The sequence below is a fragment of the Atractosteus spatula genome, chromosome 11 (genome assembly GCF_055471065.1).
Source record: "Atractosteus spatula isolate fAtrSpa1 chromosome 11, fAtrSpa1.hap1, whole genome shotgun sequence".
NCBI classification, from domain to species: domain Eukaryota; kingdom Metazoa; phylum Chordata; class Actinopteri; order Semionotiformes; family Lepisosteidae; genus Atractosteus; species Atractosteus spatula.
The window spans coordinates 39,478,173-40,054,888 of NC_142716.1; the positions used below are offsets into that span (position 1 = coordinate 39,478,173).

Below are 576,716 nucleotides of genomic sequence, written 5' to 3' on the forward strand. Positions count from 1 at the left end.
GTTTTTTCTTGCAAGATGTCAGATTACTGAACTCTAACCCTACCACTGGCTCATACTGATGTTTTTTTTCCTTTCTCTTCTCACATTGCTTGTGACTTGTCTTTTTAAAGTTGTGTGTTATTTAACCTCTTGTTGCTTCTGTTCTGCACTCATGTTTTAGTGATTCCTTAATGTCTTTTTCCGAGTTGTGGCATACTCATGGGAATGTCATACCAGGATCTTAGAAAATAGGTGGGTCTAGACCAACAAACACACCAACAGCTGTAATGTTTTAAGACACTCAAGTGCAATTTATTTGGAGTGTAGGGAACACAAAACACCAAAACCATTGGCCATAAAACAAAAACCTAAGCTCCTTCTTGAGCTCCTGCCTCAATTTCTTGCAAATCCCTACTATAATTGCCAGGCAGCTACACTGCATACTGGCCATCAAAAAAACCACAAAGCCTTTTCTAAAAACAGTCTCTCAAACTCTTCTCTCCTTTCAACACTAGAGTTCCCTACTTCAAGACTCTTCACACAACCTTTAAGACTCACAAGTTCCTTGGTCTGTCCTTCTCCTCTGATCATTTTTGCCATTTTGGTCGTTTTGCCTTCTGATCCCCTCCAGCAGCAGACTGACTCCAGAAGCTTCCACTTCCTTTTTTATTAAGGGGCCCCTGACCAATTGGATTCCAGCAACTGGTCAGCTGACTGAGCAACACCTCTTTCCCCAGAGGAATCTGTGGAATATAATCTCTACTGGGGCTGTGCACTTCACAGAGCATACATATAAATGAGCATTTCATTACACTTGTACATATGGCAAATAAACTGAACTGAAATTAATAAACTAAACAATATTTGGAAGACACAAATACACATACACACATGCCCATTCAAAATTCCATTATACTGTAGATATTTTGCTTGGATCTGAAACTTACATAAATTTAGCCATCAACAGCACTGTTTGTTGCTTTTGTAATTACATACTGTATGTACTTTGTGCTAATACAAAAATGATTATAGTACCACAATGGAATAATTAATGATTACACATTTTTCTTGTTGTCAAGCTGTATTGATGTCACGAGGTTTGGTGTACTACCAATTCATAAAAGACTGTACAGTACACAACACACACAGCTCTAGTTATAAGCATGAGAGTATTGTCCTGCGATATGATAGACTAAACAGTTTTAAACAAAAGTTCAGGAGGAATGTTTACTCACTGATCTTACAGTATATCACATATCTCAGTATATACACATATCTACAGTATATACAGTATACTGTAAATGTTATGATTCTTGCAAACCCATTGGCATATCTTGTTTTCACATCCCTCCCCCTACCTCTTCTTTGCTATTAAAGTAGCTCCCTGGGTCATTCCTTCTTTAAAGAAGATAACAGATGTGGATTGTTGTTCTACTTAGCCAGGTAAATTACTGCAATACATCTCACTATTATCCTACTATTTGAATAACACCTCTTCTCCACCTTATTCGGAGTTTGAGCTACTGTAACTGCTGAACACCTAAATGGTTTGTATCCTCATACTGTATTAAAAAGCTGTGAAAGTCAGACAAAACAGGTGAGGAATGTAAATAAAACCTGAACATTTAATATAAAATATGCGAATACATGATAAAAAGGCAAAGAAACATTCATATCATGTCTGCACATAAAATGCAACACCAAAAGAATGAGATGGATCAAACACTCGTAACGTGACTAAAATAAAGTAAATGTCTTTAAAGTTTATGGTTTGAGTGTGTAACTGTATTGTCAAACAAACAAAGATTATGCTGAGCTTTTCTTTATACGCCATGAAGATGTGGGTTTTGTTAATTATAACCCCAAAGGAGATAGAAGATGAAATATCTGAATTGATTTGTTCCCTAGAATATGGACAGTCACACATTTAGTGTTCTGAAACATAACTATAAATCCACTCACACGCCGGGTCTCTGGAGATGTGAAAAGCTAGCAACAAGAAGCTTCAGTTTACATCAGCTTCTTCTGACAAAGACAGAAGACTCTTATCAGCTGAATGTCAGCACCAAAAACAAAAAAAAGCTTTCCTCACTCAGACTGTTGAGAAACATTAAATGAGCTTGGGGGATACTTTTGCTGCATTTCTTTAGAAGCTATGTCTCTAAAGTTCTAAATTTGTTTGGATGTGCTGTGGTAGTCCAAAACTTTGGATTTTCTTTCAGTTCCTTGAAAAAACATCTAAAGAGACTGAATAAATAAACTACAGTTATTTGGAAAGGTGTTGTTGATACAAGGCAATTGAATTGCCTTTCCCCCTTTTTGTTTCCCAGAGTCAGCAAGATTGCATAGTTGTTGGAATTATTGCCTATGCACAGGATTTTTTCTTTATTCTTCTACCTGGCTTCTAACTACTTTGTATTTGTAACCAAACACAGTCACTCCTTTATAAAGTACCAGTATCTTTCCATCTTAGTGGAGGATTTAGCAAAATATAACGTGCCACTAATTGTGTGGCAGTTATAGGAGCATCTGAAACTCTCTTGAGCTAGGATTAGAGCTGTTTCGCTGCTGGAATATATTCCCACACAAGAGGGAGTATTTGAAAGCATGCGAGTGTCTTGCAACATAGTAAGTGGGATATGGAGAAGGTGCCAGGGGACTGGACAGCAAATTAGAAGGATAGAAAAAGGTCGTTCACACATGACTACACCTCATCAGAACTAGTATATCTGTAAATTGGTGCTCAGGAATCAGTAGAGTTTGGTTCAAATTAACTTCCAGCAAGCCATTGGTGCACATTGTCAGATCAAGCATATAAAAGACTCCATAAAATGATTTGAGCCAACTACTGTACCTGCAGTCACACTTCTCATGATGCAATACTGCACTTTCAGCTGCAGGATCAGGTCAGACAGCTCCTTACTCATGAACACAGAAATTTGAAATTCTATTACTGGAGGCCAGTATAGACCTGGACATTCACCATTTTTAAACCCCTTTTTAGTGTGCATTACATTCTAATTAACTTATTTTGCACTTTTTCATATACTATAATTAGTAAATTACACTATTTCTTCTTCAATGTGATTGATCCATAAAGAGTTACATTCTTAATCTGATGTACTGTATCTAATTTAATTTTGACTTCTTGGGAACATTTCTCACATTTTAAAGTGAGTGTTAGATAATTTACTGTTAGAACTTTATTTCTGGTTCTGTTCAAGAACTTTTTTGGTTGCCATTTTTTGGTAAAACGTTGGATATTTCCAGTTGCTAAAATATCTAAGCCAAATGCATGAACATTTAACTCACTGTATACGGTAAATTGCAATTAAATTGGTTATGTCAAAATAATTATAATAATACCCAACCATTCAAATCTGTCACAAGTTTAAAATTTAAATCATTGCTTGAGCCCAAGTACTGTAGCTCTTTTTTTATTAATTAAGCTGTACTGATAAGTAAATAGTAGTAAATAATGAAATTAAAACTTAACTCATTTTGAGATTCTTCAACTAAATTAAATATTGCAGATATGCTTTGTTTACAGAAAAGTTCAGACTTTTTCCTAATTGTTTTCTTGACAAAATCATTTTGTGACCGCTGCACCTTGTAGACTGATCTCATAAGATTTCAAAGGCTAAAGAAGACTGGGCATGGTGAGTATTGAGGTGAGAGATTTGTAAGAAAAATGTTGCTGTTGTAATTGATCTCTCTGGATCAGAATTTCCAAAAGAATGTCTGAATATGGTGATTAGAGGGACATTGTAGGGAAAGTACTGTCCATAGTACGAGACACAATAAAAACACCATGTGACTAATAAGAGTAGGGGTTTTGACAGTCCCCAAATATTCTCCCTAAATTCAAGCGTTGATGTAATTTTTCACTTCTCCTACTGATCTGCTTTGTAGTGGGGTTACAGGTGCCAAATAAGTGCAGTTTGTCACCCAAGTGCGATCCCTACCTGAATATCCTGAAATAAATTATTATTAACAAATATTTTTCTTAGTGCTTACACTAAAGTGCCCTCAAGATAATTATTTCTGATTTGTACTTCTAGGGAAACAAAATGAATTCTGATCAGTTCAGTGTGAATGGGCAAATTAAAGTGCAATTTGAATTACGAAGGTCACAGTTTGTGAAACAAAAGCCTCTGTAAATTAAAGATCACTGAAGGAGGATAATATCTATCTACTATCTCTTCCAGAGGGACTGATACACAGAACATTTTTCAGAGAATCAGATAATTTTGTAGAAATGTGAACAGCCAAGACGTTTTGTCATTTAAATTGGACTGACATTCCTGCTCCACTAATGATCCTCTGCAATAAATAATTGTAATAGGTTTGCATATTTCATTAAAAGTCAAAGGAAAATTGTAAGAACAAAGTAAAAAGCCAGTTTTGCCTCATAATTATCTTTCCATACCAGCTGCTAGTTCATTTTCTTTCAGGTTTGTGGAATGAAAAAAGAAAGCAGATCAAGCCCGAATAAAGTGGAAAACACCTATTTTTTAAACCTAGAAAATTGCTCTTATCATTCACAAAACAATATATTAAACTGAAACAATAATCATTTCAGTTGTTACTAGCATGTGAAACCATTGGAAAACTCTACAACTGGAACTCATTTCACCAGAGAATCATGCATAGGAACATTGGGTTTTCAAATAATTTTCATTACTGCATTGTTGTTTTAAAATAAAAAAGAAAATGCTTTTAGTGTAAAATGTGTTTACCTTTTATTACCTTTCTCATGTTCCTTTTTGAAAATTAAATAACTGTTTAAAACAAGGGGTAAATTTAATTCTAGGTTTCTACTGTCTGTCCTCTCTGAAATATTTCCTTACTTTAATAGGTGAATCTTTTTTTTTCTTCTATCTGACATACTGTGTAATGGGGCTATGGGTGCATAATAGCTGCTTGAGTGTCACACAGGTGAGGGCTGCACTTCCATTTTGGTTTAAGTGGGTCTTCTCCTGTGTGTAAAGTGATTTGAGGTCTTTTGGGATGAAAAGTGCTACCTAAATCAATCCAATTCAGGTGGGGCCTTCAGAAAATTACATGTATTTGAGAGAGCACATGTGTTTTACACATTCTGAAAGCACGACAGATTCTAAATCGCAACAGATTTTGCTTTTACACTTATAATTCTGACTCACAGTATACTGCATATGGTCCGATATACTGTCACATCATCATTTACAGGAGCAACTAAAATGATCAAAAACAATGAATGTCAATTAATTCCCACCAGTCCTATGCCACAGATTACTCTTTTATCAGACAGGGACTTAAAAACGATGTAAAAGAAAGATCAGAAAGATTTGTTTATCTCTTTTTTTGTTAGCAGTTAAGATTATGTTGGAAAAGATATTTAAAGATTACCCAGATAGCATCATGTGTCATTTTAGATGTTGTCTTTATAACTATAACTATATTTTCCCTTGTAGATTTTCACATTTACACATGTACAGCACTTTATATAAAAAGAAGGAAATCCGTTTTGCTGTGGAGGAAATAAGTTTTGAATTATTTTAAAGAATTCTATAGATTTTATGATTACGTTTTGAACTGGGGCCTTAAATAAGGCCACAAAAATTCATTTCACCAAAGACTTGGGGGAACTAAATTGGATTTCTGGCTGCAGGACTGGAAAAGATAAAGGGTTAGGTGATTATTGCTCACGCCTTGGAGACAGCAAGTCTGTCTCTATACAGACTGCAAACACAGAACTCTAAGGCATGTAAGAGGCGTCAGGAAAAGACTGAATTAGATACAACCACAATGACTCTCAGCTTCTACTTCAAAACCCTCAAGAAAATCTCTGCTACATTATTTGAGATTTTTCATCTAAAGTCTTGATGGCCCATCAATATGTCCCTCTGAATGTCTGCTACGGTACCCATTCATTTCACATATAGAGATCAATGGAAGACAATCACAGTGCAATATTTGAGGGCTCTTGTTAAAGAAGGCTGTAACTTCTGAAATATTTATTGGCTCCATGGTTTAGACTTTCGTGCCGATTCAAGTTCTACATTCTTCTTACATTTTAAATTCTGTTTGGGTATTTAGTTGTTTTTTTGTAGAGCCCAGCCTACTTTTCTCCAGATTATATCCCTCCCGTCTGTAACTCCTTTGCTGGCGGATCTTCAGGATAGATTTATTCAGACTGAAAAATCTCATTAAATAACATTTTTGATGTACAAAAATGTTTTTTAATGCTTTGTCTTTTTTCTCTGTGGGGTGAAGCACACATACTGTATCAAGGTGGACCATTCTACCCCTGTTCATATTTTTAATTAATGCTTCCAGGGATACTCAGTTTAAGTAAGAGAAGAAAAAAAGTTATGTAGCTGAAAGACAACTTGTACAACAATGCCTATAGTCATACTCTAATGAATGTGAAAGGCACTGGTGAAGGAAGTATTTTAATTAAACTACAATGAATATGAGCCTCTTTTGCAGAAGCCTCCCAGAAAACCTCTGCTTCATTATTTATACATACATCACACAAGGGCTGCCCTTACATTCTTTAACATCTGCATTTTTACAAGTTATAATAATCCATCTAGAGCTTCTGAGCTCCCAGTACTTTCAGAGCAGTATTAATTTGTATGGCCAACTCAGAACTCAACCACCACCCTAGGTTACATTTCAGGTGGATTTATTTTGCTTCCTACCCAAAGAGATTGGAAGTGATCTGTAAATATTTCAGTCATCCTCAAGAGAAAAGATTCAGGGATGTTCAGATTCCAGATTTAGGAATAATAATAATAATTCCTTATACTGATATAGGGCTTTTCTGGATGCTCCACTCAAAGCGCTTTACAGGTAATGGGGACTCTCCTCTACTACCACCAATGTGCAGCATCCACTTGGATGATGTGATGTCAGCCATAGTGCGCAGGAATACTCACCACACACCAGCTCTCATTGGGGAGGAGTGATAAAGCCAATTCATAGAGGGGGATTATTAGGAGGCCATGATAGGTAAAGGCTACAGGTAAATTTAGCCAGGACACTGAGGTAACACTCCTACTCTTTTAGAGAATCACCCTGGGATTCTAAATGACCAAAGAGAGTCAGGGCCTCGGTTTTACATATCATCCGAAGGACGGCGCCATTCTACAGTATAGTGTCCCCATCATTAGGCATTGGGACCCAGACAGACTGCAGGGTGAGGTCCCCCTATTGGCCCCACTAACACCACCTACAGCTGCAACTTTAGGTTTTCTCAAGAGGTTTCCCATCCATGCATTTAATACCACCTTTGCCACCACAACTTGCACTGCAGCATTGCCTTCAGTTTCAAGTTTTCATTCCATCAGCGCTGCAGCTCCGGATTAAAGTCTGTACTCTGCATTGCACTCTAGTCTACATGGCTGCTTCTGGCCTTCGCCCTGTAACCCTGGACTGCTTTCCACTGGCACCCTCTTCCCTGGCAATTCTGACACACTTCAGGATTCAGCATTAGTCATCCTGGACCCCAGGGCTCTCTCCATGCAATTATCCTTCCCTTAGCCTAGCTGCCCCATTCCTGTTGCATAGAGTGCTGCACTTTAGCTTTCTCTCCAACTACCCTCATCCCTCCCACCTTTCTGGCTTGTCTTGTGGCAGCCTTTTATCTCCAGACCTTCAGGACTCTTTCCTTTTTCTCACCCTCTTTCCTTGGGCAGTCTGGGTCACTCCTTTTTTGTCCTTTTCTTCCTTCTTAGCCACCCTTCAGTTCCCAGTGTAGCTCTCCTGTCTTGTAGCAAAATTATAATGAACTTCCATCCATCTGTTTTCTATCCATTTTTCCAATTCAGGGTTACGGGGGAGGTGAAGGCTATCCCAGCAAACAATGGGGCACAAGAGACCCTGGGTGGGATGCCAGTCCATTGCAGATCACACAGATACAAACACAGATGTGCACACACTCACATTAAGGCCAAATTTCCCAGAAGTAATCCAGAATTAAACAGAATCCACGCATACAGCACCCTAGGTCTGGACCTGAAACCAGGCACACTGCACCACCATGCTGTCCGCCACAGTATCCAACTCGGTTAAATGCTAATAATATCCAGTACAGTGACCAGTGTAGATTTTAAATCAAAGAAAGTTATATTAAATATTGTGCAAAATTTTGGATTACCACATTATAAAAATGATACCCTCAAAGTGAGTGGGAATTGTGTTCCACACCAGCAACAGCAATACTACATAGGGGTCTCCACAAGATAAGTGAGAACTTGTCATGCTAAGGCATGAAGATTTCCTTTAATCAATGAGCCCTTTTAAGATGTGTATCTATGATATCACTGTGGTATCACTGTGGGGTTTCTCACTCTCCCAACATACTTGATGGTATTTTAATTGTTCCTGTTAATGGCACTTGAAACTTAGCTGTGGAGGGAATATCAAAATGGAAAAATGCACTCTGATGTAAAACTCAGATATATAAAAACATTTCTGATCCATTCTTTTTTAGTCTTTCAACTTTTTCGTCTTTCTGTTCTTCAAATAAAAGTCAGAAAAATGTTAAAGATAAATTTGATATTTTCTTCAAAGAAGGAAAAGCAGTGATAGAGGATGTGTTTAATCTTTCCAAAAAATTCACCATCTCTCTCGTGGTCTTCTTTATACCAGCTGGCAGACAGCCAAATGTCCAAAACATGATGAAAAGCAAATATCAAGAGTCTTTAGGTTACATTCTGCATAAAGAGTGAGAGAGGTTTTAATGAAGCATTCAAGCCAAATTAGTCTGACCAGATGTTCATCACTTTGTTGTATGGTATGCTTTACTCTTTCATATGGCCATGGACATGGATTTACAGAAATCTGAATTTGAAGTACTCTGTAACTCAGGAATCTGAAGTGTTTTATCCATTAGTAAAGCATCAAAGTTGTGATAATCAGGCAAAACAGATGACCAATGAAGGAGTTCTCATATTGGGATCTACAGAGCACCTGGGAGTCTTAAAAACATTCCAGAAGGATTTCAAATTGTAAAACATATCACTCACAGATTAATACTGTTAAGAACAATTGTTCCTCAAATCAATAGTTATTCTTGAATTGATACAGTATTTATTGCCCTAAAATAATGTTTAATATTCCATTATTATGGTCATAATTAATAATCCAGCAAGATAAAAATAATTCTTAATTAATTGTAATGGCAGTATAAATTGGGAGATGATGTTCCTGTTGAAGATGGGTGCAAGAAATAACCTACAGTAGATTCCATATACAGTTTAAAACTGTATAGTTTTAGGGACCCTGGTTGATAAAAAAAATAGAAATTAACAGGACAGGGATAACAAATCAGAACATAACATTTGTATAAATACTGATATTAAGGATGGTGTCAATATTTAATTTTCATGTCATTTACCAAACCGTTTTATACCATACAGTGTCGTGGGAAGCTGGAGCCTACCTGGCAAGCAACGAGCACAAGGCAGGGTACACCCTGGACAGGACACCAGTCCATCGGAGGGCAAGTGCAAGCCAATCAATATAGTGGCCACAATAAAGGCCGAGGGGGGGAATTTGGCACAGACACTGGGATAACTCCCTATTCTTATCAAGAAATGCCCGGGGATCTTAAATGACCACTGAGAGTCAGGACCTCGGTTAACATCTCATCCAAAAGATGGCACCCACTACAGTATAGTGTCCCTCCACTATACTGGAGCATTAGGGCCAACACAGACCGCAGGGTGGGCACCCCTGCTGGTCCCACTAACACCACTTCTAGCAGCAACCATAGCTTCACAGGGGGTTTCCCACCGAGGTGCTGACCAGGCTCAACCCTGCTTTAGTGGGTAACCAGTTGGGAGCTGCAGGGTGATATGGCTGTTGGCTTATTTTATATTCATATATTCAAAAAATCTATATTCTGATGCATTCAATGCAAATGCGTGTTGGAACCATTAGCTTGCATTTCTACAGAACTTGCTATTTTCCTGCAGATAATTGAGACATTACGCCTGCAGGTAAATTAAGGGGGGTCTTTATTGTCCTAATTGTAGAATTTTACTTTAAAAGTTAAATTACTTTAAAAGGATCATTTTACCTAAGAATTTAGCCAAGACACTGGGTTTAACACAGTATGAAACCCTTCTATGTGATCTTTAATGACCAAGGATTATGGACTCTTAGCTCCCGAGAGGTTCAGAGATCTAATGAGATCAAGCTGCAAGGTTGTAACACAGGTGCTATAACTTGAGAAAACCGTCCCCTACAATATACTGTAAATACAGGTATATATCATATACTGTATTGGTTTTGCCTAGTGCATGAAGACTAGGCTACCACCTCTAGCTCATTTATCCTATGGATATCTGTGTTACAGATCATTACCTTGCAAAACTACTCGGGCAGGATACTGGCCTGTGCTCTCAATCAAATACCAACTGGGGCAGCATGTTTGTGTCACTTTTAAGCGTTGTCACATAAACATGTATCAGTTGAAAGTAAAGTGATAAGAAAACAATAACATGCATTATTGTAAAAGGAATAAGTGTATATCAGAGTAAAAATTCTAAATCTAAAGATAATGAAACAACAAAAGTGTATATAGCATAATTCTGTTGTAAAAATAGTGTGAAGTATAACAACAAACAAAATTCATTTTGAAAGTCTTTTGTGTTAACTTTAAAAGCCTCTTGAACCCTATTTTACTTTTAGTGAATATTATCAGAAGGAGAAGTTTAATCAGGTATTATATGAATGACATTGGATTAAATGTGATTTAATGGAAGATAAGATTTTCTTCTTATTAATGTCTGTCAACATGCTACGTGGTGGGTGGAAATTTTTTTCTGACTTTTCAACCATATAATCCAGCTAGATGCCCTCAAATCAGATAGATTCTAAGGGTCTGATAAGTTGTGATTTAAACGGTTGTGTTTTACAGAAAATGAATATCTGTAAATGAGTAAAACCTTGACTAGTTTTTTACCCAAAGCTATAATTATAATGAGAGTTTGGAACATGTACAGTAGCTCTTACCATAAGGCTTAAAAATATTATAATTTTGTTCTAAAGGGTAAAGTTTATATGTGAAGATATCTCATATTGCCCTCAATTCACATGCTAGGAAATTTATTTAACTCTGGTCTGATGTCATATGACTATGTATTATTAATTTCTATGAAAAACAATCTATACTATTTAGTAATTATGAGGTAATGAGAGGTGACTTTGACACAAAGCATACTGTTAATGAGAAAAAATGCAAAACAAGCACAGTACAGGAACTACTATGGAAAAATATGGTCCGAAAAACAATAAAGTACTGTATATACTTGGTACTATGAATTTCTAAATCATTTTACTCCTTCTGACACAACAGTGCTGGCTTTTACAAATATTTTGTCAATACGACAAACAATTACTTAGCAGTTGTTTGTCTACATCTGCATACAATGTACTGTATGTTAGAAACTTAAATTACTGTAATTTGTTCCATGTTGTACAGCTGTTGTATTTCAATTAAGTCATTGAATAATTTTGTTAATTATTAATAACTATACTGGTTCAATTAGGTAATAAATTAGTGGTATAGCTGAGGGAATTAGCACAAAAACATTTTCTTTTTGCCCTTTTAATTTGGTTTCACCAATCTTCACCATAAATGATGCAGACTTTATTCAATTAAATTAATTTTAAAGCCCTGACTGTCACGATCGCTACTCCCCCTCTTAAGGGTGCTCCAGCCCTTTCTCGTTTTCCCCCATTGCTTACAGCTGTTCCTTATTCCAGCCCCTCTTTAGTTCCACCTTTAAAGCCAGACGCAGGCGTTTACCTGAGGTTCCTCATTGAGTCCTGCTTCGTGAGAGCCTGGGGTCCTGCCAAGTCTGGCTCCGTCATGGTTTTAGTTTCCTGTTCCTGATTCCCTGTCCCGCCGGTCCCGACCCGGTTCTTGATTTTAATTACTTCGGATGGATCCCCTGGCCTTGGACTCAACCTCCCGTTTTGGATTCCCCCTTTGGATATACCCTTGGATTGTTCGCCTAGGATTCACTCCCTCTGGACACCTGCACTCCTCGGACATGCCCCCCGTCTCCAGACCCTTCTCCTGCATGACTATTTTCCCTATTGTATCCTCACAATTCCGGATCGTGTCGTCCGCATAGGGCCCGGAAAGAACTGTTCGTGACACTGATCTGGATTAAAGCTGAGATATTGGATATCCCAGCATTAGCATGCAATCTTAACAGTTGAGCTCTAAGTACAAGTAATGAAATTTCTCAGGGCAGTCCTAAGATAGAACAGTTCACATAAACTTTCTGGTTTTGAAGTCCTTATCTTTATAGTACTTTAGCAAACAGTATCAACAAAGGATGCCTATCCATCCATCCATTTTCAGAAAGATGTTCTGGTGAGGGTTGTGGCAATTCATACCACAGTGTTGGAAGTCTAGATATAGCTCAGTGTCTATATCTAGTGTCCTGTGTTCACCTTTACTTACCATCAGCAAACAGGTGTTTGGTCTCAAGTGGGAGATCTGGGATATCATCAAATTAAATGGTGCTGTGGCATGAATGTGAAATCCCTGGCATTCGTGAGGTATCCACATGTACACATACACACACATTTCACTATCTAAACAAAGGCGATAACTCCGGTTTCCAATGTAAATGAACTAGCCTGGTATTCCGAGGATAGCTATGCTTGCTCTGTGGGTGCACAGAGTAAAGTAAGGTTGTTCCTTTATTATCAAAATTAAACATTAACTCAAACCAAACACCTGTTTTCCTTTATTTTACAAGTAAAATGAACCAAATTGGTGATCAGCTCACGTGTTTCAAATAAATAAGTTGTTTGGATTTCTCTGCAAACCTGTAGGACCCGAACTTTGGCATGGCAACAGGGTGCTGGCTTAGTAGTGCCTGTGTCAGGGTTGCGCACGCGTGGATTGGTTTGTAAGAAGATACCATTAAGAGGGGGTAGTATTTTCTTAAACAATATTTATGTACAGTACATAAAAGGAGTATTATATTTTAGGTAATAATATTGTAACACTTCAGGGTTCACATGGGCGCCCTCGCCACTACTGCATCAGGTCAGCCCCCCCACCTTTGGGGACTTGAACCCAGGCCTCCGGCATCACTCAACAGGGACCCAGCCTCTTGAGCCAAAGGGAAATCTCCCATCAGCCCAGAGGCTGCGGTCCCTGCTATTCACAGGGAAGGGCGGTGACGTCACAGCTCTGGTAAGCCAGCTCTCGCAAGCAATGGAGGCCATATGCATTACAATATGTTCATTGTTGTGTACTTAATGAAGAAATGCGTATATGAGAATTCTGATTATTATTTTGTAAAATTATTTTTTGCTTTATATTGGAATATTCTAGAGGGAGGAGTTTAACCTATAAAAGGAGCTCTTCAAGAGAGGAGGGGAGAGATAGGAGAGAGTTGGTTGTGGGGGTAGTGTAGGAGCTGCATACAACAATCTACTTTATTTTTTACAGTAATTAATGTATATATTATTATACTATAGCTTTGTGTTTTTTTGCTGGTTAGTTTGTGTTTTTCACTTTGTTTTTTTTTTGGGTGTGGACTTTGGGAACACAGTTCCTCTTAATAAACACCATTGCATGTCTTTGCAATTGTGGCTGTGCCATTGTTATTGTTACATTCTATCTATGTCTCTAAACTCTTCAAGGAGACTGTGACAAAATATGTACGTATTTTTTAAAGGAAAGTTTTAAGTGATTTGAAGTATGTGATTTGCACTAAGTATCTGTCTATCAGGTAGAATAATCCTCTGTCTAATTTAGAACTTGTGGTTCAGCTGCCAATGTCATTGCACTTAGTCCAGAAGCAAACCTACAGTATAACTCAAGAGCTGTGATGCAGAAGGGACAATTTAAACCATTGTGCCACTGTTTTGCCCAATCTAAAATGCATTTATGTCTGGATGTTTTTTTCACTTTGGCATTCTATACAGTACTCTGTGTTGATGATTGGCAAAAATTCCATGCTGTAACACAATAAAATGTGGAAAAAGTCCAAGGAGGATTTAGACTTTCTATAGGCACTGTATGTATGTGTATGTGTTCTTGCTTATCCAATTATTTTATAGCATTGTTCAGTTTGAAAGACCATGCTGCAGTTACAATTGTGAAGGGGCCAGTAAAGCAGGCTTGGATATGTCCAACAATTTCTGAAACTTTTTCAGTGTAAATACCTGCAGCATTTGAGGTTATTTTCAAACATAAACTGAGTTGGATCATTACAAACAAGCCAGTATGAAAAGACCCGTAGCTACTTTTCAAGCAAACCCTGGTGTGCTTATTTGGAGCAGACTCTGATCCAAAACTACAGTATAAAAGAATTCATATCTGCCAAATGTAGCTGGGTGCCTTTGACAAATAAAATGTTTCAAGTTATCTTCCCTAAATAAATTACTGTAGGTATGAAATCCACTTGGGTTTCAAAAGGCACAGAGATTTATGAAAGAGGAGAAAGTTATCAACGCATATTTCAAGAAGATATGAGTAAACCTAGGGATTACAATGAAGGACAATGAACAGTAAGTATAACTTTTTCCTACATTTTTTATTGTTTCAAAATAATTTTCTGACTGTTAAGTAGAGTGATGGGTAAAGCTGTGTAGCCTGTTATTTGTTAAAGTAAAAAAATATTTTGAGGATAAATACCTTTCAAAATACTGAAAATCTGCCTCAATACAACAGACACAAATTAGGGATTTCTCCGGTGGAGATGCTCACATTTCTTCAGTTATTCAAAATTGTCATATTTCTCATTTTTCTCCATTCTTAATCTGCCAGAAGAGTTTTTCATGCTTATTGATACTGTTGCAAAATGACTGTCTAAACACACAGTAAAAGAATCAGATATACAGTACAACAAAGAAAAGATTCCATGTTATAAAATTAGAAATGCAGGGATTAAATATGCAGTAGTGTGGCACTAAAGACTCTGAATTATTTTTATTTGTGATAAATAGCAGAAAATATTAATATTTCCTTTTTTAAAAGGTAATGGAGTAGATAAACAAGATGCATTCTGAAGCAGTTTCCTTAAAAAGAACATTCAGCTTTGTAGCCACTAAGACAATTCAAAATTCCATTAGAGGAAAATATTTAATCTTAAATAGGAGTAATGAGAGCAACTACCTCTGCTGCTCTAACTTGTATTCTTCTATGATGCAATGATGTCACCTCCTAAAAGCTATACAGATGGTCTACAATGTATGTCGGGTATATACATTTAAAAAACAAAAAATAGATAAATACAGTAGTAATTGCTTTTGAATTGTAGTCAACAAAGCTCTTTTTTAAATGAATATTTCTAAATCCTAATTTTCTTGTTGTAATGGTTATTCCTTGTGAAAATAAACATGGCAAGGCCAGTGCAGGAGTGCCATAGCAGTTCATACCCAGAAGAAGCCATAAATTTGCATACTTGAGCTTTACATTTAACACCTGGGAAATCAATCTTTGCATGCAATCTTCTATTTCCTGTAATTTCTGCACAGTTTCAAGTTTATACATAAAATAGCAATTGTGTCCAATAATTAATAGAACAGAATAAACACTGCCCTGTTTTCAACTTTCAAGAACAGGACACTTCCACATCTTTCAGCTAACATTTGGAATCTAAGTCTTCTGCAAATAATAAGTGATAACAAGAATTATAATTTCTATTTTTTTAACCTAAAATATTAAGAACCAAGGTCCCTTGGCTTTTACCCTAATTAATGTCACCTTGCCTTCTCTTCAATGTTCAAGCAACAGAGTCTGTGTCAACAAATTCCTCATTCATATTCTCCCAACACCTTTAAAAAAGTGAACTGTCAACTCATAAATAAAAATCACCTCAGATCATGCCCTGAAGATAGTATTATTTATTTTCAGTAAGAGAATCCCATGACAGATGGATAACTTCCCTTTCTAAAAGGCCTTTTGTGTTTCTCAGATACACAAAAATATCTCAGTTGCATCTTTTCTCTTTCCTGTATTTATGCACAATACCCTATGGCTTGCTGCATAAATTAAATGGAAGAGGTATGAAAGGAAATACCAAAGTGGCTCACATAGACACATTCTACAGTCTGAAAGCTACAAGTTTAAATCCAGGGTACAGATGCTTGCCAATTGTCTGTAGTGTTGGTACTGTAACTACAGTACCTGATCAAACTCCGTATGGGGTAAGTTGTACAAGAGAAATCTCTCTACTACTCCTTTGCTGACTGGTCACAACCTCATTAAAAAAGCAGAACAACAACGACTCCTATATCTCATCTAGGCCCATAGTGTGAAAAATGAGAGGCTATCACAAACATTTGCATGATAAGCAACATGGATAGACTGATTTATAATACGTGTACAGTACCTCTGACCTCATTAAATGAACAGCTCAAAGGGAGTTGGGGGTTGCAGAAAAGGAAGGCTTTAAGACCAGTTTCCAAATGTATACTGTATATACAATATATTTTCAGATCTGTAAAATATTCTGTGTATTTTGGTGGTATGGCTTGCAATGTTGGTGTTAATTGAAACATTAATCATAGGTAATATTTAAGGTTGCAATAATTGCCCCATTGTTATCTGTGACACCTTCATTAGTCCACATAATTGTTCTTTCCAGAAAAAAAATAAATTTGCCTTTGAAAAGAGCTGGAACCACATACTCTGTCAGTAAGTTCACTAGGGCAGTTTATCATATTTTCCCCATGCTGGCAGAAAATGGTCAAATTGCTTCTGCCGTCCCAGCTGGTATATGACCTAGTAAACAAACAAAGCATAATGACACTGAATTTGTGCTTCTATCTTAAAATTGAGCCTGAGCTCATGATACTCAGAGGTATCACAAAGTATTTGTGGTTTAAGATAATTTATAAAACTGCATATTAAACTTAAGGAAGCAATACTCCAAAAGGCTAACAGATTGATTGCTCATACAGTGAGAAGGAGATTGGTATCTGCATTCGAATGGAGGTTAGTCTAACGTTTTGATGGAGCTCCACCTATGCTGACTAATAATGGGGGATTTGGAACCTCCACTGCCACTGCACTCTTTAATGCAGTTAGCTGTGTAATGTGTGGCAGCTTAGATGATACTATTCTATTCTGTTCAATCTTTCCATTTTCTAACTGCTTCACCCAGTTAAGGTTCAAAATTAATCCAAGTTGAAATTTTTTTTTCAGAAGACAGTTAACCTAACAGTATGTCTTTGACTGTGGGAGGAAACTGGAGCACCTGGAGGAAACCTCCCCACAAACACAAAGAGAACATATAGTACAAACTCCATGTAGACAGCACCCCACGTGCAGAATTGAGCCCAGGGCTCCAGAACTGTGAGGCAGCAATGCTAACCACTGCAGCACCTTGCCAGCCCATTCTTATATGTTTTTATTATCAAGACCTTAAAACACTATTATAAAATTTATATTTTATCAATTGTCATAACTATTATAGCCCACATTTGCCCATATACTGTAGTTTATAAACTTAGCAGTTTTGTCCAGAATGTACTGTATTAAAATATAATACTTTTATTATATTATTAATTATTCTATTAAATAATTTGCTTTTAAAATACTTTCAGACATCTTGACATAATCCTTGGATTACTTAGAAAATGGAACAGCTTGTCTCCATTTGTACTTTTATCACTATAATTCCAAGGTGTATGCTTCATTCAATTGCTGGCATTTTCTTTTATCTTAAATAAGAATATCAAATGGACATTATGCAGTTTTAAAATAACACAAAGCATTGAAGAATGCTAGAGCATTCATTAAAAACTGCTGAGTTCAAATAAAGTAAATTTAAAGTTACACAATACAAAATACAATAGTACAGGAGTCTCCAACTCTGCTCCTGGAGAGCCCTAATCTAGTTATCCATTAAATCACCATATGCAAAAGGCTTGGAACATTTTAATTGTAATCAATTGCAGGTTATTTTCTAAGTAATTCAGAGAGCATTTTACTCAATCTCTCACAGGATGTAGGTACTTTTGTAACAGGACCCAATTTATCTCTGTTTCTTCCCTTTAAAATCCTGCATAGGACTGATTGTTACAAGTACAGTACCTTTCTGGTTAACATATTCCCTCTGTTCAACATTTAGGAAATCAAATTAAATCTAATTTAATCTTTTTATAGAATTCCCTATTGACCATTTTTTCTGATTGCTCTTCTTTGAATTCTTTTTAAGGCAGTAATATCCTTTTTATAATGTGATGACCTGAACTGTACAGGGCTTGTCAAATCAAATATTCTTTGAAGCCGGTGATATGTAGCAATCATACAGACATTAAAAATATTTGGCTTAACAGCGCTTGGATTTGGTGAAATCCAATTGTGAATGAAAAATGTCAGTTTCAAACTTATTTGTTTTGAATGCATTATGCATTCAGCACCACCTGTTTTTACAACCTGTTTGTCATGTACAGAATTAGTGTATGACTGCATAGGATAAGCGCATTGCTGAAAAAGTATTGATCAGCAAATACAGTATGTTTTCTGAAGCTCGATCACTCTCCGAAGCCTGAATGAATTATAACAGAAGTTATAATAGACATTTTTGAGAAAAATAGCACATCTCTCTTCTTGCTCACTGCCTCCTCATCTACACCCCTGCAGCAACTCCCTGGTTCAATCCTTGCAATACAAAGGAGATGATATGCAATTTACTCTGCCAGGCTAGCTACACCAAATACACTGCTTCTTGTGTCTTGTGTCTGTCTCATTTTTTAGGATATAACCTAACTACTGAAAGCATATTTTCCCTTTTACAAGCGCACCTTATAAGAGAACTACATTCACAGTGCATGGGGAATAGTCCATGATCTGAAAAAAATATTATACATAACAATTCTATAACAATCAGATCCCTTTTGTCTTGAATATTAGGGGTGATGAAAGTGACTCACTAATAAAAGTGTATTCAGTACTCAAAGTACACTTATTTGGACAAAGTTATGCATGCCTGGAAAAAATTCCACCACAATATTGCTGGAAGTGACAGTTTGAGAACTTCAGAAATTAAAACTTGGTTAGATCTGCTACATACTGTAGCGCCCACGTGGTGAAGCTTTAATGAAGAAGCCAATGAACCAACCTGTATATCTTTGGACTGTGGGAGGATTGCATCTATACTTATGTTTTTTTAAGATGCTTAATTGTTTCTTTTTTGTATAAAACAAATGTTTAAGCTACAAAGTCATTGTAGAAAGAGAATCTGCACAAATTTGGAGTGACAGTGCTATATACTGCTATCTCATTGTTAAGATGTTTAATGAAGTTTGGGAGCAAAGCCAATTATTAACTCAACAGATGTTGCAGGCAATGACAATAATAAAACACATCAACAGTATGCTTATTGTTTAGGCTCCCTTTTTGTCTAATAGCTTTTTAACAGGTTTTGAGCTCAATTTGATTAAACTGTAAGAGAGCTGTAAGTTTATTTGATTTTGCTCTAACATTGTAAATGCATAACAAATGTGATGACAACAAATACAAATAATAAACGTCATCTTGTTTCAGCTAAATCTAAAAAAAAACCTTCAATATTACTGTTGAAAGATATTATGTCATACAGTACAAAACAGTATTTTCTAGTTTGCAGGCGTGACATCCCTGAAATGAGTGTTCTGGTGTTGTAGAATGTCCTCCTAAAAATAATACATAGATCGTCTGTACGACTCTAGCTACAGTAGTACAGTAGTTCCTTGTGGCTTAAATTTCCCTTTTTATTGGTATATGATTTTAACCGTTAATTGCCTGTAAAACATAGGAACATACAATAAAGGCTCTTGTGAAGTTTCTTAGATCTGTCTTTCACTCCCATTGAACTGCACACATAGAAAAGGTCTGTGTCTCTTAATAACCCTTTGAGCCTGTGTGAGTGTCTTGCAATGGACTGACATCTTATGCTGTATGCACTACTGTTAGCTGAGCTGCAACAACCTTTACCATGAATAAGTGGTTTACCGATGGATATTGCCAGAAGATGCTTTCCCCATTAACAAACCCTTGTACTTGCAGCCTAACCATTCAGATGTTCATCCATTATCAGAAAGCAGGTATTCAACTCTAACTCCAGTTCTGCTCTCTCCCATCCTATTAATTATCTTCCTGTGCAGACATTTTATTGGGGCAAAAAACTTCAGAGCAATACCGTCTGTAATTAAATCCAGGCAGCAAGTATATGACTTATACACCCTACAATATACTGTAGGTGTCAGTGAGAAATTGAGGAATAAATACTAGTGAAACCATTATTCCAAATGTGAGATAATTATCTCTGGGGTTTCTGAATGGATAGGTCAGTATATTTTTTAGGTGCCACACAGAGTGTGTCATTCAGGCTACAAGCCTTCTGAACACTCCAAGACAAGTACTGTTTTAGTTAATAAATGTTACTGTATCTACTTCATAGATGACAGATTATTAAGATACATTTAACCAATTTCATTCATCAAGAAAACATGAAGATGAAAGTAATGAAAAATGTTTCATCAGGCATCACAACAATATATCATGCTTACATTTCATTCTGACTTTCATTTAATGTTTTGCTGCATGCCATCGTAATTTGCAGTGGGGTGAATACCTGTTCATCTACAATGCCTTGTCATATGAGCTCAAAGAATCTTGGTACTGTAGTTTTAGAACTACCCTTAACCTTGGAATTTAAAACTCATACACTGAACAAGACAATACAATGAGGAATGTTTTTCTTCATTTATCTCTGGTGGTTATTGGATTTTCCTCTGGCATGAAAGTCTGTCTCCCTAAGGATTGGAGATCAACCTATCACCAGAGCACTTGTGCAGAAAGTGATGAATAGAAATAGGAAATGAAAAAAAATGTAAGAATGTTTCCACTGTTTGTACTATTTGTGAACAGCATTTTCTCATATCAGCACCCAAAATAGAACTTTTTTTACTAATGACAAACTCCTTCTACCCTTTATTCCTACACCATACTGTAAGTCCCAACTTCTACAAGATAAAAAATTCTAAGATTAATTGCTTATTCTATCTGGAATTAAAAAAAAAATAAAATCTGCATACATTATGTATACCACAAAAAGGACTTATCATTGACATTCTTTTAATACAGGTGTCATTAATTAACCCTTATCTTAAAAATTAGTTTAATGGAAAACTAAATATCTCTTGAAGTAATAATTGTGAAGAATAATTGATACATTGGGTTTCTTTAGGGTTTACCAAGGATGTCAAAAGTGAAAGAACACTGGGTGAGAACACATGTTGACGATTGAAATAATGTGTGTAACATTGTCACATTCATAGCAGTGATCAATACCTTTTTCTGAAAAGTGTGATGTGGCAACGTAACAAATTTAAAACGATGGTTACATTTCTTTCTGCAGTTTTTTGGCCAAACTTTTAAACCCAGAAAGCATTTAGACACCTTTACTACATTTATAGAAAGTCACATACTAAAGGGTGGCACTGTGGAGCAGTGGTTAGCTTCATTGCCTCACAGCTCTGGCTCAATTGGGCCCTGGGTTCAGTTGTGGACCTGGGGTACTATCTGAGTAGAATTTGTGTGTTCTCCCTGTGGTCGTGTGGGTTTTCTCCAGGTGATTTCATTTCCTCCTGAAGGCAAAAGTCATACTTAATTGTAATATGGGAAATTGGTACAGTAATTGGCATCTGGGAATATTGGCCCTGATATGAGTGTTTGTGTCTATGTATGCCCTGCAATGGACTGCTGTATCCTGCCTTGTACCTCTTCCTTGCTGGGATAGGCTCTGGCCCCCTTAGATCTTAAATTGGATGAAGCAGTTAAAAAATAGATGGATGGAATATTCTTATTAATAATAGAATGAAAATATAAAACACAAAAAAGCAATAATTTATAAGAAGCTATAACAGCAAAGTCATATAATAACTGATTTCACTAGGCAGTATGCATTTTTTTCACTTCTCTTATGTATTACATAACAACGCTATCATACAATTTTGTTTTTGATCAGGGCAAAAAATTCTGAGTTGTCATGCATATCACAGAAGAGTATGTCTGAAGGAGGACAGAGATTACTCCATACCTTTTAAATGTACTGCTCTAGTAGCAAATTCAATATTTCAATAATTCAATATTTTCATAAAGGTACTTAGGGGGTGATGCCAAGATGCTGCAAATATTGCAGCACAATGTTTAGCAAAAGCAGCAAAAATGGTACTTTAGCAGCTGCAAAACATTTCTGAGACAAGAAATGGTGTTAACCAGGCCTCTTGCACCTATGATTAACTCAGCAGTCTATCATCGTTAATAAACAGCAAATGGATTAAAAGGTATGTAATGTAAGAATCAAGAAAGGTGGGACTAGTCAGAAATCTGAAAGCATAAGAAGAATCAGGAAAATGAGAAGTTAAGATTTTGCTTTGCACTTGAGCAGATGCACAACATCTACAGGTAAATAAATTGCACCCTATTTTACAGAATGTTGTGGAATCAGGTAATCACACCTTCAGAGACCTGCTTTTCATCTCAGAATGTCAGCTGTTGTACATGACATGCTAGCTTTACTGTGTTATGATGACATACTGTACTGTATGCCAGTTGTGTTTGAATTACAGTATGTAGAGTACACAGAGACAACAGAGGCAATTGCCTCTTTTTGTCTGAATTGTATAATATTATTTCTGTACTATAGTATATATTGGACAAACTGCATTTTAGATAAATTATTACTAAAAAAGCATGCATCAAGTGTTTGCTGATTGTATCCTCCAATGTGTTCCTTCGCAACAGATTTATCACTAAAGCAATAGCATGAAATCAACTGTAATTGACCAAAAAAATATTGAAATTCCATTTTGATACAAAGCTGAGAAAACAATAAAATAATATTAAATATTCTTTTTATCATGACCTTCAATTACAGGTGAGAAATAACACTGTTTTATATTTTAAAATAATGATCTTACCTTGTATTTTTTTATATAGGAAATATTCAGCATTTACTCTTGGCCAAACTTGTGCATCTGATCTTCTGCATTTTTTTCCCCAAATTATTACAGCTGTGGTTGGACATTATTAGAACCTGGACATTAACTGGTCATTTATATTAAGGTGAATATTAACTAAAACATGTTTACTCTCATCTTGATAAAGTTAGTGGTTTGTCAAAAGCATCAATGAAAGTATCACATAGTGTTGTAAGCTGTGACCACAATGTGGATTTATACATTATATAAATAAATCTTGAAAGCTTTAGTGCTACTGTTCCCTAAAACTCAGCTAAAGACATTAATCTGAAGATCACATGTTGTTTTTGAAGGGAAAAAATAATATTCTCGCTCAACATGTGTACCTTTTAGCCAGGGGTTCATTTTCCTTTAACTGTGCATAACCTGGATTCCTGGCAGTTACACATTTTTACATTTTTAGATCTTTTAATGCAACTCTAAGGCTAAATGAGAAAATCATGGCCTTATTTGTGTCATTGCTTTCAAGCTTTTGTCACATATTTTATTAATTATTATTCTGAAAACAGGCAATGTTGGATTCAAATACAGACTCTGTAGTATTTGAGACAGCAATTTGTTTCACTGTCTCCATAATGTTGTACCTACCAATTTCCATGATGACTTGCGTTACTTTTGTGAAAGGTACATACATTCATATTAAGTAAAAATAGTTGTTTTTCATTTTATTTTAATTCTTCCAATAAAGTTTTGTGTGAATAAAAACAAACCTTATCACAATTATACGTCTGGGCATCATGACGGTGCAGTGATTTACATTGCTGCCACACAGCAATTGATCTGGGGGTTCTATTTCAGTCCTGGGGTGCTGTCTGTGTAGCGTTTGTATGGTTTTCTTGCCAGCACGTAGGTGTCCTTTGGATGATCTGGTTCCCTCTCACAGACCAAAAATATGCTGGTAGGTTAAATGGCTTCTGGGAAAATTGGTCCTGGTGTGTGTCTGTGTGCCTGCGATGGACTGGCAGCCCATCCAGGGTGTCTTCTGCCTTGCCTGTGTGATCCTGTATTTGGTAAAATAATATATGTTTCAGTTTTCAGACAGATTAGTATTCATAGCAAAAAACTTTGAAACAGCTGAGTTTTGTAATAACATCTACAGAGGAAAAGCTGGTGGTTCTACTCTTAAAGGTAATAAATAACAGGATCCCAACTTAATAAAAATATATTCTGTAGTTTTTGCAATCAATCTGAAAATGTTAACTATTGATTTTGGATTGTTTGAATTGCTCTTCTGTTCTGTTCTCTGTACATAGCAGTGTGACAGTGTACAGTAGCACTGAATCTTCTGAATAGCATAATCGATAGTGTTAGGTGTTTTTTTATCATGATTGATAAAAGAAAACCAATTAACACATTCAACACCAAGAATCAGTTCTTGAAGTTAAATTTTATACGGGTGTCTTCTGATTGTAAGGATGTTTAAAGGTCCTTTAAAATTAGCATTAGTACCACTCCACGATGCAATAGTAATAGTTTTCGCTAGCAGTAACAGTGGCAGCAGTCGTATTAAAAGTGTACTAGCAATGTACAAAAATAAAATCCTAAGCATCTTTTCTCAGGAATATTACTACTCTAAACAGCAAATGTTAGTGTCAATCATGTCTTCCACACTCAGGCTCAGAATAATAGATAGCAAATGTCTTGGCCAAGATGTGATAAAGGCCTTGCCTAATGGAAAAGTCTGAGAGGAATTCATTCCCCTAATAAAGCAGAGGATTATGAGGATAAGAAATGTAATCGAATGCATTGCATTTCACTTTAGATTCCAGGGTAAATGAGCTGTGAACACTTTCGGAAATAAATTCCTAATTTGAATGCAATTTGAAATAAATTATAAGTGAACTATTTAATCCATAGTGGATACACCACACAGAGAACTTATATAAAACTACTGTACTTGTCCTTTATCCATTATTTAAGAAACCTTTGATGTACACAACCTCAACATTAAAATATAAAATGACATTTGATTCCCATAAGAAAATGTACATTTGTGTAAAAAATACAAATAGAATCATATTATAAAAAAAACACATACAAGTGTTAATTATTTTATTAGATTTAAATTTCATGCAAACATTAAAGATCCCAAATCTAAAATGTAATTGTAGGATTAGTCATAACAATGTGTTCTTAATCTTAAAAAAATTTGGTTTATGTATCGCCTTGCATGCGTTCGTGTCTTACATGGATAACCTGTTAACAAAAAGTTTTTGAATGGGTGAAGATGGTTCATTCTTATAAGATCATTTCACTATGGTACACTACATTTTACCATGGGTGTACAGATCTTCTGACAGAGTAAAGGCTGCATTGTTTTAACCTATCCATGCATCAAATTCTGTACTTATTACAGTTTGTTAAGAGTCGTACAATTGTTTACATGCCAGTGATTCACTAGCGATTAGACAGAGATAGAAAAGGAACATGCATTTACAGAACTTGTTGTTCAGCTAGGGGTCTGTAAGTCTAATTACAGATTCCTATGATTTTATAAACGATGGATTTGAAGTAATTTTACTGAGGCACAGCTGTTGTTAAAGATCATCTTTGTATAGTATGATTGAGCACTGATTTGATTAAGTATTGGGATATGCAAAACATCAATTATATCTAGGTGAATTTGGTCCATGTGGTTATGTTCTGTCAGATGAGCACCTTCCTCTGGAATGTGTGAGACCTGCAGGCTCATGAGAGCTTTTTTTAAAGGCAATTTGAAACAGCTGGGAAACAGGGAAAGATTTTCCCTTATACAAAGTAGTTCTTCCAAAGCTAGTCACCCAGAGTTTCAATCTGCAAAACCATATATAAACTGTAGAAGTATGAAGGGTTTCTACATAGAGTGGGAATGCCAGTCTCTATGCTCCTTAGTCATCACCATCAGAAAAAGGAATGCAGAGACTTCCTGGACTATGCTACCTTCTCCTAGAGAAATCTCTTGCATTGAGAAACATGAGAAGTCTTAAAGTTCTTAAGAAACTTGTCAGCTTTCTGGCATAAAAAGGAAAGAGTCATAAATCATTCCTGTTTGAATGGAAAGCAAAATGTAAAACCTAGTTCTTTCAAGAAAGATAGCCAGAAATTTACATCAGTAGACATTTTCTGTGGTTAAACCTGTGGAACTAAATGTGGAACATTATCTCTCTTTTGCCATTTCAGCCTCTACCAGAACCTCTCACAATAGCAGAGATATTAAAGAAGGCTTTATTTTTTTCTTATTCCCTTCTTTTACCAAATGCAAAGCTTATAATGATATATAGTAGGTTGTGTCTTTCAAAGCAATAATTATGAACAGGTACTTACTAAATTCATCCCTATTTTAATATTTATGTATTAAATATGCTTAATCTAGATACTCAAAATCTCTTAAGTAATGAAAACACCTGTATACTGTAGCTAAGAGCTGAGCATGGAAAAGCAAAACTTTCTAATTTCTTTGGATTTTCTAGCCCTTACTAGCTGGCAGTTGTTAGTTATTCCTGGAAAACAGGTGTTTAGAGTGATTAAAGGAATGAAAATGAATATGGCATTTAAAATGAAAATGGAAATTTAAAAATGCTTCTTAAATAAAATGTCGGGGATTCCAGAGCTATTTCAACCACAGTGTAGTGTTAACATCCTGGTGTACCACTATATTTCTCATCACAAATATAGAGTTCAGTGCCATTCATGATTTTGTCATTGATAGCAGTGTTATCTGTGGATTTTCAAGGAAAACTAGATTGCTTCTGTAAGTGGCATTGGCGGACCATTGTTACCATCTTCTCTCAGGACAAGAGATTCCAACCCCCCCCCCCCAGTGTGGTAAAAGTGTAGACTGTGCTGCAGGTACTGTCCTTGACTACAATGGGTTCTTCAACTACTTGTGTAGTCCCATGTTGTAAGGGTAGGTGTGGTTATCCCAGTGCATTGGTTAAATTCCACTTGCACAATCAAAATAATCTTAAAATCCTAACAAACTCTTTGTAACAGTGGTGTTGAAACCTTTGCCCTGGCCAAACTCCTCCCTGGGCTTGCATAGCCTGGAAAGCTATCACTACTGTATATTGTCTTCAAACATAACACAAGAAAGTCAAGAAACACTTTAATTACAGGAGATGGCAAACTTCATGCAGCTGAATTACACATCTAGTTGTACTTTAGATGACAAAATTAAGTGTTTACCCAGTTGAATAGGTTTTCTTACAACTTTTGATCTAACTCCGTTTTGGAATACTCAACATATGCAGCCATGTACAAGGGAACTTTAGGACATGTTAAGGACATTTTATACGTTGTATACTACAGCATTCAGTTATTGGATTCCAAAACACAGTCAAATGAAAAGTTCTTTCTCTTCTACTTCTACTCTTAAATTTGTCATTTAAAGTGCAACTCGACGTATAATTGGATTCTACGTTGAATGATTCTTATAACACTCACCCTACATTGGCCTGAAATGCCCGCTCACTTCAATACCATTTTACAGCATTTTTCAGCTGATTCAAAATTTTCCTAAAGAAGACACATTGTGGAAGATGATCAGTTTCCAAGAGCTTTATTCAATGGTTTTGGTTGTTTTAGGCTTTTGTTTTTTAGGTTTGAGGAATATTTTCAAATATGATGACAAGGGGATGTCAGAGACCGAATACAGGATTGCCCTGTCGAAACCCCAGCTAAGGTTAGGGTTGATTAGGAAAATTTCCATCAGCTCAAAAATGCTGTAAAAATGGTATCGAAAGGAGTGGGCATTTCAGGCCAGTGTAGGGTTTGTGTTACAAGAACCATTCAATGATAACTCCCATTAAACATCTACATGCACTTGAAATGACAATATTAAGAGACTTTACCAGCTGAATAAAGCTCTAAAAATGGTATTGAATGGAGCGGGCATTTCTGGCAAGTGTAGGGTTTGTTATATAAGAACCATTCAATGTTGACCCCTATTATACACTACACCTACTGTAGTTGCACTTAAATGACAACATTTTTTCATTTACCCAGTAGAAGAGAGTTTACCCAGTAGAAGAGGTTTTCTTACAACTTTTGATCTGACTGTATACTGAAATATTATTACTAAATGCTGCAGTATTGTTTTGGAATGCAATTACTGAACGCTGCAGTATACAACATACTATATGAGGCCATAAGTGTCACAATCGTAGTTCCTCCTCCTAAGGGCGCTGCGGCTCTTTCTTATTTTTCTAATTATGTGTACCTGCCCCAGTCCTGCCCCTCCTTATTTAAGCCTGGCGCTCTCACTACTCTGGGCTCTGCATTGGAAGATAGACACCCAGAGGCCCGCCTACCATCAAGTAGCCCTACGTCCGCAGTTTGAGGGCATAGGCCTCCTATTGGCGTCCTGACCCTGCTGAATCTGGGGCTCAGAGCGCCTGGCCTCGTCATCCCGTTTTTATTCCCTGTCCCTGTACCGGATCCTATTCCAGCTTTTAACCTCGTCTTGTTTTGTGTCGATTGGATCACTCGGATTCGGATTTGTAGCCTGGATCAGCTCCCTGTCACACAACGCAAAGGAGACTAATGGTGTAGATGTTAGGACCCTATGCGGTGTCAACAAGAAACAGGACAGACTACCAAGGGACGGGAGACGAATTGCGTAGTCGGAGTAACCAGACTAGGTCGGGAGTCCAGAGGTCAATGCAACGAGGTAGACAAATCCAAAACACATGAGGCAGAGACGGAGTTGAGGTCGAAGGCAGAGCAGGGTCGAGGGTCCAGAGGTCGAGGCAACGGGACGAACAAATCCAAGAGAGGTGAGGCAGAGACAAAGTCGAGGTCGAAGGCAGAGCAGGGTCGGGAGTCCAGAGGTCGAGGCAACAGGGCGAACAAATCCAAGAGAGGCGAGGCAGAGACGAAGTCGAGGTCAAAGGCAGAGCAGGGTTGGGAGTCCAGAAAGCAGTAGTAAAAGGAAGGCGCACAAGAGAAAGGCAAAAACCAACTCAACAGTGAGCGAGGAGTGAACGGAGTGAAGGGGTTTATAAGTGAAAGCGGGGAGTGCTGTGCTAATTGCTAACAGTGGCGCCGGTGTGTATGCTGGGAGGTGCACGCGGGAGTATAATTCGTGACACTCCCGTTACAATAAATCTCTGAAAAAAAAACTTGCAGATAGGAGCAAATGATCCCGTGTCCTAAAGTTCTCTTAGATACTGCACGTAAAAAGTGTCTAAGTATAGTGGGAATGCTAACCCTAACCCTAGCTGGGGTTTCAACAGGGCAATCCTGTGATCTGTCTCTGAAGTCCTCCTGACATTATATTTGAAAATAGTCCTCTAACCAAAAAATAAAAGTCTAAAACATCCAAAGCCATTAAAAAAAAGCTCTTGGAAATTGGTCGTCTTCCAATATGCGTCTTCGTTAGTAAAATTTTGAATCAGTTGAATAATGCTTTAAAAATGGTATTGAAAGGAGTGGGCAATTCAGGCAAGTGTAGGGTTTGTGATATGAGAACCATTTAATGTTGGCTCCCATTAAACAGTCCATCTAGTTGAACTAAATGTCAAAATTAAGAGAGTTTACCCAGTAGAACAGGTTTGCTTACAACTTTTGATCTGACTGTGTATTGAAATCTTAATACTAAACACTGCAGTGTACAACATACTGTATGAAGCTGGAAGTCTCTGAATAAAAAACGTTGCAGATAGGACCAACTTACTGCATAAAGTTCCCTTGGGACCCAAATTCCAACATTGACAGTAAAAAGTAAAAAAATCCTAAGTAGAGTGAGAATGCTTACCCAAACTCAGCTGGAGTTTCAACAGGGCAATCCTGCAATCTGTCTCTGAAGCCCTCTAGACAACAGATTTGAAAATATTTCTTAAGTCTAAGCCTATGAGTCTAAAACCATACAAAAACATTGAAAATATGATGTTGGAAATTGTCTTAAAGAATTCAACTTTTTAAGAAAATTTTCAATCAGCTGAAAAATGCTAGTATTGAAATAAGCAGGCATTTCAGGCCAGTATAGGGTTTGCATTACAAGAATCATTCAACGTTTACTCCAATTATACCTCTAGTTGCACTTTAAATGACAAAATTAAGAGTAGAAGAAGTTTTCTTTCATCTTTTGATATGACTCTGTTTTGGATTACTGAACGCTGCAATATATGTACAACATATGCTAACCCTAACAGGACAGTCCGGCTGTCTGTCTCTTGTTTTCTAGAATTCACTTAATTTTTAATGACTTTGTTCATTATAAATGACTTTGGACTGCAGTTATGAAATACAGCATAACATTCTTGGAATTTATGTCTGACACTTTACCCATAATACAGTATTTTATGAAGTTCAACTGTTGATTAGTTCAAGAGGAAATTTATTATTTGCAACTACGGTACTGTATGTTCCTCTCAAGTCTCTTCCCTGTCAGAGCATGGGCTGTCCTTTCTAAATATTAATAGAAAAACACTTATGAAATCTGACAAGCCATTATGCATCAATGGCCCCACTACACAGCAGATGAGGTGTAGATGTGAGAAATATCTTTACCAAATCAATTAATTTGAACATTTTTGTAGACCTGAATCTAAAAGCCCCTAGGCAGAATTTAGGTCCTGTAGGGTGGTAGAGCTAAAAACCTTCCCTTTTTATATTTTCAGTGCCATCAAATTTTGAATGCCAAAGTAGTCAGGACTTCAGTTTTGCGTGGTCCAACATCACTTATGGCAGCAACCTGTTTTAACTTGAAAGTCTCCATCCCATTACTGACCTGTCCCAGCCTTGCTTAGCTTAGAGACCTGAAGGGATCAAGTTACAAGGTGGTAAAACTGCTGCTACATCTGTAAAGGTACAGTGTTGCATGTAACTCTCTGCAGCACAGAACACAACAGATGAATCAGCATTCCTTCACCTTACATGTCCAGTTCAAACTAATGAAAAAAAATAGACTGATTGAAATGATCAAATTAATTAAACTGGAAAACAGCCAAGACTCAAGATTTATAATCTCAAGTGTTCAGATAATGCCATCTTTAATTACTACATGTATTGAGCTAATCAGTTTAATCCTTCAATATGAATAATGACACATTTAACAACACAATGCCTCCTGTCACCATACTTGTGAATAGATTTGAATTTCTGTTCTAGCTGGTCCACCAACACGGCATCTAGCAGCACTGTGGAATTTCCTTAGATTTCTCCAATCCTGATTTATATATGTCTATTGGGAAAAAAAACTGCTTATTTTTTGCTTCTGCACCTAAGAAAAATCAGAACTGCTTTTCATAATGTTTTTTTGATTATGTTTTCTTAACCTTATCATATAAGCTTTAAATTTAAACATAATGCTTAAAATATGTATGTTCTGAAAATGTTAGTTAATGATTTTTCTACAGTCACAGTTACATTTTATTTTTAAAATACAAAGTTTATTTGCTCTCAGATTAAACTATATATGTATGAGTCTATATCAGAAATCTGCTTATAAACAAATTGGAAAGGTTTTAGTTTCCTGTAATTATCCATCAATTATTGTTGTAGTACCCTTCACAAAATCTTGCCACAGAGCAGTTTTCAGAATTGTATTGCAGTTGACAATATTGTGCAGCAACAGTAGACAATGTTTCTGTCAGTAAAGACCAAACTTAGGTTGACAGCTGAACCCTGTGCATGGCCAGAGAGGTGGTTGGCCGAAATTTCGAAAACGAAGCGATGGTATCCAAATCGTTAGATGAGAGAGGAGTCTTGGATGTAAAGCAGAAGGTCGCTGTCAAAAAGTCGAGAGAGAATCAGGATTGAAGGGTTGAGTAGCTCTAGCTGAAAAAAAGTATCATTGGTGAGCGAGGACGGATTGAGGAGAGAGGGTTTAAATAGGAAGGAGCATGGTATCAATTAGTGCACGAGTATGTGCGGTGTGGAGTGCACGTGGGTATATGGTGATGCCTGTGTGCTTGCATGTGATTTGTGACAGTTGGCATGAAGGATAAGAAAATCTAAACTCCCAGTTGGAAAAATAAACCCCTGAGGGTACTAGACCTGATTTACAAACTGTAAAAAGACCCTCTTTGCAAGAATTTCTCAGTTGTCAGGAGTATTGTAGTGCTACAATTCAATCAGAAAGTTTATGGGACAAATTTACATGCTTTTGTTCAATTAAGAGTTCTATGTTGTGGTATTGTGGAGTTGTCCCCTGTTTCTAGCTATCAATGCTCCTATGTGTACATGTAAATAACACTGTCTTTGTATCCTTATGTCATTTCCCATTTTAAAGTAATTCTATTGAATGATTTTGTGGAGCTTTCAGGCTTTTTAATACTTGAACCAGACTCCCACATAAACTCCTCAATTCCTTTAATCTCTATGACATGCTTTTCAGTTTACCTGTATGTGTTAATTCACTTGTTATTAATTAAATTCCAGGTGAACAATAATACACTATCTATTTCTGTGACCAAAGCTGAACACAGAAATATTAATGAAATCTGACTTGTACATGTTTTAATTTCTACATGTTTTTTTTTTAAATATTCTCCTGTTACCCCTTCCTTATATTGTCCATGATGATTCAGGGGATGAATAAAAAAACATAAAACTTCATTTAAAGTGGCTTCCTTTATGCAGTACCAGTGTTTTATATTTATAATATAGCAGTTTGTAACATATATACGGATACAGATACTTACTGTAGCTAAATATTGACAGGCGGCTACTTACAGTGTAGTTCTGTTTAGTATCTATAGCCTTTTGCTTTGATTTTGTTTCTGTTTTGGTGTACAGTATGTATTCCTTTGACTTTTTAATAATCTGTAAATGACCAATAAAATCTTTAACATGATATACAGATTTCACATATGAAATCAACAGTTACTCTTCCTACTGGTCATTTTCCAGATGCTCTGTGATACAGCTGAAAACATTCAACCAAATTGAGTAGCTGCCGCAGCTAATGTAGCATTAATTGACAGCAGATACTTCATATTTTAATAATAGTGCTTTGAGAACCACATTTTACTTTGTCATTACTTATGTGTGTAGTTTAGGTCAGCAATAAATCTGATGGTTACGTATTAGTAAAGGGGCTAGGCAGCATAAAAATGCTTGATCAATTTTCCTTTCCTTTTTAATGATCATTGAATATACTGACTAATGAACTGAATCCGGGGTACACTTGGAGCCTTGGAGATGTACTTTGTTTGACATCTTCTGGACACCTATTGATTATTTTTGGAATTTTATGGCCTCACTGACAGATAGTCATTATGAAGGGTGAAGCAACCCTCATCCAATTATTTTCTTGCCAACTGCTGTGTGTGCTGATAGGGTTTGTGCTGGTTAACTAGCCAGATGAGTTTAGTCTAATGAAGAGACTAAATCTGAAATGTAAAGAGTTATCTATTTGTTATAACTTTTCCGTTTTATGGTTTTATATTTAGATGTGGTTTCTGTTTCGACATGGAGATGCTTGCAACATGAGATTCCTTGCATGTTATATCCATGGAAAAATGCAATATTAAAGATTACTCATCAAAATTACAAGAAAATGTTAAGAAACATTACAAATTAAGTTTAACTGAACATATTTAATTTTTAGAAAAAGTATTCAAATGAAAACTAAAGCCTAAAGGTATTGTGTATGTGTTTACTGTATATTGAACTTCACACATTCATTTTTTATGATTGGAAATACTGCAGGTCTAATTGGCAACAATGGGTTAGTATGCGCTCTGTTACTTTTTTAAATTTGTTTTTTCTTTTAATGCAAAAATTGAAACAAAAATGCTTATTGAAATGTTAAATTTAAACTGACACAGAATGATGTATTTCATCTGATGGTGATTAGTTTAATACAATCAATTCTTGTTTGAGATAAAGTAGAATTTATAGTTCTGACTTCTTTAAACATATTAGTGAACTTCAAATTTTCACACTTAAACAGGTTCCAGGTTCTGGGCTCTGTAGAGATGCACCAATGTCTTAAATACCCTACCATTTTTTTTTCTGCAGAGATGTTTTTAGTATTAACTCTCTGGTAATGTATTTCACTTACTCAGCAGAGATTGAAACAGATGCCTCTTCAGCACACCAGCCTCAATAGCTACTGTACAGTATGTTATTTGACAAGCTACAATCTTCACAGGACTTTACAAGAGAGTTAGTGAAAATCTGAGGAGTGGCAAGTCTATCACTGACGTACTGTAACAGCAAGCTTCTAGGTGCCGGTGAACCAGCATAACCTCTATCTGGTGGATTCTAGTCCTGTCCAATGGTATTCTGCCAATTGTGCACCAGTGCTTGGGCCATCACAGTCACATTCAGCTAGTAGTACAGGCTTGAACACTCCATGTCTGGATTACAGAGCTCAGCTTGGCTTCAATCAAGAGTCTGTGCAGGTTAAGCCATTTGGGAGACCCTGTAAATATTTCTGTTAAAGGTGACCTTTTCTGCACATTATACTGTACCTGCAATGAATAAAAAGTCCTTGGTTTTATCCTGTGTTAAACTGAGTAAATGATTTTGACTGCTAATACCTGCTTTGTGCTGTCATTAAAGCTTTTCTATATTATAATGCAATAAATGAATCTGGAGCTAAAGACAAATCTAAAAATATTCTGAATCAAAAGACATTTTATGGAAGTCCTTTTGAAATTAATGAAAGCTGAAGGGTCTCAGAGGCACAGAGACACCCTTGTCTGCTTGTTCCAGGTAGAAGTTTGCAGTGATAGCAAATTTCCTTTGTAGGTGATACATGATCTTTTTTATGCTCATAAACGTATTCCCTGAATTCTAAGAGGGAATTTTAAATGAGGATATTAAACAGTGATAGAATGTGGAAGAGAAATTAAAGGAAGGGCATTAAGTGACAGCAACGTCTTTTGCAGATGATATTTTCAGGTGTTTTTACAGAAGTGTTTCTCCTTTGGTGTTGAAGAACCTTAAGAGTAACAGTAAAGGAACTCAAACTAAATTAACCTGGTATGTGCCTTCAAGATTATATAGCAGATCAAATGCTTAAATTTGAACATTTAAACAAAAATTCACCCACACACTATACAGTACGGTGTGACATACTATAGAGCTGACACAAGTGGCTGAAAAATAATAGTTAGGACATGGCATAGTTTAAAAATGCATAATGTAGAAGCACACAAGGACAAAGAGAAGAGAGGAACTTCCCTTCCTTAATATACAGTACAGTAAGATGGGGACAGAAGGAGTTAGTCTGAATTTGGTGACAGGGTAACAGGGTGAATGTCAAGGGCCAGTTCTACTTCAGGGGCACAAAACTACAATATGTTATCTCCATTGTCACTAGAATAATATTCACTAAGATTGGAGATCACTGATCAAACAATTTGTAAACATGAGCAGTTTGTACTATAGACTGTTTTACTAAGCACTTTCCATCTGTTAGATACCATATCAAAATAGAGGCTGTTTGATTTGTGTAAAAAAAGCTTCTTCATATAGCTCTTTACCTTGTTGGGAGTTAATTGAGCAAGTTATTTTTAAAAACTAAGATATAGTGTTATGGGTTGCTTTTATCAAAACTGCAAAATGAAATGGTACTGTACATTAGGTATGGCACAACGAAATAGCAGACAGCCATGAATGGTGACACAGAATAGGAACAAAAAATTAGTGTACTGTATTAAATGTTTGTGGTGCTAATTTGAAAAAACTTTAATAGGTCATTAAATCTAAGAAGTTTCAAAGGAATTGGTACAATGGTTTAGAAAAAGACTTGGAAAAAAAGAATGAAACTGCCTGGCAGCATGTTTTTATTTACAGTACTGTATATACTGCACATTGTTAATGGCAGTAGCAGTGAAATATGTGGCCTTAGAAGGAATTACTGTACAAATTACTTTCTCTTTAAGTAATAGACAGGGATGCATGCATTCTGCACTTTTAACACTGGTAAATCAACACTTACAAGAAAGACATACTTAACAATGGGAGCCAAGATCCCATTTCAGCTTTTTACAGAAATGAGAATGCTACCATAATAATAACAGATATACAAATGCAAATCAAAATCTAATACTGTACCTTCAGAGTACATAAAAGATATCTGAAACAGATGAAAACATTGTTTGGCATACAATTCTTAGGCATAAATGCTGTTCTTTAGAAATAATATGAATAATTAAAAAATTAAATCCTGCATATAACCAAGTCTTAAATAGGTAACTGTTAGGAAATATAAATATCCTGTATTTGTTTTCAAAATACCGAGCGTACTTTGGAAGAGGTTGAAATCTTGAGATTACACGTCACACTAATGAAATTCAATCAACACTGCAGAATTAGCTTGAAGTAAGTGAATTCTTTTTCATGATTCTTTGCAGCTTTTGCCAGCTCAGACTGCAATCCTCTTGTTTCACTATACTGTATGTTTGTGTGACATATTTCAAAAACACACTTGACAGCACTGACTGCAGTCAGTTTATTTCTGTAGCGTAGAGGTGGGTTACAACACTGAACCTGTTTCAAAGCATTCTTAAATTATATGTCCAACCTGTCAACTTGTTTTCAAATGTGTAGGCTGGAGCAATGCTGTTTCTAAAACTTTGTTAACATGAAACTACTCTTTCAAAATGTACCTTCTATGTTTTGCCTGTACTGTATGTTTAATTGGTACAAAGTGTGTTCACAAACTGTGACTAATAAACATTGCTTGTAAAATGTGTCATTTATTCTTCAGTACAATAGGGATCTAACCATATGTAATTATAGTGTATTATAGTGTCACATGTGCAAAAGGAAATGATCTAGTATTTCATTTCAATAGTAAAACTGCATACAATACCGTATGTGTAACCATCAGCCATATCTAAGGAAAAAAGCAATTTACAAAAATCTTGTGCTGTTACTGGCCCCCACAAAAGGGTATTTGTTTTTGTTTTTGAATGTGTATGGTTGATTGGAGCTCCCGAAGAAACAGGGGATGCCTCATTTGTTTCATCTGTCACAGTTCATATTGAATCTAATGAGGAGATTCACAGTAGTGACAGTGACAATGTATGCCTGACTCTGAAAAGAAAATTCAAAGCTGCTATGAAGAAGAGTCTGCTCTCAGCCTCTGGTTCTGTCAAATGTCAGAACTGCTCTTACCACAGGAAAATTACAATTGAGAATTATCTTCGTCATACTGTTACAGAGTACAGTATTTAAATACATTTTCATACAGTTAATCATTTTAATTTACTCTCTTTACATTGTAATAAAGCTAAACAACAATATACTGCACATATACAGTACTTTGTTAATTCCATTTTACTAATGAGGGGATTTTGGTTCCCCTTCCTCTTCTGAGGATCTGGGCTTGGTAATCAGATACAGTATATAAAAGATTTTCACAGTCTTACACATATTTGGAAAGTTGTCTTAATGATTCTGTCCTGATCAGTGCTATTAGTGTAGACTTTGTCAGATCTCTTTGAATTTCAATTTTTTCAATTGCCAGTAAGCATTGATTTTCACCAAGACAAAAAGGTTAATAATTTAAAAATATAGTGGAGATAAGATGAGAAGATAATATAAATGATATTGGAGATTATACTCTTATCATGAAAATAAACAATCATGTTTTTGAGATGATCTGCACTACTGACTGTGCCTCTTTTCCCATCTTTCTCCTCTTATACTGCCTTCACAAAGCAAATTACACAAGCTGGGGAAATACGGATGTTTGCTTGATTAGGCAGACCCTTAGGCATTCCAATATGGCAAACACACTTACTGTATATTAGGAAATAAATAGTGTTCTTGGATACCAATAATAACAGTGGAACTTACTGTATTTACTTGCTTTACTTGTGTCTAATAATAAATTAATTTCCTTTGGATCAACTCTCCAGGGCCTAAAATGATAGCAGATTTAGTTATATTATTTATTTTAGTCTGTGGTGCAAACCTGACTAATTAATAGCTTTCAAACTCAGGATTATATCTTAGGGGGAAGCAACCTTTGTTGAGAGCTGCAGAGAGACTTTTTAATGTTACATCCATTATACCATTACCTTGATGCTAATTACTGTAAGTTTATCATGGAATAAATCATAAAATTTAAATGAATCAAAAATTGCCGCAGTCTTGGAGGAGAATGGCCCAGTTTGCTGAAATTAAGCTTCTTCATTTCAAAAGAAAGTGGGGGAAGAAATTTACTCTTGGGATGGCTCTCCTACCCCCATCACAGAGATCCCCAGCTGAGCTAATAAGTAGCCCAGCTCTTTAGGGTCTGGATTTTTAAGTGAATCTCTGACCCTTACATTGATTAAAGAGGAATTAGCTGGAGGGTTGGTTGTTTTAATTAGTTATTCTACACAGAGGGCAGAAAAAATGCCAGCGGCACCTTGGACTATAAACCATGTGTTTGCAGCTGTATTCATAGTGAACATTTAATTAATCTTTAGGTCTTATCAATCATCAGAAAGTTTACTTTTCCAAATTTAGTTATTTAATCTGATCATCAAGATACATATACTTAGGTCATTTACAGTACTGTATATCATATCATTCATACAGTATAGTTTATGTTATCAAGGTCATATACAGTAGGAGGTGTTGTTTATGGTTGTTTTTTAGGTGTCTTGAGATCCAGTCCAGAATTTCCTTCAACCAACTATTTTTTTTAATGCAAGTCCATTCCTTTGCTAGTTTAGTCTCCTCTCTCTTGCAGTAAAAACATATACTCTTGTTCTGGCTCTAACCCATTTGATCCTTTTTCTATTTTTTTTTTTTAAAGGCACAAAGGTTTAAAACACTATAACACATTAGGTTTCTTTCTTTACTTTGATTTTTTAGATGATATTAACTTACCCAAAGGGAAATGCCTGATGAGAACGAGTCTGATTCATGAATGGAATTTAAAATAAAAGTTCATAAGGAGGTCAAACCTTAATTTTGCCCGTGTCCCCTTACCTACAGTACATATAAATATCATGCTTTTTGCTTACTGGTTTGTGTGTTTCACAAAGCATCTCTCAGATGCTCTCTCACTGAAGCCAGACCCTTACTGGCTTCTGCACATCTACAGTTGATTGGCCATTTCCAGCTGGGCCTGAGATTTTGCCAACTACTTTAGCTCTCTAGCTGTGCTTCCAATTCAGACTTGGCTTTTTTTTTGCCATCAATTCATATTTTCCTGAAGGTTCTTCAACCTGCCTTCCCTTTAAGTTAGAACACTTCTGTGCTATTCATACTCTGCTTGTTACTGTGCTCTAAGGCTCTTCTACCTGCTATCTTCAGCATCAGGTCCGGTGTTTCTGTGGCAGACTGGCTAAAAATATTTTGCCTTCTGCTTGAATTCTTGCATCCAATTATTTTGCATACTGTATGGTATCTGTGAGAAAACGTGACTTGAAAACCCACCTTATCTCTATCTGCCACCATTTCAGCAGTTGCACTGCAATTTCAATGACAGAACTCAAATTCTTTCAGTACATTTCTCTAGAAGACACTTCATTTGTTTCCCAGTATTTCATCCTAATTCAAGGTTGCTCAAGTTGTTGTACATGTTCTTTTTTAAGTTAGAGAATACCTTCTTCAATATTAAGAATTTGTCCCCTTTTTCCTTCTCTTTCTTTTGACTGGCCTCCAGCATGGCATCACCGTCAGATCCACGTTCCAGAGCTCCCTTGCTTCCTGTGACTTTTCATTTTTAATATGTTCTTTTCCAGGACTTCAACCTTCATTTCAAGGCATTGGTTTGTGCTGTTGCTGTGTTAAGGTCTTCTGCCAGTTCAAGCGGGACGGGCTCAGTTGTTTTTTTTTCCTTAAAATCTGGTCACAAGCATGCTGTACCTGCCACATCACGGCCACATCCTCCACCTTTCTGCATATGGCACACCTGAGGCTGGGGTGCTGTTTCAGGGATTTTTTATACAGTAGGTGTTTTTTGGCAAAACAGACATATGTACATAAGCTAAAAGGATGTACTTCTATTTACAGTGTGTGGAAAAGAAATGGTAAAGAAAACAGATACACTTGCCTTTTTTACCTCTACTTCTTCAGTTCTGCCTCTGTAAGTGCCTGGACAACTAAGATACTATACCGACCAGCTTCCACAAGAAGCTTCTCCGTTAAAATTCCAAAGCTCTTTCCCACAAGTTATATCCAGGGTCCACAGGCTCATCTGTCAGTCACTCCCTCATTTTCTCTATTCTTCCCCTCAGGTTGCACATACCAGACACTGTACTAACCTTCTAGCCTGCAGAAGCCAATAGTCCACTTGGAAGCTTCCATTTCCTGGATTCAACTGTTACTTGACTAATTGTCTTTCACTAATTGGCAAAATGTTAAATTTTCAAAGTCTTTCAGAGAGGGACTGCTTTCCTTGTGTACAAGACATATTAAATGAAACATTTAAATGTTCAGGGTTGGTGTTTCTGTTGTTTTTTTTTTGTTTTAAGGATTTGAGAAATTTTAGAATATTTTTCAGATTTTTTCATTAGTTATACCGTATGTTGTATTTGAATTGTTATACAACTTTGTGAAGGTGTAGTATGTACTAAAGTTTGATAACTGTTTTTTTTTAGAAATCAATTACATAAACAAAACAGGAAACAAGCAAACTTATAAGTAACTTAACACTTACTAGAGACCTGCTATTAAGTAAGTTCTGTTGTGGAACTATTTCTGTATTTCCTTATTTCTTTGGGGCTTGTTTGAACTCTAATGTAAAACTTAATGAATATTTCACTCTTTCCTTTTCATGCAGGATGCTTTTATGAATAAACTCATAATAAATATTCATGATATTCATGAGTTGGTCCACAAAAGAAGTGTTACATTAATAACCAGTCATGTTGTCTGTAATGGTCAATTTAGGCACATTTCTTTAAACAAATGTAAGTTAAAATAACATTTAACAACACCAAAGCAATTTGATGCAGGAGACTGTATAATTAAATGCAAATATTTTGCTTTGGTTCAATAATGTTGTAGTACTGAAGTGTTTCCTGGTTAAAGAGATGATGATTCAAACTTTGCCAACTCAAACTAACAGAAAGTCCTTCCATAGATTTAAATAGTTAGTAAGTACAGATTAGTGCTGTTTAATCAAGGATAATTAAATGACTTTGTAATTCAAAACAACAAAAAAAAGAACATTTTGATAAGCTTAGAATCTATTGAAAACTGCTTCTCTTTTCATTTGTCATTTGGAGAACACTTAAAGAAGAGTGTGCCCAGTATTTTTGTATTTGAGTAATACACTACATTTTGTCAAATACTTTTTTTTTCTTAGGGTATTATATGTTTTATAATTTTAACTAAACAATATATTTGTGTTCCTTTTATTACAACTAATCAGCTATTCAAGAAACCCCCACAAGCTCAGATGTATTAAGATTGAAACTAGACTTATTGCTGCATGAGCAGTTTCAGTCCCACAGCACTCAGCCACAGTCGGCTAGTGGAAAACATTTGAAATCACAAACTCTAGGCTATTGATCATATCTTTTACCAGAAGTGAAGGGTTTTACTATCTGCCTGAAGTTAAAAGTAATTGGGCCAATTAAGATATTTGATTTCTGTACCTCCACAGTTTGCGCTAAGAAACCCTCTAGATAATGAAAGCATGGCAACTTCGAATTAAGAGCCACAAATTGCAACAACAGCTTTTTTATAGATAGTTAAAACAATCACTCTTGATATGCAATTCTTTTTCTTCAGCCTCCATCATGATTTTGCTTTTGCCTGATTTTTTGTTATTTTAGAATGACTTTGTCCAATTTCGCAGGGTTTAGGCTGATCAGACAATCAGCCATCAAAATTAGCAGAACAATGGATCCAGAGACACTTCAAATACCTGTATCAGTGCAGATCCAAGGCTGTATTGTAGATTTTCCAAATGTAATGTGGGCAGTCCTCATCCCTTGTGTCCTGGTGCAATTGTAGTAGCATTTACCTGAGCCAATTAAAAACTGGTGATTTCAGATTTGAGATGTATGAAAAGAAAATGAAAGATTTCAGGAATAATAAAAAAAACACTTAAAGACAAACATGAAACTACAAATAGAGAAACCCATCCATCCATAGATAACCCAATTAATTTATTATAGTTTAATTGGTGTCTCTAAACTTTGTGTCTTGTGATGGGCTGGCATCCTGTGTAATCCCACCTTGTCCCCTTTGCTAACAGCATAGGGTCCAAGTTGCTGTGAGGGACTATGCAGATTTCACATATTGAAAAGAATACATGTTTTTTTAAACAAATAAATTAAAGAAATGTATGGGTAACATGAACATGAAGTTCTATTTTGTGGGTCTGTGGCTTACAGTCTTTCTGTAAAATAGATGGGGACATCACCCCAGAATGGCTTACAAAAAAGGATAGATACTGTATATACAGCATTGAACGTCTTATCAGGCAGCTTTCTGATCACAACATTTAGAGTTAATTTAAACCACAGTAAACAGAAGATATGCATATACTGTAACAAGTGAAATATTTATTAACAAAAACATTTTCAACGCTTACAATGTACAATAGTGGAATAAAGTAATGGCATTTCACTAAAGTGATTGTTTTAAGCTAATTACTGTATATAAACCTATTAACTAGGGATGTACAAAAATGCATAACTTTTTCTCACTGTTGTACTTCAATAGTACTCTGTAATTCTCAATTAATTTGAATCTGAATGCATAGGGCTGGTGGATTTTTCTCAAATTGATTTTCATACAGTGCCTACAGTGTTTTATAGATTTTTAATAGATTTAGAATGGCGAGCACAAACACATTTAAAGAAAATCTAAACGTTTCAATTTTGAATATGGTAGGGGGCCACTTCCTCGTGAAGTGCAGCACCCACCTGGGTGATGTAAGATAACCATTCTGTGCCAGTAGCCCCTTTACAAGGCAGATTTCACATTTGTATAAAAGTTATATTTAAAGGGAAACTTAAAGTAGAGTGGATTATACAAGCACAGGCTATATTTTAGCCATGGAAAATAACAGCAATTTTTTTTTTAACCAGTGTGGCAGGGTGAATCATGAAATGACTGTGGTGACCGGGGGTTTGCATTAGAAGCTGGCATGCAAAATCCCTCAAGCAATAAATTTGTAAAAAGAGCTCACCTGTTGTACACTTGTGGACAATGATTGAGTGGAATGTGAGGATTTTCAGAGGGGGTTTTATTTGTATAAAAGGGTGTATCAGAAGTAAAGGTGGGGTAGTGGGGAGGATAGATTATGGTAGTACTAAGGGAATGGTTTGCTGTATGCATGTATTTATTCTGTTGTGTTAAGTCAGGTGTGAATCAAGCTCTGATCTTTGATTTACACTTCAGCGGAAGTGGTGTTTTCATGTTGAAAGTTCCCTGAATGTGATACCTAAGACTGGGATCTTTCACAAAAATTACTATTTAAGATAATGATTAAAAAATGTATGGCATACAATACTTAAAAAACAGCCCTCATCACAACCTGAACTTTAATATTAGGTTAAACTGAAGTGTTTCCTGGTTAAAGAGATGATGATTGAAACTTTGCCAACTCAAACTAACAGAAAGTCCTTCCATAGATTTAAATAGTTAGTGTGTCCAGCCATCATAATAGTAACAAGTAATAGGTTTATTCCATGCTGAAAAAAATAAGAAAGAAAACACAACGTTTCGGCCGTGGAGCCTTCTTCAGGTGTGAAAAAGACAAGGCAGTAAGTAAAGGTAATGTAGTGGGAGAACAAAGGCTGGGAGAGAGGAGGAGTGAGAGGCGGGAGCAGGGGACAGAAAGAGAGGCCAAACAAGAGGTGTGAAGTCAGAATAGGTGTAGAGAGGTTTGAAATGAAACTTCCAATGAATGGAAAAAATTTAGAAGACGAGTAGTCTGTCGTTAAGAGAAGGGGGAAGGTGGGATCCTAGCTACAGGATAATTTTGGTTTCTGTAGTCTTTCTGATGTTTGAGTTTGGAAAAATGTCTTTGAGCTTCTAATGCAAACCCCCAGCACTACAGTCATTTCATGATTCACCCTGCCACACAGGTGAAAAAAAAATGCTGTTGTTTTCCATGGCTAAAATATAGCCTGTGCTTGTATAATCCACTCTACTTAAAGTTTCCCTTCCTTTTAAAGGGAACCCTTAGTTCATGTTTTCATCCAAAGTGATGGACATTCTGTTCATTATCAATGAACTCCACAAAATTAGCAATGTATAAAAAGGGTTAAAACAACAATTAAAATAATTAATATAAGTTAATAAAATGTAATGTAAGGATAAACTTAATTTTAGATCACAACTAAAGGAAACAGGTTCCGGGTGTCAAAATAAGGTACACTATGAACTTAATCTGCAGTCCTCAAGAACCACAGGGCCTACATTTTTTGTTCCATTTAGTTTTGATGTACGTATCCACATGTTAAATTTGTTGAGGAAACTGAACATTTATGCCAGTTTGAAATAGAAACTGTTGCCCTGCACTACATCCTCAGTTTCCCTTAGGGATCAATAAAGTCTTATCTATCTATCTATAACCTCTGTACTATGTAAACTAGCAGTGTGTCCTCTGTGTAAGAGTAAGAGTGTATCTTCTTCTGGGCACTGCTTTCCTCTTCAGATGGGCATGAATAAGACGCGAGAGGCTGAGTTGCTGCGCCTTTGGAGGGAGCTGGAGGAGACGTCTCTGCAATCAGAAACCATGGCCTCATGCCTGTGCAAGAAGCATGCACACATGGTGGTGGACATGACTGAGCAGTACGAGAGCCTGCAGAGAGTCCGTGCCAAGCTAGAGAAAGAGAAGCAGAACATGAAGCTGGAAATTGAAGACCTGACTGCCACTGTGGAAAACATGCAGAAAGCCAAGGTCAAGTGTTCTTTAAAAATATTTACAGTCATTCTTGTGTTGGACTGCCCTGTTCTTCTTCTGTTCTTTTTAAATCAAATCATTTGAAGTTTAACACCCACCTTAATTGCACTTAGCAGACATCGTGTGCTAGCAGCCCCACTAAGCAGCAGATAAGGTGAAGAACTTCACTTTTTTGTGCAACTAAATTTTTATTTGACCGCCCTTAGCAACCATCCACACCAGGCACTTTCCATTGCAACAGAGCTCGCTGTATCACCTGACAGTACACATCTAACACCACACTCATTCAAGACCCCTCAGGACAATTCCGGATCACCCAGATGGCATCTTGTACCTCCAGCAACCTTATTTACTGTATCTCTTGCAGTAAATGCCCAGCCATCTTCACTGGAGAAACAGGAAGGAGACTCGGAGACCGCTTCAGAGAACATGTTAGGGCTGTGAAGATTAAAGATCTTTCCAAGCCCATTGTTTCTCATTTCACCTCTGACGGCCATGATCACACTAATCTCTCTGTCTGTGTTCTCAAAGAAGGTTTTCCAAACTCATACATCAGAAAGACTACAGAAACCAAAATTATCCTGCAGCTAGGATCACACCTTCCCCCTTCTCTTAACGACAGACTACTCTTCTTCTAAATTTTTTCCATTCATTGGAAGTTTCATTCACACCTCTCTACACCTATTCTGACTTCACACCTCTTGATTGGCCTCTCTTTTTGTCACCTGCTCCCGCCTCTCACTCCTCCTCCCTCCCAACCTTTGTTCTCCCACTACATTACCTGTGCTTACTGCCTTGTCTATCTCACACCTGAAGAAGGCTCCACGGCCGAAACGTTGTGTTTTCTTTCTTCTTTTTTTCAGCATGGAATAAACCTATTACTTGTTCCTTTGAAGCCTACGCATGCTGACACGGCTACCCACCTAAACTATCATAATAGTAATATGGTTACTATGTTTTATCCAGTAAAACATGGGCACATCTGAAAAACATTTTAACATTGACGAAAGTTTTATTTTCTCCATCTATATAGAGATTTCAGAATCCTATTCTGAAGCCTATAAGTACATAGGTGTCCATCAGGTTCGAATATGTGATCAGTTTATATTATATAATCAGACCATAATCAACCATTTTTTCAACATCACAACTGGGTTTTTAACAGTGGTCACCTCAGTGTTCAGATGTGTATTTGCTACATTATGTTATTCCTATAGCTTACAAGAGTAATCTTAAACTTCTTTGAATCCTTATAGTTAATTTATATCTAGAATCTTTAAAAAAGACGAGCTCTGATAATGTTCTACAACTTTGATTGAAATCTTGAACAAAACGTGTTCCATTCTAAGGAAAGCAATGATATACAGTATAGGAACAGAGGCTTGAAAACAGAACACAGAACAGTGGTGGAAAGCTCAGACTAAGGTGATGTCATTAGGGGTGTACCACAAGTATTTGTATGTGGACCACTGCTCTTTGTACAGTATATTAATGATCAGAATATATATATAATTATTTGCTTATGTCCCTCTGTCCAGAATGCTCTTTGTACTTGAATAACTCAAATACTAACCAAGCTTTTGACCTGATTCTTTTTTATTTAGCAGTAACATTGAGAAACAAAAAAAAAACAATTTGCAGTAAAATTTTCCAAAATTTTTTTTCCAAAAAAACGACAACAGCGAGGAACAGATAAGATCATTCAAAGAATGTACTTGGTAAGTCTGAAAGATGCTGAGCGTTTTTACCTTCGTCTACTGCTTCTACATGTCAAAGGAGCTCAACGTTTTGTTGGCTTAAGAACAATTGATGGCATTGTTTGTTCAAGATTTCGAGAAGCAGCTTGCTGATTGAATTTACTCGATAATGACAAAGAATGGCTCAAGTGTTTGCAAGAAGCAGCTACTGTTCAGATGCTAGCTCAGCTTTGACAACGTTTTGTCCTAATCTGTGTTTTGAATCAACCAAGGGATCCTTTGGTTTTATGGGAACAGTTTTTGGATGATATGATGGAAGATTATAGCTGACATTTCAATGAGCATTGCAAGACATTGTGTTAATTCTGAAAATTCATGCTTCCAGTTGTGCATCCCTTGGTTTACCAGATCCAGACCAATTATGAATTTCCAGCATGACCTTAACACAGCGACGGAAGCTCAAGAGGCAGTAGAAAAGATGAGAAGTCTTAATGAAATGCAACAATCTGCTTTCAAAAAAAATTTAGCTGTTATCGAAAACAAAACAGCAGAGAGTCGTTTCTTTTTTTTGGATAGACCAGGAGTATCTGGAAAAACGTATTTGTACAGCACACTCATGACCAACTTAAGAGGGAACAGTCGAATTGTCCTTCCATTTGCAACCACTAGAATTGCAATGGACATTTTTAAAGGAGGAAGAACAGCACATAATGGAATCAAATTATCAGGTCCGATCCTCGAAACTTCTGTATCCGGCAAAAAATTAAGGAATGCTTGCTTGCTTATCATTGATGACGCATCCATGTTATCATCAAATGCTCTGAGACGCATCGATCTCCTGTTAAAAGAAGTCACGAAAGATGATCCACCATTTGGTGGTAAGGTATTACTGCTGGGAGGAGACTTTCGACAGACAGCAAACATAGTGCCAAGAGGATCGAATACTGATGTCATCGAAGCATGCATTAAGAGCTCACCATTATAGAGGTATGTAGAAGTAATTTGCCTCACATCAAACATGCGATCTGTAGGACAAGAAGCTTTCAATGGTTGGATTCTTTTTCGATTGGAGATGGCAAAATAAGCATCAATGCTGGCCTTGATGAAACTTTGATTGAAATCCCTGAGGAATTTTTGGAGGAAAACAAAATAATTGACGTAATCTATGGCAATGAATTTAGTGTCAACAGTTTAGAATCAATTTCAGACCTTTCCAGCAAAATCATTTTAACTTCCAAGAACAAAGATGCCTTATTGCTAAATCATAAGGTCTTACAGCTAATTCCAGGAGAATCTAAGCAATATCGAAGTGTGGATACCATCGTAACAGATGATGAGGAAACACTATTAAATTTCCTAACTGAGTTTTTAACGAGCAAACACCTTCAGGTATGCCTCCTCATAAGCTAAACCAAAAATTTGGAGCTATCATAATACTTATCAGAAATATTAATCTGAAAAAAGGACTGCTTAATGGAACCAGATTGATTATGAAGACATTACATCTACATTTCATTGATGCTTTCATTTGATCCCAAAACGATCAAATTGCATTTTTAGTAATTTTTTAAAATATATTTTATTACCCGAGTCCATCCCACTGACCTAAGCTAGCAGGAAAGGGAGCCGAGGGAGAGGTTTTTGTAATTACTTCGGCATTAATCTTGACTTTTCCTCTGAAACTGTTTTGCCGAAACTTCCCACGGGTACACTAGTTCTAGTATTGCAAACTAGTCAAGTTAATTGATAATCCAAAATAGGAGGATTAGCAAACTGTTTTAGTAGGAAATGAAATTATTTATGTCTTCTATTTTGCATAAAACAATGGAAATCAAGGAATGTAAATGTTATTAATGTAACATATTAATATAAATTATACAATGGACTAGTAAGACCTTAAAATGCTGTGTACACTTTTTGTTACTATATTACAAAAAGGATATTGCTGCTCTGGAATTAGTCCAGGGAACATTAACCAAACACATTTCTTATACTTAAGGAAATGTCTTACCCCAACAGTATGAAAGAACCAAACCTTTTATATTCTTGAAAAGAGAAGACTGTGATGGGATCTGATTCAAGCATTTCATCAAGGGCAATGACAAAATCAAACCATTGGATTTCTTTAGAACCAATTGAGAAACATGAACCAGAGGTCATAAGTGGGAAAGGCGTGGAAGTACATTTAAAACTGAGAAGAGCAGGCAGTTTTTTACACAAAATGTTGTCCTTATTGAAGCTGACAGCATAGCTTTTTTCAAGACATAGATGAATGAGATCTCTTATATATGCCTCAATATGCCTTTTTTTACACTCTTATGAAACAGGACATTTGTAGGAGACTATATTTTCCAAAACTTAACTTTTCTGAATTACAAGATTAATTTTTGCAAAATAATACTTATTTTAATCTGAGAATTGCAGATCGCAAGATTCAGTTATATACAATGCCTTGAAAAAGTATTCAGACCCTTGCACATTTTGTAGCTTTAAAGCTTGCCATCATGACACTTTGAAATAACAATTAATATTTGTTATATACTATACATAATCTACTCCTCACATTCAAAACAAAAATCAAAAAGAAACAAGAATCGATTTGATATTATTGATATGAAAAAAGAATGAAATAGTGATAATTGCCTAAGTATTCTAATTCTTTGCATAGTAAACATTTTTAGCACAAAATTATATTAAAAACCACAACTTTAGTTAAGTGGCCTCTGTGTACTATAACAGTGGTTTTCGTGATTTCAGAATAAATTCACCTTTATACCTCCATTAGGTAACTCAGTCATTTAATAAATTTTAAGTTACAGGCACAGATTAGGAGAAGGGTAAAAAAAACATTTCAAAGATCCTTAATATCTCTTTGAGTACTGTGAAGTAGATCATTAAGAAGTAGAAAGCACCCAGACACCTGCCTAGATCCTCTCCACACTGAGCAACGCAAGGAGAAAGCTACTTAGGGTTGCTACCTTCTCCACAATGGCAACTTTGAGAGGGTTACAGAATGAAATAGCTGAGAGGGAAGAAAATGTCCGTGGGTGAACTACTGCATATCTTGATGTCAGTCCACAAAGTGGCTTATATAGAACTGAAAAAAAACCATCTCAGATCCTACACTGATCACGTGATACTACAAACATGTGGCAAAAGGTCTTGTAGTCAGACAAGACAAAATTGGAACTTTTAGGACTAAATATCAACATGTAACACAAATCAAACATAGTGCATCACTCAGTCAACACCATTCCTACTATCCCAACTGTCAAGCAGGATGATGGCAGAGTTATGTTATCGTTCTGGGTTCTTATCAGGAGAGACTGGAAAGCTTGTCAAGACTGATGGAAAAATAAATGTAGCAAAGTACTGTCAAATTCAGAAAAATACAGTTCCTATTTCAAGCTTCAAAATTGAGACAAAAAAATCACCTTTCAGCACAACAATGATCCAAAGCTACTTTGGAGTGGTCTAAGAATAACAAAGTGTCATTAAATCTCTCAAAATGCTGATCTTAAATCCTATTGATAATATGTGGAAGGTCTTGAAAACTGCTGTCTATCATGGTTTCCCAAGTAACTTGAAATATAGTAGCTTGAGAAAATCTGCCAAGAGACATACCCAAACATACTTGTAGCTGTAATTACTGCCAAAGGTGTTTTCCACCAAATGAGATCACGGATGTGAATACTTACAGTATGCGATTAAATATTTATTTTTTTCACTTTAATTTGTGCTGACATTTATTCTATTTTAACTTTAGAAGTCTTCAGTTTGAACTAAACTTATTGTTTTAAATTAAATATTAAATAAAATGGAATTTTACCAAATTCCATAGGGTCTGTTTGTCTGCCCTGCAATGGACTGGTATGCTGTCCAAGGTATACCCTACCTCTGACTCCCCCTCATTCCTGAATTGGAAGAAGATGTTAGAAAATGAATGGTTGAATGGTTAGATAGAACACCATAGGAATATTTTACAGGGCACTGTATGGATGAATCTACAGTCTAAACATAAATCTCAAGAGAAAAGTGTAAAAATGGCATCACAGAGAATTGAGCTACGTGGTCTAGTTGTCTCTGTTAGCAGCACAACATACATTAGTAAGAGACTCTGCTTCCAGTCAATGCCAACCCTGCTGTAAGGTGTTGTGTAACTCACAGCATGTCAAAAGATAGAAGACACTAGACACTAGGCGTGTCTGTAGTTTTTTTCTTCTTTATGCATTATACAGGTGGTAAGAAAGATGTGTCTAAAACAATTGTTGATTCCAATTGTTGATTCCATACTTCCTCCCAATGATCAGGTGCTTTGCCTGTCCTCAGCTGATGTGAGGAAGACACTAGCAAAAGTTAACCCATGTAAGGCTGGACCTGACAATATACCTGGTCACATGCTCAAGGGATGTGCAGCACAGTTAGCTGATGTTTTTACAGACATGTTTAATATCTCCCTGTGCCACGTGATCATCCCTGTATGTTTCAAAACCATCACAATTATACCAGTGCCGAAGAAGACTACTGTGCCCTGTCTCAATAACTATCGCCCTGTGGCACTCACACCAATTATCATGAAGTGCTTCTAAAGGCTAGTCATGGGCCACATTAAGTTCAGACTCCCCACCTCTCTGGACCCCCTCCAGTTTGCGTATAGTCCCAACTGGTCTGCTGATGATGCCATATCCCTCGCCCTTCACCTTGCCCTGTCCCATCTGGATAAGAGGGACACTTATATAGGAATGATGTTCATTGACTTCAGTTCAGCATTCAACGCAATTATCCCCCAGAAACCGATAGAATAACTGAGCTTGTTGAATCTCAATGCCTGGATTCTGGACTTTCTGACCGAGAGACAGTCCGGATTGGAAACAACATCTCTAGTACCACCATACTGAACACTGGAACCCCCCAGGGCTGTGTACTTAGCCCGCTTCTGTTCACGCTGATGACTCATGACTGCTCTGCTAAACAAAGTGCAAATTACATCATCAAGTCTGCTGATGACACGACAGTGTTGGACTTTGTTAGTAACAACGATGAGGCACCATACAGAGAGGAGGTAGAGCAATTAGCGGATTGGTGCTTAAACAACAATCTGTCTCTGAAGGTAGATACGACAAAAGAGATGATAATTAAGTTCAGGAGGGCCTGCGCAGATCACTCCTCACTGCACATCAACGGCTCCCCTGTGGAGACAGCTAGAAGTACTAAGTTTCTTGGTGTGCATATCACAGATGATCTCACTTGGACCATCAACACCACCTTCCCAGCTAAAAAAGCACAACAATGTCTCATCTTCCTGCGGCGACTGAGAAGGTCAAACCTTCCCTCCCCCCCGTACTATTCACATTCTGTAGAGGTACCATCAAGAGCATCTTGACAAACTGTATCATTGATACAGTATCATTGATACTGTATCATTGATACTGGACACCTGAAGAAGGCTCCACGGCCGAAACGTTGTGTTCTCTTTCTTCTTTTTTTCAGCATGGAATAAACCTATTACTTGTTCCTTTGCAGCCTACGCATGCTGACGCAGCTACCCACCTGAACTACTACCGCCTACAGCTGCTGTGACCCACTATGCCTTCCTCCAAATCTTTTTCTAGATCTCTTCGTCATACCTTCTCTTCCTCCCTGGGCCACTTGCCCACTTCTCTCACTAAACCAGCATTCCGTCTCTTCACAGCTATCTGTTCCAAGACCAGGCTTTCTAGACACCTGAAGAAGGCTCCACGGCCGAAACGTTGTGTTCTCTTTCTTCTTTTTTTCAGCATGGAATAAACCTATTACTTGTTCCTTTGTATCATTGTTTGGTTTGGGAATTGTAAGGTCTCAAACCGCAAGTCCGTGCAATGAATTGTCAATACAGCAGGAAACATCATTGGAGCCTCCCTTCCATCCATTCAGGACATATACCACAAACGCTGCACACACAAAGCCTACATTATTGTGGACGATCCCTCCCACTCCTCCTGCATCCTCTTTGCCCTCCTACCATCTGGTAAAAGGTATCACAGTATACGGGCCAGCTCCACTAAACTCCTTAACAGCTTTTTTCCACAGGCTGTCAGGCTCCTCAACAAGCTTCTGCTACCTACTGCACCTACTCCAAATCTGGAAACTTAGTTATTTTTTGCCTATGTCAGGCACAGTGATGTATTTTTTGCACAATTCTTTGCTCAATCCTGTAAAGTAAATTGCACTATGCACATTGCACTTTATGTACCCTGTACCCTGTCAGAAATGTCTATGTCTACATTGTCTATAGCATTGTCTTGTCAGTGTCTTTTCTGTATTCGCACCGTAGACCTGGAGAACAATATCTCACTCCTCTGTATACTTGTATATGGCTGGAATGACAGATAAACTTGAACTTGGGTCATAATGGGACAATAATGGAACTGAGTAAGGTTTATTATGTCAAACAATAGAATCAATGAAAACCTGTTAACAATAGCCATGTTTCAGTCTTTCTCATGTGCCTCAGTGTTAATGACTATCTTCTTCCTATACCCTGGTCAAAATATCATCTATGGCCAGGATGTGGAAACCACCTCATCTAACTTTTTTTCATTTGGACACTGCAAACTATCGAACGAAAAACAGATTACACTATTATCACTGTGCTTATACACTGACTCCCTCTTGTGACAGTTCTTTTTGATTAAATCAGAACTAATATGAGACCAGAAAAAGATTAAATTCAGCAATTTTCAACCAGCTCTGACAGTAGTGCAGAAGGACTTAAACCCTCTTTTTGAAATGGCTTCACAACAGGGTTCTGATGGTTGTGCCAGAATAAGTTTTTTTCTGCTACTAGTGGAACTAGTTCAAAGGTCGCTAGCCTTGGTCCTTGAGATCCCCAAACCAATTATTCTTACAGACCTCCCTAAATCACCTGTTATTTAAAGATTAGAAACACTGGTTTAAACAACTGATCAATTAAGCAAGTAATGTTTCACTTGGAGGGATCACTGATGTGTGAGAGCTGAAAGATATTCTGTTTTTGTTCCAAATTATTTCTAAATTATTTTAGCACCCTCTGTTTAATTGATCATTGTTAAATTGTTCAAGGGCTTTAGAAACTAATGGTTTAAACTGGTTCTCTAGAAATGGAGAACACTGCACCAGATGAACTTCCTTAGGATGTAGGTTGCTTTTTTCTTGTTTAGAATTCAGTCACTTCATCACTCAATTTGACATTGTTTGACAGCCTTTAATATTTGTTTTGAGCTGCTTTGCATATACACAACAATATTTATTTTCCAATGGCTTTGAAATTATTTTCCAGGAAACAAGTCCTGGAAAATGAAGCTAATTTACACAGAATGACATAAAAAAATAAAGAAATACAATCCCAACTTGAAGTACAAAAAAGCCAAGCAAAAAAAAAACACTTATTATATTGTGGCAGCCTTATAGATTTGGTGTTTGAATCTCATACTCTTTAAAGGAACACACATTTTACAACACTTACACAAGTTAACTGCTGTCAGTCTTTGCTCAAATCTTTCTCTTTTCAACATACTGTAATTATAACTGTAATACAATTAGACTAGTATTAAATAAAATCCAAAGATGTTGGAGCCACAGAGGGATAATTTGGTTTTCAATTACCTCTTTTAGAGCTTTATTTCTTGTTCTGGCAGGTGAACAAGGGTATACTTAGTTTTACCTTTTGATTTAATAATTCAGGATAATTGGTTATTTTTTAATAATTTGTTAACTGCTCTTAAAAAAAAAGTGTTGAATGTTTAATTTTCCATTATTTTAATGTACTTAGTCACAGCGAATTGCCTTTCCATACCATTTTCTTGAAGGAAACCCTACCAAAGTAAATGGTGCCATGCTCTTGTTGATTTTTTAAGCATTTCATTATACAAAGGCCTTAATATATTTATCATCTTTATCTTTACTATTTCTGGTTTTGCTTCAGTATAATTTATAATAATTATTTTTAAAAATAACTTTTAGATGGTGTTTTGATTAGTATATGTGAAACTGGAACAAAGTACTGAAAAACTAGTGTAGAAAAGGTAAAATTATCAATATGTAGGCTCTCATATGTAAATTTCATTGCACTGTGAAAATATATATTTCAATTCATTCTACAGGCTGGCAAATGCCACATTTTTAAATTCTTTTTAAGAGCCTTTGTATAATTAAAGTCTGATAATGAATGTCTTTGTACACTTACAATTTCATTTCTTAATAAGATTTCTGCATTAATTTTTGCTATTTTAGAAAAGAATGTTACTTGCATAAATAGGAGTTAAATTGTTTAAATACATATTTTCTTGTGATTAAGTTCAGAGCAAAAGTTAATGTCATGTAATTTGTTTTACATGAGACTCCTGAATGCCATTGCTGGCTGAAACAAATGTGCAGAGTTCTGATATTTAAAGGTGTACTTTAAAAAAACATGCAGTGAGATAGTCATTAGCAAAGTTTTAAGTTTTCTGATGCAATAAGGATGATGTCCATTATGTTTGGAGGCTTACATATATTTACATTTACTATACAAGAACATACTGTCCAGGATTGCAAATTCCTTTGATTGATGGTGCTGTTCTTCAGACCTGACAAAAGCGGCAGATACTGTATGCTTCCAGGCATTCATAGTATTAGTCTATTTTCCAATTATTAATCTTAAAGCCCATTTTGGCTATTTAAAATCAGTCACTTCAGCTGATTTTAATTGATAGTGATACCCAGTGTTGGTTAATTAAAGCCAAATCTTGCATGAAGTATATAAAATACGTATAGTTAATGTATTGTAACTAATGGCCAAATGTGGTATAATAGCCAATAGAAAAATGGATTGAAACCTACCATATGTTCAATCCATATATTCAACAAACCTCTGATCATTTATATATGACCTGTAAAGGTGAATGGTCAGTCTGTGATGGTGGGAATAGTGACTACCAGATTTTTTTTTCAAAACACTTGCTTAGTCAGGTTGTTTCTCATGGTCCATTTTTCTTTCATGATGTCCTGGATGGAGCTTCACCAGATTCCATTTACGGCAGCTCAACCTGCTCTGCAGCCTTATCAGCAAAATCCATCCCATCCTGTCAATGAACAAACAACACATTGCTATTAATACTGCACAGGCCTGCTGATGTATGCACTTGGTTTGGTTAAACGTTACAGTAAGTGGTCCACAGTCCAGCATTCCCCACCAAGAGACCATAACCTTCTCCCCAGTCAATCTATCTTTCTGTATGTTCCTTTCCACTTTGGAACAACAGTGAATTCATCAGGACATTCTGGAGTTTTGGCCACACTAGTCAACAAATTTTATTTTCAGCATTAGTAATGATTAGTAATAAAAAAATGAACAAAAGTGGAACAGCCAAATTCATCTTATTTGTTATGTTTGCTGTCAGTTAAAACTGGAATTTTTTTAAAGAGGCTGAAATGCTGAGGTATTACTGTGTGTGGAGACTGTGATTTAACCACCTTGCAGTATTTCACATAACTCCTAAAACATAAACAGAAATAAAATGTAAAACAAGTGACTAAATAATCTAGTGTGAGAAAATATTTCCAAAAAAGGAAAACAAAATTGATAGAAAAGTTGCCAAACTGTAGATTTGTAATTGCAATGTAGCTTGAAATCGCCAAACTGTAAGGGGCTGAAATTGAATGTTATTTAATAATCTGCTAGTTTAATCTAACATTTCAGTTAGGGAATTAGAGACGTTAGGTCTTCCTAACCCGAATCAAAAGTCAAGTAGCCGAGACCCAGCCCATATGTGAGTGTATTTTGGATATTAAACGCATTTAACAACACTTTGTGTATAAGTTGGATAGAAGGGCATTTTTATGCAGACGGCTGTACATCAGCTGCACTGTATGTTCTGACATGTTTCTTTGCTGTGGTGCTATGTGAAAGTCTATCCATTTAAGTCTTCATAAACTCTCTTCCTACTTCATTCCCAGGAAAGCTGACCTGAAGCATAATACAATATACAGCTTTATCCGCTGGTAAAACAATCATATCAATCTTAAAATGTGTAGAGTACATAAACTTAACAACATGAGAGGCATTTACTCCTGTGTAATTCCACACAGTTTTATTTTCAGTGAATTCAGAAAAATACATGATTTCTCAGAGAGTTGTATATATTTTTTCTGATATAAGTGTTTCTTTCTAAACGGAAAACAAATTTGGTTTGATCATAATTGTTTCCATAAAGACAGTATCCAATAAATAAATCTGGCTTCTCCAGTAATCAAAAAGATTAATAATTTGGTTCTTAAGTGGTTTTAATATGGAAAGAAGAACCTGTCTCCAACAATTAAAATGTCAATTTATAATTGGGTTATTATAATCAGCTATTTTAGATACATTGAATAAAATGTGGGTGGCATGGTGAGATGGTGGTTAGCATTGCTGCCACATGCTATCTGCATGGAGTAGGTTAATTGGCTTCTGGGAAAATTGGCTTTAGGTACTGTAGGAATGTGTGCATGTCTGTGTTTGAACTGCAATGAACTGGCATCCCCTACAGGGTGTACCCTGCCTTGTGCCTTTTGTTTGTCAGGATATATTCCATCTTTCCACCCCCAATTACCCCGAATTGGAAGAAAGAGATAAAAAATGGATGGATGGAATAACATGTTTCTTCAGTAATGATATAGTCTGAAAAAGGCTACATAACAGTTTTTTTATCTGTGCCACATAACCAGAAGCTACTGGAGTCTTTTAAAGAAGTCAGTATCAATACAGGGTGGGAAGTGTACTCTTGGAGATTTTTCTGTCAGTTGTTTTTTTTTGGATGTTCATTTTGATAGCCATCATTTCAAAGGCAAATGAAAACTACAGTAGCAGCCTCCTTCTGTACTGTATATAAAGCCTGGTCTTTGCTGTTGCTTTGTTTTTTAAGTTAATCAAAGATTACCCAATTACACATGATATACTGTAAGCCTAGTGAAGATAAATTGGCACAGTATGAATGGAGTCCAAATCATTCCATTTCATCTTCAATTATCTATTTAAATGATATTTATTTTAAAAATGTTGTGTCTTATGTGTACCAAATACAAATGCTCAGTACACACATTCATCTGGTAATTTACTGAAGTACATTAATGAACTCTGTTTATGCCACTGTTTGGAGTAACAGGAATATGATAACCATTATCCTGCTCTCTCAAGGCATATTGAGGAGAAATTGGTTAATGCCTGTCTCCTCCAGAACTGATGAGACCTACAATGGGTTCAAAATTCAGCATATATGATTGTATGATTGTAACTCATGATACAATTAATTACAGTTAATTGTTACAATTAATTACAGTTAATTGTTAAAATTAATTACAGTTAATTGTTACAATTAAATACAGTTAATTAATAGTCGTATTATTCTAGAAGTTACTTTAATATTCTACTCAATCTTTAATTAATTTATGTAGAACTTTCGACTGTACCCAAGACTAGATTTCTGATTTAAACTATATTGCTTTACCCACCACTCAGCCAGACTTAAATAATATTATTTTCCAAATAATATTCCATAAGAACTTGATCGATTGTAGCACTTGATTGAAAAGGACTTTAATTTTGTCTAATATCAACATGTTTTGCTTAAAATGTACTGATAATTTCAGGAATGGATGATTATGTTGCAATCAACATGTTTTTCTCTGATAATTTGCCTGCTGTGGACTAGACAAATCCCAGCAACACCTGAGACAACTCAGAACAGACACACTTGACTGTTGACACAGACAGTTTCAGAGCCAGCTGACTACCAAGAATTCAGAAATCAACCTGCCATCTTGACAGGACATTTACTTTCAGGAGCCAGAACAACAATCGGTATTTTTTTACACAAATGCACACTGGAAATCAATAGTAGCACGGTTAGTAATTTGTCCAATACAACATAGAAAAGAGGATTCACACTGAATTGGCAATTGCAATCACTTAAGCTATTATGGAAGTACTTGAAGCAAGCTATACTGCCAGAAAACATGGCAATTTATAGGCTCTTTCTTTGAACAAATAGATGATTGTTTTACCAGAGAGATGCTGACAGCTTATTCAGAACTAGTAGAAGTTTTTGCACGTAGTAACAGAAGCAAAAATGTAACATTTTATGTGAGAGAAGAGTGACTCATTGGATTTGGAGCCAGGCACACCTTAACACAAAACCAAAGGGAAGGAAGAAAATAGCTTCTTAGTTAAAAAAATACAACGATAGGCATCCCACTTGCCTGCTTTGAAAAAAGTGATTCACTGAGTAAACTACCATAGTTCTCTGCTGTAAAGTTGTGCTTGTGAAGGCATTGAATTATGGGATTTTTTATGGACTATTCAAAAACCAAGCTCTTTTCTTTGATGTTAATTCTGCTTGTGAACTCAGTCTTGCCCTTCTTACCAACTTGGAGTAGAGCACTGCAGACTATAGTTCTTTGCTGACTGCCCTATCTTTCTTACACCCGAAGAAGGCTCCACAGCCAAAACCTTGGGTTTTCTTTCTTCTCTTTTCAGCATGGAATAAACCTATTACTTACCTATCCATGCTGACGCAGCTACCTACTTGGACTAGTCTGTTTGACATTTACACACAAAACAGATTAATCTCAGTACTGCAGAAAGCAGACTTGTTCTGGTATTATTGAGGAGAAATTGCTATTATGTTCTACTTCACAGTAATTCTTCAGGTTTAATTTTTACCTGCACATCTCCACATGATTGTATGGCTGGAGTGCATTTTTTGGGTTGTTGGGCATGTCTTTTGAATTACGAGTTCTAACCAATGCGATGTGGATCATTTTTATCACTGAAGAGAGTTTGTCTCTGTTCAGTCCAGTTATGGGGACTTTTGTTTTGTGCTATATGGAGCACATTATGGCCAAGGACACAGAAAGTGAAGTCATGCACACTTTCACATCATGCAACTGTAACGGTCCTTTGGGTTTCTGCCCTTGCCGCTTCGTCCCTCGCTTCCTGGGCGCGAACCCGGGTCTCCGGTGTCACGCAACAGGGAACTTGCCGGCTGAGCTAAAGGAGACCTCCCTCAGCCTGGGCGGCTGAGATCCCTATTATGCACAGGGGTGTATTCGTTACACAACCTACACCCATCTTCCATTAACAGAGACTGAAGTTAGACAGAAACTAACAAAATTAAATTAACTCTGAAATCTTAAAACATGGTTATATAGTAACATAAAGAAGGTATTCTTTCTAGTATGTTGTATATTAGAAGAATAAAAAGAAATTCTATCCCATTCACACAAATTAATTTTGAATATGCTATCTTTGTGATGACCATGTGACCTCACCATCTTCTTTTCTTACAGAAGCTATTAAATTTTGTTCTCTGCCTGGCACTTTAACCCTGCTACTCTGGGTTCTGCCAAAATATTTTCCTCCAGATCCTGCCAAAAACTCTGACAGCTCACTATGAAGGTACATCCAAAGCTAGTGTGTGTGAGACAGTTGCTCTATAGAATCTTTACCCAGACAGCTGTTTTTTTTTAAATGTTATTGAAAATGTTTCTATTAAGAAACCCCTGCTTCTTCAGCACTTCTGTTTATATAACTGGTACCATGATGCTAAAGTAATTTGAATGTTTTTTCATCCATACTGCTGCTCTGTGGATTCAGACTCAGTGATTCTTGATTCTTTGGGAGCCAATGAAAGGATGTTATTCATGTACTGTAGAATGACTTTTCATTATAGGGTACAATACCAGTTTTCTGCATTATTACCGAGACATCAAATGCACTTTAAATTCCAAAATACCCAGCACATACAGTACTGTAACTGTTGTATTAAGATATCATGATGTTGGAAGATCCACTATTGTCAGCATCTTTGGAAAAATTCCCATAGCTTTTCATTTGATTTGTATTGATATCCTAAAATGTACAGATGTTAACCTTTTTTTCTCTGTGCTAGTTTTTATTTCTTTTTTCATATTTTTTCTACTGAAATAAAAAATCATGTACAGTGCTTTTTCCCTTGCTACAGTACATCAGTTGTGTACATTTTTCTTTATTTGTTTTAGGGATTTAGTTGTAAAGCTGAAAAAGAAGTTACAAGTTAGAAGTTCATTCTAATTGTGCCTACTTGTAGTCAAACTTGATTCAGCTGTTATTAGGACAATTACATCCTTTATCTTGAACATTTTCATATTGCCAAATTATGTTAGGGATACCTCACAGAGCAGGATTCAGGTTAAGTTAAAGTTACAGCATAGTCTCCAGAAATTATTCTTTTCATCTTTTATCTTTACAATTAACAATTTAATGAACAATGAACAATTTAAAAAATATATACATGTTCCCCTCTGTCAGTGCCAAGGAGCAGTCCTTTTTAACAATTTAATTGAGTAAAATGAATAGCAATCCATAATACAATATATCCAAGTGCTAAAAGATGGTGATAGCCTGCAGTGTCAGTACCCCTCACATTTACAGTATGTACTGTGTCATACGAAAAATAAAAGTCAAAAACTGAGAGACTAACAGCTAGGCACAGCTTGAGATTGAGTTATTGTATTCATGTTCTAAAAACTGGAACTTTTTTGTTACTCAATATTTTTTTTTCATTTCTGTATTAGAGAACACAAGCTCCAATTTATTTTTCATTCAAATCCTTGACATTTTGTAAGGCTTAAGTTGCTAGGAGCAAAATAGAGGAGTATTCACTGTAGAACTTCATCGGTTAGAAATTAAAGTTAATAATTCCCTGTGGAGTTTGATTCAAACCAGTTCACAAGATCAGATTGCAAGAACATTGGTGACTCATTGCAAAGTACAATTAAATTAATCAAAGATGAGCAATCAGTGCTGTGGTAAGAGCAACTGGGTTTAATTTAAGTGCTTTAGACTATGTTGAAGCAATGCACATTCACTTTAATGATGGGTGATACAGACGTCCAGTAGCTGAGCACTTTGGAAAAGTAGGCAATTAAAAAAGCCTGTTGAACGTAATGTTAAGCCTTTAAATCTTCTGAGGTGCTGCAGCTGCATACACAACAAAGTAAAAAAAAATCGAATTTACCTATGATTTTTCTAGGCCTTAATTATATTCCATTTTTATTATATGTATTGATTTTTATTTGACATGGTATTTTAAAACTTTAACCTCATTTCCTTGGTAAGTTCATATGGAGAGCAAGTTGGGGTATGCAAAAGACAAATTCCTAATGCAAGAAATTGTACTGTATACTGTATAGCTAATAAAGTGATCTCTCTCTCTCTCACCTTGTTCAAATATAGTTAAATATTTGCAAATAGGAAAGACTCCTAGGGAGGCACTTTCTAACTTCCTGGACTATTTTTAAATTACTCAATTTCCTGAATAGACTAAGCTCAATGTTATGCTCTTGTTTGTCCTATTGGCATTTAACTGTGACCCTATTCCCATATATTCACAAAAATGATCTTGTACTGTATAAAGTTACTAGATATTTTTTATGTTTCACTGGATAATTGTAGGGAATGAAGGAAAATACACTGTTAAATAAATTAACAAAATGTTAAATCAATTATCAAATTAATATTACTGTAGCACTGTATTAAACATTAGCATGTTGAATATTAACATAGATTATACTGTTACCAATGGGGGGTTATGAAAATGGTGAATATCAGGAATTGATTGAGTGGTTTAGTCAATAATTGCAATAATTACTTATATCCTCCGACTTGTAAATGATTTTCTCCAAAATATATCTGAGTGGTTGGTATAATTAGAGGCACTTGAATTCTTTGTTCTCTGGTACAGCTTTGGTGAAAAGAGTAATAATCCAGACACATTTGGTTAAACAAATGTTTATATATAAATCCTGACATCTCACTTCATACTTGTTAGTGATCAAAACAATGATGCCACCTGAACTCAAGCGTGGATAAAATCCATAGTTTAATTCTATTACAATTTTCAAATTACACCTTTTTTACTTAATTGGGAACTTTGGTAGCATGTTTTTTACAATTTAAGTTTACCATCAAGTACTGGATTTTAAGAGTTTGGTTATGTGGATGTTTTGATTCAATATGTGCTGAAAAAGCATCCTTTTCTACAGTATGTACTGTAGGTACTGTAGCTGCATCAGCATGTGCAGGCTGCAAGGGAACAAGTGAAGGTTTATTCCATGCTGAAAATGATAAAGGGGCAGGGGAATTTAGGTGCAGAGCAGTGGCACTGTGGCTAAGGATCTACACCTGTGGCTGGAAGGTTGCCACTTCAAATCCTACAGCTGGCAGAGAAATCCTACTCCGTTGGGCCCCTCAGCAAGGCCCTTAACCCCAGCTGCTCCAGGGGCGCCGTATAAATGGCTGACCCTGCGCTCTGACCCCAACTTTTCTCTCCCCGTCTGTGTGTCACATGAAGAGCAAGCTGGGGTATGCGAAAAGACAAGTTCCTAATGCACAATAAAGTGACCGTATAAAGAAAAGAAACACAGTTTTGGCTGTGGAGCCTCCTTCAGTTGTAACACCCGAAGAAGGCTCCACAGCCTGAGCGTTGTGTTTCTTTCCTTCTCTTTTCAACATGGAATAAACCATTACTTGATCTTTTTCTATTGCTGTTATTTGTTCCTCTTTTGCTACCCTAGTTCATGTTTTCATCTCAAATACCAATTGCCTACATCAGAACTTCACAGAGGTTTATCGCATTCTGTTTCTGTGCATGCTTAGGCTGTGATATTTGATGGAGTGATACAAAGAATACATTACTAAACTGATATGCTAGTGATATTTGATGGAGTGATACAAATAATAATAATAATAATTGCTGAACCAATATGCTAATGCTTCATTATAGAGCATCATGTTCTGATCGGTCCCACAACAGATAGCAACACACTGTATCCTGACAGTTTCTAAAATTGATAAAGAATACCACCCTACATTCTGAGGGTCCAAATTTCATTTTCTCAGAATTCTCATCTCATAGATTAAATGGTTCCAAAAACCATATTGCAAAGGTCAAAAACACTGTGCAGCACACCCCTCCAGCTCTATCCTGCTTTTATGTTAAGAATGCTTATTAAAAGAGTAGAAGTGCATTTTCCTGTTAATGCTAAGATTTTGAAAATTGATGACTAATCTACCAGTTATGTGGTTCTAAACTCTGTTACAGGAAATACAATTGCTTAGATAATCTTATTAGTGATTAAAAGCCAGTATCTCTTCCATGATTTTCCCATGAATGGATATGATTTTCTAGTTAATAGTGTCTCCAAGGCAGATAGAACATTTTTTCGACTTAATTTTTAAAATATCTGCTCAACTAGTAGTTGGAATTCCCTCATGGCAACTCATAAAACAAATTTTGTGTGGTTTCGTTTGCCATCTTAAACTATGAGAAAGAGAAGTGTTAAGAGGGTGTAAAATATGGACCATATTTTACCTTGAGAAAATAAGCAATGTTACCAAAGCCATCAGCTGCTGGGAAGCTATTTACAAGAAAAACAAAACATAATGAATACCCCCCACCAGCTTTTAAAGACATTGATTAGGAGTGGAAATAATTAAACAGCAATTAGTTCTTATTTAAGAGTCCCTCGAACATAATCACTAGTGTGCTTGTTGTGCAATTTGTAGATTTGCCGGGAAAATACTGTAACTGCGATGCCTTTGTTAGATTCACACACAAAAAAACAACCATTAAAATGTCTTGTACAACAACAAAAAAAAAGCAAAGCAAAGCTACTATGAAATCAGAACAATAGGTTATACATTTATGATAGGCCTGCTGGTGTTTCCAGTTTTTCAATTACAGAAACAAATTGCCTTCTTAATCCTTTACTGTAGGTACTAGCTTAATAATGTGTAACTGAAGCATGCTCCAGGCAGAGTATGTTTTGTCATCATGAGGAAAGATCAAAGTAGATATAGCAATAATGATAGGTCAGTGTGCAATTGTTGAAATTGTGTAACTTTGTTTTCAGTAAAAATTGCAAGAAATAATGATAGGTCATGATGTACTGTATACCTAATAAAGAAAAACTATCATATATACACAGATATTAAAATGTCTATTGTCTTTTATGGTGAAATGTATTTTCTTATTCATTTTGCATGTTTTTTATGATATTCTGAGTCAAACTTTGTTTTGCTTTGCATATATATATGAACTATCTCATTTAAAAGGTTTTAAAGAGGTTTACTTTATGTTTGCGTCCACATACTGTACAGTATATTGTTACGACCCCAAGTGTCTAGGGGTAAAGAGGTGTAACATTTAGGATAATTCTTTTGGAAGCAGGGGGGTTTTGGTAAGGGACTAGGAAGCGTGATAAGAAGGGTAAGGAACTAGAGTGGTGCCAAAGGACAGAAAATAACAAACAAAATGGAGCTGGCTAGGTTAGTGAGGGAAAGCTAATCTGACTACAAAAGAAAACCCGAAACACACGGTCTTCGGCATCTTCAACACCCTAGCTAACCTGCACTGACTACCCAAAACCATACAAGACAAACGGCACTCACCCGTACTAAACTAGTGTACTAATACAAAATCAACTAAGTATGTAAGTGTACCCAACAACCTAAACTAACCTTATATACAAAAGTTCACACAAAAACACAAGTGAACCAGGAATACAAATAAGGGAAAACAAGAGTAATCAACAGGAGCAGGGTACAAAAGAACACAAAAGTTGAACATGTAACACTGGGGCAAGGTAATGACAAAACAAGGATAACCACACAAACATATTGAAAATACAAAGAAACTAACAAAAAAACCAACAAAACAACAAAGCCGAAGCTATACGAAAATACACACACACAAAGCAAAACAAACCAACAAACGAAGCCGAAGCAATAACCAGGAGCGAAGCGATAACCAAAACCAAACGGGACCAAAGTCAAACGATAGGCCTCTTCTTGCTGAAAACCTCCATGTTATATAGTGAATAAAATGAGTTCTAATTGGCTGAGGGCTGATTGATGATGACATCATATTGAAACAGTGGTGTGATGGTTGGCCAATGGGGAAGGGAGAACAATCAAGGGTCAGCAGTGTGGACATAACAGAAAAAACACACACAGAACATACACTGGGACGTTACATATATAAAGCAATAAGAAGAATATTTTGAAATGTGGAATTAAGTTACAATTACAATTACTTAAAGTATACCTTTAGAGATAACTACAGTCTGAATAGAATATAGTTATAACTCCTCTAAACCTATTAATAGTCTTTTGAATAATATACTGTATAATTTGCACAGATAAAGTATAAACTAAATGATTAAAATAGGATGCTAAAAAGGTTATTTTCAGGTATACTCTGCTAAATAAAACACTACATTAAACACCCACATGTAAAAATTGCATTTAAAATTAGGCAATTACTAGTACACAAAAAAAGTGAATAAAAAGCAACACTTCAGGTGATGCAGTTAAGTATACAAAATCAATTGTATACTAACTGGACAATAGCTTCCACTGAAATACTGGGAATCTAACAGTTGAAATGGATGGTGAGAGATCAAATGTAATGGCTGTGCATGTACTGTAAGTGCAACCCAGAAGACAGTGAGTTGGGAAGCTTGCACAGTAAAGATGGGGGTGTGGAGCCAAAGAGCCTGCAGTGTGCTTCTCAACCCCTACAGAAAGACTGTGGCTGTCAGAGAAAGGCTGAGAAAAGGACCCAGATTCCATCAGATTTCGTCTGTGAGTGTCCATTTACTGTACAATGGCTCAGCTAGATCACCTTTGGGTAGTACATGATCATAATGTGTTTTTTACTGATTTTCGCCTTAATCTTTTGTTTTTTTTCTTCTTTTTTGCTATTTGTATTTTAAACTATATAGTCAGCACCCTGCTTTTAGCACAGCTTGTTTTTGTAAATTATATTTGAGACCTCCAGCCTAAGGATGTCACTATAGCCTCCTCATTAAGCTATTAATCCAATTACACTGGTTTAATCTTATTGATTAAACAAATCTTTTAAAACAAATTGCATGTATTAACAGAGTGATTAACAACGCAGCACACATGGCTAGTGACATTTAATCATGCTTTCCTGTCTTAGTAATAGATCTGATTTAGTTATATTTCAGAAAATATGTCAATAAATTATTGGAATGCTTTTGGTTATCAGGCACATACTGTATACTGTAAATAATTTGTTAACATAAGAATTGATAATTTAAAAAGATTTTCAATTTTTATTTTTTCCAATATTGATCCTTTGTAGGGGTTTTGTGCATTTACTGGGACAATTATTAATTGTAGCAGTAAGTCCCAAAATGATTCTTTGATGGCTATTAGAAAGCCGACCTTGCAGGATAACTCAGCAACGCACACACATGGATACTAATACACACAACTTCTACACTAGATACTCGCAAGCAAGTACATCACTCATAGGATTTAAATTGATATCAACTCAGGTTGAGGTAACAATTGAATTCTTGAGCTGCAATGCAGAATGTTGAATACTCATCCAATCTGTGTGGATTCAGATCTCCCGCAGACACAAAGGAACAGCGGCATGCTGTTGCTGCATCCAATCGGCATCCTCTGGCCCGGTGCCAGCCTGTCCTGTTGCGGCTGGAGGTGTGGGAGAAGGAGGGAGAGATTTCTGCTGCGGCACACTAGCAGTGGGCTCTCTGAAGACCGACTAGTTAGTTCTGGCTTTACTAGCGAGAGTTTGTGCACATGAAAAGTGACTGCGGGTCCAAGCAAGTCACACTCTTTAGATGTGAAGAAAACCGGTTCGTTCCCAATGTAGCGCTAGTCCGAAATTCGGATATTCAGCTGTCCACAGTTCTGACCGTAGTTCACTCATTGATCAGGTGAGCGTTCGCGATGGGTTCATGAGGCTTGCTGCTGGGCTAACCTCGGGCGGATCCTTTGGTTACGCGCGGCGACCTCCATTCTTGACTCTTAGAACAAAGTAAAGTCCTGGCACTCGTACACACTGGCCGTTACGTGATTGTCCGAGATGAGTCTGGGAATGTCCTGGAGGAGCCCTTTTCTTGGCCCTGTGCTGCCTGTTTTATCTGGAGGAACTACGATCATTCATTGGTTGAATGTTCTGCGGGCATTCAAGACCCACGTGGGGTTACCCTGCCCTACCAGTTCTGCCCTACCAGCTGATCGAGGTGGAGGATGAGTAACCATGCACTCTGACCTTAGGGTTGTAAACCTTAGGATGAGACTCTCCCATGGAATCTCCCAGATAGTAAGGCGCCAGAGATGACCATTTATTAGGGTGGCTTGAGAATCTCAGCCTTGGGAGTTGTTCCTTATCAGGAAACTCTATCAGCTAGAAAAACACTTTAATTGTGAACCAAATGGAATGGCCTCTCTGTATCCAGCACCACTGAGATTAGGGAGAGAGAGACTGGCAAGGGAGCACCAAACTTAATTCCTGTATTTTTAATAAGCCTTGCCACTACACCCTGTACTAATAATATATTGGTATGTACTGTATTAAATACAGAAATCAATCAATTATGAAAATGCATGGATGTAATAATAATTACATAAAATAACAATTCACAAGCAACACAGAAATAATCCACTGAGTTATATTTTACTGTTAAATATAAGCAATGTGAGTTTGATAAAATAATGTTCTTTTATGGATTGATGCGATTCAGTGAAAGCTTGGCCATAATACATTTTTGCATGTACAGATTAGGTAATTAAACTGATAAATATCATTCAGGCTTTCATGTTAAATTGGAAAATATAGTTTTTATTTAATGCATCATTTTCATGTCACAAATGCTATTCATATTTAACTTTATTTTATTTTCAGTCAATGTTCCTGTTCTGATTGCTAGATTGACAATTGCTAGATAACTTCAGCAGGAGTGGCTCCAGGGACCCCCATAGGATAACATCTGAACTACAGGTTAGAAATCCATGCTGTGCAAAATGCAGGGTTCTTCCAGTAGTCACTTGATGATGACTTTGGATGCTTGCCACAGAAGCTTTGTAGGACAGGGAAGACTGTGCTGCAAACTAGTAAGCATAAAAAGGGATCATGGTTTAGGTAAAGAATAATGGATGTGTGTGTTTCTTTATTCTGCAACTGATTCTCCAATCAGTGAGGTTAAAGGAATCAAAAGTGAGGTTTGATGCCATGGTAAACCCACAGACTCAGAGAAGGAGCAAGACACCAGCAGCACCTTCATCTCTGCAAGCATGAATGGTTACCTTAGACAGGGACACTAAATTTAAGAAAGCATTCAATCATATTTATCATAGTTTCAGCATAATGTTGCTACATTTTTGAATAACTGCTACAGTTTTATATCAAATAGCCATAATAAGAATCAGAAAAAAAAATCTGTTCACAAAGTCTTTTGTTCTTATTATGAAAATGCTTCAATAATTTAAACTTGCTTTGAACTGCAACTGTCTGGCAATTTGACAGATTAAGTCGAGCATGGTTGTTGCCATTTGTTTTTTGTTATCCATACCATATAAACTTACACCTGCTAAAGAACAACTTGTTACGCCATGCCCCCGGAGGAATTGGCATTCCACCTTGCATTCCAGCAGCCCATTATCCCAATTAGCCCATTTAATGCTGCTTCACACTCTCTACTGTAATAGGTATTCCTAAGTATTAGGGTTCTTACTGGCTAGAGCTACTTCGATCCTCGTGATTATTTACTACTTGGTTTTTGGCTTCCTGATCCAGGTTTGTTTTCGACTACGTCTCCTGGTTTTTGGTTTTGGTACTTTGATTCTTGTTCTGGTTTTGACTCTCGGCTTCCTCATGGTTTACGGCTTCGTTTTCTGGTTTGTACTTTTACACCGGTTTGTCTACCTTCGGCTTTCGGACCTCGGATTGTTCTTTCAACTACGCCTCTGGAGATCGCCCTGGGTTTCTGCATAGGGTCCTCACTACTAATTCCTAATAGAATACTGAGCCATTTGTGGCATTCTCTCACAACATTCTCACAGGTTGACTCAGCGGCAGGCTTCAATCCAGCAGATTACTGCTCACCTGGCTAATATGTCAACACAGCCAGCCACAGCAGCGACACCAGCCCCTGCAGAGACAGTAGCAGCGGCAGTCCCAATAGCGCTACTGGAGGACATTCCCGCCCCTCTTCCCACAGCTTCCCATTCTTCCCGAGTAGCACCGTTTATCAAGCCGGTAACATATCGCTTAGCCCTCCCTCGCTCATTGAAGATTCACCCCACTTTTCACATTTCCCTTCTCAAACCTTTCCGCAGATCTCCCCTTTCTAGACCCCAGCTAGAGCTACCATTTGGTTGTGGTGAGCCTGATTTGGGATCCAAACTTTTTAAAAGCCCAAATGCAATCTTAAAGGAACCAGCATCTCACTGGGGAAGCACTCTAGGAAATAAATTATATACTGTATCAGTGAGGTACACAGAACAATTTTTAGAGTTCTTTTCAGTACAGAAATATTTGGTCAAATGCTTGTTCTAGAGACCATGACAACTTGACAGTTGTAAAAAACTGAACAGTTGTTTTAAAAACGTTGCATCTTCAAATTTGACCTATGCAGTAATTAAATATCTGGTGTGTTGTTGTCTCATCTTGAAACCAAAAAGAACTATAACATGCTGAGCAGCTTTGCAATTCTGCTTCTAGTGGTAGCCTGACAGTATAGCTGACAGTGAAAAGGGATAATAATAAAGGAATCAAAACCTCTACCTTTAATTGACTGGTACAATAAGAAATAGATACTGTAGCACTCTCGGGTTCACATGGGTATGCACCCTCACCACTGCCACCTCAGGTCAGCCCCCCACCACTGGGGACTCAAAGCCAGGCCTCCGGCGTCACTCAACAGGGACCCAGCCTATTGAGCTTAAGGGAAATTTCCCTTCAGCCCGATGGTTGCGGTCCCTGCTATTCACATGGAAGGCTCGAACAACCTGCAATGGTGGCCGTATGCGTTACAATACTATGCATGCTTTAATATTACCACTAGACTAAACATGATGTGAGAATTTCAAGCTTCATGTTTGATAATAAGATATAGGGAGTCTGTCTCTGTCACAAAGCTTCGACACAGTTCAAGGGGAGAAGCAGGGGTTAGTAAAGCAGAGAAAAGGGCACCCGGACTACACGGGGGAACCCAGGTGGCCGACTGGGTTGGCTGACTCAGCAGCCTCTGGGGCATGAAAACATGAACACCCCTGACTCACGGAGAGTCACTTGAGAGGCGCTGCTCCACAACTGGGAGCTAGGCCCTCAGGGGATAGAAAAGGAAGAGGAAGACTCCCCTGATTCCTTGAGGGTTGCTTTGAGAGGAGCTGTCTCACGACCAGGCGCTGCCCTTAGGGGACAGAAAAGAGGAGACAGCCCCTTGACTCAATGAGAGTCACATGAGAGGCCCTTCCTTAAGACTGGGAACGAATCCCTCAAGGGGGAAGAGAAAGAACCTCTGACTGGAGGAATCACTTAAGAGGCGCTGCTCAAGAGGTTGAGAATGAAGAGGAAGCTGCTAGAGAAGGAAGCAAAATAAGTCCCCTGACTTGCTGAGAGTTGCCTCGCAACTGGGATAAACCCTCAGGGGACCAAGGGAATGAGAATTAGTAAATTAGAGTTCTCGGGAATAATGTGTCTGGGGGTCCCCTCTGGCTCGTGCTTGAGAACTTCCTTAGAAAGGGTCAAGGTGGCACTGCTATCCTGAGGTCCGGGATGTTAGCTTCACTTACTCCCCCAGAGGGAACCTGGATGCAAAGTCAACATGAATGAAAGAGGAGGAGGATGGAATTCAAAAACTCTAGATGTGTGTGTTAGCAGGGTTAGGGATTAAATACAGATGCAGCCATTCAAAATGCGCGGGCGATACCGCATTATTTTCCGGTACGCTGTACGCAGTCTACCGCAAGCTACCGGTAAATACCGCGAGTTACTGGTAAATACCGCTAGCAAAATAATAGTATCCGGAATTTCCGCAAGGTGGAGCTAATAAAGCTCAACCTCTCATGTTTGAGCTGTAGCCATCAAAGTCTTTAACGAAGATATTAATAATAGTATTAATAATAAATGACCTTGGACAAGCTGTAAACTCAAAGTATTGCCCTGGTCCACATTCTTTTTTTCATTGACCGTCTTTGTAAAAGTAACGCCACAGCATTTCGCAATCACGCATTTTTTTCCAATCATGCAAAGTACAGTGATTCACCATGCCTTTCACATGCTCATAAAAGAGATTGATTTAGGGACATAAACATATTACCGTATGCAAACTGTACTGTATACAGTATGTATATGTATATTTAATGTCTTAACTGTGCCCGTTTAAGTATTGAATATTCATATCTAATTTTACCACTGAAGGGAAATCTTAGTAGCTGAGCATAAAAACAATAGGAGCATACTGCAACGCGTGTGAAGGCCATAAACGATATTAATTTTGGAACATAAACATACAGTATATGGCTGGTCTCGGTACTTTAAAGAAAACATACACGAAACATGGTTTCATTATGACCAGAATCTTGAGATATTTTTAACTTGATTTACAGTATTTGAGAGGTATGTCTTAACACCGATACTACAGTGCTTAAGTACTACTCACGTATATGTTTCTAGGTTTATATTATGCATTTCATACGGTCAAATTACTTTTGAGCAACTAATAAGAAGCGCGAAACGGTATGCGTTTTACTTTCGTTTCGTGCTGGGACCCGTGGATTGATTAGAGATATCAAGTACATACAAGTCATTTTTTAAATGTTGTAGTTCGTCTTGAAAAAATGTTACGAGTACATCATCTATCAACAATTACACAGGTTCTGTTTCCATATTGCGGATTTTGGTTACGTAATATTATTTTCTAGATTTCACGTTGTGAATATATGATTTGGGCAAACAGAGCCGCAAAGAAGTACATTATGGGTTGTTGTTTTTTTTTGCAGTTTTATCTAGAACAAGCGATGCTTAAACCTTTGTCTGATTCTTGTGAAACTATCCACACGACAGTTACAGTACCTAGGAGTTGACTTCAGTGATGTCACTGATGGGATGTTTCTAAAAATCCATCCTCTGTAAAACGTCTTCTCTAGTTGTCCTGCATATGTATTCGCTAATGAAGCTGTGTGTTCTGAGCCTGGATCTCTACATTTCTGTATGAACCACCTTAGAGGGCTAAAGACAGCTTGTGTTTAAATTGAGTGTAAGGCAATTTATGCTTCTAAAGTCATGGTCAGCATTTTTGTACTGTGCTGTAAACTTGTTCTGTGCCTAGTCACATTATTTTATAGCGTTTTCATAGCGTTATCAAATCTGGTGGCGCTGTGTTAGTTTCCTGACTCCCATGTCACATGGTCTGTGATTGTAACCTGTAATACCGGTTTAATTCGTCACAGCCAGCACTCCGGTTGTAAAGTAGAAGCAGGCGAGATTTCCAGCGAAAAACACCTCCCCCTTCTTCAGGTGTGAGGGTCTTCTGCTCAGAATGAAACGCTAAAATGTAATGTAGGCTCTGAATGGGTTCTGACTTGCTTTAACAAAATATGTTTACAAATCCTTTCACCTGGCATTTTCGTAGTTAGAAATTATGGAACGCTCTGTTAAAAGCAAGGGAGTTTTTATGTCCGTTGCAGTTCTTTTGCAACATGAATATAATTATATCGTTATTAATTTCTTGAGATACGCGATTCCATATTATATTCCCTTTTAATCAAATTCTAAAAGTATGCTTGTTGACTCCGGTATCGCGTTAGTTAAAGACTTCGATGCTTAAAATGTTTAGGAGAAATGGAATACTGGTGTGTATGTTTTCTTTAAAGTACCGAGACCAGCCATATACTGTATGTTTAAGTTCCAAAATTAATATCGTTTATGGACTTCACACGCGTTGCAGTATGCTCCTATTCTTTTTATGCTCAGGCACTAAGTAAAAGGAGATGCTTCATATTGCTTGACTAATTTTAAAAACTAAGTTAGAAATGCAGACGCTCCCTCGGTGCGCTGCTCTGGTGCGCCGGCTCTTACACAGTGCCTGTCTGCCGTAAGCGTTACAATATACATACCCAACACTGCTTGTACCCATCTGTCATGCAAATAAAACACCTTGAATTGAATTGAATTGAGGGGAGAGGGGGGAATACTAAAGCCAATACTGGCTCAATACCCTCGATGGGCTTTGACGTGCTAATGCGTTGGTTTAACAGTCCGGGTGTGGCAGGCTTCCAATGTCAACTCGACTCGATTGGAAGACAATGAACGTATTTTGTGATATTTAGAAATATAAATTTGTTTGGTGCGAGTGAGGTTTTATTTAATCTCTGACCAAGGGAAACGTTTCATTTTTTCAAAGAAATGTTTGTTAAAAAATAAAGTCATAGTTCTATGGGATTCAATCACAGACCATGTGACATGGGAGTCAGGAAACTACTGTAACACACAGCGCCACCGGATTTAATAACGCAATAAAAACGCTATAAAATAATGTGACTAGGCACAGAAAAAGTTTACAGCACAGTACAATAATAAATGCTGACCATGACTTTAGAAGCATAAATTACCTTACACTCAATTTAAACACAAGCTGTCTTTCTGTATGAACCTCTAAGCTGGTTCATACAGAAAATGTAGAAATGCATTAGCCTGATTATGATTAAAAAACACATAATTAAACACGCGTTTGCGATTTAAATCAGAACACGATTTAAATCAATATAAATGTTTATATTGTAACGCATACTGTCCAGCCTCCATTTCTCTATAAAAATTTACTCTGTTGCACACACACACACAATAGAAGGAGGAACCGCTGTCAGAAGGGAAGATATGTTCAAAATATCGCAAATATCGTTCATGTTGCGATATTTTGAAATATAAAAGTCAATTTATTGTCCATAATATCGCTATTCTATTTTTTCGAAGAAATGTTTGTTAAAAGAAAAGTCCGGCACCAGCTGGATTCGATCACACAACCTCCCAGTTGCTAGTCACGCACCTAGACCAGTCGGCTAGAAGACAGCTCGCATGAACAGGCAGGCGAAAAAGCCCTACACAGCCCTGTCGCAGCACACGAATACCGTTATTAAATTCTTTAGATACGCGATTCCATATTATATTCCCTTTTAATCAAATTCTAAAAGTATGCTTGTTGACTCCGGTATCATGTTAGTTAAAGACTTCAAAGCTTAAAATGTTTAGGGAGAAATGGAATACTGGTGTGTATTTTTTTCTTTAAAGTACCAAGACCAGCTACAGTATATACTGTATGTTTATGTTCCAAAATTAATATCGTTTATGGCCTTCACACGCGTTACAGTATGCTCCTATTCTTTTTATGCTCAGCTACTAAGATTTCCCTTCAGTGGTAAAATTCAATATCTACAACGGGCACAGCAAAGACGTTTTTACTGTAAGTCTTTCTACGACAGACCAACGGACCACGAGTGCCCCTGTCGGTCAACCAATCACGTACTGCGGTGCCACGCGTCATCTTGCGTCATACTGAGCGACGTCACCTGCGGTACGTGTCTGTGACGCGCACTTTGAATGGCTGCATCTGTAGGAAAGAGATAATTGAATGATAGAGAAAGGGGCGGAGCACCCCCCGCTTCTCCCCAAGAACTCCACCTGTCAGTTTCCATTTAATGTAAGCTGCAGTATGTGTTTATTTATTTCAATATATTAAACCAACTATTAGCTTGCATAATGTATATATTATTTTACAGGTGGAAACAGTTAAACAGGGATCTGGTTGGGTATGAAATGAAAGCTTTATTTATAGAAATACATCCAAAAGAGTGAGGATCAGATCAAAATGGAAAGAAAACAAAACAGTCCAATAACATAACAAAGAAATGCACTTAGAGCTATTGTCTCTCAGTAAGTCTTCACAAATAAAGAGCAGTGAAGGAATTTAAATCAGGAGGTGGGTCCACAGAACAGGTTAATTGGCTAGCTTACCATACATGGAAAAGACAGGAACATTCTCATGCTGCCAATCAGTCTATTTTTTTCAATTAGGGCATATTACAGTAGTTTGCCAAATACTGTACCTTCACTCCAAGGTGAAGGCCAGTCTCAGTAAAGGAATTTTCAATATCCAATATTGTTGATGTTACACAGAATAAAAATGAGTTCTGAAAGTTATCCTTTTTTACAATATTTCATTTTTATTATATATATATATTATGGGAGAGATATTTTGCACTGTCTTTTCATACAACTTGTTTTGTGTCTTAACAATAATGAATGAAGTACTGTAAGTCAACTATAAATATAAATTGTCCCTCTGGATTTATAGTGTCTGCAGCAGGGACAATAACATATTTAAAAGATAAAATTAACAACCAGGCAAAAAACAGTTAGTGTCATCATCTCACTAGAAGTCACAGTAAATTGCAATTACTTTGCTTTCCTGTGTTTGTACAGTAAAACAATTGTGAGGCAATTATGAGTGCAAATTTAGTGACAAAACAACTATCCACTTTACATAGCAATAGTAAAAATTCGTTCACTCATATTTTTTAATGAAACTCTTCATGGGGGCAATGTAAGACATCCAGTTATGGAAAGTTCTTGAGCCATTTTTTCTGTCTCATATTTGTGACATAGCAAAACAATCCTAAACCTTTGCATTGCTACTTTCATGTTGTACCATGGATTTTATAAGTTTTGATGAAAATGATAAAAACCACCAGTCTTCTTGCAAAAGGTGCAAAATATGTACACATACTATATAATAATTTCATGAGACTTCAACACAAAATACTTTGTTGGTGCCAAGTATATATACTGTATATATTTCCCATAAAAGAATCATGTAAAAGCATTGAGATTTCTGAAGTTCCAGGTGCTTAATTGGAGCACAGGTGTCTCTCTATAGTACAGATTTTGACTGTACTCCCTTGAGTTTAGGATATGTCACTAGCAGGAATTATTGGGAAATGTCATTACTGCAATTACTGCTATTCCCCAATTGGCAATGGATGATTTTTTGAGTTATATGACTGAGAAGAATGCATTGACCAGAGTATTGTCTTCTCGCTGAGCAAGTCCATTGCCTTGTTAGGTGCATAAGAGCGTGGAGTGTTGTCAATGAGAGACGCATCGCTACCTCTCCCCCAGGTGCTCCTGTGGGATAAGCAATGAACAAAATGATAGATGACACTGACTATAAAATCTTTTTGTGGATTATGCACATGAACCTTATCACTTGGATGTTAGCATTATGGCTATATAGTAAACCCAAGTTAACTAACAGTTAAGACAAGACTTGAAAGATGAATTTGTTTTTTCTTTGACGAGTCAACCCCCCTTGTCATTTGCTGTTTGTCTGGTTTCGTATAATTTGTGATGATAATAATAACAGAAAGTGGTGACATTTGTAATATCTCAAAAACAAATAAATAAGCATATTTTAATTGAATTAATACTAATACTGAATTGAATTAATAACTAAAACTCAGGCAGGTGATAAAAACAAAAAAAAAGTCATTATCTTAGCTAAAGAGATATTTTCATTCTGAAAAAATACATTTCCTGTTTGAACAATATTTTATGTCATAATAAGGCAGTATTCTGGGAATTTTGTAGGCTTTATTTTGTTTGAAAATTACTGTTAAGTACTGGTACTATTCATCAAGTTCATCAAGTTGGTTTTAAAGTTGTTTTTTTACTTCGTAATTTAAAAAAAAATAATGATGCAAAATATTGAGTTATTAATTTTTAATGTTGCATTACTGCAATCAGCCAGACTCCTAAGTATCTATTCCGCAAAGAACATTAGCCATCTTAATATTATTGCTTACAGGTGTCTGTGAAATCACTGGATTATGTAAAGTATTAAAAATAATTGGTTATAAATGTCATGTTAGAATATTAACAAAACCAATGGTAAAGTGTTACATTATTATTATTATTATTATTATTATTATCATCACTAATGTACATCTGCACTTCTGTCAATTTTCAGTCTTCTTGTCCTGTTGAGGTTTATGGAAAAGAAGTACTTCATTAGTTATAATTGTATTTAAAATCAGCCACATTTTTAAAACTGTATTTAAACCAATTACAATTGTAAACATGATTTATAATAAATGAACGATGTCATTAATCATCATAAATCATCATAATCATAATAAAATCCTAAAAAAATAGTGTTACCAGATAAATTATATTTCATTTGATACTAAGGTTGTATTTGTATGGAAATTTTCTCTTGAGTGGAATTAAAGTGGGTAAGGAAACCAATCTATTCTTGAACAGAATGACATTTTTTGAGGAAAGATGTTATCAATGCCATCACCTAACTAGAAGTCAGAGTGAATTGCAATTACTTTGCTAAAAAACCTCAGGACACTAACTTCTAGAACGTAGTTGTCTGGTGTAAACTTCGTTCCTTTATTTCCATCTCCAAATAAACTGAATATAATTTCCAAAAACTAAGGTACTGAGACAATATTTATTCTATTTTTCATTAAACTGATGTGTTTTAGCAGATTTTAACTTTTAAACTTTTTGGAACTGCTTTAAAAATAGAGACCTGAACCACAGCTTTGAAAACATCAATACTTATGATTTTATAGAAAAAAAGCATTTTGGATCTAAATCTTTCATATAAATCTTACTCCCAAGCACCCCATTAACTAAGGTGAAGGTGCATCAGTTAACTTTTTTATTTTGGGGACAAATACCTCCTTTAGCATGTGCATGGAATGTTGTTTTACTAGTCTAAAATACTAATAGCTCTATCAACACTACTTTAGATCTTCTCTACAAACAGGACACTCATGCAATTATTTCAGGTGAAAATTATTATGGAGTGAATAGATGAAGTGTGTGAATGAAGCATGAAGAGTATAATTATAAATGAGATATACAATTATTACATTAATAATTACATTTATTTTATAATTATTAATTTCAATTCTTTAAAAAGACTTAATGATTAATAATGATTGTGCAAAAAAAACACAACATTTACAATAAATGTATTTTAAAATTCTTTACTTCATACTAATCATGTAAATAAAAAGAATAACTTCTATGACTCCAGCATCACTATTTAGGAAGATTTCAGGCATTTATTTACTATTTGTTAATAGTAAACAGCTGAACTGGATTACGAATAGTTGCTATTCCTGTTATCAATTTAAATTTCTCAAAACTAAAATTTGTCAACCACACAATGGCATTGTGTTATTGAAATTGTTCGATAATAAATCCTTATAAAACATTTGACATCTCCAGGACTATTTTTAGGTTCAGAATAACATTATATTTATTATTTAGATTTATCGTTATTAAAGGGAGAAAACCGAATTAATTCAGTTTTGTATTAATAATTTTGGAGCAGCTGAATTCTGCTTTCAATCAATTTATTAGTATTTCTAGATGGTATCATTCATTATATTTTCTAATAAAATACTATTTAGAATATCACCCCAATATTACCATTCTGGGAATGTTTAATTTGTGCACTAAATTTATGACTCAATAATATTCCACTGGCATCACAAAAAATACAAGGTAGTCATGAACTCCTTTTCCTTACTTTTAACTAAGCTCTCCCAAATAGAACACTGCTGTGAGAACTATAGCAGTTCTACTTAAAACCATTCATATTACAACAGTAAAAGAGCTTTCTGGCTAGATATTTTTGCTGAAGTATTCCAAAGCTCTCACTACTATTCAGTAGACAATTATAGATATATTATAGCTGATATGCCAGAGTTAAGTGTACTTGTAGAGGTCTAGACTGGTGTGCAAATGCATTTGCAGCATTCTAATATGAAAGGCGTTATTGAAATATGTTAAACGTGCTAGCAATAAGTCAGAATTGTGCTGCTATGACACTGTACATTAAAGACCACCCTAAATGTAATATTCTCCTTACTCCACACATGCTAGAGTTTCATTCAGAAAGATAAAAGTGCAGTAATCTTACCTCAGAAACTGTTTTTACCCCCGGCAATGTGTGTCAGCACAAAGGTCTCGGTACAGTGCTGGCTGCTGGATGACAGGGACCTGCGAGGGGACCTCTGGAAACGGTTCCTGCGGTTGAAATAGCTGCTAGTGGCCCAGGCCTTTTGTCGTTTCCGTAGGTATTCTTTGTAGTTCTTGGTGAGCAGTGTGTAAAGGAAGGGATTGATGCAGCTGTTGCTGTATGTCAGGCAGGTAGTCAAGTAATTAATGTTCTTCTTAGCCTTGGAGGAAATAGGGAAGGAAGGATGGAACTGGTCTAAAAGTTGCCATATCCAGAATGGCAGGAAGCATGCCCAGAAGAGTAAAACAATGGTGAAGATTAGATAGAGTACCTTTTGGTTGGGCAATTTCTTGGTTTGCTTGAAGGTGGCTGTCTGGGAGATCCAGTAAGTCCTTGCCAGGCGAATGTAGAGGTAGCCTATGATCACGCCAGGGGCAACAATGCTGGTGCAGAAGAGGAAGGAGATATATGTTTTATTAGAGAGTGGGCTCAAAGTTGGGAGGCAGATATTCTTATCACCAATTTTCACCAGCTGAATACTTATGATCATTGGCAATGTGAGAATAAAGGAGGCCACCCACACCAGGAGGGCAATGGCTTTCCTGTAGCTCTTGGACCTCTTGACAGTGTCTAAAGGCTTGAGGACAGCAAAGTACCGCTCGGTGCTCATCACAGTCAGTGTGAAAATGCTGGCATGCATAGTGAGGAAATCCAGACTGAAGAGGATTCGACAACCCACTTCCCCAAAATACCAGCCTTTGATAAAATAGGTGCAGACGATGAAGGGAATAGTGAGCAAGTAAAGGAGGTCAGCTAGAGCCAAGCTGATTATATATGTGTACATGGATGCAGCTGACCTCATGGAGTGGCACATCACCACCAAGGTGTAGATATTGCCCGTGATTCCAATCAGGCACATTAAGGACAGGATGGCCCCGATGGTGAAGATGGCTGCTATATCCTCCAGTGAATTGGATCCCTGAGGATCTGTGGTGGTTCCATTGAGGGAACTGTTTGTGATCTGCTCCCCCAGCAAGAGATGCTCATTGGATTCTGTGGCCATTGCTTGAAAAGTGCAAATCAGAACTTCTTCAGTGCGGTCTAAACATACACTACTATACTGAGCTTTCCTCTCTGTGTGGCAAGTTCACCTCAAACTATGGTGATCAGCAAATCTTGGAATGCACGCATGATGGTTTCCAAGAACTAGGATGTCTGAAAGCTGACTCATTTGACTTATTCTAAATTTTATATTGCCACCAAATAATTATTCTTTTGGGAAAGAGTTTGCCTTCCCAAATGATTTTTGATAATGTTTTACTTGTATTATTCACAATAGTAAATGAGAAAATATACAATGGTCAAAACTAAGGACATAAAAATACACATTTAATATAATGAATGATCTATTGATCATTTAGACATTCTACTTATCATTCAAATTGTGTGCTACAATCTCATGCATTCCTTTGTAACTAAGTAAAATGCTATTTTATAAGTCATAGTTTAACTCCTTACCTGAATAAATCTGCAAATATAATTGGGTTTCAAGCAAAAACAATCACATTTAACTTACATTACTCAAACAATCCTGCAGTTCATTCTATATTTACCCTTCCCCCGCTGTTTTGTAGCATCTAGAAATTCAAAATATTTTAATTTAATTTTGCAAATTAGGTCCAACGTTGAAATTTTAAAAAGAGAGGTTGCAATATAATTAACTTTTCTTTTTCTTCACTCCCTCAGTCACCTTGGTAATCCCAATCCATGGAGACCAAAGTCAAGATGTAGATTTTTTTTTTAAGTTTTAAGAGGAACAGTCTCAGGCCAAACTCTGTAATGTACTGGAAGAGATCTAAAAATCCCTGCATTTCACTCAGACACACTGAGAGAGAGTGAGAGAGAGCACACGCACAAGCACAGAGAGGAGAGGGAGGAAGGAGGGGTGGGGATGAGAGAGGGAGAATGGAACGGAAGGGGATAGGGCTATGAAGAGGTATGCTGGAAATGTGTGTTGTCCCCCCCCACCCCCATGCCTGCTATATCTGTTCTTTGTTAGACGACACAGAAAGTGCAAGCAAGGGACTCATCAACACTGCTTTGCTGACATATTATGCAAATATCTGTTAAAATCCTAAGATTAATTCATTCAAACATAAAAGCAGTGCATTCACATTTGCAAATGTAAGACACAAATACAAAAGATCCCAAGTAATAAGCATGAAAATTCTCCACACCCCTAGACATCAAGATTGGAGTTAATTTGCCAAACACTATTGGAACAGTAGTAGTGGTACAAGCCACGTATCCACAAAAATGTAATAGCCTGCTGTGATATAAAATTATTGCAGAAGAAAATCTGAAGCAGGTCTGGGGGCTAATGACACCTGCCAACATTTCAGTTCAGTCAGTTCAGTTGTTTTAAAGAAGATTTTGATGTATTTTTCAAATGTACGGTCCAGAAAAAAATAGATAAAGATAATTCTGATCCTAATGCACCACTGTTTACACAGAACTACAGTTTTTGTCACTTATGAATTACCCTAATTTACCTGATTTGCTTGGTAAATGTTATGTTTATGGACTACATGATCTCTGATTTTGAGCTTATCTAAAAGAAAAAAAAAGATAAATCTGTAAAATCGCTAGAGGCTTTTCTATTCTCTGAGTAGATGCCAGCTCATATTTATTCAGTTTCCTTTAATCTATTATGCAATAATGTTACGTCCCAGTGTGTGGTCTATGTGTGTTTTTGTTATGTTCCACACTGCTGACTTTGATTGTTCTCTCTCCCCCATTGATCCATCATTACACCACTGTTCCCATATGACATCATCTTCAATTAGCTTCTCGACCAATCACAACTCAGTATATTCAGTATAAAACATGGAGGCTTTCAAAAGGAAGGGGGCTTTTGTTTGAGTTCAGTCCCACTCGGCTTCGCTTTTGGTTTTCGCTTCACTTTTGGTTTTCACTTCGGGTTTGTTGTTTTGCTTTGTGTGTGTGTGTTTTCATATACACCATCATTACACCACTGTTCCCATATGACATCATCTTCAATTAGCTTCTCGACCAATCACAACTCAGTATATTCAGTATAAAACATGGAGGCTTTCAAAAGGAAGGGGGCTTTTGTTTGAGTTCAGTCCCACTCGGCTTCGCTTTTGGTTTTCGCTTCACTTTTGGTTTTCACTTCGGGTTTGTTGTTTTGCTTTGTGTGTGTGTGTTTTCATATAGCTTCGGCTTTATTGTTTTGTTGGTTTCTGTTCTTCTCTTTGTACTTTCGTTTGTTTGTGTTATCCTTAGTTTGCCATTACCTTGCCCAAACTTGTTATTGTATCGACCTCTGTGTTCTTTTGTACCCTGTTACTTGTCTACTCTCGTTTGTATTCGTAGTTCACTTGTGTATTTGTGTGAACTTTTGTGTATAGAGTTAGTTCAGGTTGTTGGGTACATTTTGCACACACGTAGTTGATTCTTGTATAAGTCACACTAGTTTAGTACGGGTGAGTGCCGTTTGTCTTGTATGGTTTTGGGTAGTCAGTGGAGGTTAACTAGGGTGTCTTTTGTAGTCAGGTTAGCTTTCCCTCACTTTCCTAGCCAGCTCCATTTTGTTTGTTATTTCTTTTCTTTGGCACCACTCTAGTTCCCTTACCCTGTGTGTTATTGTGTCTTATTTCATACCAGTCACTTATTAAACTTAAAATCATCACTTTTGCACCGACCCTTGTTATCACGCTTCCTAGTCCCTCACCAGAACCCACCTGCTTCCAAAAATTATCCTAAGTGTTACACCCCTTTACCCCTAGACACTTGGGGTCGTAACAAATAAAATTAGTGTAGCTGTGTAAAAACTATTATTTCTTGATAAAATTGTGGGACACATGAAGAAAGCCAAAAAAATGGTAAGATATGACATTTTCTGCTATTTTAGTAGTATAAACACTATCAAGTACAAATTAGAATATACACTCTTGTCTTATTAAAAGCTGATATTATATATAATATATACTGAATATATAAATATCAGATTTCATAACAGAATTAATATTTATGAATACAAATATGCTGAGAACATATTCAGGAACAACAACAGTAAATTCTCAGTGGGCAATAAGAACCCAGAAGCCTCATCATCAAATTAGTGTCTGTACTGTTATTCTTTCAGTTCTTTTGAATTCAAAGAAAGAAAGAAAGAACAGAAGAAAGAAAACATTGTAAAAAGAAGCATTGGTAAAAGAACCACTTCTTGACTCTATTGTGCTAATATAATGTGTTTTTAAATTATTAATGGATTCAGCTGGATGAAGCTTAACCCTACAGATTGTGGAATGTAAATTACATTCTTAAATGTAGTCATATAACAACTCAATGATTTAGCTGGGAGTGATACTATGGCTGTAGAATTTAACAGTAAGACTTTGAAAATAACAGAGTTCTTAGCAGGTAACTAGCGCAGAGAAACCAGGAATAATACAAGTTCTTAGTTTAAAGACTGAATATACTGCAGCTGACCAAAGTCAGTCTTTAAAGCAACAAACAGTAAAATATTACCGTAACAAAATCTAAAGAAAAGATTATTCAAAACTGCACCTAGTTCCTAATCTTGGAAATATATTTAATTTATATTCCATCAAATATCACAGTAACAATGTCCAAAAGTTACCAACTGCGAAAGAGCGTAAGAGATAAATTGTACCTGAAATACTGTATGTGCTGAAGCTTTATTTCCCATTTACTATATCATCAATACAGTGTCATATTTCTGTTTTAAATCTTATTAGGCCAAATGTGCTTAAGAATCAAAAAACTATTATTTTTATTTATTTTATTATAACTCTATTCTGTTCATATACTGTATAACTCCCCAAATCACAATTCAGTTAGTTGCAAAGGAGAGTCAATTAACATTATCCCAGTTTTGGTATAATTATGTGATGGAAAACATTGTCTGATCCATAAGTAAACTGCAGTCAAGTAGTTAAAAAAACAATTCAACATACCTAAAATAATTACTTTTGCCAAAAAAGTGTGTTTTTCCTTGGGACAGCAGACCACAGTCCCACAGTAAAGTCAAATGACATTGGGGAGAGACAATGACTACTAATATAATAAAAGTATCCACCAAGTTCTTCTGCACAATTTAATTCCTTCCTTGAAGATTTGTTTTTATTGGGGTTGACAAATCGATGTTTTTCATCTGTTCATGTTGTGAATGGCTAAAGTCCTACAGTAGATGTGAGAAAGTTGTTTAATCACACACCGTAGTGTCAACATTATTTATTGTAAACTAAGCATGCATTTAGTTTATAAATTGCATAAACTCTCCTGAGAGATTAACTGTGATTTCTGTAGCTACACACAAGAATAAATATATAAATACAAACTCTAGGAACTGTACTGTAGTTCTGATTGTAAATTGGAATGTACTGTACAATCACTCAATAAATAAATTCTACACTGTAAATGTATTTTCATAATATTGGAAAAAAAAGTTTCAGAATATCTTAATCTCTTAATTCTAGTACATTCCCAATAAATAAGCAATATTTTCATTGTGATGTTTTAGAAAATGTTTTATGTACTTATTCATTTCTGTTCAGAGCAGACTTAAAACATGTATTATTGTTTATTAACCATAAAAAATAAAAGAAGTACCCAATACTTTAATAAATTCGAGTTGTCATACAGTAGTTGTGAAAAGTCTTTTACTACTGCATTTTTATACTGCCTGATTTTGTCACATCTCAGAACTACAGTATAAGCAAGGGTGGGCAAATTCAGTACAGAGCTGAGACCTCTAGAAGAAACAAAGATGCTGCTTAAGTGTCCGAGCTAAATTGTTCCCAGGGCTTGCATTATCTAAATACCTAATATTTCAACTTAATTCAATATGTAAAGCAATGTCTCCCTTATAGAAAAAAAATGCATTACTTAAACTCATATAACAATAGAAATTACATCTCTATAAGTACAATTTTGGTAAGAATGTTGAGTTTGATTTTTCATCAGGCTACATTTAATGTGTGAATTAGATCCATTCTTGAATTAGTGTGCACACAGGATTCTCCAAAGACCTTGGCTGGACTTCTCTGGTTGATTTCACTTTATAAACTTTCATAATCATAACAATTATTTCCCCCAAGAACCACAATCCCAAAACCTTAACATTAATTGGAGTTTAGGAATATAATTTCAAACTTAAGAGTTTAGGAATATAAATACTACATTTCCTTTCAGCACATAGCTAAATCTAGACAAAGTAAGATTAAAAGTGAAAAATTATTGCAAAGTCTGGAAAAACATGCCAGGTTTTCTGGCAGACAGATGCCTGTGAAACCATACTTGCTTTTGAATGTACCCAGAGCGATAACATAACACAGTGTGTATAGTTACACAGCAGTGCCATCTAGCAGGAGGTTTCCTGAAAACTCCAAGAAGAGAAGACAGAGAGGAGATTCCCTTTTCGCTAAACCACCGATACATTTCCAGTGCATTTCAAACAAGTGCTTGCAAAGCTTTAAATACTTTTGATGAAAATCTCTAATCCAGTACCTTGCTTCTGCTCTGAATTCAGCCAGTGACAAAATCATATTATGTATAACAGTGGACTTTATATTTGAGTTTGCAATACCTGTTTTGCATTGCTTTTTTTTCACTTTGTTGAAACAATCTGGGGTAATTTCAAGTTTTTTATACTATTGTTCTTTTAAAGAAAGAATGGCTGAAGCAGTGCAAAACCCATATCTATTAAAATTACATTAACACTTAATTTAAATTTGCTGAAATTAAACAGATCACATTAAAAACGTTTCTGCATAAAGAAAGAATAACTAAATGAAAAGACTTTTGCACATTAGTGTACATAAATACAAAATTTTCCATCTCACTTATAAGAGGGTACAGTCCTTTGAGTCCAAACACATACTGTAGAGCAGAACATTCAGACTGATCTAAGAGAAAATATAAGATCCACCATAGCCCCACTATTTAAAGAATCACAAAGCAAAATCCCTAAAGTAAGTAATCCTCCATGAAAAATCCCAAATTCCATTGCCTTCAGGAAAACTGAAGTCTTAATTGCCAACCACAGAAAAGAATACAATTTTCCTGCACTGGGTTATGTTTTATTGTTTGTCATAGCAAACTTTTAAATAGTTCGGACAACCTTTGTAGAAGTCTGCAACACTGCCAATATCAAAAGCATTGTATTACATTCTCTGTAATGAAAATGGTACAGTTTTCATTTTAGTATAAACTATAAGTAATCAGAGACATCCAAATCCAAATTTTGCATATCTAATTTTTGAACATGTTAGTAACAATGTCAAAAGCCAATAATATAGCATCATAAGAATGCCAATGATATATTATGAAGTCTAGCTTTTAGTGCCTACTGGAGCTCACCTACAGTCTTTCATGAAATATTTTAAGCAAGACATCAAAGTGAGAATTTATTTTAATGGACTAACTAACAGCTCTGCCAGGATTCAAAATATGCTTCAAGTCTTCTAAAAAATATAAGCTTTATATGTTCAACTACATAATGAAAAAAATCAAACTGGAGGGAACTTTCAAAGCTCCCAGATGGTGTATAAAACATTATTAAGTGGACTAGGTCATGATCCTACTCTAAAAAAATGTGGATTCCACATGTCATTCCTCCAAATTGCCATTTTTAGTCGTAAGTTTATATTGGGAGATTTATTCTGGCTTTCGAAAAACCAGAAAACAGGGAATAAAGTGCTATATTTGTTGTGGCTATACAAAAAAAAAATCCTTAGATGGATGTGCCTCATTAAGTTACAAATCAACTATTTTCAAAATGTGTCTTGTAATTCATCTGATAACTTATCTTAACAGATACCTTTTTTGGAGACCTGAAAAAACTTGTAGTCAAAAATAGATCTTTGTTCTACAAAGTGATGTCCAAGTCATTGTGTTAATACGCTGCATATTCAAAAGTGAAAGGAAACACATCATCCACATATTATGGTTTAAACAGTATCATGTCATTTCCAATAATTCCAATAATATGTGTAAAGAGATTAATTCTAAAGTGGCAGTTTGGAGAAAAAAAAACATTTTAACATCCTCAGTTTGTAAAATCTTTTTCATTGTACTTTATTTCCAGAACTAAGGTTCGTATGAGAAAGAAAGTTGATCTGTCTGAATCCGGATTATTTAACACGGAATTCATATATACCGTATTATTTTTCATACACAGATCCCGCACCCTTTTATTCTTGAGAACAGAGATGCTCTAAGGTAACAATATTCTGCTAAATGAAACAAAAGAAAAACCCACATCAATAGTTTCACAGCTTCCAATTATCACTAATCCTAGACAAATAATATCTTACTGTAATTGAACATGTCCTAGACTATGGCTTAACAGGGTCTGAAGCTACACTTAAATGTACATCTAATGTTTTTAAAACATTTATGCTTGAAACCATATTAAATTCTAGGTGGTGTTTTGTAGTAATTTTTGACACTACCCAAACTCTAATATCAAGAGTGCTCAATTGTACTACCTAGAAAATAACACAGCCTTATCTGACAATGATGAAGATACCAGTAATGATAAAGAAAAAGGTTTTACAAAATCCCATCTTTTTCAATTACATTTACAGTACTTTCTGTAGAAGTTCCACAGCATCAGGATGTCTGACTGTTAGTTGAAAGAACCTGTTGAATGAGACATGGATGCTCTGAGTAAGTAATTAGTGAAATTCCACATGAGGGAAAGGAGGAGGTGGGATAGGTTCTGAATGTAACTGATAACTCCTCTGGGGTTATAAGAGCAACCAGGAGGAAAAGGGGTTCAGTCTGTGTCTAGACTCCAGGGTGATATGAGAGGGTGAATGAAAAACTGTAATGCTGATAGATCTTGTAGCAATGGGTTGAGCCGGCTTACAGGCCTGTGAAACTCATTGAGTGTAAGATAATTAAGAAAATATGGCATACAGATGGCTGGTAGATTGTTTGCCAGGCTCATTGAGGCTGTAATGTGCTGTGGTGAAAAAGAGTGAACCAGCTAAACCAAGACTGACAGGAGGCATTTGGTCCTGATGGAGTTTGACATGGCTAATAACTGTATCATTTCTTGTTTAATCGGTGAGAGGTGGGGGTCTAGAGGACATAAGATGAAATCTAGTACTACCACAACCACAAACTGACTGCTGCTGTGTTGGTGGTGGTGAGGGGGAGGTACACGTTTTTATTAAAGTCTTGTCCCTTTTCCACTGTGATCAGCTGGAAGTTTTAGAGATTGAGGTGGAAATCAGTGACTGCTAATGAAGACAGTAAGTGTTACATAAATTCTAGCATGAAGATGGAGACCGGGGTGTTCAGGGTTAAGCTGAGTTCAATTCACCAGTGCTTCCTTAAGTTAAAGTGAGGATTTTGGTAAATATTGCAAGTGGGCAACATGACATTAGAGTTGAATTCTCCAGTGTCTGTGGTTCTAAGAGGCAGAGTACTGAACAGTACTGTATATGCTGTGCTTTTAGTATTGGATGTTGAAGAGCTGGGTGTTGTGGCGCAAATACAAATGCTTCAGTGCATGGTGATTTTAATGAAGATAATGTAACCTGTGAAAAAAGGGAATGATGTTGAATGTGATTGGTTCAAAATTGTGATTTTAAATTGTGGTTTTTGTATCACTTTTAGCAAAAGCAGAAACAAGAACCTTGGAGGGTCATTTTTTTTATATTCAAGCATAATAATTTTGCTGTAATTTTTTAAGATGTACTGCTAGCTTTTTAAATACTGTCTCCTCCTGGCAACTAAGTGAGCGAATGTGCAAGTTGTGAGAATGAAACATACCCCTGGATTCTACTGCTAATTAAGCAGCCCGAGTTAACCAGTTACACTAATTAAAATCATGGCAGCTCCTTCTGCAATTCTCAGGTATTGAAATACTGTTAAATACTGACAAATGAGCAAGAAAGATGGAATTTTGGTTGAGCATGACAGGAGACAGTATGTTGCTAGTAGGGATGCTGCCTTTGAAAATGTAAGTTTTCTAAAAATGACAGTGTTAGTGTAGGCAGCTGTTTCAAAATCATTCATGCAGAACATATCGACCACTGTTGGTGGCAGCTCATCAACCACTAATAATAACAATTCAGACACGCTGCCAACAACAGCAACTGATGGTAAGGCTTTAACTGATGGTAAAGAATGATTTCTACTGTAGATGTAGCAAATAATGAAATCCCTGCATAGAGGTTTGCCCTTTTGAAATAGACAAAAATGGTGCTGGTCATGGAGTAAAAATGAAGCTGATGAATGAAAGTTTCCAGACATCTTAAAGTATTTATTACTGTAATTCCCAAATGTTACACTAAGTTTCCCCATACAGTATAAGACAATGGGTCTAGCAGGGTCAGAGTTGACAATTTTGCCTGTGTCTCATAAACTCCTAATCCAATATTCTATTAGTCCATTCTCTAACCACATCTTCCAATTCAGGGTTATGGTGGAGCTGAAACCTAACTGATGGAAGGCTGGATACATCCTGGATAGAACATCAGTCCATTGTAGGGCGGACAGACAAACGCAAATACGCACAAACACGCACACACTCAAACCTAGGGCCAATTTTCTAAAAAGCAAATTAACCTACCAGTATGTTTTTGAATTGTGGGGAGAAAGGGGAGCACATGGAAAGAACCTGTGCAAACATCCAAACTTCATGCAGATAACACTCCAGGTCCTGCATTCAACACAGGGCTCCAGCTCTGGGAGGTAGCAAAGCTAACTACTCTGCTGCTATGCCATCCCATATTAGCAATCCCATTATGATTATGCTGTATCTAATGTACTGTATATACAGGCTGACTGTATTAGCTGAATGAGGTAAAAGTTTAAAATGCAAAGATTTCAAACAGTATAGGTGGGATAACTTGATTTTGTTTTGAATCTGACAGCCAAATTGTTACTTGTATATTCTCTTAAGTATTATATATATATATTTCACATTTCTGTGCTACTTTTAATGGAAATTGGTCATCTTTAAAATGTGAAGTGTTGGTTCACTTGCAATTTCCGTCCTCTGTTCTCCTCACCTCTCCACCAGCCACAACTCTATCACTCTTGCCTGACATGTAAAGTATCTTAAAACTATCATTTCAAATGTTTTGGTGTTCTTCCATTTTGGAGTATACTATAGTATATTTCACTAAATTATACAAAATCTCCATGTAGTAATTGTGACAATAGTTCCAATTATTTCAGATGTGTCATGATATAATAAATCATGAAGAACCTGAATGCAATATTTTTCCTATATTTGTCTTCCAATAAGTGTTCTCTGTTGGTCCTATGTTTCATGATTCTAGACAATGTGGGAAAGCAGGAAAATGTGGATGTGAATCAGTAGTTGTGATGTTCACAAGATACTGCACTCATAAGGTACCAAAAGCCTGAGAAAACATGCTGAAATCAAGGCTGAACCAAATCTATCCTACACTTAGAATATGATTTCTCAGAGAGAAATGTCTCATCTTTTGAATTGTCAATGCCATAGGGGTATTCCTAACGTCAAATAAAGGAATCATGACATATTGAACTAATTCAAACAAGCACCCTCTTGGTACAGTTTTTAACCTCCTTTCTTATGGTAATGTGGCTTAACGTTAATGTGACATTATTATCATTCATGCTTACTTTTACTAATTTGTTTTCTGCTTTAATCTAAAGCAATGTAAATTTGTATACAATTATACAGTTGAGTATTTTACTTGAGCAATTCAAGTGAAGTATCTAGAACATGGAGTTGAACTCATAACCTTCCATTTATTAGTCCAGAACCTTAACCACTACTCCCCTGTGTTTTCTACTTCACTACTCCCCTATGTTAATGTTGCCCTGTTTGGTTTTCAAGATTAATTAGTATACTATATACTCTTTATACTGTCCTCATACCTGAAGAAGGCTCCACATCCGAAACGTTGTGTTTTCTTTCTTTTCTTTTCAACATGGAATAAGCCTATTACTTGTTCCTTTGCAGCCTACTCATGCTGACGCAGCTACCCACCTGAATTACTGTATGCTCTTTCTGCATCTACCCTTTCCGTAATATTACCTTGATGAGCCCTGCAGCACAAAGTTTAAGATTTCATTTATCTTTTATTTAAAAAAAACATGTTTTATCAACAATACTTCAGCCCAGTGTCTTTCAAACATAAGAGCAGACTATCCAGATTTGTCACAAACATATAAACCAATTTCAAGATATTGGTATGCTAAGACAAGGTAGGTTTCTTCAATATACAAGCGGAAGCTGTGTGGGCTTGTTGAAAAAATTGAAGCAGATTTGTCATTTAAGATGTGCTTTGTCACAATATTTTTGCATTGGTTTTCTGAGACTTTTGAGTTGGCTTTCTATAAAAATGCTGATTATGGTTCGTTATTAATACTGTGGATAAAAGCTGATGACAGTGAATGCATTTCAGGTGACGAGGCCCTGCTTTGTACCTAAAAGACACACACATGTAAAAAAAGGCATTGAATTAAACAAACAGTGAATTAAACAAAACAAACAGCTGACAGGGATGAATTTAGAACAACATCAGCAGGTGACAACAACCCTGATGTAGAGCTGCAGGCAAAGCTACTTTTCATTCCACCTGATCGCTTTATTTTTATATTGAATAAGATTGCTTCATTATATACAGTAGATGACACCAGTTTTTCTCTAGCTCTGGAAAATAACTAGCTTATTAAAAGATGCTAAGAATACTTATTAGTTTGAGGTCCTTGCAGCAACAGGGCTGAAGAAAAAAAAATATACAGTGTAAAAGAAAATCATTAGAACGTGCCATTAAACTCATCAGCACTTGTTTTCCTGTGTGTGTGATTCAGTCACAGCATTAAGTTGAGTTTTTTTAAGACTGAAACATCTCTACTTTCTCATCACAACTTGGCAATTTATTCCATGCATTGCTAAGGCTCTGAAAAAAAGTGTTTGTTTTGTATCAGTGCAAAGCACTTTTAATACATTTCAATTTATGTCATTGTTTTGTTGTATGTTACATTTAATTGTAAATAGCTACTGAGTTAAACCTTAGTTCTTGCCAGTATCAGCTTTCTCTTTCAGCTCTACTTCATTCATACTTAGTAGCTTCCTAGGGAGACAGGGTTGCCATTCACATTGAACATGTTACATTGATTAAAAAATGTCTACATTGATTTTTGTTACTCTAGGGGTGTTAACTGTCAGATGTTCAGGTGCCAAGGTGTGAATAGCAGTGACTAATTCTCAGTGTCATTTCTTTTCTCAACTCTTGATGGAACAGTTAGTCAATGTCATTCATTCAGTAACTGCACAAAAAGCTTGGTTTTGAAATGTACACTTTAGAATTCAACTCTTCAAGTCTTTGAGTACACTAATTTCCAACTTTCTACTTATACTGTACATAACTTCACATCACCAAGTGTAATCAGTCTCTTGATTACAACTTTTCATGCTGTTAAGGTGCTTTTTTGATCATGTATTGAACTAATGATGACAGCAGCAGAATGAATTCTGGATTTTAAATATTAAGTGTGTTTATGTACAGTAAAAGAAAATGCTCCCATACTTATTATGCAGCACTTCTCCATGCAGCATGACAGTGATTTAAAACAAGAAGTCAGAAAAGGAGTTTATCAAGAGAAAAAAAAAGTGGTCCAGTCAGTCTCCATATTTAAATCCAACTGAACTTCTATTCAACATGCTGAAGAAAAACTGAACTGACTTGAAAAAGTTAGGTTATTTCTTCAAATGGTTAAACAAATACAATCTTTAATGTTTAGAAATTTACTCAAAGACAATATATCCCAGTACTTATAGTCACCTGGAAACATGAGGTAGAACACATGGTATTATCTTGTTCGAATATTATTCTATGTACAGGTATACAGGTAATTACACAGATATAAAATTTATACTGGAGGTCCTGATGATCAATAGTCAATACAAATTAAAAACTTTTACCTGACACATACTGTATATGTAAACAGCTACAATTGGCTAGAGCTACAGCAAATGCTGTCACTTGTGCTTGGAAAGGCCAGTTAGTTAACAGAGCTGTTAAAACATTTGAAAGACTTACATGCTGTATGCCCAAATCCTTTTTAGTACAACATGGACTTCCTCAGAAACTTTTAGCAAACCTTAGTCACATAAGATAGGAAAATGTAATTTTCTCCAATGAATCAAGGTTTAATTGAGCTTTGCTGATGAAAATGTTTTTTTAATGAAAATGTTTAATGAGACAGATGGATTTTTAAATTGCTCTTTGAACTGAAATGAACACAAACTGTTACACCTTTGCTAAGATGAACAGTAATGCCTAATTAAAGTATGTAACAAAAGTCTCTCTGATCAGGTGTTTCAGATTTCCTGACAGTGATCAGCTGTTCACTTAGTCTGCTGTGATTAAAAAAGAAATTGTGATTTTCCAAATTATCTCATAACAGACAATAAATGGCATGCTTTCTTGCAGTCAAAACTTATAAAGTGTTTAATTTTTTATAAATGAAGGAAAGTGTTTTTAATTTCACTTCAGTTCACATCAAAATCACGTATCTACTGTGTAATTTAATTTGATCAATAGCAGAAAAAGTTCAAAAAAATTATTTGGCACTAGATGGTTCATATTATTATGTTTATCACATCATGTTCTACTCATACAGTACATGCTGCAAATAAAAGTTACAGGTTTCACATGATTAAATTGTTTTCTTAGTTAATATTACCTATTATGTTAAGATTTCAGTAATAGTTCATTTAACTATAGATCTAATGCATAGATTGATACATTCTCATAAATACACTTTTATGTACAAAATATCCACTTGTATTATATTTAGCACCATGCTTAGTCTCAATATTTCAAAAGGCATTGGTGTCTAAAAGGGGAAAAAGTTTTAGAAAGAATCCAGTCAAAATGAATAAAAACTCTTTAAATTTCATTTTTTACATTTATTTACTAATTATATTGAATAATCACAAACATACTGTATCTCAGCCTTCATTATTATTGATTAGAATGTGTCCCTCTGTTTTAAAAGTAAAAAAAAAATTATCTCAGTGAATTTATAGTACATCCATACTCTACAACTTTACATTTAAATACATTTAAAGGAACAATTTGGATATTTTGATTAAAATGTACCATTAGAAATAAAGTAAAAATTTAAATTAACATTCACCTTTCTGATAAATGTTTACTGTATCTTATTTCCTCTCCATAAAGCAACATACAGTAATTAGTTCTAAGAGACTGCCTTTTTCTTGGTTAACACTTCTTACATGCAGAAGTGGCATTTTTAGAAATAATTTCATAGCAAAAGCTAAAGACTAGTAAAGTCTAATTCATTTATTCAAATTAATTATACATTGTGTAGTTCTCATATCCAACATGACTGTGATATTTATTATCCATCTGTTTTGTGATTTTTTTATACTAATACACTTCAAAGTTTGGGTATGATTTTCTTTCACAAAATGTTTTGTAGCTGGAAATGTAATATTTTATCACCAAAATATTTTATTACTGAACTCACTGAACTGAACTGCCACTACTTGAATTTTTCACACCACTGCTATCTGAATGTCGCTTAACATCATACTATAGCTGCTATCATGTTCCTGCCTCCAACAATTTGTGATGTCATTTGTTATATCATCATTACAGCATGTCATCTATTATGTTATTCATCATGTGAGGAAACACACAAGTAACCATTTCATTGTACTCAGGTACATTTGACAATAAACTTGAAACTTGAAATCGAAACGAGTTTTTTCTCTTTTCAGCTGATACTCAATGTTCTGAACTTCTAATCTTATTAGAATAGTACAAATTTGCTTTTTACAGTAAAAAATCTTTCTAAATCTCAATTAGTATTAGAGATGAGATATTAGGATGAATTAAAGATTGCTCTTCGGTATGCAGTTAAAATCATCTGCCAAGATGTGGGAACCAGAACTATCATAAATATCACACATTCTTTGTTTAGAGCATAAAGTATATTAAATAATATTATAGATTGTTCAACAAATCAATATGTCCCTGCCCTAAGAGTCAACTAAAGTTACAGGACACTTGTCTGTAGAACAATATTGTTACAGGTACGTCTTTAAAAGCTTTAAAATAATAAAGCAGTTGCCATACCAAGTCATTTTATTTTGTTTTGTTCACTACTATTGTAATAAATACAATAATAACTGAAAATACTTTTATTAGAGAAGTTCATGTTTTATTCTTCAAGTCAGAGATACAATACAGTATGTGTCCTAATTTCTCCAGCGTATTTTCATATTGATGTGGTAAAGCAGATATTTTTTTATATTTGTTTTCTACATCTCCACAATATGTAATGCCTATTTTTTCTTCCATTCTGTTCTGCTCAGGCTTTATTTAATTCTTTAAGCTATTTTTATTTAATTTCACTATTTCATCATTTTCCAAAGTGATTAAGGCTTTATTAAGGTTGTTTCTCTGAAATACAATATCTCCATGAATGCACATTTTATTAATTAACATGATATTTGCAACATGAATTAGAACTGACTACAGTAGCAATAGTTTTTTATTTTTGGTTCTTATACAGCAAGCTGATTATCACATTTCTGATGTTGTTAACACAATTCTGGAAACACTACAAATAAATAGGTCAACCATTCATTTTATCATTTTGTAGAAGAAGCATTACATTTGCTACCATTTCCAAAATATTATATTTTAGTGGAACTTACAAAACATCACAATCATTTGGAACCATTGCATGGCATACTTGTGTGTTTGTATTTAAGGCTTAAGGTCAGTCAAGTCCAGTGGGAGATATGAATAGAATACCATTTTTGATTGGGATCTAATTTATTTATCTAACTGATTTAAACCCCCTGAGTTTCAGAGTGTTACTGATGCACCACACAGATCATAATGTTTTATTTTGGAATCATTGGAAAGGTTTCTTTCTACGAGGTCCCAGATACCAGTGAAGCCCATAATGGCTGACATCACTCTAGTCTATTAATGCCAGGGCCGATGAGACCTAATTATAATACAATGCAGTCATTTCAGTATTGCAAAGACTTTTATTGAAACTGTTATGAGTACTTTTTTAGACAACACTGTCACCTGCTGGAGGCTATTATCATTCTAGTTTAACTTTTGTTTAATGTTAGTGATACAGCATATACAGTAGCTAAATAGAACAACATAAACATTCAATATTAATATAAAAAACATTTATTTTGATACTTTCTTTCATTATATTAGCTGAAATAGCTATGATAGGTTTCATTCACTCCTTTCATGTATACAATACCTTTCATCCGAAAGGATCCCAAACAGACTTTACATACAGTACTGTACTGTATATTACATTACAGTATATTAAACTGGATATTGTGAATTACATATGGTATATTTTTGCCACTATGCAACAATAACCCCACTACACAGCAAATCAGGTAGAGAAGTGAAAAGTGATTTACCAGTTGAATTAATGGAATCTTTAGATTGTACAAACCTAGAGTGGAATTAGGCCAGGGCAGTAGAGTTATCTCCTCTACCTCTTCAAAGTGCTATAGGATCTTTGACCAAATAGTCAATCTCTCAGTTAAATGTCTCATCTTATCGACTTCCTCCTGACCCAACAACACAGTGTCCCTGGTGACATAATTAGGTTTTAGTTTTGAAATTCTGGTCAAGAGTGAAGAGGAGCAGCTACGGTACATTTACAGTAAGTTTCTTGGGTTAAATATATTGACCTTATATTCATTGGTCACCCATCTCAATTAATAAAACAATACAAATAAAAATTTGAATAACTGAATTGAGTGCATCTCATCACTTGTTTTTTTTTTTAGTTTAATTATTTGACCATATTTCCTTTTGCAACCATCCAGGAGGAAAAATCAGGTCTGTGCCCTGAAAGCTATGAAGGGAAAAAAAATGATTGCAGTTAGTTGACAGAATGAGCACAAGATCTAAAAACAAAGTCTGATTGTCAACAGTTGCTAATGAGGGGTTTTTATGGAATGGAACAGGCATTCTATGCTTCACCTGTAAAGTATTTATAGAGTCGAAACAGAAGTCTTGGCGTTTTTAATGTTATACAATAGAATGAATCAACAATACAGGGTTTAGTCAGGTATCTGTGCATTTTACAACACAACCATTTTACTGCAAATGTCTACATTATATTGATTTGAAACTGTTAAAATAATAAAATTAAATAATCATTCTAAATTACCATATTCATTTTTATGGTTTGAAAGTATTGTAAGGATTGTGACTAGAGAGGAGCACAGAGCCTGGAGCTGTTCGGATAATAAAGAAGAGCTGCACCTCAGAAAAAAAGTGGTTTATCTTGTAGTTTCCTTGCATATCCTTGTATCTTGTATCTTTTTCACCAGGCAGTATAATTAGAAAGGTCTGGATTAATAGTTAGTAGATCCTGCTTTCTGTGATATGAAGAGTGTTGCTGTTCAACTTTTAAGACAGCCTTGTCAGTCAAGAGAAGCAGCATCTTTTAAATATTATGCTCTGAAGACTCAGGAAGGGGGAGGGGGAATGCAAGCTGATCTGCCCTTTTAATGGCTGCATCCATTTGGTAGGCTACCTGTAGAATTTTATGTAGTGATAAATCCTCAGGTTCAATCACCAATCTGTCTGACATGTCCACTGGCCATTTTCTCAATGAGTTTGTCACTTATCTATTCATCATGCAGATCCTCAAATTTTCAGAGAAGAGACAGTTCCTGTGGGGAATATATAGATATACATACTGATTGACTGATTATCTGAGCTGGATGTAATACAGGAGGACACTTGGAGTCACTCCAACATGAGACTCAAGAGCACTGATACACTTATTGTAAATAGGAACAGGGCCCCAGGTTGGAAAAGTGTACTGGTGTTGAATCCCTAAGCAATGCAGCAGGATGTTTTCTTTGTGCATTTTGGCCTCCAGGTCCAAAACTAATCCTAGCCAAATGATTGAATGTGTATTGTGAATGTGATTGAATGTGAATTGACAGATTACCCGTTAGTAACAAGGACTTGAGTAGTGGTGAAAATAGAAGCTCTGTGATCCTCATCAATGATATGTATGTCAAAACAATGACAACTTAACTTGGGATGTGTCCACATCCTGATCGTTTTCTTCAACCAAAACCTCAGTTGGCTACATGGAGGACAAGAGTACCTTGAATGGCAAAGCTAAAAGCCAGTAACACAATGTAACTAAAATAACTGTTAATATGGAAACATACTCTCACTTATACAGTATATTACACTGTGCACATACTGTACAATACAATGCACTAATATTCCATATACTATGTTCTGCCTTGCCCTTTAAATTCAAGTCTTTAATTCTGTGGGTCTGACACTTTAACTGAACATTTTTTAAAATCTTATAAATGAAAAGCACACAAGAGTGAAGATACAGATATATTCTCCATTTCCCCTCACAAGAATGTCCATTTGAAAATAAAACAGATTGTGGACCTGAACTGGAAAAAAGAGTACACAACCATATTGTCACACTCTTAAACCCCTCCTCTAAGGACGCTCCAGCCCTTCCTTGTGTTATTCTTGATCCCCTGCACCTGCCTCTAGTTCCTGCCCCCGTCCTATAAAAGCCAGGCGTTCCTGGCAATCTGGGCTCAGCTTTGGAAGATGGACGCCCAGAAGCCCGCCTATCCACGAGTCCAGGAATGACTTGATGGCACAGGCTTCATCACGGCGTCCTGACCTTCCCCCGTCCCTCCGCTGGATCCCGCTCCGGCTTTTAACTTTGCTCGTCTTCGTCAGGATGGATCACCCAGTCTTCAACTATTTCTACTCACGGATTTGCCTCGGACTCCCTTGGACTGTTTGCCTCAGCCACACCTCCCCTGAACACCAGCGCACTGTGGACACGCCCCCAGTTTTTCATCCAACCCCTTTGCATGCTTTTTTCCCCGTGTTTTCCTCACTCCTCCCCGGATTGTGTTGTCTGCATAGGGTCCTGAAAGAACACTTCGTTACACATATGCATTTGATTGGGGAGATCTTACATTACAGTATATGATATTATTGAATTGTGATGTGACTGAAGTTGTTTTCAGAAATGTTATTTTTAATAAGAAGTGGCACTTTTTTATTTTAGTTCTATTCTATAAGAAAGAAAAAACTAAGACTGTTTGGTGCACTTACCAAAGAGCAAAATGTGGTCTAAAAAGTCACAGAACATTCACTGATGAATTTGTTTCTCTGTTCCCTATGTTGAAAAGTATATATTGCTCTGTTTCTACTACTTCAGATGACCTTCTAATGTTGGCTTACTTTCATGATTCAGATCAACATTTGATGAGTGCCACAACCTGACTTTGTGGAGGATATTGGGGTCTGTCCAATCTTTTGCAGCATCAGTATTTATAGATGAAGATTTAACATAGGCAGTTCAAAGACTGAGGTATACAGTACAGTACGCACGTGAGAGGGAAAAAACAAATTCTTTGATGTGTATCTTTTATCTGTGTTTCTGTGGCAGTTAGCAATATTCTGTGGTTGCCATATAATTCTACAAATCAATGAGAATTGTGCATTTTTCCATAATCATCTGAATCACTGAATCATAGAGGGTTTTTCATATGCAAAAAATGAAAAGGCATTGATTTCAAACTCTGTGTGCCGAATATTGTAATTACTTTGAATTTTCAAGGTTTTACTTCAGTTATAGGAAATGGATATGTCTAATGAAATATGTAGCTACAATAAGTTGTAAATGTACACAATGTTTACTGTGAGCAACAATCAATTGAAAGACAAATTGCGACCTTTTATTTCTTTATTAAAAAGCATACAACAAAAACCAATAAAATAATTTGCTATCCATAAAACATTTTACAAGTGCAAAAACAGTATTACAGTAGATACGGTATTTTTACACAACACCTTGCACTAATTATAACACAGGTTTATTGTTGACTACACACTGCTTATTAATTACTTTGGCAGTATTTTAAATTACATAAGCATGGTGGGCACAACTTGTTAACAGACATAAACACTGGTAAATACAAAACATAATTATATGTCTGCCCTCCAAATTTAAAGCAATTACAGATCTTAAACTGGGATTTGATATGTTAGTAACAGCAACTGTAAACTTAAAATGTGGTTGCCTTTAGCTAAGAAAGACAGCTGTATAGTGTTTTATGTTAGTGATCCAATGTTAACATGACATCATATCACTGGAATGTTTAGTCAACCATTAGAGAAACTATTTTTGGATATTGTCAATATAAAGAAATTTGTTTGGCATTCTTTGTTCTTTTCATAGAGTAAACCAAACCTGGTCCTGGAAAGCCAAAACTTCTTATGGTGTCCCTTTCAGGTGAGTTCTGAATAACTTAAATGTACTAATTACTGTACTGTATGTGTTAAACTAATGCTACCTGTAGCAAACTTCTTGTTTCTTGGGTCTCTATCCATAGACCATTGAAAATGAATTACTGGTCCTGATGTAAACATTGAACATTTAGCAGAAACTATTACCTATTATCCTTTGTATAACTTAAATATTATTAATGGTACTGAGATATAGGTAAGCCAAAACATCTCACAAGATAAAGGCAGGTATTGTAGTTGCACTATTAGAAGAAACATTTATACATATGCAGGCCAATCTTTTTTTTTTCTACTTAGCCAGCAATGAAATAGTTGCCAGTTTAGTTGTCGTGTCAAGTGATTTTTCAGTTGGTGCTGATGATCACCAAAGAGGAAGACCTCAGGATTATTGATCTGACATAAGCCTTTCAGGATAAGGGTTTCAGGATTTTGGGGTGCAATCACCTCTTGGCGTTGTTAATCTCCCCTTATATCTAGTACATACTTTAATGATATACAGTATTAGTAACACTTCTTATTGTATCAAAACTGACAAAGCACACATTTTACAAACAGTTATTCTGTTATTTTGTCCTGTCCTTTTTTTTTTGCTCTGACAATAGTCTGTCTGTTGTACAGCATGTATTAGATACTGTACCTATCTGACTATGAAAGTCAGCACTGTTTTGAAGTCTGTTTCTGTTGATTGATATATTGTGGTTACCACTGAGGTGAAATGCAGTCATTATCTCTTGAGGCAATGGCTCTGTCAGTTCTGAGTATTCTCAATCATTCCCATACCATTGCCCATTTGTCTTTCCAGAGACATTTTTACAGGGCATAGATGTAATCCTAGCCCTCTTTCACCTGCAGGGCCTATGTACTGTATCTTGAATTACCTACTGTAGATAATTGGCTTCATGCTTTGTTACACCAGAACCGAGCTTGGCATGCAGGTCACACAAGTACTCCAACACTTTGTGGACCTGGACTTTGCAGCTTACAGCAGGAATACTGCACTCTTTCCCTCACAGCACCCAGTATTCCAACTCGTTGAGGGCTGAACAGTAGTTATTGATCTTTACAAGATTCTCTCTGCTACTTTGTTAACTGGATTTATAGCTCCTAATTCCCCACCCAGCTGATGACCACTGACCTGGTGATTCCAATGATACCTCTTAGCTTTGGGAGAAATTCTCTAATATTACATCCTCACTATAAGTGTGTCCACTGCTAACTTTGGAACTGCCTGTTTTGCTACAATAACTTACATTTATTTATAATAACCTATTGTCATGCTTAAAAAGACACTCACTTGATATCTGAGATGCACTGAACAGGGAGTTGAGCATTTCCTAAATGCTCAAGACATTCAGTTGGTCAGATGTTTGTTTTTGTTTCTCATCTTTGAGTAGATAATTTACATTTATACTTCTATTCATTTTGCCATCCAAATTTAACATATATCGATATGAAAGTGTTTTTCAGACATTTCCCTTTTTAAAACATATTTTTGGGTTCAATTGCACATAAATTATTAAATTGGTCCAAATTGCCCATTCCAAATTTGTCATGAAATGAATGTACTGTAAGTGAAATCATTAGTATAATTTTCTAAAATATAGAAGGAAAACAACTAAGTTTAAAAATGCTGCTAGTAGTTCGAATTTTACGAGAAGCAAAAAATAAATTCCTACAAAAGGCACTGCACCAATTTTTAAGACTTTTTTTCCTCTATTTTAAATCTAAAGAAATACAGAAATTCTGAGCTTTGGAATTCAATAATTAAAAAGCAACTGAATACAAAAGAACTGTTGCGTGCAAAAAAAAATTAAGTGAGATAAAAATGAAACATAATCTGTACATTTCCAGTTTCTGTATTTTTTTCTCTCACTGTATAATGGCACCCCTTTTTAAGATATAAAATATGCACCAGAATTCTTGTGTTGTCTAGCTGACCTCATTTCACTTGAACAGTCATAGCCCAGTTAATGCTAACTTTTTTGGTTTTTATTTCTTCTACTTTTCACAGCTTCTTTTTAATAAAAGGCAGTTATCAAATAACACATACCTGTACAACCATTTGCTCAAACACTCATACACACATACTGTACACAAAACTACTGAAAATCTGGGAAGACAGTAATGTGCTTCCATACTGTATAACAATAAATAATCCTATCTACCAGTATTAAATATTTTTCACAGTATTCCTTGAATGATTATAATAATGTTTGTTTGAAAATATTACTTTAGGTGGACAAAGATATTAGCTAAAAAGTGAACAGGGGGGGCAATATTTGCAGATAGTAGCTGAAAAAAATGTTTAGCTTGAGTGCTTAACAATATTCTTCAACCTGTGGATCTGGCAAATCATTGAGATCTAAGAAAACTGAAGTGTTGGATAACTTCCGGCCATTACTTGAGAGGTCTAACAATTCTTCTGCTGTGCTAGGCACAGAGCTAATGTACATGTCCCATACTTGGTCAGCTGACTCAAAGTCAAGCAGCTTTTGTTTGACTTTAAGATTTTTCTCAATGTTTCTCCTTTTATGCTTGAACTCCAGTATTGTCTTTGTGTACCTGTTGATCGTGGTCACCGAAGAAGCCATGCAACTAGTAAAGGAACTCCATGCAAGGCTGTGGAGAAAAATCAGGGCCAGAGTCTTGAGTAAAACCATCAAAGAATATATTAAAAACGTGAATTATTGGAAACAAAATCTTCGCTACAATCTTCAGTATACAGTATACAATATACAGTATGCTTTTTATGTTGCTTCACCTGTGGTCTTTTTAGCTTTAGTTTTTATTGTTGTTTTTAAAATTACATTTTTCTCTTTTCTTGTGAAAATCAAGCCCGAGCATTTCAACTAACTATCTAAATAAATACAAAATTATTTAGTGGTACTGTGAAATCCTAATAATGATATGAGCCAATGAATATAAAGCAATAGCGTAAGTAATACTTGGGTGTTAACTGGCCTGGCTAAGGAAATAACAGCCGTGGCTAAACCTCAGTGCCGTACCCCCCTCACATACAAATAATGAACCTGTTGGAAGAGTGCAGCTGGGGTGGAGGGAGGTGACTTAAAAAACACATGTAGAATTGTGGGCAGCCAGCAAGTGTTTATACTGTAAGCACAAGTGCAGAAGTGTGAGAATTTGACCTTGTCCTGAACTTCTGCTAAAATAACACCGTTAATTATTATTTTACTTAAATACATCCTATAAACTGGGCATGAAAAATGAGGAAATTATATAATTAATTGTCTTAATTGTATTTTATCCTTATGATTGTATTATGAATGCAGTATACATTCAACACAGAATACATATTTTTGACATACTGTATTAAAATATATTATGAAGTGTGTGAGATTTCCTTTTAAACTATTATATTTTACTCCCACTGTATGTTTTCTGTTAAACTGCTGAAGTTTAAGAACTGTAAGTAAAAGTGTTGGAGAAGTATGTTTAACTGTCATCTTAATGCACAATTTCAAATATTTGGGTGATGAGCCATTATTGAAGGACATCAACTTGTTTAGGAAGAGAAATTTCAGATTGGAAAAAAGAAAATCATAGATTACAATATAGATCAATATACGTTTGTACATCAGTATAGAATTAAGTTCAAAACACTGCATTAATATGCTAGACTTACCAATATGACCACCCATAATCCCATGTCTGAGGCCTCCAGTCTTCAGGCCCAAGACTTACTGTCAACTGGAAAGCAGTGGTGAACATCATATGTGCTACCATACCTAAAAGCCCTTCAAAACAAGACACAAAGTTCAAGCCTAAGATGAAATTTCACTCAGCAGGTGTGATTTAGTTTAGATACCATCTTAAAATATTGAAGAAAGTGGGTTTTCTATGGTAGACTACTTCATTCTCATTAAATATAGATGTACAACTGCTTCTCCATAGGACAACAAAGAACAACCTGGTGTTGCCAAGATTTTACAGTATATAACACTTATGTCACATGACAGGATGCATGTTTGAAAATGAAACAAATAAAACACGCAGTACACTCACCACAGATTAGTTAACTGTAGTGATAAAAATCAATGAGACATCCATTTGACACACATTGCTTCTTTGTGCTTTTCTTTCATTTGGTGTTAAGAATGCTTTTGACAGGCTTGAGTGGGTATAAGTACTTTGTGGTTGTTTCTATGTCATGCATTTAGATTCAGGTTAATATGGCTGAAATGTTATATACCAATGGCGCTACCGTACAACAAGGGCCAGTTTCTTTTTTCTCGTAGGACTCTCCTGAAAAGCCCAATTTTTCATGCTTCTTACAACCTTACAAATCTCCTTACAACCACTAGCAAATCTCTGTTAATTACTATTTCTTTTGCCAATGCTTGACATTGTATATCATTACTGATGGTTTAATTCCAATTTGAGACAATACCTTCCAATACTACGTTGATGTGCTTTCTAACTTTGAACTATTTCAGTGCTCTATCAGGGTATTAACAGATTTTTTTTTAATAAGCATTACAGCCTTAAAATCCTACAAAGGAGAAAACTACGTTTATTGCTTGACAAAAGCTTCATATACTGTGAAACTAAGATTTTTTACTTCCATTACATGTTATCATACTAAAAAAAATCTTTAATAACATTTTTAAGGCAGATGTACTGTAGGCTTGAACAGATTAATACATTTTCCTCGGTCTTTTCAGGTTCATGTCATAATAAAACTGTATGTGCTTCCCCTTTTTATTTGTTCTAGTTCTATGATTACTTACATTTCTACATTTGCTTGAAAAGGGCAACATAAATTCTGCACTCTCCACCATGAGATCTGAGGAAGGACTATATTTCCCAAAACATTATATTTCATTTTTACTCATTTGATTGGAACACCATGTTTGTTTGGTTTGATCTTGATATTCTTTTACCTAAGTTTCCACTTGAAAAAGTTGAAAAGTTTTATATATTCAAGATCTACAGTAATTTACACTATTATGACAGCTTGGTATTTAGGAAAAAAATAACAACAAATTGTGTCTGTCTATGGGGAGTTAGAGACTTACTTATAGTATTGTTTGAGACTGTCCAGATGTACAGTAGTTAAGCTACTGTCAATACTTTTAGAAATAAGGATATTCTTTGCTCTTACATAGTGATTTTGTTAAATGCTAACTCCAGTCTTGGCCTGTGTAGCAAAAATGTAAAGGTGACGGTACCGCGTTAGAAGGTTCTGCAATAACTCCATCATTGGATCCTTGTCTATCCATTTGTCTATATTTACAGTATATAGAGATTTCTACTGCTGAGATTCATGGTGCCGAGGACAAGCACATGGTGAAATCCTGATTTCACGGCACTTCTGGCATAGCTGTCTCATTTTATGTTAAAGGGTCTTTTAGTACAACACAAGTTGTACTAAAGTACCACAAGTAAATTAGAAAGTGGGGATATCAATATGATGATGGAGATTTTGGAGACTGGTATGCTTAAATGTTATACTGTTCTGGTTTGAAAAAGTAAAATGAATATCAATTGTTTCACAAAAAGATCTAAGTGTGTAAGTGACTTCTTCTGTACCGGGATGTCAAAAAACACACATTTTTTCTACAGGTCAGGCAATTAACAGGTGTTAAATATAGCATTCAGGACCAGAATTTTTAACTTTAAATTTAAATTTTAAATACATTTTCAACAACTCGACACAGAATGTGCTCTCTCAGAGTTAAAATGAGAATAGAAGCATACAGTATGTACTAAAGGCTATAATTCACAAGAGGGCAGCCGTGGTGCATGTAAGATTAAAACCTGAATATTAAAAACTATTTTGCTCAATATTTCTCTCATTTCACAGCAAGTAGCAGATATATCACCAAAATATTTTTTGATAGCTTTCATCCAGTCAAGAAAAGCAATACAAAAATGATATTGCATCATCCAACTTTTGATTTGACAATCACCTATGATGATTCTGAAAATATTCTGAAAAAGAACTGACATTAAAGCCTTCTTTGTCTCTTACTAGCTATATCCCCATGAATTATTTAAATGCTTAAACAGTGCTCTATTTCATGTCTCTGAAAGTATTGCACACTGGAATAATTGCTCTATAAAATACTTTTAGTAGTAATAAAAATCTGTGTCCTTGGATTACATTGAATTCCTGTTACATCAAGGTAATATTCTGAAATTAACCTGTGCTAAACGTTAATTAAATCCAGACCATGTAATTAGGTATTTGTTTACAATTTTTATTTTTTCTAATATTTATACTATTAAGGGCATAAAATGTGTGATGTAAAAAGTGTGATGGAAAATTCAAGATACATACAGACACATGGTGTGCTCTGAAAGAACAAAAGAATTCAATAGTATGGGTACAGAGATATAAAAATGATGTCTGGAAGAATGCCTGACAACTGGAGAGAGGTATCTACACTGAGCAAACACCACACTCTGAAAAATGCAGCCATGTTTCCAATCCGATTACTTTATAAAACCACAAATCCTCAGATTGTACAAGTGCAGACTAAATTCTCGATATAACCTGCCAATCCATTGCCCTCAATGCATTCTGTCTTCCTTGTGGAGTTTCTTTACTGGGCCTCCATTTTTTTAAATATCTAAAATTGTTAAATTCATGTAGTTTAAGCTCCTCTTAATCAACACAGTGTTGTTTAGATGCCAAGAAAATACAATTACAAGCACATTATATGCAGTTCTTGTAAACTAAACTAGAGGCAATGTACAGTACTGCAATTCCTCTCTAGAGGGCTGGAAACTTTATCATTTTTAAAGTTAAACATAAACGTTTATGAAGCGTTTATGACTGCTTGGGAAGACAGTTACTGTATACTGTAGAAGTCACATAGAAGTGCAGAGTTTAATGGAAGTAACTGATACCAGCAATTAGGATAATTAGAATCACATTAGCCTGTTTGGTGTGATTCAACAATGAATGATGTCAAGTGATTTTTCAAATTTTGTTTTTGCGAAGGATTTAGATGACATGACTGTTAAACATTTCTTTTTAAACAGAATGGAATCAGTGGTATGGTAATAATTGTTACATCATTTTCAAAAAGGCATTGATTTAGCAACCAGATTATTTAGAATAATGATTAATGGACAATTGATTACTGATTAATAAATAATCACACAGAAGGCTTATCTTTAAATGTGTAATTGTGTAATTAAATATTGTCTTTATTAAGAGGAGTGTGTTAATATTTCAACATTTTAGTTGACAACTATAAATTGACAGTGAAAGCACTGTACTGTACAGTATGTGTTTGAAACAAACTACAGTATGTTGCCTTGAATGAAGAGCATATAAGACTCTGAAGTTAAATGTTTTCCATTATGAATACTTTATGGCACACAGCTTGCCAATATAAAATTGTGTCTTACAACAAATTACGATAATGTAAAGATACATTTCAAAAGACGTAACAGCTATAGGAGAATTAAGACACATCTCTCAACCTGTCTACAAAAATGTTAAAAGCACCACAATTTCCTGTCCACATCAGATCTGGCTCATCCATTCAAATTCAGAAATCCTGAATGAATTCCATATAAATTAATGTCAGAAAAAATATGAAAGCTACTGTAGCACTGTATACTCGAGCTTTTCATTGGAGCGTATGAATCGGGTAGCTGATCTTTTAACATCTGGTAACACTGAATAAATAAATTTGAGTAGAATTTAAGAGATGGAGAAAGAAAACCTATTGAAGCATAACCATTTACCTGATAGCACAGTAAATATTGCGGCGAAGGCATTCAGTTTCAAGCCGTCGATGACATTAGCATAGTGACATATCTCTATTGACATAAGAATTCCACCAGTTACCAACAGAGCAATGTACAGACACTCAGCAACGATGCACAACCAAAGGACACCTGAAAAAAATTTAACCAAAGGAAAAGGGGATGAAGAAGATAGGTTAGTTAACATCATATACTGAAACATCTATTTCTAATATGAATAGGTAATAAAGGTAGAAGGCAGTACTTCTACAAATAGAAAATATACGGCATGATTTATATCAAGAATGGTATAACAGATATTTCCAAAATCTCATGAGATTAAATTGACCCAAACCATATAGTATTTATTATTGTAAGTTAATAAGAACTATCAAGACAAAATGGCAGGGAAATATGTTTAATAAAAAAATAAAATTAAAATTGTGAGTGGTTAATAAAACATATCATAACTTCTTGTGAGAAACATGTCTCTATGTATCTCTTATCATAACTTGTATTTTAAACCTCTTCTCTGACTTAAACAATACAAATTTAACTTTATGCCCTTAAGGAAGTGAATATATTTAATATAAAATGAAGATGCTGTTTTTAAGAGTTAAAGAGACCATATCATATATTATTACTAAATTGATACAGGGGTGTACCTGTTCTTGTATTGGTTCACTTAATCATTATGAATTCTTTCAGCTCTGTTACATATGCACAAGTTCATGTCACATGAGGCATAAGGGATTTATTTAAATTTAAGTTAACTAATATTGGAACCATATGAAACTACATTCATAAACATTTTAACTGTGATTTACGCTTTTGGAGGAAGATGTTCTATATTTTTTTGACACAACAATGCTAGATCCTAAACAAGAGATTTAATTATGTTTTTATGTGATATTTCTAAATGTTTATTTTAAGAAGATAATTCTATAAACCATAATATCCAGATTTTTTCACTATGTTGACTAGCTATAATAATAAAAACAACAACAAAAACGATAGTAATAATACACTATCTTTACCCTTTTGCAATTTTGAAACATGTAAAGCATGTGTTTAGTGTAATGCTGCACTAACAGTCAACAATCTTCTCCAGTTTTGGCTTAACACCAACATTTCCTCATCTGTTCACTATGTCATATTTACAGCCTTATTCCTGAAACTTTCATTGCCGCATTTAGCTAACACCTGTTGCAGTAGAGAGAGAATATCAGGTAGGGAGCATCATACACTACTTTAAAAGGTATTAGAAGGAATGTTATTCTTTTGTTTTGTATCTGTAAGGTCATTTCATTTTCCAAAATAAGAGGAGGCAATCAGTTACAGTTACAGTATATGAGCTAAAAATAGCTTTTTAAGTTAATAATGCAATTACAATTTGTCTGATTCTCAAAATTCAAACTACTGTCCCATAAAAGCAGAACAAAGAAATTTAGATGACAATTTGTACTTTGTCACATATAACATACAGTATAGCTAGGAGGACAGCACTGGTCAGGTAGATTGGAGTCACTCTGAGGCTAGCTGGCCAGGGGAAAAAGCAAATTAACTTTGTGCATCACATGTTGCTCTATACTTCACCAACAAATAACATTCTAATATATTTATCATTAATAAATAATATTTTTAAACTGGAAAGCCTTGGTACTTGTATACAAATTTTAAATTGGATTCTGTTTTTGCAGCTACATGCGTGAAGTCTACAGTAAATCTGAGCTCAACATTAGTTAACGATTTTCCATTATTAAGGATGGAGGAATTCACAAGAACTATCCTTCTATAATTACGTATTGTTTCTCCATCCTTCCATCCATCCATTTTCTATCTGCTTTATCCAATTCAGGGCTGCTGGGGAGCCGGAGACTATCTTGGCAAGCAACAGCAAAAAGGCAGGATACACCCTGGATAGGACGCCAGTCCATCACAGAGCACACACAGACACGAGCATACACACTCACACCAAGGCCAATTTTTTGTTTTTAGACTGTGTGAGAAAATGAAAGACCCAAAAGAAACCCATGTGAACATTGGAAGAACATACAAATTCCATGCTGCTGATACCTGTTCTGTATCTACAGTCCACTATTATGGTAAACCAGTAAATGTGCAGAAAAAAATCATTTACTGTAAGTCCCAGTGATTAATCATATTTACTATTGCCATTAATGTTTAAATCAATACATGCCAACATGACCTCCTCAACTTTGACCAATTTTCCTCTCCAAGGAAATAGAAAAGCTGACAATCAAGGGATGAATTAAATCATTAAAGCAATTCAATAAAGGGTAGCTTATTACTTTAAAAGCCCCTGAAATGATTGATGCGTGAAATGATAGCTGCGTCTCAAGAAGTTTACAGTATGTATTTGCCATTTTTCTCTGTTGCATTATTTTCATGTCTGCTTTGCAAAGACAAACATTTATACTCCATGTGCAATTTACATTCATTTGTCAAATTGCTCCACCACAGCATCAAATATATATTTCTTAGAAATTAAGCTCTTATACCACCATAAAATCCAATATACTGTGGATATACTATACCAAGTTTCACTGTACATGTAATTATTTGATCAAGCTAAACACAGTTTACTGGCTTTTGAATTATTAATTAACCACAATGATATTCTCACAAATATTTACATACGGTATACAGTATCTCCTCTGGATGTACTTGCGATTTAATGTTGTTTAACCACAATAATTTTTCAAAGCTGTTTTACTGACAGGCTGCACACTAGTTTGTCAGAAACATAATATTTTATTTGTTTTCCTTGCAACTAAAACATTTATCCATAACCTCCCAAACTAAAGGGAGCACAGTAAATTAATTATACACAAACAGTCTTGCAAGTTAAGAAATCCATAAATCGTATAAAGAAGCTGTAGATATTGTAACTTTTTTGTAATGACGGCAGATTTTCAGAATGCTCACACACAACATTTACAGACAATAAATACGCTGCAATATAATAAAAGAAGCATTATAAGAAAATGCTACTTAATTCAGTCTTTTATGAACACTGAAAAATATGGTGAAAACTATCATAAAACAGAAAACAATTCTAATAAATTGAAAACACATTTTAAAACAGTCGATATACACTGACTTTTCTTTTAATTGGGCTGAATGGCCTCCTTTACTTTGAAACCTTTCTTATACTCTTATGTCCTGAAAATGTATTTAGTTTTATTAAAACTTTCCAATTTAATAAAAGAAAACTTCCATTGGGCCAATGAGACACTCACAAAAGAATCTAAAATGAAAAAGATACTTCACATACATTAATTTTTAGATATTTTAAAAAGGATGATTAAATACTTACCCCTCTCGTGTGATGGTGCAATATTTAGAAAACTTCTACAGCTCTCTCCTGGAAAATAAAAATTTTGTTTAACAAAATCCATACATGCATGCCACAAACATGCTACAACAGATTTCCAATTGGTCCTTGAATTCCAGGTATTAGAAATCCAGTTTCTTCGGTTATCTTACACAGGGATGTCATTGACATGTAAATCCTTTCAGGTGTATTTAAGTTTTTATAAATTGCACATTTTATGGTAAATTTTAGGATGAAAAAAATTTCATCCTAAAATTCCATGTTTGTTTCTTTCTTTGTAGAAATTTGTGTTTGACCTGAATCATTTTAGTTTTCATTTTCAAACAAACTGCAACTTGATTGTATAAAATGTTCTATTTTGCATGTACTGTATCTGTCAATAATGGATCTAGGATAAGTACTCTTTGTTATCACAAGGGTTAATTGAATTGCATTAGAATGTTCTATGATAGATATTTTTATTAGATAAATGCTGAAGAGAAAGGGACACTCAGCTAACTTTGCCTTCAAGAGAAAGGTTTAGAACCACAACTGCATATTTTCAGACATTATTGTAACATTATTTTATAAATACATTAATTACAAATACCATGAAAGCATTTTCATGAATTAATTTTTGTGCTGACAACGGTACATACATGAATACATTAAATTGTATTAATCCAATAGCATTATGTTTGTACACAAGGTAATTTCTATAAAATTAATCTCAAAGTAATTTTTGTCTAGTAGTTTGTTTACCCTAGTCATGAATCCAGGAAACGCCCATACATATTATACTGTATAAAATAAAAACAAATGAGAAAAATAGAAAATCAGAAATATTACATAAATATTAGTAATTAGTCTTGTTCCAATAAACTGCTGCAACTTTCAGGCATCTGTGAACAACTTTGAAAACTATCGTTTGCCACAAAAACAATTGTTTTTCATGAAGGGGCGTACTGTATTTGTTTATGTATGATAGGCATAGTATATACCCACAGGATTGAATTTATACAGTACATTATGTAACAAAAAAGTGTTTTTTTCTCCTTCATTTCCTGAGCACTATACTTTATTATATATAAAAGAATAATAAAAACTCTAAGGAGTTTAATTTTGCAGTTGTCCCTTTAGGCTCCTGTTTTTGCAACACCATTCCTTAAAAATCACATACGATATATTATAAATCCTGATATTGTGTACCATAATCCAGTAGAGATTCTATTGGATTACATTCCATGGAATATTTTTTTGGTTTAGATTAAATTTTGAATATTGTTATCTTCTTATGTACTCTAGGATTTATTTGAGAATGTATGGATCAGTTTTGCTTTTCTGCAGTTAATCCAAAGTGTTACTTTTAAAGTACTGTAGTGATGACATATTGAATAAAGTTGTAAACCATTATATGAACTGGTCTAAGTTAATCATAAATTATGTAGAAAAGATCATGCGATTAACTTGTTTATGCTCAGGGGAACAAAGTTAAATAATTTATCATTGTTCAGCTCACAACATTAAGTAGAAATTGCAACACTCTTACTAGACTAGATATCCAGATTTAATTATTAAATATAAGCAGAAAAGGCTTCTTTAAATACCCTTTTCATTAATTTTTAATAAGCATTTTTCATAAAATAAAAATATTTGAGCCTTTTAAATGCTGCTCTGGAAGAAGAAATAGGAGTCAATCTGACCATTATAATTTACAAACAAAAAAAACTAAAGTAGAAATATTATAAACTCTTCAAGGAAACATTGGTCCACATCAAATCTAGTTTGCTGTGTTTGTAAACAAATGTTTAAAAACATAGTATACTGTACATGATGGTTATTCTTACCTATTCCATTTATATTTTCTTCACAGGAAAACCAGATGCCAGTATGGAAATGTCTCATTAGGAACTTGTCGTCTCCAGTTTCCCAAATGTACTGGACAATCCGACTGTCGTTGATGTTAGAGCTGTTGAACCTGATGCAGTAGCTCTGCTTGAGAGTCACTGGTCCTTTGCAGAAAGGCTTCACCACTTTTCTGGTCCCCTCACACCAATAGCTTGTGCTGAGGGCAGAGATGGCAAAGATCAGTGCAATGAAGTTCAAGGTGAGAGCCAGAGAAGCTCTCTGCCGTCTGTCTATCCCCATTGTGTCAGGAAAAACTGAAAAAGCCACTAATCCAGAGCTTTCAGTATTCGGCAATGGCTCTTTAAATCCTCATAATCCAGCTTTTCATTAAAATATCCTTTGGTAATTACTGTATGCTGCTTGCCTATCTCACTGCTTGCTTCCGGGATCTGCTCACTTGCTGAACAGATCCTCTCTATCCTCGAGTCCAGACTCAGTGAGTGAAAATGCTGTGTCTCTCTGCCTGCCTGCCTGCCTGTCTGCTTGCCTAACTGGTGCTTTCTGTCACTTGAGGGCAGGGCTATTCCAAATTACGGTAAGAGGTTTAGGTTGGGAGGTTTAAAGGAATCCATAGAGGCAGAAAGAAAAAGTGTAGCTGAGAATGACAGAAACACTCAAATTCGACGAAAGAATGCTCTTACTGCTCTTACTGCTGTGCTGTGTACTCTAGTGAGTAATTGAGGGCTGAATCTATAACGTGTAAATCACTCTTCACAAGGTCATCTGTTGAAAGATTGTTAGGTTAGGAAGAATGGCAGTGTCTGTGACTGTGTGACCCTCTTCAAAAAGGGGCTGTCCTTATCTGTGTTTTATTTCTTTGTATGTCATTCATTTTATATGAGATCTCATCACTGACAGGTCAAACCACTGGATGAAAGCCCTACCTCCGAAATGGAATTTCTTTTTTATTGTCATTTGTCTCACCTACTGTAGTTTTTGTTTAATAATTTTTCAGGATTTATACTCTAGAAATCTGTTTACAGTACATGATGGTTAGTTTTTATTTAAGGATATACTCCTTGCTGCCTTGTGTGGAGGTCCAAAAAGAGAAACAAGCAATTGCTGGAGATTATTTTATTAAGATGTTCTGTGTACAAAGTCTTTTAATCTTTCTTTAGTTTACAATTCACAATTTTAGCAACCACTTGTAAATTGTACAGTGATACATTCCAATTTTCTGGATGTAAATGATGATTGACTGTTTTCGATATTGTAACACAAGAAGATCTGAGCTGTCAGTGAAAATTACAACAGTGTTGGGCTAGATGTCAAAGGATTTCATGGTGCCTCAGTGCTTATGTTATCTACTCAGTCATACCCTTTAAACACTGTCCACTTTAGAAATTATCATGTTTTTTTTTTCCAGCACTTCCTGCATTCAACATAAAAATCAGTGGTAGTTTACTGTGCATAAAAATTAAAAAAGAAACATTCAGCTCAGGATATCATAGACAGGGTCCCTGAAGAGCTAAGTCAACTTGACTACTTCTTTTTTACATAGATACATTTTAAATAGATATGTGACAAAAGTGGAATATTTGCTTTTGAGACTGGATTTACAAAAACTAAACAATAGGGCTTCCTGTTGTTTAGATTTTCCCTTTAGGTTCAAAAGGCTGTCTGGATAAAAAATTGCTGATGTTTTTTTTTGCAATTTTACTACAAAATATTACCAATAACAAATATAAGAATAGACAAGACACCCCCCGCAGTGACTGATGAACAATTGGTGACTCATTGAGAAAAACAGTGCCAGGTGACACACAGCGGTTCTGAGTTACATAACATAGGAAAACTCAGGGGGCGAACAAACTTCATTACAAAAGCCACTTCATCCTCTAAATGAAGCATGTTGCAAAAAAAAATATTTGTTTTACTTATATAATTACGTAATTCATATTTTGTATTTTTAAGTTTTTCATAACTAATACAAACTAAATTATATTGTTGGTCTCCTTACTCATTTATTTCCAGTTCCCATGTGAGCAAACATTCTGTTGTGTCTCCACTGCTGTACAAGTTATACTGTAACTTCTGTTAGCACTACAGTAGGAGATAAAATATAGACCACATTTATTATAATATGTGTAGTTGTTCCAGTGGTGTATTATGGAATTTGTAAATCATTTTCATTTTGTTGTGTTGAACAAGTATTTATTTTTCTTGAATGATCACTTGAGTGTAAAAACTAAATAATGTGCATTTTACTACTGAAAATGTGACAGTTTTTGAGTACTGTATTCTAATTAAAAACGCATTCTAAAATATGAATCACAAATTGTTTCATTAAGTGAAATGAGAACAAGTGTAAAATTGAAATATAATCTTGGGTAAAGGTGAGGGATAAATTGTATGCAGGTTTTCTTGTAAGGTACTTTATGTACAAGGGGATTTTGCTGTCTTTTTCCTTCATTTCCATGACTAAATCCAGCAACTCTGGGATTTTATAAAAGACAAACAACTCTGGGAAATATACTTAGGAGATGACAGATGCTAAGAGCAGACAGATCCTGCTTTTTCTTCAAATGGATTTATTTACATAATTACTATCAGCTGGTACAACAATATCCGGCATGGCAGCTGTAGAATTTCTGTGGCAACTGTCTCTGTAACACAAGTACTGATGATTTTGCTTTTGGATGTGAAATGCTTTTCGTTTGCATTATCTCTATATATACAGTATGTTATACAGTATATCTTTGAAATATCTCTGTATATATATATTATCATAAATAGCTATTCAGGCATATTTATACCTATGATGTAGTGTCTGTCATGTGAAATCTCTATGTTTCATCAACCTGTAATATAAAGAATGTGTCTCACCATTCATATACTGTACCACATAGCCCTGGCCTGCATCAATGTCACTTTCTTGTGATGATACAAGCATTAAACATTCTGACAGGAATATCGGAACCAAAGACTTTACTGGGGTCTGCGCCCCAGAACAGTGATGGTCTTTACTAGAATATCAAAATGACCTCTTATCCAAAACTGAATTTTTAAAAAGATGATGAACAGTTATATCATTTCTGCCTTTGACAATTACACTTACTGTACCAATATTGCTAAATGGTTTGCAATTTTCAAAACAAAAAATAATTCTGCACCACATATTCACCTTGCTAAGGTCAAGGATAATACTCAGAGTTACTTTATAAATTTGATGCATATTCAGTTTAAGGAAGAACCTACTAGTTTGTTGATATGTAGTTGAACTGCAATTACATTAACTTAAATTTAAATTAAATTTTTAAGAAAACCCTCATATACAAAACTTGAATGTACTGTAATGCATAATTCATTTGAATTTATATATATGCCTTCTTCATTATTAGCCTTTGATCTGCTGATGTCTATCTTATTTCAGCTTGATCCTTGAAACTTAATGACTTTATCTTAAAAGTGTTGGTTCAAATATACTGTAAATACAGCATATGAAAGGGACAGTCCTATAGGAGTATCACCACTTCTGTTAAGGATCAAAGTATGATCAAAGTAACTCAATGCAGAAATCTACTGCATGTGAATACTACTGCAATCTGAGCTTAGGCCTGATGAGAGCTGGCTTTCCTCTCCTCATGTAGGCTGCTCTCTGATAGCCTTTCTTGGTATTTTATCCTCCTTTTTTATAGTATTTTTTATAGTACTCTAATCCTAGCAACAATCCTACATGAGGACACCATTTCAACAAAAAAGGAAAGAAAAACCTTGCTACAGTCTATAATGGATTGCTGAGGTGTTTTGCAGCAGACCAAAATAATTACAATGCTAAGCTTGAGGATTCACCTTCAGTGGTAAGGATACAATCGCCATGGCTTCAAACTCCACCACTTACCTTGAGATCCTGACTTCAGTTTCAGCAGCTGTCCTCAGTATTGGAGACATTGTCATGAACCTCAACAATAATCGATAAACTTTCTTTGAAAGTCAGAGATCAAAAACTGTTGTTGAACATGAGAATATTATCCAGTACCAAAGAGGCTGCCCTCGACAATAGGAAACTCCTCAACAGTCTCAACAATGTTGATGCATCCTCTCAAAGTCACCCTTCTTAACAAAAGGACAACCTTATCTTGTGAACAAAAGAGAGTCCCTACTGACCGCGTTATCCATCCTCCAAACACAGGAATAGCAAACTACCACATACATAGTCAAAATAGTGACTTATAATATAATATAATAGTCTCTTATAAGTACAGGGCTTAGTTCAGTATGGGTAATTTTGTGACCTCAGTGTCATGAACATCAGCTCTGATCCAGAGAGTTTCATCAGCTTTAATGTTCCTACTCTCCAAAGTGATGCAAAATCAAAATTTAATCACCCTTCACACAGCTCTGCAATCCAGCCATTCATTGTTCTCTACTTTAATACCACTTTAAAATCACTCACTTAAGGGAAAACTGAAGACACCAGTAATGCTAAACTTTTCTATAGTAGAATAAGAAGGAACTGTGCCACATAACAGAGTGCCACCAGTGACTTCACATCCTTGACAATCCAAATGGCAGCAGAAACAGGCCACCTTCCAACTGCACAAATGCAAGAGAGGGCTCAGTTGCCCTCTTTCTTTTATTTCTTACTGTGGGACGGGACTTGTACTCAGAAGTTAAAAGAAAAGCCCTAACTCATGCCACAGGGCTCAGAAGATTAGTATCAGGTTAATGATATTTTCAATTTAGGGAAGAACAGAACATTTTTGTGCTAAGGTTTTCTCAGGGGAATCCTTCTTCTGGAAAAAGCACTTGACAAGATCCCCATGTTGTCTTCCTTAATGTAATGGGACCCGGTCCTGACGGTAGTGTGTAGTTTAGGACCCTGTGCAGACATATAGTCTGGAAGTGACTAGAAAAGGGCTACAGGGAAAACATAGTTAGGAATGGAAGGGATCGAGAACAGGGGGCGGTGCCAGCAGTGATCAGGTGCAAGGGGTAGCACAGGTAAACAAGTCCAGGGAGGTCCAAAACGAGAAATCAGGGGCACAGTCCAAAATCCAAAAACCAGATGATCCATCCAAGACATGTTTAAAATCCGAAGCGGGTTCCGGAACAGGAACAGGAGGTTAAACACAGAATGACAAGGCCATGAGCTCCAAGCCCCGGACTCAGCTAGGTCAGGACGTGGATGGGAAGCCTAAGCCCTCAAGCCGCGGACGTAGGGCGACTTGATGCTAGGCGGGCCTCCTAGCATCTGTTTTCCAAAGCAGAGCCAGGAATACCGCGAGCTCCAGGCTTAAATAATAACAGACAAGACAGGGGGCAGGTGCACGTAATCAACTAAAATGCGAAGGGTTGGAGCACCCTTAAGAGGAGGGATGACGATTCTGACACTCATTTGACATAGTCTGTAAGATCTTATTTGAAGAACACAAAGAGAAATAAGAGAAAACAGAATCTCTCAGTTTAGCAAATCAAGGTCTGTTATGGTTTTAAATTTGTTTGGAAGATAATTACGTTTTACTCGTTAACCAACACCTCAAGTTATTGTGTTCAACCTCATTCTGTCAAAATACAGAACCCCATCTACCCTATTTACTGATAAACACAACACAAACTATTTTTGAAAAACAAAATACTTAAGGATACAATTATGACTATTACTGAAGGGGAATACAGTACAAATATTAATACAAATATTAAATTTACCCCTAGCTTAATAACAGAACATGATTGAAGTGGGAGTGAAAGAGCATTTTCTAGTTGGAAGCCTTACTTTATTACCTGAAACAAACAATGCAAAAAAAACTGTATCAGGACGCAGGTATCGTTATTCATGTCAAGCTCCAGGCCTTACTAAAGCAATATACAGTGTGTCATCAACAGTATCACCAGAAATGACTTTCTAGATGGGGGTAACTTGAGGCACTACTATAATTAATTTCAACATTCAAGGCTGGGTTTACTCCTGGTCAAACCGAAGAATTAAAAATGAGCAACCTACAATATGCTCCTAGGTCACACAGGAAATATAAGAACATAGATGTATTTATAAAAATTCAAAGAGATTTTTTAAAACTAAATTATTGATGCATAATTGACTTTTTTGCATTCTATTTCATTATTTTCTTATATATTGGTAGTTGAAATAATGGTGTTACCTGGACACCCTTATTTAAGGAAAACAGCAATGAGAATAAATGCAGATAAATATATGAAGACGTTTGGCAGGCAGCATTGTATTGTTTATTTTTCCACATCAAATTACCATAAGATACACCAAAAAGAGGCTTATTATTGATTTTATCAGGTGCATGTCAGTGTTGAAATACAGTACACTACATAATTCTCAGGTACTTCAGGCCATTTGTAATATATACTGTACAGTATACTGCATCTCATTGTCATTTCTTATTTTTATTGAGGCTGAAACTTTAGAAATCTTTTTTTCACATATGCACAGTTTTTATTTTTGTCTGTAAAGCCTTTCCCTGACCCCTGCCCTTTCCCTCGCACAAAGTAACACCAGTGAAAAAAACATTCTACCATTAAAAGGATGAGGCAATCTGACAGAAAAGAATGTTGTTCCTTTCTAACAATTTTAGCTACATATTTGAACAATTAATATGTGTCTAGGTAATTCAATATTAGTTTTAATCTGAAGTAATCAAACTTGTAATATATTACTGTGCACACAATTATCATTAAAAGATTATATATCCGAATGGAAACACTTTCTAGAACTTCTAGAAAAAAATAACTTTAATAACAGTTATAACATTTATTTCTGTGATTTATTTTTTTACTTAATGAATTATTTACTTACTTATTTTTACTTAATGAATCAAACTTGTAATATATTACTTTTATTTTTTTTTTACTTAATGGATTTTTTCTTTACTTAATTTTATTTTTTTACTTAATGAATCAAACTTGTAATATATTACTCTGCACACAATTATCATTAAAAGATTATATATCCGAATTGAAACACTTTCTAGAACTTCTAGAAAAAAATAACTTTAGTAACAGTTATTACATTTATTTCTGTGATTTATTTTTTAAAGTTGAAATGCAACTACTAAATACAAGGTAATATGTTAAACATTTTTTTCTCCCTTATATCGGTGACAAGATGCTTCAATACTCAGGCAGCAAAGCTAAGGTTTTGAAGTTCAATTACTGTACATCTTCCTCAGAACATACAAACAGTGGGCATATGCTAGAGCTGACATATATTAAATCTACAATAAGTATGTGTATTAATATTATTTACATCTATTCATAGTTAAAATACTCTTGTAGGTATTGATTATTTATAAGGATGAATAAAGGACTAATGACGTTTGATTTATTGATTAAAATGTATTATAAAGTGTTTTATTTCATTATAATAATAGATAAGGTAATTCTAGAACAATTAATATTATAAGTGAACTATTTTAGGTTCTAAAATATGTTAAGGTATTATATTTAATTAGCTGCAAGTGGGACTGATTTTTCTATTTCAACCGTACTGTAAGTAAAGTATTACAGAGTGAGGGACTGTGGTGAAAACTAAACACATACAGTAGCAAATTATAAAGCATTTGAAAAACAACTAAGTTACAAGTGTGTTTAAATATTTCAAAGTGATTTTGATCTATATCTGAGCCTACAGGTGGATAAAAGATAGAATGCAGAGTGTCTAAAAGAAAAAAAAAGCTTGATAATTAACCTGTCTTTCAATTCATTTGTTAACAACTAAGGCTGTCTGCAATGGTTTTCTAGTTGAGAAAAACAGTTTTGTTCTTTGAAATGTTTTATAAGTAAATCATGTTTTTTGGTTGTAATTGAATGTGGCAGCTGAGCTGACAGGCAATTTATTTTGATTTGCTGCCATTTTGATGGAGTGCTCAGAAATTAGCCCCATGTCTGCTTTTCATTTTAAGCTTGCATCTGTGGTTTGGAGATACACAGAAATTAGCATAATATATTACTTCATTTTTTAAAATAAAAAATAGGGTGGTGTTTGTGGAACTGCATTTCAAAATGAAATATGTACAGTTACAGTACCTCTTTATCCAATCATAATGCGTTGTAATGTTTTGGTTCTCAAGATATCCATCCTTTTAATACTACTTGCACAGATGAAGATCCACATACCCTAGAAATTCCTGATTCTCTTACCATTGTTGTAAGAATGCCCACATTGCCATATGAAAGAATACTGAGAGGTGAAACTGACGTTTTTAAAAAGGTAGTGACGGTGTGAAGCACTACAGTGACTTCAAACTATCAAAACATAGTATAGTATAAAAATATATTAATTAGTATTCAACTCATATAAAGATATACTGTATAATATTTTATTTAAAAAATTACTAAATTCTTGCTAATGTGAGTTAGTGTTCATTTAATTTACCTTCACCTACCTTAAAATTAAAATATCAAAAGATTAACGTCACACTCTGTTAAATTCAGCTAAATATCAACATAATTTAGATAAAGGGGAAAGACAATTTCAAGTGTGTTCAATGTGGACATACTGTAAGAGGGGGAATAAACATGCTTGATAATTTCTGTTCTTGTGTCTGGGGTTCAGAATAGGAGCCTGGACAGTATCTTGGAATTTCAAAAATGTACAGTTTTAAATTCCCTACTTGTAGAATTTTAGGAGAGACAAGACCAATCTATATAATTTATATATATATAAAGGAAGAAGAAGAATGCACATTCTGCAAAAATATCTAATTAAGACCTCAGTGCCCCAAACGTGTTCCCTTCTCTCAAGAAAACTGCAGCCCCAGACACTGCAAGCCCAGCTGAAAATGAATATGAATGAATATGAGAATATGAATACTCAGCATCACAGCCTCTCCCTGGAATTTAAAAAAGTACAACAGCTGTCACTGAGGCTAAATCATTATCATTATCATAGTCAAGAGTGTACTTGAGATCCTGAATCTTATATACAGTATGATGGGTTTTCAGTTTTTTATCAGAAGTGAACAGTTGTTTAGACTAGTCATATTCCACATAGGAATGAACAACATAGAGAAGACAGTAATGAAGCTCTACAAGACAATTAACTGTCTGGATACCATTTTGAAAGAAGAACTTCAATGGCAGTTTCCTTTCAAGGACGATACATTTCCATTACTTAATGAATCTATAATGCACAGAAGTGAGAGGTGCCATTTTGAGGAAGCAACCATCTTGGCTTAGATGCCATCTTGGCTACATTCAGGACATGGTGGAGCTTGAGCCAATATGGCCGCCTTGTAGATGGAATGTGCTACAGAAATAGATGCACCCAAGCAGAATTAACTCACAGGATTGGAGAAAAACCTTTTTTTCGTATAGGGTTTCTTGTGGATTAGTTTCCCAATCTTAGTATAATCAGGAGGCTTTTAAGAGTGCAGCCTGAAGGGAAAAAGAAATGGTCTACGGCTTGACTCTAGCAGGGAAGGAATATCAAACCAGCTGCATTTAGTTTTTTTTTCTAGAGCTCTAATGGATGGCTACCAGGCCTGTGGGACTGAGCAAGCTGAAAGGCATCTAAAAACAGCAAATATTGTCCTGATATGTGGTGTAAATTCTGGAGAGCCAGATTGCCTGGAAGCTTGTTTGCCAAGCTCAATGTCCACGAACAGGATTGATGGACCAGGGCACATAGAAGACATAAGCACTGGAAGGAGTGGGGCATTGTCTGGCAAGGAATCAGCTTATCTCCATACCATTGATAAGAGAGTAACTGAGTCTAGACACCACTGAGTGTATCATAATGAACCCTATATTGTAACAGCTGCAGATGGATAGGCTGAAGAGACAAGCATTGAAGAGAATGAGAGAAGTGATGAGAGGGGCTTAAAGTCCTGGAAAACAAGAATGTATTGATAACATTACAGTATAGGCTAAGAGACCCTGGAAGTGAGGACTTTGAGAAAGTGTTTTAAGAGAACTGGGCTCTATTCAGTAAATCTCATTTGAGATGAAAACTCAGTTTTCATTCTGAAAGCATTAATTTCTTTCTAGAATGAATGAGTTAACGTATGGGTGCCACAGAGTGATTGAAAGAGCAATAACTCATTAGCAAACTATATCAAAATATTTATTAACAAAACAATAACATGAAACTAAATAAAACTAAACACATACAAGATAGAAGTTACAAAACAAGTCATCTATGTCCTTAAGAATGTAAAAAAGCCCAGACTGTTAACCCTGTAATCTGAAAAAATAAACTGTTAACCCTGAAATCTTATATAATGCCTAAACAGAATATCAAGAAAAATAACCCAAATTAAAAGAATATGACAGAGTTCTAATCTTGCTTCCTAAAACCCAGATGGCCGAACATGAATGGAAATCTATTTCCCTATTCCAAAAATACAACATCAACTTGTAGAGAATGTTTTCAACACTAAAGGATAACAGACAGCAGACTGTCTTAATCAAGGTTCAAATTATTAAGCTAGTTTTGATCTGATGTGAATAAGGTCCTCTTGCCTGGCATGCTTCTTGTCTCTTCAATTCTTTCCCTCTCTTCCTCTCTCTCTGTCTTGTCGTCTTGGTGTCTTCTTATGCATTCTCTGTGTTGAAAGTTTATTCTTTGTTGTGATTAAACAGAGTAATTCCCCAGAACCCCTTTGATCATTTGTGCTTACCAGCCTGTAAGCTCAGCTGTTACTAAATAAACTGGGACTCATTGTTTTTAAATTTTATAAGCTTTTACGTCCTGACAATATAGTCAAATATTATTTTGATGTTAGCATATACAGTATTAATGGGTGTGTTAAATAATATTGCATTTTCACATAATCCTCTACCAGAATTACACAAAATACTGGCAATTCTTTGTGCAGTTGGGCATGAAATCTATGGGAGGGAATTAGTGTCATAGCTCTGCTGCTTTAGCACATAATGAGAAAAAAATCCAAACACATATGATTGTAATACGCTAACAACATAGAGAGAAAATTTCTTAGAAAATATTTATAACATACTGTACATCAACAATATATTTATCAGTCAAAAAAAGTCAAAATCCAAGTACTTCCAAAAAGTATTTATTAATAAAGTGTATTTATTAAATAATTAATTAAGAACAAATTAATTAATCAGTCTTAATAATCCCAGAAAAAATAAACATCCATGCTGTCTATGTATAATGCTTCATGATTTATCTAGTTTACCCTAAAATAATCAAGCGAGGAGTTAAAACTGATTAAGGGACTATATATAAATTTTTATATTTTTTATGGAGGTTTGCTAGAGGAGAGAAGCTGATGACCTATTTATGGGGAGATTTCAGTTACAGAGAGCTTTTTTATTTAATATTCCAGTGCAGTAAAATGTGAAATATTCACTGTGTACAACAACTGCTTTTTAATCCTTCATGTTCTCCCAAGTACTGCATATATTTAAGATGAACATCGTGTGTCAGTGATCTCTGGTGATTTATTATTCACTGTGCTGTATGTGTGCTTAGAATATCTTGCTACACATCAACCAGTCAATGTAATTAAAAGCCAAATTAATCAATTTATATACTGTAGTTATGGCATTTTCTTACATTTTCTGTTACATGTCAATCCTTCTGAGGAAATTTGTTTTTTGGGGGGAGTGCTTTAGCATTGATGGATTCTTGATTTGAATATACTGTATAGTCAAGGAATCAACATCAATCTAATAGGGAATAGGCTATGGCTGTACATAAGAAGGAATGCTTGGCTTTTTAATAAGTATACAAAACACAAAATAGTTTGTATTCATTTTAATCATTTTTTCTGAACATATCTAGGTATTATAATGTCATTTTAATTAATTTACAAACCTGCTTATTGGTATATGTTGTTTTCCTTTACTTTTAATACATGTTGCAGATCTGCTTTTAAGAAAATACAAATTAATGTTGAGCTATAGGTTAGGATTGAGCAAGCTTGTGTAAGAACAAAACCATAAAAACCAAGTTGAAAAAAATGAAATTAAAAACACATGCACATGAACCTCGATTTCGTTGTCCAACCTTCACCGCAACACTGACACTCTTTCTCACAGACACAAAAACAATTGAGAAGCAATTTGTTGTTTATTTTACCAGGACCAGTCCTTCATGGGGAAAAATAACACACACAAACTTCACTTTTATCATTACACATTTTTACAACTTGGATACAATTCGAAGCTCCTTGTATTTCTGTGTCAAACTGGATTACAGATTTTTCAACTCAAAAGAGCATTTGCAAATTAAGTGTTAAGATTTGCTGATGTGTTTCTTTCCCTACAACAATAAAAGGATCACTGAAAGGGTGAGGGCAGTGATGTGGTTATCATTCTTATTCCTATTCCTATTCCTGTGGAAACATTGTGTCTTCTCATTTTCATTCCAGCTGTGACCTTTATTAACTAGTATTAGTTACCATATACTGTACTACCATACCATTTAGTGAAATGTATCCTACTTTCATCCTCCTTATTCTTTTTTCTTTTGGTTGGAGTAAAACATCAGTCCTGATCGTATCATTTTTCTGTAATACGCATTAAATAAATGTTCTGTGTATCACAAATCTTCCCATATGCCTCACTTGAGTTTTTGTTTGTAACCAATTCTTGATAGTATTTGAAGTAACCAAATCTAGTTCACAGGCTCTCAATTTAAAAATTCACTACTCCTGAAAACAACTCTACACCTTCTCAGAAACCATAGGCCAGTATTTCCTTTTCTGTATGCCACATTTCTCTGATCACATTTTCATTGCTCTGATACTATGCTTGAACTTCCTACTCCCTCAAATACTTCAAATTTGTTTCTCTGCAAACAGTTCTTTTAAATCTCCTAAAAAACCTAACAGAAAGTTAAAAAATCTTCCACTATCATATACTGTAATTAGGAATAGGATACATGTTTACCTGGGAACGTTGTATTGCTTGAATACATACAGAATACATACAGTATTTAAACTGAAAAATGTAAGAATATTTAGAGGAAAATGTGTTGAGAAACACTATATTTTATAAGCAAGTGCTTTAGTTTTATTCTGTATATCAGGCAGCAAAAGAATTAGTAGAATAAGATCCATGGATCAAAGAGCTTCTAATGTATTTGGTAGTTACTGTACAGATGCAGCCATTTAAAGTGCGCGGCACAGACACGTACCGGAGGTAATTGGCTACGGCCTCAGGCATCGTGACGCGCGATGACGCAAAATACCGTGGTACGTGATTGGTTGACCGACAGGGGCACTCGTGGTGCGTTGGTCGGTCGTAGAAAGATTTAAATGTCTTTACTGTGCCCGTTTTAGTATTGAATATTTATATGGAATTTTACCACTGAAGGGAAATCTTAGTAGCTGAGCATAAAAAGAATAGGAGCATACTGTAACGCGTGTGAAGACCATAAACAATATTAATTTTGGAACATAAACATACAGTATATGGCTGGTCTCGGTACTTTAAAGAAAAAATACACACCAGTATTCCATTTCTCCCTAAACATTTTAAGCATCGAAGTCTTTAACTAACGTGATACCGGAGTCAACAAGCATTCTTTTAGAATTTGATTAAAAGGGAATATAATATGGAATCGCATATCTAAAGAAATTAATAACGATATAATTATATTCATGTACCGCAACACAAGCCGGAATCCAGCCGGAGCCATGACTTTTTTTTAACAAACATTTCTTTGAAAAAATAAAACGTTTCCCTGGGTCAGAGATTAAATAAAACTTCACTCGCACCAAACAAATTTATATTTCTAAATATCACAACATGATCGAATTTAAGTCATTTTAAAAACAATGAATAGTCACCTATGCGTTACAATATAAACATTTATATTGATTTAAATTGCGTTTTGATTCAAATCGCAAATGCGTGTTTAAATATATGTGTTTTTTGATTCACAATCAGACAAATGCAACATAAATTGATATCTTTGTCTTCTAAGTATCTTAATAAACTTTCAGCATAGCTTTCTCCCCGTTATGATTTATTTTTCTTGGGATCTTGGGATCAAACGTGGAAAGATTAGATTGTAATCGTTTTTATTTTTTAAATACATTTTAGAAAAGTGTAATCTATACTAAAAAGCTGTACACCACCTGCTATAAAGATACATATTGTAATACTTTCGGGCTTGGATAGGACGGACACAAGAACTCAGACTTGCAGAGTTAAAGCAAGTTAAAGCCTTGATTTTATATATCACCTTTAAAAGTGGCATCTCAAAGCAATACAGTAGATGTAAAAACAGTTAAAAGGACCACAGATTACAAAGTAAATACCCGACACTGATTGTACCCATCTGTCATGCTAATAAAGCACCTTGAATTGAATTGAATTGAGAGAGAGAGGGGGGGGAGGGCGAGCAAGAGAGCACAGCCAGGACAGACAGGCAAATAAGATACACTCCACACACATTCACAACAGCGACATATCATAAAACGTTTGCACATATTGTTAAATTATTACTTGTTTTTCAGGAAGTTAAAAAAACACTTGAATTACTTATCCAGTCTCTCGAAATAAAATTATTTTCCAAGCAATGCAACTAACGTCGGGCAACGTGTTTTTTTTAATCCAACATTGACAGCCACATCTTAAATCTTGTCAGTCAGCTCTTTTTTCTCTATTTGAATTGTGGCGATTCAAACAACTTGTGATAACAAGTAGTCTCAAAGTCACCAAGCTCACAGAGCTTCAACAACAGATGACAATTTCCTTAGTCCTTCCTTAGTCTTCCTGAAATTGTCAGATTATGAGTGAATAAAAGCATTTTATTAAAAACACGTTTGCGTTTGTTTGGGAGCTATATAATGTATTTTTCATATGTAAGATATAATGATGTGTTCCTGCTTACACATCGCACGACTTTAAAAGCTAGAAAAACAGGTTTCGATTCACATTATCTGGCGAGCCTTGTTTTGTCAAAGGACAGCACACTCTCTCTCGCTTGCCCTAAACGGACAATACACAGGGGGGAGGGCAAGCGAGGGGGGGGGGGGGGGGGGTGATATGTGAATATGATAATGTGAATTCCATCAAGTCAGGCACCTGTGAATTTGCAGTATTCCCAGAAAGAGCCGCATCCCATCCACTGTTCCTCCAGAAAGCTTATGCAGAAGTGAAGGAATTAAATATGGAATTAATATGGAATTTAATATGGAATTAAACCGGTTTCACAGGTATTTTCAAAGTAGAAGGGGGCGAGATTTCCAGTGAAAGACACCTCCCCCCCCTCCAAAACCCAGTAAGTACAGTACTTACTAGTTAAGAAAGCTAGGTGTTAGCATAAATTATTAGTAATATATAATATTACATTTAGCACTGTAATAAATTGTGCTAATAATAAATTCTATTCTACTCTGAGAATGTAGGGGGAGGAAGAATGCCAGTGGTCTTTTCACTTACTGCAATATTATGGACACTCAATTGACTTTAAAAAAAACAAAAACTTTTTTTTGACAGCTGGTACAGCACCCCACCGCGCCCACGCGCCAGCATTATATTCTCATGTACGGGTAGAATATGTTCATTGTCTTCCAATGAAAGAAGGGTTCCTTTCGCCGTAGTCGGGAGACATTAGAAGCTTGCCACGCCCGGACTGTTACACCAACGCATTAGCATGTTAAAGCGATTTCATTGAGGAGCCTAGCTTTCTTAACTAGTAAGTACTGTACTTACTGGGTTTTGGAGGGGGGGAGGTGTCTTTCGCTGGAAATCTCGCCCCCTTCTACTTTGAAAATACCTGTGAAACCGGTTTAATTCGTCACAGCCAGCACTCCCGCAGAGAGGGGGGTTGTACTTGCAGTGCATCGGTATAGATAGGAAAGCCAGAGCCGAGTCAAGTCTAGCCATGTGTGAGTCTAGTCTCACAGAGCTTCAACAGCAGATGACAACCTGTGAGTTCGATTAAGAATGAATTAAAGCATTTCATTAATAACGCGTTTGCGTTTGTCTGGGTGCTGACAAAGTAAAAAACAATTACTTTTTGACAATGAAGAACTGTGTGTGTCTCTGTCTCTCTGCTGGCGTTTGTAATCATTTTTATTTTTAAATACATTTTAGCAAAGTAATGTACCATAAAAGTATTGTGAGACATATTTGGGTTAACATGTTCAGTGTTCAGTGTGTGGTAATTTGTTTGGTGCGAGTGAAGTTTTATTTAATCTCTGACCCAGGGAGAAGTGTGGTGTGGACAGCTGAGGAGAGAATGCAGGCTCGTGCTGTGTCCGTTATTCTTTTTGTCTTCTTCTGGCTTGGTCGGATAGTTTTTGTTTTTGTTTTATCAATAAAGTTTGATAATCGGCCAGTGAAAGCTCTGTTGTCCTTCACATGAATGCCTGAATCATTGTACCGAACCCAGGATTTTACAGTATTTTTTCTTTAAAATACCAATAACAGCAACATACAGTTTACATAATATGTTGATGTTCCAAAATTAATATCGTTTATGACCTTTATGACCTTCGTTATGCTCTTCGTTAATGTCTAAGCCGGAACACATCATTATATCTCATTTTGTATTTCTTTAAAAAAAAAAAAAAAAATCGTTTGCCCAGCCTAACAGTATTGTTGTTATTGTTTTTATCCTGTAAAGCGCTTTGAGGAGCCACCTTTAAAGGTGCCATATACAATAAAGTTCATTATTATTACTATTGTTAATTTGCTGGACAGAGAGGTGAACATTATTACGCAGAAGACAAAGATAGCGATTTACGTTGCATTGTGCTGCTGTAATACAGTTTTAAATAATTAAAAGTCTAAACAGTATCAGCTTTATTTATGGGTTTTAAATAAAGGCGATTTAAACGCGATTTAAATCAATATAAATGTTTATATTGTAACGCATAGGTGACTATTCATTGTTATTAAAATGACTTAAATTCGATCATGTTGTGATATTTAGAAATATTAATTTGTTTGGTGCGAGTGAAGTTTTATTTAATCTCTGACCCAGGGAAACGTTTTATTTTTTCAAAGAAATGTTTGTTAAAAAAAAAAGTCATGGCTCCGGCTGGATTCCGGCTTGTGTTGCGGTACATGAATATAATTATATCGTTATTAATTTCTTTAGATACGCGATTCCATATTATATTCCCTTTTAATCAAATTCTAAAAGTATGCTTGTTGACTCCAGTATCACGTTAGTTAAAGACTTCGATGCTTAAAATGTTTAGGGAGAAATGGAATACTGGTGTGTATTTTTTCTTTAAAGTACCGAGACCACCCATATACTGTATGTTTATGTTCCAAAATTAATATCGTTTATGGCCTTCACACACGTTACAGTATGCTCCTATTCTTTTTATGCTCAGCTACTAAGATTTCCCTTCAGTGGTAAAATTCCATATAAATATTCAATACTTAAACGGGCACAGTAAAGACATTAAATATACATATACATACTGTATACAGTACAGTTTGCATACAGTAATATGTTTATGTTCCTAAATCAATCTCTTTTATGAGCATGTGAAAGGCATGGTGAATCAGAGATTCTCAAAAATTACTGTACTTTGCATGATTGGAAACAAATGCGTGATTGCGAAATGCTGTGGTGTTACTTTTACAAAGACGGTCAATGAAAAAAAGAAAGTGGACCAGGGCAATACTTTGAGTTTACAGCTTGTCCAAGGTCATTCATTATTAATACTATTAGTAATATCTTCTTAAAGACTTTGATGGCGACAGCTCAAACATGAGAGGTTGAGCTTTATTAGCTCCACCTTGCGGAAATTCCGGATACTATTATTTTACTTGCGGTACTATACAAGAATTTACGGTAACTCACGGTAGACTGCATAAAGCACACCGCAAAATAATGTGGTATCGCCCGCTTGTTTTGAATGGCTGCATCTGTATATGAGCTGAATGGCCTCATCATATTTTAATTATTGTTATGTTCTTATGAACAATATTTTTCTTCTCCTCCACTCCCTAACACTCTGTACATGTACTGTGGATTTTAATTGTTTCAACAGCACTCAATTAAAGTTTTCTTTAAAATAAACTATAGATTTTCCTTAAACTTATGCAAATTTGTACACACATGTGGGATCTCTAATGACTTTTCTGGTAACTACTTGTTTGTAATACTGTAGCTTTATATACACTAGATCTTAAATTTCATTTGTCTTTGATATAACATGTACTGTATGTTTATATAACTTTTGATACTATATATCACTAAAAAGCTATTTCATAAACTATAATTTCCAAAGAGGGAAAACCACATGATGTGTTATTCAAGCTTTCTCACAAATAATTTAAAGATCTCTTTCTCAATAGCAAGTCCCTCAGCCCCTTAGAAAGCTGAGGAATGCTGGCAACCCTTCAAATGAAATGACTGAAATAAACTCACATTCTACGCCTCCTCTAAGAACTGTCCTATCATGTTTGTAATACAAAAATCTTTACATACTAGAAATATAGGCCTAATTTAAGTTTTTGATGTCTTGACAATTTCCTTTGAAAACAATTAAATAACACTGGCTTCTTGTGAATTAATGCATATGTTTTGTTCCTATTGTATTATTAAACCATTCCTGATTGGACTATCAAATGTTTGCCAAGATATCCTTCAGTGAGAGACTAAGATTAAAAATAAGGGCACACATTATGCTTTCAAAAGAGAATGGCAAAATGGACCCAATTTGACTTATGCCTCAGGCATAAACAGTACCCAATAAAAGAGAAATTCATTTCTGAAATACACTGCTCTTTATTTTGTTTCATTTCTGAATATGAAGCAGGATTAAAGCTGAAAGCCTGAGATGGCAGAGAGAAATAGAGTGATATACAACATTTAGGGCTGAAAAATCTGACAAGTAATTATTCAATTACATTTACAGTAACTTGACATTTAACTCCAGACCTTGCTTGACTTACCTGAGCCCAGTTACAGTGTGACCAGAATATATGTAACATGACAACTGACTGCAGTTTAAGAAAGTGTCATACTGTACAGAGACAGGGAAAAGAAAGAAAAACAAATATCGTTAACTACGGTATTGAAAATGTGTCTCTGGTTATACTGTATTTCCTGTGTTTAGTGAAACAACTGTTTCTTCATATGTTTCACAAAATTCAAAGTTGAGATAATGTGATTAAAAATGAGGGAATCTATTATCAGATATCTTTGGAAGAAAAAAGACAATTAAGACTTTAAAAAGAAACAGAATTAAGCTAAAAAGGAAAAAAAAATTAAAATAAATGTTCAATAAAGCAACAGAAAAAGAGTAAAGTTAAACACCATGAAATTAAGACAACAATGATGCTGATGTGACAGACTTATACAAAAGAGAGGGAAAAGGGAATAGTTTTGAAGATGAAAGCAATGCCACAAGCACTGTTGTAAAGCACAGTGCTCCTTGATGATTCACATTTTAAGTTAACTTTTTTTTAACTTGAAAATGAAGGATAAATCCTTAGGCTAGCTTGTGTATGCTGCACTGAAGGGAAATGATTATTAGTCCCTTATCCAGGGTGACATACTGTACAATATAGACAATCTAGGTCAAATAAACTAATGAAATGATAATGAAGCCTGAACAGACTAAACAAGCATTAGAAGTGTCATGCAAACAAGGGAAATAAAAAGAATTAAACAGCATATAGATACTGTGGATGCAGAGCATAAATCCAGAGAACTAAGGTTCTGAATTGAATGTGTGCTGCAATTAAAAGACAGTGCAGATTGATTTTTAGAGTGACAAGGAGCACAACAAGGATATCGACTCCCCACCTATTAGTGACTCCCCCGTATTAGTGACTTAGAAGCTGACGGTAAGTCTGCTGTGAATGCCCAGGAAATACATTAACATTACCTTCACCAAGCTTAGCAGATGAGGTGAAGAATACATTCTATCCTTTATTTCCACACTCTTAACCTCTCTAGCTCTAGGTTTATCTTGGTCATATCTGTCCACAAAACTTTATTACAAAACGGAAAATTGATTCACTTCAGTTATCTACTGAATAAAAAACTTTCTGAAGAATTGAGTTAATTATTAAGCCGAGGCAACATTGGGGAAGGTTCATACAAACATCATATACAGTACTTCACAGCTTTCTTATTAATTTTATTTCTGCGTAGTGGAGTGCTTATCCTCTATTGGATAAACAGTCAACTGTATTAACATAATAGAAAATAAATTTAAAAAAGTAAAGCCAATATTTCCTTAAGTCCATAGTATACATTTTTTTAATCAAGAATGAGAAATCTCATTCCTTTGTGCTGTTCCTTATGTTTTAGTATGTTCCTTATGGGATAACAAGTGCCTCAGGACAAACGTGAGCATCCAAATAATATATAGTCATGTTTCAAGAAAATTCTAAAATATATTTTTGTTCTCGGTTCTCATGAGATTAACATCTTGGCATGTAGCCTTTGTAAATTTGTCTTCTCAGTCTTCTACAAACTTTGTATTTTAATACCTTCACTCTGGAGATAGTTGGCAGCTTCAAATACAGGTGTTCTACGGTTGTCCTTATCAACTATTTTTTTCATAATCAACTGCAGATAGCTATTTGTGGCTGTCTAGTAATTATACTTGTCATTTTTTTATCCTTCAATATATTCCAGATTGATATGCACAGTTCATCAGCTAAAATTAACTTTGTTTCTTTAAAAGAGATAAGATCCTTGCTTTTAAACTACAAACTCTACTGAAATAAAAAAAATCACACCTCTTTTATTAGTGTCTAACAAACACCTGAGAAACACAACTCACCTGCTTGCCTCTTGTTCCAATACTTCAGAATTTTGTTAATTCAAAATAAAGAGGTTCACCACTATGACTTGTTTAAAAAACAGAGGGGAAAAACTATTTTACTATTTATTTTATATGTGTATTTATCTGTCGTATTTTTTATATTCCAAATGATTCTTATGAGAATTCAAGAACACACAGGGAAAACATCCAAAATCATCTGCTGGGAAAAATATTCTTAATATTTGGAAGGACATTGCATATTAAGACACAGAAATCTTTGTGTGTTTTTATATGCTGAAATCTTTTTTTTATTTTCAGTGGTGTCACAACCTCTATTAATCATTAACGCAGCTCCAAGTTTATGTGAAATAGACTATTGCCAAACTCATATTGAATAAACATTGTTCTTAAATGCTGCAGCGTGTTTTCAACCAGACAACTGTATTGACAATTTTGAGCGATCTTTGGGGCAGTTTGGGCATTTCTAACCTCTAAGCTTTTCAACATTAACAGAAATATGTGTGATTTATTGTTAGAAATCTTAAGTCCAACAAAATAAAGATCATTGAGGGTTCTGATTGCCTAAAGATCTGAACCATCAGGTTCTGTTCTGATTCTAGCATCCAAGTTATTCAAGTCATTGTCTCAAGAATCCTTGTAGTCTTTGATTATACAGTATAGACATTAAAAATGTTTGTCCCTCATATGATAGAAAATATAAAGATATAATGAATAAGGACACACTGTCAAAGAAAAAATTTTTTTTGAGTATATGTAAAGTATACTTGTTTTGTGTGGGTTTTCTCCTTGTCCTCTGATTTTTTTGCACAATCCAAAGACATACTGTACTGGTAGGTTAATTGGCTTCTGGCAAAATTGGCCCTGGTATGAGGGTGTTCCCTGTGGAGTAGCGTCCCCTCCAAAGTATATCCTGCCTTGTACTTGTTGCTTGCTGGAATAGGCTTCAGCTCCCCTTAACCGCTGTATTTAGAAAATGGATGAATGGATATTCAAAATAATGGGGATAAAACGTAAAAAATGTAATATACAGTAGTAAATTATTAATTAGGCATTCTTGCTAACAATCAGAACATCAGAACATCAAAATATCTAGGTAGAATTTGTAGAACAATCAAAAGCACAGAGCCAACAATAATAAATTGAAATCAGTGAGACAACAAAAAAGGATTTAGAGTTTTAGTTAATCCAATTAAAAAATTCTGTTTGCCCATAATAGTACTGAACTTTGAAATATCTACTGTAAATTTGAGTACTAGAGATGTTCTCCCACAGTTGGAGAGGAGCCCGTGCTGTCGAAGCATGTCATGCAGTTCTTTCATTAAAGCATACAATAATCTATTGTACAGTAGTAATCAGTTTTTATAAAATACAGGAAATAATGTATTTTCCTCAAAAATGACTGGTACAGCAGGTGGTACAGAGGATTAAGGTTTAACTGGAGTGAATATTCCCAGATCTTTGATTCTAGATATTACCCACACTGACCATAGGGAATTCACTGACAATATTCAGTTATTAATAAATGTTACGACCCCAAGTGTCTAGGGGTAAAGGGGTGTAACAATTAGGATAATTTTTGGATGCAGGTGGGTTCTGGTGAGGGACTAGGAAGTGTTACAACAAGTTTTGGTGCACAAGTGATTATTTTAAAGTGAATAAGTGACCGGTATGTAAATAGGACACAATAACACGCAGGGAAAGGGAACTAGAGTGGTGCCAAAGAAAAGAAAACAAAAGACAAAATGGAGCTGGCTAAGAAAGTGAGGGAAAGCTAATCTGACTACAAAAGAAAACCCAAAACACTCAGTCTGAAAACACTCACAAAGCGAAACAAACAAAAACAAAGAAGCGAAGCCAAAGCAAAACAAAAAGCAAAACGAAACCAAAAGCTGAGCCGAGCGGGACCGAAGTCAAACGAAAGGCCCCTTCATTCAGCTAATATACTAAATAAACTGCACTCTGATTGGCCGAGAAGCTGATTGATGATTGATGATGATGATGTCATACAGGAACAATGATGTAATGATGGGCCAATGGGGGAGGGAGAGCAATCAAGGTCAGGAAGTGTTGAACAGCAACAAAACACACACGGACCACACACTGGGACATAACAATAAATAATAACAAAAATATGAAATGGTTATTTACACTGATTTTATCTGATGATTTCATAAGATATAGTCATATTTTACATCATTTACCTGATGTAATTTATAACTCAAATTGGTGTTCCTGAACTGAACACCAGAGTTGAACAGTTTGTTAATTCCCTCTACAATTTTCCAGAATTCAATTTCAGTAGTTCAGCCTTAATCTAAACAATTGAATGTAGAGAATGAACTATTAAACACTTAGCTGGCATAACTGATCTGGATGAGGGAATGACAACCTGACAGTGAGAACATTGATAGTGCCCCCCCCCCTCGTTCCTGTGGGGAACTACAGCAAGGAGGAAGATTGGGTGGGAAGATCGGGTGGAAAGAACCACAAAAGGGTAGAAGAGCATAGTGGGATTATAAATAACCCCAAACCCTTGTTTAAAAACACCATTTCCAAAGGTTCAGGAAATTTTAATCTCACCCATTTATTCTCTCCTACACATACATGTGACATAGAGAAGAACTGTATTAAAAGTTTATTTGGCATAACTTGCCTGGCTGAGTCTGTGTATACTAGGCTGAAATTTCCCCATCACGATCGTAATCCCTCCTCTTAAGAGCACTCCAGCCCTTTCGTATTTTAGTTGATTTCATGCACCTGCCCCCTGTTTTTTCATCTTTATTTAAAGCGTGCTCTCCCGCTATGCCTGGCTCTGCATTGGAAGACGAACACCCAGAGGTCCGCCTAGCATCAGGTCGCCCTACTGTTCCGGATCACTTTCCGGTTTTAATCTTGTTTGTCTCGGATTGGATTTCCCGGCTACCTGGACTTTGGATTGAAACCTGTTTTTCCCTTTTGGATTCCCACTGGACTTGTTCGCCCTGCACCCCAAAAAAACAAAACTAAGATGAAAGGAACCCCATAACACTGATGCAGAATTCTTTAGTTGCAACAGTTAAAGATAGTATATGAATGACAGTTGGGAGAAAAGACAAGATACTATGGAGAATAGTTTGGGACAAGATACTTATGGAGAATAGTGTGTGAGTGAATGCAAAGAATGGGAAATGAATGAGAACCCCATGACATGAAAGCAGAACATGGTGACTTCAGGATTCCTCAGGGGTTCCTCAAAGTGTGGTGAAGAATTCCGCAGAAGAATGCAACAGAATGAAAGTGTTCAGTAGTGAAGCTGGCTTTGTTACTTTTTTGACAAGCGGTTTAGGCACCAGTAGCAAATCATTCACTATCCATAGCTCAGTGAGTGGTGGGTTGGAAATGATGCCTGTCGTGATGAACGTAATGCAAACTTGACTTCTATCAGGCTTACAAAAATGAAAGGTAAAGAAAATGCATTTTAAAGCAAGGAAAGCAAGAGCAAGGAAAGGTTATTCACGGGTAGAAAGACTAGCAATTCCAAGATATGAGAAAAAATTCCCTTTCCAGACTACTAGAGATGTTTGTGACAAAAGGAGCTACTACTCCTTATTTAGTAGTGTTGAACACAAAAGGCTTTTGTCTACTTTATAGGGCCAGAGTTTGTGTTTATGCAGATTCCTCATTGTTGACATTATGATAATTGGAGGGGGGTGGTAAAAGTAAAAAAGAAATATACATATCCCCCCTCACACCTGAAAGAGGTTTAATAACTGAAAGCTGAAACTTCTTAACTATGGTTTTAAGCACCTGTTTTGGATGAAGAAGTCTTACCAAGTAATAATCTGTAAAGTAAAGGACTAAAACCTATGGGTTTGGAGGCAGTTTTTTAATGTCTTAATATCTTCCCAATGGAAAAAAACAGAGGCATTAAGAGTTAAGAATTAAAAGTTAAGGGTTAAGAGTCACTTTTCAGAGTTGTCTTCAGGAAGTGGCACAGAGTTGCTGCCTTTTCTGCAAAGGAATTTCTTGTTCTATAAAAAAGAGGAAGGTTTAAGGTTATGGTAACAACACAAGTTTTGATGACATAAGAAGATGCAGTAAAAAGATAAAGTAAATTTATAAAATTTAGTGGGTACATTAGTAGTACAAGAAAGTTGGTAGAGCAGCTTACTACAAAAAATGGTGTGATGCTGTTGTCTGTGTGAACTGGTGAGAGAGTATATCACAGAAAGCGTTATTGTCTTTAAATAATTAGTGAAGAAGTCTTTATCTGTTGAGCTGATGAGTTCCAGAAAAATAATAATTTTATATTCCTTCTTTCCATTCATTCTTTCTAAAAAAGTCTGTTACTGCTGTCCTTTACTTTAAAAATTGATTTGCTGGTGGAATATGCCAGACAAATGATAGCAGTATTGACAGCACAATCAATACCTGCTGTTTGACCTCAGTAAAGTACCACTGCGTTTTTGGTTTGTCATATGAGTGTAGAGCTGAATTTATCAATAAAGTGTTGTCTATCATCTACAAATCAAAATTGTGAAGGAGTCTGCTCTTTGCTCTTGCCTCTTCTGTTTTTGACATGTATTAACTTTGCCACTACTGTATTTGTAAGGCTCTGAAAACAGTCTTGACGTACTAAAAAACATTTCTGAGTACACCTCCAACAGAAAAGAGATCTGCCTAGTAATTTCTTCGGTAATGCTACAAAATATCTTAATACAGTAAATAAATAGACTTAAAGAAATAAATATCTTAATAATAAATAAATAGACTGTAATGCATGATATGAAAACAATCACAGGGTTAAAGAAGTAGAGTTTATCACATTATGGATCTGACAGGAATTCCTATCTAGTTCTTCAAAGAACTGAATTTTATGTAAATCTACTCTCAGCAGCTAAGCGAATATAGCAGTTTTACAGTGGGTGTTCAGAGAGTTTATAATTTGTTTTGCTCTTTTTATTTATACAAAATTAGACTGACAATTGTATAGTTTGCATGCATTATTGAAGCTATATATTCTGTATGTGTATCATGTACAGCTGATTTCAGAATTCTTTTACAATTTACAAGGCACTAATACCATTATGTTCTTTGTTCTATTGTTATTGAATGATGGTCTATTTTAAACCTGAGTAACATGCAATCGTGAAATTTTAGCACAAGAGTATACACTGTAAACAAATCCATAGACTAATGTGAAGTTGCCTCTTATTATTCCACAGAAAAACTGTGGTTAAGGGAGTTGCAAGTGTCAGCGAATCAGTCAATGCCATTACCAAAAGGCACAGGTAATGTGTCCTTCTTGAGCTAGACATTTTGATAACATGCTAGCGTACATCCTAGGAATCATGAAAGAAAGTAGAAGGATCAGCCATCTACAGGCCTTTTGGTTTAGGGACAGCAAAAAGTCCTGACGATAATTAAACCTGTCATGGAATGACCTTGGGAGACATGTTTTTAACAAGAAAATCCTTTTGTCCTCTGAGTCACTTTCAATTATGATGACGTGATTATACAAAATCAATGAAAGCAACCTTTGTTTGATTTCTTGATATAAGCAAAGTAGAGGCTAGAAAGAGAGAGAAAGATATGAAGCAATTACACTTTCTATAGATGTATGCTGGTAGATTACAATGATACATAATACACAAAAAGATTAATGATGACTGTAAAATCTGAGCCTGTTTGTAATCCCATAAACTTCAATTGTGAAAAGTGACAAAAAAGATATTGCTGCTGACCCAGAATAATAATTACTACCATTGTATCCTCAAGTACTGGCTGGAACCATAAATTGATTTTCTCTGAGAATGTGAGTATTGTCATTTGTGACATACTGTATAAAGTACTGTGAAGGTGTTTCAGCTCTTCCAAGGTATTTAGTCTTTCTTATATAAAACACTTTATTAAGAACTAACAAAGTATAATAGAGAAATGTAAGAGACTTTTTAGGGTAAAATAAGCTTTATTATTCTTTACACATTTTGCAATCCTTTCTCTACTTTTTTTGTGAGTTAACATTATTTTAATTACTACAGACTACTGGAAAATTGATACTTGGGGCTCATGGTGTCTCCTCCAGGACCTGTAGCTTAAAGCCTCTGGCTGTAGCTTTGTCTTCCACTGTTTCCCTTGTCTTCCTTCTCTTGCCTGAAGTACAGTGGGTTTATGAACCCCAGATCATGTGATGCAAGTGTCAGGGATGTCGGAAGGGACGAACCGTGGAATGACAGGAGAGCGAAAAGACCGTATGCGTAGTAGCGAGACGGGGGTAAGCCCGGGCTCAGCTGTTCAGGAAATGTCGTATAGAAACCTATGCCCTCAGGTAGCGGAGGTGGGGCGACCTGGTGCTAGGCCGGTTTCAGGACATCCGAACGTCAATGCTGAGCGAAGGCAGAATGAAAGACCCGGAAATATATAGCCCCAGAGAGAGAGAAACACCAGAAAGACAGCAAAGAACCGGGCTGCAGAGGGCTTGACAGCAAGTCCACCAATCAACTCCTACAAGCAGGGCTGACAAATTAACAATTTCACGTACATTGCTAAAACTAAATGCACAGGAACTAATTAGTGATTATGAAAAAAAAATACGAGAAATTAGAGAGAATACAAATATAGGAAGACAAGAACAGAGTAGGAAAATATAAAATGAAAAAAATGATTATTCTAAATGATTATAATTATTAGTACTGTATATGTACTAGTCAATTATAGGCAAACATTCTTAAATGCAAAACGTTTTTTTACCAGTGCATGTACCATTTTTTATGTTTATAGTAGCAAATTATTGGTTCTTAACTGGTACCCCAACATATTATTTTTTATATAAAAAATCTTCTAAATATGTTTTAGGTATTTTGGTGAAATGCGTATATATGTTCTACAATACAAGGGTAAGCCAAGAATTAGAATTCCATGACAAGTGCTTTGGCATTTTGCAATGTATTTTGAACATACTGTCATAAAAGATCACAATGTTGTTATTTCATTTTTAAAATACAGCAGCTGTGCCTTTTAGAGATGATGTGAGGGACACCTGAAGGCTGAATCACTGTAGAAAAGTATGATAAGGAAATGATCAAACAGTGGCTGTGCATGGCTGAGGACTTGGTGTTGGATTATGCCAGCAAAGTAATCAAGTGTAAGCCCATTTAAGCTCTTAAAATTTCAAATGAAGAATGTGTAATTGATTTTCCTGGGAACTGGATCTTAATGCAGATTTGATATAATCGGAGTAATATATTGATGTGTTTTGATGTGATTAAAAGGCAAAGACAGTATAATTCTGAGTGAACTGGAACTCTGGCAGGCCTCTGATTTAGGAGATAAGTCTGGAGTGAATTACTGCACTGAGATTAATAAAACATCTCTAAGAAGTTAGGAGAGTCATTGCTGTGTGGTAACCAAATATACTCATAAGAGTAAAGTATCTTTGACAGAAGTGATACAAAGTAATATTTAGGAACAAAAACAGGGCAGATTAAACTATCAATGGCCTTCCCAGTGAAACTAATCTCAATTATAATATCCTCTTAGTACAATTCCAATATTGTATATGTGAATGTCAAACGTTTATATGTTTATATCATCATATTGCAAGCACTGTATTTGCCTTAATACTTATTTTTAGTTTAAGCCTGTATTGATTTCCAGACTGTATGAAATTGAAATCATTACATGAGCAGTTTCAAAACAGTGTCGTAGTTATATAGGTTGAGAGGAGATATTAGAGGAAGCATTTTGACACAAAATAGGGTATAGGATCAGATTGTAAATTGATATAATAACAGGAAAATATTATCACCTCACAATGTATACTGTCTGCTCAAAGCCTTGCCTTTAGAGTACTAATAGTCTGCAGAAAATACTCAACCAGGTCACCTTCAGAGCAGCTTCATTAACCACGATGTCTCCCGAATCACAATCCATCATCTCCACACCATGGTGTGCTTCTGGTGATTCTCTATATCACAGAAAGAGAGTTCTCATAGGCACGAAGTGCACAGAAAAGAAAATCATGCCACAGACCTTTAATATGTAGCTCTTAACTTATTAGAAAAGCTAAAAGGATTTAGGAGTTAACAGAAATTCTGAAACAGTTTGCATCTACAGTAGGTCATAGCAGACAACTATAAAAAAAGGGGAGAAATAACCCCAAAAAGTTTGTTAGCTTTACAGTAACTATCCCACAAAGCAATATTTAGTGGGGGATATATTTGACTTTTTTTGTATTATAGTACTTAGAATTATAATACCTTCACCATGAATATTACTTTTTGCTCTAACATCTGACCATGGTAGTTTAAATCAATGATCTTTTGAGATTTTAATTTATTGGGTTTAACTCACATTATTTAAAATTAATTAATGTTATAAACTGAAAAGGTACTCTTATTATCAATATAAACTTCACTTATAATGATAACAAATGCATAATGCACAAAGAAACTTGTTGTATTCCTCTCAATAGATACCCTAGATACCCCATGTCTTTCCAGTTCATTTTACCAATGTTCAAAGGAGCTCAAGCAAGCATAGAGACTAGAAAATCCACATAAATGTTACATTCTCATCTTATAAGAAAACATTTACTCAATCAGAAAGAGTATGTGCATTATCCCAATTAAATCTAGAATGTGAGGATCATGTCAAGATAGGCCCAGAAAAAGGGAAACAATTGGAATTGATCAATGTAGTGCCATGCAGTCAGGTTTCCATCAGTCACTATAAGTGGAGTTCTTTAGGACCTAGATACTCCTGCCTAGATCATTACAGTTAAAGCACCCCATCACCTGATCTGAATCGGCAAATCATTCTGGACATCTTTGCCACACTTTGTGATTTTCATCGGAGTGGTTAGTACTAAACCTTGATTGATTGCTAGAGAGAAATCTGTTTCTTTTCTCATGAATCCACATGAGGTGTGGTTAATTCCAGCTCTCTCTGTTGTATCAAAGAGTATTGATGAGTACTGAGTATTGATGAGTGTGGTCATTGGACCTGTAAACATTGACTGGTTGCAGCTTTATCGTTTTTGATCAGCTGTTGTGCAGGATGTTGTGATCTAGAGGAGTTATTATAGTAAAAATGATCTTGAAAATGCAGTACGATGATGTCTCTATCTTGATGAGGTGTCATGACTTGTGATCTCCCAAATCTCTACTTGCAGGCTTTGTATAAAGTAATCAGTTGACTTCTTCCATCCTCCATTACTGTATATTGATGGCACGGAGACAGTGTTTAATTGATAAGAAGGCTCTATTGCTTCCTTTCAATCTTATATATTCTTCATTTTCAACAGCCTTTACACCATGCCCAATCTGCTCTTTCAGTGGGTTAAAAAGGTTAACTGCACAGGATCCCAATCAACTCACCTAGTAAATGTATTTGTTTGTCAAGTGATGGCTAGATTTAGTTGACTAGTGATCTTTGTTCCCAAGAATACTCACTGACTCCTGCAACATTCTGGGTGACTTCAGACTTGCTGTGATGTCAGTCAAGGACAAGGCACTTCACCAATCAGTGATTAACCTCTTTGGTTGGTCACTGTCGAGCTTGCAGGGTGTTGTCTCAATAGGTGGGAAGCTTGCAGGAGCCTGTCTTATTTTTCCCATGCACTACAACACAATTGGCAATTCCAATGTAAGTGGTTGATCAAAAACTAACTCCAATTACAGTGCTGTTCTATCCACCCAGCTATCTATCTTGTAACCACTCTGTTGCATCTTTTTTAATTTATTTCCTGTAAAATGTGGCCTTTTGTTTTTATTATAACTAATGTTTATCCTGGGATTACAGTAGGCTATATAGGCAACTGCAAACACACTGATGTGATTACAATAGACTACACAGGGCTACTAGTTCTGCACTGCCAATAAGCGACAATAAACATTGGAGAAGCTGACAGAAAATCTCCCTTTCTGTGGTAACAATATTCCCTGCGCTGAGTGACATAAACGTGATTTTGCATATCTGTGCACAACAGAGGTGGATTTAGGAAAATAAGTAAAGACAGAGAAACCAATGTGCTCTTTTCACCTTGCACATTTGCTACTCAGCACTGTCTGGATTTGAGTGGCATAAAAAACCCCACTTGGCAGATCATTTGCACCAGTGTGTGTTTAAGAACTAAAGCCTCTAGATCCATTTACAATGTATAATTAAACAAACCTAAAGCCCCCTAGTAATTCAATTTTTAATGTGTTTCCTTAACTGTGAACCATCTGGGAAGTTATAGAGCACTACAGTAGGCAGAAAAAGTAATTAATGTTACATATTTAAACTCAGTGTTGGAGAGAGTTTATTATGAATTTTTAAATTTGCCATGCCATTAAAGCATAGGGTTATATAATGTCCTGTTATTTCATTTTGAGTAGACATTTCGATACTTGAAAATTCAAGGTTTCATCTTGTTTTTGTAAAGTTATTTTTTGTTAAAATGCTGTTTGATGACTAGCTGGGACCTGCAGGGAAAAGTATTTTTTGGGCAGGAGGGTACATAAATGAGTTGCTTTAAGCATAATTAAAGTTAATCTACTGTCACTCCCCTGTGAGAAATATAATTGCCTCTTCAGCAGTTTGTACTTACTGTATGTAACTGTTTAACATTTTTAACAACTGTTTTGATGTCTCACTGTTTTGATGTCTGTAAAACTATTTCAAGTCAGCAAAGTAAAATTAAAATAAACTGTTTCAAGCATGTCCTCATTTCACCAATTCAGTTATTATTTTGCTGTTTTTCAGGACAAATGACTTCTGGACCAAAATGTTTGTAACCTGGTATTATTAAATGGAAAACTTTAAACTTGAACTTTGTGTGTAAATTATATAGATTTTTAAATATGTTTGTGATTTATTCAATCTAAACATACTAAAATAAATGTATACACTTTTCAAATAATAAGCAAAGGCTTGTATTCAATTGTACCAATTCTTTCTGTTTGGATTTTTTAAAAGCCTCACAGAATTGACTGTATCAAAATTTATCTTTTTTATTTTTCTGGTTGCAACGTGTGTTGTTTAAACGTTGTGCATAAGAATTGTGTAAATTAAAAAGTGGAGTACTCACTCCCTTTTTTGTTTCCACTATACCTTTAAATTGCAAATCCCTGACATGTCAGAAGCAAGGCTGTTCAGTTCTGCTACATTTCCACAAAGACAGGTGCGAATTGCTTTGGAGAGCTCCTCCTCCTCTGTTTCAGGCTGAAGGCACCAGCTGTTACTTGAATTCAAAAGTTCATTGTAATTCCAAAGACATTCTCCTAATGCATTTCTGAAAACATTTTGCCATCAATGAGAATATAAATCTCACAGAATACACAGGGCTCCTTGTCTTAGGTTAGGCATGGATGATAAAGAGATAAAGAGTTTTGATAAAAAAAACATACTGTACCATCCATTATGCTAAAAAATACTGTATTTTTTTATCAATGATTTTTTTCCCATTCAGTGTGACTTATGGGTAACATTTGTCTAAATGTAGGTCAGCATTTACCCTGCTAAAATAAATATTTTACCTAAGGTTAAACCTAGTGTTGTTTCAATATATTGTAAAGTATACTGGTAAAAAAAATGAATGTAAAGTCACTCAATAATGTGCAGCTAATATGGACTCTGTGCAATGAGGAATTGAGCCTACTGGTGTTCACAGTTTTGAGGAGAGATATACTGTATCACCATTCTATCATGAGAAAGTCAATCAACATATTGTGAGACATAGAGAATTTGTCTATTTAAAAGTGCCGTTTTTGCTCACTGTGCAGCAGCAGGACTTGAATCTTGGTCATGGATTTTCTTGTACCAGCACTCGTTGAGCTACAATATTTCTGCTGCAGCAGAAGTTTTCTCTGTCTCCTCTTTACTGTGCTGCTGCAGTGATTATCATCCACACCTGTTTTCCATTATTCTTCAAGACTGCTATGGAAAACAGCTTCTCTTTTTAGTCACTGTTCAGTTTTGAAGCTCCTGCCTCTGTGCTTTCTCTGCTCCTGTTGTGTGCAACATGGAATGAAGATGATCACTCAGTAGCATTAATAGTATTATAACAAAGTTATAATAGAAATTTGAGAGGTACTGTAGGTTAGATCCTAATCTAATACTTTTGCTCACCAGCATATCACAGGGACTTCATGTAGTGCTTTTCTTTCATTCCCTCATACCATCCTATCTACAACTCTGCAGCAACTCTATGGCCTCAATCCTCTATAAATGCAATACAAGGGGGGTCTGGGAGGCCTCATCCTTCCAGTGAGGCTACCAAAATTCCCTCAGCCAGGAGAGCTACACCTAATATATTGTGCCCATCTCATCTCTCTCATCATTATTAGGATCTAGCCAAACTACTAAAAGAAGAGATCAACATTGGCCTTGCCTTCTAAAGGAACGAGTGCACCCAATATACATCACATTTTATTTAAAGTTCACATTTTTTTCAAGCTTCCTATTCTGTGTCACTGGTCTACTAAACCATGTATAGGAATAAATGCTGTAGATGAACCCAGCAACTGAATAATGACTGTAGGACTGTGTTTTCTTGCTTTCATTATCCAGAGCAAAAAAAAAACAAAAATAACCGGAGATTTACTTTTGAGATGCACAGTTTTTGCACAGACACTGGCATTCCCCTTTGCTTGTGTTTTGCTTTCACCCTGGAAAAGCAGCACTAACAATGGTTCATGGCAACAATATTCCATTATATTTTCTTTATGCTCGACAGACTATGTAGGACTCTGCTGACCCTCCACTCATTTTTTGTTCTTGTGGATCTTACATTTTAGGAATCTTCTTTGTTTTGTTTTTTTACTGATTTATGCTACAGTGGCCATGGAAATTAACTGAAAATGTCAAAAATCAAACACCATAGACACATGTAGAGCTTCATGTTAATTGTAAAGAACAATGTACAGTTTCCAATATAAACCTTAAGCATATGTATAATGCAAACATGTACATATCCATACATTAATCAATTAACTACATACAATAAATTACATTAAGATCTCTAGGCAACATATTTTAAACTACTAATGTATTTAAAAAAGCATACCACAGTGAAAATTTGTGAGTGTACTGTATATCTTTATTTCTTATTCCATTTTCCATTGCAGATAATTTTGTTGTGGCTGACTTTTTCATCTGTTGTGATAAAAATGTTTTCATCAAACTGATGGGTAAATATTAATTATAATTTTGTCCATTTCACTATCCCTCTGTTTGCATTTGGTACAGAATTGAAAACAAATCAGGCTTGAAAAATGCCACCTACATCAACAAGTTAAACCCCATCTGCAGAGTATTTTGATCTATTAATAGATTCAAAACTGTCAAATTTTCTTCCTTTCAAAAACTTAAAATGCAAATGATCAATTTTGGCATTTGTGCTCCAATGATAGCAAGATAATTTTTCTGCCCTCTTTGGTTCACTGTCAGTAGAAGATTATGTACTGTAGCTTTGGGAAATTTTAAAACACTACTTTATTAAAGGTCATTATTTTGAGTGACTTTCATTGTGTGTTAGTCAGCTAGCACAATGTAAATTTACAGAGGGGCATTTACTGCAAAGCAGTTTAGTAAACAGTGTATTTTGTTTGAAAGTCTGAATGATAATGCATTAATTTCCAATACATTTAGCAACACAGAGTATGGGGGAATGAGGCAGAAGGATGGTTATACTTCAAAAGCATAGTGTTAAAGGCTTGAAACAAATTGATCCTAAGACAAACAATTCCAAGTCTAGGACAATATGCCCTAAATGATTTTATGGAGAAATAAGGAAAATAAATCAAAGAGAATGTTCTACAGATTGCATAAAAAGACGCAAGACTCAAAGATAGAAAAAGAGTAGACTGAAGTGCAGGTGCAGCTGAAAATCTTATTGAACGCTACTGAAAGCAAAAATAATGCAAAGCATTTTATCAGTACTACAACAGTAAAAGAAATTTTAAATCCAGTAAAAATAAGTGATTAATTATATAATGGTAGGTTAATAACAGAAGATGATAAGGAAATACTGCCCAAATTGAAAGAATGTTTCACATTGGTATTTAAAACAGAAGACCACAATATCATGTCCCCTGTAATGGAAGCAGCTCCATAAATGTGAAGTAATTTTAATATACTGTAACTTACAGTACATGAACATTTTACAGGGACTTGAGCAGCATCAGAACTAAATTGTTGGGTCCGGGTGGTATTTTCCCACTAGAACTTTAGGAAATAAAGTATGATATTGATAGATCCCTAGCTTTAAATTATATTAACCCTAATACATTGTAGACCCTTAGGATATTTTAACCGTCACTAATGATAGTCACAGAATAGAGAATTGCAAATGTAAGAACAGTTCACAAATCTAAACCAAGCAGATGTAGACCAATGATCTGTCACGGCAGGACTGACTGCAGAGGATTGGGATCCTATGCGGTGCTCTTCAGAAGGATAAATGATAGACAAAGGCATAGTCGGAGTAGTAGCTGAGTCCAGAATCCGGGTAGGCATATCAGGTCGGTACAGAATCGGGAGACGAAGGCGTAATCGAGGAAGCAAGCAGGGTTCTGGTTCCGGGAAGGCGTTGTAGAGGCGTCGGTACAGAATCTGGAGACGAAGGCGTAATCGAGGAAGCAGGCAGGGTTCAGGATCCGGGAAGGCATTGTAGAAGCGTCGGTACAGAATCAGGAGATGAAGACGTCATCAAGGACGATAAGCAGGGTCCAATATCCAAGAGTGTGTAGTAGGGGTGTAGGTACTAAATCGGGAGGCAAAGGCGTAGTCGAAGAACAACAGGGTCAAGATCCAGGAGTCAAACAGTAGTTTTGCAGAATGAAAACTTGGGACGCAGCTCAGGGTGAAAATCTCAATCGTGAGCACTGAAAGGGGGTCTGGCGAGGGTTTAAATAGAGGACAGATTGGTGCGTGCACGTTTGGTATGGGAAGAGCTCATGGGAATGCGGGAGTGCTTGCCTGCTTGGGAACGATTCATGACATAATCTATACAATACAATATATAATATAATACAAAACAATGACATTTTAGAAACATGGCTTTAGATGGGAAAATGTTGTTCAGATAACTTACTATTTACTTGAAACAACAGCAAGGAGAGCTTATAACATCTAAGCACTGTATATAGAAATATACTGTAGATATAATCAGATTTCCAAAAGTGTTTCATCGGGTGCTTCAGAAAAGGCTAATTCTAAAAGTAAAAGGTAGGACTTCAAGATCATTTCTGAACATTTTTATTTTCTTGTGAAATATAAATACAAAATATATATTTTATTGATCTATTAACTATTAAGAGAATATGACACACATCCTTTGCAGTACTGTACATCCTGTCCTTCAGATGAGACATAAAATCGAGGTCCTGACTCTCTGTGGTCATTAAAACTTCCAGGGCATTTCTCAAAAAGAGTAGGTGTGTAAATATCCCATTGGCCTTTACCGATCATGGCCTCCTAATAATCCCCATCTATGATTTGGCTTCATCACTCTGCTCTCCTTCCCACTGATAGCTGGTGTGTGGTGAGCAGAATTATTATTATTTCCATAAAAATATTTAGCGTTTATGTGAAATAAGCTAGGCTTGAGTCTGCTGGTTGAGGCCAAAACTGTGCACTCCAAGAAATGGATGAACAAAACTATATTCCCTTAGCTACTACTTAACTACCAGGCAAGAAAAATGGAAAATGACCTCCTCTCATTTGTAACCCTCCTTATTTTCCCAGACAGTTGTTTTTACACCTCCAACTAATCAATATGATATATAGTATGTGGAACTTTGCCACTGTTAAGCTGTTATCCATGCTGAATTGTTAGATGGCTATCAGATATGCTTATCTTAAGATGGTGTTAGAGGGATGACAAGAAAATGCCTTATAGTTGTTAATATTGTTCTAAGACAGAAATCTTCCATCCATTTACACCCTGGAGGTGACAGCAGTCCATCACAGGGCACACACAGTCACAGACAAGCATACACTCACACCTACTGTAGGGCCAATTCTCCCAGAAGCCAATCAACTGACCAGTATGTCTATGGATTGTGGGAGGAAACCGGATCAGCGGTAGCAAACCCATACAAACACAGGAAGAGCATACAAACTCCACACAGATAGCACCCCAGGTCAAGAATTGACCTAGGGCACAAGAACTAAGAGGCAGCAATGCTAACCACTACACCACTGAAACATGATATAGAAAATTACTGTTTATTCCATGACTGCTCTCATCAGTAATCAAGTTTACGAATACAGTACTTGCATATCCCTACAGCCATTTCACTGGATATTAGGTAATACTGTATGTTCATTTTCCCTAAATTCAACAAGCTCAAGTAGCAGTAAGAGAGAATTATCTCTTAGCTTTCATTTTCGAATAAATGTAATAGACAACCCTAACACTGCTTGAATAATTAGTCTCTCAATTTCCGTAGATTTCCATTACGTTCTGACAGGATACCTTTTACACCAATTGCTAATTAATTAGATAGATAGCCTAGGTGCTCATAAATATAGATGAAATGAAAAGCGCTGACAACCTTTCAGAAAGTGGTGTTGGGGTGAAGCCCTATCGGAATTCCATATACAGAATACAGCATTCCACGATATGAATTTAGATTTTCTCAGTATTTAACAGAAAAATGTATTTTCATTTACTCTCTCTTCTGGACAAGGTGAGAAAATGCACACCTTTGTTAGGTGAGATCCATTTGCATCCTGATTGGAATGGAAAAGGTTAAAGTTCATCATCCCCCTCCATCTGTGTGTGGCAAGTATCAGTGCTTTCCTATTATTAAAAGAGTATGAGCTCTGGTGTATATTTCATACAGCTCACGTATAAACCGACAGTTTCCAGACGGGACTAGTCTCTGATAGCCCAAGTTCATCCAAACGTACGGAAATTATTATCTCAGGAGAAGACTGGCTTAATAAATAGCATTTTTTTGTGTGTGATCATGAACAGCATACCTTATGACTGCAATGAAACATATTGACAATCTACTGCAGAAGTCATTAAAATCACTTTTTAATAAACTTTCTGGCTGATACAATTGCTATTACCTTTCCTGTTACAACAACAGAATTGTTTCAGTACACTCAAAGACTATCATGTCTTTTCTTTTGTAATTTAATGAAGATGTAACTCACTTATAGTACATTTACTATACAAAGGAACAATTCATCATTCCTTTCATTAGGTGAAAGAACTGTTTATTTTCCAGGCAAAAAGGCAAGTTAAAGTGCTAGGTTTTTGATAGAGGCAAGTTATTGATAAAGTAGACTATTAAACATTTAGCTAATGTGTTAATGTGCATTCCATATTACACATTTTTTAGCATAAAATTATTTAATTAATATTCAGATTGAGGATACCAAGAAAAAACATTTATTCTATCTGCCCTGTTAAAGAAACATATTTTATTTTAATGACTGGTATATGAATTGTATTTCTGGTAGCCTTGACCACAGCTTTAACGTTCCTTTTGATTTACAGTACAGTATGTACTTTTTTTAATTCTATTAAAATGATTCTTTATATTTTCTTTATATGCCCAATCTGTGTTACAGGACATTTTCAACATTAAGAAGCAAAACAATTAGAAATGTTTCATAAGCAATGTTTCATAAATGTTTTTTAAGCCATGAAAACCTATTATTACAGTATTTAAATATTTTAGTATGTATCCTTTCTGAGCCAATATTTATGGTGTTCTTTTAAGGGTTGTCTTGCTTTGTTTTTCTCCATGGTCTCTTGTGAAATGACACCTGGCGCTGTATCTGTTCCTGTTTGACTTGCTGTCTTGCCCTCTGTTGTATTGTGTATTTGATTTTTTTTTAAAGCCTTGAAAATGAAGCACAATAAATGAACCTGTGCCATCTGGACATCAGAGTTTAACTCAAACTTTTAGTTAGTACTTTACTAATTACTGTAAGTAATCTTGAATCCCACAGTTAATGTTTTTAAAAAGAAAAAAGTTATAAGCTACAGATTGCCTCAATAGTATAATTTTGTAGATGAGTAATCTCAGGTTTTGTTTTTGCCTTCACTTACACATCTGAAACAGGTTAAAGAAATTAGGTTGAAGAAATGTGCTGCCAGGAGGAGAGGAAGGAAGTGATGATCACTGTGAAAGTAATAATCGTTACTGATATATTACTTAGATGGGTATGAGTGAGGGGGCTTATCTTTACCCCTAGACTTTTTAGTGTTCTCATAATTGGCCTTAAATGTTTTGATGACAGAAACTATATGTTACTAGACTAAAATGAAAACCCTGTGCAGGTTGGTCTCGTTAGGAAAATGGAGAAGGTGAACAATTCACAAGTGCTAGGCAGAGTTGGTATCCAAAGCAGTCACTAAGAGATTTAGCTTCAGGTGGATCGCTAGTAGCAGGCAAGCTCAGGAGACAGAGGAGACTGTACAATACCAAGCACAGAGGTGTGGACTGAGACGGGTTTAAATAGCAGGTCAGGGGTTACTTGTTACTTAACGATGTCCTGGTGTGCCCGTAACACTGTAAAAATGCACAATGCACAATATACACAATGAAAATACACAATGAGAGGAAGTTTTTCAATTTAGACTGAAGTTCAAGTACTTCAAGTTCAAGTTCAAGTACTGTCTAGGGTTGTTATGTTACTTTCAATGATGTGCGAGAAGTAGCTGGATCTAGAAGACTGTATCATATCCTTATATTCAAACAAGTAATCTTTCCAAGCCTGATAGTATACAGTATATTTAGGCCAGATGGAAGCCACCTACATTCACGTTTCCGGGAGACTGCCTTCATTGAACTCAGATGGTCGGTGTACCAGGGGGCAGAGCGAGAAAAAGAGATGGTGCAAGTTTTTAGAGGAGCAAACATGGATGTCTTCATAGAATATTTTAACTGTCTATCGGTATCTCACAAAAAGGCTGAATCTTGTGTGCCACGAACCTATTCTATCCATGCATTAAAAATCACCTATATATTCTCCTTAAATAACCTGAGCCTTCTAAATTAATGAAAAGTGCCCCAAAAGTCAAATCTATTTGGAAACCAATATTAACACTAATAATGAGTTTTTTCCTGAATACAAACCCAGAAATGCAAAAATGCAGCACTTGGGGCCCTGGAATCCATTCCAGACTTGGGGTGCTATCTGCATGTATGTTCTCCCCATGTTTGCTGTGTGTACCTTATGTTATCCCCTAGTTTGTGTGGGTTTTTGCCAGGTGCTCTGGTTACCTCCCACAGTCCAAAGACATACTTGGTAGTTTAATTGGTTTCTTGGAAAACTTGCCATGCTGTGAGTGTGTGCTTGCCTTTGTGTTCAGTGTAATGGTATCCCATCTATAACCCTGAACTGGATGAAACGGTTACAAAGTATAACAAAATGCATTTGATTTTCACAACAAAACTCTCATACTGTAAATGCATGTATTGTAATGGAAGCCGGTCCAGGCTCCCGTGAAGCGTACTTTAGGACCCTACACAGACGGTATAATCTGGAAGTACTGTAAGTGGAGAAGGACAACAGGGAAAACACCGCGATGACCAGGACGGGATGACAAACAGGGGGGTGTGATGATGGTGATCCAGTGCTCGGGGGGCGTGGCGGAGGCAAACAAGTCCAAAGAGTCCAAGGGGGAAATACAGGGCTCCAGGGTCCAGGGTCCAGGGTTCAGGTGCCAGGAGAACCATTCAAGATGGACAAAGTTAAAATCCGGAACGGGATCCGGAACAGGAACAAGGAGTTAAAAACAGGGTAACGAAGCCAGGCGCTCCTTAGCCCCAGACTCAGACGGTCAGGACGCCGTGATGAAGCCTATGCTGTCGGGTCTCTCCTGGACCCGGTGGCGGGCTTATGAGCGTCCATCTTCCAATGCTGAGCAAGGAATAGCGGGAGCACTGGGCTTACAGTAAATAATAACAGGCAAACAGGGGCAGGTGTGCGTAATAAACTAAAATATGAAAGGGTCAGAGCACCCTTAAGAGGAGGGATGATGATCGTGACATGTATAATTTATCAGTTATTAACAAATAACTAAAAGATTGATTGGTTTATTAGATACAGTTGTGAAAGAAACCAAAGAATGAAAATCAATTAACCCAGATTTAGTTAATAATTATTGCCCAGCCAATTTGTGAGATGTGATCTTGAATGGAAGAATCAGCATAAACTTGAACAGATTGTGACACTTTCAAGGGTTTATAAGGAAGATACTGTACATGTATCTAGTCTCATTTGATAACACTGCTTTAACATGTTTAGTTTTAGTGCAAGCTGTTGTTGGGTACAGAAATAATAATTACCAGTGTTAATCTGTGGTTGAATAACATCAGGGGCAAGATCTTACTAGAGATCTACACTATATGGATTCTTAGGGATTTTTTTTTGTACAAAAATAATTTTTATGTGCATTTACAATTAAGGAAAAAACAGCATACTGTGGCAGGAGAAGCATTTGTAAAACCAAAACCTTTGGGGGATGAAACAGCAATTCTCAAAGCTGCATGTACTATCAGTGTTCAATTTTGTTAAAAAAGAGCCTAAAATTGTACATATGAAACATACCTTGTTTGTCAATACTTGGAAATGGAATACACAACATAACAACAAACAGTTTTGAACACATTCCCTTTTATTCCTTTCCAAAATATTGTTTTCCAAACTACACAGAACTAGATTTAGAGCATCTGTTTGCAGATTAAACTTCAGACATCTGTCAAGTCAACCCAAGGCACAGTCAGATGACTGGAACACATCTTTTATTAATGTAATGCACCTCCAAGCTGACCTAAATAGAAGTGTCCTTGCTTATTCATTTTGTGGTTGGGGGATGGGGGGTTAAGTCTAAACTGAGCCAAACTGTCTAGTCAGCCTTTGATGTGCCTGCCAGAGGGAAATATATTTCATTGCAGTTAATAAATCAGGTTTAATTAGGTTTAACGTTAGTTTCATATAAAGGATTACTCTACAACAATAACCGATGAATAATTAAATTAGATGAGTCATTTAATTTTATATTTAAAGTATGCAATATTCCTTGAGCAGAAAAAGGTTTTCATTATAATACATAAATGTTGTTATCCTAAAACAGAGAAAGTAGACAGCATTACTAATTACTGACCAGGAATGACCAGCTTTTGGAACAGCATTAGGTGTTCTTCACTATCATCATTATCAGCATGCTACAATGGCAGTTTTTGCTTCTGCTTCTCAATTTGAACATCATGTTTTGAAATACAGCCTGACAGATCACTCCACTGCAGCTGTCCTTTTCTGTCATGTGAGCTTAAAATTAAACCAAGTATTTTGAATGTTATTTTTTAATCCTTAAAATCCCTCCCATGGCCTCTGATGGAATTCTGGAAGCCAATAACCCTCCATTAAATTATGAATTAGCATTCAAATAAGTTCAGTTCTAAAATGGCCAAAGAGGAGACTAAAGCTATGCAATGCAATCTCTTTACAGCCACAACTTACAGCATACAACCATAATTTACAATTCACCCCTGTAAATATTTTAACCCTGATCCTGTCTACATTCCCTTTTAGAATTTGTGTGTGCTGGAGATGCTTTAGTAAAAGTGTGTCATCAGTTTATTCTGTGTAATGCTATTTTACTGTGGCTCACTGTTACATAACCCAGATAAAATAATACCTTCACAGAATGGCAGTGTAACATTTTTATTACATTCACATCTCTGAGGTGAATATCAATGTACAGTATCTGGTTTTGCTCAGTATTTAATGGGCTAGAAGAATTGTGAAAAAAATGTTAATAACATGAATATGTAATTAAACCACTTGTCCACAGATTGGACATTTTCACCTTTAAAGAGCAGTCAGAATAATCACTTGTTTTCACAACCCTTTGGTACTGACAAATTGCAAACCAATAATGTTCTAAAATCTAGAGAATGTTATTATATTACAGTTCCGTGCTCATTGCAATTATTACGTAATTTAATGTAATTTCTTCATGTTGTGTTTATTGTTCATCTCTAAGCCTCTAAATATATTTTTTTATTGGCAAGTTGTAAACACACAGTTTAAAACCAAGAACTGTCTCCAGTGCACTTGTTTCTTCTTGCACATCAAAATAGGAAAAAAGTACAAAAAGAACATTCTAATTATTACCCAATAAAGTAACCTGATTGATAATCCATTCATTCATTTTCTGTATCTAATACAGGGTTGTAGGGAACCAGAGCCTGTCTCATGCAAGCAGTTGGCATTAGGTGGGATGCACCCTGGATGGGACACTAGTCCATTGCAGGGCACACACACCAAGACCACTTATTCCAAAAGCCAATTAACCTACCAGTATGTCTTTGGATTGTGTGAGGAAACAAGAACACCTGGAGAAAACCTTGTGTTACGATCCCTGCCTCCCGGCAACGAAAGAGGCAGAAGAAGGCGTAGTCTTAGTTCATTAGTCTACCTATCACTGTACGCTTTCACCACCACACCTCCGTCTCATCTTGTATTTAAGCACTAGTCTTTCCCTACCTCCTCGCTCAGTATTGGTTTTCCTTTCGAGCTACTTAGTTGCGCTACGCCCTCTACCTCTTCGTACTGTTCTGGTTCCGACTTTGGTTTCTCCCCTTTTACTACGTTTTTTGGATTACGGCTCGGCTTCGGTTGCTCTCTCCCAGTTTGAATCTCTGGCTTCCCCTGGACTCTCGGCTCTCTCCTTCGACTACGGCATTTGGATCACGACTTATCTCTCTCTATCGGCTCCTGCAAGTGGGTTCATTACTTTCGTTTCGGTTTCACTGGCCAAATCTGTAACACCTTGGAAAACATGGGGAGTACTGTATATACAGTACAAGATCCACACAGATAGCACCCAGGTCCAGAATTGAACCCAGGACTGTGAGGCAACAATGCTAACCACTGTGGCACTGTACTGCCCTACCTGAGTAGTAATAAAGAAGTTATTTTATGATTAATAGCTTAAAAAGAAAAATCTAAGAGTGATTGTTGTCTGAACTAATGAATGCCACTGAAACCGTTAGGATCCGTTTTCTTTATCTTGAGGCCTATGAGGTTCCAGACTTGGCTACAAAATGTACTATTTTGCCATTTCTAACTACAGTAAATGTATGTATCTAAATTATATGTGTAACATAAATGACATTATACTGTATACCTGTCTTCCAATCAATATATCAAGATAACTTCTCATTAAGAAAGAGAAGTAGACAAAGCAGACATACAGTAGTGGAATGTCAGAGAAACACAGCAGCTTGAGTTTAATAAGAGAAGACAGCTCATTAATCTCTGGAAGGCGTTTGTCCCAGTTAGTAGCCCTTATATTTCTAGTCTGAATGAACATAATTTAACATAAGCTGCTTTATTTTAACAGTGTTGAACTGTATTTTAAACTGCATTTCTCTCATTCACGTTATTAAAAAAAAAGAAAATTAAAGGATTCTCATTGATCAGTCTAATCCATTATAATCCTATTTAGACTTGCTTGCCCATACTTAATTTGTATTCCTCTCAATAAGGAACAGGTAAAGGTTTTATTACACGTTGAAAGGAAAAGAAAAAAACAAAACATCTTGGCTTTTCAGCATGGAATATACCTTCACCTGTTCCTTTGCAGCCTATGCATGCTGATGCAGCTACCTACAGTAGCTGAACTTCTTCTCAATAATATGGAAATTTAGAATTGCATTATAAAATGTAACAAATTCCTCCCTACAGTGAGTTCTTGTACAATTTGTTCTTCTGGATTTAAACTGCTCTCTTGAAATCCATTGTCAAAATTATTGCACAGTTTAAGTCTTCATAAAGCACATAAAAACAAAATAAAATGTTTGTATAAACAAGTAACACTGCAAATCAGTTATTCTGACTCATTCTGAGACAAAATGCAATGCAATTCATTTGTCTAAAGAATCAAATAATGAACTTGATCCAGAGGGTCTCACAGCCTCTAGGTAAAGTCCTGCATGAACAAGAGTTACTGTAGCACCTAGCCAACATCCTGAATCTCATGCCTTGCCCTTGTGCTGTAGCACCTCCACCAGTTCCTGCTGTTACTGAGAAGATTGTCTCAGCCCCTGCAATGGCAAATGTACAAAATATGATTCTTGCAGCAACTGTCATTCAATACTTTCTATATAACCCCTTTATTCTGGTAACCCATCCATGCCCAACTCCACCTTTTGTCCTTCACCCTGCAAAACATTCAATCTAACACTGCAATGTTTTAATCTCCCACTGAATATCTTATTTTCCCTCCCTCTCCCAGTAAAGGTTATTCTATGAATAGTTTCACACGCACTGGTAAGTCTTTGGCCTAGACTTTAAAAGTGCAGTGTGAATACTGTACAACTCAACACCTACAACATCAGCTTTTCACACCATAACACCTGGCAGCAGGTTTCCAACTGTCTTTTTATTTTCACATTTATCAGGTTCATACTGCAATACATTTTTACTGTTCTGCTGGCCCCTGCTGCTCTGGGTGTAGGCGTCCCTGCCCTGAAAGGTGTCCAAAATGTGGCACCGACAGCAGATGTCCAGTTTACCAGAGCTTTTACCACTCCCTACTATTCAGTTTTACTCAATCTTCAAACATGTACTCAATTTACCTTGTAAATTCACTCACAAAGAACAGCAATTTCTATGCAATTTTTCTGTGCATCGCTATCCCTGCAGTGGCATGCATCCAAATCACAGGCCTAAAGTACTCAGAGCCCCCTCATTCTACATACATACACACACTGACTTCCTCACTCCAGTTGCTTTTAAACTACTGCCTTTTCAAAGCTTCTCCTGCTAACACTATTCTGTCTCATTCTCTCTAACTTGTTTACTACTTTAGCTTCAACATTTGTATTTATTTGGTTTGTCTCCACATTGGTCTGATTGTATTTGCACTTTTTCAAAAGCAAATATTTACTAGATCTTCAGGCTTGAAATTTAGAGAGAACATTACCTGTCCTGCTTCTCGCCAGCAGCAATTTTATATTACTCCCTCCTTTTTCCTTATATTCCCCACTTCTCCTATTTTGCTGTATCCCTCATTTCCTTTCTTGATACAGTACCATATCTTTGTTCTTCAACTCAATATTTCAACCATGGTCTTCCACCAGTCTGTAGCCGCATGCTGTGCTCTAGTGTTTATTTTTCTCTCAACCTCCTTCTTTCATGTGTTCCAGCTGCTGTCAAGCTTGGCACAAGTTCAGAGATGCAGCTTGTCTGTACCTCACAACAGTCTCTCTTATAATATCCTGTGTAATTGGTCATTAGCCACAGTCTTCAATGCTGCAACTCCTTTTGCCCTGTTTCTGTGAGTATCCCATGAGGCATGATGCTGGATACTGGTTTAAGTCTCTCTCTGTTGGGCCCAGTTTCTATCTCAGCTTCCACTATTTCTAGCTGTTATACTACACCAACAAGTGTTGGTATGGAATATGTTCCTTATTTTCTGCATCCCTCTTTGGCTGTTTCAATGTCTGTCCTTTTAATTTTCTGATCCTACATTATTATGCTCTCACCTCTTTGTATTTTATTCTTATGTACTGTATCTTGTATTTAGTATCTAAAACTTCTGCATTGGAAATATGGAGCTCTGCCTGGTACTTTAGGAATTTTCAATTGGGAATTTACAGTATGGGCATGATTGATCCCTAGATTAAGCAGGTTAAAGCCAAATACTCTATGTACCTCAGACTGGTCTCACACTTTACTCTTCAATATTATGGCTCAGAGCTATTGAAATTGAGTTTACAACTAAATAAATTGAGTTTATTAATTCATTCAATTTTTTTGTAAACCTTTGAGTGGTACTGTATATACTGTATACAAATTTACTGTATGAAACTATATATTTAAGAAATTGACTTTATTTGTATTTTTGATCTGAAATGTTACTTCTCTTCAGTACCAATATCTAATTCTATGCAATAAGAAACCAATTGTGAAGAGACTCTTGGTTACATTCACCTTTCTTTATTCAGCCCAGAATCTACATTTGAATATGCCACTGAGGTGCATTTAAGGCACCAAATCACTGCCAAGAGTGCTCTCTCCCTGAGAGAGAAAAGTCATTGCAGAAGGCTTCTTTCTCATTAGGCACACTTTTGACTGCCATTCCATCAACATATTCTGTAAATTTAAACTCTCAAGATGAAGTTCATTGCTAAAGCAGCACAGATGGCTATTTGAGTGCCCTTGTTTTTGTTAGAGCTGAGGCTTTGCATTCAATTTTAAATTTAAAATGGGTTTTTTTCTTTAACAGGATGCTTTAAAGTTCATGAATAAAACAAAATCTGCTGTACCTTATAAATCAGATGGAAAATAAAATGTAACATCTGTTCAGAAATAAAAAAAACTGCATACTGCAAAATGGCATTCTGTTTCACTGGCTTGCTTTAAATTCATGTGTGCTGTATACTGTATGTTTTCTAAAAAGAATACACATTTACCATGAGTGGATGCAAAACATGTAATTAAGGGGTAAATAAACAATATGTGAATTCATATAGAAAAGCTATAGAAATAAATGGACAAGTGTAGCAAAATATTTTAAGAACATAGAAAAGATTACAAATGAGAGGAGGCCAATAAGCCCATCTAGCCCATTTGATAACACTACTGGGTACTCCAACAACATGTACATTTTTCTTTTAGTAAAAACTGCTTCCTGGTTTCGATTTAGAATGCACTTCCACATAGATTTCACTTCTGTCTGTTGATCCTGCAAAAGTCCTCTTAATTGACTTTGTCAGTGCCATTGAGGATTTTGAATACTTGTCTTCTCTGTTCAAGATTTTAAAGGTTCAGCTCTTTGACCTCCTTCAGTCTGTCAGTGTAAAAGATACCATTAAGTCTTGGAATGTAACTGCTTGTTCTTCTCTGGATTGATTCCATCCATCCATTTTTTAACCGTTTCTTCCAATTCAGACATGTAAGGGAGCAGGAGCCTATCCTTGTGAGCAACTTTGTATTCAGTGTTCTAAATGCACTGTGACAGATCAAACCATTAAATATAGTGGCTGCAGGAATCTGAATGCCTAAAAACTCTTATAAGATATATATATTCTTATATATACTGTACATATATTCTTATAAGAATGATAATATATGATGCAACAGGCTTTATTTCAGAATTTTAAGTAGGCCTTATGTACAAAAAGACTTACTGTATAAGCAGCCACCCCCACCTCTACAATTACAGAACTCAGTAATCTCTCTTTTATTACTGCTTCTTAAAACCCAAACACTGCTTACTTTGTGACAGTCCTTTATATACCCAAAACACCACTAATGAACACTCATGTGAGAAGGTGTAATATACTCCTTACCAAAAATACAATTAAATATAACGCCCAAGAAAACTCAAATCTAAGTTTTTTAGCTACTGTATATACCCTGTACCTTTGCATGCATTTCCAATTTTGTACCTACAGTATTCTCTGTTTTTGCTGCCTCAATGTAATATTCTGCATGACATTCGTTCTACATTAAACATCATTTATCCAGTCTTAGATTTGACCTAATTTGCTTTGCAATCCTCCCATGTTGGCATTTTTTGCAAGCTTACTAACTACAAGAATCTAGATCATTGATAAAAATGAGAAAAAAATAATGGTTCTAATACATATTCTCCACTAATTGGATCATTCCAGTTTGAACAATCACTCCTTGTTGGTACTCTGTTTTCTATCCATTAACCAGATCTCAATCCAAACACATATATTTTCCTTAATGCCTGCAGCCTGTAATTTGAAAATTTCTTATTTGGAAGCTTTATCAAAACCCTTCTGAATACCTACAGTAAGTACCATAACATACTGTAAATGCTCTGTGTGTTCATTAAGGATGTTGCTTTCTCCAAGAACTCTAACAAGTTAGTTAAGATTGACTTTTTCTAAATCCATATTGACTGTCCCATCAATTTGGTTTTACAATGCCTTTGATGGCTAGAAATACATTAGTTATTCTCTAGTAAACAGGTACTACCCTTGTCGTGAGCAATTGTTAGAGTTGTGTCAGTAAATTATGAATAACATCTCTTGTTTTCTTAAGTAGAATTAATATAATTACTACTGGGCCCTGGGGAATTGTTAATCACGAGTGTTTCTATTTCCTGAAACACTTCTACCTTTTCGATGCCAATATAGCATACATTATGTTTATTTTATTTTTTACTTGTGGAAATTTGTGCCTTCACTGTCATATCATTTCACCTTGCAGAACTAAATTCAGTCTGTGAGTTTCTCATGCAAGCTACAACTATTGTAATCCCTTCATGTTGACTTTCTGTCAAAACTAAAACCTTGGAAATTTTAAATTTGGCTACGTCTTAATAATCACGGATCTCCAGCACCAAAGCAACAAAAACAAATCAGAAAAAAAAGCAAAACAAGAAAGGTATAAAATCTCACTTAAAACTTCAATATGCAAATGTATCATAATGAGTGAACGTGTTCAAGGAAAAACATGTTCTTCCCCAAGCCTAAATTAACTAATTGCCTTAACCAATTAAAAAGTAAGATGTTTTTAATCTTTTAAATTGCTAGCATAACAATGTCTACTGTTGGGATTTGTATCCCAAGGCAAGTATAAAAAATCTATTAACATAATGTTTTTCTCCTGTTAACCACTACATCTTCTACACTACATAAATCACAGGAAGAAGTAATTGGATACTGAATTAAAAAAACTTCCAGTGTAAAATAATTATGTCTAATAAAGACTTAAGCTATATCATACATTTTCATTTTTTACAACTAAATTAATATTACTACAACAAAATATGTTTTGCTTCACACTCAAAATGCTTGTGCATGAAACTTATGAATAAGCTCATTATTGTTATTTATTTTACATTAGAGCCTGTTTTCTTTCAACTGGAATGAAATGATTTGGTCGTCACTGTTACAATAAATGTCATACCTTGAGCTTTCTTTTGTTTTGTAGATATAGTAGGGGAAATGGGCTCATAATAAGCCCAAACATAGAACTACTGTGTATACCATTTGGGGTTGTGGTTGGAAGTCTGTATCTACAGCAAAAATTAAATTTTTTCAGGTAAATTTTATGACTTGAATCTTATTCTAGAAAAGAAAATTTGCTTCTTTATACATGACATTGATGTGGAGTATTTCTTAGAATATGTGAGTTATTTCATATAACATCAACCAAAACCAGATTGGGCATAGTAACGTGAAATACTAAGTTGAACTCCAAAAGAGTGTTTGTGGGTACATTCGTTGGTAACATAAATGCACACAGAAACATAATACAAATAAGACAAATCAAAGCCACACAAGCTACTTTATAATAAAATTCTACATGAAATACTTGAATGAAAGTGTGAAACTGAGAATCCTTTTGTGTGGCACCATGGTCCTTCTGATCAGTATGCTTGATTGATGAAAGTAATGTTGAACTGACAAAGATGTTCTTGTTGAACTAATAAATACTATTGCCATTTTAACTGTTCTGTGTTGAAAAGGTTCCTCATTAAAAATGAATCTCTGACTGTTACACAAGGCAGATTGTTAAGCCCCGCATTAAATCCTGTTTCTCCCTTTCGAAAATAATATTAGAGCTGTCACTGTGCAGTAACAGCTTACTGTAAAGCCATATTTCTCATTAAGTTTAACATGTTGGTTTTGTTGAAATGTTAGGGAATATTTGGAACTAACAGTATGAATAGGGCTTTCATCATTGAAACAATCTCAAATGATAACATTTTGACCTATACTCTGTTATTTTTAAATGCTATTAATCGAGGAGTTTAAACATAATGGATTGTGTGGTAAAATACTACAAAACTATGGGAAATTAAATGTACTGTATGAAAATTCCTACAAATAGACTCCTAAACTGGTGCACCACCTGATTTCTTAAAAAAAAATAAAGGATCCTCTGTAAGATGTCTGAGAAATTGTATTAATGAAATTAATAATTAATCTTAACATCTGGATTAATTTTTGGGGGGTTTGAAAGGAACAGTCATGAAAATCTTTTTTTTTTTTAATTACCCTGCTTCTTTTTTTCACATCTCCTTACCAGAATGTGACAGGGTAAGAAAATATATCTGAAGGTTTATTATTTAATGATGTGCCAGTTTATAAATTAGCATGCAATTACAGCTTGAAGGTCTTCAAAGATGGCCTGGAAATTATTTTACAGTATGTATTCTACAGCTAAAAAAAATGTTTTTGCAACACCTGTTTTAAAAAAATGTGTTTGTTTTTAAATAAGCTGACCACTTTATAGAACTTCAGCTTCATAGATTTAATGTTTTCTGTTAGGGGTGACTTACTGTAGATGGGGTGGATTCTAAATCACTGTATTTATCTTTATCAGCCATTCACTCCTAATTATTCTTATGATATGTGACAGTAATATTCTGTTTTTTAGGGCCTACGTGACAGGTTATTTTTACAGTTCTCTGTCTTACTGTAGGGTTTGACCAAACTACTGAAACAAGCTTAGGAAACAGTAGTGTTTTTTACATTTTAAAAGCTCTTAGTATGTAAAGCAAAGCTCATATTGTGTTTACTATGTCATTTAAAGAGATGCTGGAATAAAATTAAGTCAGTCTGTTTTTTGTTCCATTTTTGCAATTCTAAATGAGAAAGGATGCATTAAAATGGAGGTTCCACTAGGTTGTTTTAATAACATTTCATTAGTGTAGCCTTTATCCTTAATCAATTGCTGTCCATCTATTGTGATGCAGAGGCTATGTTAAAAGCATAGTTCAGCTGTCACCCAATATGAAGTTAACACACCAAGATGATAATGTGCTGCTTTTCTGCTTTACAAGGTGCGGTCAAATCTATGTGGTTAAGGCCATCAGAGCAACTGGACTATGAAAACATAGGTTGGAATATTTTTTAAATACTAATTAAGTCGCTCTGGCATTTAGTCATTTTCATATAGGTGTAAATGTAAGATGCAGTGGGTATTTCATTACTGACTGACTGCTTTAGAGACATCCATCTGGTTGTTTTGCTTTTTTGTAGCTAGAGTAGATGTATCAGGTCAGAGTGAAAACATCTTTAAAAAAACATAATTCAGAGTTCTCTATATGAAAATGGAAATGCTGAAACTACTGTACCGTTATACCTGTAAGGTGATTTTCTCATTTATCTCATCTAGAATTGTTAGGTAACTGTTATAAAAACATTATCAAAATAAAGACAGTTGCAATATATAGTACTTACAAACATGACAAGTTCTAAAACAAAATAATTACGCAAATTATGATTTTTAAATCATTTTTGTCTCCACTTTTGCCTTTGAAAAAAATGAGGGCATATTTGAAATGTTTTTAAAATTCTTGGCATTGTATTGAAGCCTCTAGGTGCCCCAGAGATAAGCTGTCTTGGAGATAGCTCTCACCTACTGCTCAGCAATGGCACCTCTACTGTTTGAGCACCCTGGGCACCAATTATTGGCATAATGAGTTTTTTATTACTACCATGGACTGATTTAAATTGTAGATAATGACACAGTACTAAATATCTCAGTATTTCTGATATCCACCTACAGTAAATAATCAATTTTGTTGTGCTGGTCCTGATAAAAATATTCTGTGCTTTGTCATCTACTTTCATTTCCATGCTCGGAAACACCTTGCTCCTTCTACGTCCGACAGATGGAAAGGATTTTCTTGTACCTGTAAGGCATTGAATCCCGGAGGCACTATAACCTTGGAATATCACGAAAGAGAAGGGCATTTTTTACATACTGTGCATAACGTTTGAGATAATGAAGGAATGGGGGAAATCAGTTAGATTACATTGTGTGTAGAGTCAATCCACTCATACTAACAAGAGCTGGGACATGTTCAAATGCAGATGCAACAGCTTCTTGAATTACAGTTCTCTCTGAGATGTTTCACTGGCTGCTTTGTGGGCATATTGTTATATTATATTTATATTATTTCATTCATTTTTGCTTTGTAGCGTCATTTATTTTTGTTATAATCCAGAGAAACAGAATCTATAAAGACAATAACATTTTCCTTAATGCAAGAATAATCCTTAACTGCTTCCCATTTCTCAAGGAGAGCTAGAGCTCTTAAGAAGAAACAGCATGCTGTTGAGAAAATTGTGATCTGCTTTGTTTTTAATAGCATATGTTAAAAATATGTAGAAACCACTGCTTGTTTTATTGCATGAAAAGAGGAATATTTACCTTCCCCACATCAATTTGCATAGGTACACAATTTTGTTTGTTGGTGGTTCATATTTTCAATAAGCACGGCAAGTAATGAGAACCATCTAAAACAGGATATTTTTTACTCTGTCTTCCACAGGTGTAAATACAATATAATTTATGCTCCGTGAGTGCAAAATATCCTAAATGAATTCAAATGTTGCATGGTTTTACTTTTTTATGTTATATACTGTACCATTTAACAAATAATTCTATAATTATTAGAATTACAGAAAATAACAATCTATAAAACATAGAGCTTGTTTATGTTATTAAATAATAAACCTTAGCAGTAAAGAATGGTACAATTCTCTATTTATTTTGGGCTAAATACTGTAAATTTAATTTATTGTTTGATTAATTTGGCTAATTTGCCAGTATATTTTCTGAATTACTGCAGTTCTTGAAGAATAGGTGCAAATTACTGCCTAAAAATGTTCAATGCAAAGACAGAACTGAAAAGAAAAATCTCTAGAAACAGTGCAATAGTAATGTGTACTTTTAGGTTATGGCTGGCAACAGCCTTAACTACGAAAGGGGTATTCTTTGTAATTTACTGATCAGAAGCAAGGGAAAGAAATATTAAACTCTCACCAATCTATCATAAGAAAGATGCCCTATACCTCTGAAATGACAACTGTTCTTTTATCCCCCAGAAACTCCCAGCTAACACAAAAAAGAGCTTAGTGTAGATGCATGCTTGCATAGATTAAAAGTAAGGCAAAGCTGATAAATGTTTCATGAATATGCAACTAACAACAAATTGATTAGAAGTTAAAAATCAATACTTAAAATATTCTTTTAGAGTATTTCTGTGATGCCATTGTTTGACCCTTAAATGTTAATTGGACCATGATGAATTATAGGTGTACCACATAAACTTAGATGAGATAACTGCTTGCATTTCCCTCTTTCAACCTGCATTAATAAATCACCGCATTCCTTTTCTTCTGAGGGGCACATCAACTATCTTAGCAGAAGCAGTCCAGTAACTGCATAATAGAAAATCCAGCACATTTAGAAATTAATGTCAGATTAAAACATTTTTTCCCATTAGGTTTTTTTTAAAAGCAATATACTAACGAGAAAACAGGGCATTTCCAGTGACATAGTGAGATTCTGGAATTATGTCTGTTCAAAAGGGGCACACTGCCTAAGAGCAAGGTGAGCAGAATCTAATAACATCAAACTTTAATTATTCATTTTTCAAAATTCACTCACCTAACAGGACAGCAGCATACATTAAATTACCTCCCAGAGGTTCCATATGTTTAATATTTTGATCAAAAGGTCAATCATTTTAGCATGTATATGCAATGATGATGTGAATGAAGAGAAAGATGAAGAAAGTTAGATACAATTACACTAAAATAAAATCCCTTGCTGCTGTGAAAAATTTAACAAACACATTAATGTACAATTAATTCCAGGTCATTTAACAAGAAAAGATTTATTTCTGAAATTATTTGTTCTTATTTATTGCTAAAGTACAGTAATGTGAGTAGGTTGCAAAAGACAACTTGTGAATTAAAGTCTTGGGAATGGCAAAATGTTAGCTGGGCTTGATGTCACATAGCATTTACACATAATTTTCAAAACGTTATGTGAAGCTGAGTGGCAGCAACACTCTGGTTTACTGCCTCTGTAATGTTTAGTCAGACTGGCATTATATTCCCTCTGCTTCAGACATTTACCTAGCACAAGTGTAATATGGGGTGGTGCAGACGTTAGTATTGCAGCCTCACAGTGCAGGGGCCTCGAGTTGAATTTTGAACTTGGGATGCATTGTGCATGGAGTTTGTGTGTTCTTCCACTGTTTGCATGAATTTCCTCTGGGTGCTCTGGTTTCCTCCCACAGTCCCCAAATTTTCACTGGTGTGTGTGTTTCTGTGTCTGTCTGTGTATTCCCCACAATGGACTAGCATCCCATCCAGAGTATATTCTGCCTTGTGCCTCTTACTTGCTGAGATAGGCTCCAGCTCCCCAACAACCATGTATTGGATACTGTCAATACATTATGCGATTACATAATCTGTTTCAGTACAGGTTAAATCAGATGGAATAAAACAGTTAGAATCAGATTTAAAATTAATATACGTTTCCGCTATAACATAGGCCAAGATGTTTTTTAAATGTGCTTCACTAGCTTATTTAATTTTTTAATGCATTTAATACATTATATAAATATTTTCAAGAAGGAAAAAACCATGCTTTGTATAATGGAAAAAAAAATCCTGCTCATTGTGAATCAAGCAAACGTTGTAATAGGAACTACTCTTGCTGGCTGAGAACAGTATTTGAAAGTAATTCAGTGTACCCAGGTCCAAGCGGAGCAAGCAGGGAAGCTGACAGGCAGGTGTGGGTAAAGTACAATCCAAATAGGTTAATAACATTCAGATGGGACTGACTTCCTGCCAATTAGCATTGTCATGGTAACAGATTGATTGGCAAGTGGAGCAGCAAGACTGTTGTTTACCATGATTGCCAGGATAAATGTTCTGGTAATCTGTCAAGTATTATATCAACGCTTACTAGGATACAGTATATGAGTGAAAGGACTGCACTAAGCAAGAAGCCCACAGTTCATTGGCTGAGACCCACAACCTCTCCAATGCACTAGATATACTACTTTGAACCTATCGAGAATTGTGGAAGGGGCTGAGGTACAGTGCTCGCTCTTGAAAACCCTAAATCAGAGGAGAGGAAGGTCCAGCAGAGAAATCTAGAAATCAGAAGAGAGACATTGACTAAGGTATGGGGAAGACCCAAGTGATAAGATGATCTGTGCAGATACACTAAATTGATGGATGAGACGTGAGGCTATTTTTTTCAAAGGAACATGCAGGCACAGGTGACTAGTTGAATGCCAAATCTCCTTGCAGAAAGGTTGCATCTGTGCCAGTCAGCAAATTTATTGTGTCCTTGTGCAGTGTTAAGGAGCTTGGTGTCAATCTTGTTCCAAAGAGTCTGAATATCACAAATAATAGAGTTGGTTGCCAAAATATTCATAGTTGCAGAATATAGAGCCACAGGTATACATACTGAAAAGGAGACATACAGTACAGTACCTGTGGAGGAGTTAACAAGAATATTCCATAACAGTTTTGCTCTGGGTAATAACTGAACCCAGTATTCTTTAAAGTCCTCCAGGTGGCACGAAAGATTAGTCTACAGGTCTTGGTTGATTTGTTCTGTTTGACTGTTGCTCTCAGGTGATAACCTGAAGATCAATTAATTTTGATCCCCGGTCACTTAGAGAAGGCCTACCAAAATTTCGAAAAGAACTAGGGACCATGTTTGAAAGTGATGTTCACTGGGAAGCTGTGTAGTCTAAAGGCCGACTTAGTGAATAGATCTGCCATATGAGGAGCAGGAGGCAATTTTGGATGCAGGCAGGACTTCCACATTGACCAGACAAGATAGCAGTGAAGCCATGTAAGTAGAAAAAGGTTGTTGCAGGTGTGGCAAGACTTTGCTTTGTATCATGCATTTAAAAAACAACTTAACTCATTCAAGCTAGTCTGATGTTCCTGATGACAGAAATACAACAGACGAGAATCTGATGAAAATGATCAGATTCTTCTCGGTTCTTTATATGGCTTTGTCTTTTAGTAATAAGCAATACTCTTTCTAGCTGAGAGCATTGTTTAAAGGACTGACAGTGAACCCAACTGCAAGAAGGAGCAAGGAGGAAGGCAGGTTTCAGTAAAGTAAAAACCAAGCCACAGTCAGAAATTTAGCAGAGTCTGTAGTTGATAGGGTAGCAAAAGTTCTAAGGGAAAATCCAGAAGTTAAAACCAGGGCCCAAACACAGCTCCAATACCACAGAAACAACTTAATAGAAAGCAGGGGAAAATCCAAATCAACGTTTAATACTTAATAATAAAATGAATACCAAACACTAGAACAAAGACTCTCTAAGCAGATAATACTGGAAAAAAAAACAGGTCTTAAACATCCTGTAAATCCCAGGTGAGTGCTGGGTAAATAGTGGTTGCCAGGACTCATCTTTTGGTAATCTTTATACAGCGAGTAAGACACAAGTATGTTTCTACTCATCCCTGCCACTTCTCCCATGTAATACATTAAATCCTTTCTTGTTACCAAGGACAGATGTTATAGAAGAAAAAAATTGAAAGTAAAGAGATTCTCTTCTGTATACTGTATATGCAAATGTTATACATCATATTTAGATATGATAGATATAAAGCATTGCAGCTCTATATTTTGAAACTGAAGTAAAGTATTTCACTCAGACAGAACTATTTAATCTTTTATTTTTTAGTTAATTTTCTGAAGTCTATATTTCATTTCTCTTTTCATTTTGCCATACACCACAGTATAAGGATTCTCTATTACACATGATAGTGTTATCATTTTTAACATACTGTCTGTAGCCGTGACTGGGACTGATTCTTTATGCTGTTCAATCCTTTTATAATCACTTGCTTTAGGAGAAAACCTACAAAGGGCACTAAATTAGCCAACCAGAATTGCAATGTCTGCACAATAAGTTTCACTTGCTTTAATTTATGTACAGTTTGTAGAGCTTTTGATGGGTTTTCATAAATTTAGCAAAACACTGTAATGGAATATTAATTTTATTCATTATAAAAACATTTTTTTCCAGGGTCCAGTAGTCATAAATTGTTTAAATATGCCAAAAGAATTAATGTATTAAATTACAAAGGCATTAAATTCCTAATGTAGGCTGGCATGGTGGCACAGACCTGGGGTTTTATCTGTGTGGAGTTTATATGTTCCCCCTCATTTGCACTGTTTTCCTCCAGGTGCTTCAGCTTTCTCCCACAGTCCAAAGACATACTGATAGGTTAATTAGCTTATGGGAAAATTGGACCTGTTGTTTGCGTGTACATGTTTGTATTCGTGTGTGTCCTATGTATAGACTGGCATCCCATCCAAGGTGTATCCTGCCTTGCATCTTTTGCTTGCTGGGTTATGCTACAGGTCTCAGGGAGAACTGGAGCATAACCCAGCAAGCAACAGATGCAACAGATGTACCAAGCAGGTGACTTGCTGCCGACTAGGGTTGATGAAACAGAAAATAAAATCTAATTCCGAGGCGTATTCCGAGGTCCTGGGATACAGTTCCAGCATGTACAGTGATTATTGTGCAAATATCAGTACTGCCACTGGTAGCTAAATGAGCTCAATGATGGAAGTCTTGTTTCAGGATAGAGTCAGGATTAAATAGCTGATGAATGAAAGTGATTGGGTGCCTGAGTGGTAGAGTAAAGTACCACTCGGAAGGTGGCCAGTGTGCATCCTTTGAGCCACAGAACAACCGTGATTCTTTGTGGGAATGTTCTGATGTCCTGGTATTGTCAAGGTTTAAACTAGTGTTTTCTTCAGCACTAGGCTTCTGCTTTTTATGAATATTAAGTTGCAGCAAACTGTAAAAAATGCAGTGCTAGAAAAAGAACCTTAATTAGCAATTAGATGTTCTTCACTGAAGTGCCATTTTAATGTCATATTTAAGATTAAAGTCATAACGAAGCAACTAAACTACAATTGTGTATATTCTGCATTTGTGCAGTCATCCTCTAGTTATGCAAAAATAATATGATTGTATTCCTTCAAATTAAATAAGTTCTTAAATTAGAATATAATACTTTTTCAGAAAAAAATGTGGAATTTCTACATACAGTAGTTTTTGCTTCAGACGACTGACCATGATAGTGGAAAATGAATACTTTTTTCAGAATATTCATTTTAGAATAATTTTCATAGACACAAAAGAGGTAAGGGAGCTGTGCCACACAGGCATTGCATATTTTTATGTTTTGCATTCCAATTGCTCTTATGTTAAAACAATATGCACAGAAAATGGCATTCTCAGAATGTACTAGACCCATTTCTAATCGCATATTGCAGTCCTTGTGGTAGTGAAAAATATTTCTGGCACAAGAAATGTGGCGCATGCCCACCTGTATATCCTAACTAGGTTGGCATGAAAGTCCTATTGAACTCCAGCTATATGAAAATACTACACACATACATACTTCGAGCTTAATGAGCAAGAAAAAAATGATGATAAGCAGGTCTATAGAACAACACATTTTTGGACAAATGTTATTTGTGCCATCTAAACAGATAACTCAAGAAATATTTTTGGTGGTAGTACAGTTCATAATGAATAATTGCACCCAAGATGTCATTAGATGCAATAGAGGATGTTTAGTTGAGTATTTAGGTATAGAATATGCTTAACCTGCTTGGCTGGGTACCATGCAGAACAATGAATTTACCCAAGGGCTAGATGCACAGTAGGAGGTGGGGTGGAGGAGGGATGCATAAAAGAGCTGTTACATATCATTATATATTGTATACAGTATATAGCTGTGAGACATGACATGAGGAATGATTTTCATTTAAAACAGATGGAACAGAAGTGTCTGGACTGTCATAATCCCTCCCAAACTTCTGGTAAGTAATTTTACTGAATGATGGTAAGTTAACTGGTGCTATGTTGTTTGTATGGATACAAATACAAAGTTCAGCACCACTTACATAACCAGTGATTCAGTACAAAACTTTACTCTGTAACCAATTTAACTCTCTTGGATCTTGATTAATATATGATACAGTACATCCTTAAAATTTAGCCAGACACCATGCAAGCTAAATGGTTATATATTAATTATGCAAAATAAATTTGATACATGGATATGTCAAATGCTTACTGTATATTCTAAATATGCAGTAATTGGTTTTGGAATATTATTGTAGATTGCTCTTTGGTGATATTGTCCTATATATTACTCTGTACATCTACTGTAAATCCATTTGTTCCAAATATTTTGCTTGTTCTCAAGCATGTACAGTACTGTATATTCCCTTAATGTGATAAATATAGCATCCAGTCACAGGGTACGTCAGCCTTGTGATCTGCTGCTCAATCTTTATGAAGACCTCCAGGTCAAGATGTAATGAGAATTTGTCACTTGAAAGGTTTGTCACCCTGAAAGCAAAAAGTAGTAATCACTCAGTCATGGCAATTACCTAGTATCTTTTAGTTCTTTGAAAACTGTACAATGACTCTTAACAAAGCCCAGAATATGTCAATCCAATTATTCAGTTCAGTGTTCCTGGGGAGACAGAACCTATCTTGGCAAGCAATGGGCGAAAACCAGGTTACACCCTGGATTGGACACCAGTCCATCACAGGGCACACACATACACGCACACACTAACACCAAGGCCAAGTTTCCTAGAAGCCAATTAACCTACCTGTACGTCCTTGGACTGTGTGAGGAAACCAAAGCAACTGGAGGAAACTATGCAAACACGGGGAGAATACACAAACCCCATGCAGATAGCACCCCAGGTCCAGAATTGAACACAGGCACAAGCACAGGGAGACGGCAATGCTAACACTGCACGACTGTGCTGCCTACTCAAAATACATTTGCCCACAAATTTCTACATTGCTAATCCTTATTTACAATGGCATTCAACTATTTCACCTTTTAGATTGTTCTTCATTTACTTAGTCAATACTGAGTCAATAATGTATTGGCAATGTCTCAAGCTCTGGACTCTATTAATTGAAAAGCTGTAGCATCATACAACAGCTTGATTTATGTGAATTCCATGACCTTTTGCTATACCCACGGGAATGAGTATAAATTAACATTTCCATGCAGAGATGACCTTGGGTTTTTCCAGTTGTAACATAAACTAACTAATAAATGGGTATAACTGTTGAAACCGTAAAGATAATGAATTAGGAAGTGTTTCTTAGCATTTATATTGTAGGTATATTTCATTGAACAATTAACAATTAACAATTAACATCATTCAGTATTAGAATTAAGGTGACATATACATAAAGAAAATATTTTCCAGTAAGTTTTTAATCATGCAGTTTTGAATTTGAATGCACACTTCATTTTCAAAAATGTTATTTGATGTGCTAAGTTTTTATATAATTTAATTTTTAGGTTTTATCTTAAACAGAATGTCCATACTGTCTCATAAAAACATTGTGATGGCCTTTTTACTTCATCCATGAAACTACTAGCAAGATAAATAACACAATGTTCATTTTATGCAAAGACATTAAAAATGATGGGGAATTACTGGCACATGTCAAGCAGCCAATAAAAGTTAGTATGTCAGTGAAAGTGAGCTGTGTGTGAAATTCAAATACAATAGATAGGAAGAAAGGCATACATTATCTGATATATCTGGAAAAGAGAGAAGAAATTATAGCACAATCAATGCTGTGATTGTCACATCTGGCCATTGATATCAAGGCACCATATTGGAAAGACATACTGTACACCATTTAAAATGTTTTGTGTGAAATGAGCTAGTTTCAGCTAGACTCAACTCAAAACTTTTTTTTTCCTGAATATTACTTACATCTACTTGAATAGATAAAACCCAGAAGAAAAAAGTAAAACAAAAAGGAGGTCATTCAGCCTATATACTGTACCTTGTTTGGATGCTATAACACAATACTATCCATGGATCTCATAGATCATTTTTTTAAAGAAGACAGGGCATCAGCTTCAACAAAATGGTTTGGCAGCTTGTTCCAGACTCCTACAATCCTTTAGTGTAAATAACAGACAACAGTTGTCAGAACAGGAATGGAAAATGTGTAAATACCTTACCTTGCTTTCATTTAAAAAAACAATGTTAAGATGTTCTTAATTAAAAATCCTTTCATCATCATGTAATACCACACCTGGATGTAAACTGAAATGATACAACAAAACAAGTAATATCTTACAAAAATAACCAGTAATACTTTTAAAAGTATAACACTTAAGAGTCACTATTAAAGATAAAAAATAGTTGTCACGAACACGGACTGAAATCCGTGTCAGATCTTGTAGAAGACCCTATGCGATGCGGTAAGAGCTGGAGAAAACAGGAGGCGTGGTAAAAGGGAAGACACAGGGGTTTAATAGTGCACAAAAATAATAGTGACAATCCGTGTGACAGTGTACAGGGAAGACAAAATGGCATCCAAATCCAAACGGGTCCAAAGGCAGGTCAAAGCACAGTCCGAGAGTCCATCAACAAGGAATCCATCCTGGAACGCGACAAAGTTAAAATCCCCGGGAGGGGGGAGCACACGGACAAACAAAACATGGAGGTCCAAGGGTGACGGGGCGAGATCCTCCAGACCCCGGGCTCAGGAAGCGGGAGATGTCGGGGATGAGGCCTATGCCCTCAGGGGACAGACGTAGGGTTTCCTGGGGCTAGGCGGGCCTCGCGACATCTTACCCTAATGATGAGCCACGAGGACTGGAGGAGCTGGTCTTTAAATAATAACTCTAAAAGGGTACACCTGGAGAGCTTAATCACACGGACAATAATGAGAGCAGTGGAGCGCCCTCTAGGGAGGGATGTCGGGCGTGACAATAGTATTGACAAGTGTGGTGTCGCCGGGGGAAAACAGGTGTAAAAAGAAATCTAACTCACACCACACTGATCTTCTTTGTTCTTCGTCGGTATGTCTTTCCAAATCCGATCCGCAGTCCGTTGCCAGTATCCTTAAACGATCCAAATTCCTAAATCCGTATGTCCACACTACTCTGCGCCGTATCCAAGCCGTAATCCGTAATCTTAGTCAAAACCGTATCCAATAATCCGTTATTCTTAAATTCCTTTCAGTACACTCCTAAATCTCTCCTTCCTCCGAAACGCTTTCACCTTATCGGCTTCCACACCGGCTCATCGCTTCTGGGGCATTTATATCCTGTTTCCTGATGTAGGTCAGCTGTGTCTCCTTGTTTTGCTGCGTAGGCTTTTCCCAATAGCGGGTCAGCTGGTTATCCTGGGTGGCCATCTTGCCCAGTTTCGTTCCGGAAATACCGGTTATAAATGACACTTCCCCGGGTCCTCTTACACAAGTTACAGGTACAGGCTTAATTAAGTTACAACTTTGTAATAAGTTGCAAAACTGTTCATTTTGATAATTTTAAAAGGGGACAGTGACAGTGACAGTGAGAGGTAGCTTTTTGAGAAAGCTGCCCGTTAACTGGAAAAAACCTGCAGAATGAGGCACAACTGGTATGGTTGAATAGCATTCAGAGAAAATTAAATTCCATATGATTGAAAGAAGCTGATCTAGGCTAATCAAGGCTTGTAAGAACAGCTAGGAGGAAACGATCTTTAGAAGATGAAGTCTGGATTTGGCTGATTTACAGAAGGAATTTGGGAAAATACAGATTAGTACTGGGATTCACAGGTGCTGGACAGTTGGAATGTGTGGTGGTTGGTTTGCCAGACTCAAGTGTGCTGCTGAGAAACAATATTGGTCAGCTGAATTAGACCTGACTTGAGGAGTAGAGGGGTATACAAGTACTGTATATTATAGAGAGAAGACTCTGGCCAAACAGGATCAGCTAGGAAATCTACTGACCAAAAGTTACTCTTCATGCATCAAATCGTTAACAACCAGTATGTGTGAGAAGTGGGGTGTCACAGAGCAAGTACCAATGCTCTTGCCAATTAATGAAGATGGTTAAGAGCTAGTTAGAAGATCTATTAACTAATGAGTCATACTGTAAGTGGAGTGTAAAAGAAATAGAGAAGACTAGTGAAAGGAAAACGACTGTGCAGTCTTCCGTGAAAGTGAAACAAGGAGAGTACAGTACTACAATATTGGAGAGGGTCTGAAAGATACAGTAGTAAGGGCACATAGCATGATACAGGGCAGACTGTGGTAGCAAATTCATTCACAGAACGCAACTGAACTAAAAAATCTTATATTAACATTGACAATTGGTTAATCTCAAGTGTTATCCCAAAAATCTGTGGGAATTATAAGGCACTTTTCAGACTCAGGAACTGCCAAATTTCATAAGGTTTAGCTTTTGTTATTCTGACCATTTCCTGACAAAATTTTAATGTTTTGTCTATTAAGCTGAAGTCTTTATCTTGTGTTATGACCAGAAACAAATTATTTTGTAGTTTATAAAATTGAGAGATCGTATGCATCTTTTTTCTGATAACAACCTTAACATTCTCAGTCAAATTGCTTTTTTCTTACTTTGCTGACAGAAAATAAAATTGCTGCCAGATTTAACTACAGTAATTTGCTGACACAACAACATATACCGTATGCATTAAATTAACTGTTAAAATGATCATATCAAACAAAAACCCATTAATCAGGCTAAAATGGTATAAAATATTTAATTCTTTCCATTGCCACCAACAGTTTCATATGTGGCATTTTTCATCATGTTGAGCCAATTATTTTTCAAAGGTATTTTTTTATGAATTTCTTTTTAGTGTATGCAGGAGAGGGAAAAACGCGCATTTCAACCATAATGCCTTCCCTTTTGGAAATGCAACTACAGTACCATGTCAGTAATTCCTGTTCATATTGATGAACAGGAAAAAGCATAGGCAATGATAATAGCTTTTAATTCTTTACTTATAACACTATTAATACAGTAGGGTTTATTAAAACACTATGTATGTACAGTATGTGTTTAAATTCTGCAGACCCAAGGTACAAAACTAAATCTTTATGAGTTGAAATCTACTGTTTCTGACTATCCATGTAACATAATGTAATGTCACATGGAGTTTACAACAAATTTTGGGGAGGGATAGCCGCAGCCAAGTATAGTTTCATCTCAAGTGACCAAGTAATTCTTTATTCAATTTCCTAAATTATTAAAAAGTAAAAATACTATATGTAACATTTTTCCTCTCTGTATTCATCTTTTGAATCCCTCCTCCAGAGCTGTATAAAACATTTTGGAATAATTTTATTTTCATGAATGTAGTCATGACAAAAAAACATCTTCAAAAGGAAATTTCTTGTAACCTTCATGGGAAATAAAAAGATTAAATAATATAACGGACATATTTCTCATAATGTGAGGAATGAGAAAAACTTTTGCAAAGAAAACAAACATCATCATAGATGTTTCTATTGATCTTTTTTATCGTTGAATGTCATCGCTGTTAGGCTTCACAAAAATAAAATCTGATTTCTCCTTTTTTCACAGTGGAAGCTATACTTTAAGTGAATCCTACTGGATAAAACTGAGAACTGTTGAGAAAAATCTCAAAGTCCTGTTCACTAAGGCAGTTGAAAGATGAAAAAGTCATAATTCAAACACAAAAGAAATCATGGTTTACTTTTTAATGAGCCTGTGAGTTATATGAAGGCAAAGGCTTTGGGAAACATCTTAAGTCTTTGGGAGAGATTGCCTTTTATGTTTTGCTTTTACAAAAACCAAAAAGTGGAACTCCATAATACTCAATGGATGTAGGTATAGTGATCAACAGAGTATGTGTGCAGCAATCTTTGGAAGTCGAAGGCAGAAATCAACAATCACAGTGATATACTGTATGTGGTTAATATGTATGTTTCATTAAACATCCCTGGACTTGTTTTGTCAAGGTCCTTTTGCCTGTTTATATCTGTGCAGTACTGGCCAATTCATAATGGAAGAGAACTGGGTTGGATCCTGACTTTTATATACAAATAGAGCCCTGGCTTAAATATGAAAGTCAAAGTCTCACTTGCAAAACATCTAACACTATAAAATATATTTATTTTCTTCATGCTGTGACTGTAACATACAATTAATTTGTGTTAAATAATTAGATGCATGATACAATATGCAATGTGTAATACTTTCATTTGTAGTTGTCCAGGAATTTAGATGAGCTGTTTAAACACAGTTATTTGAATCGGTTTCCCATTTCTAATATTTTTAATTTAGTATCCTTAAAGAGACTCAATTAAAGTCAGGTGCTAACATAACATTATGATTGTTGTGAAATCACAACTATGAAAGTGTCGTCACAGTACTTATCCATGCCCATCAGAGGGAGACAAAATTTCTGAATAGTGCATTTTACATTTATTCATTAACATACTTACCAAATGCTTCCTTTTATAATTCAGTTAAACTTATAAATGCTTAAACTTATCTTAAATGTGATGAACTCATGGAATGGTTTCTGACATCATCATCATAAAGATTCCAGTAGCTTTTGCACCAGTATGGGGAAGAAATTTGAAAGGATTTTTTATCATGTTTGACATCTTGTTTGATTTGTGTACATGTAAATTCATTTACATTTTATGAAGTGTAGGGTAAGCCAACCTACAGTATGGTCCTGCAGGTTTTGTAGGAACATCTATTTCATTAATGGCTTAATATCATATAATATGATAAACGTTTACATATAACAATTGGAAATTGTGTATATTAACAATTCTTTATTTAATTTCTTGACAGCTTTCTTAACAGCTTAAGTGAATGTAAATGTGAGATATAGCTGTGAAACACAGATCCACTGGTGAAAATGGACTGCTGCTATTGCAGTGGAGTGACAGAAGTAGGAGTAGGGCAGTGACATAGTGGTTAGGATTACTTCATATGTGTGTATAATCGCCTGTTCTTTTTTTGGGTTTGGTGTGTGGATTTTTTTTTCTTTTTCTCTGTTTCTCTCTCTTTTTAAAACCTTCTTGGCAATCAAGAAGCACAGCAGGTAGTGCACTTCATGGACACTTGTCAAATACCCCGTAGTCAGAGGTCACACATGTGGTGTATGGAGGTGCTGCGTTGGGTGAGGACTGGACCTGAAACAGAAGGTGTTCCAGCTCATGCAGAACTGAGCTCCTGCAGAGTAGCTAGCAAAAAGGAAATATAGGAGATTGGGCTTGCTCTGTTGTGCATGAGATTTGGATTATGGTGTTTTCCCAATATTAAATCTATCTGTCTTGTTCTTGTCTGTGGGTACACTGGTGACTCTGGGAAATGTGAAGCCCATGCAGGGAGACAGGATTTTTTAAATTGCAAGCTGGCATAGTCAGCTATAGTACCTGTAGATTGTTAAAATTGTGACACTAACAACCATCATAAAGGGCTAATCTACAATTAGCCATACAGCATCTTATTAGGCAGTGTATATAATTAGTACTTTTCTAGTGAATGGTCCTGGAAAGTTGGCAAAAATCTCTGGGGTGAAGAAATAGTTTGAATAACAGATTCTTTTACATAATTTCTTTTTTGGGGCTTGCATAAGACTATATGCATGAAATGTACTGCAATACATGCTAACTTCAGAGTAAAATGTACTCTAGTACTTTTTTAATCTAAGAAATGAGCAAAACCAAACACAGAAATGTTTGCAAAAAACATTGTACTTATAATTCAGGTCACATAACCATAGAAGAGGAACTTTTTGTGTTCCAAGGGTTTGATATACAGCATGTAACTGACTATCACAGAACTCAATAGAATTACCAGCATGTTGATAGAAGTGAAATGTCAAGCTCCTCATCTATCAGCTTAATTAATTAGGTGCTGTCAAACAAAGCAGGCTATAATATCTGTAGATCAGTTCTGCATCTTCAAAGCATATTAAAGAGAAAATGTTAGGATTTAATCAAAATAATATCTAATAAGATTATATAATAATAATATTTAGAAATATACAGTAGACAAATATGAATATTACTGAAACATACTACAAAGCTTAAACACAAAAACGACATTCAGAAAAGAGGTAATGGGTATTATGAGCATCTTATTTTTTGTATTAAATTTATTTATGACATTTGCGTGGGAAGTTGACTGATATTTTTTTACTATAAATACAGTACACATGGTGTATTTTATTTTTTAAGTGCTATGGAGCTGATGAAATATAGTAATTCAAAAATGAATGCAACCAGCATTTTATTTTCTAGTGCAATTCTCCATTGTCATTTTTGATTAAATTTACCACCATTAAAAGCATGTTAAAAGTTCTGTATTCTGTGTGTTCTGAAAGTACACAATTTCATCCATCAAAGCAGTAAGTTTTGTCAGTAACTAGATTGCATTTTTTATGATATGTTGATTAAAATCATCAAAAGGACCTTCAAAAATGTCAAATGCTTCAGTAAGGGTGTATGTAGTGTACAAATCATTGGCTTCTGGTACTATTATAGCCAAGTTCATTTTCTGTTTTTCTTTACAATGTAGCTGAAACTGCTTTAATGAAAGAATAGCATTCCTCACAGGCTACAAATTTGCACAAGCACAATGTGTTCCAATTGTTTCATAGTGCTTACCCTACTTATCAGAGCCTCCTGCCCCAAAATTAATTTGTCATGGTGGATTAGCCATGATCTGCACAAGCAAAGGAGTTGTTAATGAATAAACATAAACACTATTTGTGTGTTAAGTGTTGAATAATGTTTTTGTTGTGTTCCCACCACTCCTTTCTGACTGTGGTCTAAGTGAAAAGTAGCTCAAAACTAATTTGTTTAACCTTCAATTTACATTAATGCTTGGGAAAAATCTGAAACTTTAGATAATTTCTCTTACATATTAAAAACTGTGTGAAGAAATTACAAATTATTCAAGATTTTCCAAAAAAATACATCAAGCAGGAAATATGTAATGACTTAACTGAAATGGACATTTCCAATTTAAAGCTGTTCTAATAGAATGTTTCAGATTAAGATTTGTGGCTAACATTTTAATTTAAATTCAACCAAAATTACCACAGACCACATACTTTGGTCTCTTGTATGATTTCTTGCAAATTGCTGTGCTTTTGGTCATCATTTCATGAACAATAGAAACTCTGAGCAGCACAAAAGAACTGCATAGTGCACCTAATAACTAAAAAACAACATGACCTGACAACATGATAAGACTTTAGAATATTTAGAATAATAGAATATATAATCAGGATATTGCTATTCGCTTTTAAAAATCCCAAACCTGTTTCCTATTGAAGAGGGTGAGGCAGGTAATTGTGTGATTTACATCACCTGTTTCCTAATGCCTTGCCTTACTAGCCTACCATATAAAAAGGAGTTGTATTCATTATCAAGTAGGAATAAGATGTGTTTTTCTGTGGATGGGTTGTTTAAAATGGGCATGTGGGTTGTCTGTGACTAAAATTGGTAAGATGAGGTTGGAAGGTGAGATTGTTGTGCAGGTATCCTTTGTCTTTTTATAAGGGTTAAGGTTTTGTTTAAAATGTGCTTACCTAGGGTCCATTTTTATTTGGTTTATTGACAAGATGTCTGCTGCAAAATTCAGCCACTTTACCTGCTTTATCAGATACAGTATTTTTGGTATTTGGCTGTAGAAGCATGTTTCACATCCCAAGAAACATCTGTGGGCCCAAGCAGAGAAACACCTAACTGTATTTGCAGAATTCATGGGGGGGAGTTCAAATCAACTGGATTTGGCATTTCTTCCTTCCCACAGCAAGTGGTGATGTTGGTATTGTGTGATATGAGGTTTTCAGGATCACTGGAATCTTTCATTCCATCTAATTGGTTTTTCATAATGTTTAGTGGTGTTTTAATTTTTTTTTGCCAATGCTATCAACATTTGGGCTTTTACTCCACCACTGAGCATTTTTTATATCTGATGTGAGGTCTGTTTCTTCCTATTGAAAGGCTTCCAAAACTTGGAACAAAGCAGTCTTTAGAATGTTGTCAGAGGTGAATACTCACTCCTATGCCTGTTATTTAACCAGAAGGTGGCATAATTGAGTAACTTTGTATAATTAGATGGACACGCATTTACAATGTTAACTTGAAACACAAACTGAAACTTGTTGATTAATAGGAAGATGTATTGTAATGAGACTGCTGTGAGGATAGCATCAATCATGCTACATGTGGTTAATGGCAATATTAGGTAGCAAAGAAAATGAGGGTGGAAATTATTTTTCTTGTATCTCCTTGATCAATGAGCCATATCTAAAGTAAAAAATCTTGTAACCTAACCTGTATGGCAGAAGAAGAGAAGCATTCTGTATTTCTACAGTTGGCATTTTCCAAACTTGCTGCACTATATAGCCAGCAGCTCTGGCTCTGCAACTCATAACTGACAGCCCACTTAAACTAAGCAGGTTTGAGCCTGGTCAGTACCTGGATGGGAGACCTCCTGGGAAAAACTAAGGTTGCTGCTGGAAGAGGTGTTAGTGGGGCCTGCAGGGGGTGCTCACCTTGCGGTCCATGTGGTTCCTAATGCCCCGGTACAGTGACGGGGACACTATACTGTAAACAAGCACTGTCCTTCAGATGAGATGTATAACTGAGGTCCTGACTCTCTGTGGTCATTTAAAAAAAAAAAAATAAATAAATAACCTGGGGGGTTTCTTGAGAAGAGTAGGGGTGTGACCCTGGTGTCCTGGCCAAATTCCCCATTGGCCCTTACCAATCATGGCCTCCTAATAATCCCCATCTACTGTATAAATTGGCTTCATTACTCTGTTCTCCTCCCCAGTGATAACTGATGTGTGGTGAGCGTTCTGGTGCACTATGGGTGCTGTTGCATCATCCAGGTGGATGCTGCACATTGGTGGTGGTGGGGGGGAGTCCCCAATACCTGTAAAGTGCTTTGAGTGGAGTGTCCAGAAAAGCGCTATATAAGTGTAAGCAATTATTAAAATAGCACAAATGCTGTAGTAGAATGTCCTGACATCAGATGAGAAGAAAAACTAATGGAACTGCTGTTTGTAACACCCTCCCATTATAAATCTGTGACAAGCTGTTCTTTCTTTCAGAGTAACCTGGTTGGTAAGCTTTTTTTTAATATTCAGAATGTCTAGAAAACACTGCAAGGAAAAGAAAGCAAAGGGCAATGAAAGAAGGAACTGAGAACATCCTACAATATTCTGGCTTTTTGCGAAGAGAAATGACCCTTGTGTGAAGCATATCTCTAGTCATTGGGAACAAATGAGGGGGAGGATTATACAGGTTTAAGTCAGAGTTCATTGCTTTAGTATAATTGAAAAGGCTCATTATTAAGCACTAAACAGGCTCATCTTCCTGTGTACACTAATATTCTTTCCCTGTGATATCTACTAATCCTCACTGAATAATTGTTATAATACAGTATCTATGTGGAAAGTAACTTGACTGTGAGAGGAACTCCCCTTCAAAACTATGCATACTGTACCTTTACATTACCCTCAATTGAGAGTTCTTCACTGCAAAATGTATTTTAATTAATTTTATTATAGAATGGGAAGTATGCTGTGTTTTGTGCTTTATTTTAATGCCACTTCTATTTGGGAGGAGGATAAGCTGCATTTACTAGCTCTGGAGTATAAATGTGAGCCACAATGTTACTATTTAATTCCTACTATTTTCAGTATGTGAACTCATCCCTGTGACACCCACAACTCCTCTGCCAGTGTTTTATCACTTTTGTGTTTTATGGGCAGCACGGGGGAAGGGGTTGGTCTGACTATGAGAACGTGGCCGAGTAGTTGACATTTAAACTAAGTCCATTGAAGTCAAAAAGCTTTTTCCACAATATTACTGGAGTTTGTCTAAACATTGTAAAAAAAATACTTTCAATCTTTGGTTCACTCATAACAGCAGCATGTGGCTTTAACCTCTAATCTTAAGAAGTAGAATAAAGGAGCACAGTGTTTTGGTAAATCTACACTAGACTCTCTGGGAAAAGATTACCAATGAAAATACTGAAAAAGTTGAAGGTGTATACCCTCCATAAGGTGGAAATGCTACAGGAACCATGGTAACCCTGATACTGCATAAGTAAAATGAGGACCTGTGCACTTTCCATGATATAACCACCACTTATGTGTTGTACTTCACTCCCCTATGGTTTGAGGGTAATCTATTGCTCTCTGTGGTTCTGATTGACAAGCTTGTGGTGGGGTGGGGTGCAAGGAGGTGCAAGCACACTGTCAGAAGTATGAAAGTGGTGAGTTGTACGACCCCTGTGCAAAGCTGTGAGGAAGGGAGTTTGAGGAAAAGAGTTAATCCGATATTCCTTATCCAAGTCATTAGGCAGGAGCGAAGTCAAAACTAGGAGATCCAGGTCAGGTAGCCAAAGGAGTCAGGTCGGGAAGAATATAGTGCACACAAAAGTGAGCATAGGTAAGATAGTGAAGAGTGTTTAAATATTGAAGGAGAGGGATGTGGTTGGATAACTAGCGTGTGAAATCTAGTACGCATGGGAATGCCGGGGCGTTTATGTGGGAAGGTACGAGTTGTGACTCACACTATGCCAGATTGGAAAAATGTTATGTTTAGATTAACAGAACCAAATTTAGCCTGAAACAGAAAAAATACATGGGGAGTTCATTCATGTATTCAACATCCTGAAATGTACTAAGTTAATCCAGTGAGGACTTGGGAACAAAAACCAGAGACTCTTTGTTACAAAGAATTGCTGTGGTTTCTAACTTGGATCTTTTAATAGATATTATGATATGACTTTTGTTTTGACAATTAAGTTGTGTAGATATTTGTTTCTTGATCTCTGCTTCAGTGAGTGACATTTAAGGGTCAAACATTATTGTGGCAGAAATAATGAATTTCCATGCAATCCTGTGGTCATTGAGCATTAAACTACTGCAGAAAGCTTATTAAAATTACATCCTGATGGAATAAATATTTCAGTAGCCACAGAAAGGTTATTCTTGTGCTAGGGGCAAACACCTGAGAAAGAATCAAAAGGTGTTTATAGCAAAATGAAGAATCAACTTCATCAAACTTATTTTTATATTTGTTTCATTATCTTCATCAAACCTACAGTACTGTACAGTAGGTCTGCATTGTCCAGCCCCAATATATGGGTTTCTTTAGCAGAAGTTGACTAAAACTTTTACAAAAATAGAAAATGTATATTGAAAATATTAAAATGTGTTCTATCGGGAGGTATCAGACATTTTTATATTGAATGTCTTTCCTCTATGGTTTATTCATTCAGTTTTTATTTAGCTAAATTATTGTACTTCCAATTCACCTAAATTCTTTTCCTAGAATTCAACAATACTGTTTGATCCAATTCCCTATAGAATTGTTGTTTTAATGCATATTGTCCTGCAAGCAGCGTTTATTGGCCTTTCTGAAGTTTTTTGATAACCTAAGAAAAGCCAGAATGTGATATTGGATTGCATATTACAATCTTTTGCTACTGACTGCAACTACTAAAGGGTTTTTGTGATGTGTGAAGAAATGCAACTTTGTATGAAATTAAGTGGATCATTAAATTTTGTTTAATAAAGGTTTAAGTGGAGTTGTGCTTTCCATGCAAATTAGGTATTACATTTGAAATTTTGTTGAATAGAAGTAAAACCTTAAGATGATAGGAGACAAGTTGTGACATACTTTGCTCTTTCTTTAGCTCCAAACTAAACATTCTAAAACAATCAGTCATTTGTTTACAATATTGTTTCCAACTGGATAAACAATGGATACCTCCCCCACGGAGGTACAAATCAGGTGAGGAATCCAGAATAAATGCTTTTAACAACTTACATCCTAAAGATCAAGCTGCATATTCTTTGCCTGTCAGCAGGAAATGCATAGCAAGATGTGACTGGCTAAGAGAGACTGGTTGTGGCAAGCTACTCTCCCGCATGCCTGCGCAATAAACGACTCTTCTTTTACCAACATCAGGACTCTGTCATTTTATATGACACTACACAGGGATGTCCTGTCATTTTCCAAGCTAAGAGCATAATTTGTTTTATAACGGTAAGAGAAGATGGAGGAAATTCTGCTGAGGCATGAAGTGATTAATGATTAATTAATCATTACTTTGATTAGTTCCTGAAGCGCCTTCAATTTGACAACCAGCCTGTTCTTTCAGCTTTCTTAGCAATTTGCAATCTTTAAAATGGAGCTATGTGAGTTTGGTATTTTCAGAAACTGAAATTAGAGGTACTGTAGTTCTAAAGGTTATGCACAAGAACATCTAACTGTAACATCAGTGCTAGATTAGATGATAACTGTTTAAGGCGTCATCTTCACATACAGTAGTCCAGTTATAAATTTGCTTAATCTCTGAATAATGTGAATTCAGATGAAAATAGATAACACTTTATTGATCCCGAGTGAAAATTGATGAAAATGGGTTACAATATATCATCACAAACTACCATCCAACAAATTATAAGCATGCATCCTTGGAGAGAGCTTTGTAAGGGGTGATTGGCAGTTTTAACAAATTTGTGACCTAGGTCAGATACTAATCACTCCTACATACAGTATGTACTTTACTCATACTGCATATTATGTATATAGTATACTGTATACAGTATTGTATATCTAATCTCCTGAACTTCATTTTTGCATCAGTCTTGCTCAATAACTACTTCTTCAGTAAAGTGAAGGAGAGGGTTTGGTCAATCTCAACTAATGCTTCACTTAGATGCCATTCACTCAGCTAGAAAAGTTTCACCAAACAACCCATGACACATTTTGTCTCTATCTGCATTTGTTACAACTTTACTGAAATACTTAATAGAATATTCAGTAGATATGGAGTTTGATTATTTTTTTAGACTCTAAATGCGTTTCTGTCGGATTCATTATTTTCAATATCTGAACACTAATCTGCACATCTGGATTATCTGTACTGCATATCCAATCATATTAGAATGTACTGGATGGATATGATTTGTTTTACATGCAATACTATCTACAATGAGGCATAGGATGTAACTTTTAAAGGCATATGGATGGTATGCAACATGGTAGTCATCAAAAATTGCTTGTGTCTATTGTGTGTGACAAGTAATCATGTTTGCTTTTGACTCAATATCATGCTGTAAAGACAGGATATAGATTTAGGATTTGAAATTCACATAAGGCAAAGACTGATTGAAGAATGAACCTGTGCTAGCCATTAGTGCGCCAACTAGACAGTGATTAAAATTTTAACTATTGGCAGTAGAAAAGACAGAAGGGCCAGAAGTTGGGCCAGATATCAGAACAAGAGTAGACGACTGTCAGCAGCGATGTGATGGGACCTCCTGGGAAAAACTAAAGTTGCTGCTGAAAGTGGTGTTAGTGGGGCCAGTGGTGAGCGTTCACCCTGCAGTCTGTGTGGGTCCTAATGCCCAGTATAGCGACGGGGACACTATACTGTAAATTAGGTGCTGTCTTTCGGATGAGATATACTGTACTGTGAAACCGAGGTCCTGACTCTCTGTGGTCATTTCATATCCCAGGGTGTTTCCTGAAAAGAGTACGGGTGTTACCCCAGTGTCCTGGCCAAATTTCCCATTGGCCTTTACCAGTCATGGCCTCCTCAACACTGACAGGTGATGTGTGGTGAGTGTACTGGCGCACTATGGCTGCTGTTACATCATCCAGGTGGATACTGCACATGGGTGGTGGTGGAGGGGAGTCCCCATTAACTGTAATGTGCTTTGAGTGGAGTTTCCAGAAAAGTGCTACATAAATGTAAGCAATTAATATAAGACTGTGAGGAGTATTTGTTGAGAAAACAAATTTAAAGCCACACCATTCTTCCATGGGACCATCAGAAGTTCTTAAGGATGTGTGCTATAAATCAGCCCAGACTCTTATTCTCTCAGCTGCTGTTTTACTTACCGTTCTGATTTTTCACTCAATTCCACAACAGTTTCACAACTTCCACCTCTTTCCTCTTTTTCTTTTCAGTTTGTGGGGGGGACCTTGCTTGGGTCACTCCTCTGAGTATCCAGCTTCCACTACAGTCAGGCATTCACCAAAAAAGTTTAGGGAAAACCTGTAAATGAATGCTTGGTGTCATTATAACAACAATCAGTTGAGAAAAACTGAATATTACTTCTCTTAGATACTTGTAAATGTTAATGCTCTAATTTATTAATAAGCTCTGCAAAGCTTTCTCACCTTTGCAGTTGCGTTGTTGGGTTTGACTGTAACTGCAGAATGCTTCTGACCGAATGCTATTGTAATGCTTTGAACTTATGTTAATTATAATATAAGTATTAAATATTCTGTATTAGTGTAATCACTAATAAGTCCACTCTTCATCCCTAAACCAAACTGATATCTCTTTTTTATTTATAAATCATTCTTTGTCACAATTACAAACAAACCCTAACCATGCACTGTATCTTCTGAACTACAGTACATATCTATAGGATATTTTGTAAATGGATTTAAACTTGGTGAAGTTACATAATCTCAATGTGCAAATTTATATTCTATAAAATGTCTCAATAGAAATGCTGGCACAGTGGTGCAGTGGTTAGTATTGCTGCCTCACTATGCTGGGTTCAGTTTCTGGGTTGCTATTTGTGTGGAGTATGTAGTATGTTCTCCCTGTGTTCATGTGGGTTACAGTACCTCAGGGTGCTCCAGTGTACTCCCACAGTCCAAAGACATACAAGTGGGTTAATGTACTTAACTGTAAAAATGTCCCTGGTCTATTTGTGTCTGTGTGTGCCCTGCTATAGGCCGGTCCCTGTTAAAAATAGAATTGATGTTTCGGTAACATTTTTTTGGATCTTATGTTTTGTTCTTAAGTGAGAAAAGATATCTTACATTGATATTTGTCTGAAATGTAATTACATAGTTGTAATGCTCATGCCTGGGTAAGCGATGTTTCCAGTTCCTGTGCCACAGAGGCGGGTGGTCAGTCATCACATCAATCTTCCAATTGCCCATTTCTGTGGCAACGCGGGCAGGTTGTAAATACCACAGGCATATAATTAACAGCAGTTTCCCTGTTCCCAGAAGGGTGTTTATTTTACAGTCCTTGGTCTTAGCATTAGCTTCTGTGACCTTGATACCTGTGTTATTCGCTGTTTGTCCTGTGATTTGAATTTGACCTGGATTGCCTGACTTTGTGAAGCTTCTCCAACATGTGGACCTCTTACCTGCTTGACCATCCCACTTGCATTTTCCTTTTGTGCTTCTTCATGCTTCCATCTCAGTGGCATGCCTGGAGCTCTGGCTACACAGCCGTGTCTTGCCTGCCTGCTGCTGCTTGCCATCGGCTCTAGCTAATTCTACCCCTGTCTTCTCCTACATTAGGATCCTTCTCCTAACCTGGACTGCTGCCCTCTGCAGGTTTCTTTAGAGGTCAATTACAACAGTAGGCTAAAAAAATCCCATCTCATGCCATTCAGTAATCATGATTATTTGGCAGAGTGCAGTGAAATGAAATTTAATTTCCACACAGTTAATAAACACTTGATTGTTGTTTGCTGTGTTCCATTAATGATACAAATATACTGTATCTTCCAAGACCAGGTTTTAGTGACACTTCAAAAGAAAAGATCAGCCAGAAGCAGTAATTAAATGTCACACAGACACAACCATGAAAACAATGGCAAAAGCATTTTTTTACTACCATGCAGAAGCATCATACATACATTGCAAGGCAGCAGACACACTGACAATCCTCTCTACGTACTTTGTCTCACAATATCTTATGAATTTAAAGTATTCCATTTTTGATGGAGAAAGTCATTTGATGCCAGTGTTTCCTTATAAATTATTGTCTAACTTCTGCTGCACACAGTTGGATTTTTTCCATTATCTGGGTGAAAATCATTCTGCATACTGTAATCGTGATAAAGAATAAGACATTTTATCTTTTCTTTCAATTTGAACATGTAAAGTATTAAAATAAATTCTTATATTAAAATTTAAAAAGTATAGCCTGTAGAATAACATAACGGGACCATGTTGAATATGTATTTTTTGATCCTGAGTCAATTACTAATTTGATGTGCTTCAAGAATACAAGACATTTTCATCAATATGATAATACAATGTGGTAATTTAACCCTGACAAGAAAAAATCGAACTCACAAAGTACAAAACTTACAAGGGATAACTGTAACTCCATTTTCTAACCACTTCTTTCAATTCGAGGTTCCAGGGGAGCTGGAGCCTAACCTACTGTAACAAGGAACGTGCACAAGGCAGGATACAATCTGAATGGGATACCTGTCCATCGTAGTAGGAATAACTGATGCAGGGTTAAATATGTTGACTATAAGTGAGTGTTGGTCAACCTCCTATATTCAGTCTCAAAACAATTTGAGGGTATTAATTTGAACTACAGTACACAGCTTTATTTACTACAGTTTTTAGGCTATAAAATGTATTAGTGATGGTCCTGAACTGTTCAGAGTTTGGGAAAGTTGTGTATGGGAAAGGTGGAGTACTGCAAACAACCCACTCATGTTGTATGTGGAAAATTCTTCTCCCCTTTTTTCAGACATCAACTCTCAATGACTAAGATGTACAATACTGAGAAAAGGTTATCCTAAATTTACTTTTAGTGTCTTTTTTTGTGTGAATCTTGATTCATAAGGAGAAATGTGGAATTAGGCTTTTCTGAGACTTCCAACAAAAACTTAATTTCTACAAATCACCGCCAAGAACATACTGTACTGTATGTACTTTTGTTAGTACTTTGAGTTTTGTAATTTGCTGAAAACATCTTTTAATTTAAAAACCAAGTTTTATTATTTGAGGATTTAAAAGTAAAGCCTATCAGATCATTTATAAATGACACTGCTGTCTTGTTACTATAGTAACAGTTCTGCTCCTGCTGACCATGTACAAGTCTTGTTTTGTGCTTTCAGTCGATAGACTGAGGTTTAAAGGGTTTTGATTTGTTTTTTTTGTAATCTACAATAACAGCTGTGCTTGAACCAAGTAGGGATAAGCTTGGATTGTCATTAGTTAAAATTACCTTCCACCTATCTTTGTATTGCCTTGTTCTATTCCAACCATGGGAAAATCAATATTGCTCTTCATTTTTAAACTGTACACTGAAATGGAATGTAATGGGAATAATTTTTATAAGCACCAAAGGCATTATTGGAAGCTGTATTCATGGGGCAAGTTGACAGGGTTGTACATCTTAAAGAATATATTTATAGGTGTTGTATTTTGCAGCACAATTAACTGTACCGATCTGTGCTGTGGAAGCCTTTGGGATTTTTATAAAACAAAAGAAATAAGACAAAAGAAACAAGGTGGTCTTGCTTTTTCATTCAACATCTGGAAGATCAAAAATGGTTTTGGATGAGGATTGCAATGGATTCAGAAGAGTAAGCTAAGATTTAAACCTTAAAGAAAGGTGCTGAAAAGGGCCACAGACAAAATTTCATGTAGTTCTGATTTTTGTACATGCTCTGTCTACAGTACATCACAAGCTATAAAAAAAACATTTAACTCAGTTAATCTGAGCTGCAGTATGCTAGCTCATTTTTCTGATTTCAGGGTGATTTACACATTCATATTTTCATATTCTGCTTTATTGCTGCAGTGTTGCAGTTCAGCAAGTTAGGACTGATATTGTATGAAAATAGTTATAATATAGTTAGCCTATTGAGTGGTTGAGACATCTAATTATTCCATAGGATCTTGCCTAGGATTACAGTACTGTACATAGCTTTATTTGGCTTCAGTCTGTGAAATTATATTTTCTATGAAGCATATGTATTTTGTTTGCTACAGAAAATGATATCTTAGATTTATCCTGAAAACACAAAATAAAACCACTGTCATTGTGAGTTGTTAACCAGTATCATTTGTTTCATTTGAGCTCTAGTTTTCTTAGGCAAAAACAACTTTCTCAGAGCGCTAAATTATATCATGCTGTATATAGTGGTGATGGATAGTTGTTGGCCACTTGACCAAAATGAGAAACTAAAAAAACGTAGTGACTATCCGTAAACATACTGTACTTAGAGTACTGAAATATTCAATACTTGATATTGTCCCACTGTTTTTTGGATGCATTTACATGCAAGTGGACTTGGACAATATTCTTCTCAATATCACCATCTACAGTATATACAGGGAGGACTTATCCTGGACTTGATCTTGACCAGTAAGATCTAGATAGCCATACAAAAATATACAATACAAGCAGCTCTTAGAGGATGTACTGTACCTATCACCTAGTTACTGCACTGGTGAAGGTTAGACTAATGAGATGCGGACTTTGATTAATCACTTTTTAAACCCACTATCTTCACCTGCCAATGTATCTGACATGTTTTCTATCTACAATATGTACAGTAGAGGTAATGTATCTCAGTGTGTTCTTCAAATTTAAATGTAATGAAATAGTTTGTTCTATATGTATAAAACCCATTCCTCATTTTGAGTGCAAGAAAGATATAGTACAATGCAGAACAAAATAAGCATCTATATGAACTACTGACAGTGCAATTTACATATCATTGGAAGTGAATGCATTAAATGCACAAATGTATGTGCTAGTACTGTACTCTATGTACTATAGTTGCATTATCACATGCATTGGATAGTGATTGCACATGGCTTACCATGCTAACGATCAGTTTCTAAATCATACCTTGATTTTTAGTTGATCTATATCGGTGGGCAATGGATGTTTTCCTGTCTTGATTCCTCCATATGTTTTATGAGGTTCATATTGGGGCTCTGTGAAAACCATTAAAGATGTCGAATACACTGGGTTGATGTGTATTTTGAAAATACCAGCTCTGTAGTATACAGTATATGATCAATTTAGTTATAGAGCTAGAAACACCTGTTTGCTGTCTTTTATTCAAGATAACACATTTTATTTGAGATCATATACTGTAGATCCTTACTCTAAACAGAATTTTGACTGCAACTTGATTAAGTGGCTTTTTAAAGTAAATTATTCACTTTTCAAAAATCTAAACTGCCAGTCTAACTACATTTCTACTTAACCATTCCAGAGACAATATAATATTTCAAAGTCTTCATGGTGTAATTCAAATATTATTATTAGTCTAAAATATTGTGAATTAAATTCTTTTGGGAATTTAATTTTAAAAATGACAGCCCTTACAGAAGGATTAGGATGACATTCCTACAGTGCTGTTTATTTTAGTCATCTTTGGAGTTCTGTTCTCCTTGCTAATAGATATTGCTGGATACTGTGTATTTCCAGTCCTAAATGAAGATTTGTGATAGATCTCAAGGACACAGCTGTGACCCACTCGTTCTTTAGTAAGATAAACTACAGTCTTTTCTCCTGTGATGGAAGTGATTATACTTATTCCAGTTTTGCTGAATGAGTTGCATATATCCCTTACCTTATCTTACCAGTATGACTAAACCCAAATTCACAACATAAAATTTTCAGCAAGAACAGATATTTTCAATGGGGTTAAATATGAGCTTAAAGCTGCTTTACAGTGACAGATGAATATTGAAAACAAACATTCAATCCAGAATGTACAGTATGCTACCATGCAATAGTGTGTCTTTATTAAAGAGATAATGGGATAATTTCAAATGTATTCCTATAATACTATATAATTCCTATGATACTACAGTATGTACAGTAAGCTTCTGCATATTTGTAAAGATCAAAATCCTAATAGTTGTTGCCTGTGTTAATTCCTGGTCATCTTCAAAATGAGGGACAGGCAAATAAATGTGCAAGATAAGTTGAGTAGTTTCATCTTGATCTAATATTTGAAAAAGTGATGATCTTTGAATTTATGTTTAACCAGTAATGTAAAATCTAGTAGTCAGTGATGCTTTATTATGATATACAGTACTGTACATATTTAAATTATTTAGCCTTACGTTGACATAATTATATTCTTTCAGTTTATAGCTTTTTATTTAAAAGGGACACCATCACTCTTTCCTCCAATGCTAAAGCACAGTCTTCAGAGCTACTGAATACACTGGTCTAATGATATTTATGATTCTGCATTAACAACCCATGATGACAAGAGTAAAATGTTTTTGAAGGAAAAGCTGTGCTTTCATGCCTAACAAACAATTTAGTTTTGTTTTATGTTTTAACATTTAAAATAAAAAGTCATAGGCATTTAGCTTTTCACTGTTTTCCTTCTTTCTGCATAATCACAAGTCTGGCAAACTTTTACTGAAATATGAACATTTGTTTTTAAATTGAACCTGATCTGTGTTTTGTAATGCAAAAATCTTTCAGCCATATTATTGTATAGAGAATAACATCTGTTAATAATAAGGAACACCCAACAATGATTATGAACTACAACGCTTGATATTAAAATAAGTTACTCACATTTTTGAAGATTCTGATTAATGAAAATTAAATGACAAGATTGGTTTCTGCTACAGCTATGAATTGTGATTTTTATTTCTGCATTAGTATATATTTAATATAGAAAATACTATTACTATTACAGCAGTTTATCTTTTTTTTTTAATCCTATGGCTATAGCAAAAGACAGAAGCATCAATTTAAAGTAAGAACTTAAGATACTGCACACCTTGTCATATTTTAGTTTTTTGGTTTTGAGCAAATGTGGTTCATGAAACACTGAATGGTGAAAAGGTTTGTGATCAACCCCATGAGGACTAACTAATTAAGGATGATTTTTTGTTAATTTCCATCTGCAATTATCATTCAAAGTCCCCCTCATGGGAAATGTTGCTATGGTGATTCAGGAATATGAGTTGGAGAGGCATGACTATATACTGTACAATGTCCCAAACATATCCTGTAGGCAGAAAATCTAATTTACCATTCAAAAAGTCTAGAGGATATCTTATCCTGGTTTAAGAAACTAGATAAACCACATTCACATTGTTGACAGAAAACCTAGATGAGTCTGTGAAATACTATGTACAGTATATAGTAAGAATTAAATCACTTTATGCATTTTATTTTCCTTTCATTATATATCAAACACTTTTGAAATTACTGTAAATGTCTATACACTGATACAGGTACTTGCTGTATACATTTTGAAAACCCAAGTTGAAATTTGTGTGGGTTGTTGTGCTCATGTTGTGCATGTGCTCCTATCCAAAGTTTGGCAAATGATTTCAGCGAATCAGTTTGGGGCATGACTCTGATTTGGGGTTTAAACTGAGGTTTGTTGTACAAAGAACAGAGCATTCCCAGTTTTTGTTCTGAAAGGAGTGACTTTCACTGTTTTTTTTTCTTTTCAATTGATTTGCACTTTAAAACAAGTTACAGTATTTCAGGCAAGTGCTCAAGTAATTAACAATAATAATGGGAAAAAAGTTAAGGCACAGTTCTTTAGGGTTTGGTTATGCAAGTGGTTCACAGCCTCAGTCTTCAGGGACCACTGACTGCCCTCTAGTGCTAATGGAGTCCTTTAGCTGGCTTGATTGCATTTTCTTTTTACAACTTTTAACTTGTTTCTGTACTTAGTTATGAGTTTTAAAAATAAGTGAATTGAAGAGTGTAGTTCCCAGCAATTTATAAATGGACATGGATAGTTATGTTAACGTCATTTATTCTCACATTGAGTTGTTTTTATACTGCTCTGGTCCAACTGGTTACCTTTAAGGCAGAAAAACTGAATGAGGGCCGTTCTGAAACTCAGAAATTGTTACAGAGTTGATTTAAATCATAGATCAGTTTCAATCTTTTAAGAACTGAAACCAAAACTTTAAAATTAAGACCCAAAATAGAAAACCGAAATCAATAAGCCTGAGATTGTGAACCCAACTGAAACAAAAACCAGAAGGCACACTGGTCTCTCAGGACCGGAGTTGGGAACAAGCAGAACAGAAGATCAGGGGCAATGCATGTTAATTGAATTGAGGTTATGTACTCTGCTCTCCTCCCCATTGATAGCTGATGTGTGGTAAGCATTCTGGCGCACTATGGCTGGTGTCACATCATCCAGGTGGATGTTGCATATTGGTGGTGGTTGAGGGGAGTCCCCATTACCTGTAAAGCACTTTGAGTGGAGTGTCCAGAAAAGTGCTATATAAGTGTAAGCAATTATTAATTATTAATTACTGTAGTTAGGAAAAGGCTGCCTGGGGCATTTCTGTCATGGAGTACTGTTTTCTTAAAAATCCTAGTTAAATCAGTCAGAACAATTATCACCTTTGAAGAGAGCAAATGCCAACAGACCAAAGAGTTTCCTTTCATCTGCTGCTTCTCTCCAAACCTAGCACAGCTCTCAACACAAACTGTAATTTCTCAGACTTTCATGACACCCTTCACAAATTGACTAATCAACACAATCTGATTTGTCTAACTGAATTGCACTTGCTCAGGCTTTGTATAAATTACCCTTTCTTTGTACCATACATCTAGAGCAATCATGAACATCCTGTGCAAGAGAGCTCAAAATGACTTCTAGTGATTATCATCCATCTAAAAGTCTGTAATAGAAAATTCCATAGCAAGCTCACCTTTAAGGCATTTAACACACTTTACCGTGCAAACGAGGATGAATTTTACAGCTGGACTAATGCATCACATTAAAAAACAATTGTTGCGGCATTTTCCAAAGAGTATTATGAGAGTACTGAAAAGTCTTAATTCATTATACTAGGCACTAATAGAAAATCCAAAACTTGTGTAGGTTTCAGACCCTAATAAGTTCTGTCATATTAAGTACTCCATGTTTCAAGATGAAGAAGCAAAACGCATAGATAAAAAATGAATGACACTGATTTTTTTTAATTGAAAAAAATACAGGACAAAAGCTGTTTTTGAATGTCTACCAGCCCTGTACACGGCAAAAACCAGTTAGTAACCCTGCTTTGCATCTTCGTGAAAAGACTAAAAATGTGTTATCTACACTGTCATAAGTCATTGGGTTGCAATGAGGTAATAGGATCCAGCAGTTCCACTACACTCACCCTGGAATGCAAATATCATCACGAGTGATATCAGGCAGAATCCTCCAGGATACACCCCTGTACTGAAATACACATATACAGTATACTGTATATTTAATGTTACTAGATGTTTTAGCGACAAAATAATACAGTAGCATTCTGTTTTACTGTTGTGGACTGATTTTGATATTCTCAGACTAGCAGATAGTCCCAGAACAATAATTTCTTATTAAAACAGCTGTTTCCACATGAAGATTAATGACTTGTAGATTAGAGACTAAGAATCATCATTGAGCACAAGTTATGGAAAGTCTTAACAGGCATAGTTGCATCTGAAAGCACATTAGTTACCCAAAAGTGCTCTATCACAGGAACATAAACAGTTATTATCTACACCCTGAATGCATCTGTGACAGAGGGTTGATAACAGTGCTAACATAGAAACACCAGTATAGTTTTATGTACATTCTATGTACAAGTTTATGTTCTGATTTTTAATGGTTGACCAGACAATTTCCTGCTGATTTATTCATGCTGGCTAATGAGAAGACATTAATGTAACTGCAAGGACAGAGGACATTTGTATTACACTTTGCCAAAAGCCTTATGACACTCTGTTACTGGAAGTCAGCCAGATGTCAGCTTCAAGCCAGTTCCAAGGTACAGTACAACTAGAGACAAACTGATATCACTCCCAGTGTAGACAATGGTGATTAAATGCTAACACTGTCCTAAGGCATTCTCAAGAGTTTCAGGAATTACATTTTGGATCTAACATTCAATTCATTGTTGCTTTCAGATGGAAAACTAGAGGGAATAATAGAATGATTTAAAATGCCTGTAGAGTGGAGAAAATATTGAAACACTGAAATTAAGAAGCTAACTGCAAGAAAGTTTCTCTGAAATTCCTGTTTCCTGGGTATTCCTGAGGTCCATGTACTGTATACAGTATGTAACTATTGTAACAGTGTGCAAATTGGTACATTGCTTTCTTCTTTTTTCTAATTTCCTTTACTTGTCTTTGTTATCCATTGTAGTTCAATAGGTTTGGCCTCTCACTCTTTCTACTTAATTCCCTGTCATGTATTTGCAAATGCATGCAAAGTTGGTTTTGGTATATTAGGAACGTAACATTTAAAGCTGACATCTTGAAGTGACATGAGGTAGATTAGTATCACAGAGGAATGAAAAATTCATTTCAACCTACTGGCAAATTGAAAACAAGTGGGTGGAATAGCAATGTGATGTTTGTCTTGGAAAACTTAAATGAGTTTGGTAGAATGGGGGATAGATGTACTGTATTATATGAAGCATCTTAACCGCATACGAAAAAGAGATTCTGTTTTTTCATAAATGTGATCAAACGAATTAAAAAGATAAATCAAAATATTGTTACACTGAGGAAAAAAATGCTAAAATAAAACACTTGCTTTAAAATCTTCATTTCACTCACTATGTATTTCTGCATAGATTCTACTGACAACAGCTACTGTATCCTTATACCTTAGAAACAAAAGTGTTATATTTTGAAATGTAGTATTTTGGCCTCTTGTTTGTTGAACTGCTTTTCTAGAAGCTAAAAGGTTATCTGGTTAGACAATTCAGAATTCAGTCATAATCAATGAGTTGGGAAGTGCTATGTCACTGCTCTTCAAATGATCATATACAGTGCACCAAAGCAGTTTAATCAGATATATTTCCTGACCTGTCCTTCTCTTCCTATGAGGTCAAGCTAATTTAGTAGCCTAGTCCTTTATCTCATTACTGCCCTTAAATGGTTCCATTAGTCCATTGTCATTTATTTGTCTCATTACTACCTTGAAGTACATTTCTTGGTTCACTAAATTTTTCCAGACAATTTGTAACCTTGACAAAACCAGCTGCTGATTTTCTTCAAACTTCCAGATGCTAGGTTGCAAGGTTCTGATTTCATACTGTAGCTTTCTTTTATGGTGATTCTCTTTGCCAGATCCAGGCTCTTTGAATGCCTGAGCCTGATGATGCCTCTTTCAATTTCATTCTGGGGAATTTGTGATTGCACATTTTTTGGTTTCCAGTTGTGTATTTGTGGATAGTGATGCACCTGTGTGTGCTTTTCCATCTGTGCAAATTAGAACTAGTGGAGAGTGGTAGAGCTCCTGTCCCTAAATTCAGGATTGAACTTAGCATTGAACTGATTGTCAAGTTTCAACATTAAGCCATCCATCCATCTATTTTCTAACCAATTCATCCAATTCAGGGTTTGCATACCTTTTGCCATAATCAAAATATAGATTTTCAAAATACATTTTCACTTCATAAGGTTATTTGAGAAAAGGTTAAAATATGCAATCCCAATTGACTCTCCCTTTTTCACACTAAAGTGTGAAAGAAGTTTACTTTAGTTTCAAGGTGCTTTTTGATATGACTCATATTAGTAATATTGCCGGGGCACTTACAGAGCTCATTTACAGTCTGTCTGAGACCTAATTTCTGCAGGGGAGTCACAGGGAGCTCTGGCTTCTATACTTATTCAGACATATATTTTGAGTGCAAAACAAACTTCCAGATGTTCATTTTCTCAAGAACTCGTGACTTTTTTGGATAGTTTAGGGTACTGACTCTTTTCTACTTTTTCAGAGAGAACAGTGCTGTTGGCTTTCTGCCCTTGAAGATGCACACAGTTGCAAGTCCCAGCCTTTCTTTTCTGCTGCCTGCTAGGAGTTTATGTTGGTGTTCCAACAAAGTTCAACCCTCGTTCTAACTCCTTCCTCATCTTACTGAGTGAAATAGCTGCTGTCAGAAAATCAACTGCATCCATGCTCTTTGCCACAATATAATGAGCCAAAAAGGCATCTAACTAATGTCAGAATCACTTCTAGCCTTTTCTTCAGGGCTAAGAATAACGGCTCTTATTGGACTCCCTGATGGCACATCTATTGATGATCTACAATATGCTAGGAGGAGTTGAGGGCTTCACCTATTAAAATAAATTATTTTAGAAGTCTTAATGTAATGAGTGTGATACGGCCTCCATGTGAGCCAGAATATTGCATTATGTGACACCTTTCTGACCCTCCTGTGCTGTCTTGATAACCTGCACATCTCACTTTTCATGCCAGCTTGGGTATTCTAGCATCACATTTAGTAATGACTGCCTTTCAGATTGAAAGTGCATGCATAACTGCTCAGCAGAAGGGAGGTGAGGTGGTGCTTCCCCTTTCGGCAATAACTGCTTTTTCAGGGAACCGAGGTTATGATGATATTCAATTGCTGATCCTAAGTTATGTGTGAATATTCTGTCTCCAAAGCCTTTACAGATAATCTTCCATTTTCTTATTTATTAAGATCAAGATTCAGCAGTTTCATTTAAAAAAACTACTTACAACTGATAGATTCATTGTAATACAGGTAGCATAGGTTGAAAAACAGCTTATAGAAGAAGTGTCTCAGACATCAGCTAAGGCAAGAGCTGACTTCTAATTTTCACATTCCATCTGGCAGGAGGTTTCAAATTTTCCAGTGACAGGTGCCTTCTGCAGAGGTGAAGATAAAGACAATCTTAAATTAATCTGGAAGTCTGGGGGCATCAAGGAAGATCTCAGATTGTATTCCGTTTTAAAACATTCACATTTTTTACGGTTGTGGCATTTGGAGCTTTCTACAGTACCTTGTCAGTGTGCTTTTGAATTCTAATATATATATATTCTGTTTATGACATATTATATAATTACTCTGGGCTCATTTCAGGGCCCATCGCCTCTGTTGCTTTAACTGGATGAAATGGGAAACCAGTGGATTGAGTCAGAATAAGCAAGTTACCATAAGCAACACTATCTGCAAGTGCATACAGATGGATCTCCAAAAATCCTTTGGCCTCATAGACATTCATTTAATATTTTAGACATTCTGCATACTTTTCTTCGATTATTACAATTATTCAAGGTATATATGGAGCTTGTGTTTTTACTAGATCAAGGAATTTCAAAATGATCCTGAAGGAAAAGTTAAATCAAAAAGTGCCTATTTCCTGAGCCTTACTGGAAAAAATGTACAGTAAATGTTCAGTCTTTTGTAAAAACAATGTTTGATACATGCGATAAGCACAAACCATTTCAAATACTGTATAGAAGTCTGGTTTAAAAGTGAACCACTTCTGACATAAAAGAGGAAAATTTGCTTTGCTGATCAAAAACAAACATTTCACAGTTTTGAACAAATTGATCAAGAGGAGCTGGAAAGCTTTCTGGGCTGCCAGAACTACAGCTGGCCACTCTGGTTTAGTATACTCACCGGATAGCTATGAGTAAACAGAATATTCTATTGATCCCAATTTGTGTTTCAGAGTTTGTCTGAAGAGAGCAAGAGCAAGCATAGCAAGTGACGGTGAAAAAAATGAGAACAATTCATTGTGATACTTACAAAAGATTCACTCCTACGTTCATAGCTTGCCTTTAAATTTCATTTATGACCTCCTCATTCGAAAAAAATATACTCAGATTTACATACATTATTTACACAAAGCATCTTTTATTTAATGGAAGGACTGCAATTTAATTATATATGCATTTTTATACAACATGTGCAGCACAGTTGTGTGGCTGTTAATAATTCTATCTCAGGACCTTGGATCTTGGAAAATTATCAGTTCTATAACTACAATGGGAATATCGACACTGTATTTGTATGCTGTGTACACTTCAGTGTGTAACATATTTACATCATCTAGAAAATGTGAGGAAGCAAGTAAAAGTAAACAATGCTATGATTATATAATTAAAAGCAAAAAAAATCTGGAGATGTTAAAATTCTATAATACACTGGTAAGACCTCATTAAGTATATTGTTACAAGTTTGGTCATCGTGTTATGAGAAGATATTGCTATTTTAGAATAATTCCAGGGAAAAGCATATTGATACTTTTCTGGGCTTAAGGGAAAGTTCTACTGAAGGAACTAAACCATTTTGGTCATCATCAAAGAAGATTTCATGGGGATTCAATATTCAAAATCCTCAAGACACTCACAAAGTCAACTCAGCAGATTTCTGCAGAATTAAAAGTGAAACCAAACTAGAGGATGTACAGTAAGTGGTACATGGAAAATAAAACTGTGAAAGTGTATATACTGTAAACTTCAGAGCAGCGTATTGAACAAGCTACACAAGCTTCCTGCTGAAGCTGACACCCTAGCTTCTTCCAGAAAATGACTGGATGAGGTCCATAAGATAGTAACTAAAAACAGAGAAGATGGGTCAAATGTCCTCCTCTCATTTTTAACTAAAATTAAACATAGTGGATGAAGCAGTGAAGATCAAAATAGAAGAATAATTGGATAAAGTGTCATTTAGCAAAAAGCACCAGGTTTCAAATAGGTGTTTAAACAATACTAATTAAACAAATTTGACCTGAAATCTTTATATACAGTACTTGTTTAACCACACATTTTTATTTCTATATTTGTGAGGACCTCCTATTGACTATTCTGTAATTTACTGAAATGAAATTCAGCACGAGGTGAAAATAGACCCAAGACAAACAGACTTGGCACTTTTCAATATTAAAGATAATGCTATGTGCATGCAGGAAAGCCTCACTGTGTTGGTTTTTTAAGAGTTAATTTGCAATGACTTTTAGATTTGATCCTCACATTTACAGTATAGTCATGCCTGCACACACCCTACACTTTCAAATGCATTGACCCTTCTGCTAAGAAATAATTATTAGGTTCAGATCTATTGTAACTATAGATCCTGTGTTTTAAAATCTTTAAACCAGGACTTGAGTTAAAGTTCTATAATGCATTTCCAATACTTGTATCGATCATAAGTACGCCAATAGTGGCAGTTGATTAAAGAAATAGCAGGAGATCAAAATTTTAAAAAAGATTGTTTAATGACTTCTTTTTAAGCAAACAAGTATGTAACCTTGAAAGAACATGACTGACACTAAAGATAATTAATATGTTGCTTTCCTCCAGGTGATGTGGTGAAAGAAGAAAGAATAGACAATTTCTTGAGACATTATTTATTCATGTCTTTACATTTTAAACATTTAAACTATCATTTTAAATGCATCCACTGAAAGATGGTAAAGTAACCCTGGCTGGTGTACCAGCTAAACTCCACTCAGGCTTGTACAATCTGAACTTACTTAATAGAGGTCTACCTTAATTTAACTGAAGAGACAATTTCTCACTTTTCCACCTTGCTCCTGGCATACAGGTATAATGGCTAACATTGTGGGAATATCCCCAGATAAATAGAGAATATTATTTTGTGGGGTAATTTTCTCAGATTGTAATCACATTGATGCATAGATACCGTACCAATACTGGTGGAATGAGAAATGTATGATTTCAATTGAAAGATGCATAACCAAAGCCATTTACTATTTTCCACACTCCTCCATGCTCATAGTATTAACACAGTATTTGTAGTTGGATCCTGCTTCAATTTGTTGTCAAACCTCCTAGTGTCTGACCTGCACAATCCAAATTATTGTAATATGTTCTTTTCTTGTGTCTACTCGTCTAAAAACAGATTTATAACCTAGGTCTCAAACTGATGCATGTTTTAAGAAAATGAAATCAGCCCATTTCCCCTTGTTCTTTTGAAAATTAAGCTATTTTAAATGTTGCAATTGAATAAGATGTAGAGTTATATAGTTTTTATGGCATGCAAACCCTAATTAATGTTTTTGAGTGGCACCTGAAGTCTGAGTCAACTGAGTCAACTGAGTCTTTGTTGATCTTCTTCTGTCTTCCCTGAAATTAAATTAAAATCATTTACTTGTGAAGAATCCTAATGTTTAGGTCATTTGGGCCTTCAACTTGAGGTGTTGTGGTAAGATAATATTAAAATGGAGATTGGTTGCCCCTAGTAATGTCTTGTGACACTGCTTTCCAGCTATGTTTTATCAGCTATTTACTGCCCCCTTGTGCCCTCATTTATTTCCTCTGAGCCTTATTGAGCATTAAACACTTTCAAAGAACACCAGATTTATATTACCCTTTCATGTTTGATGTGCAAGGTAGTCTAAATACTACTGAATATTAGCTTTTCTATTATTACTGTGCATGTACTGTATAGAAATAAGACATGAGGGACTTTTTTGTTTGTGTAAATCAGGGAAATCAACTTAACTGACTTACACTGTCTCAGATGTGCAGGGCTTTCTAAATGAATACATTTCAGTACATGAGTACTGACATTCTCTTTGATAAATCAGAGTCTTATGTGTTTGCTAGTCCTTCCTTTCAAACATGTCTACAGTAAATTTCATTTAATTAACTTATTTTCTATTGTTCACATTCTATATTCCTACAACAGAAATTACCTTCAAGCTTTCATCTTGCATTGTGAACAGAGCTGACATCCCTCCATATTGCTAGATAAACACCCTTCTCCAATGCTGGACAGTTTTAGTCCAAATTTCCCCAGCATCTGCAACTGACGTCAGACAGAGACCCACCATGTTAGTACATTTAACCCACACAAATATGCACTGACTTCCTGAAAGCAAATACAGAGACCCAGCCCTCAGTTAACAAAGAAGCATGTTCGGTAAAGAAAGTAGGCACAGAAATCTCTATTATGTTTAACAATTACAATTACAAGCAAGTGAACATCCCTATAAGTTGTTCCATTATTAAAAGAAAAAGACTCTTTTAAAAAGAGTCTCAATTTCAACCAATGCACACCATTGGTTGGTTGATAGATATTTTTAATAAGGTTGATTGTATATAATACAGAATATATCTGTGTAATTAATTAACTACTGTATATAGCGATTCATCAGCTCTATCTAGAGACATAACAACAGATTACAAATCTGTTATAGCAAGACGCATACCTCTGGTATCAACATTACTAATTGCAAAGTTCCTGCAGGCAACATTCCCAGAGTGAATTTGCTCTTATACTGTGTCATGGCATTATTGTAATTAAATTGTGATTAAAACAGATTAACCTGTGTGCCCTTTACATGTTCACATATTTTTGTACAACCAAACACAAAAGCATTATGTAAGTCTTTAGTAATTATTTAGCAGGGATTCATTCATACTCTTTCTGAAACCTTGATAATGCTTTGCTTGAATAATTAAAAAAAAACCTTCATACTGTAACTGCTTGATAACCACAATTTATTATGATGTATAATACACATGCTATTACAGGCAAGCAAATGTTCATAATTGTTCATTAGACCATTTCAGCCACAACTCCAGGTAGAGAGGAGTCAGGTGAAAATGATTGAAGATACAATTAAGGACTTGAAAGCTGACTATGACTTTCTGGAGATGCATCTCTGTAACAGTGGTGACTATACTGTACTGTATGTCTATGTTAAACTCATTTTGCCGGACGTTTGAGCATGCTGTGTTGTATTTATTAAGGAATAATGATAGTATTTTATAGCCTCATTTAAGTAAACTTTTACAATACATTTTTACTTTATAAACTAATTTAATTTTGTTTTAGAATACCTCTAATAGCATGGTCCACGTTGATCTTCAACATATCTGCAATACTGTATATTACTGCGTCAGTTCCACTAGATGTCCTCGGATGTCTATGGAGATAAGGAACCATTCAGCCAACAGCAGTTAACGTTTCTCTGCAAGATAGGACAACAGCAATATATTGTTTAACATTAGGTACAATGTTTCGGAACATCCTACTGTATGTGTGCTCAATGAAGCCCTTGGCTTAATGAAATGACACATTAGATATTCTGTTTCCTTTAGCACTGTGTCAAAGTCAAACACACCTACAGGCATTACTGTGCCTCCTGTGAGGTCATTTACAGTACATTTGCCTTCTCTCTCCTAACACTAGGGAATGGGGCAAAGGTCTGGTCTTACATTACTTGGGAATTGTGGAATATATCATCCATCCATCCATTTCTTCCTGCTGTATTCAATACAGGCTAGTGAGGGAGCTGGAGCCTATCCCAGCAAGCAACAGGTACTAGGCTGGTAGCGCTCTGAATTGGACACCAGTCCATCGCAGAGCACACATAGACACAAACAAGCACACACCTACACCAGGGCCAATTTTCCCAGAAGCCAATTAACGTACCAGTATGTCTTTGGACTGTGAGAAGAAACAGGATCAGCAGGAGGAAATCCATGTGAACATGGGGGAAAAAACAACTTTACACAGTTAGCACCCCAGGAACTTATGTTAATCATTATGCCACCATGCCACCGATATCCTGGGTTGTTCCCACAAATTTAATACGATGGGTCTTCCCTGTTCTATACTATTCTACAGTATATCATTTTGTTAGGATATAGCAAGATGCTCTGTCCAGAGTGCTTATTTTTTGATTGCTTGGCACATTATGTTAACCATATATTTACAAATACAAAGTCAAATGAAATCAAACTGACACAAACTGAGGGGAAGTAGGATAAAATATAAAATACATACTGTATCCATTCCTTTGTAATTTGAGCATTATCTATTTTAAAGAAGAAAAAAAACATTTTGCCTGGAATGGACTGTTTACTGAATGTTATTCTATGTTTTTATGATTCAAGACCACACACATAAATGGCAATTACAATGTTTATATCTTATATTGTTTACATAAACCCAGACAAAAGTTTAATGAACTGTTCTAGTCACAGTCTTTTTGGTAAGGATAACTATTTCCCTTAACTGAACCTGGACTATTCTTGCACAGGTAATCTGAATTATCTCTCTGGATATAAGATATAAAGTCTTGTATCTCACATACTTGAACTTTATGCTCAACTTTAAAGGATTCAGAGGCATAACATGGATAAAAATGCCTTCTTATTCGCCATATGTATCCAAATCTGTTCAGGATGAGGAAAAGTAAACATCGTCTATTCACTATATTTGGACTGGTCCCAAAGTTAAAACCCAATTTATGATGTTTATGAAGTGGAATATGCTATGAAGATGTGAAGAGAGAATTTGAAAAAGTGCAGAACATTTAAACATTTTAAATGACTTATACAGTAGCTTTACTCTTGTGCATAACATGTAACATAGCAGAAGGTACAAAAATGAAAATAATAAGTTAATTTTAAAGAACTCCTGTATATTATATACAGTGTAAATATCAACAAGTAAATAAAATGATACAGGACACAGTTTCTAAAAAATAATACATTACATAAACATTGAAGCTAACATTGAGAATATCAATGCACATGATGAAAAATTATAAATTTACTGTTCTTGATGTTTAGAAGTATGTTTTCATTTAAATTTAGAAAAAAATATCTATTAGTAAATATTTTGAAAAACAGCATAGACAATTTTATACTCTGAATTATTGTAACTATTTCGCAATTAAGTTTTTTAACATTATGTGAACATTTAATTTTGTAACTTGTAGTAAATGTGTAGTTTAATGAGTTATAGTGGCACATCTATAGTGTATGTACTGTACTTCATACTGTATGAAGTATGCAGGAAAAAAAACTTTGAAAAATATTTTGGATTTTTTGACTGAATGCTTTAAAGGAGACAACCTCTTTTTGTCATCGATATGATGGAAGCTGGTCGAAGTTAGTGCATTGTCACTCAATGCCTGGTGTTTCACAGATGGTAATTCATGTCCAGTAGCACTGTTGCTACAAATACAAAAATCATCAGTATTTCATCCAGGTTAGAGTTTTCTTGTATTAATGTCTTTTCTATTTTTTGCAAGGGTTGCAATTTGTGTAAAATTTAGAACTGTGTACAGATGTTGATCTAAGGAAACAATGGGAGAAGCCTAAGAATTTTGGATGTGTGTGTGTGAAGAGATTTCTTACTATAATCAAGAAGCCAAGAAACAAAGGAATGTAGGAAAAGATAGTAGATAAAAGATGATAGTTAGCCATTTATCCAGTCTGTCGTGTTTAGTGGATAGTAGTTAATTGAAAAAAATCCTGTAGTTTCCTGAATGAAGCCAACGTAAAACATTACACAAAATGATTGGATAGCTTTTTACAGTTCCCCGCAGCACTTTGGGTAAAGTACCTCCTGTTCCCAATTTTAAATGCATTTTAGTTTCCACTTTTATCTTTTGGTTTGTGTTTTACTGTGAAATCCATAGGGTTCACTGGGTCAATCCCTGTGAGGAATTTAAATTAGGTCCCCTGTCTAAGACTAAAATAATTTAGTTGATGTTTTTTTTTAGTCTGTCAGAGCAGGACATGCCTTTTAGCCAGAGGGTGCATCTGGTCACACTTCTTTAAACAGAATCCAGAGCAGTAATATCTTTTTAGTAACGGGGTGACCAAAATAATATACTAAATTAAATTTTAGTAAGGCATTGTTTATTTTTAACATAATCTCTTCATTCCAACCATCCTAATGTTGCTTGCCTTATTTATTACTTTCTGTATTACAGTTTCTTAAAATTTAATTAATCCTATTTAAAATTTCTACACTAAGCATGAACATTCTAGTTATGTCATATACTTTTTTACAAAAAATAAAAATGGGATTTGGGGTATTCATTTAATGTTATTGATGCCATTTTGCATGTCCATTTGGGACAGTCTGCAATAATGAATATGTGGTATGTGCACTAAATAACATCAATGGCAGAGCTGATAGAACACTGGCAATGAGGTGATTGACATTCAACAGATTCAAGCTTGTGAAAAAAAATGCAGAATAATACCACCAGAAAAAATCATACCCTGCTTTTAAAGAGACAGCCTTTTTTGTAAGTGGTATGATGGGAGCTGGTCTAAGTTAGTGCATTGTCACTCAACACCTGGTATTTCACAGATGGCAATCTGGCAAGATGTTACAGCCAAACAAAGTCCATCAATGACCGGCAATAATCTAGGAGATGACAAGTCATGACACCTCAGCAAAATCATTGGGAGGAAGTATTCTTTTTGGGGCAGGGGTGTCTAGTCACTGTGGAATTCCATTAATGATTGTTGACAACTTGACTGAATGGTGACACAGTGATAAAATGTTGGAGCCTCACTTTCTACTGTGTCTATGGGCTCATTCAGATATGTCTACATTCCGGCACAACAACACATAATAATAATAATTCCTTACACTTATATAGCGCTTTTCTGGACACTCCATTCAAAGCACTGTACAGGTAATGGAGACTCCCCTCCACCACCACCAATGTGTAGAATCCACCTGGATGATGCGACGGCAGCCATAGTGCGCCTGAACGCTCACCACACATCGGCTATCAGCGGGGAGGAGAGCAGGGTAATGAAGCCAATTCATAGATGGGGATTATTAGTAGGCCATAAATGGTAAGGGCCAATGGGAAATTTGGCCAGGACGCCGGGGTTACACCCCTACTCTTTTCGAGAAACACCCTGGGATTTTTAATGACCACAGAGAGTCAGGACCTCGGTTTTACATTTCATCTGAAGGACGGCGCCTGTTTACAGTATAGTGTTCCCATCACTATACTGGGGCATTAGGACCCACATGGACCGCAGGGTGAGCGTTCCCTGCAGGCCCCACTAACACCTCTTACACCACATGTCCTCGTGCTACTCCTGGAATTATGATAATACTCCTCAGACATGAGCCACACTAAATGTTTGTGGGATGTGTTGGGATGATGTGTGAGCTCAAGTCAGTGAACAGGTGAATGTTTGTCCAGGCTCTACAAGAGGAATGGGACAAAATCACACAAGTCTGCATGGATCAAAGCCTACATCATATTCCTTCAAAAGGCTGCCCAACATGGTACTAGTCTGTGATTGTCAGTACATCTTCTGTTGATCAACAATGCAGCTAACAAATTGTAATGAGCATAATGAATTGACCAATTTCATGTTGCTACAAAAAAAATACTGTATCTCTCTGACTTTCTTGCCTTAAATGTCCAGTTTAAAATAGTTTAATCTTGAGTTTTTGTCCTTCTCTTTTGAATTTTCTATGCTATTGGTAAACCACCCTGTTTTTCTATGTAAATCTGACACTAGATAATTGATATACATTAGGAAGGCAGCTGTAATCACTATGGTACTCTAATTTTATCATCCAATGTGAGCATTCACTTATCTGGTTGAATAGACATTAATCAGTTCAATTCTTAATCCAAATATACTGTACATATAGTACATTTACTTGTATGCCTATCACATGCAATTTGAAACTTAAGAAAGCATTTGATAAAGTTCTTAAAATCTAAATATACTATGGCAAGTGCTTTGTCTGTATCCATTAATGCTTTTGCACAAAGAACTTTCAAAATAATTGAACAAGACTTAATTTCTTAAATCCATGTTGACTATCCTCTAGAATCCTATTACCATAGAGTTTGGATCTAATTATCTTTTCAATAATTTTACATATAACAGTACTATTAATTATTGGTCTTTAATTGCTGGGTTTGTTTTAGTGTTTGGCATTACATTATCCAAAATCCCAATCAATGCCTATTAGTCTTGTTGAGTGACACTTGAAAGAGTTTTGCTGAAGGCCTGTGAATCATCTTGTTTGATGGTAGTGTACCAGAAGGTCGTGGAGATTTGTTTATCTTAAGTGCCTAATGTTATTTAACATGGAATTTTCTTTCCTCAGCCTAAAAAATAAATTATTTTTGAACACCGTGAGAGACATTTGTTGCATCAGCCATTTACTTTCCCATAGTTCCCCAATTTTATCAGACATTTTTGCTTAGTGCTTTACTGACTTATGTGTCGAAACTATTTTAGATTTTTATTCCAGTATACCTCTTACTAATATCCTTTATTAAGAGTGTTTCTAGTTAATTATATTCCCTGTACAATCATCTTAAATTGGTCCTATCATTTTTAATCTTTTTACAATATGCAGTATATTCTTCTTGTGGAGAAATGTTCCATATGGTGAGGTTGAATGGTAAAACTGAAAACAGACAGGACATTATAGATACATTGTATGCATTATGTGGTTGTGGGGAATTTTGGCCTTACAGTGATCTCATGGTGAGAAAGGGTATCTGCTTTCTATCATCTGGATTTTTCTGTGTCAGACAGAAGCTCTGGATTGCTCCAGCAAATTATCTCCTTATTTGAAGTAACAATTGAACTGCTTTTTTAAAATCACTTTTGTAAGCCACTTTAAACTTGGTTAATTTTGACTTTATGGCCTGTCATTAAGTCAAGTAGGGTTAGAGAGAAGGAAAGCAATAAAACCTAATATTTTATTAGGTGCTATTGTGCTTCTTTTCTTGTTAAATGATGGCTGTTTATTGTTCAGAAACACATTTTCTTTTTTAATGTGCTGTATGGTAATACCTTTTCTCTCTGCCAGATTCTTGGTTATATTTAAATGTGATCCATGGACTCAAATTTGCATAATATGAGGAGGTAAGGTAAACTGCTTCATGCAAACATTGTCCTTACCTTTTCATCTTGAAGGATTTCTGATTAGATTTGTTGTCATTTTGATGGATTTCTGATTAGATTTCTGATTAAATTTGTTGTTCCTCCAAAGTTTCAAGGTTAAAGATGTTAATATGAGGAGACGGGTGTGCCTGAAACCGCAAGTGTAGATTGTTTTAAAAGGACATCGATTAGATTTACTAGTCGTCACAGTACATAAATACAGTATGTCACACCTGGGAAGGGTAAGGGGGCTTGACAATACAAACTCCCACTTTCCACATTGTCTAAAATGGAAAAATGAACTCCAATCCTCGCTGAAGTCTGTGTCACATTACGATGTGCAGGAAGAATAACATTTGAGTTTCTCATTACATACTGTACTGCATGAATACACTGTAATCATTTTCTATAACTTAAAGTTCTGTATAATGAAAAACACTAAACATTAAATATTAGACTTTAAAGGTGTTCCAGTTTCTATTTCTGAGTAGTGGCAATTGTGACAAGTAAACACCATAGAAGATAGTGTGACATGGAATCCTCCAATGTAAGATTGGAGGCTGAAGCCTATACTAAAGGAGAAAGCTTCTACAAAACTGATAAAGTACAGGAACACCGAGAGACATTGAGCTTGCAGGGTTTAAAAAAACATCAAAGCTACTGTAAGTGCTTGTGTTGTACTGTTTGTTCTGGTTACTCTTAAGGAAGAATAACATTGAATGTCTCAGTGGAATCTACTAGGATTAAATAAGGTGAAGTAAATGTAAATTTGTAGCTGGATACAACATTAACTAGGGATTTTATAATCCTTCTTTAAGATTTTGTCAGATGAAGTATTGTAACGCAACGGGGTTCAGGTGGGCGCCCTTGCCGCATTAGGTCGGCCCCGCACCGTCGGGGGCTCGAACCCGGGACTCCCGCGTCACTCAACAGGGACCCAGCCCGGTGAGCTAAAGAGAGATCTCTCTACAGCCCAGTGGCTGTAGTCCTGCTATTACAGGGAAGGGCGGTGACGTCACCGCTCTGGTAAGCCGGCTCTTACACACCCTGATGGCCGTATGCGTTACACTCTCCCCCGCTTAACTCTCCGTCCCCGGCGAAGGGCTATCCCACCCCGCTTCTGACACCAATGTAACACAACGGGGTTCAGGTGGGCGCCCTTGCCGCATTAGGTCGGCCCCGCACCGTCGGGGGCTCAAACCCGGGACTCTCACGTCACTCAACAGAGACCCAGCCCGGTGAGCTAAAGAGAGATCTCTCTACAGTGGCTGTAGTCCTGCTATTACAGGGAAGGGCGGGAAGGGCGGTGACGTCACCGCTCTGGTAAGCCGGCTCTTACACACCCTGATGGCCGTCTGCGTTATAGTATTTTTGTTTTTGCCTGCTGTCAGGAATAAAGCGCTACTTCTAATTGGAATAGCACATGGAGTTTCACGATTCAGTGACACACTGACCATATTAATCAAATTATTATGCCAGATTAACTCTCATGTGGCTTTATCATGGACTGGTGATGTGCTCCTAATGAAGCAGATTGCTTTACACTACATCATTTCACCTGTTCAAAACCTGTTTCCAACTGTGAGAGGACTTTAAAATCTGTAATATAATTTCTTTTCCTGTGATCTCTATCTTCCCTTTGAATGCACATCCAAAAGCAGGGTTTAAGCATTTTAGTGCACATGCCCCTCCTGCAAAGAGTGAAGTCCAAGTCTCTGGCGACAGTTGCACAAAGCTGTCAGTCTGTTTAAATGTGGCTAATGCAAAATCTTTAACTTTTTTCTCTGCAAATCATTTAAGTGAGCAAAGCGTAGGGTTGCCATCTTAGAAAAAGTCATAATTAAACTGACAAGTAAAAATACAATAAATATCTTATATGAAAGCTGGCAGGTTTTCAATAGCAAAGAAAGCATGAGCATAATGTCATTTGGTTGAAATGTTTTGTATTATATGATCATCTGGCAAAACACATCAATTATAAATGTGTTCAATAAAATATACACAGCACCTAGTGTGTGTAAATATTTAGAATAGGTTCAATTGGTTCTCTAAGGATTGTTCTCAATATAAGATTAATGATCAGTAGACTTCTGCAGTCTAAACTACAGTGAACAAATACTGTATATGCCGTGTCAAATTGATATAGTCTTTTACATACTTTACATACTGGTTTATCTCGCAACAAAAAAAGCAAAATTGTTTTTCACACCCTGATTACCTAACTGAGTTATATATACATTTTATTTCTAAACTAGAATTCATTTTGAGAGCTGGCACCTTTTCAGATACTTTTTTTCATTTTAATTTTTCATTACACATTCATCGTCAGTCATTTCTTCTAGATACACAGCAGAGTGGCACTGTACAGTATGTATTGTCTCTGACTGTGATCTCTAGGTATCCAGCATCTGCAAATAATTTGTTGTTGATAAAACCCATTTCCTAGCATATTTAAAATATAATTTTTGATAATGAATGTTTTTAATTTCCTGTATATACTGTATGTGTATAGTTACAGTTATTATTCCATTCAGCCACAATAATCAAACAGCTCATATTTAATTGAACAAACAGCCAGTGGAAATGCAGAATGCATCCAAAACACAAATTATTATTGAAGAAGGAAGGGTCTCAAGTTGACAACCAATTGCTAGACTTCTAGCTGGAGGAATATTTGCACATTTATCATCCTTCCAGAACTGAGCTTCAGTCTGAAAGATCCATGATACATAGAAGCAGAACCAGATTTATTAAAAATATCTTTGACTTTATATTGATGAAGGAGATGGTAGGTTGAAAGATTAGCTTTTAAAATGAGAGCCTTGTATTTCATAGTGTTTTCTTTGTTGTGTTATCCTAGCATTTAATAAGTCTTTACAAAAACCTGAAGTTGTTCATTCTGGAATACTGGAAGCATGTTGTGCAGCACTTTTTTGGTCATTTATGCAATTATTTTGCTTACAAACTCAAGAGTCATAACATTATTGCACTAGAGTATTTCTTCAATTTGTGCCCATTTTTTAAAGGCACTTTTAAAACCTTAAGTGAATAACCATTAACAAAAGTATGATCAAAACACCGCCGCTGGTAAACTGCTTGCTTAGATTTGTCCAGCAGGAAGCAGTAAAGGCTGTCAGTGGATGGCAAATTGGGCCTATATCAGGAAATGTTTAGCATTGAAATATTTAAGAGGTATGCAAAGTTTCACACTTGTATGAACATGTGTACAATCAGTGCATTTATATTAATGACATGGGTAAATCAATTTCTTCCTTTCAGTTTGATCTAATTAAAACAATATACATTTATTAATGTTTTGGAACCATTCTATTTATTAATTTCTAACATTTATTAATTTATAAAAGGTTAGATATTTCATAGAAATATATTACTATCTTCATAGAATACAGACTGTTCTATATATTAGAACACACAACTGATTCATCTTATTTTTTAGATGTAAACAGTACAATTAGTATAGTACGAATCTGACTTATTTATAAGACATGGTGTATCTGATTGATTAGTAGTGTTGTTGAGGCATCATCAAATTTAATCAGTTACAGTGCTGAACTCAAGAAATTGCAGTTTTTAAGTTAACAGTTTACAGCAGCAGATAGGTTTGAAAAATGTTGGAAATAGTCCTCTTTGAAAATATCTTCAAAACACGGAAATTCAGAGTTTACATTTATTTTTATAAACTACCAGTAATTTAGTTCATGTCTGTTTGCATTTTTAGCTGAAAATGTTCAATCTAATATTCTGGCTTTAATGCCAAATGACCCATGCGTGCGGTCTACCAGTCCAGTTCAGTTAATGTTTAGACTATTTTTCTTAGCGCGTGTGTGAGAAAGTATAAATATAAAATCCATCATGGTTTTGCAAGTCAGCATGAAAGAAACTTGTGTCTATAAGGCTTCATAGGTAGTGCAGTACAGTATATTTAGTTTGTAATGTGATGCAGTATTAGCAATTAAACATTTGATGTTCAAGTAACAGAGAAAGATATAGCATGTTGTGAAAAATCTGATAATGTCAGGACATTTATAAATATACTGTTGACATCTATTTGCTCAATCAAAACCGTTAAATAAATAGTTAATATACTGCCATATACCACTAATGTTAATGATGGTCAGCACGATAAATTATTGGTATTATAGTAATAGTTCTGTATAATAAAGCACACCTGGCATTCACAGCATACAATTTATATTTTTTCCTGCTAAAGAATTGCAGTATTTCAAAATATGCATGTTGCATACAATAGCGACAGTATTAAAAGTTAAATAACTATTACTGTGATATTCACTGTGAATAACACTTGATTTAAATGTTCTCTCCTGCTTTATAATTGTAAATTTTGCAAAAGCTGTCCTCTGCTCTGCACCAGATTCTTTCCCCGTACAGTTAAATTTAACCTACATGGAACTAATTGTAAATGGAAGTCCTCTTTTTTAAAATGTATTTTTAGTGTTTAAAATGTATAGAAAATTCTTGAGCTTGATTCCAAGTTTGTCTATACTTTGTCTTTGACAAAACTGGAGATTAAGTTAATTACAGTTAAGTACATTCTGCAGAAAGTTATCAAGTGAAGTTGAGACATTTAGCTTTATTACATTGTACTTATTACTTACTGTATATACTCCAAGGCAGTGATTCCCAATGATGGTCCTGGAAGACCACTGTGTCAGCAGCTTTTTATTTCAGTGGATCTCTAATTTTCTAAGTTTTAATTTCAATTTGATTGTTTTGACTTTTAGTTTACAAGTCTCTTATTCAGTCCAGAGCTTTTAAAAAGGTTCAGATTTTGAAGCATTGCTTCTGGAGACTTCAGAATGCAGAATTTACAGCAGTCATTCCTCAACTTCCTATTCCTTAATCCAGACAAGACAGAGATTAATTGGTGATCAATTAATGATGAACATCAGTCATTCCCACTATGCCCATTTTTTCTGTTCATCGGAGGGCTAATGTGTTACATTTTATCCAACACACCAGAATTAAGATAGGCACCAGACAGACAGCAGGTACAAATCATATTTAAGAGCTGAAACAAACTCTAAAAATCTATGCCAGATAGGAATTTTTTAATCAATTAGCCCACGATGAAGAACTCAGCTTGACCAAACAGAGAAGACAATGTTTCTCTGGGATCAGGTTTGGAAACCCTTGCTCTATAGTGATCACTATCCATGAGTAAGAAATTAGAAATTTCATAATAATTCTATTAAGAGCTAATGGATACTATGCATCATGAAATCATGAACTCAAGTTAAAATGGGAGTTGGTGGAACTAAAGAATGAATGCTGTGCAATCCAGAAAAGTTAATCATCTAAGGGGAGGAAGACTATTAAGACCACATGAGGGTTTTGTAAAGAGTTTAAGGTAATGTTTTTATTTTATATACTGTATAAATTACATTATTTAATATTATCTAAATTTTTGTAGTGTTACTGCAATTTAGTATTTAATATACTGAATATAATTAAAAATACTATAATGAATGTTTAACATGTATGGGATATATGATTAAGTGTTTTATTTCAGGAAACATTAGCAGCTTTTTATCTCTACTTACAGTAAACACTGGTAGTTTTGTTTTGAATTAAAAATATTATCTCCAGTCTCATGTTTGTCTCTTACACTTCATTTACAGTTTGCAGCACAGACAATTAGCAGTACACTCACTAATACAATATATACCACATACATTAAGTTTTTTGTTTTGTTTTTGCTTATTTCCTGATGTTAACTTTGTAAGGGAATGAACTGTTACAATGAAAGACACAATAAGTGATGAGTCTACAATAAATGCTAAAAAGAAACATGATATACACTTTTTTCATTTTAGCTATGTATATTCCTCTTTCCAAGCAAAAGGATATTTTGCATGTAATCCTTTTGAACAATGTAATTAATTTCATTATGCAATTTTGAGGTCTGAGTACAGGTTTGAGTACAGGATGATGTACTGTGAGAAGTAATTGACATTTTGCAGAAGATCCTGTGTGAACAAATAAGTGAAAAACTAACAAGAAATTCCTTGATAAACTACGTTTTGTATATAAAACCACATAAAACTACACTTTAAATAGGCATGCACAATTCAAGGAATAGTGGTTTTCTAGAAAGGACTGGCTTTATACATTTTTTATTAATCTTCATTTTTAAATTACTCCACTGTGTATCAGTTATGCAATCTGCATTTAATTATGCATTCAAACCACTTCATAATTGTTTTGTAATTTTTGAAACAACATTGTTAGGAAATTTACTTTATAATCAAAATTAATGTAATCATTAGTTTGGTAAGCAGTCTGTATACTGTATGTCAGTGACCTGCCTTGTCATTACTTTATCAATGTGCAGTCCTTCAAATTTACCTGATGTGTTGCTGCTTTGTATCTTCAACCCCAATGTTTAAATACAATTTAAGTTCTGTACATATACTTAAGATACAGTAGTTTTAAATTACCAGGCTGGATAGTGAGTTACGTCTTATATTTATCACTGACATACAGCTGCAATAAAAAATAGAAATTAAAAATGACTCCAGAAATAACCTTTGTCATACTTTAATTATAATATGTCTTTAGAAAATAAATTCAACAATAGGAAATTGAGCCTGGTCTCCACAGTGCCTGCTGTGTGCTAAATTGCAGCTTATTGGTTGTTAGGATATGTTATACAGTATATTTAGTTTTATGAATATAACTAAGAATGGAAGTAGTATAGATATTTGAAGTGGTCTCATTTCTTGTGGCACAAGTTTGCATCTCTCTCTATTGTTCTGATACTGAAGGGTTTGTGATTTGATTGGCAGTTGTTTGTAATTGACTCTGAATGGTGGATCCAAGAACTTTTATTTAAGCAAGTTCTCTGTTATGTAAACATAACATATTGGACACCTGGGGGCAGAGCGATGGCTCTGTGGTTAAGGATCTGCACCTGTGGCTGAAAGGTTGCCAGTTTAAATCCCGTGGTTGGCAGAAAAATCCTACTCCGTTGGGCCCCTGAGTAAGACCTTTAACCCCAACTGCTCCAGGGGCGCCATATAAATGGCTGACCCAGCGCTCTGACCCCAAGCTTCTCTCCCCCCGTCTGTGTGTCTCATAGAGAACAAGTTGGGAAATGTGAAAAGACAAATTCCTAATGCAAGAAATTGTATATGGCCAATAAAGTGATCTCTTATCTCTCTGCGGATTGAGGGTAATAAGCTTTGCTGCTCATCTTGAAATATGTTTGGAAGTGTCATTCCATTATTCGCTCATTGGCTGAGTACTTTTGACACTGAGACAACACTGCCCACCATATTCAGGTTATTTGGTTTCAAGACTTGGTGACCACTGGAACAGCGTTGTTTATCACTTTGTTTAGGAACAGGATGTTCCCACTCAAGGTCAAGAGGAGGAGACTGTTTATTTTTGTGCAGTATTGCTGTGATTGGCAGGCTCCATGAGGCCCTTGTGAATAAACTTAGCCTTAAAGAATGCAAATAAATAAAATAGTCTTGTTAACTTTAACAAAATAAAAGCACATAAATAAGTGACCAGGGTCTGACAGTGTATACTCTTTTGACCTTAAAAAGATCAGGGGAACCATTTACAAGTCATTAACAGACCTTTTTTTGGCAAGATCTGAAAAGTAGGAACTTTCCAGATGACTGGATTATATGATGCAATACAGTACTGTATATAAAAAGGTAATAAAAAATTAGAAGTCATTTAGTCTAACATGCTTTCTTGATATACTGTACTATACAGTGGAGTCTATAACTATGGAAAGGATATGGACAATAATTATTTCTTCTGTTGAAAGTATACAATGACTAACATGGAGTTAAGATCTTCTTACAAAACTCCTGGACTAGCACATTTGATGAGATACAGTACCTCATGAGATATCCCAATAGGCACTATTTTTTGTACCTAAGGTTGGCAGATTCAGAACTGGTTTCGGCACAGGAACAAGAGTGTACCAAGAGACCAAGAGTTTGGTTTGATTAAATAAGAATTGCAATCACAATTAGGATCTGCTTCACAATTGCTCTTATTTTGTCTATACAGTATATCCACAGTATGGCCACTTGTTTGTGCTCTAAATAAGTTTTCTCCAAATATAATCAAGCCCTCATTACAATGTAACAGAAATTTGGTTTAGCACATAAAATGCAAGAACACATTGTGTTTGTTTAATAAATAAATGAAACCATGACAAACTGTGAGACTACTGTATATCTAGAAACAAGTATTTCAGACACAAGTAACAATCTACAAAGTTACTGATTTAACAATCATTAGGAAAAGCAAGGACAGGAGCAGTTTTGGAATCATAAATTTAATTCAGTTTCTCCTAGTATCATGTCAGGCTTATGATCCACTTACTACATAAAATTCATAATCTCATAATAACCTTTGCCTATAGATTGAATACATTTTTAAAACCAAGAGGCCTTTTTATTTCAGATTCACATTGTGCCAACAATAAATGTGCCATCTTTTATTGTATGTACTGTACAAATACTATCAGTAGGTCTTCTGTGTGAAGGGCACATCCTCCATTGAAGAGTAGAGTGTCAAGCCTGCTTAAGAAAGATCTACAACATTTGTGGAGGTATGCCTGTGTATTTACATAAAGAGAAACAACCATGGATACTGTAGCTGTTTCCCCATTATTAAGATCAATCAGTGTATTATAGTTATATTTTAACCAGTGAAATGGCTTAATAAGGATTTTGTAAGAAAGATCATTCAGTATTAAATCATTTATAATCTGGGTGAAAAAGCTGCCCATGATTTCTTATTCTGGTCTCTTCAGGCCAATTCTTCCTTCTAACATTCAGTTAGTCAGTCCTTATTAATATATATACAGTATATTCTACTGTAATTTGCAGCTATCTGCACTACCTGTACAAATAGTACAGGTATCACTGATGTCGGAAGGACAAGCCGTGGAATGACAAGGAGAGTAGTAAAGACTCTATGCGTAGCAGTAAAAGGGGCAGCACAGTGGTTAGCCCAGGCACAGGGGGTCAGACGATGTCGGTATAGAAACCTATGCCCTCAGGCCACGGACGTGGGGAGAACTGGTGCTAGGCGGGTCTCACGACATCCGTACCCTCAGTGCGGAGCAAGGAGCAGAGCAGACACAGGAAGTAAATAGTCTACACAACAAGACACACCGGAAAGACATGAATAATCACAGGGAACTAGGAACAGGACAGAAGTAGAGCGCCCTCTAGGTGTAAAGGACATGACAACAGGAAAGGCTTGATCGCTGGTTAAAGGAAAGGTACAGTATACTGTACATAAGCACAGTGATGAGCCCTAAAAAGGATAAATCTACTAGCTCTAGTTACTTGACTTGAGAATGTGAAGTCTCGTCAAATGTTTTTTTATCTTGAATTTCTAAGTGAAGCGTTAAGCTACTTAATGTTCTATATATCCTAGATAGACTTAGGAGATAACATTTTAAACATTGATAAATTACAACCAAAGTGATTTGATTAATTTTTTTCTGGCATGAAGAAAACTATTTATATATCCACAAGGGTTCCATGTTTTATGAATGTCTCCCAGCTACTGCAAGTCAATTTTCCACAAACATATTCTGACCCATTTACAGCTGCTAATAAACATATCACAGCAGATGGTCTCATATGGGAGACCACTATCCAAAGTATGTTGGCTGTTTACAAAAGGTATAAAACACCATGACAGCTTTACTTTACTGTTTAAATGACCTTGTCCAGTACTGTATTTTCAAAAGACATGCAGAGTTGGCATGTAAATACCCTGCATTTGTAGCTGAAAGTAAGAGTCTATAATTGCATCAAGCAGACACAAATGTTTCATACATTGTGTTTCAATATTTGTTTCAGTGTTTCAATATTTTTGTATTTTATGGAACATTTTGGAAATTTCTGTATTAATGTGAAGTTGGGAAAAGTAGCTAACATATTACATACTGTAGGTGCTTTAAGCTTTGAAAGGTGGTAGTTATTGGTAAACTATAAAATTGAGAATAGTGCAGTAGAACTTTTCAAAATCTGCTGCTACTGTTATTGTAATTGAAATATTGTACTATGGTAAACTATTAGTTTTTATCATTACTTTACACTTTCCAACGAAAAAAGCTCATGTGCTCTTCACCTGCAGACAACAGCACTATTTTCTAGACAATGTTGTGAAGCAATAAAAAGGCAAGCAAAATTTTAGGATATATAAGTCAGAACTCTGTGATAGACTGGCATCCCATTCAGGGTGTTGTGCTTATTTCTTGCCGGGATTGGCTCGGACTCCCCCATGACCCTGTATTGGATAAAACAGAAAACAGATGGATAGTCAAAACTGTTGATTTTAAATCAAAATATGATGTGTATAAATTGTATAACATAGTACTATGGCCTCATATAAAATTGTGGTTCAAAACATTGGTCATTATTGAAGATCCTGAAGGAACAGAACCTTTTCAGTCTTAAACAGAGATATAAGTATTCAAAGGCATCAACAATGCATTGGTCTTCTTCAGAATAAATAGTGAAACATGAACCAGAATACATAAGTGGAAACTATGTGGAAGTCTACTTAAAACTGGAAAAGAAGCACTTCTTTGCAAATGTATGGAATAGGCTTCCCAGCCATGTTGTTGAAGACAAAACCCTCACTTCCTGCAAGACAAAACTGCAGATGTTCCTGGGGTCAATTAACTACTTACTACTAAATGGGCTAGAAGAGCCAGTTGGGTATTCTTAATATCCATAAGGTCTTTGTTTAATCTCTATTAAATCCTTGCAAATCCTCATCCAATGCATTTATAAATATTGAACTCAACTCTCTTCATTTGATTTTGTCCTCAATTAAATTGAATATTGTTGTATTCATTGTCAAAGGGAAGTGGACAACCAATTTTTTAACTTTAATTTCTTCATTTCCTGATTTATTCAATCAGAACATAAAAGGGTTACAGATGAGAGGAAGCCATTCACTTAATATTGCTCATCTGGTTGATAGTACCCTAATTATTTATGAATCCCAGGAAGGCTTTTCTAGAATATTCCCAGGGATTCCAGGCTCCATCTACAGCAGCAGCCTACAGCCTGGTCCTCATAAACCGTATCATTCCCTTTGCAGACAATACCATACAAAATGTGTGCTTTACTCTTGGGAGATCTGCTCCAGGGGAGTTTAAAGTCATTTTATTTTAGCAAAGGCTCCAATCTGCCTTTAAAGCAGTCCTAAAGTGTTTGTCAAGAGGGATAGTTTTACCAAACCTTAAAGAGGTCATATACTGTACAATATAACTCAAAAGGCCAGACCACAACATGGAAAACGACCTTTAGCACAGACACAAGTAATCTAACATAGACTTATTTAGAAAAAAAAAAACAAATTCATTCTAAAGAAAATGAGCGACAACCATACAGTTCTTATCAATACACTTAACAAGATGGATTATAATCCATCATAATATAATAATTATAATTATATTTCATTTTATTTTTTTCTGTTTCTATACTACTTAAAAGATAATCATACAAAGATGAATTTTATGACTGTTGGGTCCTTCAAGGAAGACCGTCTGTTGTTTCTGAAATAACATACATATGATTACATTTGTAAAACAAATGATCCAATAATATGCTTTATTATTAAATATCCCTTACAGGTTAATGTATATTGGTAGGTCCAGATGAGCCACTAAATGCTATACCTACTAAAGAAAGGTTGTGTGTTTTACAAGTGATAAGCACCCATCCTACATGTTACCTCCAGTATTAACAAAGAGCAGCATCACTCTTCCAAGTTTGAGTCATTTACAATTATTAATGATGTTTATAACTATATATGCAATTGACATTTGCCCTTTTTTTCATGTGTAGCATTGGAAGATGGATGTCACAGGGCTTGCCTATCCCCCGGGCTTGCAGGTAGCCCCAGGGCAGGTCTTATTTTCTGGCGTCCTGAAAATCTGCGTCTTGGGCTCCGAGCACCCGGCTCCGTTATGTTTTTAGCTTCCTTGTTCCTAATTCATGTTCCCTGTTCCTGTCTTTGTTTGGATGGATCTCCCGGCTATGGACTTTTGGACTGCTTCCTGGTTTCCCCTTTCAGATTGTTTTGGACTTGTTAGCCTGCGCCACGTCCCCCGAGCACCGGAACACTGCCGCCATGCCCCCATGTCAGTCATCCCATTCTGATCCTATCGTGTTTCCCTGTTGCCCTTCTCCAGTCTTTTCTGGATTTTACCATCTGCATAGGGTCCTACAGTAAATATGCACTACACAGGAGTCTGAATTAGCTCCCGTCACACAGCTCATATAGCTTTGTTAAAGTATGCGTACTGTATGTTTTCACACTTAAATTTCTCAAGCTGACATCAAAAGTATCCATTGACGTTCATATTGACAGTCTTGTTTGCATGTGATAAAGAAGTGCTTAGAGATCACAAAACGCAGGTGTGACCATTTTCTACAGAGACTTTAACTTTTCAATGTCAGTGAAATACAAAACAATAAAAAAGATGTGACGTCCATGAAAATGGAGTTTACATACATTTCTGTCTTGTACTTACTTTTGTAGCCCTACACACCTTTCATGAAATTTTCTCTATAAGGTTTCTAAATGTTTATAAATGGAAGCATCAAAACAAAGTCAGAACACTTCTTACAAGGTACCGCAGAAGGTGTGAGTAGAGCCCTAACATTATTGTGTGCTTTATCATGAACCAAGGGAGCATCCCACCTATAGTATTTTTGGCAAAAGTAAAACAATAATTTGCAAATATGATGAAAATCTACAACCTAATGTGGCCCACAGTTATCTGATTTTTGAAAAATAAAGGAACAGCTTAATGTGTGGAAGGTGTTGAACCACTCAGTTTGCACCTATTGATCTTTTGCTCTTTGGTTTCTTAAACACCTGTTGAGCAGATAATTTGGCAAAGTAGGGCAGTCAGTTAAGTCCTGGTTCAAGGAGCTTGGCATAAATTCCTACTATGCTGGATTTGATGCATTGGTGTCATGGTGTGAGACATGCCTAAACAGATTTGTACACAGTAGGAAAGTGATTTATAAAATATAATTATTATTGTTTACACCTGTACACCCATTGGGAGCTAATCCTCTTTTACAATATTGTAGTGTCCTGATGCTCTAAAGCAGACAACATCAGTTTCACAACATTAAAAAGCAATATTATAATAAATATGCATCTCACACAGTTAATTATTATGCATTTGCCACCTCAGTAGGTTTCCCGTCTATTGAGTAAAGGGATTATTCTTTATTCTTTAATTACTTTAAATGGTAGCACAAACTCATTAACCTGGTGTGGTATACTAGGTACTGTATTAAAAAGAACTATAAATTCCAAAACCTTTATTCTACACTACAGAATGCAAATGATTTGAAAACATTTAAACCAGAATGTTAAGGTGTATAAAGCATGTTATCTTCATGAAAATGATTCTGAATTCCATGTCGATTCTGACACATATCATTAATACTGTATATAATGAAAGAAATTCTGGACCCTAGATATCTCATATTTAATACAGAACAACAAGTGACTAGATTCATTATCCTCTGCGTGTGATTGTTAAATGTACATTGAAAGATCTCCAGGAAAATTTGAAAACCTCGCTGAAATCCCCTGCTGTATATTAACTGAAAGCAACATGTATTCTGGCACTTACTGACTTGGAATAAATACTATTAATAGTGGTAATAAGGTTTTTCATCTACTGGAGGAGCAATACTTCTCAGATTGTAACCACAAAGGTGTCAATAAAAATAGTGTCCAGTCCGTTCACTTATTTCCATTTTCATTTGTTTTTCCATAGGAGTTTTCAAGCTTAGTTTTATTGTTCTGATTTCTCCTCCACCTTTCTGAATTCAAAATTCTTAGAATGTCTTTCAAATCTTTTTCAAAACACTGTCAAGTGAAAAGTAGAGATAAAAAGAAACGAATGCAAAATGAATAAAAAACACTGCAGGCTGTATCTTTAGAACTTAACTGAAAGGCTTTCTTAACTGAGTCTAGAACTAACCCAATGTGTAAATATATATTTTCATTATGGAATAATATTACAATGCCATAGTATAATGGGTTGTAATGGCTTTTTTCAAGCCTGGAGTGGATTGTTTAACTTGTAACTTCAATTTATTTTGAACAACGGTCACTGCTACATGTATCTGATGGCCTTGACAGTGATTTACAATGTAGTCACAATCAAAAGGTCATGGGAATTCTGTTTAAACTGTAGTAGAACTATAGAAAACTTATGTGATGTATAATTAGTTTTCTTCATGGCAGATTACTTACTATTTGTTTATATAATCATTCACTCTTCACATATTCTGATAAATGGTAATATGGTGTACCATAGGCTCTTGATATTTCCATGATCCTTGTAATTTCCCAGAGCAACAGAGACAGATTCTCTCTTTTAAATTTGGGTCATTTGTATGTTGTTTTTTTCTTTGGTCTCACAAGATATCTTGAAAAGAATGTAGAACAGTATGTTTTGGTAATTTATTTTTTTGTTTATAATTCCTGTTAAAGGTACTGTACATTCTAAGAAGAGTTTAATTAAAATGCATTCTGAAGTAGAAAGGCAGAAGTAAGAAAAAAAAGACATCTATTTGCCCACTTCTTCTGGTTTAAAAATCTCCATTTATTTGTGTTTCGGTATGCTTTTGACTTTACAGTTAACAAATGCAAATGTTAAATGTTAAATGCAAATTTAACAAAAGTAGGTAATACCCTTGAGCTTTTATTTGTTTTGGAAATCTGCGTTTTGTCACCCTTCACAAAAAAGGTTAAGCATACTTGTGTTGCTCTGGAAAAATAACTATGAAATGGAGAAAAAAACAAAAACGTTATCTGAGTTTTTCAATGTAATTACTGAACTTCTGTACCTTGCCTGATTTTCATTATTATCTCATTTAGCAAAGAAAATAGCTGTTAAGGGAGAACTTTACTCAGATAAAGATTGAACTGAGGTGTGTAAATCCACTTCCTATCTCCTTAAAAGCCACAACGCTATCTGCAGAAGTCACTCAAGATGTGTACTTAGAATTTTATCTTATAATGATGGCAAAGCCTGTTTCAGGCTTACAAGGTGTACTTTAATTTTTTTATTCTTTTTTACATTACATCCATCCTTGTCCCCTGTGGTGGACTAGCATTCCATCCAGGGTTTACTGTATCTTGCCTTCCGTCTGTTGCTTACCAGGATAGGCATCAGCTCCTCCGTGACCCAGTACTGAATAAAGTAGTTTAGAAGATAGATGGATGGATGGCATTCATCATGTATCAAAATAACACTTATTCCTACAGTAGTAAGGTTTGCAACACCCATACCCAGTCCTCAAAGCACAGGGTGCAAAATAGGACTTCACCCTGTACAGGACACCGTCCATCCTTAAATATTTAAAACACACAACTTGTGTTAACATTAACACACAAAACCAAACAGAGACACAAATTAACCTGGTCGACGTGTCTGTGCAATGCTGGAGGATACTGGAGCACCTGGGGCGAAGGGTTTATGTACACCTATTAATATTCAAAGTACTCGTACTCGTCAGTATCCCCACATGCTTTAATTAGAACTCCTTGCTTTACCTTTACAATTGGTTCACCCAATGAATTTAGTTAAAGATTCTGAAAAGTAAAGGTATTTCAATAGTAAATCAATAGCTGCACAGTATATCATTTCAAGTTCTTTAAAATCATGATTTCTAATACTGTGATTAAAAATTAAATTTAATAGCTGATAAATACTTATTTTTAAGGCACCGCTGCACTTGGTGTTCTTCATAAACATATTCTTACAGCTGCTGTAACTAACATTCTTATCTACTGTAGTCTTCAATTTATAAACAAGCACATTCTTCAAAATGCAAGCAATATTAATGTTGGGAGAAACTGTGGATGAAAATTCTGACTAATGCATAAGGTTGTTATGTTATTGTGTTTTATTAAGCTCTTTGAATCTTGTCCAGCAATGCCTATTATATCATTGCTTTCATTGGGGTTTTACTATGTACATGCTAAGGCAATATACTGTATTGATGGAAAAACATATTTTAAATCTGTGAAAAAACAGTACTATAGTCTACCAAATAAATGTGTGTCTTTATGAAAAAACATGTTTAAACATATTCATTTTTTAATATAATTAATGTATTTATAATTGTATGTCCCTTGGTTACAATTTCATAGACAATCATTGCAAAATATCATATTCCTGGTCATAGAGGTAAAAAACGTATGGTAATAGTGTATTAAAATATATGCACTGTACAAATGTATTTCTTATAGTAAATATCTAAAAGCCCTCTCAAAAACAACAAAATTGTAGCAGGAGCTCTTTTCTGTTCATTTTATTTTGAAAATTATAGTAAATTCATAAATTTCTGAGAGTTGTGACCTTAAATTTGGTTTAATCATTCAGGTTAGTCATCATTATCTTCAGAAGTACCAAAGGTACAGTAAATGGCTGGCTAAGGGCATATGAAACTCATAATGGGCAGAAATCAGATTAACATAACATGATTAGCTTCCTGAAGACCATTAACAGTGTGCTTTTACTTTGAAATCTGATTTCTGTTGATGAGTCTTAATACAGTCATGTTTGTTTCATCTATCAAATGAAGACATCTAATTTATGTGATTTCTGCATTTGTCTGATACAAAGAGTCAAATTGCAACAAATTTAATAATAAATAGTCTTTCAAGCGTTCTAATGCTACCTATTTTAAGTATTATATTAAGAAATTCTTAGTTTTCCATCATTTTATTGTATTTAAATTATTTAATCATTTATTGTACTGTAATCTGTTTACTTCCAGTGTGCTTGATCAATATTGATTAATGTCTCATACAGTATAAAGCTTATCTACAGTATTTACTATACAATATACTCATTTTGATATTCTGAGACAGGAACACATAATATACTAAGTGAAAAACTTCTTGAATTTAGATGGAGAAATTTCAGTGGTTGATAATTTGATGTAAGACGTACAGTTCAGGTTGTTCATTTTTATTCTTGTGGTCTTGACTGCTTTTTACAGGGATCCTGATTTTGCTATCCTCCCTATCTAACTTGTTTTCTTTTATCTTGATTGGCTAGGAAGTAACAGGAGACAAACTGTGTATGTGAAACTGGGCAGATACTGCAGTGTCAGTCCCTGTACAGCACAGAATGACAGAGGTTTTTCTTCCTCTTCAACTCTTCAACAGTTTTGTACTATACATGTACAAGAACTTTAATCAAAGAGCACCTGAAGTGAAGAAGCAAAAGATCACAAACCTCTTTTAAAAGGCCTTATGGATGGTGAATGGGGAGCTGTGCTTTGCTGAGTTAGTGTAAACAGTGTGCCATGGTCACTACATCTATACCCTCATTCAGCAGGAAAGGGCTGTCACATTGGCATATCACACAGTCAGTTCTGCTCCTGTTGATGGTGCTGCTCAACAAACAGGTAGGAGAAAATGACAAAGAACATACTCTTTCTAGACTGCTGGAGAAATCTGGAATTCCAGACCTGCTGTCAAACTGGCTGAATAAATATAATAAAATATAATATAATATAATATAGTGTGAGTTCTTAGTGGTCAGAAAAATTTAAAAAGACAGTTAAATGTCTCTCTTATTACCATCGTATGCAGGTTTTTGGAAGAATTTTAATTAACTGATATCTTTGTAAAATCTGTGTTCACAGCCAAAGCTGATTGTGAATGATATTTTGTGGCAAGAACAGGGAATATACTATTGAAATCTTGAATCTGGAAAGAGAATTTCAGTGGTGTATAATCTAATGTAAAGGGCACAGCTCAGGTTGTTCATTTTCTTTCTCAGTGTCTCAAACACCTTTTAACAAATACTATCTGAATGATGTTTAAGAATGTAGTAATGTGGTCATTATGTAAATAGTTATTGCTTTAATTTTAATTTTAAAAAGTTGAGTACATCCTGATTTCAAGCCACTTGTTTTACAGCTTGTTATTACATCGTAGTCAGTTGTCACAGTACTTAGCTTTCTTTTTAAAGGTTCTATGAGTATATTTTAAGTATTTGGAGAATCTCAATTTTTTTCTCAATTGTTTTCTCAATACTGTAAGCTTCTTTAAAAAAATTAATTTAATCTTTATTATAATGAGGGTAAAAGTGCTGTTTATATTTTAAAGGAAATTTTACTCCAAAGTATTATCTGAAAATTGTCTCAAAAACAATATAAAAATATTCATACACATTTGACAGCCATGTTTGTATTTCTGAAACAGACACTGTTTTAACTCCGTATGTTTTACAGTAATATTACACTTTGTTTCTTACACGATTGTAATGTGGACATTAAGCAGACCTAATGTACATCTGAACAAAACCATTAAACAGTCTTGTTCATTCTCTTGTCTGTTTTATCTACACAACTTAAAATAGAACATGGATCAAGTTTACATAGTTAAGTCTCTACAGGCAATTGCTAATTTACCTTTTTGCTGCACAAGATGAGCAAATGGAAAACAAGCGCTTCATTCTAAATCTGGACACAATATTTACTTTATTTACAATATTACTTGTTCCCACTCCATTGTACTTCTATGTCTTTTGCTGTCATACCAGTGAGTATAGCAGTAAAGATGAAATACTAATAATAGGCGATTCTATAGTTTTACTGGCAAGCCTGCATGGCTGCACTCAAACTCCTAGAATGTTTTGTAAAGCTGGTAGTTCTAGTGATATGTAATGTAGAGTAACTGCATGTTTCAGTGGTTTTTAGAAGTATGTAAAAATTTAATGTACAAATTCCTTCAGTTTTTACTGCCCTTCTGCATTCAAATATGTAATTGGTTGTGAAACTTGACGTTCAATGCAATTATTTGGGTATTGTCTGAAATGTTAAATTGTTTTTTTTAGAATACTAACTGCATTATTGAATGGGGAATGTTAAAAAATATTAGATACAGTACATTTATTCTTACTCATGTATTATTATAACCTTCCCTAATGACCTGAAGGTCAAGTTTTGAGCATTATGCTGTAACATCCAAAGACATTAAGGAGTGGAAATAGTTTTCCTTGTCACTTTAAAATGCTCTATTAAAGAACTAGATATCGTGCTTTGTCTCTAAATGCATCAAAAGTCTAATTAAAATGGAAGCATTTGAAATAAAATCTGATATTTTAAAACCCACAAAACTGATAAGCAACAACAATAAATTTACTAAAAGGAACAGTGGCTGTAAAAATTTATTTGGTTGTGATTGTGGATAATACTTTGAATATTCCTTTTAAAAGCCCTATAGAAATTTTTGTTTTAAATGCTAATTATAACATGAAGCTACAGTACAGCATGTAACTATGTTTTGGCAATACTAGCATGACAGGTTGAAGACAACCACAGTACACTACATTAGCTTAGTTTTGATGAAAATTACATTTAATAATTCAAATGATGAAAACAAAAACATATAAACATTCCAGTGATTCTCTTCTGGCTGTGACATGAGGGTAAACACCATTAATATGATATTTTGCACTCCCTTTACTAAAAGAGTCTGTAAAATGAACTGGTTGACATTTTATCCCTGACATTTAATGGTATTGAATGTCCTCTTTGCAGGTGCTTGGTGATGAAACCAATAATTTGCTCAACAGAGTGGAATAATTGACCAAATTATTTTTTTTTAAAAGACAAAAGCCCTCTGATTTTTATTTTGGCAGTGCCATATGCTAACTGATAAGCATGTGTACCTGAAGTTTTCCTTTCTTGGTATCCACTGAATGACCCATAAGCACATGATCGAGTGCTGTAGTGCTTCAGCTCAGAACATGTTTATGAAAGGATTACGCTGTTAGTCCTGTACAACCATGCATTTCACGGCTGTTTGTCAAACAGTATATTATCTATAATTTAATATAAAAACAGACACAGGTGTGCTGCACAGTGTGTGCTTTGCAGATCAGTTTTATCATTTTCATTTGTTTTGTAAGCCCAAATTTTTCTATGTGCATTGTACAGTAAATGTACAATCACAGTGTAATTGCTGTGTAAATGTATCCAATGTGTTGTAATTGTTGTAAGCTCTTTGGGTACATGAACATACAGTAGTTTACCATAAATTACAGTATGAAAAAGACAAAGTTCATCTTATTACATATTGATACTATATGTTTTGTCTGTAAGATCCTTGTGAAACTGTTAGCAAAACAAAGGCAAACCGTACATACTGTAAGCAGGAAATTACTGAACTCCACAGAAAAGGAAAATACAGCAATTAGTTGCCTGCTACAATTCATGAAGAATGAATAAATTGGTATGTTTCTGTGCTTACTACTACAAAATTAATCATACAGTATGGTATGTAATGAACATTGTTCTACATCTTTTTTATATTAGAATTAAAACTTGCTGCAATCCTTCCTGTAATATATATAATATACATCTGTTCATACAAATATGAAAACATTGGAGAGGTTTATCAAAGAAGCAACAAAACTGTTTCGAAATAATTTAATATTTATAGGATTGATGGAAATAGACTAGGATAAAACATGACTCAAATAAATGTAGTACACTTTAAACTTCTGACCAAGGGATTTCCTTTCCACTTCTAATTTCTTCTCGTGTGACAGATTAACTGTTTTTTTAAAGATTGAAATCAAAAGTATAAAACACACAAAAATAGTTTCATGAATAGTTACACAAAGGAACCTTTTTGCTTGTCTGTAATGAGTCTTTATTATTTTATAAGGATATACTGTATGTTGTGAGGACAAACTGAAAGAACATAATCTTTTCAATCTCAATAAAAGAGGAGGAGAATTGACCAAGGGCTAAATTGTTAAAAAGCAATCAATAAGGTTGATTCAAATAGTTACTTAAAACTGAAATACACAACCTAACATGAAATACCTGTATGCTCTAAGCCAGTTACACAATTTTATTTTATAAATATGAATAAGATGGACTGCCACACACTGCCACCACATTTAGTAGACAGAAACACTGGAATATTTCAAATTAGTATTATTGCTGTGATAGAATACTTTATTATATAATAAAATGATGAGTATACAGTAGATGGGATTAATGGCTTATTCTTATTATAACAAAACAAGCCTACAGAATGGCTTCAAATGTAGATTTTTTTGTAGGCGAGGCTTCTCATTTTCTGTGAATCGCTGCTTTGACTTTAAATTACTGTGAGTGTGTGATCACAGAGCCTTTTGCTTACTATTAAGGATGTGATTTATACCTTATTATCAAACCAGAGTGAGAAGCAAGCTTCAACGTCTTCAAAGATTTTCACAATTTCAAACAGAGTCTGTAGCTGGGAAAATCCAATATCAAAGTTTCATGTTGATATTAATGCATAATCATATTGCTTATGATTTTGGTAGGAAAGATTCGGATATTTGGAGAGCAGAGTCCAGAAGCAATTCCACGAAAAAAGCAAGTCACTGTGTATAGCATATAACAGACTTTAAATTTGTGTGGACTGTAAAGAGTTCACAGAACATAAATGTTTATTTAAATACAGAACAATTGACCTGTGTCCTTTTTTCTTTGAACAACATCAGTTTTTGACTGGTGTGAGAGGGAATGTTTACAGTTGGTTGTAGATACTCTGTGGGTTTGGGTCCAGGTTTTATTAATATGGTTAAATTATTATGTAAACCTTTAACAATGGAGTTTTTAGGCAACAAATGTTCTTCCCAGTGTTCTTCTCCTGGCAATGGCACTGGGAGTGATCACAGTGTTGGACAGGCTTTTTGGAGTGCTGTAGTTGAAATGGATAAATCTTTACTGTACAGTAACTCTATCGTGGTTGCTGCACCTTATGGTGTAACACTCATCTTTCAACATTCCAGACTATCATTACAAATTAATTTTAGCCCTTGTTTTTTAGGTTTTTTTTACACAATACAGAATTTTTATGCTTGGGGTCTTGACCGCTTTTTCATGTCATGTAAATGACTTAGGTGACCATTTATCTTTTGTCATGATTTCATGGCTGCAATATATCCGGTATTTTGTCAATTAGAAACATTTTAGGTAGAAGGTGTGTTTATATAAGTGTTCTCATTTATCTAAATACTGCCACCATGTGGAACGTTTTATTTTCTCTACTTTCAACACTTTTCAATGCTCATTCATAAACCATTATGAATGTCAAGGCTAGAAAGCAGGTTTGTTTGTTATGTAAAGAGTACACTGACAAATTCTGAAAAGTAAGATTCTGAAATAAGCAATAAAAGCATTTTTTTCATACCTTTGTGCTTTTCAAAAAAATGCACCTGTCTTTTTTCTCCAGATGGTCATGGGTTCAGGACTTAAAGAAACCATGAGGAAATGGTCTGAATATAGGGCAAATTGTACAAATATGTTAGCCAACAAATCCTTGCAAGGAACTGGTGAGAATCCTAAACACTTATTTTCATTCCTTATTCTCTATGACTGTGTTTCTGTAATTAAGACGAGCACTACCTATTTTCGAATTGATGTTACAAGAATGCTATGTATGTTGTTAGAAAAGCATACACAATTTATGTAACCTTACTCTATATAATATTTTACTTCGATATTACTTTAAGTCCTTTTAAGAAGATTTTTTTAGTTAATAAGAATTGGAATTAGCATATTTATGCCATAATCTGACTTCTAAATCTCACGCTAAATTCTGTTCTGCTTTCTCATGTACATTCCATTTTTGGACCTGTATTTTAAATGACAGTTCCTGTAGGTGAAGTCTGCTTACATGACTGAATGTCTTTTTAGGTGTCTATTGCAAAGGAAGTTTTGACAATTTTGCCTGCTGGCCACATTCTCCCCCTGGAATTGTGTCAATTCTCTGTCCTTCCTACCTACCTATATTTACGGAAGGTAAAGTACCAAGATTATTGGTTCATGTTTTCCACAGTTTTGCTCTCCAGTGTGTGTTTTATAGTCTGGTATGTCTTATCTGGGTATGTTGTACAGTATGTGGAAAACAATTGTTAAAGTAAAAAAATGTATATGTATGACACTTCAATCTTAAAACAGAGGTTAACCCTTTTTGTTTTCTGAATCGAATAAACTATACTGTGGTACTAGTAATATTGGATAATGGATAATGACATCCCAAGATGACATCCAGGGATATCGAGTAGTTGGCATGTAACAGGTATCATCAACAATAAGTTAGATTTGCAAAATCTGGGTATATTTTTAACAAATTCATTCTTTTAAGAAGTAAAAAAAAAATACAAATCATATACAAAAAATCGAGGCTTAAAGATAAAAAAGAAAATGAATTAACCTAAGAAGATTTTTGTTTCTAGGAATACATAACCTATTATTGGTTTTTCCATAAGAAACCTTCTGCAAATGAACAAGTAAAAGGTTTATTCCATGCTGAAAAGAGAAGAAAGGAAACACAACGTTTCGGCTGTGGAGCCTTCTTCGGGTGTGTATTCCTTTATTCTCTTTTCAGCATGGAATAAACCTTTTACTTGTTCCTTTACAGCCTAGGCGTGCTGACGCAGCTCCCTACTTGAACTACTTCTGCAAATGAATACAACTTAATGCAGTCTAAGAGCATCTTAATCAAAGAAGAGGGACAGTAACATGTCCTGTCAAGAGGTATCCAGTGCTGTGTTTAAAATCAAATTAATGTTCTATAACACGTGCAACTACAAAACTTAAGTTTAAGATTAAAATACTCAAGAAACTAGATCAAGAATATAGATTAAAAACCCTTGGTCCTAGATAAGTGCAACCTAATGGTCTAAAACTTGACCATCACCAGACAGAAGCATCCATCTGTAAGGCTGAAAATTGATAAACATACCGTATTGGTCTTAAAACAGTAATGAAGAACAACCAGCTCTCCAGGCCATATGTGGAAAAATTGCAGAAAGCAAATAGAAAATAAACAAGCAGGCATTTTAACAGTTATCCTCACACAAATAAGATAATTAGTAAATACAGTATACTAACAATAATGGTAAAGACACCTGATTAGGTCTCCAAATGAACTTATAAACAAAGTCAAACTTCTAAAGCTGGAGTGACAGAAGTTGTTGGCAAGTTCAGGTGCTTGCTTGTTGAGATATTTTAGCAAACTTCGTTTCCCAAGGTGTATTAAAGTGGACCACGTAGAGATGTTAACAGTGGAAAGCAAGATGCTGTTTCATAGAATTTAGTTAGATTTAAACATGTTACTTAAGTTATGATACCGGGCTTTTAACAGTTACTTTGTTGCTCTACTGTATGTTCACAGGAAGAACTGGTTACCTATACAGAAACTGCACTGATGGAGGGACCTGGCTTACCATTGAAAATTCCAGTGAGATCTGGAGGAATCACTCCGAATGTGCAGAATTCAGCCATCATTTCAGACCACAAGTAATGCAAAATCATTTCAGTGTTCCATGCTTTTATACTAGTATACTAGAGTGTATCTCTTATGTCAGGTTGGTTCATTTTTCTGAAACTATGATTATAGCTGCAACACACCGTAGTATATTCCTGTATATTCATACAGTAGAGAATCCCTGGAGATATGGGACACCTCCACTTACACCATTTGATACAGTTGGATATGGGTAGAAGTTAAATAACTTCTTATGGCCTGCATAGCTCTTGCTGTTGGAGTTTTTTTATTTTATCTCGTAGCCACTACCTATAAACAGCAATGTACAGTAGGTTATCTACATTCACACTTGAACAGAAATTTGGGAGGTCAAATTGTAAATGTGCAGTTTCATTAGTATTTCACCTGCTGAGTACTTTGAATGCATCTCTTTTAGCATCTTCCCTCCATCCTATTATCACTCTAGCAGCTGCCTCAATGGTTCATTCCTTGAAAATGATGAGAGGTTTTGTCAGCTTTACACCTTGATTCCACTTTATCCTTTAAATCCCTTTAAATTGCATTTCCTCATCATTTTAATAGAATTCGACCAAACTCCTGAAACTGTTCAGCAGTTACTGTCACTAGTAATACAGTATATACAGTATCTATTTGCCTGTTTCTTTGGTTAGAATGGTTCCTCATCACACAGCTTTAGCTTACCAGCTACATTAAGAGCAGTTAGGAAGAAAACCTGTTATGTACAGTATAAAAAGCTCCCACAATCTATAACATTTATGCAGCTCAATATAGTTAAATAACTTGAATTTGTTTTTAAATATCTAATGGATTAAATTTACATTTTTGTAAAAAGGCTCAATATTGATCTTTATTGTATCATGTCTCCTAGACCTTACCTGAATCACTGAATCTATAATATATGACCGATCCACTTCCTTCAAATTGATTCTGACAATTGTGTATTAAGTATTGATGTTATGTTTTAGCAAGTTGTTTTTATTTTACTCGAATTAAAACAATTGCAATATATTGTACTGTACATATCTCAATGGAGTGTATAATGAGTTTCTGAGGGAAGACTTTCACCTCAGCTGCCCAAACTTTTAATTATTCCTGACATAATTTTCTAGCTAAAAAATATGTCAATACTGTATGTAGGACCTTCCTCCTTCACAGTCATCATTTGCTCTCCCTTGGTTAACTCATCACTCTGCTTGAGAGTTTCAGCCTCCTCATCCTACAGCCAGGCAGGTTAAGCCACATCTTATTTAACTTAAGCACTCAATAAATATACAGTGGGTATAGAAAGTCACCAACCCCTTTCAAAATCTGAACCTTTTGTCGTATGACATTGAAAATAAAAACAAATAAGGCCTGTTCTATTTTTATTCACACACAGTAACCCACATTAGCTAAGTGAAAATAAAATTTAAAATTTTCACTTAAATAAAATTTTACAACAGTAAAATTACCTTATTTGGATAAGTGAACAGCCCCCCTTACAATTGCATTTGTAAACTTGCTGAGGAATAACCAATCACCTTACAGATCTCACAACAAACTAAGTGATCAATTTGTGGTGATTTTGATTAGTTCGGAGTAAAAGCAGCTGTTTCTAGAGGATTCCACTCATTAAAAGAGCCTTTTAAAGCAAATAATCCACTATGGGTAGAAAGGTGCTCTCGAAAGAGCTTCGAGATAAAGTTGTGGAAAGGCACAAGTCAGGAGAATAGGTATAAAAAGATTTCAAAGGCTTTAAGTATCCCATGGAGCACAGTCAAGACCATCATTAAGAAGTGGAAGGTGTATGGCAACACCCAGACCTTGCCTAGAACATGCTGTCCCTCCAAACTAGATGACCGAGCAAGAAGGAGACTGACCTATAGGCCAATGGAAAGTTTGAACGACCTACAGGCCTTTATGTCAAAGACTGGTCATTGTGCACATGTGACAACGATATCACAAGCGCTCCACAAATCTGGCCTGTATGGGAGGGTGGCAAGAAAAAAGCCACTCCTTAAAAAAAGCCACATCAAGTCTTGTTTGTGTTTTGCGAAAAAGCACCTTAAAGATTCTGTGGTCAAGTGGCAAAAGGTGCTGTGGTCAGATTAACTTTTTGGCTGGAATGCAAAATCATACATCTGGTGAAAACCCAATACATCTTACCATCCAAAGAACACCATTCCTACAGTAAAGCACAGTGGTGGCAGCATCCTGTTGTGGGGGTGTTTCTCTTCAGCCTGGACTGGGGCACTTGTCAGGATAGAAGGGAAGATGGATGGTGCAAAATACAGGCAAATGCTTGAAAAAACCGTGCAGCCCTCAGCGAGGAAGTTGAAAATGGGAAGATGGTTCACCTTTCAACATGACAATGACTCAAAGCACACCCCCAAAGCAACCGTACAATGGCTGAAGGACAGGAAGGTGAATGTTCTTGAGTGGCTTAGTCAGAGCCCTGACCTAAATCCCAGCAAAAATCTTTGGAATGACTTGAAGAGGGCAGTCCGTCAATGGTCACCACGCAGTTTGACTGAGCTTGAACAATTCTGTAAGGAGGAATGGGCACATACAGTATTCCTCCCTCTAGGTGTGCAAAGTTGGTAGAGATGTATCCAAACAGAATCAAGGCTGTTATTCAAGCAAAAGGTGCTTCCATCAAATATTAACTCAGGGGGGTGTTCTCTTATCCAAACCAGTTATTCTACTTTTTTTTTCAGAAAGTTTGCTTTCTTTTTTCACTTGGATGTTGCAAGGTACAATTTGTAAATAAAACTGGAAAAAGTCTGATTTTATTTGTCTTCTTTTTGGGCTTTCGGGCAACAAAAGGTGAACATTTTGAAAGGGGGTGGTGACTTTCTATACCCACTGTACTGTATATCATTTAATTCTTTGGGTGTTGTTATTCCTTGTGAATTATTTAACCTGTATTTACTGTACATGCCTCCCCCATGACCCTTTATTAGATAAAGTTTAGAAAATGTATGGATGAATATTTAACGTGTTACCTTGCTGTATTTTATTTTGTTTAGGAGGAAGAGAAAACTTGGCAATTAGTCCTGCGTATTGTATACACAATTGGTTACTCACTGTCATTGTCCTCACTGTCATTGGCTGTCATCATTCTTCTCTTGCTAAGGTCAGTGATATTGGAGAATCATACTTTCAGCATTTAGGTCAAATATGAAAGGAGTTCCTGGCTGAGTTGTTCTACTGAAATACAACCAACTCCCATAATTGCTTATGTAATTGAAAAGCGTTTCTCACAAAATGTTGCCCTTGCTTAGTATCAGAGCTCTGTAATTTATTATGACTTGTGGGTCTCTAATTAAACTAAACAATGTTCTTTGATATTCTGTACCAGTAAGTATTGATTAATCTATATTGTTCAGGACACAGTATTAAAAAAATAGATTTTTATGTAATGTTTTGGTGTTCACAGGTGTAGTGCAAACTTAAATGAGGATCTTTATGTCAGCCGAAACACAGGCCTTTTATAGACTTGACAGTAGAATGTGAATAGAATAAAATGATTTTTCTTTGAACAATACTACCTTTTTCATGGTCACCCAGTTCTTCATTACAGAAGCCATGACATGAAAATTGTTATCACAAATTAAAAGCAACATTATTAAGAAGGTCTTATGGTAAATATATTGAATTGAGTTTCACAGAAGACAATGTTTGTTTCTGGTTTGTGCTGCCAGACCTTTTTAGAAGTGTTTACAAGGGAAGGGAATTATGGATTTCAAATTTAAAATACCCTACATCAGAAATTACAAATAAAAGGAGACCACAGAGTCTGTCAATCTTGGTCTGTTGCCAATAGTTTGACAATCCAAGAATTCTATTACGCCATTTCATAGAGGATTCTATAGAGCAAGGGCATGTTAATACAGCATGTTAAAACATGGCGAAGATTGTTCCTTAACCTCCTCAATTCTCTGTGAAACCAAAAGTAATGTTTTCTATCCCAAATACTCCTGAAGATTATTTTCACATTTGGCTTTGGGTCCTTGTAACATTATTGATCTTGATGGAATCCCCCAAATTAATTTTGTCAAACATTTTGTCTTGTCTATGTAGGAAACTTCATTGCACAAGAAACTACATCCATATCAACTTATTTACTTCTTTTATATTACGAGCTGTAGTCATCCTTGCTAAAGAGATCATCCTTCATGAAACATATTCTAAGAGACCCAAGGATGAAACAGGATGGATTTATATTTTAAATTCAGAGGTAACTTGTTTTATATTTACACATTTTTAGCATAAAAACACAACATAGATTGGACAGACTAAGTCAAGAGTCTGAGACTTTCACTTACTGCTTGTTATTGTATAATATTTTATGGCTTTCCAGATGTTTAAAACATTTTTCAACTTTTTTCATAAACACAACACTTCTCTTTTGGAAGTTGTAGACTAAACTTAGCCTTTGTGCTGCAATTTTATTTCCTGTTTTTTTTTTCCACAGAATTCTCCATCTTGCAGAGCTGTGCAAGTTTTCATGCACTATTTTATTGGTGCCAATGCCTTCTGGCTCTTGGTGGAAGGGATATTTCTCCATACATTGCTTGTCACACCGGTGCTTTCAGAGAAAAGATTATTGAAGAAATATATGGTCATAGGATGGGGTATGTTTCTTACAGAAATGCATTGTGCTCTACAAGTGTACACTATAAAATGTCTTTCACACATTTAAAACAATTTTTGAACTACTACCCTTGGATTAATTATTATTAATAGACTTATAAAACACTTTTCTGGACACTCCACTAACAGGTAATGGGGACTCCCCTCCACCGCCAATGTGCAGCATCCACCTGGATGATGCGACGGCAATCATAGAGCACCAGTATGCTCACCACACATCAGCTATCAGTCGGGAGGAGAACAGAGAGATGAAGCCAGTTCTTTAATAATGGGGATTATTAAGAGCCCATTGGTGAAATCCAATCAGAAATTTGGCTAGGATGCCGGAGTAACACCTCTACTTATTTCAAGAAACGCCCTGGGATTTTTAATGATCACAGAGAGTCAGGACCTCGGTTTTACGTCTCAATGAAGGATAGGGGCTTTTTACAGTACTGTGTCCCCGTCACTATACTGGGGCATTAGGACCCACACAGACCGCAAGGTGAGCACCATCTACTGGCCCCACTAACACCTCTTCCAGCGGCAATCTTGGCTTTCCCAAAAGATCTCCCATCCAGGTACTGGCCAAGATCACACCTGCTTACCTTCAGTGTGTTGCCAGTTGTGATTTATAGGGTGATATAACTCTATCTAGAATATATTTATCTCTATGAGCTTATACATTAAGTCTCATTTGTAATACATGGATGTATTGCAAAGCTGTAAATATTTCATGTTTTTTTTTAATGCTTGACTTTAATACCTAAGCAAAGCAATGACTATGACAAAGCATGACATTCAAAATACAGATTTAAGGCTTTAGTTTAAAATACTAAAAAGGAAATGAATTTGGGATTAAGAATAAAATACTAAACTAAAAGCTGTGTAAGAGTGGTTTTCAGCCTCTTTTGTTTTACTTTAACACAGATTTGACAGCAATATCAAAAGCAAAGGATGATACTGTAGGTAGACATTGTATTACACCTTTATGTAATTATATTGTATGTGTGTTTAGATTTTCCAACCCCAGCATTTATGTTTTGCTTCATCATGTGATGATTGAACACATTTGTGAATATTTTTTAAAATGTTTTATATTTTCTCCTTATAAGGAACCCCCATTATGTTTGTCGTGCCATGGGCAGTAACAAAAGCCTTGTATGAAAATGAAGGGCAAGTATTTCTTAGTGTTGTCAAAATATAGATAAACTATACTGTATATGGTAGTTACAATGGTTCAAACTAAGGTCAGTGTAGAATTATATCTATAATTTCTAAGTACTTTAAGTCTACAACCTCATCTTAACCTAAAATGACCTACTTAAACTTTATTCATATGACAACTGTAAATCTAACCTTTTTAATGTAAATACTGAATACAATTAATGAAAGATTTCTATGATCTACAGTACTATTGTACTATTGAAACAAGCTGAATACTGTATATACATACTGTACATACTGTATAATAATAACCATTTGTTACTATTTGCTGTTAAATACAGTATGTAAGCAGAGAAAGTTTCCTCTAAATTATTCTCAGCATGAATTGTGAACAAGACATTTTTCTAAAATAGCAAATATTGTAGAAATAATTCAGATAAAGTTACTATTTTACAAAGTTAGTGGTTATATTGTTTTCAGGTGTTGGAGACGGAATACAAACATGGGAATCTGGTGGATAATCAGGGGGCCAATGCATTTTTCTATAGCAGTAAGTAATATTTATAAGGACATATAAAAAGTTTGTATTTAATAAAAAGTTATTTTGGTGCTAATTTTATTGAATCACATCAATGATCTAGAAAGCCTTGTCACACAATCTGAATATTTTATCTTAATAATAACAAAACATCTTCTTGGATAAAGTCTGAATATGCATATTTAGTTTTGACCCTTACAGTATATGGCCCAGTACCTCACTACATCCAGAAAACAGAGAAACTAACAAGTTTTGAGGGGGTTGATTGTAGCTAGACCAGACAAATCATAGGAATGAAGAAACAAAAGATAGGATTTATCTGATGCTGCTCTCAGGTTTAGCAGTACAGAAAGAGCTGACATAATAAAACATAGAACATAAAACATTTATTTGGGATTAAAATGGTTGAGGAGTTGTTAAATGTGTGACTCTTATAGCATGCTGTTATTTAAAAAAAAACTCTCATGATTTTTAGCAAGAATTGCCCATGAAATATCAAAGATTTCAATACTGTAGTAGAGGCTCCTTTAAGCTGTTTGTGTTCATTCCAGGTCAATTTCTACTTATTTATCAAAATCCTGAAATTGCTTCTTTGGAAATTAAAAGCCGAAAAAAGGACATTCAATGATTACAAGTTCAGGTGAGTACTTTATCAACTAATGAATGAAAGTCAAGATTTCCATATACAGTATAAAGAGAGTATATGATAAATACAGTAACTGTTATGAATAAGAAGTAGGAAATCAACAAGATAATGAATATTTCCGCTGAAACAAAACTCTGTATCCATGTCTCATAACACCCCTTTAAAATTATGCAAATTGATTTTGTGCTTTAGATAAAACTGTTCCCTTTATTTTTAAGGCTTTATTGTCAGTTACAGTACAAATTATACTGTATCTACACACTATTGAATATATGTATTAGTATATAGTCAATATGTATACCTTTTTTCTTCCTTTTCGTTCTCATGTTACTACTTTATTACAGCTGTCTGTCCACTCGGTCTCTGTTTTTGTACACAATTATTAACCCTTGTTGTCACCATCTGCTGTCCCAGCATTCTGATTCCATGTTCATTGTTTTATCTCTACCCACACCTTCTCTTGCCCTCTCCATTCCTCTTTTCCCTTCACACTTTATGCAATCCCTTCCTGTTCTCCCACTTTAAGATCCCACTTATTGGCCACCTTTTTTCCATAGTGGTGGAATAAACCTCCCACAGAAATCAGACTGTTCAGTGCCTGACTTCCTTTCAGCTACTAATTAGGACATCTGTATAGAGAGTACATGTACTGCTTCAGCTCTCAAATAAATCCTTCAAAACTCTAACTCTATATTGCAATAATGTTTTAAATTGCCATACTGGTAAAGTGCCATTGCTAATAGTGTTTATTCACTGTCAGCACGGACTACATGAAATCCAGGTGTTAATATTGCTTTGCTTCTGCATTTTCTGCATACTTGTTTAATTTTTACTATTGTATTTTGTTTGCACTTCACCTGCATTGCTCATCCAGATTTGCACTAGCCTTATTGTAATTCTACTAAGTAGGTTGCCCTGAATAAAGGCATGTGCTAAACACATAATAATGTTTATCATTTGAATTAACAGATTAGCCAGAGCCACTCTGGTGTTAATTCCTTTGATGGGAATCCATGAAATTGTGTTTGCATTTATGCCAGATGAGCAGATAAAAGGAAGATATACCAGAGACTTCATCCAACTGACATTAAGCTCCTTCCAGGTAAAATATGACTTTCAAACTGAAAGAACTAAACATTTCTGTCTTGTATTCTGGACTGTACCCTTCTCAGTCATTTGTTCTCAGAACTGAAAACAAGAAGATTGTCATTTGTGCTTACAATATATTGGGGGTGACGTTTGTATTTAAGAAAATGCAGGTTTTAAGAGCTTATGACTATTTAAAGGCATTATTTGATGTATATTTTGTAGTGTCATGTAGCATGTCCTAAGCATATCATTTGAAGTATGTGTGTGGGAGATGATGTAAGAGAATCATTTTAATTTAAGCAGTTTAAAAACCTTCAGAATTAATTTTATCCGATCCGATCTGATTTTATCAGAATTTTTTCCATTTTAATGTACATTAAGTAATCTTGCACCTTGATAGTCAAGACTACCACAATGATGTTGCTTTAATCAGTACAAAATATTTGTGCAGAAATTGCAGAAAAGCTCATTAATTAATAAGCTTAATAACAAAATAAGTTAATGTGTGTGTTCATAAATAATCAGTTAAGTTCTGTAGAAGCTACTACTTTTTAAAATCTTGAGTGATGTTAGTGTTTCACAATAATGGTCATACGGTGTTTTCTTTGCTTTAGGGCTTTCTGGTTGCGGTATTGTATTGTTTTGCCAATAGAGAGGTAAGTCTTACTTCATCTTGTTCAGGAAGATAGAAGTAATTAGAGTTGAATCCCATTGAATTCAATCTCAATTTTCAGATGTCAGAATATTGAACAGAAGAATAGTGTAATCTTAGAGTTTTATTCACAGATGGATTTGTAAGCATGACAAATATGCTATGAATTAAGTTTTCTGATAAGCATAATTAAGCTAATTATAATTTAAACTGTGCAATTAAGTCAAGATATTTCCTTAAAACTAAAAATATAAAGTTTCTAGTTAGGAACTACATGACACCATTTGGCCCATCTAGGGTTGGTTTTGTTTGGATTTTGCAAAGATAATTGGTTTATTAACACCAATTCTGAAACCTTCTTACTACAAGGCATACCTTCATTTCTGTACTGTAGCTTGCTACAACTGTGCTTAGAAAGAATGTTTTTTATTCTGTAACAGACCATCCTTAAAACTACAATGAGATAATTACTCATTGTAATTACTCTATAATTGAGACAAATTGCTCATTATTAAGTTCTTGAGCTTTTTCACTTAAACAGAGTATGGGACAATCCCCACAATACTGAGTACAGAGTTTCTAGAATGCAGCACTAAAAATAAAATTGTTCATGAAACTGTTGTGTTAAGAATTAACTGCATGAAAGGATCAACTGATACTTGTAGATTGTTGCTGTGGCTTTAGAAATTGTGCCATTTATTTTAGCACTTATGTTTTAATAAATGTTTAGAATGTTCTGATGACAGACTGAGTTTTAAACATGAAGAGAGGGCTTTTAGTGTCCCAGTGTTTACTTTGGGGTGAGGTGAAGATGCAAAATTTGTTTCTTTGGTTTCCAGGTTAAAACGGAGCTCAAAAAAAGATGGCAACTATATCTCTTTGCAAACCACTTTGACTACAGGGAGTGCATTGTAGGACAGCATCTCCGATGCCTAGGAAAGTATTCAAAAAGGCGTCCTACCCATTATTTTGACCAGAGTAAGTCCTATGGAGAGAGAAAGAGATCGTCAAATGTGCAGCTTTTACAAGTGACAATGAGATCCAGTGGTAACTTGAAACTTCAAAGACCTGTTGGTTTGGAGCACTTTACAAGAGGAAGTGTTTCTAGCAGTGAAGGGGAAGGCACTCTTGGAGAAACGTTAGAGGAAATACTTGAGGAAAGGTAGATTATGGCATGCTTCTCCTAAAAAGACAGTTCAGTCAAATCTTTGTACAGTATATCATATATAATATATACATATACATTACAGTACAGTATATTAATATATATTTATATGTGACATTTCTGGCACAAAACCTCAGAATGACCCTTATATTATTCTGCAAAATTCATTGCATGAGAAACAGTTTATTACTGAACAACTGACATAACAAATAAATATATTAACACCTGCACATACTCACAGAGTGAGATTTTTTAAAGTATTTAATATAAAGCAAATATAAAATGTTTATTGCTTTTAGATAATCTATCATTGAAGTCATATCCTGCAATATTCTCATTTCTTAGCTTCTAAAACTTTTTTGTGAGATAAAAAGGTCATTTTGGAAGAACTAATATTCGTGTTAAATGTTTTGTTTTCCTAGACTATTTAAATAAACCGGTATGAAACCTGTACCATTATTTTAACTTTTAAATTAGTTTGTTATTAAAAGTTTATTTAAGAAATGTTTAATAACTGAGATTAGTTTCATGTTTTAGGGAAGCCATATGTATTCACTGGAACAACCAGGATAGGCTGGATTTGAAGACTGAGACAAAATAAACTGAGACAATAATTTGTAAATTCAGTATTATGTCTTTGCTGAGATGAAAACGGGTGATTAACACACCTGAACATTAATCTGTAATTCCCATCCAAGGATCTTATCCAACCAATTCTTTAAAGAAGACCGGGCATCATATTTTGACAAGAAAGCCAGGTAGCTTGTTCAAGACTCTCAAAACCCTTTGAGTAAAAGGTGCCTCCTGTTCAGTGTTTTAAATGTATTCTCTTAGTTTGTGTCATATTTGTTTCTTACTTCATTGTTGATTCTGAAGGAGTTCAGTACATTGATTCTGCTAATGCCTTTGAGAGTTTTTGTGATTTTACTGTTCAATACTGTAAATTACCCCAAAACAGAGTGCATTTAAAAAACAAAATCAAACCATGATACTAGTGGAACACCCCAGGTTATAAACACTACCCCCCACCTCCACCTCACCCCATCTCTACCCAGTATGGCTAACCTCCCTGTACTCAAAATGTTTGTGATCAAAAGTCAATCAAAATAATGTCAAATACAATTTTGGAACAGGAGAGCCTAGGCAATGGCAGAGGTCAGCCCTGTCCATATCAACATTTTGTTATTGATGCCTAATGTAAAAAGTGTTACTGTTCTTTTTACATTTCATTTTAATGTGTCTCTTCCTCAGTTTATCCACACTTAATAAACATTTTCATATGAAATAAAATTATTTTCTGGTCTTGTTTATTAACCTCTTTTCCATGGTATTGCTAATATCATAAGTCAAAATCTCTCAGCTTTCTCCATATCCTGCACTGATCTGACAGAAACTATCCCCTGTGAAAACTTTTTGTGATAAACAGAGAAGGGGTAAGTATACTCTACATACAGACATGAAAATAGACAGAGCCCTACACAGCCCATGTCTAAAAGGTTATTATTTGATCTAATTGACAGCTGGAAACATTGTGATAATTTATTCAATTTAATATATGTTCCTTTCAGAATGAAACTCAATGAAAATTTTACAGGTTAATCTAGTATGAAATTGTTCTGAATTAGACATCTTTAGTTACAGCACCAAAACTTCCAGTTCCTATAAACACTTTCGGAATATTTTTTGGTTTTTTTAAATTGATTTGACTGTAGCTGGTGAAATATAATGCTTAAAGTTTTAGATATTATTTCCTAATTAATTTCAGTAACCATGTTATGCTATATTTCATATTGTGTGGATAAATGTATGGTGCATGGCTTTGAATGAGCTCTTTAATGATTTCATAGAATTGCTTCACAATAAACTGAATTGCAAAGAATAAATTAAGTCAGGAAGATCACATGAATAGAAAACATACAGTATATGAACTATAGGTTTAATTTAATCTTTCTGTATTCAGATAAACTGTTGCCCTACAGTATATGGTTAAGGTGCATAACCTTTTGATGGCCTGCATTCATTTTTATTGATAACTTTTATCATGTGTGATTGTCACGGTCACCATCCTCTCCTCCAGAGGGCACTCAAACCCCCTCGTGTTAGTCCTTTTAATTATTACCTGCATTATTTCCTGGTGTGTCTTGTTTTAGTTTCCCTATTTAAGTTTACTCCTTCCTACCTTCAGCGCTCAGCTCTGGTGCATGGTAGTTCGATGGCTCGCTTATCACCAGGGATCGGGAGGAAGCCTGAGGGCACAGGACTGTTTACGCTCCCCGACCTACCGAGCCCGGGGCTTGGAAGAGAGCCCTGTATTTCCTGTCTCGTCAGTGTTGCCGTTTGTCTGCGTCTCCTACTAGATCTCTCGGCTACGGACTGGTTCCTGATTTCCCTTGAACGTCCTTGTATATGTTTGCCTTCGGATTTTCCTCGCACTTCTGCACGAACTTCCCTACTTCACTGTGAGCACCAGTAAACCCTATGTGTCTTCCCTGAACCCTGTCTATGGTCCTTTTTCCGGAATGGCCGCCTCACATAGGCTCTTAACACCATCCTCCACTGGAGATCAACTCGGCTTCCGTGACAATGTAAATCTTTATTCAAAACCATGCACAAATTAACCTGAAATGATACATAGTATTACAGTACATTCTCCTAGTTGAAGCTGCCATTATGTCATACATACTGTACCTGTATGCTTTTTATTCTAAGTATAAATCTAGGAATGAAATGCATGATGCATTTTTATGTAATACAAATCCTACAGTACTTTATTTTTAGATGCCCATTTATGAAGAATTTTTTTTTTTTACCCCATTTAGACTCTAATAAATGAGACAATGTTCTCATAGAAAGCAAAGTTCCTGGCTACAATACAAAGCGCTTGTTATACTGATAATACCAGTATAATATATTATATAGATAAACATGAAGAAAGATCACAATTAAGTTTGCATTTTTAATCAGAGATGTAAAATAGGAACACTTTTCCTTACATATCACTTATGTATTAAACCCCCTTGTGGTATTGATATTAGACTATTTTCAAACCCATTTTTTAGTGTGATAATTTAATCTAAGCACTTTACCAAATACATTGACATAATTAAGAATATTGAAATGAAAAATGAAAACTATAAACACAATCTCACCCATGCAAACCATAAATAATAATGGTATTGATCAATTGTAAGTTCTTGTGTGGCTCTGAAGAAACTAGGTAAAAAAATACATGAGGATGTGTTACTTTTATTCTCTCCTACCTTTATTTTCTATTGAAAGTAGGGCTGTGTCACTGAAAAACATCATTCCTTGCTTAGCAAGTAAAGAGAAGTACTAAAATAGTTCCAAGCCCAAAAGACGTTTAAAGGAAACCTATTAGATTAACGCTACCACCCTGCAGTCCATAGCAGGGATTTGTCTAAATTGACCTTCAGAATTTAAGAGGATTTAATTGCTACAAAGGGATTATTAACTTGAGGCTACAGTCAATGTTGAGAGCAATTTTGTTTCACAATGCACAAGTCTTGGATGCACAAACTGAAATGTTGTAATGATTATCTAGTACACAGGTTTAAGAGGTGCAGAGATGATAAAATATGTAAACAGTTATGCTTCAAACAGTCTTTGTTTAAAAAAAAACTCAGGTGTTCCTAAAAGCTAGTGTTTCTTTTCCTTTATCCTATCTTTGACTTTTTGTGGCTCAAACTGTATCAGTCTGAGAATTTCCTTATTATTCATGATCCCTTGAATAAATTCTCCTTCTGTCAGCTTATCTGAAAAATAAACAAAGAGATATGTATATTTTAAGAATGGCAGTGTAACCGTAACAGAAAAAGCAGGTTTAAAACTACCATTTTCAGATTGTTTCCAATAATTATTGAGACAATGAAATATCTTTGATGATTGTTCTGCAGAATAATTAGGTCATAAATGAGTATTTATCTAAGAATAAATGTATTTGTTTCTAAACCTTGAAATCCTATGAGAGATTTTAATGATTCTCAAATTCTCAAAGACAAAAAACGCTGTGTTTGAGGAGTGGTGTCACAGCTTTGAGATAAAGCACTACTTCGTCTTCATAAGAAAAGCTGCTGTTTATCTACCCAAACTTGATTTAAATGTGTTAAGACAAGATTCACAGCTAAATGTTCTTAGATAAACTAAAAAGGGCAGTAACTCTTTTTTTGTACTAGAAATATTGTAGTAATGGCATTTGTAGTTTTTAATCTGACCTTTCACAACATTCCCAGATGTATTGCTTAAAGAAGCAAATCATGAATTGTATTTTAAACCTAATGAAACAGATCTACAATTATGGTATTTTATTGGATCTGACTCAGGTCATGATACAGAATTATATATTTTAAACTAACAGTGTTTACTTTTCAAAATACTTAAAGAGATCTGGAAATTCCATCCCTATTATCTATTGAATGGTGTTTATTTCTGCAACTCGTAACAGAGCAGATGAACTGACATACCATTTTCTTTCTTTCCAAAGTAATCCCAGATTTTATCTGTTCTCTTTTCCGGTGTATTCTCATCTTCTGGAAGGGTCTTTTGATCTTCTACACATATCATATTAAATATGGCCTGAAAAAACAAGTCAAGACATTGTTGAAAAAGAAGATTAAGTCATCAAACAATATGAAATGTGTTCTCTAAACTTTAACTACATACAGTATGACCATAAAACCATATGACCATACAATCATTTTCCAGTTGGGGTTTTCAACCACCTTTATGTAATTCCCACTACCATGATGAAAATAATGATTTGAAGATATAATCTCAATGGAATAGAATCATGACTTTATTCACCCTTTTGAAAATTGGCACTGCAGGAGATGAAATGTTAATTTTCCAATTAAACACATTTTCCTCCACTGCCTTGATTATAACTGGGTAAAAAGAGTTCATGCTTATTTGGATGAAAGTAAATCTTGATCTTAATATCATAGAAATATTCTATTCTGATTTTAGTACGTTTTGTATAATTCATGGATCTAAACTGTTTTTTAATCATGATTTAAGGGACATACATCTCTTCATTGATTTGGCCTGTTCTAAAGAATCAAATACGTTGGCCATACTAATCAACAAATGATGGCTTTATATAATTTGTACTGTTATACTGTAAACCTTTGGTTTTGTATTAGCTACAGTACATGTGTACACAGTATATGTTGACATTTCATTTAAAAGTGTTCCTTGCCAGGTAATAATTTATTCAAAGAACACTTAAAAATTAAATAAATAGCCTAATGCAAAATAGCCTAAACTATTTGTACACCATTATTTGTGCACCCAAAGCCTTGTGGAATAGATTATGCAGACAGAAGTGAGTGGCTCACTGCTAACAAGCTTTCACACAGAGAGATTGTTCTCAGACACCCAAACTAACTTACAGTAAAGGCACTTGAGGTAACCAATGAAAAGATTGAGTATACCTTGACAATTTCCAGGACCTCGGTTTTACTGATCGTCCCATTGCCATCAACGTCGTACAAGGCAAAGGCCCACTCCAATTTCTGCATAGTTTTCCCAGAGGAGGTCAGGTGCAGTGCAATGATGTATTCCTTAAAGTCCAGTGTGCCATCGCTGTTGGCATCAAAGCTTCTGAAAACATGTTGTGCATATGCTTTGGGGTCGGCATCAGGGAAGAAGCTGGCATAAATACCTTCAAACTGTTGCTTGGTAATTCTTCCACTTGGGCACTCCTTTAGAAAGGATTGGTACCAGGCTGACAACTCCTCCTCTGAGTATTTTGTATTCAGCTTGAGATCTTCCAGAAGTTCCTTTGAGAGAGCCCCACTTTTGCTGTTTCCCATTTCAAAAAACCCCTTTGTGTGATGCTGACTGCACTCAAATCTCTTTGCACTCAACAATCCTACACACTGCTGAATGGGACATGATATCTCCTTTTAAATCCAGCCAGGCTTCTTTAGGATTAAGAGGATAAACACGTCACACACAAAGTCTTGTTTTTCTGGGGGGGAAGCTGGGACGCAATGCTGAATGTGTCAATCAATGATATTAATAAAAAAGCAAAGATTTTGGTATGTGAATCAGTCTGCACAGGAACATTTCTCATGTGTTCAATTGGTCAGAGATTTTATTTTGGATTATTATTTTGGATTACTGCTGTTCAATTTTCATTGTTTTGTCATTGCATTAAGGAAACAAAAATAAGGTTTTTCACTGAGGTGCTATAACTGGTAGAAATAGTATTTTCTTGGTTGCTGTCAATAATGCCAAAATGCCCTGCCTCCAGTTTTTATAGCAGTTATACTATTCACTTTCTGAACAAGGTAAATTATTTGAAACATTTTATTATGATATAGGTCACATAACATCTATATGGGATATGGGAAATCATCTATTCCTTTTAGCAAGTACTGTAGGAGCAATTATTTTATTCCATACAGGGCAAATAATTCATTGTAGGATATGTTTTATTGAGCCTCTGTAGACAACAAACACTGCAGACAGGCTATGACGCAAGAGTGATGGCAGTGTTCATGATTTTGCTTTTTATTGATGCAAACCATTTATGATCCCGAGAGTAGTGCAGGTGAGATAAGGAGCTTGTTTATTTCTGTGCGTATTTCATTAGGCACTAATTCTAATTTAGCAGTAGCAGAGGCGGGATTAAAAAGCCATCTGGTGTTACAATGACTTGAAGCATGTCTAGGCAACTATTGAGAAGGAGAAAACACTACATATACCGAAGGAAATAAAGGCATATAAATAAATGAAACAGAAAATTAGTTTCAGCATATATATTTCTTTAGAATATGAGAACATACCAAACGCAATCCAGGTACAGAACCCAACTTAAGCAATATATCAAAATACATACAAACAAAAGGTGTAAGGCATTTATATGGGACAGAGGTAATCTCTGCATTTTCTGTTTGGTGCCTGTACTATGATATGCCTGATAGAGAGGAAATATGGTTGGATTTGTCTCAGTTACCAAAAGGCATGATTATCTGCCACATGACTTGGCCTGGGTATGAAACTTAAGCAAAGTAGCAGCTTGGGTATTCACACATTTTCTTCCAGAGAAAACAAAGAGATCATTTGTAGTAGTGTCTTCTTGAAAGAGTTTGCATGGCCAACCTTGCCCAATATCCAGGTTTAAGTCACTGATTTGCAATTTCACTGTGTTTTTATGGATGTGCAAGCCACACTCAGATGACTTGTGACTGCAGACATCAGTACTACAGTATACTTCTTTGTCAAAGATGATATACGTTAAGTAAACTCATCCCATATTTTTTTTTTAAATCAGGCTTTTCAATTAAACATGTATCTGCATGGGTTGGTGTTAATTTACGGAGAAAGAAAAATAAATTTTTCAAATAATCCATTATGAGAACTAATGCAGATTTCAATTGAATAGCTACATTCAGATTTACATAATGTGAAGTCAAATATAATTTAGGTAAGACAATCTTATTCAGTGGGTGTGAGAGGATTAAAATGAGCCTATCTAGGATTAAAGAGGGTGGCAATCTATCAAGGATAATCAAAGTAAAGCGAAGTTATCTTCACGACATTCTATCTAAGGTTTAGAAAATAATATGTAATTGAGGATAGTGAATATTTAGAACGTGCACTTGAGCACAACGGACTAACTTAAAACTGGATATTTAATCATGGTTACATCTGGTACTACTTCAGTAACTACTGGGGGCTAATTAATGGGCAGATGGATCTGCATGATTCAGGACAAGGTCAAATGTTTGCTTCTGTTGAACAGTATCTTTAAAACAGAATTAAAAACTACATTATGCAGCTACAGTGTGATGATTGCTGACAAAAAAAATCATCCCACCACTTCCATATTGAAAATGGGCCTATTCAATATATTTAGAAAAGACACTGATTTGTAGCATTCTTAACTTTTTTCCCTGTTTCCAAAATATGGTGCTAGAACAACAAAAATGTTTTCTTGATGCATACCTTGACTTTTTTTTTCTCAAAACTCATTGAACATAAACAGTAATAGCAGAAATTACAGTTGTTTGTTTGTAACCATCTGAGAGCTACATATTACTAGGCCACAAAAATGAAAAGCAATTTTTTGATTGATAGTAGTCTAAGAAATACAGTAAGTGTATGAAACAGGTCAAGTGCCTTTCCAAAATAAGACAATAATGGTATTTATGGCCAATATAAGTCTAACGAATGAAGCAAGTAGACAGCAATGTGCTGAAACCATCCTGTCTTGGAATTGGTGTCAGTTTTAGCAACCTGCAAACTTTATGTATAGATCAAGACCATTTTATTGACCATATACAATTTTCTCGTATTAGGAATTTGTCTTTTCACATACCCCAACTTGCTCTCCATGAGACACACAGACAGGGAAAGAAGCTTGGGGTCAGAGCCCAGGGTCATCTATTTACTGTATACGGCACCCCTGGAGCAGTTGGGGTTAAGGGCCTTGCTCAGGGGCCCAACTTAGTAGGATTCTTCTGCTAGCCACAGGATACAAACTGGCAACCTTCCAGCCACAGGTGCAGATCCTTAGCCACAGAGCCACCACTCCACCCATTTTATTTCTTTAAGCTTGTTGGTTGTGCTGATTCATTTGTTCCTGGGGTAATTGTTTTCCTGACTTTCCATTTAGGACCCTAAAAATGAACATGACAGGTTAGTCATTGTTGTTAGAAGCTGATTTTAATAAGTTAACAATAACTGATAGCAACATACTGTAGTCCAATAATCTCTGGTACTCTGAATCTATGGGATAGAGGAGCAACAGAACAGCAGAATTTTGTTTAGTTTGTCTTACAGATATATGTACAGTATTGTTTACCATAATAATAAATGACTTTTTCAAGAATGCAGATCCATCTATCCTCCTTTCTCTAACCTCTTCATCCAATTCAGGAGTGCAGGAGGAGCCAGACCCTATCTCAGCAAGCAACAGGTACAAGGCAGGATACACCCTGGACTGCAGTCCATCACAGGGCTGACAGGGCCAATTAACCTAACAGTATGTTTTCAGACTATTGCAGGAAACCAGAGCCCCTAGAGAAACCCCATGTAAAACACAGGGAGAACATACAAGTTTTATCCAGATATACAGTAGTAGCACATCAGATCTGGAATTGAACCCAGGGCCCCCCCACTGTAAGGTAGCAATGCTAACCACTGCACCACCATGCCACCCAAGAATACAGATGAAACACGAAATGTTTTATATGTGTGTGTATACTTATCATGGTTTTGCAATTTCTTTCTGTATTCTGTAACTTGCTAGTTGCTTCAAATTGCTGGTATAATACAGTAGAATAACTGAAGAAAAGTACCAAGTTTGACCAGAAGGGGGAACCAATTTCATAAATACGTTAAGGGGAACTTCAAATCGATTTCTCGTTTATTAATTATTCCATATTCAAAGTTTAAGTTTTCTGAATAACTGCCACCATTGCAAATTGACAATGTTACATCACCATGCTTAAAACGTTTTACGTGCCCCGTGACACGAAATACGTGTCAGCGTAACATTTAAATTAAATACGGTTGTTTGTATTGGTTATGTATTAGATACACACATAAACTCGGGTTCTGATTAAAAGGGGAGCCTTGGAATTTTTAAGAAAGTATAAAACTAAGATTGAACGTGTATGAAGTCACTAAAAACAAGGTAGCCCTTGTTTATTTCTAAATATTTTCCACAGACGCCATAGCGTTTGAAAAAAAAATGGAAGGAAACGCAGCTTCGGAGAGTAATGCTATCGGACGGTTTGCATACATAACCCGAGTAGAAAGTTTTAGTGCTTGTCATCGACTTCACAGGTAAGAAGGAAGTATCAAATTATTATTGTGTAGCCAGGGATTTCTAATGCATATTATTATTTCAGTCCGGGAGAGCTACGCAAAATTACTGTATTGCATCGCATCAAACAAAAGACTGTTTAAGGTGTTATTTGACACATGCATGTTCCTGACTTTAAAATTGAACACGGACCCAATCAAAATACTGTAGATTTGCTACGAGCTATCACTGATAACTGAAGAAATTAATAAATCTTGGACCATCAGTTGATTTGAAAACGAACTGTTGTGGATGATGCGGATTGTAAATTAAAAAAATAAAATAAAATTGTTCATATACGTTGCTTAAATACAAACTGTTAAATTTACATTTTAGCACCACACATAAACATTAATAAAACTGAAAGCAATAACTACTGTGCATCCCTTAGTTGACCTTTCCCCAAACCGAAAGAGCTTATGGGAATTGAATTTTTTGCAGTGTACTTTTGTAGTTATCAAACCTTAATCATTCGCGTGAATTATTTCGTCCTACAGATTCATACATTATGAAGAACCGTATTTAAAATTAGTCGTTACTTCATGAATACTTAAGCCTATGCACATAAGATTTTCTGCTGCATGCTTGTATTAATCGGATTCTTTTACCGGATTTATTGCATGATAGCTTTTTGTTGCGTTTGGTTTAGAATTAAAGAAAAAAATGATGCATTGGTACTGATTTCATTTTATAAAATATTTTCCTTGCTGCCTTTTCGAACTGTGTAAAGCACGCAGTATACGGGAGAATACGCTTAAAATGCTGAACACTACCCAAATTAATAATTCAAAATATAAAATTGTAATAAGCATTGAAAAGTAATCAGAAAAACTTTTTTAATTCGGATATAACAAAATACGTAATTTTAGATTTTTACGGTGAAAAATAATCTGATCAAATCCCCAGAGGGTACTGTATGGCGCTAGAACAAGTTTTCACGCAATGAACGACAGCAGAGTTTTAGACTGGCCGAGTGTTATAACAGTGTGTTAGCAACTCAGGCTTGAGGACAGAGGATGATTGATCTGATTTGTGACCAGAAATGTTCTTTAGTATTGTATAACCGAGATTGCGTTGCAGTTATGGCATAAAGCGGTTCCTCTGTTTAATACTTTTAGAATTGCCTTTTTTTTGTCTGATATCTGACTGAAGTCTTTTTATTATAATCAGTTTGAACTATGATGCTTACTTAATTTTAGTCTCATCCTGTAGTTTTATTACACTTAATGACTACGCTCTAGAAAGAGTAACTGTTAAAAATAAAAATAAGGTCCTGATCAAGCATTGTAATTTATTCTATATACAGTATACAGTACCACTTTTGATACACTCTGACACAGAAGAGTTATGACAGAGTGTTTGTACAGTATCTCCAAATTTAAGTGAAAAGCTGAAAATCATTTCCAAAAAGAAAATAAGTTAACTTGTGATTTGTGAGACATTAGTTGTTGATGTGGTGATCATTAAATGTGTTGCCGCATTTCTGTTATACAACCGGTTACATGGGTTTAAAATAAAATTGGTTGAAGCTTGATATTAAGTGTACAAAGTTCAGTTCAGAGACCCTAGTGGTCTCCCTGGTGATTGAGATCAATAATACCCTTCATGTCTAAAACAATTTTTCAGTGCAGCTTCATCAGTTTACTTGCTGTAAGCTACAGATATCCAAATTATCCTTAAGACTCCCTCTTTATCTGAAGGCCCATCACCCATCTGACATGAAGTTGTTAATGTCCTAATTGGTTTTTGCCATCTTTGGAGGTATGCGACCTCGTAACACTTTAAGCTGCTTGGAATTTTACACTTCACAGTGTAAGCGTCATGGAATTCCCTCCAATAAACCGTGTTTTCAAGGACTGTGTGATTAATGCAGTGACCACCTAAAGTGTCACTGTTTTCGCCATGCTTACTACAGGACAAACAGAGTAGGGTGCAGAGTTTTAGCAGAAAAGCTTTGTTGAGACATTGTACTTTCATCATACTGAATTATTTGAAAACTTTACAGCTTGATTATTAATTATTGATATTCATATGGGTTGTAGTTCATTCCTGTTTTTGAGGACTAAAAGAAAATATCTACCTTTGCACAGCAGGCATATAAAACCCTGTTCTCCTTTGTGTATATTGATTTCCTTTCTATGTGCTCTAAAACAAGAACATGCAAAAAAACAAACTCCAAAAATGAGACTCCATTAAAATTTGAATACCGGTACTCTTGTTTTGGCATTTTCTTATTTATTGGTCTTCCCTGGGCTGTGTATATTTGGAACTTAATTGTTGGTGTTCTAGCAGTTTATTTGAGTATAAATTACTACTACTGTATGATACTCATCTTAAAGAACAAAAACTCAAATTTAATTAAAAAAAATAAAAAGTCATAACAATAGATGTTGTATACAGTATTTTTTTAAAACTTGCCTTTACAGGATGCAGTATTGAAGATATTGCAATAATGTCTGTTGGAATTATTTAATTGTTTTTGTTGTCATTTATTAAATGTTCTGATTAGTTTAAGTGAAATGTAACTTTGTGCAGTACCTGCACACAGGTGATAATGCAATGCATAACTTTCTAATACATGGCAAGGAAAAGTCATTCAAATTTTTTGGGACTCTTTTTTTGTGGACTCAAATGGTATTGGAAAGTAAGATTTCTCTGTTGCGCGGAGCTTACTCAGATTAGAGGCTGACCCAATGATGATCTCTTTGGATCATTAACCTCGTTATCTATTTCTGTCAGCTTCACGTCAGAGGTCCTGCTTCTGGTCACCTGCTTACATCAGCACTCCAGTTCGGGAAAAAAAAAAACTGTATACTGTACATTTCTGTTTTACAGTAAATTGTTTTATTCACAAGGACAGCAGCATTTACTGTGCTACAATATTTTGATCAAAACACTTTTTTCAGTTACACTTTGTGGCTGTGATTCTTACATTGTTTTTCACTTTTGTGAAAGATATCTCTTCCAGTTAGGCACTATAGGCAGAGAGAATATTTGTTCTTTAAAATCTGATTTGAAAAACATGTTTGTGGTACTTCTTTAAAGTTCTGATGTTTTTAATCTGCATTTTCATTGTACCCATGGTACTAATTTCTTCCTTATTTTAGCAACTCCCTTAGTGCTGAAGAAAACAAAAGAATCTTCGGCAAGTGTAACAACCCCAATGGACACGGGCACAACTATAAAGGTCAGAAGTATAAATGCTGCACAGTCAAACCAGTATGTCAGTAACTGTTTCAGATTAGTGGTCCAAAAACTGATCAATAGATCCATCATTTCAGGGCAAAAATCATGTAAATTCAATCCACTGCTATAAATGTTCACACATTGTGCAGAAAACTAACTCTTAACAATTGTCAGTGAAAATCACCCCTGTCACGTAAACTGGATGTGTACAATGTGGTAACACTTCAACTTTGGGATGCCTTTAATGTGGTGACAAAATTCACAGTTTCAGCGTAATGTACAGTATCATCAGACAGTCTCATGATGAGGGTGAATTCCAGGAAGGTGTCACAACAAAATTATCTTATATAATTACAGTTGTTATTGAGTCATGTACAGTATGTATACAGTGCATTTTAGTTTGATTAAATTACATCACACTATACATAGTATTAGTAAATGCATTTTAAATTGACAGCGTTTTTATTTTAGAATAGACTGATATATGAATTCCACCTACACTGAATAATGACTGTTTGTCAGACAATCATTTCAAGATTAGAACCTTCTACCAGGGTTTGATTTCAGCAGAGCTGAAAAAAACACACAAAAAAGGACAAACCAGAATACATAAATTGTACCACCCCCTTGGTGGTTGTAAAATTATTACTTTTAGCTCAGTTGTAGTTATAAGTTGTGTAGTTTCTTTTATTGATTCCAGGGAGAAATTTAGTGTGAGACAGTAAGCAAACAATTTAAATTAATCCTTAAAATGAATGATAAAAAGTAAACAGTAATAATTAAAATGTCTGCTGTCCTCTCATATTGACATAAAATAGATGCAGTTGTTAGCCTGGGACACTGCTATTATAGAATTTGAAATATAAATATGTGTTAATGATAAAATATATGTTTTAAAAACACAGATAACACAATCCTTGTATTAGTTGAGTTGAGTTGCAGTAAAGAAATTGTAATTTTGCTATACAAAATTTGTTTGCATTTGAGGAGAATTGCTTAATCAATAAAGTCTTTGTAATGATAATTCATGTAATCCTGTCAGATAAGGCATGTTTTACATAGTCTTTTATTTGTAGTTACATTTTCTTTTTCTGTTTAACATAATTTGCATCAATAAAATATTCTGAGTAAGGGTTTTTAGCCATAATATACTGTAGGAATATTCTAAATTATGCTCTGTATTATAATTGGCTAACCTGGTAAAATTTCTTGACTGTGAGAGATTATCTGAGCAATATAAATTAATATTCTCTGTTTGCTTCTTTTGCAGTGGAAATAACTGTACGAGGAAAAGTAGGTAACAATCAGTTACTCTTATTCCAATACATGGTGCTATATTGTTTTGTAAATCTTAAACATTGTGATGCAAATGCTGGTTTTATTACTTAAGATTTTGTTTTTGAAACAGCAGTCTAAGGGAAATTAATAACAGTATTGTGTCTTGATTAAGATAATCCTATAATTTGTGAAAAATTCACATTAACTGTTCTTGTTTATGTTCGTTACAGTTTTATGTTACTGATTTATGTCCTATTGTATATTGTAGTTTGTTAGAAGTAAAGTAAGGTCTTGACATCTGTAAGTTTGTGATTAATGTTTCATTCTTTTAGTTGATCAATTTTATTTTAATTAACTTAAAGCCAATGCATTAGTACTTCTAAGTATCATATAAGTGATCACTTAAAAGACAACTTATGTCTTTTAACCATATATAATAAACTGTAGTACATTCTGCAATGGTAGAGGGGTGGACTTGGCTGTATGAAAATTGGGCTATTCACAAAGGTGTTCTGCACTGAGTACTTGCAACTGCGAGAACTTATCGTAATTATAATCAATAAGTTATGTTTAGCATTTCAACATTACTGTATATGGCTGTACCCCTTTTTAAAATTCACTATTTGTGCAATGGCAATTTTATCCAGTTAATGTTATTTCCTTTTCAAGGAAAATATTGTAGATGTAATACTTCTCACTCTTGTGCTGTTCTTGATTTGTGTGTGTCTTTACAGATTGACCCTGAGACTGGTATGGTGATGAACCTCACAGACCTCAAACACTACATTGAGGTGGGTCAGACTTTTATCACATACTCTTTGTTCTGAAACTGGACAAATAGTTTTCCCCAAGGTTTTGTGATGACATGCTTTCCAAAATCAAGGTCGCTTTCAAGAAGAAGTGGACTTCTATATTAGTGAGGATATTTATTTTGTGAAAACCTAATTTAAGGTGTACATTTTGTAGATTCAGGATTTATTCACAATAAACTGTTTAACACTTTGTGTGCAGGATTATCACTGTTGCTGCTTTCTACAAGTTAAAAACAGACTCAATACGTTGTACATTGATGTTTTTCAGAGTAATCGCTGCCAGCATACAGATGCTAAAACACCGTTATTCCCGGTATATGAAACACTTCTTAGATGACAGAATCGCTGACTTTCATTCTTCACAAGAGTCATAATTTTTCCACCTTCCACTTTATTTTTTTTATTTAATATCCCCGGATTCCTGTTGGCATTAAATAGACGCAGCACAATCATTTGTTATTAATGATTTTCATCCATGTTCTATGGAAAAAGACATCTGATGCAAATGACCTTACAAGTAGTGTGATTGAAGGTGTGACACTGAAAGCAGTAGCAGACTAATGTTTCAATTCAGAGAGCATCAATGGTTGAGTTTACAGAAAAAAAAGTTTAAAAAGTAGCCACAATAAGCTGTTAAATTACTAACCATATGCTATGGAGAACTCATGGTTGAGGAGTCCCATATCCCTTAAGCTCACTTATGAACATCTAATGGAAGCAAAACCATAATGTGATGTGGATGTACTGTAATTGCCAATGGATGTAAATCGACCCACTATTAGCTAACTCTTTCTCAGAGGGCAGTATATAATGCTAATAAGTGATAAGTTGACTGTATTTTTACAGGCAAACTTGCAAATTTCTTTTGAAGTGGTGTTTTAAGTTGGGATTTATCATATCAGCAAGTACAGTACCAGTCCTGTAGTGTTAAGATCAGTATGTCACCAATGTAAAAAAATGACTGTATATCCTTTTTTTTTTAGAATTGTACAAGTAAAGGTAAATTCCACACTGAAAATTCTACACACTTTTCCTTAGAGCCTTCTTTAGGCATAAGCAATTTAATTTTGAGAGAATTCCATGGGTCATCTTCACGTCCAGCATATCGCTTCTGCCATTTCTTACTTCCCTCCTTTTTTTAAAGGAGGCAGTCATGAAACCTCTAGACCACAAAAACCTGGATAAGGATGTCCCATACTTTGCAAATGTAGTTAGGTATGTATAAAGGTTTTATATAGTAACATTATTTTAAAGTGTGAAAGTTAAAAAGTCTTAAAATTATGTTTTTTATTCTGTTGCTTTTGTTTTTTAGCACTACAGAGAATTTAGCTGTGTTCATCTGGGACAGCTTAGTGAAGCTCCTACCACAAAATGCACTCTATGAAGTGAAGATCCATGAAACTGATAAGAACATTGTTGTTTACCGTGGAGAATAGAATTTATTTTGACTTTACATCAATATCGAGAGTAGCGTGCTATGGGGACCAAATTGAATAAGTGCATTTTAACAGCAATTTTTAAAAACAGGTTTCAGTGTTGTTACAGAATGTTGTAACACTGACAAATAGTTTTAAAGTTTAAATTTACACAGCTGTATACAGTAATGATTTAAATGAATGTGTTTTTTATTTAGTTTTTTTTTTCACTCTTAGCAATCTCCATTATTATGTGTTTTCATGTGAAAGAATTGCAAACTGCAATAGGGCTGTTTATTTCCTGGTAAATTAACTTGAACATTTTCTTAATGTCTTTTCATGCCTTTCTCATTTTCTCATCAACACTGATGGCACTATGAGAGGACCTGATTTGCTTTCCTTTACAATGAAAACACAAAAACATTTGACCCCCTCTTCTTTTATTGCTTCTTCATGAATCAAGTGTGTGTTTAATTTTTATGATATACAGGTAAGGTTGTAGCCAGTTACATCAGAAAACAAAATTGATTATATAGTGTTACCTGTGCCAGCATGTGAATTAAAATGATAATATTGAACATGATAGAAAATTGAATGACGCCTTATTGTTTTTTACTGTTTTTAAATGTAATTATTCCAAGAATAAATGTTGAATCTTTAGAAACATTTGCAGTACTTAATATCTTCGGAACTGTGAAGCTTATGAATTTCATTTTGCTGTTTGCAATTAAGTTAATAGCAGCCTTACCTTCAGTAAGAGTTCTTAGGGATCAGATTAATTTTAGTTGTAGGAAATGTAAAATATCCATTATTTTTGGAATTTTCGAAGATGCACTGACATTATACCTTCAGTTAAATTAAAAGATTATAAAATGGTTTGGGTTGTTCATTGGGGCATCATGAATGTATCATAGATTTTAAAATCTTTAAAATCCAATTGATCTTTTTTGGAAATTATTGTAATTTTCTTGTTAAGGCAGATATTAATAATATCCATATTCTTTTTTATATAGCACATACACAAATAAATGTATAGTTCTACAGTATGTTTCATTTAGATGTAAATGTGAAATACTGTAGATGTTGACAGACTAGATATCAAAGGCATGTTGCAAGACAATGAAGCAGCAATTTAGAAGAGCCAATAAGAAACCTGTAGATTTCATTGAAATCGTTTATCAGATAATGCCAGATACTGTGTGTAATTGGTGGTGTCCTGTGTGGAAGCATCTAATGTAATTATGTGATTTTATGTTTAAACAACAGAGGGTGCTATAAAGCCTTTTTTCCTGTGTGTAATGGAAAAAAGTTAAATAAAAGAATTATGTCTTTAGTGAGATCAGAATGAGTTTTTGTCATTATAAATATCAGATCAGGCCAGTAGGGAGAGCATGATGGCTCGATCTGACCATATCAGAATAATATTTTCTCTGGAGACCCCGGTGGAGCAATGAAATATTGACATAAAGGCATAGAGTATCAAACAGTAGGAGACATCACAGCAGGTATGATACTGCAGTCCCCTGGGAAGAATGGGATACGGATGCTACCTGTTGCATGAGTGATTCTCTTCCTTTTATGTTTTAAAAAAGAACATCAGTCAAACTTTAATATCATGATTGTATTTATTTCACATTGGGCAAAAAAAGCAGAACATGTAAGGTAATGTTGTACTGTAGAGTACATTGAAACCTGTTCTGTTTATATTTGTCTCTGTAATTCCTTTTACGTGTTTCTACTAATAGCCTTATATAACCTTTTCTCTAGAAATGCCATAGTTCACGCACTCCCCTTATCCCCTGCTTGTCAGTAAAACTTCAGACTGAAAGGATTCATGTCCATGATCTTGTTTTGGCTTCTGTGAATAGGTACTAGTGTAATCTGTTGAGGAATAAATAGTACATGACTGGACATACGGTCAAGTTCAAGTCCTTCCATCTCTTTGATGTACAATGCAGAGTTTAAAAATAATTGTTGTCAAAATGCCATGTTATTGAAGCCGGTAACATCACTTCTTTCAAGAAATGGCTGGTAGAGACAATCAGTTATCTACCAAAATCAATCAGCTGCAGTAGATTGGACAAGTACTCTCTTACTTGTGAATGTTCTTGTGCTATGTACAGTATATACAGTATACTGCTTGTCACAAAAAATGTCACAAAAATTAATTGAAGATGTGCTTTGATAATGAAAATAATGTTGATTAAAAAGCATTAGGAAGGAGCATTACATAATTGTTAACTGTACTGTATATTAACTTGGACCATTTTATAGTGAAAATACTGTGCTTGACATACTGTAAGTTAAACTAATGTTTGAAAGCAAAAAGTGACATGTTTATACTGTATGCATAAGAAACACGTCCTTATGTCAAGTTATGTAATGGGGAAAAATAAAATACTGAAAATTTCTGAATCCTCTGAACATAACTATGATTTATTTTAATTGATTTTATTTGTTTAGGTTTTATTTTCTGTTTTTTTTTTTCTGGAATTAAAAAGGTAGGCAACACTGACGTGATTTGGTTGTTTTATACGCTTAAGAAGTTCTGTGTTGGCACTGAGAGGCTCTTCATTATGGATATTGGTCTGCAGTTCAGGACTTGGAAGCTGTACAATTTCTGAATTTTCAGGTACTGTATCTGCAAATATATACCAGAGCTTTTTTATAGTTCTGGCTGGCAGCCTGTGCTGTTTTTATCTGCATTAGGATTTCCTGCGGAGATTAACTGTGCATCTTGGAATATGGTCAGTGAACGTAACGATAGTTTACATTGACAGAGGACATATGAGGATAATGGCTTGGACTGAGAGTGAAGTTCAGCTTGAAATGAGAAGTTTCCTCATTAAGAAATAATGAGGCTCCAATGAATGAAAAAGTATAAACATACAAACATATTTGCTATAACCAAGACAATTTGCAATTTAGGCTAGTCCTTGTGGTAGATAAAACAGGTAGGGGCTTTTCCATTACCTTGTCTCAGAAATTGCTACATGACTAAAGGTCTGTGTGCAGATATTCAGTGTTAATTTCTCTATGTTTTTAAGTAATCCACAGAACATTTACGGTTATTTTATGGAAATAGAGATTCACAAATCATAAGAAGAGCAAACAGATTGCTTCCTTGATATTTTGATGTGAGTGACTACACTGACACTGGATTATGTGGTATTCCAAATGTGATCTAATTAGGATTTCAGCATAACCCTTCTTGACTTGTACTGTGTTCTGTGCTGTTCATCCAAGCATTCTGTTTTATTACTTCTGTGCATTGCCTAAATGCTCAAAGTGATAAATCTACTGCAACACATACTGTAAGTCTTTTTCCCATCATACAGTATACTTTCTGCCATCTATATATATTTATGTCTCATATTTTACTTACAGGTACCTGCATTGAAAGTTTTACAACAGCGAAGATGAAAGATAAAGTTAGACGAGACACTTTTAGAAATTAAACAGCATCTAGTAGACATTAGACACTTGTATGTTTAAAGGGATTATTAGTATTTTAGGGAATCTGTAACCTTCCTGACGAAGACCCTGTTGGATAAGGTTTAAATAACAATTGTGTAGTTTTGCCTACAGTAGCATAAATAATACATATAATATATACTGTATACAGTCAGTATATTTTGCCTTTTCTTTACAGAGCAGATTAGCATATTAAGATGATAAATATACAAACCAGTTTGACTGCAAAATTCCTATGCTGCACTGGACAAAAGGGCTCCCTGCTCTCTGTGCCAGTATTCTTTGGGAAGGGAATTCTTTTAAAGATAAGGTGAAAGGCATCAGGAGGCCACCTCATATTATTGCTTGGTTTCCATGGATACTGGTTTGCACATATTTACTTTCTTTCCCCTTTTACAAAGTGAGGTTGCCATTTGGAAGAACTGCTATAAATTAAACGTGACATCGAAGTATCTTTGTTGTGGTTCAGTGTTGGTTCGTCTGCTCTCCTTCTTGGGAAAACAAATGGCATTAAATATGAATAGGAACAAGTAATAGGTTTATTCCATGCTGAAAAATAGAAAGAACACAACGTTTCGGCCGTGGAGCCTTCTTCAGGTGTTCAGGTGTCACACCTGAAGAAGGCTCCGTGGCCGAAACGTTGTGTTTTCTTTCTTCTTTTTTTCAGAATGGAATAAACCTATTACTTGTTCCTTTGCAGCCTAAGCATGCTGACGCAGCTACCCACCTTAAATATGAATAGGCCATTAGACAAATAAAATAAAAAAAAACACTTTGAGGGAATGTCTCGCAATATGTTGCCATTCCTATTACTTCCTGCCTCACCTTTGTCTTACAGTCATTTTATTATTGCCTGAAAGAACTGTCATACTTAAGTGACTACAGTAGTTTATATTATTTCCAAAAATATATACTGCATATTATGCTCAAAAGCTACATTGTTGAACATGATTTAAAGTCCCAAATGGCAAATGATAATGTGAGCCTTGAATGCAGCCTTTTGTACAAAAGTAAATTCAGTGATGCTGTAAGTAATGATCACTTTTCAAGTGAAAAATTGTTTCACTTGAAACAATGTGAAAAAGTAAAGAGAGGCAGATCTGTGTATATGCATATAAACGCATAAACATTCCATTCAAAACAATTGAATGGCTTTGACTTCTCTATTGCTGGAAACAAAGCTGCAACTGTCTGAAGAGGCAACTGTGTGGTTTTGGACTGGGAGGTTCTTGAAAGGCACGCTGCATCTACAGTAGTTATCCTTAATGCAATTAACAAAAACTTATGTTGTCATGGGTCATTTATTAATAAACTTAATAGTTTTTTTTCTGTTATAAACTAAACTAAATAGACTTTGACATTGATCCTAAATTAAGCTTAATGATTACGTTTTTAATGTTCGATTGATAAACTTTATTTCATTTTAATTTAACTGCATGGTGTGCTTAACAAGGTAACTCTTATGTGGAGTATTGCTGCCCTCTAGTGACATGTATACCTTTTTCACCCAATTGTTTTATAGTCCTTTTTTGCCGATGCACATAATTAAGCCAAACCTCCATATACTGTACAAAAAACAGTTTCCTTGACCTGATAATAGCAACAATTAACTGACAAACTGCTTTAATGCTCAATATATGGCAAAATTGTAAGACCAGTTAAATATGTAAATAAAAACTAAACAATGAGGATTGTACTGTAATACAGCTATACATATACATTTCTTATAAAAAGTAATAACCACCATTTTTTGCCTTTTAAGCACATATTTTCTGTCCACATATTGCATGTCCCTCAGAAAGCTATTCAATTTGTAATGGAGTTTCTGACATTCAGGACAGTGCGTGCAGAATTCTATGTTGGAAGAAAACGGTTTACTATGTAGTGCATACATTACCATGAGCATTGCTATCTTTCTAACTAAAGGCATTTCTTGGCACAAAATCTTCACGAGTAGGCTCTGGGAAATGGGTCAGCTCAATTTTACTCACAGGTTTGTGGAAGGTTAAGAGTCTTCCTCTCGACATTTACTTGCCCTTAACCCTAACAGATATGTTTATCTGACCCCCTGGGATGGCCTGGTTGAATTTATTGGTGTTTCTGTTTACTGCTGTCAGATGTGCCTGTGTTAGAAAACCATTTATCTTTTACATTATTGTTTATGTTCTGGTGTCTGCTGCTCTTCAAAACGATGTCTTATCAGCATGTAACTGCATGTTTTCATGTCAGATACCAGTTGTTGTGGATCATGCTGATTTATACGGTATGTATTGGAATGTGAGAGAATTACAGCTTGCATCACATCTCTGAGGTACAGTACATTTTATTTGGATAAGGTATACAAAATTGGTAGAATATGCTATTAGCTGAGACCATTATGTCTGTACCAGATCTGAGTGTAAATTATTGTGTTATACATTAGAGAGTGTGTTTAGTTTCATCTTAAATGACAGTAAAGACACATATGCTTGCACATACAGTATAGTACTACTGCAGCATTCCTGTTAACCCATGTGTGATTAACTGGCATGCAGCATACAGTTCCATCAACAATACATAATTATAATAATAGTGCATAATAATCATAATAGTGTGATTCCTGAATAAATAACCCCAAATTATATAAATATCACCGACCTTTATATTCCAGTAAACATATGAGTGAAGGACAATTGGTTTGCATTCTGTTGCATAACTCTGGAGTGCTGTGCAACAAAACAGAATAAAGCAGATATGTTAGTTTAAAGAGTATGAAGCAGCCTTCCATGTTCATGACCAAAACAAGCATCACAAGCACCTCAGTCCTTTAGATAACTCCATACTTAATGTAAATTGTTATGTTTTTGTTTTCTTCTCCACTGTCAACAGTTTGCTAAAGCCAAACTGCCCCACCACAACTTAGATTCTTAGATTTCTTTAGCTCCAAGATCGACAACATCCGACATCACATTCTCTCCACTACCCATGTCATTTCCATACCTCCTCCCTCCTTATCCAACTTTTCTGGTTCCCTTCTCTCCAACTTCTCTCTTCTTGACTCAGCATCCCTCAATAAACTAGTTACACAGATGAAACCCACCACATCTAATTTAGATCCCATTCCCAGCACTTTATTTCAGTCCTGTTTTTCTTCTCTTTGTCCCATTGTCCTCAATATTATAAATGAATCCTTGAGCATAGGCGTTATACCAACGGTCCTCAAAACTCCTGCCATTACCCCCGTGTCAGAAAAGCCTAACATGGCTCTGGATAATCTAAACAATTTTCGCCCCATCTCCAGCTTACCCTTTCTTGCAAAAATTCTAGAACGTGCTGTCACATTTCAGTTACATAACAACCTCGTGACAAATAACCTTTTCGAACCCCTCCAATCTGGCTTCTGTCAACTTCACAGCACAGAAACTGCCCTGGTCAAAGTCACTAATGATCTTCTAATAGCTTCTGATTCTGGTTCTCTTTCTAAACTCATCCTTCTTGATCTCAGTACTGCTTTTGACAGTGTTTGACCATGACATTTTACTTTCTCATTTTGAGACTGTGTTTGGAGTTTCTGACACTGCTCTCAAATGGTTCAAGCCTTACCTCACTGATCGCTGTCACGTTGTCTCTCTTAATGGGTATACAGTAGGTCTGAAATTGGTATTTCTTAAGTCTGGTGTTCCTCAGGGCTCAATACTGGGCCCCTTGCTTTTCAGCATTTACATTTTTCCACTTGGTCAGCTTTTAAGATCACATGGCCTCAGTTATTATTTCTATGCTGATGATACTCAAATATACATTCGTCACAAACCTGACACTGATGTGACTGTCTCTATTCTAATTGCACTTCTGACATAAAAACTTGGATAACTCAATATTTCCTTCATCTTAACTATGACAAGACTGAAGTCGTGCTTATTGGCACCCCCCATCAACTTTGTAAAGCCAATCGTGTAACCCTATCTGTAGATGGCTCTATACTTGAGCTTCAGTCTAAATTGAAAAACCTTGGGGTGATATCCGATTCTGGATTAACATTCGACCCATATGTCCAACATACTGTATTGTCAAAACATTTTTTCACCTCAGAAATATCGCTAGGCTACGCCCAATGTTACCACTAACTGTGGATGAAAAGCTGATCAACACATTTGTGTTCTCCCGAATTGACTACTGTAATGCTCTACTCACTGGGGTATCTATTGTAAATCTACATTGAACAAACTGCAGTATGTCCAAAATTTGGCAGCCAGAATCTTGACCAGGTCTTGTGCAAGTGATCACATTACTCCTATCCTGGAGTCCTTGCACTGGCTTCCTGTCAAATTCTGTGTGGACTTTAAAATCCTCATGCCCACCTATAAGGCTCTGCATGGCTTGGCACCTCAGTACCTGTCTGAACTATTATTGCTCTACTCCTCACCTTGCAATCTTTGCTCTTCTAATTCTGGTCTCCTAACTGTCCCTCAAGCCGGTCTACACTCTGTGGGTGACAGGGCCTTCTCCTGTTATGCCCCCAAGCTCTTAAACTCTCTCCCCAAGGATATCAGAGAGTCACCTTCTCTAAACTCCTTCAAATTCAGACTCAAAACCTTTTTCTTTAGAAGAGCTTTAACTTAACTGGTTCCATTCTTCACCCTTTGCTTTTCTTAGTACCACCATCCACGGTCTCCCCTGTATATTGTAATTGTGTTTTATCTTGTGTATTATTTTTATTTATTGTTGTTGTCATTCTGTAAATGACCTTTAAAGGCACAATATAAAATAAAGTTTATTATTATTATTATTATTATTATTCTCAGCTTTTAGACTGACCTATTTTGAAGACTGAGCAGGTGACTCCAACTTTCCAACTTTTCAGGTTTCTTGGGATAAACTAAAATGTGTGACTAAATTTTAGTTTTTGTCAGCCAAGGTAGCAGACCTTCATAATTTAAAACCCTTTCAAGCAGCTGAGTTGAAAATTGACAAATACTAACAACATCCATTGCTGCTTTGGCTTGGCTCAATATAAGTTGCTGTGATACTGTATATACTGATGGAAAAAAGAAACGCAACATTTTCTGAAATGAGAATACTATAGTTATAGCTTATGTACTTTCACAAAAAAGTTGTCAATTTGTTTTAAGCCCTTTGACCAGCAATACATCTTGTGCAGTGAGACATTGCAACTTGCCAATCACCTGAAAGCTCATTAGGTGCACTTTTACCCAATGAGGTCCTTTAAAAAGGCCATAATTCAAAGGTCACTGCAAGAAAAAGGCCACACTTGGTCAGTTTTCTGTGCATTCCATAATGCCTCGAATGTCACCAGACACTATGGAGTAAGCCACTCCACTGTGTCCTGACTGCAGTTTCAGCAGACCGGCAGGACAGATGACTGTCCAAGATCCAGTCGCCCTCAAGTGACCACATCAGAACAGGACTGACATCAAACTGGTCCATCTGAGAGATCATTTAAGATCTGCCACTCATACTGCTGCTGAAACTGCCGGCAGTCACAATGCCCGCGTCAGTGACAGGACAGTAAGGCTCCATGCTGCTGGCCCTAGAGCAAGGCGACCTGTCAGCGGCCCTCTGCTCACACCTCCTAGATGTTACACCCGACTGGCTTGTGGCAGACTGGGGCTGCGATGGACTCGTCATCAGTGGCATCAGGTCCTCTTCACGGATGAGTCTCTCTTCAGCCTGTTCCCCGCAGATGGGAGGGTCAGAGTGTGGAGGAGGTGTTGCATTTCTTTTTTCCATCAGTATACATAGTGAAATGGAAGCATTGAAATATTGCAACAATAAATTTAAACTTTACTACTAATATCTGATCCAGTTTAACCTAACTACCACATGAATGTATTATAGTATACTATATAAATACAGTGGTACATGTTTTTAACCTTAAAAATTATTTGTTTTAATAGTTAAATCTATTTAAGTTTTTCTTAAAAAACTGAATACATTTAATTTCTTTATTGAGAGAAGTAAGAGTTTGAGAAATATATACATTGTGTGAGAATGAAAAATTCTGTGTGTGAAGATGAACAAACAGGTGCTATTTATTCAAACGGATAATTTATGTCAAGTTTATATGACACATTAAGTGAGTCTGATACAAATTAATCAAATTCCACTTGTTGATGTGTTATAGATTTGGAGTACATACATGACTATGCTTAAAAGGGAACTGCAGTCTCAATTTCAGTTTATTAAATCTCAGTAACAAAATCCTGTAAATTTATTGCCATTATAGAAACATTTTACAAAACGTGAATCAAGCACAAAATTGCGAACTTTGTGACAGCACTGTAAGTCGCCATGTTGTCACAAACCCCTAGTCTTACCACAGGCGAGAGTGAGAGTTCCCACAAATTGCAACATGACGCGGCACCTTCCAAAGTTTCCAACGTGATCTGCATGTAGAGTTAAAAAGTAGGTTTTATTTATCGGCAAAACCGTCTTGAAGTCGAGAAATACTTCGGCACTGCGCATACCTGGAAATTTAATCTATGTTTTGAAGTAAATTGGAGGTTTTACAAGTTACTTTGTACATTTTACTTTTATTGTGGTTTGAAATGCACTCTTCAATGGTGATTCTTTCTAACCCCGAAATATAAAAATAGCGTTGCAGTACCCCTTTAAAAAAAGACAAAACGACAATGTTTTGTGTTATGCACTTAATGTAGAAATTGAGAAATGGTGCTGTCTTCCAAACATCGCTCATTTTAGTTCAGTTGCAGATAGACCACCTGCCAGACTTGTCATATACTTGGCTGGTTTGGAAGGCGGAGAGAGAAGCTGTGAAACAAGGTTAAGTTTTGAAATCTAATAGTAAAGCATTGTTTAAAATGATAAGGAGACAGAATACAACATAATTCCTGAAAAGCAGTATGCAAGGTGGCAAAAATAGAATTAAATTATAAGGTATGAATATAGCAAACGTAGAATGTAATAGGTTCTTCACTTCCAGGTTTAAGGCAGTGGTACAGTGAGTATAATCTTACTGCCACATAGATTTACTATTGCTTTTACGTTTTGCACTCATTTAAGCAGTGCATTGTATATACTGTAGGACTTTTGTGTACATGCCAAAGTGAACAAAAAGGTAATGGAGGATATATTTGAACACTGCAGTGCACTCTAGTTAGACCACATGTGAAGCACTCATACAGTCATATTCTCCAGATCAGTTAAAGGATAGAGAAAGTCCTTGAGTCCAATAAAAAGAATAACAATTTCAGTGATTAAGCTCCGTGATTTGAGTCAAATCGTTTCTGTCTCATCTGATTATTCTTGTAAGAATTTTAACAGGTATATGTGAGCCTCTGGACCAAACATATGTCACACAAACTTTAATTTACTTATCCACCTAATTAAAAGCCTTATTGAAACTAGAATTCAGAAGGAAAGACAAAGCTGAACTTGGCAGGCGATTAACTAATGCCTTCCAGTTAACTTTATTTTAGCAAAGCAACTGAGAACATGATTGTGGTTTGTGTAGTAAGATATGAGGAAAGCCCTTCAAATACCGTATGTCTGCAGAGCAAACATATAATTTGATTACTAATTAGGAATGTTATAAATGAGCAACATTTACTGTGTGTCTGCATTGCTATTTTTATGAATGATTTCTATCTAGGATTTAGCTTTTTCCTACCATTTACCAATTCTCTCATTACATTAGAGCCATGTTGTGTGCATTTCTTTCTAAATTACTGGCTACTCTAGGAAATACTCTAAAACAGCATTGTCAAGCTGCACTTTTGACTATTGGCTCTCAAATAATTGAAGGGACTTTTGTGAGGAATACCATATTCTGATCATGGCTTATAGATATCACACACCTATGTAAACAGGAAGAGACCTAGATTTTGGGGGTGTAATTGAATACAAGTGTAAAGACCTGAAATGTGTCAAATTCTTGAGGTTCATTTCACAAAGTGCTCTGCAGCTGTGTATGTTGGACGTTTGTTTAATTCTGTTTTGAACAGATGTTGAAGTTGCTGCAGGAGAGAGGAGTCTCAAAATAAGTGTTGATTTTATATTGAGTGATTATTTATTAAAATTTGATTTTGTGTTTCTGAGTTTTTTAAAAAGAAGGTGGACCTTTAGTGCTGCAAGGTGTCATTGAGATTTAGCTAGGGGCAGTTTGTACACATTCAAAGGCTTCTGGCTAATGATACTTTCAAACTCAAATTAGAGAACTCATTTTCATGCCAAAATCCTTTTCAATTTAGAATTTAGATGTTTCTCTGTGTTCCAAAATTGAATATATATATAGTATTTTACTGTACTTTTTCTTTTCTCAGGGTCTTGCTCTACATTTTAAAACATCAGAGATTTTAACATCCGTTTTTTTATCAGAAGGTTTTGCTGAAAGTTTGAGATGTCTGGCATCTAGTGTTAGTATTTGTAAGTTCCTTTATCTGTTCTTTCACATTTTGCTGGTCATCCCTGGTACATTCCTATTTCTGGATCTTTGCCAATATAACAGTGTCAGTGATGTATATAACTGGGAACTTGGTAATTGTAAGCTTTGCACCCAATGACTTTTTGTACTTAGAGAATTAACAATGCACAGAACAGTTTACCAAGCCATATTGTGGGGTAAGAGATGTTAGCATCTTTCAAAAGTAAATTTGACATGGTGATAAAATCACTTAGTCTGTATAGAAAGATATTTTAGTCACCAAGATTTATGTTCTGATTTTCAAAAGTATGCACACAACAGCAAGACAATTCTTTGCAGAGTATTGGGAGACGTGCTGCTTATCATTAAGTGTGTACAGTACTCAAATACAAAAGCCCCATTCATAGAGAAATGGCTGAACTCCAGAAACTCATCTCACTATGGTAAGCTTTAGAACAGCCTTAAAGGCGCCTCAAATTTAAGATGCTGTGTTTCACTAATTTTCAGGAAAATTTCAGGAAATTGGATAAAAAACATGTTTTTTGTGTTTACAATACATATGATTTCTTTGGATATTATTCATTAAGGACCATCTGTGTTTTGCTGCTTCATTATTTATCATTCTTTTAATACATTAGTATGTTTCTATTCTAAATACATACAGTACATATGTTTTTGTGCCAGGCTGTACAGTATTTACATTTTTGTGTGATGAGCAAATCTTGTTTTATGGGAACCTAAATCTGCTTTTCTACGGCCAACTGTGACTTGCCAAGTAGCAATTTTCATGGCTGCTTTTTAATTGATTTTATCAACATGTATTGTCTTGCTCAAGGCATTTAAAGGATGTTTGTTTTCCAAAATGCTTTACCTTTTTGTTTTGCTTACATACTGGACTGTATTGTATTAGTAACAGGCATGCATCTGACCACCTGGTTAACATACAGTAGAATCACTGCACATTAGTACTGAAGTAACATGTAAATCAAAACCTATAAATCTATAAAGATTGTTTTCTTGTTGGTTCTTTTCTGGCCCTGAGCTATTGTACAGCCAAGTCTTAATTTCATACAAGGTGGGTATATAATATAAAAATGTGTTTTTTAAATTACAGTTATATATTAATTTACTGCTCAATTTCCCTTCATGTGTTGTTCAAGTTTAAATCTTAAATAAACATAAATGTCAATAGAAAGTCATTGAGTATTACAGCATTGCAATAAATTTGAGAAACAGTAAATTAGACTTTATTAGCAAGGACCTTTACCCAATGCTGTCAGAGGTGCAAAACAGAATTGAAAAACAATTTTGGTTTTTATAGGTGATACGAATTAGTAAAGCAAACAATGATTGTACCATTACAAAAGCAAACGTGCAACATCAGATTTGCTTTCTTTTTGTATAGCCGGGATTTCGGGCAGCACAGTGGTGCAGTGGTAAGTGTTGTGGCTTCACAGGGATGGGGCCCAGGGTTCATTTCCTGGGGTGCTATCTGTGTGGAGTTTGTATGTTCTTCCTGTGTTTGCATGGGTTTCCTCTGGATGCACCAGTTTCCCCTCACAATCTGAAGACATACTGGTACAGTAGACTAATTGGCATGGGAAAATAGTCCCTGGTGTGTGCGTTTGTGTCTGTGTGTACCTGTGTGTCCACCTAGGGTATATTCTGCCTCATTGCTTGCCAGGTTATGCTTCAGCTCCTCCGCAATCCTGCAGCAAAAAGTGTTTGGAAGATGGGTGGATCGATTTGAGATTTTTTGGGGTCTCTTTAACGGGTCATGCTCTTGTGGGATTATGTTCTTGTGGTTACGCTAGGTCACGATATGACCTTTAGAGTTACCATTAGGTTCATATGTTGCTGTACTTACAAGAGCTCCTATTTTTAATCCTTTAGCCTTTTTTTGCACCAAGGGTACAGTATATTTTTCTCTAATATTACACATCATAGTTATAAGACACAGAAATGCATAGATACAGAAAATAAAATTAAATATAGTTAACTGAATTTGTATGAGGATTTCCATCATTAATCTGTAACATCTTATAATGTCATTGTAAGTTTAATATTAGACCTCTGGAGAGAAAGCATAATATTCACTTTAGTTTTGTTAATGAAGATACGGATCTGTAAGGTCTTGTTTACGAAGCCAAAAATTGTTTAATATAAATCTTTCGGTGAATATAAGATAATTGAAGAAAACTATCTTAGCATTAGCCTTGAGAACTTGATGTCAACACCTTAAGGCCAAAGCCCAATTTTAAATCATGTTTAGAATAAAAAATACCATTTTTAGTCACATTTGCCTGTATGTGGCAATCTTTATAATATCAATGAGCACTTTGTAAGGCTGTTTTGAATTGGATATGCATCCTTTGGCATTTCTTTATTATTCTATTCCTGTGTGTGTACCATGTAATAAACTGACAGGGCATTGGATAGTTTGTAATTTCCTATATATTCTATTTTCTTATCAAAAAATGAAAGAACCCTGATACCCCTTATGTGGTTTAGTCCACATCCAGCAGTGATTATTGTTGCAATGCAGCAGCATCCACAAGTTCTTCACAGATGTCCTTAGAGATATAAATTAGAATATAGATATATACTGTAGAACTCGGTTTTCTTCTCACAAGAATTGAAATCTGCTTTGTGACATTTCTTAAAGCCTGCATTGTTTGTTTTCTGTTGGTGTTCTTTTTTTATAGTATGTGCAACCCCCTGTCTATTAACTCTTTAGACTCTCTGAGATGATGGTTAAGCCAGGTCATATTTTGGGCCATGCCTTCTGTGTTGGTCACAGTTTAATATACCATTCTTTAATATTTTCTAAGGCCAGTGTATATATAGAATTAAATATCATACATTTGCACACTTGTATACAGTATGTACAATATAAAACAGAAGAATGAAGCATGTGTTCATATTTGTTTTAAGTTGTCCTGGTTGTGATTGTACAAAATGACTGATGGTTTAAATATTACATAAAAATATTGATTTCATGGCCCCCCTTAAACCAAAAAAGGTAAAACATCGAAATTTGATATTATTATGTTTTGTTACCTTAATTTCATTGTTCCATCCACTTTATATTTACCTTTGTATCTTCTTTTTCATTGTTTAATTTAGTTTATCTACAGTAACTGGGTTGATAAATGAGAAAAAAAAAGGATTATGTTTCTATTATTCTGTCTGGTCATTTATTAAGTTTCCTGTAGTTTTCCTCATTACACAAGAAAACCAGGGTGTAATGACATCAGGTTGTAGTGACAAAGAAAAACATAAAGTACTGTAAAACCATCTCTTTCTTTACTCTAAAGAGTCGACCACCGTCTTGACCTAAAGCCTTTGATCTGATCCTAAAATGAACTGTGTATGATCCTAAAATCTACTGTATTGTTTTTCAGTTGGCTTATGCTGTCCTTATATACTGTACATAACTTCGACATTTTCATGGATGAATATCTCAATTGTGGTAATGAAGACTGATTTAATGTAAATGCTGGTTAAAAAGGTTGTTTGTTAAAAAAATATGTTTGCTTGTCTTCACACTCAGAATACAGAAACATCAAAACTAGTGGATTTTTTTTATTGAGAGATCACGCATTTTTAGTGTTCTAACATTAGAGGCATGTGTTAGTACAGACATCTGCTATGCACTTCACCTCTCATATTCTGTTCTGCTTCAAGCCCTACTTTTGAAATCCCAGTTTCATTTTATTCATCAGTGTGCTGATATGGGGGATTACAGATCTCTTCACAGGGTCATAGATAAAAACAGCATGTACAGGTATGCGCTCCTTGTACTGTCTCTATTTCACAATTTATGGATTTTCCATCCCTATGTTTTTCACCAGGATCACTCTGAACATACAGTATGTACAGACAATTATTTTTTATCAAGTCATTATTGGCTGCTCTCTATATAGTGCCCCTCTGTGTGTACACATGTCACATTGTCTTCTCTAATGTGAAACCAGTCTAGATTAAACTGTGTCTATATAATACAGTCTTCCCAGGATTTATTTTATTTTCATTTTGTTTTAGGGTCAAATTGAAAGATTTTTATATTTACTGTATAAAATACATTTCATACTTGTCATAAGGCCATAATGATATTTTTTTTTAGTTCTCAAGGTTACCATTATTTTTTAAGTTGGTTTGATGTGACCATTTAGTTCTTACCTGTAAGGAGAGCACTCACTTTAAAAGGTCAAGAACAAACACACTGAAGGGCAACCCTTCATAATTTGTAGACTTCAAAGGAAGAAAACAATTTGAATTATTTCACTTTGAAGGTTTCAGTTGCTCAAGCACTGATTAACACTCTTGCAAATGCCAACTACATTGTGTACTACTTGTGTGCAGAGAAGGGGAAAAGTACATTTCTAAACATCATAAGAAAAAAAAAATCAAGATTATTTATAAATGGTCTTGGTTTCCCAGAGGACAAAACACTTTCATTTTTATTTTTGTCAGTTTTTAAGTTTTCATATGAACATCTCTAATACCAACAAGAATTTTCAGCTCTGATAGGTTCTCTAACTCTTACTTTTCTAATTATCACAGACCAGAGGAGGTGTGAATTAAGTGCAAAGATATCTGCACTGTTTAAGTAACTACTACTAGTTGCCAATGACTGTGATAATTTACATTGACAGTTATTTCAAAATTCAGGGAGATGGCTATTTCCAGGGAGTTGGCTGTAATGTAGCTTCTTCCATTTGTCTTCAAATTACATCTAATTCTTTTTAAAGTAACATTTGACACATTCTCTTTCTTCAAATGTGACAGGAAAAGTTTCATCACCATAATGTTTTTTTAATATGGGTATATTGTACATTACATTGAAATTTTGTGAGGCTGTCTTTTTTTTTGTTAATCACTTAAAAATTAAAAAAAGAGTGTGACGGCACAACCATTTTGCTGTGATGTTTTCTTTGAGCCCTGTCAAGTTTAGTTTTATTTTTAAAGCACATTTTGTGAAATTACCTTAAATGTTTTTCTTAAAAATATTTTTAAGAATTCAGCTCTAATCTTGTTTTTCAAATCATTTTTTGATATATCCATTAATAAAATCAATTAAAAATCAATTAAAATCAATTTAAATTTTAAATCAATGTAAAATCAAATCAAAACAGATGAATCAATCACATTATCCTGTTACAAAATTGGGTCTTTTACTTAGAACTAAAAATTGCCCATTAAAATCTCTCTTTGCCACTGGCAGATCTCACAGTGAAGACCCTGAGTGCTTTGTAAATCCAATCTTAAGAATCTTCCCTAAGTTGAGCCCCACAGGAAAAAACGTGTCTCAGTCTTTCAGCGGGGAATTCCCTCAGTGTGGACGGGGTTAATGCAAGTGGCATTCAGAGGCTGGTGTGCTCTGCTGTTCAGCCATCAGTGGGAGGGGGGGGGCATGAGGCTGGTTTGTATTTTTTAGCACTTGTTCCCTCCCCCTCTGCCTCTCAGCATTTCTGAAGGGTCAGGTAACAGGGCTGCTCCTGACAAACGCATGCTTCCTGTGCTAGCCTAATCATGGCAAGATGAGGGGCCGCACTCTCTGAGGATGGAGAAGAAAGTCTGCGTGATCCAAACAGATTTCCACCAATACCGTCCGACCATTACCATCCAAACCAAGCCACTGGCACACGTAAGGCACCTCTTCTTTCCACTTGGCGTTGACACTTCCGTAAGGCTGGGCATTTTTTCACTCTTATGGGTTATAGGGAGGAATTCCTTTCACATGCTGTCTTCACTTCTGAAGAATAATATGGCTTCTCAATTGTTTACTGTAAAAAAGGGGCTTTTGGGATGGTAGTTGGTGCTTCAGTGACAAAGGTGACATGCACAAATTTATCCTGAAAGCGCTGGAGAATGTATCTGCAAGTTAATGAATTTATATACAGTAGGTTTTTTTTTCAGTTAGTTATTCTCCAAAAGGCAGTACAAATGTAAGGGAAACTGTCTCTTTAGACAGTATTGTATTCACATTTAAATCTGAATATTTTTAAAATTATTGGCCATGCTTATCCTGTCTTGAGCAACTCCATATATGTACAATGGAAAATACTGGACATGAATGAACATAGTTGTACTATGATTTGCTAAAAGCCTTTATATTGTGATCTAGCGGGAAGAGTTTGTGGCATGATGGTTCTTCAGCGGTGATGGCAACTCAGGCTCCATTATTCTAAAGCAGTTCATGCTCCAGTATTGCCCCATATGTTCCATGAACCTAATACAGGTATATTTCACTGTGCACACCGAGGAGTTTCTAACTTAATGCAACCCTGTGCTGCTAATGTTTTTTTTCCACTGGTGCTGCAATAAACATAATTCTCAGAAGTGGAACCAAGACTGGTGCTCAGAAGTTTTATTTTAGATGAGATTGCAACAGCATTTTACCATGAAGATTAATGTCTGGGAAAATAATAGAATGGAAATAAAATGCAAAATACGAATTTAAAATATAAAGTGTTGAATGAGCTAGGCTTAATTTACATAACCAATTGACAAAATGAATTAAATTTCTATATAATTATATAAATATGGTCATATCAAAGATGATACTCTGACCAGTACTGGACTACATCACCATAAGGAATCCAGACAGGTGTAATAATATTATATGCATTTTGGGCAAGGCTGTTATTCATGTCACGTGGGTTTCAACATGCTGTAGCTCTATTCAGAATTTCCTGCATGCCAACTTTATATGTTGTATTACAGTCTGTGACTGTGTTATGAATAAAGTGAATAGTTGAAATGAAAGATTTCTGATTCTTAAACACTGCAGGTCACAAAAACTGAGATCAATGAATGCTAAAGATTATTTCTAAAGAGTTCTGGAGATTTTAATGTGTTGTTCTGGGTTTAAAGCTTGTATTATCTTTTGCATTTAAAACATTCTCAAAAGTGCAGTAAAGATAAACTTGGCTCCATAACAATACGTTTAATGTCTGCTCATTGTAGATGTCAGGAATGCCCTTTTTAGTTCCATATGTAAACACTTATATAAAGGATAAAGCAATAATGATTTCTGGAATTCCAGACTCATGCCTACAACTGTTCCTTTTTAATAGCTCATATCCAGGCTTGTGGAAAAGGCGTGCAAGGGATTTGTTATTTGAGCTGTTGCATTTTATCATGTATTTAAACACAGTCAGTTGAATGAAATACATACACCTGAGGGCTGTGAGCAGCCCACCAAGACAAACTAACACCTGGGCCATAAATACTGTATATGACAATTCCTAATCTAGTTAAATTTGGATGCTTTGAAAGTATTTTCTTTTTTACTATTCCAACCCCCTTGGTGCCTAAACACATCCTGTAGCAGATGGACTTTGAAGCTGTTTATGGGTAAAACAAAATCAAGACACTTTATGCAACATGGTGATAGTGAATCACTCATCTCAGTTGCAGGTGAAAAACAAGACATATAGAGCTTTAATGAAATCATGTTTAATAAAGGTCCCATCTATTGTCATATTATTCATATACTGTATATATATAGTATTATATTATATATAATATAATAGATATACCACAGTATGTCATATATACCCAATTATTGTCATATTAACTGCCCTGCATTTCATGTAGAATATCCACTAGCTGCATGGCAGAATTGGCTCTTCTGCTTGTGTTTCATCATATTCATAAGAATAGAGAGACCTCTTATTTCTTTAAGGAACTGGATCACCATTTCATAAGAATCAAAGCCGTGAAGGAAAAACGTATATACACGGTTTTGTTTAAACAAGCAGATGCCAGAGATTGTGATGAGTGGAGGGTAGGCTGAAGTCATAGCCCACTGATTATAATGTTACAGAAGTTTACTCTCAGCCCTCAGAGCCTGGGAGTAGCCATAGACTATAGACTTGAGTTTTATCACACAGGCCAATGAGGTGGCAGAATAGTTATAGAACAGGACTTGTACTGCAGGAATAGTAAGTAAGAGAATGGGGCATTAGGATGATGGAGGGAGGACGGTAACCTCAGAAACACTGTGCAGTATATACACATACTGTAAAAATGTCATATAGTAATAGAGTGATCAACATTGTAGAGCCAGTGTAATTTGGAAAAAATGGTGAGAACATTAGAAATGCTGGTTAGAAAAGATTTGTCAGGGTGTTAGTAAGCATTTCAACTGATACCATATGTTCCTCGTCTATGGTGCTGTCACACATTAATGCTGCCTGCAGATCCTGCATAGAGTTTCCAATTACAAGCCACTGTGAATTGCCTCTAGGAATTTGTGAACAAAAAAGCCCATGTCAAAGCTATAGTCCTAAAACCACATGCTCCAGTCAACAGTATCAAGTGGCAAACTACTGTACTGCTGCTGAGATTTTGGTCTTGCCTATACTGTGGTAGTTCTTCTAATTTCCTCTTTTTTACTGTATGTAACATTTACAATGTACAATTAATAATTGTGCAGGTACAATAAGCTAAACAAATGGCTAAAACGATAATAAGGCTAGCACAAAGTGGAGAAGAAATGCATGTGCTACCTAAACAAAAGTAAATAAGAAGTAGAACATTACTCAGTTGTATGGAGGCACCAAGCATCTTTACAGTGAATGAAACTAGCAAGTTACATTTCCAGTTTGAGAATTAAAAGTATTAGTGGAATACGGTGTGAGAAATATTGAAGGATATAGTTGAGAGCCAAGTCAATGTACAGTAGGTGCTGTTTGAACAGATGGAGTCAAGTGTACATACTGAACATACTATTCCCTCACAGAGGAGGCTCTTGAAATGCAAGAACAGAGGTGGGATACACAGTGTAAGTTTGACCGTCATAGTTCCACATGGGCTCATCCCCTTCGCCATCTGTTTCATCCCGCAACACCTGGGGCATGAACCCAGGTCTTCAGCGTAACGCAACAGGGAACAAGCAGCATGAGCTAAAGGAGATCTCCCTCAGCCCAGGCAGCTGAGGTCCTTGCTAAGCGCAGGGAGGGCGATGACGTCACCATATCCGAACTACTGTAGGTCTGCCACATAAGACCATGGAGCTTGTAGTAAAGGTGTTGTCCAGTGAGGATAAATCTACTGTATTTTTAACTGTATTGTGAAATCAAAGTAAATCATATGAATTCTAAAGGCATTTTCTACTTTAAGATTTTAAACCAACCAATTTCTTGTTTTGATTTACTCTACTCAATTAAACATTTAAAGTAGAATTTTTTTAACATAACATTTTTAGGTATTTAATATTTAAGGAGCTGTCAAATGCAAGATTTGATGAGTCATTTAAAACACAGGTCAGAATGCTGGGATTCATTATGAAACTCTGCTTACATTGATCATCTGCTTTAGATGATACAGCATTTCAGAAACCTAAAAAAATGTTTTAATTGAATTTGTAAAGTATTTTTTCTTATTGAATGACAATTCTTAGACCATGATAGCAAACTTTGCAGTTTCTTTACTCAAAATCAATTTTTGTTCCAAAATAATAATCTAGAATAACATCATTTAGGTCACTAAAAATTTGGTTTCATCCCCAGTTTATAGAGTAGACGTTTTGCATTTCTGGAGTTCTATTTTGGAAGGTCAATGGGGTTCTGCTGAGGTTGATATACAGTACAGAAACGTCATGCTTTTTGTGGTGAACTCAACTACAGTAGATTAAAATTATTTTTTACCTTTAAAAAGATTAATTTGTAAACTACTTTGTTTCTGCTTCACATGAATAATCTGTTTCTTATTATTATTAACCTTGAGTGGAGTATTTGCTTGTTTAAGTACAGCCAATGTTATTTTAGTACATTTTAGTTTTCATTTTTAAATTGAATTTCCAGTTATTCTCTGTTTTATCCTCTCCACCCTAGTTTGCATTTACCATTTGTTAATCAATGTAAGTTCACTGTAATTCAAGAAAACACAAGTTTATTGTAATTCATGAATGATTTGTGATTTAAGTACAAACAGTATGAACATTTTAATTCAATAATTACATTTCTGTGGCTTCTAAGTGAACTACTGTTTACCTACTGTATAATTTTTACTGTATAGTATTTACACCTGGTAGTGTTCAGGGGACAAAAAATGGACACCCATAAAATTCCTATATAAAGCTTTAATATATATGTTTCTATAGGAAGAAGTAAACTACTGGAGCCTCTTGGCAAAGTGGGTTATATGGAGAATAAACTTAAAGGATCTTAATAGCGAATGCTTCTGGCTCTTGTAGAAAAGGATACTTGCCAAATAGAGTAGAGATACAGATTTGTTATGATACTTTTTCTTTACGTAATGAAAAATAACACAAATTCTAAGTGTTGTTAATCTCAGGATAGTGTGTAAAACTTTTAAGGTAAAGACTATGAGCCAAACATCAGCACTTACAGTGTGAGTAATGGCAGAAGACTCTGGGAAGTGTACTGTACAGTATGTTTTAGAGGAGGTAAAAGTCTTCATCCACTCTCCAGCTGTCAAGATCGTATAGACATTATTGTAGAAGTAACAAAACAAAGATGCCAAAAGATGCCTGGTAGATGCTATGAGTAGATTGATGTACCTTGAATAGTACCATTTAATTAACATGGTACCTCAGAGCAGGGTTACATTTTTTTCTGTAATTTTCACAATAATAAACTGTTTGTGAGAAAATATGTTTAAATGATAAGATAGTGTGACTTCAAGAGACATCCCCGGGAGTGTCCATATGTGTATGTTGTTTTAGAGTTTTAAATCATTTTGGAGAAGTGTTTTTTAAAGTAGTAACTTAAAATAAGTGCCTGCCTTTCCATTTCTAATATTACCTTAAAGGACAAATGTAGCTAGCAGAGATCTGCTTATGCTATGTCCAACTCAGCTTCCCACTAATTTCAGTCATTTTCCAGTGACAAGCATAGATACCTTGAATTTCATTGAGCAAGCTGTGGCAAGTTTTTTTTTCTAATAGCACTTTCTATTCAAAGAACATTTCACTGAGCTGTGGAAAATTGATTCACATCTGTTTTCTAAGAAAGTATAATAAAGCATTTTTGTATTATTGCTGCTGAGCCAGAAGTGCTTGTACAATCCTGTTGCAGAATGAGGACACATAGCTAATGGAAGGCACAACTCAGCTATACAAATTATTACTGAGATATAATTAAACCTGAGATTTAGAAGAGTATAGAGTATTTCACACATTATTCAGTAGATTTTTCATCATATCCTTATGCCTGTCATTAATTCTTTGTAGTGATCAGAAATTTAAACTTCACTTGGAATTTCTCATTTGTCCACATCCTTCACTAAAATGTTAATACTACAATTTACTTTGTCTTTGCATTCTTATTTTAAACACCATTTTTATCTGTATAATGTCGGCAGTGTTTGCTCTCTTAAATGTTGGGGTTTTGCAGTTCATGCTCCTGTAGAGTTTCTCAACCACTTTTCAGGTTCATGAATTTCTCATGCGAACGTTAAGCTCTTTGACTTTGAGGTATTTAACCTGATGGTTTTCCATCATTGATCAAGCGAATACTATACACAGCAAAGCTCACATGAATCATTTTGCAGCTGGGACATTGGTGTTGAAATGTGAGAGAAACCCGTCAATGAATGACATTTCAGTGGCCTGTGAACATAAACCACTTTGTGTTGCACACTCACTTTATTGTTCTCAGGTTTGCAGATACAAAACCGAACTAAAAGGACATCTACTCAATATTAACATTGACATTAGAGTTTATCAATGTGTCTGTTGTAAAAATATCTGTGTAGTATTATACATTTCTGTGTATACTATAATATACTGTAATGTCTGTGTATAAAATTGAACATGGAGGTCTTTTGCAAAATCAGGGAAAAGTATTTGTACATTTTGTGTTACTTTACAAATTACAAATTGCAAAACGGAATCTGTATCTGCAAACATTCCTTTAGGACATTTACATGCCAAGCAGAAAAATGAAATTGAGGTCGGCAGTATTCAGAGGAAGAGCTGTCTATCTTTATATTGTTTCTACCATGTTTCACATATCACCCAGAACCCTTGACATGTACTGTCAACACACTTCACCACTACATAAAAAAGGAAAAGACTGAAAGAAAAAAACAAACAAACCTGTGGCCAGATATGCGTAAAATCCTTTTCCTCCAGGGGTAAAAGATTAATGAAAATTCTTGTACAATGAAAAAAAAGTAAGTGTAGTTCAATGTTTATCACAGTTTTTGTTACTTCAAATAACAGCATTGACATTCCCAGGTAGGGATTACCAGTTGGTTACTTCAGAAATTAAACAAATACATTAATTAACTACAGCATGTTTCATTATACATTTGGGCAAGAAATGCTAGTTCTGGTTAGTTTAGTACACACATGGATAGCAAAAGAAAGGAGAGAGAAAGACAACTATACATTTATTTATACCGCACATGAGAAATTGTAGTAATGTAATGGACTGGTGTCCTATCCAGAGAGTATTACAAATTTGTTCCCCACGATTTCAGGACTGTCTTCATGTTGCCATGACACTTCAAGATGTGAGCATCTTTGTGATGATGGATAGCTGAGTGGAAATTCAAATTGGTTTTCTTGGTTTAAAATTAAATTTCAGCCTTCCTGCTAATTACTTTGGTAATTATTAGCTTACTGATCTTAGTATCTCATCCAAATGTTTCTTGAAGGAAGCCAAGGTATTGGGTAGCTGCTTTCCTACTTTAATAGCACTTTGTTTAAACATGTGCCTCCTGTTCTCAGTTTTTAATATACTTCTGTGTATACAGATTTTTAAAGATTTTTAAAGTGTTGATGTGGAGGGTGGCACGATGGCGCAGTGGTTAGCATTGCTTCCTCACAGTGCTGGTGTCCTAGGTTCAATTCCTGGCTAGGGATGGTACAGTATCTGTGTGGAGTTTGTATGTTCTCCTTGTGTTTGCGTGAATTACCTCTCGGTGCTCTAGTTTACTTTCATAGTCCAAAAACATACTTGGAGGTTAATTGGCTTCTGGTAAAATTGGCCCTGGGTGTGAGAGTGGACATTTCTGTGTCTGTCTCCCTCGCGATAGACTGGCATCCTATCGAAGCTGTATCCTACCTTGTGCCTGTTGCTTGCTGGGATAGGTTCTGGCTCTCCCACGACCCTGAATTGGTAGAAGTGGTTTGAAAATGGATAGATTTGTTGATGTTGATGGGTGGCATGGTGGCACGGTAGTTAGCATTTCTTCCTTGCAGCAATGGGGTTCAGGGTTCAATTCTGGACCTAGGATGCTATCTGTGTGAAGTTTGTACAGTATGTCCCCCCTTGTTTGTGTGGGTTGCCTCCACGTGCTTCAGTCCGAATACCTGTACGTTAATTGGCTCCTGGGAAAAGTGGCCCTGATGTGAGTGTGTTTGTATCTCTGTGTGTCCTGTGATGGACTAGTGTCCCATTCAGGGTGTACCCAGCTTGCCCCCATTGCAAGCAACAGGCAGAAGGTGCCAGCTCCCCCACAACCTTGACATGGATGAGCCATTAGAAAATGGATAGACAGAAGCTGATGCTGATGAAGTTTTGCTCCTCTAGGAAGTGGTGTTTATGGGTCAATGCAAAGGCTGAACTTTGAAAGCATCTAGTCTTTTCTCAAAAATGAGTGATCATTTCCCTGTGGAAGAATAGGTACTTTTACCGTAATTCTTTACTGAGATGTGTAAATGTGCAAAAACAACTATAAATGTCCAAATGCCATATGTTTTTGCACTAGATTATTTAATTTAATAATTGTAATCTAAAATAAGTCACAATATAAACTTAATTTTCCGTATTTGAGTGCAACAATTATATTTGTTTACTGTTTTTTAGCTGTTTCAGTCTTCACAAATAGTTATTATTACATTATGAATATTTGTACAAGTCAAATTGTGACATTGTTTTTGTCTTCTAGATTTATAACTTGGTATGCCTAAAGCATTCCATGGTAGTGGAATAATAAATTAGACTGTTTTCCTGTACAGCTTCACCCCTCTTCAATGCCATTACTTCCCAGAAGAATTTATTCCTAGAACCCAAGCAAGTAAAAAGTAATTTATGGGGTGCTGTTAAAAATGTACAAAATCATGTACATCTAATAGGAGAATACACATTAAATAAAGTATAAAATTAGATTTCTTACATTACTAATGTGAATAATAACTTCATACAGTAATGTTTTGACTTTAAGCAAAATATATTTTGAAGGCAACTAAATCATTTAGTTGGCTTACTATTGGCAGCTGTACACCTGTAAAAGTATCAAAAACAGAAATCTGTAAGTGGGGTGTTTACTCTTAAATAGAGTAGATAGATTTGCAAGAAATTCATTCATTCCCCCTAAACAAAAATTTCAGGTCCTGGCTCTGATTCAGATGTGTACAGCAGGAGATTTTTGTCATATGGAAAAAATTTCAGATATTTAAAATGATGTTGATTGCCAACAGATTTCCCTTTTCTTAAAAAAGCCATTTTAATTATACATGGTTAGAACCCTTTCAGAATTTTTCATAGGTCATGTTTTTTAAGGATTTAGAATCCTTATGATTTTTCCACACTAATAGTGACAGAAAAATATCCAAAGGACACATATTCCTTTCATATGAGCTTTGGCTTTTCAAAGTGGCCTTAGTTGTAACTCATTCTGTTCATTATTGAGTAGTTATTCTTCAGTACTTTCTCAATACATATACACATAGCACTAGCCTCTGGTACAAATATAACTCAAAGAGAAATGTTTGTTGTACTCAACTGAGTGTTTCCATGTGTGTTCTCTGTGGAAGTGTGGATAAGTAGAGACATTAGGATTACTGTATCTAATGTGGAGTCAAAAACATAATGTATCAGTGTATCAATGTCCCTCTGACAGTGCACCTTGTTTTATATACAGTATCTGAAGGAAAGACCTTTTAAACCCAGTGTGCAGAATTTGACTGAATCTTCTCATTAATTCAATAACAACATTGCCTTTTTTTGTATTTACAGTATTCATTTTACAAGTTTTAGAATGTCTTATGAAGCGGAATTCTTTTGAAAAGTTAAGCAGGCTAATAATGGGAAGAGGGTTCTTTTGGATTAAAGCAATGGAGGAAAAATAAAATATTTCCTTTGTGGAAAAACTTGCGTATCATTATGCATCTTACTAGAATAATTGTCATTATGTACAGTATGTATTCTAAACTCATATAAGAATATATTTATAGTGTACATCAATTTAGTCATTGTTAGTCTGTGATTTTATTTCTCCTCTAAGGTACCAGCAAAGACAACCATTGATCACAGAATGTAGCCGTTATGAATTATACAAAAAAAACCCAAAATAGTAATAGTAAAAATAATAGAATAATATTTTGATGTCTTAATTCCACTGATAAAAACAAAGATTCTAAAAGCTCTTGCATTACTGCAGGCTGACAAACAGTGGGAGCAAAACAATGGTACATTTGCAACACAGTTGAGTTATACTGTAGATGTGATTTTTGTTTTTTTATATTCAATTTAAACAAAATTAATAAATAAGCTTTGCTGACTTGTCATGCTTTTCACATTTTTCTAAATTTTTGGATCTACTTCATTGGGATTGCATGAAATTTTATATTGTTTTAAAGACCCCTGAGAGGCCCAGATTTGGGGGAGAGATCTGCAGAAGTGAAGCCTGAAGGAAATTCATTTCTCTGCTACCCAGGTCAAACCTCTGCCACAGTGTCAGCAATCTGAGATGAGAGAGAAAGAGGAGCTGAAGAAAGCCATCGAGCAAACTGATCGTCTCATTTCGAAGGTCCAAGAGCTTGAGGAAAAGAATGCAGGACTTTGCAAAGAAAAAAATGAGGTTTTCATTAGATTGCGAGCAGTAAGTTCCAGATTTTATTTGTTTTTAATAGAGATTTGCAGGTTACTTCCAGGTTTTTTGTTTTTAATAATAGTTTTTTTTAAAACTGAAGTATAGTCTCACAGAGATTAATAAGCACTTAATTAATAGCACTTAATAAGTGCTATATCTTACTTTTCTGAAAAACATTTTTGGAATATTCCCACTTTGAAAAAATCTGAAATGAAATAATCACCATACAGTATATTGTATCTGTAAGGCAGAACTCCAAACGTTAGCATTGCCATTTTCTTCATGATGCATTAAGATAAAAATATTGATTTTGTTGATTTCAAGACAGACTTGCTTTGCAGATTGTTATTGGTAAATGTAATGATCTAAATATTAAAAAATTGTGTTTTATGTCATTATTAACTTTATCTTCAATAAAAGTAAATAATAGTAGCAGCTGTAGCCATTGTAGTTGAAGTAGAGGCATACAACATTAATAGTATTAATCATAAAAGTCAGGTCAATTCTTCTGACTTCTGCTTCCAACATCCCTACTCAGAAACTTTAACACCCCCTGTTGTTACATTCTTAGAATTGTTTTATGTGAAGCATAACAGTCATGATGTTGAGCTTCAGTCTGTGTTGGTGAAATGTCAGGTCCAAATTCTTTAAAGTCTTAAATACTAATATTCAATCTTAAGAGCAATTCTCATGAATACCAGAACTACTTAATTTTATTCTGAAATATAAACTGATTAAAATATTTTTCTTTTAAAAAATGTTAGAAAATATGGCCACAGGTTTTCTTTATAAGGCAAACCTGCACTGACATATTGTGGCTGGGACTGAAAAAGATGTTTGATTAAGAGAGGAGTGCTGGGGTTTTTCAGTGTCATTGGCGTCTTCTGAGGCTGCCAGGTCCTGTAAGCAGAATTATATTTATAATTAACTCAAGAATATCATACTGAATTTGATACCAGTTTAAGAACCTTGGAGGGGAAACGTTTTCTTTCAGAATTATTTCACTTTATTTACATTTTGGTTGTGTGCAAAACCTTACTTACTTACAGTATATAATGTAAATAAACCTAGAACTGTTACGACCTTTGAAATAAATAAAATAAAAATAAGTAAAATTTTAGATAAAGTTGTGTGAATTGAGTATTAGCTGCATGTTTACACTAAGAACATGGCCCAGGAAAGCAGTTTGCTTTAGGTGACATGGGTTACCCCATATATACTTTTTAAAACATTATCAAATGCTTCAGCACTGTATCCTTATTCAGTATATCAGAATCTTACTCAGTCCACTGTATCTTTTTGACATTTTCTTTAAAGAAATTGGGAAGCAAACAAAAATGGAAACAATTGAAAGGTGACTTTTTCTTGAGCTCTGACCCTGCTCACTCAAAGTTATAAGCCATTAATAGCAAAACATTACTTTTTATTGTAAATCACTCTGATTTATATGCTTTCACATAGTAAGAATAAAGGAAGGCAAACCATGGGTCACAAAAGTTAACACCAATACTAAATGTTTACTTTGGGATGTAAAAGTTGGCAATAAAAGAATTATTGGTCACCCTATTTAAAATTAGATTTAAAGTCAGCAGGTGTAAAATGCTCACCACCATCACTCTTCAAATCTACTTTTTAAGTCATAGTACTTTCAGAAAGGAATGTGACCTTCATGTTATAGTCTTAAAGCGATTAGCCATCTGTTAAAATAAATAATTCTCTATACTGTACCATGACAGTACCAGACTGAACACTTTTTATGAAAATGGATAGATTGATGCTTCTGTATATAGCAATGTGTTTTATATGTTTTTAATCAAACTTTTTATACAGTACGACTGAAAATGTACAGTATATACTGTACAGTATATACACTATAATCATTAGAATTTTGATGCGGCATTTCAATGAAAAACCAATATTCTTATGTATTGTCTGATATAATTGATGTTGTCAGACTTTCCTACTGTTATTCTTTTATTATTTTATTATGTTATTATTCTACAACTTATTCTTGCTCATACCACAGTTATTTTATGCTTTAGAAGTACTGTAGGTATACTGGAATAAGGGCTGGTATACGTAAGAGATATTTGTCTGTCTGTTCACTGCATTAGTAAAACTAAACAAAAGTGAAGTACCCAACCTTATGAGTTCATGTATTTATGCTTTACTATGTGTTGGATTGCTCCTTTGAGCCGAAGAAAAGGGCTAAAATAATATTGGGCCTTCCTCTAGAGACTGCTCAGCAAGACCTTTTGTAAATAGTTTGTAAACATTCAAGTGTTAACTATTAATTTGTTATGTTATGGAAAGATAAACATTTCACATAGGGCTTTATTTGTATATGAGATGTGTCAGTGAGTCAAAGAGTAAGGGTAAAGAAATTCTGACCTAAATTCTGAAAACAATTATTAATGTTTACATTTTAAGAGTACGGGTTTAAGTTTAGCACACATAATTTAGTGATTTTATTTTGTCTTATATGAATAAATAGGACAAATGGAAAATTGATTTATCATTCTAAAACTGTGGTAGTGAATGAAGCATTATACATTTGGAAACTGATTCACTATTATAAAAGAAACCAACTACAGAGAGTGATATTTTCCATTCTTTCATTTCTTTCCATAGTGCTGGAAAATAATTTATCCTTTTTCACTGTTCAGCAATGCATTCTTTACATAGTTTATACAGTATTCAACAAAATTCAGCTGCACTTCTTTAAAATTATTCCACCTAGTAAACATTTAAACATATTCAAACAAGCCTTTTGGATCTGTTAATACGACCTGTGCTTTATGTTAATTAGAATGAATTTGTGGCAGACTCCTGCTCATTTCTGTGCTGGCCTGCTTTCAAAATAATGGAAAAAATTATCCTCTGATGTTTTTTGAGATGAGCCAAGGCGGTTGTCATGGAATGTTTTTGTGTTAATAGACTTCTTTTTTTACAAATGTTGACATCTTTGATTTTTGGCATCCAGTCCAGTTATTGTCAGCATATACAGTATGTAACACGTATGGTTCATTTTTTCTTCACAGTGGTTTGGTCAGATTTCAAATAATGGCAGTGATTCACAAAGGCTGTAAGATTATTAACTGCCAGTGTAGATATTCTTGAGTACTGTGAATAAGACTTTTCAAAAGCCTACAAATTACAGCAGTGTGGTTTTGTCAAAAGGGTCTAATATATAAAGGACTACCTGTGTACTATTTTATATTCTCATGGATCGCTTCTCAATAAAAGCTAACCTTTCATTTACCCTAACTTAACCTTTCTCCTGAGTCATGCAATTCCTATAAAAGCAACCCAAGAGCTTTCTTTATACTGTATGTTAGCCAGTTAATGAAACATCTGACCTAAATTAAGCCATGATCACTCCATCAAGGTGAAAGTTCCTTATATGAAAAGAAATAATGTTGTATGATAACATTTTGGAATTATGTGTGCAACATTCATTTGAATAGTAACGTAAGACGGAGTGGTAAATCATTTGAATCATTTGTATTTGATTGTATATTTTGTTTGCACTGTATAAAACCCACAGTAAATTAATGTAAACACATACTGTATGTAAGTGCAATGAAAACAGTGCAGAAAACAGAACGTGACTGACATACTGTAAGTATTAAATGGTGCTTCAGAGATCCAATGATCAGGGTTATTTTTTGTCCTTCAGATTCTGTCTGTCTGAAGTATAAATGATCTTCCCATGTTCATGCAGGATTTCAACAGGTGCTCCAGTTTCTGCAGTATCTTTGATGGACTGGTGTGCAGTCCAGGATAAGAGAAGTCAAATGTCTCCTAACCCTATGCAACAGGAAAACTAGCTTAATGGTAACGAATGAAAGTTTTGCTTTGGAAACTAAAAGTTATTAACAGTGATATATCTTCTACATATATTAAACACCAATTTAGCTTGAGAAGCAGTAGTTAATATTAGTAAATTAATTTAAGACTTGCATTTGGTTTTAATGAAATGTGAGAAAATTGTTCAAGAGAACGTTTCCGCAGGTCTTTCCTCCCGGCGGCTGTCAGGGTGTATAACGCTGCTCTAGGCTAGGACTGTTAGCCCTTCATTTGCTCATCTTTGGACAGCATGTTTGCTCCATTGTACTTTTTGGACAATCAGTCTGTATAAACCTATGCACATTTTGCACATATTTTATTGTTTCTACAATGACTATGATCATCACATTTTGCACACACCTATGTATTTATTTTTTATTTATTTATTTTATATTTATTTTGTTGTCTTTTTTTTTATAACTATTCTGATGGCTGTTTTTGCTTGTCTTGGGCTGGACTGCTGTAACACATCAATTTCCCTACGGGATTAATAAAGTCTTATCTAAAACAACATCATTAGTATATTGTACACTTGGTCCCAGTTAATTAACACTAATGTTATTAGCATAAATCTTGAGCAATAGTCTGCTTATTGTACATATACATGTACAGTGTGTATACTGTACCTTGAAATTGCTGTGTCAAAAGTGTTTGTTTTATTCTTTTACCAACAACATTTGGAAAACAATGAAAAATACATTGTACATTGTACAATTCACTAGTTTCTTCAAAGTTTTGATTTGAGTTACAGATTTATGTGTAGATTATGCCGTCAGAAACCCAGATTTCCAAGAGTGGTATACTTGCCTTACAGTTTTAAAGAATCCGTTAGTTTGCCTATTTAGAAGATAATATTGTAGTTTCTACAGTAATAACTTTTAAGTGCAGCTTCCCCTGTTAAAGAAGCATAAAGAAGAGTTTAATGTTCTTTGATTAATTAACCAGTTATATATAGTACATAACTGTATATCTCAACCATACCAATCTTGGGTTTATAAATATCCAAATATGTTATTTCACATACTTAACAGGGACTGAATTAATAAGTGAAGAACAGATGTCATGCACAACCATTTCATTTGAAAATAAATTAGTATTAATATTCTGTCTGTTTTTTATCATGTAGACATAGAGTGTAGACATCAATAAATCACAAAAAATGCATAGCCTTTCTAGAGGACAAATCCTCATTAAAAGTGTTTGACAGAAGTTGTGAAAGACAAATAAGACAAAAGCCTTTTAGATGGAATGTGAAGTAATGCCTTTGTGGTATTTCACACTTATCCTTAAGTGGTGAAACACTGGACATGTTGCTTGTATTTAACCAAAATATGAAGTTTGGCATAAATCTTCTCTGGGTACTGTTGAGTATTTTTCTGTGTGCCAGAACATTTTTACAAAAAGAATGAATGTAACGTTTAAAAATGTATTTACAATATGGTAGAAAAAAATTGTTTCTGGAATCATACTCTTCCATTCAGTTTTTGTCACATTGCAGTACATAACGTAATGCTGTCATTATCGAAGTGTTACACATGAGTTCTGTGACAGCAAGTGTTCCCATAAACAGACAGTGTAGTGAGTGTTCAAATTCTAAACTCATACTTATAACCCCAATTTCTTCTAGCTGTGGGATATGTTGCCATCAGATGATTTTCACTTCCCTTGAAATGGGTGATCACACTGAACAGTTGACATCTTACTATCTATTGCTTTTGAGATTTCTATCTGGCTTCTAGCAATGTATCATTCTAATTTTGTGCTGCCTGTAAACTGAAGCTTCTAAAGGCCTGTACTATTTTTTGTAGGTAGTAATTTCTCTGCAGGAAAGCACCACACAAGAACATTGCTGACAACAGACTAGATATACAGTAGTTAATGGAAGAGGCATTGTACATTATTAGAAACAAATCAATCCTTCGAAAAAGTTGTCTAATCATAATGCATTGTTCTATTACACAGCTGCTTCTCTCTACTTAGAAATAGCCTTTGCAAATAGATTTATCCATCCATCAATTCTCGAGCTGCTTTATCCAGTAAGAGACATGAGGAAGCCGGAGCCTATGCCGGTAAGCAACTGGCACAAAGCAGCATACAGTACTCCCTGGACAGGATGCCTGTCTATTACAAGGCACATGCATACACAGACACACACACACTCTCACCCCTAATTTTCTGGGCCAATTTTTCCAGAAGCCAGTTAACCTACTAATACAGTATATTGTTGGACTGGGGGAGGAAATCGGAGCAACTACCAGAAACCCATGCAAACATGGGGAAAAGATAAAAAGCTCGAACTGGTTTATTTATGAGTTTAATAGTAAGAATGGGCTTTAATTAGAGCATTTAACTATGCTATATTGTTTTTGTATTTTTTCAACTCAAGTCCAATGAGGCAATAAATACCTCTGTGAAGGTAATGTGCTGCAGCAAAGTGAGAGAAACAAAAATATACTTTATAGAAAATATTTCCCAATAACTGCAGATTATTTTCATTTAAATCTTAAACAAAGTTTTGGAAGCATTTAGAGTTAGAGGGAAGACCCGGGATATGTGTAGTGAACTGATGTCAAATCAAGTGTTTAAGTGTTATGTAGTCTAGAAACTGTGGATCAAAAATTTTGGATGTACTGTAGAAACTGATGACAAACATAAATTATTACTGTTATGCACTTACATCACTTGACTGAAATGTTCTTCAGTATCATTGTTAAAAGCATTGACAGTAATATTTACAGTATCTTCCTATCAGCTACAACAACCCACTTTGTTTAATTCATTGCTCAAGAAAAAGCAATGACATCATATAGTTCATTTTGAAATTTGTGAATATCTGGAGACTTCAGAACAATCTCCTAAAGTAAATAAATATGAATGTTCTTAAAGTGTAAAAAATAAGCTTTTACCTGCTTTGCTGAGTGTGTCCAAACCTTGCACTTGTTAAATCTTGTAAGGTACACTACACTCATTTCAATTTATTATTGAAGAGGAATACCTCCTCTGACCAAGATCTGGACAAACAGAATACAAAACATATGAGTAACAAACAAAAGACAGAAATGTAAGCGTAAATGTAAAAAAAACAGTGAAATTTAGAGTTAGAAGTTAAATCTAAGAAAACAAAAGTTATTATCTCAAAACTAACTAGCTGAGAGACATAGTAGCCTGCAATTCTAGACTTTTCATTGCCAAACTGAAAAGTAAAGGCATCAGCTTCTGTTGTTTTGCACCAAGAAATAAACATTCACAAATCCAACATTTTACAAGTTATTCTGTAGCCATAGTGTCATAATGCACAATACAAGAATATCCCAGGAAACAGACATAGGAAAGTGGAACAGAATAACACTCTCTACAGTACATACTATACAGTACTTTACATACTGTACTGTACACACACTTAAGAATACGAGAATATCTTCATGTTCAGATCATCTGCTATGGAAAGAAATCCAGGGACACTTCCCAAAGGAATGATAAAGTATAGACAGAAACCCAGCTTCAGTATGTGATAAAAAACAATGAGTCCAGTTTATAATCTCACATTACTTCTCCAGAGTTCTGAGATCAGTCCTTTTCCTATTCATGTGCTGTTAGACAGGCTAAATAGGCTGCCATACGTAATCTTCAACCTGGCCAAATTAAGCAGAAAACTCTGCAAACTAAGGTGAAATATACAGTATTCAGTTCTGCATGGTGACAACAGAATAATCCTGTGCATATCCTGTGAATCCTGTGAACCTACTGTGATGAAGATGAAGCTATATGGCCTGTTCATCCCTGTGCTGGAGCAGAAATAATTAAATGGGCTTGTTTGCAGCTAATAAGGGTAGTCATTTTGGAGGAAATATTTGTAAAAAGCTAATAGAATCATCTCCCTTGGTGCTTTCTGGCAGTCTGAAAAAATATTACAGTATATCTGTAGAATCTGTCCTTCAGATTGAACAAAATAGAGTTTTAACAAAGATATCTTCTTTTTCAAATCTCTGATGCTACTTTGGTTATGGCAGTACACCACCTGAAGAATGTACAGTACACTTGCTTACTTTCAGCAAAGGAAAAAGGAGCTTCAACTGCTGAAGTTGAAACTAAGTGGTCCCCAGAGTGGCACAGAGAACATTAGCATAGAGATTAGTTTTCACTGAGTACCTGAGGCAGCCCGCAAAGAAGTCCCACAGTGAGCAAAGCTATGCGCCAGACAGCCAGCCAAGGTGATGCATGCCTCAGTGAGTCGTCACGGGAAAGGCCTGCAGTTGCAGCCCCATTTGAAGCAGCTTCCTGGAGTTCCTGGTCTTCTTGGCCTTGGTTTTGGGGGAGCAGTGCCCAGCTCCATGGCCAGTAAATTTTAAATCTTGTTTCTATACAGTCTGCATAATGAGACTGTAGCCACAAAGACTACCTTAAACTGAAATTAAACTTATTCATTTAAAGTGATGTTACAGCTTCTGTATTAAGCAACTCCCTAGGTTGGGAACTTTCAGAATTGTCATTATTTTTCCATTATTGAAACCTTTTTGGCTTATAATAATACAGATAACCTCAATAGGTATATTGTAGGCATAACCTTTAGGATTTGCTTTGTATTATGTATTATGTATTATGTATTATGTATTATGTTTTGGTGGTGTTGTAGCCTTCTAAGACCTCTTTTGAGTATTCTTTTAAAACAAGCTAAGCCTGTTCATTTACTGTAGATGCAGCACAAAAAGCATGCAGTTGGTCTTGTGTGGAATGTGAAAATGTTGAGATTAAAGCCTAAATGCTAATCTCTTAAAAGAAACCAAATTCAATTTTAGAAACAGCAGTCCACGGTTGAGATTGTAAATATGATTTTCATACAGTTAAGATGAGCCTTAAGTTTCTACCAAATCTGTCTGTACTTGCAAGATGGGTACCTTTTCTTCAGTTTCAAGATTAGGAATCTTGAGGAAAATAGAATATGCTGCAGTACTTGTTGATTCAGCACTACATCAAGAGTTGCTGTCATTCTAAGTGCATGCTGAAAATGCTTAATTGCAAATGCAGGGTATTATTTCACTTGCATCTGTCTGATACTGTATGTGGGTGTTGTTTTCTTGTAAGCCAATAAAGAGGTCCTTCAGTGCCATTCAGTCTGGAATATTTCGGGAATTCTGGAATCTGCTAATATTAAGGAGCTGAAGGGACTGTGGTTATTTGCTTTTCAAAGTTATCTTATGGCCAGTGTTTTTTAGAAATAATGCAGCCTTGGTAGCTTATTTTTTCATTTATATTGTAAGTGATAAAACCAACAACATTATGACCTACAGATGAGCTGGTTCTCAAGGTAATTGTAAATTGCTTTCTGAATGTTATTTTAACACCAGTCTTAACTGTTAACCTTTGAAAGATTTCCATGATAAGTATTTAAAGTAGGCTATATTAATTTAAATGTAATCTAGAATTACTGAAATGTATTCCCATAGCATGCTTCATATTGGCATAATGGTTAGCATACAGATTTGTGTAATTTATTACTGATTAAGATTTTTTTCCTTCACAAGTACATGATATGGTTTATTAAATGCTATGGAGACAGAGCATAAAACCATGATGTAGTAAGTGTATGTACAGTTAAATGCATACTTGATTGCAATACATTCAGAAAAGTCTGCATGTTGCAGTCTGAATTTTTGTGCAAAATGTTTCGAATTTGTTTTGGTGGTAGAGAAACAGCTGTGGGACTGTGTAAAGAGGCGTGGCTATAGATAAGGATCAGACTTTAAATTACAAAGGGGTAATGTTACAAAGTTGAACTTATGGGAATGCATACCGTAGGATTGAAAAAGGGTCAAATTATTGTTGTATGAACAGTAGAAGTAGGATAAAAAAAGAGTCTTTGGTTACCAGTGATGTATAAGTAAAACTTTTGTATAATCAGTCATCCTATACTCATCCACTAGGAAACAGGATAGATCTGCAGTTGTTCAAGAAATACCTGTACTCAACACCAGCCGCTATTGTGGGAAGTGGCAACAGACCAGCACAGACCAAGGACCTGCAGCAGTGTAAGAGGTCAGGCTTTAGCAGGAGCTGAGTCTCTTTAGCATTCTGATTTGTTTAAGCTCTTTGCAGCTTTGAATGATCTGACTGAAAGAGAAAGATTGGTGCCGACCGGGATAGGAAAGAGGGGGGAGCGAACTGAACAAAAGGTGTGGAGTTAAGCAGAGAGCAAGGTTAGAGGTAAAGAACAAGCAGAGAAAGACAGACACTTCATGACAGGTGTAGCCTCGGGGGACAAAGTTCTAAATTACTTCTTGTGCGCCCGAACAACACAGCTTCCGTTGTCTGCCAGAGCTTGAATGAATAGCTCTCAAGCCTGCCCCCTGCTATTAACTCTCACCAGCCTGACAACCACAGACCTGCACACTTGGGTTTGAAAACACAGTAGGTGCTTAATGCCGAGAATGTCTCAGCTGCTGCGGTTGCGAAGATCTAGGTCTCTCTCAGATGGTTCTGAGGAGGATGACAGGCGCCAGGCAGATCCTGAGCCAGAAGACCTGGATTGGGATAACTTTAGTATGACCCTGGAGGAGCGACTGGCAGCTGTATGTACTGTTTTTTATTTTGTTTGTTTTGTTCTTTTTCATGTGTGTGCCTCTCACACTCCCTTTCTTTTGTTTTGTTTTTCTGTCAAGTCGCACCTGGAATGCAGTGATTTCTTTCACTTGACATGGCACTTGTCAACATGCACTAAAAGGAAAAAAAGAAAAGTAGGAATGCAAAACTCTTCAGCGACTTTTGATAAGCACTTATGAGGGGTCTACTCTGTAATTGAAAACACCAGCTATGCTTTCTAGTTGTACAAAGATTTGTGGTCCCTCCTTCTGGAAAACTAGGAGATTAACCCTTTAGGACACAGCCTGGAGCAAGGGGCTGTCAGATGAGTCATTTATAACACTAACTTTATCATTTATTTTATTAAGTTGTAAGAGAATAGTGCATTTTATGCTTGGTTTATACTGTTCACTTAGGAAGGAAATTTTATTGCATATCCATCGCAGTTTTCTAGATATAAATATTTATATTTTTAACTTTTTAATTTTTTGTATCTATTTATATTCTCTTGATCACACTGATATACACATAATTTAGGATTTTCCTGATTATCATTATCAACATACTGTATATTCTGATTCCCCCAAAGTAAACTGATTTCTGATTAAAACAGGGTGGTATAAAATAGATGTAGGGATGTAGAAAGGAGAAAAAGATATGAACAGATTCAGGGTGAAGGGCCTTTTTCATCCTTGGTGAAAAAGATTAAACTAGTAGCCTATTATTAGTCTACATTTTTCTCTTTGTTATCAAAGGGTAAAAAATGTTCACTGATTCAATAGCCCAATTTCACTCTATTTCAAAAACAAGTAAATGATTGTGTTTCTGACAATGTAAGAATGATTCTTTTTTTACTCTGTGCTTTGAGTCAACTGTGAAATATGCAACTGTAGTTGCTGCTTTAAAATTCAACTTCTTTCTCTTTTTGGCTGTACCTGCCACAGACCAGAGGAAGCATTCTGTGTGTGTGGGAGGGGGGCTTTTTTCTCTCTGGGCAGTTTGCCAGATTGAGAGAGTGAGAGAAGCAAATGGAAAGAGAGGGATGGAGAGAGAGACTTGAAAGACAAATGGAACGTAAACTAGTGAAAGCAACACAGGCACATTTATGGAAAACTATGCGCTGCAGTTTTGTCAAATAAATAATCACAATCGTCTGAATGCCCTTTAACGATTTGGGTATGCTATTTAGTTAGTCTTTCAGGATCTAAATGAGTTAGGACAAGGGGAAGAAGTTTAAGACACCCTGCAAAAGACTAGTTCCTTTTTATAGAAAGAAAGAAAGTTCATTTCTTTGTTAAAGAACAGAGAGCATAGCAATATTTATTATTATATTATAGTTATTGAGTGTCAAGTGAAGATTTTATCTATCTGTGGTTGAGGCTTTTAATTGATTTTCACAAAGGAGTCTGAGTTCACAATTTTGAAACTTCTGCTGTTAAGAGCGTGTCTGTTTGTTTTTTGTGTAAAATAGTAAGTTTCTAGAAGCTGGGTGGTGGGGAGCTGGGACAGAGATTCTCTTTGACTGTGAGGTGTGATGGATCCAGAGGTGTTGTCCAACTCTGTCCTTCAACCTAGCCAATCCTCCTCTTCTCAGGAGCAAGAGAACCTGCTAGAGACGGAGCAGAGGTGCACACAGCTGGTGAAGGTAAAGAGGGAGCTGGAGTCCCAGGTGGCTGCACTGAACGATCGTCTGGAGGAGGAGGAGAGCTGCACTGCTGAGCTGGCTGTGCACAAACAAAGGCTGGAGTCGGAATGCAGTAGCCTGAAGAAGGACATTGAGGAACTGGAGTCCACTCTGATAGCCGTGGAAAAAGAGAAGCAGGTTAGATTATCTTTTAACCCCATTATCTCAAAGTACTGGTTCCCTTTTGTACTCCTGCTGCCTGTCACTCTTTGAATATCCCGAGGTTACATTTTGTGACTTTATTTGTTTTGAAATGAGTGGCATTAATCATGAAAGTGTCTCTGCCTCCATGAACAACTGCTGGGATGTTAGGTAACTGGACATTATGAACCGCTTTCAATTATTTATTTATCAAATCTTAGTTTGCTGATTTATTTGGTTTCTATGATTTCTGTTCAAATACCTTAACAAGCATCTTCTGTCAAGCTCTTAAAGATGATTATAAACAGCAATTTAAAATTTATCAGACCTATTATATGAAAAGAACAATGTTTAGGTACAGTAGTTAAACCTCTTTTCAGTTACTTTAAACAGATTCTTAGAAAGTAATACTTGCAATGTTTTCTTAAAAGAAATCACATTTTACAAACTGCTTTTTAATGTTAACAAGAATTATAATTAATATGATACATTATGAATCATACTGATTTTCTTGGGGATAGTACCTTGAGAAACCGTGAGCTAAATTAGATTATGAGGGAGCGTGAGGATATTTACTACCATCCTTACATTTTGCTGTAAAAGGTTTTGCAGTGTATGATTTATAAGGTAAGGCTGACAATGAAAAAGTAGTTCATATGGTAAGTTTGAAAGTATTTCTTTCTACTTTAATCTTAGTAAAAATAAAGAATCCAGGTCAAAGTGAAATAAGAATAGATTGTTATTTCCTAGAAAATACAGAGAGAAATACGGAGAGAAATCTCCAAAAGTCAGTAAATGGAACCTGATGAAAGGAAATAACTTTACAGCCAGGTTATGTTTGAACTTGTATAAATAGTTACAGGACACAAACACAATGAGCTAAGTTTACCATATTTTATGCATCCAGTGAATTATTGCTGTAGTAAATTTCCTAACCTTCTTTTATCACGAGGGTATTGCTAAATGCCTGTAACCATATATTTTATGTTCATGGTGTTAAATCACATTCTAACCTTTGCTTATTGTTGTATAGAACCCTATATTTTTTATTTTTGTAGATCATCCGGGAAACAGATTTTACCTTAAAAACAACCAAGATAACACACTGTTAATTTCTACAAAGTTTTACACAGAGATGAGAAACTGATATGTGTTTAGACATCCCTATAGAATATATTCTAGTCTAGTCTAAGGTTACTCAGGAATCAAAACAATTTTATTAAACTATGAATGACAAATACAGTGCTGGATCTCTTAGACACAAAATTGCCGTTTTTCTTCTCTTGTTTTGAGACTGCTGGTATACTACATAAAAATTGTATTAATCAACTATATTTGGTGCCTCGCAAAAAGATCAGAAGTTAAAGCCCAGACTTGCCGCATTCACGCGAACAAATAAATGTTTTTGCTTTGTACATTTATTAGTTGCAGTAAATATTAAAGTTTTGAATTAGAAAGCAACTTCTAGAGATTTTCTTGAATCAGTTGTCACAAGGAATATTCATGGACATTTCTTGTACTCTATCATAAGGAGGAATTCTAAAATCAACCATTAGAAGTGTAATTGCTTTCCACAATACAATTGTTATCTACCTGAATTATGTCACTTCTTAATACTGTTTTGTCAAAATATGGTTTCATGTCACTGTAAAGAGTAACCACTTACCATTGGGAAATCATTGCATTCTGGGGTAAAAATCTGAGCAGTTGTATCAGTGCCACCAAAGGCCCCTAGAGAGCTGGTCACCTGGTTTCCACACCTTGCTTTCAGAGGGTAAAAGACAGACACACCCCCTGCTCTCTCTTTCACTGCAATATAAGCAATACAAGGGACTTGTTGGTTATTCTTTTATTTCAGATTAAACATGGTTGCAGGAGTAACATACTGTATGGCTCTCTTTCATTTCACAGTGTACCCTCCAGCCAATGGGATAGTAGTATTAATAATACAATTTTACTTAGAAATGCTTCTCAACTAACTCAAAGCAATGGATACTACTACAACTGGACAATTGGATAAATATGGACCTATACTCATGCATTAAATGCTTAAAATAATCTGAAACTAGACTATTCATTGCTTTGTAAATGAGTTTCACAACCAGTATAAATTGCACTGAGAACCAGCTCAATTTACAGAGTACAAAAGTTGTGTGATGGAGAGTAGTTTTATTTGGCAATGAGCCACATATTTGCATCCAGTACTTCCTAAAGCCTCTTTAGTATCCAAGAATATGACCCAGTAAGACTTTACATAGTCTGCCTGTGATGAGATAAAGGTATGAATAATTTTTTTTAGCATTAGATAGGCACAGAAAGGACCTTTACTAAGCAACATTATGCAGGTGAAAGAAAAATATCCTACTTATATTCACAACTTTTACTTCAAATAATAAAACAGCATCAAAAGCAACACCACACTATATAACTTCCATTTACGGTTAGATTTCAGCACTGTCCAACAATATTGAAATCACCAGCTTTGGAACAACCAAGCATAATTTCAGTGTCTTGTCACAGTTTATCTTAAGAAAGTCTGTTTGTATCCATATTTTAATGTCAGACACCTATATTATTCAGAAACTGTATTAATAGTATCTGATTTGGTCTGCAGATAAATCTGAGTGCCGTCAGAATAGCAGTGAAACACAAGTCCATGATGGCACATGATCTGAACAGAAGCTTTAAAACCATTAAGATTCACACAATAGCTCTGGGTATTCAAATAGGAGCCAATCCCATGAAGAAAAGCATCAATGATCCATAGATCATTTCAGCGTGATTCAGCAGGATGCCATGGTTCACAGTATTAGCACTTGAAAGTACCTGCACACAAAAGCTGAACTGCAATCCGAAAAAAGACAGATATTAAGAATTCCAGAGCCAGGGGCTATCAACAAATCATTAACTACCTCAACAAGAGCTGTTTCATTGTGTCTGACTGAAAAGTTTCAGTAAGGTCATTAGGTGCAAGATGAGACAGATGTAACAGAGCTACCACCATGCCACCTACGTTCCTTGTTTTGGAGTTTTGGTGTTCTCATAGACCAAATATACAATTTACTGAGAGAGACATTGTTTTATGCAGAGCCATAACAGTCAAACAATTGGTTAACATGGTATTTCCCGCAAGTTTGCAACACATACTGTACCAGTCATATTAAATTTAGTTTAAATTTATTTTTTAGTTTTTCTGTTATACTGTACAGTAGTTACAAAGACCATTTCCCTTTGTTCTTGAAATTGCTTGACATTCATTAAGTAACAAAGATCATCTCATTTTTTATTGCTATCCTTGTCTCTTGCCTTAATGTGCTTTCATTATATTGTAGGTCTAGCTGCTTTAGATCCATACCTCTGTTAGAAAATATACATTTTTTCCTATTCTTTCTGTTTTACCTCTGAAGAGATTTCTTTTTCTCTGTTGTTTTTAATGCTCTTGGTGCACATCATCCTTTTTTTCCTAGAAAGAGAATAACTAAGAGTACAAAGATAAAGGGAGTTGTGTGCTAGATTATACTACAGTCCCCACCACAACCTTTACATTTATTTTGATGCTCAGCTCCCTGACTTTGTGCACCTCATTTCTCAGTGAACCCATTCCAAATACTCTTTGCTTTTTGTGCACTCCATTTTGTCCATGTCGGTGCCTCCCTGCACTTCTTTGTATATTGTGCCTCTGCGCACCTTCTTGTGTATTGTGTTTCCATGCACCTCCACGCTCCTTATTTATAGCTCTCTGGCTGTAGTCTAATGTAGTCCAGGCTGCCTTTTTATTGCCTGAAGGACTTAGGCAAAAGAATAAAGGGTGGGGGGTGGGGGTGAGGTCGTAAGTGAGCACTGGCTACTATCTGATATACTCCAAGTTGCGTATTACTTGGCCTACTATTAAAGAAAAAACAACAGCCAGCTAGCTGCTATCTGACCTAGTCCAAGATGTTTATTGCTTGACATGCTGCCAGAAAGAGAAGGGAGAGCTCTGTTCTTGGCAGCCCACGGGCTGCTCTCTGACATGCTCCTGGTTTTATTACATGGAATGCCCCTTCTAATAAGGAAAAAGAAGGGAGAAATGGTCAAGGTCTTTAGTTTTGCACCTTTTTCTGTCAGCTCCCTCACTACTGTTGAGTGTATTTCTGATTGTTTTTTATCATCTTGAGTATTGCGGGGAGAAGGAAAATGAGGTTGATAACAAGAATCTCATTTGGCCTGTGATCGGATTGAAGCTTACATTGTGCTTACCGTGTCTGGTTTTTGTAGTTTAAAAAAGAAAAAATGTAGAAAAAAGTGTCCCCTTCACGATAGACATGTGTCATGTGTCTGGGCCACCGATGTGTTATAGGATAACCATAGGCACTAGCTCAGTCATTGCTGTGTTCTCAAGCACCCTAATATTTTTTAACATATTGTTAAAGCTGGGGTAAATGCATTTTTATTTTTTTTATATTTGAGAAGATATGATTATACATACTTAACATTATGTGTCCTGTGCTGTACTCCATAGGCAACAGTTTAACAAATTCAGTGAATCATAAGCAACTGACTTTTGATCAGAAAATGTGCGTGTAATGAGCAAACCTTGCAGAAGCTATATATATAAGTTATATATATATATCAGAAATGGATGCATTTACAGTATGACTCAAAGAAATACATCCCTACCATAAAACAAGACACAGACCCATGTACCCTGCACCTAAATTAACTTCTGATAGTTCCAGAAAGCTTTTAAAATCTGAGCTTGATGTTTGTGAGGAAGCACAGAAGCAAAACCTATGAAATGCGGGACATTTCAAAAGCAAAAGTGGATATCAGATTTCATGTGGCTCATCGTTAATGACAGGAAGAGAAAGACTTTTTGAAAAAAATAAGTTGCAGAAAGTAGGACCTTGATAGAGGTTTCCATAAAGTCGGAATCTACATTTTTCAAGAACAGGCTTGATGGTTTTTACCATGCAACAGCGTTTAAAAGTAAGAACAAGCTGTCATCACGAAGTTTCTGGCAAAATAATGTATGTCATGACACTCAGAGTCAAATGAAAGATAAGAGTACAGTAACTTCCAGGCCTATTCACTATGAGTCTGTGATTTTTTTGTAAAATATATTTTGTAATACTTTCATCTGTAACTTACTGTTGCTTACTGTTGCTTTGAAATATAAATCCATCAATTTTCGAACTGCTTGATCCAATACATGGTTGCTGGGAATCCTATCTCAGCAAGCAACAGGTGCAAAGCAGGCTATACCCTAGACAGGATGCTAGTCCATCGCAGGGAACATACAGACACAAATACTCACACCAGGGCAATTTTCCCAGAAGCCAGTTAACCTACCAGTATGTGTTTGGACTGTAGGAGGAAACAGGAACACCCTGAGGAAACTCTTGCAAATGTGGGGAGAATATATTTACAAACTCCACGCAGATAACAACCCAAGTCCAGAATTTAACTGAGGGCCCCAGTTCTGCAAGGCAGCAATGCTAACTACTGTCACAATGCCTTTAAATATACAGTACTCATTTGGTTTGCAAATTGATAACATAGATATATACATTAACTATTAAAAGGACTCAATAGTCTTAATAAATTGGGCTTTTACTGTCTAATTACATCTGTTGCCATGGCTTTCAGTGTTTGTGTCAGAGCCAATAACATAAAGTCATGTTGTAACTGTCCAGAGGCCTCAGCTCCAGGAAACAGTGATTGTCTCCAGGAAAGTGGACCTGAAAGTTCAAAGAAAGAAACAGTTGTTCAGCTTTTCAGTTTCACAGTAAGCATTATGTGTCTCTGAAGTACACTACACAAGAAACAAATACCATCCTTTCACCAACATACAGTATACTGTACATTAACATTTAATATGCTAGTGCAAGCTCAAAATTTGTTTTGTTTGTACTGTGGAGCAGAATAATGCCGATAAAACTAATAGTTAAAAATTGTTTTTTTGGTACTATATAGGCTTACTTATTTGTATGTGGTAATTACTCTTGTGGCTTCCATTGTCCATTATAGTATGGGAACGAGAAAGTTCCTAATTATAAAACTGCCTCTTCCTAAACCTCCCACCTCTGTTGCACAGCTGGTGTTCAAAGAGATCCTTTTGTTTCAAATAGGGGTTATTTTTCTGGTCCCTGGGTGTTTTGATTCATTTAATGCAAATTATACAATGCACATCATATGGGGCGTTATGTGAAGAGAAAATTATCCTGGGGAATGAAGAGAGATTGAGTTGGGAAGCAGTCTGGGTGACAAGTGATTTACCAAGAAATACAAAACAGAAGATGCCAATTTACAGAAGTGGAGGATTGGTTAGTGAAATAGTACTCTTCAGCTGAAATGATTCAACGCTTTGTGAACACGAAAATGTGTGATCTTCACCATTTATGTTGTGTCTGCAGAAACCAGTAGCAGATGTCACAAGATAGAGTATGTAGAAAGTAGGATTGAAGGACAAAAGATAAAAGGCACATATTATCTTGAGATATAAATATTTTTGTATCTTTACTGATGTTGTTCTCATTTAGATTCTTCTACAGTAAGTTATATAAAGTCCTTTGATCTTTTTACAATGTTTAGATGATCTGCTGTATATGAGCGTAACTTCTTTCAAATCATTTAAATGTTGTTTATTTATATAATGCTCATAACTTAAGATGAATAAGGAGGAATACCATTTAAAAGTATGATTTTTATACCTACAGTACAGTATATTTTATTACTACATCACCCAGTATGTAAAAGTCAATCAATATCAATAGAACTTGAATGAAAGAATAATCAACGTGTGGCTTTGTTATCAAGGCACATTGTTTCAATTCAACTTATGTTGTTCAGGTTCTTGGCCTTGTTACACATGATGAAGAAAAATGTCTTGAAGTACTAGATACTTATGGCAGACTTGATAAAGCTTTTCCATTTTAAATCTTTTTAATGACCTGAAAAACCTGAAAAAGATGTATATCAAGAGCAATCACTTTTAAGTATGATATTCTACTGTACATTTCTGCATTGAAGATGCTGTGTTACATCCCAGTGTGTGTTCTGTGTGTGTTTTTTCTGTTATGTCCACACTGCTGACCCTTGATTGTTCTCCCTCCCCCATTGGCCCATCATCACACCACTGTTTCAGTTGATGTCATCATCAATTAGCTCTTAACCAATCAGAACACGTCTTATTCAGCATATAACATGGAGGTTTTCAGCAAGGAGAGGCCTTTCGTTTGACTTCGGTCCCGTTTAGTTTTATTTATCGCTTCGCTTTTGGTTATTGCTTCGGCTTCGTTGGTTTGTTGTTTTGCTTTGTGTGTGTGTATTTTCATATAGCTTCGGCTTTGTTGTTTTGTTGGTTTGCCGGTAGTTTCTTTGTACTTTCGTTTGTTTGTGTGTTTATCCTTGTTTTTCCATTACCTTGCCCTAACGTGTTACATGTTCAACTTTTGTGTTCTTTTGTACCCTGCTCCTGTTGATTACTCTTGTTTTCCCTTATTTGTATTCCTGGTTCACTTGTGTTTTTGTGTGAACTTTTGTGTATAAGGTTAGTTTAGGTTGTTGGGCACACTTTACACACTTAGTTGACTTTGTATTAGTCACACTAGTTTAGTACGGGTGAGTGCCATTTGTCTTGTATGGTTTTGGGTAGTCAGTGGAGGCTAGTTAGGGTGTTGAAGACACCGAAGACTGTGTGTTTCGGGTTTTCTTTTGCAGTCAGGTTAGCTTTCCCTCACTTTCCTAGCCAGATCCATTTTGTTTGTTATTTTCTTTTCTTTGGCACCACTCTAGTTCCTTACCTTGTTATCACGTTTCCTAGTCCCTCACCAAAACCCACCTGCTTCCAAAAGAATTATCCTAAATGTTACACCCCAAAACCCCTAGACACTTGGGGTCGTAACATGCTGCATAACAATAAAATCTTTATCCATTGATGCAAACATCTTACACATTAACCATTCATTTCAAATCATATTACATAGAAATATCATAGTACTTTCAGAGCTCACAAAAAGAATTACAACCATAATGTAGCAGCTATTTATTAAATTAAAAAGATGTCTGAAACAAGAAATTAAGCTTGAAGGTTGCTGGAACTTAGCATGAAGTATAGACCTGCTCTGAGAACGAAATACCCTGGGATACACAAAGAACATTGAAAAAATGTGCACAGGTAGTGAAATCCTAGTTCTTTTTCCATACAAGCAATTCTGAGGTTTTTTGTTTTTCAACTCTAATCCTTTTAAAAACAGGAAACATTTTTAAATACCACACAAAAATAAATTTTGAGTGAAGGGGAAATTAGTTATTTGTGTATTTACCTGTTCTTTTGGTCAATATCTATCATCCTCTCACAGTAACATCAATCTAATTGTGACAGAAATAAGTCAAATATTTGTATAACTTCAACACTGGCTAGACTTTTGTTAAGTTTTTTTGTTCTATTTGGTAACTTCAAACATACTAGTCATGCCACCCTTGGCAAAACTAAAGGATCTGGAAGGCTACAAAAATTCAAATATTTTGTTTAATTGTTTTGAAAATGGTATACTGTAGACAATAGAAGTTAAAATATTTACTTTCCAGTTTCTTTCATTTAGTGAACCACTGTTATATTGAAAAAATAAAGAAAAAAATACAACATACAAAGAAACCTTAAAACCCAACAATAAATTGACTGGAATGAAGATGTTTTTGACTAGTTTGTTGGCTAAAGCATTTGTAGTTTGCTGTTTAACGCTGTGTGCAATACTGTAGAACAGTAATTTTCACCCCTAGAGAGCTAAATGTTCTCATGATATCCTGCTGAGCATATGACTAGTAGATTCATTTTTTTAGTTCTCCTGAATTGTCAGCTTTCCCAGTCTTTAGAAAAACAAAGAACTGTAAATAGGAATTCCCATACATAAACTGTCACAATGTCAATACAATGTATTGTACAAATCCATTTAATGATAGTTGACCCTCTTAATGAAAGACAATGAAACGATAGGACAGTAGTGTTCCATGCTTCTGTAAATAATGCTTCTGTTATTTTTAAAGATTTTAAAATCTTAAATGTATTCTGCTGACATCAAATTAATTGTCTAAGCCTGTACTTTACATTTACAGCAAAGGTTAATATTCTTTTTGAAAGGATGAAAATTCACTACTTTTGCCTTCTTTTGTTCCATTCTTTTTAAATTCCTTTTTGAAAAAAGAAAACAGAAAGCTAGTGACAAAAATATTTTTATAAAGTAACAAATATGTAGAGATTTCTTCAGCTCCCCATCACGTCTGTCCTCACTCCAACCCAATAAGTCAAAATCATGTTTTCAGGGTTGTCTTATGTTCTATATGCTTTGAATTATGTTCTTTTTTACATACTGTAATTGTTTGTTGTCTTTTTTTTCCATTTTCTATTCTTTCTCAGTTGTTTGAAATATACATTCTTCTAGACTAGCAAATCATGACCTGTACATGACCTGTATATAAACTAAAGCAAACTCTAATGTTGTATGTGAAATCACAAAGAGACAGATGCAACCCACTTCGTTACCTCCATTGTTAAATTCTACAAGAAAAATTATTTCGTAGTTATCATTACAGAAAGAATTTTCATCACCATATTATTAATCATAGAGGGAAATTTGTATTTGTGTTCCATAGAGTTTAATAGTGAAAGGGTCATTCAGTTAGACTTCAAACATTTTCAATAACATTCAACTATTGTAAGTTATTGCTGTATTTGATACCTGAATTTTAGGATGTTTTAGTAAGACAAATGCTTTAGGTTATATTATTACTTTAAAACTTTTTACCTTCTAGGCAACATTGAGATTTTATCATAACAAAGCCAGATTAATAAATCTATACAGATGAAGAGTCAAACTGTTAGTAGCAATTAGGCTAGATGTGTGGCCTTTAGGTTAGGTATGTTCTTTTTTTTCCCCAACAAAAATTATTGTGGATTTATGGGAACAAAGAAAGAGTCAGAATTTTAAAAGTCAGAGACCTTAGAAATGAAAAAGGGGCAAATTAAACCCCTTTCCCTAGTCACATAAAGCCTTTCTTTTAAATGTTTAGCATTAAAAGGGAACCATACAATTTTATGTGATGAAATGTAAAAACAAAAAAAAACATTTGGCACTTCAGTAGATAGAACACTTTAACAAGCCAATAACATTATTTCTTTTAAAAGACAAATTGTTATAAGAGCATCTGATAAGCAGGAAAACAAAAAGTTATATTAAATTAATACAAGAATCAATATACTGTATCTTCAAGTAATGGGTGGATTGACATATCTCTATGAGAGAGCAAATATACTAATCTAATTAACAAACGTTTCAGAGAAATAAAATGAAATGAATGTCCGTAATTTGTTTAGCTCGTAAATTATTTTCTAAAATTGATAAGAATCCTTGCTACATGTATACAAAACAATGGGGTGATAAGAATGCCATAAAACATTGTCTTTCATACTGTATTTGCAAGTCAAAAAGCCTAAGTAAGAAATTCTCTGCACTTTTGAAAAGGCAATACTTTCATTCTGATGCAATACAGTGTGTTCTTGTGTTTAGACATGTTTAAATTGCTCTGAATATGGATGCTTATAAAACAAATTCTTACCAAATAAATTACATGCTTGTCTGTGGTAACTTTGATGAAATCCAGAGGAATGAAAAAATAGGTACCTGTAGGTTGTACTGTAGACATGATGGCAATCATGTACTGTACATCATGTCTGCTTCTACGGAAAATGCAGATTGTACTCTTTAATGAAGATTTATTCAAATACCCTTGTTGGCAAGTTTGTTTTGATGAAGATCTGTTTATTTAAGTTTGAGGCTGAGACACAGTATAACAGTTTTTTTTCTTTCAAGTCCTCAGAAATAAATGTTCGGACATTGTCAGAAGAGCTGTCTCAGTGTGATGAAAATGTCCTAAAACTGCAAAAAGAAAAAGAGCAGCTGGTTGAACTCAGTCAGGTTAGTAAAAACAACTTGCAACATATGTATTGTTTAGGAAGAACGGAGACCTGTGTGTGGTCTGAAATGCAAAATTCTCTCTCAAATCACACATTACAAAAAAGTTCCAGGCCAATTTGTTTTTTCATATTATAGAGTACCATTTGTTTCTTAAGACTCTGTGCAGTTTTCGGACCCAACAAAATAACCATCCAAAAAAGAGTAATGCTAAACCACATTTTTATTAAAAAGGCATATCGTCTAATTGAAATCAGAGAATAGGTTTCTCTAATTATAAACTGTGTGTTTTAGAATTTTATTTTGTGATAAAGATTGTTTCAGAAAAAAATGTGTGGCATAAATTAGCATAACAAAAGCATTGGTTCAGTAATACTGTATGTGATACTTGCGTAACCTGCATGACAATAAACATGACAATAAAGGCTGCCTGGAACTGTATGTATGTATGTTAAAAGATATACTACTGTACATACAGTACAGTATTCTGCTCCTGTATCAGCAATGTGTAGCCTGAAAGAATTGGTTGGTGCAGGTAGTCACAACACATATTTACTTATCTTGGCAGCAGTCTAGTTTGCAAGTTTTGGTTTTCTTAACTTGATTTATTGTGTTTTCAGTGTCCAACTCCTTGGATCACTTGTCTTGTTTTAAATTATTACTTTAGAAAAACCTTATATTATAGTCCTCTTATTTTAATTTATATAATATGGGCCACTTGAGCTTTTTCAGACAAATAAGTCAAACAGTAATGATAAGGCTAGCAGAGCACATCAACAGATTAATCCATTATTGCTTCAGGATGTTTAATGCAATCTAGGCTATTGTTGACTGATATTACATTTGCATCTGTTTCATGAACCTTAATCTAATTATTAAAAGTTAATCAAAGTACAGTACTTATGTAGCCACAATCATATACACTATATTTCATTGATGTGCACTTAAGAGACCAGCTTTAGAATCTTATTGTAAATAAGATTCCAATTTTCACAAAAATATTTTTGATGTTTTCTCCTGTTTCCCAGAGTATTTTATTGGATGATTAAAACTGAAGCATTTGATTCTGGTTAGGCTTCTTGATAATGATAATGAACTCAAGCTTTTTTTATTGTAAATATTTTGGCTTTACAAAAAAAAGAAGATAAAATAATAAAATAGTTGAAAATTTGTTTAAATGATATAAGTGGAAGTTAGATATACAGTATCATATGTCATGGGTTAAAGGCCACAAGGCTTATCCTCTAGTGCTTTGATAATACAGCAGCATTTTCTGGCCTTCAAAAACTATATATTGGTTTAGTAGAATCGAATTGATTCCAAAAAGCATTATTTTCTTTAATATCAAGACAGATTTGTTTTTCAATTCTCAATAGACTGAGGGGTTACATTTGATCTAATATTGAATCATCTGTAATTCTTCATTATAAATTATGTAAATATCACTCATACAGTCACATTTTCAAGTTCCAATCATCACAATGACTTTTCAAAAAAAACTATTTAGAATAATGCAGTAAAAAAGCAATCAGAAATGGTTTTCATAATTAAAAGATCAATGTATAAAATGGTTAAACAAAAATAAATGTAGACCAGGTGCACAGTTTTACTACAACTATGGTTATTCTAATTATACCCTATTATATAAGTTCAAAACTTTTTTAAGCATCCATTATTTTAGCTACTTCTTAATTCTGTAATTCTGTCTGATGTTGTGTTATGAAATGGTGGAGACCAACACGTACTCTGTATATCTCTGGATATATGCATCAGGAAAGTCCCATGTTGGAAAGTGATAAGAGAATTCATTGTGAAGTTAACATTCAGGTAAGACCATTAAAATATTTTTTTTTAAAAAGAAGCCACCGGAGTTTCACAAATATCACATAAAAGCTTTGTTAAATCATGCATGTGATTCACATAAATTGTGTTTGAGACACATGAATGCACTTTAATGCCATTGGCTTGGCTGGCTGCTGGGAATGATATGGATACACTTTTCAACCTAGAGGATTTTCTAGGTTGAAAGGACATCTTCAGTATCAGTATTGCTTCAGTTCACAGTGCTGTAGACGTATTATTCTCTATTTTTCTGTATTGAAAAAGGTAGCATTGAGCTCAAAGTAACATGCTTTCAGATTGCTTTGTGCAACACAATTGTATTAAATTGTAAAGATATTATAAGATATTTAAAGTAGCTTTGCCTGCTACAAGAGATGACGCATGCTTCACTTTATCAAGAGCTTTCGATGTAGCAGAAAAAAATTAATTCAAATGATATACAATACTGTATATACTGTATACTATGGATTCTTCTTTCTTGCTGAGGAATGCCTTTTCTTTTTCTATCAATGGGACAGACAACTGATGGAACTTTTTAGAATCTTGAATGAATTTTGTACTATATGTCAACTGGTACCATATAGAATGCATAATCATTGCCAGGATTTTATTTTTGAAATGCATTCTATAAATGATTATAAAAACAGGGTACAGTTCAGAAAACAGGATTTAACTGGTTATTTCGTCAATTTCTCATCCATCATCACACTGTACTTACAGTAGGTATGCAAGAGACTATAATCTGCTGGTGACTGTTTTAATGGTAGCCTGATGCCTTTAGGCAAGAACTTGCTCAAAACACTTCCCTTGCAGGTATTGATTATAAAGATGTTGCAGCTGGGTCTGTTAGCCCATGAAGAAGCTCACTGTTCCTTCTGCAATTGGAATGTAATTAATTCTCTGTTCTGAAGGATGATTGATATCTCTGAACGGGGTGGTAATGGTAGGGTGTCTTTACATTCTGTATCTGAATAGAATTGTATTAAAATGCTGGGAAACAAACTTGACGATTTGGCAGAAGATTATTGTTTGCAGTCACGAATGAAACAATTCTGTTTTGAACATATACAATTTCAGTATGTAGGATGTTTTTAAATAAGAGCTTTTACAACACATTGAAAAGTGCTAAAACAAATGTATGGTTTCTTTAATCCAGCACAACAGGAAACTTTAGTCATGAGACAAGTATAATAATAGAGTATTTTTCTCAGCCAATTGATTGGTAAACTCATGTTCAGTATACAGATTATTATTTTCATCATTAGGTGCTGGTGTTCTAGTTCATCAGGGGTGGATATTTCAAAATATCTTCTGTACTAAGTATGTGATGTGACTTGGGGATTATGGGAAACCATAATCAGGAGTTTTGGCAAAAACAGCCACTCCGTTAACCAGACTGCTTTTACTGGGCTACATGCATATGCTAGTTTGAGTAAGCTACTACAAGTTGAACCCTTGGTAGTGATAATAGTAGGAATTCCAAAGTGCCTTCGTAATGCACTCTTTGCTGCATTATTTGTAGAAGAAATTATTGTTTTGTTGGGAGTTTTGAATGTAATTATACAGTTGGCTTCCACTACCACTCTGTGACATATGGTGAAACATTTCAATTCAGATATCTGGTAATTTCTCTGTGTCAAGGTCACACCTTGGGGATAGTAAATCTTTTTGATGATATAAGTATATTATAGATTGAAGCCATCTGGATGGAAGGTGGGATCTGAAAGACATTAGAGTTGTTTGTTACTTGGCAGAATATCAAATTGTGTCTCTTAACTCAAAAAAGGATGAAGAAACTAGTCCAAAACCTTGTTCAAAATCTGAGTCTTGGGGAGCGTGATATTTGATTCTTTTTTATCTTAAATATAGAAAGGTTTTGAAGTTTTATGGGATCAGTGACATTTAAAAAATATATTGATCCATGTTGTGGTGCAACAGATTTGATATTCATTTTGAAATGCTATACCAATTAATCAGGAAACAAGAGTTAAACAGGCTGAATTTCAACACTTTATCCTTAAGGATTAAAAAACCCATCTAATATACAGTAACTGAATAATTTTTACAACCTTGTCTCAGCAGGCGTATTCTCCCTCTAGATTTTAGAGAAGAAGCGCTAGTAGAAATATTAGAAGACAAGCAAGGGAAAATAGTGAAAAGTTTTTATTACCCCTTAGATCCTTTGAAAAGATCATTCAATTTTAAAAGCTTTGTGTGTTATAAATGACAAAACACTGCAATATATAACCAACACAACTGTAACTGAAAAAAAAGACTTTTGAAAAGAACCTCACCATATAGCTATGCATTCCCCAGCCTTGTCATAAATCTTATCCAACAATAGCCCTGACCATTTCAGCAGTGCCCTTTTATGATACAGGATGTTATGTTTGTTCTACAAAATAAAGCAATTTCTTCCCTTTCTGTTATGGATGTTTCTTAAGTATTTTAATCCTACTACTTTAATTCAGATCAGATGTTTCACAGTAGCAATTTTACAAAGGCTGTCCTTTTAACTTGGTGGAGAATTCCACCTAAAATCATGGATATTTAACCACCATCTGCTTGTTTAAACACATCTGCCAAATGATGGACTATAACAAAAACACCTGAAAGAGTGGGATATAAAATCAGGTTTTCTAAAGAATTCTATTTCTATTTCAGGTTTTATAAAGAATTCAGATTGTGTGGCTATTTCATATCATTTAATTAATACAGTCTTGTTATAGATATGCCTGCTGTACTAATCTATTTTGTCATTGGACTGGATTCCTTGAATGAATGACTGACATGCTTGCATTTCAGAAATGTTGGTTCTGTTGAAACAAAAGACTGTGGGAGAGATAACCTGCAGGGATAAAATTTACTCTTGGGCTTAACCCCATTGTATTTTGGCACAGGAAATATGTGCAGTATACTATGTATTATAACAGATTAAAATATTTCTTACTTGTTTCACAGTAATTACCCTTTATAGAAAGCTGTGCTTGATTGGAATTGTTCTTGAAAAAACTGGTTTCAAGGCTCCCCCTTAGCCAGGAGTCAACTTCTGAAATACCAAAAAAATCTTTCTTATACAGATAGATCATCCCTCTTACTCCTTAATTAGGAAGTCAGTGAACATGCTGTTGAGTAAAAAAGTTTAATTAATTCCTCCTGGTTACTGACTCATTAAAAAGATTTTTTACAGTGCTTTTCAAAAGTAGCAAAATATATTAGGTCAAGTTTTATTTTCTTTTATTTTGGAAGCAGAAATGAGGACAAGCATAATAGTAAGCCAAACACGAAGTGCATATAAAAATATGATACTATACAAAATAACTGAACTGTTTTTTTTTTAATGACATACAGTAATTATGTGTTGCTTTGCTTTCACAGCAGGCTTTTGAGGACTTACAATCAGAGGAAGAGAAAGTCAACCTGCTAACCAAAGAAAAAGCTAAACTGCAGGTGCAAACAGAGGATGTGAGTAAAAGTTGGTGTTCTACAGTATGCTTCTGTCATGCAGTATTGACTTGACAGCTATTTTTAAGAATGCCATAATGGTTTAAAGTTAATTTGATGGCAAATGTAGACATCTGTAGAATGGAGATATTTAATTGCAATTTCTCAGTTATAATGTAATGCCAGTAATGAGATTTACTTAAAAACATGTCTGTCATTTTCTCCCGTATGCACTGCTACTCTTTGGAACCATGCTGGGTGGCATACTGACACAGTGGTTAGCATTGCTACCTCGCAGCGCTGGGACCCTTGGCTCAGCTCTGGACATGGGGTGCTTTATTTGTGTGGAGTCTGTATATTCTCCATGAGTGTGTGTTTGTGTCTGAGTGTGTCCTGCGATGGACCGGTGTCCCATCCGTGGTGTATCTTGCCTTGCTTGCCTGCTGCTTGCTGGGATAGGCTTCAGCTCTCTCATGACCATGTACTGTATAAAATGGTTAGAAAATGAATTGATCAATTTGTGAATAAGTTAAATGTGGCTGCTTATTGATTGAATACCTCAATAAAATTATGAAAAATAAAGCAGGAATAGAAGTCATCAGCAGTACTGTAGCTGCAATGTCTATATATTGCTTTAGAATGAGATGGATACCTTATTGGTCCTACAACTATAGCCCTTCAAAATACTTTAGATATGATCATTCACAAATTTCCCTAGTTTTTCATGGTTACCACAATAAAGATACATTTTTGTTGTCTTGGATTTCAAGCACTTTTTTGATTTGTAAGTGTAGTAATCTGTTCTGTTCTGTTCTATTACAAAATCATCCCTTTAATTTAACTTTCCATAAATTTTAAAAAATAACTTTGGTTTTCAAGAAAGCTTTGTCATAACTGTTTAGAACAAATAAAACAATGAGGTCAAATTCATTTGCTGGGCTTTGCGTGACACTGTGTCCTTCCAAAGTGCTGTAATGAGACAGTTTTGTGCTATTGCTTAGTTAGTTTGCATACTTCAGCTCCTATTTTATGCCTGTATAAAATTCATTGTTTTTTTAATAGTAATATTGTATTATACACACAAGCAGATTTTTCCTGTTTTATTTTTATTTGACCATTAAGGGAATTTGAGCAGAGAATTCTTATTACATAATTACACTTTTTGCTTCTAATGAAACAGAAAACATATTTGTATTTGTCTTAGATTCTACTGTTAATTTTATTAGAGATGAAATAAAGTTTTCCTCATGTGTTTAGATAAAATAATTCCAAGGCACTTGTTGTGCATCATGTTGAAAGGAAGTGAATAAATGAGAAAGCTGAGCAAGGTTCAATCAACAAATGACAGCAACATAAACTGAAAGGTCCACATACTGTAGTCCATTTTAGGTCACAATGAAAAACTACTTTACTGTTACAAAGCACAGAAAGGTCCATATTTTATCGTATTATTTAATTTAGTTGCTATTTCTTCTGTGGCACACAACCATATATATAGTTCAGGTGGGTAGCTGTGTCAGCATGTATAGGCTGCAAAGGAACAAGTAATAGGTTTATTTCATGCTGAAAAGAGAAGAAAGAAAACTCAACATTTCGTCTGTGGAGCCTTCTTCAGGTGTGAGTAGTTCACCTCACACCCGAAGCTACTCACACCAGAAGAAGGCACCACAGCCAAAACGTTGTGCTTTCTTTCTTCTCTTTTCACCATTTATATACAGTACAGTACATCTTCTTCTTTTGTCAGCTTGTCATAATCACACTGACAAATTAGACTGTTTCTGGGGGCATCCTGGGGCTTTTGAAAGCTGTGGAGTTTAATAAGATTAAAAAAAACATATGATTTAGTTGATGACATGAGCACAAGGGATAGAGGCTGCCTGCAGTAACTGTTTAGTGTGAATCATGCCTTTAATGTTATAGGACCAATAATTAAACCTAATTAGACCTGTATTAATTTTCATGGATTTGGTTATCTGCCTTGGCTATAGTTAACATTCTGCATATCTGGGCTTTATTCTACATTTCTGCTGTATTGCAACCCTGCAGAAACCAATTAGGACCTTGTTTCACTCAGAAGATGACACAAAAGCATTATTCACCACTCTTACAGCTTTTACAGACAGACCAAAATGGCCATTCTTCTGAAACCAGTTTGGTGCACCACTCCTGTGCAAAAGCCATAGATGATCTTCCAGTCTTCCATACTGATGTAATTATTAGGTATATTTTTTAGAATGAGAGTGGTCTGTGGTGTCACAGGCCAGAATGCGTATTTTTATCTTTATTATACAGTATGTGACCTGTTCTGATATATTCATTATGAATACTGCAATCTTAACAGGATCCTTCAAAAACTGGGACCAGTGACTTTCACAGACTGGGTGAACAGTTGCATTCTGCCTAGCAAGTTTGAGATCTAAATATTTGCTCTAGTTCTTTAACATTATTAACAGCATAACATACCTGGTTTGGGGTCCTTTTGAGATCCATTGTGCAAATCAGTGATTTGAGTTTCTTTGAAAACAGTCATAAAAATATTTGGATAATTTTTATTATTTTTCTTGTTGATCAATAAGATAGTAGTGTAGAAAGGATTTACTGCTAGTAGTGAAGAATGGATAAATAATATCCAGTGTACTGTTTATAATAGAGTAGTTCCTATAAATATAATAAAACGTGAAAGTCTGAATGTTCACCCTCTCATTTTTTCTGATTTGTGTTGAATTGCTCTCTGCAAAATGTAATCAATTTTGAAATGTATTTAGAGATGTCTAGTTGATATTTTACCATGTAGTGACATTAACAGTGATATCAATACAGCTTTTAATTTTCAGCATTTATTTTCTACCTTTCTGTATCCCTTACAAGGTGATTGGCAGTCACTGAGTCTAGATTAATTTATTTCATTGCCTGTGAGTTTAGAATGTTTTCGTTATTATGATTTCAATTTTATAATCAACCATAAGAAGGGATTAAAGGTGGTCAGAGACACTAAGAAACGCAGTGTGGCCATGGTACAAGAGTTCAATAATCATCTAACTTGCAACAAGGAACAGATGCAATTCTTTTTCCATGTTGTATATCAGGATTCAGGGCACAGCTTCCATTCAAAAAAGTAAACTGTCATTTCAAACCCTGTTGCAGACACCAGTAAGTAAATCTGTTACCTTGAAGTTTCATGCATGAAATTTTCTGGTAACTTGGATATTTTCGTCATATTGTACTGCATATTGAGGGGGTGAGAGCATGAGATTTGTGATTTTCAAAAATAACGGCCACTCTGATACAGTATATACAGTAGTATAATAAAGTAAGTTTTTTTTACAAATACATTTTCTTACAATAATAAATTGCACAAGGATGATTATATATACATTGTACCCATTAATGTTCAGTCATTAAATATGTTGACTACTGACAGTTATTGCATTCATTGCATTCCAGCACTGCTAAAAGATATAGCTCTCTGACAGATTTATACTCACTGAAATGTGCTTCCATATTTTTTTGTTATTTTGTCATATAATTTAAGCATTTATTCAACCAAAATGTTATTTTATTTGGGACATTTCACAGTGTTGATATTAAACCCACGTAAAACTAAGCTAACATCTAGATTTTTTAAAATATTTTTTTTTTAACATTATTGACCATGCATTACTGCAGTATTCTTTTACGGGTCTTAGCCCTGTTTCAAACTGTCGTCAGTTATAAGCTACAGTAGAAGCTTTCAAGGCTAGAACAGATATGCAATGACTTCTTTTCAATTACAGTATATAAAAAATAACTCAGCAAATATTGACTCTTCCAATTACATAAACAAAATTGAAATACATTTTGTATTGCACAAAGTTAGTCTAAATGGCAAAAATGGTTATGTGATCATGGTCAACCAACTCAAATTAAAATGCAATGGAAATGTTTTAGAATTGTTATGTTTCTGGTCATGGTCATGAAAATGTTTGTCAAAACTAACAATTTCAGATCTGAAAATTCACTGTTAAAATGTGTGAAGCAGAAAACCTGTTGACTCAATGCTTGATCACTAGTAAAAATCTTGGGTATTTAAAATTAAATTTGGGTATCTTGATTCATGGTCATAAACTGGTGAGAGTACCTTATATTATTTTGATACAAGGGAATTGTTATAGACATGAATTGTAGGAACTTCTGATTCAACAGATTCCTGTATAGGCAAATTGCAGAACTGACCACCTCTTTGAATAAGAGACATAAACAATCTTGTCCAATGAGTAAAGTGGAGAGGCTATGTCCTGTTAGAGGCAGATAAGAAATCACATCTAAATCCTCCCCTTAAGCTGGAGTATCTCCTTGAGCAAGAAAGGAGGCACAGAAGTGAACTGGAGAAAGCCAAAAGGAAACTGGAAGGAGACAGCAAGATGACTATTGAAAACCTGAATGAGATGGAGAAGCTTAAGACAGACCTGGAGGAGGTAATCAAGAAGTAAGTCATGAAAGATAATTAATGAGCCAATTTAGAATTTATTTTCTGTTTGATATTGACACCCTAAATTGGTTACTCTTAAATAATCTTCTTGATCTATATAGAAAATTAACAAATGTACTGTGTATTTGCAAACACATTGCTTTTTGCAGCCTTAGACTCATACTGCACTTGTCTTCTGTTCTCTTTTTATGTTATGTTTATGAGTTTCAAATTCCAGGCAGTGTTTTACAGTATAGGTAATGGAGCAATTGGTACAGTATATTGTCCCTCATGATTTTCTTTAAGCAGGAATACAGAAGCTAATGTATGCAAAATATACTGTACAGGAACTGGATTGTTTAAAAACCATAATCTGTAAAATCAAGCTTTAGTCCCTTAGGAATATTTTAATTCCCTATTCCCTTAGAAAAATAATATTTTTAGTTTTAAAATTAAATTCATTAAAACATTTTCATGATCATAGAATGGTTGGCACACAATACAGTGTGCTGAAGATTTATCATTAGTATAAAGTTGGTACAATATATTTAAATTGTATTTATATAGTAGTGTATTTGTAAGTTACTCTATACAGTACCTTTCTGAGTTTAACATTATTCATTAAAAATCTGCTTTTATAGTATGTTTAAAAAGTATTCTCATTAGAATTTTCACGACAAAATAATTTAACATTAAATTCTTGACTATAAAGTGATTATCAGAAATTTTATTTTCTTAATTCTCAAATTCTCAAAGGTTTCCAACACCTTTTGTACAGTATACTGTATCTCATGTCTATGCATTCAAGAAAAAAAGCTGAAAATAATAATACAGTACATATGGAGAATATTTCCAAAAGGTATGGAAATATAGATGTACTCTTTTCTAACATTTTCCACCCCAAATCCTAAAATTTAAACTTAATTTATTTGCTTAAGAAATCCTAATCTATCCCATCTTTTTCTTTATTGAATTTGGTGAATAGTGTGATCTCACCAGTGTGAATGCTCTGTGTCACCGCACTCCACTTTGAGCAGTATTGCGTGCTTTGTAAGGATACTTTCTGACACTTCTTCAAGTGTAGGGGTAACACAGTTGACTGTGTGTTTGGAGCTCATCTGTAAGTCTTCACGAGCGTGTACAGCAGGCCCCAGAAAGTGTTACTCTTTCAGTAGAATCTGGGCGAAGGTGCTTGCACTCAAAGTGTTCTGGATCTTGTCACATTAACAGATTTTTTTAAGGCTGTGAGGGATGTTCAGTTATTGGGCATTCTATGGTTCATAACTTCACAAGCAATGTTGAATAATATCTATTCATGTAAGAATATGTACAGATCATTTGAGTCAAAGAATGAGTTTTTTTTTGGGGTGGGGGGTGAGGCTGTGTGGAGGCAGGAGGCAGGCTTTAATAAAAGGAAACACTTCTGTTACAGATTAACCTTACACAGGGTGAGAGGGGAGGTTGCTTGCTCTCACAGTTTTCTTGTTCAGACAAATAAAAGAATATCTGTGGAGAGCTATCTTCACTTTGATCAGAGCAAGCCCTTAGGCAATCTGGAACATCATTGCCATGCAGATGTCAACTTCTTTTTAAATAGGAAAAAGCCAGGGAAGAGCTCAGATCTATTGGTATGCACTGGGGAGACAGAGAATCATTTATGTTTTTCTCACAATTACAACAAAGCAGAAACAGCTGTTTGATATGATAGTCTCTCACAGTGAACCAAGCAATAATTGAAAAAAAAGCTACATAGTTGGAGAAAGGTACTGTATAAGTAGTTAATTCAGTAACTTCCATTTGAAACCCTCTTTTCATGGGAATTTTCATATGACACATTTTAATTTTTCACAACTAAATACTTGACCATAATATACCCATATTTACAGGAACCCATGTTTGTCTGATGTCTTGGTTTAAAAAATCTTGTTGCCTTTAAGAAAACCAAGGTTTTAATGGTAAAACTGAATGATTGTAAAATGACTCCATCTGCACCACCAGAAACCATCCGTGTAGAGAATGGCATGGTTCATAAAGCAAGTATGCCTGAAAAAAAACAAACCTTTGTTCTTTTCCCTCTCGTGTTCCTGCAGGAAAGATTTGGAGATAAATGCCACAAACAACAAGCTGGAGGAGGAAGAGGCCTTAAATGTGAATCTACAGAAGATAAATAAGGAGCTGCAGGTGAGCCTGAAAGAATATTTCTGTGGACTGCAAGGAATAAACACTATATACTTCTTTCATCACAGGCTATAGTAATGCAGACTTGTGTACGTGTACTGTACATTACAGAATTTCTGCTAGTTAAAAATGACAGAAACCATCTACAATTTAGCTTTTGTTTTTTTAAATGTCATGCTTTATTTTTGCTTTAATGATGATGATCACTTGCACACTGTTCCATGGTACTAAAACATACAGAATATATAAGACAAAAATGGTCTAGTGTCTCCAGAGCCATATTTCAACACGAAATTATTGAACCCCACAAATAGTTTTACTTTGTTGGTTCCCCAGCTGGCATGCTGGCACAGTGCATACATAGGTTAGAATTGATGCCTTGCTCCACTGGGGTCCTGGATTCAATTCCAGACCTGGGGTGCTATCTGAGTTTGTGTGCTCTCCCCATGTTTTTGTGGGTGCTGCAGCTTCCTCTCACAGTCCAAAAATATACTGGTAGGTTAATTAGCTTCTGAGAAAATTAGGCCTTAAGTGTCTGTCTGTGTTTGTGTGTGTCTGCCCTGTCCTGTCCATGGTGTACCCTGCATTGCACCTTTGTTAGTTGTCGGGATTGGCACTGGCTCCCCGACTCTCCAGAACTGGAAGAAGCAGTTAGAAAATGGATAGATAAATGGTTCCCTAGTTTAACAGTCAATGTGACATAAGCTATAACTTTAGTTAAAAAATAAAAAGCTTTAGAGCTTTCTTTCATCGTTATTATACTGTAATTAGATCTCAGTCATACCACTACAATAAACCCTCACACCTGAAGAAGGCTCCACGGCTGAAACGTTGTGTTTTCTTTCTTCTCTTTTCAGCATGAAATAAACTTGTTCCTTTGCTGCCCACTACAATAAAATCAACTACATGTATTTATAGCTGCCAACATACTGTACATAAATCACTAGTAAGCCCTAACTTTTACTTAAGCAGTTTTTCATGGCAGGCAATCTCTCCAAAAATATTAAGGAGGAGGAGAAGAAAAAAGATAGAGGGAAAACACAATCTCTCTAAGAAGCATATAGTCTAAGCATCCTGAATGTTTTTGAAAGATTATTCCCATTGTTAATAAAGCAGTCATAATAATAGTGAAAATGAGAAGCAAGTATGTTGTCCAGATACACGCTTACTGTTTGAAATCAAGTACTGTATGTACAAACAGTACAATGTAAAATAAAAATGCAACTCATTTTCAACTGTTAAAAAAATTTAGGTAATATAAATAATAATAGTTTTTAATATATTTGATAAACCAACAGAAATCAGCATCATAATGTCTGAATAGACTTAGTGTCCAAAATGTATTTAAATACTGTATATTCTTTCCATTATTGCAGTGTTGAAAAAAGTTAAAACTTCAATTAAAATAGGTTCAGTCGGTCTGCAAAGTAAAAGTGACATGATACTGAATACTCATGTTAGCATGTAAACTCCCTTAAATGGACATACAACATGTTCATTTTAAAATCTAATTTTGCCTAATGTTTATCTTGCCATAAACCCTAGCTTGCGTAAGGCAAGTAACAATGTTTATTTGCTGATATGGGGAATTTCAGAACTCAAATACCATATCAAATACTGTACCATATCAGAACCAGTCATATGAGTTGGGATGTTTTCAGGACAATAAAAGGTCATTTAGAAATGTACAGCACTGGATCTCTTAGTAAGTCCAAATCAGTATCTGTTTTCAAATGTTAAAACTACTTCAGTCTTTTATGGATCTTATTTGATGAATATATTCATTATATATTTAAGAGGTGGAGTAGCCTGATTTCGAGTGCAAGTATTTAAAATTATATGTGCTGTATTGGTATGTCTGCAGTACAGTATTTAATGATTGCATTTCTCTCTAATTGACAGTTTTCTGCTTAAGTGTTAAGAACAAACAAGGGCATTTTTCAGCTGAATTGCAATTCCCCTTTTTTCCTCATCTTAAAAGTTGCAACATCTTAAAAAATAACGGTGGAAATAAATTTCATGGCCTATTTAACTCTAAGCTTTCTGACTGATTTTGTGGAAAAGCTCTAGCCAGTACATTCTTAGACTATTGAAAATTCTTCCTTAATGGATTCCAAGTCTGCAATAAACATTTATCTTACAGAACATTAGTAGTTGTCTGGTGTTACACAAACTCCAGTAAAGATATTTTATTAAATATTACTTTTTTAGCACTTATTCATAAAGAAAACATGACGTACTTTTACTGTATATTCTTATTTGTTTCTATTTTTAGTTATATCACTGGTATTTTTTGTTAATTTTGAGAAAAAATGTAAAGGTAGGAATAATTCCTACTTACACAATATACTGTATATCTTGTTAAATCAAAAAGTATAGTATTTTAGAAAAAGATAGACCTTTTAATTAGTGCATTGAGCATTTGTGAAATAAGCATTATCACAAGTGGTGAAATTAGAAACATGTGACAATAGGATTTTCTGAAGAAATTAAACAATTGAAGTGCTTTCACTTAAACAAAGGTAAAAAACCATCAAGCACAATGTTGTCATGATCTAAGGATGATGATGTTATTGTTATTATTGTTTTCATCTATTAAAACTGGATAAAATCACTTGAATCATCAGAATGTTTGTCACATTAAGTTCCTTATTGACTATTCTAAAAAAACATTGTGAAAGAATTAAAAAAGTCTTTTAAAAAGTCTTTGTCCCTGTGGTTTATCTTTGTTTACCATTTCAGAGTAAGGAGAAGATAGCTTAGTAAAGATCAGGTACTGGGCAGTCTGGCACATGCCATCTTAGTTTATATGCTTCATTTTGGAGTTCTTTAGGGAAATAAAGCCTTTCTTTGTTTTAGTTTGTTGACCATGATTGCAGGACTGAAAGCTGATATGTGTATTGGTTAAGTGTACAAGTATTCCCGCTTAGCAAAAGCATTCTTCATGCCTCACAATGAAGCCGTTCTTTGGATCCATTTTGAACTTGGCTGTAATCCTCCCACTGATAAAAATGCAGGTGGGCAGTACATAACAAGAGCTGGGTTGATCTTGTTTTTGTCAGGGACAAAACAATCCAAGCTCATTTGCATTGCTTGGGTTTTAAATTACACGTGAAACTTCCACCATGTATAGTGTGATTTTGAAAATATTCTGTAGCATTTACAGAACTGATTTTCTGTAGATACAAAAAATACAGTAGTACAAAATAATAAAACAGCAAAAAACGAGGAGTAGCTCCAATGCACTCTCTTTTGGCAACGAATTACAAAGACAAAGAAACTACACTTACTGGCCAAAGCATACTGTAAGTAACCCCCAGTGAAATCCATAGTGTCAGTGGCAATTCATGTGTGATTGCCTGTGGAGCATGAAACTGAAGCATGAAATAGCCTTCCATCACCTTGTCTGGCCAAAATCTAATTGAATATACCTTTATCTTCATCAAGCCTTTATTGCTCAAACAGTTCATGATTCTTGCATAGGCTCTACATATTTGGTGAAAGTTCCTAATATTATGACCTGTGAGACAAAAAAAGCATGTACATGATATAAACAAGTTGCTTCAAAGATCAAGAACTCTTCTCATTTGAAGGAGATTGTGTACAGACATTTCCTTTTAAACCAAACTTTTCTTTTCACTACCTTAAATATTACAGAGGGCATTGAACTTTCCCTGCAGAGAAGTAGCAGTTGTACACAAGACTTCACAAAACTCTGTACAAAAACAGTAGCTGGGGGGAGTCACATGGTATCAGCATCCTTCTGCCAGGTCTTCATGCCAGATGGAAGTCCTGATCTGATCTGCATAAACTTAAGGACTGCTTCAGAAATAACAGTGCAACTCAACCCAGAAGACACATATGGAAACTATGTGGAAGTTTATTTTAATCTGAGAACAGGAGACACTTTATTACACAAAGGGTTGTGGGAGTCTGGAACACGTTACCCAACAATATTGACAAAACTGATATTCTGGCTTCTTTTAAGAAGCATCAGAATGAGATCCTCGGATCAATTAGCTACTTGCAACCACATGAGGGAGATTCAGTGTGTGGAATGACTCCTTTCTTTTGTAACCTTCTTTAGATTCTTATGAGACTGTACTATATGCACTTAAAACTTCTGTAGGTTATATGTTTTTGTATTAATCTGTTTATTGCCCTTTAATGGAGTGTTCATCCATGAAAAGGTGTATTTATTACTTTATTTTATTTAATGCAACCAATTCAGTTATTGTTTGTATAATCTGATATACTGTAACAGTCAAGTATTCTAATAGCCATTAGTGCCAAAGTGCACAAAGTCAGTGTCTCTGGTTTTGTCCTGATGTTCAGAAATCATATTGATGTTTTACATCAATAAATGATACAGAGCATTTATTGATAGTACTGAGCTTTAACTTGTCTGATTATAATCCCCTTTCGGTAAAGTAAAAGATGATTGCATTGGTAGTGACTGGGCATATTGATGTTAGCATGACATATGCAGGGATAGAATGGTCTACCAGCTCACATTTATACTGTACTCTTGCAGTTTCTTTCTCTGAATCATAAAAACAGCTATGGTTCTATTCTGAAACCTGCTTGTTTTTTGCCGTATTCTAACTGGAGTCCTAAATGAAAGGACTTCATTTATACTGTTTACTTTATCTGCTGGATAAACAAATTGCTGGTTAAACACCACTGCTGCTTTACTAGTGAGATTGAAACAGGGCTGGAGAGTATGAGGGGGTGGGGATGGTCTCTGTGATTTGCAAGCCCCTTCAAAGCAGAACAGAATGGCGTTGGCCTATCTGTATACTGGTAGATCCAATTTCATTGGGGTGACTGTTCCAAGAGCTGTCAGAGCTCTCCTGCACAGTAATGGCTGTGCTTTCGGCAGAAGTCTTACAGTGGCATGTGAGTAATTTTAAAACTAGTTTTCAATTAACTGCATGTTTAAAGCTTAGCACCTGTCTTATTCAATAGATAGCAATATTGTTGTTCATTTTGCAGCGCCTATGGTTTTGTTCTGTTTCCTCAGATCTTAGATCAGAAATAAATCTGCCTACCTGAATGAAGAGGTTCTTTGTTTGCTATAGTTTCTGCTACACTATACTTCCATATTCTTTACCTTTTAGTTTTTTCATGGTTCAAATAGAGATCATCCTCAAAGATTCTAATGTTTTTTTAGTGATTTTTGTAGAATCGTCTCTAAAGTGTTAAAACACCTATTTATTGCACTACAATATTTTTTTTACACTTTCAGCTTTGAAACTTTATTTTTTCAAAAGATTTCCAAACATCTCCAGGCATGTGCAGTTAGAAATGTCGATGTCACCATTTATTTAGTGTTACTTGATAGCCTCAAGCCATGAACTTTGTCCTTCTCATTTACATGCAATAAAAAGTTTATTTCGCTTTTGATGATGAACTGTAACACACATTTTAGAACTCAGAGGCTTAAATATACTTAAAATCATTACTCTCTAGAATTCTTTTATTTTTTTTCTTTGATTATTATGTTTTCATGTAGATTTACCGATTCCTCATTTAGACTAAGACATGTATTTCCCATTACCAGCACATAGGATATTGTTGAATGGAACATTTAGCCATAGTCAGCTTTATCATGGAGTGTCATTTTCTGTTTACACTTTACATTTTAAATGCAAGCACAGTGTGAGTTCAAGTAAGAGTGCATATTTTGTTTTTTGCATTTCTTCTATAGGAGACCCTATATTTGCCCAGTGTACAGCTAATTCTTCATCCAGCTCCCAAGCCTACTGTGTAATTACCGAGGAACCTTTCTGGAACAAATTTTGATCACATTGACTACATCAAATGTATATGCACAGAATACCTACCAATTCCAAATACATATTCAGTGTAGATATATTGAAGTATGTTACATATTCAGATATACAATATATTCCTTAAATAACAGAAATCATTTTAACAAACTATAACCAAATAAAAATAATATCAGCAAACAGCAAATTCTGTTTTGGGAATAGTTATTAGCTAACCTAGTAAAAAAGATTACTTTGAATTTATATCTGCTGTCAGATATAACTGTTGTAAGGGGCAAAGACGTATTTGTAGCCATTTTAATTATAGAGGTCCTAATTAAAAATATGGAACATATTATTTGTTATATGAAATTCATAAGAAGATTACAGGTGCTCTGTTTGTCTCTCTGTAAAAAGACGTTCATGCTATAGTTATTATGTATTGTCCAAGGAAGCCACTGATTGTGTTTTGAAGGTGTTGCTAAAAGGGGGATTCTTCTCTGTATAATTCTTTGTTGATATTTTTTTATCTTATGTCAAAGCACAGAATTAAACCACACAAATAGATAAAGAAGATTTGTCAACCCACTCCTTGAAGTTAACTTTTTTGTGATTGCCTCAAATTTTAAGTCAGGAAGAAAAAAACAGCTTCAGGCTAAAATGTTAATGATGGCATACAGATCAATTCTTTTTCCAAATTGCTGTCTTTTTGAATAAAACGTGAACAAACCCACAAATGGGGAAAAAGAGTAAATGCAAGTGCCAGTTTATAGCTCATTGAAATGTTCAGTCAACTGATTTTTTTTCCTACGGTAGATGGAAATATAAATGTCATGCATTTATCTTTAAATTTCTCAAAACTTGGCCTTGTTATTTGCCATTGGTGGGTAAAGCACATATTCTTCAGGTATGCACATGTTGGGAAAATGGTCTGTGAAATTGTTTTCATATACTGTAATTCTGTAAAAAATTACATTAAAGGGTCTTGTGAAAATAATTGTGCACTGTCCAGGGCCTGAAAATTGCTAAGTCTCTAAAGTATGAGCTACAATTATTTTCTTTCTCTTTAGGTGCGCATAGAGGACTTAGAAGAAGAGCTAGACGCTGAAAAGGCCATAAGAGCAAAGGTATGTGATTGAATTGACAACATAATCCAGCTTAAACAATTCCTGAAAAACATGTTCGCCTCAATTTAAACAAATACCTTTTATTGTGGGCTCTGAAACTCAAGATCACATAAAGTAAAAAATGAAAGAAACCAGCGCTTTTTAAAAACATTCTTCTTTTTCAGAATGAAGGGAGACAGAGCAAAAAAAGCAGACGTAGTGCAGCAATCAAGGCTGTGTCAGTGCAGTGAAAAATAAAAAGCCATTTTTAGAGAGAGCTGGCTTCTTTCATTTTTTGACAGTGTAATCATGCTTAATTGAAAAAGTCTGATTTTTTCTCTTTTCTGTTTCTGGGCTACAAAATAAAAAAAACAGTTTCTGTTACTATAGTTGTTAATTTTAATGACAGATTCTGTATGAAAAATGTATGTTTTTTAACTCTAGTTAACTTTAGTTTTCAACTAGATTCTCTCCTATTTCTTAAGAATTATTTTTTATTTCTTTGCCTTTCTAGTATCTGCAGTACTTTCGATGAAAAATGAAATAACAGTGATACTTAATATTTTAAGGAATTAAGGAATATTTTGTTAAATTAATTCATACAAAGTGTGTTGTTACTTTCCTGATGTATTCAGTATAATATACTGTATATAAACTTATGCTTAGTTGATAATTATATTTTCTCTTTTTTTAAACTCATTTATCTAATGATGCGCAAATTAATTAATATAAGGTCTCAAAAATTGCCATGCCCCCATACAGTTGTAGAAATGCCATCCATCCATTGTCTAACCACCTCTTCTAATTCAGTGTCACGGGGGAGCAGGGCTCAATGGGTGCAAGGCAGTGTTCCCTGGACAAAACGCCAGTCCATTGCATAGCAGATACACAGACAGACACCTACACATTAACACTTCTGGGCCGATTTTCCCAGAAGCCAATTAACCTACCAGTATGTTTTTGGACTGTGAGAGGAAGCTGGAACACCTGGGGGAAACCCACAAGAACATGGAGAGAACATACAAACTCCACCTACAGTACATGTACTTTAGTTCTCCACCTGGTTCCCCAGGTCTGAATTTGAACCCGGGGCCCTAGGACTGCGAGGTAGCATTGATAACCACTGCAACACTGTGCTACCCTTTGAAGAAATACAGTACCCTGTATCCTAATGTAAGCAATTAATTATGAATGTTTTAGAATGATAAGTTTGCGGATGAGTGGTTATTATAGTCTAAAGAGATAATACTTATATTACTTATACTTCCCAAAGCGGGACTGTGATTGATTAATTGGTATAATATATTTAGAACATTACTTGAGGTTTTAAAACTTCCATAAATATCCCATAATGCACAACTATTGAAGTGTAGCTTATATTATGTTTCCTTGAACTCAACATATTAATCATTCTAATTAAATGTATTTTATTTGGCTGTTTTGTTTGTTAAGCTAGAGGTAGTAAAACAGCAGAACTTTCAATTTATTTCTTCGTAAGAATTTGGTACAATTAGACTTCCTAGTCGATTCAGTTATAGAAATGAGGTGCTGTTTATACTAAAGTCCTGCTGTAAAAACTGAGTCAGCCGTATAATGACTAACATAATATTTGCCAAACTAACTGTTGCAGGCAAAATACAAAACAGAGATAGAAGTCTTCACCCCACTACTTAACTACTTACTGTCTATGAATAAGAAACTAAATACTGAAAGTTGTACTTTTCTGTCATTTATGTGTAACACACTTGTCATGAGGGTGTCCTCCAGCTAGAGGTGACCTGGGAAACCATCACTTTCTTTCGAGAGCTCATGGTTTTCCAGGGTTTTGCTGCTCTAACCAGATCGCCTTTTCATGATCCATGTTAATTAGCTTATTATTCAATTCCTGCTTTTCTATATAAATCCTAGGTGCCGCTTTGATGCCACTTCGTCATTTTTTCTCGGCACCCTGATTTTCACTTGTACGGTACTTCTGTCTCTACTCTGTCTTTACCTTGTACATAAGTTTCAGTCTCAAGACTGCCCTGAAACCCTTTTGGTCATTATTTCAGGACACTCGCTGTTTGGCTTCTCCTAATATTGTTTTTCTCTTTTTTTCAGGATGTTCGTTATTCGGTTTCTCTGTACCCAAGCCTCCTTGTATTTTTTCTGACCTATAGGCTGTGCAGAAGTTTTTTTCCCTCAGCTCCAGCCTCACACAGCGCACCAGCCTCTGCTCTAGCATTGCCTGGTAGAGCAAGCAAGCCCTTGCTTTGCACAGCAGTTTTCAGCTCCAGCATTGCCCGATGCACCAGCCTCTGCTCCAGTGTCAACCAGCAAGCACAGCCAGCCTTCGCTCTGCCCAAAAATCTCAGTGGCCTCAAGTCTGCCCTTCTAAGCTGCCCAGCTCCTTTCTCAGGAAGCTCACAACTCAGTTTCTCCCATACTCAAGACTCCCTGTTTTGTGATCGGCTGATTCTGTTTGGCAGAAACCTGGCTTCCAGCCTCCGCTCTGCACAGCAACCTCAGCTCTTGGCATTGCCCAGTGCTCCAGCCTTAGCTCCTAGCCTGCTCTGCACATTGCTTGACACAGCTGTCTCTGATTCTAGCCAGCACTTCTTTTCACACTTATCCTTTTCACTGGTCTCTGCGTCGACCCTCAAGTTTGCTGACTTGCACCCTTGACACTCCTGAGGGCTGCCCTTTGAAGCCCGTCCGGTTCCTTTCAGGGGTCTCGCTATTTGGGTTCCTACTGTACCCGAGACTCAATTTTTCCTCCAGGCTGTGTTTATCCCTTTCTCTCTGCCAGTGATGTCGTTGGTCCAGTGATGTCGTTGGTCCAAGCAGAAAAAAAAAGATGTTCTACTGCTTCATCATTCTACCAGGTCTGGAGTATTGTAATCCTCTTGGTAGAAATTACGTTTAAACCTGGAAGCCATTTTTGGGAGAATGAGCCTTGGGCAGATGAACTGTCACTTCTATATTTCTAGACTGTGGGCTGGCAAAGATGTCCTCACTGTCTATAAAAGGAAATTGATATGGACTAGGAGATTGGGGTTATAGCCAATCAGTGGAGTCATCCCCTAAGTGCAGTATTACTGTATCTCAACTGTCCACTTACCAAAAACATCTGCACCTGTCGTAACAAAAGAAGAGCACCTAGTGTTTTCTATTAATAAGTTAAAGGATTCTGAACAAGAGTTCAATCTTGTACAGTAAATTAAAAACATATCTTAAATTTAGTATTCATTCATACAACATCAAAGAACATAACTATAGAAAGAATAAAAAAGCACCATTCTTATCCTTTTAAGTTGTTTTCATAGTATAGGATTTTGCTTGATTTACTGATCATAATCACAAACATACAGCAGTTATCTGGCATTCTAACAGCATCTCACAAATTTGTATTGATTAAATCAGGTCTGCACATGAGATCAAACTAAATTTCTTTTAAAGAAATTTTAAACTAAATCTCTTTTTAAAGCGTACACTCTATAAATCAAATATGAATAATACTGTATCTTTAGTTCATAGGCAGTGATGCCGCTAACCAGATAATTTCTACCTCTATTGTTAGTTAAGCAGAGTAATTGAAAGCTTTTGTTAAATATAAAAAACATAGATTTTTCCATTTCAGATATAGCTTTTAAAAGAGAAAAACACAGTTTTTCATTTAATTTAAAATATCTTATCCTAAAGGAAAAGTGCTTATGATAGTTGGCTTTTATATGTGATCTGTTGAAAGCATAAAGAATTGAGTAGCGGAGCAGGAAGGTGTAGATCAGGAATATACTGTCTCAGATTAATCTTAACTTCAAAGTAAAGGCAGCCACAGTTATTTAGGATGTTTGGTACTTCATACAAATAGCCTCAGAAACTGAGAAGACCAGATCAGCTTCCTAAAGCATTTTAAAAGGTTTTCAAATTTCCTCTCATTGTTTTCACGATCTTGCTGTCAGCATTAATTCATTAAATGTTTATTTATTTTTGTTCATAACCTAATTGCCATGTTACAGAGTGTTTTTTTTTTATTGTGAAGAAAATGGAATGGGATGGCATGATGGTACAGTGATTAATACTGCTGCATGACGGTGGGTTTCCCCCAGGTGCTCCAGCTTCCTCCCACAGTCCAAAGATATAGTGTTAGGTTATTTGGCTTCTGTAAAATTGGCATGTGCATTCATGTGTGTGTTGAATGGATGGAAAACAGAATGTTACCAAAATATAACCTTGATTTTTTTTTAAATGCTTACTTGAATGTTTTACTTGAATGTGTAAACAAATTATAGAAATTGTAATTTCAATCTGAGAGGTGTGTTGTCTCTGAGAAATAGTATTTAATACTAGTGTTGAAATTTCAAAAGCAATACAGTTAAGTGAGAACTGCTGATCTAGGCTTCACAGATAATAATTCAAGGCTCAGTGGTGACCCCAGTGGTTTTCATATAAAAACAACACAGGACATTCTCAGATGTCAACACTTATTTGCATTTGTACCAGTATCTGCTATCATTTGAAGCCATGCTTTTACAAAGGTCAGTGACTCTGGCATTGCATTCTTTAGAACATTGCTCCTCTTATCTCTCTTTGCTAGCTGTGTAAAATGTGCTTGTCTTCTTCACTTAATTTTTTGTTGGTATAAAAGAAGGCTTGGGACATCCATGATCTTGGAGATATAAGACAATAGTGAATTTTGGTTCAGAGCTCATCATTTCTCTATTAATATTGTTAACTGATAGTAGTTTAGTTTTTAGTCATTAATCAGTGTTTGGAGTATCTTTTTGTTTCTCAACAAGAAAAAAATGCAATAAAAATGAATTGGGAACAGCAAAAACTGCATTGGATCTAAACCAACATGGAACAATAGACCTTTCTTCTTTTAATGAACATCTGGCTCTGAGTGATAAAATTTGTACACAGTTTTTAAAACCCTTCATTTGATAGATATACTTCAAAACACAGGGCAGACTGATCTAGATCTTTTGTTATTGCAGTGTGCTTTGCAAGTTTTTCTTATACTATTTTTTTTCTAGAGAAGGGTATTCACACTATTTCTGTGACACACAAAAAGCAGATGTTTAAAAGGAATAGACATAAAGACTAAATGAAATGACTGTTCTAAAAGTTTCTAAAAGATATAAATGCTAAATATTACTGCTGGGTTGTTACTGATATTCAGACTAAGGGATAATGATAATAAACACCATACAAATGGTGTTTAGATGAAATGTGCTAGGCATCACATTATATTTAACATCAGGTACACAAACCATGACTCGAAGAACAACTTTGTACATAAAGGTTTTGTATCCTTGAGCCTGTCATGGGAGAAACTAAAATCGCCACCTGTATTCTGTCAGTTGTTTTACACATTTCAGAAAACCTATTCAGTATTCTTGTGCCTTGCAAAGGTTCGCAGACTCTTCCTATAGTGTTCCACTTTCTGAAAATACAAAATGATGCATACACAAATTTTTCATCTTAATATTTAAAGTTTACATGATAGCACCTTTGGCAGTTGAGTCTATGTTTGGGGAAGTCATCACCCATAATGCAGACTGACGTGATGCAATTTTTTCCCATTCCTTTTTTGGTCATGCCCTATCAAGTTGCTTGGGTAGCACTTGTGGACACTTTCCACAGATTGCTTGAAATCCACTATCTTATTGACAGACGTTACAAAAATAGGTGTGTTTATTCTGAAATCACATTAACTACTGTTATTGCATACAGATAGAGGTCAATCAACTAATTGTATAGCTCTTTAAGCTAATTTTGTAAACCTAAATTAATTTAGTTTTGCCACAGAAAAAGGTTTAAATGCTTGCAATCCAATCATGACCTTTCCATTTTTCTCACGTATTAATTAAGGCTGCACAGTGGTGCAGTGGTTAGCATTGCTGCCTCGTTGTACTGTGGCTCTAATTAAGATTCCTGGGGTATTATCTACTGTACATTGAATTTCCTCTGGGTGCTCTGGTTTCCTCCCAAAATCCAAAGACAAACTAGTAGGGTAATTTACATCTGGGTAAATAGGCCCTGGCGTGAGGATTTGCCCTTCAATGGACTGGCATACTTTCCAGGGTGTATCCTGCCTTTGTGCCTGTTGTTTACCAGTATAGGCTCCAGCTTCTCTACAGCCCTGTATGGGATATAACGGATAAAAAATGAATGGATGGATTTATTATCCATTTACTTCTTCTTTTTGACTTTTGCTTTGATTGTGTGGATTAGGTTGTGTGTACTATGACGAATGTTAATTGCTGTTTCAATGTGTCATGATCGCAAGTTTTAAAGCAACAAAATGTGAAAACAGTCCAAGGGTCTGAATACTTTTGTAAGACATTTTTTTAAAAAACTTTGAGAATGTACTACTGCTTACATCTGATAAGAACCAGACACTCACTTTCTTCTTTTGTTTTTCAGTTTAGGAGAACTTTTCAGTATGCTGTCAGGCTTGTGTCTGATTGTTATAAACAAAATAAGATTCAAGTCTTTTGATGTAAATCCAACAGAGCAATAGATTGCTGCCGCATACTGCTTTGGCTTGTTACAGTTCCACTGACATAAATGTTTCCCTATATTGGTAAAGCATTTTTATTTTTGATGTAAAATGCTTTGTCAGGATATTCACAAAACATTGCTAGAGCGCAATTGGATTTCATACGTGACTGCAATTTCACTTTACAACATAATTACAGTTTCAATGACTTGTTTGTTTTTCTTACAGCATTAATCGCTCAAATATTCAATGGTTTATGACATTACTGGTACCTGGTATCCCAAAACACAGATTTGCCTGGAAGACAGATGATTGATTCAGCACTGTATTACAGATGGTTTATTGCTTTAAAATGATGGCTAATTCATACTGTAGATACCAGTTTCTGTTTTCTTTCAGATATTGTTCAATAGGTGCAGTCCTTTCTAGCTTAACTCTACTGCTTTTTATTTTATTGCTTGTAAATGTTTTTTTAAGTGTACAGTTTTTTGGCTTGCTCATGAAAGTTCCTAGTATTTATTGTTTTTTCTATGTTAATGAAGCCATGAAAAAAGTTCCATGTGCAAAACAAATGTGTTGAATATTCTTATGTTGGCCATAGGTTTTTCATTTATTGGCAGTTCAACCTATGGCCACTACTCTCTATGTCTGTGATGAGGGACAGCTCCTGGGCTGGGTGTCACAGTGTCATGTATCTGTCAGGTGGAGAAACAGCGCTCTGATCTGACCAGGGAGCTTGATGACCTGACAGACAGATTGGAGGAGGCTGGAGGAGCGACTGCTTCCCAGGTGCTGTACTGCTGCTTTCATTTACCAACTGCAGACAAATAAACGTGAATAATTTCTGTTTGAAACTCCCTTCCCTTTCAAACCATTACTTAGTTAATGTTTTCATCCAAAGTGACGGACATTCTGTTCATTATCAATGAACTCCACAAAATTAGCAATGTCTAAAAAGGGTTAAAACAACAATTAAAATAATTAATATAAGTTAATAAAATGTAATGTAAGGATAAACTTAATTGTAGATCACAACTAAAGGAAACAGGTTCCGGGTATCAAAATAAGGTGCACTATGAACTTTATCTTAATCTGCAGTCCTCAAGAACCACAGGGCCTACATTTTTGTTCCATTTAGTTTTGATGTATCCACATGTTAAATTTGTTGAGGAAACTGAACATTTATGCGGGTAATTAAAAAAGCCCTTTTTAGCCAATTTGAAATAGAAACTGTTGCCCTGCACTACATCCTCAATTTCCCTTTGGGATCAATAAAGTCTTATCTATCTAACTATCTATAACCTCTGTACTGTGTAAACTAGGAGTGTGTCCTCTGTGTAAGAGTAAGAGTGTATCTTCTTCTGGGCACTGCTTTCCTCTTCAGATGGACATGAATAAGAAGCGAGAGGCTGAGTTGCTGCGCCTTCGGAGGGAGCTGGAGGAGACGTCTCTGCAATCAGAAACCATGGCCTCATCCCTGCGCAAGAAGCATGCAGACATGGTGGTGGACATGACTGAGCAGTACGAGAGCCTGCAGAGAGTCCGTGCCAAGCTAGAGAAAGACAAGCAGAACATGAAGCTGGAAATTGAAGACCTGACTGCCACTGTGGAAAACATGCAGAAAGCCAAGGTCAAGTGTTCTTTAACGATATTTACAGTCCTTCTTGTGTTGGACTGCCCTGTTCTTCTTCTGTTTTTTTTTTTAAATCAAATCATTTGAAGTTTAACACCCACCTTAATTGTACTTAGCAGACATTGTGTGCTAGCAGTCCCACTAAGCAGCAGATAAGGTGAAGAACTTCACTTTTTTGTACAACTAAATTTTTATTTGACCACCATCAGCAACCATCCACACCAGGCACTTTCCCTTGCAACAGAGCTCGCTGTATCACCTGACAGTACACATCTAACACCACACTCATTCAAGACCCCTCAGGACAATTCCGGATCACCCAGATGGCATCTTGTACCTCCAGCAACCTTATTTACTGTATCTCTTGCAATAAATGCCCAGCCATCTACATTGGAGAAACAGGAAGGAGACTCAGAGACCGCTTCAGAGAACATGTCAGGGCTATGAAGGCTAAAGATCTCTCCAAGCCCATTGTTTCTCATTTCACCTCTGATGGCCATGATCACACTAATCTCTCTGTCTGTGTTCTCAAAGACGGTTTTCCAAACTCATACATCAGAAAGTCTACAGAAACCAAAATTATCCTGCAGCTGGGATCACACCTTCCCCCTTCTCTTAATGATAGACTACTTTTCTTCTAAATTCTCTCTATTCATTGTAGGTTTCATTTCACACCTCTCTACACCTATTCTGACTTCACACCTCTTGATTGGCCTCTCTTTCTGTCCCCTGCTCCCACCTCTCGCTCCTCCTCTCTCCCAGCTTTTGTTCTCCTGCTACAGTACATTACCTGTGCTTACTGCCTTGTCTTTCTCACACCTGAAGAAGGCTCCACGGCTGAAACGTTGTGTTTTCTCTCTTCTTTTTTTCAGCATGGAATAAACCTTATACTTGTTCCTTTGCAGCCTATGCATGCTGACGCAGCTACCCACCTTAATTTTTATTATTTTTCCTTTCCATTCGCAAGCCCACCAACAAAAACAAGTTACAAAGATTCTTAAAACATTCTTGTGTACATATACTTATAGATATCTTACATTAAATTCTCACATACTGTATGTACATTTTCACTAGAAATACAAATGATATCATTGATCACCATTTTGTGAAACGGAATTAAGAAGGAGATTTACAGTAGGCTGACCAGGTTCTGTAACACCAAAGTGAAATTTTGCCAGGACACTTGGGTTAACAAAACAGAGAACTTTAATGTGTCATGTGTCAATAAATGTCTTTAAATTTTGTTTTTGGAGGATTTGTGTAAAAAACAAAAACTGTATTTCCAAACAAGTGATCTGGGAGAAGCAGAGAACTGTGGCATATAAAATGCTGCATTAGTCATATCAGGCAAATTTAATCAAACTACTGTTTTCTTTCTTTACTAGGCTTCCTGTGATATTCAAATACGAAAACTGGAAGATTTTTTCACAGAAGCAAGCTCTAGGAATGAGGAATTACAAAAGGCTTTGACAGAGCTGAATGTAGCCAAATCCCGGATGATAGGTACAGAAAATAAAAAAATGCATTTAAAAATGTAAAAAATTTGTTAGGTGTTCTACAGTACATGTTTTTGTATGGAGTATCAATTCCACACCACTGACATTTCAGACCATTTAACAATAAATCCATACCACTGTCAGAAAGCTTTAACCTCCTTAGCAGTCTGATGTATATGAAGGGCTGGGTCTATCTTACATTAATGTAAGCGCAGCTGGGCTGGAGTGTGTAGACTCCTGGGAGACTGATTTACCAGCATGTGAATGCTGATCCATTGCTGTGTTGTCCGTGCATGTTCAGTAACCCAATTACTCACCCCTAGCCATGTTTACAGGCTCCCTTGCTTTATTAGAGGAAGACACATGATGGTGGTAAAAGATGTTTAAGCTCTTTTTGTGTTAAAGAACATGTGTTGTAAAAATTACAAACTGTTGAGAGTTTGAGCGTTTCATTTTGTGAATTTTGTTAAGACACTGTACTTCCTTATTTTTTGTTTCAGTTAGTTCTCTTATTTGAAGTTTGAACTTTTGGAGAAATGCCATCATAAATGTTATGTTGCTTTGTGCCACCAGAGCTACTCTATATCGTGTTTTTTACAGGATTACCAGCAACAGACGGACCAGGTTTACTGTTGAGGGAATAACAAAATCATAAAAAGAGATTCAGTCATTAAAATAAATAAACCTTGATTTACAGTGTCTTACAGTGAAGAGAAAAATTGAAAAATAAAAAGAAAATGTTTTTCTTGTTATTTTCCATATAAGGATTGGCCTATAACTAGGTCCCAAATCCTGTCCCTGCAATACCATCCTCATAATCAAGAAAATACATTGAAATTAACAATTGCAAAAATAACAAAAACAAAATATGAGAGATTTATATTATAATTTATATTACATTTATTATGTTTATAGACCAGGTTATGTACAGAATGTATATTAAGAAATCATATTCATACTTTGAAAAGCAGGTAATAGTAGCTACAGCTGATGCTGTTTAGAACTTCAATTGATAGATTGAAGCATTTAGTATTCATTGGTCCAGATGTTTAAATAATGGTTTCCAGACATGGTCAGAATCTGAGCATTTGCTTTGAAGTGTTGAGTCAAGTACTGTAACATTAGTCACATATTGTTTTTAGTTTTTAATGTCTGCAAAGTTATTTCCAAAATTTAGAGGATTATTTTTTTAAGTAACATAAGATGAATGTAAGGCTATTGGCCATTTGTCCTCCACTGTGTTTCGTTCAAGTGCAATTTAGCTCCTAATTCAGAAATGGTGTACTCTAACCTTCTCACCAGCCTCATCATGCCACTTATAAAACTAATCTCCTTTGTCCAGGCCCTCTAAAGAGTGATAAGAAAGGCTCTCTTGACATCAGCTGGAGCCCAATTATCTGTAACTAGTGCCAGACCTCTTCAGATTTCATTAGCACCACTTTGAATAAAACATTATGAAAAATAGGAACAAGTAATAGTTTTATTCCATGCTGAAAAGAGAAGAAAGGAAATACGCTTGGTCTGTGGAGCCTTCTTCAAGTGTGTGGAAAAACGTTGTGCTTCCTTTCTTCTCTTTTCAGCATGGAATAAACCTATTACTTGTTCCTTTGCAGCCTACGCATGCTGACGCAGCCACCCACCTGAACCAGATTATGAAAAATATCTTTTTTGATAGTATTAAATTTCTCTTGGTGATACAGTACTGTACATACTGTATGATCCCGTTGCCTTGGCCTTCTTAACTAAAGATGGCATCCATATACTGTACAGTACATGTCATCTTGCATGTTGACCTGCGTGTTTGACAGAGACCAATTGCGAAATTTGGAATTAATATTGCATCCCATCATGGCTATTGACTCATTTTTGTACCCTTTGTTTTGGGAGAGTTTGATTCTGGGATATGAAACCAGGGCAGGATATGAATCTGGGATAGGCTCTGTGTATCAACAACTTTAACCAGTAATAAATGGCTTCATAGTTTTGGATGGATTTTATGTCTGACCTTCAACAACTTTCTGTTATCCATTTATCAGTATAAACTGACAAAAATAAGTGTTTATGGCAAATATTCATAAATACTGGTTGATATCTTAGATTAAAGCAAATAACTTGATTTCAGATTAACCATTCTGATTCATATTTGGTATTAACCTCAAATTAAGTAAACCTCCATTCTTCTTTTAAGCTGAGAACAATGATCTTAGCCGACAGCTGGAAGAAACAGAAAACAGAGCGAGTCAGACCAACAGGACAAAGGTGCTGTTGGCTTCTCAGTGTGAAGATCTCAAGAAGCAACTTGAAGAAGAGTCCAAGGTACTGTATATGCAGTGTCTAGTGTATAAACTTTCAGTTCTCCTTATTCCCCATGTCTTCCTGAACTGCCGACATACAATGAAAAATGTGAATACTGGGAAAAAAAAGATCTGAGAAGGGTAACACTGTGGAAAATGTTCAAATTTTTAATTGAGCCTCAGAGATAGAAGCTTTGAGAATGCCCTTTAAGCTGCAAGAATGAGAAATCGTGGATGCAGAAACCACAAATGAGGAAGAAGGGCTGTATACACTGTATGTAAATACGGTTTATGCAGAACATACTATCCAAGAGTGGTGTGATGACGTATAAATTGAAGAGTAAGAGATTCCTTTACCTGAAGTACCTAGGCTTCAGTAAGGGACTCACACATGTTATTGACATTTTATTGGTGTATCTAAACAGTATTAGACATGGCTTATTATTCATTGACAAATATAAATACTATATTTATTATATTCACTATTCATTGTATATACAGTAAGACACTTTTGAGGTTATGATCTGGTCATTCACTGCAGTATCTTTTCATGGTGCCTTTTTACCTGATTTCTTTTAGATAAGAATTTACTAAGGTTCATATATTACTTTTCATAAATCTTCACAACACAATTTGAAAACAATACTTTTTCTCCATGTATTGGAAAAATGTGGGTCAGGCAGAGTACAGTATCTGGGACAACTATTGTGCATGTCTAACTATGTTTTTGTACTCAAGCTACACAAGTCTAAGTATGTTTACTTAAGTCTGTGGTCCATCTCCCTCAAGGTTCATGAGGTGAGGTAGCACTATTTTGTTTCTTTTTAAAATCATTATTTTCAAACAAAGAAAAACACTGACTGCACCATCTGGCGTGAAGATACAAATAATGCTGTCACAGATGTATCATTTAGAAATGATGAATCTTAATTGACGAGTAGCAGAAAATGATGGTCTTAATAAATGACATGATTCTCCCTAACATTCAAAAAGGGTGATGTGTATAGATGCTTTCCACTGAATTTTAGATTTTCTGATTTCAATGAATGATGTACTGATACTATACCACAATTTAGTGTTCAAGATAAGACATGTATTTCCCTTTCATGATTCATCATCAGTGCTAATCCCTGATGAAACAGAAAACAGAAAATATCATCATAAATACAATGCTGTTTACTAAACTGCTGTAGGACATAATCTAACTATACTTGTATACATCCCTTTGTATAAGCATCTGTTATCATGCTTATACTATGTTAATAAGTCATTCTGCATTATATACATTCTGTTGTGGCATACTTCTATTTATGATTATTTAATTTCTCTTCATTGTTTATTTAATGCTTATTTTTGTTAACTGCAAGATATATCTGTAGTATTGCAGTTCCTTGTCTACATAAACAGTAGCAAAGTGGTTAAGCAATTATGATCTCTTCTGGTGCAAACATGGCTAAACCTGGTCATTGTTTGGGTGCAAACTGGATTTGAGTATGGGATTTTTGTTTCAGGCCAAGAATTCCCTCAGCAGCAGTCTGTCCAGCCTGAAGCATGACTTTGAGATGCTGAAAGAGCAACTGGAGGAAGAGCAGGAGAGCAAGCTGGAACTCCAGAGACTGGTGTCCAAGCTCAACAGTGAGGTCACCCACTGGAGAACACGCTATGAAGCTGATGCCATCCAGCGCACAGATGAACTGGAGGATGCAAAGTATGATGTAGCCGAGCAAAAGCTATGTTTTATAGTAAAAGTGATGCTACTGTACTTTACATGTAATGTACTGTATTACAAAATAAATCTGACAAATCAAAAATATATTTTCTTCAATTTATGCTAATCCAGCTAAATTGCATCAGAAGAACCATAAAATGGAGAAACAGTGTATTAAATGTGAGTGGCTGCTATTCATAATTACCAAACTAAAGTGTAGTGAATTTTCCTGCAAAACTAAATGTAGTTTTTGATCACATTGTCTCATTTAAGTGAAATGAAGTTAATCTGAACTTTGTTCTCCAGTGTTATACTGTAGGTCAATTCTTGTTCCATTTTCATTTTCGTTCTCTCTTTTTTATTTTCCCAGGAAAAAGCTATCCTCAAGGTTACAAGAGGCAGAAGAAGCAGTGGAGGCCACTCAGGCCAAATGCTCGAGCATGGAAAAGACCAAACAGAGATTACAAGGGGAAGTTGAGGACCTTAGCATTGACTTAGAAAAGGTAGGAGAAGCTCCATTAGGAAACAAAACTAGTGAAAACATTAAGGATGAATGTTTTTTTTTTACTTTTGAAAATAACTAGAGAAATGCTTAACTTTAAAAATTGATTGCAAACTGTTTCTAAAGGAGTACTGTAAGTAAAGCTCATTCTGAGCCAAGTGCCTCAACTGACTGGATCATATCCTCATTATTGTAATGTTAAACAGGCTGAGAGTAGATGACATAGAATATGGTTCATCATAGAGTTACTAGCAATTCTGGTTCCTATTTATACAGCTGGGTGAACTGATGTAGTCAGGACGTACAGAACCTTAATGAAGGACACAACTTGGTAGTCCTAACCAAGATTCACCATCATAGTCTAAAAAATAAAAAATAATTCAAATGCTATAAAACTATCAAATGAAATATTTTGTATTTTTGACTTTGGCTATAGGAAGTATAAAACATTTCATGTGTAACTTTCATCCTACTAACCCATTCTAATTTTTTTCTCACCACTTGGACTTTTTAGAGCATTGATGCATTACAAATACTGTTTATTATTATTAAAGAAGAATGTGTGTATAATATTTAAGAGACTATTGGGTTAATTACAATTTGCTCAATTATATGCTTTTTCCTCACAGCTTTTTAAAATTATTACACGGGATTAATCCATTTACAGAAAAACCTAAATATCATCAATCTGTCATGTTTTTTTAATTGGCTCTATATTTGAAATCAGTGACTGATTAGAAAATGAGCGGAGTTAACATATTTTAAAAAAACATTAGGAGGCATCGCTCGTGCACATTTGCATAGCACAAAGACAAACTTCATTTTTCCTTCATGCATCTAGGTACAGTAACACAACTGACAAACTTCCCTGAGGGACTCTTCCATTAAGCGCATGAATAATTCAGACTCTGATAATTTGATTTTTCTCAGCTTATATTTTGCTACTGACTGTGATAACAAGCTAAAGTTCTTCTGACATACTCACAATTCAATTTCTTTAATAAATAACTCTTGCAGGTTGCCTGCATGAATACCAACTTGTTTTGATTTTTTTTTCATTACGTGTCGCATGACGTTATGCCATTAATCCATTCTGGTGCCCAGAACATCCAGGAGAAATTGCAAAGCTAACATTCTCAATCTAAAAAATGATAGAGAAAGATTCCACTAATGGTAGCTAGGTAGGCTGGTCCAACTGCAAGAAAAAGATATTGGCACTCTGTACGGAGCCCCTGCTTTCTCTTCCCTGGCATGATTTCATTCTATCCCAACTTGATATTTTTTACATGGAGCCCTCTGCTTGCATCCAAGGTGCTAAGGACAGGATGGTGGGGGCTTGGACTTGGTGGGAGACTCTGTGGAGGGTATTACTTATGGTGGGGTGTTGAAATGCTTTGTTCTTATTTGTTCTATTTTTGGAAAAAGATCTGTTATTAATAAGACTTGATTTACAAAAAATAGTCATTAAACTTTACTACCAATCATGGATAGTGGACATATTCAGTTTCTGTGTCTGTCATCAAGTTTAACAGGCCAAATACTGCACCTTTGTGAGAAACTAGAAAATGTTCCAGTCCCCTTATTTTTTGCCATACAGTATATCCAAACTGTACAGAAAAAAACAATATTCTATGCATGCAATACAAACACCAAATGCTTTGATTCTTGTGATAGGCAGACATTCTATGAAACGGTCTTGTGATCTGATTAAAGGTTCTTATACAGTACTTTTCACGGCAGACTGTATTATCAGACTGTTATTTCTGGCACTGTTGACTACTGACTATATTGTAAAAGCTACAACTAATGCCTTTTGTCTCTTCCTTTTCTTACCTGACATGCAGAGGCATTGATGGAACTAATCTTTTTTTTATTGTAAACTCACGTCCAAAAGTACTTAATGTTTCAAAGCTGGAGTTGTAAATCTATTGTAGACTTGTGTGTTGCTCATATTTTATATAGAAAAGTCTAAAAATCTATTTGCTCTTCTTTTCAGGCTAATGCTACTGCAGCAGCTCTGGACAAGAAGCAGCGTGTGCTGGAGAAGCAGTTGTCAGACTGGCGTCAGAAATGTGAGGATATCCTGGCAGAGCTGGACAGCTGTCAGAAGGAGTGTCGCCAACATGCCACAGAACTCTTCAAACTGAAGACGTCCTATGAGGAGGCCATTGAGCAAATAGAAGCTTTGAAAAGGGAAAACAAAGCCTTTCAAGGTGAGTCTTATGAGATGTCTAAGAATCCCAAAAGTGGTTGTATACTGAACATATGCCATGATGGTCTATTCTTGCACAACAGACTGTGTTTTGTAGAAGATTTTAGGAAGTGCTGGTAAGATATTTATTTTCATTTATTTAAACATACCATAATCCTATCCTTAAAAATTCATAAAACTGGATGGAAGAGGATTACTGTAGATACAGTAGATGACCATTTCTTCCAATTTAGGGCTGCAGTGGAGCTGGAGCCTGTGCCAACAAGGGACGGGTGCAAGGGTACATCCTGAATGAGACACTAGTCCATCGCAAGCCATATAGACACAAACACAGACACACACCTATGGCCAGTTTTCTGAGTGTGGAAAGAAACCAGAGCACCCTGAGGAAACCCACGTGAACAAAGGGAGAACATACAGTACAAACTTCATGCGTATAGCATTCTAATAGCAAAGCTAACCACTACACCACCATGCCACCCAGATATCTAAACATAAAACAACATAATGATATCTGTTTGTTTTGTGGCTTCATATAATCTTTTAACTCTCCCATACTTTTTTGCATATTTAATCATAAAACATCATACTTTTTGATATATTAAAATTGAATACCATGTTTTGTTAATTTTAGAAGAGATAGCTGATCTAACAGATCAGCTCGGCGAGGGAGGAAAAAGTGTTCATGAGCTCCAAAAATCGAAAAAAAAGCTGGAAATGGAGAAAGAAGAATTGCAGGGTTCACTGGAGGAGTCTGAGGCTGCTCTGGAGGTACTGATTTCATATCATAATAATCAATTGGGTCTTAGGTTCAGAGACCTTCTATAGTACCAGTAGGTTTAAGTTTAACCCTTTGAATCTAGAAAGTTTCTCCAATACATACTGAGCCCTGTAATTTTAAAATGAGAGTCTTTACTTGGAGATAATAACAAAATAGAGCACACACAAGTACATTCAGAAAAAGCGTTCTGAAAAAGGCATTTATACAACCAGTATGGCTTCGTGTGTATAAATCCCAGAGAGGGATTCATTCACCTGTCTCTCAAGCATTCTCTAGTCTTGTTTTGGAAGAACTGTGGTAACCTTTCCAATTAGCAGTGAACATCACTATGTCAAAATGCCTGTCTCCTGCTGCAGGAGAATTCAAACCTCTTGGGTGTCCTAGAGAATTGCATCACTATGGCAGATTCATGCCACATAAACCCTGTTACATCAGTAGAAGTGCAATGGGACAGTTCCACATTTTGGTGTTAATTGTGAAATTGTACAGTAAATGGTAGCTTTGTTTTGGATTAGCATATTCTTTCAGTTCTGTTACACATTGTCTTGTTCTTGCTTGAAACACTGCAAACTCAAGGTAACATTTAAGAATTTATTGATCTTATGTTTTGCTTGTTGTACTCACTTTCTTCAGATTTTGAATGCTCAGTGCTTTTTACAAGCTTCATTTAATTGGATGTGTTATTGCAGTTAAGACTGGATTCTCAAATCTGTTTTTAGAGTACAGTATGCAAGGTTTTCCCAGTTGCATAGAAAATGCTGATAAGCATTTTCACTAACAGTTTCAATAGTACAACCGTTTCCCCCCCCCATCACCAGTAAGACTACAGCACAAAAAAAAATACTGAGCTCACTTCACGTGACTTTATTTGTACCCCCAAGGCTGATTATCTTAGAACACCTGTAAGGAGGGCAGTGTTAGTTCTGCATGCTTGTATTGCCAAAAGTATTGCCATTGTCCATTTTGTATAAAAATATGCAGAGATAGGAGTTATAGATTTTTTTGGCTCAAAAATGTGTCAAGTGAATGCTATTTTATCTATCTTCTATAGATGGTTAATCATCTATCTTCTATAGGTATTTTAACCATCTATCTTTAACCATCTATCTTCTAGAACTACAGCATCTAGCAGAAATTCCTTAGAAAGTAGTTCCATGCACCTAAGACTGTAGAAATATTTTTTAACATTTACTTTTTCACTACAATGTACTGTAACACAGAGAAAAGCTGCTGGTTGCTGCTGTCAGTGCAGGTGTGTCCATGTTCATTTTAACAAGGCTTTCCTAAATACTGACAATATTTTTAGTGTTAAAAAATACAGTTGGATTTACAGTATGTACTGTGTACATCCTACTGGAGTAAAACTATGGCTATGTTACAGTCCGTTTCTTCTCCTTTTACCTCTCATATTCATATTTTTATGACCATTCTGCCAGCCCCATCATTTCAGAATCTATATTCAGCATTTCACCTTCTCACTTTATTATCTAAGTATTCACATTATATATGTGATAATAGCTCTTGTTCATTAAGCTGTTTCACTAAACTAATGCTGTTTATGGTGTCAGAAAGGTACAGAAAAGTTACAGTCAGTTACAGAAAAGCACAAGACCATTAAAGACAGATGTGTACTGTTGTCCTAGACGTGTGACCATCAGTCTGATGTTATGTGAAGAGCAGCTGAAATGGGACAAGAACAGAATTTATGTAATGGATTACTGTTTACCTTCATCCTAATCCTCAGGCTGAAGAAACCAAGGTAATGCGTCTGCAGCTGGAACTGACACAGGCAAAGGCAGACGTAGATCGGAGACTCCAAGAAAAAGAGGAAGAGTTTGAAGGAACTAGGTAGTTAATTCCTTATACTTATTATAGCACCTACATACTAAAACTAAACATGCAGTTTGAAAGCTGGGTTCAGCCAAAGAGCATAATCTACCACAGATTTATATTGTAGCTGTCTATTTATCTTTCATAACATTTTAAAAGAATATATACTGTATATATATATATTCCAGATGAGGAGAGGGATTAGAGGTTATATAAAACACATACGTACTTCACATATGTTTTTAATAGGTTTATAGTGGAGTTAAGAACTGTTACATAAATCCTTATTAATATTAATTTAAATGTCAGTAAAGGAAGATTAAATGTATTGCATTGATTTGGTACCAATACAAGTTTGTTTTTTCCAAGAATGCATAGTAAATTTAGCGTGAAGAAAAAAAAATATTTTATACAGTAGTATAGCCCAAAGGTATTTTCATATACTGTACAGCACATTCCAAAAGTATTGGCACTTCGCTTAACAATCATGCAGTTTATATTTGTGATCATATGAACCAATTTATGTCTGTGATCATATAAATGATAAGAACAGTATAGCATGCACTTTTTTGGGGGGTAAATTCACATACTGTACAGTACCGTATACATTTGATCATAAAACACAAACATACTGCATGTTCAACCCAGTGATACAGTATCATGTACTCTATATATGTTTGGACACATTTACATTAAGTCATTTTCAGTGCATTAAAGTCAGTATTTGATTGCATATCCCCTTGTGGCAATAACAGCAACCCATTCATCTGACCAAAATCTGTGTAATCATTTGAGACGCTCTGCTGCAGCCACTTTGAATTCTTACTTATTTGGGTGAATTCTGACTTCATTTTATGTGTCAGAAGGAATAATACTTGCTCATCTGGATAAATTTGGAATCTTGGCCAATCTAAGATTTTCCACTTTTCCCCCATAAAAACTCCTTCATTGCCTTGCCTGTATGCTTTGGCTCATTGTTATGCTACACAGAGAAGCTCCATTTGTATGGAAGCATTTTCTACATCATCATCCATCATTAATAGATCATCAATAAAAATGAGTGAACCAATTTCATAGTCAAACATGTATTTCCATGCTAGGGCATTATCACCATTATATTTTTAAATGTATTTGTTAGTAAAAAGATGAGCTGGGAGAGTTCTGGAATGATTTTATGGACAGATGAAACCACAATAAACTTTTAATAAAGTGCTGGAAATGCTAAATTATGGATGTAAAAGGAACTGCAGAGGAGACCTGTTGCTCCAAAGAACACCACTCATCTATAAAGCAAGGCCTGACTGGGCAAGAATGGCTATCTCAACAACTGGCTCTCACATCATTAGTTTACTGAATTATCAATGAAAACATAGATAGTTACTGTACAATGAAAATGCAACATCTGCATTTTACATAAGTAACTAATTGGGCACGTACATCATGTTATTTATTCTAAAAAGTGAGCAAATGTGGATTTTGAGTTGTTTGTGGATTGCTCAGGCGGTATTGTTCCTTGGGATAAAACATGCTAAGATTATATCATGCAATTTCTTAGCATACAGGATCTAGGATTAAATTAATGAATACAGAATTTTGCTGTTTCTAGTAATCCACTTAAGACCACATTTGCTCTACTCTATGTTGCTTACAGCCCAATGCTAGTTTTTCCATATGGATCTGTATTCATCTACAGATGCAAAAAAAGTACAAGCATCTTGGTACTTATGGAAAGCATCATTCTTAGCTCAGAAGGCTTAAGTGATAAAAGTAATATTTAGGTATTAAAGAATATACAGTAATTCTGTGGTATTACAGATATGTTATGGGGCGTATGTTTATCATACAGTGACCTGATATGTTCTGAACTCAGAACAAAGTTGCTTAATATTCTGAATTCAAAGTGGTTGCGTTTATTGAATCTTTCTTCTGATTTCAGTTATTAATTTGAATTATGCCAATACTTTTAAAAGCATTTCACAGTCTTTGACTATCTGCTTAGTTTTGGTTTAACACTGGCTCCTTCTTTTTTCCTGTTTGCCTTCTGTTCCCAATGCAAGGAAATTGTTCTCTTTTATGGTGAGCTCATAATTCTATAGCATTTGGGAATGTTTTCTTTGTGGATCGCTGTCACTCACTGGCACCTGGGCTCAGGGTGATCATACAGTATATAAAAAACTACATCATCATCATTTAATTCTCTTTCTCTGTAAATAAATTGTACACAATCCACATAGAATGAATGTTGTGTAATAAAAAATGAATATAATGATTTGTGTTAAAAAATCATAGACTGCAGTTATCTTGTTTTAAATTATCATGTTTTTAGATATTTAAAATTGAAATATACAAAAAACTGAATTAATGCAGGTCAAACAATTATTTTATATCAGAAATTCATGTTTTTTTAAATCAACTGTACTACATATAGTGCATTACTAGAATGCATTTTATTTTTTTACTTACCCTTTCTAAAATCATTGTTACAGTATGTACAGTGTTACAATTGATAAGGAATACCTAATTATGATGGTTAAAAATAGCAGGGAACATAAAGTTTGCATGTTGTTTTAAATATAAAAACAAAACAATGTTTCATTCCAAAATAAATTTCATAGATTACTTGGAGTACTGCTTTACTCCAAGCAGTATGATGAAATTGTAATAAGCAGTTCAGAAAATGATAAGGTATCCTGACTATTTAAATCCTGTACCCTTAACATTCACAATGTGTCTTCAACTTCAAATTGTGACTATACCCATTCAGCATTGCAAGCTATGGGGAAAAATATATGAAAATTACTTTGCAATATCTGTGCTGCCTTGTCTAGAGCTGAGTACAGTTTACAAGAATGCCAGACATTGTTATAAATCAAGCATTTCTTTTATTTTACCACGGTATAATCTCCTGTAACTGATAGTCTTTACCCTGCCATTGTCGTGCCATGACATTCATGGACGCCAATATGCCCTCTAAAATAGGTATATCAGTGTTTGGAGGAGCTAATGGCTCTTTGTTGTACTTCTCTACCACTCAGAAAGAGCCACCAAAGAGCATTGGAGTCCCTGCAGGCTAGCTTGGACACGGAGGTAAAAGGACGCACAGAGGCAGTGCGCATGAAGAAGAAACTGGAAGGGGATGTCAATGAGCTGGAGATCCAACTGGACCTGGTAACCAAGAACAATGCAGAGCTGCTGAAGACCACCAAGAAAATGCAGCAGCAGTTAAAGGTAAATTGACATTCAGTACAGGGCATGTGTGAGCAAGTGTGTCCCAGCATGTTGCTAGGAAAGTCATTACCGAAGTGGACTGATTAGCACTAGCTGCCTGTTTACTTTTTCTTATTTATCACACATGCTAGAGCTCACTTGTTGCTGGACCTCTGGACTAGAATTTCCACATTAATGATGATAGTAGACACTGCTCTGTAGGTGGTGCCATCCTTCAGATAAGACATTAAATCAAGGTCCTGATTACTTTGTCTTTAATTAACCTATTGCACAGTATCAAAAGTTTAGGATATTGATTGTGGTGACCTGGATAAATTCCCCTCTACTGTAGATTTACATGATTTTTTAAAAGTTGTCCTCATGATCTGTTGTGCAATGAAGCTGTTGCACATAATGGCTTGTGCATTTCAGCTATGGATGAAATACGGTAGTTCAGTACTGTAGGTCTCCCCTACATTGGGATCCTTTGTGATGATTTCAGTCTGGATTCAGCAAGAGTCTTTATTTAAGTCACCCTTATGACTAAACAGTAACAATGGGCATGCTCTTTCATTGCTTAACTGTCATATCTCAAGATATCTATGCATGCAAGAAAAAACATAAAGCACTGTGCATTATTCTTAGGAGTGTACTATACTCCTACAGTATACACAAAACTGTCATATCTAACAAAATATTTGTATTATAGGAGCATGCAAGTGAGCATGGTCTTTATTTCTTGTTTGCCAAAACACATCCCATCAAAACACTTAATACTTCACTGTCCAGAGTTAATAATATTCTGATATTCTGTTTATGTTATTAGCTATGTTATTGGTTGTCAGGCAGCTCATCAAGAAACACCACACAAACTGACACAATTTTAGAGTCTGAAATTTGGTATGAACACAATTGCTCTGGAGAAGAAAATCATACATCAAGCATCTAGAAATGAAGATGTTTTAGCTACAGAAGCTGCTGTACAGTTTGTAATAAAGGAGATATTATTAAATTTAAATGTTATTAAATAATGATTTTATATGAAGCAATTCCTAATACCAATCTGTCACTGACAAAGCAGAAACAATGGAGCACATTGAAATATTAATAAGAAGCAGTAGTGGTTCATTACACTGGTTGCCACATTCAATTTAGTAAAGAATTCTATAAACACATGGTATTTAAATTGCTAGCTCAGGCTTTTGCATACCATAGTTTCAGCATTTATACGATTTACATTTTTTACAACATTAGACTGCCATCTGCTGGATTAATAGGGATATTACTCAAGTCAAGACAGTGCTACTCAGCATGGTCATCTTACAGTACTGTATATTCAAACTGTCCTCTATACTGTGTCTAAAATATAATTTAATCAAATCTTTAGTGATCCTGTTATAATTTAAAAAAAAATGTTTACGTTATTCAAAAAATCCAACCTTTTTAAATTCAAAGTCCTTAAAGTACAATTTTAGAATGAAACAGAACTAGGACTCAATGTTCCCTTAGGTTATTGTCAAATCCTGATTGTATTAATTTGACAAAAACAATCAATCAATTGTTAGTTTCCAATAGAAGAAAAGGCATTTGCATGGAGACTACATTCTGAATTAGTCTACTTCAGAACTCTTTGGCATTGTCAGTAGCAGTTGTTGCTGATCCATACACCTCTACATATTACCTCAAAGCTAAATGAAATCTTTCCAACCAAAGACATTGTGGTTTTTCAAGTGACCCTGGAGAGTTTTCCATACTGTAGATGTGATTATGATTGGGCGGTACAGTGGCAGCGTGGCAGAGTGGTTACCTCACAGCATTGCCTCAGCACATGGGACCTGGATTCGGTTCTGGGCCTGGGCTGCTATCTGTGTGAAGTTTGTATTGTGTATTGTGTTTGCGTGGTTTCCTCTGGATGCTCCAGTTTCCTCCCACGGTCCAAAGACATTTTGGTAGGTTAATTGGCTTCTGGGAAAACTGGCCCTGGCGTGAGTGTGTGAGTGTTTCTGTGTGTGTCCTGTGATGTAATGGTGTCCTATCCAAGGTGTCACCTGTTGCTTTCCAAGATAGGCTCTGGTTGCCCTAAGAACCTGAATTGAATGGATAGGTGGATTAAAATTGGAAATGTGTCATTCTTTAATAGTGCACGACTGACTTTTAAAATTGTTTTGTCTCCTCAGGACATGCAGGCACAGATAGAGGAAGACTCCAGGCATCACGAGGAGCTTAGGGAGCAGCACAACCTGATGGAGCGCCGCTGTAACCTTCTTGCCACTGAGGCTGAAGAATCCCGCACCAGCCTGGATGCCACAGAACGAGCCCGCAAAACCCTGGAGCAGGAGCTAATTGAAATGACTGAGAAATACAATGAAATGAACAGTCAGGTGAGAGGAAGCTTCTGTAGGAAAAAAAATGTCCTTACTTCATATACTGAATGCAACGTACATTAAGGTAGTTGGCAGAAAAGGTGCTTTTGAAATATTATAGTAGCATCAGCATTGTTTGGTATTAGAACTCACATTCCAGTCAGCAAAGCGGAAAGCAGATAGTGATTGATAAGATTAGCATCTGAAGCACTGATCTGAATACTACGTGTGATATATGAAGATGAATTTTATTAATAGATGCAATTTCGTTTTTTAGAGAGATTTGTATCCCTCTGAAGCTGGAGGGAATGTAGACAATTTCATCTTTGTTTTTGTTGCTTTGATTTTTTTACTTTTTGATTCATCCTCGTATGAGTACACTGCAGATGATGTTTTTGTTAAGCACATATTAACTAAACGTTCAGAATTTTATATTTAACACAAAATCTGAGCAGAGGTATGCAGAAAACTATTGATACAATATGACAATATCTACTGTCTATTGTTTATTTTTTCTATAAATTATGTAAACTATTTTTAGTTATTTTATATGAATACATTTTACTCATAATGCACACCCTTAACTACACAAAAGTTAAGGCACAACCTTAACTACACAAAAGCTCATTGTTAAGACTAAAGAAAAGATGTATCCTGAAATAGAGTGTGAAATATTATAGAGTGGGAAATATTCTGCACACTATTCAAGCAAACACACCTATCATGTGTGATACTGTATGTCTTGCCTACAATACAGTTCCAGTCCGTGACCTGTCTGAAACGAAAGCTGGAAGCTGACCTGCAGCAGTTTACTACAGAGCATGAAGAACTACACAGTGAGATCAGAACCGCAGATGAAAAAGCTAAAAAGGCCACATGTGAGGTACTGTATGTCTACAGATTTAATATAACGAATCCTCCATAATGCCTTTTTGTTTGGGCCATTAATGATTTCAGTTAGCTAACTAGCATGACATGATTAGATGACTATAGCAAAATATTAAGTAATCACATCAATTCCATATCCTAGAGAATAGATAGGTTTGACTGTAACAAACTCTGTCGTGTTCACTTTTCAAATGCTTTGGGAGTTTCCTTCTGCCTTTGAAAAACTGTTGGGTAGATATTTGCATGTCCTCTGTAGAAGTAATCAGAACACAAATTCTTTATGGAGGTGTGATCATTTTTAGCCTTACAGATTTCAAAAGCAAGGAGGGACACTTGGATCTCAGAACCCATATGATCTATGAATAAAAGCAAATAGAAAGTTATGTACAGTAGCTTTCACGATTGGTGATATCCTTCCTAGAGTGGTTTCACACATCATTACTTTCATCAATATATAATATGAATATCATTTGTTTATTATTTAAGAACATAGAAATGGTTGCAAATGAAAGGGAGCGATTTGGCCTTTCCAGCCTGTTTGGTATTCAGTATTTTATTAATCCAAGGGTCAAGGATTATTAATCCATCTGTTTCTTAAAAGAAGCCAGGTATCATCTTCAAAAATATAGCTGAGTAGAACTCACACAACTCTTTGCATAAAGAGCGTGTATTGTGTTGTGTAAACACAGATAACCCCAAGGAGGTGCCTTTTAGCCTGCATCCATTAATCTCAGAATAGACCAGGAGGATTTTACTTAGTATAATTAATGTTTTTCCATGGCCATCTTATAAATATATTCTTGTCATTGTCGTCAAAGGTTAATTAACCTTAGTCTCTGCTGGCCAAAGTTCAGTTTGGGTAAAAGAGTTGGCCCTGTACAGTACATCACTTGCTGTGGTCCATTAACAGCAGAAAATAATCTTTTCATTGCAATGGTTCTTATTGTAGGCTGCCAGAGTGGCAGAGGAGTTGCGCCATGAGCAGGAACACACTTTGCACCTGGAGAGAGTGAAGAAGGGCCTGGAGGCTCAGATCAAGGACATGACTGCCCGACTCGACGAGGCTGAGCAGCTGGCACTGAAGGGTGGCAAGAAAATCATACAGAAACTAGAAGCAAGAGTAGGTATTTTAATGTGCTGATGTGCAATACTCTTCTATAGCAGACTCTATTCACCACACATACTGTAAATCATGTGCTGAAGATAACATATATGAATCATGTTAAATTGTAAGAATGCTTGTGTGAAAAGAGAAGAGCACATGATGCATTCTTAACTTCATTATGTGGTGATTTTGCATGCTTGTTTTTACCACAGTTCCCTTATGAAACACTTCACATGAATGTGGTGATGTGCTGTTTCGTAACAATTGTTCATGCCTGTACTGGTGAGATGAACTGAGAACTGCTTTTTATGACAACCACAACACACTGACTTTCTTCAGCTGTGGGTATGACATAAAAGTCATAACCGCAGTTCATGTGCAAGATATAACTGATCAAACCTTGAAAAAGGCAGTGACTGTAAAAGGATTTGTGGTGATACTGAGCTTTTACTATAAGTGCCACAGTATTTCAATAGAAACTGGAAGCAGTGTATAGAGTTCTGTTTTATGATAAATAGCAAAAAGATGAGTAGTACAGTATGGTCACGGAATTCCTTTAAAATTAAAAACCTCCTTCTCTGGTGCATAGTCAGATTGTGTGAGAAGTCAGTCATGTTTAATTGATTTTCAATGAGTTGTTGATAAAATAGAAAATCTTTTTCATATTTTCATTGAGTTTTAATTATATGTCTGTTTTTAATTAACAGTATTTGGAATATTTCATGATTGTCACTTTGAATTTTACATACTGTCTCAAGCAATTTCTGAAATCAGAAACCATGAAAAGCAGAGTTAAATATATTCATAGAGGTAAATGATTTATTTTAGTGACATTATTAAACATTTTGAAAAGTAAGTATAAGATAGAGTGTGGATTGTAACTGTAATGAGTTCTGAAAATTTAGATGAGTAAATTTAACATTTATTTTATCATAAAGTTAAAGATGTACTATACACACTTGATAGGTTAGCATCTACTGTATCTCTGTCTCTAACACACAATGACAAATAAAAAGGCAAACTTTTAATTAAATCATACCGCAGAATAGCAAAAAAATGAATATAGTGACATTCCAGTTTCACCAAGAAAACATTGGAAATAGTTGTTAGGAAATTAAGTTTTATTAGGCATAGCTTTGGTAAAATCTTTTTTATTGATAAATCCATTTTCTCTGATTTGCACACAATCTCTTGTACAGTGGCCATACGTGTACCTGAGACCAGTAGTTTACACTGCCTCACTGTACATTAGTTCTCTACTTATCTATATCTGCACTTTTACTTGTATTTCTCAGTATGGCCATTAAAGACATCTGAATACAAACAATTTTAAGATAAGATCTTAAGAGATCAGATCTTTATTAGGCATATACAGTTTCTTGCATTAGGATTTTGTCTTTTCACATACCCCAGCTTGCTCTTCATGAGAAATACAGACACAAAGACAGGGAGAGAGAAGCCTGGGGTCAGAGCGCAGGGTCAGCCATTTATACAGCACCCCTGGAGCAGTTGGGGTTAAGGGCCTTGCTCAGGGGCCCAACAGAATAGGATTTCTCTGCCAGCCTCGGGATTTGAACCTGTAACCTTCCTACGCTAAGGCGCAGATCCTTAGCCACAGAGCCACCACTCCGCCCCCCATTTTCAGTGCATCACAAAGAATGTGACACACTGCTGGATCCTACCTAAGTATCCTTCTCAGTGTGTGCAGGCACTTGCATTCTGCTCTTTTTCAGGTGAAGGAGTTAGAGATGGAGCTAGACTCTGAGCAGAAGCGGCATGCTGAGACTGTGAAGACGCTGCGCAAGAATGAGCGGCGCTTGAAGGAACTTGTGTTTCAGTCCGAGGAAGACCAGAAAAACCAGCAGAGGATGCAGGAGCTGGTAGAGAGGCTCCAGAACAAGATGAAGGCCTACAAGAGACAAGTAGAGGAAGCGGTACTGTACTGATTTTTGGAATGAGAATGAGTTTTTCTGCCCTGGTGTCTTTTGCCATGGATTACATGGAGACTGCTATGGTATCTTGGGTATCTTGAGACCCATGTATGCTTAGTGACATATTACAGTATATGTAGTATTGTCCATTGTAACTTTTCATTATATCCCATCTCTTTGCCTTTAATATGTATTTCATATTTAGATACTTTAAACAATATATCTAAAAAATCTGGGGATTACAAGTGTAGTGCCAGAAAACACGGCATCAGCTGATCGTTTGTGTGTTGAAAGTCGTCTTTATTCATATGCATATGGAAGTCTGGCATCGTGTGGCACAAGACTTAAAAACCAATGTTTACAGTGCTCCTTTATATAGTGGAACAAACAATACAAAATACACTCCCACATGACTCGCTGCTTGCATTGTGGCTGTACTGTATATGGTAATTCTAAAAAGTTGACCATTACATATACTGTATATCCTTTACTGCCAGCTTGCGTGACAAGCAGCCCCTTCTGCTGAATTGACCCTTTGTTCCAGGAGAGGTCATTCGGTCATTTCCCTGTGAACGATGTCACGACATCATGTGGCTAAGTTATCTTTTGAGACCAGATATCCTGAGACAGATTTAGTAAAATATAAGTAAAAGGATATATACTGTAGTTAACAAGATATAATACACACTTACAGTATAGTAAAAAACTTTTAGTTTATTCTCTCACAAGCAAGCTAAAATATTCTAAAATATCTATAAAATCCCAAAAAGTAGATTTACTCTTAATCAGTTATTCAGTTTATTATACAATTCATACTGCTCCAATGGAACACCCATAAAACCAAGCAAAGAAAGTACTTTTGTGAACCAAAGCAGTGAACTTTGGTTAAAAACAAATACTCCTTGGTTCTCTAGTTTATTGTTGTTTATTTTGAAAAGCCTTGCAGTAGTGGCAACTTGTAAAACAGGTTGTGATGGTTGTTCAAGGGGTTTTAATAACATTTAACATGTTTCTGATGTCACTTAAAATAGGTATGAACCCTATACAATTGAAATATTGAGATTCCCAGCCTTTTAATTAATTTTCAGTGCACTTGAATTGTTGAATGCTGAATAGGGTTGAAGTTTATTTTCAGGATATGGTTCAATCAATGCAGTGGATATATTCTCATTAATCTTAATAATGATAAGGGGACTAAGGGGTGTTTTGCATGACTTGTATTTAAGATTTTATTTCAGTCCTCTAGCCCTCGGATGAGAATATAACCCCTTCATTAAGCCAACAAATGAGAAATCATTAAAAATCATTCCATTCTATTATTTTAATCTTCTCAATTCATGCATTTGCTACAAATAAACTTAATAGTATCTTATCTCTTTCAAACAAAAAATACATTTAATGAGTTATTACAGTACAGTACCTGTACTGTCAAGTTTCAAGACATGGAAATCACCTCAGCAGGTTGTGTAGATAAACCTTTACTCTAAGTAAATACTTTATTCACTCAAAACCTAATAAAAAAAAACATGAATCTATACAATTGCTACAGGCTTCATTTTATTGGTATATATTAATCCATTTCACTTGCAGCGATGATCACAATGTTATTTTTTCCCTGCAGTATTTAGAGAATTATATTGGAAACACAAAAAATACATATTAGATTATTTAAATAGGATAGGAAGTAATTAGACACTCACATTTAGCATGTTTTCAAGATTGCTCTGCCACTCTTTCAATATAATTTGTAATGCAATTATTTATTTCCTGTCATGTGTTAACTGCTTGATCAAAACAAATTAAAGCAAAGCTTGCTGTAAAATGAATAGTCAATCATTAAGTTCCTCATTTAATCGCAGGACTTTCTGCAATTCTTTTGAAAATAGTCATTTAAATTAAACCGTATTTTTAAGTATTTGAATTGAATGACATTTGGTTTTCATAGATTATTTCAGCAAGCATAATCTTTCACTTAAAAAACACCAAAGCTTCGTTAGCTTCTGTTTAGAAACTATGTATATATATGTATTCAAATGTTAGTTACCAACATTTCTTGTAGCTTTATAGCCCTCAAAACAATGGTACTGTCGAAAAATGGAAATGGAGACAGTAAAACATTGTATATAGAAAGATAAATCTGGTTTGATTGTGTTGTTTAGGCTCTGACGTGTTTTTTTATGGTTTAGTAAAGGAGTTGGTTGTTAAGAAAACAACCACCACTATTGTGGTACATAACATTTTTAGCAGTCTGCATTCTTGAGGGAGATCCTGGCTGTATTTAAAAGGCTGTTTATCTGACACTGTCTGATGAACATTTGGGGAACTTCAAGTGGTTTTTGCTTCATTGCAACGAGGGCCCAAGCTGTGATCAATAATACTATAAGGTTTGGTGAAGTTGGTATTCATTCCTCAGATTAATAGCAAGGTCTAGTTACCTGTTCTTCTTCTTCATCATCATCATTATTATTATTATCCCCTTTCAGGAGGAACAAGCCAATATGAATTTGGCCAAGTACAGGAAGACAGTCCATGAGCTAGACGATGCTGAGGAGAGAGCAGACATTGCAGAGGCAGCCCTTACAAAGATCAGGACCAAAAACCGGGCAAGCTTTGGCAAAGGATACTCTTCAGTATGTGCGCCTCTACCTTGTCTTTTTTTCTTGTTAGTTAAATTTGAATGAGAAACCTTCACATGATACCAAACCAAATACAGACAAAGACACCACAATGTGTTCAAGGACATTTCTTTTTAACCAAACATAAAAATTAAACATCTACTAATTCTTAATATCTTGTAACCACTCTTTTTTGTCAGCACAAAGTCATTAGTGTTTTTGTTGTGATTAATATTGCACTGTACATTATTAAGGATCTACCAGACAGGTACTGTAGTAAATTAATCTATTCCTACCCCTAGCAGCCACATTTTAGGAAGAGCCATGGTGAGTACACATAGAAGGCCAGCCCAGAATCAAACACAGGATCCAAAAGCTGTGAGGCTGTTCTTAATTAAATAAAAAAGAGATACAGTATATTTTTCCATTGATTGAAGCACTGACCATATAGCCATGGCATTCTGATATCAATATGTCTTCAATTATGTTGTCCTATCCTGATCATTCCTTCAACCATTTGCTAAAGCATTTTTATTTCTTGTGGTCAAAATGAGGAGAAAAGGTGGTCTATGTGTTTTAATAAGTGCAGCAATTGAATAGGTACTAACACTGTAGAAATGTATTTCATTAAGCAATATTCCAAATGTAAAGTGCCTTTTGGTATCTGTCTTCATAGGGTTACAGCACACCTTTCACAGCTCTTGTCAGGTCACCAAGCTCAGCAGGCTCAGAGGGTCGGGCAGAGAAGATCATAAATGATGACGACACTGCATCACTCATCCCTGCCTATCTCAACTCCCTGAAAAAGCTCATGATTGAGTAGTGGCAGATATGTTGTTAAAGTAGAGTAAGACATTAAAATGATCGATGGAGTTCAAAAAGCAATAGTTCAGGAGAGAAGACAACACCCAATTAATTGTGTAAACGTAATTTCCTGACCCTGTATAAACACATTAATCTTTTTACTTCAGAATGTGTTGCTTTGTATTCTTTTCCCTCCCATACCCTAGCCTTCCTCCAGCTTGGGGGTTTTGATTTTGAGTGTTACTTTAAAAGCCAGGATGTTGCCCCTTATCTCAGAAGATTCACACCAAAGAATGCTGTAATCTGCTTGCATCCCAGTGCTGAAAAATTAAGAGGTGAGGTGTTGTCTTTGTCTTCTGAAACCTGTTACAAACCAAGTAGCAAGATATAAGAACTATCTGATTAGAAACCAAAAACCCTTACATTTCCATTCATATTTTATTAAACAACTTTTTTGTTATTTTTGTCCTTTGTTAGTCTACCCGTGTTCACTGTTTTTTGGTGTAACAATACAAACACATCAACCGTTTCATATGTTTTGGTTTTATGGTAACAAGTATCTTTAATCACATGAGAACTTAAAGTTGACTGACTGAGTTTTTATAAATATCTATAAAATATCAAATAGAAATGTATTATGGATTGTATGAAAGGTACTGCAGGAAGCTTTAAAAAAGATTGTACAGATTATGACCACATCACTTAACCGTTATTTAGTTTACAATGTAATGATTGTACTGTTCCACACAGAAATACTGTAACATGGATATTAATCTGTTTACCAAGGATCTGTGCTTGGCATGTGATCTTTGAGTTTATTTAGCACTGACATTTTGAAACTTGTTTTGTTAATATTCTGTCTTATGAGTTCTTCTGAACTGGTGCCAATTGATAATGTCTATGATTGGTCATTCATTGCAGAGACACTGTTCTTGCTCTCAATGTTAGAAACTTTCTTGCCATAAATTGGGTCTTACACTTTTTTTAGTTGTTTAGCTACTACTGTGTGCTGATATTGTACTTAATCGATTGTTAACTATGATCCACAGCAAAGGCATCATCTAAAGCTACAGACCCTATGTTGAAAATGCAAATAAGAATTAATGGAATGGAACACTTAATGTAACATTGGCATTTTTTTGCATATTGTAAAGTTTTTATTTTATTTTTAATAAAGGTATTAATAAGGTTAGGTCAAAACATAATTTACACATTTATAGCTATAAATACAATTCTACATCTGAGAAAATTCAGAAATTATATGAAATACAGCCAGTGCATTATCAGTATCTTCTTTTGTCAAAATTTAACTCTGAATATTTAATACAGAAAAATAGCACCCATAGAATACGTTTATCGTATGTTAAATAAGTATAGCCCAGATTTACCATTAAAAAATTTTAAGTTTGACATACTGTACAAACCTAAGACATAAGGCAAACATGAATACTTTGAAGTGCCTACTGTAGCAGTCACGATGTGCAAGCCTAGTCTTTGGTTTAGTTTAACACAGAGTTCCTGCTTTTACCTATATGAAAGCACTCTGGAATTTGAGATTGACGAGTAGATTGAAATCTTGATTTAATTTTGCTCTTAATCAAGTAATGAATAATTTGTTGAATCACAATTGTGCCGTGAAATTGAACTGTCACACTGAACTGTTTGCTATGTTTCTGGTTTCCCACATGGTACTGAATGTATAAGAATAGGCTTTAGTAGAAATCTTTGAATAAGTCTTGACAGTACGGCATGTACTAAAATTATATATATATTACTTAAAATTTAGAAAACCTACAGATTTTAATGAGTGAGTAAAAATAAATTACATTACATATAATATTTAATACTGCATATTATTACATATTTCAGCCTGCGATGATTTTAGAAATAGACCAGATCATTTCAGCTTCAGGGTTTTGTCTTAGAATTTTGTCTTAGAATTAAGACAAGAAGCTCCCTGTTTAATATTTGTCCTTCGGAATATAAACCTCTGTCAAGAATAGAAATGTGGATATAGAATTGAGTATATTTTCAATATTCTAATGCTGTATTTTAAATACACAGAATTATCACACTTAATAGTAAAAGTTGGTTGGCATTTATCTTTCTTTTCTGAATAATGACTTGCATAATGTCAGATATTAGCATTTTCCTTGAAATTCTTGCTACAGGTACGTTCCTTAGAATGTTGTAATATTTTATTATCCTTGTTCCCTATAGTCATTATTTGCACATTGCTCAGTACTGTATGTTCCCTTTTCAGTGCACTCCTGATATCAGTTCAAAACTTTCAGAAATATATTTAATCTTTATGAAAACATATCTTAAAATGTTAAAGAAATGAGACATTCCACATTGTGTTGTGTCTTCATGGTTTACTGCATTTAATATATTCTCCACTATTTCCCTGACACTACCATCATTAAATTGTATCCAATACTACGTGTCATTGTATGGACTGTGAAAATGTTTTTTTTTAGTTCTTTAATAAAACTGTTTTATATAATTATAAATGTGATATTCTTTTTTATCTTGTAGTATTTACATGAATTTATCAGGTACCTGTAGCAATTGATAGCCTTCCTGCCATGATCATAGATTAGTATGGTGGCTTTCTCACTCCATCGCCCCTTTTATCTTAATTCTGCATTTTATATTTTACATATATGAGTCTTTTTGTTCATTCTTACAATATACAGATCCCCAAGAAGTGGCAGCTTTGGAGTCAGTTATCCCATCCTGAGGATCCAGGATTAAGGGAGTCAGGAAGCAGCTCCTTACCTCACAGGCCACTTTTCCAAAAACTGCACATTCCTCAGTTTTATCACCAAGGAAAATGTTGCCCTGGTTCTCTAACACACAGCTTTTGTACAAGGACAGATGTTGTTGTGAGGTGCCTCAAAGAATCATTTAAAAATGACCTATTTGTTGATAAAACTTTCTGCACCTCTGCTAGGGTCAAACAAACGTTGAAAGAGAAGGCTGGAGCTCTCTCCTCTACTGACAAAGAATGTAAAAACATCTTGTCAGTGTGCAGGAGGGAGATGATCCTACAATTTTTTCAGCCTTTGTCATCTAGCTTTGTTCCTGTCATCCCCCTGTCCTTCTGAAGCCCCACAGAAATACCGGGTCCTGCAGTTAGGCCTCGGCCTGTCTTTTTCACCACGGCAATGTGCAGCAACTGGCCGTGGCATAACACAGAGGGGTGATTTTTTCACAGGTAAAACACTTTCTATTTAATGCCTGGATGAGAGCTTCAGAATATTTATCTACTAGCAGCCAAACATGCTAGACCTGCAGAATGCAACCTATTTTTTGTAACTTTTGTTATAGTCTTTGGTTTTGGCCATTAATTTATCAATGTGATCCAATTCCTTAATCTATCAAACACACCCACTACTTGTTTTCAGACTAAGTTGATATTAACCCCTCAGTTTCACCTGTTTTGTTTGTTCTACTAGAGTTAATATCAGCATTTCTCCCATTGACATTCTGTACATGACCAATCATCTTATTTCACTCTGTTCTTTTTTTATCTTATATTACAAATTAAATACCTTTGCAAATAAGTTTCAGTTACTAAATAACAGCCTAATATAAATGTTCCTACTATGATACTCTGAAAACATCTAGTAAGATGACTGCAACAGCCTGCACATTTTTTTTTCAGGAGGCTTACTCATTGCCTGGGTTTTCCTGTTTTCTATATCTCAGACATCATTAAATTTCTCCTGAGAGCATACCTGTTCAACCTTCCGGAGAGTGTGCAGATCCCAAGACTTATCTGTCATCTTTGAGTTCATAAAAGACCATCATGCTTCACCACAAGGGACAGTCATTGACACATAAGGTTTCATTTAGCCAATGTGATAACAAAATGCCATGGGACAGTGCTTTTCTAATTTAATGACAATTTAATGTGTTTTGGTAGATCTGTGTGCATGTTGCATTTTGTTGCCATGATCTGAACGGTTAACAAAACAGCCCCCTTGCAGAACAAAAAAGTGCACCCCTTGAAATAGTAAGTGCCTGCTAGATAATCTGTTTTGCATGTAAAGGATATAAAAAGAGATTTCATGTAAAATATAACAAAGAAAAATGTATTCACAATTACTCTGACATAGTATTTAATCAATATATTTTATATTAATGAAAAGCATTCACTTAATAGCAGTTATATGAACATTTACAATCTTTCAATGATCTAGTTACATACTTTAAACAGAACAAGTTTCCATATTACAGCTTGCACAATATTGAAGTATTAATACAATTTATCAAACAATAATAACATATATACAGTACATTTGTAATATTTCGGGTCTCTCCAAGCCAAGAGAAAAAAAAAGTGAACATATAAAATTGTGCCAGTGTTAATGAATGATAACATGTAGGAAATATGGAGGTGGTATCCAGTTAAAATGACACTTGAGAGAAAATTATAGTTTCTGTTAATCTTTGTACAAAAATAGATACTGTGGTTCAATATTATATATGTTCATGGATGTTATGGTATACAGTATGTGCCATGGTCACTATTCTTATTCAGCAAGTACAATTTTGAATAAAGTTATGTATAGATTATGTTGAATTAAATCCTGTTTTAAAATGTATTTTAACAATAAAAAAAACAATTAAAACAGCATATAGGAGCTTGTATTCTGATTGTATTCACAGACAGTGAAATCTTTTCTAATAAAGATATTCATTAAAAATCGAGTTAGGTTGCTGAACATTTTGTCATGTGAACACCTTTCATAATAAGGGAAAAATCGAGTATCACCATGTGAAGAATCCTGACAACATTACTGTTTGGAATGACATTTATATGAATGTAAATTTGGTTTGTACGAATTCTGTCGAATTCTTCACAAGAACCTAAATAAGTTGTTCAGGTGGGTAGCTGCGTCAGCATGTGTAGGCTGCAAAGGAAGAAGAAATAGATTTATTCCATGCTGAAAAAAGAAGAAAGAAAACACAATGTTTTGGCTATGGAGCCTTCTTTGGGTGGTCTTCGTCTTCTTCAAACCCGAGAAGGCTCCATAGCAGAAAAGTTGTGTTTTCTTTCTTCTCTTTTCAGCATGGAATAAACCTATTACTTTTTCCTTTAGAACCTAAATAATATTTCATTATGAGCTTTAGTTTGATAAAAAAAATATAAATATGCCAAAGTTGGCTAACATGAATGATAATAAGGTTTACATGAGCCAAAGCTTGTATAATCAAAACCCATATTCCAAAGGGAGGTTCAGTTTCCATTTCAAGGTCAATGCCTTAATTATTATTAATTATCATTACAAAAACTGCTAAAATCAAAATCCATTCATTGTACAAGTTTTGGATATGGTTAAAAGTCTTGCAATATGTAAAAATTACCTTTTGTTAAAACAGTGTAAAACAGTTTTCTTTGGCTCTTAAAATCATTAGCTCTAAAAGTACAAGAAATACAAATTTTTACTAGGTGAAAGTTCAAGGGCTTTCTCATATTAAAGTCAAAATGTAGTAACTATAAAACTATTCAAAAGGTACCTTCGGGTAAGAAAACAATAAATAAAAATAATACAAACCTACATTTCTGTCTCAGAACAGGCACTATGAATATTTTCCAGTTATTCTTTCTACTAGGTAGTATAAGTACTAGATGAAAATGCAATTTTATTTTTATGATTTCCACCAGAATGGGCTCCTGTCTTTCATGTTACATTACTGACACCTGCTGTAAGTAAATAAAATAGCACGTAGCAATGATCATACAAGCTGGCAAAGCCATCTGCAGATTCCCTAATGCCTCTTTCTGAATTCATCCTATAGTTAAATTGCAGATATTAGATATTACAAAATCCTCCCTAGCATTCAGAACTATGACTGTTTAACTGAATGATACATATGAAAATATACTATACAACTGTAACATTTAAAAAAAAATTCCAGTATTGTAAAATGAATTCAGCAAAACCTAGGCTTGGAAAATAATAAATTGTGCATATAACCATGTTTTATGAGACAAAAGATTCCTTTATTTTTTTAAGCTAATTAACTTTAATGTCTGTATCTGATATTAAAAAGGTCACAGAGAGACTGGAATTCTGCATGGCTTGCATATATGCATTTTGTTTATATATCTATTTTAATATTCAAGTTAAAAACATTTAAAATTTATTGTTAATCTTTCAGAACAGCAATATAAAAATATTTTAGTTTTTCAAGACCACTAAAACCTCACATTTTCCACAAAGTTACACATTTCAGAATGGTAACTGCAGGTATTGCAATACAACAAGAACATTCACAAAATCTCTTTTCCAATATATACATTTTTTGTCGTGGTGGCTGATGACTGTTTTACAATTTGAGGTTTTTCATTTAACTTTGACTTTTCCAGGCACCAAGACTCATACAAATTGTTTAGGAACCAAATATTTGCTTAGTTTATCAAACACATAAATTTCAAACACTAAACACCAACACAGCAATATACAGACCTATAATCAACAACATACTGTACCCAGCTGGGAAAATTACCTATTGTAGTTTTATGTGTAATCTCTAGTTACTGTAGGTATCTGATGGAAATAAGTTGGTTTCAAAATTATTGTAGTACTGAAAGATCAAAGGGAAGAATCTATGAATGTCATGAGAAACATTTGTCATTCCCATATTATATTCTTAAGATAATTAACAAAATATAATTAACCTTCTCTAATAGACTCATTCCAGGAATATTAAAGCATACAATAAGGCTTCCTAAGCCCCTGTTTAATTAAATATATCAGACCTCTTAGAATCAGAAAAAAACAAAATACCTGCATCTTGTGTCTTGACCTGTAACTATAAGAGGTATTTTTTAGGAAATGTATTAATGACTCACAATGTATTGTATTTAGTGTAGTATGCAATATTTGTAGCTTGAGGCTAGACATTAAATAACTGCCATTTTACATTGAAAGTCCATAAAGGATAGGACATGTTCAACTTTTTACTGCTATTGGGAAATTTATTTTCAAATACACCTCAGCAATCTTTATGTTGACAATAATAAAAGTATTCTCAGAGTAATTAAGCCCATATTATTATTTACTTCTGTTGTCCTTATGTGTTCAGGTATTATTAGTACAATTTACTATTGGAGTCATTCTCAAAATAGGTTAATGAACAACAGGTTGACAAAAAGGATATATACATTTACTGAATATCATTACTAGGACATGTATAAAGTTGCATTTCTAACGTCTTTGTACAATTTATCATAGTTCTTTTCAGAGCAGCACTATGTATTCATAATTTAAGTCCTTCAACATCTTTAGTGCACAAAAATGCTAGGTAAAGTATTGAGTTTACACCAAAGCAGACTGTGAATCGAATTACTATACTTGTGAATGGTGTAGTCAGGAGTCTTATTTCCCATATAAGTCTTGGAATGAAGAATGCTAATTGGAATCTGCCAAGCCAAAAGCATTTCAGTGAAGTTATGTTGATATTATACATGCTCAGCATGCAAAGCGAAAGGTTTCTTCACCAGCACAGGTGAACACACAGATATTAATCTGCAAGAAAAGTAAATGAACAGCAGCTGAGTAATGTTAACTTATAAATGACTTTTGTTTGTTCTTCTTTCTTTCTTTAAAAAAGGCACTATAGAAAAAATGCTCTGTGACCATCAATACAAAATAAATCAGACTGGTAAGGCTGTAACCTTTAGAATGGATCCTGAAATTTAAAATAAAACTCCTCTGTCATGTAGAATCATTCCGTCACATAAAATAATTTGTAACCCTAATTTTAGTCCTTTTCACTATACTTACATTATAGCCGCAAGTGTTGTTTTTTCGACTCAGTAATAATCAGTTTTCAATTTGTGTTGCGTTTTCAATGATTATTTTAACTATGTAGAATGTGTGAGTCTGTCAAAACCCCTTTGTAGAGAACAGTTCAGATCAACAAAAAGATTCTGTATTTTTTCTAAATAAAAGGTTACCGTATTTCAATTATATTTGAGAAAATAAATGTATCCATTACTATACCAATCCGGTGCACAACTTTTACACAAAATCTTTCAACCTGCTATCACTGAACTGTCATTAAACCATCATATAACCGTGATCTCCAGCGTCTTGTCTATATCTCCAGGTCAATAGGTCTGATCTCGCCTGTGTTGTGCTCCGTCACCCACTGCTCTCTGTCCTTTGCTGGGTCAACCTTCTGAAGCAGCTGGTCTACTGGTTCCACAGTCTGGAAATGGCACAGAAATAAAACAAAGATGTACTATATTAGAATATTGCAAGGGAAGAAAAAACTTTACTCAGCTTAATGTTTGCCATGAAAGGTTTAAGGAGATAAATGTGTAGTACAGTAGATTTTAGGGTCGCTGCCCTGTACCTTTTCATATACAGTATGAACATTTTTTTTGGATGTCTGCAGAGACTTAGGCGCTCATTGAAGGTAAAATATGAACAAAGATGGATTTAATTGATCAGGAACTGGAGAACCAAAGGTGTTATTTATTAGGATTTATTTTCAAAATAAGCTATTACATGAATGTCTGTGTAACTTTGTCAACTGCAAAGTTGTGAAGGAAAATATGGATGCATGTTATTGCATTAACTAAATTATTAACTAAATGCAGGGATGTCTTGATCTAAAGCTGTGGGTCCCAAACCTAGTCCTAGAGGAACACTGTTTTCTGCTCTTCATTCTATTTAACTAGCATTAACTGCTGATTTAATTGATTTACTTATTTAAACTATTACTTGTTTCTTAAGTCCATCATGAGTATCAACAATACTCAGCTTCAAGGCTACCGTTTCCAACAACATCAGTATACAGAACAAAGCATTTCCTCAACTTGCTTTCCACTGCTTTGGACTGAACAGCTCTTACTAGTTGATCAACTGATGATGAACAGACACAGGTGGCAGTGACAAAGTATCAGTCAGTGAGCCTTTTTCAGTATGCAGATCTCCAGTTGGTAACATTTCAGGCAGCACACTTGATAAAGGAAAGCAGTTCTGACACTCAGAAACTGGCAGAGGGTTGATACTAATTACAAATCTCATTTGACCTTTTAAAAGCAAATTTACCAACGTGATTAATATCTGAAATAATTTAGCTTGTGATTAAGAACTCAGCTGGAGCAAAAACCAAACACGGCTGATATAAAGGAGTACAGAGGATTATTAAAGGTTTATTCCATGCTGAAAAGAGAAGAAAAGAAAAATAACGTTTTGGCTGTGGATCCTTCTTTAGGTGTCATTTGTACTTGAACTAGTACATGGGATTATGGGTGTTTTCTCAAACGAGTCGCATGACTGAGAACAAAGAGATATGCTGTTTGTAATATTTGTAGCATTTATCATGAAATTTAGCAAAATACAGGTGAATAATACTGGTTTCTGAGTATACACATTTATTATGCTTAGATTTTCAGTAGATTGTGATTGGATGGCTGTTATTTTCCTTGTTTTATAGCATACAGTAATGTTATCTTTACAGCACTGTTTTAATTTGAAAACATTCCTATCCATTTCATTACAGTATGTGTAGTATTTCAAGTTTTTTTTTAATTTCTTATTTTTATTTTGACAGTTCGGCTAGACCTGTCTAGAGAGACTAGAGACTAGATGGAAGTCGTATCTGGTCCTATGCTGTGTTGTGTGAGATGCGGTTCAGTCTTCTCACAGCTACAGAAGATTTCATGTAAGTTTTTTTGTATAGTTTGTTGGAAATATAACATGTATTTCTGTAAAAAAAAAATGCCAATTCTACAGAACAGGCTGTATGGGCCAAGAGACCTTGTTTTGTTTATAACTTATTTTTTGTTGATGATTTTTCTCCACAGGTTGCTTTTTTTATTCAAGTGTTCCTTTGAAATGGAAGATATACTTCTTGGTGCCTGCGCTTCAGATTACACCAGATGCACTTAAAACTGGCTGGCTGGCTGGCTACATGGAGCAACTAACACCTAACGTGTATTACATGTTTGTGTGTGCTGGTTTAATTTTAATAAAACTGTTTTTTTAAATGCAATGTTCTGTAGAGCCTGAAAGTAAGTGTACAAAGAAAACAATTTGCTTTGGCATACAGTGTTCTTTCACTAAACAATAATCCAAGAAAGGTCATATCAAATCAATAATAATTCGTATCACTGTAATGGAAATTTTAGAGTTTGATTATATAGAAATGTTTGTTAATGTGTGGCAAAATTATTTATTGTACTCAGAGTTTTAATAAGCCAATTACATGTTTTTGCCAATAATAGGTTGAAAACTTTAAGTTGTTAGTAATACATTTTAAAAAGTGTAAAGGACATTGTACAGGTTTCCAGCTGTTTTCTTGGTTCCACCACGAGGGTGAAATTGTATGTGACACCAATCATAACTTTTCTCACAAAATGGAAAACCCAAATTCAATATTATAGAAGAAAAGTAGCTTCTTACTCTTTTTAAAGAATTATATAATAAAAGAAGAGTCATTTTAGTAACTCAAACATGCATTCTAAACAAGGTCTATGTCTACTTTGTATGACCGGATGTTTTTTTTGCCTAATGTGAAGGATAGAAGATTTCTTACGCTTTGGTTGAACATGTCTGTTTCATGCCGTAGCGTTGTATATTGACAGAGATGCTGCCGTATCATCTCAATGCGTTCCACCTCCAGTCTCTCCAGTTCCTAGAGAAAAATTAAATTATTAGGCTATTAGGCTAAGGAATTGGATATCACTGATAGTAGTATGCTAATACATACTGTGCTTGGTAAAATTATATACTGTACTCTTTCATTCTGGACAAAACCTAGCAATTGACATTAATGACAATCTCAAAGTAAACCAGTGTATTGAGTTTTGAACCGAGCTTTAAAAAGTATAAGGTGCACAATTTTGGCAGTACATTTGAAATGCATTATTATTGCTTGTAAAATTCCTTTGAAGGTGTGAGTAATGACCACAAATAGTTTTCTGAGTGTTAGTGAATGTGGTTGTATCTAAATTAATCCATTAGCTATGTATTTATTTCATATTTTGTATACCAATATGCTTTCAAACTCTTACATTTTTCCAAAACCTGGTGAATTTACTGTATTATTTAGAAAAAATGTCCAATACATTCCTCAAAATTTCCACGATACTAGATTAATTGTTCACTGATTCTGATGTTATCTTTATAAAGTAGTGGTTTGAAATGAGGTTAAAATCTTTAAATCTTTTACAGAGAATTTGTTGTGACTTCACAAAGTAGTCTACTGTAGAGTACATTAATTTGCAGTCTTTGATTTTACTATAACCTATCTCAGGGGTGCCCAACCTTTTTTAATGTAATCTACTTTTTCATTTGCCAGTCCAGCGCGATCTACCAGTGTGAATCTGAAGCTCTGATATAGGAAAAACAGGCTGTGGGCACATCAGTATAATAACGATACCCATCACTAAATGACAGCAAAATAAAAGCAAGTGACTCATGCTACAGTGAAAAAGTAATGTTCCACATTTTAGAAAAAAGTATCCTACCTTAGTGTGAGCATTAGTACTGAGAAGCTTACTTGAGAACATTTGTCATTTGTTTAATTAACATAAAAACATTTTAATAGGTTAACATAGGTAACATTTTAATTTAGTCCCTGCAGCTCGACATTCAGCTCATTCAGCAGTTCAGTCAAGTCTGTGAAGAATGCTAAATCCAGAAGCCACTGGTCGTCCTCTAATTGTGCATAATCAACATGTTTAGACGACTTTAGAAACTCTTTGATTTTAGTCAACAGCTGTCTGAACCATTCCGTTTGTTTCTGAAAACTGCAAACAGCAAGTCAGCAGCCTCAGCAAACGCTTTTATTACTTCTCGATTCCTGAATGACGTTTTGTGTTTAGCTAAAACGTGGCTCACGCGAAACGATGCGATGATTACCGCTTTTCCTCTTGTATTAGGCCTCGTGAAAACCGACTGCTGCTAGTTGAGATCTTAATTTGTCCGCTTTTCTTTTCCGTAACTCACTTTTAGCGGGAAAGTTCATATCATACGTTTTGTGTGCAGTTTTGAAATGTTGTTCTGTATTTCTCTTTTTCGCGTAGACGTTGCAGATTTTAATACGAAAGTACTAAAAAATAATCATGCTCCCATTCCTTACCGTGGCAACGGTAAGTTTTCGGTCTCTTTGCTTCATCATTTTCGCTCAAACACTACAACTATCAAATAGGCAATCAAACTCATCAAACTGTTGGCGAATTTGTCACGACCAGTCTATTTCGGTCTACTTTGCACTAGCGAAAGTGAGGTTCGTGCAGCAATAACCAAGAGAAAGTTCTTGGGTAGCACACACAGCACTCCATTTACGGAGTTCCTGTAGCCTTTTTTTCAGTAACAACCAGCACTCGAGGAAGAGATTTTACAGCCCATTCGACAATCGTTAAACACACACAAGGACAGTAAAATGCATTACATTGCATGCACAGATCTGACTAAATTTTTAGGCGAGCGAAAAAAGCAAATAATCAAATACTTGTAGCCCTTTTATTTTTTACCAAACATTCTTGCGATCGATCGACTGGTTGGGCACCCCTGATCTGCTGTATCTTATTACATTCTATAGAATGTGTTCAGTGAAAATGTATAAAATATGGTTGTATATACTTACAAATAACAACCAAATATTATAATACATTAAGACATTTGAAACAGAAATGAAAAGTAACAACAGGGACAGCAAACACCACTTGGGATGATTTTTAATCTCAATATGTCTGTTAAAACGGCATCTTTCAAATAAAAATAATCAGTGAACTGTAAATGGATTTGATGTTCTCTTCAATTTCTTTTCATCCAGAGCAGGTTAAGAATAGAGCATATGTTGCTACAGTTACTTAACCGGATACAATTTAATCTTGCTTCACAAAACCGAAAATCCAGACTTTTGTCAACATTTAGTAAAGTTATTCAGTTAACTGCTTTGTGAAAGAGCCCCCTGTTCTCTAACCACACTTTATACACTTCTAATTATGATTAGTGCAGCACCTATATTTAACTTCAAATTTGTGCTAGCCTTATTGTAACATTTTGATTTTATCCTGTGGCATGGAGAGTACATGTACAATTCTTACATAATTGTCTTGTCATTAACTTTTAAAGATTGCAGATCAATCTGGATAAGGATGATCTGCCTGCTAAATAAGTAACAAACTGTTTCATTCAATTGTTTATTTGCTATACTGTAAATGCCAACATTTTACCACAGAGTGCTTTACAGACTTACTGTACTTAAAATTAAGTCAGGTGTAATAACTTTGTAGTGGATCTAAATGGCCTGCATTAAGAATTAATATGAGATTTTTATTATTCCATTCAAAGCACTACTTTGGTGTGGCTGTTGCTTTGCATTCATAACTTTTTTATCATTCTTGGAATTATACTCTGAATGTTTTTTACTACATATTCAGAAAGCAAAACAAAACAAAAAACAATCTTATTAGAACATACCAAGCTTGTGGTCACCATCTCTTCAAACCATTTGGACTGGGCCTGGTTATACAGGTCTACACATCTCATGAGGTCATCACCTGCAAAAAAAAAATACTGTTAAATTTAAATTTACTGTCAAATTATTATGAAAATGAGGCAGCACGATGGCACAGTGGTTAGCATTGTAGCTTCACAGTGTTGGGGCTTTGAGTTCAATTCCTGATCTTGGGATCAGTGCTGTGTCTCGTCCAGGTGCTCTGGTTTCCTCCCACAGTCCAGAGACCTACTGGTAGGAAAATTGGCCCTGGTATGAGTGTATATGTGTGTCTGCCCTGTGATGGACTGGTGTACCCTGCCTTGTGCCCACTGACTGCTGGGATAGGCTCTAGCTCCCCCATGACCCTGAACTGCAAGAAGCAGTAATAAAATGGATGGACCAAAAAAAATGTATAGTGTAAACAGGTCAGAATAGTTGCCTCTGAAATCTCTTCAGGTTTGCAAAACTATTTTTATGGAGTTACAGTACTTGCTCAAACAATGTGTAAATGGGGAGAGTTTGCAGTATGTGCCACCTATCAATGAAGTCTTGGCTGTTTAACAAAGTAAGATTACACAATTAACCAGATAACTTTAACATAAGTTGACAAAAGTCTGGATTTTGGGTTTCACAAAGCAAAATTGAATTGTATGTGGTAAAGTAGCTATAACAACATATCCTTTATTCTCAACCTGATCCAGGCAGTTTAAGTTAAACTTAGCCTGACTTTGTGGTAAAGAGTTCAACTCACAGACCCGTCAGATCCCTGCAGAAAATGACATTACTTTTATTGAGGTATCTGCTGAGCGAATAAATGTTTAGAGATCACCATAACCCACTGATAATTTTTGTTTGAAAGATACTGTTTCAGCCGACAGGATATACAGTACTATACATTCATGATCTCTTAAGCCTTCATAAGACTGAGATTGGTGTGATTAGTGCAGTTTTTACTGCATTGGTGATGTAACTCAGAGTGCTTCAGTAAAGAGACTGTATTGTGCAATATAGAAAGTAGTGATTGCACTAAAACAGTTTTTGCATGCTTTTACAACCTTTGACAGCCAAACATTAGTGAATACCACCAAACAGGAATTTTGTGTAATAGGTAATATTCACATCTACAGTATAATTCTATCCACTCTCCTGTAATTGTAGCCTCTGTTCCCTGTAGCTATGAACCATTATCTAAACATTTCTTGCAGCATTTCCTAATTTAATAGGTGCTCTGGACATACTCATTAAAACCCCCAAAGACAGGAACATTGATTATACAAAACAAAATAAAGTTTCCAACCATTTCCATAAAAATAAGTTTTTAAACATATGAGGCTACAATGGGTTTTACCTAGTGGTGTTCACAATGTATACTGTAGCTTCCATCATCACATTTTTTTCCTAATTTATCAAATGATCTATGATACATGATGTCACATCAGCAACATGTACATGACTCATGTACATGTCTGAGGGTATTTCCAGACAAGGCATGTGACATCGTTGTCACATGTGCTATGCTGTTTAACATTGCCATCCTTAAGAAGGAGAGAGCCCCCCCGCCTGCACACTGTAATGACATCCCTCCCAATCATCTGGATCAACAGGGTGGCAGAACTGAGAGATACAACATATAGTAGCTGAACATCATTCTAGTGAAACAGTTACCATTTCTTAGGATATATACCGTACTGCACACACAGCATCAACATGGGCAATGCTAACAGGTTCCAGCAGATGGCAATGCAGTCCTTGTGTTTCTATTAGTACACAGTACACTAGTGTAGTGGCACCTTATTTTTATTCTGCACATGCACTCCTCCAGAATGTAAATCTTTTATGTTCAGCACCATAATGTATGTTTTAAATAACATGTCAGAATACACATGATTTGCAAGTGTAATGTGGAACTGGACAGAACTACCTGATGTCACATTTTGTTAAAACCCATAAACATCTGTCTTCCATCACACAGTTCAAGAAATATTGGCATGTTTTGGGGATCTGAGACAGAATATATGGAATTTATATGCGTAGATATGTAAATTGGGTTTAGAGTAATGGAAATATGTCGCTTAGCAACAGATGTCGAGAAAGATGTTAAGCTATCCAAAATTCATTTGAATCTTATTTTCCCAGATATCTCTTGCACTTTTAAATAATGAATTTGACTAAGAAACAAATCTGCTCTGGAGAAAAGAGGTTCATGCACACTGCTTGGCCTTTTTCATGGAAAGTAAGCCTTCATCCACAAAGATACACAGTTGGAAATTAGACTTTTTTGTCAAAAAATATGATAAAAATATACTAAATAACTAAAAGCTTCATTGTTGTCTGAACAATATCCTAAACTAATCCTCTACTTCAAAATGCATATTGACTATTAAAATGGAAAATTAAACAACATTTGACAGCAATACTTTTTCATCTAATTGAAAAGTATTGTATATTTAGATATGCTCAACTTTTTCAAAACATGATTAATTTTCAAACTGAAAGCTGGAAGATTCCCCTTCAATATACTGTAAATAATTGGACTGAGAACTAATCAATGTGCAAAAAACAGTTTATTATTAGGAACTCAAACCACAAACTGGAATAGCATAATTAGCCTAGTTACTGCCTACTTACTGTATGTGAAATATGTGCTCATTTATAGGTATTTTTATTTAGTGGACATTTCTATAGCGTTTTAAGGCTTCAATTACCACAGGCAAACGTTATTTCCTCTAGGGTACCTCTGGTGACTAAAAGAGTAGCATTTATAATTCCCCTGTTGGCTCACATTATGTGTGACAAAGGAAGAAAAAAGACTGGGCTGCTCTAATGGTGGGTACAGGGATAGTGCAGATCATTCCCATTCCGTTGCATATTTGCCAATGATGAGTGAATATTTGAAGCACAAGACCAAAGGCTTATTTACATGTAGATATACTAATTAATATAAATTGTCCTTGGATAGTAAGAGGAAACTGGAGTACCTGGCAAAAATGCAGGTGGTTACAGGGAGAAAATGGACACTCCATATAGGAGGCAGCACAGACTATTAAGGAACCCATGACCCAGGAGCTGTGAGACAGTCACAAGCCATAATTTAAACTGGACTGGAGAAAGTTTTCTTTATATTATTTAATTCAAACAAAGGATAATTATGAAGCATAATCACAATAAAAAAAAACTATTTGCAATAATCATACAGAGTAGTACTGTATGTACTGTAACAAAAACACAATCGATACATGTAGTCAAAAGTGTATTAACTGCTGAAATATTTGCAAATTTCCTCAATCTTCTTTCTGGACTCCACAATCTCCTAAAACATTCACCACTTTGATTTGGTTCATTAAAACTGAATGCTGTCTGGCATAATTTCAAATTATTCATACGAAACACTGGCTCTCAACTCCCTCTTAATCCCTTATTCAAATCACCGGTGTTTCCTTTTGGTCTTAAAAAAAACAGTCTTGGAGGATTCAGTAAGTCAACATCTCCATCATTCCCTGCTGTGCAAAACTGTCTGGAAAGTTTTATCCTTAAGACAGATGCCACCAACATCTGCCCCTGCAACAATTTATTTTTAGCTTATCACTTCCTGCTTTAACGATACTTTTCACAACATATAGTCTTCAGACTGGATGAGATAAACTGTCTGGAACTCCCCAAATACAGTCTCCCATTTTTATAGTGTTTGTGTTTGTGTTTCCAGTTTTCCTGAGTTAAGAAATGGCTGATCTCAATCACACAAGCCTTTCTTTTATGCTGTTCTCCACTACTGCCAACAGATTATCCACTAGGGAATATATTAGTAGCCCACACCCACTGAATCTAATACTCCAGCATCAAAATAGCATATTACATACAGTATGTTCTCAAGGTGTATTTTGTTACGAAATATCGTCTGGATACAATGCTGCTGACACACCTACTGTTTTTACTGATGCATAGCCAGCTTGGTTTGCCTAACTCTTTCACAAGTCAATGTACCAACATTATTGTTTTTCCCGTTTAAAACTTTTCCGTAGCATTCTTTCAGATCTATCTGGCATGCCTTACAATGAACTTCAAGAGTATTAAAATAATGTGGACTCACAGCCTGAAGTCCTGAAATTTAGAATACTATTGCTGTGTTACAAACAGGACTGTTTTTTGTCCAGATCTGAGGCATTGTCTCAGATCTTCTTAATGATAAACAGTCTCTGTTCTTATTTTCTAAATATTTCAGAACATTATGACAAAAAAATCTTCGTTCACTTACTTTTTACCATGTACAAAAATATCTTGTACAGAAATATCTGATCCAAGTAATGGTACTTTTACAGTTTTGTATACTGTAAGATAGTTTGTTCTTATGGTAATATTTAATATTTAATGTTTTTTGTGTTCTTCATTACAACACAAGGCCCCATTATAAGTTAGTAAGACCATATACTGTAAATACTGTTGCCAAACTATTGCGCAATGTGTTAGAGCTAAGTATTAAGTGTCCCTTTATATTACAGCTTCAAATCTCACTTCAGCTGGTGTGAAGTTTTAAAAATTATTAAATCTTTCATGTTTAGCATCAGTCCAAAAGAAATAACTCAAGTTAGAAGTGGTAGAAAATCAATTTATTACCCATCCATTTAATAGTAGTGTTCTTTCTAATAAAATTAAAATACTGTATTGTAATCAGTAAAAAGATGTAAAATCAGAATAAAACAATACTCCTACAAAAATACTCAAAACTGGGATCAACCCTTGAGGGTGCAGTATTAATCAAGGCAACAACACTAATTAGATCATTAATATACCTTTATGCTGTCAAGTTTCAATATACAGTACCTGTAGAAATTTCAAAGGGACTGAACTTAAAAAACCTGTCCTTTATAACTCACCCACCCCATCTGTAAAGGACTAACGTGCTGTTAGAAACATTACCTGATTTTACCTTTAGATCAGCTCTTATTTCAATGATCTCTGTTTGTAACTTGATATTTTTTTATTTAGGGGAAATGTTTTGGTATGATGTTTTCTGAAAATGTTGTAAAAGACGACCCAAGGTGTTCTTACTGATCAAAAAGTCAGCGTTCTTCCTAATTTGAAATGATAAATGGCCACAATTCTGTTTATTGGTCCACAGGTACTGTATCTGTTTCATATATAAAGGGGCTACAATACAGTATGTCAAGTAATAGAATATGCTACTCTGTTCTATTGAACTGTTTTCTATTTGTCATAATCATACTGGCATTTGTATGGAAGAAGTGTCTATTTAAAAATAAATTGACAGTAGTTACACATTTCTGAAACTAGTGGTAGTTTACAGTCATTTCCTCCTATATAAAGGGGAGGAAAGAGTGGTACTGTAAATGTCTCTGATGTAAAGGTGAGGCATCATGGGTAGTGCTACTGCATGTGATGTGCTTCTCCTGAAGTCGTACCTGCTTGTGTGGATTTCCTTCTGGCTTTCTTGATATCTTCTTCAGTTTTGTTGCTCAGTTTTATTTCCAGCTGTTGTGTTTTCATCTCTAGGTCTTTCTGCCTCTCAGCCAGAGCTTTGCGTGCCTTTCAGAAAAACAACAATGCAACAGTTGTGTAATTCATATAATGCCTGAATGCCCTATTGTCCAAATCAAGCACCATGATCCGTATTCACAACTATCCACTTTTCACATATTGTTGGCAAGTTTAGCTGTGCCCATAATCTGTTTGTCTTTTTTTGTATTCCAAGTAGACAGAATAGTATTTTGTGAGTGCTCAAACATTTTGAAACCAAAGGGAATACAGTTATTGTACTTTTCTAAGTTAAAACTGCTGGCCCATTCTCTGTAAAATGGACTGGAGATGTCTCTCTCAGAAAGAAACATGTTAACAGTTTTAGGACACTATAAAAGGCCAGTTAATGTTTTTCAGAGTGCTCTTTTGATTTCAAATTATTGGTGGCAACCTTATTACAGAAGTTTTCAGTTTTTTCACAATCATGATGAGAATTATTATATAGTACACATTTATGTTAGACATTTTTGTAAAAAATGTCAAGTATGTTGATATGTACAGTATCTTTAATGTGTAGCACCTGTTCAATTGGCAAGAAAATATGAATATTAAGGCAACACTCTACTGGTAAGAAAATATTTTAAAAATCCCAGGAATGTAGTAGTGTATTGTTGGAGTTCTAGAAACACCAAAAGGAATAGGATCATTTTTAGATTCCTGGCTTATTGAACTTGATGCAGCTTACTATCAAGTTCATGTTGAGTACATGGGAAATATTTGTAAGACAAAGTAAATTTCTTCCATTCATGGTTGTTACGTCCCAGTGTGTGGTCTATGTGTGTTTGTTGTTATGTTCCACACTGCTGACTTTGATTGTTCTCCCTCCCCCACTGGCCCACCATTACATCACTGTTTCCGTATGACATCATCATCAATCAGCTCTCAGCCAATCAGACTGCATCTTATTCAGTATAAAACATGGGGGCTTTCAGAAGGAAGAGGCCTTTCGTTTGACTTTGGTCCTGCTCAGCTTTGGTTATCGCTTCGCTTCGCTTCGCTTCGCTTTTGATTTTGCTTTGGCTTTGTTGGTTTGTTGGTTTCTGTTCGTCTCTTTGTAAATTCGTTTGTTTGTGTTTATCCTTTTTTCGCCATTACCTTGCCCTAACATGTTATACAGTATGTTCAACCTTTGTGTTCTTTTGTACCCTGTTCCTGTTGATTACTCTTGTTTTCCCTTATTTGTATTCCTAGTTCACTTGTGTTTTTGTGTGAACTTTTGTGTATAAGGTTAGTTTAGGTTGTTGGGTACATTCTACACACTTAGTTGATTTTGTATTAGTCACACTAGTTTAGTACGGGTGAGTGCCGTTTGTCTTGTTGATTGGTTTTGGGTAGTCAGTGGAGGTTAGCTAGGGTGTTGAAGACACCGAAGACCGTGTGTTTCGGGTTTTCTTTTGTAGTCAGATTAGCTTTCCCTCACTTTCCTAGCCAGCTCCATTTTGTTTGTTATTTTCTTTTCTTTGGCACCACTCTAGTTCCCTTACCTGTGTGTTATTGTGTCCTATTTCATACCAGTCACTTATTCAACTTAAAATCATCACTTTTGCACCCTCCCTTGTTATCACGCTTACTAGTCTCTCACCAGAACCCACCTGCTTCCAAAAATTATCCTAAGTGTTACACCCCTTAACCCCTAGACACTTGGGGTCGTAACAATGGTATCACTTCACAACATATTTGTGAGTTCTCATGAGACAAGATAATGATTTCAACCTGCAGCAACATTCAAGTGTAACTGTAACAACCTCACAGTGCATCAGTGAGACCATGAAATAGCACATTTTTGCCTATTATAAACATATATAACAAATATATTATATATAACATATATAACAAATATAACATATAATATATTTGGCAATTCCAACTGATAGTCTTTTGAATTTTAAGCATATTTCTTAAGAAACCCAGGCAACTTCCCATTTATTTCAGCCCTTTGCGAGGCAAGTTATTTGAACAGCTCACCAATCATAACACAGTTTTAAGATTGTGATATGCAGTGAATGATTTTTTGTTCATTTTATCAAAGTACAGCACAATTATTTTTATGTTAAACTAAATCAAGACAAAACAGCTGCTTGCTACAGTTACTATTACTTCATAAGTCTGATTTCCTTCCCATTTACAGATGACTTTATACTGTAGATACAGTACCATGCTTTATGTGTTCATATCTGCAAATACTGTAAATGGGGAAAAACAACATACGTCATCACAATGAGTTATGGTTTGGAAATGTTGTCTTACTTTTAAATATATATATATTTTTCACAGTAACCATACTGCTACTGTACAGAGATGGGTCATATTTATTATATAACAATTTGAATTTCAGACAACTTGAACGTCACATTCATACTGTACGTACCCAAGTATTCCATTAAACGAAATTTAACAAAAAAACAAACCCATGATAATGTTCTACTCTTGGGAAGTGCAATGGAAGTCTCCAGAACTATTTAGAGGACTTTCAAGGTTTCCTGTTTTCCTTGTGTATAAAAGGAGACACTACATGGAAAACATTTTTAGGTCAGAGAGCACCTTGAAGACTGCAGGTAGAAGGTCACTGACCTCAACAAGTTGGGGAATGCATATAAAAGTATGCACAAAAAGCTGAATCTACTACTTTTGTATTATGACAACTTTGCCCTGAAGAGAATGCAAGTGTATCTTGCCTTCATAGATAGTGAGACAAGTATCAAAACTATCATTTGACATTGTCTGCTTGAATGTTTTCCCCTGCCAAGAAGTTTAAGCTTGGCTGAAAAATGGACATTGCAGCATGACAAAGATCCAAAGAATACACCCAAATTAACAAAGAACTGCTTAACTGCATATAAAACAAATGTTCTCAATTTGCTAAATCTCCAGAGCTCAATCTCATCAAACGTTTGTGGTGTGACCTCTAGAAAGGCAGTACATGAATAGAACCGAAAGGGTCTGATGGATCTAGAGCAATTCTTCCTGGAGAATTCCCCCTCAGGAGTGCCACAATCTTATAGCACACTACAGGAAACCATATAATCAATGCTAGGGGAAGATTTACAAAATACCAGCTACTGTAAGTGTGAATGAATTTTCCAGACTTCAATTAACTATTCATAACAAATATGACTGCTCTTTCCAAGGAAATTAAGATCACTGAATAACATTTTTAGAATTTTTGAAGCAAAACTCAGGAGAGCATTGTATGTACTAATGAATAAGGCATAATATGGCTGTGTAGATATTGCAAAGTAGCTCATCATAGCAGTGTTGTGCCAATAAAGAAGAATACCTTCACAGTGGAGGAAAGAAAAACCTGTCGTGCTTTCATTGAGGCTTTTTGAAACTACATACCTTTTCTACTGCGGCATATCGGTTGGCGAGTTGTTTTCGAAGGTCAGAAATATGATGATCAAATTTCTTCATGTCCTTTTTAAAGTTATCTCGGAAAGTAAGTAGGGGTTTCTCCACTTCGCTTTGGAGCTACAAAACATAAATAGAATTTATCAGATCTTGTAAACTGTGAACGTTTGCTTTACTGTTAATGATTGTCAGGTTACTTCAGCTCTTATGAATGAAAAGGACAGCTTTAGATAAACTTCTGTAATATCACTGTTAGGCAAAGACCAAATCTCTAGTGTCTTTCAGTGTACATAATGTTCTATTTAAGCGGCAAAAGGTAAAAGGGATAAGCCACATTTTAATAATGTCATAATTTTCTGGAAAATCATTTTCCAGAAGTATTATTTTCCTGATTATTATTAACACCCTAAACATAGGTGGTTGTGCAGTACAAATGTTGAAAGAAATGCAAAGATTTAGGAGATGTTTTTAAGAGCCAAGTTAATTTACTGTTCATTATGGTGATTGTGGATATAAGAAGCCGTTTACACTGCTCTCTGGTCTGGTCCTGTGAGACTGTCAGTGTGCTTTACCCTTAGTATATATTTCTAGCGACAGACTTTCTGGCTCAGCAGAGGCATTACAAGCTGCAAAGTAAAAAAAGTAATTCTATCAATAACTATACTTTTGTGTATGTGGCTGGCTAGTGTTTCCTAACTAGCTGTTCAAGGATTTAGCACCTTTTTTTGTTTCCTCTATGTAAACAAAGGAATTGAAGAGTTCATTTCCTGTTAAATATTTGGCCTCATCTCAGGCTTCTGAAAAACACAGTGTTTATGTATTGGAGGAACTAGTAAAATAATCAGCTTGGAATTTGTTGGTAATCTCTGTTTTAAATATTGTTGGCAAGGAAAGAGTGAAGAAATTAAATCTAGAGTTGATCTAACATGTGCTTAAAAGTGGATTGCCCTCCTGCATATCTTAAATATTAGCTGCACTATTTAGAAACCTCAGAAGAAGATACTTTGCACATGATCCAGGTGAAACTGGACATTTGGGCTAGAAAAATAGTTCCCATAGTAGACATTGTCCTTTTTGCTGTATATAATTACAGTGCAGTACTGGAGTATATTGCTTACTCTTTTGTTAAGAAGTTAAAATGTATGTAATATATAAGTACTTGAAGAGAATTTGAATAGTTTTCTTTTAGTGAGCATATAAATACTAACAATCAGGATGTTTACATGTAGAATCATTATTTTTATTTGGGTGACATTATGTCTTTGGGAGAAAACAGAAGCAGCCAGAAAAATTTAAGTGAACAATATATGACCTGGTCCTGTAAAAGCTACAGTGCTACAGTACCTACTGTGCTGCCTCCTGTCCATACTAATATGCAAGCAGTCTCTTGTAATCCTAGTTATTACTCTTGTTTTTGGTGTCATATTGGTTATTTTACATATAAAAACAAGCACAATTAGAAATGTCAAGAGACTTATTTGCCCCACCTTTATTTCCTATATATGTACTGAACACTTCCTTCATTTTCCATGTGATAAATTATAGCAATACAAAAAAAACATTCATTGCTGGTTTTGAAGTAGAGTATTTACCCCATTTTTTATGTTTTTGATTACCTTAGATGAAAACTTTAAATGAACCTCAGCCTCATCTGCTAGGCTCTTCTTCAATTGAGCCCATGCTTCTCCCAGGGTGCTTAAGAAATACAAAATGGTTACACAGTGAATACAAATATATTGTAATTACAGTGTCCAGTGTCCAGAAAAGTGCTATATACTGTAAGTGTAAGCAATTATTATCATTACCTTCTTTTCTTTCAACAAAAAAATGAAGAAATCTGACAATGCCATTAATGTCAGAATTGAGAAGCTGGAAGTTAAAAGAACATAATAATAATTTGACCGAGTAGAGAGACTTGACTGCTATTTCTTTTAATTCACATTATAAGAGTTTAAACCCTGCACATGGAATGTTATGCATGGTCGTCTTAAGGAAGTATCTATGTAAAATTAGTGTCATCTCAACAAATAAGCTGTATTCAGTTTATACTTGAATAAACTACAAGTAAAATTGTTGTGACATTCCCTTTTAAAAGAACAATTTACTGGGTTTTGTTTTTCTAAATTGACAGATTTAGAAAAACAAAATTAAGAATTCTGAGCTCTGGAAAGTAGAGAGAGGGTAAAGCTATATAAAGTCATGATGAACAATGAGTCATAAAAACAAGATGGCCCATTTGTGATTTAAATCTCACAGTTTTCTTAGCATACTTTTAACTTTTTATGATTTCATTTAAAAAATGTATTGCACAAGAGCAAATGTCTGGGCAAATTGTGACATTTGTCTTACATTGGAATATCCCTTAAACACATCTGTGCAGGTATTTGTGGAATGTTTATTTAAACTCAATGATTTGACTAATTTAATCTGAAAGCCTGCCTGGCATTATAAAGAAAAGTTTTTGGGGGGGCTCACAGTGGTTAAACTAAAAGACAGAGCTCCGAATAAAAGGGTAGTTTTTCAGACATCAAACACATTCTTCTGTTGTCTCATTCATCCCAGCACCTGGACTTGATGCAGAACATTCAGTATATATCAACATATTGATTTTATGACTGAGCTTCATCATGTTTTCAAAATGTCTTCCTTTCTGTGATTAATCCCTCATACCTCATATTTTGTTAAATTCTGTCTTGCAAAGATTTTTCTGTTCAATTAAATATATTAATCTTTCAGATTGAGATACTTCATATTTTAAAATCTAAATTGAACTACAAAGCATTTGAAATAAAAGCAATTAATAACTTCATCAGATAAGTGATGCACAGTGTAAAATTAATTTTCTTCTTTAAATTTTGTTTTCAGGAACCATAAAACTCAAGCATGTGCCCAAAAAGCTTCATCTATGACTGGACTTTGATGTCCAAATCTCAAACTGTATTCATCACTTTTTTATTTTTACATTGTCTCTTTTTAGTTATTTGAATTTATTATATAAAATACTCAAAATTTATATTACAATAATATTAACTACAATTTTGGGTTCTTAAAATTATAACATTCATATCTCTATCTGATTATTGTACATAAAATATTAAAAAAAACACCAAATGCATCCCAAGTATATTACAGTATGTGTTTTTTTTCCTCTCGACTAGCACTTAACAAAGCTTAACAAAGTTGCATTTCTCACCCATCACATTACAATTAAGGAACTCACATTGTACAATAACACTGTGAACCCTGGGAATCATGGAAATGCTTATTTTGTTTTTAATAAATCTGTGTTCTCATCAGCCTAAGCTCTAGAACAATTTGAGCCAACTGCTAGAGTGTGCAATTGGTACTGTATCCATGGAGATGAGGTTTAAATGACCTATCCTGATACATTCCTGCATCTTGGCAGTCTAAATGTCACTAGAGACCATGTTTTTTTACTCCTCTTATTACAATACAGTGGTATGTGGTTGATAATATAATTTCTTTGTGCAAATTATCACGTGTATTTTCAGGTATTTAGATGTGCAGCATCCTCAAATCGGTTTCTCAGTCTAGATTCCTTAAAGGCATTTCTTAAAAATGGCACAGGTAGGTATTTTGTTTTAAAAAGAGGTTTTAAAAAAAAGGTTTGAGTTCTCCCATATTAACAATTTATTGCATGTGTTGTTTGTGATATTTGATTGTTACCTCTGCTTTGATATAGTGCCCTCATTGCAGACTTGGAAATGATAACTTCTAGTTTTTGTACCTTCTCAGCTGTTGATTAGGTCAGTGAACCCACTGTTTTCTTAAATCGGATTTAAAGGGCTTTCAGTACAAGGGTTATCATATTCTCCTCTCTTGTTCATTGATCCCTCCATTTTTTTAAATACACAATGTTGGCTTTTCTGTGCTACAAAATATTAAATCCCTACTGCAGTGTTTCCAGGTCAGGGATGTACTGTAGACATCATATTAAACCAAAGCACTGGTACTGTAGGTGTAACTGTTATTCAGGAAAAGGTCAAAGTTGATCCCAGAGAGCAAACTGTCTCTCAATTCAGTTGCTCTGAATCTTCCCTGAACTCAATGTGATGGATAATGTACATTTATTGTAAAAACATGGAAGTATGAGGAAGGGCAACTTGAAAAATATTTTATCATTTTACTGCAATGTCAAACTACTCTCATACTTGCTTTTATCTTGAGGTTGGGAGCAGGTAATTATTTAAAGGGACTAAAAAAACATGCTGGACTGTAGCCTTCCTGGAAAAAAAGGTAAGGCACCCTGGCACACTAGACAAACAATTTCAGGTCTAGGCTTCCCAATCAGAACCTTTTCTGATTGACACCCTATTAGTTTGCAAGGGAATAAAAACATAATACATGCCATTGTGCATATTGCCTGAAGAATCTGATCAGAGGTGGGTTTTGTTTTGCAAAACATAATTAAGATATAAAATAACAGATAAAACATGTCACAAGGCACAGTAATCTAGAATTAAGGAAAAAGGAAAATATAACTTACATGGAATACCCCTCTGAGGAAAAAGTACGCTACTGTATGTACTGGCAGAAAAAAAACTCTATGCAGTACAAATAGTACCAAATGAGCTTTGATAGCAATGACTTTTATACAGAAGAATCACAAAATTCTGAACATGAGAGTAGGTACCAGCTACCAAAACAATCATCAGGGGTGGATCAACAGCATACAGTAACAAAAGGACTGACATGACTACATAATACAAGTATTGTACTCTTTTAAATGCCTCTGGAAGGGGTGGGTGGACCTTTGTGGAATCATCTGGAGGCTGCAAGAAACAATACATCTTTTCTGCTTCAGCAGAGCAAGCAAACTCTGAAACCCCCCCAAAAAACTTGCAAAGTAGAATCTCTAGGTGCAGTAATCAAACCAAAATTTCCCATAACAGATCAAATAGAACAGTGCAATGAAGACACATTTGTGTCCAGGTTTTAAGAGTTCTGACTTATGTCACTGCTATGCTTTTTTATATAAAAGTAGCTGTGGGCTTCAATGGTGTTTCATGAAGGAGGCTTCCAAGGCAATAATCAATCCAAGCATTTTTAGTGCTGGCTGAGTTGCAGACCTTAATAAGTACAGTCCACACACCGATAGAGCACACATGACTAAACCAATACACAGGATATAGTTTCCCAGGAGAGAGTGTCTCCATCTTATTTTCCCAGCTCTATAATAATGCTCACAAAAAACAGACTGAAGGGAGAAACACAAAGATCTAAGAACCACATTGCATACTGTAAGTAAAATTATTTCCCTTTTGCAAAACAGATATTTCCACTCTTTTATGTACAATAATTAAGGTTACATCAATTGAGGATTGTTAATTAGAGAACAGAATGCTTTTACAGGCATATGATAATGTGTTAAGAGAAGTACAGCAAATTTTACAATATACAGTATACCTTTTATGTCCTCAACATACTGTTTATATTTACAGTTACTGTAACTCAACTAAGACTAATGCACGATCTACAGTATGAAAGATACTCACCAGACACAAATAGCACTGAGCCATGCAGGTTGTTTGTGAAGATAAGGCAACTTTACATTGTAAATGATAAATCTGTATTTAAGTGAACATTAATACGGAACTTAGTTATATAACTTTTCAACTTTTTTTTGCATAATGGAATGGTCTTCTAAAAATCCTGTTTCCACACACTGCCAGTTCACTTTGGCATATTAATAAGGCATGTGTATCAATGCAAAGCACTTTCATGGGCATACTGTATGGCACTTTTACAGGTAACTGGTACCTTACATAAAGGCTAGGTATGAAATCATAGCCTGCATTATAAGACAATAATTGACTTTACTCCCACAGAGCTGCAGATGTTTTCATGGGCCAGATATAGACTGAGCTCATACAGTACGTCACAATTGCAATTGTAGATGGAATGAAAAATTCCCATTGATGATTATCTCCTATATTAAGAATAGTTAATTACATTTCTGATCTATTACTGTATCTAAGTCAGCTACAAAGGGTTTTTTTATAGTGTAAGCATCTTAACAATGTTAGAAGACAACCCTTTTACACAGTTATGAACTTTTTTTTGTTATTTAGCTGCTTGCAAGCCTTATACAAACAACAGTTTGCCATTCAATTTAAATTTCAAGGATACATTCTTAACCAGCATTTTAACACTTTAAGTTACAAGAAACCTACTGTAGCACTTATGTGATAATGAGTGTCCCTGAATGTGTGATCTATGTTTAGAAATCAGCTACTGTAAGTGAGAGTCATGGAAGCTGAGAATGCAAAGTGATTTAAGTATTCATTTTGCAGGTTTAGATACAGTATGTAGTTTTTAAAAACCTACCCCTCTTCTTGCGCAGCCAGTGGAATCTGAGAAAGCTTTGAAAGATTCTTTGCATATTCCTCTTCGATTTTTATTCTGTAATAAAAAGAAAACACCACTTAAACTCTGCAGCCCAATCAATGGGTTGCATAAAAATTTGACTTTGGACCCAAAAAGAAATAAAGGATTTTTCAGGTAGCTTGAACCAATTTTATTTAAGACTTCTTATATGTGGTTTCAATGCAATGAAAAGGCCACCAGCATTTGAATGATGTGTAGTTATATCCAGTGTCATGCATAAACCTTATTGTTTTGATGGGAATTAAAAAAAAACTTATCATTTAATTTTAATAACCATAATGTGCCTACTGTAAATCTTTATTTAAATATACTGTACCCATACAGGTATTGTTTGCTCAAGAGATACACAATTAACAATTATGTTTTGCTCAATAGATACACAAGAGGCACAAATAACACTGAGTCCAGTTTAACAACAAGTAATGTTAGCTATTTAGTTTATATACTTACTGTACATCTTTTCAATAATTCAGTCAAATTGTAATAACGATAAATCAAGCCAACAAATACACTATACAAAGGGATAGCAATACTTTGGTGTTAACTTGCCTAGCTGAGGAAATCACAGTGCTAACCAAAGATCATTGCAGTTAGAAACCCCCTCACGTACAAGTAATAAACCAGGGTGGCAGCTGGAAGGGTGCAGTGGGGCAGGAGTGAGGGGTGCTAGAAAGATGTGTGCAAAGTTGTGGGCAGCCAGCTAGTATTTATACTTAGAAATATATTTATATCAGAACAGAAGCATGAGATTACAATTTGACCTCCTCTCTAACATTTGTTAAAAATATAATTTCTCTTTTTGATAAAAAAATATCTTTGGAGAATTAAGCAAATAAAGCATTGAAAATCCTGTTTTGCATTGTCATTTTTCTCTACAAGAAAATCATCTGACATGCTACAGTAAGTAGCATTCCAGTAAAAACTGCTTCTAAAAGCCTTCGTATGAAGCATACTTCAGTAATTGTACCCAAAGCAAAAAGTCCACTGGAAAAAACAGAATTCAGCTTGTTACAACAGTAATATATTGTACTTTAAATGTTAAATGTGTTGCTCTTTGACTAAGGAGTTTTTATGAAAGGCTATTTTTATTTTCCAGCTTTGCACAATATCGGCCTGCTTCCTCTGTGCACGTTCAAACCGCTTGCATTGAGAAATCAACTAGGAAACTAATTTTAATGAAATCGTTAACATAGCAACAAAGTCACTAACACAATGCGTAAATTAGGTTTTGCAACATGTATGCATTAAGTAACTGGAAGTGCACGGGATATGACTAACCGTTCTTTTTAATACAAAAATATCTCAAAGATGTAAGAGTTTATTGCAAAACGTCTATGCATGTGTGTAAGAAAAGTATAGAAAGATGTAGTAAGTTGTATTTTTTTCTAATCTGTTAAGTGCTACAGGCACTTCTCTTCTCACAGTACAAAATACACGATTATCCATTTCTAATTGCACATTTACCTTTCCCGGATGAATTCTGCCATTTCTTTCTGCATTTGTTTGCCCTTTAGTTGTTTCTGAAGCAAAACCTCAAAGCCAGAGACAGATGCATTTCCCTGGGGATCCTTTTTATCAGCCTAAGGAGTAAAAGTAGAATATATGGGAATGATATCATAAAATACCACAATAAATGCAATTTATTAATGAAATATCCATGTTGAGGTGGTTCTAAATACTGTATAAATGGCTCTTTACACTAGTATTTCACTTATAAATGACATCTTACACAGTACTGTCTTTTGTATTGCACTAGATTCTTTTAATACAGCTCTCTATGCTGCATGTACTGTAATTTGGCTGTACAAAATGAATTCAGAAGAGTTCAAGCACCATTTTTGACTTTTTTGTCAGTTTTGTTCTCCATAAAAACCCAGTCTGTTATTGTTGCCATTGTGAAAGTATAATGTGCCGAAGCTGTTGGCCCATACAGCCTGCCATTCACAATCCCTGTGGGGTCTCTATCTTTTGGGAGCCAGGTAGGTTCATTAAAGAAGGCATATAACTCCTAGGGATTCCCTTATTCTCAGAAGAGAACTCAATTTTAAAAAATACCCAGAGCCCTTCTAACAACAGTGAACAAAGTAGAGCTGCACATGGAGAGCCATTGGTGGCCTGAGGTATTTAGAAAAGGTGACCTTTAGTTTAAAGTGGTCCTAGCACCTTGGCAGCCTGTTTTTTTTAGCTCAAAAGAAACTGAGAAAATGTTTTGTAAAACAATATAAAAACTTATTAGAAAACCCATTACCGGCGATCAAAATTTAGATGATTAAAGGTAGTTGCTCAATATGACAAGCTCTCCTATTGGTAGAAAATAATAAATCTTATTAAAAATAGTAAGTTAAGATATCTAGTTTTTCTCTTTCACAAAGCAACTACAAAACTATCAATAATAATACAAATAATAAGGAAAACCTTAATTCTCAGGAAAATTGTAAGCATTTTAATAATCAATTTGAAGCATGACATTCAATTTCAGAGACTATGTGCTTTCAGTATTGGCATTTACATCTTTAAGAAGCCAATATTGGCAAACTGGATGGAAGCAAAACAGATATAGTATGTCTCCCTGTGTGTTTTCTTACCCAGAAGTAATCGCAATAGCTCCACTCATTCGGTTTAAGCAGTTGCTGTTCAGGCATTGTCATAGGGAGTGGAAATGTTACACAATTTATCTGCAAAGGAACACAAGAATGAGAAAGAACTCAAGATTTAGTGAAATACAGGGAAATGGGGGATATTTGGCTTTAACAGTTTTATCTTTGAGTTTTGTGGAGGCAGAGGCTTGTTATGTTCCTAGACTGTAAGAATCGAAACTGTAAGGTTACTTGTAAAGCAGTGCTGCCCACTCTCCTCATTAGATGGAATGCACAGGCTAGTGTGATTGACAGTCTCAGCTTAAAGCTGAAGCTGGGAAATGTAAAGGCCTGCAGGAGACCTTGTCCTTGTCCAGGCAACAGTAGATCCTCTTCTACAGCAAAAAATAGCTATACATCCTTTATTGAAATGACAAACTACTGTATGCATTGAATGAATCAAAGGCATGTCAACTAAGCACAATACTTTGAACATCTTGTGACAAATTTGAAATTACTCTCCACCATAACTAGAGGGTTCAGGCTGACCCAGGCATGATGCCAAGAGTCTTCCAGACAGATCTGTTTGCCAGACTGCTGGCTTTTCATACGCACCCAAATACAGTTAACCTCTATTTTCTCATGCACCCAAATACAGTTAAACTAGCACATACAGTCAACTCAAAGCCAGCACTTAACAAAATATCAACTCTCAGGGCTCCACATCTTCAATTACAGCTGATGTGTAGCAATTATGTAATGAACACCATATGCAACCTCTTTGTGCCAAAAAAAACGCCCCCATGAATGACATTTTGCATCTCAGAGGACCATCCTTGGAGAGTTTTAGTTTTTAAAAAAGAAAACAAATAGGTTATTGCTATGGCAAGCTTATTATAGAAATTATGTTGACTATACTAAATTATAAACAGATATCATAGCTCTCCAACTCAAAGCACAAGAGCAGAGATGGGGCTAATAGACAGTTGTCATCTACTCGCCTTTTTATCTTCTTGAGTGCCAGTAATGTAAAGATTATATGATCACCGTCCAAGCTGTCCACAACATTAGTGCTGTGTGCTCCACCACAACATTAAAATACAGCCTGTAAAGTATTGGGTATACAGAACAGCAAGTCTTTATTCTCTTCTGAGCAATGAAGAACTTAGAAAAATGTCAAGTAAACTTTGCCAGAGTTAAGGCTAAAAGACTGGAGAGTTTTCTGTTTTTTAAGTGCAAGCAGACTTGAAATGCTGAATGAATGCATAAAACTCCTCTAAAATAATAAAATGGATGGTCCTGGCTTGGTTCTTTGCGCACTTGCCAAACTTTTGATGAAGCAATGAAAGAAGACTTTTTAAAAATATTTCTCATCTGAAGGAAAGTGAAAAAACGATTGAGGAGTATCCCCTATTCATGGAACAAACATAATGAGAGAAATACCCTACTCCCTTCCCCCTCAGTGTGATTAAAGTTAGGAAATGTTAGTGTCTTTTATGTGTGTACATGTTTATTATATTTATTTACATTTTATTATATATATACTACGTTTATTACATGCACATTACTGTTAATCCCTGCTGAGAAGACAATCTAATTGACTCAGTGGTAGCTGTGTCTCTTCATTAATGCTATTAGTTTCACAACTTGTGTCTAGTGGTGTACACTACAGCCCAGTTTACTTGTGTATGTTGGAGCCCTCTTATATTTTTACTAATTGCACATTTTCTCTTAAATAAATATCCTTCCCAGGAAAGAATAAACATAAGCAGAATTTTACAAAGCACATTGACAAAGGGGAATGGGGCAGTGTGGGAAGTAGTAACAATGGTAGTGTCCACCTTGGAAATGGTGACACTAACAGGTATGTGAAGTTATCATGAGAATGTAAAAATTAATTAAAAAATGTCCCCGTTTCCCCTCTTCTTCACCAGTGTGTGTGCTATTACTGACATCTTTATAATTTATTTAGTTGCAGTTGCATATTTTAGGCAAACGTTAACCCATTTTATTGGTAATTATATTAATGGAGATTTGTTTTTCCTACTATGAAAATAACAGGACTGAGGATCTGCTTCCAGTTGTATAGAAATGTCTTGTTGACTCAGTTAAACTGCCATCTGTATATTTTAATGCATTTTTTTGCAGTAAAGAAAACATAATTGCAACATTTTTGTAGTACCCTAATGGAATTGTTAGACATTGGTATATGTAATTGGAAAACCAATGCAAGTATATATGGGGAAAGAAAATAAAAACACCAACCAAGAAATCAGAAGTCACATTACCCCTTGTACTGCAAGATGGAGTAACCAAAAATGAAACAATAGTGTCTTGTTAGTGCATGCACTGTGCTGTGCAAACACAAGAAAGAAGAACTCAGAAAACAACTCCTAAATGCCAGACTCTAAAAGACAGCTTTTGGGATCCATAAAAATGTCAAACAAAGAAAAACTGAGGTCTTCCCAGAAGTCAAGAGATATGCAATTCTCTTACACTGTCAACAAAAAACTACAAGAATACTGCTTTTAAGCTGCAGTGTAAATCAGGTACAAAGTGTGACAAATACTGTAATTGAAGAGTGTTAAACTACATTTCCTTTGAGTAGTGATACCATTTTGTCTTTGATTCTAGCAGTGCTCCTATTTGCATAATGTGTTTAACTAATGGGCTGTTTTAACTGGAACACATCTTCATTTTCTGGTGTTGGTGCTTCAAATATTTTACCTTTAACATACAGTAGAATATCTTTCAAATCAACTGTAAGAAATTTAACAAAAACATTAAATCTGCCCTACAGAGCAGATGATTAAATCAGTAATGTAATGGTAATGAAATGAAAACCTGAAAATCCTACAGCCATCAAGAACCAGAGTTTATTGCTTTTGTCCTCTTTAATTCTTGAGCGGACATGTAATACTTAATAGAAGTCCAAAATCTAGAATGGAGTGAGAACCTTTAAAATGTGAGAACCTACAGTACCAACAATGAAATTAATTTATGTTGTAGGTATTGTGTAGAGATTTCTTATTATTTCTTATTGCTTTATGAAGCAGCCTGATTATTATCATCGTCATCCTCATTTTATGTTTGAGGGGCACGTAGTGGATTCTTGTTGCAATATGCCTTCAGTGTAAATGTGCTTTGGTGTGTGATTGTATGATGGTAATTATCTTTTAATTATATTTTAATTGTCCTTGTACTTTTTCTGGAATAAGATTTGCTGAAAATAGTTAACAACAATGTCACCTCAAATAAGAGACAACCCAGATCACAAAAGACAATGACCACTCACAAAAACTAAATCCTTCATTCATGTGTTCCTGCATTTAAAGACATTTTAGAAGACACAAATCTCAGTAATAACATCAAGACTGTCTCCCGATAATAACAAGCCATTGCAAAGTGTATCTGCTTTCAATTAAAAAATCATCAGAGTCTGCTTTCCTCTTAAACTTTAAATGGAAATGACGCAACTGAAGTTTGGAATGTTTCCTGGGAAAAAGCACTGAAATACGTATTTAGTATCTGATGCATCACAAAGCTGCTTAGAGAGTACCACAGAAGTTTCTGGAAGTCCCAGAAGTACTATATACAGTATCAATCCTTTTCTAACATGGTTCTCATTGTACTGGGTAAGGTTTAGGTTAATCAGTTCAAAATGCCAGCAAACATTTATCTAACAGATAGTTAAGTTTTTTTAAAATAAATTGTCCCCATAATTTCAATGATATCAATATCATTAGAACAGTTGTTTTAGAATCTGTGGAGGAAGTATTTGTGAAACATTGTGACTGAGACAGTGGTATTCCATAGTGAAAGCAAAAGCCATTAAGCAAATTGATTTTTATCAGCAAATTAGTAATCAACAGAAAAATATCTGAAAGCAGACGTAACAGATAGAGTGTATTTGACTTCATGTTAATTTGTTTTAATGACTTCAGAAGGCTTTGCTGTTTTTCTTATGATTTAGAAATACATTACTGATGATATTGTATACGCACTAGCAAAATAGAAATATCTTCAATTCACTACCTACCAAGGAGGGTTAGGCTCTAGGCACTGAGGAGAAGAAAACAAAACTATTGAATGAGTCTTATAATCCATTGAGATTAGCATTTTGCAAGATGTCATATTGGTACCATTAAAATATACGGTATAATAATTAAAGGTCTCAATTCTAAATTAATATCTCATCACATGTTAAATGAAAAAAGGTATCCTTTTAAAGGAGGTGATATTGCTTCTTTTCTAATTGCTGTTTTGGACACTTTATACATTAAAATTAAATTTCACTGAGATTGGAAACCTAGCAAAGTCCCCAAAACATATACTTCTTAGATTTTATTTGTGTCAGAGGCTGACACCTACAGTAGGTGATTTATTCCTCTGTTTTAACAGCACTAGTTATCTCTTCAGAATGATGCAGTACTTCCAAAATAAGCATCGTCAAACCTATTGGAGAGTATTGTTTGGGGAAAAAGACATGAAACAAAGATGAGAAGCAAATTGAAAGTGACAAGTGTGAGTTATGAGCCTCTCCCAGAGCCATTTCATTTCCAGACTTGCGGACAGAGTGGAAATGGCTTTTAAATAGTGAGGGAAATTACTCAAACCCCAAGAGTAAAATAACCTTTCTGATTCTTTAGTGGAAGACCTGCAAATGTTACTCCTAGGCTGTTGCTTACCTTATAGTACCTTAAAATCCTTAATGTAAATAAAACTAGTTAATTGTAACACTATGTTGGGTGTTTCTTTTCCTAATCTTACTATCTTACTATAAACAAAAATACCTGTTGGAAGAAATTGTCCAGCCCATTAAAAATGCTAATTTGATATATTTGAAATATTTTATACATGGCAAAATCTGTATGAAAAAAATGGTATTAACAATAGCTCTGACATCCATCCATTTTTTTAACTAGTTCTTCCATTTCAGGATTGCAGGGAGCCAGAGCCTATCCCAGCAAGAAAAAAGGCACAAGGCAGGGTATACCCTGAACATGACACCAGTCCATCACTGGCAAGAACATCTCACAACTGTGTTTTTGGTTCCACACAGATACCATCCCAGGTCTGGAACTGAAACCAAGGCCCCAGCATTACAAGGCAGCAATGCTAGCATTTGCACCAAAGTGTCATCCTACCTCTGATAGCAAATACATCAGTTATTGGAAGCATTTAGTATCCTGATATTCTCCTTTATAACTAGGCACAGTAAATGTGTCTTTTATTTAAATTGCACAAATCTGCCATTGCCTGCATATGAACAGGGATGATGCAGTATTAATATTCAATAAATTACAGGTAACATTCAAGAAAGCTGTCAAGTCATCCTAGTCCCCCATGACTTATAAATTAAAAACTTAATGAATTATTTTGAGAACTTTATCAATATTTTATAAAAGTCTCACATGGGCACAGAAGAGAATCCCCCACACACAACCTACTGTAGACTAATGCTGGGTCTAGTAAAAGCCATTCCTTTCAGCCCAAGAATGATTATAATATAATTCCCTTATGCAGTGACCAGCACAATATTATAAATGCAGTCTATTATTTGGGCAGGATTATAATTATAATTGGCAATGATGAGTGCAGATGGAACTACAATGAACCCACCTAGTGTACAGTAATGTGTACAACGTCTTCACATAGTCCAATTTATGTCACACAACAGACGAAGTTTCAATGTATGCATAGCGCCATATTGCCGTCATTGTCTTTCAAAATGAGGCACCGAAAACAAAACGGTGACGCAAAAGCGGCCCAATTACATTGTAAGCAACGCTACTATATTAATTTAAAATATTTTAATGAAACTGACACAGCAAGGTGAGTTTTTTTTAGAGACTTTAAGTATTGCAAAAAAAAAGAGCAACATGTCAACCAACTAAAATACATTCATATTCATTTCTAAGTTTTGCAAAAGTAATCTATCATTCACCTTAGTGGTTGTTTTATGGTAAATGACAACTAAAAGAAAAATGCTAGCAGGAATTTAATTATATTTTTGGAGGACTTGCTGTTCCATTGTCCATGGCGTCGTCTGAACAGCTGATTAGAATGAGTGCAGTTGAATTGAATTAAACATATCACCTTTGAGACTTTTGCCGACAAATACTTCTTACTTGTTAACTCAGCATGCAGATCACATTCAACATTTCTCGGGTGAAATGTCCACTGTATAACCTGAACTCACTCAATTGAACATTTAGCAGAACCTTGTCAAGAAACTTGTCGATGGGACCAACATCAGTGCCCATGTTTATTATCATCTCATAGCTAACTGAATATCCCAAGGAAAAGGAAATAGTTTGAATTTCTGTTGATCTGATCCTCCTTTTTGTGGATGACCACTATGTTCTAAACAGCCAAATGCCTTATAATGAGAATTTATATTTAAATATTTAAAACATTTACATGAGTTCCAAAAGACAAAAAAGAATTAACGTTGTTAGGAGACCATGTTTCTTATTTGCTTATCCTTATCATCCCACTATAAAAAGAGTCAATCTCCACCCGGAATGATGACCCGGATGATTACAAAATGATGACATTTTGTAATATCTCTGGAAGTTTATACAGTAGAAGCCTGGTTTATGAATGAACTTAAAGCTGAAATGACAAGTAGTGGTCATCCACAAAAAGGAGGATCAGATCAACAGAAATTCAAACTATTTCCTTTTCCTTGGGATATTCAGTTAGCTATGTGCGACAGGGAGCGCTACAGGAGGTCATTCTTGCCGTCTGCCATAAGACTGTACAATGCATCCACCTTGCGTCTTGGCAGAGGCAACATCGACAGTGACCTGTTTCTGGACTAAACGCATCTACACATCTACTGCTACATCTGTTCTCTTTCTTTTTCTTTTTCTTTTTCCCGTTTACAACCACTTTTTGTGCAATATATGCCAGGGACCTGTGCAATACATTTATATTTATATCTATAGTTACATCTATATTTATATTCATATGTGTGATATGAGTGTGATACGATTTTCTGTGTACTGTTCTGTTCTAGTTTGTTCTTGTGCGTCCGGACTGTGAGTAACTCTTGTATTGTATTGTATGTATTGTACTATTATTATATAATTCGTTACACTGTGGCTGTGTTGTGTGTGTTAAGCTGCTGTTGCACTGCAATTTCCCTCACGGGATCAATAAAGTATCTATCTATCTAAGTGAGCACGGAGCAGAAAGTGCTGGTTACGTCACAAATGCGTAAACTCTTGCTCTCGCCCATGGCGAGACCAGCAGTCTCTCATCTGCACGCAACCTCATGGCAACCTTACAGCACTTTCACAAAGTTCACGATTTTGCACTTAATTTTTCATGTGTAAAATTTTGCGATACCATCAATTCATTAATTTTTTTACCGAGATTTAAAAGTCGGTCTGAGAAACTGCTACTGCAGTTCCCTTTAAACTAACAATTATTCAATGTTAAAACCAGAAAGACATCATTGAACAAGTACTGTATAGTTTAACATTATGCATTATAAAATAACCATTTGTTGAAAATGGAGAGTGCCAGTTCTTATACGTATGACATTAATTTCCAGGGGGCAAAATGGACAAAGAAAAAAAATAATGAGAACCATAATCTTTCTGTCATTATTATTAATATTGTTTCCTCCCTCTGCTAGGCTAGAGAAAACAATTGGCAAAATGCATACCAAATGTGGCTTTCATAAAGTCCATATACAGTAGGTGTGAAGCACTAACCGAGATGGATGGAATTTCACAAAGATGAAAGACGCAAAGAAATCTCCAATGCCTAGTTGAAATATAAGCTGTGAAAATAGTAAGATATTGTAAAACCTGCACAGCTGGAGAGGAAATAGTTCTGCTTCCATTTGGCCAACAGATTTACTGCCTGATTGATAAAGGCAAACAGGACTACATCTAAAAATCGAGCCAATGCACAGGAATGCAAATTGATCTACTTGTTTTTCTATGTAATTCTTGCTTGTATGAAGTATATGAAGGTTTAATAATAAACTAAGCAGAATACAACATGCTATAGAGAGCTTCTTGTATCCAATTTCAAATATCATACTGTATATTTGTATTAGTAAAAAAATAATTTTGTAACTAGGTTTATTTTTATTTACTGTATTTTACATTAAGTACTGTACTTTAACACTTAGGTGCAGGAAGGGTTAAAGGAAGCTTGGTGTTACAGAGTTATTCTTTTTTAGTTACATCATTTGCCCTTCATTCATGCTTGCTTCATGGAATAGTATGCCATGCTTTGGGGAAGCTTGGTAATTACAATTATATTCTTGCAGCACTAGATTGTTGGTAAAAGGTTTCCGGACAGTGCTCCCTGGATCATTAGTGGTTCTTGGCTTAGTTTCAGGTGGTTCTAAGAAAATAACCAAGAACATTAATGCAATTTAGGTCTGGACATTCTGATTTTTCTTTTGTTAGATTAAGCTGAAGAAAATATTTCAAGGCTTTTTTCTTCCTTACAATAAGTGTAGAAATTTCTTTGACTTTGAGAGTTCATAATTAAACCACAATTCCATCAAATCATCAGCTCACATCATATCACTAGACAACTAGGAGCCTTTAACCATTCTACGTTTGTCATGCTAATGCTCCACCACCATCCCCAGTGCCACTGTCAATGCAAACATCATTGGGTTTATTCAGGTGCCTTCTGGCTACCTCATCGGTATGACTAAGCTGTCATCTGTCAAACCAAATTTACAGCTGAACATTCCTTCTTTATCATGATCACATTATTGAAGTTTGTATCTTCTGAATTGGGTTCTCCATTAAAGAAATTTAGACTTTTATGACCTAACATCTTGTGGTACGTACCATAGCAGAATTCACAGCCATAGTAAATGGTCTTCATATACAGAAGGTAATGAATGAAATACAAAAAGCTCATGTTTTATTGCTTTCTGAACTGCCAATACAGACACTGATACCTCAGTTGATTTCCATTTTGGGGGCGTTTCTTCAGAGACATAACTCCTTTTTATGAAAATGGTTTCATTTGTGTGTGAGTGAAAAATCTGCTTATGCTGTACTCTACCCCAATGCCAACTTCTGTCTTATGTATGTTGCTTCTTTGACTAATACAGCTTTCATTTTTTTTTCTTTGCACAATGTGTGAAGCATAATTGTGATTTAAGAGATCTTGGGAATTATTTTCAATTTGCAAATTAGGCCAAACGTGTTTCCCTTTTGTTCCCTGCTGTGAAGCTGTTGTTCTCGTAAAACATGATGTTGTATAACCTTGAGCTGCAGATTAACAGTCTAAATGAACTGCAGCAAAATGTCACATAGGATTTTATTTTTTAGCTTTGATGTTTCTTCATCATGAATACTAGCAGAATGATAACATCTGATGTTTCTTTGGAAGTTGATTTTTTTCTAACTCTAACAGCAGCAAAATCAAACACTATACTGAAGTAAAGAGCAAGATTGTTTATGAAAACAGAAAAACGGGAAAGCATAGTCTTTAGAAACAATTTTTTCAACTGACAGGAAATTTTGGTAGCATTAAGAGCAAGACTGTTTCACAAAAGTATTGTTCCATGCTACATCAGACCTAAAGACAGGTGGTACAGTACAGGAATGTCATAAGATTTCACTACTACCTTTCATATCTTAACAAGAAACCAGTCACTTTATTCATTGTCTGCTTTTCTGAATACTGTATGTATTGACTGTAGAGGCACTTAGAAATATTATCTCTATGTTTTATCATTTCATTCTCCCTTATAAATGTGCTTTAAAAATGTCATTTTTAATTAAAAAAATTATAGTAATTATTTTATATTAAACCAGATCAACACTCATTGTCAATTTGTTATATTTTATCAATTATTTTATATTCAGAAATATTTACTGTATACAGTATCTATTGTTTTTATTCAGTTCTGTACTTCTTACATTGGTTATGAAGGAGACTGAGCTATGCACCACTTAATAAGTAACTGGGAGTGCAACAGCTACACAAACCACATTTAAAATATAAATTGCTAATAAATATTTTTCTGTGTGTGTATATGAAGATGAATGCAAAGCATCAGTAGATATGACATCAACCACAGGAAGCACATTATAGAACATTGTGGAATAAGAAGACAAAAAAAAGGTGCAGAATTATTGGAACAATTCTGCATGCCAAGCAGTGGTTTATGTACTGTAACTTTTAACAAAAAGACCGACGTAATGAAAGTCATTCCAGCTTTCTTAGAGATACTGTATCATGTGGTTTAATTCTGACAGCATTTCAATTTTGGTCCTTTTCCTAAAAATACTGAAACAAATATTCAGCTCAGTATTGTCATGGTACTTTTTAAGTCCTACTATGTCTTGTTTTATTGAGGTACTGATTGCTACATTCAAAAGCAGTAACTCTGTAACCCAGTAACTCTGTGGAGGCTAGTTACTTTTGTGTACTTCTGTGTTAACTTCTTTAAATTATAATTCTAGATTCTAGTTTTCTCCATTCTGGCAACTTAATCTACATTCTTTCACAATTTCCAGTTCACAATAATTAATGCATGCTTGAATTCATTGCATTATTACTAATGGAAAGTACAGAACATGGCAAACAATTATAAGTATTTACAACATGCTCCGAGACCTACACTTAACTGAAAGTATTATCTTTTGTTGCTCAGTGTAATATTATATAACTATATTTATAATAGAACACACTTCTGTCACTGGGAATCGTCATAAAAACATAAGAAATGGTCACTTAAGCTTATCCTGAAGAAGGGTAGTAAATCTGATAAACTGAAGAGTGTAAAGTACTGTAGTACACATGTGCTGGAGCTAGTCTGAGAAGTTTAGAAGTGTCATTAGTCAACTCTGGTTACACAAAAGAGACATTGATGGTGGGTATAAATCTTCAGGAGCTAATCCTGGAAGATATATGGCAAACCTGACAATAATTATTTAAGAGACAATGCACTAGATTATCTTTAGACAATTGGAAACCACTCTCAATACAAAGTCAGTGAAGCCTATGTGTCCCAATAGTCAGTGTGCAACCAACTCCATTTGATTTTAAAGCCAAGAGACTGGTACAGGTGTCACCTTCGTCCCCTAAGCATGCAACGGTAATTTACAAGTCCATCTTTTACATTGATGGCCTCTGATTCACTATTGTACAAGGAAAACAACAGTATAATCTTGTATACAGAGGCTTTGTAACATCATTGTCACAGTTGTGGTCACACAGAGGTCTGCATGTTTGAAAAGAGATTCACTTTTAGAGATAAACAGTTTACTTGAACAATATCTTTAACTTCAGCTTTTAAAAAAGAGAATAATAATGCCCTCTTCATATATTTAATCTCTCTGATTATTAATTTTGATCACTTTTTTAAAAGAAAATGAATGAGAGAAACTACTATTTTTGTTTTGCCTCTTTTAAAATATAGCTGTGCTGAGCTGCCCTCTTCACTTACAGTAATATCCATAGACTGTCACGCTAGGAGACCTGCAGACGCATTGGGCAACAAGCTCTGGTTGCTAGGCAACAAATTATATCTGTTGCAAAATCTAATTCTTACCTTGTCCGTATGATAAATATGCTTGCTGGGTTTCCAGCATGTAATGTGACACATTCCTTTCAAAATGTTCATGTGTACATACTTTTACACACAAATATTATTGGGAGGTATTTTTTGCCTAGCAAAATATTAAATTCTACCAAATGTTTCTGAAGGATAAATGATCTATGTTCCTAACAAAGGCAGTGTGACCAATACTTTGCTCTTTCCAAGCTTAGCGGACTCTATTAATTCTTAAAAAACAAACCAATATGGATAGCCGAATCATACTGATAAATGAGTTCTTTGAGAATAGAAAAGGAACCTGAATTTTATTCAAGGCTCACTCTCATTTAAAATAACCAATGCCAAATGTTCTTCACAACTCTTTGTATCAAAAAACCCAGTAAATATAAAATGTAACCTTCTGATGAGTGTGTACCTCTTTTATAAAAGACTGCACTAAAAGGTTTTCGATATAATACGATTGTATATGAAAAAAAGTCAACACCAATCATTGTGTCTATGTTATGCTAGAAACATGCTAAAAAGATGAATAGTTTTGTCAAATGTTAAATGCATTTATTGGCATTTGAATTCTACAGAAGTGATTCATACAGTATATGAATTCAACATTACAGATAGTAATACATGTACAAAAATATATTACTCTTTTTTATATTAATATAATTTTATATGAATATATCATCATCAGAAAATGGTTTTAAAAAAACACTGCCTCATCAATTGTGTATTGAATAACCAGTGTGAAGTATTCTCCACACTAGTTTCTCAAAATAAATTCCTAGTAGCTATATAAAAATCCCTATAGTTTATTCAACTAAGTGATATATAGTTCAACTGTCTTACTCATACGATGGGCAAATTGCAATTAAAGTTAAAACAAAAATGAAAAGATAAATAAAAAAAATTCAAGATTAGTATTCAAATACCATTAACAATAAAGATAGCCTTTGTCTCTTTAAAATACTGATGTGCTGTTGATGACGGTGGGTTAGGGTTAGGGATATATATATACATGTAGTCATTATAATTAATAATTACTACTAAAATATGCATCTACCTAATAACTTTGAAATTTATATTTAGTTACATTCCAGTTCCATGAGCAGTATAATTTATTCAAACACAGGAACTCATTCAAAGCACTTTGTCCTCTTCTCTATTAAAATAAGGTGTGATACTGTATGTATCACACAATAAAAAAACAACCTATTATTTTGCTTTTCACACCTCTTTTATCTCACATGTGATTGTCATCTTTGCAATTGCACAAATTCAGAAAAAATTATATTCTGCTTTGGAGCAAAAAGCTTTGAAAATCCCTGTTTGCCTTTAGAAGATTCTTAACAGGTCAGATAACCTTATGCAATATACAGTACATAAAGTTTCACAGTAACCCTAAAAAATTGAGGCAACTTCTGTTACTGAAATACTTACAGTATATATAATTGTGTGTTACGACCCCAAGTGTCTAGGGGAACACTAGGGGTGTAACATTTAGGATAATTCTTTTGGAAGCAGGGGGGTTTTGGTGAGGGACTAGGAAGCGTGATAAGAAGGGTAAGGAACTAGAGTGGTGCCAAAGGAAAGAAAATAACAAACAAAATGGATCTGGCTAGGACAGTGAGGGAAAGCTAATCTGACTACAAAAAACCCAAAACACACGGTCTTCGGCGTCTTCAACACCCTAGCTAACCTGCACTGACTACCCAAAACCATACAAGACAAATGGCACTCACCCGTACTAGTCTAGTGTACTAATACAAAATCAACTAAGTGTGTAAGTGTACCCAACAACCTAAACTAACCTTATATACAAAAGTTCACACAAAAACACAAGTGAACCAGGAAGACAAATAAGGGAAAACAAGAGTAATAAACAGGAGCAGGGTACAAAAGAACACAAAAGTTGAACATGTAACACGTTAGGGCAAGGTAATGACAAAACAAGGATGAACACACAAACAAACGAAAGTACAAAGAAACTAACGTAAAACCAACAAAACAACAAAGCCGAAGCTATACGAAAATACACACACACAAAGCAAAACAAACCAACAAACGAAGCCGAAGCAATAACCAGAAGCAAAGCAAAGCAAAGCAAAGCAAAGCAAAGCAAAGCAAAGCAAAGCAAAGCAAAGCAAAGCAAAGCAAAGCAAAGCAAAGCAAAGCAAAGCAAAGCAAAGCAATAACCAAACGGGACCGAAGTCAAACGAAAGGCCTTTTCTTTCTGAAAGCCTCCATGTTAAATAGTGAATAAAATGAGTTCTGATTGGCTGAAGGCTGATTGATGATGACATCATCTGAAAGTGTGGTGTAATGGTGGGCCAATGGGGAAGGGAGAACAATCAAGGGTCAACAGTGTGGACATAACAGAAAAAACACACACAGAACACACACTGGGATGTAACATTGTGTTTTAACCTCATTCCCTGCTAGTAGTTAGGCTTTAGACAGAGAAAGTGATGAAGATACAGCTTTTAACTAGACTGTGTTCTGATATATACAGTAACACTGCAGACCAGGGCTAATCAGCTTCTGGCTAGAATCCAGTAGTTTTTAATAAATCATTAAGTATGAAGAAAGGATAGTTGGGTCACCTCAAGCCTTTATTGGATTAAACCAGCCCTTCTCCAAAGTATAAAACCATTTATGAATTAAAAAGATGTATGTAAAAAGGCTGGATTGCAGACTGAGGACCTGAGACGAATATAGACACTGTATGATCTATTAATATAATTTCACAAAGAGATAAATCATATTGTTTGGTCATTTGTTCCAAACAATAGTGAACGTTCTGTGTTATGCAATGTAATTGCTGCTTCCATCAGCCCCTAGATCTCTTTAATGTGTCATCAAAAGTAAAAATGCACCTAATACAAGGCTGACAAACACTCCAAAATGTTTTACAATACAATGTCTGTTTAAAAATTAAATAAGCCTCATTATTATTAACTGCACTAGATTCTTTATAAGACCTTTGCTGCATGCAATCTCAAAGGCACAGTTCTGAGCAGCATTGTAAAAATGAGTATCGACAGCATGTCTGAATGTTTTCACAGGTCAAGATTATTTTTAGAATATGCACAACAGAGTTGTAATGGTTTATAGTTAGAATGAGATAGTTGACTTTCCAGCTACATAATAATTCATTCTGAATCCCTGTACCTTAGGTTTCATATCTGAAAAGGAGATTTTAAGTACTTTTGTATCTGCAAATTTATCTAACTTTAAATTTGGCACTGATCAAACTTGATTAAATGTTTTCACCTGTACCTGATTTGAGATGAGAGATGTGCCAAATGTAAGTATTTTTGGTAACACTTTAAAATATCAGTTTTTAAAGTGATTACATATGAGGTAAAAATAAAATAACTGGAGTTAATATAAAAAGCACTTTATGTCACACTGTTTTGTGTGGAATATAAATAAATAACCCTAATCCCCATTAATTAAACATGTACAGCCACTTAATCTATTTACACAGTCAATTTACCTTAAATGAGAGAATAGTTTATTCAAAAACTGTCATGTCCTCCACTGACTGAAAATTGTCTTTGTGTTCCTTTCACCACATATACAATGAAGGTTAAAGAAAACTGAGGATCAGGAATGGTGAATTAAGAAAGCACCTATGCTTTGATTTGAGGTTTGCATTTATAAGGTTTTTAAACCTGGAAGCCAGAGATTTCAAGCGATTTTCAAGACTCTATGCTACAGTAGTTGTGATTAACTCCTAGCAGGAAAAGGGTGTGAGGAGATCAAAACCAAATGAGAGCTTCCAGAGTTGGATGTGATGGACTGCCAAACACAAGTGACTGTAGTTTTGGCCAGGCATCTGTTTAGTTATTTTGTACTGTAAGTCTCCCCTCAGGTTGCCTCAAAGCCTTGATACTTGGAGTCCAGGTTCAAACATACAATACATGCATATTTATCCCCCAAGGTACAAAGAGTGGAGATGGGTTTTGAAGTGAAGGATGAATTGAATACTAAGCATTCCAAATTGAGGGATAGATAAAATAACTGAAAGAATATAATCAGACATCACTGTCTGCCTTGACTATCTAACAAAGTGCAAAATGCAAAAACAGCCAATACCAATAAACACTGACAACATAACTTCTTAGCTTACTTTTAGTAACCTATGAAATATGACTATTGCTTAAACCAGGAATTCAGTAAAAATAAGGGCTTTTGCATTTTGATGTCTGCACCCCAGGTATTTAAAATCATCTGTACTGGATTGTATATCATTCTAAAGCAGCTATTGTTACTAACAAAGAAATAATACTGGTTTAGTAATATTCTTCCCACTGAGATAACTTCATTTTTCTCTCTGAAATATTCATCACTGCAATACTATTTTCCAGTTTGGCACAATATTTACAAAAACAGCTTCTGGATTTTTGTCTTTGTTCAATAGCCATTAATCAATACTATTGCTTTGTTACCATGGAAACTGTGAATACTATGTCTTCCCTCATTACCTTAGCCAATGTCTCTGATCTCACAGTAGTAGTGAAAAATCTGACTGACAAGAGCTGAGCCTTGGAAGCAAGAACATGTACACAGATTTAAAGAAAGCAAATCATATCACATGCCAAAGGTCCTTATTGTTATGTTAATATCACAGTTTTTCAATCGTATTAACAACTGGTATATTTACAATTTACTAATTCCCTGTTAAAAACTATAACATTGCTAATAATTTTTTGTAATTATTATTACAAAATCATTGTTGTATTATTTAATGCAGTTATGTAATAGCTAGTGTCTTTTCCTGCAATCTGTTCACTGAGAGACCATACTACTGAATCGGAGAGAAGCACCATCACAAAGCAGGCTGGAAAGCACAAGTGAAAGCCAAACACACTGGCAATTCACAATAATCTGTCCTGTTACTGTTGATTTGAAAAGCAGGCTGTGAAACAAAAAAAATAAAAGCAGTATAAAAGCCAGTACAACCTGCCAATGCTTCATTTATCACATTCCTGTTCACCTGGTTACTTTGTTTTATGTTCATCTTATCAACCTGATGAGAACTAAATGGATACAAAAATTCTCAGTCTTGTCCAGGAGAACATGCTGGTCACTTTAATAGTTTTCTTGTATGCTTTGACACAGCAGTTTCCGCTTGAGTGTTAGTTTTCGGTACTCACGGTGATTGTGGTTTCCTTGTTCTGTTTCCTTGTGGGCGAAATGGACCCCGGGCTCTGTGGAGAGAGACAAGAGGCATCGTCAAAGCTGCCCTCTGTATCAGACATTTTTAGTACGTTGTAGGGAGTGATGGGTGCTGTTGTTGCTGCTGCTGTTGTTTATTCTCAGCAGCAATGTCTCTGTAGCTCAGTCAGGTTCAGTTGTAGTCGTGTGATAAGGTTGACTTCAGTTAAGCTGTCACCATGTCCTTAGGTAATCAAAAGCAAGACAGTGGCAGAGAAGCCTTTTGCATCCCCAGGCATCCATACTGTGCCCACTGAAGCAATACATGGGCTGTATTAGGCAAGAAGGATTTATCTCCACGGCATTTACCACACCTCCTTTCCCTCTGGAAAAAAAAAAGGAAAACCTAAGCAATCTAGGCAGGGTTCTGTGTATGTAACTGCCTGTGATTACTCCTACATTAATTATGATTTGAAACCAAGATAGAGCACTGGAAGAGAATGCATTTGTCTGCTTTTGCAAAGGATAGCAAATTTCTTGAAAACAGCTCCTCGGTTACATCATATGATTTGCTTCCCAAATCGGGTGGGGGTTTATCTCCAAGGACAGCTCCAGGCATGTTATTATCTTTCACCTTTAATGGTGACATTACTCTAGAGCCTGCTTGGAGTGCTGTGCACATGATCCACGGTAATTCAGAATCAAATGTTGCCTGAATTACAAGCATTATATCAGTTAACTAACTTATTTAACTGTAATTATAGTGATGAAAAAGGTTTGAAAATAAATATACAGTAATGCTAATCTTGTAATAAACTGCTCTTATACTTAATATTCTTTATACCTTGTTTTGATATAATTCTCTATATAAATGGAAGCCGGAGCTCCTCACATTTCATTTTAAATGTAATTGGTAGGCAGTTCTGCAATGGAACATAGTATACTAGTACATAGTAACAAAGAAGAAACAGCCCTGAAATTTTCCTTGGTTAAGGCCCTGAACTAAACAGCACGAGAAGATGCTTTCAGAGATGGTAGAAATGAAGAAAAAGACAAAACAACATGCCTTTTTATTTAAAGGTCAACTACATAATGAGTAGGACTGACATTATACAGTGGAGATCACTTTAGTTTAAAATGGAACATCAGTGATGAAAACTTTCTAAGCACTGCCATCAAAACAGAGTAGTGCTGTTCCAGAATCATGTTAAAATATCTTTTAACTATGACAGACAAAAAGGATGCCAGATTTTAATCTTTCCTATAGTGTGCTTGATTTTTAAGAGAAACAAAATTAGATTTGCATTTTATTGCCACTTTTTAGACAATTTCAGTGACTTAACAAAAGGTATGAGGTATAAATACACTGTATAAGGTTATTAATTATCATGAATGCATGCCGTTATATATCCAAGTATAGCAGACAACTACTTAAACAACTTTAAAAAAGAAAACAAAATGGAAAGAATCAATTTTTTTGTGTGCTTATAGATGCAGTTACAGTAAATACACTTCAGTAGTTTTTTAGGAAGCTAAAAGTACAACAAAATATTACGCACAGTAGACAGAAAGCAGCAGCATATAGTATTAAGGACAGAATTAAAGTACATTGTAGTTTACTCTTTTGAAATAGAAGCAAAGCACCTAGAACCCTCTGCCACATGAATAGTAGCAGAATGTTCCTCATTAAACACTTTGATCATCCTACCTGTTGGTCACTGCTGCCTTTCCTTAATGACACATGTGGCTGATCTAACTGGTGGATGGGACTTCCCGTTGTGTGGTATCCATTAACTGCAAAGGATAAAAAATGAAAAGAACCCTGAAAAGATGAATGGCAGGGGCTTGGGAAGGCCACTTTGTAATGGAAGCTGCTGAACAGTATAAATAGGAAACCTAAAATGGCATATAAGCCTCAGTGGGAAGCTAGAGAGAGGTAGTATTGCTGTAATGACCAATGTTCTTTGGCATCAAAGCTTGAGCAAACAAAACTTAAATATTATGCTTAGTATATGTACCAGTGTGCCATGTGATAAATGTTTTTTTTTTATCCTTGAAGCACGGTTGAATAAGACGTGTTGCCATAATTCCAACTCTTTACCAACCAGTTATAATAAGTAAAGGCTGCAGACCAACAGAATCATCATAAAAATGTATTACTAGAGAAAGGCATTTTCAATTAGGGAGGGTGGTGCTAACATCAACAAGTTATTTCCAGGCATCTAAACTTTGAATTCTTAGGTGTGTTATTGCTCATTATTACATATATATACAGTATTTAAATCTAGTTTCTATTACTTTGTTTCTTACATGCATAATTTCTTATGTGTTCCAGAACTGAACCAATAGTCCCAGCACTGCAAGGCAGCAATACTAACCATCACCCTACATTCAAACACGGCCTGAAGGAAAGTTAAGAAAAAGTTATTTTTTCTTAAACTGGACTTGGAAAAATCTTTAGCTGTTTGAGCTCTTAGAAAGCTTAGCATCATATTATTGCATTAAGTAAGCACTGTAAACTCTTAGCTTATTTGGATCATTTAGGCCTTATAATCTTTCAAAAAGAATTTCCCTATGGAGAAATCCCTAGGCAAAAATGAAAGCTGTTGAGTATTCACTGGCACACATTTCAATCTCAAAAGTTATAAATATTTATATCATATTCAGCATAAGATTCAAAACATCCAAATTATCAGGGTCATCCATTCAGTATGCATTTCCATATGAACACTTCCCAAAATGTTTTTCGTTTTTGCATATACAGTATTCATTGTGTATCACAAAAATACATGAGTAAATTAGATGCATAATAAATCAGCAAAATTAATGAGAAGCACTGAGTCTGCCAATTTACCGTTAGAAGTTCTTTTGCCTCATTAATGCATGTACTGTACAGTACAATTATTTAAACACAATGAAATCAGTAAAGATGAATTTTATTATAACCACAACCTACCGAAAGTGCATTTAAGAATTGCTTCATTCCGTTCTAAAACAGTTAAAAAATATCCAACATCACTGACTATGCTTCTAACAGTAACAAAATTAACAATGATGATGATAATGAAGCAACAGTAGTGGCTATGTGTTTGGAACTCTGATTTAGAAATTAGTTTTCTGATTGTTATTTTTTGGAGACATGAAATCAAATCTTCAAAATTCACTTTGGTCAATCTTTAGTTAGAGAAAACCAGTTTTCTTTACCACCAATTAACCAAAACGACACTGGAAAATTGAATAAAATATTTTCTGTTTTAGTACTTGGATGACAATAATATAGACTGCATATTTTCTAGAGTGATTAGTTCTGTTGCTATTCCTCCTCTATTGTTATTAAAAATGTGCTATCTGTGTCTTCCCTTATTTGTTCATCAAAAATATTTCAGATGCTAATCTTTTCCCACTGTAAAATATATTTACCGTCTTCCATCTTCACTGTGAGCTGAAATGAGAACTGATGATCTCTAAAGTACATTTTCAGTTTTTATTTTATTGGAGACACATGAAGTAAAAATGAATAAATAACACTATCTGCTCTGACTTTACAGAGAACTTCAACATATTTCTGCAGCAGTCCTCTTTTTGCGTGCCAGAATTCCCATGGGATACCATCTAATTTCTTTTTCAAGATCCTGGATGAAGAGTAGCATGCATAGCAATATCAGGGTAATGATAAATCCCATTATCTTTTCAAATAAAGCAAGTTGGCAGCCATCATAATAGCTCTCGTCTACCAGCCAAATCTCACCCCTAGTGCATTTGAAAAGAGGGTTTTGACGACTAAGATGCTGGTGGACATTCTATGTCAGAAGTAGACAAATTCAGTGGAAAGGTGGGGTACCTTTTTTTTATAAAGGTATTGCATTATAAAAATAAACAGCAGAAATATAAATTCAGTAGTTCGCAGTGTAAGGAGATACTTTATGTTAAGTCCATGATTATAAAAACTGTCAAAGAAATGAAAATAATGAAACAATGAAACAGTGATTTATTACCATATGTTACACTGAACATCACAGTTGCCATGGAGGGAGAAATGGCAATGTACAGTATACTCCAACGAGTCAGCTTTTGTGTCTTTACATGGACATCAATTCATAAAGATCTGAAAATGTGCCTCAAAGAGAACTTCCAAAACAGAGCTCCAACATATACAGGAAACTAAAAATTTGTGTTCATTGGAGGTCACAGATTTTTCATTTATACTGCTATAAAGCAACAAAAATAGATTTAGGACAGAACAAAATATACTCCCTTTACAAATATATGTTTAAACAGTATTCAACTGGCTAAAATTAGAAGCAGGAAATCCCACTGTCTCTGTGGAATTCCCAGCTATGCTGTCATGGGGGAAAAGAGCCCAGAAGCAGGAACATTATCAGTTCAACCAATCTACCCTCATCTGAGACCTTCAAAGGAGGACACACCAAGAATCTCCTCCCTCTTAGACACTGTCACACTGCCGAAGAATAACTATTCTCATCATAGACCACTGAATATGTGAAGTCACAATGGTTATCCTGCAATGGGCTATGTGCTGATGCCTTGGGCACTCCTATTGCCTTTTGTTCCTCAGTAAGGAATGTTTCCAAGGATTTGAGACTAGACATGAAAAGAATCTTCTCCTTCAATAAAAAAGTTATAGTAACAGGGAAACATGATCAAAACAACACACTTTTTCACCTGGGACTCTAGAAGGAAATATATTTAAGTCTAACCAACAGGAGCCACATTTTTACTTAAGGAGTCGGGAACATGATACTCAACTAATTTGCTGATACTGACTTCCTTCAAGACATGGCTGAATGCACTCCTGAACCTCTACCAATGAAACAGGCTAGATAGACTGAATGGCCTCCTCAGTATTGTACTTTTTATGGTTTTAGATAAACTCAAGAATCTGTCAAGAAAGCCCTTTGAAAACAGCTAAGGGATCTTCTGAATTTCATTACACTGAATTGTATTAATCCTGATGACGCTTAAATATTCTGAGGGACAAAGGACTCCAGTACCAAGGTGGGGGCCACTGCTTTAAAAAAATCTACACACTAGATTAATCGGAGGAAGAGGGCTGTGTTGAAGTGATGGTATTTGACAACATAACTTCTTTTAATGAATCTTTCTTTTACTGAATCCTTTTCCATAGGCATAGATATTCTGAGTTCAAAAAGCAGAGGAACAAGTAAATAAAATGATTAAGTACACAGCGTTGGTCATACCTGCAGGTACAGAGTTCTTCTGTGACAGTGGGCTTTTTGGAGTGCCAGGAGTGCTGGATGGTCGTTCCCATGTAGTTTCTGCAAGATTAAAGAGAACAATTAAACACGTTCTCACCATTGAAATGTGAATCGTAGAAAAGCAGCACGAAGGATGAATACAAGATTAAATCCAAGCCCCTGTCTTCTTGTCAGAAGACCAGAACCCGGCTCCCAGAAAAAGATTTAAGAAAAAAGGAAAAATAGGTCAAACATATAGAATTCCACTACTACAACACAGTCTTCACAGTCAAGATGTATTGTTAAGACTAGTTTTCTGTGAGACTCTATTTTAACATCATAGGAGGTCTTTAAGTACAAGCCAAGACTGCACAATTATCAACCTATTTTACTAATGTTTTCATAGGACAAGAATAGATGTAATGTAGTTAATATTATTTATTTTTAATAGATTAATTTAGTCATATCACAATTACTTAACAAAACAGCAAACAAAATCCTGCAAGGAAAAACTCTCTCTTGGTTTTGTTTTTAATGTCAAAGTCAAAGTCTGAGATAGATAGTATAAAGTACAGGGGAAGCTGTTTATTAACATTATCGATACTGTATCTCTGAGTAAACTTAATACAATTAATATTCCAAGATAGCCTAGCTTGACCCATGTAAAAAAAAACAAACTAAAGTTTAATTTTTTACAGCATCTAAGCACTTAATATTGTGGTTCCGTGACTGAAGTGGTACACATTTGCTTAAAGACTACTATGAAGAGATGCTTATTTTCCTTGTTTTTTTATAATATGCTGCAGTAGCGGAGAAAGGTTAGTCTCTTGCACTACTTTTCTTATAAATAATGCACATACAAGCAGAGTGCTCTGAACCTTTACATTAAATTGCAAGAAGTATAACACCCACTTACATGACATTGATTTTTTAAAAGAATAGAAAGTATTCTGTGAAGCTGGAAAGGGCCTTGAAAGGCAGTTAATTGGTGTGCTACCCTTGAGTTCTTTTTTCTTTCCTTTATTCACAATGGGGTTTCAATGGTAGACAGAAATGAACATTGCATTCAGATGTGAAAGGCAAGCTTTTTCACCTAATCGGCCTACTTTCATTTATTCCCTTTAAAACATTACATTAATTACAGTAGATATTTTAAAACATATTCAAGGACTTAAGCAGCAGCTTGGAAAAAACATTTGGTATGAAAGGGGGCATAATAACAATAATAATAGTAATAACACAGTTGTACTATTTTTACAGCTGTATTTAATAACTGTCTAAATTGAGAACAATAACACTGGGCAATCACAGCTACCTCACATACAGTAATTAAAGTCACCCTGACAGAGTATCTAATTGGTTACTTGAAAGACCCCAGTGAATTAGAGGACATTGTACTCCATATATTCATTACACTACTACAAAAATTGCTATAATTGTTTCAATTTTAAATCTCCTTCTATCAAATATCCTTTTTACTGTGTTTTGCTGGATGGATCAACTACTGTTATGAATTATTCATTTGAATTATTTTCAGAATTTAAAAAACTTTATTAAAGTGTCCCTTCAACATAAAACAGAGCATTCATGCTGTTTTCTTTATTGTTAATTCTTGCAGAACAAGAAAACATGCTTCTTTGTGAATGTGAATACACTTACACTCGTGTTTTAACAAACTCTAGAATGAGGTCAATCATGGAACAGCCCTCTAAATTAGAAAACCACCTATAAATCATTAATATGCAAAATGTCGATTTTGCATATTTTATTACATTTTTAGCATTCTCCTTATACATAGATGAACAAAATCTTGGGAACCGAATGGCAAATAGTCCAAAGAGAGCTTGATTCATTGTTTATAGAATTCTGGAATGAAATGCAATTATCCAATTGTATTTGTGTACAAAAGATGGCATTTCTGCATGCTTTATTTTTACTTAAGATAAAAAAAAATCTTCACTAAAGACTAACGTTTCCCACTACAATGTTTGTGACACCAACTTATATGAAAATATTTATGCCAATAATAACACATCCTTCTATTAAGAATTTTCACCATATTTTTTCTAGTGAATCTCCCATGAAAGTGAAGCAGACTGAACATCCTTGGCTAGATTTTACTAACAGATGAGAAGAGGAATAGGCAGCAGATGTTCCTTGTTTTCTGTTATGCTGTAATCTTTTCCAAGTTTTTTTTTATTATTTTAATGCGTCTTTCTTCAACACTTCACCATATCATAAACACTTCATGTGAGTTCTCATTTAGTCATTAATAAAAGGATGAAACATTTACATTTACTTTCAAAAGATCTATTGTACAGTACATCTATACTGGATTTGCACAAAGTAAGCAGTGTGTCTATATTTAAGCTATTTCAGATAGCACCTTCTTTATGCTGTACATACTTTTCAGTGCACGTTTCAGAAATTACAAGGTATTTCAGATGTAACAGAGTAACAGAGTAATGCTCTGAATTTATGATGGTCTCCCAGGCTTTTTGGAAATATGACACTTAATATGGGTAAAGTTACAAGATTAGTGGTCAGGTAAATGTTTGTTTTGCTCAAAGTTGTTTATTTGTAATTACATGCAAAAACAGTGTTGTCAAAACATATTGTGACACATGAAATACAGAAAGCCTGTGATCAGCGTAGGTGGCAGTTTAACTTAATGTCACAACTCCCTGAATACCCACTGCCTTGGAATTTTTACCTCATATCCATGCAAGAAAAGTCATTGTTGAGTCTGATTTCTGAAGCTAAAGTACAGTATATCAAAGCTTATAAAGGCCTACAATAGATCAGAGTTTCAAATCAGACAGCTGCAAAATGTATATTAATGAAAACAGGAACACTCTTCCAAAATGTTGTGGCCCAGGATTCTTGCATAAATGAAGATAAAATGAAGAACTGAAGATGTTCCAAGTCAAAAGGGCTTGGCTGAGGTGTGAAATACTGTACAATCTATCACCAGTGAAAATATGATTTTTTTTTAATCAAATCATTTCACTTGACCTTATCTTCACCTGGCTTCACCTGGTATCATAGATACTTTGTCCTCAGTTTTCTGAGATCTATAAATTGTCCTATAATGAAATGCAACAAAATAATTCAGCAACCAACAAATGGCTATCTTTGTTCCTGCCTAGTAATCACAGCATGAAATCCTAAACACTGGCACCTGCACATATCCATTTTTTAAATATTTACAGCATGCAAATATGCAAATTAGACTGCTCATTGAGTTTTTGTTCAGCTCAGAAACAAAAGCAGTACTATAGACTCAATGAATGCTGTATGCTCATACTGTATAAAGAATGAGTGTAATTTTATCAAATATGCAGAGAAACCATTTAAACAATAAAAAGCCACATTCTGAAGTAAAAAAAAACTCCAGCATTTAGTGTCAGAGATTCTTGGAACCAAATCAAACAAGTGCAGAAATTGAGCACAATCAGAAAGAAGGACTGTAAGTATATCTGTGGTGGTAAAAAATCGTTCTTTCATGTAGATGCAAAATAGAAAATGTTCCATCTACTGTACAGTATATGAAAGGACAATTTGTATAGCATTTATATTTCAGTCACCAAGGATGACGTTTAAAATGTTTGGAAATATTTTGAAGCATTTAGAATTAAGTGACAAGGATGCAACATAATTGATGAAGACTTATCCAATACTGAATTAAAAATCAGTGTCTAATTCTATAGCAACTTAGTGTACACTACAGAAATTCTAAAAAATATATGTTTTACATTCCAGAAACTGGATAAGAAACACTGGGTGTATAAACTGATAACCTTAATACTTCATACTGTTAAACCATCATTTCACAAAAGCAAAATTCAGTATATCGTTAGAAATCACATACAAGTTGGGGGTTATGAATAATCATTTCACTGATTGACTAAAACTGCTCCGTCAATTCCTGATTTTCACCAGTTTTGTAACCCCCCATTTGTAACAATATGTACACACGAACTCTACACAGACACAAAACTACAGCATACTGATCAGATGAGAGAAAAGATACTGTAGATCACTCTGCTCATAGTCTTTTTTGTTCAAGATTAGGAAAATTTCAGTTCTTAACTGTAATTTCAGTTCTACTGTAGAACTTTACAGTTCCGTAGAATTCTGTAGAACTTTAGAGTTCTGTAAAATTCTGTAGAATTTTACAGCTCTACAGAAAATTTCAGTTCTAAACTGAAATTACAGGGCTGGTTACAAAGCAGAAATATTTTTTGGATTGTGGCAACCAGAATTATGAACAAAATTTGAAATAAGGTGTTACTAGTGCATTGTATAATTGAAGAACAGCCTGCTTTACCGAGCTGGAGAGTTCCAAATGGTATTTATTATATGTTTCACAAGGCTTAGATAAAAAGGCAAGCTATATAATGAGTGAATGCCACCCATCGAGAATGATAATTCATCATCATCCTTTTATTACAGGCTTTTCCACATTTTCTTTATCCCTGAATCATTAACCTATGTTTCCCATCTTCTGAGTCATGTAAGGAGAGCTGAGATTCTCAGCTAAAAAGCTACTTGTATTTGTTTGAAAGTGTGAAATGGAATAACAAGGCCTTTATATAAGTTCTACAGTATAAGACATGATTCAACAACTGATTCTAATAATACATAACAATATCAGTGTACAGTATGTACCATATGTAATAAAACTATGCAATAAAAAGAACATACTGTTTAATGCAATATTATGTTCTTGAGATAATACTGCATAATGAAATCTGACCATAACTCCTTTATTTTAAAATTCATAATTAATGTCTTCTTTACCAAAAAAAACAGACATTTGTACTTAGAATTATTTAAGTAAGTTCAAACTACCTCAACTGATTCATCATTATGTTCATCCTGATTCCAAAGATTAAATTTATCTAAGACAGGCATTTCATTTCTTAAAACTTGGCAGGTGTGAAATCTCAATATTGGCAGAAAATATTGGATAATGTTTAAGTTGGAGAATTTTTTTTTCATTTGTATAATAAATTAAAAATGGAAGGCTGGCTCCCTAAGAATTTTTGGCTTCCTGATTTTGGAGATTTAGCTTAAAGCTTTAGCAGTGCCTATCTTATTTTAGCATTGCTATCACTGTGTTTTGATCCAGATGGGACTTGCAGACTTATTTATGTATAAAACTGGCTTCATAATCAATTTCCTAGGAATATTGTCTTGGGAAAACGGATAAAGTAAACTATGTGCCTTTTGTCAGAGATCTGTTTATTGTCATTAGGCGACATTTAATAGGTTATAACAGAAACCTTTATTTTATACAGCACCTTCCATAGAACATCATAGAACATTCAAAGCACTGTGAAATAAAACGAAATAAACACGTACCTGTATACATAAATTAAAAACTGTAAATTAAACCTTTACTCCTTGTGAGGCTTGTGGTGGTCACAGGCTGAGCAGAGTAGAACATATTCCCCAGCAACAGTCTCCAGCTCCTCCTGAGGGCCCAGGCCCAGGCCAACCAAGAGTTATAATTACTCTGGTCTCCCACTCTTCCCAGTTGGTTGTGCCTAGTAGACCTCAAGCAGGAGCCACTGAGGGGAATACGTGCTAGATTCCCAAGCCACCTCAACTGGCGCCTCTCAATCCATAGGAGTAGCAACTCTACTCCAAGGTCCTCCTGGACTGTTGCGCTCCTCACCCTGTCATGGAAAGTAAGTCCAGCATCCCTACGGAAAAACATTGTTTTCGCCACTTTCGACCCACAATGTCATTCTTTTAGTCATTACCCAAAGCTTGTGACCATAGGTAAGGATGGGGACGTAGATCCACAGGAAAAATGAGACCTTCATCTGAAAACTCAGCTCCTGCTTCACCACTACAGTTCAAGAAAATGTCAGCATTATTGCAGCTACTGCACTGATCTACCCGTTAAGATCACTGTCCCCTCTGCCCTCACTTGTGAACAAAACTCCTCTACATGGGGCAGCTATTCTCCCCTCACCTGAAGAAAGCTGTCCACTCTTATCTGGGAGAGAACCACGACCTCAGATTCAGATGTGCTGACTTCATCCTGACTGCGTCACACTCAGCAGCAACCTCTCCAGTGCATGCCGGTGACCACAGTCAGGTGAGACAAAGAGGACAACATCATCCTCAAACAACCGAGATGCAACCCTCAAATCCCAAACCTGGATACAGTGCAAACCACGATCACATACAGGAGGGGAGACAAGAAGCCCCCTTGGCAACGTCCAACTCCCACCTTGAATGGGCTCAACTTAATGCTAGGATTGTGGGCACAACTGTCACTCTCAAAATACAGTGACCAGATGGCACGCATCAGTAGCTCTGATACCTCATACTCCTGCAGCACATCCCACAAGATTCCCCAGGGGACACAGTCGTAAGCCCTCTCCAATTCCACAAAATATGTGTGTACAGGGATGGCAGACTCCCATGCTCCCTCAAATATCTGTGCAAAGATAAAGAGTTGGTCTGACATAAGCCTTTCACATTTAAAAACTGGATCTTACTTGGGGTTCTTGAAGGATAACTGTAATCTTCACCTCTCACAGCAGCAGAAATGGATCTGATTGGCTGGTATGATCACATCTAATCTGGTGCTGGCTTTATGTTAGGAGGCTCCCCATTTTAAGAAATGAGAACACAATTTATTACATCTTGCTTCATTTTGAAGAGTGCAACGTTGTTCTGCAGGTAGGACAGTGGTGACATAGTTAGCTCTGTTGCCTCACAAGCATAATGGTGTTTAATTATGACCTTGCTAGTCTGTGAAGTCTGCACATTCTCTTCGTGTTCACAGGGGAGTTTTAACCTGGTACTTTGGTCTCCACAAATCTCTCACAAATATTTAGTATAGGTTTGACTGTCAGTTTCACTTTTAGGGCTTGATCCCTCATTCCTCAGTTCTGCTGTCAGGCTTGAGGACACGTTGAATAGCTGGAGACAGAGGGGTATTCTCTATTCAGTAATAGTGAATATACAGTACCTGTTTATGGAAATATGATAAAAGATTTATGATAATGATGAAATATGATCGAATGTTCAATAGCTGTTTTGTTATCATTATAACATAATGAATTCTGTTCATTATGTTATAATGATAACAAAACAGCTATCTTGATTCAAGTAAAGCCAACAAGAGTACATTTTCTAAAATTTGTCATTAAATGAATCGCATTGGTTGCACTTTCCTCAGATAACTGTACTGGTGTTCACTTAAAAAAATATTTGTGTTGCACTGTTTGTATGACAGTCTGTGCTTTATGTTCTAAAGCAAAAACAATTAACTTTTCTATTTTGATAAACATTTCAAGGACAGTTAAGAATATACATTTTTTAGGGATTAAAGTGGTGTTCTCTGAAAACAAATACAGGAATCAGTTTAAGAAAAAAACATTCAGGAGAGCATCACATTTGAAATGTATTTTGTGTGGATTGAAAAATTTGATTGCAATCACCTTAGCAGTTAATTGCAGCACAGGGATGACATTTCAGATCATGGGAAAACTTAAGTACTGATGGGGAAGATTAAAAGTGGCCTCTGTGGGATTAAACACTACCCCCTGGCCTCCTCCTCTGACAAGGCCTGTAAAAGAGGGTCAATCTGTACTGCAGCCACATTCTCTAAGGTAACATATTGTAAAAAAAAGTCTTTTATGTTTGATACAAATGTAAAGATTTTCTTTTTTCGTTTTTTAAATTTAACTAAAATGAAAACTTTAAACAAATTATATAATGTCCAAAGTAAGTCCTCAATGTACAGTACAACCTAAAAATGTCTCACAGTCCATTGTCTGTTATGAATGCCTAAATGTACTTGTTGGATTCTCTAGTTTTAAGTGTTTTTTTTAACATTTCTATTGAACAGTGGTTCAGTGGAAGCAGTTTTAAACTTTTGAAAGCCCCCCTTCTAGCTTTCTAGACAACAGATAGACACAAGTGACATTTATTAACTACTGTGCACACTGTACAGCACTAAATGGAAGTCAAGAGAACAGGAATACCTTCAGGATTCTTATTACAGTATACTCAGATCTGACCATTCATTATCAAGTAAGAAGGACTGCAGTAAAGACCACCAAAAGAAAATATTATGCAGTCAAAGAAAAGCTGACAATTACAAAAAGATTTAAAAGTGGTGAAGCAAAAGGTATTATATTTCTGCAAGCATGGAAATACCTAAGGAATGGCAGGCAATTGGAAGAAAAAAGAAAAAAAAATTATTGTAGATTTTATAGCATTTTAAAACAATAATGTGAATTTATAGAATCAATAAAATATAACAGAAATATGCAACTTAAATAGTGTCTTTAGAGCTTTGTGTATTTATATAAAAAATGAAAGTTCCAGCATTAGGTAAATATTTGTTTCCCTTCTAACACAAGCCAGTTCATGTAAGTATTAAAGTATTAAAGTATTAAAGTAAGTATTAAAGTGGTTCAGAACCACTTGGTTCTGAAGTCTGCTATCTCATGTTGAAACGCATATTGTTACCCTAGGTTTATGAGACCTTCTGGTAACTACAGTACATGATTGCCTCACTTTTGTCTTTTTTGCCCTAATTAGAAACATATTGAAAGTGAAAGTATTACAATTTTCTAGTTTTTCTTTTTAAGGAGATGATGACAACAACAATAATCAGCAATAAATAATGATCACTATAATGATCAACCCTAGATCACAATGAGAATGATTTAATATGAACATAGATTTTGAATTTCACCCTGTTTTGTTCTTCACTTCTGTTTTTGTAATACCAAAACACCATAGCAATATTTACTGTATTTATTTACAATTATGATTTTCTAGCTAGCATTAGATCTACCTAAATAATGTAATCTACTTTCCTAGGCAGAAAGATATTGTGAAGCTACAAACAGAAAATATCAGAATCCAGAATTAAATTTTAGGACTAAATATTGTGGTTCTGTTTAAGAGTATTAGATATTTCTTATTTTTTATCAGCAATTTAGAAATGTGCTTGCTTTTTCAATCAAAATGTGATCATAGTCTATATTATAAGTAGGGTTAAAAAATGATTGGTGCTTTGTGTTGCTATGTAAACACTTAACATAAATGCGGGGTACATTAATTTATTTTAAAAAATAAAAACTGATTCAGGTGTCACCTAATCTGTAACATGTCCTGGACAGCTATTAAGACAAATATTTTATTTAAATCACAGCAAAAAAATACATATGTATGTTTCAATATATACAATGTCATAATCCCTATCCTTTCTTAACAAAACTAACCATTAAGAAGCCACAACACTGAATCCCTCAGTTTTCCCTCATATTTGCTGAAAGGATCTTGGAGTGAAAGCAATGTGTAATAATGAATTCCTCACAAAGTAATGCTATCTCAAGTACTCTCCATGGGCATGACCTTTGGGCCTTTTGTGGGTTGATAAACACGAACTAATTTACAAATAGCAATTAACCTCATCAGAAATCGTTTCCATTCACTCACAGATTCCCATCACCCTGATCACAGTGTTCAAACAAGCTACAGTATTAACTCCTCCAGAGGATTTGGCATCATATCAAGAATCTGTAGGCCACAACAGTGGTTTTTTGGTCACACAGCAAGACAGTAGGCTTATAAGGACCTGCATTATTCCCCAAAGGCATGTCACCACTGCAACAAATTCAGCACAATTGCTGTTTGTTTGCAAATCTGCATATTGTTCAGATTTGTTTTCCTTTACATGTGTTTAAGGTAAGATGTATACAGTATACATTTTACATTAGGATTCTTGAACAGCACTCAGAATTAATAATTCCTAAATCAATTTCCGACATTCGTTCTGAAAAGGCTTGTCAAGTAGTCACTATACTTTTTTATCGTGCTACTCACACATTTTATGAACCCAAAAGTGGAAATGATTGTACACAATGGTATTTTGTGAGGCCTAACCAATCTACAATACAGTATGTGGAATCCCTTAATTTCTGTAGTTTTGTAAGCAAGTGAGCATACATGATTTCACAGTATCCACTAAGGATTTTAACTCTTTTTCAATACAATAAAAACAAAAAAACATATATATATTGAATCACAGATGCCAAGGCCTTTTTCGACATTTTCAGTCCCCTTGCAGTCCTACAAAAATGTGTCAGTATCATAATAGTATTTCTTAGTTGTTCTTATTTTTAACTACACAGCAGTAAAGTGGTGACCACAAGGGGTTGCTGGCTGCACAAAGTGATTTGCACAGAAGAGAAAAATAAACTAGTCCATGCTATAGCAATTTCTCCTACTTTCAAATCTGCATCTGTATCAGATACAGGAAAATGTCATCTTCCTGGGCATTTGGAATTGCTGCATCTGTTCTGTCAGCACCTCCAGGTGTTTAATTGGTACTGCTGTGCACAGTCATACCCGAGCAGGAAGTTTGAGACATAGCAGTGGCATATTTGTGTAATATAAACAGGAACCCTGAAAAGAAACTCACATATTGCCAGACATGGGCAGTATACACCCACGCACATTTGGTAACCATGGCAATTAAACAGTGCAACGGAATAAATAGAAAGTCTTATCAAACTGACCTTTTACACACATAAAATATGTGCTAAATAAAAACAACAGCATTTGAAGATCTTTTTAGCTGAGGGACAGAAATACTTGTGAAAAAAGCCAGACTTTGTTTTTGGAAACGTGGCAGAAGTTTTAAAACACTGTAGTGTTTGCTTTTAGATACCATGGACTACAATCTGACCTGCCTATTAGTGGTTTCTCTATTTGGAAGAAATTACTCATCTAAAATACTGGTGCAAGTACAAACCCCAAAATCCACCTTTTCTAAAAGCTTTTTTTCTTAAATGTGGACACCACATGAGATCGGTCAATTCTGTACTCCATACTAACACTTCTATTCAGCATAAAACTTTTTTTTAATTTTATTAAGGAGAAACAAATAATAAAACTGTTTAAAATGTTATTCATCTGAGTCAGATTAGTTAGAGTGCAAAACAGAACCATGTTTATAGTGTCTCTGATCATATACTGTATGTTACACAATATACTGTACATAAATACATTTGTTTCAAATTAAAATGGAAAACTAAAATGCAGTTTTTATAAACAGGAAATTATTTATATAGCAAATTATTTTCCAAGTCTGAATGATTTACAGTATGTAAATCAAGGTTTGAACGTAAGACCTCCCGTTAATAGTGATTGACTGACCAACAACAGACTGACCTAATAGAATACATGTAGGTCTTGATGAAGTTCACTTCAGGACTTTGTGAAGGCCAAGACATCTTTGTGAATTTTCTCTTTACATTCTGAATAGGTTCTCACTACAGTGGTTTTATGCTAGAGGTCCCTGTCATGTTGAAAGATGAATCCCTCCCATACTATACATGTTTTGGAGGCAACAGAATCTTTTGGTCGATCAGAATCTGCTTATATCTGACCATCAGAGTACGTTTATTTTAAAATTCTGACATTCCCATGCATCACTGGAGCTATCATGCACTGACCTCTACATGACTCTGCAGTCTGCCTTCCAAAAAACCCCTGCTGATTATTGTAAAGCAGCTCAAATCTGGACTTTTAAAAAAATGCACTCTTTTGCAGGTTTGATCATCTCATCATTTCAATACCGTTACCTATTGTAGTTATTTTTTTGTGTATTGTCACCTCTCAGCAAATGTTTCCAAATAGTTCTGTATCCATTGTGACCAATATGTGCTAAGGTCTATCTTACAGGCTCATAATGAAATGATTTCTGCAATTTCCCCCATGGGATCAAAAAAGTATCTATCTACTGCACTTGCTTTTGCAACAAACATCGCTTCTGGGCAGTCTGAGTTTCATTTCTTGACTATTTTTTGTCAACAGTGAAAGTTTCAGGGTCTTGTGAATAGCACTGTGTGAAACAAAGTCTGTCTGAGATCATTCAAAAGAATTAGCCTTCATTAACTAAAATTTTGTTTTCTACTGTACATGTTTCTTGTATGCGATTTCATCATGTTTACCCCATAGTTCAAAATCACACCCAAATCATATTACTGTTTATAGTTATACAAGCCTTGTGCTAGATAGGAACACTTAGATTGGTTGTCAGGCAACCATGTCCATTAAGATCAGGATTACAATGCAATATATTTTAAAAAATTGTTATTATTGACAGTTCCTGGATGAAAATGGCTGTGTGCTGGAATTAGTAAGGAGTTTTCTTTTTACAGATCTCTATTAAACTGAACCCTCTCTATGGCATAAAGTCAGTAAGAGTATTTTCACTTGGAAAGTTTTTGATTTCTAATTTTGAAATCAGCAAAAACGTCAAAAAAAGAACATTAATGTAAAAGCTCTTGTTTTGAAATCTCGACAGGCCAGTTCTAACAAACCAGAGGCCCAGATAATACCAAAAATAAAACACAATCAAATTATTGCCTTTATTTCCACTTTGCACACGAGAAAATCTGCACAAAACCTTAAAACCTTATACAGCATCACATCAAATACTGTATTTTATTACCAGAACAGATTGAATTCATGGTATGCTTGGTCTGGAACAATGATATTTAGTAAAGTTGTTTCATTGTGACTCTCCTATATTCATACTATGACCAAGACTGTGACAGTACACTTTGGAATAAATAAGAATACATGAGAATCAATTTGTAACATGCAATTACATGTTACATTACAGGTTGCAAACTAAGGTTAATCTGAAGCAGGCTTCATAAAATATGTGCATCAGATTTAAATTATGTTCTTGATTGTGTCCCTACAGCAACATCATGCAAGAAAGAAAATGATACTCCACGTGCATCTTGTTTTCCACCAGGGTAGCAAAAAAGAGGATTTAAGACCAGGGTTTTTCATCATGAATAAAAGAGCCGTTACATTACAGACTTACTTTAATATACTGTAATCGGACACAGCCAGGATCCAGACAATTTATTTTTAGAGAATAAGAAATGATAAATTAAATGATAAAAACAATAAAAATTGACTGATAGAAATTCATGAAATTGAATTAAGATGTATTTTTTTCTCTTCATAATAACTACTTTTACATACTATGAGCAAACAGTTTAATTTAATTCAATAAAGAAGAATGGCAGAAAGTACAAAGCAATGATATAGTTAGAATGTAGGTGGAGTGTCTGTCTGCATTTGGAAATTAACCATATACACTGTTGTGCAAAAAGTCTTAAGACATCTCGACCACAATCTAAAGTTACTTTACAATATTTTATGAGTATCAACAATGTACTCAAAGCCTCATTAATGCTTTCCGTGATTACAACGGTGTTGACTGCTATTAATAGACATTAGTTTGGGTGAGAAGAAACCAAGCCTGTGATTCAGCAATCTTTAATTTACATTGATCAGATCTTCAAAAACATGTTAACAGCAGCTCTATTTAAGATATTTAGATACTGTATACATAAGCAGCCAACATAAAGTGTTTTACAGTAGCACCTATTCCATCACTAGACAAATCCAGCTGACTCATTGACAGGTGTAACTCATTATTAAAAATATTTGTTTTTTCTCCCTGCACATATATTAAGCAAGGACTACTTTTTACACTAGTAATACAGATTTATTGGGATTGTGCTGTAGCACCAATAATTGGGTTTAGTGGAAGGTTGATGGATCACATTATGCAGAAGAGCCCAGAAGTACAGTGGGTTACAGAAAGGTTAGAAAAGTTTGCTGAGGAGATAGCTTTTAAGCTATCATTATATTTTATTAATCTGAGTGTTTATAGATGTAAATTAACATCAACATAAATTAACTACTCATGAAATATATTTATAATGAAATTAAAATAAATAATAAGCATAGAAGATGATTATTTTATTTTATATTTTCTACATAAAGTAAACTGTGTTATAGTGAAATAGAGATTAAGGTTCATTTAATTGAAACTGCAACTTATTCTCCAAGCTACCATGTACTGTTTAAATTACAGTAGAATGATAAGATGCTGCTCTTCTTTATCTGTCTCCATCACTCACATCATTATTATTGTATTGTAACTCAAAACTTGGTAGACATTTTCATGTCCTAACTTTCAATCATTTTTGATGCCCTATATATTATGTGTACATAGCAATTTTAAAGCAATCCCTTAGCATAATGAAAAAGGTCTGCTCTCCTTTGATGCCCTTCGGCCTCTGCAGTCATCCAGTTTACAAGCAATACAGTCTTATATCATTACACTGTTTTCTTGGCAACTTGAAGAACTGCTGAAAATATGCTATTCATCCTTTAGCATGTTTTTTTCCAAAATAAATCAGAAACTGAGAAAGACAAAGTTGTTTTATGAGGACAGAAATCTCTGGTCTATCCTGGATTCCATAATCCACAAAGATTACAAGCCTCTAGTATCCAAGAGTCACAATCTGTCATGTTCAGATTGCAAGAGTGTATTACAGCAGACAGCTTATTGAATGGAAAGTATACAAAATCATATTTGTCTAATACAGATGGTTGAACACATGCCTGAACAAGAGGAGATAGTGGTATTGAGCTTCAAATCTGTGGAGAGCTAGCAGTACCAGGGTGATATATCTGCACTTCACTGTTTCAAGACAGACAATAGCCCTTTGAATAGTTCAAATTTGAACCCAGAAATATATTACTAATCATTAAAAAAATTGTTTAGGAAAAGGCTGAAATAAGGGAAAAAATATAACAAATACTGGTGTGTTTTTTGTAAAAACTTGTAAAAATGCTGCATCAGTATGTTTCCTATCTTCACATGACAAAAAAGTCTATAGCTGTCTTATCTCTTTGAAATGAAAGCAGATTAAAAAAATTAAACCCTTATCTGTTTTTAATTAATTCAGCTAAAACAACATGAAGCATCTTTATACACGGAACATGGCACTCATAGACTCTATATTAAATCAAACTGAAAATTGTGTTTAATTAAAATGATTCATTTTAAAAGCATTGTACCATTCAAATTTTTTTTCTTATGTTGTGAAAAGATACAATAAATGCCTTTGTGAAAAACACACTTAATGCATCAGGAGGGTTATAACCAAATGCTTTTACGACAAAAGTCAATAATATTTCAGCAACCAATCACAATTGTTAAATACAGTACCTTATAAGGAACGTTTATAGCTTTAAAAAGAGAAAGTGCCTACTTAAGTATCATTTATCATTATTTCCAGATGCTTTCAAAGTAAAAAATGCTTATGCCAAATGATGTAAATGAAATGGCATCATTCATATAATGGTTGTGCTTTTTTACTTTAGCAATAATATTCCATACTGCACATGCATTGCATTGGGTAGAACATACAATCATATACAGTAGAACAGATAACATTAAGTTACAATCATCTGTCATACTCTGGAATATGCAGAAAATCCCTATAAAATCTCTGTATGACAAATAACTCCTGTGTTTATTTTTTTGTGTATGAAAGGTTTTATTCTAAGGTGAATGCTTCCATTACTGTAGAAGGAATGTCATGTGTTGAAATAGATGCAAAACCCAGCTCTCAGAATTCCTGGCTCATAGCTTTTAAAATCTTGGATGTTGATGATGCTTTCTGCTACTAAATAGTTTGAGCCTGTAAAAGTATTTTAATGTGATCAGGAGTTTGATCCCCTTAATGGCTATTAAAGTATTATACTTTCAGTCAATTATGCTTCTTAAATCCACTGCAGTCCATCATTGTAAACCATATGATACATTGTGAACATAGTGAATATGTATATACTGTACACGTATTTATAATTTATATATACAGGAAATGTATTATTACTATGTATATCTGTTTCAGTTTCCAGGATGTGAGATACAATTTTTTTTTTATTTCAACCACATGACAGTGATATCATAGAGCTGGGTCTGTTACTGATAGTAGAATATTGTGTCCTGCATTAACAGCTGTGTAACAAAGCCATCTAGCTCATCTGTTAGTAACTAACTGATCCAAGGATCTCATCCTGCTGTTATTATAAGAAACAAGGATATCAGCTGGGTAGCTTGTTCCATATGCCTACAATGTTTTAAGTGCCTCTTCATATTTAAATACGCTTGTACTTTTGTGTTCTGGTTTGTATTTCACTGTTTATTCTAAAGAAGTCCACTGGGCTGACTTTGTTAATGCCTTTGAGCATTTTGATTACTTGTATCAGGTGTCTTCAGAAACTTCTCTGTTCAAGACTTAAAGGGTTCTGCTTCTTCAGCCTATATCACATGGTCTACATGTATCCAAGAACTTGTTTCTTTTTCTAAATTCATACTGATTAATCCCTAGTATCTGATTCCCATGTAGATACTAGTTTCATTCTACTTATTATTTCCATAACATTACTTATTACTCATTATATAGTCATACAATATACAGTATATATATTTCTATATGGATATAGCCAGATACAGAATATCAGTCTGTAATTACTTGGTTCAGTTTTGTCTCCCTTTCAATGGCAGAGCACTATATCAGCAATTCTCCAGTCTAATGGTATAGCAATTCTCCTGTCTTTTACAACTGTTGGAAGAGTGATTAAGTCAATGATTCTGGATCATCTTGTTTCCTTGAGCGCAACTGTTAAGATACTGCACTATCGGGCCCTGAAGATGTATTAATTCTGAGTGCTTCTACTACCCGAAACACGATTTCTTCTTCCAAACCAATACTATTTAATAGAGAACTTTGTCCTTCTGCTGCTTAGGCCTTTTGTTGACTTCTACCTTAACGAAGACCTATGGTACTGTAAGTTTATTCATTTAGTACATCAGTTATTTCCCTATTGCTAGAATTACTTCTTAGCGTGAACAGTTTTCTGTATATTCTGTGCAGCGACAGTGTTAGGGCAGTTTCCCTCTAAAAATAGAACACTCCACCACCTTTTGTTTACATAGAACTAAACACTGGTAAAATGCCCTAGTTAATGTGTTTGCTCATTATTATAATAAAAGGCCACGCTATCTTCCTTCTGTTGTCAATGGAAAGTGATTTTCATCTTTTTAATCAGGTAAGCAAAGTATATGAAGAGTGAAAAAAACACCATATAATAGGTCAGAAGCAGTGATAAGGCCCTTACAGTATTGTAAACATTTTCCCTCTGTCACCAGCAAAAAACTGACAGGTTGGGTTGGTGAAGCTCTTGCAGAAACACCCACTTACCATTGGTTAATGTGTTGACATAGTACCTGCGGCCTTGTGGCGACATGTAGCACTTCCACCCCTGAGGAAGTGGGCTGCTGCCGAGCTCATCTCCAGACATGGGATTTACAGACACCGGCTTCTGTAAAAAAGAAGACATACTGTTGTAAGAGTGACAAATATTTTGCCTTCCACTGATCTCACAGACACTAATTATCACTAATCCTGGACTATTAAGGGTTGTCTAGGCATGTAAGTCTAAGACTATTGGTAATTTCAGTTTGTGAAATTACCACCTTGGGTGAGGAGAAGAAAAATAATTTTTGAAATGGCATGTTTTATTTGAGCTTTTTCTGCAAATCTACTGAGCAGCTGGGCGTATGAAGTATAAATGATAAAATGTAAAAAAGTGTTGAGAGGTTACAAATGCCAAAAGGGTTAGCAGACTAACTAACTTTGTGTACAAACACTTTCAAGATGTAATTTAAACTAATTTAAACTAATAATCGAACTATTATGGTTTCCATTTGCTCAATCTTTTGTACCACTGAGTTTCATTGCAAGAGTTCCATTGCAGACTTCAATACAGTAGTGATCAGGTTTAAATTACAATTTAATTACAAGTTCCACTGAGTTTTATCTTAGAGGATGCTTTGGACATCAGTATTTTGAAGCAACCATTGCCAGTTTACCCTTTGCTGCTTGAGGATAAGAAGCTTAATTTATTAAGCACATTACTAAATGATCTTATTAAAGCATTCTATGTTAATTTCTTAAGAACAGCGGTACATCAAAAACTGCTTTGACTTTTGAAATTTAATTTCAGCCAATTTATTAGGCACACTCATAATAAATGTCCTGATATTTCAATGTAAATTTCAGCTTTGCACATGTTACCATATCTTCCTCTTCACTGTCTCTTTAAATAAAGAATGTCTTGAACTTTATTAATCTTGTAAATATTGGTCACCAACTGAAAACTTTTGTTTTACATTTTTATATTAAGTTAGCACAAGACTGACAAATGAGATGAAAGCAGTAATTTTGTGCACCAAAAACATAGAGATCAATGGGTGGCCCATTAGACAATTCTATGTTATGATTCTTTTTCATCAATCAAGAAAGTCACTTGTTGTTAGTGATGGTTGTTTTAACTAGGAGCCTATGCTGGAAGCCTAGGGTGCAAGGTAAGACTACACCCTGTAGGGTGCACCAGTCCATTGTAGGATATACACATAAGCCACATATGCCAGCAGCCATATCACCCTGCAACTCACAACTGGCGCCCACTGAAGCTATGCAGGTGTGAGCCTGGTCAGTACCTGGATGGGAAACCTCCTAAGAAAAACTTAGGTTGCTGCTGGAAGAGGTGTTAATGGGGCCAGCAGGGGGCGCTCACCCTGTGGTCCATGTGGGTCCTAATGCCCCAGTATAGTGACGGGGACACTATACTGTAAACAGGCACCGTCCTTCGGATGAGATGTAAAACGGAGGTCCTGACTCTCAGAGGTCATTAAAAATCCCAGGGTGTTTCACGAAAAGAGTAGGAGTCCTGGCCAAATTTCCCATTGGCCCTTACCAATCATGGCTTCCTAATAATCCCCATCTATGAATTGGCTTCATTACTCTGCTCTCCTCCCCACTGATAGCTGATGTGTGGTGAGTGTACTGGCTGCTGTTACATCATTCAGGTGGGGCTGCACATTGGTGGTGTTGGAGGTGAGTTCCCATTACCTGTAAAGCGCTTTGAGTGGGGCGTCCAGAAATATAAGTGTAAGCAATTAAATTAATTAATTAATAAGCACACAGGGGCAATTTAGAGACACCAATTAACATAGCCTGCCAGTCAAAAGAAACTGGAACAAAACTAGGCCTCCCTTATGAAAAAATATGCAAATTCCTCAAAGAAGTTGAACCCAAGAGCTGTGACGTAGCAGCATGAACAACCACACCATTGTGCCACTAATTATGTTTCTATGATTTTTAACCTAATTTATAAATCTGTGTTTAAGCAGAAGGAGGAAGACCAATACTGTATGTCTGTGATTATTTCTATACTTATCAAATATCATTTGGCACTAGCCCATAATATTTTCTATTCTTCTTCAAGAGGACAGCTTCAGATATTTCATACGCAATGTAATTTATGGCATTTACCAGCTGGGATCACTTTCCTTAAGTATGGAACTTCACACGCTCTCTGTGGTTTAAGGTTATTACTTAATAACATTCTCATAATTCACCAAAAGAGACAAGTGTACGCATGCAGTTTGGGATCTTTCCACATGCTCTTTGATCAGAACGCTGCCTTAGCTTCTTCGTTGTTTTTCTTCTTCCACAAAGGTTTTTAATTCAGTATGGATCATTGTGGGGACGGAGTACAGTCAGGATATGTGAAGTGCCCAGTTTTAACTTTTCTGAACATTCGGTTCTCATTTAGTCGAAGGCTCGGCTGCACACACAGAATCAGTGAAAAAGTGCAGCTGCTGCTGGAGGAGACAGGGCAGTGTCCCGGCTGCCTGCTCCTCCCAGCCCCCATCTGTCAGGTCAGTTCAGTACTTCAGCAGCTGACTTGCACTGCATTCCTGAGAACCAGAGAAATATCAAGGTCTGCCTTTCTCTCTCCCTGCGACTAAACACTCTCCACATAGCCGCCTGTCCACGTCAGACTGTGTAATGCACCACATCCCCTGGAAAGCACAAGGAATCTCAAAATTCAACACTGGCAACAAACCATTCATTATTTATACCCAAACAGCACCATAACACATTTATAATTATAAAAAACAGAATAAGAAATAGATACCTTGTAAAGTACATAATACTATAGTATGTGTGTGTTTAATAATTAAAACCTAGATCTTTAATGAATTGTTCTGGGAATTTTTTTTTTTTGAAGTGGCAGAATCTATGCATGAGCTGTGTGGTACTGTATTTTCAGAACAACTTCTCTTATCCACGTCTATTGTCAGAATGCTAGTCTACAGAACTATTTATGTAAACTGAAGAACTATTTTTGTAAATCGAACAAATATCCACTGCAGGTAATTACAAACATATTTTTTTCAGCCAAATCATTGTATTTCCCTGTCCTCTAATTGATTTGATTTGCTGTAACAAAATGGGAACATGAACAATGATATCTTAATTTTTTTTTCAAAGGTTACTCAAAGTTTTCCATTCAATTTATGATGTTGTATTATCATAGATTGTGTTAAACTGAAGTATTGTGTTATACATTGAAAGGAACAATGACTGAATTAATGCAAGTGTCTCAGCTTACATAAACCATAAAATACCATATATACCATAAAACTAAAGCAGTAGATCTTTCAATAAGATTGAGAGCATACAGTGTTTGGTGGCAGGCAGGCTAGGGTAGTTTGCTCCATAGGCAACTGAATATGCAATTGCTTATATTCTGAATTGCCAATAATGTTCATTTCATGCCCACGCATTGTGAAACCTCCATTTGTAAATGTACCCCCGAACCACAAGGGGTGAATGTTGACCTGTGCATGCACTCCTCTGACATACTGTACACTACAAGCTCCTCAGTGCATTACAGGAGAGTTACTACCGTTTGGAGAAGTGGTGCATCTCACACAGACATAACCTTCTGCAAGTCTAAAGGCTTCTAAAGGTTCCTGGCAGGTCCCAGGAGTTGCTGTTACAAGGCAAGCCAAGTAAATTCCAGACATCGTAAGGCCAACCTACCCGGCAGCACTTGGACAGCTGTATGGAAATCCTAGTCATAGCTGGCTGATGACATAGACCCATCTCAGAACAGTGACATCTAGTCTACGAGGCTTACCGGGACTCTAAGTGAGTGCTTTTACTGGTTTGTAGGGCCTGGGAGCCCCATGACTGCCCTTACAAAACTGCATATCACAGTTATCACATAGTCACATAGTATGTCTTACTTAATCACACATATGATTGAAAAGAGAGGATATACTGTACCCAACCTCAAAAACATTTACTGACCTTTGCTGGACAGTAAATCGTGTTTGAACAGTAAATAGAAAACCACATTTACAAGATTGAATGTCAAAATATTTTTCTTTTTTTTCTATTTATTCAGGAAATATCTGTGAAAGCAGAGCAATGGCTGGTCCTTTTGTTTAATGTACTGTATGACATTAAAGGGATCGCTTACTCTCTTACTTGAAATGTGAGAAAGTTCAAGACTCATGTCAGATAGTAACAGACTTTTGTACTTACTCTTACAATGTGGAAATATGACAAAATAACTCCGAACTTTCTGAACTTGTTCACTTGATTTTATAATCATGTCTTCCTCAAAAACAATCAGGCTGATGTTTCTTTGTCACAACGTGTGTCCTTACTTATTGTATGCATGTGCACACTTTACACATCTATTCTTTGGAAATTAACATTTGATTTATGTTAATGAAGATGCTATAAATAAAACTGATAATGTTCTCCAGTGATGAATACTGCTATCTCAAGAGAAGCTTAGGTTACCACAAATATCAATAGAAAGAAAACAGTACAGAAGTTCAACATTCAGATTTTTACTTAAACTTTTAATAATAAGAGGCTGTTAGATTGATAAATCCAACATAGGATTCTCCAGCTCTCTACTGTAAATATAACTAGATCATTCATCTTTTCACTAACAGAAAATAACTTAATACTGGTAAGGGTCACAGCAACCCAGAGCCCATCCCTGAAGGATAGGACTGAAGGTGGACCACACCCTGGAATGTGAACGCTACTCACAAGGCACTTACACACACAAGCACACTGGACCTCCACAACATCACCACTTGTTCATTCCAAAACTCTTATCATATCGTCATGTTCACATCCTTAGTAACTTGAAAATGACTGGAGTATCATTACACATACTGTACCATGCTTCTTTACATAGACAGAGAAGATAGCTGACAGTGAATTTATTTCTAATCTGAGAAAGATTAAAGATTATTATCCTGAAATACTGTATATGATTAGGCCGTGAAAAGAATGATTAATCCATACAGTATGAAGGAGCATTTAAAGTCTCTGTGCACTTAAGTAGAATAAAACAGGAACCTCTGAGATAAAAGGCTTGCCTTTAATTGTTTATACTTGTTTTGTGTTTGTTTGTAGAATGCACTATGAAAATAGCTTCCATTGTCCTGAAAAAAAGAAAATCTTAAATGTTTGTGAAATATTTAGAAAGGCCAGGTCCCATCCATTGAAAGAAATTTCAGTCGCATTTATACTTGATTCTTAGCTAAAGTTAAAAAAAAGCACCTGATTAAAAAATACCAGCTTACAAAGGCAAAAACTGTGTTCAAAAAAATGCACTTGTCTATACAGTATGTCAGAAATGTTTTGACATTCTCATGTGTCAAGCAAACAAATGCATACTTCATTGGTTTTAATCACACACCCACATACAGCATAAGCCACTGAGCAGACAGCTACCCCAAAAATGAGCAAAGACTGGACTGAAGAATTCCTTATCTCTAACTCTTTTATCTGTCAGATTAAAAAAGGAATCTGCCATAACACAATCCAAACCAGACATCACCTCCTTCCTGTTCATTTGTGCTCAGAAGGCCCATATTTGATGAGTTATCTTGAGTACAGACAGTATTGTAGTTAAGACTTCAGGTTATAATTACTCTCAATCCTTTAATTGCTGTAATGTGTTACTGAAGGAGACCAGCACATACTGTTTGCAGGAATAAGCCACAAATTGCCTGGAAACAAGAAACAACTCCAACTTGCTTTTAACATCTGTAATTAGTTTGAGCATCATTTCCAATCCCACTTCCTTTGCTGTCCTCATGTACCACACAATGGAGGCAGAACAATCATTTTCCATTTTCCATCCTCCTTTTTGTTCTTATGCAGACATGTTTCAGACATACCAAATAGGTGGGAAGGTTTAAAGCCACAGTAGAAACAATGCTTTCAGGTGTAATGCTGCATTAACCCTCTCATCCATGATTTCAAACAGCTGAATTACAGCCATAAAAGACTCTTTGACACAAATTGTTAAGTACATCATCTATAATAAGATTAAGAACCACTGCAGATTTGTTTGTTTGATTTGTACCTTTACAAATGTCTAGTATCAATATACTGTACTGTACAATATGTAGCGAAAATAAAAAACACAGGGATTGAAGCAATTACAGAACTAATCCTATAGTATATAATTATGGGAACTGAAGTCTGAACATTGCTGGAAATCACAGTTTTTTAATAGTGCGAGGGAAGAGAAAATGACCTACTGAACATCAGGCCATGATGCTGTTTGTATTATTTTTATTATGTATTTGCTTAGCAGCTACCCTTATCTGTTGGATTTTAAGAGTCAACTGAGCTGACAATTCTGGATAGAATCGTGCCTGAATTCTTTGAAGCTGTAAGAAATGAAACCGTGAAAAACACACATTGTTAATAGATACAAGTAATAGGTTTATTCCATGCTGAAAAAAAGAAGAAAGAAAACACAACATTTTGGCCGTGGAAAGAAAACACAACATTTCGGCCGTGGAGCCTTCTTCAGGTGTCAGCACGGCCGAAACGTTGTGTTTTCTTTCTTCTTTTTTTCACCATGGAATAAACCTATTACTTGTTCCTTTGCAGCCTACGCATGCTGATGCAGCTACCCACCTGAACTACTACTTGTTAATAGATAGTCACACATGACTTTTATTTTAATAAAGGTATATATATTTAAAATTGTAATAAATAAATATCCCATTTAAATAACTTTTCTAATAATTAACATACCGGAACTAAAGAACCTAGACTATAAATATTCCAAAATAATTTTAAGGAGATGATGGCTTGCAAAAAATTAATTTTAAACAAAAAACTTATAAATGCATTGTTGACTTATTACTCACACCATAGCGGCACAATTAAATTAATAATAGATTCTTGGAGCATGATCTTAGTGGCAGTCAGAATCAAAGCATTTGGCTCTAATTTCACCTCAGGTTCATGCTTTCTTACTGTATATCACAGACATATTTCATAAGAGAGAACACAAGAGAACTGCACATGAGTAAAGGCTATGCCACCCTCCTCACAATCCAGTTATTAATCTCTTATAACTCTGAGATTTAGCGAGTCTTTTCTTGAAGGGTCTCAAAGATCTGTATCCCCAACAGTAGCTTATTTCAGACACCTACAATCCACTACGGAAAAAAATCCTTATTTTCAGTCCTTAAACCAAGTCTTTTTACTTGTGTCTTGTATACCTGCCAGTATAATACATTCCAGGAGATTAAATAATTGCATCTAGTCCCCTCATAGACATCTCAATTCAAGACAAAATGAGTTAAGTTTCTTTGATAATTCAAAAAGGAAATTAACATTGCCATTGTTCCACAAAGTCATTCCATAACAGCAAAGTCCATTTTTGTAAAGCAGAAACCAACTTGTTTGGAGTACTGTAAATGAGGCTTCCCAGTATATTTTACCATCTTAACATCCATCCGTCCATTTTCTTACCACTTTATCCAATACAGTGTTGTGGAGGAGCCGGAGCCTATCCTGGCAAGCAATGGGCACGAAAGTGACATACACCAGTCCATTGCAGGGCACACACACATTCACATTCACACCACGGCCAGTTTTCCCAGAAGCCAGTTAGCCTACCGGTATGTCTTTGGACTGTGGAGTAAACCCATGCAAGCATGGGAAGAACTCACAGTCTCCATCAATATAACATAACTTAACTCCATTTAATTTCATATTTACATGTTGTTAGCCAAACTAAATTAATTTTTTATAAAGTATATATCATAAAATCAGTTTTAGAACATTCAAAGCACTGATTTTCTTAAATGCAGCCATGGTATGGTTAAATATTTCAAGACCAGTAACCCTAGAGTTCAGTTCATTTCATATAATTCTTTCTGATTCATTTGTATCTTTATGTAGCCATGACAAGTACATCTTGAAATTCCTAATGTGCACTGAGTGTACTGTACAACAATGCCAGACTGATAAATTATGGGTTACATGATGGAAGACTCATTGTTAAAAGACTCAGCATCTATTCTATGAAATTTGAAAAGATGTTATAAAGAATAGCAAAGCATAGCACCTTTTCTTTCTAATGTCACACTGGGGGTGGAGAATGGGAATCGGCAGAAATGGAAAGACTGTGTAAGTGAAGTTTTGACAATTCATATTGGTGCTCATTTATTTATATTGAGCAAAGCTGACCTTTTCCATAATGTGATATGACACAGAAATACATTTTTTTCTGGAATAATACAGTACATGAAAAATACATAAACTATGATAACAAAAAAGTATATTTGTTATAATCCCAAAGAAATAGAATGAGCTTGCTTTACAGTATATACTGCATATACAAGCTTGACCATATCTCCCAGATTTTTTTTAGATAAACTGTCAGGCCTCTGTTAGGATATTTTCAGGAAGAAATCTTGCTGAATCAGAAATCAAGCTTATGAATGACATTTTAAGAGCCTAGGTTTAGCAGGTTTAGAGCTTAGATTAGCAGGCTACGAAAAGATTACTTAATTACCAAAATATGAGGAACCCCCTGTTATGGGGCATCAGCAAAGGACATTTGAACAGGACGTGGCATACTACAAAATATTTTAAAATAAACACATCTGATTCATCAACTCCATCAACTCCATCTGATTCATCCAGCAAATTACCACACTTGAAGGTTTTGATGAGGGTAATGGTGTACAAGAGACTGTTCCATTTGATTTCTAGAGGATTGCGATCTGGGGATTGTTTCACTTAGGGAAAGTGACAGACATCTTTCTTATCCTCAACAAGTCAGCTATGCATTATCTCTGACTGAGGGTCTATTCATTTGACTGGGAGTCTGTAATATTTTGACCAATGATATTGTGGTCTTTCACATTCTTTATAAGATTAAGAGTATATAATGTCTTGGAGAAAATGGATAAGAATGTCACTATTTGTTGGTTTGATAAAAGGAACAATGTTATATATGGAAATGTTCAGAAATCAGTTTACAATTTCAATTTCAGTGTCACAGACGAACCAAAAAAATGACCTTCATATTGAACATATTGTAGTCATTGCCAAAAAAGCAGTTTAAAGTTCAGTACATCAAGAGGCGATTTATTTGTATTTTGGTAGATTACACAAGGATTTAGCAATTCAAAATATTGTGATGTTTTGATAAGAAAAGACCGTGCTTCAGTGCAATATTTAAGTGATGAAAATCGTGACATTAAACATTTTGTGCCAGCAAGTCCTCATATGTACTCTTTAATAATGTACATAGCCAGATGGTTGTATTTTTTTAATTCCTTCGACAGTTTAATTTAATAACTCCATAATAATACTAAACTCCATGATTAATTCTTGACAAATGTGAAAGGAATATGGGGGGAAACTGAGCATTTGGATAATGTATCAGTGCTTTTAAAACAGCTGGTTACAAGACAAACTCCAACAGTGTAAAACCCCAGCACTTGGACAGAAAACAGGATTGTATTCCGTGGAGCGCAAAAAAACTAAAAATGATCAAAACAATATGAAGCACTCTGGCAAGTTATGCATTCAGGGATGCAAATACTAATAATTAATATTACATTGAGAACAATAATGTCATCTCTCTGTTGGGTATCTCTTTGGTTCTATATCACTGTATCACTAACTTGTTGGTTCCAGTCTTTTACTTACTGATATCTATATTTAATTGATTCTTGTTTACAATTAGGCTGTTTTTGTACATAGTTAATTTCTGGTTAATGGTTTTTCTTTTGATTTGTAGAGCGCTGCAGATGTAGGCAGCAATAAACTAATACAAATACTAGCATAAATAAGATTTTTGATAATTGTCTGCAAAGTCTCTATCATTTACTAAAATATTTCATTTAAAAGTGTAATCTGAACCTGTAATGTCACAGCAACATACATGTATATGATAAAGGAATAGTACAGAACAGATGTCGAAGGTCTGCAATTCCTTGCATTTTGTGGTGCACCTAGTGGTCAAATGGGGCAATTGCATGGTTTGTGATTCCCTTTCCTTTCTTCTTCCAGACATCTCTTTGATTAAGACATTTCTAAAACCTTAAGGTAAAAAATACCATTGAAGATTCTACAGCAGTGTAGTTAGGATGTTTCAATATATTGTGATGTGACTATAAAGTGTTTGTAATTTCACTTTCACAATGATATAAATAGGAAGAATTTTAATATTTTTTGATTGATTATTCCACTTTATCTATTAAGACAAACAGACACGTTGTTGTGCTTGTGTGTGTGGCTAAAGTGTAGATGTTTGTTCAGAAGCAGTAATAGGAATAATTCAACATTAAGATATTTCCAATTTGCCCAAATGTTGAGTTGTTTATACAGAGACACTCCAGTGTTTTAAGGTTTATTTTAATTTGGAGTCACTGTCTCTGGATATATAATATGAATCACAAAGGGAGTTTTTATGTTTTGAAAATATACAATTAAACATCTAAAATAAAAACAAGAGGAGCTTCCTTAAAATGGTCTAATCCTGATTTCAAGCATACCAGTAATTGTCCACCTCAACTCAAAACAGCATCACATATCACAAATCAGTTAATCGATGCGCCAAAGCAAGGCAAAATCAGCACTACCATTGTGTTTTCACTCTTCATAGTCGCTTGGCATTGCAACAGCATTCTGCATTCATTGTGAATAATCTGGAAAGAGAATCTACAAATCATGCTGTTTGAAAAAAGGGTTACATTAGGTGATTGGTTCCAACAAAACTTGACAGGATTTGGGCCTGCTTAAATCTGAACAGTAGTTGAATTATTTAGAACATTTGTTGTGGAAGACATTATATTGTAAAAATATAGTGCAAAATTCAACCCAATAGCTGACACTGGTGGGAGTTGAATATACAGTATATCCAACACCCTGCCAACCCTCCTCCCCCTACTACATATAAAAAATAAGAGTGTTTATGGTGGAAAAATCCTTAATAGCATTCCATTTCTCTACAACTGGCGATCTGCCTGGAAAATCAACCATAACCTGTCAAATTACTCTGTCAAAATAAGGTTGTAAACAAAGTGGTGCTTTTTTAACTGAAAAACAGTTTTTGAAGAAGTGATACACACTCTAAAGTCCATCTAAAGTATATTCCCTTTAGTGATGTCATTTTGAAAGGCCATCTATATACAGTACAGTAGCAAATGACTGAGACTCACTGTCCACCAAATGTTTGCTTTGTTCTTGACTTTTCTTAAGTCATTTCTGCAATGACACTTCCCCTTCACAACAAAACTTACTACTTATCTAAGTTTTCAATATTTCTAAAGCAGAACTGCACTTGAACAGTACAGTATGTAATACTGATAATTACAGTATGAAGAGCATAATTCATCATTACAAAAGTCAGTGTACAGTACGTCTTCTAAATAAATTATCTTAATACAAGACTATTTAAACTACAGGAAAGTGCAATTAAATCTGAAAATAGAATGCACTTTTTTATACAATGAAAAGTCAACATAGCCATGTAGGCAAAGCTGATACACTGTTTTTTTTTTCCATTTCAACATAAAGCTAGATGAGATCCTCAGATCAATTAGGTACGGGCAACCAAAGAACATGGGTTTTAGAAATCTCGCCATCTGTGAATTTAACATTCGCAAATTCATTTATTCAACAGGGTCTTTGATGGAAGAAGGGCAGAGCAGGATGAAATGAGCCGATGATTGTTAAACATAACGTTCAGATTAGCCACAACAGAACAGGATCATGAAACGAATCTAGCTAGTGAGTGAGCCCTTTAACTATCCTGCATGTAGTATCCTGTCCTTTCTTTACCTCATTGCATTGTATCATTGTTTACTTAATTTCCTAGTCCAACCTTCTACAAAACTTTATTTTGTGCTGGGTGTATTATTCCTGAGTAGCACCGAAGATCTCTTCACATTTCCTCTTCTCCTATCTTTTATGGTACATCTTGACCTTTAATTTATTTTTTCTGCTTGTGATTACCTTCAGTCTCTCTTTCCTTTCTGTTTTTTCAGCTTCTTCGTATTAGATACTTCTACAGGACAGAAACCCAATAAGCAAATGACACCTTTGTGTACCACCTACTGTATACCTCATAATCTAGTATACTGTAAGTGAAAATGAAATAGAGATGTGAATGGGTTGACTCTACATCCTTAAAGTAATGGCTTAGCCCAATTTAGCAAGATCACAATGCTTACATTTCCTCCTCCTTGACCCCTCCAACTTGTTTTGAGGTCCATTTCCCTCCTCTTGTCCAAAGCACCTGTCCTCATAAATAGCATTTTGAAAGGAATGAGTGCTTTACACTTTGGGCCAGTTAAACACTCCAGATTCATTTCAGCTGCGGCAAAAAAGGCTTCTTTGTATTTTCTGTTTTATCTGACGAGATAAAAAGATCTGACGAGATAAAAATCTCCACTGAATGTTCCCCCTCCCTCCTCAGCAGGAATAGACCTTCATTACAGCTTCAGAAGCAGGCTGTGGAGCTGAGAATCACAGACAAATCCATCAGCTCTGCTGTGCTATCTCTCCTGAGGCATACTGTACTAGCACATCTAGTGATGCAAGTACTGCTGATTTGCCATCTATGTTTAAGCTGTCCGCAAAATAAGTTCAAAATATTTTTTTAACGCGAGCTTCAGTTTCTTTAGGCTATTATAACAAAGCCATGTTTTCAGGAACCATCAACACTTTTTGGTGAACCTTTAGAAAATTAGTGTCTTTTTACAGACTGTGAAAACTGGATCAAATACAGTTTCACAAACACTTAAATGTCTTGCAATTCTCTGAAAGGAAAACCTTTTTTATCATTTTAAACTGCAAGCACTACACCATCTAATTGAAAAGAAAGGATTCTAGCCTCAGTGTAGTATATAACTGTATGAGGCTCAAATGAAACAAGCATCATGTCTTCCACCTCCACAGCTAGAAAGGACCTTCCACTGTCCACTGTCCACTTCTCTGCTCCTATGACCAGTTCAAACACTCCATGCAAACCATGCCAGCTATGGGTTAACTATATGTTAAAAAAATCTTTTTGTGATCTTTCTAAAAAATAAATGTTTCTTTCTAAAAAAGGAATGTTATTTCTGCATCGCAAGTGGAGGATTTGGCCATCTTCATCAAAGCCTCTTCACTATACACCAGTAACAGCACGCAAAATGGATAACTTTGCTTTTCCAGTCTTTAAGGACTTCTCAACCATCATCCACTTCCAGAAAGAAGTGAGGACATAAAGAAGAAAAAGACAGATTTATGTCACAAACTTTTCCAGCATTCATAATTCTCCATTTCTTCTTCTATTCTATAATTTCCCTTGTATTAGCTCCATGTTTTTTCCACATAGCACAGGGGCTCTGAATGCCCTCATCCTTATGACCAGGCTATTGTTCCCTGAGCTAAAAAAGTTCAAATAAAAGAAGCGTCTCAATTACTCACACGCTAACTCACTAAACAGGGTCCAATTACTCATGCACTAACTCACTAAATAGGATTATATGATGGTACATTATTAAATTTGCCATCAAAACAGTTGTAAAGTATTCAATCTCCCAGGTACAAGGTTTAACTGAGAACCAATCAGCCCCTGTGGCTAAAATGGGCAAGATTCTCATATGATTAATTTCTTATTATTATTAACAGTAATTAACAGTATTAACAGTAATCATAAGGAAAAAAACATGAGTAATTTTTCCAGATAGAATTAGTTTGATGGAAACCACAAAACAAAACAAATACATCTCTTTTAATATGTTAATTTGTCTTTAATGTCTATAACAAAAATGAGCAAGCAGTTGTCAAATTATTTTTAAAAATTAAAATTGGATAACACTTTAGATTAAGTACTGGTGGTAACATTTGTTTTCTGTTAGTATTATTCAGCCTAGAAGTGGACCATGCAAGACCACACAGTGCTAAGATATAATGCCATGCCAAAAGTGGACAACCTTTTCTCCTGACACCTATCATAAGAGTTCACTACTGCTATGCCAGTAGTCTTTAAATTAACGCTATAACAACTACATGGTATGTTTTCCATGTAAAAACCAAATGTCTTTCATTTGTGTTGGGCTGTGCCATAAAATAAAAAAAGCATTACTGCATGGTACAAACACATTATAGCTACTATCACCTCACAGTTCACATATATGTGTTTTTAAGAGACAAGAACATTGACACATAGTAGCTAGATTATAATTAGTCGAACCAGATGTGTTATTGCCACTATCACCAAGGTCAAGAACTTAATAATGATTTTGTTATGCCCAAGGCTTTGTGTGTGTTAATAAATCAATAGCAAAAACTGTACATGTAAGTATATATTAAAATACAAAGCTATTCAATTTCTGTTTAACAAGAAATATCAAGCAAGACATCCAGTTAAACAATAATTTATAGTTCAATAATAGTTTAATGCACATCTGCATCCTGTAGCTTACCCCATATTACTGCATGTCAATATATTTCAATTTCTTATTGTGTTATTGTCAAAATGAAGGCCTACCATCAAGTTCTCTGAATAAATTGTATGCATGCCCATAATCCAAAGAGAGCATTCACAGATTTACGGGTTCAATAACTTTATTTTGGGAGAATCATGACAGATCCTTGCCTTCAGCTACTATCTTACAAAACAGCCTGAGGAAAATGAGTACCATAGCCAGGGGAAATCTTAAAGTATACTGTACTTAAATCTTTCTCTACTGCTTAAACACCTTGAAATTTGTAGACTCGACTTACATTTTATTCAGTGACAAGAAGTTATGCATTGGTAAAAGGCAAAAAGAGCTTTCCCTCAGACAAAATCAAGGTCTGCCACAGCTTAAACTGTCTGTTAGAAAGTAATGCAGTCTAACCATTTTCCTCTGATTGAACAAGTCGCTTAAGGTTAATAACTGCTTTATCTTAAAATGTAAATAATACTTGAGAGAACTAAGTTCCAGTTACCTGACAGCAGTTTAGCAGGGCAAATAACTCATTACTGCATCGAGATATTTTTAGGCACATACAGTACTGTAGCCTTTTGGATCCAGATTTTAAAATGTTACTCAGAGAGACATTAGATTGGGAAAGCTAAGGAAAAACTGAACAGTATGTTGGAAAGCTAATGTTCTCTGAGGGTCATTCCAGAACACAGTGGAGCCTATTTAAACTATGACAGCCAACATTCAAATCACGATATTCATGTAGAAGGCCTGGCTAATGACTTCTGTTTAATGCAATACTCACTGCTTTGCACCAAGTTTCTACACTAATGACAGGGGTCAAATACCATATCTGCTGCTTCAGAGTGGAGGAGATAAACTGGAAAACTAAACTTGTTTCCATTGCTGTCCAAATCATTGATGTCAATTGTGCTTCCTGGTACCAGGTATTTGTTGTAGAGTATATGCAACTTCCTGCAGGTATTACGTAGGTGGGGACTTAATTGAGGTGGGATGGCTAGTTATTTCAGGACAACACATTTGCTTTTAATAACTCGTTAGCTCTGAGTGACTAAATGTCAAAACTCCTCAGTGGGCTATACTGTATACTGCGCTCTACCATGTATTGATATTTGTACCTTTTGGATTAGGTTTACAGACTGAAGTTAAGAATATTGTGCTACAGTATATACTCTATACAATATACTTTACATACGGTGCAGTTTTACACAAGCACGGGATGCATTTGTGGTACTGAAGTTGATAATGAGACTAAAGCTGACTCTATTGATTGACTGCAAAACAGTCATTTAACACACAAGAGGACATATCTAATCAAACTTGAGGTAATTTAATAAAATTATACTACAAAATCCATTTGTGAAAAAAGCTTGAAATGTGTTTCTGAATGCTGTATTTATTAGATTACACTGCACAGTTCACAAAACTGTACTGGCTGTATGACTGCAAACTCCCATTTGTCCTATAATGAAAAGTATAATTCAAACAATTCCAGAATATGCAGTATGTACTGTAGGTATAGAACTAATAAAGGCAATTAAATGATTTTGTCTATAAAATTATCTGACATCTTGAATTATAAACCTCTCCCATGCTACTGTACATTAGTCAGGGAACAATCATAGAACAATCTGTCAATCCAAGAGATATTTCAGATCATAATACATACAGTATGAAGGTATGGAAGAAACAGAAAGGGGAAAAGCAAGACACTCCTTAGGTCACTTTACTATGAGATAGAAGTTTGGATTTACTGTACAGTATATAAGGAATAAACCACATCAGGTATGAATAATTCCTATAATTGTAACCCCATACAATACTGTCTTTGGTTATAATAATAATACAGCATTCATTGTGTTAGCAACTTACAATTCGCAAGAAGAGGTCTACAGTAAGTCGGAGGTCCAGGTAATACATCAGAAATTAAGTAAACATGTTTAACACTAGCACTTAGGTTTCAATTGGTTATAAGATTACAATTGAATGATCTTGGAGGGGTCATGACCTGTGTATTTGTAGGGGGCCAACAATCATGTAATTTCCTGAAAAAGCAGGCATTAAGCTCTGGAATGAAAGCAGCTCTGATGCTACTTTGAACAGTACAAACCAACATTAACAGAGCATTAACGAATGAGACCAGTTAAATTTTCCTATGCCATTGTAGGGGTGCTAAGTGACATCACACCTCCCAAAATAGAAGGAACAGAAGCAGTCCAAATGCTTCTTTCAATGGCACAAACAGAGCCTGAACAAATGAGGAGGGTTTCATTGTCTGTACTGTTTGGTGGAGTGCCAACTTCGCGGACCTGAGATCACCAGGATATTTACTCAGTTTTTAATCTTTGCAAAACTAACTCATGCACCAGTCATCTAGCATGCAGCAAAAGAAAATATTAATCAGAATTAATAAGCAGCTTAGATGCATTAGCATTAGGAGTTGAAGACATTACTGTCATTTGCTACAGCTTGTACTTTCACACCTGCTGTACATGTGACTCACAGTGCATGCAAATGATGTAAAATGTTTTTTTTTCAAACTGAGCAAATCTTTCCTATAGACTTTCAACACTGAATGAGTAATATAAGAGAGGATTTTGCCAAACTGCTGAGAGCTTCCTCCTCCTGAAACCACAGTGACTTCACACACCCTTAATGGCTCAAATATAGAATATCCTTTGTCAGAGGCCATCCGCCTAAACTAAGGGGTCTCTACAGTGAAATTCACCCCTGCTGCCAATTGAGCAACACAAACAGAACATTTAATTTCTCTCTTTAGTTCTTGGCTTCAGTGTTTTTTTTAATCTTTCTTTTACACAAATGAAGTGAACTAAAATCACTTACAGTATGTGACCCTCTGTCCTCTTACAGTGTGTAAAAAACAAGCAGGCTGTTGCACCCAGGAGGGTGCTGCACTTCAGTGGTGGGTGAAATAGATCCCCTCTAATGAGTAAAGGTATTTACATAAAATATTTTTACAAATGCATGGTAAAGGGAAATATTATTATCAATAAGATTAGTGATAATAATGTCCTTCATGTTTAATAAACCTGTAATATCAATAACAACTTGTAAGGAGATTTTAATTTGAGAGTTTGCAATCTGACATAGAAATTCTTTTTCTTCAAAATATTTGCAATAAATTGTAGGGAACAAGAAGCAAACTGCAATGTGGGTTGATGATCAGGTGTGTACTAAACACCATTAACCATTTTCAGATGTAAAACAGATCAAAATTTAAAGTGAAAAGATATTACAGGGGTATTTTACATTTTATGATTTTAAAGGAATAATTTAAATGTACTGTACATCCTCAGTGGGCTGTTCCCCTGCTCATTAAGGAGATGGTATGTAGACAAAAGGACTTAAGTTTGAAAGGAGGATTACTGGAAGTTCCTCTAGCTCTGACATTCCTTTGTGAACACATCTCCACGCATGACTGAATCACTTTCTTCACAGCTGGCTGGTGCTACTGCTGACTCACTTCTGATGTTTCCTGTGTAAGTGTGAAGCCAATCTGCCTTGCACAAACCCCAAGCCTATCTTGTGATTTAGAGTCCCTGGGTCAAGCAATATGTCTGAAACTGCCAACATCTGAGGGACAGAATGTAAATATCAATTTTTATTAAAAATCCCCATAGATTTATTTCACCTATCCATTAAGAAGGAAAGTCATCTGTTAAATCTTGTTCATGCATTCCGCATCTTAATTTTCCAAGATGATGTAGTACGAGAGGTTCTACATCATCTTTAAATAATCATCTTTAAAATATACATAATTTAATTAATAACAATGAAAAAAACATATTTTGACAACTTGAAATCGATTGTTTTGCATGTTTTATCACAGGCTTTGATGCCTTTTTTAACAGTATGATATGGATTAAACTATGTATTTATTGTACACAGATATTCTGACAATGTGTAAGCAAACCTCTAGTTTAAATCAGTGAAAAAACAGTCTTAGCAAAATGTGCACAGACTTTGCTCATACTGAAGATTGAAGAGTTGGCTAGAGCTCTCATTTCATCTTTTTAGTAGGTTCCTTTTTATTTTAGTACATATCTACCAAGCCTTACCTAAGAGCATGTCTAAAAGAGGCTGTAAAATGTACTAAATGGGATTGTTTTCAAACTTTTGGCATAATGTTAACATTTATTTTTGTGAACAGAAAATAAGTAAGGCGCTTCTATGTTTTCATTAATAAGCACACTGTCAGCATATTCAGATCACCACAGCAGAGGGTTTTCTGAGGAAGTGTCTGTTTCCTATTTTGGAAACATAAATTTCATTAGTTTAACCCCTGCAGTGTGCGCACAACATTGACTCTTTCCATACTATACAGTAATTTCTAATTCAGTGGTATTCATTTTTTAAAGCTTCTCTATAAGAAATAAGAATACACTGTGGACTATCCCTACTGCTACCTTTAATAAAAGTAATAAAGGCTTTCACTAGGAATGACAACGCCCAAGATTGAAGCGTAATGAACTGTTATGGAGCTGATATTTGGCTTAACCCGCTTGGCTGAGGGCCGGCCTCCTGGCCATAGTACGAGGAGGCCAGAACCCCCAGGCAGGGTAACCTGCTGCAGAGCTGGACTTGGGGTGGAGGTGGGATGCAAAAGTCGCACCCGAGGGAGAGGGAAATCGTGTTGGTATTTATAGCGTTTGGTGGAGGAAGGATGAATGGAGTGATTGCTGATTACTGACGGCTAGGAACAATTGAGCGTGGTTGTTGTCATCCCTCCTGAACTTTTGTTATATAAACTCCATTTATCATATTATGTATTATTTTTTTCTAGCAAAAGAATGTATTTCAACAGTAATACAGGCGTGTGGGTAAGGTGTAACTTATTAGTATCTTCATTCGTTTTGTAGTTGAGAAACATCACTGTTGTTCAAATGACAAGAAAACATTATCAGCAATTTCCTGCTATTTCATTTCACACATTCTCCTTAAAACTTCAATGCATGATATAGAGTAGATTACCATTCTATATTGAGGAAAGAGATACGCCAAATTCTTCCACAATAAATTCATGTTTAGGGTAGAGTTTATGTTCACACCTTTGTTTATAGAAGCCTCTATATGAGAAAAATGTCTCAAATGGCAGTTTACCAACACAAAAAAATTCTGAGATTCCTATCCAAATGTGTTCGCAAGAAGTGGACATGAGAAACTTTTAAGTATCACATCTTCCCTTTTATGACCATTACTAAAATATTATACTGCAAAATTATAAGCTTCCCTGTACAATCTTACACAGTGCAGGTGTAAGCTGCTAAGTACAAAATATTTCCATGTAAAAACAGAAACACAGTTATACAGAGCACACACAATAGGACGTGAACAGAAAAAAACCCTATATAAAAATTTAAAATGGAAAATGTGACAAAAACAACTCCTGTATTTCTTTTCTAGTTGCACAATTCAGATTGAGGTAAAACACTAAACCCTTTATGGCTAGGGATAGCCTGACTGCCAACAGGAAGGGATTCAACTTTCTCCATAACTATAACATTAAGTATATAGTCAAGAACCCCAATCATACAGTACTGGAAACTCAACTTGAACTTAAAGAGGCAGATGGAACATTTTCAGAGATGCAGTGGCCTTCACAAAAGTCCTGATATGAACATCAGAAGTTTGATTAAACAATTTGGATGAACTGTGAAAAGTGTTACAAAATTTATTGAGAAGAACATTTCACAGTTCCTCACTGATAAGCTTTATGAAAGCATGAAAACAAGATTTTTTGTTCTGTATAAAGCAAAGGTCTCACATACCAAAGATTGTTCTGAACAACATACTCATTTATCTTTGCATATTTTTGGCTTAAATGTCCACTGTAGGTTAAAATGATAGCTCTACATGAATGGCAAAGCATAGTCTTATAGATATATTTCACACTATATTTCTGCAGCTAAAGACACCCAATATAATAAAGATTTACATTATGATTTTTAAACATTTAGATTTAAATTATAAGAAAGCTTATATTTTATGCTAATATTATATAATACACATGTATCTAAAGCAAAAATTGCAAAAACTACTGGAAGCTGTTTCAGTTAGCAAATGATATTGCACATTATGCAAAGAATGAAGACATTTTTTGTGATACATAATTGCATCCTAATAACTCTTAATCATACCTTAATCTAACAAAGTCACTTTGGTATAGCCTAAAAATGGCTTAATCATTTCCATTTTTGCTGTTGTTCATGTTATTTGTGAATTCTTCCAAAAAGTGTTCCATAAAAATTAAATCTGTTTTACTACTGTACATGAGACAAGTCAAGAATGCAGTCTCAATCTGAGCAATATACTGTAGTACACTGCATTTTTCCACAAGCCATCTGAACCAGATACAAACATCAAAAACATTCAAATTCTGTCTGTTCACAGCTGACTTCAAAGAGATTTTCTACTGCATTCATCCTTAAGGGGCTTAAATAGCATTCATCACAGAACTTGGTATATAGAAAGACATACAGTAATAATGAAAACAATACACATTCACAAGTGAAACTGTAGCCATAGATTAAGGAAATAGATGTCATTCACATTATAAAAGAGACAGAAAATACAGTAAATACCACTAATTGCATGCATGTCCCTTGCCGTATATAACATAATTGCTATAAAAATAGCAATTATTTTATTTTAAAAAATGTTTTAAACAATGAAACTGATGTATCTGACAGAAAAATCGGTGGCATAAAATTTGGTCTTTGGTCTTCTGAAAAAAAGACAACAAAAAGCATAAATAATCAACAACGGAGACACATTACTGCAAGATTGTGGCTGACAGAAAACACAATATAATTTTCGATTTGTAGCACATTTTTTTTTCAATTTTTTTGCATGGTAAAAATAATAAATTCATAAGTAAACCAAGTAAATATTAACAATAGGGCAAAAATGGCAAGACATGGCCTCGCTCTGCTCCTCTGCAGAACATTTCAAACTGCTTCATACAATCAGAAAAATTAATATTTGTCATAGTGATTAGAAATATAGCTAATATCACATAAGCTAATCTTTGAATAAAGTTTTGCTTCAAGGGCTTTACATTCAGTTTCTTTTGTATTTCTCTTCCCATGTAACTTAATGCAATCCAGTTGATTGACTGTGATAAGACTCATATTTTGAATTAAATCTTTCATTTTCTCTGAAGTTGAAATCATCAGTGGGTCTGCAGTGTCACTTGATTTTAATTTCTTTTGGACCATCTGTTATATTCGTCACAAACAGGTAACACTTTGAGGAGATTAATTTCCTTGCTGCCCAGCTCAATTTATTAATTTCAAAAACATGTTTTAGTACCCACAGTTCCATCGGAATAGTGTACACCCTTGACTGAATGAGAAATTCTATTTTTTTTAATCAGACTTTAAGATATGGATATTTTGTTATACATTGTTAAATAGAGTAATTGAGACTATGCCCAACCTTAGTTTAACAAAAATAAACTCTACAAAACAGTAGAAGGACCTCAGAATATTAGTGCCACAAACACTATATAAACCAAACGTTAGATGACCACTGCAGTGTCTGGAATTGAAACACAACACAATTTGTGTAATTGTTTTGTGATGTCAGATGTTATCATCATAAATCTGTTTTTGAACTTTTTTTTCGGTGCAAATGAAAGATACATTTCTACATGAAAAGGAAAATAGAACTGAACAAACTCTTACCAAGTATAAAAAATTAACAGAAATGTATACTTGTGTTCTAAATACAGTAGCATTTAGAATCTACTGTACTGAGAAAAAAAAGATAGATATTAATGATCAGGTTTTATATTTATATATATAAAAGGACATAATTTTATTATTTTCAAAAGCTTACAGAAGCTGGTAGAATTAGATGTCCTCTTTAAGATTAGTTTTAAGAATAAATAAAAAGGCAAAAGAGCTTCAGTTTTATAAGACCTTTCCTGAATAAGCTTAAATGTGCATGTTTCTGAAAAAATTGCATGAGAAAGGCAAAGATAATTTTATGTGACATTAATAAAAACATGGTAACAGAAAATAAAAATAATATAAGAAAAAACAATAGGCTATACTGTAACAGAATGGGCCTGTACAATAAGTAAACTGGAAATACTGTAGACCAATGCATAATAGAGGACTTGACATAGAAAGCAATAATTAATAAAGAAATCATCAGGCCAATGTTGATCTATGTGGCATACCAATGGTAAAAGGATGACTGATTTCTGGAGCTGCAGTCAACAGAAAGTATTTCATATTGTATGTTCATGACAACATTTGTTACCAAATCTAAGTTCATAACTTTATAGCTACTGTACATCAAAAGAGAAAAGAATTCCTCAGGATTTCATAGATTAAACTTTGCTGAGCACTACAATGAAACAAGTACATTTTGTCAGACTCGGCAAACAGCATTCAGTTAAATTATTGTACTTTACTAATTACTGTTCACCACCTTTTTATGAGTTTAATACAAAATGTAGTATACAGTACATATATTGTATTGTATTGGAGATATTAATAAATTGTATTCAAGAATGCCTCATATCTAATCTAATATTCTTGTCTGTCATAGTGGGTTTATACTGTACATTTTTATCATCTCCTCTACAATTATAGCTTTGTTGAACAGGACTACAGCTAATGTTCCTTCAGAAAATTTGTAACTGATAATCAACAGATTTAAACAAAGAATAAAACCGTCCATTGTTACTTCAATTTCAGTGGAAGGTTTCCCATTTCTTTCTTTTTGTAGAGTCACTTCAAAGACAAAATGAATGATTTTAAACATTGGCTAAGATATTAATGGTGGCTTTTGATATGTCACTCGTCGGGAAACATCAACCCTTCCAAAGGAGATAAAATAGGCATCCAGGCTACTGCAGTGGTAAAAGAAAAACAACAACTGTTCAGCAAATGGGTTTTTGCACAATTCACATTACAAACAACACAAGAGCCATGTATATGTGAAGACTAGTTATTGCTGTGGACTCTGATGAAAACAGCCAGCCTCGTGCCATCATGAATAATGCAACAGACAAGCAGAAGGAAATTGGTGGTACTCAAAACACCTTTGAAAAAAAAGAATTCAAATTCTATGTTTTATATTTGCTTTGAAGCAATGCTTTGCCATTTGCAATTGCTTTTGAGACTCAATTAACAACTGTTTACAGCCAATTTCAAAGGAATAACAAACACTGAAATAAAATATGTTATTTTGCATTGTGTGTACAATCTAACATCCCTAACATCTATATTGTTTAGGATGACCACAATGAAATGAAAACCATCAAAGAGACTTTGCCTTGGTCAAGGCCTTTGTATATAAAAATGTTTCTGTAATATGAAATTGCTTACTGACATTAAAGTCATCCACCACATTCTTTGCCAACATTTGGTTTTGTTCACAAAGCTTGGTTTATGAATAAGAAAATGTAAAAGCTAAGGCCCTCTCATCAACTGTATTTATTTGTAAGAACATATTCTAAAAAGATAATAGCTGCAATCACTAAAACTTAGTAAGCCCACATTCTTATACAATTATGTTTTCATTTAGTGTGCGAAACAGTTATAGGAAGTTTAGTATCATTAAGAACTGAAAGAGGAACTTTTCAGCTGCCTGAAGGATCCTCAGATGCTGTATACGCATTCTTAATTTGACATAAATGCCACCACCACTGGCATTTATTTCAAAAGCATTTATTTCAGTTCCCTCTTTCTTAGATCAAAGCAAACCATTCTAATTACTTTTCATTAATAAGGTAAATCCAACTTAAATTCCTTTTTGCTCATTACATTGTTGTGGAATGTACATTATAAAAGTAATTGACCTGAGGAAAATTAAACTTTTGTTTGATGTCCTAGAATGTAAATGTAACTGGAAATTATGGATGTAACTGTAATGTATGTAACAGTGTAATCTTTTTTTAGTAAACATTTGTAATGAAACACGTGAATGCTGCATCAGACCTCTGAGTTACTTTGACATCATTATCTGAAACTGGCTTTAAATTGAGCTTTTAAGTGAAAGTTCAGGAGGTGTGGGGACACTCCAAACTCGTACCCACATCCTCACACTTAAGATACGTTTCGAGTGTCTAATACACCTTCCCAGTATCAGTAGCTTTGCATTGCTCACTCCATTCCATTATCTCTCTTGCAGCAGCTTTATATCTCAGATCACTTACTGGGAGGAGCTCTGATGGCTTCATCACTACAGTCAGGCTGTCATTCCCTTAGCCAAACAGGATAAGCCAAAACCAAATAAAATTACTGTACTTCTATCATTCCATCTTAATTAGGGTTGTCTTAATTCCTGATATATAAATACAAACACAGGCTCAGGCCAAGGCCACTGCAGATCTACAGTCTAAGGATTCATGACTATTTACTGATGTTATTACACCACACTGTCATTTGTGTGATGAGGTTGCAGTGACATTTTTCAGTTTTGTTCAGAACAAATACAAGAAAATGATCGTGCATTGCTTCATCAAGTGTTAAACATACACCAGCTCCGTACAGAACCAAGGTTCAGACAGTGAAATTTCATTAACAACTAACATTCTCCACATATTTACTCATTTAATCCTCATCCTACCAGTACCACTTTTATTTATTTTCTATGGTATACAAACCCTGCTCAATTTGAAGGTGTACAGAAGCTCACATTAACTAACCCAGTGCCTAACTATATGACACAGGACAGGTATTTAGGTGCTATACTGTAGGAGCTCTCCTTATACTCAGCCTAGAGCCACATAGCAAGTATGGAGCTTGCAGAATAGGAATATTTTTAAATTATCAATAAATGTGTCATTCAGTGTTTTGCTCAACTCACATGTAGCAGCCTTTGGAAAAAAAATCACCTTTTCATTTCTATGCTAGAAATACCTTAAAACCATTTTGTAATTCTTTAGCTGAAGCAGAACATCATTACTATATATACATTGCACCAGAAGAATTATACATTTCATAGTTTTCAGAAGAATGATTTTGAATGTTGCCATACTTTTCCCATACTCTGCTTCCCTTGACCTTTCAATGGGAGGTGGCTGTAAGCCTGATTCCTTGCTCTTGGCTATGTTATGTGAAAGCAATGTGAATTAGCCATGAAAGACTGACTTGCAGTTTAATGAACTACCCCACTATCCTACTCTAACCTAACTAAAATTCCATCGGTGCTAAATTCAAGCCTATATCCACTTGAAAGATCTTCTACAATTAAATCTACTGATGAAACTCAGCAATTACATGACATAAGCAAAAGTAATGTCCCTAATACAGAATGCTTTAGATAAAATAATACAACCGTTTTACCAGAATACAACTGAAATGCCAGTGTATTCTTTTAGTAGTAGCAGGAATCTTTTTACAGTACATAAGAAAATAAAAAAGAATCTGAAGTGATCAATAAATAACAATAGCTCAAATCAATAGTTAAAAGACCTGTAATACTCTGTTTTTTTATCTACAGTATTTGGCCTTCCAAGCAAATCAATACAATATTTGTTAGGACTGATGTAGAATAAGTGTCTCTCCAAAGATGTGTGAAGGTAACACAATTGAGTTAAAAAAAATTCTGAATCAAGAGTGCAGGCTCAGCAAACCCAGCAGCTCTGTTTTACAGTTGTTGCACAAAAGTTTTTAATTATCATCCAAAACCTTATTCTTATTTTAAGAACTCCTTTCAATATATTGCATTGTTTCAATGTATCACTTTTTCTGCAAAAAGTGTTTTGTTGCTTGTTCCACTATGCATGTACAGTATGGATGATACTTTTAGGCAACTATTAGTCAATGAACAAACTACTGCAGTATTGTATTGAAAGCCCTTATCTAGAGATCTGGAGCTTAAATTGTGAAAGACAAAACAAATGCAACATACTGCCTTTAGATTAAAATTAATTCCTTACCATTCTGTCACACCACTAGATTCCAACTGATGTTGTCTGCAGCCAAATGCCTTAGTGAGGGAGTGTGAATGGTTGGAGAGCATTAGCAATCTAGTGCGAGCACTGAAGGAGTGACAAGAGCTATTGGTTTGTGAAAAGTACAGCAAGGAGGAAACATTTGTCACATCTCTAGAAACTAATTACATCCAAAGGCCCTATACCCAAGGTCAAATCTAAGGCCATGAAAAGAATGAAAGAGTGGTCTTTTAGATGAGGTCTTGTTTTCCAAAATGCCCTAAGAAACCCATTTTCTGGCAGCTAATTCCCTTTATTTGGAAGTTTTAAAATGTCTGTTTTTGTTTCCACAGATGTGTAGGTCTGAAGTCACATTCCCAGATGGAATGAGGGTGCTCTCTTAGATCATATTGCACACAATGACCAACACTGTAAGTCAGTAGAGAAGCTTTCAAAGGAACAATGTGTGTTTTGTGTTGCTTGTCCCTTTAGCTCTTCTTAATCACATTGAGCCTGTGCGTCTCCAAGCCCTGCTGCGTGTCTTTCTCATTAATTCGGGGAATTAGAACTTTGTCCAGTCTGAATCTAGGCTGCTTGTGTATTCCAGCAGTGGAATATGGAAAAAAGGCAAAATAACTGTTTCACAAATGTTCTTCTCTTAACAAGGCACCATGCTGTTAAGTGTTCTAAAGACTGCACTTGTTTCAGAAATGCTATTCTAGCTTGGTTCCAGCTCATCTGAAAAATAATTACTCCCTGGGAAAGATTCTGTAGATCCAATGTACTGTAGCTTTAGTTTGCTTGTTTTATTTTGTAGTTTTTAATTCATTGTCATTTGGTCAGAAAAATCTGCTTAGATGTATCTGTGTTAAATTTTTCAAGAATAGAAAATTTAGTAATTCATAATTTTGTTATTTTGTGTTGATTACGCAATATACAGTAGTTAGAATGAAGCAGATTGTAGTCATTGGGGAAACAAATGCCATAAAACAACTATTTACGTTGTATGACATAAGGATTGAAAGCTAAATTGTGATAGAAAGAGTATACTTGTCTGTTCAGTTCTTGAAATGTACAAGTTTTCTATCATGTCATATTTCTGTAAAATATGCCAGACCAGTGTAACACCTTGCCCTTGAGCTTACTTGAGCATCCTAGCTCCTAACTCGTCTTAACTCACACTTGATTTGAAGGAACAGCTGAATTACCACAGCAAACATACTGTAACATTCAAATACATAAAGCTTAACAATGTCTATTGCAATTTATATGAAAGAAATACAGTATTTACGAACATTGCATTTATATAGTACACATCCCATTGTTGTATTTATACATTATCGGGACTCAATAATCTAATTCTCACACTTTTTATGCTATGCACAGTTAAGTGTGTGTAATTAAGAGTGTAAATAAAAGCAACACTTCACTGCAAAAAATATAAACTCCTAAAGCTAACAGATGATTTAAATTACGTATAGCACTGACCCTCTCACACGCTAAATTGCACACACGAAGATGCACAGACGTATTGAAAGGATCCAACAGGCAGCTGTAGAGGACATAAATACTTGCATGGAGCAAAACAAGGTTTGACAGGGCTTGAAAACATATATACCAAACACAATCCAGGCAAACAGGAGCCTGACACACAAATAAAACCACAAGAGGGAGTCTGCTCAGAGGGAAGTCAAATGTCTTTCTGGCATGCAAACAAACTTAAGGAATATAAGGAGTACCTCACTCAACAGCATTACTTGTTACAGTTAATTATTATTTAATTATTCCAAAAGATTATTGCTAAGTTTTAGATAGACCCCAAAAAAGGTCTTGTGTATACCAATAATATATCTTATCCATAGAATGCATGTACTGTAACTCATTTGGTTTGCAATTCTGAAAGCTCTGGATAATTCTAAAGGCCTAACTGAAAGATGTATTCAGGCCAATCAAAAATGTAATGCTTTTTTTTACAAGACTTAAAGACATCTTTTAAATAGTTGTTTAATTAAGACATTTAGTTACAAGACTGTTGCCCTGAAAATGCTGTTATATTTGTTTACTCTGGCCGTCATGCCGCCAGAGGTTGGTACATTTGCCTTAAGCATACATTGTCTTAAATGGTATTTTTTAAACTGTATTTTTTAGCATAACACAAGATACATACTTTTTTTTTTACAAATTACACAGTCTCATTTGTTTCTGTTTACAATGGTTTAGAACAATTAGTGGGTGCCGACTGAAATGACATTTCTTTATATCCAGTGTCATTAAGCATCACACTGGATATTGCCATTTATCAGAGACTTTGCTCCTTGCACATTCATTTATATTCCATTAGCTGTTACTTATAACAATTTCACCAAATCAGTTTCATGATCAATGGGCCCATTTACAAAATGCTATTCATTCCCTTGAATGAAAAAAAACAACCTTTTCATGAGAATGACTGCTCCTCAAGTTTGCATGTACTGTAGTTTAGTTTATTTATTTGTTTGATTAATTAAGTTTAATAACCAAGTAAATATTAACAATTTGACAAACCACAACTGATTTTGAAGAAGTTACATGTCCCAACTGAGTCAAAAGGGATGAAATTTCAAGAAAATTATCATGCAAATGATGAAACCAAAAACCATTACAGTACACAATGCTGCACATACATTACTTCTGACCATCGTTGTTATATAGTACATCAGCTAATAATGGTCAATGAAGTCAATTATTAGTCCAGATATTAATGTGAACAAAGAAACAAAACTATACTGTTTTAGTACTGTATTTACTGACATACAGTGTCTAGTACTGCTACTATACATCATTTTCTCTGTGGAGGGATTTACAGAATGTACTGTAGTACTATAATCATTTTTAAGAGCTGTCGATACTCTACTTTCTTTAAAATAAAAATTCATTTTCTTATACATGTGATTTTATATTATTATACCCAACAGGATACACAGATACTTGTAGTATATAAAGTTTTCAACATTCATCCAAAACATAAAGAAAAAGGAATAGAAACTATGATCTTATTCAGTTGCCACAGCAGTGCAACTCCATTACTGCAGTAGTGATGTTTTATACTAATTGTGCTAACAGTACCATACATGTAAATAAATTATGCACATACTGCACATCAAGATGCTTGATATTAAGTCCTGCCAAAGTGCACTTTAGAAAGTGACTAAGGAATGAAAATTGGATTCATTTTTCCAACCTCTTGGTTTTCTTCTAACTTTAATGTGTGAAGTAGGTTCCTTCATGTTTATAGATGAGATTTGAGTCATTATGAATTGCATAGTCTGTCGAGGGTGACAACTGTCACATGGTAAAGAAAATCTTCATTTGTAAAATGAGCGTCCACATCTGTCATCACTGGTCCAGATGTGGATCAGAAATGCCTATGACCTACACTTACAGTACATTTAGGATCAAAGCCAAGGACCTTCTGCTTTGTTTACTTACAAAATATTTATGATTTCTTTTGACTTCCATTCAGCATGCTAAACTTCATCAATGTTGAAGTTGCCACACAGCAAGTTAAGCACATGGCTCCAGAAGGCCTCAGACGTGAGATCCTTGTGGAGACACAGATGTTGATTTTCTTGGGTTTGCTGAATTATTTTATGAAGTCTTGTAAACTCTTGTAAAAGACACAGGTTGTTTTTACTTTTATAAAACTAGCAGTGGAACTACTAAAACTTGAGAATCAAAGGAAAGTGATTATTAACGCCAAACGGAATTTAAACACAGCCTTCATAAGAAGACAAGCAATTGATAAAGAGTGAAATGAGAAATTCATTACAGCTGAAGTATTATGTACCTCAACACCTGCATTATGCTCAACAAGGCTTGAAAAGAGACCTTAAGAACTAATTTACTAAGTGAAAAATCATGTTTTTGAAATTAGTTATGAGATCAATTACAGTATGAGCAGGAAATAAAAACAATAAAAAATATATAATCCTTCAATTCATCACTAATGTATATCAGCACAAAACTCAGCTTTTAGACATGCACTGGCAATCTCTTAAAGGGACCACTGCAGGAATGTAGACACCAGAATTATGTTTTGAAGGTTCTCTCTTGTAGTAGTTACATGTATGTGAAAACATCTCCTGAAAATAAAGGGTTGAACAATTACATGCCCCTGAGGTGACTACAGTACAAGAAATCTGCTTATATTCACCCATATTTTAATTGCTTGCTCTACAGTATGTGTTTTGTGGCTTATTGAAAGTCAGGCTAATCAATTAATATTTTTTTAAATAGTTCTCAGCAGAGTATTATTTATTGTATGGCCAAGCACACTGTCATTTTATAACTAGTGGTATTGTGTAATTTCTCTGACAGGATAATACAGGAAGTTCATCTCCCCTCCTTGTTTTGAACAAAAAAACTCCACTTCAGGCATTAATATTTAAGTGTACTGGCAGGAAAGGTTTGTGGTACTATTCTCCTGTCAGCATCACTGTCTGAAGGGGGTCAAAGGTCAAGCAACATGACTGAGCTATACTACTGTAAATCTGCTTTGCTTCCTTGTTTCTGCAGTCACATTTTGCAGGTTACGGTATGAAGAAAAAAATCTAGTTCTCTCAGGTTTTGCCTAAAAAACATTCAGCTGAAGTCCCCATGCTGATGCTCTCATTTTTAGAAAGGAAAAAAAAATTGTGGCAAATAAAACATTATATTACTGAAACATCAGAAGGCATAGCTCTCATTAATTTGCTTTAAAGACTGCTTCCCAAATAAGAATGTCCTCAATCTGTCATAGTTATCTTCTCTGAATATGTTGTTTAGAGCATACCATGCATACATATACATGCTTAGTGCTTATACCATGTTAGTGGTATGTACATGCAGGTATACTGTAACTATGCCTGACAATAATGCACATCCAAAGGGTAGTGTGTATTGAGAAGACACATCACTGAAAACTCATGTGGGAATAATTAATTTCAATAACATTTACTGTACCACCAGATAGTTCTCTTTAAAGCGAACATGGTAGAAACTGGCAAAGTCTTCGATATAAATTAGCGATCTGATTAAAAATCATCAAGTACCTATTTGTTTCCAATAAACTTATTCAAAAACAGTTTCTAAAGGGAGCTCCACTTAGCCACAACAGGACTGATTATCTTTAATATACCTCAAGCCGAAAAATAGTAATACAGTATCTCAAGAGTAATCCCTTTGAAAGAAATCACTTCACAAATGCAAGCTGTTTGTGAAATTTATAAGATACACTCTTAAAATAAATTAAGTTTACTGTTACCAACATTGAAAAAGTGGATTCTGTGTGAACAAAGACTGGGGCATATATCTATTTTATTATATTCCTCCTCAGAAACTGACAAAATGGTAATACGGTATTACATATGCAAGGGCATTTGCTTTCTCCCTCCAGCTGTGTGAGTTTTCAGTTTCATTGGTTTTCCCAAAGCCTGCCCTGGGGACCATAGTGTTCTGCAATACCATGGCCATTACAGATGGAAACATTTGTTCTCTGCATGCTGAAAAAGCCTAGTCTAATAGTAATAATATCTCTTCACTATTTTTTATAGATGATGCATTTTTTTAAACCAAAACTTAGAAGAACGTAGTGACCCACCATTATCTTTTAAAATATTCAGTACACAATGGAATTTTGCACCGTATATAGCATGTACAATAATGGTCTTTTCTTGTAATAAACCCATTATTGATGTATTATTATTAATCATCATATCAGTTCTGTAAATTTGCTAGATCACTCTGAGTATTAGTGGAAGTCACAGCATGGACTGCACGTCTAGCGCATGTTACAAAATGTTTCTTTTTTCCAAGACTGGTTACTCATTCTTACCTGTAGCACTAACTCAAATTGGGAAAGAAAATAAATAGTATTGCACTATAATAAGTAAGTGCTAAATTATAAAAAGGTACAGTATTTAAAACATACAAACTGCTTTTCTGTATGACACTACAACAAAGAAAAGGAAAAAGATCTTTGCAAGTTATTTCTAGTGCTTGATTCCCTAGCTTCTCTTTTATGTATCTCAGTGGTTTTCCAAGCCCTCCAGCTGCGAGAAGAGTAATCTGAACTGCTTTCATTTTCATGCTTATTCTCACAATAACCTCTGAGTTGAACAAGTGCACATCTTACATGTTACTGCCTTTGCTTTTAGGCAAGCAGTTTCCAATCAGCCTCGATGTGTATTTCTGTATACTCCCTGCCACCATTAAAGTAATTTTAGAGCAAGGCCATGAACATCTGGTTAGTACAACTTGTTTCCTTTGAAAGACTAAGTGCATAAAAAATTGCTTTCACTCACTTCCTCTCCTCTTGGAATAGAAGTACAGTCATGCCCTTAAAACTCTAATGCCACAAAAATCCTTTCTTGACTTCTTATTACAATCATCATTTTATCTTTCTACAGTATCTTTCTTTAAAGAAGAGGATGGTCTAGGAATTTTAAAAAGCAGTCTCATGCACTTCTGACTACATTTCAAATCAAATTGGAGTTCTGTTAAAAATGTGCTGTGCTTTAGTGTACATTTAGAGCTTAAGTAGTTCAAGTAGCTGCGTCAGCATGCATAGGCTGCAAAGGAACAGGTAAAGGTTTATTCCATGCTGAAAAGAGAAGAAAAGAAACACAATGTTTTGGCTGTGGAGCCTTCTTCACACCCAAAGAAGGCACCAAAGCCAAAATGCGTTTCTTTTGTTCTCTTTTCAGCATTTAGGGCTTAGGTTTGATGATTCAAAAGTAAGCTGCAGGCTTCCCTGAATACGTTCAATTTTAGATTTAGCTCAACAAGGCTAAAAGGCAGAATGTGATGTGAAAAGTAAAGAGGATGGCATAACTGACTCTCCAAGGGCAGGTTGTATCCTCTTTAGAAACAAATACAAAGAAAAAAAAACAGTCCTGGCTCAGTGCAGCTGTCAGTTAATATTCAATGTTCTTATGTGTGACAAACCAAATTTCACACATTACAATCAGCTTTGATTGTAGCGTTTGAGGACTGGTATCCTGTTTACAACAAAACATATCTACAGTATCTTGCAAGAGATGGGCTTATTTGGCAACTGACATAAGATTGCATATTCATCTTTTCATATTTACATATTTGCATTCAGGTTGATATACCAGCTCCTCCTGTCTTGTCAGCATTTTGACCACAAACCACATCATAGTAGAACAAAGGTACAAAAGGACAATCCAATCTGATTAAACAGTTCCAACCAAAGAAGTATGACAATTCACAATGGGTTAACAGTGAGAAAAAATGCATGAGTATATGTCACGATTATAGTCCCCCCTCCTAAAGGGTGCTCCAGCCCTTTCACTCAAGACTTTATTCTCTGCACCTGTTTCCCATTCCCAGCCCACCTTAAAAGCCAGGCGCTGACGCTCATCCGGGCTCCGCATCTGATTTCCATATCATGCGAGTCCGGGACCAGGAAGCGCCTGGTCCCGTTAAGGTTTTAACCTCTGTTCCCGTTCCTGTTCCCCGTCCGCCGGTTCCGACCCGGCCTTCGTGGTTTTTAATCCTTCTTCTGATGGATCTCCTGGTTTTGGACTTACTCGTGTGTTTTGGATTTTCCCTACGGACTACTCTTTTGGATTGTTCGCCTCGGCCACGCCTCCCCCATGCACCAGCGCACCTTGGACACGCCCCCCTGTCTTCAGCCCCGTTTTCCTGCATGACGTTTCCCTAGTGTTCCCCCCACTCCGTCGGACTGTGTCGTCCGCATAGGGTCCGGAAAGAACTGTTCGTTACAGAATGCAGAGCCAACACCTGGACCCCGCGGACGGCACCCTGGCAGCCTGGATTCCATCGGGTTTTTTTTTCTCCCCTTTTTTTTTCTTAGGGCTTCGGAGCCGCCCTGAAAAGGAGGGGCGTACTGTCACGATTATAGTCCCCCCTCCTAAAGGGTGCTCCAGCCCTTTCACTCAAGACTTTATTCTCTGCACCTGTTTCCCATTCCCAGCCCACCTTAAAAGCCAGGCGCTGACGCTCATCCGGGCTCCGCATCTGATTTCCATATCATGCGAGTCCGGGACCAGGAAGCGCCTGGTCCCGTTAAGGTTTTAACCTCTGTTCCCGTTCCTGTTCCCCGTCCGCCGGTTCCGACCCGGCCTTCGTGGTTTTTAATCCTTCTTCTGATGGATCTCCTGGTTTTGGACTTACTCGTGTGTTTTGGATTTTCCCTACGGACTACTCTTTTGGATTGTTCGCCTCGGCCACGCCTCCCCCATGCACCAGCGCACCTTGGACACGCCCCCCTGTCTTCAGCCCCTTTTTCCTGCATGACGTTTCCCTAGTGTTCCCCCCACTCCGTCGGACTGTGTCGTCCGCATAGGGTCCGGAAAGAACTGTTCGTTACAGTATAGTGGTTATAAAAACAAGTAAATGTCCATAACTGGGTTAGCTAACCCACTGACATGCATTCTTTTCCACATGTTGTACTGATTATCAAACAACACACTTCTCTCCAGTTATCCTTAAAAAGCCTAAACCAGCACCACATCTAAACACCCTCTATTGGAACTACCAGTGCTAATTTTCACATTTCTCAAAGCCATCTAAGTCAGTACAAGCAGACATTTGGATTTCTTAGGAAAGTTTAAAAGAAAACGTGTTTTATCTTTTTCCTTAAGAAAAACATTTCTAGACATGTGTGCTCTGTTTGCAGCTTGCAGCAAAGAAGGCTGTGTGTATTTAGTGTAACCTGCATAATCAGGTTTCTGGTTAATCTTGTTCAGGATGACTATAACTCAATTCATTAAGATATTCTACTGTAGCTGGGAAAGTGGACCAGTGGTCTTTATGAGCATGTTGTGGTTTGTGTGGAAAGTTCAAGAACTCATGAAAATGTAGAATTTTGTATTCAGTTATGTACCTGCCTAGCTAAAATAACACAGTATAAGATAAGCAAGTAAAAGACTGAATCTTTCAAAGTCCAGAATCTTGCAATTTGGAAGCCCATTAATTCTTAACTGCTGAGAAAACAGCATTTGGGCTACAGTATGTAGCTATTTGCTGATGTCCCTTAGATATTTCCCCAATGGCCTATATAGGAACTAAGACAAGGATTAAAATGGACAAAACACAATCTTTTCCTCATCAGCATGGCATTGCACATATCTTAACTTTCTTGGAGGAAAAGAAGGACTGAACATGTGGTCAGTGCATACAGCACATACTGATTTGCTAGGTTTCATTACCAGAACTGCTATACGCAAATTCCAGGTGTTTGCAGAGGTGAAATAAAACATTGTGCAGCAATCAGAAACAGCGGCTTAATGATCCATTATGATTTTCCAATATTTTTTCACACCAGCTTTCAGTTCCTCTTTTCCTGCAAAACAACTCTTAAGAAAGAGTTAGTTTTGTAGGAAAGTTTTTTTTTAAACAGACAATGGAAACCTGAAAATTGCTTCATGGTACTCTGAAAATTATGCAAACATATTAACTCTTTAAGAAAATAAGAGCTGTTAAGTAGTGCATTAAAAAGTAACTCAAATACTCAAGCATTCTTGTCCTTGAAAGAAGCAGTATTTTAAAACGACACTTTATGCCTTTGTTTAGCTTGTTGTCTGAATGTAAGATCAAAATCAAAACATACTGAATGTGAAACTGTTCTTTCCCCAGCTGTGAAGGATAACCTTAATCATTTTTAATTGTTTCCATTTTATTTTCATGAATGGAAACCCATAACATAAACGATAATTACAACTTACTGTAACTTTAGCTGCATTATTATGCATTTTCATTGCAAAACAATACAAAGTTGCTTCATAAATCTCTAGGTCACTAACAAATACTGGCACACAGCAATGTTTAATTTTATCAAGGGCTATATTAGAACAGTTTAATGAAACAATTGCATAACTGGAACAGTTTATTTGGAACAAATATAAGGTGGTACAGCCACATTTAAGAACCAAGACTCCAAAGAGCTAAAGGATGTTAATGTATTGATCAGAATAATCTCTTTGCCCTCACTCTACTGTTTTAAATGAAGCCCAGTGTCCCTTATCGCACTTCCCTTTTCACCTTGCATTAAAAGTGTGATTTTTCACAGCCTTTTAGCTTTCTCCTAGCAAATACCTGTACAGTTAATCTGCAAGTAAGAAACAATTAATGCAAATGCTTTTATATGCTTGCTGAAGTTGTTGATAGGTACTTTAATAACGTGTTTTCTATTCACTGGTGATTATTCTGTCCCACCATACAAAACTTTCTGGTAGCTTCAATTTGAACCTATCACATAAGTTTTAGTACATTCATACTGTAGGTGCCCCATAAAATAACTGAATGAGCATATGAACAACATGTCTTAATGTCAGATGCTAGGTCAGTTTAAAAGCATTATAAAATTGGTTTGGAATGAGTGACATGGGTCATGGAAACTGAAAATTACTGTAATTTGAATGTTTTATAGAACATTTCTTGGAAATTCAGGCCTTTTTAATAAAGCAAGACATAGGGACCCACACTTTAGGGTCCTTCCCTCCAGCATCTCTATATTATTAGATTATATATAATGTATATTATATTAGATGTGTATATATTGCTTTAACATAAAGTAAAAATGAGCATAAGATACAGGTGTTTATACTGTATGTGTGTGATATACAGCATTATCTATTAGTTGACTGCAGTTATTCTCATAATACTAAGAGATGTGTATAAAAGCAGTAATACACATTTTTACTTCCTCCTTAACAGCCACCCAACCATAAAAGGGGTTTTAAAGCCAATCTGAATACATTTTTCTCTGATTCATCTTTGTATTATGCATCACAGGATGGTAAAACTTGTGTACCTACAGTATGTACAGTATTTTTAAAATACCCTGTCCATTTACAGTATATGCTCACACAATGTGAACTACTGTATGAATGTTTGCACTGATTGGATTGCAAATATAAAAGGAAAGATTAAGTTTTCTTGAACGGATCTCAATTTGCAGACAAAACATTCTTGCAGTAAATGACCTTTTGTATTTGTGTATGCTTTTTTGTTTCCTTTCTTGAGCTACTACTGTAGCTGCAAACTATAAAGGCACAACATGAAAGACAGAAGAATTGGTTGGTGGGAAAAAACAGCCAAGTCACTAGTTATATGTGAATAATAACAGCTGTAAGTGCTGTATACAGTCATAATTGTAAACTTCTAATACTCAATAACATTTTAGTGCTAACTACAGTTTTGTAGTACGTCGTATAGGGATTGTTCTATAAAATATATATATACAGTATTATCAGTCACCAGTTTGAATATCCTGGTGGCATGGCAGTTAGCACACAGCTCTTAGATAGTTTGATTCTGGACTCAATAATTTTCTGTGTTGAGCCTGCAAGTCCCCTTATCTGCACATATGTACTGTATCCTGGGTGCTCCATAATCTCTATTTGGCATATTTAATAGGTGAGTGCAGAACTGATTATTGGGTTGTTGCATCTCAGTGTGATTCATTTTAAACAATAGCATCAGTGTTGTAAAATGCTAATGAAATTCAGTGAAGTATGGTGCAATCTGGCCTTGCACAAATTACAGAGTACAAATTACAATAAAGTAAATAACAAATGGTCCTGTACTCTTCTCAGAACTTAACATCCTTATGGCTTGTGTTATTGAAAAAAATGCAGTTCCTGTTTTATGAAAGAATAAAAAAGTGCAAATCCTGCACAAAAGAAATCTAACTATGAAAGAAAGGAATGAAAATGTTTTCTTCCCCTACAAATCATGTTTAAAATTACCTGGCTTGTGCCTAGAGCTAGAAACAGTGAATAGAATTTTCCTTGGTGCTGTCACTTTAAATCTATTGGAACTAAATGTGATGTTTATTCTATTGATATTGTTGTGGCCCATCACGGCTAAAAGCTCATTAAAGAAAATACTGTTGTGTGTTTTGAGAATGATGAATTGGTAAACACTGATCATTGTGCAGTACGTTTTAGATAAGGGATAGCAATGAGTGGTGAAATAAATTTACTATAAACATCAGGTTTCCACATGAAAAAGCTGTCAAGCAAATTCTGGTAAATTGTCTTTGAAAATCTTCAATTCATTTTTCTTTAACAGTTATAAATGTGTATGGTTCACACCAAAAAAAAAAGAATTAAAATAAGGAACCAGGGGCAAGAGGTGGGTTTCCATTTGTGCCATCTGGCAGATCAGCATTTCTGTAGTGCTTTCAGAGCAGATTCCTATAGCACTCAGGAGTGTTAATGTCTTTAAAATATTTCATTTCATAACCTATTGTACTGTACTGTATATATATTAAATTTCAATGTTACCCTCTGTATAAATGTTATGATAATTACAATTTATAAAATGAGATAATATACATATTAATAGACATATCTGTAAAATCTCCAATTCACGTGTCCTCTGTGTTTTGTGTGATTAATTGCACATCTCCTAACAATAATCCTAGTAATGGAGAAATCACACTTTTAAAGTAGAGAGGTTTTAAGGTATTTGTTTTAAAAGCCATAGACTGCATCTCAAACATTAAAAAGAAAACACAAGCCCAAACTGTTTTCAGTGAAAGCTTTACGTATACACTGTCATCTGATAGTTTCCATAGATACAGAGTAGGCAATACAAAATATTGCTCCACTGTAAGGATGTGACTTTTGAAAGAACGTTGCAATTTTTCCTGTTTAGTTTTATTATGATGATGATGATTATAATTAGAAGTAATCAAATTTACCAAAATACAAACAGGCAGAAACAGATGTAAGAGTGTTGCTTTCCCACTGTATTGAGAAATATTTAATGCAAAGAAAATAAGGGAATATACAATTAAAATACACAATACTAGCATTAGTTTAAGTAGCTATCACTTCTAAAATAACAGAAAATCATATGCTAGGCAGTTCTACTACAGTTAAAATGTTTTCTCATGGTGTTTTTATTGTAATGTTTTTGTGTAATATAATTTAAGAGTGACATTAAATAGTAGGTTTTTTTGTACTCTTGGAAAATGCAAAGTACAGTATGTGTCACTAGCTCATACTACTCATGTTAGTCAGACCACTGTTTTCAAATAATTGAAGTTTCTACATTACATATTCTAAAGAATGAATGCTGAAATTCGGGTGAGGCAAATAATGGTGAACCACAAAGATCTGCATAAGGACCACTGTTCTTCCAAATTTATTTCAGTGAATTAGATTCAGTGGTATCTAGTACAATTGTTGATAGTATAGTTAGCCAACTATTCAAATTTGCAAAAGACACCAAAATATGAGGATTAGCATACAATGCAGCAGTTAAAAATATAAAATGGAAACACTGAGCCTGAAAAGCTACTTATGAAAAAGCACTACCATAAGTGTTTATGCTGGCACATACAGTAATCTACTGTACATCTTCTAAACTAGGTGGTTAAGCAAAAAAAGGAAAGTATAATAAAAGCACAGAACTGAAATCAAGGGATATTATGTTCAAATCATTCATTACACTGGTAAGACCTCCTTAATATACAATATGCAATTTTAGTTACCATCCTGCAAAAGAGTTACTGCTGCTCTGGTATCAGTCTAGTGAAGAGCAACTATGGCTTTTAAAGAATTTCCTACACAGACAGCACTATGGGGGAACCTGATTTAAACATTTAAAATGTTACTGACATACAGTAGGCAACTTCTTCTGGCCATAGATCATCTTCAGAATGAACAGAGAAAGACAAACCAGAGGACAGAAGTGAAAATAATGTTGATCTGTAAACATACGGTATTTTGTAAAAAGTATTGTCGGTTCTGGAAGAAGCTATTCAGCTATGTTGACAAAGCTATAATACCCTGTCCTTTTCAAGAACTGCTAGATTAAATCCTCAAACCACTTAGCCACTAGCAAACAAACCATATAGGCCAAATGGCTTCCTGTCATATGTAGCCTTTATTTTGTTGTTCAATTATTAAACAACGTTACTTTGATATTTGTACTATTTGTACTATTATGTGTGGACATATTAGGTAAATCTTTCAGAGCCAATACAGTACATATAATAATGTTCTAAAAACTGAAAAGTGTGTAAACTGTGTCATAAAGTGAAGGAACTGAATTGGTCCATGCCAAATTTTACATAGCTGTAATTTTACACTACAACATTTCACATGGATCTTAGTGTTTTGTTTCATTCAATTAAAAATAACACTATATTATGTTCTCGTAAATGAAGCATTAAACCAAATACTGTACATGGTTGCTATGTAAACACAGACGTATACAGCAGTGGTTACTACACTGTTATTTACATGTACTTCCACATTGTAATTACACCAGTATTCACAGAAACATACTGTAGTTATTCCCCAGTTTGTAATACATAACACATCTAATAAACAGAAAATACAATTTTAAGCATTAACTACAGCTTCTGGTTAACTGGACAGTTGTACAGAGCTATTCCAGGCAATGCTGGAATGTTCCTAAGCTTTGTAGTGTTATTACCATTTGTGGCAAAATCTGCTAGATCTGGAGTGTAATTGAGTTAGACAAGGAACCCCCAATTTGGTGAATAACGGAAACCCCACAGATTTGGAAGGCATGTGTATCTTGCAGTTCTGTCAGTGGCAGCAGCATCACTCCTCCAGGCAATGCAAAGTTACTACAAGTATCACAATATGCAAAAGTGGCTATTGGCTCAGAAGCAGACCTTTGGGAAGAATAACTGTACTGTCCTCATCCAACCCCCCCCATACCAGTAGAGGGAGTATTTATTTATTGAAAGTGTCTCAACATACTGTCTCACTTGCTGGTTTGGCAACACATCAGTACCGTTAATTGCAATAGGTTGACTATAAGTAGCAAAATAATTGGGGCAAATTCAATCAACTTAAATATCCTTTACAAACAGAAAGTTGTAAAGAAGGCCAAGAGCATTATTAAGAGCATTAGGCGTATGTGTCTTAACCCTTCCATTGTGAATTTACACTTCTCTCATCTGGGAGATGCCTCTATGTCCCTAGGTGTAAAAGTAACAGATTCAGGAAATAAAAAAATTGAACTGATTTTAATTATGCAAAGTTGATTGACAGAGTGCGTATCTACCTCCCACTGGACACTATAACAACCACAAGGCCTATCTTACAATCTTAGACAACGTAACCATTTTAACTTCCTCCCACACCGTGAATACAGAAGCAGCAGTGCAGTTGGTCCTAGCAGTGGAGATTTCTTACAAAACAATCTATTTAAAAAACAACATGAACACATATTTTTATCAAAACTAAACAGTGTGAATGGCCTGACTCAAAACCCCCCAACTCCATTATTGGACGACTCTAAATGACAGCTGTGCAATTTATTTACAGAGCCCTGCAAGTCTGTTACACATCTACAAAAATATTTACAAATCCTGTAGGTGACATTTCAGCAAGCTCATTAAAAATGAAGTATGGTCTTGTTTTATATCCTGCCCACGAGATACTGTTTACACTCTGGCTCAGTGCCCATGAGGCACGTGGAAAGAGTTTTCATCAACAGGAAGCAAGAATTTTAAAATCTCACCACCCTTGTGGAATACAGCCAGGTGGGCATTTTCAGATACATATCCTGTATTTACATTTATCTGCCATCTCTTTCTTTAAATATTGAAAACATTTACATTATTCGGTAAGAGGCTCTTGCAAAGTTGGCTATCTAGATCACACTGACACTTTTTTATCATCTACGTCAGTTAACTAGTACAAGAACAGGGTAAGGCTTTTATTGTGTAAAGTTAATAGGGTCATCATTCCTTTTTGTGAATACTGATACTTTTTAAAACACTTTCTAATGGATTTTAGCTCAGGGAACATATGTTAAATATCTAGGGAATAGCATTTACCGAATTCCCCTTTACAGTGTAACAGTCAATATTCTTGCTTCAGAGGGGCTAACATTTCTTTTTGAATTTAGAAAAGCACCTTCAAACAACAGTCAGTTGATGTGTTACATAAGTTATTTTGCATTGTAAGAGAAGTCCATGTTCATTTTAGAAAAGGAAACTTCTGTATGAGAAGCCTAACAAGCTCAAGCCAATTTTGGTTCCTGGTTTCTAACAATATACAGTATTTAAATCCCTGTAACTCACTGCAATTACAAACTGTGTGTACAGCTCCACTTACGCACATTTATGCAATGAACACCCCAGATGTAAATAAGCATATTGGCGTGCTTGGCACTTAACCCATAGGTCTTCAGCTCATATTGCTTCACAGATACCATGTTGAACTGGGAATAAGGCATTATCTATAATATTAAAGATGCTGAGTACTTAACTAGAGATTACTTATACAGTAGGTGTCAGAAACTAACCGTTAGTGTCACTTATGTAGCAGGGAGCAAGCACTGCAAGATTAAAAAAGGTGTGATCACAAAGACAGTGAAAGATATGATATTCAAACATGAAACAAACCAAGCCCTTTACTTATATACAGCTATTTGCAACCACCATGCCAATACTCCATTCAGATAGACAGAATGATGCTCCACATCCAAAATAGATTAATTCTGCACTCCACTGAAAAGGCTTTTTATAAAATTGTCTCATACTGACAAAAATTTAAAACAAATGTGTCAGAAATCCTCAATGAAAGGGTATACAGATCCTGTGCAGATGCAGGAGTAGGTAGGTGACAAAGCAGGCAAACAATCTGTAAGGTATGTAAGGTGAGTCTGTGGTCAAAAGGAGAAAGGTGGTTCGAAATCCAAGAAGTACAAATAGTGGCAAACAATCCGAAACGAGAGGCAAGGTCCAAAGTTGAAAGGCAAAAGGGAAGTCCAGAATCCAGAAGAATGCGAGGTACAGAATAAATGCCAGGTAGAGCTCTCAAGGAGTAGACTCAATACCGAGCAGCGGGAAGTGGGTTAGGATGGTTTGAATAGTGCTGCTTGCCGCACGGTAGACCGTGTGCTGATGGATTGCGGTGGCACTTGTTATTATTAACCCGCTGCTGGTACTGGTTAGTTCTTTTGTGAGATGATCTTCGCTGACTGGTGGTCGTAACAGTACCCCCCCCCCCTCACAGGGGGCTCCCGGTGTCCAAGACGGCCGATCGGGATAGTCCCTGTGAAAATCACTGATGAGCGTAGGGTCCAAAATATCGTTCTCCGGAACCGAACATCTCTCTTCAGGGCCGTAACCCTCCCGGTCAGCTAGATACTGAAGGGTACCATGGTGCCATCTGGATTTGAGGATCTTGTGGACCGTATACACCGGGCCCCTGAATGAGATGCAGGGGTGGTGGGCAACATTTGGGAGCCACAAGGGGCGAACGGTGGTAGGGTTTCAGGAGGAAGACATGGAAAGACGGGTGGATTCTGAAGGTGGGGGGAAGCACGAGACGAAAAGTGACCGGGGTGATCTGGGAGAGAATCCGGAAGGGGCCAATGTACCTAGGATCAAGCTTCTTGGAAGGCAGGCGTAGAGGTAGGTTCCTCATGGATAACCAGACTAACTGTTCTCTCCAAAAACAGGGTGCTGATCTGCGATGCTGGTTAGCGAATCTGGCCTGGCGCTGGGACGACTTGGTGAGAGCTGTCCTAGCGATTCTCCAGGACCTCAGCAGCTTCAAAATAAATTGTTGCACCGAAGGCACGGCCATATCCGGGGGGGTGTCGGGGATGAGAGTGGGTTGATATCCTAATGAACAGAGGAAGGGAGAGAGACCTGTGGAGGAGGAGGTAAGGGAGTTATTAGCATATTCTGCCCAGGGAAGCAGCGACGACCAGTCATCCTGTGAAGAGGAGGTGAATGTTCTCAGAAAAGTAAAGAGGCTTTGGTTAGTCCTTTCCACCTGTCCATTGGTCTCAGGGTGATATCCAGAAGTCAAAGATACATGGGTCCCAAGTGCTTGACAGAAAGCCTTCCAAAAGGCAGAGACAAATTGAGGTCCCCTGTCGGAGACCACATCCCTGGAAAGACCATGTATCCTGAAAACCTGCTGCACACACATTGTCGCCATTTCCTGGGCCATGGGCAGTTTTGGAAAATCGACCAGAGACCACCATGATTACGGCATGGCCTTGACTGTTAGGAAGATCCGTAATGAAATCGACGGCTATATGGAACCAAAGGCCGTGTGGGATCGGGAAGGGGGTGAAGACGGCTGGCTTTCCTAGCCCCTGGAGTCTTAGTCCTGGCACAGATCGGGCATGCCCGGACATACTCTGCAACATCGGCTCTCATAGAAGGCCACCAAAAGTCCCTGGTCGGGAGGTCCAGAGTGTGTCTGCTACTAGGATGACCCCCAAACCGGGAGTCATGACCCCACTGCAGGACGGCAGAACGCAAGTGATCCGCCACAAAAAGCTTATCTGGGGGACAGGGCAGAGGAAGTATAGTTCCGTTGAGGGCACGTCTGACCTGATCCTCAATAGAGCAGTGAATCACCACCACAATTCCGTTGGATGAGATGATTGGTTCAGGCATGTAGTCCAGATCCGGGGGGTCATGGAGCCGAGAGAGTGCATCAGCCCTCCCAGTCTTGGAGCCAGGCGTATAGGTGATGACAAAATTAAAACGAGAAAAGAAAAGTGACCAATGGGCCTGACACGAGTTGAGGCGCTTGGCAGATTGAATATAGGACAGGTTCTTATGGTCCGTGATAATGACAAAGAGGTGGTGAGCCCCCTCCAGCCAGTTTCTCCATTCCTCGAGGGCTAGCTTGATAGCAAGGAGTTCACGATTACCCACGTCATAATTAACCTCAGTGGGAGAGAGCTTCTTAGAAAAGAAGGCACAGGTATGTGGAATGTGTTCCTCTTCGTGGCGCTGGGAGAGGACTGCACCAATCCCATAGGAAGAGGCATCAACCTCAACAATGAAAGGACGGGAGGGAGAGAACACATGTTCTCCACATGTGTGGCACCGACCGTAAGGGATAGAGGAATGGTCTGCCAGGTAATCCATCCAGGAGCAATAGGTGACCCATCCAAAGCTTGAATGCAGACAGGGGGCGAGACCAGAGCGAGAGGAATATCCCACTTCTTCGCAAAAGTGGCATCTACAAAGTTCCCCCCTGCCCCCGAGTCAACCAAAACCGAAAGGGGAAGGTGTGTATCCACCCATGAAATCTCAGTCGGGAATAAAGGCCCAGAAGAGCATTGTGAAAAAACAGCACTACCGACTCTAACAGTAGGCTGTGGGAGGGTTCGACATGAATACGGGGGTCTCGAAGGACAAGCAGAGAGAAGGTGATCTGATGCAGCGCAGTACAGACACAGTCCCTCCCGACGGCGCCTTTCCTTTTCCTCCAAGGACAGGGGTGGATGTGGCAGGGTGGGCACCGAGGGGAGAGGGCCCACGGGACGCACAGGTCCACTTCATGGGGGTCTCTCTGCTCTCCGAAGCCAAATGCGGATGTTCAATTCAACCACCTGAACGATCGCTGCCTCTAGAGACCAGGTGTGTAATGGCATGAGCTCCAGGTGGTCCTTCAGTTCCTCCGAGAGACCCTTAGAGAAGAGACAAACCAAGGCTTCGTGGTTCCAGGCAGACTCTGTGGCGAGAGTTTGGATTTCTGCCACATAACCTTGCAGTGGTCTGTCGCCCTGGTGAAGCAAGGACAGCCGAAGGTGAGTCAAGTCCGGGTTGCTTTGAGAAAAACGTATCTGGAGACAGTTTGCAAAAAGCTGAAAGTCAGAGAACTACAGATCTCCCCTAGCAAGCAACACTACTGCCCAATCCAATGCTTTGCCTGTGAGCAAGGAAAGGGTGAGTCTGCTCCCGGGGAGTAAAAAAAAACGCTCAGGCTGCAGCTGGAAAGCCAGGGATCATTGAGCAATAAAGCCCCTGCAGCATGCAGGGGTGCCGTCATATTTTTCAGTGAGAACAAATGGTAAGGTTGAGGGAGTGGTGGGTGGGGCCGTGGGGGTCGAAGCAGGTGCTTGTGCAAACGGCGTAGCAGGAATCGGTGCGGGAGCCAGCGAAATGGGGGGAGACGAAAGCCAGGCGACGTGGTTAGTGAGCTGTTGGAGTGAAGATTGAAGTTGGGTGAGAGCTTGGGAATGGTGATAGAAAAGAGAACGAAAGGCTTGAGTGTCAGCGGGATCCATCTTGCTGGCTCTGTATTCTGTCAGGAATCCTCAATGAAAAGGTATACAGATCCTGTGCAGACGCAGGAGTAGGTAGGTGACGAAGCAGGCGAACAATCCAGTACGTAAGGCGAGTCTGCGGTCAAAAGGAGAAAGGTGGTTCGAAATCCAGGAAGTACAAATAGTAGCAAACAATCCGAAATGAGAGGCAAGGTCCAAAGTCGAAAGGCGAAAGGCGAAAGGGAAGTCCAGAATTCAGAAGAATGTGAGGTACAGAATAAATGCCAGGTAGCGCTCTCAAGGAGTAGACTCAATACCGAGCAGCGGGAAGTGGGTTAGGATGGTTTAAAAAGTGCTGCTTGCCGCACAGTAGAGCGTGTGCTGATGGATTAACACGTGCGGCGGTGCTTGTTATTATTAACCCGCTGCTGGTACTGGTAAATTATTTTGTGAAATGATCTCCGCTGGCTGGTGGTCATGACAAATAACTTCTCCTTTTTTTTCGTTTTTCCAAAATAGAGAACTGTTTCTGTTTCATCTGCAGCAACACCAGTGAAGTCAACAGCCACACACCATCACTTCTCTTATGCATGTGTTATCCTATTGGCAGAGATGATTTAGCAACTGGATGTAATACATTAATGATTTAGAGACATTGCTTTGGATATATTACTAATGAAACAACTTTTACAGACTCAGAGTCTGTACCGCCAACTGCTTTCATCCATGTTCAGATAACACTGTTGATGTTGACTCTTTAAATGCTTTTGTACTGTATGTACAGTAGGTAGTTTAGTGAAAATTATTTTTATGGTATTAAAACTATTGTTGATAAAACAGAATGTATAACAGACTTTGCAATGACAAGATCACATGCATGATCCCATCATGGTTGTTTTAATTAATGTGTATGATTGACTTGTTTTCTTAATCTGAAGCAGGTGCAGTTGGGTTTTTTTTTTCTATGGCAAATAAAAAAAATCTCATAAACTGATGTAATAGCGGAGATGTAGCTAAAACCCTCAAGGCCCTGTGACTCTCAATGACTGAGGATTGGGTTCCCTGGCATGAAGGCATGTTTTTGGTTTCTAATGATCTATCAATGCTATGTGAATCCAACAGACTACGGAACAGCTTCTACCTCCAGGCAATAAGACTGCTAAATAGCCAACCTGCAGCTCTTTTAGCAAATCACCTGTAATGGCTACATGGACACACAGTTTTCACTGTATTCAGCATAACCGCACTACTTGTATATATTGCATACACCATGGACACATAGCAGCTCTACTCATATTGAGTTTTATTCCGTTTCTATTACATCTATTATTATGTAACCTTATTTTCATAACCTCAATTTTGTGATTTTGTGTTTTTGTGATTCTTGTTATTTCTGTGATTCTTGTGATTTTTGTGAGCTCACAGAAAAGACATTTCATTGCCAGCAACTACTGCTGCACACTGTATTGTTGTGCATTTGATAAATAAACTTTGATTTGATTTGAATCTGAGCTGTGATTTTACACATGAGCATTCTTACAAGGGCACAAATGACAATGGCATTATTGTAATTACTAATACTCTCCTGACTGAAAAATAATTTAAAGAAATGTACAGATAGTGTTTATTTGCAGCATAAAGAATAAAGAATTATTAAACTGGGTCTTTATTCCAACTGAACAAATTTACAACAAATGAATTATCATTATAAAGCAGTCAAATCTATACAGCTGGATGGATTCATTGACTGGTATAATATTGACTTTCTGCTTCACATTTACTAAGCTAGAGAACAAAAATCACATTAAATCAACCAGGAGCACTTCACAGTGTTTCCAGACATCTTTAGAAATTAGTAATAGGTTTATTCCACACTGAAAAGAGAAGAAAGAAAACACAAATGTTTCGGCAGTGGAGCCTTCTTCAGGTGTGAGCTCACATCTGAAGAAGGCTCCACAGCCGAAACATTTGTGTTTTCTTTCTTCTGTTTTCAGCATGGAATAAACCTATTACTTGTTCCTTTGCAGCCTACGCATGCTGGCGCAGCTACCCACCTGAACTATCTTTAGAAATTAGCACTCTGGTGCTTTATTAGTTTCTGACACAATTATTTTAAATCTAATATATTTCTTACAACTATTTTTATCACATACAGTAGAATCACTCAGAAATGTCATTGTGTGACAGGCTAGCTAACTAATCCCAACCCTATGCCCAGTGGTGCAGTGCCCATTGTGAGCTGCCACTTGTGGAATCAGAGCCAGCGACTGACATGATCCATACCTAAACAGGACCAGTGCAACATAGAACCAAACCTTTATCAGTTGCACTATTCGGGAGTGCCACACAGTTCATTTACTTAATTTACATTAATTACTTCATTTAAATTACCAAAACGAAACCACTGGACATGAAAAGCAGAGAACAGGCACAAATTAGTGAAACTGCCTTAGTGCCTAGCAGGAAACTGTATTTTCTCATTCACTTTTAAAGTTCAAATAAGAATAATAAGCCAGGTTATAACACTTTATAACTAAAACTAAAAACCAAAGTTTTTTATTAAAAAACTTAATGCTTCAGAGAGAGAGGCTTGCGGCTTGAGGGTTGGCTACATTCTCAATCTTTATTTTTCAGTTCTAAAATTGAACACATGCTACTTTTATACAGTATATACAGTATATTAAAATATCATATCCACCACTGGTTTTGGAATGCTTGCTTTAAATACTAGCTCATAACTGTTTCTGGTTGAAGAATTCTGTGCATCTTTTTGCTATGATGTTTGCAAATTACAAAAGAGTGCACGCTATTCTCGTGTAGTAACTTACTTTTTATTTAAAAATCAGAGGAATGTGAAATGTTGTGTGATACCTTTGGTAACTCAGTAACTGGAAAGTTTACATTATAATGGAAGGGTGAACATAATCGTCACATCTGTTATTTTATAATAAAACATTTCCTATGTCACCTACTTACAGTACAATAGCCGTTCAAGAGGTTATTGTCAAATTACATTGTCGAAAATTGGAAATTTAATAACAGTCTTTACAGTCCTGACTTGTAAATACAGTACCTGTGAGTTTATCCTCATTGCAGACAACTGCTAAAGTCATAGCACTTCTGGTGTATGGTATTTTTCATATTCTTCCCCACAATCAGTAAATAATGAAAGAGAACTTTCATATGGTGTTTGGGAATGAGGAAGTAGAAATCAATGGCCAGAAAGAATCTCCTGCAAGTGGTAAATTTGTTTGAAACTTGCTTAGAAAGCTTTAAAGAACAGCCTTACCAGTATTTTAAATTATAAATGTCTTCTGGAAAATAATAAACCATTTTAATATTTTTATATAACATTGTAAATGAAAAAAGGAACAATTCAGCAGTATCGATCGGATCTTGTCAGGGCAATTTAAGACGTAACATTGGAAACATACAGTAAATAATGTGTTATTTTTTAATAATTGGTTTATTTACAGCAAGGCAAGAGATTACAGCAGGATCAATCATTTGAGTCTGAAAAGCAAGCTGGGAAATCGATGTGAATCGAAAATAAATGTTTTAAAGAGGAGCATGTTGCTTGTAACAAAGCCAAAAACGGAACCATCCTGCCTGAAATGAACAAATGTGTTACACCAGAGGGGTAATTTCCAAAGACCTCAAGCAGATTATGCAACATCAAGGGAAATCTCTTACTACTGTAGTGCTCATTGGAAAATGCAAACCAGGCTGGCACTGTACTAGAATTCACCGTTTAAAGCCCCTCTAAAATGTTTGCATGCTAATTTTTGCTGTTGATTACAAGTCAAATACTGTCATATATTAAATTGCACAACATATAATCAAAGATAACATCTATGATCGCTATGCGTATAATGGTGTTGACGTTTCTGACCAAATAAACTGATGAAAATTGACAAATTGTGCTTTAACCACTGTAAACATTAAAACATTAAAAGCACTGTAAACCGATGCTCGCAGGCTTACATACTGTACCGACGTTCTGTAGGAATGATAAAAAGGTTAAATGCATAATTGTCTATACCATCTGATAAACACAGTGTTACTTTTATTATGTCAAAGGTTGAATTTGTTGCTAAAACCCAGCGCAATAAATTACTTGTAATTATTTTCAATCATATTGTAGTATGTTTTATAGTTATAGCCAATTAAAATTCAAGTTAAAATGCATTAGATACAGTACGTACTGTAGCAGCATAACGTCTGGTCTCGATGGAGTACACGTTTTAAACCTAAATTGTTCTTTCTCTACAAGAAAATAAGCAATTACTGTATTGTGCCTTCCTAGCACATTTACTATAGTTCCCACGGTACTCAGTTCCGCCACCTTCTGTTCTTCGTGGGAATGAGAAATACTATTACAAAAACACAAAAAATAGTCTCTGTACTGATGTAATGAGAAAAAAAAAGTTAAAGCACTTTCATAGACCAGCATTAGAATTGTTTGCGTTTTTTCAGGAAATGGAAGAAAACATAATTATTGCTTTAAAAATGCGTCGGCAGTTTTTGACTGGAACGAAACCATTATTAAAAACTATTCACGTAGCACGGCCACTATATGCGACAGGGTTTGCTCAGTGATCTGTGATATCTAAGATGAAGGTCGTGACAAACCTTTCTGTGGACTTACCTCTAAAATCTGGACGTAACTTGCTGGGAACCATCCTCTCACTCCATCCTTTTCCCCTTCCCACCAGCCGCCGTCCAGCGCTTGTAAAACTTTAATAATCTCCCCTGCCTCGAACCTCAATCCCTGTTGATGTTGATCTCCGGTGAAGGCATATAAACTTTTACACAAAGATCCAGACATTGCAAAGGGAAAACATGCAAATAGACTCTGTACTGTCTCTATGCTTATTTAACTCTTTCTTTCCTCCTCTCCTTTATACACGCTCACAGGATTACATTCTTCATTTTCTCAGTTTTGTGTTTAGTGGACACGATTCAGGAATGTGATCGGATTCGCCGGAAAAAAAAAGCCGTTTCAAACCAAAGATTGCTGAGCAGATTCCTCCAGTTTCCAGACTTCAATACAGCGGTGCCTCCAGCCACTTCACTCGTCTCTCCAGCGTTTTGCTGCCTGCTGCTGCTGTTGCTACTCTGTTATTACACTTCAGTTTTCACTGAAGGAAGGAAGCGTGATCTCACTCTTCAAGGGCTGTGCAGTTTAACTCAGAGACGTGTTTTTTTAATACATTTATACTAGATTAAGACATGTACGTTGCTCAGTTCGTTTTTAATGTATAACAGGAAGCATGTCTAACGTAGTAGTTTCTTTCAACTACAGTGTTTACTGTAGTATACCTACAGTACATACAAAACCGATGCCACCCACCGTTTCGTACCTTGTCATTAGCCTGTAAAGTACGTGCGCCCATCAGTATGACTGACTCTTAGTTATAATTGGCTAAGGGTAAATGAAATAAATTCTAGAATGGTTAGATCTAAGCTATCACTTCAATTATTATGGGACAGTTGGTTCCATACTTTTAGAGTCAGACAAGAAAATTCAAGATTTGTAGTAACACGACTCTTAATGCCTAAATGCATTTTTTATTAAAAAATCTAGAGAATGTGAAACGATTCAGCTGTGCTAGTCATTCTCAAGTGTTCCAGGTACAACAGTTTTTTTCCCAAATAAAAAATTCATGGAACCTACAGTATGTACAGTCACGTCTGTCTGTCCCACAGTGTACGTGTGCTGCGCACATAGTGGGGGTGGTGAATGGATCAGTGGGAGGCAAGGAAAACTGTTTTCACAGCAGGAAGATTTCACAGTGCATTTAAAGTACGGTGCACCGATTGTTAACACCATAGTGGTGAGAAATGTCAATTCCTCTGGTATTCATGGTGTGACAGTCTTCCCCTCGTTTTAATCTGTGCTGAGAGTGTGGTGAACAATGCACTATAAAATACAATATACTATCTATACTCTTCCATTAGGAATCCATTATAGCTTTCAAATTGCAGGTGATTATCATTTGCCTACAGATAATTGTTTTTTATTTTGAATTGTGCATATACAGTATACACATTACCATGAGAATATTCAGACACTTATTTTTAAAAAAATAATATAACCACAACAGTGTTTTTGCAAGGAAACTATGACTACTGTATTCAAACTAATTTTGAAGGAACACAAGAAAGTTGCATTAGTGACATAGTCCGGCCAGTTTGTTTGTGTGTTTGGGGCAGGTCACATCTTAAAGATCCAAAAATTTTGGGTGTTTCTTAAATGATACCAAGGAATCAGACTGAGCAAAGTAAGTAGGGACCATATTCTAGACTCCCACAACTCTCTGGGGAGGAAACTTCTCCTGTGTCTATCTTGAAAAGGCAGAACCCTTGTACCACTTGAAGATGTCTCCTGGACTGACCAATATCTGGTCGATATCCTCCAATAATTTTAATACCTGAATCATGTTCTGGGCAGTATGGTTATGGCACAGTGGTTAGCATTCTGCTTTAATAAATCAAATCCACCTTAAATGCATTACTGTACATTTATTTTTGTAAATGTCCTTCCAGATCTATACAGATTATTTTATATTGTTAGTGCAACTGAAACAGTATTTACAATTTCATATATTTTTGTATCATCTACAAATTTGACAGCTTCCAGACTGTTGTAGGCCAGAATCTAATGCACTGGTATAAAACAGGAAGAACAGCACTTTCAGTACTGTTCTGCTGGCCACTACTGGCCACATTCCAGTTTACAGTAACTCAGCTCATCAGTAACCAACCTGTGAATTCATTTCTTGTTAATTTAGGGTTCACAAAATTAAACGGGGACAATTTAAGAGGGTTCAAGTTACATGTGATCCAAATGGAGGGTGACAAGTGGACAGTTAGTGCATCACACTGTGACCTCCTAATAGGGAGATGCTCTTTGGTTTGCTATAGCAGATGAAAAAGTACTCCCCGTATCTCTTGAAAGGCCTAATGACCCATGTTAAAACATCAGAGACATTGTTACTATATGTGTTTTACTGAAGTAGGAAAGTCAACATTATTTGATAGAACCAATTAAGACACTGAAATATTCTGCTTTAAGACATTATTCATTTACATTAAAAGCACCCTTTCAAATTTAATGGGCTTCTGCTTTTCCATTGTTTTCACAAATATTTTAATTTATATTTTTATTACTTCATTCATGTTGCATTTTTGTTGCATTAGTTGTTTATTTACAAGTATAAACAATTCCCCAAACCCAGGTCCTCTGAAAAATCTAGTTGAAAATCAAAAGAATACAAGGACATTTTTGAGATGATTCAATAACGTTTAGGTTTATGGCTTTTTGTTAATCTAATTTCAGAATTTTATTTTTAGAGACAAAATGTGTCAGAGTTTAAACAAGCCTTCTAGGGGTATTCCACCTTAACTACATATATTTGTAATAAAGAACAGAAGTTGGAGCATTCTTAAAATTAAATAAAACTCTTTCTATTACTGAGCAGGGTCATGATTAATGTGTGATACTTAATGCATGCTTTAAAACTAGGGAATGGAAGGTTTTACTGAATGGATCAAACACTTAACTATTTTCATGTCATATGCACTAGTCATAAATCACCTGGAGAGTTTGTTAATGTGCTTACCAAAGGGATATAAGATTTATAGAGCTCATTTTAAATGTTACTGTTCAAAATATGCATGTTAGAGGAAACATGATTATTGTAACATTCTAGGGTTTTTGACCACGTAAAGAATTAATTGTGTTAATGAATCTGATTTTTAAGAATTTTATTAGATATGACTATTTAAGAAGTACACTAGTGTATTTAAAATACAGTTCCTGCTGCTTAAAGTTTCAGTGTGTTATGTAAGATATTTTATGTATTTTGGAGGAAAAAATAACTTTAGAATTTAAATGAATAAAAAATATTGTACAAACTGAACACTTTAAATTTAGAGCCAACAGTAAAAGCTGGTGTTCTGCAACACAGTTGCCACCTAGTGGTGTATATAGAAAATGCCAGATAATTTTTTTAATGCTGTACATCTGTGAAACCACATTCATGAAAAACAGGATTTATACTTCTTCACAAAAGTAATTTGAAGAAAAATTAATGGAAGTTTAATGTCTCAAAATCCAGGTTTCATTTTTGTTTTGTTTTTAAATAAGGTAAAACACGTCTGAGACTGCACTAGCAAGTCTAATAAATACTGTACTGTACTGTATATGACATGCCAGCTTATTTTCCAGCTGTGTTGAAACATCCCTTCATTAAAGATTTCCTGTATCCTGTGGGAAAAACTGATGTTTTGCACAAAGAAAAAAACAAAGATAAAACATTTCCCTTTGACACTAGTGCCATCCTACAGTATATGTTACAGGAAATCTACAGCAAGAATTCCCATTAACCCTTTCAAAATGTATGTTAATATTGCAGAACTCATGTATAATGAATAAATATATATAAATTCATGCAAAGTATGCAATAGCAAAGGAAACTGGAACCAGCAGCTTTATGCTTCTCAACGTACTAGCTTAGATGAATCCATCCTGTATCAGAAAGCTGTTCAATCCTGTTGAGGATCATGGCAACGCAAAGTTTAGGTAGAAAGACTGGACTACACAGACAGTACATGGACAGTACAGTAGTCGCTGGCTACACACACGACTCATGCAGGATAATATAGAAACACCACTTAAAGCCAGTATGTCTTTAGAAGGTGAGAGGAAACCAGAGCCCATGCAAACACAGAGGGAGCTCCACCCCATTCTGCAATCAAACCCAGGACTGAGAGCTGAGAGGCAGCAGGACGTTCTGTAGTTGATCTCACCTTCTTTAGAAACTATCATGGTTTTACACTCTAGATTAAATACTATGTCCCTGGCAGCCAATGTAATATTTTCCCTTTGGGACTTCCTCCAGCTGCCAGATAAACAGTAATATAACTCCTTTTTCTGGCTCCCCTCCTTGTTTTCTCTCACTGAGATCCTCCTCTCCAGCCACCACCATACTGTACAGCAGTGCTTGTCTCTAAGGAAGAACCTCTTGTCTGTACTTACTCTCTGACTCTCGTTAATTTCTTTTGCCAACTTAAGTGTTGGCACAGTGAACTTCAGTAAAAAGGCCTCAAGATGAAGTCTTCTTTCATCTCCAATGGAATACAATGTTGTGCTTTTATTGTTTTTATATTTCTTTCTGCCTTCACAGCACTGTACTAAAACTGCAACAAAATAATGCAACAAACCTGAGTGCATAATACAGTATTCAGGGCTAACTGAGCTGAAATAAAATCATATGAAATAAAAAAAAACAGAAAAAAGTTTGCCCAATAAATTACTAATACCTAAATAACAATATTTTAAGACCTTCAGGAAAAAAAGATATACTGTCTATTGCATCTATTGCACTATTGCATTTATTACTTCAAAGATATAAATGGCTCAACTTACTGTAAGCTGATAAACAAAATATTGCTTTAATTACAGGGCCTGTAAAGTATATTTAGTACTATGATGACTTGAGTTTCCTGTAGAGAGTATCTTCCTCAATCCTCATTCTTCAGACCACCCATTAGTGTATTTATTTCCTTGATTATTTCAGTTTCATGTAGTAAATTAATACAAACTTTACTCTGCTTGATTCATATTTTCAGCAGGCATTTAACTATGCGAAAGTATTTATTTTTATTGACAGAGCAGTTCTTCTTCACTAACTTTTTGTCCTGAATTTAGAAAACTCATTTATACTGCATAAAATGCCAAGGAACAGAAGGTCACTGACCTTTGTAAGGGTCTGCCCTGAGAATCTGAAGGTCCACCTGTTAACTAATTATAGTCTTCATACTGATTTAGGGCACCCCTTACACTTTTCCAAGCACAAGTAATCTCCTTGAGCAAGAAAAAAAAACATTGCCAGTGACATCTGTGAGTGTAAATCTATTTCTGATAACTACTTAAAGTCTACAGATCACATTAAATGCCATTACACAATATCAAAATCATGAAATTGATTTACATTATCTTCTTTGCAAGAAATACTTGGGTTAATATATTGTACATGTAATGGTTAATGTAACTGATGTCTTTATGACTGTCCAATATGACTGATTTATATCAGAATTAAATTAATGCTATTGTCTGGGGGTTGTTTTTAATTGCTTTTGTTACAGTTTGAAAGCATTTCCTCTCTTTCCAGTTTTTAATTTTGTATGATATATTGACTCAGTGAGTTTAATTTCTTTCTTATTTTATCACACAATTAAAATATACATATTCTACCAAATAAATACTAGTGAAGCTTTATCCCGTTTGTAGTGCACAGTCTAATCTGCTGAAGAACATTATAAATAGAATAAGAAAGGGCCAAGTGCTGTTCAGATCACTAAATTCCACCACCACCAAAGTGTATGACAGGTTATAAGAGGGCAGAACTAATGATAATGACATGCCTGGTTGTTATTAGTCAAACTGTGTTACACAGCTGAGACCATAATAATAAAACAAAGGTCTGAATCACCTATTATTACACTTTGTTACTGATGTTTTTTATCTTTCAACTTCTGAGAACTTCAAAATAGCTACAAAACATAATTTTCTTTCCCTTCCAGTAAGTCAGACAACAGTGATGATGTTCTAAATCGACACCAATACTGGCAACGTTCTTCACGAAAGGTTGCATCCTCTTCCCATGGCCCAGTGTTTAAAAAATCAACCCACTGTCATTTGTATAGACAGCTAATGCTGAAAATAACCATTCAGTGATCATATTACCACAACGCCTTCTGAACACAGAAGTTCTCTCAGGCCACCTGTCCATTCTTTTCCCACTCAGAGTCTGCAAATGGTCAACTTTTGACTTTGCCCTAAACAGTATAAACCAAATTGAAGGAACTCACTCAAAATCAAAACCTCCTCATACCCCTTTTTACAGTTCAGTGTGTTTTATTAGTAAACAAGAATGAAGACATCAGCCAAATTAAATATTGTCTGACAAAACATTTATAAGCACTCTTAGTTTTTATCCCCAACCCTGCCTCATATTTTGCCACTCTACCCTTTTAAATCTTCAATGTTTTACAATGCAATCAGTGTCTCCATCTGCTGGCACCCTGTGTAGCGCTTTTAGAAATATCCTGTTATGTTTTAATAAGTACAATATCAGGAGACCAGCATGTACTGAATGGAAGAACAATGTGCATAAGCCAGAAAAAGCTAGAAAATAACCCATGATTACATTATATGTCTCTTACTTTGCAGTTAGATCAGATGAGCAGACACCTGAATCGCATTAAAAGCATTTTGAACAATTAGGGAGAACAATTTTCAGTTACTATTTATACAATTAAAGCTATTTAGTTATGAATCCAGTTTTTCAGCTTTTAGAGCACATTCAATGGACACTTGAACTGAAATATAAATATCGATTCAATAATAACAACACTACTCAGAATAATGATTATTACAACAACATACAGTAGCAAAATAAACAGCAACACCAAGAACTTTTAATACTTTATTGATACAATATTTGAATAAAGAATGGCTAAAATATTTGCTAAATATTTCAATAGAATATATATTACAAATAAGATCATTTTAAAATGTTATTTGAATGTATTTGCGTTAGAAATAAAAATGTATACTTTGATCTCATTTTGCCTGTTTACTTGGGTATTCTCTAACACTTTCATTAATTATGTGAAAAGTCTCACACCCACAACAGTCCTTGGTGTTTCTAAAAATAATCTTTCCTTGGAGTTGAAAAAGATTTCTTTAAACAGGTTCCTCCTAACTTAAAAGAAGACCATATATAGGGTAACGTAAAGATGGCAACAGAAAGGGCCCTGTATAAAAAGAGGTCAGAGTGGCAATTCTCCTTGTCATCTTACAACTCTCGGTAAGTCCATCTAGCTATCTAGCTGTAAAGTTACTGTATTGCATGTCAGGAAAAACTGAAAAGCATTTGTTTGTTTTATTTTTGTTCTTACACTAGGTTATCGCCTTGGAAGGCATAAGTTTTTCATTTTACTTCGGAATATTACAAGGTAAGTTGTTTTCAAATTCTTATAGAAAGAGACATTAATAGCAGTCTCTGCAAGCTACTGTAGGTGATAAAACAAATGGCCTGTGAATATTGTGCAGTTTTTGGCGTTTGGGTTGAGCTGTGGGAGGGATGAGCAATATACAGAAATTAGAAGGAAAGTACTGTCAGTCCTTCCTCCTTTAAGAACAAATGCGCACTTTTGCAATCCAGGTGCGAAGAGACATCAGTCAGAAACTATGCGTAATAAGCGAAACCAATATTTTCATTAATTGCTTTAGCTTTAAGAGCAAGTAGTGCTGTTTTAAAGTGTCTTATCCTGTGGTCTTCCTCTTACTAGTAAGGTTTTCTTACACGTTCGTTGTCGCTGTCTTTTTAAACTGTGCTTTGATGCGAACACGCAGTTACAGTAAGGCTTTTAGTTTATTCGCCATACAGTATGTTACTCTTTAACAATAGCGTATCACATATTTTAATGTTTTTGTAAAAAAGCAGAATTTTGATACATGATTTTAGTTCTTTAGACATAAATCAAAGGATGGACATGTTTTCTAACGTCTATTAGTATAGAGTATTACTGTATGATCAGTGTGGTCGACTTGAAGCACTGCGTCCAAGCTTTAGCACAGTGGTCTCCAGAACCCCAGTCTAGCAGGTTTTTACAGGTACAGTAACTGCGCTGTACAGTAGCTTGATTGTAAACAGCATTCATAAGTCCAGCATATCTATAAAATGCTTTGACTGTGGTGAAGGTGAAGTTAGTGTACTTGATCTGTGATAAAAACAAAAATTATCTTTATTTGAGCTCAAGATTACTTTACTATTTATAATTGTTAATTATTACAGTACAGGTATCTACAGTATGTGCTCTTTGTACATGTACTGTATAACATATTGAACAGAGGCTGAAAACTGTCGAGCTAATGTCCCTGTATAGTACATTTTTTATCACATATTATTTGGGTCATAGAGAAAAAATAATAAAACCAGCTTAATTTGTATGTTATGATTAGCAGCAAATCACCATCATGAGTGGCGACTCGGAGATGTCTATTTTTGGCGAAGCTGCCAAGTACCTGCGCAAGTCGGAGAAGGAAAGATTGGAAGCACAGAGTCGGGCCTTTGACGCCAGAACTGCCTGCTTTGTGGACGATGACAAGGAGCTCTACGTTAAGGGCGTCATCCAGAGTAAGGAGGGTGGCAAAGTCACCGTCAAAACTGAGGATAACAGAGTAAGTTTAATGCAGTTTGTGATCAGTCGTAAATCCCTGTCAATTATATTTGAAATCTCTTGTCATTCACATTCTCATCCTCTTATTTATTTCAATATTCAGACAGTGACCGTGAAGGATAACCAGGTTTACCCACTGAACCCTCCCAAGTTCGATAAAATTGAGGACATGGCAATGATGACCCACCTGAACGAGCCTTGTGTGCTGTATAACCTCAAAGAGCGTTACGCAGCCTGGATGATTTACGTATGTTTTTACATATCACATTTAAATAGATTAGTAAATAGTTAGTATTGTTTTAGCAATTATAAGTATATAGAACCTAAAACGCTGATTAATGATACCTGTTCATTATTTTCAGACATACTCTGGTCTTTTCTGCGTCACTGTCAACCCGTATAAGTGGCTGCCTGTGTACAATCCCGAGGTTGTTTCTGCGTATAGAGGCAAGAAGCGCATGGAGGTGCCTCCACACATTTTCGCCCTGTCTGACAACGCCTACCAGTTTATGCTGACTGGTAAGAACAGACGTTTGAAGTCTCATGAACTCTAAACCCGCAACTGGACTGAAATAAACAATGTTCTATGTACAAAAATATAAAAAAATAAACCTTTTAAATACCTTTAGTTGTCATTGTAGGAAACTATCTTTTTAACGTTTAAACTGTTTTTTTTTCTAAACGCAGACCGTGAAAACCAGTCTATTTTAATCACGTAAGTATATTTTAAATAAACTTTTCTGTATCGTTTAAGCCAATAAATAAATTGTGCTTATAATTAACTTGGACTGTCTTGTTTTGCCAGTGGAGAATCTGGTGCTGGAAAGACTGTGAACACAAAACGTGTCATCCAGTACTTTGCCACCATTGCGACATCTGGAGACAAAAAGAAGGCCGAGTACACTAGCAAGATGAAGGTTAGACTTTTAAACACACCATTTTATTAGCTTTACGAATATGATTTTCAGCTGGTAGTGCTTCAATCATTTATTAATGGTTTTATCCCCTACAGGGAACTCTGGAAGATCAAATCATCCAGGCCAACCCTCTGTTAGAAGCCTTTGGTAATGCCAAGACAGTGAGAAATGACAACTCTTCACGTTTCGTAAGTTTTGTGCCAGCTCATAATTTATTTTATATGGTGTTTCCCTTATAAACAAAGTACTACATTGTGATTGCTATGGCTTTTACCATAGTTTTGCAGTGGTGTTCTAATATCTCAACATGTCTCACTCTGTGCTTTACTGGACTATAAGAATACCAAGGTGTACTAAAGGAATCATTTTGTCACTGAAAATGTGTATTTATTTTAGATTGTACTATATTTAAGTATTGTACCTTTATATATATAAAAATGGGCAAGTATACTTGTCAGTTTTCTATTTGGTTTAATAAAAAGTAATAAATGATAAAACATTAATGATAAAGTGAAGAGTACCACCACTCCCCTTATTCATACATTCATTTATTACTAGGGGTGTCCTACTGGGCTACACCAATGGCATTGGAAGCAAGGAAAAATATTGTTTTTTTTAAATCATGTAAAATATTTAATTAGAACTGAAATAGATTAGTTTAAAAAGACAACTACACATAGAGTACCTGCCAAATAATTAAGTTTGTGGTTGTCAGGTTTGCTTTGGGCTCTATCAGAAGCATAGACAGGTACTAAAGTGTTTTGATCTTATTTTGACTAACAGGGCAAATTCATCAGAATTCACTTCGCAGCAACAGGCAAACTGTCTTCCGCTGATATTGAAACATGTAAGTACAGCAGCCTATGACAAAGAAAGCATTTAGACTCAGACTTGTCTCTGTAAATTTTAAATACACAATTCATGTACAACAGATTTGCTGGAAAAGTCAAGAGTTACATTTCAACTGTCGTCTGAAAGAAACTACCACATTTTCTACCAACTGACATGCAACAAAAAACCGGAACTCATTGGTGAGTATCCAACTTAAATATTTTATTTAGCCTTTTGGTAAGATTATTTTAACAAAGGGCATTCAATTTTAAAGGGCAGCCTTTAAAAAATGCATTTGTGCTTTCTTTCCTAGAAATGCTTCTTATCAGTTCCAACCCTTATGACTTTACCTACATCAGCCAGGGTGAAGTTGCTGTGAAGAGTATTGATGATGCAGCAGAGCTGATGGCCACCGATGTAAGTAGAATGGCAATCAGATATCACAGCATGTCTCAGGTATTGGTCTCTTGGTAATAGTCCCTTACGATGATATTATTCTGTTTATCTATGCAGGAAGCCATTGATATTCTTGGTTTCAGTGCTGATGAGAAAAATGGTATCTACAAGCTCACTGGCGCTGTGATGCACTATGGTAACCTGAGGTTCAAGCAGAAGCAGCGTGAGGAGCAGGCTGAGCCTGATGGCACTGAGGGTAAACAGCATCTTAAAACAAATGCCAACATGTTACAAGACCACAAAGTTAAAACTTTTACACCATTTACATCAATGTTTGAATAATTTTATTCCCCAAATTTTGAATTCAGAGCAGATTCTTTTGTTTGTTTTGATTTGTTGACTTTAATGCTGCAATAAGAACTTTGTTTGATTTATAAAGTACACTGCAATTAACTATGGATATTCCTTTTAAAGGAATATTACAGTTGTGTACTGGTGTTAGACTCCTGTATTTGCTAGACAAGACTGCTTATTACTGAATGCAATCAGTTGAATTGGGTTGGGAAGCTGAGAGTTTCCTGCCCACGGTAATGCACAGTATAGATTTCGGAATAAATCCTAAACAGAATAGAAAAATGAGCTTCACGTGTTGTACTAATTTGATATTTAAAGTATACATGGAAACTATACTGTAGGTACAGTACCTTCATTACTAATCACTATATAAATCAATCCATCTTTGTCTTTATGCAGTATAACACATTTTATGAAAATAATCACCTTAAAGTACTGAACAAAAGAATAAATAAGAGATGCAAATGTAAAAGCAAATACAATTTGTTTTTAAATTTAAATGTGAATTAATTGGAAAGGAAAAGTTTAAAAACTATAAATACCTACGTATACTCTATATAAGCTAGAAAAGCTTTAAACTCTTTTAACAGCATTATTGCCTCCATTCTATGATACTTAGGATTTGTTCTATGAAACCAGTAATTACAACAAATATAAAATAAAAAATGATTTAATCAATATAAAACAGGCTATGCACAGGGTCATTATTCAGAGCTAGAACATACTGTACTGTAGTTATGGATAACTGTAACTCAGACAGGCTGAGATCTAAATGTAAAAATCAATGGCCACTTTTTTCTGACTGATTATATGATATGTTTCATGCTTTTTGTGGAAAAAATAGTTAGGATTGAAATATTTTTTTCACTAATTATTAGGTTTTGTCTTTTTTGGTTTACAGTGGCTGATAAAGCAGCTTACCTGATGGGCCTGAACTCATCTGAATTTCTCAAGTGTTTGTGCTACCCCAGAGTGAAGGTTGGGAATGAGTATGTCACTAAGGGACAGAGTGTCCAACAGGTAAATTATGTCTTTTTGTTGTTTAAAGTATAGGTGAGATGTAGAGAACATGATCAACTTAACCAGTATATCACAATTTCCAGTCTTGCTGTTTTTGTGAAGTGTGTTATTATTCTTAACTAACTAATGTTTCACCCATATCTATGTCAGGTGTATAACTCCGTTGGTGCTCTGGGCAAGTCTGTCTATGAGAAGATGTTCTTGTGGATGGTGATCCGTATAAACCAGCAGCTGGACACTAAACAGCCCAGGCAGCAGTTCATTGGAGTTCTGGATATTGCTGGCTTTGAGATTTTTGATGTAGGTTTAGAAGTCTTTTTAATATATGTTATAAGTTAATGTTGGCCATAGTCTAGTTTTTTAATATGGTTATTCATGTTTCAATTCTTTTCTCTTTTCTAGTTCAATACATTGGAACAGCTGTGCATCAACTTTACCAATGAGAAGTTGCAACAATTTTTCAACCATCACATGTTTGTACTGGAACAAGAAGAGTACAAGAAAGAGGGAATTGATTGGGAGTTCATTGACTTCGGCATGGACTTGGCTGCCTGCATTGAGCTCATTGAAAAGGTATGCAACACTGTATGTCTTTTGTCTTTTGGACATGCAATATTTATGCAGAACATGTGCAAATGTTAGATCTCTTATGCACTGTAACATTTAATATTCTTTAGTTAAAATAGGAATTATGCATAAACCAGAATTTACACATTTAATACATCTGTGCAAGTTATGATCTGTGCACATCTTGTTATGAATGATAGTTTATGCTTAGCATGAAATTGTTACAGCTTTACAATTTATCTGCCATCTTAAATCAGACTATTGAAAGTGTTTCAAATAAAAAAATAAAACAGATGGTTATCCATACATGACTCAGGCAAGCAGACAATTCTTGACAAACTGACCTACAGTAGGCACATTTACTGATATACATTTTCAGTTTGCTTTTCTACAATTAATTTCTTTATTTACATTGATTTTACCCAGCCAATGGGCATTTTCTCCATCCTTGAAGAGGAGTGCATGTTCCCCAAGTCTACAGACACCTCCTTCAAGAACAAGCTCTACGACCAGCATCTTGGAAAATCTGCCTGTTTCCTGAAACCCAAGCATGTCAAAGGCAAGGCTGAGGCCCACTTCTCCCTGGGGCACTACGCAGGCACAGTGGACTACAACATCAGTGGCTGGCTTGAGAAGAACAAGGACCCTCTGAATGAGTCTGTTGTGCAGCTGTACCAGAAATCCTCTTTGAAACTCCTATCTTTCCTGTACTCCAGCTATGCTGGTGATGGTAAATAAACTATCTCTTCATTTAATTTATTTTGAAAACCTGTAAATAAATAAATTTAACCAGTGTTGAGAATCTTTAAGTACTTAAACTTTCTTTCTATTAGATGCTGGTGCTAAAAAGGGAGGAAAGAAGAAGGGATCATCATTTCAGACAGTGTCTGCACTTTTCAGGGTAAGATACTGACAAGAATCATACTCTTGATATTAAATTACTCAATGTGCCTAAAACTCATTCTTTTTTACTTTTCTTGCTGCAGGAAAATCTTAACAAGCTGATGTCTAACTTGAAAACAACTCATCCTCACTTTGTGCGCTGTTTGATTCCTAATGAAACTAAAACACCAGGTGAAAATATTTATCGCAGAAAGATGCATAATACATTTCATTGATAACATCTAAACTGGAACAATTACTCATATATTGAGCTCTCCACATACAGGTGCTATGGAGAACCACCTTGTAGTACACCAGTTGAGGTGTAACGGTGTGCTGGAAGGAATCAGAATTTGCAGGAAGGGATTCCCAAGCAGAATCCAATATGGAGACTTCAAACAAAGGTATATATTTCACAAAATTTGATTTTCTTCAATGTTCTTAAACAGAAATCACTTTGCTGACATAAGTAATGTTTAAATAACAATATTTTAAGTTTAGTGGAGGCCTAAGCAGGGTTCAAGAAATATACATATACTGTATAAAGTAGACACCATTGCATTTCTTTCATGCTATGTCTCTTTCAGAGATATAAATGGCTCCATTTAAGTTGATAAACAAAATATCACATTAATTACAGGGCCTGAAGAAAAGTATATTTAATACTATATCTTGTATAGTCATCTTTGATTACTCGAGGTCCCCATCTTTACTGTAGAGTATTCTCCTCATTCATCAGATGACCTATTGGTGTATTTATTTCCTTGCTTATTTCAGGTTATTGTAGCAAATTAATACAAACTTTACTCTTCTGATTCATATTTACTGCAGACATTTAACTATATGAAAAGGAAATACATATTTTTATTGACCAATTAGGTCTTCCTCACTAACTTTTTGTCCTGAATTTAGAAAACTCATTTATAGAGCATAAAATGCCAAGGAACAGAAGGTCACTGACCTTTGTAAGGGTCTGCCCTGAGAATCTGAAGGTCCACCTGTTAACTAATTATAGTCTGCATAGACACTTAGAGACTGATTTAGGGCAAGCCTCACACTTTGCCAAGCACAAATAGTCTCCTTGAGCAAGGAAAAAAACATTGCCAGTGACATTTGTGACATTTGTGACATTTGTGAGTGTAAATCTAATTTTGATAACAGCTAAAAGTCTACAGATCATGTTAAAAAAACTTCAAAAGCCATCAAGGAATATTAAAATCATTAAATTATTTTGAATCAAATTCAATTTGATTTTTGAATTGTTATTGGTTGTTATTGATTTTAATATTTTGTACTTGTAACAGCTAATGTAACAAGTTTTTAAGGCTAATATGATTGATTTAGGAACAAGTAAAGAAGGACAGTGTTTTGGCTGTAAAGTCTTCTTCAGGTGTCAAACTTTTTGTCCTGAATTTGGAAATTTAAAAATAATATATAATATTAGAAATATTATGATTGACTTATACCAGAATTAAATTGATAACATTCTCCTGGGGGTTGTTTTTAATTGCTTTTGTTACAATTTGGAAGCATTACCTCTCCTTCCATTTTTACTCTTGTATAATATAGTCAGCGAGTTTAATTTCATTCTTATTTTATCACACAATTAAAATATACATATTCTACCAAATAAATAACAAAGTGGAGCATTAATAACATCTTATTCACATCCTGTTTCAGATACAGGGTCCTAAATGCAAGTGCTGTGCCTGAAGGTCAGTTCATGGACAACAAGAAGGCATCTGAGAAGCTGCTGGGATCCATTGATATTGATCACACTCAGTACAAGTTTGGACATACTAAAGTAAGTGCTTGGTTCTTTATACAGTTTCAAGAGAAAATAGATCTGGACACTTGATCCATGGATTATTTTGGATTTTTTTGCTTTTCAGGTGTTCTTCAAAGCTGGTCTTCTTGGTATTCTTGAGGAAATGAGAGATGAACGTTTGGCTCAGCTTGTAACTTGCATTCAGTCTGTTTGCCGGGGAAATCTGATGAGAAATGAGTTCAAGAAAATGATGGAGAGAAGGTGAGTAGTCTGAAAAAGAGATCACCACTTACCAAAATAATATGTAGATGACCTAACTCAGTGCTCTATAGATTATAGATTAACTGTAGATTAGTGCTATAGTTTAACTCATTTTTCTATAGAAACTGATAACTATCAGTTGGGACATTTTTAGAGAAGAGTTTAGGTTATATTCATAAGGGACCATTATCTGTTTAGAAACACTTGATTTGGTACTGTAACTATCTTTTACTATTCTTCTAAAACAACAGGGAGTCTCTGTTTACCATCCAATATAACATCCGCTCATTCATGAATGTGAAACACTGGCCATGGATGAAGTTGTACTTCAAGATCAAACCTCTTCTGAAGAGTGCAGAGGCTGAGAAGGAGATGGCCAACATGAAGGAAGAGTTTGCCAAGTGCAAGGAAGACCTGGCCAAATCAGAAGCCAGAAGAAAGGAGCTTGAAGAGAAAATGGTTTCCATTATTCAAGAGAAGAATGACTTGTTTATTCAAGTTCAAGCAGTATGTTATAAAATATTAGTATAATAAAATACTCTTGATTTATTTTGTTTTTTTCAAATTCTTATGCAATTAGATTCAATATTAATCTAAATTCTACTTTTACCTAAAGGAAGCAGACAACTTGACAGATGCTGAAGAAAGGTGTGAAGGCCTCATTAAGAGCAAAATACAGCTTGAGGCCAAACTGAAAGAGATAACAGAAAGACTGGAGGATGAAGAGGAAAGTAATGCTGAGCTGACAGCCAAGAAGAGGAAACTGGAGGATGAGTGCTCTGAGCTCAAGAAAGACATTGATGACTTAGAGCTCACCTTGGCCAAAGTGGAGAAGGAGAAGCATGCAACTGAAAACAAGGTAAATATAATACTTTTTAAGTAAATTACCTGCTTATTAGAAATAAGAAGGGTTGTTTCAATTAAACCCATTTCAATACACAGGTGAAAAACCTCACTGAAGAGATGGGTTCACTTGATGAGAACATCTCTAAGCTATCCAAGGAGAAGAAGGCTCTTCAGGAGGCCCACCAGCAGACACTTGATGATCTGCAAGTGGAGGAAGACAAAGTCAATACTTTGAATAAAGCGAAGACAAAGCTGGAGCAGCAAGTGGATGATGTGAGTTTAAATATACTTGTTTCTTTAAGTAGGAAGTATTGGATCTCAAGTATCTAAAATATTTAAATTAAAATAATAACTGTTTAAACAAAATGTGTTAGTTATACATTTTATTTGTTGGTTGTCTTCCAAAGCTGTTTTGTCCTCTCATGCAAAATGTTTTGAAAAGAATTGAGTTTATTCAACCTATTAATGTTTAATTTTAGCTCGAAGGTTCACTGGAACAAGAGAAGAAAATTCGCCTTGACCTTGAGAGAGCCAAGAGAAAGTTGGAGGGTGATCTGAAGCTGGCTCAAGAATCGATTATGGACCTGGAAAACGAAAAGCAGCAGATGGAAGAGAAACTGAAGAAGTATGTGGTTTTTGATATTGCACACAATAGTTGAACAATATTGCATCGAATAAAGAAAACATTTATTTAATCTTTGGTGGTGTTAGGAACTTAACAAATGCTCACTGTTTGCACATCATAAAGGACAATTGCTTTAGGTATATTCCAAAATATTCTTCTATTTTAATTCCTTCTATAACAGGAAAGACTTTGAAGTTACACAGCTGCAAGGAAGAATTGAAGATGAACAAGTTCTTGGGTCTCAACTGCAGAAGAAAATTAAGGAATTACAGGCAAGTTACAGGTTATTTGTTTTTCTAATGAATGGGATGTGACCTGGGACTTACCTGTAATTTCATATTGTTAGGCTCGTATTGAAGAACTTGAAGAAGAAATTGAGGCTGAACGTGCTGCTCGGGCCAAAGTTGAGAAGCAGAGGGCTGATCTCTCCAGGGAACTAGAGGACATCAGTGAAAGACTTGAAGAAGCTGGAGGAGCAACTTCTGCCCAGATTGAGATGAACAAGAAACGTGAAGCTGAGTTCCAGAAGCTCCGCCGTGACCTTGAAGAGGCCACTCTGCAGCATGAAGCCACAGCGGCGGCTCTCCGCAAGAAGCATGCTGACACAGTAGCAGATCTTGGGGAGCAGATTGACAACCTGCAGCGAGTCAAACAGAAGCTTGAAAAGGAGAAGAGTGAGCTGAAAATGGAAGTGGATGATCTTTCAAGTAACATGGAGGCAGTTTCCAAATCCAAAGTGGGTCATATTTTCTTTCATATTGTTTTTAATTGTTTGCTTCTCTGTACTGTAGTTTGTCATTTACTTCTGCATTTCCACCTGTTGTGTAGGCCAATCTTGAAAAGTTGTGCCACTCTTTGGAGGATCAGCTCCTGGAAGTCAAGGTCAAAGAAGATGAAAACCACAGACTGATCAATGATCTTACCGCTCAGAAATCACGCCTCCAGACAGAAAATGGTAAACCTGGCACATTTTTCATTAATACATATCAATTATATTAATAATCAAAAACACATTTTATAGTTTTGCTGTAAAATACAAAAAAGGATGTATTCAGAGTTTATTTGCTCTTTATCATTAATACAGGTGAACTTTATCGGCAGTTGGAGGAAAAGGAATCCTTGGTATCTCAGATGACTAGAGTGAAGCAAGCCTTCTCTCAGCAAATTGAAGAGCTTAAGCGGCAAAACGAAGAGGATACAAAGGTATATGTTCTTTCCAAGTGAGTGCTTGACTAGTTCACTTAAGACGTAGTTTACAAACACAAAATCTCTTTGTGTCTCACAACAGGCTAAAAATGCTTTAGCCCATGCTTTGCAGTCATCTCGACATGACTGTGACCTCCTGAGAGAACAGTTTGAAGAGGAACAGGAAGCCAAGGCTGAGCTGCAGCGCTCAATGTCCAAGGCCAACAGTGAAGTGGCTCAGTGGAGGACAAAATACGAGACTGATGCCATCCAGCGCACTGAGGAGCTTGAGGAGGCCAAGTAAGCCCCAACACTTATTTTGTCAACAACAAGAAGCTAGACAAACATTCTTTTAGTGCTTTAAAACTGTACACTTGGCTTTTTTTAGGAAAAAGCTGGCCCAACGCTTACAGGAAGCAGAGGAGGCTATTGAGGCTACAAATGCCAAGTGCTCTTCACTTGAGAAGACCAAGCAAAGGCTCCAGGGTGAAGTTGAGGATCTGATGATGGATGTGGAGAAAGCAAATGTTGCTGCTGCAATACTGGATAAGAAACAGAGGAACTTTGATAAGGTAGCTGTTGAATGATTTGTGCAAATTATATAGTATTGATGTGTCAAAAGATTACTAATAACAATTTTCACATTACAGTTAGATGTTTAAAAGATACAGACTAAGATGTTAATGACAAAACAAATTTTGCTTGTTTTCTAAGATCTTGGCAGAATGGAAGCAGAAGTATGAAGAAAGCCAAGCTGAACTGGAATCTGCTTTGAAGGAGGTTCGCTCCATGGGCACTGAGAATTTCAAGATGAAGAATGCTTATGAAGAATCACTGGAGCATCTTGAAACTCTGAAACGTGAAAACAAGAACCTGCAACGTAAGTTTGATAAGGGTGCAATTAAAGGCTTTGATATTTGACCTTTTTTTTATGATTCTTTTTCACTTTTTCATGCCTCTACAGTCACATGTTAACATATTAATATATGACTCATCAGTTTCAAACAAACCTCTTTGTGAGCCTCTTAGAGCAGGACATGACGTATCTTCTTAAATGTTCCGGAATATTTTAACCCTTGTCCCATTGCATGTTTCTTGAAAGATCTCAATTACAGTTGATCTTGTGATGAAAGTATTTTCTTGTTTGGTGGAATACAAGATATTAAATGTTTGCATGCACAATATCTTTATTTCTTTTTCAGAGGAGATTACAGATCTGACTGAGCAACTTGGGGAGAATGGTAAGAGCATCCATGAGCTAGAGAAGGCCAGGAAACAAGCAGAACAGGAAAGGGGAGAGATTCAGAGTGCCCTGGAGGAAGCTGAGGTACAAATATCACTGTTCATTTCTAATAATATGAATAGTATTTACAAAGCCTTACAATATGTGGCTTTAGCTAAGAACAAAATAAATGTGGTCTTGAGGTTAGGCAAAAAAACTGAAACAATGCTATTACAGGAAACTAAAAGTTTGTAAAAGTATCGTAAAATCTTAGAATCACAAAATGGCTATTAAACCAGTCTCTGCTTATGTAGTGGGTGAAAATAGATGAATTATGGCTGTGACTTGTTTAAAGGAGATCTACAATTTATATTCCAGGCATCTCTTGAACATGAAGAAGGCAAAATCCTCCGTGTGCAGTTAGAGCTCAACCAGGTGAAATCTGAAATTGACAGGAAGATCGCAGAGAAAGATGAGGAGATTGAGCAGCTAAAGAGGAACAACCAGAGAGTTATTGATACTCTTCAAAGCACTTTGGATGCTGAGGTCAGGAGCCGGAATGATGCCTTGAGAATGAAGAAGAAGATGGAGGGAGATCTCAATGAAATGGAAATTCAGCTAAGCCATGCCAACCGCCAGGCCAGCGAATCACAGAAACAACTGAGGAACATTCAAGCACAGCTTAAGGTTGGAAAACAATACCAATTTTACTAGGATGGCAACATCCAATAATTAAGTGCATTGAAAATGTTTATTGAGTGTTTTAGCTATAGTAAATTTGGCTTATCCTGCCTGGCTGAAGACCAAAAGGACAAGGAGGCTAGGACCTCATGCAGAATGGTGGAGAAGGGGTGTAGGAGGGATTCAAAAGATGAATACTAGAGAGAGAAGGTGCATATGTACTGTATAGTATTTATAAAATGAGGAAGTTACGTTAAAATGATTACAAATTAGGACAACTGAGGTCACTTGAATTTTTTTCATAAACCATTTAAAAGACCTATGGAGACTCCTCTACAAACTTTTAAAAATAAAGTAGCATAAATAATTAAAATAATATTTTTGGAGTTTATGTGATTGCACTGCATCTCATAATTCAGATGTAGCAATAGAGTGGAACTGTGCACTGGAAAGTAGCAACATTATTAATGTACTATTATTCAAGGAGGAGGAAAGCTTGTATATGAATTTACATATTTAGTACCTTAAAAATTAATGTTTAGGGGCTTGCTGTTCATAAACCTTGAAATAAACTGACATATAATGAAAGTTCAAAAGCTGTCCCAGTTGTTAAGTCTTATACTGTACAAGCATTATAAAGCTGGGATCTGTGTCAGGTCTTGTAGTAGACCCTATGCGATGCGGGAAGAGCTGGAGAAAACAGGAGGCGTGGTAAAATGAAATACACAGTGCACAAAATAATAGTGACAGTCCATGAGACAGTGAGAGGGGGAGACAAGGAATAGCATCCAAATCCAAACAGGTCTAAAGGCAGGTCAGGGCACAGTCCGAAAGTCCATCAGCGAGTAATCCATCCTGGGACGCGACAAGGTTAAAATCCCCGGGAAGGGGGAACACAGAAACAGACAAAACATGGAGGTCCAAGGGTGACCGGGTGAGATCCACCAGAACCGGGGCTCGGGAAGTGTCGGGGATGAGGCCTATGCCCTCAGGAGACGGACGTATTGTTTCCTGGTGCAAGGCAGGCCTTGCGACATCCTTACCCTAATGATGAGCCACGAGGACTGGAGGGGCTAGTCTTTAAATAATACACCTAAGAAGGTACACCTGGGGAGCTTAATAATCACAGGAACATTAAGAGGAGTAGTGGAGCGCCCTCTAGGGAGGGATGTTGGGCGTGACAGTTAGTGCTGTTTTAACTAAGGGAGTCTTCAATAATGTCTACACTACTGAAACAACCTTTGTATTCTAATTCAATAGGAGGCTCAGTTGCAGTTGGATGATGCCCTTAGAGGACAGGAGGACATGAAGGAACAGGTTGCCATGGTGGAGCGCAGGAACAACCTGATGCAGGCTGAGATTGAAGAAATGAGGGCTGCCCTGGAACAGACTGAAAGAGGCCGCAAAGTGGCTGAGCAGGAACTCCTAGACTCCAGTGAACGTGTGCAGCTGCTGCACTCTCAGGTACTATAAATGAGATTTAACATGAAAGAAACATAAGCAAAAAAAATATGAAACAATACATATGACAAATACTGATAATGAAATAATATATTTTCTGTAAATAAGAAATCAATAAAAAATAATTTAGGATTTAAATGGTCCATTTTCACTCCTTTCACAAGTGTCATTATTTGAGAAATAAATTATTATTCTGTATTATAATTTCTGTCTGTTCACATTTTCAAAGCATCTGATTAACAAAGCAAATCAATGTTTTTGGTTGACAAAACAACATTAATCTTAAGAAACGGAATGAAAATTATTTAAAAAATATGAACATTTTACAGCTATGGCTATAATTTTTAACTACTTAATCATGATTAAATCTGATTTATTTTCTTGTTCCAGAACACTAGTCTGATAAACAGCAAAAAGAAGCTGGAGAGTGATCTCACACAGTGCCAGGGAGAGATCGAAGATGCAATCCAGGAGGCCAGAAATGCTGAGGAGAAAGCCAAGAAGGCCATAACTGATGTATGTTCTAAAAGCATAATGTTTCTTTTGTACAATTATTACACTAATGACGTTCACAGATAAAGAACTGATGTGTTTGCATTACAGGCTGCCATGATGGCAGAGGAGCTGAAGAAGGAGCAGGACACCAGCGCTCACCTGGAGAGAATGAAGAAGAACCTGGAGGTCACAGTGAAGGACCTGCAGCACCGTCTGGATGAGGCTGAGCAGCTGGCAATGAAGGGTGGAAAGAAACAGCTCCAGAAGCTGGAAACCAGGGTGAGTTTGACATTAAATATAATTTTGTGCCCTGTAAAAAAGAATATCACAATTAAAAAAAAATCAAGAACAAAATCAAAAACGTAAAAATGTTGTCTTCTAATCTGCAACATCAAAATCCATCTTTGTTCTTCAGGTGCGAGAGCTGGAGAATGAGCTTGAAGCAGAGCAGAAACATGGAGCAGATGCCATTAAGGGTGTGCGCAAGTACGAACGAAGAGTCAAGGAGCTGACCTACCAGGTACAGCATATCAGTACAACACAAAACACAAAAAAATATATATAAAAACAGGTCTGCTGTTAATAACTGGCTAATCTTCCACACAGTGTGAAGAAGATAAGAAGACTGTTGCAAGACTGCAGGATCTTGTTGACAAGCTCCAGCTGAAGGTCAAGGCTTATAAGAGGCAGGCTGAGGAGGCTGTGAGTAATAATTATATTTTATATTGACTTAACTGGTCTAATAAAAAAACATCGGTAATTTGAGAAAATATTTGATTTTGTACATTGCTTTCTTGGAATTCTTTTCAATGAATGAATGTCCTTTGTAGGAGGAACAAGCGAACTCCCATCTCTCCAAGTTCAGAAAGGTGCAGCATGAGCTGGAAGAAGCTGAGGAGCGTGCTGACATCGCCGAGTCCCAGGTCAACAAGCTGAGAGCCAAGAGCCGAGATATTGGTGCCAAGGTAAATTCCGCATTACAGACACCATCTTCCAGAAGATGTGCTGTTCACTGGTGCATAACTGCAAACATTTCTTCCATGGTTTCCTTAATTAGAGGACTATTAAAAATGCACGGATGGGGGCTTCTGAGTAACTGAACCAGGAAAAGCAATTGTTTAGAATGAAAATTCCACTATATAGTCCAGATTGCACGTGATTGTTTGCCAAAGGTTGAATACTGTATGAAGGAGATTCCTCAAAACACCAGCACATAGCTGGCTGACCAACCATGGGGATGTGGTAGGATTGAGTCACTAAAGATATCTTTAGCTTGACACACAATGGCAGCCTCTGAGACTTGTCTGTGAGCCTATAATATATCAGTGCTGTGAGCAAGAGTTGTATCACTCTTCCAATCAGAATTCAATGCTATCAGTGGTAGCCACATCACCCCTCTGATCAGTGCTATCTCTCCTGTACGGCACCATGGAACTGTCTATGTGAAAATAAATTACATGTGGCTTGAGTACACATTTAAGAAGAAAGCATGCATTTCCTTTGTCCATCTTTGCTCCTTAAAGGAGATTTGGGAATGTGCAGAGAAAAATATGTAATAATTCTTAATATTTAAATAATTCTTAAATACATAAACTGCATATCTCTGTAAAGGAGACAATTTAACAACAAAATATGAAGATAATAAAATGAGAAAAATAAATCTTAATTTTAGGATTTTTGAAATCTACTTCCTGTGGATTCTTAGCCCTTTTCTTACAAAGATTTAGTATCCATTTCTGTTCAGTGTGCTGTCCACTTACTTTTATTCAACATGAGACACTTTATGCTCTCTTAAGTATTTGTATTATATGTATTGTTGTTAGACCTTTATTATGTGTCTTTTTGTAAGTTATGTAGTTACAATAGGACACTTTTAGTAACTGTCTCTAAAGTACTGAAATAGCTTCAAATAAGTTATACCCAGCATTTGTCATATTTAATCATTTAACTAATGATGGCTATATAAAGTCGGAATTGGAAGAGTGGGTCACATATTCAGTACATTAGTTAGGTAAAGACCTATACCTTAAATATTGATTCGATTTCCCATTGATGCATAGAAAAAAAAATTAAAACATCTTTCTTTTTTTCTGTTTTTACAGGGAAAGGAAGAGTAAGAAGTGGACGTTTATTGCTATTGCTGAAATCCACAAAATGTGAATTTCTTTGTGTTGTTTTTTTCATATACATACTGATTGGAATAAATAAAGAATTCTTAATGACTTTTTGGGAGCTATGTAATTTATTTTTATGTATATATAATTATCACTATAAACATTGAAAAGTTAAGTCTATTCTGACCAGCTTAGCGTAATATCAATTCCAGATGTTTGTGGAACCAACAGCAGTTTACATATCACTGTGTATGATCTGGGTAGAAGTCTAATATTTTCATGTGGTGTTACGACCCCAAGTGTCTAGGGGTAAAGGGGTGTAACATTTAAGATAATTCTTTTGGAAGCAGGTGGGTTTTGGTGAGGGGCTAGGAAGCGTGATAACAAGGGTAAGGAACTAGAGTGGTGCCAAAGAAAAGAAAATAACAAACAAAATGGAGCTGGCTAGGACAGTGAGGGAAAGCTAATCTGACTACAAAAGAAAACCCGAAACACGTGGTCTTCGGTGTCTTTTCAACACCCTAGCTAACCTCCACTGACTACCCAAAACCATACAAGACAAATGGCACTCACGTGTACTAATACAAAATCAACTAAGTGTGTAAAGTGTACCCAACAACCTAAACTAACCTTATATACAAAAGTTCACACAAAAACACAAGTGAACCAGGAATACAAATAAGGGAAAAAAAAGAGTAATCAACAGGAGCAGGGTACAAAAGAACACAAAAGTTGAACATGTAACATGTTAGGGCAAGGTAATGGCAAAACAAGGATAAACACACAAACAACAAAAGTACAAAGAAACTAATAGAAAACCAACAAAACAACAAAGCCAAAGCTATACGAAAATACACACACACACAAAGAAAAACAAAACAAAACAACGAAGCCGAAGCAATAACCAAAAGCAAAGCAAAGCAAAGCAAAGCAATAACCAAAACCAAACGGGACCGAAGTCAAACGAAAAGCCTCTCCTTGCTGAAAACCTCTATGTTACATGCTGAATACGATGTGTTCTGATTGGCTGAGAGCTAATTGATGATGACATCATACTGAAAGTGTGGTGTAATGGTGGGCCAATGGGGAAGGGAGAACAATCAAGGGTCAGCAGTGTGGACATAACAGAAAAAACACACACAGAACACATACTGGGACGTAACGTGGTCTTTGACATTTGTCATAAGTAGAAAAGACAATTACCCAATAATAAGAAATTATTATTAAGTAATGGGAACTCTGTCTTACATGTGTTAAAAACACTGACTGAGCTTTAAGTCATGGGCCATCTTGATTGTTCATACTGTATATAACTTGGCTGTAGAAAAATTATGTGATGAAAATTCCAAACTATCCATTATTTTTGTAGGGAATGGTGATCCATAATTTAACGAAAATACAAATCTTGTGATTTAACTACCCAAGAAATAAACACCTGATTTTCTTCCACTTGAGCACTCAATTGAGTGATTGAACCCCAAAAAGTCATAATAATAAGTTTATTCTGAACTCCTTAATTACATTCAGCTCTTAAACCTGTTTGCCTTTTAACTATTGCTTTCCTACTCCAAACTTTGAGTAGAAACAAATATTGCAAAGGCTCCAACCATGCAATTTATTGGTTGAATAAAGGATTTATTTCACTAAACTACTCAGGCAAAATAAAACCCTACAATTAGAAATCAGTATGGTATCTAATATCAAGAAAAGAACAAGATTTATTGTGAATACTAAATGCTACAACAGTTCTTTTTTTGACCATAGGGGGACACTGTTCAACCACATGCTGTACAAACATTATTTTTCAGTTTCGAATTACAAACACTTAAACTCACACACAAGACAAATGTTTTTATATAAGAGAAACTAAACAAGTGATGCAGGTTATGTTCTTTCCAATGAACTCAACCAACAAAACAAAGTATACAAGAAAAGTGATTTTTATCTCATAAATTTTACTCTTTACAATTCTCCTGTTTTTCTCTTTTTAAGAAGTATATGAAGATAAGATTAGAATTGGCATGAAATGTTGTATGAACATACAAAAAAGATTAAATAGAATGATCTTTTAAGATTTTTCCAAAAAAGTAAAAGAACAGCAAATAGTGTACAGTTTCAAGTTTAAAATGACAAAGGTGTAATATTGCCTATATTATGGATAAAGAAGCTGAAAATACAATATTTAATTTTCAATTTCACAATTAGTAATGATATAAGTATGCATACCTGTATATATATACTGTAACCTTAAAATAATAATTTGTACTCTTATTTCAAAAGACTCAGCTTATAAAATAATTCATGACTAATAATACCTGCAGGCCTGGTTAAGTAAAACATTTAACTTTAATGTATTATGCTAATCTATTTGAGCAAAAGAACATGTTTTGCATTTATGTGAATTTATTACATGGAGTAGATGCATGTGTTAAGAGCAAAATCGGACGCTGTTTTTCATATTAATAATGCTACACCACCTGAAGAAATAGAATGGGACAGATGTTATAGGACAAAAATAGAAAATAAATGTATGGAAACTTAACTGAAACTAAGGTGTAAAAAATTAAATAATTGTGTTGAGAAAGGGTAGTACAGTGGTGTGTCTGCTGTCACGAAGCGTTTTTTAGGACCCTATGCAGACAGCAGAATCCTGAGGGGAGCGAGACAAACACGGGGAAAAAAGACTAGGATTGCAGCTGGAAGAAGAACAGGGGGGCGTGTCCAAGGTGCGCTGGTGCTCGGGGGGCACGGCCAAGGCAAACAAGTCCGAAGGGAGTCCGTAAGAAAATCCATGGGAATGCAAATGTCCAGAGCTGGGTGGTCCATCCATGATGGAGACAAGACAAAGTTAAAAGCCGGAGCGGGATCCGGCAAAGGGTCAGGGGAATAAAAAAGGGTAATGGGGCCAGGCACTCCTAGCCCCAGACCCAGATGGTCAGGATGCCGTTGCGAAGCCTATGCTGTCGAGCCCCTCCTGGACTCGCTGGTAGGCGGGCTTCCGGGCGTCCATCTTCCAAAGCTGAGCCTAGATTGGTAGGAGTGTCTGGCTTTTGTAGGAAGGGGGCTGGAACCGGAATCAGGTGCAGAAAATCAGAGATAAACAAGAATGGGATGGAGCGTCCTTAAGAGGAGGGGCTTACGATCATGACAGTCTCACTCCTGCCTCACAGTTCCCGGGTCCAGGGCTCAGGTCTGGGCAGAACACCTTCTGTGTGGAGTTTGCACATTCTCCTATCATGTGGGTTTTCCCCAGGTGTTAAAGTTGAAGACAAAGACATCCTCGCTGATAGGTTACTTAGTGTCTCTAAATTCTATTTTTTTGCGGATGCCCTGTATAGACTGGTGTCCCATCTAGGGTGTAGCCCTATGCTTCAAGGATTGATTTTGTGCTTCACCAGTCACCAGGAGTAAGTTGCTCTTAGATAATGGATGAATACATTGCGTAATGATTCGTGTGTAAAGTAAACATCTGGATATAATGAGCATCAGTGGTTTTTCATGTTATGCTAGTCTACTTGAGCAGTATTGTATTAAACATTTGTTAACAAAACCTACCTCAGATTAATCATACCAGATACCTTAAGGAAATTGTTTTTAAATAGTTTTTGCTCTTCAAACACTTAGAAAAAAAAAGTGATTAAATGTTTTGGGAAAAAGAATAGCTGGCAGTTTATAGTGTTGCTAACAACATGGAAGGGTCTCTACTCTTAACTCATCACCTTCACTGAATAAACCTGCACTAAGTTTTAACATGCCACCGGAGAGTGGCGATGTGTTTGTATGTTGCTCCTCATCTGTACATCTTTGTTTCATGTTGTGGGCATTTTGCATCCACTCTTGTCTTTTCAGCAATTATTTATGATCGACAAATGCTTGTGGAAATTGGATCAGGAATCATTGACTTAAACACAGATATTAATTTAAATAAACTATCTTGGGTGCCCCTTGGGTCTGTGTGCTTAGCCCCCTACTGTTTTCTCTTGTTTACCCATGATTCTGTGGACAGACACAGTTCCAACTCCATCTACAAATATGCTGATGACACTACCATCATTGGCCAAATCACTGGTAATGATGAGACAGCCTACAGGGATGAGGTCAGGAACCTGGTGGAGTGGTGCCTTGACAATAATTTCTCCCTCAACGTCAGCAAAACCAAAGAGCTGGTCATCAATGGGGTGGCTGTAGAAATTGTTAGCAGCTTCAAGTTCCTGGGTACCTTCATTACTCATGATGTGATGTGGTCCCAGCATGTAACTGGAGCTACAGATGCAGCCATTCAAAGTGCGCGTCACAGACACGTACCGCAGGTGACGTCGCTCAGTATGACGCAAGATGACGCGTGGCACCGCAGTACGTGATTGGTTGACCGACAGGGGCACTCGTGGTCCGTTGGTCTGTCGTAGAAAGACTTACAGTAAAAACGTCTTTGCTGTGCCCGTTGTAGATATTGAATTTTACCACTGAAGGGAAATCTTAGTAGCTGAGCATAAAAAGAATAGGAGCATACTGTAACGCGTGTGAAGGCCATAAACGATATTAATTTTGGAACATAAACATACAGTATATACTGTAGCTGGTCTTGGTACTTTAAAGAAAAAAATACACACCAGTATTCCATTTCTCCCTAAACATTTTAAGCTTTGAAGTCTTTAACTAACATGATACCGGAGTCAACAAGCATACTTTTAGAATTTGATTAAAAGGGAATATAATATGGAATCGCGTATCTAAAGAATTTAATAACGGTATTCGTGTGCTGCGACAGGGCTGTGTAGGGCTTTTTCGCCTGCCTGTTCATGCGAGCTGTCTTCTAGCCGACTGGTCTAGGTGCGTGACTAGCAACTGGGAGGTTGTGTGATCGAATCCAGCTGGTGCCGGACTTTTCTTTTAACAAACATTTCTTCGAAAAAATAGAATAGCGATATTATGGACAATAAATTGACTTTTATATTTCAAAATATCGCAACATGAACGATATTTGCGATATTTTGAACATATCTTCCCTTCTGACAGCGGTTCCTCCTTCTATTGTGTGTGTGTGTGCAACAGAGTAAATTTTTATAGAGAAATGGAGGCTGGACAGTATGCGTTACAATATAAACATTTATATTGATTTAAATCGTGTTCTGATTTAAATCGCAAACGCGTGTTTAATTATGTGTTTTTTAATCATAATCAGGCTAATGCATTTCTACATTTTCTGTATGAACCAGCTTAGAGGTTCATACAGAAAGACAGCTTGTGTTTAAATTGAGTGTAAGGTAATTTATGCTTCTAAAGTCATGGTCAGCATTTATTATTGTACTGTGCTGTAAACTTTTTCTGTGCCTAGTCACATTATTTTATAGCGTTTTTATTGCGTTATTAAATCCGGTGGCGCTGTGTGTTAGAGTAGTTTCCTGACTCCCTTGTCACATGGTCTGTGATTGAATCCCATAGAACTATGACTTTATTTTTTAACAAACATTTCTTTGAAAAAATGAAACGTTTCCCTTGGTCAGAGATTAAATAAAACCTCACTCGCACCAAACAAATTTATATTTCTAAATATCACAAAATACGTTCATTGTCTTCCAATCGAGTCGAGTTGACATTGGAAGCCTGCCACACCCGGACTGTTAAACCAACGCATTAGCACGTCAAAGCCCATCGAGGGTATTGAGCCAGTATTGCCTTTAGTATTCCCCCCTCTCCCCTCAATTCAATTCAATTCAAGGTGTTTTATTTGCATGACAGATGGGTACAAGCAGTGTTGGGTATGTATATTGTAACGCTTACGGCAGACAGGCACTGTGTAAGAGCCGGCGCACCAGAGCAGCGCACCGAGGGAGCGTCTGCATTTCTAACTTAGTTTTTAAAATTAGTCAAGCAATATGAAGCATCTCCTTTTACTTAGTGCCTGAGCATAAAAAGAATAGGAGCATACTGCAACGCGTGTGAAGTCCATAAACGATATTAATTTTGGAACTTAAACATACAGTATATGGCTGGTCTCGGTACTTTAAAGAAAACATACACACCAGTATTCCATTTCTCCTAAACATTTTAAGCATCGAAGTCTTTAACTAACGCGATACCGGAGTCAACAAGCATACTTTTAGAATTTGATTAAAAGGGAATATAATATGGAATCGCGTATCTCAAGAAATTAATAACGATATAATTATATTCATGTTGCAAAAGAACTGCAACGGACATAAAAACTCCCTTGCTTTTAACAGAGCGTTCCATAATTTCTAACTACGAAAATGCCAGGTGAAAGGATTTGTAAACATATTTTGTTAAAGCAAGTCAGAACCCATTCAGAGCCTACATTACATTTTAGCGTTTCATTCTGAGCAGAAGACCCTCACACCTGAAGAAGGGGGAGGTGTTTTTCGCTGGAAATCTCGCCTGCTTCTACTTTACAACCGGAGTGCTGGCTGTGACGAATTAAACCGGTATTACAGGTTACAATCACAGACCATGTGACATGGGAGTCAGGAAACTAACACAGCGCCACCAGATTTGATAACGCTATGAAAACGCTATAAAATAATGTGACTAGGCACAGAACAAGTTTACAGCACAGTACAAAAATGCTGACCATGACTTTAGAAGCATAAATTGCCTTACACTCAATTTAAACACAAGCTGTCTTTAGCCCTCTAAGGTGGTTCATACAGAAATGTAGAGATCCAGGCTCAGAACACACAGCTTCATTAGCGAATACATATGCAGGACAACTAGAGAAGACGTTTTACAGAGGATGGATTTTTAGAAACATCCCATCAGTGACATCACTGAAGTCAACTCCTAGGTACTGTAACTGTCGTGTGGATAGTTTCACAAGAATCAGACAAAGGTTTAAGCATCGCTTGTTCTAGATAAAACTGCAAAAAAAAACAACCCATAATGTACTTCTTTGCGGCTCTGTTTGCCCAAATCATATATTCACAACGTGAAATCTAGAAAATAATATTACGTAACCAAAATCCGCAATATGGAAACAGAACCTGTGTAATTGTTGATAGATGATGTACTCGTAACATTTTTTCAAGACGAACTACAACATTTAAAAAATGACTTGTATGTACTTGATATCTCTAATCAATCCACGGGTCCCAGCACGAAACGAAAGTAAAACGCATACCGTTTCGCGCTTCTTATTAGTTGCTCAAAAGTAATTTGACCGTATGAAATGCATAATATAAACCTAGAAACATATACGTGAGTAGTACTTAAGCACTGTAGTATCGGTGTTAAGACATACCTCTCAAATACTGTAAATCAAGTTAAAAATATCTCAAGATTCTGGTCATAATGAAACCATGTTTCGTGTATGTTTTCTTTAAAGTACCGAGACCAGCCATATACTGTATGTTTATGTTCCAAAATTAATATCGTTTATGGCCTTCACACGCGTTGCAGTATGCTCCTATTGTTTTTATGCTCAGCTACTAAGATTTCCCTTCAGTGGTAAAATTAGATATGAATATTCAATACTTAAACGGGCACAGTTAAGACATTAAATATACATATACATACTGTATACAGTACAGTTTGCATACGGTAATATGTTTATGTCCCTAAATCAATCTCTTTTATGAGCATGTGAAAGGCATGGTGAATCACTGTACTTTGCATGATTGGAAAAAAATGCGTGATTGCGAAATGCTGTGGCGTTACTTTTACAAAGACGGTCAATGAAAAAAAGAATGTGGACCAGGGCAATACTTTGAGTTTACAGCTTGTCCAAGGTCATTTATTATTAATACTATTATTAATATCTTCGTTAAAGACTTTGATGGCTACAGCTCAAACATGAGAGGTTGAGCTTTATTAGCTCCACCTTGCGGAAATTCCGGATACTATTATTTTGCTAGCGGTATTTACCGGTAACTCGCGGTATTTACCGGTAGCTTGCGGTAGACTGCGTACAGCGTACCGGAAAATAATGCGGTATCGCCCGCGCATTTTGAATGGCTGCATCTGTACAAAGAAGGCACAACAGTCTCTATCTTCAACCTCTAGACTCCGGACTTGCCACCTCTCTGAAGATTCCCTTGCTGCTTGTCTCCCCTCCCATCCACATCCAGTCCATCGACGGCTCCTCCCTCTCCCCAGGATTGGTAGAATGGCAGATGATCCTCCTCTCTCTTCACATTGGAGCCACTCACCTGGAAGTGATTCAGCCTTTCCTCCTCCAGTCTCCGTCACTCCTACTCATACTCAGTTTCTCCTGGTTACAGTTACACAATCCCCACATTTCCTGGACCCAGAGTGAACTCACAGCCTGGGGATCCCACTGCCTAACCCGCTGTTGTCAGCTCCCCATGAAACCTTCTCTTGCTCAGATCTCTCACGTCACCTCCTCCACTATTCCCCTCCCTTACGACATCCTTCACATTGCTTTTAGTAAATGTAGAGCCCTTTCTCTCCCTCCTCATTGTCCTTACGATTGCGCCATTGATTTACTTCCTGGTGCTTTGCCACTGAGAGGGCGTATTTATCCCCTCTTGTTAGATGAATCCAAAGCTTTGGAAACGTACATCCAGGACTCCCTTGAAATCTGGCTTCATCCGTCCTTCGTCCTCACCTGCCTGCTCCAATTTTTTTTGTAACCAAGAAGGATGGCTCTTTAAGACCGTGCTTTGATTGCCGCGGTCTCAATGAAATCACTACCCCTCTGCTGCTCATTCCTGCGGCTTTGGAGTCCCTCCGGTGCGCAACAATTTTTTCCAAACTCGACCTTCACGGTGCTTACAACCTCATCCGCATTCGCGAGTGGGATGAATGGAAGACGGCTTTTATCAGCACTCACGGCCATTATGAATATCAGGACATGCCCTTTAGTCTTGCTAAAACTCCGGCTATCTTTCAGAATTTCATGAATGACATTTTCCGGAACGTTATACACAAATACGCACTCATCTATTTGGATGACATTTTATTTTATTCAAGTAGCCCACAGGAACATGTCATACATGTCAGGGAGTTTCTAACTTGCCTCATCAGTAATAGACTCTATGCCAAGCTGGAAAAATGCACTTTCCATGTTTCAACAATACAATTCTTAGGTTATGTTATCTCCCCTCTTGGTATTGAGATGGACCTCTCCTCCAAAACAGCTGCCATAAGGGACTGGCCAAGCCCCCAGAACTTGAAGCAAGTCCAACGCTTTCTGGGTTTCTCCAATCTCTCCTGCCGTTTCATTAGGGACTTCAGCTCTGTCACCGTTCCTATCTCCGCCCTCACTTGTAAGGCTCCTACTCTGGGCATAAGGACCGACAGGGCAGACCGTGCCTTCCTGCACCTGAAACGCCTCTTCACCACGGCCCCTCTCCTCCGTCACCCAGACCCCTCTTTGCCCTTTATCCTGGAAGTCGATGCCTCTGCTCATGGGGTTGGGGCTGTTCTTTCCCAGCGTCATGGGGACAGGAGTACCCTCCGCCCCTGTGCCTTCTTCTCAAGGCAACTCTTGCCGGCAGAGATTAAATCCATGCCAGGCCAGGAGGTCTCTGTTTTTTGCCCGTTTTAGCTTCTTCATCACCTACACCCCCGGTTCAAAGAATGTAAAGGCCGATGCCCTCTCCCGTCTCCATGACCCACAGGAGCTCGAGCATTCCCCTGAACCCATCATTCCCTCTCACTGGATCATCGCTGCTGTCCGGTCTGGCATTGAGCACATCGTCTGACACGCACTCAAGGACCGCCCCGTACCCCCCACATGCCCTATGGACAAACTCTTTGTTACTGATTGGGTCCACTCTTTTGTCCTATTATGGGAACATGACTCCCGCTTCGCGGGCCATCCTGGCATCAGACATATGGGAATTCATCTCTGGTGACTGCTGGTGGCTCTCCCTCAGAGCGGATGTCTCGGAGTACATTCGGGCTTGCCCCACCTGCGCCCGGATCAAGACACCCCGTCATCAGAAGGTCGGCCCCCACCAACCCCTCCGGTACCCAGACAGCCATGGTCTCACATCTCTGTGGACTTTCTCACAGACCTTCCCAGGAGCCAGGGCAACACCGTGATCATGGTCATTGTCAACAGATTTTCTAAATCTGCCCATTTTGTTCCCCGCCTCTCCTTGCCTTCCGCTCAGGAAATGGCCAATCTGTTTGTCCAGCAGGTCTTTCGGCTCCACGGCATTCCTGAGGACATCGTTTCCAACAGAGGCCCGCAATTCATGTCCCGCTTCTGGAAGGCCTTCTGCCTACCATCCCAAAGCCAACGGCCAGACCGAAAGGCTGAACCAGGATCTTCTCATGTACTTACAGGCATACATCTCGGCCACCCAGGATGACTGGACCTCGCTACTCCCATGGGCTGAATATGCTCATAACTCCCTTTACTCCTCTGCCACTGGAATGTCTCCCTTCTTCTGCTCCATTGGTTACCAGCCTTCACTCCTGCGGAAGCTTATTCCTGATTCTGACTTACCCTCTGTCCAACAATATATTTCTTCCCTCCAGAGGAAGCTCTGGAAGATGGCCCGGCTTGCCCTCCTGAAAGCTTCTCACTGCTATAAGACCTTCGTGGATTGGCACAGAAGACCTTTTCCCAGACTTCGGAGAAGGAACATCCCTCTCCACCAACCCTCTCGCAAGCTGGGTCCCCGATTTATTGGCCATTTCACTTCCGGGTCATTTCTCAAATTACTCCGGTCACTTACTGCCTCGCTCTCCCCCCCACCCTTTGGATCCACCCTACATTTCATGTCTCTCTTCTCAAACCCTACCACAGGTCACCCCTCTCCAGACCACAACCTCGCCCACCCCGACCCAGCTCTATCGTTGGATCCACTACCTTTACTGTCAACAAGCTCCTAGATTCTCGCTGGCATAGGGGTTCACGGCAATATCTGGTCGGTTGGGAGGGATATAGACCTGAAGAGAGATCCTGGGTCTCTGCAAAAGACATCCTTGACAAGGCCCTCATTGTGGACTTCCATCGCTTTCGTTCTCCTCCTCTAGCTACGGCGTAGCTGTACTGTCACGAATTGCGCGCAGGCATGCAAGTGCTCCCACATTTCCACGAACTCTACTCTTCCTAAATGCCAACGCACCAATTAACTCATCAGTACTTAAACCCTCACTTGTCTTCCTTTCCTCGCTCACTATTGACTCTTCACTCACGTCCTCGACTACAACTTTGCCTCCCATTTTGGTACGTTGCCTCCTCGGAACCTTCCTGGCTTTTGTCCATGTAAACATAATGAAATAAATATTAAACCTAACTGTATGCTGATGTTTAAGTAAACGCTGTTGCACCTACTGTAATTTAAACAAGCAAAAAATAATTTATTTCGTTTAAGGAAACCCTGTTAAAGATTTGCCATTAACACGTTCTCCTTTTTCACACTGGACTTTTCCCTGAGTGCAGGCCTTAAAGGATTTTCTCCTTTCATCCAATATGGGTGGTGAAAATGTAAATGTCACAGCAGTAATGTTTTGACTTCGCATACATATTGTACTATGCTAGTTTTTCTATAAGGACCCTCAATGCAAAATTTAAAAAATTACAAAATACCAAGTCCCTATTGAAGCTTTGCCTATTGAATCAATAATTGTGAAGCTCCTTTATCTCAGTGTCAATGCAACAAGGACCAATAATGTTTGCTTTCAATTGAGACCAATTTTATTACAGTAAAATTCTCATCATAGACATAAAAAAAATCATGGATACCTAGATTATTTTCATATTAGTGTATTGCAAAGCCTAAGTGTGATTATCACTGGATTACTGCTTTTTTAACCAAGTTAACTCAGTGGGATTTGGAATGGGGAAAAAAGAGGAAAAAACTCAATTATTACATGTATGCATGACAGACTAAATTGTATAATATCAATTGTACAATATTGTGATGCGATAGGATTCATACCTGTGAATACCTACTGTATGCTGCAAGATTTAAGTACTTACGTACCAATGAGCATGTTCTGATAGGCGTTATCAAAGCCTCTACATGCTTTTTGCCTCTGTAGATACTGCAGATCCAGCATTTAAAATAAGATCACTACGTGGTATTCATGTGATACACTGACACTGGAGATGGATCCTGTTTTGGCTGCTGTGGAGGAGCCCATAAATGTCAGTGATTAATTTTCTTATACCTTGCCAAAACAGGGCAATAATTTAGCTGATGTGGGTTTTATATTTCAAATTGACCAAGAATAGAAGCCATTTCAGCATATCCCTAATTAATTAAAGCAGCAATGTTAATTTATACAAAAGCATTCATTTATTGTATGAAAGTAACAGATCAATGATAAATTTGAATATGTAAAGAAATGCTTTGGAAAACATGGTCAACAGCTCTCAGCTGTGATGAGCCAACAAAACACTTAACAGTGCTATTACCATGAATATCTATAAATACAATTAACACAAAAAATAACACAGGTCAATAATAAAGTTATATTCTTTTACAATTTATTTACAATTTGACAGTTTATATTATCATGAATTTGAATAAAATACGTGGCTCACAACAAAACCATGCTCTTACTACAGAAAAGGGAAATTTAGTACTGCTGATTAGTCATTAAACATTCAGAAAGCTACTGGAAGTGAACTAAAGCTAAATTAGTTTTAAGAAATCAAAGAAATTGCATAATATGGATGGCCACCTCTTTCTGTATAACTGCTTTTGTTTTCTTATGTACTAAGCTCAAGTCTAAGCACCTCCTGTACGGAATTTATCTCATGAACATTCTCATGTATAGTTTGCATAGTGCACCTCCATTGTAAATCACTTCATGCCTACACCTCCGAGATTTGCCACGGACAAAATGTTACCTTGCTGTCTTCATGTCTATGAAGTCCAGTCCTCACAAAGTTTAAAGCATTGCAATGAATATTTCATGTAACATGTATTTCTGTAGACCAATGGTTCTTAACCTTCACTGCAGTCTGCACACCTTTGGTTCTCAAAATATGTTCTCGCACCCCTGCTCAAAAATCTTTGAAGTGTTGCAGTGCTTTAAACCTAAGATACAGTATGTCATAACCATAGAATGAAAGAGATAGAATAATTTATTTACTGTATTTTAATTTTACCTTGAAACTAAGAATACATGAAAAATTACACACTTTCTTAGTTTACCTTAAAATACCTAGGTCAGGTGAATAAAAAGTAGTTGTACTTTGTGCCTGCGCTTAAACTATCTTGTCAACGATGTACTTTTTATGGCATGTCTCACACCCCCAGGGTTAAGAACGCTGCTATAGACAATTATAGACATTGTACTGTGTAATAGTATGCAAGTATACTGAGATACTGTGAAAACATTCATTAACATTCATTCATCAAAACCATTCCTTTTTTTAAATTTGCTTCAATTAATGATGAGAGCATGCATGAAGTGCTGGTATTCAGCTATGCTGCATCAACATTTTATTCACCTGTATCAAGTGTATGATCTGGATTTATTTTTCAGCACCTTGTTTTTTATTAGTTGAAAATGATCTAATATATTTGGCACTCTTGGTAAAAGTTTCATAGCTTGATAGTGATCCTGCTCTGGATTAGTGACAAAATCATTATAATATTTATTTCACAACTGCACAAATTATATTTGCTAAGACAGTGCATACTAATTGACACCATAGCCCTGATGGCATCCCCTCCTGTGTTTTAAAGGGATGCAGAGCACAACTGGCCCCTGTCTTCACTGTAATATTTAACATGTCACTATCCCTGTCTACTGTCCCACTGTGCTTCAAGAGGACTACTATCGTGCCACTGCCTAAAGCAACCAGGGTGTCATGTCTGAATGACAACCGCCTGGTGGCACTCACCTCAGTAGTCATGAACTGCATGGTGAAACTGGTGATGGGACACATCAACAGTATTGTTCCCAGACTCCCTGGACCCCCTGCAGTTTGCTTATAGGAATAAAAGGTCAGTGGACGATGCTGTCTCACTGGCCCTTCACACCACTCTTGAGCACCTGGACAAGAGGAACACCTACAGTATGCCAGGATGTTATTTATTGACTTCAGCTTAGCTTTCAACACAATTGTGCCAGGCAGGCTAGTGGTCAAACTCAGGGGTCTGGGCCTCAGCAACTCCATCTGCAACTGGGTCCTGGACTTCCTGACAGGCAGACCCCGAGTGGTGATGATTGGAAACAAAGCCTCATCCCCTCTGATCCTCAACACAGTGGCCCCCCACGGCTGCTGCCTGAGCCCATGGCTTTATTCTCTATTTACACATGACTGGCTAGATTTAACAGCAACCGCATCATCAAGTTTGCTTATGACACCACAGTAATCGGTCTTATTAACAACAATGATGAAACTGCCTACAGAAACGAAGTAGTAGAGCTAGTGGAGTGGTGCCACAACACCAACCACACACTTAACATCGGCAAAACAAAAGAGATTATAGTGGACTTCCGGAGGTGGACACCCCACACCCATCATTCACGGAGCTCCAGTTGAAACTATCAGCACCTTCAGGTTCCTCGGCCTCCAGATCACTGAGAGGCTGAGATGGTCAGAGAACACTGCTGCCATCCTCACTAAAGCCCACCAGCGCCTTCACTTCCAGAGACAGTTAAGGAAGTGGGGGATGAGCAAAACAACACTCACCAATTTTTACTATAATACGATTGAGAGTGTCATGACCGGTGGTATTACGGTGTGTTATGGTGGAGCCACATTACAGGACAGAAAAGCCATACAGCGGGTTGTGAGGTCCGTGCAGAAAATCACTGGGACCGAGCTATCCTCCATCAACCTGATACTGTACAGTATATCTCGACCTCTGCCACAACCGGGCTCGAGCTATACTTCGGGACCCAATTCACCCTGGCCACGACCTGTTTTCAACCCTGGGTTCTGGTAGGAGGTATCGCAGTATCAGAACACTGACAAATAGATTCAAACACAGTTACTTCCCCCAAGCAATCCGCATCTTAAACGGCTCAAATTAGCACCTGTACATATTAGTACCTGCACTTTAAGGTACTGCACTGTCTACACTATGTCCTGTCTTGGCTGTATTATAATGTCTGTTTGTCATTTGTGCCTATTTTTTTCTCTAATATTACTGGGTACAGCTGAATGAGTAAGCATTCCAATACACTTGTATATGGTAAATAAAGAAATCTTGAATTTTTTAATCTTGAATTATACAAACAAGTGTAGCAAGCTACAAGTCCTAATAGGAATTGATTCTCCTGGAAGGTGTTTCCAAAGCCTTTTAAAATCTGTGATGGTGAGTTTGTCATCCTTCCGAGTGCCTGCTGGTACTCTGTGCTTCTCCTAGCAGCACAAGAGTGTTCCCCCTAAGCCTTAAGACTGTTCTCTTGGTAAAATGTCCTAGTTTTTAAATTATTTTTAAGAGAATTTCCTTAATAGTAAGATTATTATTTTAAAAATGTCTCAGAGCATGAGAATTCATTATTAAAAATATTTTCTTATAAAATTAAGGTTCTTTTTAAATGCTCATAGCATTCTATCTTCTTTTTTCTAGTTTATGAAGATTTTGGCAGCCAGACATTCCTGATTTTTGTCATTGAAAGGTGAGGTTTTTTATGTGGTCTTAACTATTTTTGTATTTTCAAAGATGTTTAAACAAAGTTATTAGTAATGAATTAAAAATAACAGCTTATGCTGACTCATTTTACCCTTTATCCCAGGATAAACTGGCCAGAATTAAATAAACATTTTTTATTCATAACAGAAAGCTAAACATATTACATGTATATACTGTATAGTACAATGAACACTAAAACAGACTTTTACATGCATCATACTGTTTTATTCTACATTATCTTATAACCATCCTCAGTACTATTACAGGATATCACTGTGATAAAACTATTGGTTGCAGTTTTTTATTTCATTTAACTTATGCTGATTTTTAATAGCATGGTTCATGTGATGACATACTGACATTTCAGTACATTTGTACTGCAATACTCTGTACACCTGCACTAAAATTGGAAAACCTATTCATCGAAACTCTAAAGATAGGGGTAAAAAAATTAGCCTTTGGGACAGTGCTCAGAATCCGAAGCTTGATTCACGTATTGTACCTGAGAGCCCTTGCTTACGTAAGGCAAGATAAGGCAGAGATACAGTATAAAGCTTTGAAAAACTCAGGATGAGAAAAAAAACAAGCATCTTTCTAATAATTTTATCACAGTTTATTTTTGAATGAAGCAAAGTATTTACATCCAAACGACAAAAGACTAAACTTTTTGACTGTTGTCAGAGCACTTTGTGATAGTTATTTAGCTCTTTAAACTTTACAATGTTTTTGTTTTTCCACATTTCTATTCTAAAATGTTTTACACTAAATAGTTTACAAAACAAAAAGTTTTGTAAATCAGAATACTGTCTACAAAGTTAACAAAACAATTTGACCGAACTTAACAATTAACAATTTACTTTTAAAAAATGTGCACACACATATCCAACATCCTATTTGTCAAAAGAGATCTAATGCATCTTAGATTATCATTATTTTAGATTATCATTATTTTAATGTTTACTTTCAACATCATTTGAGAACCTGAATTAACTCACATCAAATGTTTAAATATACTGTAGATGCCGCATGTTGAATTATTATGGTGATCTAGTGTTGAACTATATTCTGGTACTGCCACAGAAATACAGTGACATACAGTACTATTGGTGTTCATCCAAAAGGAGATTTATGTATTACCATAAATTTAAAATTTGTTTAGAGTGGAAATCACTAGTACCATACTTTTAACTTCATAGATGACTTATTTTCACGGTTTAGACATACTAATAAACTAATCTAATTAATTCAGCAGAGTAAGTTCTAAAGGCATATAATCAACTCAACATTAAATTAGAATTTACTCCTGTTACATCAATGTGTGTGTCCGTGTTTTTGTTTTTTTCACTTCCCCTATTCAGCTACCCCCCATTGGTCCATCACTACTACACCATCTTTGCCATTGTGACATCTTTTTCAATCAACTCTTGACCAATCAGAACTCAACTTTTTCAGTATTTAACTTGGAGGTTATCAGAATGAAAGGGCCTTTCTCTCGACTTCAGTTCTGCTCGGCTCCGCTTCGGTTTCACTTTGCTTTCGTTTTGCTTCGTCTTCGTCTCTCTAAAATCACTTTTGCACCAAACTTGTTGTCACGCTGCCTACTTTAAGTCCCCCGCCAGAAACCTACCTGCACCCAAACCCATCCTAAATGTTACACCCCTTTACCCCTAGACACCTGTCTTAACAACTCCATTAAATGGCTTAAGTTGAACTAAATTATTAGAGCAAAATCCAGTTGAGACTATTTGTCAAAATTCAAACCTCTGATTTCAAATCCCTAAACACTAAAACTTTAATATTGTTGAGCCATGCTTAATAGGTTTATTCCATGCTGTAAAGAGAAGAAAGGAAACACAACGTTTCAGCCGTGGAGCCTTCTTCAGGTGTGAGAAAGACAGGGCAGTAAGCAAAGGTAATGTAGTGGGAGAACAAAAGCTGGGAGAGAGGATGAGCGAGGGGCGGGAGCAGGGAACAGAAAGAGAGGACGCCCCATCGAATCAGCATGCAACTGTCCGACTCCTTATATCTCGGCCTTTCTGGACAGCCTCATGAGACCTCTGGTTGAACGTCTTCCCTCATACATCAAGGACACCAACCATGCGCTCCAACTTTTTAATGATTTCCAATTTCAGGGCCCCGAATGCTACATGTCCATTACCATGGACATCACATCTCTTTACACCGTCATTCACCATAATGACGGCTTTACAGCCCTCAAGCACATGCTGGACAAACGCACAGTGCTTGATCCACCCACCCACACCCTGGTACACCTTGCAGAATTGGTTCTAACACTGAATGCATTCTTATTCAATAACCGTGTTATTGTTCAATAACTTTGCAGCCTACACATGCTGACGCAGATACTCACCTGATGTACTACAACCTACACTTGCTGCAACCCACTATGCCTTCCTCCAAATCTTTTTCTAGATCTCTTCGTCATACCTTCTCTTCCTCCCTGGGCCACTTGCCCCGTTTCTTTTACTAAACCAGCATTCCGTCTCTTCACAGCTATCTGTTCCAAGACCAGGCTTTCTAACCACCTTTTATTCCTTTACAGATGTCATCAACATAATATCATTCCTAAAGGATTTCACCTGAAATTTAATACCTTTTCTTTTGACCCTGAGTAACACTCAGAGACTTCTAAAACAATTTTCTAGGAAACTAATGCTTTCTACCATTTTCTACTTTCTGACAACAACATCAAAGAGGCCGACACCTCCACATCATCTTCCTTTTATAACTAACCTCATTAGATCTCTCAACTCCAAACTCTACCAGTTTCTCACTACAGAGAAGGATAAAAAACTCAGTCATCTTCTACAGAAGAAAACCATCAACACCCTTAACACCTTCACCAATCCTAACCTTGTTGTTACTATACCTTCTGACCTTTTCCTTTCACAGGATGAGTGATCCCTCCTCAGCAAAGGCCTCAGTTTTGTACCAGTTCCCAGGAAGCTGGACATCCCCCAGACTAATGTTGACCTTTACCATCTTTTACCGCAGGATCCATCTTAGAGCACATTTTGCTGATGATTCCTCTTCACAGGCAGCCGACAACAATTTGGTTATTGATGTCATTAACAATATTAATCCTAAACAGAGCTGTTGGACTCCCCCACTGGCCGTTTTCCACCAGTCGATTATTTCATTAACCAATGCATAAATCAAGCTCCCAAGACACTCTCTATACCCAGTAAACATAGATCCAACCTCACCCAAGGAGAACTTCAGGTGCTCCAGTCTCTCCGCAACAGAGATGATATTGTCATCAAACCAGTGGATAAAGGAGGTGCTGTTGTGGTGTGGCGTAAGGACCTATATATCTTTGAAGCCTCTAGACAACTAACTGATACTTCTGCTTACCTCCCTCTCCAACAGGACCCTACCACTGACTACCGAAAGGAAGTGGTATCCACCATCTCCCTTCTTATCAGCAGTAAGGAGCTTCCCCAGGAAGCGAACCGGCTCATCATTGAACATCCGCAGGTATCTCAATTTTATCTCCTCCCCAAAATCCACAAACCGGACACCCCTGGACGCCCCATCGTATCAGCATGCAACTGTCCAACTACTTACATCTCGGCCTTTCTCGACAGCCTCATGAATTTATACTAAGCAGTAAGTAACAATTTGAGGCATGTAAAAAATGGCATGTGAGTTCTTTATATTCTCTGGAACAGCATTGGTAAAAGAGTAATAAGATCCGAGTCAAAACTTGATAGAAAAAATTAATATTTATTAACAAAACACTAACACAACTACATACAGTAACACATAACGTTAAATGATAAATCATCTGTATATTTATGCATCTCGGAGATCTGTGTTTTACAGACCCAGAAAGACAGAATGCTAACCCTGTAACCTGAAACCCTATGCAACACCTACTGTAAACAGACCAAAAAGAGAAAGAGATCAAAACCCTGTGTCCTACAGTATATAAAAGGAAGGATATGACTCAGCACTAAATCTCTCTTCCTACAATGTACAAAAGTGAATGCAACTTCTTCTCCGTATTCTAAAGATGCATCGCCACAATAAAGGGAACACATTTTTAGTCTAAGGATTCTACAATAAAGGAAATCAGAATTTCCTAAAATAAACAGGACAGGAAGCTCTCAAAAACAAGGTTTAAATTACTTAGCTGGAATCTGGTCTCCAAGACTGATCAGAACAATGTCCTCTTGCTAGTACAAGCTTAGAGGAAAAGGAGAGTGATGGTGTTCATACTGTCTGTCGGCTCTGGTTCTCTCTCTTACTTCTGTTTCTTTCCTTCTTCAGTCTTTGTCTTTTATGTTGTGTTATATAGCTCTTGAAGGGTTTAATGGTTTACCTACAAGTTAATTAACCAGAGTAAAGCACCACAAAATCCTTTTTGATCATGTATGTTTGCCTGTTCCTCCATCAACCTGCTTCTAGTTCAAGTAGGTAGCTGCATCAGCATGCGTAGGCTGCAAGGGAACAAGTGAAGAAAAGAAACACAACATTTCGGCTGTGGAGCCTTCTTCGGGTGTGCTTCCAACCTCCTTCTAGACAACTTCAAATTCTACCTAGTGTTCCCAGAGTCTGTCCAGGTCCTTCCCATAACAATTCCTTGAAACACTCTGGAATATGATAGTACACATTGTGTATTGAACAAGTATTGCTGCAATTTAGGTATTTTGTCTCAGTGACGTCTTTGGACAAAAAAGCCTTATTCCCAATTGTACAAAAAAAATCAGAGGTTCATGAAGCAAAAAAAGACTTTGTTTATACAAAGCTTTCAGAAATACTGTTTATTAAAAACTGAATAAAAAAGGATTTTTATTGTTTCATTGCTAAATTACATAATTAAAATCTTCATGTCTTTAATATTTTTAGATTCCATTTCATTTATCCATATTAAGAGTTTTACAAGACATTCTTGTAATCTGTGTCTTGTATTCAGCATCTGTGTGCCCAACTTCTTTTGATTAGTCATTATTTGCATGAAAAAAAGGTTGGATTCTCCTACCTGGTAAGAATCTCAAAATCTTCAGCTGAACACTTCATAAATTATGCTCAATATTTGCTAATTATTATTTGATGAAGGTTTTCTAAAAATAAAAAAAAATGAATTTTGAATGTGTCTGCATTTGGTAGTTTAGTTCAATGTAGAACTAAAATTCAAGAACGTAAATATTACAGGTGAATGGAGGTATTCAGTCTGTCTCACCTGTTTGGTCATCTAATTGATCCAAGATCTCAATCTCCTCCAACAGTTTATTGAAAGAAGCCAGGGTATTCACTTCAACACTATGGTTGGGTGGCATGTTCTAGACTCCCACAATCCTTTGAATCTATTATTTTAATTAGTGAGTAATTTGGGGTTTTCAGTGCACAGTTCAGCTTTAAAGGTAAATGTTTGTGTTCTGCAAGCAATTGAACATGGACATGGACTTACATTACATTACATTAAGAGGGACTTAATCAAGATGTGGGTGACTGAGTGCAGTGCTCTAACAACTCTAGCTGTCTAATTTAAAGCATGACAGCTGGGCATCTAATATGTCAGTTAAGTTCTAATAAGAATATGTCTACAAAATGGCTGTTTTCTTTTTTAAAAGCCAACAATTGAAATTAGATACCAAATAGTGTACAAGAAATAAGGTGTTATTTTCTTCTACTATCATCTGTAACCATCTGTAACATGTAGCATTTTTACCACATTTACTAAGAGTTCGACATGAAAAGTCAGAAAAGCTGTAAGCAGCTTTTTATACCCTGTAAGAGCAATTCTGTGTCTATAAATACCTTTATTCTTAAATACCTTATGTAGGGCTTTGACATTTGTGTCTTTTTTTAATGGATGTGCAAACGACAATGCACATAACTTTAAAAATATAGTGATACTCTGAAATAATCATATTTATCCCAAAACTGAGCTCTTAAATTATAATCATGAATGTTTTGCAGGAATATCTGCTATTGTACAAATTTATCCTAATGTATAAAATGGATGTAAAACTAAACTCTTAAAATTACAGGTATTATATTTCTTTCTTAAGTATCTGATAATGTGTTGATCTTGTATTATTTTGTGTAGATATGTATAATTTTTTGTGGTATACATTTTTATTTTGTGTAAAATTGTATTGTATTGTATAAAAGAAACACTTGGAATCCTTGCTGGAGAATATTTTTATTAATCAAATATTACTAACAGAAAATCGTGAAATTCATATTGTATGAATTTCTGTGTTGAGAAATCACCTTGTCTTCTTTACTCTGCCTCCTTAACCTGTAAATAAATAGCCTAGATTTAATAACATAAATTAACCTGGCATAATTTAAACATTTTCAGTTGCCTGTACTTTTACATTAGTCTATTGTATACTGTAACACCCTCTTCATGCAGTGATGGGGCATTGAGCAATAAAGCTGGAGATGTCAGCCTCAGCAGTGTATGATGGGATAGATGGGAACCTATCCAGAATAGCAGGGAGATATCAGGGACATTAACTCCTGGTGCTTGGGAGGGAAGGAAAGGTTGTAATGCCCACTCCTGGCACCAGTGTAACATGGGCAATAATCATGCAGACAAGTGGTAATGGGATTGGTCTTTTATTGATCAGAAAGATATACTGTAGGACAGCTATCTTTAAAAGTACTGCTCTCCCTAGCCAATAAGAGTAAAGTTACTATAACACAAAATGAAGGTGCAGGGTCCTGACTAATTCAGGCCAGGCAGTTTGGCGTGGGAACCCAAGATCACAAATCAGGATGGGGAAACATGGAATAGTCACACATGCACAATGTGTACTGTACATAAACCCCTGTCCTTCACCCCAAGTCCCAGGAGTTAATGACCCTGATATCTCCCCACTATCCCAGACAGGTTCCCATCTATCCCATCATACTTTGCTTAGGCTGACATCTCCAGCCTCATTGCTCGGTGCCCCATCACTGCCTGATGAGGGCCTACAATACTATAGTTTAGACTGAAAAAACTTTGGCAAAGCCATTTGTGTGAAGTCCAGAAAAATAATTTTTGTTTGATTCTGCCAGATGCCAAAGGAATGGTTTGAATTTTCACATTCTACTAATTATAACTACTGTAGTTAATTGCTTAAAATATTGAAGTTTCTCTTCTCTACGGCTCTACAAGAAGACTGATAATATGTTTCAACTTTTATCTTAATCATATATTTCTTAATCTTACCTTGGAGCTCAAATCACGACTCTTGGCTCTCAGCTTGTTGACCTGGGACTCGGCAATATCAGCACGTTCGTCAGCTTCTTCCAGCTCGTGCTGAGCCTTCCTGAACTTGGAGAGATGAGCATTGGCTTGTTCCTCCTGAAATGGCAAAAATGTTTTTATATATAATGTTCTAATTTGTGACGTAGGAAAGTAACTACTAAAAGCTTGTTAAAACCATGGCTTACAGCTTCCTCAGCCTGTCTCTTGTAAGCCTTCACTTTCAGTTGCAGCTTGTCGACCAGATCCTGGAGTCGGTTCACATTCTTCCTGTCCTCTTCAGACTGTAGAGAAGAAAACACAATGATTTTCAAAACTGAATTACAACACAAATGTATATTTTTTTCATTAGAGGAGATTATGGTAAGCAATTAGTATTTTACCTGGTACGTGAGCTCCTTGACTCTTCTCTCATACTTTCGGACACCTTTAATGGCCTCAGTTCCACGCCTTTGTTCAGCTTCAAGTTCGTTTTCCAGCTCACGTACCTACAAATCCAATCAAATGTGAAGACAAGTCTTTTCTCTGTATTTGTATAAAATGGACCCTGTTCATCCCACCCAGATTACCCTGGCCTCCAGCTTCTGGAGCTGTTTCTTTCCACCCTTCATTGCCAGCTGCTCAGCCTCATCCAGACGGTGCTGCAGGTCCTTCACTGTGACCTCCATGTTCTTCTTCATTCTCTCCAGGTGAGAGCTGGTATCCTGCTCCTTCTTCAGCTCCTCCGCCATCATGGCAGCCTGGAATTTATTAACATCAAAGACAAGGACTGTATGTACTGTATGTTCTTTGTTACAAGAATCTTCTTTTTTGGGGTGAATAGTGGTGTTGGGCTCTGACTTCATGTCTGGTTAAAAAGGAAATCTATTAAGCAAAAATAATGTACATGAGGAAAGATTTCTACCTGGGCTTTTAAGTCCTGAAGAAATTAGCAGAGCTAAGTTTCCAAAATGGTATCACTTTTAGCAAAGACATCAAGAAACAACAGATGGATCCCACAGACTGAGCATATGTGCTAAATTAGTTTATAGATTTCGGCTTGAGAATAAACATTTTAGCACAGACTAGAGAACAAATAAATTGTAATTATTAATTATTAATGGGGAAGGATGTTTGGTTTAGATTGTAATGGAACTCTGAGCAACTTCATAATAACATGGAATAAGCTTAAAGAATTTCATAGCACGAATTTAAAAACTTGCAGCTAAATGGAATAAACATACAGTACTCGCTTGAACATATAGCTCATGCCAACAGGGTATCTGAATTATTAATTTTTATCTACACTTCTAATAAATAATTGCTATTATTTTAGAATTTAATTTGTTTTTCTGAACCATTTGTGTTCCACAAATGTGTTTTATGTTGTTTGTATGCCTGTCTCTTTGTAATTTTATGATTTTATTATACTTGCTTGTAATCTTGCCTTTCTTTCTACCTGAACTTTATGTAAACTAACACTTTGTAGATGCATTTTCTGAAAAAAAATCATACTTTCTGAGGGTTATTATACTCCCTGAACCAAATACTGTATAAGCCTAATATAATTAAATGGGAATTTAAATCATGAGGGTAACTCACATCAGTGATAGCTTTCTTGGCCTTCTCTTCTGCATTTCTTGCTTCCTGGATGGTGTCATCAACTTCACCTTGGAGCTGAACAATGTCACTCTCAAGCTTCTTCTTTGTGTTGATCAGGCTAGTATTCTGAAATGACAATATTTGTAGCTTACAGAAATATGAAAAGAAAGATGTAAGTTTAATAATTTGTAAGAAATTTGATAATTTTTATTAACCTGGGAGTGCAGGAGCTGCACACGCTCACTGGCATCAAGCAGTTCCTGCTCAGCCACTTTGCGGCCTCTCTCAGTCTGTTCCAGGGAAACCCTCAGTTCCTCAATCTCAGCCTGCATCAGGCTGTTCCTGCGCTCCACCATGGCAACCTGTTCCTTCATGTCCTCCTGTCCTCTAAGGGCATCATCCAGGTGCAGCTGGGCATCCTGATAAAAGCAAAACGCCATCATAACCATCAAATGATCCTTAAAAATAAAAGAGCATGAATGTTTATGGTTTAGGGTAAAATCTTCAGTACCTTGAGTTGTCCTTGGACATTCCTTAGTTGTTTCTGGGCTTCAGCAGCCTGGCGATTGGAATGGCTCAGCTGAATTTCCATCTCATTGAGATCTCCTTCCATCTTTTTCTTAATTCTTAGGGCATCATTTCTGCTCCTAATCTCTGAATCAAGAGCACTCTGCATGGTGTCCACAATCCTCTGGTTGTTTCTCTTCATTTGCTCCATTTCCTCATCCTTTTCTGCAATCTTTCTGTCCACTTCAGACTTGATTTGAGTCAATTCCAGCTGCACACGAAGGATCTTTGACTCTTCATGCTCCAGTGATGCCTGATGTAAAGATAAAATTTGTAAATTCCTATTCTTTTGGACAAAAAATAGTGAATGAAATTAAATCTGATAATGTGGGGAGAAGCAAAGAGCTATAGCTCAGATTTATTTTCCTAGTCTGCTGTGCTTTGACAGTCTATGTAATGTTTTCTTCCATGTATTAATGTAGCACTTATACAAAATGAATATGAAATTAAATACTACATATTGTAGACAGAAAATGTTGATGTATACCCAAAAGACAATGAAGTACAATAATATCAGGTAATACACATTGAAGCAAATAGCACACCTTTTATATTGTATTTTTTTCAAATAGAACATGGAAAAACAGACCAGGAGTATCAAATTAGCATTTTAAATAATGTATTTCTTACATTCTAAAAATACACTGAAAATCTAAGAACCTTACTTAAGAAAAGTTTTTAAAATATCCACCATTTTTTTTTATGTTTTGTGTTTAGTACCTCAGCTTCCTCCAGCGCGGTTTGAATTTCAGACTTCTCTGTCTCGGCCTGTTTCTTTGCTTTTTCCAACTCATGAATGGTCTTTCCAGTCTCACCAATCTGTTCGGTGAGGTCTGAGATCTCCTCTGTTGTGAAAATATTTTCAACAGAACTGTAGTTTCACAAGTACATTGATTTGTACAGTCTTCTAAATTCATTATTTCTTAGATTTTCAAACTCAAAATTTACTTCGAAATTTGTCAATTTTTTGTACTTACGCTGCAAGTTCTTGTTCTCCCGTTTGAGGGTCTCAAGGTGATCCAGAGCCTCTTCATAGGAGTTCTTCATCTTGAAGAGCTCAGTGCTGAGAGAGCGAGCCTCTTTTTGAGAAGCTTCCAGCTCAGCCTGGCCTTCCTCAAACTTCTGCTTCCATTCTGCCAACACCTGAAGTGTGTACAAAATATTGTGCTTGTAATACAGTATGCCCTAATCAACCTTAGTACTAATTGCTCAGCTATACAGTAGTTAGCTGTAGTTGCAGAATGGTTTGACATTCTTAAGCAGGATGGGGAAAAAGACAAGATGCTCCAAGATGCAGATAAAAAAATTAACACAAAAGACATGGTCTGCTACTACAGTACTTTAACATCCCAAGAAAGTAGTACTCTCAAGAGGTGTGATAGATACTACTGTATGTGCATGATTTATCCAAATGTTTTGGACATGATAAGTCACTCCCATAGAAAAAAACACTCATTGATATTTTTGTTCGACCGGGAAGTGTTGAAGACAAATTATAATTGTAAGCTACAGAAATTAAACCAAATCGTTCTTGTTTCATAACATTGCTAAAAGGGGTTCCATAAAAATCATAGTAAATACATACTCAGTACAGCACAGCTCCAAATTAAATTTATACCTTAGCAAACACGACTAAAAACTTGTATCACTACTCTTCCCAGCAATACCTTGTCAAAGTTCCTCTGCTTCTTATCAAGGGCAGCTGCTAGAGCATTTGCTCTCTCCACATCAATCATGAGGTCCTCCACTTCACCCTGAAGTCTCTGCTTGGTCTTTTCCAGTGAGGCACACTTGGAGTTCACAGCCTCAATTTGTTCCTCAGCATCCTGGAGGCGCTGGGCAAGCTTTTTCCTATGGAAAGTGATCATGATCAGGGAAGGAATGGTATTTTGATAATATTAATCTTTATAAATACAGTGAATATGTCTTACTTGGCATCTTCAAGCTCCTCAGTGCGCTGGATGGCGTCAGTCTCGTATTTTGTCCTCCACTGAGCCACTTCACTGTTGGCCTTGGACAACGAGCGCTGCAGCTCTGCCTTGGTCTCCTGCTCCTCCTCATATTGCTCCCGGAGCAGGTCGCAGTCATGGCGAGCGGACTGGAGACCATGAGCCAGAGCGTTCTTGGCCTTGAGGTGTAATAGTATTTAATAAATCAGATTCATATTTGTTCATGTTCTTTTGTTAGAATATCTCTCCTTTACCAATAAGTAAACTTACTTTCACTTCCTCCTCTAACTGCCTCTTCAGCTCCTCAGTTTGCTGAGTGAAGGCCTGTTTGCCTCTTGTGAGCTGGGAAACCAGAGCTTCTTTCTCTTCCAACTGTCGAGAATATTCACCTTAAGAAACAATAATGTCAAATGGGTTGTTACTTAGTGATTTTTCTAAATATTTATGCTACAAAAAGAAGTTTAATACACTAACCATTTTCTGTCTGGAGTCTTGCTTTTTGAGCATTAATGTCATTCATTTGCCGTATAGTCTCATCGTTCTTAGTTTTAATTTCACTAAGTTGGTCCTCCAGGGTGCGGCACAACTTCTCCAAATTGGCCTGTAATTAAAGAGGAAATGTCAAGTTTTTTCAGGAAAATATACATTAAGTCCTTAAAGAAGAAAAGACACACCCTTCATGTACCTTGGATTTGGAAACTGCTTCCATGTTGCTGGAGAGGTCATCAATTTCCATTTTGTACTCACTCTTCTCCTTCTCCAGCTTCTGTTTGACTCGCTGTAGGTTGTCAATCTGCTCCCCTAATTCTGCCACACTGTCAGCCTGCTTCTTGCGGAGAGCTGCCGCTGTGGCTTCATGCTGCAGAGTGGCCTCTTCAAGGTCACGGCGGAGCTTCTGGAACTCAGCTTCACGTTTCTTGTTCATCTCAATCTGGGCAGAAGTTGCTCCTCCAGCTTCTTCAAGTCTTTCACTGATCTCCTCAAGTTCCCTGGAGAGGTCAGCCCTCTGCTTCTCAACCTTGGCCCGAGCAGCACGTTCAGCCTCAATTTCCTCTTCAAGCTCTTCAATACGAGCCTAGATGATTGTAGAAATGATGAAGGTATATAATATGTAGGCGATTATAGAAAATAATAGAAATACAGTTAACCCAAAATAAGTGTTAGGTTTGTCCCTGAAATACCTGTAGCTCCTTAATCTTCTTCTGCAGCTGGGCCCCCAGTGCTTGTTCATCTTCAATCTTGCTGAGGAACTGGCTTATTTCAAAGTCCTTCCTGTGAAGGAGAAAAAATATTCACATTATTATAGTAATTGTTACAGCATTTTCAAATGACATATATATTTATATATTTAATACAATCTTACTTCTTGATCTTCTCCTCTGACTGTTGCTTGTCATTTTCCAGATCCATGACAGATTCTTGAGAGAGTTTCAGATCACCTTCCAGCTTTCTCTTGGCTCTCTCCAGGTCCATTCGGAGTTTCTTTTCTTGCTCCAGTGAACCTTCAAGCTAGAATATTTGACACATTATTACTTTTAGTTCAGGCTGTCTGAAAATACAAGAAGTATGTGTTTGGATGTGTCACTTACATCATCCACTTGCTGTTCAAGCTTTGTCTTGGCTTTAGTCAGAGTGTTGACTTTGTCCTCCTCTGCCTGCAGATCATCAAGGGTCTGTTGATGAGCCTCTTGGAGGGCTTTCTTCTCCTTGGTTAGTTTGGCAATGCTTTCATCCTGATTGGCCATCTCTTCAGTCAGGTTTTTAACCTGGAAGTATTCAATAAATCTTTAAGCATATCATTATACTGGCTTTTTAATGACTAGTTAGTTATTTTGGACATTTTAGAAGCAAACCTTATTTTCTGTGGCGTGTTTCTCCTTCTCCACTTTGGCCAAGGTGAGCTCTAAGTCATCAATGTCTTTCTTCAGCTCAGAGCACTCATCCTCCAGTTTCCTCTTCTTGGCTGTCAGCTCAGCATTACTTTCCTCTTCATCCTCCAGTCTCTCTGTTATCTCTTTCACTTTGGCCTCAAGCTGGATCTTGTTTTTGATCAGCCCCTCACACCTTTCTTCAGCATCTGAGAGACTCTCCATTTCCTGTTGATAAATAATTGATTTTAGTTACTAAATCTAAAATTACAGTTCAAAGTTGCACTTCATAGGTACAAAAATCATGTTTTCAGCAATGCTGCAGCTGTATGTTATAATTTAATATTGCAGAATAGACAGGTAGTGCTTACAGACTGCACTTGTAAAAAAAGGTCATTCTTCTCCTGCAGCAGAGAAACCATTTTCTCCTCAAGCTCCTTTCTCTTGGCTTCTGCCTTTGTCAGGTCTTCCTTGCACTTGATAAACTCTTCCTTTATATTGGCCATTTCCTTCTCAGCCTCGGCACTCTTCAGGAGAGGCTTGATCTTGAAGTACAGCTTCATCCATGGCCAGTGTTTCACATTCATGAATGAGCGGATGTTGTACTGGATACTGTAAATGGACTCTCTGTATGAAAAAAATGAATATTTGTTATGTTTTTCAATGTTGAACTCCTTTTTCAATGTTGTATTTGTTTTGTGATACAATACGGAATATACCAAGAACTCAGATGAATGTCAACTGTTTTGGCAGATAATAGTTCTGACTGTTTCTATTGCCTTTTTCTTTGAATGTATGTCAGATATGGCTTTTTCAGTTGAAATTAAAACATCTCCTGTGATTAAATAATCATTTAACACCTGCAAGAAATATGTTTGATAAATTAACTCATCGCTTAAACACCACCTTTAATGTTTATATCAGAAGTTTTTTATGAGTAGTTACGTTAATTGAAGTTAAAAGCTTGTTAAACTTAATTTGCCATTAAGTGGCACTTTTCAGAATTCTTTCATCTATTGTCAGAAAACTGTTCCTTACAAGGGCTGCTGCTCTTGAAGGCTGCCCAGGATGGAAAACTGTTCTAATGTTTCTCAGCCCAAGTTTCTTACCTTCTTTCCATCATCTTTTTGAACTCCACTCTCATGACGAAGCCACGGCACAAAGCCTGAGTGATGGTGATGAGGGCAGCCAGTTTCTCATCTCTCATCTCCTCCAGGGTACCCAGCAGGCCAGCTTTGAAGAATACCTGAAATTGAAGGGATAGATTTAAGCATTTTGTTATCTATAAAATATGCTGTAAATACAGTATACATTTTATTAGGATATTTCTCAAGTTTTTTCTAATTATTATAGGCAAGATTTGTGTTGGTAGGTAGAAATCTTACTGGCATTCTCTAATGGTCTGATTTTTAGCTCTCTTTACATATAGCAAGAGTAATTGAAACACTACAGTTTGTAGGAGCCCAAATCTGAAAAGGCCACAAGAGATAAATACAAACAGTGCTCGAATTGCAGTTAGATTTAAATATAAATTTTAACTTGATATCAGAAGGTAAATGACTTTTATTCAATACTCATAAGAGAATTATTTAAGAACTATGATCTCAATAAAATATATACAGTATTTTTAATTAGAATATTACTTTTCATGATGTTAGTCACCCATAAATCTCAAACCCTCCATGAATTGTTGGAGCCCTCTAAATGTTATAGCCCAGGTGTGTGTTGGTGTTAGCCTTATTGACTTTGATTTTTTCATTTTTATTTCTTTAAACTTAATACATCTATTTATTCAAGCATAAACATGTAGCAAATGTGGGCTATGTGACAGAGTGAAAACAGTCAAGTATTGTTCTTACCATATGTACTGTATATAACAAATGTGCAATTGCTTCGTATTAAAATACTTGTCAACTTTGACAAAACATTTCAGGCTTATTATGCACGTTAGTGTTATTTCCTTTCATTATTTATGCTGCTGAAGTCCTACCTTGGTGTGCCCAAATTTATACTGAGTGTGGTCAACATCAATTGATCCCAAGAGCTTCTCTGAAGCTTTCTTGCTGTCAATGAACTGACCCTCTGGGATGGCGCTGGCATTCAGAACTTTGTATCTTTCAGAAACGTAGAGAAAAGAATAGTGTTGAAATTCTTCTTCCTTCCTAGGTATTTGTGTATCCATTAATCTCTAAGAATTAAATGTAAACATTTCTAAGTTAATTATGCTTTAATTTTTACGGTACCTTTGCTTGAAGTCTCCATACAGAATTCTGCTTGGGAATCCTTTTCTACAAATTCTGATACCTTCCAGCACACCATTACACCTCAGCTGGTGGATAACCAGGAAGTTCTCCATAAGACCTAAAGAAAGAATGAGATATAGTTGTTTTTAAACAGATGCTACATCTTTTGAAAAAAGAAAATACCACCATATCTGGATGTAAATTACAAAAGATCTAAACATTCTGTGCTCATTACCTGGAGTCTTTGATTCATTGGGAATAAGGCAGCGCACAAAGTGAGGATGGGTGCTCCTCAAGTTGGACATGAGCTTGCCCAGGTTCTCCTGTGGAGTTTAAAGTGCACTGATTGATTATATACTTTAGCATTTACTGTGTATAAAGAGCTTCTGAAGGAGAATGATGATGTTTTAATATCTCTACTGATAACTTAATCTTCATTTAATGTTTATGTAAATAAAAACATGCAATCCCTAGAGGATATTAAATGTAGTTATTTTTTAAAGAGGAGAAAGCTTTCAAAAAGTCCATTTTTAAAGTTGAAACCTAATTAGATGTAATATGAGCCAAATTTGTTTTTCTGGAACAATTATAACCTACCCTGAAGAGAGCAGACACAGTCTGGAAAGAACCACCCTTCTTCTTGCCTCCCTTCTTTCCACCACCAGCGTCTGTAAAAATAATAGAAAAGAAAAATGATCAGGCTCCAAAAATAAAATATTTTTTTTAGGAACCAAAACTACAAAATCAGTACAGTATTTAGTAAAAATAATAAAAACTAATACTCTACCGTCACCAGCAGAAAAGGTGGCATACAGCAAGGCCAGCAGTTTCATGGAGGATTTCTGGTACAGCTGCACAACAGACTCATTCAGGGGGTCCTTGTTCTTGTCCAACCAGCCACTGACGTTGTAGTCCACTGTGCCTGCGTAGTGCACCAGGGAGAAGTGGGCCTCAGCCTTGCCTTTGGCAGGCTTGGGCTTCTGGAAGCAGTTGGACTTGCCCAGATGCTGGTCATAGAGCTTGTTCTTGAAGGTTGTGTCTGAGGCCTTGGGGAACATGCACTCCTCTTCAAGGATGGAGAAGATTCCCATTGGCTGTTCAGACAAATTATTTCAGATGATATGGATAACAAAACTCAGTCCATATGATCAAATATGGATATGTAGATAGCAAAACTCAGTATCATTTGAATAAATTGCATCAATTATCATACAAACCTTCTCAATGAGCTCAATGCAGGCAGCCAAGTCCATACCAAAGTCAATGAACTCCCAGTCAATTCCCTCTTTCTTGTACTCTTCTTGTTCCAGTACAAACATGTGGTGGTTGAAGAACTGTTGCAGCTTCTCATTGGTGAAGTTGATGCACAGCTGTTCCAAGCTGTTAAACTGTGGGAAAAGGAAATACAAAGTGTGTAAAATATAGTATTACAAGTATTACAATAGGAATAGTGTATTTATCTTCATTTATTTCAAATGTATTTCTTCCATATAGAAACAGTATAAAGGAGAGCAGCCAGACAGATTTCTGGTCTGAAAAGAATATCTTACAAAGTTCCATTAAGAAAGCTGGATTGTGAATGCCTGGAACAGAAAGGGTTATGCACAACATTTTATTCAGTTTAATTTATATTTAAAATCATGAAAGCCACTAGGCATGTCAGTTGTTCTACTAGAGCAGTGTCTTAATGATCAACAATGACAAAATAATCCCAGGATGCAAAGGGAAAATAAATTTGCAGTATAGCTCAAATAAGAAAATAAAAGACACTGAGAGTACCTCGGTCTTGAAAAAACACCATACACAAATTGTTGAAGCTGACAGTGTGGACTTTCTTTAAAGAAAATGTATTTCCTTGCTTTTAAATCCTCTGTCTTTCTTTGTATTCTGATCTCTAGTCTTCCCTTTCAGCTTGTACAAATGCATGCATAAACATATTATACAGTATACTGAAATCATTACTTACATCAAAGATTTCAAAGCCTGCAATATCCAGGACACCAATGAAGAACTGTCTCGCCTGCTTAGTGTCCAACATCTGGTTAATGCGGACAACCATCCACAAGAACATCTTCTCATAGATAGACTTAGCCAGGGCACCAACTGAATTGTTGACCTAATAAAGGATTCACAAATCAACACATTATTTTATTAGATAAAGAACAACTTTCATTTCTTGTAAATCAATCTGACAATGTGTTTAGAAGTAAACATCATACCTGCTGAACAGTCTGTCCCTTAGTCACAAACTCATTTCCCACTTTCACTCTGGGGAAGCACAGGGCTTTGAGCAGGTCTGCCGAGTTCAAGCCCGTGAGATAACCAACTTTGTCAGCCACTGAAAACCAAAAAATGCATTCATTATAGTCACAGCATATAAAAAATAGTTATACTCAAAACACAGACTTCTGATATCCATTATTATTCTGTTATCTCTATTTTACATGCCTCATTGTAGAATACACAATGAATCGTACAGTATAGCGTGGAGACTACATAAATTGACCAGGGTGTTTCACTCAATCGATGTGACCAGGACACAGAGGACACACAAAAAACCTGGACTGACTATGTACTGGCTGCTGCTTAAGATGACATCTAGCCTTTGTATTAGCACTTACTGTACTGCAATGAGAGGTGTACCAAAGAGATTGATATTGTTTGATGTCAACCATTTTATCACCTCACATCATTTGCTTTACTGCACCACACACCTTTAATATAATACAAAAATAAGAGATCGTATAAAATCTAAGACTTTATGACTATATAGTACATCTGACTAATTAATAAAATATTCAATTATTAAATAAGCATATTTATTCATTTTTTAATAGTATACATTTTACCCTCAGTGCCATCAGGCTCGGCCTGCTCCTCTCGTTGCTTCTGCTTGAACTTCATGTTGCCATGGTGCATCACAGCTCCTGTCAGCTTGTAGATGCCAACTTTCTCCTCAGGAGTGAACCCCAGAATGTCAATGGCAGTCTGTATGATTAAGTGTAAACATTCCATTTTGAAATACAAATAAATGCTACATCCAGAATCTTATTGTTCATATAGTTTGAACTTACATCTGTGGCAACCAGCTCCTCCTTGTCATCAATGCTGGCCACAGTGATCTGGCCCATGCTGATCATGGGGAAGTCATAGGGGTTGGTGGTGATAAGGAGCATTTCTGTGTGGGGAAAAAGGAAATAAACATGCCACAAACTATTGTTTTTAAGGAAAAGTCAAAGTGATATGAATTATCAACTTTCACCCACCAATAAGCTCTGGTTTGTGGTTGCTCATGATCTGGTAAAAGATGTGGTAGCTCCTTTCATCTGACAACTGGAATGTTACTCTGGACTTCTCCAGCAAATCTAAGAACAAAATAAATAAAAAATGTTGTCTTTAATCTTTAAGATACATAAGAGGAGGCTAAATAATGAGAAATAAAATAACTCACATGTCTCAATGTCAGCCGAAGCCAGTTTTCCTGTAGTTCCAAAATGAATTCGGATGAATTTACCCTATTTAAAATAATACAAATTTGAGATCAATTCACATTTTTACATCATAGATGATAAATATTCTGGCACTGTGTAAGATTATACAAGACTCACAAAGCGAGAGGAGTTGTCATTCCTCACTGTCTTGGCATTTCCAAAAGCCTCCAGCAGAGGGTTGGCTGAAATGATTTGATCCTCCAGAGTTCCCTGCAAAGTACATGGGATCATCACTCAATGTGTTACAGCCAAGATCTCTTCAGCTGTTTTGATCCATTAGCAGTGCGGTCTAACCTGCATTTTGCCAGGGGTTTGCTCTTTCTTCTTGTCCCCAATAGCTGCGATTGTAGCAAAGTACTGGATGACACGTTTCGTGTTCACAGTCTTTCCGGCACCAGATTCTCCACTGAGGATAAATAGAGGTTTATTTAAAATAGAAATAATGAAAAAGTAATGCCATATTTTAAAAAATATTATAGAAATACTTACGTGATGAGGATGGACTGGTTTTCCCTATCTGGAAAGAAAATATTTTCATTGATTAATTGGATCATAAAGTTTGAAAAAAGTGTTTTAACAAGTAAATCTATATTGATAACTGTAAGACAAGACAAGGTATTTACGTACCTGTGAGCATGTTCTGATAGGCGTTGTCAGAGACAGAGAAGATGTGTGGCGGAGCCTCCATGCGCTTTTTGCCTCTGTAGGCTGCCACCACCTCAGGGTTGTACACTGGGAGCCACTTGTAGGGGTTCACAGTCACACAGAACAGCCCAGAGTAGGTCTGAAAGAATAATATTCATGTATTTGAAATTCATATTTATATATCTTAATGAATTTGTTTAGTCAATAGAAATTGAATTGGTTTGTCTTGGCTTCAGTGAAACACTTACATAAATCATCCATGCTGCGTAACGCTCTTTGAGGTTATACAGCACAGAGGCTTCATTGAGGTGAGTCATCATGGCCATGTCCTCCATTTTATCAAACTTGGGAGGATTCATGGGGAAGATTTCATCCTCCTTTACTGTTAAAGTCTGAAAAATCAGAAGTTTATTCATAATTAATGCAGTAGATGAAGTAAAAACCTTGAAATTTCCTTTACTCTTAGCAAATGCTACCTACCTGCCCACCCTCAGTTTTGACGGTGGCTTTGCCCCCTTCCTTACTCTGGAGGACACCTTTGAGGTACAGCTCCTTGGGTTCAGACACAAAAACTGCGGTTTTGGCATCAAAGGGTTTGTTTTGTGCCTCAATTCTCTCCCTCTCTGGCTTCCGGAGGTATATGGCGGCTGGGCCAAATACAGCCATCTCCGCGTCGGTACTCATGGTGGCGGCTTACTGTCAAACCGAACAGGAAGGTACATTAATTATATTTTTAGATTTCTTATATCTAAGAAGCTTTAAGATTTACAGGATAGCTTATTAATTGACTTAGATCTTGAAGAATAGTAGATTGGATTGTGATTTATATCCCAGAAGGCTTTAAAACTGCAATAAATACTGGTTTTTACTTTAATGCATTTGTCTATACAGATGCAGCCACTCAGAACATAAATTACAGTGTATTTATAAATGTTTAATACTATTTAAATACAAGCAAGAAGGCATTTAACGTCCTTTTTGGCTATCGTTTTTTCTATTTTATTTTTAAAAGGCATTAGTTTTTTTAGAAATCAATAAAATTTAGCCTAAGAATAATGCATGCAATGCTGACATGAAATATAAAGATAAAAAACGCAAGCTAACACATAAGTCATAACATTTCCTTGCAATACAGTGAAAACTGTTCTTAACAATCTGTTTTTTATTAACGTGCATGCTCTTTTACCTTGTTCGACAGCAAGCACAGGAAGATGGATTTAGTACTCCGCACTGCAAAAAAAAATATTTCCTTGTCCTTACATCAGTTACTATGTTTGAATCTTCCATAAAAGTTCTCTTCATCTGGGATACTAGAATTCATGGCCTCATGTTGATCATACAATGTAGTAAAGAACCGAAGTGTGAGAAAGTTATTTTTTTCTTGGAAATGTCTATTTTAAATGTTACATTTTAAATGTGTTTGTGTTATGAATAACATTTATTAAATGTGAGGGATTTTCAAGGGTATTTTCTGAAATGTTTTGCATCCAGTAATGTGCATTCATTGCCAATAATGTAGAAACTGAAGCAGCTTACCACTAGTTCGAACGTCACAGGCTTCTCAGTGCTCAGGGTGGTGCACTGGAGCTGCTTTTATTGAGATCATTTTGCCAGACCAGCAAAAGGTTCTGCTGTATTTGGTCATGTAACTGTGATCAAGCCTCTCATCAGATATAGATCATCATTTTTACCCATCATTTAAATTTGGATCATGTTTTTCAAGTGGTAATAATGATAGTACATTAATGTTGTAACACTGCCAGGCCTTGCGAAATGTGTCATCCAAGGGTTATTTTTTATTGCATTTGGAAGTCCTCAATGTTCAACAAGTTTTGCGTTCTGCAGCAGTCTAATGAACACCTTATTTCCAATAAACCTTATTTTATACAACAAGGTGTCTCCTATTCCATTTTCTTCTGTTAGCAGACTGATTTTTAATACATTTCTTAAAAAGACTTTTGTTTTGTTAGAAGACCTGTCTGCATTTATATTCATTTAGCTTTAATTGCTATAATTATGATAGAATTCAAATTGTAATTGTAATTATTGTTGTTATTATTGTAACTATTTGAGAATTGTAAAAATTAGATTCTTATTTTCCTATTTTAGTGTTTTAATGGTTAACAAGAAGAGTATATCTAATAAACTCTTCTGGTGGTGTTAAACCTGTTTTAAATATCAGTATGGAAAAGAGTAGAAATAATATGAATAATATCAACAGATTTGGGTTAATAATGATCTACCAAAGATTGTTAATAGTTTTTGATAGTCTTTTAACAATTCTTTTAACTGCTATAAATATATATTTTGTGTAAATTATAAATATTTTTGTTTTCCAATTGAACATTTTTCCTCCTTTCCAAATGTGTTCTCACATTGTACCCCACAAGCCTCATTTCTTTGCTCCTTTTATCTAATATCTGTGTTACTATTGGGACAGATTCTTCATAGATAACGCATCAGCTTTCATTTCTATGCAGATCATCGTGTTTGATGATGTTACAGATTCCCATTTCACCTCTGACGGCCATGACCACTCTAATCTCTCTGTCTGTGTTCTCAAAGACGGTTTTCCGAACTCATACATCAGAAAGACTACAGAAACCAAAATTATCCTAAAGCTAGGATCACACCTTCCTCTCTTAACAACAGACTACTTTTCTTCTAAATTTTCTCCATTCATTGGAGGTTTCATTTCACACCTCTCTACACCTATTCTGACTTCACACCTCTTGATTGGCCTCTCTTTCTGTCCCCTGCTCCCGCCTCTCACTCCTCCTCTCTCTCTGCCTTTGTTCTCCCGCTACATTACCTTTGCTTACTGCCTTGTCTTTCTCACGCCTGAAGAAGGCTCCATGGCCAAAATGTTGTGTTTTCTTTCTTCTTTTTTTCAGCATGGAATAAACCTATTACTTGTATAATATATATATATACACTTGGCTTTCTTGTTGATTGCATTATTTCAAAGTGCCTATTATTTCAATGTGTGAAAGCTCTAGTAATTTCAATAAGGAGTTATTAAAGGTTTACGATAGGGTTTATTAATAATAAAATTATATGTGCAGAAATTGAAATGTTCAGACCTAATATGCTCTGGTCTCCTTCTAGACTTTCTTAAAATTCACTTTTTTCTTTTTCTTTCTATTTTAATTCTGTTTACTGTATTTGCACAAACAATGTCTTTTGTTGGCTGTTTTATTGCAAAGTGCCTACAAATGATATGTTATGAAAAGTGTTATAAAAGTTTAATAATAATATTGTCCATCATTTGACACATTGTGAGCTCCACCGCACCTCACAGGAGAGTTAGTTTTTTTCACTTAAGTCTTTGGAAGGGCAGCAGCCCTCTGCATCAAAGAATTCACTGTTTGCAGGAAAGCCAAGAGTACCCTGGAGTTTTCCCCACTGTAACCTGTTTTCCATGTAAGTGACATTGCCCAGATTCCAAATAGTGAAGTCTAGACTGCAGATTTCAACTTGTGCTCAAATGCTTTAACTGATTGAACCACTCAAGAACCTAATCATCCCTGTTTTTAATCAGTTATTTGATGATAACCAAATCGATTAAATAGAACTTGTCCTGGTTCCTCTATGTCTCAATGTGAGGTCAAAATACACAGTCAACAAGGGAATCTGAATGTGCTAAAGAATTCTTTAACATACACTAAAAAGAAAGTGGTTGTACTGTATATACTGTTTTAATTCTGTTTTATCTTGCTTACAAAAATGTGGACAAAAAAGATTGTGTCACCAGTAGTTAGGTATGTTTCTTTAGAAACAGGTGGATATTAGCTCTTAGTCTTTGTGCATGCAAGAACCTACAGGTTTTAATGCATTCCGTCCTTCGGATGAGATGTAAAACCCAGGTCCTGACTCTGTGGTCATTAAAAATCCCAGGGCATTTCTAGAAAAGAGTAGATGTATAACCCTGGCGTCCTGGCCAAATTTCCCATTGGCCTTTACCAATCATGGCCTCCTAATAATCCCCATCTATAAATTGGCTTCATCACTCTGCTCTCCTTCCCACTGATATCTGTTACTGTAAATGGTGAGCGTTCTGGCACACTATGGCTGCTGTCACATCATCCAGGTGGATGCTGCACATTGGTGGTGGTGGAGGGGAGTCCCCATTACCTGTAAAGTGCTTTGAGTAGAGTGTCCAGAAAAGCGCTATATAAGTGTAAGGAATTATTATTATTAATTATTATTATAGTACTGGCTTTTTATAATTGAGAGTGTTACAGAGTAATTATACTGTCAATATTCCAAAAAGTTACAATGTTGTTACTTCAAATCTTCATTGTATCATTTTGGCACCTGTAATACATTATGTTATTAGGAGAAACTTTAAAGATATCAAATTTCTGATTTCCTTTTTTCTTTTTTAAGAGTTTTTCTTATGTGTATACTGGATATTTTGCAATGTGTGGTGGATTCTTGACATAACCCAAAGATATTTTAAAGGTTTGAGATTACAAAATTGTGTACTTTATTATTATTGATTTGATCTTTCTCAAAATATCAGCATTTTGTAATGTACTCATTTAAATCATTAAATAATTTTTAACAGTTTTAAATGAATTTAATCCATAATGTTTTAGTTTTAGATTTTCCTGTACATGTTTAATTCAATGTTTCAGTGAGAAATAAAATAGAATTTAAGATGTGGTAGTGTAACACTTCTGTCCATTTTAATTTTGTAGAACTCTTTTGGTTTAAGGCAATATCAAAATGCCATTTAAATCCTCACATCTTATTTTAAGCCATTTATCACTCTTTTTTTAAGGATATAAATCATATCTGTAAGTTAATGATGGTGAAGATGATATAGTCGACCCTTCTGAAAGTCTGTCTGTTTTGTATGCTTTCTTAGACTTAGCAAAGCTAACTTCTTCACTGCCTACAGTCTTTTGCATCTGTGAATGTGCACAACAATTCAGAATCCATTTCTTATTGATTACATATAATAAACCTGTTAAAAATAATGGGAAAACATTATGTATAATTTCTTCAAAAACAGTGTTGTTTTATATTTCAAGTTTAAAGTTGTTTTGATAGAACTTCATGAACCATTGGACAGAGAGAAAGTTTTTCAACATATTCTAATTTGAAGCAGTAAAGGATTTAATTTTCATTTTCAAATAGTTTGGCAAATGTATTTATGTATTGTAACACAGTTTTTCATTTTACGTGCTCTCTGTTAAGCTTCAGTGGTACAATATTTCTTTAAGGGTCATCCATATCATCTCAGATATACTGAATGAGTAAAATAAGAAGTAACCATACCTTTCATACTTTTGTAAATGTGTTTCAGTTAACACATAGTCAAGAGATCATTTTTATATCAAGGGCTGTGGTTCAACTCTGCTGCATCAACAATTTGTTGGCCAGTATCAAATCCATCTGGAAGATAAATTTTCCAGAAGAATGTTTTATGAGCTAGAACTTGGAACTTATCAAGGGTTTCAAAAATAAATATGACATTCATGGTGAAAGTCACATGGGTTGATGGATCTGATTCTGCTCTTCTGACAATATAATCTATTTGGTAATAAAAGGAAATTAAATTTGCCATGTGCAAGTGAAGCTTACAAAAATAGAAATTGTGCCATGATGACCAATTATGTGTCTAATGTGCCCATATAAAAGCTGTGACAGGGAGTTTGTCCAACCCTTCTGGGAGTCTGTTGATGCAACAGGTTCTTTTCAACAGTCCTTGGATCTCCGATTAGAATCTTAGTACTGTAGCATCAGTAAAGTATGTTGTATTCAAACAAAAATCTTCATTTATAAATAATTCTACTTAATGCATGAGTTTTAAATTTAATAGGAATATTCAGATTCCTATACAGTATAAACTATTCTTGTCTTTTGTTCCAGATGACAGGAATTGGCAGTTGCGTTTTCCTTCATGTTCATCATAAAAGGTACGGCATTTATTACACTATTTAATGTAATTTTACTGTATTACCAAAAGTTGCATAGATTAATTAATTATCTGGAATATATTTAGACAATCTCCTCGAGCAACACAACAGGATTTTGGAAAACATAAAGAGAGATCGCTATACAGTGAATTTATAGTAAAATGCTTTAGTTGTACAAAATATAATTTCAGAATGCAAAGGTAAATGTTTATTTCATGCTGAAAGTAAAAGCAAAGAGACACAACATTTTGGCTGCAGAACCTCCTTCTGGCTTCTTCGGGCTGTGGAGGCTTCTTTACACCTGAAGAAGGCTCCATATCCAAAACGCTGTGTCTTTCAGCCTGGAATACACCTTTACCTGCTCCTTTGCAGTCTACGCAACTGACGCAGCTCCCTACTTGAATAATTTCAGAATCTCTTGAAACTCCATTAAAATTACCTAGTGTGCATTTTTAAAGGAAACAGACTACCAAGTGTATTTTGATTAAGCCCTTTTAAATAATCTTTATAGGGCTCATGTGTTCTTTCTGACATACATAAATCTTTTCTATGTATAAAATCACAGTTGTATTTGGTTCATCCCTGTTGTCTATTTATTTTTATGTGGGATTTTTATGTGAAGATATGAGGTTTCTATTTATGATATGAAGATGTAAATGCATATTTACATATATATATAAATTGTTATGAATGTTGCTTGTTTTATCTGAAGGTTAGCTTATTGTTTTTAAATTCTTTTGTATTTTCAGGGAAAATTAGATTTAGAATGAAGTGGTGACAGATTGAGTCACTTGGTAGACCATTGCACTGGTAAAGTAACACTACAGGATTCACATTCCTTCTGCTGTTACACACTTAGTTGGTGGGTGGTAGGTCGGTTTGCCACCTACCCATTTGGGCAGCCATGTTTTTAACCCATGTGCTGTATCTGAGCAAACCTTCTCTGGGAATAGAGAATGGACCGAATTTAACAAAATGTAATGAAACCATAGGGAAAACATTGGAAGAAGCCCAAATAAGAAAAATGAAAAGGAATTGAAAAATGTTATGATTCCAAAAAAAGGCATACTTTTATATGAAATTTGCAAGGGTGGCTTCTCTAGTTTCCCTGATGAGGAAACGTCCTTATTTCCATACTGTATGTAGTGAATTTGAGTATGGTTGAACACTCAGAACAGGTTAAGGACAACACATGTTTACCTTCTTGACATTTTAATCTTCTAAAGTTAAATGAGATACCAAATTAAAAAAGACGTGTTTTCACATTAATAAATATAAGAAAATATTGCTCTGTTACTAAAATGGTGTTTTTCTCAATAACATCTGATGTTATTATTGAGACTATTTTAGTTGTGTTTTAAGGACAGCTTTATTTTCCACAATATAGTTTGGAATTCTCCTTAACCCATTTTACTACTGTGCAGATGAAAGCGAGGATAATCTTGATTGAACACAGATATAAATTAATTACTAATTAAAGTCCCTATGAATATTATTATTATTTTGAAATCAGCAATTAGGGATCAAAATTAGTTGATGGAATAAGCTACTTTGTTGAATAGACTTACAGTATATATGTAGAGAGAGTTATGATAGACTTTTAAATGATGAAGTTTCAATAAGTCATGCTAACCAAAAAAATAAAAACAGTAACAAGATGTTGTATATACAACAGAGGTGACTTTCCATAATTTTACATTTAGAAGTTAGGTTGGTCATACAGTATATTAGATGTCATGGTGCATACATAGTGTTGTCTTACTTTCAAAAACATGCTCTTTCTCGGTATGTTTATGTTGAATAACACAAATTATATTAACAAAATAAGCTTCATGTTTATTCACTAAAAAAAATCATGTGCTACTTAATTTAATAATTAATTGTGAATTGCTGATCATTATGCAGAAACGATTAAATTTCAAGGAGATCATTTCCAATGAGCGTGAGCTTGGCATGTTTTCCTAAATATGCTACAGATGTAGCCATTCAAAATGCGCAGTAAAACCATGTACCGCGGGAAATGATCTACGACATTAGTTGTTAGTGAAACAATTGCATAATTTAATCTCTTTACTGTGCATGTTTAAATCTGCTTAATATGGAATATGTATATGGTATTTTACAAATAAAGGGAAATTTTGGCAGCTGAGCATAAAAATAAGGGGAGCATAATGTCTCTGAATGTCATAAACTATATAATTTAGGAATATGAATATATTATACAAACTATATGGCTGGTAGTGATAGATTAAATAAAAAATACACAACAGTATTCCACTTTCTTCATAAACATTTTATGCATCAAAGTCTCTTACTCGGTCACTTACTGTACTGTGGTTATTTTGGGAAAGTTTTCACGTGCTCGTTCTGACTATTTTAAGTTTATATACTTTATAAAAAGCTATAATGTTTTAACCTTTTCTAAGAATATTTGCGCTTGTAATCGCAGTAAAAAAAAAACATACTTTTTAGAATCCTCTTAATAGGGAATATAATATGGAATCGCGTATCTAAATAAATATACAGTATACAGTAATAATGATATTAATTTAAGGACCTAAATATATTTATATAGCTCAAAGTATTACTGTAATCCACTTTCTTTGTAAACATCTGCATCAGTATGACTCATTCACTCGTGATTACTTAGAAACATCTTGCCTGCCCTTTTCAGCTGTAGTTCAAGCTGCCTAGCGGCCAGTTGGCACAATGAATTCAGTGCGTGACGCATCACAAATGTTTGATTTTTTTTTTATTTCGAAACCTTGGATGGTATGCCTCAGGGATTCATAGTGTAATCTAAACAAAAGAGCTGCTGGACACACTGTGATCTTGACATGCAGGTGTGAAGTAGAGTTACAGCTTCTGTTTTAAAACGTTTTGGATTTGTGTTCAAGTTTAAGCTTTTAAAATCATTAATGTCTAAGTTAGGTAGGGACATACCATTGTTTCTTATTTTTGATTTTCTTGAAAAAATGTTTAAAAAATCAGCTTCCCACTTCACCTTGTTTTAACTATAGTGGGGATATAGTATATCTGGGGGCTTGTTTAAGATCTTAAATTTCTCGTTGCTGAAATTTGTATAAAGACAAAATATAGATGTTCTTAATGTGGATGTGAATCTGAGTGAGGCACATCGCATTCGAAACAAACTATAATAGCAAATTATTTTACACATCACGCTATGTAGAAAATATAGCCAAATGAATCGCTCTAAAGGTTAAATTCCAAGCTGAGAAGACAAGACTCGACATGTCTTCTGTGTAACTCTTCAGTTTACAGTTTGTCCATGGTCATATTAATAATATCTTCCGTATCGAATTAACATTGGAATGTTCTTACTGTACAAGTGTAAAAAGAGATGATACACAACGTGTCTCCTCTGTACTGTAACTCTTCAGTTTACAGAAAAATTCCCCCAGAGTCACACAGCATTGTCCAACATTGTCCTTCTTGTGTCTATTTTCCAGGGAATAACCTTCTTACAACTGCACTGTTGCATCAGTCCTTGCTTATGGTTAAACAGTACATACGATGTCCTGTGGAGTTTCAACGTTCACTTTTCTGTAATCTGTGCAGAACCGTGACCTCCCAGGATCTCAGAGTTTAATAAGCAAGTGCTTTGGTCTAAAATATTTGGCATCGGTGTACATAACAGAGAGAGTCACTAGCTCTCTTAAAGTGTAACCTGTCTGCCTTGTCTTCACTGTTATGGTACGGTATCAGCATATTGATAAGCTGTTCTCCAGTTACTGGCAATTGTAAAAATAACCATTCTTTCCTCCTTTCTTTAACTTAAAGAATTCTGTTAAGAAATCCTTAATCATGAAACCATCGCGTATAATAATTCATCCAGATACACACATTCACACCAGAGCCAGTTTTGTCAGAACCTATCTCCCAGTAAGTGTTTGGACTGCACAATACTGTATAGTACAAGATACGGTTTAAAGTTTTAAGTTAAATTGTTGGCTGATTACTGGCTGCTGAACACATTGCATTCACAATAAGCTGTGATAATGAACTATTTTTATGTATTCGGCTATGTAAGTAACAAACTGAAAGTTTGATACTATAACTATCAAGTGGTATTAAATCAGTACAACTTTTTTTTTACAATAACAGCAAGTGATGTTCTTACTACGTGTTCTAAGAAAAGGATAAAACGTTATAACTTTGTATTAAGTACAGTACATCAACTTTATAATGTTAGAACAAGCACATTAAATCTAAAACCCACTGTAAGCTACCAAGTTAAAGACTTTGATGCATAAAATATTTATGAAGAAGGTGGAATACTGTTGTGTACTTTTGTCCAACTGAGCAATCTTGCTTTTACAAAATATACCTACTTTTGAATTGCTGTACACAGTTTAAAATTATTAAAAGTGTAAACAGTATACAGTACAATTTAAATTCTGTAACCGGAAAATGATTGTCCCTCAGCATTGACCGGGATTCTAAACCAGGCATTTTCTGGAAACAGCCCAAATACTTCACATGCCACGTTAAGCTTTCACTGCTCCACCTGGCGGCTTTACAAATTATTGCACCCTATCAAAAAAAACCTGCAGTACTATGCCGCTCGCTCATTTTTAATGGCTGGATGATGCATTGGGGAAATATAATAAATTGATCTTACTGGAAGTAAAGTAGTTCTTCAGATTGCTAATATAGGAATATCCCAGCAGAAAATAAGGGATATTCCTGTAATGGTTCAAATTTTATTTAAATGTCAATTTAGGACAAGTGGTGTCAAAGGAAAACCTTCCTGAGATTCTCAGGTTAAAAAGCCTGTGGCAGGATTCTGATAGTATCTGCAGACCAAAACCAATTCAAATTTATTATTTATCTGATTAAGCATGCCACGTTTCAGTGCTGAAAACACCTTTCTTTGAAATATAATTTAAGAGAGAGCGGGCGTTTTATTTCTTTTAACCATATGAAACATATTAATTTTTATTTCAAAGTTGTTAAAGGCTTTTTTAGATATTTGTATAAGTATTCTAGAAAACACAAAATGTGAAGTTGAAGCAAAAGTATTTTATTCACAAAACACTTTTACCAGAATATTTCATGTTGAAACTCATATTGTATGAATTTCTTAAGTACAAGGCCTCTTCTTCATTCAGCTTCTTTACTCTGTTAAAAGCAAACAGAATTAAAGTAATTAACTCATAGTAAAGGTAAAAAAAGAGACAAAGTAAATACAAGTTCAAGAGGCTCCTCTCTCTCTGGTGGAGCAGTGGATACTCCAGAGTCCTCTCAAATTGCCAGGCTCCTTACCATGAGATTAAGCCCAGCAGCTATATGGAGAAACCTCATTTCTGCTTGGAGGATAGGGACGTAGATCCAGAAAACAGAGAAAACAGAGAGCTTCGTCCGAAAACTCAGCTCTCGCTTAACCACTAGGGTTCATACTGCATTACTGCAGCAGTTGCACCAATCGACTGTCATTCTCACAATCCTCTCTGTCCCTATGCTTGAAAAAGACCTTCAGGCACTCCTTCACCTGGGGCAGCTTTTCTCCCATTACCTGGAGAGAGCAATCCACTTTTCTGTGAGAGAGAGCCATGATCTCTCAGATTTAGAGTGCAAAATGTGCAGTTTTCTTTTTCTTTATGTGCATAATCATATTCTTCTGCAGAACAAACCTCCTTCTGCCTCATACTTTTGTAGCTCCCCAGCTCCCACCACACCTGAGGCATATTGTTTACAAATGAGAATGTGTTGAGTAGCCAATAGCCAAGTACAAACACATATACAGTATATAGCCTATTGTTAAAATTAGAGGAATATATATATACTGTATTATTTTTATTTACACAGAGTTTTAATTATTTGTAGTCCATTAATTTACCAGTGTTCCTTTGAAATGGTTTTGCTCTATTATTATCTGATACTGTATGCTCTTGAAAATATTTGGTACAGAGAAGAATCATTTAGAACTCACTCAGACTTAAAAGAAAGATCTCATTTCATTTTCAGTGTGACTTTTGTCTTCTAAAATGGTTATTTTTAAAACCTTGAACAACAAACAATCCATAAAAAAAGTATCTGCAAGTCCTTGGTATGTCCTTGAAAATATTTGGTACAGAGAAGAATCATTTAAAACTTTTGTCTTCTAAAAAGGTTATTTTAAAACCCTGAACAACAATCAATCCTAAAAAAAAGTTAAAGTGTCTGCAGGTTTCAAACTGTCATGCATTATTAATGATATCATAAGCAAAATATGGATTAATACTAAAATACATTACTTTTTTACAAAGGTCTCCTACTGTCTCTTACTCAACAGGCACAGATTTTTAAAAGTTTTATACTAGAAACTCTTAAAAGCTAAATTTAATGCAGCTGCATGGATACAAACTAGGGCACAGTTGCTGAGCTTTTACGTTTTACTATGTTGTGTAGCAACTGCCACAGACATGGAAAGTAAAAAAAAACATGATAACCAATTGATTTCTGGATAAATCTGTTTAAAATCCACTGTGATCTGATCATTCCATTAATGACCTAAAACTGGAACTAAAACTTGAGAATACTGTTCAGTATGTAGGACCAGTAAATCACATGAAAGCAAAAAAACGGGGCAAGAAAAACACTTTTTTTTCAGATTCATCACCTTTTCAGGGACACCTTTTTACCACATACAGTATGTCACAGCATACATTTTCTTTGTCACACTTTTAGACAGATTTAGTCTTAAAATATAACATTTTGAAAGCACCTTTTGGAACTATTTCAGAATGTCTAAAGAAATAAGCTAAATATGATTTAAAGGATATTTTGATTTACAGTTTAGACTCTGGAGCACTAAATATTAAAAAAATTAAGCTTTTATTAGATGTTTATTTTGTGTGTGAGGATTAATCATCACATTAAATTGATTAATGATTAATGATGATTAATGATGATGATTAATCAAATCATTTAAGTTATTTACTGTTTTATTTAATTTGTCATTTAAAATATCGTGGCTGTGTTATTAGTTCTGAAATGTGAAGAGCATATTTTAAAGTTCTATGCAGCTATCCATATTTTGTCCATCCATCTATTTATCTATTTTCTGACCGCTTTATCCAATACAGGGTCTTGGGGGAGCCGGAGCCTATCCTGGCAAGCAACAGGCACAAGGCAGGATGGACAAGATGCCATTGCATCAGTGGGCAGTCACACAGACACAAACACACACACACACACACACACACACACACACACACACTCTCAAGCCAGATCCAGTTGTCCCAGAAGCCAATTAACCTATCAGTATATCTTTGGAATGTAGGAGTAAACCAGAGCACCTGGAGGTAACCCATGCAAACATGGGGAGAACATTCAAACTCCACACAGGTAGTACTCCAGGAATTGAACGCAGTGCCCCAGCCCTGTGAGGCAGCAATGCTAACTATTGTGATACCATGCTGTCTTACATTTTAAAGAATAGCAGAAATCTTTAAAATGAAAAGAATGAAATCCACCTATAATTTCAGCTTACCTTGGAGCTCATATCACGGCTCTTGGCTCTCAGCTTGTTGACCTGGGACTCGGCAATATCGGCACGTTCATCAGCTTCTTCCAGCTCATGCTGAGCCTTCCTGAACTTGGAGAGATGAGCATTGGCTTGTTCCTCCTGAAATGGCAAAAAAAGTTTTTATATATAATGTTCTAATTTGTGAACGGAACATTTGTGTAGGAAAGCAACTAATCAAAGCTTGTTAAAACCATGTCTTACAGCTTCCTCAGCCTGTCTCTTGTAAGCCTTCACTTTCAGTTGCAGCTTGTCGACCAGATCCTGGAGTCGGTTCACATTCTTCCTGTCCTCTTCTGACTGTAGAGATGAAAACACAATCATTTTCAAAAGTGAATTACTGTACTGATATGTACCTTTATGTTAAAGAAGATCCAGTATATCGGTATGTTACCTGGTAGGTGAGCTCCTTGACTCTTCTCTCATATTTTCGAACGCCTTTAATGGCCTCAGCTCCACGCCTTTGTTCAGCTTCAAGTTCATTTTCCAGCTCACGCACCTACAAATCCAATCAAATGTGAAAACAAGTCTTTTCTCTGTATTTGTATAAAATGGACCCTGTTCATCCCACCCAGATTACCCTGGCCTCCAGCTTCTGAAGTTGTTTCTTTCCACCCTTCATTGCCAGCTGCTCAGCCTCATCCAGACGGTGCTGCAGGTCCTTCACTGTGACCTCCATGTTCTTCTTCATTCTCTCCAGGTGAGAGCTGGTGTCCTGCTCCTTCTTCAGCTCCTCTGCCATCATGGCAGCCTGAAATTTATTAACATCAATGACAAGGACTTTAGATATGTTCTTCTTTTCTTGAGTGAATAGTGGGGTTGGGCTCTGACTTCAAGTCTGGTTAGAGTCTGGTCAAGTCTGGTTTTGCTGAAAGCAAAAAATATTTAATTGATTTTTACGCAACTTGAAAATGACTATTTCTTATACATGAGGAAAGATTTCTACCCGACCTTTTTAAGTCCTGAATTAATTAGACCTCGCTAAGGTTCCAATAGTGTAATTTCTAGCAAAGACATCAAGAAACAATACCAGATGGATCCCACAATGCACTAAATTAGCTAATATATTTAAACTTGATGATGATAAAGATATTTTAGCACAAACGAGAAAACAAATGATAAGTTAGATATTTTAGTTGGAAAGTTTAAAGCTGTGAAAAATGTCACAACGGTATGGTAAAAAAATCATCATAATGAATATTTCACTGCTGGAATAAAAAAAATGTATTGAAGTAGAATATACTAGTTTTAATCATGGAGCATGTATCAGAGCAGGCAGTGTCAAAACTGGGATGGCCCACATGAGGGCAGTGAACAGATACCCCAGGACAAGAAATAAAAGGAATTATCTGCATTTTATTTTCATGAGGTTATTGGCTTCACCTGTTTGGAAGCCGGTTCCCCTGTTTAAAGGTCAGTAGATAGATGGTCTAATGGTGAAATGCTTTGTTATTAGCAGAAGGTTCCAGGTTTTATACTTCGTTTAGAAATATGAAGAGACCTCAAGAGGAAGACAAGCTTTTCATAAGAGGTAGGTGAGTACAGGGGAAGGTTTGCAAGAAGTTGCAGCCTCGGTTGTCGTAGTGTTTGCCCACTGGTATAGTAATGAAGGTATAAGAGTGGGTCTGACCAAACAGGGATGACTGGGTTGAGGTACTTTCCACTTACTTAAGATGGCAAAGGAGACAGGCATGCAAAGGGAGGGTCAAATTTGAGCTGAGAAGGTTATATTTACATCAGGGTTTTTCTGACATTCACCTAATCTGCACACAAAAAAAAAACGCACTTCCAAAGAAGAGGGATTTGTCATAAGTACATAATCAACAGTGTATTAATTACTGATTTGTATCCACTCTGTTTATAAAAAAGCAGTTCTTTCAGTATCTGCAGTTCTTTTATTTTAATGTACATGTAATATTTTCTTTTTACTTAGACTTTATGTGTTTTCACTAAAGTGCATCTTATAAACAAATAGATCATTATACTTTTTGTGGGCTATCATGTCCACCAGCCAAATATACAGTATACAGTATACTGTATAGTCAGATGAAGCTTGAAATGCTGAGGGTGACTCACATCAGTGATAGCTTTCTTGGCCTTCTCTTCGGCATTTCTTGCTTCCTGGATGGTGTCATCAACTTCACCTTGGAGCTGAACAATGTCGCTCTCAAGCTTCTTCTTTGTGTTGATCAAGCTAGTATTCTGAAATGACAACATTTTTAACTTACAGAAATATGAAAAGAAAGATGAAAGTTTAATAATTTGTAAGAAATGTGAGGTTTTTATTAACCTGGGAGTGCAGCAGCTGCACACGCTCGCTGGCATCAAGCAGTTCCTGCTCAGCTACTTTGCGGCCTCTCTCAGTCTGTTCCAGGGCAACCCTCAGTTCCTCAATCTCAGCCTGCATCAGGTTGTTCCTGCGCTCCACCATGGCAACCTGTTCCTTCATGTCCTCCTGTCCTCTAAGGGCATCATCCAGGTGCAGCTGGGCATCCTGATAAAAGCAAAACGCCATCATAACCATCAAATGATCCTTAAAAATAAAAGAGCATGAATGTTTATGGTTTAGGGTAAAATCTTCAGTACCTTGAGTTGTCCTTGGACATTCCTTAGTTGTTTCTGGGCTTCAGCAGCCTGGCGATTGGAATGGCTCAGCTGAATTTCCATCTCATTGAGATCTCCTTCCATCTTTTTCTTAATTCTTAGGGCATCATTTCTGCTCCTAATCTCTGAATCAAGAGCACTCTGCATGGTGTCCACAATCCTCTGGTTGTTTCTCTTCATTTGCTCCATTTCCTCATCCTTTTCTGCAATCTTTCTGTCCACTTCAGACTTGATTTGAGTCAATTCCAGCTGCACACGAAGGATCTTTGACTCTTCATGCTCCAGTGATGCCTGATGTAATAATAAAATTTGTAAATTCCTATTCTTTTGGACAAAAAATAGTGAATGAAATTAAATCTGATAATGTGGGGAGAAGCAAAGAGCTATAGCTCAGATTTATTTTCCTAGTCTGCTGTGCTTTGACAGTCTATGTAATGTTTTCTTCCATGTATTAACGTAGCACTTATACAAAATGAATATGAAATTAAATACTACATATTGTAGACAGAAAATGTTGATGTATACCCAAAAGACAATGAAGTACAATAATATCAGGTAATACACATTGAAGCAAATAGCACACCTTTTATATTGTATTTTTTTCAAATAGAACATGGAAAAACAGACCAGGAATATCAAATTATCATTTTAAATAATGTATTCTTACATTCTAAAAATACACTGAAAATCTAAGAATCTTACTTAAGAAAAGTTTTTAAAATATCCACCATTTTTTTATGTTTTGTGTTTAGTACCTCAGCTTCCTCCAGCGCAGTTTGAATTTCAGACTTCTCTGTCTCGGCCTGTTTCTTTGCTTTTTCCAACTCATGAATGGTCTTTCCAGTCTCACCAATCTGTTCAGAGAGATCTGAGATCTCCTCTATTTGGAAGATATATTACACAGAATGTAAATATTCTAAGGAGAGTAACATGTTTAATCTTTTAATCTTATAGTTCCATAGTCTTATAAACTCAACATTTTTCTCTTTTTGTACTTACGCTGCAAGTTCTTGTTCTCCCGTTTAAGGGTCTCAAGATGGTCCAGAGCCTCTTCATAGGAGTTCTTCATCTTGAAGAGCTCAGTGCTTAGAGAGCGAGCCTCTTTCTGTGCAGCTTCCAGCTCAGCCTGGCCTTCCTCAAACTTCTGCTTCCATTCTGCCAGAACCTGAAAAAAAAGAATTGCGGAAATATGAACTACAGTAGTATATCAGACACTTACTCATGAGGATTGAGGTGTCTTATTTTAAACTAATTTAACTGTTTTTGCACTTCTATATGAATTGCTTCTTCACCTTGTCAAAGTTCCTCTGCTTCTTGTCAAGGTTAGCAGCCTGGGAATTTGCTCTCTCCACATCAATCATGAGGTCCTCCACTTCACCCTGAAGTCTCTGCTTGGTCTTTTCCAGAGAGGCACACTTGGAGTTCACAGCCTCAATTTGTTCCTCAGCATCTTGGAGGCGCTGGGCAAGCTTTTTCCTATGGAAAGTGATCATGATCAGGGAAGGAATGGTATTTTGATAATACTAATCTTTATAAATTCAGTGAATGTCTCTTACTTGGCCTCTTCAAGCTCCTCAGTGCGCTGGATGGCATCAGTCTCGTATTTTGTCCTCCACTGAGCCACTTCACTGTTGGCCTTGGACATTGAGCGCTGCAGCTCTGCCTTGGCCTCCTGCTCCTCCTCATATTGCTCCCGGAGCAGGTCGCAGTCATGGCGAGCGGACTGGAGACCATGAGCCAGAGCATTCTTGGCCTAAAAAGGGAATGTATTGGCTAAAAATATACTTCCAAAAGAAAGGGATTACTGTCAGCTACTTTAATTTCACTGTATTTACAAATGTGTAATTGTTTCAGCTACATACCTACTTGATTCAGATGATGATTATAATTAAACTTGGAGAATCTGATATTGTTTTTCCTCACCACATTTTTTGGATTCATAATTTATTCTTCATTCTAATATACAAATCATTGTCCTATTTTAGAAAAAAAACTGTCTTTGATTCCAGACTTTTAATCCAGAGCTGCTCCATACTGTAGTTTGTAGCTGCAGTATGCTTGTTCATATTTTGCATCCTTTAACATCCTTCTCATTCTTTCCATCTTTCCATTTATTGATTTTTAAACCGTTTCATTGGAAAATATAATAAATGCTCTGTTACATTTTGTGTATTGTTGCAGTTTTTCAGCACCTGTTCTACATAGGGCATCATTCTAAACAAACATACATATAAGAATAAATATACTTAGAATAAATATACTTAATTCTTCTGTTAATGAAAAAGCAAAATTAGTAAGAATTGTTCTCATCATTTCCTTTACTACACTTGCCTGTGCTTGTCTTGCTGTGCCAGGCTGTCCCTGCTGCTGTCTGTTAACAGTTTGCTATGTGCTCATGCAGCTGCTTGACTGCTTGCCCATGTTATCTCCCTGCTCTTCATATAAAAGTGTGGCTGCATTACTACCTATAGCAGCAACACATTACATCAACTATTTCAAGCTGGAGCCAACGATGTATTTTTCTTATATCTGGAGTAGGACTACTGTGATACCTTCCTAAAATAGAAATTAACAGGAGCAAAGAATCTCATACTGTATATTATAAACACAACTTACTTTCACTTCCTCCTCCAGCTGCCTCTTCAGCTCCTCAGTTTGCTGAGTGAAGGCCTGTTTGCCTCTAGTGAGCTGGGAAACCAGAGCTTCTTTCTCTTCTAGCTGACGAGCAAGTTCACCTTAGGGAACAAAACAATAGTAAATGAAACTTTCATTGTTCTGTTTATGAAAATATGAAAAAATTAGTAACACTAAATAATATTTTACCATTTTCTGTCTGAAGCCTTGCTTTTTGTGCGCTAATGTCATTGACCTGGCGGACGTTTTCATCACTCTTAGTCTTCAGTTCACTGAGTTGGTCCTCCAGGGTACGGCACATCTTCTCCAGATTAGCCTGTCATTCAGATAAGAAAATCTTACAGTATACTGTAGTAAAAACAAAAATGTGTGTAATATGATTACATCAATAAAGGCCAGATTTGATTTTACCTTTGACTTGGAAACTGCTTCCATGTTGCTAGAGAGGTCATCAATTTCCATTTTGTACTCGCTCTTCTCCTTCTCCAGCTTCTGTTTGACTCTCTGCAGGTTGTCAATCTGCTCCCCTAATTCTGCCACACTGTCAGCCTGCTTCTTGCGGAGAGCTGCCGCTGTGGCTTCATGCTGCAGAGTGGCCTCTTCAAGGTCACGGCGGAGCTTCTGGAACTCAGCTTCACGTTTCTTGTTCATCTCAATCTGGGCAGAAGTTGCTCCTCCAGCTTCTTCAAGTCTTTCACTGATCTCCTCAAGTTCCCTGGAGAGGTCAGCCCTCTGCTTCTCAACCTTGGCCCGAGCAGCACGTTCAGCCTCAATTTCCTCTTCAAGCTCTTCAATACGAGCCTAGATGATTGTAGAAATGATGAAAGTATATAATATGTAGGCGATTATAGAAAATAATAGAAATACAGTTAACCCAAAATAAGTGTTAGGTTTGTCCCTGAAATACCTGTAGCTCCTTAATCTTCTTCTGCAGCTGGGCCCCCAGTGCTTGTTCATCTTCAATCTTGCTGAGGAACTGGCTTATTTCAAAGTCCTTCCTGTGAAGGAGAAAAAATATTCACATTATTATAGTAATTGTTACAGCATTTTCAAATGACATATATATTTGTATATTTAATACAATCTTACTTCTTGATCTTCTCCTCTGACTGTTGCTTGTCATTTTCCAGATCCATGACAGATTCTTGAGAGAGTTTCAGATCACCTTCCAGCTTTCTCTTGGCTCTCTCCAGGTCCATTCGGAGTTTCTTTTCTTGCTCCAGTGAACCTTCAAGCTAGAATATTTGACACATTATTATGTTTAGTTCAGGCTGTCTAAAAATAGAAGAAGTATGTGTTTGGATGTGTCACTTACATCATCCACTTGCTGTTCAAGCTTTGTCTTGGCTTTAGTCAGAGTGTTGACTTTGTCCTCCTCTGCCTGCAGATCATCAAGGGTCTGTTGATGAGCCTCTTGGAGAGCTTTCTTCTCCTTGGTTAGTTTGGCAATGCTTTCATCCTGAGTGGCCATCTCTTCAGTCAGGTTTTTAACCTGGAAGTATTCAATAAATCTTTAAGCATATCATTATACTGGCTTTTTAATGACTAGTTAGTTATTTTGGACATTTTAGAAGCAAACCTTATTTTCTGTGGCGTGTTTCTCCTTCTCCACTTTGGCCAAGGTGAGCTCTAAGTCATCAATGTCTTTCTTCAGCTCAGAGCACTCATCCTCCAGTTTCCTCTTCTTGGCTGTCAGCTCAGCATTACTTTCCTCTTCGTCCTCCAGTCTCTCTGTTATCTCTTTCACTTTGGCCTCAAGCTGGATCTTGTTTTTGATCAGCCCCTCACACCTTTCTTCAGCATCTGAGAGACTCTCCATTTCCTGTTGATAAATAATTGATTTTAGTTACTAAATCTAAAATTACATTTCAGAGTTGTACTTGTTAGATACAAAAATCATGTTTTCAGCAATGCTGCAGCTGTATGTTATAATTTAATATTGCAGAATAGACAGTTAGTGCTTACAGACTGCACTTGTAACTGCAGGTCATTCTTCTCCTGCAGCAGAGAAACCATTTTCTCCTCAAGTTCCTTTCTCTTGGCTTCTGCCTTTGTCAGGTCTTCCTTGCACTTGATAAACTCTTCCTTTATATTGGCCATCTCCTTCTCAGCCTCAGCGCTCTTCAGGAGAGGCTTGATCTTGAAGTACAGCTTCATCCATGGCCAGTGTTTCACATTCATGAATGAGCGGATGTTGTATTGGATGCTGTAAATCGACTCTCTGTATGAAGAAAATGAATATTTGTTGTGTTTTGTGATACAATACAGAATATTCCAAGAAGTCAGATGAATGTCAACTGTTTTGGCAGATTGGTAGTATAAACTAATAGTTCTGACTGTTTCTATTGCCTTTTTTTAATGTATGTTTAGGTTTGGCTTTTTCAGTTGAAATTAAAACATTTCCTGTGGTTAAATAATCATTTAGCACCTGCAAGAAATATGTTTGATAAATTAAGTCATCACTTAAACACCACCTTTAATGTTTATATCAGAAGTTTTTTTCTGGGCATAATTTATTTTATGAGTAGTTACGTTAATTGAAGTTAAAAGCTTGTTAAACTTAATTTGCCATTAAGTGGCACTTTTCAGAATTCTTTCATCTATTGTCAGAAAACTGTTCCTTACAAGGGCTGCTGCTCTTGAAGGCTGCTCAGGATGGAAAACTGTTCTAATGTTTCTCAGCCCAAGTTTCTTACCTTCTTTCCATCATCTTTTTGAACTCCACTCTCATGACGAAGCCACGGCACAAAGCCTGAGTGATGGTGATGAGGGCAGCCAGTTTCTCATCTCTCATCTCCTCCAGGGTACCCAGCAGGCCAGCTTTGAAGAATACCTGAAATTGAGGGGAAAGATTTAAGCATTTTGTAATCTATAAAATATGCTGTAAATACAGTATACATTTTATTAGGATATTTCTCAAGCCCTACATGATTTGTTGGAAGTCCCTAATTATAGGCAAGATTTGTGTTGGTAGGGTATAAGTCTTACTGACATTCTTTAATGATTTTTAGTTCTCTTTACATATGGAAAGAGTAATTGTAAGATTACAATTTGTAGGAGCCCAAATCCGAAAAGGCAACAGTGATAAACACAAACAGTGCTTGTACTGCAGGTAGATTTAAATAGAAATTTTAACTTGATATCAGAAGGTAAATGACTTTTATTCAATACCCATATGAGACTTGTTTAAGAACTTTTATCTCAATGAAATATATACACAGTACTTTTAATTAGAATATTTCTGTACATGATGTGAGTCACCCATAAATCTCAATCGCTGCATGAGTTGTTGGAGCCCCCTAACTGTTATAGCCCAGGTGTGTGTTGGTGTTAGCCTTATTGACTTTGATTTTCTCATTTTTATTTCTTTAAAATTTATACATCTACAGTATGTATTCAAGCTTAAACATGTAGCAAATTTGGCTATGTGACAGAGTGAAAAAAGTCAAGTATTGTTCTTACCATATGTACTGTATATAACAAATGTGCAATTGCTTCGCATTAAAATACTTGTCAACTTTGACAAAACATTTCAGGCTTATTTTGCACGTTAGTGTTATTTCCTTTCATTATTTATGCTGCTGAAGTCCTACCTTGGTGTGCCCAAATTTATACTGAGTGTGGTCAACATCAATTGATCCCAAGAGCTTCTCTGAAGCTTTCTTGCTGTCAATGAACTGACCCTCTGGGATGGCGCTGGCATTCAGAACTTTGTATCTTTCAGAAACGTAGAGAAAAGAATAGTGTTGAAATTCTTCTTCCTTCCTAGGTATTTGTGTATCCATTAATCTCTAAGAATTAAATGTAAACATTTCTAAGTTAATTATGCTTTAATTTTTATGGTACCTTTGCTTGAAGTCTCCATACAGAATTCTGCTTGGGAATCCTTTTCTACAAATTCTGATACCTTCCAGCACACCATTACACCTCAGCTGGTGGATAACCAGGAAGTTCTCCATAAGACCTAAAAAAAGAATGAGATATAGTTGTTTTTAAACAGATGCTACATCTTCTGAAAAAAGAAAATACCACCATATCTGGATGTAAATTACAAAAGATCTAAACATTCTGTGCTCATTACCTGGAGTCTTTGATTCATTGGGAATAAGGCAGCGCACAAAGTGAGGATGGGTGCTCCTCAAGTTGGACATGAGCTTGCCCAGGTTCTCCTGTGGAGTTTAAAGTGCACTGTTTGATTATATACTTTAGCATTTACTGTATATTAAGAGCTTCTGAAGGAGAAATGAAGATGTTTTAATCTCTCTGCTGATCTTAATTAATCTTAATTTAATGTTTATGTAATTACAACATGCATTCCCTAGAGGATATTAAATGTAGTTATTTTTTAAAGAGGAGAAAGCTTTCAAAAAGTCCATTTTTAAAGTTGAAACCTAATTAGATGTAATTTGAGCCAAATTTGTTTTTCTGGAATAATTATAACCTACCCTGAAGAGAGCAGAGACAGTCTGGAAAGAACCACCCTTCTTCTTGCCTCCCTTCTTTCCACCACCAGCGTCTGTAAAAATAATAGAAAAGAAAAATGATCGGGCTCCAAAAAAAAAATTATTTTTAAGGAACCAAAACTACAAAATCAGTACAGTATTTAGTAAAAATAATAAAAACTAATACTCAACCGTCACCAGCGGAAAAGCTGGCATACAGCAAGGCCAGCAGTTTCATGGAGGATTTCTGGTACAGCTGCACAACAGACTCATTCAGGGGGTCCTTGTTCTTGTCCAGCCAGCCAGTGATGTTGTAGTCCACTGTGCCTGCATAGTGCACCAGGGAGAAGTGGGCCTCAGCCTTGCCTTTGGCAGGTTTGGGCTTCTGGAAGCAGTTGGACTTGCCCAGATGCTGGTCATAGAGCTTGTTCTTGAAGGTTGTGTCTGAGGCCTTGGGGAACATGCACTCCTCTTCAAGGATGGAGAAGATTCCCATTGGCTGTTCAGACAAATTATTTCAGATGATATGGATAACAAAACTCAGTCCATATGATCAAATATGGATATACAGTATAGATAGCAAAACTCAGTATCATTTGAATAAATTGCATCAATAATCATACAAACCTTCTCAATGAGTTCAATGCAGGCAGCCAAGTCCATACCAAAGTCAATGAACTCCCAGTCAATTCCCTCTTTCTTGTACTCTTCTTGTTCCAGTACAAACATGTGGTGATTGAAGAACTGTTGCAGCTTCTCATTGGTGAAGTTGATGCACAGCTGTTCCAAGCTGTTAAACTGTAGGAAAGGGAAATACAAAGTGTTTAAAATATAGTATTACAAGTATTACAATAGGAATAGTGTATTTATTTTCATGTTTTTCAAATGTATTTCTTCCATATAGAAATAGTATAAAGGAGAGCAGCCAGATAGATTTCTGGTCTGAAAAGATTACTTACAAAGTTCCATTAAGAAAGCTGGATTGTGAATGCCTGGAACAGAAAGGGTTATGCACAACATTTTATTCAGTTTAATTTATATTTAAAATCATGAAAGCCACTAGGCATATCAGTTGTTCTATAAGTGCAGTGTCTTAATGATCAACAATGACAAAATAATTTCAGAATGCAAAGGGAAATTAAATTTGCAGTAAAACACAAACAAGAAAATAAGAGACACAGAGAGTACCTGGTGTCTTGAAAAAATACCATACACAAATTGTTGAAGCTGACAGTGTGGATTTTCTTTAAAGAAATGTATTTCCTTGCTTTTAAATCCTCTGTCTCTCTTTGTATTCTTATCTCTAGTCTTCCCTTTCAGCTTGCACAAATGCATGCATAAACACATATTATACACTGTATTGAAATCATTACTTACATTAAAGATTTCGAACCCTGCAATATCCAGGACACCAATGAAGAACTGTCTTGCCTGCTTAGTGTCCAACATCTGGTTAATGCGGACAACCATCCACAAGAACATCTTCTCATAGATAGACTTAGCCAGGGCACCAACTGAATTGTTGACCTAATAAAGGATTCACAAATCAACAAATTATTTTATTAGATAAAGAACAACTTTCATTTCTTGAAAATCAATCTGACAATGTGTTTAGAAGTAAACATCATACCTGCTGAACAGTCTGTCCCTTAGTCACAAACTCATTTCCCACTTTCACTCTAGGGTAGCACAGGGCTTTGAGCAGGTCTGCCGAGTTCAAGCCCGTGAGATAACCAACTTTGTCAGCCACTGAAAACCAAAAAATGCATTCATTATAGTCACAGCATATAAAAATATAGTTATACTCAAAACACAGACTTCTGTTATCCATTATTATTCTGTTATCTCTATTTTACATGCCTCATTGTAGAATACACAATGAATCGTACAGTATAGCGTGGAGACTACATAAATTGACCAGGGTGTTTCACTCAATCGATGTGACCAGGACACAGAGGACACACAAAAAACCTGGACTGACTATGTACTGGCTGCTGCTTAAGATGACATCTAGCCTTTGTATTAGCACTTATTGCAATGAGAGGTGTACCAAAAAGATTAAAATTGTTTGATGTCAACCAGTTTATCACCTCACATCATTTGCTTTACTGCACCACACACCTTTAATATAACACAAGAATAAGAGCTCATATAAAATCTAAGACTATTTGACTATACAGTACATCTGACTAATTAATTAAGGATTCAATTATTAAATGAGCATATTTATTCATTTCTTGTATAGTATAATGTAAGTTTATCTGACTGGAGCATTAAGAATGGAGGGGGTAGAATAAGTATAAATTTTACCCTCAGTGCCATCAGGCTCGGCCTGCTCCTCTCGTTGCTTCTGCTTGAATTTCATGTTGCCATGGTGCATCACAGCTCCTGTCAGCTTGTAGATGCCAACTTTCTCCTCAGGACTGAACCCCAGAATATCAATGGCAGTCTGTATGATTAAGTGTAAACATGTTCCATTTTGAAATACAAATAAATGCTACATCCAGAATCTTATTGTTCATATAGTTTGAACTTACATCTGTGGCAACCAGCTCCTCCTTGTCATCAATGCTGGCCACAGTGATCTGACCCATGCTGATCATGGGGAAGTCATAGGGGTTGGTGGTGATAAGGAGCATTTCTGTAAGAGAAAAAAGAAACAAAAACATAGTCTAAATACAGTGCACTAATTAATGTTATATTGAAGTGATCACTGGAAAAGTATTACAATTGTCAGTTTTCACCCACCTATGAGCTCTGGTTTGTGGTTGGTCATTATCTGGTAAAAGATGTGGTAGCTCCTTTCATCTGACAACTGGAATGTTACTCTGGACTTCTCCAGCAAATCTGTGAAATAATAGAAGTAAAAATATATATTTTAAAATTCTGAAGAGATATGGGAGTAAGATAAATGTTTGTGAACTGCTGAGAATTAAAATAACTCACAAGTCTCTATGTCAGCAGAGGCCAGTTTTCCTGAGGTTCCAAAATGAATTCTGATGAATTTACCCTATTGATTATGCAAATAATACATATTAGAAAACTACAGTAAAATATTTGACAAATGAACTGGTACTGTGTGAGACTAATAGAAGACTAACTCACAAAGCGAGAGGAGTTGTCATTCCTCACTGTCTTGGCATTTCCAAAAGCCTCCAGCAGAGGGTTGGCTGAAATGATTTGATCCTCCAGAGTTCCCTGCAAAGTACATGGGATCATCACTCACTGTGTTACGACAAGATCTCTTCAGCTGTTCATGATCCATTAGCAGTGCTGTCTAACCTGCATTTTGCCAGTTTGCTCTTTCTTCTTGTCACCAATTGCTGCGATTGTGGCAAAGTACTGGATGACACGTTTCGTGTTCACAGTCTTTCCGGCACCGGATTCTCCACTGAGGATAAATAGAGGTTTATTTAAAATAGAAGTAATGGAAAAGTAATGCCATATTTTAAAATATATTATAGAAATACTTACGTGATGAGAATGGACTGGTTTTCCCTATCTGGAAAGAAAATATTTTCATTGATTAATTGGATCATAAAGTTTGAATAAAGTGTTTTAACAAGTACTGTAAATCTATATAGATAACTGTAAGACATAGGTATTTACGTACCTGTGAGCATGTTCTGATAGGCGTTATCAGAGACAGAGAAGATGTGTGGCGGAGCCTCCATGCGCTTTTTGCCTCTGTAGGCTGCCACCACCTCAGGGTTGTACACTGGGAGCCACTTGTAGGGGTTCACAGTAGCACAGAACAGCCCAGAGTAGGTCTGGAAGAATGATATTCATGTATTTGAAATTAATATTTAAAAGTCTTAATGATTTTTTTTTAGTCAATTGAAATTGAATTGGTTTGTCTTGGCTTCAGTGAAACACTTACATAAATCATCCATGCTGCGTAACGCTCTTTGAGGTTATACAGCACAGAGGCTTCATTGAGGTGAGTCATCATGGCCATGTCCTCCATTTTATCGAATTTGGGAGGATTCATGGGGAAGATTTCATCCTCTTTTACTGTTAAAGTCTAAAAAATCAGAAGTTTATTCATAATTAATGGAGTAGATGAAGTAAATACCTTGAAATTTCCTTTACTCTTAGTAAATACTACCTACCTGCCCACCCTCAGTTTTGACGGTGGCTTTGCCCCCTTCCTTACTCTGGAGGACGCCTTTGACGTACAGCTCCTTGGGTTCACATACAAACACGGCGGTTTTGGCATCAAAGGGTCTGTTTTGTGCCTCAATTCTCTCCCTCTCTGGCTTCCGGAGGTATATGGCGGCTGGGCCAAATACAGCCATCTCCGCGTCGGTACTCATGGTGGCGGCTTACTGTGGTACAAAACAAGAAGGTGCAGGAATTAAGTTTGTAGATTCCTTGTAGGAGCTGTAAGATTCATAGGATAGCTTCTGATTGACCTCATTTTGAAGAATCACAGATTGGATTGTGATTTATATACTGATAGGTATTGAAACTGCAATAGATGTTGTGGTTTATTTCAATGCATCACTCTATATATTCTGTAAAGTACTGTATTATTAGGATAAAATATTTTTATAACATGTAAATAAGTTCATTGTCTTTTACATTGTGAAGAATATACCAAGAGTTTTTTTTTTATTTTCCCTTTTTAAAAAAACAATTTCTTTCTCCAAACATATTTAGCTACTGTATCTATCACCCATTTCTTATTCTCCACCCACTGACAAGCTGCTATTGGTTGACGGAGTGATGCTTCTTTTTTGGTCAAACTCACAATTACCTACAGTACCAAGCCAGTGGGTCACAGCTGCACAATAAGATGAGCATATAAAGTATACTGTATGTGTTATGCAAGGATAGCAATCTCAATTAACCTTGGTAATGCTGTTAAGTGAATGCTGGTCACAACGGATTACATACAGTAGCATTGTCTGAACTATATTGCTCAAGACCCTCACTAAACAAGCCAAAGGCAAGCTACCCATCTGAGTATTAATATTCTTTTTCACCCTCACTTCTCAGCTGTTGTCATTTTTAATTAAAATAGTTTCTGTTTCTTTGCTCATTCATTTCATTGAACTCATTGTTCATTTTTCCCTTTTGAAAGAGCTGACTGATCTTACTACCCCAGAAATGTGAAGTTTTTGAATGTATTACTTTTGTTCCTGATTATTTGCTAAAAATTAATACAATCAGCATATATAAATTTCAGTGTACATAAAATGTTTTATACTCTTAAAATTAGTAAAAAGTAAAAAGGAAATAATACATCATGTTTGATTATCATCAAATGTTGTATATGACCAGTTTGTTCTGAATATACTGTATGCTCAAGAGCCACATTCACCATCACTGCTGCTGCAGAACAACAATAAAAAGATCAGTATGAATCTCGGTCTTCCTTGAATTTGCTGAGGTAGTTCTGGAGTGGAACATCTGGAGGAGCACATATTGTGAGTGTAAGCCAGAGCACTTTGTAAAGTTTTGCTAACATAGGTAAGTACTACTTTACATTTGGCCCTTCACAATAATGCATTCATTTATTTTTATAAATCACTCAAATTTAGCCTGAGAATAACTTCATGTGACACTGATATGATATATAAAGATAAAAAGAAATTAACACATGCTGTAATGTGTGTAGTTACCTTGTAATACAATAAAAAGTGACCTTAACAATCTTTTTTGTATTAACCTGCTCTCTTACCTTGTTTGACAGCAAGCACAGGAAAATGGCTTTAGTACTCCGCACTGCAAAAAAATAAATCAAAATAAACATTTTATTGTCCGTGTGTTTGTTAGTATTTTTGAATCTTCTATAAAAATTCTCTTCATCTAGACTCTGCCATCCATGGCCTTATGTTCATCATAGTAAAGAACAGAAGTATGAGAGAGTTGTCTTGGCCTTTAAAATGTCTATAATATAGACATATAAAATATAATATATTTTCTGAAAACATCTGGTTATGTAATTTTTTAAAATATACAGTAGTTTCTCATCCAGTAATGTACTGTTCATTTATTGCCAATAATGTAGAAACTGAAGCAGCTTACCACTGGTTGGAACGTCACAGGCTTCTCAGTGCTCAGGGTGGTGCACTGGAGCTGCTTTTATTGAGATCATTTTGCCAGACCAGCAAAAGGTTCTGCTGTATTTGGTCATGTAACTGTGATCCAGCCTCTCATCAGGAATGCATTATCGTTTGTACCCATCATTTAAATTTGGATCATGTTTTTCAAGTGGTAATAATGATAGTCCAGTATATAAATGTTGTAACACACCCAGGCCTTGCAAAATGTGTATTCCAAGGGTTATTTTATATATCATTTGGTTTTCCTCTGCATTCAACAAGTTGTGCATTTTGCTGCATAGCCTAATGAATTTATTTACATTAAACCCTATTTTCTACAGCAAGGTGTGTCCTATTCCATTTTCTGGTGTAAGCAGACTGAATTGTTACTGCTTTTCTTAAAAAGACTTTTTTAGGATGGATGTATTCTTGTTTTGTTAGAAGACCTGCTTTTTATTTTTTGCTTTAATTGCCTTTATTGACAGTTTTAAAATAAGAAATGTCATTTTTAAGAAAAATGAATTACTTATTCTGTTATTTTAATGTCTTTAATGGTTAACAAGAAATCTTTCTCTGAAAAACTTTCATGTCTTGTTGTGGTGTTAAACCTAGTATGAAGGTCACTAGATTGGGGTAGATTGTTGACACTTTTCTGATAGTCTTTGAATGATTCTTATCCTGTTGCACCTCACTATTTCTTTTGGTATTATTGCAATGTCATTGTTGCGATATACATTTGTGTAAATTATATTTTTCCATTTGAGCATTTTTCCACCTTTCCAGGATCCTCCCCTCCTTCCCATCTGGTACCCCACAAGCTTCATTTCTTTGCCTCTTCTATTTAATATCTTTGTTACCATTGGAATAGACTACAGTGACACACCAGCTTTAATTAACACACCATTTTCCTTAGCGAGAGTTCACACACAAACCGAGAGAGAAGGAGAGAAAAAAAAATCAACTTTTTATTTTCACAATTCTTAGTTTCGATCAGCGGGTTGCCTGCATCCTCTACCAATTGTGGTGCCTCCAGAGGAAAGGTTTATGTAATAGAGACAAAAGTACTCACACCACACTCTCTTCTTTTATTTTCGTGGAGTTTTTCTCCGTTTCTCCAGTTCGTCCATCTTCCAAGCCAGTCCTCAATCCATTCTCTCCATCCTTATTCAGTCCGAATTCCAAAGTCCGTAAAGTTCCACAAATCCGCGCCGTATCCAAGTCACAAACCGTAAACCATAATCCTTTATTTCTTCCGTAAATCGGTTATCCTTAAATCTGTACCAACACCAACCAAATTCCACTATCTCCTCCAAAACGCATTCACCTACTGGCTTCCGCACCGGTTCACTGTTTCCAGGGCATATATATTTTGTTTCCTGATGAGACACACCTGTGTCTCATTGTTTTTCGAACTGAGCCCTTTCCATCTGCAGGTCAGCTGGTTTCTCTTAGCGGCCATCTTGGTCAGGTCTAAGTCAAGTATAGTAAGCAGATCATTCCTGAAATACCTGTCCTGGATGACCCTTCCTCTGGTCATCTTACATACCCTCCCCCTGAGATCAGCCCCATCCCCGGGCTGTCTGGAAAAAAAACAATGCATTCATGAGAGGGCATCGACATTACCTTGTTTCTTTCCAGGTCTATAAACCGTTTGGAACTGAAACCTCTGGAGACTAAGGCCCCATCGCGTAATTCGATCATTTTTGTCCATGTTCCTTAACAACCAGGTAAAGTGGCGGATTGTCAGTATACAAGATAAATCGTCTTCCCAATAAATAATATCTTAAATAATCCAGGGCCCACTTTATCGCAAGACATTCTTTTTTTGTTGTGAAATAATGCTTTTCCGCAGGGCTTAATTTACGGCTAATATACAAAATGGGGTGCTCCAATCCTTCAACTTCTTGCGACAGTATGGCTCCAATCCCAGTGTCAGACGCATCACTTTGTACCATTAATGTTTTGTTAAAATTAGGTACCTGTAAGACCGGTTGAGATGATAAAGTCTTTTTTAGTTCTTGAAAGGCCCTCTCTTCCCTTTCTGTCCATTTTATTTTTTCAGGGCAACTCTACTTTGTTAAGTCGTGCAATGGGGTGGCAATGGAGGCAAATCCTGAAATGAAACGACGATAGTAACTTGCCAATCCCAAAAACGTTCATATTTGCTTCTTTGTAGAAGGTTTAGGCCAGTTTCTAATCAACTGCATCTTCTGTTCTTGTGGCACGATCATTCCCCTCCCAATCGTATAGCTGAGATAATTGGCTTCGTGGGTCCCTAGACAACATTTGCTTTGATTAGCCGT

At 35.7% G+C, this 576,716-nt stretch overlaps 10 protein-coding genes across 16 annotated transcripts; 4 read left to right on the forward strand and 6 right to left on the reverse strand.

The window, feature by feature from the left end:
* Positions 1 to 77,280: 77,280 nt before the first annotated feature.
* On the reverse strand, positions 77,281 to 80,380 carry uts2r1 (urotensin 2 receptor 1). Its single transcript, XM_088927941.1, has 2 exons — positions 79,279 to 80,380; positions 77,281 to 77,314 (listed from the first exon to the last, which is right to left on the reverse strand). The coding sequence occupies exon 1, from the start codon at positions 80,378 to 80,380 to the stop codon at positions 79,280 to 79,282; it is 1,101 nt and encodes a 366-aa protein (XP_088784067.1). The 3' UTR covers positions 77,281 to 77,314; position 79,279.
* A 22,059-nt stretch (positions 80,381 to 102,439) lies between these two features.
* On the reverse strand, positions 102,440 to 115,950 carry gsg1l2b (gsg1-like 2b). The gene is made up of 5 exons (XM_088927352.1): positions 113,631 to 115,950; positions 111,787 to 111,834; positions 108,447 to 108,599; positions 104,368 to 104,479; positions 102,440 to 103,343 (listed from the first exon to the last, which is right to left on the reverse strand). Exons 1-5 carry the CDS (start codon positions 113,929 to 113,931, stop codon positions 103,043 to 103,045), a joined length of 915 nt encoding a protein of 304 aa, XP_088783478.1. The 5' UTR covers positions 113,932 to 115,950; the 3' UTR covers positions 102,440 to 103,042.
* A 113,454-nt stretch (positions 115,951 to 229,404) lies between these two features.
* On the forward strand, positions 229,405 to 247,694 carry glp2r (glucagon-like peptide 2 receptor). 2 transcript variants are annotated; one of them, XM_088927702.1, is made up of 14 exons: positions 229,405 to 229,669; positions 234,507 to 234,606; positions 234,971 to 235,075; positions 236,454 to 236,578; positions 239,576 to 239,682; positions 240,630 to 240,786; positions 241,024 to 241,183; positions 242,297 to 242,357; positions 242,829 to 242,898; positions 243,438 to 243,526; positions 244,502 to 244,634; positions 245,236 to 245,277; positions 246,113 to 246,251; positions 246,976 to 247,694. In XM_088927702.1, the coding sequence occupies exons 1-14, from the start codon at positions 229,568 to 229,570 to the stop codon at positions 247,020 to 247,022; spliced, it is 1,437 nt and encodes a 478-aa protein (XP_088783828.1). In that variant the 5' UTR covers positions 229,405 to 229,567; the 3' UTR covers positions 247,023 to 247,694. The 2 variants fall into 2 exon arrangements, with proteins under 2 accessions (XP_088783828.1, XP_088783826.1); XM_088927700.1 differs by lacking the exon at positions 246,976 to 247,694 and having other exon boundaries at positions 246,113 to 246,667.
* Positions 247,695 to 249,011: 1,317 nt separating this feature from the next.
* Positions 249,012 to 252,331, reverse strand: LOC148824038 (recoverin-like). The gene is made up of 3 exons (XM_088927497.1): positions 251,889 to 252,331; positions 250,920 to 251,031; positions 249,012 to 250,211 (listed from the first exon to the last, which is right to left on the reverse strand). Exons 1-3 carry the CDS (start codon positions 252,267 to 252,269, stop codon positions 250,096 to 250,098), a joined length of 609 nt encoding a protein of 202 aa, XP_088783623.1. The 5' UTR covers positions 252,270 to 252,331; the 3' UTR covers positions 249,012 to 250,095.
* A 3,720-nt stretch (positions 252,332 to 256,051) lies between these two features.
* On the forward strand, positions 256,052 to 265,379 carry pts (6-pyruvoyltetrahydropterin synthase). Its single transcript, XM_088927289.1, has 6 exons — positions 256,052 to 256,254; positions 259,381 to 259,460; positions 260,730 to 260,752; positions 261,472 to 261,528; positions 262,694 to 262,764; positions 262,862 to 265,379. Exons 1-6 carry the CDS (start codon positions 256,160 to 256,162, stop codon positions 262,983 to 262,985), a joined length of 450 nt encoding a protein of 149 aa, XP_088783415.1. The 5' UTR covers positions 256,052 to 256,159; the 3' UTR covers positions 262,986 to 265,379.
* A 14,967-nt stretch (positions 265,380 to 280,346) lies between these two features.
* On the forward strand, positions 280,347 to 366,972 carry LOC148824040 (putative uncharacterized protein MYH16). Of its 6 annotated transcripts, XM_088927129.1 has the most exons (24): positions 280,347 to 280,468; positions 290,461 to 290,625; positions 302,636 to 302,863; positions 313,717 to 313,821; positions 319,039 to 319,125; positions 323,424 to 323,569; positions 325,642 to 325,732; positions 332,571 to 332,627; positions 339,793 to 339,879; positions 340,475 to 340,720; positions 342,109 to 342,226; positions 344,408 to 344,535; positions 346,025 to 346,221; positions 346,592 to 346,724; positions 348,720 to 348,936; positions 349,570 to 349,706; positions 351,461 to 351,564; positions 354,582 to 354,774; positions 356,931 to 357,134; positions 357,874 to 357,999; positions 358,954 to 359,124; positions 360,843 to 361,043; positions 363,524 to 363,670; positions 364,332 to 366,972. In XM_088927129.1, the coding sequence occupies exons 1-24, from the start codon at positions 280,385 to 280,387 to the stop codon at positions 364,476 to 364,478; spliced, it is 3,519 nt and encodes a 1,172-aa protein (XP_088783255.1). In that variant the 5' UTR covers positions 280,347 to 280,384; the 3' UTR covers positions 364,479 to 366,972. The 6 variants fall into 6 exon arrangements, with proteins under 6 accessions (XP_088783255.1, XP_088783256.1, XP_088783257.1 ...); XM_088927130.1 differs by lacking the exon at positions 313,717 to 313,821; XM_088927131.1 differs by lacking the exon at positions 313,717 to 313,821 and having other exon boundaries at positions 319,042 to 319,125.
* A 1,610-nt stretch (positions 366,973 to 368,582) lies between these two features.
* On the reverse strand, positions 368,583 to 486,362 carry gas7b (growth arrest-specific 7b). The gene is made up of 14 exons (XM_088928227.1): positions 485,890 to 486,362; positions 434,868 to 434,988; positions 417,736 to 417,813; positions 414,225 to 414,310; positions 412,516 to 412,569; positions 395,812 to 395,901; positions 394,691 to 394,806; positions 393,167 to 393,241; positions 388,435 to 388,513; positions 386,810 to 386,938; positions 383,356 to 383,479; positions 377,920 to 377,999; positions 375,026 to 375,124; positions 368,583 to 372,688 (listed from the first exon to the last, which is right to left on the reverse strand). The coding sequence occupies exons 1-14, from the start codon at positions 486,067 to 486,069 to the stop codon at positions 372,575 to 372,577; spliced, it is 1,425 nt and encodes a 474-aa protein (XP_088784353.1). The 5' UTR covers positions 486,070 to 486,362; the 3' UTR covers positions 368,583 to 372,574.
* A 7,930-nt stretch (positions 486,363 to 494,292) lies between these two features.
* Positions 494,293 to 510,166, forward strand: LOC148824042 (myosin-4-like). The gene is made up of 39 exons (XM_088928167.1): positions 494,293 to 494,496; positions 494,599 to 494,742; positions 494,858 to 495,014; positions 495,183 to 495,210; positions 495,301 to 495,412; positions 495,508 to 495,600; positions 496,196 to 496,259; positions 496,345 to 496,443; positions 496,557 to 496,660; positions 496,757 to 496,895; positions 497,895 to 498,013; positions 498,164 to 498,313; positions 498,416 to 498,586; positions 499,007 to 499,310; positions 499,414 to 499,481; positions 499,567 to 499,654; positions 499,749 to 499,866; positions 501,143 to 501,266; positions 501,355 to 501,491; positions 501,743 to 501,998; positions 502,108 to 502,350; positions 502,434 to 502,610; positions 502,817 to 502,962; positions 503,144 to 503,234; positions 503,309 to 503,698; positions 503,791 to 503,917; positions 504,047 to 504,165; positions 504,251 to 504,447; positions 504,536 to 504,719; positions 504,862 to 505,027; positions 505,350 to 505,474; positions 505,748 to 506,056; positions 507,311 to 507,514; positions 507,902 to 508,027; positions 508,115 to 508,285; positions 508,422 to 508,526; positions 508,613 to 508,708; positions 508,837 to 509,021; positions 510,109 to 510,166. Exons 1-39 carry the CDS (start codon positions 494,293 to 494,295, stop codon positions 510,164 to 510,166), a joined length of 5,898 nt encoding a protein of 1,965 aa, XP_088784293.1.
* A 23,254-nt stretch (positions 510,167 to 533,420) lies between these two features.
* Positions 533,421 to 545,920, reverse strand: LOC148824043 (myosin heavy chain, fast skeletal muscle). The gene is made up of 35 exons (XM_088927580.1): positions 545,709 to 545,920; positions 545,477 to 545,620; positions 545,211 to 545,367; positions 545,073 to 545,100; positions 544,878 to 544,989; positions 544,701 to 544,793; positions 544,544 to 544,607; positions 544,359 to 544,457; positions 544,167 to 544,270; positions 543,942 to 544,080; positions 543,312 to 543,430; positions 543,059 to 543,208; positions 542,310 to 542,480; positions 541,880 to 542,186; positions 541,690 to 541,760; positions 541,328 to 541,415; positions 541,093 to 541,210; positions 540,840 to 540,963; positions 539,959 to 540,095; positions 539,221 to 539,476; positions 538,835 to 539,077; positions 538,571 to 538,747; positions 538,345 to 538,490; positions 538,163 to 538,253; positions 537,667 to 538,056; positions 537,456 to 537,582; positions 537,252 to 537,370; positions 536,964 to 537,160; positions 536,700 to 536,883; positions 536,010 to 536,175; positions 535,753 to 535,877; positions 534,977 to 535,285; positions 534,681 to 534,884; positions 534,466 to 534,591; positions 533,421 to 533,624 (listed from the first exon to the last, which is right to left on the reverse strand). Exons 1-35 carry the CDS (start codon positions 545,910 to 545,912, stop codon positions 533,436 to 533,438), a joined length of 5,478 nt encoding a protein of 1,825 aa, XP_088783706.1. The 5' UTR covers positions 545,913 to 545,920; the 3' UTR covers positions 533,421 to 533,435.
* Positions 545,921 to 556,183: 10,263 nt separating this feature from the next.
* On the reverse strand, positions 556,184 to 574,443 carry LOC148824044 (myosin heavy chain, fast skeletal muscle-like). The gene is made up of 41 exons (XM_088927577.1): positions 574,397 to 574,443; positions 574,050 to 574,093; positions 572,476 to 572,691; positions 572,244 to 572,387; positions 571,977 to 572,133; positions 571,838 to 571,865; positions 571,646 to 571,754; positions 571,469 to 571,561; positions 571,310 to 571,373; positions 571,112 to 571,210; positions 570,901 to 571,004; positions 570,674 to 570,812; positions 569,994 to 570,112; positions 569,741 to 569,890; positions 568,991 to 569,161; positions 568,556 to 568,862; positions 568,367 to 568,437; positions 568,003 to 568,090; positions 567,768 to 567,885; positions 567,515 to 567,638; positions 566,618 to 566,754; positions 565,887 to 566,142; positions 565,501 to 565,743; positions 565,237 to 565,413; positions 565,011 to 565,156; positions 564,829 to 564,919; positions 564,333 to 564,722; positions 564,111 to 564,237; positions 563,904 to 564,022; positions 562,844 to 563,040; positions 562,580 to 562,763; positions 562,287 to 562,452; positions 562,043 to 562,167; positions 561,270 to 561,578; positions 560,974 to 561,177; positions 560,760 to 560,885; positions 559,264 to 559,434; positions 559,078 to 559,182; positions 558,888 to 558,983; positions 558,651 to 558,785; positions 556,184 to 556,297 (listed from the first exon to the last, which is right to left on the reverse strand). Exons 3-41 carry the CDS (start codon positions 572,677 to 572,679, stop codon positions 556,280 to 556,282), a joined length of 5,811 nt encoding a protein of 1,936 aa, XP_088783703.1. The 5' UTR covers positions 572,680 to 572,691; positions 574,050 to 574,093; positions 574,397 to 574,443; the 3' UTR covers positions 556,184 to 556,279.
* Between the last annotated feature and the right edge of the window lie 2,273 nt (positions 574,444 to 576,716).

What these genes read in the sequence shown, in the direction of transcription:
- uts2r1 (XM_088927941.1), bottom strand. Translation starts at nt 80,380, where the DNA reads ATGGCCACAGAATCCAATGAGCATCTCTTGCTGGGGGAGCAGATCACA.
- gsg1l2b (XM_088927352.1), bottom strand. Translation starts at nt 113,931, where the DNA reads ATGGGGATAGACAGACGGCAGAGAGCTTCTCTGGCTCTCACCTTGAAC. An exon ending in TGCACCATCACACGAGAGGG is followed by an intron (nt 108,600 to 111,786) that starts GTAAGTATTTAA and finishes AATTTTTTTCAG; the next exon opens with GTGTCCTTTGGTTGTGCATC. An exon ending in GATTATGGGTGGTCATATTG is followed by an intron (nt 103,344 to 104,367) that starts GTAAGTCTAGCA and finishes TTTTCTCCACAG; the next exon opens with CCTTGCATGGAGTTCCTTTA.
- glp2r (XM_088927700.1), top strand. Translation starts at nt 229,568, where the DNA reads ATGGTCACTACATCTATACCCTCATTCAGCAGGAAAGGGCTGTCACAT. An exon ending in ATATATGGTCATAGGATGGG is followed by an intron (nt 241,184 to 242,296) that starts GTATGTTTCTTA and finishes TCTCCTTATAAG; the next exon opens with GAACCCCCATTATGTTTGTC. An exon ending in ATTGTTTTGCCAATAGAGAG is followed by an intron (nt 245,278 to 246,112) that starts GTAAGTCTTACT and finishes TTTGGTTTCCAG; the next exon opens with GTTAAAACGGAGCTCAAAAA.
- LOC148824038 (XM_088927497.1), bottom strand. Translation starts at nt 252,269, where the DNA reads ATGGGAAACAGCAAAAGTGGGGCTCTCTCAAAGGAACTTCTGGAAGAT. An exon ending in AGGTCCTGGAAATTGTCAAG is followed by an intron (nt 251,032 to 251,888) that starts GTATACTCAATC and finishes TTGTTTTTTCAG; the next exon opens with GCCATATTTAATATGATATG. An exon ending in CTTTGGAAAGAAAGAAAATG is followed by an intron (nt 250,212 to 250,919) that starts GTATGTCAGTTC and finishes TTTATTTTTCAG; the next exon opens with ATAAGCTGACAGAAGGAGAA.
- pts (XM_088927289.1), top strand. Translation starts at nt 256,160, where the DNA reads ATGGAAGGAAACGCAGCTTCGGAGAGTAATGCTATCGGACGGTTTGCA. An exon ending in ACACGGGCACAACTATAAAG is followed by an intron (nt 259,461 to 260,729) that starts GTCAGAAGTATA and finishes CTTCTTTTGCAG; the next exon opens with TGGAAATAACTGTACGAGGA. An exon ending in AAATAACTGTACGAGGAAAA is followed by an intron (nt 260,753 to 261,471) that starts GTAGGTAACAAT and finishes GTGTCTTTACAG; the next exon opens with ATTGACCCTGAGACTGGTAT.
- LOC148824040 (XM_088927129.1), top strand. Translation starts at nt 280,385, where the DNA reads ATGGAGAAGAAAGTCTGCGTGATCCAAACAGATTTCCACCAATACCGT. An exon ending in AAACCAAGCCACTGGCACAC is followed by an intron (nt 280,469 to 290,460) that starts GTAAGGCACCTC and finishes TCTGCTACCCAG; the next exon opens with GTCAAACCTCTGCCACAGTG. An exon ending in TGCAGGTGCAAACAGAGGAT is followed by an intron (nt 319,126 to 323,423) that starts GTGAGTAAAAGT and finishes CCTCCCCTTAAG; the next exon opens with CTGGAGTATCTCCTTGAGCA.
- gas7b (XM_088928227.1), bottom strand. Translation starts at nt 486,069, where the DNA reads ATGTCTGGATCTTTGTGTAAAAGTTTATATGCCTTCACCGGAGATCAA. An exon ending in ATTTAAAGTTTTCATCTAAG is followed by an intron (nt 386,939 to 388,434) that starts GTAATCAAAAAC and finishes TATGTTTTGTAG; the next exon opens with CTCCAAAGCGAAGTGGAGAA. An exon ending in CAGACATGTTCAACCAAAGC is followed by an intron (nt 372,689 to 375,025) that starts GTAAGAAATCTT and finishes TGCCATTTCCAG; the next exon opens with ACTGTGGAACCAGTAGACCA.
- LOC148824042 (XM_088928167.1), top strand. Translation starts at nt 494,293, where the DNA reads ATGAGTGGCGACTCGGAGATGTCTATTTTTGGCGAAGCTGCCAAGTAC. An exon ending in TGGAGCAGCAAGTGGATGAT is followed by an intron (nt 502,611 to 502,816) that starts GTGAGTTTAAAT and finishes GTTTAATTTTAG; the next exon opens with CTCGAAGGTTCACTGGAACA. An exon ending in TGAAAACAAGAACCTGCAAC is followed by an intron (nt 505,028 to 505,349) that starts GTAAGTTTGATA and finishes TTTCTTTTTCAG; the next exon opens with AGGAGATTACAGATCTGACT.
- LOC148824043 (XM_088927580.1), bottom strand. Translation starts at nt 545,912, where the DNA reads ATGAGTACCGACGCGGAGATGGCTGTATTTGGCCCAGCCGCCATATAC. An exon ending in CTGTGTCTGCTCTCTTCAGG is followed by an intron (nt 541,416 to 541,689) that starts GTAGGTTATAAT and finishes TAAACTCCACAG; the next exon opens with GAGAACCTGGGCAAGCTCAT. An exon ending in AGAAGATTAAGGAGCTACAG is followed by an intron (nt 538,057 to 538,162) that starts GTATTTCAGGGA and finishes ACAATCATCTAG; the next exon opens with GCTCGTATTGAAGAGCTTGA.
- LOC148824044 (XM_088927577.1), bottom strand. Translation starts at nt 572,679, where the DNA reads ATGAGTACCGACGCGGAGATGGCTGTATTTGGCCCAGCCGCCATATAC. An exon ending in CAATGAATCAAAGACTCCAG is followed by an intron (nt 567,886 to 568,002) that starts GTAATGAGCACA and finishes TTCTTTTTTTAG; the next exon opens with GTCTTATGGAGAACTTCCTG. An exon ending in TCAGAGGAGAAGATCAAGAA is followed by an intron (nt 564,920 to 565,010) that starts GTAAGATTGTAT and finishes TCTCCTTCACAG; the next exon opens with GAAGGACTTTGAAATAAGCC.